The following is a 549,432-nucleotide window of genomic DNA, read 5'->3' on the forward strand; positions in this document are numbered from 1 at the left end:
TAGCAGGAATTTTGCATTCCTGGACTCCCCATTTTCAGCTTGCAATGGTTTCTGTCTCAGAAATATGAGCTGAGAATGCCAGGCATGTCAGGAAGGAAAAATCCATCTAAGCTTTTCATCTCCTTTTGTCAGCATTTCATCTAAGCAGGATTTTCATGCTGCTGATTCATCTCCAAGAGCTTCCCACCCACCTCCATGTTCATTCCAGTGCTTCCCACATCCTTTGCAAGGGGAGGGAACCACTGGTGCTGCAGTGGGATCAGAGACCTAAATCCTCTGAATCCCTCCTTTTTCTCCAAAGAACATTTATGTCCTCAGGCTTCATCTCTGAATTCCACCCTGCAGAGTCACCACTGCCTCTCAATCCCTTTCTGAGCCTCTTTCAGGGCAAAATGCAGCTCCTGAGCAGGTTCCCTGCAGTGTTTCCTGGATATCCGATGGAGCAGTACCTTGCTGGCCACTTCACTGTGCACTCTGTTTGTTGGCTCCAGGGGAAGGAAACAACAATGAGATCACTTGGAAAGATGTGTTTTTTTTCCTTCAGATTTTGGCTTGCCCAGTGGAAATCCAGGAGTGTGGTCAACAAACAACGAGCAGAGATTCCCTTCACCCTCTGCGGAAACTGAAATTAAACTCATTTGCACTCATCCATGAAAACAAAGGTGATGGTAATTACAACCAGCAGCACTCCATCCTCTTCTTCCATCCTGCCTCGCTCCAGAGGGAGGAAGGCTGAGCTCACAGCTTGGTGGAGGGGCTGTGGGAGCCAGCAGGGACAAAACTGGGACAAAGCCAGCAGCCAGAGCACGGTGCCGGGCTCAGCTCCCAGGTTTTGTTCAGTGATGGATGGGGACGAACGCATTGTGTCCCCTGGAGCCATTTAATCATGGATTTGATGCTCAGCATGGATCCTGGAGCTCTACCAGAGGCAGACTGGGATGTTCTCAGCAAGGCCTCTCTGTGTGGCAGCATTCCACGCTCGTGAGCCGCCGCGTCCCTCCGCTACCAAGACAAATTAGAGGAACACGGCTCATTTTATGGCTTGCTCTGAGCAGGTCAGCCTGGAGGCCACCACAAAAGGACCCTCTGCAGATGAAATATGCAGTTACAGAGATTTGGGAGGGAATGCAGACGGGAAAGCATTGGATTCTACAGCATTCCGCACTCACGAGCCGCCACATCCCTCTGCTACCAAGACAAATTAGAGGAACATGGATCATTTTATGGCTTGCTCCAAGCAGGTCAGCCTGGAGGCCATCACAAAAGGAACCTCTGCAGATCAGATATGGAGTTACAGAGATTTGGGAGGGAATGCACACGGAAAAATGTTGGATTTGGCAGCATTCTGCGCTCGCGAGCTGCTGCGTCCCTCTGCTACCAAGACAAATTAGAGGAACATGGATCATTTTATGGCTTGCTCCAAGCAGGTCAGCCTGGAGACCACCACAAAAAGACCCTCTGCAAATCAAATATGCAGTTAGAGAGATTTGGGAGGGAATGAAGATGGGAAAACATTGGATTCAGCAGCGCTCCGTGGTCACGAGATGCTGCGTTCCTCCGCTACCAAGACAAATCAGAGGAACATGGATCATTTTATGGCTTGCTCCAAGCAGGTCAGCCTGGAGGCCATCACAAAAGGACCCTCTGCAGATCAGATATGGATTATAGAGATTTGGGAGGGAATGAACGCAGAAAAACATTGGATTTGGTAAATTCTCCACCTCTTGGCACGCGGCGCTTTCGCAGCTACCGGCAAGAAAAACAGAGCAGCTCATTTAATGAAACCTTGGGAAGGAAAGATCCCCAAATGGAGAACTTCCCCCTTCCCAATTATTCTTGTGAAACACACAGCTTGGGAAAGCACACAGGCACAACGAGCTGTAAATCTGGGGTTAGTAATAAAATCACCTCTCCCCGACTAGGACAGCTGGAAAGGGAAATGTTCCAACCTGTTGCTTAACGTGCTGAGGAAATCACTACTGAAAAAGAGAGGATCCAAGAGAACTTCATTCCAGCATTGGTCAGCAGCCTTTGCATTGGCCAGCAGCCTTTGCTGTGTTTCATGAGCTAATAAAATCTTCAGAGAACTTAAGGGAGATGTAGAAGTAAGACTGTGTAGGGAGATGTAGAACTTAACTTAATCCTCAGAGAACTTAGTGGGGATGTAGAAGTAAGACCTTCCTGGGAAGCCACAGCAGGGACATGGACAACTGCAGAGGCTCCTGTGAGCTCTGTTTTGGCTCCATATCTTAGGAAATGAGAGCCCAAAATCTGCTTTTTGTCTGCTCTCTGCTGTGGGAGTGAGTGTTGGAGGGGTCAGGCTTTGCTGGAGCTAATTCTCCATGACTCAAAAAACTTCAAATCTTGCCTCATCCCAGCCCCTTTTGGTGGCTCCCATCAGTTTTTTCCCCAAATTACTGTAGGGAGAGTCACTGGTCTGTGCTGTGGGACAAGCAGGAAGCACTTGGGCAGGGATGAATCAAATCATAGAATCACTGAGGTTGGAAAAGACCTCTAAAATCACCAAGTTCAAGAATTAACTCAGCACCATGTTCACCACTAAACCATGTCCTCAAATGACACATCCCTTTGTTTTTTGAATCCCCCCAAGAACGTGATTCCACCCCTGGTCAGCCTGTGCCAGGGCTGGACAATCCTTTCCATGAAGAAATTTTCTCTAATATCCAATCTAACCCACCCTGGAGCAACCTGAGGCTGTTTCCTCTTATCCTCTCCCTTGTTATACAGAATATTTCAGATTATTTCATCTTTGCTAACCTCACCATGTTGTGGCACACGCTATGGGCCAAATTCAAAGATCTTGGGCTCTTCACAAGAAAAAAAAACTGATTTGATAAAGACAGCATCCCTGATTTCTCACCCCTCGAGCATGGGCAGGAATTGTGGCACTCTAACCCGCAGCACAAAAGCCTTTGTGGGCTCTTTATCCTCGCACTAAACCAACACCAGCCTCTGCAAGAAGGTGATTTACAGCTCTCTATCTCCCCCAGGGCTGTCCCAGGCGGCTCCAGAGCGATTCCAGCAGGAATGGCTCTCCCAGCAGGTGTTTGCAAAGTGCTGAGGCTCAGCAGACCAATGTCTCAGCGGGGAATCCCATTGGCCTTAATTTATCGATTACCATTAGCAGTGATAATACTAATAACAGCAGCTGAGATTAAAATATTCTCTGCACAGGCACAGAGAGATTCCCAGAGCTCTGCCAGCTGGGAAAAGGCTGAGGGGACTTGCTGGGAGGTGGTTGGAAGCCTGGATGCTGAGAATTTCAGACTTTCTATGCTGACAAACTCCTTATCCCCAGGAGAACACTGATTTTGACCTGATGCCTTGGAGAAGGCTTCCAAAATTAAATAATAGAACTGGGATTGTGGGTGTGAAGTTTGAATAGAAATGTGTAATATCACATGGTGAAAAACTCAGTTTAAGATTTTAGAATATAGTGATATATACATAAAACAAGATGGAGGTTTTAGGGTGGAAGCTGCTCCTTCTTCTTCACCTTCTTCTCCATGGGTTTTGGTGGTTTTGTGTCGCTGGATAAAAAGTCCACATTGTGGACCATGTGTGGTTGATTATTGGGTTAAAAGTAAAAATAATTCAGGTGTCCCTTCTTTAATTGAACAGTTTATCCCTAAAAGGCCTTGTAGAGAGAGAGATGGGGCTCCATTTTTAGTTTGTTGAAGTGCTGTAGAACTCTGGGTTTGTGCGACTGTGACATAGATAAGAACTAAAAAACATCTGTGTCCCAACAAGAAATACCATCTCACACATTTAATCCCAACCCTGGCAAAAAGAAGTTAAGACTCGACAGGAAGTAATGACTTTTTGTATTTCACCCCAAAGACATCATCCACCTCCTGAAATCCCACAGAGCCTCAGGCTTGTGGCTGTCACCTGATGCCACTCCCTGTGGCTGTGATGGGCAGTGTGGGATGGAGGCAGCCAATTTTACTGTTCCCTGATGTGAAAAATGCATATTTTATTATTGGCTTTTCACAAATATGAAAATGAATATTACATGTGTTATCTTAGAAAGTTATGCCAAGTTAATTTTCTTAAGTAGTGTGTTGAATATAGTTTTAGGGTATAACAAAATGTTAAAATAGAAACTATGTTGTGTAAGATACTTTTTTAAAGAAAGGACTCACAGTGAGATAGCAGGCATAGGACAGCTGAATCTTTCAGAGAAAGAGAATTTATTACCCCATTATCAGAAGAAATGAACTGCTTCCTGCCTCACTCAGCCCTGAAGAGCCGTCAGGATTCAGAGGAAGAAGCTGACACTGCCCAGAGAGAATCCTGTGTTTGAATGGAATTGATGCATCATGTATGAGGTGTATGAATATGCAACAGGTTATTGTTTTTAAGGGTTAATCCTCTGTTAATGTGGGTCCTTTTTTGGGCTTATTTTGCCCAGAAAGAGCTACCCAGACTGTCCATAACGCTTGGGTTTTATTGTCTCATATTGTCCTAATCCTATTTGTCCAAATTTGTATTACTCTAATTATATTACTATTTTATAACCATTTTATTACCATTAAACTTCATAAAATTTTAAAAACAAGCGGTTGGCGTTTTTCACACCAGAGTAACTCAGCGCTGAGCCAGCTGGGCAATCCCTTCCCGAGGGCTTTTCCCACCGCTGAGGTTCTCACTCTCCAGCTTTCCCCGGGGAGGGGGCAGCGCCAGCCCTGTCCTGCAGCCCCGTGTGACACCCGGTGGCAGCAGCTGGGTTATTTGCAGGAGCACAATGCACAAAGAGCTGCTGGGAGCTGCTCACAGAGGGGTGCAGGGCTCACAAGCCAAACTGCAATCGAGGCTCTCATTCCGGTCAAAGCTCTGCGTGCCTCAGAGTACCAGGAGGAGAGGGGGGACAAAACCCTCTTTAAATAAATCACAGGCTTTTCTTCCCAGCGACTTCTGAACCTCCTTCACTGGAGGCTATTATAATTTTTAATTATATTATAATTTTTATTTCTATGTAATATATATATATTCTTAATATGTCTTATAATATTAATGATAATTTTATTTTAATTATAATTATGGATCTTTTATCTATTATATATATAAAATTCTTCTCACAAAGAATTTCTCCCTACTATCAATCTAACCCTGCCCTCTGGCAGTGGGAAGCCATTCCCTGGCTCCTGTCCCTCCATCCCTTGTCCTCAGTCCCTCTCCAGCTCTCCTGGAGCCCCTTTAGGGACTCTGAGCTTTCCCTGGAATTTTCCCTTCTCCAGGTGAGCACCCCCAGCTCTCCCAGCCTGGATCCAGAGCAGAGGGGCTCCAACTCTGGAGCAGCTCTGTGGCCTCCTTTGGACTGGCTCCAGAAATTATAATTTTAAATTATATGACATTTTTATATATATATATATATATATATATATATATATATATATATATATGTGTGTGTGTGTGTGTGTGTGTATATATATATATATATGTATATATATATGTGTATATATATATATATATGTATATATGTATATGTGTATATATGTGTATATATATGTATATATATGTATATATGTATATATATATACATATATACATATATATGTGTGTATATATGTGTATATATGTATATATATAATTAATATATCTAACAATTTTAATTATAATTTTATTTTCATTATAATATATATTTAAGATATTTTCTATATTATATATAATGTCTATTATATATATTATATAAAATAGATATAATTATGTTATAGATAATATTTATTTTAGCTATATATTGTATATTTATATATTTTATAATTATATTTTTTATTTTATATATTTATATTATGTATTTTATATATTTCTATTACATTATAGTTTTTATTTTTAATATATAATTTTATTATATGTTACTGAGGCTATCATGATTTTTTTTAAATGTCCTTCCTGTAGATATTTAAAATGAAAACACAAAATTAATGTGCCAGTCTCTTTTTGCCCACCATCCAATGCTCCAGCCCTGGAGCAGCTCCATGACATCCTCTGGACTGGTTCCAGCATTTCCAGGTCCTCCTGATGCTGTACCTGGGGCAGCTCTGCAGGTGGGGTCTCACCTGAGCAGGGCAGAGGAGCAGAATCCGCCCCTTCCCCTGCTGCCCACACTGAGGAATCAGCTCAGCACAGGGAGATTCTGGGGCTCAGCATGGCTGGGGCATGTCCAGCCAAAAAGTCTCATATTTGGCATTCCCCAGAACCAAATAACCTACCTAGAATGGATAATTATCCCAAAAGATGGATAAATATCTGTGTAAATCACTGTAGGTGTGAGGAGCTGCTCCCTGCACCCCCAGCTACGACCACCACAAGGCTCAGCCACACTGGGAAGTTTTAAAGGCAGGAATTGGAGAACAGGGAGGTGATTTGGGACAAAACTTCGCCAAATCCTTGAAAAAAAGGAATGAAATTGCACAAACTGGTGGGCAGCTTCTTGTGAAACCCAGGAGAGCCATGAGGAGTGGAAAGGCAACCTCCAGTGTCCTTAACTGGGAAATAAATCCCTGATGGGTGATACACGTGGAAAGGGAACCTCCAGAATCCTTAATTGGGAAATAAATCCTGGGTGGGAGACATGGATGGAAAGGGAAACTCCAGAATCCTTAACTGGGAAATAAATCCCCAGTGCGTGACATGGATGGAAAGGGAACCTCCATTTCTTAAACTGGGAAATAAATCCTGGGTGGGTGATACAGATGGAAAGGGAGCCTCCAGAATCCTTAACTGGGAAACAGATCCTGGGTGGGTGACTTAACTGGGAAATAAATCCCTAATGGGAGACATGGATGCAAAAGGAACTTCCAGTGTCCTTAACTGGGAAATAAATCCCCGGTGGGTGTCTCGCCTCTGCTGCCTGGTTTTATATCTGGAACTAATTTTGTCGTCATTCTGCTGAGTGAGGAGATAATTGCTGCAGCTGGGCTATTCAGCCTGCTCCAAAGAACCCCCTTTTTTCCATTAATTCAGGCAGTGATTGCAGACTCCTGGCCAAATTTATTTCTGCTGCGTGTAACCCCATTAAAGGCAGCGCCTTCCCCCTGGGGATGGGCTCAGCCCAGCGCTGTTTAAATCGTGTGTTCACGTTTCTTTGTTCTGGGGGAGACAAAGGAAAAGCTATTTTCCAAGATTAAAAAAAAAATAATAATAATAAATAGGGAAATCTGCCATCTCCCTGCACAAAAATAGACACAATTCACAATCCTAGATATTTAGAAATGATCCAGTCTTGCACCAGAGCAAAGAAAATGCCAAATTGCTGCCTGCAAAAAATATCTGTGAATATTCTTTGTTGTCTGAAGAGCGCTGGGCTCGCCTGGCACGGCAGCGACACGGACAGAGCTGGGGACAATGATGACAATGATGACAAACTCTCCTTTCCCCACCAGCTGGGAGAGGTTTGGAGCCGAGGAGGGCTTTGTGCTGAGAGGAGGGCACTGAGAAAAAGCGAGACAAGAGCTAAAAAAGGAGGAGGGGTGAAGCTGCCCCGGAGAGCATCTGCAGAACTCCACAAAGCCCCTCGTGTTGATGCTCTCTTCATTTTTTTTCTGCTCCTCTGTGTTGTGCTGGCAACACAATAAAACAAGGGAAGGGCTGGGGATGCAAAATGTGAAAAACGCCATTCCCTTGTTTTTAATATTTAAAAGTTTAATGATAATAGAATGGTTATAAAAATAGTAATGTAATTAGAGTAATAAAAATTTGGATTAGGACAATATGAGACAATAGAAACAAAGAGTTAGGGACGGTCCAGACACCTTTTTCTGGGCAAAATAAGCCCAAGAAAGGACCCACATTAACAGAGGATTAACCCTTAAAAACAATAACCTGTTGCATATTCATACACCTCATACATAATGCATAAATTCCATTCGAACACAGGATTCTCTCTGGTCAGTGTCAGCTTCTTCCTCTGAATCCTGACGGCTCTTCAGGGATGAGCAAGGCAGGAAGAAGTTGATTTCTTCTGATAATGGAGCAATAAATTCTCTTTCTCTGAAAGATTCAGGTGTCCTGTGGCTGCTATCTCGCTGCGAGTCCTTTCTTTAAAAAATATCTTACATAGCACAGTTTCTATTTTAACATTATGTTCTAACCTAAAACTATATTTTAATCCAGCATCACTTTCTAACATAACGCATATACTATTCATTTTCATGTTTGCGAAAAGCCAATCGTAAAATACTAATTTTTCATACAAAATGAGATTTGATTGCTGCTGCTTTTGCTAAATGCAAAATAACAACGTGAGCAAGAAGGGCTGAACATCGGATTGAAATTATCTGCAAGCGGGGGTTGTGTGACCGTGATTCCTATTCTTGCCAGCGCGATAACACTCCCTGTTTACCAGCTAAAAGGAAGCTAAAATTAGGACATAAAAGTGTCTTCCAACAGAAATAAATTGCTCTATTGTCAGGGGAAGGGCGTGGGGGATCTGCCGTCCCTGCCCTTGGCTTTGACCCCGTCTCCCTTTCTCCCTGGTGTCACCCCAGCTTTTCATCCCCTCCTTTACCTCGCTCCATCTTTACACGGCCAACAATGGGAGCGGAGCTGTCGAGTTAAATGGCAATTTACAGCTGAAACAAAGGGGCCCGGGGTTTTCCAGCTCCGGCACGGCCTCGGGCAGCCCATTAAATGAAAACAAACCACTGATCTCATTAGCGAGCGCTCCCCGGGCTCGCCCGTCCTGCCTCTCAAGGAGGAGGATGCGAACCCTTGGAGAGGAAATACGGGAAATGTGAAAAATGCCGATCATTTGGGTTTTTAAAAAAATTTTTAAAGTTTAATGATAATAAAATGGTTATAAAAATAGTAATGTAATCAGAGTAATAATAATTTGGACAATTTGGATTAAGACAATATGAGACAATAGAAACAAAGAGTTACGGACTTCCAGGTACCTCTTTCTGGGCAACATAAGCCTGAAAAAGGACCCACATTAACAGAGGATTAACCCTTAAAAACAATAACCTCTTGCATATTCATACATCTCATACATGATGCATAAATTCCATTCAAACACAGGATTCTGTCTGGGCAGTGTCAACTTCTTCCTCTGAATCCTGACCGGCTGGATAAATTCTCTTTCTCTGAAAGATTCAGGTGTCCTGTGGCTGCTATCTCACTGCAGCTCCTTTCTTTTAAAAGTATCTTACATAGCATAGTTTCTCTTTTAACATTATGTTATAACCTAAAAGTATATTTAACACACTACTTAAGAAAATTAATACAGCGTAACTTTCTAACATAATACATTTGGTATTATTGTACATGTGGCATTTTGTAATTGGACAGAAAAGTCCATATTGAGGGCTTTGAGGAACCAATTATTGGGTTAAAAAGGAAAATAATTTAGGTGCCAGTTGTTAATTGGAGAATTTAGTCTTAAAAGACCTTGTAACAAGAGGTAGTTTATTGTATTTGCAGGGAGCCTGGACAAAGGAAGGAATGATGAATCTGACTCCATGTTCTTAGAAGGCTAATTTATTATTTTATGGTACTATATTATATTAAAGAATACTAAACTATACTCAAAAATACAGAAAGGATACTTACAGAAGGCTAAAAAGATAATAATGAAAACTCCTGACTCTCTCCACAGTCCTGACACAGCTTGGCCCTGATTGGCCAAAGAGTGAAAACAACTCCCAGCAGAATCCAATGGAACAATCACCTGTGGGTAAACAATCTCCAAACACATTCCACATGAGCACAACACAGGAGAAGCAAATGAGATAAGAATTGTTTTCATTTTTCTCTGAGGTTTCTCAGCTTCCCAGGAGAAGAAATCCTGGCAAAGGGATTTTTTAGAAAATATGATGGTGAGAGTTATATTGTATTCATTTTCTTAAGTAATGTGTTTAATATAGTTTTAGGCTATAACAAAATGTTAAAATAGAAACCATGCTATGTAAGATACTTTTTTTAAATAGAGGAATGAGGAACTTGCAGTGAGATAGCAGCCACAGGACACCTGAATCTTTCAGAGAAAGAGAATTTATTACCCCATTATCAGAAGAAATGAACTGCTTCCTGCCTCACTCAGCCCTGAAGAGCCGTCAGGATTCAGAGGAAGAAGCTGACACTGACCAGAGAGAATCCTGTGTTTGAATGGAATTGATGCATCCTGTGTGAGGTGTATGAATATGCAACAGGTTATTGTTTTTAAGGGTTAATCCTCTGTTAATGTGGGTCCTTTTTTGGGCTTATTTTGCCCAGAAAGAGGTACCTGGACAGTCCAGAACTCTTTGTTTCTATTGTCTCATATTGTCCTAATCCAAATTGTCCAGATTTTTATTACTCTAATTATAGTGCTTTTTTTATAACCATTTCATTACTATTAAACTTCTAACATTCTAAAAACAAGTTATTGGCATTTTTCACACCTTCTGTGGCTGTTGCTGAGCTGGGGAAGTAACAAATATCACCACATGGTCCTGCTTTTAATTGCAGCAGGTTCTTCCTCTGGATCTGCTGAGTTTTGCTGCTCCTGCTGTCCCTTTCCTCTACATCCAGCCAAAACCTGGAATTTGCTTTCAGCTGCAGCAGGAGATGCAGGCAGAGGCAGAAAGGAGCCCTGAGGCCAGAGCAAAAGAGGTTTTTGTCCTTTTTGGAGGTTCTCTGTCCTGGAAGGGCCACACAAGGATGTTCCATGCCTGCAACAGGAATTCCCAGATTATCCCAGGCATTATCCCAGGATCTCTGGGTGACCATGACATTTGTGACAAGGGTCATCCCCCGCTGCTTGAAAACTGCAGGAGAAATGGCATTTCTGGCCAAAATGGGGAGCCACAAACCTGGAGGAGAAGCTTTAAGTGCAGTGTGTGGTGACAAGGAGACATTGCCAGCTGCCAGGACCAACAGGAAGGGATAAAAACAAACACTGATGATCAAAAAAAAAATCAACCCGAGGGGTTATTTCAGCTGCTGGAGGCCCTTGCTCAGGTCCCTTCTCTGAAATGAGCACAGAAATTAAAGGGATGCTCCTGGAAGCACTCAAGGCTGGGTTGGATGTGGCTTGGAGTGATTTAGGAAGGGAGGTTTGGACTCACAGAGAAAGAATTGACAGAGCTGCTTCCTCCTCCAGGCTCAATCAGCTTTTCTGCTTGGTTTTTGTCATCTGTCCATGTATTTCCCTCCTCCTCTGCTGCCAGGATCTGCGCAGCAATTACACCCAGACTGCTGCAGGCCGTGCTCACCCCTGCCAACACCAGTGCAGGAAAACACAAGTCATTAAAATTAATAACAACCTGCCAGGCACTCAAGACACAGTGAATCAGCAGTGAAACTCAGACCTAAAGGCTGCCCTCGTGGGGCTTGGAAGCTGAAGAAAGGAGTTTCACATAATTATGTGTTCATGCTTGGATTTTAATTACATCCACGTGGAGACAGCATTTGTTATTTCATGAGCGTTGCTCTTAAAGGCATGAATTTGGGATAACCACAATTTTTTGTGAGAGAGGCAGTGAGTGAATCCATCCATCCATCCATCCATCCATCCATCCATCCATCCATCCATCCATCACGTCTGACTGTGATTTCAAGACCCTGTGCCAATTTATTAGAGGCCAGCTCGCCCCAGGCTGGTAAATTCAGTGTGAAGGCAGCCCTGAGCAGCAGGGTTTGTAGGGAGATCCCAGACAGATGCTCAGTAAATCAGGGGACTCACATGATCCCATAAATCAGGATCCTGATTAGGGTCAGAGGCTGCACGTGCTGCACAAAGCAGTGCCCAGGACCGTGGGAGGAGAGCCAGAATTTCTCTCCATGGCAAATTATAAATTACTGGAATGTGCAAAGCCCTTGTCTCAGAGGATGAATAAAATTCCTCCTGGTCTTTTAGGGATTCTGCTCTCACCTGGAATTCTGTCTCTATGAGAGGCAGAAAAGAAGTCACTGCTTCTCCAAACACATCTATGAATGTTGTCACAGACATATTTTATGAAAAATCCTTTTGCCAGGACCTTTTCTCCTGAGAGGCTGAGAAGCTTCAGCTTCTCCATGTTTTGCTGCTTTGGAATGTGATTTGGAGAATTGTTTACCCAGCATGTGAAATTGTTTTTACTTGATGACCAATGACAGCCACCTGTGTCGAGGCTGTGAGCAGTCACAAGATTTTAGTATCATTCCATTCTTTTCTATTCCTTGCTAGCCTTCTGATAAAATCCTTTCTTCTGTTATTTTAGTATATTTTTAATATATAATTTTCTTTTAATATAATATATAAAATAAAATAATAAATCAGCCTTCTGAAACATGGAGTCAAGATTCTCATGTCTTCCTGTGAACACCACCACAGGATGTCACCCACTGGAAGGCAGAGCTTGGGCACCAGCTCACCCCAGGACAGCCCTGGATGTTGATATCCCAGTGGAAAAGGGAATATGTGATTTATGTGATAAGGGAATATGTGATTTGCACAAACCATTGAGGAAATTCTGATTATATTGATGTACAGGGTGACCCTTAAGCCAGGCTCCATGGGCTACCTCAGAATCAGGAATGTGCTGCCTGTCTATAAATATTTGTATAAAATATATAAATAAAAATAAATGTAATATATGTATAAATAAATTTTAACAGAAAATAAATAAATATCTTTAATATCTTAATATCTTTATTTTCCTGTTTGTTTTCTTGTTCACTTCCTGCTTCCTCCAACAGGAAGAGCTGCAGTTCCCAGTGTTTAATTCTGGGCAGGTTAAATCCCTTTGGTGGAATTTCATTATCTTCCCCAGGTACGTGGAGCATGAAGTTAATGGGATCAGAGCTTAGCCAGGCACAAAAATGAGGGAAAAATCAACTAAAAAGGTGAATTGGCTGTGGCTGAGCACAAAAGTGGCACAAACAGCTTCTTAATTAGGCACAGGGATAATTAAATCACTTGGGCAGGGAAGCATGGACGTAGCAGAGAATCTGGGAATGTTTGGGATGGAAAAGACCTCAAATCCCACCCAGTCCCACCCCATCCATGGGCAGGGACACCTTCACTGGCCCAGGGTGCTTCAGAACATGAAGTTCATGGGATCAGAGCTGTTCTGGCTTAGCCAGGCACAAAAATGAGGGGAAAATAAATTCATTAAGGTGAATTGACTGTGGCTGAGCACAAAAGTGGCACAAACGGCCTCTTAATTAGCTACAGGGATAATGAAATCACTTGGGCAGGGAAGCATGGACATATCAACACAGCAGAGAATCTGGGAATGGTTAGGGATGGAAGAAACCTCAAATCCCACCCAGTTCCACCCCATCCATGGCAGGGACACCTTCACTGGCCCAGGTGGTTCCGAGTTTGGCCTTGGGCACTTCCATGGATCCAGGGCAGCCACAGCTGCTCTGGGCACCCTGTGCCAGGGTCTGCCCACCCTCACTGGGAGGAATTTCTCCTCCTTTAAACCCTGTCACCCTGATTTTTTAAATTTTTCTAACCTTCTGATGTTTACATTCTTGTGAGGAGCTTTCTCACACACTTGATGTAAATAACTCATTGGTTTGCATTCTTTTATGGAGGAGGAGAAATTTGGTTTGTGCAGTGTCATTGGAGAGGTGGCACTGTCACCCTGCAATCCACTGTCACTTTTGGAAATCTGTAAATATTGGAGTCAGAATTAAACTTCCCTCCTTTTTGCCTTAGAAAATCCAGTGTCTACATCCTTCTGTTTCGTGTCCTAAAGTGACAAAACCCAGCTTTAAACTGAAAGTTTCAGACTCAGCCCTCCCCCTCAGGCAGAAGCAGTGCAGCCCCATTTCAAAATTTCATTTCAGTGCATAAAATTTCATTTCACTTCATTTCACTTCAGTCAGTTTCAAAAAATTTCATTCCATTCCATTGCATACAATTTCATTTCACTTCATTTCACTCACTTAATTCCAGAAAATTTCATTTAATTCCAAGAAATTATGTTTCACTTCATTCCATGCAGTTTCATTCCATTTCATGAAATAGAATGGCACTTAAAATTTTATTTTCTTTCACTCCCCAAAATTTCATTTCATTTCATGAAATTGTTTTTCATTTCATTTAATTCCGTGAAACGAAATGAAATTTCCTGTCAGGAAATGAAATTTTGAAATTCCATTTCATTTAATTTCATTCCACAAAATTTCATTGCATTTCATTTCATTCCAAGAAGTGAAATGAAACTTCCTTTCATGAAATGAAATTTCGTTTTATTTCATTGGATTGCACAAAAATTTGTTTCATATCACTCCATGAAATTTCATTTTAATTTGTTTCATTCCATTCCATGAAATTTCCTGTGATCTCCAATACTGTTCCTTGAACAAGACCCACACAAATTTCAAGGAAAAGGAAAGGTGGAGGAATTCTCCAAAAGTTCTCATCACCAAATCCAGGAGTGACCAAGCCCTCCAGCACTTTCCAGCAGAAATTCAAAGATTTCTCTTAAAAATAAAGGTGATTTTTTTGGTTTTTTTTTTTTTTTTCAATATTTAGTTTTAAAACCAAATTGTTCATGAACAATTTGTGCTTCCTTGTCCTGGATTGTCAAACCCTGTCCCCAGCTCTTCATGGGGTCAGGTTTCAAGGATGCCTCATCTAGAGCATGAAATTTCAAATCTTTATTTTAAAATCATCTTCAAAACATCTGCAAGTGCCCAGGAATCATAAATAATTCTGAATAAGACTGGGAAATACCTGGAAAATGAGGAATTTTGGGCAAAACCCATTGCTGACAGCATTTCAAACCTTGAGCGGAGTCAGCTCTATGGAATGGTGAATTTCAGGTGGGTTTTTAGTAATTTTTTTTACACTGCATTTTGGAGAATCAGCTGCTAATGGCAATCATTTCCATTTCCATAATACACAAAGTGGCTAATTGAAAAAGCAAAAATATTGTGAATAATTTCAGCCCATGTGCTCACAGGGATCTTGCGATGCAGAGTGAATTTAATTAATTCTTTATTTTTGTAAAACAAACACTTTCCTCAATGCCAGCCCTGTGTGGGTCTTGTCGGACCTGAAAATCAGATTTGGCTCTGCTCAATTTCAGCTGTTCTGACTGGATGGGTGGGATTAGGAGCAGAAATTTGTTTTTCCAGAGGTAACAGAGCTCAGAGTTCAGCTGGGGATCCAAGACAGGGAACATCTTCCAAACCATTTTTTCATAGAATGCTTTTGGACAATTACAAATTAACAATATTTCAATTTAATTTAGCAAGTTTGCTGTGGGAACTTGTTACAGATGGAGACCAAATTTGCTTTTTCTGAAGTATAAAAAGAATTTTGCCCTCTGTTGAGTGCTTCATGAAGTCACATGTGGGATCTGACGTGACAAGGACACGGCACAGGAGCGGAGCAGGGAACTCAGGATATCACAGAGGCACCTCAGAGCATCAGGGAAAGGAAACAAAGCGGGGAAATTACCCCCAAAATATTTTAGATTATAAAAGGTTATAGGATTATGAAATTGGCTATAAAAACTAATTTTTTAAAAATATTATATATGTATATATATATATATATATATATGTATGTTAGTATATGATATTAATGTATAATATTTTATATATATTATATTATATATTATATATAATATATAAAAGCATATAATATATTACAGATTATATATTATTTACATATATAATATATATTATATATGTAATATATTGCATATATATTGAATGTATATATAAATTCTAATATTTTATTGTACTTATAATTGTAATATATATTATATTATATTGCATATATTGTATATTTTATTGCATATATTGCAATAAATATTGCATATCTATAGTAATATATAATAAAATAGATAGTTTACATTAAATATTAAATATTAAAATATAATAATTATATAATCGATGTAATGTAATAGGTATTATATTATAGTACATTATATAATATAATATCATATTAGAATATCTATATAAAATATATAAATAAATGTATTATATATATAAATAAATAAATTTTTAAAGAAAATAAATGAATTTAAAATGAAAATGAAAAAAAAATTAAAATAAATAAATAAGTAAATAAATATTGTCGTTATTTGTAATACATATTACATATATAATTATATATATAATTATATACAATATTTACGTATATAACGTTTTATACACATACATATGTATATATGTATATATGTGTATATATATATATACACATATATACATATATACATATGTATATATGTATATATGTGTGTATATATATATATATATATATATCAGCAACACCTCCTGGATGCTCTCATGGCTGGGAGGGCTCTGCCTGACCCAGCAGTGACGCCGGCTGGAAAAACTGAAAATTGCAGAAATTTCTTTGCTCGCGGCCAGAGACAGAACTGCAGGAGTCGAGGGCTCCAATTCCCTGTGATTATTTCTGGTTTTTTCTATACATTATAGTAAATATTTGGAATATCCAAGGACTATTTCCATTTTCAAGGCTAAAGCATCACAGGGCTGTTCCATCCTGCCTCATTTCTGCCATCATTGAACCTTTCCTGTTGAATTTCTCCCCCAAAACCCCAAAAGCAGCTCAGGATTTTTTGTCAGGCAGCAGAAACCACGAGCTCAAATATGTTCTGGAACCACACTCCAGGCAGAATTCCCTCTGCAAATTCCAGCCATAAAATAATAAATACTGACCGTGGAATTATGGAAGAGAGGGAGGAGAATGATGGTTCTACCTCAATCAGGAGAGCTGAAAGATATAAAAAATTATTCTGTGTACACCTGAGCAATTTCCTAATTACAGAATGAGGAACTGAAGCCACAATTTATCCTGACTTCCAGATTTTGCAGCCTTTTGTGGAGTGTTTCCAGATGCTAGGTTTATATATATACATTAAAAAATTAATTTCAGCATATTTCTAGATTTCAGTCTCTGTCCAAAGTATCACCCCTGCCTCCCTGACCAATTCACTGATGCCTGTCCCTATACATTACCTCACATTTTAAAAACAAAATGTTTTCGTTTTGAACATTTTTAAACAAACACTTTTTAAAACATTTTAGAATTCTGTCCCCTGTAGTTTACCTCACATCCCCTTTCTAAAAACTCTTCATTCCATCCCTTACAGATTTTATCCCTCAAATTTTCCCTACTTATCCCCTAATGACCTCAATTTTAAGCCCCAAAATATCACCTATCAATCTCCTCAATTTCACATCAAAGTTTTCATTTTCTCCAGCTCAGATGACTCGGATTTTATCCCTAAAAATGTTCATTTTATCCCCAAAATGTTCATTTTATCCCATAAAATCGGCAATAAACGGGACCCCCCGCCCACTTGCAGTACCGAGGTTTCGCCACCGGTCGGCAGCACTGATCAAAGAAAGCCACTGCGCATGCGCCGCTTCCCTCAGTTCCATCCCACATTTAATTACGAGTGGAACGGGGATTCGGCTTTTTGGGGGGATTTTGGTGGATTTACGGGGGTTTTTGTTCGTTTTTTGTTCGGTTCGAAGGGGTTTTGTGGGGTTTTATGGGGTTTTTTTGGTTGTAGTGTCACTGAGTCAAGGGGGGCTGCAGTTCCTCATATTCACCACGTGGTGGCAGCAGCGACTGAAGTAAAGCCCCCGTCCCGGACTTATTTTTCTTACTTTTTATTATTTTAATTTATAAATACTGAAGTTATATTTGCCCTTTCAAACCCTACGGTTTAATAGAGAGAGCTTTCTTATGTGCTAAAATCCTGTATATCAGACAGCAGACACGGTTTTTGTTTTAAAAACACTTTTTACCTATATTAATTTTGTCAACGTGTAAATATATATATGTATGTGTGTCTGTGTTTATGTACATATGTATTTATTAACTTTTATTTATATATATAAAATTATTTTTATATATTTATATGTATTTGTCAATATATAATATATAAAATATAATATATTGTATATAATTTTATCTGTAATATCTACAAATATATTTATTATACTATATAATTATTTCTATTATATGTATAATTACATATATTATATTCTATTATGTATATAATTATACCTATAATATATGCAACATATATCGATATAATTATATTTTATATATCATATATATGAGATATACATCATATATGATATATAATATACATAGTATATATAATTATATTATCTATTTCTCAATACATAAAATATCTTTTTAATATAATATATTTATTTTATAAACATATCTATTTTTGTAAATATATAAAATATATATGAATGCATAAAGATGAGGAACTTTAAAACTTTTAAGTATTTACACACACACACACTTCCTGTGAGTTTTCAGGCATTTTTGAGGCTGTAAACTTCTTTTTTTGAGCGTCCACCTGCCCCCCTTGATTCTCTACCCATCCTTTCCCTCATGCCACAATGGAGCTGGAAGTCAAGACGAAAATGCAAAGAGTAAACAGGAAAAACAACGCAAATATCAATAATTCTATTTACAGTAAAAATTTGTTTACATAAATCCAGCAAAAACATTCCCCCTAGAGAAATCCTGGATTTCCTTTTGCAGTCACTGAGCTGGCACAGCTGCAAACTGATGCCATTAAATTTTTATCTCGAAAATACAGTTACCCTTCAAGGAAGGATTTTAAAGACATTTTAAAATGTCATTTAAATTATTTTTATTTTTAACTTAATAACTAACTACTTGTGGCTCTCAATGTGGACTTTTTTATCTAATTACATAATACTACTAAAATCTATAAAGAATAGGGTGAAGAAGGACCAGCTTCTGCCTTTATTTTGGCTATATTTATTCTGCCTATATTCCTTATTCTGCCTATATATATATATATGTAACACAATTTTTATTTTGTTATATTACTATATTCTAAAACTTTAAACTTTAGGTTTTCTACTATGTGATATTGCACACTTTTATTTGAACTATACACTCATAATCTTAGTTCTATCATGTAATTTGGAAGCCTTCTCTATGGCTTTAAGTTAAATGCAGTGTTCTCTTGGGGGTCAGCGCCTGTCAGCACAGAAAGTCTAAAATTCTCAGTAAATAGGGTTCCAATATTTAATAATTTTTTCTCAAAAGGGAATTTTCCAACTTTCCATCCCTTAATCGCTTCTGCATCTCCTAGTATCTCCAGACCCCTTGAAGAGCCATAAATTTCCAATCCCAAATGTCCAAAATTCCATCTCCCTTTGGCTTTAATTGAGGCTCGCGGGGTTAATTTTGTCAAAATTAACATTTGGCTGATCGGATGGTGAAAGTAAAAACAATTAAACCAGTGCTGGATGCGCTGGGAGAGTCTCAAAATGAGATTTTTGGGAAATAGAGCGATCCCGGTTCTCCCGAGCATTCCAAATTGGGGATTGCGGGAAGCGCTCCCTGCGCATGCGCGGAGGCGCCGCCCGGCCGGAATCCACCCGGGATTCACCCGGGATTCACCCGGGATTTGGGCCAGGAGCGGGAAAACGGCCCCGCCCAGGTGGGTCCGAGCCCGCATGGCGGCAATCCCACGGGAACAGCCCCGGGAGGAGCCGGGATCGGGAAGCGCCGGCGGCGGCGGCAGCGGGCAGGGCCCGGCCCGGCCGCAGACACGGCAGCGGGGAAGGAGCCTCGGCCCCGAATCCCTCAGGGAAAATCAATCCCGAATCCATCAGGAAAATTCCGTCCCAGATTCCTCAGGGAAATTCCGTCCTGAATTCCTTCAGGGAAATTGCATCCCAAATTCCTCAGGGAAATTCTGTCCCAAATCCTTCAGGCAAATTCGGTCCCCAAATCCCTCAGGGAAAATCCTTCCCAAATTCCTCAGGGAAATTCCATCACAAATTCCTCAAGGAAATTCGGTCCTGAATTCCTTCAGGGAAATTCGGTCCCTCAGGGAAATCCCATCCCAAATCCCTCAGGGAAAATCCAGCCCCAATCTCCCAGGAAAGTTTGGTCCCAAATCCCTTAGGGAAATTTGGTCCCCGAATCCCTCAGGGAAATTCTGCCTCAAATTCCCCAGGGAAATTCTGCCCCAAATTCTTTAGGGAAATTCCATCCCAAATCCCTCAGGGAAATTCTGCCCCAAATCCCTCAGGAAAATTTGGTCCCAAATCCCTCAGGGAAATTCGGTCCTGAATCCCTTGGGAAATTCCACCCCAAATCCATCAGGGAAATTCTGTCCCAAATTCCTCAAGGAAAATCCATCCCAAATCCCTCGGGGAAATTCCACCTCAAATCCTTCAGGGAAATTGGGTCCCAAATTACTCAGGGTAATTCTGTCCCAAATCCCTCAGGGAAATTCTGCCCCAAATCCCTCGGGGAAACCCTTGTGAGGGTATTTGGGAGCTGGGAAGTGAAAAACATCACCCTCCTGTGGGAGTTGCTCCGTGGGAAGTTAATAATTAGTGCTCATTTCCTCTGTAAATGCAATTAAGGCATCCAAGGGCAGCAGCCTCAGGCGCTATTAGTGTGGAGCAAATTTGAGTGAAAATGTGGGGGAAAACCCAGTTCAGGGATGAAAGGTGCACCTTACAAAGCAGACACCAGGCAGAGAAGTTTATTCCTGGTTCTGCTTTAATTGCAGCACCAAAATGCCCCATCAAGGCCCCAGGCTGGAGGCAAAAGCTGGACCTGGTGCTTCCCTCCCCGTCCATCCTTCCCACAGTGTCCAGTGCAGGGAAAATGGATGGCAGCAAGGAGAAATGTGTCTGGGAAACACAGGATGGGGTGTGAAGGAACCTAGCAGAGCTGCTGGCTTGCCCTGACACCCCCTGGGGGCTTGGCCACCCTTCAGGCACACACGGCTGTCCCAGTCCCAGTACAGCCCAGTACAGGTGTCCTAATCCCAGTACAGCTGTCCTAATCCCAGTACAGCCCAGCACAGGAATCCTAATCCCAGTACAGCCCAGTACAGCTGTCCTAATCCCAGTACAACTGTCCTAATCCCAGTACAGCCCAGTACAGCTGTCCTAATCCCAGTACAACTGTCCTAATCCCAGTACAGCTGTCCTAATCCCAGTACAGGAATCCCAATCTCTGTCTAGCTTTCCCAATTTCTGTACAGTCTGGTACAGGTGTTCCAATCCCAGTACAACCCAGTACAGTTGTCCTAATCCCAGTATAGCCCAGTATAGGTGTCCTAATCCCAGTACAGGTGTCCCAATCCCAGTACAGCCTGGTACAGGTGTCCCAATCCCAGTATAGCCCAGTACAGGTGTCCCAATCCCTGTCCAGCTGTCCCAGTCCCTGTCAAACTTTCCCAATCCCAGTACAGCCCAGTACAACAGTCCCTGTTCCTGTCCAGTTGTCCCAATCCCAGTTCACCCCAGTACAGGTGTCCCAACCCCAATACAGCCCAGTACTGGTGTCCCTATCCCTGTCCAGTTGTCCCAATCCCAGTACAACCCAGTAGAACTTTCCCAGTCCCTGTCCAGCTTTCCCAATCCCAGTACAGCCCAATACAGCTGTCCCTGTCCACCTGTCCCAGTCCCGCTACAGCCCAGTACAGTTTTCCCAATCCCAGTACAGCCCAGTACATCTCTCCCAGTCCCAGTCCATCCCAGCAGAGCTCTCCCAGTCCCTGCAGTGACCTCAAAAGCCAGAGCCACCTCAGCACACCCTGCTGTTCCAGGTGGGACATGCCACAGGATTTCCTGTGGGACAAATTCTGCCTTCCCTTGCTCCCAGGATCCAGCCAGCACTGAGGGACTGTTGCTGCCTAAAGCTTTAACAAAACAACCCCAAAACAGTACAGGAAATATGAAAATATCACAATAAGATTGAAACTTTACACTCGGAGGTCACATCGGGGTAGAAGAGTTGAGGTTGTAGGAGCCATGGAGGACAATTCCAGCCCTGGGTGTATCCCAGGATTTTCCCTGCAGCCTCAGTGGTGATTCCCTGCCTGCAGCCCAGCCTGCCCATGGGTTATTCAGATTTTTATCCTGCCCATGGGTTATTCAGATTTTTATCCTGCCCATGGATGATGCAGGTTTTTATCCTGCCCATGAATGATGGATGCAGGTTTTTATCCTGCCCAGGAATGATGCAGGTTTTTATCCTGCCCATGAGCGATGCAGGTTTTTATCCAGCCCATGGATGATGCAGGTTTTTATCCTGGCATGAATTATGCAGGTTTTTATCCTGCCCATGGATGATGCAGGTTTTTATGCAGGTTTTTATCCTGCCCATGGATGATGCAGGTTTTTATCCTGGCATGAAGGATGCAGGTTTTTATCCTGCCCATGGATGATGCAGGTTTTTATCCTGCCCATGAATGATGCAGATTTTTATCCTGCCCATGGATACTGCAGGTTTTTATCCTGGCATGAATGATGCAGGTTTTTATCCTGGCCATGAAGGATGCAGGTTTTTATCCTGCCCCTGAATGATGCAGGTTTTTATCCTGGCCATGAAGGATGCAGGTTTTTATCCTGGCCATGAAGGATGCAGGTTTTTATCCTGCCCATGGATGATGCAGGTTTTTATGCAGGTTTTTATCCTGCCCATGGATAATGCAGGTTTTTATCCTGGCATGAATGATGCAGGTTTTTATCCTGGCCATGGATGATGCAGGTTTTTATCCTGCCCATGGATAATGCAGGTTTTTATGCAGGTTTTTATCCTGCCCATGGATGATGCAGGTTTTTATCCTGGCATGAAGGATGCAGGTTTTTATCCTGGCATGAATTATGCAGGTTTTTATCCTGGCATGAAGGATGCAGGTTTTTATCCTGGCCATGAAGGATGCAGGTTTTTATCCTGCCCATGGATGATGCAGGTTTTTATGCAGGTTTTTATCCTGCCCATGGATGATGCAGGTTTTTATCCTGGCATGAAGGATGCAGGTTTTTATCCTGCCCATGGATGATGCAGGGTTTTATCCTGGCATGAAGGATGCAGGTTTTTATCCTGCCCCTGAATGATGCAGGTTTTTATCCTGGCCATGAAGGATGCAGATTTTTATCCTGCCCATGGATGATGCAGGTTTTTATCGTGCCCATGGATGATGCAGGTTTTTATCGTGCCCATGGATGATGCAGGTTTTTATCGTGCCCATGGATGATGCAGGTTTTTCTGGGTTACAGGGTGTGTGTTGACAAGGTGTCAGCCTGGATTCCTAATCAAGATGCCAGGGAAGATGGAGCAGCTGCCCCATGAGGATTTGTTATCCTGTCCATAATCTGATCACTGAGTTCTTACAATTCCTAGAAATTGAATTCTGGCAATTCCAGCCTGTCACTCAAGCACCCTCATAGCCCAGCTCTCCTGGTGAGGTTTGAGTTGGCTCCTTTTCCACAAAAATCCACCTGGGAATTCTGCAGCAGTTTGTCCTTGCTCTGCTGCTCTCTTAAGATTTCATTCTCATTTTTAGTGATTCAGGAGTTAAAAATGACTTTTTTCTAAACTCCTACAGTGTTATAGTTCCTCTTCTTTTGAGAAAAAAAACAAGAACCTCCAGAGGTTGTAATGAGTGATTTTAACACTAATATGAAGTGACAATTCTTGCAAAGGCTTGATGATTTTATGTCAATAAAAGCACAAGCCTAAAGCCATTTATTTTTGATTGATTATAGCACTGATGAATAGAGTAACACATAATATCTTCTGGAATAATTTTGTTTTCAATAGATTGATTTTCTGACAACTCTTTATTCTTCTGTTCATCCTGACCTTTTTAAATAAATACCTTCTTTTCTAGGCTAGGTGGAAAAAACTGTTCACACCAGAGGCCATCCACACTGCACAGCCAGTTTATTCTTTAGTAAACCCTCATTTATGCAGCCTGATTTCTTTTCCACATGAGAATATTCCTGTTTCTCAGGGATTTGAAGCTAACTCTGAAAATGGCACCTTTTAAAACCAATCATCCTCAATCCTCTTTAACCAGTGGCTTTGGTGCTACCTGGATATTATTTAATATTTTTTTTTATAACAAACTAAGCACATAGGATGATGTGCAACTGCAGAATGTCCTCAGCAGTCACAAATCACTCACTGTAAAGAAATTTCCTTTCTGCCTCTTTCTAGTTCTGCACAATTTGTGTCTCCTTGCATTGAGCAAAATGCCCATCACCAGCCCTGACACCTGGAGAGTTCTGCTTTATTGAGCAATAACTTAATGTCAAACCAGCTGCCAGAACTCAGAGTTTACCCAATTCTCATGGAATTGTGGAGGATCCCTTGGGATGGGCTCTGTCAGTCCACCCAATGCCTAAATGAAAATGTCATTTTACCACAGAATTTTTTTTACCACAGAATTCCTCCATTCTCCAGCCTCACTAGGGCTATAAAAGAGGTCAAATATTGTCAAATATTGTAGAGAGATGCATTTAAATATTGCTAAGCAGAGATTAATTAAGACACCACAATTGTGAAGAAATTAAATTTAATGGTAAGGACTTGATGAGGGATTTGTTTTAACAAAACCACTTTAAAATAAGCATAGTCCTTAATAATCCACCATTAAGCATCTTCCTCGGTGCCACATCCACACAGATTTTAAATGCAGGGCTCTAAGTCAGTAAGAACAAATATTGTTCTCATTTAGGGCTCTGCACAGGAATAAATGTAGATGGAGAATGAGCAGCAGCTCTGCAGTAATAGTTTGGAACTACAAATAAGTAGAGAGCCAAGAATGAGAGAATTCATCCAAAATTAGGAAAACTCTCTGCTTCAGCATCAAAGATAATTTTCCTCTCTGAAACCAATGCTAAGGCCCAGCTCTTGTGGATTTCTGACAGGATGGGTTTTGTTTCCTTGTTTGAGGAAGCTCTGGGGGCTTGCAGGGTTCAGTAGCACTGAAACCTCATCAGAAAAAATTCAGACAGACAAGTCCATTCCCAGATTCAGTGCAGTAATTGAGTAAACTCTGCTGGAAATTGAAAAGCTTCAGGAGAGACACTGATTGAAGTGATATCTGGCAGTTTTGCATTTGACAATCAAGTTATACCAGAGGACTAAACAAAGCAAGATACCTCCATGATCTACATCTGTATTTATAACATTTTCATCAGCTCTGAAATGTTAATCCCAGTTTTGAAATTCAGGCTGTGATCACTCTTGTTTTGCCTGCACTGACAGACATCCTAAGGAATCCTAGAAATTCAGATATTTTCTTTTTTTCTGATGATTCTTCAGCCAGATAAAAACTCATTTCTTGCTCTTCCCAAGCCTTACAGAAGTTCTTACTCCAAAGTGCTGGAGGCTGTAGGAAATGCAGTATCTTGTCTCCTTGGAGACCATAAAAGAGCTGTTTGTGAGAGCTGAACACACCCCACAAATGACAGGCCAGACCCCAACTGTGTAAATCCTTCCAAAAACTTTTACTAATTCTGCTGGGAATAAAACTGTAGGGAGAAAAAATTATCCCTGTTCATAACAAGATGCGTGCAGTTATACCAACACTTTTAATTTTTGAAGAATTTCCTGTATTTTTACAAACAGACTGAAGGATTGGCATGGAATTCGTGAAGTGGGGATTTTTAGAAAGGCTTTTGTGCTCACGAAGTAAAAAAGAAAATTTTAACAGGAAAATTCTCTTGTGCTTAAGGTTGAAGGGAGATGGAGTGGGGAACAAAAATCAAATTCAAGATCTGTGGAGGAGCTCATCCCAGGTGTTTGACACTCAGAAGGACAAAAGTTGGTTCTTCACACCCACAAAGTAAAAATAAATTAAAAGGAAAAAAAAAAAAAAAAAGATTAATTTTACCTAAAAAAGTCACAAAGTAAAATTCATGGATGTGCAGGATTTTCCTGCTGGCCTCTTTGGCTTTTCCAGCTCCTTGTCTCGTGCTGCTGAGGGTGAAGGAACAGGGACTGATCTCCCCAGGGTTTGGGTGCAAACTCCTGTCCAGAATTTGGATTTAGGTGTTTGTTAGTTTTCATTTCTATTTCAGTTTTGCAAACTGAGTTTTATAGTACTTTATGTTAACAAATTAAAAATGGAGCTGTATTTGTATTCTATAAGGTTTTTTAAGGAGAAACTGCTTAATTAAGAAATGACACCTAAATTATTTTTACTTTTGACTTAATAGCTACTTGTGGTTTTTTAAAATCTAATTACACAGTATTGTTTAAATTCATGAAGAAGAAGAGGAAGAAGAAGGTGAAGAGGAAGGACCAGTTTTTCTTCTAAAACTTTTATTTTGTTTTATATATATATATATTATATTTTAAGATTTTAAACTTCAGGTTTTTTACTATGTGAAGGGAATTGAGAGGTTCACTGGAGGAACATCTACAAGTTTTGTGATCTGTGCTTTGCACTTGTGATCCTTGAGTCTGTGTGTAAGAAGGGACTTGCACATTAATTATAGTTCAAATAGAATAAACTTGGCCTTCTCCCTTGAAAGATGAATGGAAATTTTATATTTTTTTTTTTTAATTTATACAGTCTATCCTAAAGATTTCCAACAAGAGCAGCAGTAGGTGGGATTCCCATCACCCAGTTTTGGTCTGATACTGAGAAAAGGAAACAAAAATTCAACTTTGTAATAAAATTGCTTGTGATGGGAGGGGTGGAGAAATTGCAATAACTTAAGTATCTGAAGTGATATTTTATGCTTTTATTTGAATTACATGCTAAAAATTTTAATTTTTAACTTAATATCTAACTACTTGTGACTTGCAATGTGAAGTTTTTAATCTAATTACACAATACTACTTAAATGAAGAAGAAGGACTGACTTCTGCCTTAAAATTTTTATTTTGATATATATATATTCTAATGTTATATTCTAATATTGTATTATATTGTATTATATTGTATTATATTATATTCTAATATTGTATTATATTGTATTATATTGTATTATATTGTATTATATTGTATTATATTGTATTATATTGTATTTATATTATATTATATTGTATTATATTATATTATATTATATTATATTATATTATATTATATTATATTATATTATATTATATTATATTATATTATATTATGTTACATTATAATATTACATTCTAATATTATATTCTATGATATTCTATTCTATTCTATTCTATTCTATTCTATTCTATTCTATTCTATATTCTAAACCTTTAAACTTCAGGTTTTCAACTATGTTATATTACACACTTGTATTTAAACTATACACTCATAATCTTAGTTCTATCATTTAATTTTGGAAGTTTTCTCTGTGGCTTCAGGTCAAATGCAGTGTTCTCTTGGGGGTCAGTGTTGTTAGCACAGCAAGTCTGAAATTCTCAGCAATTTTATCAGATTTCTAAGGGAGACCCTCACTCATCGCTGTTCTTTATTGATTTCTCCCATTCAGCTGCATCACCGTGCACACAACAGCCACGTGCAGAAGCCATGAATTCCAGAAAATTCCCCTCAGAAGCACGGAGAGCTTTCCCTGCTGCCAAGTCCCCCAGCCAGCAGCCATCCCACATCCTGGTGGTGGATGCCACCTGCCCTGGCTGGGCCAGCACCTGCTCCGTGCTCGCCGAGGCTCTGGAGAACGTCCTGTGCCTGGCCTGCGGCCTGGCAGGGCCCTGCAGGGTGCCCCTGCTCAGCCTCTACGTGGTGCAGCCCCAGCAGGAGTGTCTGCTGCCCTTCACGGTATGCTGCTGCTCAGGGGAAAAAAAGAATTCATTCTTTATGTCTAAATTCATATCTAAAAATCTGTATAGAAATTCACATCTTAAAAATCAGCGGTTCTCAGAACGATCGTTTCGCCGTGAGGTGGATTTCATGAAATTTTATAAATTTCATAAAGTTGTAAAGGAGGAGTGACATTTTTGATCTGTCAACCTGATCAATTGGGTTTTGTGCTCTTCCTTCCAAAAACATCTGGTTTGGAGCATCTGTTGCACCTTTTGTGTGCTGCTTTGTGCTGTGCTGCTTCTCTGTCAGAATTATCACACACAGCTGGAGCTGGACAAATATTACCAATGTGTGAGAGGTTGTAGACATTGAAGGGGAAATGTGCAGAATTAAAAAAAAAAATTAAAAAATTATATATATATCTGTGGTGAATAAATATATTACCAGTAAGTGAGAGGTTCTAGATATTGAAGGGGAAAGGTACAGAATTTTAAAAAAAATATATATATCTATATATCTATGCTACATATATTACCAGTATATGAGAGGTTCTAGATATTGAAGGGAAAAGGTACAGAATTAAAAAAAAAAATTAAAAAAAAAAAAAAAAATATATATATATATATATGCTGAATATATTACCAGTATGTGAGAGGTTCTAGATATTGAAGGGGAAATGTGCAGAATTTAAAAAAAAATTTAAAAATATATAATATTACCAATATGTGAGGTTCTAGATATTGAAGGGGAAAGGGGCATAATTAATATATATTTTTTAATATATCTGTGCTGAATATCTATCTATCTATCTATCTATCTATCTATCTATCTATCTACCTACCTAAATATATATATATATTATATCTATCTATCTAAATAAATAAATAAATATAAGAAAATATATATATATATAATATATATCTGTGTTGAATTGAGAAACATCCAGATGATTCTGTGATTTCAGGAAAAGTCCTCTAAGACTAAATCCAGTTCTAAACCCAACCCTGCCAAATCCAAAGCATGCTCCTAAGTGCCACATCCACACAGATTTTAAATACAGAGATCTAAGTCAGAACAAATATTGCTCTCATTTAGGGCTCTGCACAGGAATAAATGTAGATGGAGAGTAAGCAGCAGCTCTGCAGTAATAGTTTGGGAATACAAATATGCATCTAAAAGTTCACAAGAATTTTTGAAGTCATCCTGTTAGAAATAATCACACTGAGCACTGCCATTTACACAGCATCAGTGTAAACACACAGGATTAACCCTTCCATTTTATGGTGGAAACATTCTGAAGAGTTTTGTCAAGTCTTCACATCTTGAGAAAAATAAAAAGCCAGAGATCAAGAGTAAATTAGCAAATGTGATCTGCAAGAAGACTCTGGGTAATGGGGGTGTTTGTTTGGTAGGAAAGGTTATAGATAATGTGACAAGGATAATCCTATGACTGCTGCTCCTATCAGCTGTTTTTTTTTATTTAAACAACAATTCCTCATTTCCATAGTCACAGTTTTTAAAGGCAGAGGAGCCCTTAGATCACTGTTATGTATGTTCACATCACAGATTATTGTATTTCCCTAAAGTACCCCTGTTTCATTAAAACTTCCTTCCAGAAAGCCATCTAGTTTTGATCTGAAGAGAAGATGGGTAATCAAGTACTTCTCTTGAGAATTTCATCCAGTGGTTAATAACTGTCATTGTGAAACCCATACCTGGTTCCTAATTTGCATTTATTTGCTTTATCCTCCAGGGATTTCTTAATATTGAAGAACATGCTTGTCTTTTATCCTTTCTTCCTGTAAATAGGAGTAGGTCCCTTCTCTGTTCTGGCTGGTAAATCAAGAACAAATGATAAGTTAAACTGTAAAACATTTCTACAATGTTTTAATGATTTCCAAGCCATTCTTTGTATTCACTCTGCTGGGTTTTTGGGTGCTACATTCCAATAGCAGACATCAGCTGCTGTACTGAAGCTGTTTCTCAGAGCTGTGTTAGACAAATCATGAAGTCAGGAAAGCCCCAGAACTGAAAATAGAGATGGGGAGAGTACATGGGGAAGTGTCACACACACTTACCCTGGGTTTAACCTTTCCTCTGTGCTTGTTTCTGGTCTCTGTTCCCACTGTAGCAGAGTCCATAAATCCTCCCTGGAAAGGGCAGGGAGGGCAAAGAAAGAGAAGCCAGAATGAAAGTGGATAACTGGGGAAGAATAAATGGTGGCAAGATAAGAAATCAGCATTGAAGCATCAAAAAATTGAATGTGGCACTGAGTAAGGACTGAGCAGAGCCTTTGCAGCTTCCCACTCAGTCCCACTGACAGCCCACCCTGCAAACAGGGCTCAGGGCTGCTTCAGTGACCCAGAGCTCCTCACACCTGAAGCAAAATGAGTCAAATGTTCACCTGCTGCCTCTTCAGTGGGGAAGGTGACCTCTGGCAGCAGTGTCTTGTACTGCTTAAAATAAATTTTGTAGAGTTCACTCAGTATCTTTCCTGTGGCCACAATGTACCAGTTTATTTGCTGGGTTCTTGGTGAGGCTCAGGTGAGCTGACTTCTCTGTGACCACCAGCCTTCCTCTACATTATGCAGAGGTATTTCATGTTGTTTTATTATTTATAGAGGTATTTTATGTTGTTTTATTTCATGTTTATTTTTATGTTGTTGCAACATTTTATGTTGTTGACACCAGGTGTCTTGGTTTGAAAAGCCAGGTGTTTGCTAAGGAAGGCAGGGGCCTCCCTTGAAATGGAAAAATGTAAACCCCTTCCCTCTGAATTATTATAATTTTGAAATTAAGGGCCTCTCAGGCAAAGATATGGGAGTAGGAATAATGGCTCTTTACTAGGAAAATTTAAAATGCAAATGCAATAGTACAAACAAACTAAAACAAACCACTGCCAGAGTGAGAATGCAACCTGCCCCCTGTGTGTCAGGGAGGTGTCCCAGCCCCATCCCAGGGGGGCTCAGCCCTCCTGCAGTGCCAGCTGTGGCTCTGCTGCAGCAGGGATCCTGCACAAGGGGGGAGTTTTCCTCTGCAGCTCCAGGGCTGCTGCAGATGGGCCTGGGCTCCCTCTGGCCATGCAGGGCAGCAGAAAGCTGCTCCTCTGGCAATGCAGGGGGCAAAGGCTGCTGGGGTGTCCCAAAGCTCAGATTGGATCCAGGTAGGAATGCTTGGCTCCTCCCCTGGGCGGAGCATCTCCCCATGGGATGGTGGAATTGGATCAGCCATGCAGGGACACTCACTGTCCATGGACAGAAGATAATTAATAATTAATGGCCTATTAACAGAAAATATCTCCTGAAGGGAGGATTGGCTGTGGAACAGATACAGAAAACTGCCCAATGAACAGAAGATAACAGATGGTGACCCCATCCTTTCCTGCCCCCTGAACCCTGTTTTGCAGCAAGTGAAAGAAAACTTTGCCCGAGTTCAAGCCTGCATTTCAGAGCTCCGCTCGCTGCCAGCTGAAGGCTGCTTCCCCCAGGGGGTGAATGGAGTGCTGCAGGCTGTGCAGGATGGATTGCAGCAGTTCAAGCAGTACAGCAGGCACACAGCAGCAGGAGGCTCCACAAATAGTTCTGTTGAGGTAAGAAAATGGTGGAAGGTGAGTGGGAACCATCCCACATCATTGTGATTTATAAATGTGTATTTAATGTGCAGTGAACATGCAGAAAAAATTAGGTATTCAGCACTCTGGGTGTTACAGAGATCCACTGTCCATAAGTCCTGAAATCAAGTCCTCAAATCCCTTGGACAGATTCCTGTGGAAAAGGGGACACATCTAGGGAAAGCTGTCCTGGTCCAGGATCTGATAGGCTTTGGTGGACACACTCTTGGTGGATTTGGGTGGACACACTTTTGGTGGATTTTGGTGGCTGTGTTTTCAGCTCTGAATGTGTGATTTTGCATAAAGGGGAGGGAAGCTGCCAATAACACATGAGAACAGATGTGTGAATGCAGAAAGCAGAGCAAGGTTCACAGGTGGAAGTATTTTTTAAAATAGTAACTGACATGATAGGACAGGGAGTTATGGAGGGGAAAGGACTCACACAGGAATGGTGTTTTCCTCTGGACAGCAGAAAATATCAGCTCCAAACAATCCAGCATTTCAGACTGCCCAGGTTTAGGGTCCACCTGCCAGTCATAAAAAACAAATTGAGATTGCCACAAGTGAAATTTGCCAAGTCTTTCTGCTTTGTTTAAGTCCTTAAACCCTTCCAGAGTCTCACAGAGTCACTCTGTGATCAGGCTGCAATTGAGACTCACTCCCAGTGTCTGTCCAGGAAACTTTTCTGCCTTTCTTGGGCCTTTCAGGTATTTTTCCTGATCATTTGAAAGGTGATTTGTGCTTTAAAGCTGGGGGTTGGAACAAACAGAGCATGCTTTGGGCACAAGACATTTTTTGACACACAACAAAATCCAGGACATTTTCTAGTATATTTGAAGGAACAAGCTACATTAAAATTCAGTTAATCCATGGATACAGGGAGTTTTTACTCCCCTAAGATGTCCTTCTAGATTATGCAATTATTCTTCTAGTTCTTCTAGATTATGCAATTTTATTGTACTCCTCTTTGCAAGGGGATGTAAGAAATGCTGCAGGGTCAGGCTCTGCTCACTTACAGGCAGGAAGGAGTTTTACCCTTACAAAAGGCCAAAAAAGTTTCAAAAAAGGCCTCTTTCTGCTCCAGATACTTAAGTGATTGCAATTTCTCTCCTCTCCCCATCACAAGCATTTTTTTATGCAGAGTAAGTTGAATTTTTGTTTCCTTTTTTCAATATCAGGCAAAAATTTGGGAATCCCACCTACTGCTGCTCTCTTTGGAAATATCTTTAGGATAGACTGGATACATTAAAAAAAAAATTGACATTCCCATTCAGCTTTCAAGAGAGAAGGCCAAGTTTAATCTATTTGAACTATAATGTACAATTCCCTTCTTACACACAGAAACTCAGTGATCACAAGTGCAAAGCACAGAGCACAAAACCAGTGAACCTCTCAATCCATTTCATATTGGCTTAAATGTGAGCCAAAACTCAAAAAAAAAAAAAAAGCTTATAAATCTTCTTTTGATATTTCAGCAAGATTTCTCCTCTCTCATAAATGAGACCAGTGCTACCCAACATCTTCACCTCCCAAGAGAGAATTGGGGTAAAGGCAGCTTCTTCATGCTCTGATTTGTGTTTCAGATCACAATTCTGACCAGCCAGCCCAGCAGAGACATGGTAAAGCAGCTGGAAAAGAAGTTACAAGACATAGACCTGGTGAGCCTGAGAAGAATACAGGTCATTGAGGTGGTGAAGAGAGATTTCCTGCAGCCTGAGGATGTGGAGCAGTGTGTGCCAGCAGAGGAGCCCAGCAGTGGTGAGTGGAGGGCATTTTTAGGGAATTTATGGCTTTGGACAGTCCAATATCTGCCACTTCCCTTTGGGCCATTTAATGTCCCTTGGGTCAGTGGGGACTGCTGTGCCTGGAGGAAATTTGTACCACAGAACTTCTCTGGGGCTTGTAGAACTTACAGATCTCCTGCATTGTTGGAGTCCTGGATGCTGAGAATTTTAGATTTTCTGTGCTGACAGGCTCTGACCCCCAGGAGAACACTGAATTTAACCTGAGGTTGTGGAGAAGGATTCCAAAATTAAATTATAGAACCGGGATTGTGGGTGTGGAGTTTGAACAGAAATGTGTATTATCAAAACTTAAGAGTTTAAGGGTTTAGAATATATCAATATATATAAAGCAAGATGGAGGTTTTAGGGCAGAGGCTGCTCCTCCTTCTTCACCTTCTTCTCCACCTTCTTCTCCATGGGTTTGGGTGGTTTTGTGTCATTGGATAGAAAAGTCCACGCCGTGGACTTTGAATGATTAGTTATTGGGTTAAAAGTGAAAATAATTTAGGTATCATTTCTTAATTGGGTAGTTTCTCCTTAAAAGACCTTGTAGAGAGATATATGGGGTCATTTTGTGCCTTGTTAGTGAAATGCTGAAGAACTCACTGCTGTGAGACTGAAACACAGATAAGAAATAATAAACATCTGAGTCTGAACATGAAATAGTCTCTCAAGTGCTTCAATCCCAACCTTGACAGAAAAAAGAAGCCAAGAACTGGCAGTGTGTTACTTCAGCTCTTGGTGTAATTTAAAATTCATGTGTGACACAGCTTCACTGTGGGGGTTAAAGGGAAAAAGGCATCGAGTTTTGGGGGTAACACATCTGAGCATGGAGGAAAGCAGCAGCAGGAGGCAGGAACTGTATCAAAGACAAAAACACAGTTAATTAAGAGGCTTGGTCAGTGACAGTAACTCTTGCCAGCAATGTGCAGCCTGGGAGAGAGGACTATGTGGGGATTTTTGAAGTTCTGAATGACTTAGAGACAGGACTTCTGAGCTATTTAGATGATGTGGTTTGTTTTTTCTTATCTTCTACATAGGCAGGAAGGATGAGTTCAGCTCACATCCTTACAGCAATGTTCAGAAAGCTATAAGACCTTTAATTACAAGATTTTTTAAGGAGTTATTGACTAATAAAACACTGCACTAATAAAGGATATTTATGGGTTTGACCCAATCCTTAAATATTTTGTCTTATGGACTCATGCTACAGTGTAAGTTTTCTCAGGTAATTTATGACACACTAACTCACAGTACTGCATTCTAATTTCTGTGTTTTCCTTTGTGGCTACTTTAATTTTTCTCTATCTTAAACTCTAAAACTCTAAACTTTCTTTTGCTTAGCTTAACATGTCTTTGCTTTAAACTATAAATCCAAACTCTTGCTTCTAGCACTTAAGTTTGGAAACCTTTTCTAAAGTCTCAGATCAAATCTTGTGTTTAATTCTAAGCTTTGGCTTACAGGCCCTAAATTCTGAAATTCTTTGTATTTCAGATTCCAGCAGGATTAAAAGGGTTATTTCTGTTTTTTACTGAGGGACAGACAGAGTTATTTGTTTTTTGCTGTTTATTTTCTTTCATGGTTGCAGCAAATTTCTGTTCAGTTGTCCCAGTAGGGGCTGGGAATCCTGCAGGGAAGCCTTGGAAGGCTCAGCTCACACAGGAGGAGATGCTCTGTGCCTCTCTGTCTCAGGGCTGCTTCAGGGAATGCAAAACCCCACCCAAATTATTTCTAAATGTGGATTTTTGTGTAGCCCTTTCATCCAGTAAATGGAATAAATTATAAATGTGGACATAAAGGCCATTGAAATGTCAAGGGATGAAATTCTCATTTTCTGAGTGGATGAACTATTTGCTCTCTAAGGAAAACAACGGGGGATGAATAAGTCAGATAATTGGGAAGATGAGCCCAACTGGTTTATGACACCCACTGGAGCTCCCTCCTTCTGTTTCAGACAAATAAAAATCCATTCTCCTATTAAAAAATTGCAGTAAACAGCATTGAATTTGCAAGATCCAGTGTACAGGAAGTGCAAGATTGGTGCTGTGTTGAACTAGAAAATAAATATTGTGATGCAGCACTTCATCAAGAGCTTCATTTCACTGAGGGTATTTCTTCCATTAGTTTATTTAGGGGTTATTTGAACCTACTCACATTTTTAATATCCAGAGCAGATCAGGATATCCCCTCCATAGGCTCATTCCCAGGTCAGTGCAGCTGGAAAAGACTTCAGGAGTTTGAAAACCTCACATGGGCAAATCTTAGAGCAGCTTTGAACATGCTGAGGTCTCAGAGTCAGAGCAAAGTGATTTAACTGAGCCCCATGGAGAGAAGGACATTTGAGGTGGGAAAAGTCTGGGGAAATAATCAAGAGGATGTTTGGCCTTTGCATGGACTGGTCTCTAATTGATAATGATAATAATAACCACTATTATCATTATTATTAATAATTTATTATCTATATTACAATTCTATTGGATTATAATAATATTTTAATTGTATTATATATTACAAATATAGTTATACTATTATTATAATAATTATATAATATTAATTTTATACAATAAATATGTTGTTATTATTATCATCATTATCATAATCACCACTATTATTATTATCATTAATAATTTATTATATATATTACAATTATATTGCATTATAATGTTATTATATAATAAATATAATTGTGCTATTATTATAATGATATAATATTAATTTTATACAATCAATATATTATAGGTATTATAATCATAATAATAATAACCACTATTATAATTATGATTAATAATTTCTTTTATATATATTACAATTATATTATAATTATATTATAGATTATAAATATAATTAGACCATGATTATAATGATATAATATTAATTGTATACAATCAGTATATTATCATAATAATGATTATTATTAATAATTTATTATATATTTTACAATTATATTATATTATAATTATATTGTAATTATATAATATACTATCAAGATAATTATACTATTTTCATAATTATATAATATTAATGTTATACAATTGATATATTATTACTATTATTATTACTATTACTATTATTGTAATTATTATTATTAGTAAATAATTAGATATAATGTATTGTAATAATATTATAATTATACTGTATTATAAAATATCTATATAATTTTATTATTATTACTATTATTATTATTAATATTGGTGTTATTTCTCTTCCCCTGCCCATTCCACTCCCTGAGAGCAGCTGAGCCTTGCCAGACCCTTTGCTAACAAAGGTGAATATTTGCATGTGCTGGAGATAACAGCTTCCAGCTCTTTCTCTTTGATAAAAACAAACAACCAGTCCTGCAGATAAAGCAGTAATACCTTTTTTATGACCCCAGCCCATGTTCTGCAATCCCAGGGCTCCTTTCTCCACCCAGCTCTGCTCTCCAGGAACTTTGGAACCCCTGCACAGGAGATTTTGGCACCCCAACCTGCTTTTCCTAGTGAATTTATTTTAAAATTGTCATGTCTTGTGCAACTGCAGATGTGTAAGTGATTAAATATCTATTACAGAGGAAAAAATTAAGAAAATAAAACCATTAAAATATTTACTGAGGGAGGAAATAAAGCATGTACCAGCCCCAAAACACAAATATTTCCCTTTGTCAGCTGTGTTTTGCTGTTTGTAAAAGTTAATTACATGGATTTCCTGGTGCTTTGTCTTCTGAGCTGTTAATGCCCTCTTCAGTGCTCATCCCTGAGAGAATCTCATGTCTAAAATCTGTAGGGAATGCACCCAAAACAGGATCATCCTACAGCAGTGAATTCTGCAGGGAAATGGGAACAACACTCAGGGCAAGGGGCTGGAGGTGGGACCAGCTCAGTTCATGAAGAGCAGCTTCCAACTAAAAAAAATAAAGAAAGAACAAAAAAAAAGAAGTAAAGAATTTAAAAAAAAAAATTAAATATCCTGGCAGCCAGGGACAGTCAGAGAGGACAAGGAAAGGTTTTTAGTAGCAAGGGCAGTGTGGAAGATCTCCTGTTGTGAGTGGGAGCTGAGTCTGCTTTGCTGCAGACAAACAACCACCATAATCTCTGCCTCAAGGCTGGGAGGTGGGGACAGTCAGAAAGTGTGGGACAGTCAGAAAGTGTGTCCTGCAGAGCATCTGAAGAATTACAGTCATTACAGGAGTCCTGGATTATTTACCAGCTAGAAATTATTTCATTTCTTGAGATTTTTCTTTGGTTTGGGGCTTTAATTAATGCATTTGTTATTTTTGCCAAATGGCATTAGAAATGAAAAGATTTCTCAGTGTAGAAGTATGCAGCGCTGTTTTTTAATCCCCTTGCTGGCCTGGTAAAAACAAGGGTGGAAAAATGCTATTTCTGCTATTTATCCCTTTTCTGAGAAAGCCTTTCCACATCCTGGCTGTATGGTGAAGCTATTAGTACTACCACACTGCACCTTCTGGGTTTACCAGTGGTTATATTGCACATCTTATGCAATTTGCAATTTTTTTTTTTCCTTCCCTTTATTTTATTTATCCCATTTTATTTATATCTGATGGACTTCAAGCAGCTTCTCATCTGCATGCATCTTTGAGATATTATTTGTGGGTGGTTTGGGGGTTTTTTTTGAGTTTATCTTGTTTATATCCTGCCTAACTCTGCTGTCCAGCCTACATTTCTCCACGCTTAAAAGTTGTTGCTACATCAAACCACATTTGTCTGCACCTCCAACAAAGAAGTTTAACAACTGGAATTGAAATATTGGTGCTTTTTCACCTATTTTTTCTTTTTTTCCTGCAGATATGGCAATCCTGGGAATGGACATCGAGGTGCAAACTGTAGAGGACAATGTCATCAGCCTGGAGATGCTGTTCAAAACCTGGCTCCATGACCATGGCACAGAGAGGGAACAGCTCCATCTCCTCCTTCCCTCAGGAAGTTTTGGCCACGCTGCTGCACCCAAAAACACCTTAAGTATTTCATTTTCTCTTCCCTCTGCTCCCCTTTCAAGGAGTTCCTGAATCCCTCAGCCTTAAAAGTTACCCAGGATTGTCCTATGGGCACCTTCCCTCCCATTTAGAGACCCAGATGAGGTCTGTGGATAATTTGGAAAATCATCAGGTTTACAAAGCTGCTTTCTGCTGCTTCAGCTGCTGAGGCTGCAGTTGTTTCCATTCTGCAGCAAAAATGTGCCTGGAGGGGCAAGTGAATTCACAGCCACGTGGCCAAGGTAAAAAGGAGCCTTGGGAGCTGAATAGCCCTAAAAATTGTGTTTAAAACAGAGTCTGTGCCAGAGCTGCACTTAAATAAAGGCTCTTACACAGAGCTCCACTTAAATAAAGGCTGTTTTACAGAGAGGTGCACTTAAATAAAGGCTGTGTTGCCCCTATAAAGGGACTTGGGGACAGGTTGATGCCTTGTGCCAGGCTTTGGTATTTTCCTTCCCCCAATAGTTGCTAGAAAACATTAACTTTTAAATGCTTTGAGCATGTCACGTGCTAAACGTTGCCCATCCCAGCGACCTAACCCATTCTCCTTTCCCAGTGTGCCTGAAGTGTGATTTGCAGGAGAGGCTGCTGGACCCAGCCCTGCTTTTGGGGACATCTGATGGCCTTGGGAGAGCAGCAGATGCCAGCTCTCCCTGGCATGTGACAGCCTGGCCCTCCCCAGCTCTGCACAAACTCCGGGTGCTCAAGTGAGTGGTGCTCCTTGTCTTCCACTGGGGGAGGGTGTGAGAAAAGCTTCACTTTCCTGGGGCCTGCTGACATCACCAGGAGGCTTTGGGGTGCTGGTGAGCCAAATTCTGCTGTGAAAAACCCTCATTTCCATCACTCTTCCCCTCATGGAACAGCACAGCCCACGTGCAGACCACAGTCACACCTGGGGTCACCACAGCACTCAGTGAGGGTGACACCACAGATGCCATTGCTGCTAAAGTTCTTTCACCCCAGTGAAATGTTTAATTGCAATAATTCTGCTCTCTCAGTACTAATGAGGCCTCAGTAATTAACTGGATGTCAGAAACTAAGGAAAGCCTCACAGTGCTGTGATTTCACCCAAGAATTCACTTTCCTGGCAGCAATTCAGGACAGAGCACAGAGATGCTCTCCAGTGTCTTTATAAGAAAAAACAGGATAATTTTTCATGGAACAGCACAGCCCACGTGCAGACCACAATCACACCTGGGGTCACCACAGCACTCAGTGAGGGTGACACCACAGATGCCATTGCTGCTAAAGTTCTTTCACCCCAGTGAAATGTTTAATTGCAATAATTCTGCTCTCTCATTACCTAATGAGGCCACACCAATTAATTTGGTATCAGAGCCTAAGCAAAGCCTCACAGTGCTGTGATTTCACCAAGAATTCACTTTCCTGGCAGCAGTTCAGGGCACAGAGATGCTCTCCAGCGTCTTTATAGGAAAACCAGGATAATTTCTAAGCTGTTCTTACAATGCTGAGCACTAATATGAGCTGTGTCCTGGCAGGGCTCTGAAGTCTGAAGGGGTCTGTGAGTCTGTGCTCTATGGGCTGCCCTTCATCATCAAGCCCACAAGCTGTTGGCAGCTGGACTGGGATGAACTGGAGACAAACCAGCACAGCTTCCATGCTTTGTGTCACAGCCTCCTGGTGAGTGTGTGAAAATGGCTCTGTGATGGGGAGGGATGGCCAGGGAAAGGGAACAGTGAGTGCACACCTTGTAACATCTGTCTGGAAACATTTTAAAAGCTCCAACATCACCTCATGGGCCAGACTTGGGCTTGTATATCTGCTGGGAAGATGCTACAGCTCATCAGAGCTTAGGGAAGACCCTCAAACCTACCAGAAATGAGTGTTTGGAGGTGTGAAGTGCAAATGCCAGGGTTGGAGTTAGATTTGAGACTTTAACAGCAAAAATAATTTACCAAGGCTTTGACTGTGGAGAACTGGCTGTTACTGACAAGCTGCAAACCAAAATTGAGTGTTTTTAAGACTTGCTAAAGAAACCTAAATGCCATATTGTCCTCAGCCCTGCTGCAGAATAGTTTCCCTTCTTATGTGTGAGTGTGCCTGCCCTGAGCCCTCGGTGGCAGTGCTGAAGGAAGTGGCTGTTGCTGTTGCTGTTGTTCACACCTGGATTTTACCCTCTAGAAAAGGAAGTGGATGCTCTTGGCCAGGCAGGAGCCCCAGAACACGGGACCAAACTGGAACGTGGTGGTGCACCCCTATTATGTCATTGTCCCCTCTGACTCTGCCACTCTCCTGGTGAAAGCAGTGGCCATCAGAGAGCTCCTGCTGCCATCAGCCTTCCCAGCCCTCCTGGCTGAGCACCCCGAGCGAGTCAGGGGCCCCATCGAGGTGAGTCACTCATTATCAGCTCTCCTTATCACCTCTGCAGATAACGAGAGAAGGAAATGGCTGTGACAATGTCTAGTGACACTGTGTGATGCTGCACTCCAGAACTCCTTCCCAGTACACAACTTTCTCCATGAACAGCAAATGCCTGTCCTTGGGAGCAATGTTGGTGTCTGCTGGGGGAAAAGAGGCCTTGTGAAGCAGAATTGGGGATGACAGTGCCCAGAAATGGAGTTCCAGCTTGTTGGATTCTGGGCATGGGAAAGGGTAGGACTGCATCCTGCAAGGGGATGTTTAAATCCATTAAGATCTGTCTGGAGATGCCTCTTGTTCTATAACACAAAAATTTTTAGCACAGCCAAAAATCCCTTCACCTTTCACTGCAGGGTGGGTGGTTTGGAGTGTCTACAACCCTGTCCCCGAAAAAGAAACCAAAAAAACCACAAACATGCAAACCCCACAGCTTCCACCTGTCACATCCTGTAGCAAACTCAAGTTCTCTCTTCCAAGCAGAGTGCCCTGAACAACTTGGAAGTGGAAGTTGCTTACAACCCCTTGCACCTGAAGAGCAACCTGTACAAATACCTGAGGAGCTCCTTGTACAAACCTCCCCACCGGCAGCAGCCCCAGCCCCGGGAGCAGCGCCCGGAGCGCCACCAGCCCAGGCAGGTGAGTCCTGTGTGTGAGCAGCCTGGAGGGGCTCTGATGTCCCCTCCTGGCCACATTCCAGCAGATTGTGCCCTCCTGGCCACATTCCTGCAGGAATCCCAGCAAGGTGAGGCACAGCCAGCACCTCCCCACACAAGGATTTGTGTTTTGTCCCTGTCTTGCAGCCTCAGAGCAGAGCCAAAGCTGCAGTGGCTCCCCTGCTGATGGCTCCCTCTCCACTTCAGACATTCAGACCAGCAGCAGCAGCAGCCAGGAGAGGCTCCTGTGAGGGCTCCCTGCTGCCCAAGGAGTATGAGGAGTTCCTGCAGTGAGCACAGGAGCTGCCCCTGGGCAGCCACAGCTCCTGGCTCAGCAGCTGGCCGGATGTGGTCAAGCAAGACACCGAGCTTGGCCTTGGGCAGGCAGGCACTTCCCATTGTTTGTTCCTCCTTGTTGTTGTTTCACGTTGTGTTCGTCACCCAGCCAGTTCTGCAGGAAGTTTGCTGCTCAGGGACCCTCTGTCCAGAGCTCCAGCTGTCCCCTGCAGCAGCAGCAGCACCACGTATTTCCTGCTCTTGCCAGCACACGTCACCAGCCTGCCTCCAATTTGGGTTTGTGAGACTGGGCCAGCACAGGCCACAAATCACAGAGTGCTGTCAGTGGGAGCAGAGGAGCTGCAGGCAGGGCAGGGAGGAAATCAGACAAGGCAGGCAGTCTTGCTGAGCTGCCCTCATCCCACAGCAGCAGGTTCAGTGGGGAGGTTAAACAGGAATGAAACAGAGCTTGAATTTAATCTTAAAGCCTGGAGTTCTGCTCTCCAGATGATTTGGTTGCTTTCAAGACTGGCCTTGCTGTCCAACCCCCCAGCTTATAAAGGGGGTTGGAGCAAATACCAAGCCAGAGCAATTGCAGAGAATTCCTGCCCAGATGCCAGCCTGTTTTTCAGTGCAGGGTAGGTGTGAGCCAGGGGCAGCTTGACCAAGCCAAGCACCAGCAGAGTTTGTGTTCTACTTACCTGGTTCTGAAAAGCTGTTCCAAAATAAAGTTCTCCTCCATGGACCCCACTCTCTGCCTGTGGTTTCTGACATGTCCAGCACTGCTCTCCCACCACTGACCTGTGCTTCCTGGGAAACAGCTGCAGGAGAGCAAGGGCATGGGGCAAGCACCACAATCCCATCTCTTCTCCCTGGGATCCCAGCTCTGACAGGCCCAGGGCTGGCTCTTCCCATGCCCTGGCATCTCATCAGGCAGCTGCTGGAGCAAGACATCGAGGGCAGGTACCATGGGAGACAGGGCAGACACCCCTGCAGGCACAGGGATGGCTAGGAGCAGGAATGAACACATAAAATGGCCCAGCCTGGGGCCTGCAAACCAGTCAACAACATAAAAATTAGAAAATCAGGTTTAGGGAGGAGGCAGCAGGGAGGCAACAAAGTTTTTGGAACCACCTCAGCCTCCCTCAGATTTCCCAAAGCCCATTAGGCTTTTCACCTTCTCCTGCAGCAAAACCCCAGTGGAGAAGAGGACCCAGCAGAGGGAACAGCCACAAATTGGTCCTGGCCACAGCTGAGCTGTGGTTTTACAGGACTGAGGCATCCCCCTGCAACCTGGGCTCCAGATAAATGCCCAGAGTTCATCAGTTCATCACCTCATCACCAGCCTGGGGACCTGAACCTGCAGATTTCCCCAGTTTGGCTGAGCTGGGGCTGCAGAAGCTGAGCTTAGCCCTCACACAGCTGCAGCACAGTGCTGCCTGTCACCTGCCTGTTCTTTAGATACCAACAGGCTGCCAGACCTGCAGAAGTCACCAGCAGCCCCATCCAGACATGGGGACAGCCAATGCCAGCGTGCCTGGTGTGGTCCCACACAGAAAGCACAACCTGTATTGACCCTGGGTTTGCTCCTGGCCAAGGCTGGCCACACAGAAATGCCACAAACCACACAGCAGGCATCACAGATTTGGCCATTAAACCAAATGGGATCCAGGCTGGGCCCTTCCAGGCCTCCCAAAGCAGATGGGAGTGGGGGGGATCAGCAGTGGGATCAGCTGGAGAAGGAGAGATCCTGTGACTCACCAAGAGCCACAGAGCTGCAGCAGAGCTGGCACTGTCCCTGCCCAGCCCTGTGCCTGAGGCCATCACATATCTGAGCCTGACTCTCATTTCCCTTCATCCCCTGCCATCAGGGCATCCAGCCACAGCTCAGCCTCGCAGGCACTTTTCTTTGAGCTCAGTGGCTCTGGCACAGACACAAACGTGCACCTGCACCTCCCCATCCATGCACAGGCAAACGTGTCCTTCTGAGACATAAAGACTTTAATATTAAAATAACTTTGTATAAAAATACTTTTGGAGACTGATGGCAAGCAGCCTTCCACACACCACAAAAGGCACCAGAGCCCTGCAGCCTGGTCAGACAGGAAGCCAGAGCAGAGCCAGAGCAGCAGGTACAGGAAAACACCAACCCTCCTGCAGATCAGAAGGCACAGTGGAGCCAGCTCTAGAGCTGGAGAAACACACTGGGGCTTGCTCCAGCCACAGCTCTCTTGCTGTTTACCTCCAGGAAAACACAGTCCCTCAGCACTGGTGAGAAAAGAGCCCAAACAGTCCCAGGTCATCCTGGGGAGGAGAAGCCCAGCTGGCACTGGGATGCCCAGTCCCTGCTGGGACACACAGAGCAGCAGCACTTATATCTCCCCTAAATCCTCATAGAGAGGTGACAAACTGTACTCATCAACACACTGCTCCTTCTTCTGCAGCTGCTGGGGCTTCACCACCTGGCTGTAGAGCACCTCCACGTTGTTGTTGTTGCTGCTGTTGAGGCTGGGTTTGGTCAGCACCTTCTCGGGGGCAGCACTGCCCCATCGCCTGCCAGGCTCCTCCAGCCTTTCTGCCCCTTTGGGGATAAAGGCTGCCTGGGGCTTGGGGGCTGGCACTGGCTTGGGGTTCTTGGCCTTGGCAGGGAAGTTGGGGACCGAGTAATCGTCAGTGCTGGGGTTGTAGGGGTACTCATAGCCCCCCCTGCCATCGTGGCCCTGCGTGCGCCAGGCCTCGCTCGTGGGCCGCGCCTCGTCGTAGATGTAGGTGAAGGGATGCAGCGAGCGGGGGGCACGGCCCTCGGGCTCATCATAGATGTGCTCCTTGTGCCCAGGGACAGCCTGGCCACGGCCCTCAGCCCTGCCCTGGCCCTCAGCCCTGCCCTGGCCCTGCCCCTCGGCCCGGACCTGCTCGTACGGGCCCGAGTACGGCAGCACCGGCAGCCGCGGCTTCGGCTCCTCCACGGCCCCGCCGGGCGCCTTGGCCACGCTCAGGGCCTTGCTGTCCACAGGGTCCGAGTACAGCGGGTCAGGCCACGGCTGCAGGCCCTTCACCGAGTCCAGGGGCTCTGAGTACACGCTGGAAGGGTCCTCAGAGGGTGGCACAGCACGGAGCACCTTGGGCTGAGGGGAGCGTGGAGGGGTGCTGGACACCGTGGGCTTGGCCGGTGGCACGGGCAGCTCTGGCAGAGTCCGGCTCTTCAGCAGAGCTGTGGAATCTCTCTCCTCTGCTGCTGCACCAGCCCTGGGTGCCAGCCCTGCTTTGGGGTCATCCCCCTCAGCAGGCAGCTCCAGGTTGAGGCTGTCAGCCAGGGCCTGGCGGATCTGCACCATGCCAGGGCTCTCGGCTTCCAGCGAGTCACAGCTCTGCCGGTTCTCCTCCACCTGAGCCTTCTGCTCCTGGATGGAGGCTTCCACCAGCCGGAAGATCTCGTTGCCCTGCTTGGTCTCAAAGGTGAAGTTGCCAGGTCCTGAGTCACAGCGCCTGCCAGCCTCGAAGGAGAACATCACCTGAAGGGGAAGCAGAAGGGGCACGTCCTGCTCAGCACCCAAGGCTGTGCTTGCCACCAAAGGGGGTGTGGCTGCAGCACTGATCCTGTACGCCCTGAAATCCTGCCCTGAAATCCTGCTCCTTCCACTCCCACAGCAAGGGCCATCCTGTGCCCAGCAGCTGGGCAGGGACAGGCCACACTACAAGCTGTAGAGCTGGAGCACACCTGAGGGACATCACTGTGAGTGCCCCAGAGAGCTGCAGCTCCAGCTGGAGCCCTGCTGCCTTACCCGAGCAATTCCAGCAGTTTCTACCACTGGCACCAGATGGTCTAGGAATCAACACTGAGGAAGCAGTAGGGTGAGAAGGTGACAGTTCAGCAGGGGAAACTAGTATGGAATCTTAGGAAAGAAGGGAGTGCTCTGGAAGCAAGAGAAATAAGAGGAAGAACACAGCTTTCCACAGGAGAAAGCTCAGCAGCAGCTCAGTTACCAAGAGTAAGCAAAGCATTGACCTACCAGCATTAATCTGTTCATGGTAAAAGGTCCTTTAAAGAGAAGTCTTGCACCAGGGCTCTGCTTCCTCTGGCCTGAACACTCTCTGGTGAGCAGGTTCCCACCAGCTGACGCCCACACCCTTCCTGAGCCTCAGGATTTTCTGCCTCTCTCACAGGCAGCAGCAGCTCCTGTGGTTGCCACAAAGCTCTCTGGGGACAAACTCCTTTTTATGGGTCAGTGCTGCTGAACAGAAGCACAATCAGACCCTCTCTGCTCAGGTCACTGTGGGTGCAGCTCCACACACCCTGTAACTCTCCTTCTGTCCCCAGCACAGCTCTGCAGATGAGCTGGACACTCCCACAAGAGCAGCTCGGTTTCCACCTGTGCTTTGGGAATGTGCTGCAGAAAGCACCATAAGTATGTGGCCAACATAGCCCCTGCTATGAACAGCCCCAGAACACCACTGAACAACTCCTGGACACCACTGAAGAACCCCTGGACACCACTGAACAGCCCAGGGCCACCACTTCTCCCTGTCCAGCATGGCCCTTGCACCCAGGGCAGCAGCAAGGCAGATTGGGGACTCACTGCAGGAGAGGGTCAGACTTTCAAAGGTCAGGGAGAAGTCCTCAAAAGACAGTGAGCAGTTCCTCCCACAGAGTGAACAAATCCAGAGCAACTGGTGTCTCAAAGCTCCTCGGCTCTGGCCACCATGCTTAGGAGGGAGGGACTGAACCCAGGGCAGAGACAGGACTGCCAGGAGCAGTTCCTGGAGCCTGGGGACAGCGTGTGTGCAGCACTGAGGGATGTCCCTGCTCCTGCCACAAGCTGGGAATTGCTGGGATGGAGAAGGAGAGCAGTGGGACAGTCACAGAGGGGACGAGTGTCCCACCATCCCACGCTCCAGCACAGTGACACAGGCAGGACCTGGGGACAGCCAGGGCCACCAGGGGCTGCAGCAATGCTGGCTGCAGGACATCAGCTCAGCCTTGCACAACGGAGCAGCTGCAGCACAGCACAATGTGGTCCCATTGCCCACCTTGTCCCGGCCGTATCTGCGCAGCAGCCGGTAGGGCCACACGAAGAGGATCCTGTCTGTCCGTGGGTCCTTCAGCACCAGGCTGTCCCTCTCAGCCTTCAGCACGTAGGTGCCACGCAGCTCACAGCGCTCTGCAGCCTCTGTCCTCTGCACTGTCACCCAGAAGGCGTTCACTGTGGGGACAGGGCTGCTCAGGGGACAGCCAACCCCACTGTGGGGCTGTGGGGACAGGGCTGCTCAGGGCAGGGCAGGGGACAGCCAGCCCCACTGTGGGGACAGGGCTGCTCAGGGACACACATGGCTCCATTGTGGGGACAGAGCTGCTCAGGGACACACACTGCAGGGACAGGGCTGCTCAGGGGACAGCCAGCCCCACTGTGGGGACAGGGCTGCTCAGGGACACCCAACGCCACTATTGGGGACAGGGCTGCTCAGGGCACACACATGGCTCCATTGTGGGGACAGGGCTGCTCAGGGCAGGGCAGGGGGACATAGGCAATGCCCAGCATGGCCCCAGTGATGGGGACAAGGCTCCATGGGAGGTGTCCCCAGGTCAGGGCAGAGCAGGTCCCACCTTCATCTCTGGTGTAGTAGATGGAGTTCACGGCCATCTCCAGGGCTGGTGACTCCCCGCTGCCCTCTCGGCCATGCTGTGACACCAGGCCATCGCTGGGGCCATTGCCCTGGCAAGGGACAAAGGAGAGCAGATCAGACCCAGAGCTCTCTTCCCACAGCAGCCCCCAGCCCCCTTTCCATGGCCCTGCTGCCCTCCATGGCCCCACACAGCCTGGCTGTCCTGCACCCTGCCCACCCCAGAGCTGGCACAGGATCCCCTGAGCCCACATGAACACGGATCAACAGGGCCAGGCAGCACTGGGGGGACCTCCCTGAGCTCCTGGCAGCATCTTGTCCCCAGCTCTGGGCTCTGCACCCACAGAGCTGTCCCCAAAGCATGGCACAACCCAAACACACCCTCCTGGCTATACCACCCCAAGGAGAGGGGGCTGGTGGCCTGGTGACACAGGGTGTCCTGTGTCCTGCCCTGCTCAGGAGGAGGGGCAGCCTGCAGAGGGGAAGTGAGCATTTCTATTTTAGCACATGCAGAACTGAAAATGCAACACACAGGCTGTCACCACTGTGTCCCAGCAGCAGGGCCCCCAGAAGGCCTGGGGGGGGACACAAACCCGTGGTGCTTTCACAGATCCTCCTGCAGAAAACCCCTCACAGTTACAGACTCTCTACAGATGACACAAGGGAGGTTCAGTGTGTGGAGCTGTTCCTGGGGTTGCAGCAGAGGGTGCATCTTGCAGTTTCAGTTTTAAACTCACACAGATGAGCTTCTTAACAAGAAGCCCAAAAAGGGTCACCCAGCCCTTGTGTTTGGGTCCTTAAATCTCATATCCTGAGAGCTGACAGCAGCAACTCCTCCTCAGCTGAAGCATCCAGCACAGCAGAGCTCCAACCTGGAAAGCCAAGGGCCACCAAATCTGCCAGAGCCTCTAAGGCTCCATTTGACTGCACTTCTCCTCATCTTCAAAAGGAAATTAAAAAAAAAAAAAAAATCTGTTCTGAACTCAAAATGATCTATGGCCCCAGCTCCAAGCTGCTGGACCCTGCATCCCCTCTGGGCAGGAACATGACACAAAATCATATTCTCCACGCAGATGATCAGCAATCCCAGCTGAGGATCTCCGGCCTTGTGCAGCTCTTGTGCCTCCTGCTCCAGGTCAGGCCTTTTAAAAACACATGCCAGCCTTGCAACCTTTTGCTCACATCCTCCTAAACCTTCAGCTTGCTTCTGGACCTCAGGCACACAAATGATGGCTCCCATGTGGGGATGGAAGCTCCAAGCAGGTGCTCCCTGGCCTGGCCACCACCCTGTCCCACTCCCAGGGTGTGTTGTGTGCCCAGCTCAGCCCCACAAGCCACTCTGAGGGCAAAGGCTGCAACCCTGGCTGCACCAGCAGCCACAGAGACATTCCCACCAGTGCCTCCCAGCACAGACACACCTGGCCTGCCAGGAGACTGCAGGGAGGACAAAGGTAAATCACACTCAGGGGACATCCTGGCACCACCAGCTGTGCACCCAGCCCTGCCCAGCACTCCAAGGCTGGAATCAGCTGGAGCCCAACCCAGAGCTCTGCAAACCCTCCCAGGAGGGAGAGGCAGCGCTGAGGAGCTGAGCAGGCATGGGCTGTGTCCCAGAGGGCACAGAAACCTCACTGCCAGGGCACCCACTGCCCAGAGAGCCTTGGCTGGGCACACTGGCTGACCAGCAGCTCCAGGGGCTGCAGAGGATGGGGCTGGGCAGTGTTGGGTGCCCACAACACAGCCAGGAGCGAGCCCCAGGGTTGGGAAAGCTCCTGAAACCAGACAGGTCCTACAAGGCTCCCCAGGAGCAGCAGCTCCAGGGGCTGCAGAGGATGGGGCTGGACAGTGCTCCAAAGCTGGGAGCCCACAGCAGCAGCAGCCAGGAGTGAGCCCCAAGCCTGGGAAAGGAGGTTCCAGCTTCTCGAACCAGACAGGTCCCACAAGGCTCTGAGGCTGTGCTTCCTCTGTCGCTGCTGTGGCAGGAAAGGCAGCAATGGTTGGGCCAAGAGGAAACGCTCCTGGCCATCATCTTGGCCTCCTGCCAGCCCTCTGCAGGGGCTCCACACCGGGCAAGAAGAGCCCGACTCGAAATTTGAAGCCACAACCTCGAATTATTGCCAGCACGTTGAGGAGTCCCGCAAACCACACAGCAGGAGCCATCGAGAGGGCACCGGAGCGCCAGGGCCGGGTGGTTCAAACCTCGGGGTGTCCTCCCCGAGCTGCCAGGTGCGAACGGGCCACCCCCACACGCTGATGTCCGTGTCCCGCCCCCAGCCCGGGGCTCACCGGGAAGGCGATCTGGCACAACTTCGCCACCCACTCCTCGCTCTGCTGCTTCTCGGCGGCGAAGAGGAAGCTGCGCTCGCGGGTCTCCAGGCGGAAGGCGGCGGTGCCGGCGCGGGGGCCGCCCTCGCCCACCGGGGCCACGCTGGTGCAGTCGCTGAGGCGCACCACGGTGCGGGCGAGCCGCCGGGTGCCCGCCCGCCCGGCCGCCGACGGCTCCTTGCAGTCGAACACCTCGAGCCGGGCCACGCCGTGCTGGCTGGCGGGGTAGAGCGCGGACCAGCCGCGCTTCCAGCGCTGCGGGCAGCGGGGTCACACCGAGCACCGGCACCGGGAGCGGCACCGGGAGCCGGCCCGAGGCAGGGAGGGAGGGAAGGAGGGGAGGGAGAGGGAAAGGGAGGAAGGGATGCCCGGACTCACCTTGGTGCCGAATTTGGGGTTCTGCTGCACCAGCAGCGGCCCCTCCATGGCCGGCGGCTCCATCCCCGCGCCCTTCCGCCCGCGCCGCTGGGGCGGGAACGGGACGGGACCGGGCGGGGATGGCGACGGGGATGGGCGGGGATAGGGCGGGGACCAGGACGGGACCGGGCGGGAACGGGAGGGGACCACGACGGGGAATGAGGCGGGAACGGGGCGGGGACGGGGACGGAGACCGGGCGGGGATGGGGCGGAGAGAGGGACGGGGTTGGGGCGGGGACCGGGACGGGGATGGGGCGGGAACGGGGCGGGGACCTCGAGGGGACCAGGACGGGGAATGAGGCGGGGACCGGGAACCGGGGTCCGGGACGGGACAGGGCGGGGACCGAGAAGGGGATGGGGCGGGAACGGGGCGGGGACAGGGCGGAGACCGAGACAGGGACAGGGCGGGGACCGGGCGGGGACCGAGACGGGAATGGGGCAGGAACGGGGACGAGGATGGGGCGGGGACCGGGACCGGGACGCGCGTGTCAGGCGCGGGGCGTGCTCGCGTGTGCGCGCGTGCACGTGAACAGATGTGTGCGCACCTGGGCTCGTGCCCGCGCGTGTGACACAGGCCTGTGCTCTCCGTGGGGACGGGAAAACGCGCTCGGGCGGGCTGAGGGTGGGCGAGGTGTGAAAAACGCCAATCGTTTGGTTTTAAAATTTTATAAGTTTAATAGTAGTAAAATTGTTATGAAAATAGGAATATAATTAGAGTAATAATAATTTGGAGAGTTAGGATTAGGACAATACGAGACAATAAAAAACAAAGAGTTACAGACAGTCCAGGTACCTCTTTCTGGGCAAAATAAGCGCCAAAAAGGACCCACGTTAACAGAGTATTAACCCTTAAAAGCAATAGGCTGTTGCATATTCATACACCTTATTAGTGATGCATAAATTCCATTCGAACACAGGATTCTCTCTGGTCAGTGTCAACTTCTTCCTCTGAATCCTGACGGCTCTTCAAGGCTGAGTGAGGCAGGAAGAAGTTCTTTTCTTCTGATAATAGAGCAATAAATTCTCTTTCTCTGAAAGCTTTAGGTGTCCTGTGGCTGCTATCTCGGTGCAAGTTCCTCATTCCTCTCTAAAAAAGTATCTTACAGAGCATAGTCTCTCTTTTAACACTATGTTATAACCTAAAACTATATTTAACACACTACTTAAGCAAACTAACACAGCATAACTTTCGAACATAACACATACAATATTCATTTTAATATTTGCATAAAGCCAATCATAAAATACGCATTTTTTCACAGAGGGCAAAAGGGGGAGTGGACAAGGTGAGGTTTCACAGGATGGGAAAAAGGAGTGATGTCTTTGACAGGAGAGAAAATGAAGTGGAGGACCAGAGGCTGCTTACCTCAAACTCATAGTCCAAGAAAATCATGGAATAGCCAGGTGCTCACAGAGAGAGCAGAGAAGGCAAAGAATCACAGCAAACACCTGTGTATGCACAGCCCTGCAGGATGTCATTCTCTGACAGTCTTTGTGGACAGATCAATGCCATCCATATCTCATGCCATGTCCCTCCAGGGCCACTGGGCTGCTCCCAGTACTGTCCCTGTCCCTGCTGCCCACTCCAGGCTGCCCCAGGAGCCTCCTGCAGGGCCAGGCCTGAGTCCAGCATTGCCGGCTGCAGCTGGGCCAGGTGAGGCTGTGAGGCAAAGGACAGGGACAAACCTTGTGCCCAGCACATCCCAGCGTGGATGAGCCAGCCTGGTGGCACTCTGATGGCACTGGGACCCTGCCAGCTCACTGCTGGTCAGGCACTCTTGGGCTTCTTGCTGCTTTGATGGCTCAGCCATCAAATCAACCGTGATTTGATTTCCTAACACAACATAAACCTGCAAAGGCAAGAGGGAAAAGCCACAGATCCCGGTTTCCCAGGCTCTGATGCCCATTTCTGCACCTGTGGTTTTGATGAGACGGCTGCAGGTGAGGAGATTTGCAGTGCCTGGATGGATGCAGTGCTCTGCTCTGTCCTGGCTTCACCCCTCACGTTTGCACGTTGACAGAATTGTGCTGGTGCCCTGGTTTAGGAATGACATTCCCCAATTAAGTGCTCACATTGAAACATCCCAGAGCAATTGCTCACAGCCCCACCCTCCCCGAGGCAGGATGAAGAGGAGAATGGGAGGCACGAAAAGTAAAGGCCACCCAGGCTGAGATGAGAGCAATGTGTCAGAAACAGCCGTGGGGTGTAACCACAGCAATACCAATAACAGAGTGTGCAAGGCAGATGAAAGACCAGACCACAAACCCGGGCAGAATAATGACATCAGGGCTCTGAAACTGATGTCAGTGGTCAGGAGCAGAGCAGACCCAGTGCTCTGAGAAGGAACAGAATGACGTGGTGGTGTCAGACAGCCCGGCCCGTGTGCAGGCAGGGCTCTACAGGGAGCACATCTGCCCGTGGGACAGACACAACCGCGGGCCAGACGAGCTCAGGGGCCACAAGGCAAACAGCCTGGCACAGCTGAGCCACCTGCCTGGCACCTGGACCTGGCACCGCAGCCCCGGCCTGGCATCGGGGTGTGCCAGGGCAGGTGCCAGCTCGGTGGTGAGCACAGGGAGATGATGACATCCACCCCTCGGGATCAGCTCTGCGGCTGTGGGCTCCCGGGAAGCTTCAGAGGCGGGAGAAGGAATTGTTGCACCGGGAGGACCCCGCGGTTGGGGACATTGGGGACCGGGGCTGCCGTGGGCACCGGGCGGGGCCCCGGTAACCGGCAGCGGCGGCGGCTCAAACATCGCCTCCCAGGGGCTCCGCAGGGATTTTGGGGATCCCCCCGCGCTCCGCCCCCCGGCCCCACCCGCGGAGCCGCCCCCTGCGCTGCGGCGAGCGCGGCCCGGGGGGAGCGGGCGGGCGGTGGAGCCGCCCCTGCGCGGAGCTCTGCGCGCATCCTTCCGTCCCTTCCCGTCAGCGCTGCATCCCCCGGCAAACATTCCAACCCTTCCGCATCCCCCAGCGAACATTCCATCCCCCAGCGAACATTCCACCCCTCCGCGCATCCTTCCATCCCCCTGCGCACCTGCCATCCCCCCGCGCATCGCTCCGCGCACCCCTTCAGCCCCCGCTCCCCCTCCATCCATCCCCCAAGCACTCCTCCGTTCCTCCGCGCATCTCTCCGAGCATCCCCCGGCGCACTCCCCTCCACTCTCCGCGGATTCCTCCGTGCACTCCTCCGTCCCCCCGCTCACTCCTCCATCCTCTCGCGCACTCCTGCATCCCTCCTCCGTCTCTCTGCTCACTCCTGCATCCCTCCTCCGTCCCTCCTCCATCCCTCTGCTCACTCCTCCATCCCTCCTCCATCCCTCCCCGCACTCCTCCATCCCTCCTCCATCCCTCCCCGCACCCTGCGCCCATCCCCGGCCGCCGGTGCCGCTCCTGCGGGGGATGGCGGAGCGGCCGCGTTTCCTCTGCGGCGTGGTGGAAGGTAGGTCTGTCCCTGCGGGGCCGCTGCCCGGCCCGCCCGGGCGTTCCCCCGAAGGGAAGCGGGGTCGGGAAGGGCCCCAGGCTGGGGGGAGGTGGGAGTGGGGTCCTTGCACAGAGCCCCATCTCTGCCAGGGGGCTGGACCAGCACCGCCCCAGCCCACCCTGCAGCCGCCCCAGCACAGCCAGAGGGGCTCAGGGAGCCTCTGCTCAGCCCCAGAGCTCCACACGGGGCTCTTGGCTGCCCTGGAGCCAGGGGCGCTTCCCTGTGTGCCCACCCTGCCCATGGGGCAGCCGTGCAGGACTCATGCCCAAAGTTGGCCAGGGAGAGCTCTGTGTTCTCCCTGCCCACATGCCCAGCTCCCCGTGGAGCTGGCAGATCCCTCTGCCCTCCTGCTGGCAGCACAGCACCCCTGGGACGGGCACTGCCCTCTGCCCCACCTGAGGGAGCAGCAGCACCGAGCAAATGGATGGAAAACAAACAGGAAATGCAGGGGTGGGGAGGCTGGCATGATTCAGACGTGAATCACTGGTGTAGTAGAGCTGACCTGGGAAGGAGGACAGGGATGATGCTGGCAAATCCATTCCAGGAGAACTCTGCTGAGTGGCCTCCTTGGCAGCCCATGTGCTGTGGAAGTGTCACTTGCAGGGGCCATACAGGGACTCTGGGGACCTCGCTGGGATCTCAAAATAGCAAATTATTTCCCACAGAAATAACTTTTTTTGGGTGAAATGTTTGCAGGGATTCTTGAGTTGCCACAAATTTGACCCTGTGCATGGTGGGGGGTGGACAGCAAAGTGATTTTATATTATTTCAAAACATATGGAATAACCATGTAGGTGTTGAGGCAGGTAGAAAATGTGTCTGCAGAGAGGAGACAGATGGAGAGTGGGTGTTGCTGTGTGCAAACCCCCTCAGCATTGCCCAGGGCTGCTGCAGGGTGGGCTCCTGCCCAAGGCAGCCAAGGGAATGAGGGCAGGTGAGCTCTGGGACACTGATTTGGAAAATGCAGGTTACACTGGCCTCATGGAGAGCTGGTCCTTCCTCCCAGCTTGATGGGGTCAGTGCAGCCTGCCCCTGTGCACCACCCACTTTTGGGAATGCTGTCACTTCCCCGTATCTGCTGCCCTTGGCCCTGACTGCTGGAAGCTGCAGTGATTGATTCAGAAGTTGCCCACAATGCAGAGAGAAAGCAGGGAGATACCTTGATGGTCAATTCTCATCACTGTCCAAGACATAATGGATTTTCTGTGGGACTTCACCTTGCATCTGCCAGATCTTGAAGAGAATTTAGGTGGCTGAAGGCTCTTCTCTTGCTAAATCTCAGCTCTGTGCTGGGACTGACAGGTTCCCTTTAACCTCCACTTTGAGGAGCTGTCAAATCTACATTTCTCCAAACCCATTTATCAGCCTGTCCCAGGGGAAGGGGTTTGTGTTCCTCTGGATATCCTCTCTCCCTGGCTTTGCAGACAGCTCTGCACCTCCCTACATGCAGGAATAGGAAGGGCCCTTCCCTGGAAGTGATCCCAAAGGCAGAATGGGTGCTGCAAGTCTGGAATTCAGGGATAGACCAGAGAAACTCCTGAGGCACTTTCCAAAAACTGCATTGTTGGGAAGGATGAAAGTTTGACAAGAAAGTCTCACAGATGCTTAGCAGAAAGATTTTTTTAAATGTAGAGTCTGATGAAGGAATAGAGGTAGAAGCAAGTTTTGATATAGAAGAAAAGAATTGCTGAGCCAGTCTCACTGGATAACCAAGGAGGCAAAGGGTGTGTTAGTGAGAAGGGTTTTTTATGGCTTAGAGCAAAGGATAAACCCACCCCAAACAAGAAGATGTTTGTACCAAGCAGAAAGAGAGCACAGGCAAACAAGTCAGCAAATGTAGCAAGTAGAAAAAAGATTTCAGAATTTTCCACTGCAAGAAAACTGAAAAACAACTTCTAACTTAAACTGTAATGCACTGACTTTTAGTGATTGGAGAACAGTAACATGGATATGGTAATTACAGTAGTTATGATAGCCTAGAGATAAAAGTTAAGGTATAGATTGGTTCTAATGTATGAAGATGCTCAGCAAAGCAAAGTATAGAATGCATTGTAACAAAAAAAAAAAATATAATGTGACCCAAAAAAAGTATAGAATGCATTGTGACCAAAAGAAAAGTCTATAATGCATTGTAACCTAAACTCAGGGTCTCCAGGCCTGCCTGCAGCTGGAGCTGACAGCTGTGGGCACAGCTCTGTCACCCATGACCCTGGATGGAATAAACTGAATTTTAGAGAGCTGCCTGAAGTCCCACATCCCTCATTCAGGCTCTTACTGCATTTTGCCTTTTTTCCCCTCCCTTTTCCAGGTTTCTATGGCAGACCCTGGTCAATGGATCAGAGGAAACTTCTCTTTCAATGGCAAGTACCCTGAATGTTCCTCTCTGAAGGTGGGGGTGGCAGCCAAGGGGCCTCATTATTCAGTGTCCCCCTGTCCTGGCGCTCTCGGACGGACAGACGGACAAGGGGCCGGCAGGTGGTGCTGGGGCTCCGCACATCCCTGCATGGGACATGATGCAGATGAGAAGACCAGAAACACAGACAAAACACAGGCTAGAGTCGCATTTCTCCAGAGTTAAAAGGCAGTTTCTTCGTGGAAATTATTCATTATTCTGCCATCCAATGATTAGGATTAGCAGTTAGGATTCAGAGCTGGTCTGTACTAATGAAAGGAATGAGAGAGAGGTGGCTTTACAAACAAACTGTGGGGCTGCAGGTAGATAAACCCAGATACTGATATTTGGAAAAAAAAAAAAAAAAGCAGTAAAAAGCAATAGAAGTAACCAAAATTCCATAGGGATTCCACTAATTGACACAGACTCACCCAAGGTCGTGGTAAATTCCTGGACTTGGAGAAAAAGAACAGAGACACAAAGAAAAAGAAGGAAGGGGAGGAATGCCTGGTAGATAAACCCAGATTTTGATATTTTAAAAAAGCAATAGGAGTAACCATCAATTCCATAGAAATTTCATTAATTGACACAGACTCACCCAAGGCTGTGCTAAATTCTGGACTTGGAGAAAAAGAACAGAGAGACAAAGAAAAAGAAGGGAGGGAGGAATGCCTGCAGGTAGATAAACCTAGATACTGATATTTGGGGAAAAGCATCAGTAAAAAGCAATAGGAGTAACCAAAATTCCATAGGAATTCCACTGATTGACACAAACTGTTGCTCACCCAAGGCTGTGCTAAATTCCTGGATTTGGTGAAAAAGAGCAGAGACACAGAAAAAGAGGAGAGGGGGAATGCACATTGCAAGCAGGGTCTGTATTAGGTGGTTCAGGAACTCTGTACCTCTCAAGCACCTCAACCAATTGGGAAAGGGAGAGGGAAATATGACTGGGAAATTAATAAAAAGGAGGTGACAGTGTGGGCAGTGACAATGTAATTAAGGAGCAGAGGACAGAATTCTGCAGGGACAAAATTCACAGAATTGACAGAGTGACCAGGCTGGAAGAGACCTCCAAGATCATCAAATACAACCCAGCCCCAACACCCCAACCAAACCCTGGCACCCAGTGCCACATCCAGGCTTTGTTAAACACACCCAGGGATGGGGACTGCACCACCTCCCCGGGCAGAACATTCCAGAACTTTATCACCCTTTCTGTGAAAAACTTTTCCCTGCTATCCAGCCTGTATTTCCCTTGGTGCAGCTCGAGGCTTTGTGCTCTGGCTGTGTCAGTGCTGCTGCAGACAGAGCCCAGCCCCACCTGAGCACAGGCACCTTCCAGGAGCTGTGCAGAGTGATGGGGGCACCCCTGAGCCTCCTTTTCTGCAGGCTGAGCACCCCCAGCTCCCTGAGATACAGAAAATGGAAGGAAAACAAGCTGGGATGTTCTAAATACTTCAGGAATTAAAAGTTTTTGCCTGGTGCTGCACTGGCATGTGGCACATGAGGGTAACATGCCCATTGGTATCTTATCTAGAAAGAAACAAAATAAGGAACTTTTATCATGAGATACCTGCAGTGCTTTCTACTCTGTTCACTGTGGGAAAATGTAAAATATTTTCTGCTGAGGAGGATGAATAAAACCAATGAATATATCAGATGGCTTCCATGCAGAAGTGCCAAAAGAGGGAGGGGTCTGCCATCCCAGGGGCACATCCTGCTGGTGTCTGACACCAACCTTACAGTCTCGGGACTTTTGCTGCTCAGAGTGACCCCAAGATGAGTTAGAAAGTCTCTTTTCCCAGCCTGGTGGTCGAAGAAGGAGTCAGAACTCTCCATTTCTTGGTCTCAAGGTTGTTTATTGTAACTTATCCATAAAAATCTTTCTCTTGACCTGCCAAGGTCCACTCAGCAGGTCAGAGGCACTCTGCCTGCCTCAGAGGCAATGTTGTCTTTTTATACTAAAAACTACATGTACAATATTTACAATTACTTCCCAATACCTATCACCTATTAGACAGTGAGCTTCTACTCTAGACCAATCCAAAAGTGCCACCATCACAGCAGAAGATGGAGGCCAAGAAGAAGAAGGAGAAAGGCTGGACACGCCCAGATCTCTCCATCTTGCCTCTTGAACCCCATTCTAAAAACCCCAAAAATCTATTTTTCACCCCATGATAAATTCACTATCATTCTACTTAAACTTTCATGGCTTGTAATTCTTCATATAATATTAGTAATTGTTTTTTCCAGGGGCTAAATCAAAGGCACAGGGGTCCTGGGCTCTGTGCCAAGGTCTCTGAGCCCCCTGGGCAGGGGCTGGAGCCCTCCAGGGCAGCCAGAGGAATTTCCTGGGTTCCCACATCAGAGCTCAGCACTGGAGCACTGGCTGAGCTCTCTGCCTCCCTGTGGCTGTGCAAAGAGCCCGTGGGGAGCCTGGCTGACTCCTTTCTCTCCCTGCCCAGGCTGCAGCAGCGGGGGCTGAACTGCTACATGTACGCACCCAAGGATGAGCTGAAGCACCGGCTGCTCTGGAGAGAGCCCTACACAGAGCATGAGGCAGGTACCGGCTCTGCTGGGCCCCTCAGGGGAAAGCATGGGCTGTATCACAGCTGTTTCCATCCTGCCAGGACCTTCCCCATTGCAGGGAGGGCCCCAGACCTTGCCAAGGGCAAGAAGACTCCCAGAGTGTGCCCATCATGGGGAATTGCCTAAGGGAGCAGCCAGCCTCCCATGTGGGTCTCAGGCAATGTGCTTGAGTACAGCCAGGGCCACAGACCCTTGCCAAAAGTCCTCTGTGTCATAAGAGAGTGGGAATGGTCCTCCTGGAGCCTCTCCCCTCCCAGTGACCTCAGGTCCTTCCTTTCACAATCCTGGGGTTCACTCTCCCTGCCCCTTCCATCCCTTGTCCTGCTCAGTCCTTTTTCTCTTTCCATCCCTTATTCCCTTCCATCCCTTTTCCCCCTCCATTCCTTATTCCCCTGCATTTCTTGTCCTATTCCATCCCTTATTCCCCTTCATCCTTTGTCCCTCTCCACCCCTTCTTCTCCTCCATTCCTTGTTCAATTTCATCCCTTGGTCCTGCTCCATCCTTTGGCTCGCTCCATCCCCTGTCCCCCTTCATCCCTTTCCTGCTTGATCCTTTTTCTCCCTCCATCCCTTGTCCCCCTCCATCCCTTATTCCCCTCCATCCCTTGGTCCTGCTTCATCCTTTTTCCCTTCCATCCCTTTTCCCCCTCCATCCCTTATTCCCCTTCATTCCTTGTCCTATTCCATCCCTTATTCTCCTTCATCCTTTGTCCTCATCCATCCTTTATTCCCTTTATTCCCCTTCATCCCTTATGCCCCTCTATCCCCTGTTCCATTCCATCCCTTGGTCCTGCTCCATCCTTTTTACCCCTCCATACCTTTTCCCCCTCCATCCCTTGTACCACCTATTCCTTGTCCTATTCCATCCCTTGTCCTGCTCCATCCTTTGTCTCCTTCAATCCCTTGTCCCCCTCCACCCCTTATTCCCCTCCATTCCTTGTTACATTCCATCCCTTGGTCCTGCTCCATCCTTTTTCCCCTTCCATCCCTTATTCCCTTCCATCCCTTTTCCCTCTCCAACCCTTGTCCTATTCCACCCCTTATTCCCCTTCATTCCTTGTCCCATTCCATCCTTCATTCCCCTCCATCCCTTGGTCCTTCTCCATCCTTTGTCCTCCTCCACCCCTTATTCCCCTCCATCTCTTGTTCCATTACATTCCTCGGTCCTGCTCCGTCATTCTTTCCCCTCCACCCCTTATCCCCCTCCATCCTTTGTCCATCCCTTTTCTCTCTCCATTCCTTGTCCCCCTCCACCCCTTGTCCTGCTCTATCCTTCATCCCTTTCCATCCCTTATTCCCCTCCATCTCTTACTCTCCTCCATCCCTCATCCCCCCACCCCGTCCCTGTCCCCTGTCCCTCCCAGCTCTCACAGTTCCCCTGTGCTCTGTCCCCAGCCCGCATGCGGTCTCTCATCGGGGCTGCCCACGAACGGGGGGTGGAGTTTATTTTCGCCATTTCTGCCGGCCAGGACATGGTGTTTTCCAGCGCTGGGGATCGCCTCCTGCTGCAGCAAAAACTCAGGCAGGTACCGTGGGCCATTCCTTCATCCCACTGCTCCCAGGCCAGGGGCACACGTGCTATGTGTGCCCATGTGTGCCCATGTGTGCCCCCTGTGTGACGGTGTTCACAGGGGTCTTAGGATGAGGGAAGAGACGAGGATCTGACTCCACGTTTCAGAAGGCTGATTTATTATTTTATGATATATATTACATTAAAACTATACTAAAAGAATAGAAGAAAGGATTTCATCAGAAGGCTAGCTAAGAATAGAACAGGAAAGAATGATAAAGGCTTCTGTCTCAGACTCTTTGTCCAAGACAGCTGACTGTGATTGACCATTAATTACAAACAACCACATGAGACCAATCACAGATGCACCTGTTGCATTCCACAGCAGCAGATAATCAATGTTTACATTTTGTTCCTGAGGCCTTTCAGCTTCTCAGGAGGAAAAATCCAAAGGAAAGGATTTTTCCTAAAAGATGTCAGTGACACCCCCTGTGCCCACTCAGACGTGTTTATGGGTCCCCATGTGTGCCCCCTGTGCCCACCCCGTGGGCTGCTATTGGGGTGTGAACCCTTCCTGCTGCTCTGGGCTGCCCAGTGACCAATGTGCTGTCCCTGTCACTGTGACAGAGAGCTGAGGGCTCCATGGGTGCAGGAGAAGGAGCAGCCAAGGCCCAGAAGCTGCTGGGCAGCGCTGAGGGTGGCACAGAGCCCTGGCTCCCCAGGGAGGGCACAGAGCTGTTGGCTTGGTGGGGTGGCTCCATGGGCAGCTGCCACTCCCTTGGCAGGAGCTGCCCCGTGCTGTGCCATGCTCAGATGCCCCTGTGGAGCTCCCTGGGGGTCTCTGCTGCCCGGGGGTCCCAGCAGCCCCTGTCTGTGCCCACAGGTGGCCGCCCTGGGGTGCCGCTCCTTCGCGCTGCTCTTCGACGACATCGACCCCTGCATGTGCCAGGCTGACAGAGACGTCTTCCCCTCCCTGGCACAGGCTCAGGCCTCTGTGGCCAACCAGGTGTACCGGGAGCTGGGCCAGCCCTCAGTCTTCCTCTTCTGCCCTACAGGTACTGCCTGCAGCCCCAGTGCCCAAAGCGGGGAGCCCCCTCAGACTGGGGTGCCCGTGGGCTGCACCCCTGACCCTGCTGAGAGCTTAGTGCCCAGGAAGCCCCCACAGCTCTCCCTGGGCTCCTCACCCTCCCAGGGGAGCTCTGGACACCTCAGGGCTAGACTGGGACTACCAATGATCCCAGCAGCCCATCCCAGCCTCCTCATCCTCCTAGTGGAGCTCTGCCCATCTCAGAACTAGGCTAGGACTAGCCCATGATCCTGGCAGCTCCCACAGCTCTCCCTGGGCTCCTCACCCTTCCAGGGCAGCTTTGGCCATCCCAGGGCTAGACTAGGACGAGTCCATGATCCCAGCAGCCCTTCCCAGCCTCCTCACCCTCCTAGTGGAGCTCTGACCACCTCAGGGCTAGACTAGGACTAGCCCATGATCCTGGTAGCCCATCCCAGCTTCCTCATCCTCCCAGGAGAGCTCTGGCCACCTCAGGACTAGACTAGGACTAGCCCATGATCCTGGCAGCTCCCACAGCTCTCCCTGGGCTCCTCACTCTCCCAGGGGAGCTCTGACCACCTCAGGGCTAGCCCATGATCCTGGCAGCCCCTCCCAGCCTCCTCACCCTCCCAGGGGAGCTCTAAGGTGTCAGGACTAGTCCAGGATGCTGGCAGTCCCTCCCCTCCTGTTCCCCAGCCCTCAGGGGATGCTCTGTGCTCTCTCCCCAGAGTATTGCAGCTCACTGTGCTCTCCCAGCCCCAGCCAGTCCTGCTACCTGCAGACCATTGGGCAGGAGCTGCTCCCAGGGATCGCTGTCATCTGGACAGGTGAGCACGGACCAGCTCTGGGAGTGTGGCCAGCAAAACAGGCTGAGCCCATGGCAGGGAGAAATGATGATAGGGAGGAGGAGTCCACCTTATCAGAAGGCTAATTAATTACTTTATTATACTATATATATATATACATATATATATTCTATAATACTATATATTATTGGTAATATATATTATTAGTAGTAATATATAATAAGTAATATTTAATATAATAATTATAATAATAATTAATAATTATAAAAAGAAATAATACTTATAGAACTATAATATATATAAGAATATAAATTTCCTATATTGTATATATTTATATAAATAATTTTATATATACATATATTAATATTAAATATATATTAAATATTAATATATTTATGTATTTAAATATATTTTCTATACTTATAAACATAAAATTATAAATTATATATTATATATTACATTATATTATTATAAATATAACATCATATATAAATGAATAATGACTAATATAATGATAATTATAATATCATAATTATATTATTAGTAGTAATATATAATACTATATATTACTTTATTATATTATTAGACTATGTTACATTACATCTAAACTGAATCTGCCTAACACTCAACTGCACTCCACTGCACAGAATCTCAGCCTTCCATCCTGACACACACACACCTGGCCCTGGCAGGCCAAGGAAACAAAACACCACTTTGGGTAAACAATCTCCATATTGCATTCTACTTTGGCACAAACACAGGCACAGCAAATAAGAATTGTTTTTCCTTTCTCTGAGGTTCAGAGAACGTGAATCCCAGAAATATTCTTGGGAAGAACTGTGCCTTGCTTTTCTCTGTGAGGAGAAATGTGGCTCCACGTGGCCAGTGTCTCAAAGCCCGTGGCCACAGGCTGTGCTGGGAGAGCCATCAGCAGTGGCCCTACTGTGGTGCCTCTCACTGGGGTGTGCAGGGCTTTGGGCTGGGGCTCTGCTCTCCTCACTGTGGTGACCACAACCTCATCTCCATGCCCTTGTCCCTGCTGTGTGTCTGTGCTGGAGCCCAGGCCCCAAGGTGGTGTCCCAGGAGCTGTCAGCAGAGCTGCTGGAGGAGGTGGAGGCCGTCCTGAGGCGCCCTCCTGTCATCTGGGACAACCTCTACGCCAACGACTATGACTGCAGACGAGTCTTCCTGGGCCCCTACATGGGCCGAGCTCCTGGCCTCATGGCCAGGCTCCAAGGGCTGCTCCTCAACCCCAACTGTGAGCTCCAGGCCAACTTCATCCCCATCCACACGCTGGGCACCTGGTTTGGGAGCGAGCTGGGGAGCTGTGCCCACCCTGAGCACACAGGTACCTGGCACCGTGCCTAAGGCAGCTCTGTGCATGCCCAGCCCTGCAGGGCTGCCCAGGCTGATGAGCTGCAGTTCCTCAGGAATGGAGGGAGCCCTGGGGGACAGCCAGGGAGCTCAGGATGGGAGCTACAGCGCACAGGAAGCCTTGGAGCTGGCTCTGCGTGACTGGGTGGCTGAGATAAACCAGCAAGCCTTGGAGTCAGGTAAATGGATTTGCATGAGCAGCAGCATCCCTCCATCCCTGGAGTGTTGGAGTGGGGGTTAGGAACTCCACCCTGCCCATCTGGAGGGTCTGGGGCTGGTGTGGCAGCAGGGCCATGCAGGCCATGGTGGGCAGCTGTGCTGTGCTGCCCCGTGGGTGCTCCTGCCATGGCCACAGCCTGCAGAGGGTTTCCTTGGCTGGCACAAGCAGAGCCTGGGCCAGCTCTGGAGGAGAAGGTCAGCCAGGGGTGAGCTTGGTGTTTTGCAGTGTTTGCCTCTGCAAAGCCACAGCCTCAGCCCAGCCCAGGGTCCTGGCAGCTCAGGGGTGGAGGTCCCTGGCACTGTCCTGCCCCATTTCCATGCAGGTGCCAAAGGAGCTTCCCTCCTCTTGTTCCTTTCTGGCAGGAGGAAGGACCCCAGCACAGCCCAGTGTCAGCCTCAAGGGAGGACCAAAGCTGCAACCTGGCACAGCAGAAGGACAGAAGGGCACCCCTGACCCTCAGCCCCACAGCTCTGCTCCTGGTGGGGCAGACCAGCACAGCCCTGAGCCCTGCAGAGAGGCACCAGAGGAAGGGTGCAGGGAGGTGACCTCAGCCAGGACACCCCCTGGCCACCAGCAGAGCCCTACTGGGGACCAGCTCACTGCCACAGGGAGCTGTGAACCCCCCTCTGCTCTGCCCAGCGTGGATGGGAGTGCCCAGTCTGCAGGAACCACAGAGACCACCCAGAACCTCCCCAGCCCTACCATGAGCTCCAGCAGTGGGGCCAACACCAGTCAGAACATCTCCCTGCCCACCAGTGATGCCAGGACAGGGGATGGCAGCCCTGTCCACTCTCCCAGCAGCACCCAGCCTGAGGCCATCAGGACTGATGTGCCCCAGACACCCCCAGGACCTGGGGATGGTGCCAGCCCTGGTGCCTCAGCCCCACTGGCTGATGAGGTTGGTTCTGGGCCTGGTCCCATGGCACCAGTGACCCCAAAGGAGGCTGAGTCTGGCCCCATGGCCCTCAAGGAGGCTGGGTCTGGCCCCATGACTCCCAAGGAGGTCAGGACCAGTCCCACATCCCAGGTGGCCCCAGAGGAGGCTGAATCTGGCCCCATAACCCTTAAGGAGGCCAGGACAAGCTCCACACCGCAGGTAACCCCAAAGAAGGCTGAGTCTGGCCCCATGGTCCTCAAGGAGGCCAGGACCAGCCCCACATCCCAGGTCACCCCAGAGAAGGCCAGGACAAGCCCCACATCCCAGGTGACCCCAGAGGAAGCCAGGACCAGCCCCACCTCACAGGTGACCCCAGAAGAGGCTGGATCTGGCCCCAGGACCCTCAAGGAGGCCAGAATCCCCACATCCCAGGTGACCCCAGAGGAGCCCAGGACCACCCTCACAGCACCAATGACCCCAAAGGAGGCCAGACCCCACCCCACAGCACCCCTGACCCCAGAGGAGGCCATGCCCAGCCCCACATCACCCCTGACCCTGGAGGAGGTGCGGATGCTGGTGGAGCTCTTCTACCTGCCCTACCAGCATGGCTCTCTGGCACAGCAGCTCCTGGAGCACTTTCGGTGGCTGCGAGCCAACAGCCTCAGCGTGGGGGTCCCAGACACAGCTCCTGATGCCTGTGGGGTAAGGCTGCTCTGGAAGGTAGCTGCCATGGCTGGGGTGTTGTGTTGGTTTGGAAAGACAGGAGTCTGCTAAGGAAGGCAGGAGCTTCTCCTGAAATGGAGAATGTAAACCCTCCCCACCCCTCTGAATTGCTATAAATTTTAAATTAAGGGACTCTCAGGCAAAAATATGGGAGCAGGAAATAACAATTCTTTAATAAGGAAGAAGAAAACAAATAAAAGGGTCAGGGTGTTGGTGGCAGTGCCATTGGAAATGTGGCTTCAGCCCTCCTGCAGTGTCAGGGGTGGTTCTGTTGGAGCAAGGGGATCCTGTAGAGAAGGATGTATTCTTCCTCTGAAGATCCAGTGAAAGAGACAGCTGCTGTTTCTCTGGGGAATCCCATGGAGAAAGCCATGCTGGTGTCTCAAAACCTCTGGATTATATCCAGTTAGGAATGCTTGGCTCCTCCCAATGGGCGGAGCATCTCCCAATGGGATGCTATAGTTCTTATCAGCCATGCAGTGACATTCAATGGCTGTTATCAGCAGATGTCCCCTCCTGAGGGAGGAGGGATTGTAGTCACTCAAAGAGAGAGATAAGGCAAGCTGCCCACTTGACCAAAGATAATCTGCCATACAGATGGTAATAGAAAACATCTCACATTGCAATGTGGCTCAGGTGTCCCCCAGGTGTCTGACAGGCTCTGTGTGTCCCCAGGTCACACAGTGGCGGGGCCGGGCTCGCTCCTTCCAGCAGCTCTGCGCCCGGACGTGCCGCCTGCACAGCCGCCTGGTCAGCACGGCCGGCAGGGCGCTGCTCTACGACCTGCACCCCTACCTGTGGGACATCCGGAACCTGCTGCTGGCTGCCAGCGCCTTCGTCCTCTGGCTGGGTACGTGCCTGATGCCAGCCCTTCCATTCCTGCCATCCTTGCCATTCCTGCCATGTATGTCATTCCCATCACACCTATCCAAACCCAGCTGTGTCAGAGTATATTTGTAGGCAACCCCCAACAAATGATGAGGAGGACTCCACCTTATCAGAAGGCTAATTAATTACTTTATTATACTATATTATTTTATAGTATATTACATTACATCTAAACTGAATCTGCCCAGCATCTCATGACTGTCACCCAAAAAAGTTTCATACCTTCTTGGTGTTTCTCATGGCTACCTCCTCAGAGCACTGACTGTTCCTTCTTCACAAAATCACCAACTGACTCCAGTGCCCCTGTCAACCAGCCACTCCACTCTTTTATAGCACTTTTCTTGTCATTGGTTACAGCTGTGGCCTTTTAAAGTCCTAATCTTTGATAATTGGCCCAGCTGCAACTCCTTAAGGGTAAGATTACTTTCTACACTATCTTTATTTTCTTGTATTTTATCCCCCTACACGTGGCTGATGCCATTCCTGCCAGCCCCATCACACCTATCCAAACCCAGCTGTGTTGGAGTAGAGTATTTGTAAGCAATCCCCAACAAATGATGAGGAGGACTCCACCTTATCAGAAGGCTAATTAATTACTTTATTATACTATACTATTTTATAGTATATTACATCTAAACTGAATCTGCCCAGCACTCAACGCTGTACAGAATCTCATGAGTGTCACCCAACAAAAGTTTCACACCTTCTTAGTGTTTCTCATGGGTAGCTCCTCAGAGCACTGACTCTTCTTCACAAAATCACCAACTGACTCCAATTCCCTTCTCAACCAGCCACTCCACTCTTTTATAGCACTCTTCTTCTCACTGGTTACAGCTGTGGCCTGTTAAAGTCAGGCCTGTTCCAAATCTTTGATAACTGGCCCAGCTGCAACTCCTTAGGGGTAAGATTACTTTCTACACTATCTTTGTTTTCTTATATTCTATCCCCCTATACGTGGCTGATGCCAGCCCTGCCATTCCTGCCAGCCCCATCACACCTATCCAAACCTGGCCATGTCAGAGTAGAGTATTTGCAGGCAACCCCCAGTGAGGGGAGAGGAATGATGCATCTGACTCCATCTTATCAGAAGGCTAAATAATTACTTTATTATACTATATTATTCTATATTATATTATATTGCATCTAAACTGAATCTGCCCAGCCCTCAACCTTGCACAGAATCTCATGACTGTCACCCAACAGTCCCAACACACACACACACCTGGCCCTGACAGGTCAAAGAAACAAAACACCATCACTCTGGCTAAACAATCTTCATATTGCATTCTACTTTGGCACAAACACAGGCACAGCAAATGAGATAAGAATATTCTTGGGAAGAACTGTGCCTTGCTTTTCTCTGTGAGGAGAAATGTGGGGCTCCATCAGGGTGCCAGGACCCTGAAGCACTGGGGCACACCTGGTGCTTGCTCTCTTCCCCAAGAAGGAGGTGAAGGTGTCTGGGACCCAGCACAGAGATTTGGGGTTCTGGTAGTGCCAGGGTCCCCACTGGAGCTCACCTCCCCTTGTATTGATATTTGATATTTTCTGCTGCTGACCCTTGTCCTGTGCTCACCTCCTTTGCAGATGGTCACCTCCTGTGCGACCCTGACCCCAAGGGCACCTGGGGGAGCTGCTTTGGCTGTAAGTATGGGCACTGCCCTGGCTCACCCACCTGCCAGGGGTCTGGCTGCTGCCCCCCATCACCCCCAGCCGCACTCGCCATCTGTGGCATTCACATTCTCTGAACAGAGAGAGAGATGAAGAGAAAACAATTCTTAGCTCTACTTGCTGCTCCTGCTGGTTTTGCACATGTGGAATGTGTTAGGGAGATTATTAACCTGAAGGGACTTGGTAATTGGATTCTGCTAATAATTATTTTCTCTTCTTTCTGTGCTTCTCCAGGAAAAAACCTGTAAAAGAGAATTATCTCTCTCTATGTTCAGAGAATGTGAATGCCACAGCCATCAGGCTGCCCTTCCCCACACTCTGCCTGCAGGAATGGCCCTGGGAATGCTGTCAGGGAGGGAGCAGATCTTCACCATATCCCACAGCTATTTCTAGGATATGGTTCCTCAGCCCTTTTATCCCAAAGACCCTTTAGCTTGTGTGGAAAAAGAGTTCTGGAAGCAGCAATGCCCTGGGTGAGAGGTGGGGCTGTTTTTTGAATGCCTGTGCATCACTTTGCAGTTTTCCTCTGGTTTGGGGCTCCCTGGTTGCTCTGGGGGCCTTGTGACCTCTTACAAAGCAAGAACTGTCACCAGGTGATGACCTGAGCAGGTCCCCAAGTTCATTGTGAGAGGGATCCATGTGCCTTGAGCCCCTTCCTTAGGGAAGCAGCACGCAGGGCACATTCTCACCACCCTGGGCTGCACAGCTGGGGAGCAGCTCCTTGGAGATCAGCAGAGGCTGATCTCCCCCTGCCCAGCAGCTTTTTGCTCACCTCAGGTGTGTCTGTGTCCTGCTGCTTCCAGGGTGCCAGAGCATCAGCGCCCCAATGCTGCTGGGGAGGGACGCCGAGCCCTGGGCGCGCCGTGGGGGCCTCTTTGGAGAGCTGCAGGTGAGAGTGGGACCCTCTTTGGAGAGCTGCAGGTGAGAGTGGGGCCCTCCCTCCCACTCTCTGGGGCTGAGGAGCCTTTGGGAAGTCACCATCCCAACCCTGCTGCTGAGCTGCTGCAAACTCAGAAAGGCAGAGCTGCCTCTGCACCTCAGTTGTTGTTCCTGGGGGTTTCAGGAGTCTCAGAGCCATTCTCCTGCTGCCTCCAGGATGAGGTTTGGAGCCAGGATGAACTGATGGGCTGTATCTTTTCCAGGCATTGCTGCCCGTGGGGAACAGCTGTGACCTTTTCTACCATCCACCCCCGCTGTTCCCGTCCAGCCAGCTGTACCTGCTGCGCCCGCTGCTGCCCCTGGACAAGGTGGGAGCCGTGGCATGGAGGGGGATCCTGCCAGAGCCTTTGTGTGGCTTGTTCTGCCCATAAAATGATGAGTTACAGGCTCATCTGCTGCTGAGCTCCCAGTGTGGGGTGGATCCCTCTGTCCAGCTCTGCTCAGAGCCAGCTGGTCCAGGGCAGATTTTGGGGCTGTTGTCAGCAGCATGTCAGACACTGGCTTGGAGAACGTGCTGTGGCCTCAGCAAATCCACCTCTCTGACAGGGATCTGGGCAGAGCAGGAGAGGAAACCCCCTCAGCCATGGATAAACCAGCCCAGGGCAGGGTTGCCAGGTTGTGGATGATCTCCAGAGCAGCCCCAGTGCTGATCTCCAGCACTGGCTGTGAGCAGATGCCAGGAAAAATCCAGAACAGGACAAGTGTGGATGGCAACTTCCTGCAGCCTTCCCCTGTCTGCAGCTCTGGGCACTGCCAGAGCGTGTGGGGATCCATCTCCAAATCCCTTTTTCAAACACCCATCCAGGTTATGGGGTGATTCCCTGCTGGAGAGCAGCAGTTTCTGTCAGCTGTGACCTGCTTGGTGCCAGCTCTTGATGGGACAGGGAGGCAAAGGGAGAATCTGGATATGGAGGGATGTTCAAAGTTTTCCCATGTACCTGCAGTGAGCACCCCTGTCCCTCACCCTGCTCCTCTCCAGCTCAAGGAAAGGCTAACACCACAAATCCAGCCAGCACAGACACGAGTGCAGCTCGTTTCCTCAGGCTGAACCTTGACAACAACAATGTTGAGAGGAAGAGCCAGCTGAGCCCATCATCCCGTGGCAGGAACAGGCACAGCAGGACATGGCCCTGCCTCTGTTTTTGGGTGATCAGGGCAGCCTCCCCTTTCAGGAGCAAGGCTTTTATCAGAATGTTTGCAGCAGCAAACTCAACTGTGACCAGGACAGGACATTTGGGGATGTCCTGCTGTGCTCAGGCTCTCTGGAGCCCTGAGTTTCAGGTTGTTTTTGGTGCTCCAGCAGCTGCTCTCAGGATTGCCTGACCGGAATGGCAATTTCTGGTTTGAAGGCTGTTTGTGCTGTGGCCATGAGCCCAAGGCCAGCAGAAGGTGGTGGTGGCACTGTGGCATGGCAGGTACAGCCAGGGCTGACATGGATCTGGCTCTTCCAGGGAGAGCTTTACCGCATGTGCCGCGAGAGCCTGGACTGTGATCCCAAAGTGGCAGAGATCCTCGTGGCCCACCCGGATCTCCTCGGTGACAGGTGAGATGTGGCCCCTCTGAGGTTCCCTCCTGGACATGCTGCAGGGCTGGGGAGTGAGGAGATGGCCTCTCTTGGTGTCCCTGTGGGGACCAGCACTGCCCCATGGCTGGCAGTGGCCTCACTGGAAGGGACAGGGAGGGACATCCCTGTCATGGCAGCCACCACTGTGGATGTCCTGGATGCTGGAGGCTGCAATGGTTCCCCTTGGTGAGGGGTCTCAGTCAGTGAGTGCTGGGTGTGCTGTCCAGCTGGGGAATGAAGAGAGAGGCTGCTCTGAGGTGTTGGAGGCTGCAATGGTTCCCCTTGGCTGAGGGGTCTCAGAGGGGTGGTCAGTGGGTGCTGGGTGTGGTGTCCAGCTGGGAAATGAAGAGGAAGGCTGCTCTGAAGCTTCCCAGGAACTTCAGGCTCAGCTCAGCCATGCTCCCCCTCTCCCTGGCAGGCTCCTGGGCAGTTTCCTCAGCCTGAGCCCCGAGTACACCTTTGTGCTGGAGGATGAGGATGGCCCCTGTGGCTATGCAGCCGGAGCGCTCCACGCCGAAGGCTTCCTGCAGCAGCGAGACAGCAGCTGGCTGCCAGCCATAAGGCACAAGTACCCCCCAGAGCTGGGCACAGGGGGGGCAGCTCTGGGACAGGTGAGGGGACACCTGGAGCAGGGATAGGAGAGGTGGAGGGGGTTCCCTCATTGTGCTTGTCTCCCACAGGATGCCCTGGAGGAAGCAGTGCTCTTCTTCCACACAGAGCCCCTGGCAGTGCCCCAGCCCGTGCTGAGGCGTTTCCCCTCCCTGGTACAGCTGGGCACAGCCCCCCGTGTGCTGGATGTGGGGGCCAGTCGCAGCCTGGCCCTCTGCCTGCTGAGTGCACTCAGGGCCAATGGTGAGCATGACCTCTGAGTGCTGCCCTTCATCCGAGTACTGGGAGCTGTCCCCTGCCAGTGCTCCCGGGCACTGTCCCCTCCCCTTGCACTGGGGACATGCGGGGCTGTGTCTCAGGGCATCACTCTGTGACAAAGGGGCAGGGGAGAGACTGATTCCCTGTCACTGTGTCCCCAGCCCCAGTGCCCTGACCTGTCACCTCCCTTCCAGGCTCACGGGGAGTGTTCTGCCAGGTCAGTGACTCCGACAGGCAGCAGCTGAGCTTCTACAGCAAGCTGGGCTTTGTGGCCCTGCCCGTGGCCTGGGGCAGCTCTCCCGGCTCTCAGCTCCTGGGACGACTCCTCTGATGACAGGGCACAGGGAGGCAGTGCCCCAGGCCAGGCTGAGCCCCCCATCCCACACAGCATCGGCCTGGGCAAGCGGGAGCAGAGGGGCACCTGGAGCAGACCAGGTACACATGGGAGGGGACATGGGGGTGAGCAGGATGTCACTGGGGTGTGTGCAGGGCTGTGAGGTACCTGGGTAGCAGAGAGCTATTTCTGCTGCTCAAGGGATTTGGTCACCTCTGTGCCACCCCAACTGTTACTGTTTGCTGGGTACCCTGCACCTTTGCTGGGCACCCTCAGGCCTGCAGGAGCTCGTGAGCCGTGTTTGGGTTTGTGGTCCTGGGGCACAGCACGGTGCCTTAGTGCCACAGGAGTGTCCCTGTCATGCAGGCTGGGCTGCCCAGCTCTCTCCATGCCCTGTGTGGCCTGAGACTGGGCAGCCAGTGCTGGGGCTGGCTCTCAGCACTGATGAGGACCTGCTGGTCTGTATGGACTGATCTGGTATGGGATGTGGTGGGGCAGCCTCTATTTTTGTGCCTGGGGCCTGAGGGAAGCGCTGTCCTTGGCAATAAAGCGTTTGCTGGGCTCTCACCGTGGCTCGTTTCTTGGGGGAAGGTGTTGGGATGCCAGCACATCCCTGTCACACCCTCAAACACTCTCACACATCTCACACTGGCTGTTGCTGTGTCCCCTCAAACAAAGCAGCTCCCCACACATCCCAGCAGCTCCCAGCCTCCAGCTGCTGGCAGTGTGAGCTCAGAGCCCCAGCCCTACAGGGCTTTCCTGCAGGATGGGATCCCTGGGCTTGGGGGGATCTGGGGGCCACAGCCTGCCCAGGACAGGCAGGACGACCAAGGAAAGGGATCTGTTCCATCCACCCCACTGCAGCCTCTGGAAAAGGACACTCAGGGCTGAACCATTCCTGGCTGCTTCCCTCTCTAACGCAGTGTGAGGAGAGGGCCGGGTGGGGTCGGGACGGCCAAAACCCCGGGAGCGGGAGCTCGGCTGGCGGCTCCCCGCGGGCCGGGCAGCTCCGTGCCGGGGGGCCGGGGCCGGGCCTGGAGCCGAGCCCGGCCGGGGCGGGGGCTGGAGCCGGCCCCATGACGGGGCGGCGGGCCGGGCCCGTCCGGGCCGTGCCGGCGGCGGGGCCGGGGCCGCTCGGAGCGGGCCGGGGCGGCCCCGGACACGGCCACGGGCACAGCGCGGGGCGGGCCGGGGCGGAGCGCGGCGGCACCGACCGAAATTGCTCGGCACGGCAGGACACGATACAGCACTGCACGGCTCAGTTCGGTACGGCACTGCAGGACTTGGTACGACTCGGTTCGGCACGGTTCGGCTCGGCTCGGCACCCCGGAGGTACCGCGCGGGGCCCGGCTGTCCCGGGAGCGGCGGGGGCTGCGCCTTGAGGGGCCGGGGCGCCTTGAGGGTGTCCCGGGTGCGGGGCTGAGGGCGGCGATGCCGGTCCGTGCCGGGCGGGTTTTGGGGCTGTACCGCACCCCAAAGCGTGCGGGCTGCGGGCAGAACAGCGGGTTACACATGGAAATCCTGAGCGTCAGGGTTTCCATGAGGAGCGGACATGGAAGGAGAGGATGGATGGGAGGGATGTGGGGCGGGAGGCTGGAAGGGATGATTGGTCTCGGCTGGCTTTTCGCCCTCCCTGCCGCTCTCAGGAGCCCGCAGCTGAGCCGGTCCCGTCCCCAGCAGGTCCAGGGTGGCTGGTTCCCTGCTCCAGGGTATCTGGGACACCAACCCCACAGCCCCCGGGCCCCTGGCCGCCCCTCTGCCCCTGGGGATGGGCGATGTTTGCGCATTCCTCCGAGGGCTTTCCCTCCTGCCGGCAGCCGGTTCCTCCCCGGGCTGCCTCTCCCGAGCCGGGCAGCTCAGAGCAGGGCGGGCAGAGCTCTGCTGAGGACCCTGCTGTGTCCTGGGGGGCTGGGAGGGGGTACGAGCTGTGCTGGGACCGGTCCTGAAATAGGGGGTGACAGCAGGACATGGGGACATCAGGTAGCCCAAAGTGGCTGGACCTGGGATTGTCAGAGAAATGCAGCCCCAACCCCGCGCGCTGTTTTGTCTCTTTCTGCAGCAGGGTCCCTGTCCTTGCCTGGGATGGGGATACACAGTGGGTGGCAGGGGTGGGCAGAGAGGGGCAGTGAGCTCCCAGGCACAGGAGGTTGTAGTTTTGGGAGTGACACCAATCCTGCCAGGAAATCCAGATTCCTGGCAGATTATGGTGACCCTGGGCTGCTTCTGTGACCAGTTTGTGGCACCATGTGCCCTGTCAGACCCCGGAGCTCTGACCCATGCCAGGTCCCCTCCTGAGCAGGGTGGGGGTGTCAGGGCTCCCCTGCTTTGTGCACGTTTGCTCCGGGCTCTCCAGGGCTGTCGGGAAGCGGGAAAAGGGGAAAAGCGGGATTGCGAAAGGGCCGTGTGTGTGTGAGGGGCCCTGGGGACAACGGGAGGGATGGAGCCCTGAAGGCATGGGACTCACCAGACCTTCTCCTGACCCCATGCTCCCAGGGATGTCCCGGCATGGGACATCAACAGAGAGTGGCTGTGTGACCTCTTAACCTTCTCAAGGATGGATAAACAGAGCGAGCTTCCTCTCCCTTGTGCTGGCGGCTTTCCCAGTGCTGCTCTTCTCTGAGTCCTCCCAGTTGTCAGTGCCTGGGATGCTCCATGGCCCCCGTGGGTGTGTCCAAGGCTGCTGCTGCCGAGCACATCCCTCCATGGCCTGGCCTTTCCCTGCTGCTGTGGCTTGGGATGTCATCCCTGGGTGCAGGGATGCCCTGTGCTGATCAAACCCATGGACCTGCCTCACCAGGAGCTGCCCCTTCCTCAGTTCTGTTGGCTGTTCACTGGGGTTTTGGTGGGGCAGACTGATTGTCCTGCTGTGTGCCCAGTGAGTGCTGAAGGACACTCGTGATTTGGACAGTCCTGGAAGGGGCAGCCTCTGTGCAAGATGCAGGGCACTGATGGGGACAGTGCCTGGCTGTAAGTCGCTGTCAGGGTCACTCTGTCCTCTGATCCATCACCCACTGGCACAAGCAGCACCAGTGGGCTGGCATGGGAGCAGTTTGAGCAGTGTCACAGCTCCTGCTGCCATGTGGGGCTGTCCCCTGCCCTGAGAGGACCCTGGCTGGGTCCTCTCACCCATGCCAGCGTCAGCAGAGCAGGGCTGAGGCTGAGGACTGGAGGGAACCCCAGGATTTTTGACTCTGCAGCACTCTCAGACACCCCACCAGCTGTGCTGCAGGCTGGGATGTGGCTCAGGGCCTCGTGCACACCCGGCTGGGACATTCCTGAGGTTTCCTGGGCAGTGGCAAGGACCTGGGCTGCTTCCCAGCTCCCACGCCCAGCCAGCCCATCCTCCAGGGCCCTTTACCCTCACTGTGGAGTTCTGCTGAGCATCTGTGCCTGGGGCAGCACGTCCAGAGTGTCACAACCACATCCAGAGTGCCACAACCACATCCAGAGTGCCACAATCCCTGGTCCAAGAGGACACTGTCCCAGGCTGGAGCTGACAGCAGGATGGTTGGGATGCTGGGGTTGCCTGCCCATTCAGAGCAAAGCTAACGAGCAAAACGAGCAGCAGGGCAGCAGGAGAGGAGCAAATTCACAGCTTGTGCCTCAGAGGTGGAAAAAGTGCTGTGGACAATGAGAGCCCTGTTAGCCTGGCTGCCCAGGACATGGACACGGGCACGGAGCGTGTTCAGAGAGGGAGGGAGGTGCTGCAGGAACGCGCAGGGAGCCGTGCTGGGCTGCAGGGAGCTCACAGGGCAGGGCTGGGCTGGCCATGGAAAAGGATTTGGAGCCACAGAGCACAGCTGGAATGTCACTGGGAAACTCTGAGGTGAGTGGCTGAGCTGAGGAGCCAGGGTTGAGGAAGCACAGTGGGATGAGAGATGCTGGAGCAGGGATTACAGACCCTGAGGTCACACTGCTGAGGCTCAGAGGGGAATCAATGATTTGCTGCACAAAGCCCAAGCACTTTTCAGGTGCCACATTCTGGTCCTTTGTGTTTTGTTTCTCAATGCACAGATTTAAATTTTCCTTGTAGCCAAGGATATAGGCTGCACCATGCTGATTTACCAGGCTGTCCCTATTCCAGCTCTGATTCCCCCATTTCCGTGTCTGCAGTCTGCACCAGGAAGGTGCTTTTTTCCTCCTCCTGGCACAGTTTTGCTTTGAAAAGCATGTGATCCTCACCAGAAAGCCCCAGAGTGGTGACTTCCCCATGTAACCACATTTTAGTTCCAGCAGGTGACCAGTTTTAATCCACTTAGCAGAAGGTGCACTGGTTTTGTTGAGTACTAACTATTCATTAAAAGGTGGTGCAAGATGAATCGAATGCCTTCCAGTCTCAGGCTGTTATATCAACACAGTTACTCCAATTAACAGGACCTGTGATCTCATAAAAGGCCATTCCCACTTCCTGACACGGGCTGTTTCTGCCAGACCGTGGAGATTGGCATTAATTGTGTCCTTCAGGGTTGTACTGACCCCGTTGTGAAAGTGCCCAGTTCCACAGCAGAGCATCCTGCTCACTCAGGAGCGCTGGGGAAGCTCCAGTTCCTAAGGAAACACACCCCAAGGTGTGCTGTGGTTAGCACTGAAGGGCTCACATTGTGTGTCAGGACAGCTCTGAGGGTTTCCAGCCCTTCCTCTGGGCAGGGCAGTGTCCCCTCACTGACCCAGGGCTGGAATAAGAAGTTTTGTTCCTGCTGTGAGATGGCAAACTCATCCCTTCTCTGCTTCCCAGGCAGTGTGGAGATGAGGATGGACAATTCCCATTCCAAGCCCAGAAATTCCCTTTCCTGAGCCACTGGCAGGGCTGGGGTGGCCCTTTGCACCCTCCCTCCTTTCCTGCTGGCTGGGTAAAAGGTTCAGCAGAGCATTTCCCTGCTGTCTGCCCACAAACACACGTCCTGCTGAGCTCTGGCAGTGCCAGAGCAGGCAGTGAGGCACCAGGAGCCCAGAGCTGGCTCCCAGCTGCATGGACCATGTCCCCACCAGCTCTGTGGTGTCCCCTGTCCCCCAGATGTGACAGAGGAGAGAGCCAGACCCAACGCTGATGTGGTTACTCTAAGGGAGGTGATGTGTTTTATCACATTTATCACAGAATTACAGGGTTGGGAAAGACCTCCAGGGTCACCAAGTCCAACGTGTGACCAATGCCCCCCTTGTCAGCCAGAGCAGAGTGCCACATCCAGTCATTCCCACCACTGTGTCTGGAACTGGACCAGCAGTGCTGGTCCTTGTTACTCCTCACTCTTCCTGAGCATCTCTGCAGGCTCATCCCAAGGTTCTCACTGCTCCTGGTGGCACCTCCAATGTCACACGTGCCCAAAGGGGCAGCAGGCAGCAGGGCTGGGCCCTCTGGAGGCTTGTGTTGGTGTTTTGGGTGTGGCAGAGGGGCTGGCACTGGGCACCATCCTGGTCCGTCCCTGCCTTGGCCCAGGAGCCTGGAGTGTGGAGCAGGTCCTCATCTTCTGGAAAAGTGAACCAAGCAGGAATGGGGCTGATTCCTCTGTGAAAACCCTGCCCTGGAGGCTGGTGGGGAGGGGGAGCAGCTGTTCCAGCCCCCAGCTCTGTGTGGGTTTGAATTTGTTTCCCTTTCTCTGTGACACTGCAGCTAAATATGGGAATTTTAAATCACCCCAGGAAAGCCCAAACTTGTTTTTTTTAATGTTTTCGAATGGCAAGCACGGTCTGTGTGAGTGCAGCAGGCAGGATCTGTGCTCAGGGAGACTTGGAGACAGAAATATCCTTCTGGGGGGCTTCCCTGGGTGTGTTTTAGGGGAATGCTTTCCCATCATGGCAGGGACTGGCAGGGACGGTGGCACGGTCAGAGCTTGTCAACACCCCCTGTGCAGAAATGCTGCTTCTGAGCTACAGGATCAATGGGAATAGCACACTGGGAAGGGAGGGCAGCTCACAGAGAAGGGTTTTCACTATTGTTTGCCGTGGGACTGGTGCAGGAATACCACATCTCCCTCAGGTATTCGGGGAGCCACAAATATTGTCAGAGGAATGTGAATGCTCCGGCTGCCTCGCTCGTCATGGAAGGGAGGGCAGGAGCGTGGGCTGGAATCCCCTCAGCCAGCAGCCATTCCCTGCTCCTGCTGGATTGAGCTCCTGGCCTGTCCAGCCAGGCTTTCCCTGTGCCCTGAGCCTGTTCCAGCTCCCTCAGCTCTGGCAGCTCATCCCCTCCTTCCATTCACCTCTCCTGGGCACACCCCTGTGCCCATCTGCCCTCACTGCCCCTCGGATGTGACCAGACAGCACAGTGGGGGCTGTTGGCAGAGGGGGACAGGGCACAGGGCAGGTCCCTGACAACCCCAGGGGTGCAGGGGCTGTGTGTCAGGGGCACTCTGGCCAGGCACGTGTGTTGGGGAAGATGAAACAGGAAAGCCTTATAAACATGATTGCCTGGCAAAAGGTTTTGAGAACATAGAAACTATAAGGAGATTGAAATGAAAGCAAGCTTTGAGATCCCTCAGTTACTGAACAACTGGAAAACAATGGTGTGGCAGACTGAAGATAATCCCCTATTGATGGAACAACACCCTCTGCTTGCAGACAGGCCCAAGGGGCAGAGCAGACCCTACAGCTTGGCAGAAGGGGTCCAAAGAGGAGTTTCTAGGGTTTAAAATGTAACACAGTATGATAATGTAATGATTCTTATAAGCTGTATGTAAATGCTATAGGATTTGTATATTGTACTAAATTACTTAGAATATTCAACACAGAAGGAGATTTATTGTATTGTAATGGGAACCTCACTCTCTTACGCTTTCACTCTCTTACCCTTTTATGCTCTTACCCTTTTACTCTCTTACCTTTTTTACTCCCTTACTCTCTTACCCTCTCATCCTCTCTGCCCCTCTCTTCTCTCAGGCCTGCTCCAGCTGTGGCTGGCAGCTCCCAGCAGGGCCCTGCACCCAGGCCCTTTGCAATAAACCCCAAGTTCCTGACCTGGCTGCAGAGATCTCTCATCTCCATCTGTCCCAACCGTGCTACCCCCAACACTCCTACACACGTGGCTGTGCTGGTGGTGGGGCCAGCACAGAACTGGGCAGGGGGCTGGATGAGGAGGATGGATGGGGGGAATGGATGGAGGGGCTGGTGTTCCAGCTGTGAAAAACGCCAATCACTTGTTTATAAAATTTTAAAAGTTTAATAGTAATAAAATTGTTATAAAAATAGTAATACAATTAGAGTAATAATCATTTGGACAATTTGAATAAGGACAATATTAGACAACAAATACAAGAGTTACGGACGTCCAGGTACCTTTTTCTGGGCAGCACAAGCCCGAAAAAGGACCCATGTTAACAGAGGATTAACCCTTAAAATCAACAGCCTGTTGCATATTCATACACCTCATACATGATGCATAAATTCCACTCAAATACAGTATTCTGTCTGGTCAGTGTCAGCTTCTTCCTCTGAATCTTAACAGCGCCTTCGAGGTGGGAAGTTCATTTCTTCTGATAAGAGGGCAATAAATTCTTTTTCTCTGAAAGATTTAGGTGTCCTGTGGCTGCTATCTCGCTGCGAGTCCTCTCTTTAAAAAAAGTATCCTACATAGCATCGTTTCTATTTTAACAATTTTTATAACCTAAAACTATATTTAACACAGTACTTAAGAGAATTAACACAGCATAACTTTCTAACACAGCACATATAATATTCATTTCAATATTTGCAAAAAGCCAATCATAAAATACACGCATTTTTCACACAGCACATCCCTGACCCTGTCTGTCCCTGCAGGGCCACACAGCCATGGGAGGCTGCGGCACATGGGCATGGCCGGAGCTGCTGGTGCTGCTGGTGCTGCTGGGCAGTGCCTGGCTGTGGGTGGGCAGTGCCCAGCCCACCCCCCCGAGCCCCACACACCCCCCCGGGCCCCAGCTGAGGTTCCGCCTGGCCGGGTACCCCCGCAAGCACAACGAGGGCCGTGTGGAGGTCTTCTACAACGACGAGTGGGGCACCATCTGCGACGACGACTTCACGCTGGGCAACGCGCACGTGCTGTGCCGCCACCTCGGCTTCGTGGCTGCCACCGGCTGGGCACACAGCGCCAAGTACGGCAAAGGAGTCGGTAAGAGAGGGGTGGTGGGCGCAGAAACCCCTGGCACAGCTCTGGCATCTCTGCAAGGGGTAGGGTCTGCGTTTGCAGAGTGCCTGGCAGTGATTTTGTGCTCAGGTGTGCACGTGTGCTCAGGTGTGCACAGTAAGAGAGGGGTGGTGGGCACAGCATCGCCCTGGCATCTCTGCAAGGGGTAGGGTCTGTGTTTGCAGGGTGCCCAGCAGTGATTGTGTGCTCAGGTGTGCGCATGTGCTCAGGTGTGCACGTGTGGGAGCTTTCTGTGTGGCAGTGAAGCCCCTTGGGGAGGTGGAGGCTCCACATCTGCAGACCCCCACCCAGAAATATTGTAAGTTCAGGCAGCCCTGATGAGGGGAGAGATGATGCATCTGACTCCATGTTATCAGAAGGCTAATTTATTACTTTATTATACTGTATTAAATTAAAGAATACTATACTTAACTAAGGAACACAGAAAGGATATTTACTGAATGCTAAAAAGATAATAATGAAAACTCGTGACTCTTTCCAGAGTCCTGACACAGCTTGGCCCCAATTGGCCAATGAGTCAAAAGAATTCACAGCAGAATCCAATGAAACAATCACCTGTGGGTAAACAATCTCCAAACACATTCCACATGAGCACAACACAGGAGAAGCAAATAAGATAAGAATTGTTTTCCTTATCTCTGAGGCCTCTCTTGCTGTCTTTCAGCTTCCCAGGAGAAAAACCCTGGGTGAAGGAATCACATTCAGGGAATGTGAATGTCACACAGAATTTCACTCCTGGCATTTCACTGGCCTCAGCTTTGTGCTACAGCTGTTGCTGTAACCCGTGTGATCCCTGGCCATGCTCTAGGGCTCATTCCCTGCTCCCAGGGGATGCTTGGCCCCTCCTCACCCCCAGGCTGTGTCTGGCAGGGCGGATCTGGCTGGACAATGTGAACTGTGTAGGAAACGAGAAGAGCATCGGGGACTGCAAACACCGGGGCTGGGGGAACAGCGACTGCAGCCACGAGGAGGATGCAGGTGTGGTCTGCAAGGATGAACGCATCCCAGGCTTCAAGGACTCCAATGTCATCGAGGTGAGGGGGCTGCTGAGCTGGCCAGAGCAGCTGGTGACATCCAGGATGCCACAGAGCACCCTGGGCATGTGTGGGGCAGTGTGGGAACTCTCCCTGGGATGCCACAGAGCACCCTGGGTGTCTGTGGGGCCGTCTGGGATCTCTCCCTGGGATGGCACAGGGCACCCTGGGTGTGTGTGGGGCAGTGTGGGAACTCTCCCTGGGATGCCACAGAGTACCCTGGGTGTCTGTGGGGCAGTGTGGGATCTCTCCCTGGGATGCCACAGAGCACCCAGGGTGTGGGGCAGTCTGGGATCTGTCCCTGGGATGGCACAGGGCACCCTGGGTGTGTGTGGGGCAGTCTGGGAGCTGCAGGAAAGCAGCACTGGCTTTCCTGGCTGTGCTCCCCGGAGATGCACCTGGGGACCCAAAGGGACAATGAGCTCTCTGTATGAAGTTCCATCCTTGGCTGCCCAGGGCCATCAGATGTGGCCAGCAGGAGTGCAGGACTGGCTGTCCCTGTGCCCCATCTATGCTTGGGGACCCCTTTCCCTCATCCTTGGAGATTCCCTGGGAGTGGGCTGGCCGGAGGAGGGGCGATGGGATGGGAGGTGACCCGGGGCTGACCGCATCCCTGCAGACCGAGCAGAGCCACCTGGAGGAGGTGCGGCTGCGGCCGGTGGTGTCCGGGGGGCGGCGGCAGCTGCCGGTGACGGAGGGCATCGTGGAGGTGCGCTACAAGGACAGCTGGGCACAGATCTGCGACCAGGGCTGGGACAGCCACAACAGCCGCGTGGTCTGTGGCATGATGGGCTTCCCGGCAGAGAAAAAAGTCAACAGGAACTTCTACAGGTGAGTGAGTGAGGCCGGCAGGGAGCACACAGGGCTGGGGTGTCCAAGCAGGGATGGTGCCAGGGGCATGGGGTAATGCTGGGGGCACAGCACAGGCTGTGCTCTTGGGTGTTGTGGCTCCTAAAATCCCTCCCACCCTGCTGCTCACCAGTCCAAGCCCCAGCTGGACATCTGGGTACTTGCTAACCAAGCTGGGGGGCCGTGGGGTGGCCACCACACACCCTACAGCAAAGGGGAGTGCTTTTGCTCCCTGGCAGTGCTGTCCCCAGCCCAAGGGGAGGTTTGCAGCCATCAGGGGATGCTCCAGCCATACCGTGGGTTGACAAGGGGCAGGGACATGCCGTGCCTGGCACTGTGTGTGCCCTGAGCTGGTGATGCTCCACAGGAGGCTGAGGAGAGCAGCCAGGACCAAGGGCCCGAGGCTGGGCAGCAGGTAAGGGGCTAGGGCCCCATCTGCTGAGCCATGGCGGAGCTGGGCTGTCCAGCCCCACCAGTCTCTGCTGTCAGAATGGATCTGGGCACAAACAGATCCGGACGGAGCAGACTGAAGGCTTGGGTTGTTTGTGGGACAATCCCCACCCCAGAGCACCTGCCTGGGCGTGCTGGGGTCCCCCATTCCCCACAAGAGACAATCTTTCTCCAGGCTGGTCGTGCTCCAGGCACAGCAGCCCTGTCCTGCACACCAGGCTGGAGTCCTGGCACCCTGGGAGGGCAGCAGGAGGCCTCGGAGCAGAGCTGTCTCTCCTGGTGGATGGGGAGGAAGGGCTGTGGAAATGGGCTGCTTTCTGCAGAAAGCAGCACTGGGGATGCTGGAAAGGCTGTGCACCCTCCATTCCCTGCAGGATGGGCTGGTGTGGGCACCAGAGCCCGTGCTCAGCAGTGCTCATGGGCACAGTGTGGCAGCTCCTGCCCTGAGTGCCACATCTGCTTGGGGTCTGCCCACTCATCCTCTGCCTCCTCATCCTTGCTGCCTTTCTGCCAGGCCCAGGGGATGGTCTGGCTGCCTTTTCCCTCCATCCCTGAATCCTGCTGCTGGATCTGTTGGTGGATACAGTGAGCCAGAGCCCATCCTCTCTGGGCTGGGGCATGGCACCTCTTTCCTGAGCCCCAGTCCCACCACCTTCCCTGGTGCTGAATGTGCCCCACACTCACTGTGAGCTCTTTGCTGTGACACTCCCAGTTCTGTGTCCCCAGCAGTCATCCTTGCCAGCTCCTGCAGCTGGTGATGGGAATTCAGGGTCATCCCATGGGTTTCCTCAACTCCCACCTGAAGGTTTTGGTTGCTCCAATGTGCTGTTTCCTGGCTGGTTTGGTGCTGACTGCCCCTTCCCGGGCAGCTCTGGGGAAATGTTTTGTGTCTCCATGAGGCTGCAGTCCTGTCCCTCTGCCCTGGGCAGGAACTGGCCCCTGAGAGCCACACTCTTGTAGGGGCTGATCAGTTTGGGGCTGCACGGCCACAGTCATATGAAAGCACAAGGATAATCCAGGCTGGAAGGGACCTCTGGGAGTCCTGGTCCAACTCCCTGTGTAGAGCAGAGCCAGCTGTGGGTTAAGCCCAGGATTTCATCCAGCTGGCTTTTGAAACCTTCCAAGAATGGAAATTCTGCAGCCCTGCGGTCTCTGCTCCAGTATGGAACAGCCCTCATGGGCAAAAGGTTTTCCTTACCCTGAGCCTGAACCTTTTGTTGTCAGTCATGCCTCTTTCCTCTTCCTGCTGGAGGAGCCAGGATCCTCACAGCTCCCAGCTCAGGGACTGGAACAGTCCCACACCCCCATCTCCTCCCAGGGCTCTGTCTGGCTGCTTTCCCTGGGGCTCACACCACACACATGGCATCTTCTTGTCCTGGGAGCCCAGGTCCAGGTGCAGGATCCAGATGTGGTTTCCTGAGTGTGAGTGGGCACTGATGCCCTCTGGCTGTCTGAATCCCAGCCCTGTGCTGTGTCCTGTGCAGCTGACACCAGCCTGTGCTGGCCTGCAGGGACAGTGGCCAGGCTTGGCTCTGCCTGGTCCCTGGGGCTGGCAGTCCCCTGCCCTCCTTTGGGTCACTCTGCTCTTCACTCCTTGTGGGCTCTGGGGTTTTGGCTCTGCTCAGCACCTTCCTCCCTGAGGGAAACAAGCATTTGAGGATGTTGGGATTGCACCTTGTGTGTGCTGAGCAGCTTCCCCTCATGGCTCAGCCTGTGCCAGGGCTGCTTCCCTCACTGGCAGCAGTCCTTGCCAGCCTGCAGCAAGTCCCACCATGCCCCATGGCCCCAGGGCAAGCACCCTGGGGCTGCCTGTGCTGCTTGCTGGGTGTCCTGCACCTTGGGGACATGGCACAGTGGCGGCATGGTGTCTGGATGAGGACACAGACACAACCACTGATCAAATGTGGCTGCTGGTGTTTGATCTTTTGGTCTGTGACAAGGCAGAGCAGGATGTGGCTGCATCCAGCAGTTTCCTGGTGGTGTGCATGCAGGAAACTGCATCATTGCTGTGGAGTGTGGCTGTGTCACACTGCTGGCAGCAGATGATGCTGTTGCACCCCTGTGTGACACAAAGGGGATGCACACGAGTTTTCCTGGGTACCAAGGTGCCCAGTTCAGCCTCCAGTGAAGCCAGGACAGGCTGTGCTCCCTGTGTCACTGCTGAGGGCAGAGGTGACAGCCTGAGATCCCAGGCTTTGTGATGGTTGTTTTCTATTTTCCAGGCTGGCCTCCAAATCTCAGCCTAAACAAAAGCGCAGGGAGGACGTAGGGCCCAAGAAGAGGTAAATGGTTCCATGGAGAGCCAGAGGCAGGAGTGTCCCCACGTGTGTCCCTGTGCTGCTGGGGGTGTGGCACAGGCACCTGGCCAGGGATGGCTGCCTGGCAGGCACCGTGTGTCACCCTGGGGACACGGCAAGGGGCACAGCCAGCGCCTTCAGCTGCAGGCAGGGTGGCTGGTGACACCTCCACTGCCACTGGTCACTCTGGCCGTGCCTCAGGGCTCCTCTCCCCTCTCAGGCTCTTCACAGAGCGGCAGCAGCTCAACTACCGCCTGCACTCGGTGTCCTGCACGGGGACAGAGGTGCACCTGTCCATGTGCTCCTTCGAGTTCTACCGGGGCAACTCCTCAGCAGCCTGCGGATCCGGCATGCCCGCCGTGGTCAGCTGTGTGCCAGGGCCCCTCTTCAACACTGGCAGTGCCCACAAGAAGAAACAGCGCCAGCAGCAGCAGCAGCAGGGCCAGGTGAGCCCTGCAGGGATGGGGATGAGTTCTGTGGTGGCCCACAGCAGGACAGTGCCCCACTCTGGGCCAGGCTGTGTCCCCTGGGCTCTGCAGGTGTGCAGATTGCTGGGTGACTGTCAGGATCTCTAGCTTGTCAGAGTGACCCCGAGAAAAGTTAGAAAGTCTCTTTTCCCAGCCTGGCTCTTGAAGAAGGAGTCAGGGCTCTTCATTTCTCGGTCTCAAGGTTGTTTATTGTTTCTTATCTCTAAAATTCTTTCTCCTGTCCTGCCGAAGTCCACTCAGCAAGACAGTCCAAGGCATTCTGCCCCTGGGGCAGTATTATGTCTTTATACTAAAAACTACATATAATGTTTACAATTACTTCCCAATACCTATCACCTATGTTAGACAGTGAGCTTCTACTCTAAACCAATCTGTAAGTGCCAACATCACAGCAGAAGATGGAGGCCAAGAAGGAGAAAAGCTGGACATGCCCAGATCCCTCCATCTAAACCCCCAAAATCTACTTTTTCACCTTGTGATAAATTCACTATCATTCTACTTAATTTGTCATGGTTTGCAGATCTTCATCTAAGGTTGGTAACTTGCTCCATGGGTCATAATCAAACCCACAGGGGCATTTTGGGCTCTGTGCCAGGGTCTCTGAGCCCCCTGGCAGGGGTCTTGGCTGCTCAGGACAGACAGAGGGATGTGCTGGGTGCTGACAGGTGACCAGCTCCAGAGCAGGAGGTGGAGACGGTGTCCTGTCCCTGCACATCCCAGCGCTGTGTGTGCCACCCCACACTGTCCCAGCCCTGTCCCTGCTCCCACAGCCCCGGATCCGGCTGAAGGGCGGTGCCAGGGTGGGCGAGGGCCGCGTGGAGGTGCTCAGGAGCAGCGAGTGGGGCACCATCTGCGACGACCGCTGGAACCTGCAGTCGGCCAGCGTGGTGTGCCGCGAGCTGGGCTTCGGAAGCGCCAGGGAGGCCCTCACCGGGGCACGCATGGGACAAGGTGAGCCTGATGGGCAGAGTACAGGGGTTGATTTATTACAGCAGGGGGTTCTTGGGGGCTCTCCAGCCCCAGCTGCTGTAGGTGTCTGGATAGCAAAGTCTTGCTTGTCGGGATCTCTAGCTGGACAGAGTGACCACGAGAAAAGTTAGAAAGTCTCTTTGCCCAGCCCGGCACTTGAAGAAGGAGTCAGGGCTCTTCATTTCTCAGTCTCAAAGTTGTTTATTGTTTCTTATTTATAAAAAATTTTCTCCTGCCCTGCCGAGGTCAGCTCAGCAAGGCAGTTCCAGGCACTCTGCCTGCCTCCAGGGCAGTGTTATGTGTTTATACTAAAAACTACATATACAATGTTTAGAATTACTTCCCAATACCTATCACCTATGTTAGACAGTGAGCTTCTACTCTAAACCAATCTGTAAGTGCCAACATCTCAGCAGAAGATGGAGACCAAGAAGAAGAAGGAGAAAGGCTGGACACACCCAGTTCCCTCCATCTTGCCTCCTGAACCTCCATACCAAAAACCCTAAAATCTACTTTTCCACCCCATGATAACTTCACTAATATTCTACCTAAACTGTTGTGGCTTGCTTGGATCTTCATACAAGGTTGGTAATTTGCTCCACGGGTCATAATCAAAACCACAGGTGTTTTGGGCTCTGTGCCAGGGTCCCTGAGACCCCTGGCAGGGGTCTTGGCTGCTCAGGACAGCCAGAGGGATGTCCTGGGTCCTGACACTTGCTAAGCTCCACTATTGGAATAATTACCAATATAGCCGAAACAGGACGTGCCTGAGCTTGTCTGGCCCTTGCTGCTTGACCAAAAGGCAGCAAGTGTGGTGATTTCACCTCAGAGACACCTTTGGCTATCTGGATGTTGTAGTGGGTGCTTGGAGGCAAGTCCAGACATGCAGGAGCTCAGGTTTCCCTCTGTAGAGAAGCTTTAGGTGATGGTGAAGGAAAGGAGTCGGTTCTGATGGAGGGTTTGGATCCAGAGCGTTATTCCTGGCCCACAGGCCTCTGAATCCAGCAACAGCTCCAGCAGAGCTCCCTGAACCACGTAGTTGCTGTTCCTTTTAACCCCGGGGAGAAGGGGAGGGAAGGGGTAGGGAGCCACCAACCAGGTAAGGGGGGTATTCTTAAGGGACAAAGGACACCTGGATGGCCCAATGTCCTCCAGGGATGGAGGGCATCTTTTGAATTCTGCCAATTACTCAATGCCCTTCTGGAATGCCAGGATTGACAGACAGTGCTTGTGTTATTTCGTGACATGCATACACTTGTTTTTAAGGTAAAAAAGGGAAGTTTATTTTCTGACTCTAATATTTACAGATTTCTAAAAGTGACAGTGGATTGGAGAGTGAAAGTGCCACCTCTCCAATGACAGTGGACAAACTAACAGTTTATTAAATTTCTTTTCTTCTATAAAAGAATGCAAAACAATAAGTTATTTACAGAAAGTGTGTGAGAAGGTTTGTTACCATCAGAAGGCTTAGAAAATTTTAAAAAATCAAGGTAACACGGAGGAACAATGAATCTGACTCCGTGTTCTCAGAAGGCTAATTTATTATTTTAAAATACCACATTAAAGAATACTAAACTAAACTATACTAAAGAATACAGAAAGGATACTTACATAAAGCTAAAAAGATAATAATGAAAACTTGTGACTCTCTCCAGAGTCCCCACAGAGCTTGGCCCTGATTGGCCAATAAGTCAAAACACACACCAGAAATCCAATGAAACAATCACCTGTGGTAAACACATTCCACATGTGAACACAACACAGGAGAAGCAAATCAGATAATTATTGTTTTCCTTTTTTCTCTGAGGCTTCTCAGCTTCCCAGGAGAAAAATCCTGGGTGAATGGATTTTTCAGAAAATGTGAATGTGACACAGTTCCACAGAGGTGTCTTTATTATGCATAGGGTGACAGTGACAGCTCTTCTGCTGAACAGTGCAGAAATGGGGGTTTCTATAGGGTGTAGGGTTTTGGGAAACAGTCCAATAGTAAGAGTTGAGGTGAAAGTGACCTGTTGTCTTACAGAGAGATAACAAGGATCTGAAGGTCAAAGAGGGGCTTCTTTTGGTCCAGTCATCATGACTAGGCATTTCTTATCTTAGGCAACTGACTGCCAGGGAGGCCTTGCAGGCCCTGTGGCTGCTACAGCACCAGGCATCTCCTCCTGGAGCTGAGGATGAGGCATTTATCCAGGCTTTGCTTGGCTGGGGTGTCCTGTGAGCACTGGGATGCAGATGGAGCATCCCAATGGGACCACAGCCACTCAACCACACTGCCTCAAGCTGGAGTGTCCAACCCCCTCAGACATGCCAAAAAGAGAGGGCAGTGTTGGCTACATGGGTGGCCCTGTATTGGAAATCAAAGGGGAGAGAGAATGAGGCATCTGACTCCATGGATATCAGAAGGCTAATGAATTACTTTATTATACTATATTATATACATTTCATCTAAACTGAATCTGCCAAGCACTTACTCTGCACACACCTGCTCACACTGCACAGAATCTCGTGACTGTCACCCAACAGTCCCAACACACACACACACACGCACACACACACACAGCTGGCCCTGATAGGCCAAGGAAACAAAACATCATCACTTTGGGTAAACAATCTCCATATTGCCTTCTACTTTGTCACAACACAAGCACAGCAAGTGCTAAGAATTGTGTTTTCCCTTTCTCTGAGGTTCAGAGAATGTGAATCTCAGAAATCCTTGGGAAGAATTGTGCCTTGCTTTTCTCTGGGAAGAGAAATGTGCCAACAGCCCTGAGCATCTCTGTGTGACGGGGTCCTGATTTCTGCTGTCGTCCTGCAGGGACAGGCCCCATCCACCTGAACGAGGTGCAGTGCCGGGGCACCGAGAAGTCCCTGTGGAACTGTCCCTTCAGGAACATCACCCAGGAGGACTGCAAGCACACAGAGGACGCTGCTGTTCGCTGCAACATCCCCTACATGGGCTACGAGAACCTGGTGCGCACCACGGGGGGCTGCTGGCTCCGGGGGGCTCCCAGCAGTGGGGTCTCAGAGTGGGGGGCTGGGAAAGGCCCACAGACCCATGGGAACCCCATCTCTCCTCCTCTGCACCCCACACTTTTCACCCTGTCCTGGGAGATCAGGGGTTTTGTGGGTGGGAATCTCTGTGGGGAAGAGGGTGGAGGGGAGGCTCTGGGTGCTCTGTGGGTGCTGCTCCCTGCTGCTTTTCCTGCTGCCAGCCTGTGCCCACTCCCCAGCAGAAACACCAGAAAAAAAATCACTATGGGATAACCGAGAGAGATTTTTTTTTTTTACCTGTGATGAAACAAGCAAATGAAGCCACTTGTTCCTGTTTGCCCTGGCCCATTGTTTCATCCACTTTGAGCTTTTTTTAATGATCTTTAATTCTCTCACACATGTCATTTCTGAAATGGTGCCATTTCAAAATGAACTGTTTTCCCTGAGCTGGTGAGACAATTCCCAAACTCACAAGCTATTTGTTGTCCCCAAATCCACCAAGCTGGCAACTAAAGCTGTGCTTGGCTCTGCTCAGTCCCCTGAGTGCAGGCACTGCAGCACAGCCTGGGACAGGGGCTGGGGACAGCCCTGCATGCAGGGGGAGCATCGCCTGTGACGGTGATGATGCTGCCACCGCCTTTCTCCGCAGATTCGGCTGAGCGGGGGCCGGAGCCGCTTCGAGGGGCGGGTCGAGGTGGCGGTGGGGGCTGGCGACGGGGACCAGCCCCGCTGGGGTCTGGTGTGCGGAGAAGGCTGGGGCACTCTCGAGGCGATGGTGGCCTGTCGCCAGCTGGGGCTGGGATTCGCTAACCACGGCTTACAAGTAGGTGCCAGCACCAGCTTGGCCAGGGCAGCAGCAGCCACCACCACTGCTCACGGGGCTGGGGACAGGGATGGACAGGGATGGAGGGGACACAGGAGGTGGCACAGCGTGGGATGCCCGCTCATGGCCCCAGGGTTTCCCCGCAGATCCGCCTGGCCGGCGGGAGGACAGAGTTTGAGGGCCGCGTGGAGGTGAAGCGAGGCAGTAAGTGGGGCACGGTCTGCAGCGATGGCTGGACCACCAAGGAGGCCATGGTGGCCTGTCGTCAGCTCGGCCTGGGCTACTCCCTGCATGCTGTGACGGTAGGTGCCAGAGAGGAGGGCCCTGGTGACGCCCTGGTGAGGCCAGCACTTCCCAAATGACCATGGGGCTGCATGGGGACAGATGGGGACAGAGGGACACGGACCCCTGTGGGCAGCTGTGGTGGGGGGCTTGGCTGCAGCCTGGGTATAAGTGATCCTGGGCAATCCAGCCACCAGCCCTGGCACCCACCCTTCCTCACCCCCTCGCCAGGAGACGTGGTACTGGGACGCCAGCAACGTGACAGAGATGGTCATGAGCGGGGTGAAGTGCGCCGGCCACGAGATGTCCCTGAGCCACTGCCAGCACCACGGCGCCAGCCTGAGCTGCAGGAACACGGGCACGCGCTTCGCTGCGGGCGTCATCTGCTCCGAGAGTGAGCTGAGGGAATGGGGGCTGCAGGGGGCCTGTCTGTGTGTGGACATTCTGCAGAGAGGGGCTGTGGGCAGTGGGGTCTGCAGGTATGGATTCTGACCTGTGGGGTCTGCAGGCAGTGGGGTCTGTGGGTGGTGGGGTTTGTGAGCAGTGGGATCTACAGGTATGGATTCTGAACACTGGGGTCTGTGGGCAGTGGGGTCTGTGGGTAATGGGCTTTGTGGACAGTGGGGTCTGCAGATATGGATTCTGAACACTGGGGTCTGCAGGCAGTGGGATCTGCAGGTATGGACTCTGAACACTGGGGTCTGCAGTCAGTGGGGTCTGACCACTGGGGTCTGTGGGTGGTGGGGTCTGCGGGCATGGACTCTGAGCAGTGGGGTCTGCGGGCAGTGGGGTCTGCAGGCAGTAGGGTCTGCAGGCATGGACTCCGAGCACTGGACTCTGTGGGCAGTGGGCTCTGTAGACACCAGTGTTGCGGGGCCAGGAGCTGTGCTCAGTGGGGTTTGCAGCTGGAGGTCAGGGGTCAGCCAATGCCCAGCCAATGCAGAGGGCACATTTGCCCCCTGGCTGGCTCAGCCCTGGGCACTGCCCCATCCCTGCCGGGAGCAGGGCCCGTCCCTGAGCAGCCGCCTGTCCCCAGCCGCCTCGGACCTGCTGCTGCACGCGCCGCTGGTGCAGGAGACGGCGTACATCGAGGACAGGCCGCTGCACATGCTGTACTGTGCTGCTGAGGAGAACTGCCTGGCCAGCTCGGCCCGCCTGGCCAACTGGCCCTATGGCCACCGCCGCCTGCTCCGCTTCTCCTCGCAGATCCACAACCGCGGCCGCGCCGACTTCCGCCCCAAGGCCGGCCGCCACTCCTGGGTCTGGCACGAGTGCCACCGGTGTGTGTGAGGCATGGCAGGGAGGGGACAGACAGGGCTAGGGGTCAGGGAGGGGAGAGGGTGCTGCTGCTGCAATGGGCTGCGTGAGGAGGGTGCTGGGCAGGGGTGACGCTGAAGGAAAGGGACACTGTGCAAGTATGACACTGAGAGGGGGTGATGATGGATGAGGTTGACACCGGGTTGTTGTAATTTTATTTCAAACGTCCCATACCTTCTTGGTGATTTCTCATGGGCAGCTCCTCACAGCACTGACTCCTTCTTCCTCACAGCACAACCAACAAACTCCATCTCTCTCCTCACCCAGTTAACCCACTCTTTTGTAGCACTCATCTTCTTATTGGACACAGCTGTGGCCTATTAAGGGCAGGCCTATTCCTAATCTTTGGTGATTAGTACAGCTGCAACTCCCCAGGTGTGAGATTACCTTCTGCACTATTCTCTTACATTCTATCCCTCCACACTGGGTGAAGGTGACACTGCATAGCCCAAATGTGGTGCTCAGCATCCAGTTTTGTCTGGTTTGGCTTAGGGGCTGTTCATGGATGAGCAGTGTTGGGGCTGGGGTCTCCAGAGGGCAGGGACAGGAATGCAGGCTGTGCCCTGCAGCTGAGCCCTCTGCTTGTGTGGGCCAGCTGGCTGGGGACAGCTGTGTCCCCTTCCAGGGCAGGACAGAGCTTTGCCCATCCTCACAGTGCTGCCACCTCAGAGCAGGGGCTGTGGGGACATTGCTGGCAGCAGGGGGCTGATGCAGGGCAGGGCAGTCTGCAGCAGGTGCTGGCTCACTCCCACAGGCACTACCACAGCATGGACATCTTCACCCACTACGACATCCTGACCCCCAACGGCACCAAGGTGGCCGAGGGACACAAGGCCAGCTTCTGCCTGGAGGACACCGAGTGCGAGGAAGGTGGGTGACATGGGGCCCTGCAGCACCGTCCCTGCCTGTGTCCCCATGGTGGGGCCAGGCTTGGGGGTCTCAGCAGGGACCAGCTGTGTCTCCTCCTGCCTGCAGATGTGGCCAAGAGGTACGAGTGTGCCAACTTTGGGGAGCAGGGCATCACTGTGGGCTGCTGGGACCTGTACCGGCACGACATCGACTGCCAGTGGATCGACATCACTGACGTCAAGCCAGGCAACTACATCCTGCAGGTGCTGCACCTGACCCTCCCCAGCCCCTCCTGCCCCCCTCCCTGCATCTCAGCCTTTCACATGCTCCAGCCACCCATCCCTTTCTCCCACTGGAGCTCAGTGTGTGTGCTGGCACTGCCTGTCCTTGTGCCCTCAGACTCAGACATGCTGCCACATGGGTTTTCTGACTCTGAGCATCACTGCTTATGGGCACATGGTGCACAGGGACAGGGCCACCCCACCACATCAGCAGCCACTGGCTCTTTTGAGCTCTCCAGCACACCCACCACAGCTGGGGAGACACATCCTGTGGGGCTGGGGCAGGGCTCTCACTGTCGGTGCCCCACAGGTCGTGATCAACCCCAACTTCGAGGTGGCAGAAAGTGACTTCACCAACAATGCCATGAAATGCAACTGCAAGTACGATGGGCACCGCATCTGGGTGCACAGCTGCCACATTGGTAATGGCCTGGGGCATGGCACGGGGGTGAGGGTGGAGGGCAGTGACAGGGCTGCAGGAAGCCATGAGGATGAGGATGGTGCTGCTGGGAGCACCTACAGTGGAAGGTGCTGGCTGGGGGATGCACTGCACCACAGCTGACAGCCCTTGCCCTCTGCCCGCAGGAGATGCGCTCAGTGAGGAGGCCAACAAGCGGTTTGAGCAGTACCCAGGTCAGCTCAACAACCAGATTTCATAGAGCCCCGGCCCTGGGGAGACAGGCATCTCCCTCCCTCACCCCATACTGCTGGGAGGAAGCTGCTGGAAGACCGGCAGGGAGGCCTGATGCCCAGTGCTGCTGCCACTGTGTCCTGCCGGGGACTGCCCAGGACTCGCCACCGGCTGCCCTTGCCCACCTTGGTGGGGCTGGTGCTGGAGGCATCAACACCTGCACCTCCCAGCCTGGGGCTGCCACCCCAACCACTGGCCAGAAGAGCATGCCCACATCCCCTGGGCTACGGCACATGGGTACAATCCGGGAGGTCCTGCATCCCTCCCAAACCAGCTGTACCCCACCTCCCTTCAGCCCTGGTTCCTCCAGCTCACCCCCTCAGCTGGCCTCAGAGCCCACCACCCACACAGAGCCCCAGGAGCCCCTGGTCCCCCCGGGGATGGTGTAGGTGTCTCTGCCCACAGTGCTGCCCAGGGGTGGCTCCTACCCCATCTCTCAGTTGTAATTTTATTTCCTCTATAAAGTTGTAAGTTCTATTTCCCAATGGTTGCTGGCACGTCTCTGGGCTGGGATGAGGAGCAGGTGGCACAGTTCATTCTGCAGGGCTGGTCACCCTGGCGCAGTGTGGGAGCGTCCCCTGGTCCCTGTATCCACACAGGGTATGCCTCATCCACACAGCCCTGGCCCCACAGCAGCCCCCAGCCCCCTCCTCAGCCAGGGCTGGTCCTCTGGGGGAAGCCCAGGTGGGTGAAAGGAGCAGCAGCCCCACAGCACCGTGTGGGAAGGAACTGAGGAGCAGGGATGTGGGGAAGAGCTGGTTCCACCTCACCAGACCCATGGTGAATGTTACCGAGCAGAAATCCCATCCTGGGGCTGTGACCCTTGGGGATTGGGGTCCACAGGGAATCCCTGGGGCTGTGACCCCTGAGGACTGGGGTCCACAGGAAATCCCTGGGGCTGTGACCCCTGAGGATTGGGGTCCACAGGGAATCCCTGGGGCTGTTACCCTTGGGGATTGAGGTCCACAGGACCGTGAGCCACAAGAACGAGGTCCCACAGCAGAGCGGGGCTGCCTCAGCTCGTGTGGGAGCACAGCCCGCCGGGCCTTTGGAGACACTGGGATGTGACACGTGGGCCCAGGGAGGTCCAGCCCAGCTCTCCCTCCTCAGCTGGCTGCTCTGACCCCACCGGCCCTGCCCCACTGCCCTCAGCGGGGAGGAGGAGGGGGCAGGCCTTGGCCCGGCCCCGGAACGCTGCGGTCAGCCCAGCCGAGCAGCTATGCCAGACACGCCGCCATTTCCCCCGGGCCGGCGGCGCTGGCCGGGGCAGCGAATTCCTCCGGCGGGGCCGGGGCTGCTGAAAGGAGCGCTGTTCTCAGGGCAGGGCCGCCCCTTGCCGCAGCACCCTGAGGAACTGTGCTTCTTTCATGGCCCCAAAGCACCGACCCGGGGCTCGGGAGCGCCGTCACGGGCAGGGCCTGGCCCCACAGCCGCATTCCTCCGCTGCTCCGGGCTGCCCTCGCCGCTGCTCTTCCAGGAAGGCGAGGAACAGCCGGGGCTGCTCCTTCCCCGATGGCCGCCAGCTGTCCCCAGGGGCCGGGTGTGTGTGGGAGCAGAGCTCCAGCACTGACAGCGAGCTGGGGGCGGGACAGACAGAGTCCCGGCCCCGGCTGTGGCTCCCAAACTCAGCCCCTCTGGACATGAGGGCCGTCCTTAGACCTCCTGCACATCAGGGCCGTCCTGAGCACTCCTGGATGGACATCAGGGCCGTCCTCAGCCCTCCTAGGTATCAGGGCCAGGAGATGCCACCTCAGCCATCACGCATTGACACAAATTTACCGTGGCCTGGAAGGCTGCTGCACAGATGTGAGGGGATGTGGATACAGGGCTTGGAGCAGATGCAGAGCTCCTAGCAGAAGGCCATGACCAGATGGCCGTGGCATACCAGCACTGCTGCACTCCAGGGAGGTAATGCTGTCCCAGACCTGCTCCAGGGCTGCTCTCACCCACACAGGGGCCACACAATCCAGCTGCCTGCCAGATACACAGAGGAGTCAGATCTCAGCCCAGGTGGGTTCCAAGGAGGTGGCAGAACACCGTGAACACTGATAAGGACCCTAGAGGCACAGCAAGCTCCTCCCCAGCTGCCTCGACGGGACTGACAGGAGGATGAAGGTCCCACATAGCCCAGCTTCCACCAGGGAAGGAGATGACACGGCCCTGGGGGCCGCTAGAAAAGTGCTTTATTTGGATACAGAGAGGAATGACTGCACCACAAGTCACCCAAGCACAGGCCCCTCTCCTGGCCCCTTCCAGCCTTGCACAAGCTCTGTCTCTGCCTGGCCAGCACAGCCACATCTCAGTCCTGCCCTCAGCTCCAGCTGGGTGGTCTCTGCTACTCGGTGACCTCAGGGACGACGCTCAGCAACAGGGTGTCATAGCCACGCCGCACCAGCAGGGCCAGGCTCTGCTGCGTCCTCACCGCCTCGTACACGTCCTCAGCACGCCGTGACACTGTCCCATTGATCTCCAGCACCACGTCCCCAGCCTTCAGCCCTGCCCTGAGGGGACAAGCACACACAGGGTGAAGCAGACACATCATCCTCCAAGTGCAGCAGGAGCTGTGGCACCAGAGGTTCTACATCAAGACAGCCAGCCTGGGGAGAGGTCCCCCTCTCAGCTGTAGAGCCCAAGCCCTGCTGCTCTGGAACAAAACCCATCCCACAGCTGCTCCCTCAGGCAGCCCTCAGGCACAGGGCAGCACTTACTGGTGTGCTGGGGAGCCAATGATCACCTTGTGGATCAGCACGCCGTAGGAGATGTCAGGGAAGGTGGGGTCACGCAGCTTCAGCTCTGCCAGGATGCTGCAGAGAGAACAGCAGCATCAGGGATGGAGCTGGAGGCAGAGCTGGAGGGAGAGGAGGGCTCCCACCCCACTCCCTGCAACTGCACAGGGTTAGGGACAGGCACAGAACCTCCCCTCCTGTGTCCCTGCAGCTGCACAGGGTTAGGGACAGGCACAGAACCTCCCCTCCTGTGTCCCTGCATCCTGCTGAGCCACAGCTGCCAGCCCCAAACATCACCATCCTCCTGTCAAAACGAGAGGATGAGGATCCAAATGGCACCAGGGGGAGCTGGAAACCCCTGGAGCAGCTGCCAGCTGGACCAGAGCTGTGGTGATGCACATCCTCATGTCACATCACCCTCTCTGAGGTCAGACCTGCCCCTCCTCTGCTGCAGTTTCACTTCTCTGCCCTAGCTGGGCAGGATACACAGCACAAGCTGTGCCCCTCTTCCTGCCAGACATGTCAACAGAGCCCTCCTCCTGAGCCTAGAGACTAAACAATCACAGTTTCTCACACTTTCCCACAGATTTTTGGATTTCTAAACCAAATTTAAACACTTAATCTCTCACAGCTCCTCTTTGGACTCTCCCCAACTGCTCCTCACCCATCTTGAATGAAATCCAGAAGTGGATGCAACACTCCAGCTGGATGTCTCCAGTGACAGCACTCTTCCCTCAAACACTGCATCAGCTCCAATCCCTGCAGACCCACACACTCAGTCTCTGCCCAGCTCTGCTCCTCTCAGGTCTCTGCTCAGCCACTCAGGGCTCCCCACGTGCCTGTGGTCTGTGCTGAACTCAGCTGTGCTGTCCCACAGCCCAGGGCAAGCTGCCACCCCTTCCCAATTCACACAGCAAAGGTGGGAAGAGGCCTCTCAAGCTCATCTCACCCGACCCCAGCAGGCTCAGTCAGGGCAGGCTGCTCTGCACTGTGTCCAGCTGGGATTTGAGGATCTCCAAGGACCCTCCAGGCAATGTGTGCCAGGCTCTGAGCACCCTCCTCACAGTAAAAAACCAGATTTCTTGGGGACTCTCACACATCTCTGTGCCCACTGCCTCTGACCTGGCCTGGGCACCACAAACAGAACAGGGTCTGAGCCTAACACAGAGCTTCTCCTTCCTGAGCCAGGGAAAGGTTTCCAGATGGAAAGGCTCAGGGCAGTCACATGATTCCAAGGCCAGCAGTGCCTTGTTGGGAGCCCTTCCTGCTGGGCACAAACAAGGCTGGCAGTCAGCTGCTCTCCCTGGATCGGCTCTGGGGCTCTGTGGAAGCTGGAGCTGCGTGCCCGGAGCCGTGTCCGAGGAATTTCACGCTGCTTCCTCACAGAGCTGGCCCTGCAAGCGTGGCCAGGGAAGCAGGAGGAGGCTGGGCTGGCCTCCCACAGCCCTCGGGTTCTGCCGGCTACCAGCACCATCTGCTGGGCAATGGGGAACTCACCGGAGCTTTAGGAGGGCAGAGCACGGCCCCAAAAGGTTTTGTTTGCCCAGCATGGCACAGCTCCAGCCCCACGAGGCAGCTGAAGGTCTCTTAAATGTGGCTGTAAGAGCCAAAGAACCAGAGCAGGTGTTGACCTTTCCCCAGAGGTGAGAGCACAGGTCCTGCTCGCCAGCATGGGCACTTCACAGAATTGTTTGGGTTGGAAAAGACTTTTAAGATCAAGTCCAACCACTCTCCCAGCTCTGCCATGGCCACCACTGGCCATGTCCCCAAGTGGCACATCCACACAGCTGTTAAATCTCCCCGGGGATGGAGATACACTATTGTCCCAGGCAGATATGCCAAGGCTGGACAGCCCTCTTTCAAGGAGGGATTTTCCCAAAATCCAACCTCCACCTCCCCTGGCACAACCGGAGGCAGCTTCCTCTAGTCCTGTCCCTTGTTCCCTTGGAGTACAGCCTGACCCCCACCTGGTTCCAGCCTCCTGTGGAGAGGGAGGGCATTTTTCATCTGCTCACAGAGTCTGCTACCAGTGTACAAACTTGCAAGTTTCCAATTTACCCATGAGCCAGCCAACATTCTAACCACAACACAAGCACAAAGAGATTTGAGAGTGAAAGCTTAAGCTGGGGAGACAATCCTGCTAAAACCAGGCATCCTCAATGAGTTGGGAAGATCCCATCCCATCCCTGCCCCAACAGGACTGACCCCTGAGCTCAGGACAGGTACCTGGGAGTGAGGGTCAGCATCATCACCCCGATGTACCGGCGCTTGGACTCTGCATTGCCAAACCAAGAGCCTGTGGAGGGAAAGGACATGGAATGGCATGGCTGGAAACAGAGATGTGCTCACAACAGTGCTGGGCTGAGCCCGGAGGGCAGGCAGCATCCAGAGCCATTCCAAATCCTTGCAACAGCTCAGTCCAGTTCCCAGCACCAGTGGGAGCATTCCAGGTGTTGCATTTTGCACTGTGGTTTGTCAGATTTTTGACAGAGAATGTCCCTCCCCAGTGCCACAGGAGAACCAGGCAAGGCAACAGCAGCACAGCTTTCCTGTGGCACCAGATGAGGCCCCAAAAACTTCTACTCTTCTCAGGAAGAAGAGTGCAGAGCCCAAAGTTTCCCTCTCTCACCCTCCTCCCCCAGAGCCCGGGCAGGGAGGGCCCCACTCACTCTTGCGCTGCTCCTCCTTCTGCAGGAACTTCCGCAGCCGGTCCGAGGGGATGGCAAAGGAGATTCCCGACGTCACCTTCATGGTGTTCACACCAATCACCTCGCCATCCTGCGGGGAAAGGGCTTTGGGATCCCAGGGATGCCAGCAGTGACCCAGCCTGGATCACTGTGGGGAGCAGGGGAACTACTGCACCAGCCTGGGGTCCTGCCTCTGTGCCCACCCCTGCCCAGGCTGAGCACAACCCAGAGGCTGAGGCTACAGGATCTACAGGATCTCCACCACAGCCCCACCAGCTCCAGCTGCCTCAGACACTGCACAGGGCTCTCATGCTCTCCCTCCTCCCTCCAGGAAGCCTCCCAGCACCCACAGAGGAGCACAGAGCAAGGGGCACTCAGCACATCCCTGCCCCAGCCAGCAAGGTGACAAGCAGCAACACTCACCAGGTTGACGAGGGGGCCCCCAGAGTTCCCAAACTGCAGCAGAGGAGACAGACAGAGTGTGAGCAGATCGTGAAAGCCCCATCCTGAGGCCGATCCCAGGGTGACCAGCCAGACCCCCCATGTCCCCACGATGTCCCCATGTCCCTTACGTCGATGGCAGCGTCGGTCTGGATGTACTCCATGTCGGAGGCGGCCAGGCCCAGCTCGCGGCTGCCGCGCTGCGCCGAGCTGACGATGCCCGAGGTGATGGTGTTCTGCAGGGCAAAGGGGCTGCCCATGGCCACCACGAACTCGCCCTGCCTCACCTCGGCCGAGCGGCCCAGGGGCAGCGTGGGCAGCGGGTGCTGTGGGCAGGGAGATGGTCAGTGGCACAGAGTGGTGTTGTGTGATTTCATGGTTTACCCCAGAACCCCGGTGTCTCCTTCAAAGATTCCCTGCCAGCTGTGTCAATCATCCCTCCTTTCCCCACCCTGAACCCTGTCGAGCACTGTCTGTCAATCCTGGCATGCCAGAAGGGCATGGAGTGATTGGGCAGATTCAAAGGATGCCCTGTACCCCTGGGGGGGCATTGGGCCATGCAAGTGTCCTTTGTCCCTTGAGAGCTCCTTCTGTGTACCTGGTTGGTGGCTCCCTATCCCTTCTCTCCTCCCCTCCCTCGGGTAAAAGGGCAACCACGCACTCCAGGAGTTCTGTTGGAGGAGTTGTTGGATTCAGAGGCCTGTGGGCCACAATAAAGCTCTGGTGTTTGGGGTCCAAACCCTCCATCAGAACAGACTCCTTTCCTTCACGATCACCTAAAAGCTTCTCTGGCAGAGGGAAACCTGAGGAGCAGATCCTCTATGAGAGGAAGCTCCATCCCACCACCACCAGAGCCCTGGCATGTCTGGACTTGTATCCATGTGCTCAGCTGCAACATCCAGCCAGCCAAAAGTGACTCTGGGGTGAAACACCACACATCCAGCTGGCCACAAGTCGCTCTGGAGTAAAACACCACACATGCAGCTGGCCAAAAGTATCTCTGGGGTGAAACACCACACATCCAGCCGGCCACAAGTGGCTCTGGGGTGAAACACCACAGTGCCGCTATTTGGTTCAGCATCAGTGGCCAGACAAGCCAAGGCACATCCCTGTTGGAACCCAGAAAATTCCTCTGAATCCCTGGAGGGCTCCAGGCTCTGCCCAGGGGGCTCAGAGACCTTGGCACAGAGCCCAAGACCCCTGTGCCTTTGATTTTTACCCAAGGAGTAAATTACCAACCTTAATATGAAGAATTACAAATCAAGAAAGTCTAAGTAGAATAACAGTTTGTCACAGGGTGAAAAACAGATTTTTGGAGTTTTTAGCATAGGGTTCAGGAGGCAAGATGGAGGAATCTGGGCATGTCCAGCCTTTCTCCTTCTTCTACTTGGCCTCAATCTTCTGCTGTGATGTTGGCACTTTTGGATTGGCTTAGAGTAGAAGCTCACTGTCTAACATAGGTGATAGGTATTGGGAAGTTATGGTAAATACTGTACAGGTAGTTTTTAGTATAAAAAGATAACACCAGTGTGCCTCAACCCAACCTGCCAGACAGACCTCAGCAGGTCAGAGAAAGAATGTTATAGATCAGAAATAATAAACAACCTTGAGAATGAAAACAGAAGAATTCTGACTCTGTCTTCAACTACGAGGCTGGGAAAAGAAGCTTGTACATACCTCAGAGTCACTCTGACCAACACAAATTCTGAGACACAATATTGGCACTACCAATAAAGCAGGACAGACAGAACAGACAGACAGAACATCCCCTCTTGCTGGCGTCCCCACGGCCACCAGGACACCACACACACCTTGGGCTTGATCTTGATGGTGGCAATGTCGGCCACCTGGTCCACGTCCTGCACCACGGCGTCGTACATGTCACCGCTGGCCAGCTTCACCCGCACGCGCCGCCGGTTGGCCACCACGTGGGCATTGGTGACAATCAGCCCGTCCGGGGACACCACGAAGCCTGAACCGTTGGAGATGGGCACCTCCCGGCCCAGGAAGGGGTGTCTGTAAGGAGGGCACGGTCAGGAGTGGCAGGGACAGGGCTGGGAGGCAGCAGGGAGCAGCAAAATGGGGAATTCTTCCCTGTCCCAACAATCTGCAGAAATAGGGGAATGTGCATGAATGCAGCAGGAATGCAGTGCTCATGCACAGCCACAAAGGTTCAATCCCACCAGGAACAGAAGAACGTGGGAGCAGGAGGGGCTGTGACCTGTGCAGGGACACACAGAGCCCAACTTGGAGCAGGTAACAAACACCTGAGAGGCAACACAAACCTTCCCTGATAGCAGGAATGGACTCACAACTCAGGGCCCTGGTTAATCACCCCAACCTCTGCTGGCAGTCAGGTGAAGTTGAAATAGAGATTTTTGCAGTTCACTTGAGTTAGCAATATGAATTAAGCATTTAAAGTTTAGCCTGTAGAATTATGTGTGGAATTTTAAAGCTTTTTACTTAAGAAACCTCTGCCACGGTACAAAGGGCATAGGAAAATGCAAATTTCTGAAATGAACGGAAAATGGGATGGAGCAGCAAGGCCAAAGCCCAGCGGGTCAGGAACCCAGAGAAGGAGCAGCACCAGCTGATGCCTCCTCACACTGAGAGACAGAGAGGGTGACACTGCACACAGGTGACACCAAGCTGGAAGCAGCAGCCACCCAGCTGGAGGGCAGAGCTGCTGCAGAGCTGCTCCGAGAGACCGCAGGCATTGGATGGTGAGAAAATTAGAGACCACAAAGGCAAATAAACACCAAGTGCTGCTCGCAGGCAGAACAACGAGGCAGCCTGGAACGCAGCTCCGCCACACGGCCCCGCAGGACATGGAAGCGGCAGCGGCGTGTGGCAGCCGCGTGTCGCACTGGCGGGATCCCTCGGGACGGTTCAGGAGCGGCCGGGGCTGCATTGCACCGGGAGGAGGGAAATCCCTCCCGGGAATCCCCCGGTGCCGGTACCTGCCCACGATCTCCACGTAGACCAGCGCGGGCGCCGTTTTCTCCACCACGTCAGCGATGAAGTTGAAGGCGGCGCGGGGTGAGGTAGGCGGCGGGGCGGGCGGCGGGGCGGGCACGGCGGCGCTCAGCGGAGACCGGCGGCGCTCCCGGGCCCACAGCAGCACCAGCGCCGCCGCCCCGGCGCCCACCGCCGCCGCCAGAGACCGGCCCCAGGCGGATGGCGGCGGGGGGTGGGAAGGAGGAGGGGGTGGAGGGGGTGCTGGTGGCTCAGCGGTCCCGGTCAGCGCTCGGCACCAGCGCTGTACACCCGGTGGCACCGGGATACACCGGATCCGCACCCTCCGCACCGCTGCCGCCATGCTGCCGAACGGAAACCGCGCCCCGCCGGGGCGGGCCCGAGCCGCGGGGCACTGCGGGAGTTGTAGTCCTGAGGCGGGGTCCACACGAAGCTTTCCTCCGCCGCGGAGCACGCCGGGAGCTGTAGTTCCGAGACGGGGCCTGCCGGAAGCGCGTTCTGCCGCGGGGCACGCCGGGAGTTGTAGTCCCGCTGGGAGCTACGGCTTTGCCATCAGCGAGATGCACCGACAACCGGCGCAACAGCGGAGCAGGGCAGCCCCATTGGCAGAGCCGCTCACCGAGTCCACCGGAGCCGCCGAGGGCCGCGATCGGGGCGAGAGTGCTGCCGCGGCGAGGTGCGGACCAGGAAGGCGGTGCGTTCCCAGCGTGCCCTGCGCGGGCCAGGTGCGCGGCCGCGGGCAAGATGGCGGCGGGTGCGGGGCGGCTGTGAGGCGCCGGCACGGCGGGGATGGAACCGCCCGCGGCGCCGGGCCCCGAGCGGCTCTTTGACTCGCACCGGTGAGCGCCCGCCCGCGGCCCGCGCCGTGGGGACTCCCGCGGGAGCCGCGCGGGAACCGCGGGAACCCTGGGCGGGGGTGGCGGGGCCAGCGGAGGGCGGGGGTGTCTCAGCAAAGCCCCGTGAGGAAGGTCGGGCTGACCCGTGGGGGGACCGGGGAGGCTCCGGGGTGGTTTGGGAGATTTGCCGGGGGGACCACGCGGAGCGGCGGCCGCAGGGCGGGTCCTGGGGATCGTCCCGGCCGCGCTGAGGCCGCCCCGGCCGCTCTGTGCCCCTGCAGACTCCCGACCGATGGGTTCCTGCTCCTGGCCCTGCTGCTCTACGCCCCCGTGGGGCTCTGCCTGCTCGTCCTGCGCGTCTTCATCGGCGTCCACGTGTTCCTGGTCAGCTGCGCCCTGCCCGACAGCGTCGTGCGCCGGTGGGTGACCTCGGGGGGCTCCGGGTGCTGCTGCTGCCCGGGTGGGTGTGGGGTGGTGGCAGGGCTGCCCCGGGGACTTGGCTCAGGGTAGGATCTGTGTCTTCGGGAGCCTTGGAGGTGCTGCCTCTGCCAAGCCTGGAGCTGGCAGCCACCTCTGGAGGGCTCAGGGACTGCTGTGGATCAGCTTGCTGTGCTGCTCAGGAGCTCTGTGGGCACTTGCTGCCTTCATCCCAGTCCCAGCCCCACACCAGTTCCTGCACCAGACGTGTCATTTCCTTCTGGTGCCAGTGTCGTTTGTCCAGCCACCAGAATTCCCGGGTCTTTGCCTGTTGGACATGTCACCTAGCAGTGTTTTGGAGGGCAGGACTCGAGGAGGATCCGTGTTCCCCCGGCAGGTTCATTGTCCGTGTGATGTGCTCCGTGCTGGGGCTGCTGGTGCGTCAGAGCGACCCCCGGCTGCGCGGGGCCGGCGCCAGGGTCTTCATTGCCAACCATGTCACCCCCTTCGACCACAACGTCGTCAGCCTGCTCACCTCCTGCAACACGGTGAGGGCACGGCCGGGCTCCTCCCCGAGGGCGGGGCACGGGCAGCTCTGCCTCTTTTGGTGCTGCAGTGGGATCGGTGGAAAACAGCTTAAAGCCCACTCAGTGCCACCCTGTGGGTCACCTTTTACCTGCCCAAGTGGCTCCAAGCTCTGTCCTGCCTGGCCTTGGACACTTCCGGGGGTTTCAGGGGCAGCCACAGCTTCTCTGGGCAACCTCACCACTCTGACACCCATAAATTTCCTCCTAATATCCAGCCTGAATTGCTCCTCTTTCAGTTGTACTCATTAATCCTTGTCCTGTCACTCCAGTTTCTGGCACAGATTCCCTCTAGGCTCTCTGAGATCCTGCAGAGTTTCATCTCCAGATCTGATTTATTAACTCAGAGTGTAGATCTGATTTATTAACTCAGGGTGTTAATCCTGAGGTGTTTCTGTGGCTCAGTGTCACTCTTGGGTTCTGCATGAAAATGTGGATCAGGGTGAGGAGCAGCAGGATCTGTTCCAGTGGGGATTTTGGGCAGACCCCAGCAGCTGCTTCCTTCTCTGGCCTTTGGGATAAGGGGCAGGGCTGCTTGTGGGGTTTCCCCCAGCACTGGGTGGGCAGTTTTGGGGGTGCATGGAGGGTGCTGTGTGTCAGTGGTGCTTGGGTAGTTCTGGGCTGTCCCTGCTCCCCTGTAAAACCCTTTGTGTGTGGAGCTCCTGAGTCAGCAGGCTCTGGGTGGCTCCTGTGTCCTGCACAGCCATTGATTTACCCCTGGCCTGGACAGGGGGGACTCTGGGAGCAGAGTGTGTCCTGCCAAGTGTGTCAGGGACTGCTGCAGAGAGCCCTGGGGACACAGCAGCTGGGAGTGCAGGGCACAGTCTGAACTGATGATTTGGAATCCATTTCCCGTGGAGGCGGGGCCGAGGCCTGGCTGTAACATCTTCTCAGCCACTGTCAACACAGGTCACTCGGTCCCAGAGGGGATTTTGCTAAGGAGCAGCAACTTTGTCACCTCTGTCCCCCGGGAGGGGTGGGCAGGGCGGGGTTTCCTCCTCTTTCCTCATTGCTGTTCTCCCTGCAGCCTGCCCTGAGTGGTGCCCCAGGGTTCATCTGCTGGTCCCGGGGCTTCATGGAGCTGGGAGTGACGGGCAGCAGGGCCGAGCTGGTGGATTCCCTGAAGGAATACTCGGCCCAGCAAGGGAATCCTCCCCTGCTGCTGTTCCCAGAGGAGGCTGCCACCAACGGCAGGGCCGGGCTGCTGCGCTTCAGGTGACTTCCCCCAGCAGGGAATGGCAATTCCTGCAGCAGGGTGGGAAATGTGGCTACAAATATATGGCTACATATGTGTAGCTACATTGCTCTTCACAGAGAAAAGCAAGGCACAATTCTTCCCAAGAATATTCTTATCATTTGCTGTGCCTGTGTTTCCCAAAAGTAGAATGCAATGTGGAGATTGTTCACTCAAAGTGATGGTGGTTTATTTCATTGGCTTATCTGGGCCAAGTGTGTGTGTTGTGACTGTCATCTGACAGTCACAAAATTCAGTGTAGCTGTTGAGTGCTTAGCAAATTCAGTTTAGATATAGTGTAAGATAGTATAGAATAATATAGTATCATAAAGTAATTAATTACCCCTCTGATATGATGGAGTCAGATCATTCTCTCTGCCCCTGCAAATTCAATAGGATAACGGGGAATGGCTCTGCTGTATGGTGACAAAATGGCTTCAGGTGGCTCCTGGGTCACTCACTGCAGAATTCCTCCCTTCCAGCTCCTGGCCCTTCTCCATCCTGGATGAGGTCCAGCCCGTTGCCCTGCAGGTCCGGAGGCCGTTGGTGGCTGTGGTGAGTGCTGGGCACAGGGACAGGCTGCGGGGTGGGAACAGCTTTTCTTTCTGCTTTGGAGAACTTGGTGTGACCTGGCCTTGTGTCCTGGCAGCCTGGAACCAGCTGCTCTGTTCCAGTGCCTTTCCCAGGAGCCCTGGTTGCACTGGCCAGTGTGACAGATGTTTGGTGGCCCAGCTGGCTGTCACTGTGCCTCTGGCTTCCATGGCCGCTCTGCTCTTGCTGAGTTCCCAGCTGTGAAAGACCCAGCTGCAGGCAGCCCTCATGCCAAAGGTCATCAGGGCTCTGGAGGCTCCTGAGCTGGAGCCCCTGGCACAGACACAGGACATGGAGCAGGAGCAGCCCCACACGAGGGATAAAGTCCACGGGGGCAATGGCAGCACTGCCAAAGGCATTGCAGGGAAACTGCTCTCATTGAATTTCTTATTTTTGATATTTATTATTTATGGTCTGGTGACTACAGAGAGCTACCTGTCATGGGTGTGGTGTTTCTGTGTCAAAGGAACCCCTGGCAAGGGTGAGGAATCACCTGGATGTGTGCAGGGATGGGAACTGCAGGAATATTTGGCAGAGCTGAGACAGAGTTGAGGCAGGTCACAAGGTGGGTGAAGATGCAGTTTTCTGGCAATAAGTTACATTTTGAATGAGTCCTCCAAAGAAGTGGGAGAATTTTTTTGTTCTGGACAGTTTATAAGGAATATCTTATGCTTTTATGGGGTTGGTTCCTTTGAGAAATTCTGAGATGTGACAAGATGTGTGTCTGTCTGTGCATCCCTTCTCTCCTGCATGTCAGGGAGAACAGCAGGTGCTGGTTACAGTCACTTCTTGGCTCAAACTTTACCTTCAGAGTCTGAGCAGGACTTGGTGCTTCATTGGCTGAGTAAATCCTGGTGATTTTAAACCATCAGAAACTGGAAGGGTTGGAAATGTGATATTTTGAATGGATTGATTGGTGTTTTATAGAAAGTTTTCTTATAGAATTGTGTAATGTATATTAGGCACTGGGTTGGGCCAAACACCAAATTTGGAATTAAGAGAGAATTTTCTGCAGCTCCAATTGCATGGAATGTTGTAGGAGGGTGTTGTTCTGTGGTACAGGCAGTGTCACTGAAATCTGGCTGTGGGCATCACTCCAGGCATTTGGGTTTGGAGTTCTGAGGTTCTGTTTATCCAGGTGAGGCTTCTCTGTTCCTTGTGTGCCTGGGCTTTCAGGGCTTTTCTCATTTCCAGCTCCTCTTCCCAGGAACAAGCCTGTCTGAGAATCACAGAATTGTTTGGAAAATCCTTCTGGAAAATCAAATCCCACCATTCCACAGCAATGCCAAGGCCAGCACTGGCCATGTCCCCAAGTGCCATGTCCACAGGGCTGTTAAATCCCCCCAGAGATGGGGGCTTCCCCCTGCCCTGGGCAGCTGTGCCAGGGTTGGACAACCTTTTCAAGGGGGAATTTTCCCAATATCCAAGCTCTTGTGCTGTTTGCTCTTGTGCTGTTCCCTGGAGAGCTTACAGCAGTTGGGACATCACAGAGAGGCTGTTGCCACCAGAATGAGGGAAGATTGCTCATAGTTCTGAGGATTGTTCATAGTTTTTCTGACATTTTTTGTAACTTTCTGAAGGGACATTACCACTAGGAAATGGGGTGCTACTGAGGGAAAGCCTTGCTGCTGTCTTAGTGGGAGGAAAGTGAAAATTGGTGATGACAATGAGGGTGAAGCTGCCCTGGGGCTTGCACTGGCTTTGCTGTTGCCCCTTTCCCAGTCCTCCAGCCAGGTGTGCTGTGCCCACCTCCCTGCCCACTGCTGCTGTCCCACGGGTGGGATCTCACTGTGCTCTCTTCTTCCCCAGAGCGTGGCTGACTCCTCCTGGATCACGGAGCTGCTCTGGACCTTCTTCGTTCCCTTCACAGTTTATCAAGTAAGGTACTACGTCTCTCTCTTCTGTTTGGGGCAGGGTTGGGGGTGGGCAGGGCTGTGGTGTCACCCTGGCACTGAGAGCTCCATCCCCTGGCATCATCTGGGCATGGCCATGTCCAGTTTCTGATGTTGAGAGGGCTCCTGGTTCTTCTTGGGGAAGGAGAACAGTCTCAGTCTCTCCAGGTGTTCAGTTCAAGTTTCCAGGTGTATTTTGAAGCTGCTCAGCCCCCAGTGTCTGTCTGTCCCTACAATCCCTTGGGAGTGAGGTGGTCCAGAGCCCTGCCCAGGCCTTGAGTAGCTTTGCTGTAATGAGGGCAGTGGAAAGGACTGGGAATCAAATGTAGGGCTTGGTGTATTTCAGCAAAGGAAAGCCTTTCCCTGCTTCTAACTGCCTGAATTCTGGGTGACCTGTTTCCTCCTTCCATGTAAATGACCCCAGATCCTCATTAAGGCCTTTCTCTCATTAAGGCTTTTCTCTCATTAAGGCCTTTCTCTCATTAAGGCCAGTGAGCCACTTCTGTCTCCTGCCACATCCTGCATTAGGGAGTGGCTGCTGGCCTTTGCTGCTCCCCTGGGGAAGGCTGTGGGCTGAGAGGGAGCCTGGGGGTGGGGATGGCATGGCAGGGTGTCCCCAGGGGCTCTCCCAGCAGGGTGGCTCCACGTTCTGTCTGTCTGTCCCCTCTCAGGTGGATGCCGTCTGTCCCCAGACGAGCGGACGAGCGGAGTGAGGACTTTGCGCTCCGAGTTCAGGAGGTAGGAACGTGGGATGGGACAGGGATCTGTGGCATTGCTGCACTTTGGGGTGGGCACAGGCTGCAGGCAGAGGTGCAGGGGGCATTTCTGGATGTGTGTGCGGGATGGGAGCTCTGGTACCTTGCTGATTTTTGAGGTTTTTTTGGTTAAGGTTGGGATTGAAGGTGTTACCTCTAGGCTCTCTGAGATCCTGCAAAGTTTCATCTCCAGATCTGATTTATTAACTCAGAGTGTAGATCTGATTTATTAACTCAGGCTGTTAATCCTGAGGTGTTTCTGTGGCTCAGTGTCACTCTTGGGCTCTGCATGAAAATGTGGATCAGGGTGAGGAGCAGCAGGATCTGTTCCAGTGGGGATTTTGGGCAGACCCCAGCAGCTGCTTCCTTCTCTGGCCTTTGGGATAAGGGGCAGGGCTGCTTGTGGGGTTTCCCCCAGCACTGGGTGGGCAGTTTTGGGGGTGCATGGAGGGTGCTGAGGGAGCTGTAGATGGTATTTTGTGTTTAAACTTAGATGTTTAATTTTGTTATTTATTTATACCTTTATAAGTATGAGATTTGTAGTATTTTATTAATAAGTCATAATATGGTTATGTGTTTATTTTTATAAGTTTTTTAACTGAAAACTATTTCATTAAGAAACTATACTTAAATTATTATTTTTAACTTAATAATTAACTACTTGTGTTTTGTAATGTGGATTTTTTGTTTAGTTATAAAATACTACTTAAACTTATGAAGAAGGACTAGTTTTTGTTTTAAAACTTTTATTTTCTTATATATAGTATTATATTATATTATATTATATTATATTATATTATATTATATTATATTATATTATATTATATTATATTATATTATATTATATTATTTCATATTATTTCATATTATTTCATATTATTTCATATTATTTCATATTATATTATTTCATATTATTTCATATTATTTCATATTATTTCATATCATATCACATGATATTCTAAACTCTACGTTTTTTACTACATGATATTACACACTTCTAACCAAACTACACACTCATAATCTTAGTTCTATTATTTAATTTTAGATGATTTCTCTATGGCCTCAGGTCAAATGCAGTGTTCTCTTGGGGGCTAGAGTCTGTCAGCACAGAAAATCTAAAATTCTCAGCATCCAGGACTCCCAACAGAACATGATTATTGCCCCTTGCAAGAGCTCAGTTATTTCATGGCCTGTTTGCCCCCCAGCACTGAGCCTTTCTGCAGTTGTCAGGGCTTTTCCCATCAAGTTCAAACCTTTCACCCCCTTTTTATAACACCACAAATCACACAAATCAGTTGTTTCTTCACCCTGCCCATATATGCTGGGTATTTGACAGTTCCAGACATCTCATACCTCCTTGTCAGCCTGTTTTGGCAGGATGATATTGCAATTCTTGATCCTTTTTGTGCCCTCTGCCACACTGCAATGCATCCCTGAGGCCCTGGAGAAATCATTTCCCAACCCTCTTGCCCTCAGCATGGCTCCATGTGGCCCTGGCATGCTCCCCAGCCTGGAGGGGCTGTTTGTGCTGTGTGTGCTGTGTGATTTTTGTGTGCTGTGTGATTTTTGTGTGCTGTGTGATTTTTGGTGTGGCTGCTCTGTGTTCCCAGCTCTTGGCCATGGAGCTGGGTGTGGTATCCACACGGATCACCGCTGCCGACAGGACGGAGCACATGAAGAGGCTGAGGCACACGGCACAAAGGCTTTCCTTTGCCCCAGGTGGGCATCCTGGCTGTGGAACCTCAGCCTGGGCTCTGATTTTGGGGGTTCTCTCTGTGTTCAGTGACAAACTCACCCTGTGCCCGCTGTGCTTTGTCCTGCAGCCTCGAGCCAGCGCCCGGCAGCCCGGCCCAGGGTGCCCCCCAGCCTGCCCAGGGGTGCTCCTGAGGACCTGAGGGTGGTGGCCATGGCACAGCAGGTCAAGGAGGTGCTGCCTCACGTGCCCTTGGAGGTCATCAGGACAGACCTGGGTGAGCAGGGCTGCCAAGCAGGGATGTGGGTCCAAAAGAAGAAACCTCATCCCCGCTGCAGTGGTACACACTGGCAGCCATGATGGAGTGTCCTGATCTCTAATGGTTCCCTTTGTCCCCACAGTCCAAACCAACTGTGTGGACACCACCATTGCCAATTTGCTGGAGGGGAGAGTTCCCTTCTTGCCTGAGAGTAAAGAGTCTGAAGACCTGCCTGCCCCATCTACCTCCCAGGCTGCAGCTGCTTCTGGCATCCAGGGCTCTGTGCCTGCGCCTTCTTCCAAGGTACTTCGGGGTTGTGTCTCCCTGCTCTGCTGGCCAAGGGCATGGAGCACCAGCCAGGTCCTTGCAGAGCCACCAAGGAGGCTTCACCTGTGTCCTGATGGCTCCTGTGCTTTCCCTTCCAGCCGGCTACAAAGCAGTTTGCAAAGTCCCCCGTGGAGCGTCACCTGTCCCTGCAGGAGAGGAAACGAGCCTTGTACGACTATGCCAGGAGGTGAGAGCCCCCCACAGCTCCCCATGACACAAAATGTCCCCCTGCCAAGTCCCCAGCAGTACCCGAGATGCCACCCTGGCACCCTCAGTGTGGGCAGGATGTTCTTGTTTGGCACCAGGGACAGCTCCATTAATGCTCCTTGGTGTGAGGGCTCTGGGAGTGATCGAATCTTTCTCTGTGCAGGGTTTTTATGAGGCAAATCCTGGCACAAGAGGCCAGTTCTGGTGTGTGGGTCATGGTTTAGGAAGACACAGAAAATTGAGGATGTGTTTGAGGGGAATTTGAGTGTGCCTGGGCTTGTTGGGCACTGGATGGCTGGGGTGGTGCTGAGGAAAGGGTCCTGTTGGGAATCCCTGACTGGGACACCTGGCTGGGATCCTGTGGGTGGCCTTGGGGTACCGAGAGCTCTGTGGGCAGCCCTGGCAGCCCGTCCCTGCCCTCACAATCCACCGGGATTGAACGGTCCAAGCAGAGCCAGCCCGGCCCTGCGCTGCTGCAGTGCCCCCGGTCCCCCGGGGCTGCTTCCTGGCCAGGATCCCCGGGTGGGTTCGGGGGAGGCCCCTCCGGTGTCTGAGGGAGGGCGCTCTCTCCCGCAGGCGATTCGCTGAGAAGCACGGCGCGGCAAGGGCCGGCGGCAGCCCCTGAGCGGGCCGGACCGGGCCGGTGGCAACCCCTGACCGGAGCTCCGGGCGCGGCCGGTGGCAACCCCTGACCGGAGCTCCGGGCCGGGCCGGGCCAACCCCTGACCGGAGCTCCGGGCCGGGCCGGTGGCAGCCCCTGACCGGAGCTCCGGGCCGGGTCGGGCCGGTGGCACCGGGAGCGGGCGGGCCCCGCGCGGGCGGGACGGGCGGAGCGAGGGCGCCCCCTGGCGGCGGAAATAAACGGCGGCAGCGTCCGGCGCGGCTCGGGCTGTGCGAGCACCGGGGCGGGGGGCGGGGCCTGCGGGAAAGAGGGCGTGGTCAACGGGACGGGGGGCGGGCCCGGGCCGGCTCCGTGCGGGTCTGCACGCGCCGCAGCCGACGCCTGCTCGCGCGCCGCACGTAGGCGCCGCTTAAAGAGGCAACGCGGCGGGTCCGCCGCTGCCGGGCGAGCTGCGGCTCGCGGGCCCCAGCGGGAGGAGCCAGAGCCCCTTTAAGAGACCGGCTGCCGGTGCCGGTGGTTTTATTTACATGGGGGCTCGCGGGCGTCACGTGACTGTCAGCGGCGGGGGCTGCGCGCGGAGCAGCCGCGGGGCCATGGCGGGAGCCGGCGACGACGGTCCGGGGGGAGCCGGGGCGGGATCGGGGCCACGGGGGAGCCGGGAGGGACGGGGAACCGGCGGTGAAGGGGCACCGAGGGGTTCGGGACAATGGGACACCCGGGGAACCGGCGGTGAAGGGGCACCGAGGGGTTCGGGACAATGAGACACCCGAGGAAACGGCGGTGAAGGGGCACCGAGGGGTTCGGGGCAATGGGACACCCAGGGAACCGGGGATTCGGGACAGTGGGGAGCCCCGGGGATTGAGGGGTTGATGTGCACACGTGGGGGTCTGGGTCACCGGGAGCCCCGGGTGGTTGATGTGCACTGTGGATGGGGGCGGCTCTGTGGGAAGCCCAGGCGGGTTTCTGGGGGGCTGAGGTGCGCCGGGGGTCCCGGGGGGGCTGGGTCGGTCGGGGCACCACGGGGCTGATGAGCACTGCAGGTGCCGGTCCCGGAGAGCATCCCTGGGGTGCACGGGGCATCCCGGGGCAGGGGTGTGCTGGGGAGGGCTGGGGTGCAGGGGTGGTCCCGGCGCAGCGCAGGGGCTGACAGCCCCCCCAGGCTCCTGGGTGGAGCTGCGCTGTGGCCCAGGCTGCCCCGAGCCCGAGGCGGCGCCCTCGCCCTTCTGCCACGCCGACGTGGAGCGGATGCTGCTGGAAGCCCAGCTGGAGACAGAGAGCAGTGAGGGGTGAGTCCTGAGGGGAAGCTGGGCTCCAGGGCCTTGCTGGGCTGTGCCACAGGCTGGGCTCAGTGACTGAGGGTTTCTCTTTGCAGGGCCCTGCTCGTGCTGGGCTCCCCAGCCTGGGATGAGGACAGAGCAAGCCATGGCAGTGATCAGCCAGCAGAGAGTGAGGCACTGCCTGCCCACAGCCAGCCCCAGCCCGGCTGCCCCCATCCCTGTCAGGTGAGGGAGGTGCTCCCTGTCCCTGGCACACCCTGCTGTGCCCCAGGCCCTGCTCTGACCTGCCCTGTGTCTCCTTCCAGCGGGATGTGCCACAGGAAGCCAAGTGGAGGCAGCAACACCTGAGAGCGTCCCTGGGCTGGGCCTGTGCCCGCTGCCCTCGGTACCTGTCTGCAGAGTGAGTCCTGTGTCCCCCCCGGCACATCCTGCTGCTGCCCCCCATCCTGCTGGCCCTGTTAACCATGAGCTTTCCCCAGGGAATTTGCCTTTGTGTGCTCCCCCCAGCCGGTGCTGTGGAGCCTGCAGGGAGGTGCAGTGGGGAGAAAGAAGAGACTTTTCAGTTCAGAGCTGCTGCTGCTCTTCATCCCCTCGCTCCTGCTCAGCCACCTGCTGACCCTGGGGCTGGGGTGAGTGTCTGGGGCTCTCACCACGGGGCTGGGGGAGGAGGGAACACTCCTGGATTTGGGCTGCTCATCCTTGGCTGCTGCAGTGCTCTGCTGCCATCTCCCCTTGCTCCTGGCCTGCTGGAGCACCCCATTCCAGTGCCTCACAGTCACTCTCTCCAATCCAGGATCTACATTGGGAAGCGCCTGGCAGCCTCCTCAGCCAACCCTCTGTGAGGAGCTGGGCAGGCAGCACCTTCTGCTCCGCTGGGAATGCAGGGAGAGCCTGGCACCAGCACAGCCTGGCCGCTCCCAGGCCCCTCTGTCTCTCTGTCTGTCTGTCCCTCAGCCCTGCCTGGGAGCTGATCCCACTGTCCCCGTAGAATGGAACCCAGCTGCAGGCAGCCCCTGCCCTCCCCAGCCCCTGAAACAGACTGTAAATACTGAGCCCACCTCAATAAAGAGCCCTGTGCCAGCTCAGGGGTTGAGCAGCGAGTCCCCTCCCTGTGTGTGGCTTGGGAAGTGACCACGGGGCCCTTCCCTGCTGCAGGAGGGTCACTCCCTGTGCTTTGGGGTGCTGCCAGCTGGGGGTGAGCCCCTGGGCGGGTGTTCAGCCCCACACAGGTGCCTGGCTGGTGTCTTTGCCCTTTATTATCCGTGGCTGCAGTGCAGAGGTGGGAGCTGAGCGTGGCATGGCAGGCAGGGCAGTGACCCTGCCTGGTGCAGGTGACAGGGGTGGGCAGGAGAGGTGGCACTGCAGAGTGAGGCTGTGTGCACACCTGTGCAGTGTGGGCCAGGAATGTGTCCTGCAGGATGAGGTGGGAGCTGTCCCACGGGTGGGGAGCAGGAATCACACAGAAATGGCACTGGGGAAGTCACTGCTGCTGCCACTGGCACAGTCTGTGGGGTGGAGGGAGGGACATCCTCATGGCTGGGAGGGGCTGCAGTGTGGGAGCTCAGCGTGGCTCCAGAGGCACAGCAAGCACCCAGGGCCAGCTGTCCCAGCCCCAGGGGACACCTGGGGGTGTCCAGAGCTGGTGGGACATAGGGTGGCAGTGCCTGGTGCCACAAGGACTCTGCTCTGGGTGTCAGAGCTGCGCCAGCAGGTGAGAATCAAGCAGGGCTGTGGCTCCAGCAGCTGGCTGGGCACAGGGGCACTCTGGGCAGGGATGGGGACAGACAGGTGGTGGCATCAGGTCAGAGCTGTGACAGACGCTTGGACTTGGGTGGTGGCAGCGGCGGAGACTTGAGGCTTCTGGTCCCATCCACTGTTGGGGACACCTGAGAGCAGAGAGGGACGTGAGGGGTGGTGGGACAAGGGCCAGCCCTGAGTGCCTCCCCTGCAGTTCCTGTCCCCGGTACCTTCCCTGGTGCTGCAGCATCGCTCTGCTCCAGGAATGTCTCGTACACCGCGGGGCTGAACTTGCGGGGCAGCGGTGGCAGCTTGCTGGCACTCTTCACACGTCCACCAAAGCCAGTGGGTGACAGAGACGAGCCTGTGCAGGCAGGAGAGGAGACATGGAGGCTCAGCCAGCCTGTGGGGACACAGGGCCCATCAGTGTCCCCAGGGCTGTCAGGGCCAGCACTTCTGCCCCAACACTATGGGAGTGTGGCACTGCTGGGCAGAGGGGACAGAGGTGCCATGGGATGTGAGCCCAGCCAGGAGCAGAGAGCTGGCTCCCACCAGGAGCAGCTCTTGGCACCGAGACCCAGTGGCACAAGGTCCAGGATCAATGGCTGCAGCCCCACAGGGAGTGTTCAGCAGGGGACGTGCCTGTGCTCCAACGCTGTGCCACCACAAGGGGGTGAGGGGACCTGTGCCGAGCGGGGTGTGGGAGGGCACAGCCCTGCTCGTGGGGCTGCAGGGACACTCAGGAAGGTGCTGTGGGGCTGTAGGGACTTTCAGGAAGGTGTTGGGGTGCTGTGGGGACGCTCAGGAAGGCGGCCTGGCAGGCTGTACCTGCAGTGCTGGGCTGAGCCCCAGCAGCAGCTTGGCTTGGCGGGGGCTGTTTCCTATCAGCGCTCAGGCTGCTCTCGCTCAGGCTGCAGGAGAGTCTCCTTTTCTCGTCCTGGGGCACAGAAGGAAGGCTCAGCACCTCGGAGGGCCAGGCTGGATGGCAGCCCCCGACTCTCTTTTCCTGCCCTCCCTGCAGCAGGGGCTGCCACCAGCCCCTCCAGGGCTGCCATCCAGGCTGGGGGCTGGGCCAGGAGCTCTGGGTGCAGCAGGACACCCAGGGGGGTGCAAGCAGAGCCCCAGGGTGGCCCCAGGGCTGTGCTGAGCATCACCTTGTGCTCTGGCAGCTCCGAGATGGACTGGCGAGCATCCTGCCGCCGGGACCCGAAGATGGCGCTGGCGCGGCTCTCCCGGCGCTCATTCCTGTGCTCCTCGCTCTCAGAGGGGCGGTGGGCAGCCTTTGGGGTCGGGGGTGCCTCCGGGCTGTGGGGTGACCGGGACAGGTGAGGGGCAGCAGGGGAAGGAGGAGCAGGGCTGGAGCATCGCTGGGAGCAGCTGCACTCGGGCATCAGCACCAGCCACAGCAGAGCTCAGCAGGGCAGGTTTGGGGGACAGGAATGGTTGGCTCAGGTGACAATTGTCCAGGTGAGCACACGGGGTGTCTCTCCTCCATGCCGCCCATAGGGATGGGCCACCGTGGTGCCCTGGCAGGACAGACCCCTGAGATGCACTTGGCATAAAGGGAAGGTGGAAGAAAAGCACCAGGGCCAGAGTGAGGAAGGCTCAGCTGAGGGGGATGAGGGGGGATGACCAGCACACTCCTCAGAGCAGCACTTGCCTGGCTCCAGCGTGGCTCAGGCGGTCCCAGTCAGGCACCCAGGCTATGGAGCGGGGTCGGCCGCTCCGCCGCTCCTCAAAGAACATCTGAGGGACACAGCCAGGAGGGGTGAGAGGGCAGAGCCTCCCCAGCCTTCCCTGGGCTCAGCCAGGGCCATCAGTGCCCTCTCTGGCCAGCCCTGCTTCTGGGCAGGCAGGGACCCTGAGATCCCCCATGCCCGGTGGGAGATGTTGTGGTGTGTTTTTATACTTTGTAATAGTTTTGGGTTTGTATCACTGTATTTTTCCCAAATGGTTTACCCCAGATTGTACCCCCTCCCTTTACCTGTGTAATCCCTTTCCTTTGCTGAGATCATCCCCAAATCCCCACCCTGGCTTTCCTCCCTGAATTCCACCCCCTCTCCTCTCTGGGATCCATCTCCTCTCCCCCTTGAATGCCAACTCCTTTCCCCTCTGGGATCCATCTCCTCTCTCTGGGATCCCAGTCCCTCTCCTCCCATGTAATCCCAATTAATACCAAGCCAGGTGTTTCTCTGATGGGATCACACCAGTGCTGAGCACTGTGGCACCTCCAAACCCTTCCTGCTGTGTCCTCCCCTCCCATCCCCATCCCAATCCTCAGCATCCCATCCCCTCCTTCTAGAAGTTTCAGTCCAGGACATTGAGTAATTAGCCAGAGGCCAGGAGTCAGTCCCCCAAGTGTATCTCCACACCCTGTCCTAAATGTCAATCCCCCAATATCCACCCCTTAGGGTCACTTATTGATTAATGAAGTATTATTTACTTTAGTTTTCCACCTCCCTTTTAATGTAATCTTGGCTCTCAATAGGAAGCACCTTGAGGTGTAGGGCCCAGTGCTCCTCAGCCTGTTCCTGCCCCATCTGTGCCCTCAGCCAGCTGTTCCCTGCTGCCCCACATCTGCACTGGCTTGCCCAGGGCAGTGCCCATGCCCACGGTGGCACTCACCATCTCTCGCACCCCGTACTGAGCCTCCACCTTGGCGCGCAGCTGCTCGAAGCACTGCTCCATGCGCTCGTGGAACGGCCGCAGGTCCTCCGGCACCTTCTGCCCGTGCATCCGGATGCCCTCAGCCAGCAGGGGGATCTGTGGGACAGCAGGGACTCGTGGAGCTCCCTGGCACCGCTGCCAGCTGGCCCTGCCAGGGGAATGCTGCACCTGGTACCTGCCAGGCGATCAGGTCCTTCAGCTTCTCGATTTTGCTTGCGTCCTCAGGGTGCTCCTGCATGTACAGCTCCTGGAAAAAAGCCTGAAAAACCCTCCCAAGTCTCACTGCCAGGCTGGCCCAGCTCACACAGGCTGGGGATGGCACCCCCTTTGCTCTGAGATCCATCTCCTCTCCTCCCTGGATCCCAGCCCTTCTCCTGTCTGGGGTCCCAGCCCCTTTCCTCTCTGGGATTCATCTCCTTTCCTCCCTGGATGCCACCCCCTCTCCTCTCTGGGATGCATCTCCTCTTCCTCTCTGAGATCCATCTCCTCTCCTTCCTGAATGCCACCTCCTTTGCTCTCTGGGATCCATCTCCTCTCCTCTCTAGATCCCATCCCCTCTCCTCCCTGGATCCCAATTAATACCAAACCAATTGTTTCTCTGATGGGATCACTCCAGTGCTGGGCACTGTGGCACCCCCAAACCATTCCTGCTGTGTCCTCCCCTCCCATCCCCATCCCAATCCTCACGCAAGGCTCCCCACAGTGCCAGTCCAGCCTCTGCACCCCTCACCTTTTCATAGTTGGTGAAGCCCCCCATGACTGCAGGGTCCACGATGCCATTGAGCAGCATGGACAGAGGGTTGATGGGCAGGCTGGGGTCGTTCTGGTGCCTGTTGATCTCACTCATGATTTTCTCGTTGGTTTTCATCATGGTCTCAATGGCGTTTTCCAGGGGGGAGATGATGATCTGTGCACAGGGAGGGGTCAAGGCTGGCAGAGTGGGCTCTCCCCAGCCCAGAGGGACCTCTGGGGCTGCACATCTCCCCCCATGAATCCCCTCACACCCCTGGGGCTGCACATCTCACCCCATGAAGCCCCTCAGCCCCCTGGGACTGCACATCTCACCCCATGAATCCCCTCAGACCCCAGGGACTGTACATCCCACCCCATGAAGCCCCTCACACCCCTGGGGCTGCACATCTCCCCTCATGAAGCCCCTCAGCCCCCTGGGACTGCACATCTCACCCCATGAATCCCCTCAGACCCCAGGGACTGTACATCCCACCCCATGAAGCCCCTCACACCCCTGGGGCTGCACATCTCCCCTCATGAAGCCCCTCAGCCCCCTGGGACTGCACATCTCACCCCAGAAATCCCCTCAGACCTCTGGGGCTGCACATCTCCCCCCATGAAGCCTCTCAGACCCCTGGGGCTGCACATCTCCCTCCATGAATCCACTCAGACCCTTGGGACTGCACACCTCACCCCATGAAGCCCCTCACACCCCTGGGGCTGCACATCTCACCCCAGGAATCCCCTCAGACCCCAGGGGCTGCACATCCCACCCCATGAAGCCTCTCAGACCCCTGGGGCTGCACATCTCCCCCCACAAAGTTCCTCACACCCCTGGCACAGCCTGGGGCACAGTGAGAGCTCCTGGGGCTGTGCTGGCCATGCTGGTCCCAGCACAGAATCACCCCCATGGGCACGGGGCAGCAGTGAGGCTGCAGGAGACCTGGGTAACCTCTGGTGTCACTTTGGGGATGCAGCTGGGGATGCACCAGGACACTCTGTGACAGCCACCATGACACCCTGTGACAGCCACCAGGACACCCTGTGACAGCCCAGCCAGGGCACATCACATCTCCACTGCTCCTGAGACCCCCTGGATGCTGGCCAAACACCCACCCCTGACAGAGAAGCAAAGCCCACACACTGTCCCTGCTGCCCACAGAGCACGGCACAGGCAGGACACGCTCCCCATCCCCAGCCTGAGCTCCTGGCAGGGCTGGAGCATCCCCCAGGCTCCTGGGAGAGCCCCCCAGCCCCCTCCTCACCGTTTCAGTGGAGGTGACAACGAACCAGCGCAGGATGCCCGGCAGGGGATAGGCTGTCCTGAAGGTGGTCCTCTCAATCCACATGTTCTGTGGCAAGAGCAGCAGTCACTGCCCACCCTCCTCCCATCACCCCTGGCTGCCCCATGGCCTGGGGGGCTCCCATCTCCATGGGCACAGCACCAGGGCCCCCCCCAGCTGAGGGTCCTGGCTGCTCCCCCTGCACTCACAGCAAATTCATTGTCGGGATCGCTCGGGCCCCTCTTGAAAGGCCGGGAGTAGCTGAACCTCTGGATGTGGTTGGCTTTGTAGAAGCTGTGGGGAGGGAAGGGATGGAAATGAGAGAGGACCCCCAGTGTGTCCCACCACCCACAGGGCTCTGTGTGGGCACTCACTTGGTGATCTGCTCCGGGATGCTGCGGCCCCTGAGCCGCACCTTGGCCTCCTCTGCCGGCTGCACGGTGAAGCACTGGATGTCTGAGGGAGTGAAGGAGCGCAGGGACACCCTGCAGGGCAGGGCTGCTGGGCACAGGGCGCCAGAGCCTCAGGGGTGAGCCCCAGGGGGACACAGAGGCATTTATGGGATTCCCACATGGACAGGGATGCACAGAGACCAAGCCACGCTCCCAGCTGTCACTGATGTATTTTCTGAAAAATACCTTTGCTGGGATTTTTCTCCTGAGCAGCTGAGAAGCCTCAGGAAAGAAATGTAAACAATAACTATCCGATGGCTGTGGGATGTGGTCTGGAGATGCTTTACCAACAGGTGCATCTTTGGTCTCATGTGAATTGTTTTTATTTAATGACCAATCATGGTCCAGCTGTGTCAAGACTCTGGTCAACCACAAGATTTTATTATTCATTCCTTTCTAGCTTTCTGATTTCTCCTTTCTCTTTTTTTAGTATAGATAATATAATATAATATAATATAATATAATATAATATAATATAATATAATATAATATAATATAATATAATATAATATAATATAATGCTATATTATAAATATAACACAATATAAATGTTATATATTATATTATATTATATTATATTATATTATATTATATTATATTATATTATATTATATTATATTATATTATATTATATTATATTATATTATATTATATTATATTATATTATATTATATTATATTATATTATATTAGCCTTCTGAAACATGGAGTCAAATTCTCATCTCTTCCCTTGCCCTGGGGACCCTCAAACACCCCCACACCCATCCCTGTCCCCGTGCACACAGAGGATACACTGCCCTGGGGAGTCAGTGATGTCCTGGCCAGGGGGTGATGTGCTCTTCAGCTTCTCAGCGTTGGGGAAGGGGCTCAACAGCTGCATCTCAAAGTCCTCACGCCGCTCGTACTCCTTGCCCCGGTAGATGAAGACCTTGTTCTGCAGGGCAGGAAGGTGACAGCTCATCCCTGTGCCACAGAGCAGGGCCAGCAAGCCCTAGAGCACTGGGATGCTGTGCTGGTAAGGCTCTCCTGCCAAGCAGGAGACACCCCCCTATCTAGGAAAAAATATCTCCCCAAATCCAGGAACTAGAAGAAAAACGAAAGAAGGCACATGGAGAATCAGGATTGTGCCAGCCAAGCAATGTCACTGAGGACAAATCCTCTGTGACAAATTTGGTGGCTTCTATGAGGGTGTGGCAGCATGGCTGGATGGGGGGAGAGTGACTGGAATTGTGCAAACCATCTGAGCCTGGGATGTCCCCTGGATGGGACAGATGCTGGGTGAGGAACAGGCTGGATGGTGACACTCAGAGAGTTGTGGTGCACAGGTGGACACCAGTGAGGAGTGGGGGCCCCTGGCTATGGAGGTGGCATCTCTGGAGGGTCCCTGGTGGGGGTCCTTGGCTATGGAGGTGGCAGCTCTGGAGGGTCCCTGGCTGTGGAGGTGGCAGCTGGGGAGCTGCTCCTGCCTCTGCTTACCCTGAGGAAGGTGGGGAAGCCCTGCCCGTAGTACCCCACAGCAAAGTAATCCGGGCTGGGCCGCAGCACCTTCAGGATCTTCTCATAGAACTTTGCCTCTCGCTGCTGCAGAGGAGAGGGGCAGGATGAGGGCAGGAGGGGGCCCTGCAGACCCCCCATGCCCCCTGCCCAGCCAGGCACCCACCAGGATGTCACTCAGCATCTCGTAGTCGAACACGTGGCTCTCGTACTGCTCCGCCAGCTCCTTGCAGATGTGGATGGCTTCCTCCCACATCTGGAGAGAGAGAGAGGGGCCAGGACAGGGCCCCCCAGGGCAGGGTGAACTGGGGAAGGGGCACCAGGGGCTTCTAGCAGGGACCACCTGCACCCCTGGCCCCTGTGAGGAGGGGGAGAGGGCTCTCCTGTGGGGACTGGTGGGCAGCAGAAGATCTTGGCTTCCCACCAAGCCCCCAGCTGACCCCATCAAGCCTTTGTCCAGAGATATCCAAGCTTCTGACCTGGACTGAGATGGGACAGCATGGGACAGGGATGGGATGAGGGACAGTGGCTGTGGGGTGACCCATCCAGCCCAGATTCACTGGGGCAGCTCCAGCCCCTCTGCAGCACTGGGGAGTGAGGGGCTGTGCTGAGAATGGGATGTGGGAGCATGATACAAGGGGGAATTGGTGGCAAGGGGGCCAGGCTTGTCCTGAGCCAGCCCAGCTCCCTCCAGTTCTGGGGTTTCAGAGGCTGCAGGGTCTGTGGGGTCCACGCTCACCTTGCCCTGGTCGAAGTACTCGATGATCTGGTTGTACAGAGCCTCCTTCAGCTGGCGCTGAGTGTGCAGCTGGAGCCCGTGTGGGCCTGGCACAGGGGCTGCATTCGACTCCTCTGACCACTGCACAAGGGATTGGGGACTGTCACACCCTGGGCCACAGAGCTGTCCCCTCCTCACAGCCCCCCAGCCCCCCGTGCCCACCGTGAGCAGCCGGGCGTGCAGCAGCAGCGTGTAGGCTCCCTCCGTGTAGTTCTCGTAGCTGATGTGCAGGTCCTTCAGCTTGTACAGGTACCTGAGGGTGACACAGCCACGTGTGGGGGGTGACAGCACCATCACCTGCCCCTCAGGCCGCCCTGCCAAGCCCATCCCTCTGGGAATGGCCAGGAGCCCCCAGCCCAGGCGCTGCTGGGGATCCCAGGGCTGGGCTCACCTGATGTACATGGCCTGGCGGTCAATCTCCTTGTAAAAGTTCTGTGGGAAGGCAGATAAGGTTGTTTGAGTGGCCCTAGGGGTGGCACGTGCCACAGCCCCTCACAGTGCCACCCTCTGGGTCACAGTGTTGCCAGGACTGTCCTCACACAGGGATGGCCGTGGCCCACACAGCTGCACATCCCAAGAGATGCCAGTTCTGGCACCCCCTCTCTGCTGTGCCAAGGGCAGCCTGGGGACTTGGGGACAAGCCCTGCCAGCCCTGGGGACCTGGGGGAGCACAGGAACAAGCTCAGGTTGCCCCAGGGAGCTGGGACACGGGATGAGCCCTGGCAGCCTGGGGAGCTGGAGCAGGACACAGGTGCTCACCAGCAGGTTGACGGTGCAGCTCATGCTGTAGGTCTTGTTCTCGTCATTCATGACAGCCCTGTAGTCCAGGAGCCGCTCCAGGAGCTCGCTCACCAGCCTCACAAAGTCCTCTCCAGGCTTGGCCAGCTCAGGGTGGCTCTGGCAGCAGCTCAGCAGGCTGGGGGAGAGAGGGAGGCACACGGGTCCCACTGCACAGCCGGCTCTGCAGTGCTCCCACCACTGCCCTGCCCAGCAGCAAAGGGCAGGGACAAAGCCTGGGCAGAGCAGGGGCATCACCTGGGGCAGGGGGGACTCCTGGGGCAGAGATAACACCTGGGGCAAGGGCATTACCTCAGGCAGGGGTAATTCCTGGGGCAGAGATAACATCTGGGGCAGGAGTAACTCCTGGTCTGAGATAACACCTGGGGCTTAGATAACACCTGGGGCAGAGGCATCACATCAGGCAGGGCTAATTCCTGGGGCAAAGATAACACCTGGGGCAGAGATAACACCTGGAGCTGGGGTAATTTCTGGTCTGAGATAACATCTGGGGCAGAGATAACACCTCAGGCAGGGGTAATTCCTGGGGCAGGGGGGACTCCTGGGGCAGAGATAACACCTGGGGCAGGAGTAACTCCTGGTCTGAGATAACACCTGGGGCTTGGATAACACCTGGGGCAGCGGCATCACATCAGGCAGGGGCAATTCCTGGGGTAAAGATAACACCTGGGGCAGAGATAACACCTGGGGAAGTGGCATTACCTCAGGCAGAGGTGACTCTCAGGGCAGAGATAAGACCTGAAGCAGGAGTAACTCCTGGGGCAGAGATACCCTGGAGATGGGGTAATTCCTGGTCTGAGATAACAGCTGGAGCAGAGGCATCACCTCAAGCAGGGGTGACTCCTGGTCTGAGATAACATCTGGGGCAGAGATAAAACCTCAGGCAGGGGTAATTCCTGGGGCAGGGGGCATCACTTAAGGCATAGGGTAATTCCTGGGGCAGGAACAGGAGCATCACCTGCAGCAGGGGTAACACCTGGGGCAAAGATAACACCTGGGGCAGGGTGGCTGGGCCAGCAGAGATGTGCAGGGGGCACACGGTGGTGCTCAGGCACCCTCTGCCTCCCTCCTCACGGGTGCCTTTCCCCCTGGCACACTCCGGGCCAGGGCACAGCGTGAGGAGCAGTGGGATGGCAGCAGGAACGGTGACAGCAAAGCAGAGAAGGTGGCAGGGATGTCACTGCACACTCACATGCTCTTGAAAAGCTGCATGTACTGCTCGTCCCCGCGGCCGCCCTCCACCTCGCTGTCCAGCCTGCGCAGGATCTCATCCTCAAACTGGAAAGCGGACAAAGATGGGCTGAGCTTGGAGCAGCCCCTCCCCAGAGACCATCCCAGAGAGAAGGTTCCAGACCACGCCACTCCCTTGCCGTGGGTGGTTCCCAGCCCATCCCAGCCCTCACCCGGGTGAAGCTGCCGCTGAGGCGGTGCTCACACAGCATCATGTCGAAGAAGATGGGGATGGTGGATTTGCGCAGCTCCAGCTCCGGCACCAGCGTCATCTCCAGGATGGGACCCACCATGCCCGGGATGAACTCGATCTTGCGCTGCCCTGGGAGGACAGGGAGGGCTGGGATCCATGCCCAAAGCAGCAAAACCCCCTCGCCACACCCACTGTGGGCACGGAGAGCCAAAATCCATCCCTGCACAGTGCGGCTCACCGAGGCTGTACCACATGTCCCGGATGGACGCTCCAATGGTGGCTCTCATGTCCCCGTACCTGCGGGGACAGAGGGACAGCATCGCTCTGCAGCTCTGGGTGTGCCCAGCCCAGCTGGCTCATCCCAAATTCCCTGTCCCCGGGGCAGGGACTCACTTGGCCAGGATACTGTTGCGTTTGCCCGGGGAGAAATTCTCCAGCTGCAGCGAGTCCTGCGTGAGGAAAGCCACGGCCAGGTGGAAATAATTGTTCCAAAGCTGCGGTGGAAGGAAGCAGAGGGATGAGTGCCAGGCTGGGGGGCACAGCGGGGTCTGCTCCTGACCCCAAGCAGGGCTGAGGCAGTGCCACCCACCCACCTGCAGCTCGAAGTTGCTGTCGCTCAGGAACATCTCGGTCAAGGTGGTGGCAAAGTGGTTGATGGCACGCAGGAACTCCCTGGGGACGGTGGGCACGGAGTGAGGGCAGCACCAGCGTGCCCAGCCTGGTGTGCCCACCTCCATCACACAGAGGGTGAGGTCCTTTCTGCCCCCCAAACACTGTCCAGAGTCCACCTACCCTGCTATCACCGTGATATTGTCTGAAAAATCCTTTTTTCTCCAGGATTTTCTCCTGGGAGGCTGAGAAGCCTCAGAGAGTGTTGTGGTGTGCTGTAATGTCACATTTTGGACTTCCAGGTCACTTCCCCAGGTGTGCCTATAACCTCTCTCCCTTCCCCCTCGCCCCCTTGCTGAGTGAGTCCTGTCAATCAGGCTTAACATTCCAGCAAGGCGTCGTGTGGTTGGTCAAGTTCAAAGGATGCCCCTCAGGCCTGGGGGTCATTGGCCTGTCTGGGTGTCATCTTCCCCTGAGACCCCACCCCTCTCACCTGGTTGGTGGCTCACCTGTACCTCCCCTCCCCCTGTCCCTGAGCTTAAAAGGTGAATCAGACCATGTGGCCGGATTCTGTTGGAGCAGTTGCTCATGTTCAGACCTCTGTAACCATGGAATAAACCTCTGGATATTAAACCCTCCAGCAGAATCCATCCTTTTTCTCTTCACCATCGCCTGAAGCTATTCCTCCTGAGGTAAACGGGGTTCCTAACAAGCCTGGACTTGTTCAGCTGCCCAGCTGCAATCTCCAGCAAGCCAAGGTATCTCTGGGGTGATACACCGCAGTTGCTGCCTTTGGCCCAGCAGCGAGGGTCAGACTGGCCCAGGCACAATCTAACTGGTAATATTGGGAGCCATATTCCAATAAGAGAGGAATGAAAACAATAATTATCTGATTGCTGCTCCCGTGTTTGCCACTTTGGAATGTGGCTTGGACAATGTTTACACCAACAGGTGAATGTTTGATTGGTTCCGTGTGAATTGTTTTTACTTAATGGCCAATCACAGCCAGCCGTGTCAGGTTGACAGAGAATAAGTCACAGGTTTTTATTCTTCATTCTTGTTAAGCCTTCTGATGTATCCTTTCTCTTTCTTTAGCATAGTTTTAGTATAGATATAATATAATATAATATAATATAATATAATATAATATAATATAATATAATATAATATAATATAATATAATATAATATAATATAATATAATATAATATAATATAATATAATATAATATAATATAATATAATATAATATATAACTGTTATAAATAGTTATATAGTATTATATTATATTATATTATATTATATTATATTATATTATATTATATTATATTATATTACATTTTTAGAACATGGACCCAAATTCTCATCTCTCACCTCATTCTGGGGCCCTTACAAACACCACACCCCACAGCACCCCAGGTGCTCACAGCCACCCCAGCCTCCCCCTGTGCTCCCCACCAGCCTCTCACCGGTTCTGCACCATGTTCATCACCACCCAGTCACCAGGATACACCGTCTTCCCGATCAGGTCCTTGAAGAGGATAAAAGTCTCCATGAGGAAGTCCTGCAAGGGAGGGAGAGATGTCAGAGTCGTGCTGGGCTGCAGTGCCCTCCGGAGGAGGCTGTGAGGGAGGCGCTGGTGCCGGAGGGCTCCGTGTTGCACTCACCATCAGCTCGGGCCGGGAGGGGAACGCCTGGATGTAGGTGCTGTAGTGGTCCTTGTCCATCTGGCTCAGGATGGTGGCCATGCAGGCCACGTAGTGGCTCTGGGGCACAGGAGCTGCTCAGGCCCTGCTGGGTCCTGCAGCTCCAGTCGGTTCATAACCCAGAGCCCCAATTCACCCCCTCCCTCCCTGGTCCCCTCTCCCCCAGCTCCCTTCTCCTGGCCCCTTCATGTGCATCCCACTGCAAGGATGGGATGGCTCCTGCACCCACCACGATGCCAGGGGGATGCAGGAGTCATTACAGAGTGGTGCTGAAGCACCTCTGTCATTTCTGAGATCATTTAAGGCCATCTGTGGGTGTCAGGGCATTTCGAAAATGGCAAGCAGGTTCCTTCTGGAGTGCCTCCAGTGCAGGGTCCCCAAACCGAGTCCCTGGCTCCACTCCAGGGGGCTCCCAGGTTTGTAGCAGGACAAGTGGAATGTGCATCAGCGGGATGCTGCCCAAAAGCTGTCCCAGAGACACTTCCAAGGCTGGAAACTGCGGGAAAGGGCAGCAGTTCCTGGGCTAAGAGCATGGTCTGGCATGCTCAAGGGGAGTGATGCCCTGCCCTGCCCCGGTGCCACTGATGGAGCTTTGTGGGTGGCTTCGGGTGCCAGCCCATGCCCAGAGACTGCCGTGCCTGAGCCCTGCGAGGCAACACCGGGCTCTGGGCACCGCTGCTGCCCTTCCATCCCTCCTTCCATCCCTGCAGGTTGGGCACTGCCGGAGCTCCCGCCCGGATCCCAGCGGAGCATTCCCGCCCTGCCATTCCCCCATTGCGGCCCCAGGCCAAGCACACGCGGACCCAAGCGGGCTGTTCGGGATGGGATGTGACCGCTGCGGGTGACCGAGGGCTCCAGCCCGACACCGCCAGCCCGGGGGCAGCCCCGGGAGCATCCCGGGATGGGGCACAGCCCACCGAGAGCTGCAGCGGGTGAGCAGCGAGCGCCCACGGCCAGCCCTGGCTGCGAGGGGTTTTCTGTCTCTAGGAGGGAATTCCAGGGAATTCACTCGTGCAAAGCAAACGGATCAAACCCCAAAATCTCCCGCTGCTCCGGGAATCCCTGTGGTGCCCCAGCACCGGCATACCGGGGGCCCGCGGGACCGGGACGCACCGGCACCGCCCCGCCCGGGCAGCGCCCTCCCGGTACCGGGACCGCGGCTCCTCCCGGGCTCCGGGGCTCGGCTCCCGGGCGCGCACCCCGTGCCGGGGCTCCGCCCCCCGCCCCGCTCCGCCCCCGCCGGCTCCGCCCCGGTACCGGCGAGCGCGCGCCGCCCCGCCCCGCCCCGCCGAGCCCCGCGCCCGCCGCTGCCGGACCCGCGCTGCCGCCGCCGCCGCCTCGGAGCACCAGGTACGGGGCGGGATGGGGAGGACGCTCGGCTCGGGAGCGGGGCGGCGGCCGCACCGGGGGCTGCGGGCATCGGCCCTGCGGCGCCCGCCGGTACCGGGACCCCGGGCGGCCCCGCGGCCGGGGCATGCGAACCCCGGGGCCAGCAGCGGCGACGCGGTGCGGGGAGCCCCGGAACCGGGACTGCGCGGCGGCGCGGTGATCCCGGGAGCGCGGGTGCGGCGCGGGGACCCTCGGCCCGCGGGATGCGCGGGGGCCGAGCTGGGCTGGCCAGGGGGATCCTCGGTGTCCCCGGGGGTCGCGGCACCTCCCTGTCCTCCCCTCTTTGCTCCCGGCGAGCAGGAGCTGCCCGGGGAACTGCGGGAGGCACCGCGCACCGAGCATCCTCCGGCGGGCGCCGTGCACCGAGCACCCCGCACCGAGCCCCCTACGCTGGGCACCCCGCACCGAGGTGACCACCGGCGGCCGTGGCGGGGGTCTCTGGGGGGCACAGCCGTGCCGGAACGGTGGCACGGTGCGCAGCCTATGGAGGAGCATCAGTGGTGGGAGCGGCTGTGCTAGAGGGGCCGAAGACCCCCACGTTGCTCCGCGGTGCCGCAGCCTCGCCCTGTCCGCCCCGGGCCGTGGTGCCCCCGCTGCTGCTGGAGCCGCTCTGGGCTCATCCCCGCTCCCCCTCGTTAGGAAGGCGTCCGTCAGCCGGGGCTGTGCCGGGTGACACACACGCACACGCACATCCAGGGATGTCACTTTCGGTACCGCGCGCCGCCGTGACGCCGGCCGGGGCTGGAGGGATTCAGCCCACGTTGCTCCCGAGGCCTGGTGTCCGCCGGAGCGAGTCCCGGGAAATGGGGGTGCTCCGGTCCCTCCCGGGATGTTCCGGTCCCGATCCCGCCCGCCGGAGCTGCGGCTGCCGAGGGCGGTGCGGGAGCGGGGCCGAGGTCCCCGCGGAGCCGCTTCGGTGCCGGGAACACGAGGTGGACACGAATGAGTAACCAGCGGGCCCGGCTGTGCCAGCACGGGGACATACGGGGACATCGGTGGCAGCTGCTCGCTCCGAGGGGCACGGCGTGCCCAGGGCCAGCAGCGATCTCCGGGCTCGGGAATGAACCCTTTGGCACAGCCGCGGCGACAGGGGGACCCTCGGGTGGGGATGGCACCTCCGGCCATTCCCCGTGTCCCCTGCCCGCTGGGAGCGTCCGTCCTTCCGGAGCGGGGTGGGTTTGGTCGCAGAAGCTCCTTTGGGCTGAGGTTGTCTTCTTTACAAATGATAATTACTGTAATTGCTTAATAGCATGGTGGCATCCAGAGGCCACAGATAATGAGCGGGTCTATTCCTGTCCCTGCTAACGACACTGCTCCGGTCCTACCCAGCCTCGCCTCTTTGCTGAGGTGCTCCGTGTGCTCCGGGCTGTTTGATGGTGGGGAAACTGAGGCACGAGGAAGAGGAAAACACTCGCTAATTCCCAAATTCCCGCGGTAGCCAGCGTTGTCTAAAGCGGACGGAGATAAAGGGGGGCAGGCTGCTCTCGATGGCATTGAGAATGCACTTAAAGGCAGGAATTTGTATTCTGGAAGGACATTCCCGGTGCCGGGAGCTGCAGCTGCAGAGGCCGTGCTGCTGGCTGCTGCCACCGTGGGTAGGGGCTGTCCCAGGGGGTCCCTGCTGCACCCAGGACCGAGCCCCCCGAGCCTGGACCGGGCTGTGCAGGGGCAGCTGGGGCAGTGCAGGAACTGATGGGCGGTGAAGCCTTTCCAGCTATTTCCAGAAGTGAGTTTTGGGGACAGTTGGTGGCTTTCTGATGCCATTTCTGGCCTGTGAGGGAGCCCACGGAGCCTTTGTCACCCAGGGTCCCCTAGCCAGGGATTGCTTTGCACGAGATGGGTGCCCAACCCCTTCCCCAGAGCTGAGACATCCTCCCTGCAGAGCACAGGGTCTGCAGATGAGCTGGGTCTCCTGTGGCCAAGGCTCTCTGGGCCGTGTCCCACTTCCCTCGTGCTGTCCCTGCTGCAGGATCAGCCCGTGCTGGAGATGCCAGCGGAGCCCTGGGGTTTGGTGCTGGCCACCAGCCGAGCTCTCTGGGCTGGATCTCCATCACAAGGACCTGTGTAGCCACACAGGGCATTCCCAGGGTGAGGAGGAGGATGGTGCTGCCCAAACCCCATTCAGTGGGAAGGAAGCAGCCGAGCAGGGTGTTCTTCCTGCCGGGGTGGTCTCTCCTGCAGCCCCGGGGGTGGCACTGAACCACAGCAGCTCCAGGGATGCTCCTCCTTGCCTGGATGAGCCCAGGGAAGCCTCGGGACACAGAACAAACTCCTCCTGAGCTGCTCCCCCAGGCAGGTCACTCTCCCTCTTCATGTCTCATCAAAGCAGCGCTACCAAAGCTGCTCCGCCTGGCAGAGAGGTGGGGACGCCAGCAGGTAGCACAGCGAACAGAGCCGCCACCGCCGTGACAGCCCTATTAGCATCCACGGGAGACACAGGGATAATTTGGCTTCTGCAGCTTCTGAAGGCTCGTGCAGAGCCTTTGTACTCCCGAATCCCTGACCGTGCGCGGCTCCATCTGCAGCAGCAGCACGTCCACATCAGAGGGCAGCGGTGGCAGCGGGGCTGGTGACCTCAGCGTGCCGGGAGGGTGTCACTGCTCCTTCCCCAGCCCACGGGATCCCTTCCATGCCACCAGGGGCATGAGCCATGGCACGTGTGGCCAGGCCAGCCGGGAGCCCCAAGAGGAGCCTGTAGGGTGGCTGTGGGTGCTGGTGCCATGGGGAGGTGGGTGCTGGGGGCTCCCTGGTCAGGCTGGGTGTCACCAGAGCCTCCTCCTGGACCCCGTGGCTGGGAGAGTGACTGATGTTCCCTCGGAGCACTCCAGCCAGTGACCTACATAGGGATGAGTGCGGATCCCTCGTTCCTCTGAGCTGTGTGCCCATACTGCTCCCAGCACCCCTGGGTGATGCTCAGTGTGGGGATGAGGGGCACAGCCACCCCTGGCACGGCCCTGGTGGCAGGGACAGCTCCTGTGCCCTCGGCCAGGCCAGCCCAGGGCTCCTGAGGGAGGCACAGCAGCGCTCAAGCAGAGCCTGGAGCACTGCTGAGAGCAACGTGGTCAGCACTGCAAGGTCCTTCAGGGACATGGGGAGCTGGCCTTGGGGACAGGAGCCGAGCTGGACTCAGGGAGTGCTGGGAATGTGGCTGGAGAGGGGGTTTCTCCTTGCTGGGGGCTGCGAGGGCTGAGCACAGGAGGGAGAGGAGCGGCTTGGGCGGAAGCGCTCGGTTGGCACGAGCACAGTGGGATGGAAGCGGGTGTGATTGAGAGCCTGCAGGAAATGAGGAGGGCTGCGAGGCTCCCAGCAGCCGGGTTCTGGAAGAGCCTCCAAGAAGAGAAGCGTGAGGGCAGGGCATGAGCTGGCTTCGTGGTGGAGCTTCCTCAGCGAGGAAGCAGAGTTGGGGTGTGCAAGCTGCCCCAGGAGCTGCTCCAAGTCCTCCATTCTCGAGTCCCACACATGCTCTGATCCGAGAACAAACGCCTCGAGTCCTCCCAGAGCCAAGGCAGGATTAGGCTCGGCTGTGATGTGTCATGGTTCCTGCCCCTCCAGAGCTCATCCTCCAGTGCTGCCCCAGCCCACAGCCAGCAGCGCTTCTCTCTCCTCTGCAGATCAGGAAAATCAGATGTGTTGCCCCACAAAGGCACTACCCTGCGAGCAGAGCTGGGTCATTCACTGCTCTCCTCTGTGGTTCCAGGAGAACCTGACTTCCTCCCTCATAAATCTCATCTCCTGGCGTCCCGTGTCCTGAGGAGAAGATTTATGTGTCTGCCTCGTTTTTCCCTCTTCCACGGCTTTACCAGCAAGGGTGAAGGACAGGATAGGTGCAGAAAGGGCTGAAGCTGGCAGGTAACAGGCAGGGCAGTGAGAAGCAGGGCTCTGACCTCTGAGGGCAGCCCTGCACCATCACAGATGTGTCCCATGATGTGTCCTCTGCAAACCCAGCAGGTTTAGTGCCTCTGATTCACAAAATCCACCACCCGTAGTGGCCAGAGAAACCCAGTGCTGGGGCTCTCTGAGGGGTGTCCATGAGATTCCTGGTGTGTCCTCAGCTCCTGGTGTCACTCAGCAGAGGAGAGATCATTCCCAGCTGTGTGAGCATCCAGCAGAAGTCATGGCATGTCACAGTGCCATCACCTGCTTTCACCTGTACATCCCCCATGCGACCTGCTGTCTCACTTTATCCATGTGCCTGGAATTCCCATAAGAACCAGAGAAGAAAACCACTCAGACCTTAAAAAATTACTGAGATGGAGGGTCCACCGTTGTGCAGAACCTTTCCAAGCTGTTCCTGTGCCAGCTGGCCTCACTTTTTAAGGAAGTTGCTTCTCTGACATGCCAACACGCATTTCCAGCTGCCATGAACGGAGCTTGGAGCTGCCACTCAGAGCCCCATCCTGCACATTCTGTGCTCCACGCCCCCCGCCTGCCTCTGAACTGGTCTTTTTCCTTCCTTGCTCTTCATTTTCTCCCTTTCCTCAGTTTCCCTCCGTGCTCAGGGCTGTGGGATGGTTACAAGCAGAGACGTTGCTGCTTTGGCTGCTTTTAACCCACTTCAAGCGTGCCACTTTGCTTTTGGGATCATCCTGCTTTCTTCATCGAAATGTCAAATGCCTCACAGAAATCCGAGTGTGCTCTGCCGAGGCTTTTACCTCCCCTGACCAAACTTGGAACCTCATCAAGCCCGGCAGCAGCGAATGGGTTTGATGAGCCGTGCTCTGCCCAGCCCCGTGCTGACTGGCGTGGTGCCTCATGCTGCCCTCCTTCAGAAGGGATTAATCAGGCACCAAATCCATCCCCTGGGTGGTTCCAGCCCACCTGCACCCCCAGATCACCGTGCAGGGCTCTGGGGCTCCCTGTTCCACCCACGGGGCTCTCCTGGCAGTGATCACTCCAAGGAGAACCCTGGCAGAGTGGAGCACCAGGGCTCCAGCTTTGGCTTCAGGTTTCTCCTGGAGGGAGGAGTGACCACAGCCCTGGGCTCCTGTTGGAGTAGACCCTGAAGGGGCTGTGGTGGGCTCAGCACCTTGGAGCAGCCCCAGGATTGAGGTGCTGAGCACCATTGCCCAGTAAATGAGCTTGAAGAGTGGCTGGGAAGTGCTGGGTGCCAGGTGCATCTGAGATGTCCTTTGGAGTGAGTTCCTCGGGTTCAGGGTCAGCCCAGGAGAGCCCATCAGACCCTAGATTGGACCGTCCCGATACCCCCACTCATTATCCACGCTCGGAGATGCCGGTGTGCTGCAAGCAGCGCCCGAGCACTAAACCCAAGCACAGCACGGAGCAGAGAGAAAACGCAGGGATGCGTGGGAGGGTCCTGGCGCGGCTCTTTGACATCCTCGCAAGTGTTCCCAAACGGAGTTGCTCCATGTATAATTTATAGGCTTCCCTTTGTCCTTGTGGCTCGTCTCTGATCTCGGGAAGGCCGAGGGTGCTCCGGCGAGGCCCCGCTGAGTGACAGCGCCGCGTTTGCTGCGTCGGCAGGGGAGCGGCTCCGTCCCACGCTGCGGCAGCCGCGCCTCGCCCCGGGCCCGGCGCAGCATCACGGGGCCGGTTCTGCTTTCAAACCGTGCCAGCCGCGCTGCTGCCCCGTGCCCGGCGCTCGGAGCCGTTCCAGCACCCATCGAGGATGCTCCGGAGCGGGCTGGCACACTCGGGCTCCTCTGGCTCCAGATGTGCCCAGCAAGGCCCTGTGCCCTCCCTCGTTGCCCTCTTGCTGCCGAGCACTCCAAGCACGTGGGTGACCCCACGTCCGTGACGAGGCTTTAAGAGTGGCTCATATATCGCGGATATCGCGACAGGCGGTGGCCAGGCCAGCGTGGGTCAGCAGGGATGAAGCGAGGACGGGCGGCTCTGGCTCCAGCCCCAGCCAGCTCAGCTCGCTGCTCCGCCTGTTGCTGCCCATACTAACGAGCAGCCCCGTCCCGTCTGTCTCGTCCTGCCTCGCAGACATCTCCGGGTGTCTGGGCACGGCTCCAAGCTCGGGAGCGGCGCGTGGAGCAGCATCCCGACGAACCGGGAGCGGGGCGTGCGGGGCCGGGCTGGGCGGGGGAGGGCTCTGAGAGCCCCCCGGCTCCGCTGGGGCAGCGCTGCGAGTTTGGCTGTGCCGGCGCTGGGGACTCCGGGCTGCTCTGCTGAGTCAGCGCTTCGTGCCAGCCGCAGCGAGGCAAGGCAGGGAGGGGAGCGGGGGTGTCTGAGCCGTGTGTCCGTCCGCACTGACGGTCCCGCCTCGGCGTGCGGGGACGCTGCGGAGGCACCGGGCTGTGCTCTGGGGATGGGGGACACGGGACACGGTGGGGTGCGACAAAGCTGAACCGCTGCTCGCTGCGGATGGAATCTCTGGGTTTGGCCGTGGCCCAGAAGGAGCTGACGGCCTCCCCTGCACCCGGTGTGCCCCGTGCTGCCGGTGCCCGGGCACGGTGATGGGCTGGCAGGGGTGGGTGCTGCGGGTACGCCTGGGACAGGGCAGCGGAGGGGTTCCCCTTGCAGCTGCGGGGAGTGGGAGTCCTGCAGGGCCGTGCGGGGACAACGGCAGGGACGGGGACAATGGCAGGGATGCAATCCCTGGGTACAATCCCCCCTGTGACCCCGAGTCCTGCCCCTGTGCCGCCTGTGAAGTTCTGCCGGCGTCAGTGACACCCCCGGCCTCACTGAAGGTTCTCCCTCCTGCTGGTTCCCATGTGTCTCAAGTGTCCCCAAGCCACTGTGTCACCACTGCTCACAGAGCTGGCCCCCCATGCCCGCAGCACCTCTGGTGCCCAATCCGGCCACAGCCACACGTGGCATGTCCCCTGTGTCACCCTGGCCGTGCCCCTGGCAGGATGGACCTCATGCCCAGTCCGGCCACAACCACACGCGACACATCCGCTGTGTCACCCTGGCCGTGCCTCATGCCCGTCCCGCCATGTGCCATGCTGGATGGGTTCCCCACGCCTTGCCCATCCCCGCAGAGCTGGAGCCCGTGCCCGGCGGATGCCCCGTGTCCGTCCGTCTGTCCGTCTGTCCGTCCCTCACGGACAGCCGCCCCTTGCCCTGGCCCCGGCCCTGCCCTCCCGCTGCCCGCGCCCCGCACACACGAGGCACCAGCCCCGGCGAGGCAGAGCTATTTTTAACAGCCGCTTCTGCTTGATTTGAGCTGTGAACTCGGAACGTGTTTATGCTAAAGGGCTTTCTTTTCCCTTCTCCCTTTGTGCTGAGGAGGCAGCGCCGCAGATCAAAGCCTGTCTCTTCGCGTTTGCTGATGCTGGGCTGGGAGCGAGCCGAGCCGGGAGAGGCCGGCACTTCCACGGGGACACTCGTGTCCTGGGGGGCCGCGGTGGCGTGGCCGGCTCTGACGCACCTCTCTTTGTCCCCGCAGGTCCGGGAGCCATGGGCGGGCACGGCGGGCACCGGGCGGCCCCGAGCGGGCGGCGCTGAGCCCGGGCGGCCCCGAGCCCGAGCGGCGGGACCATGAGCGGCTGCGGGCGCCGGCGGGGAGCGGCGGAACCGGGCTCGGCCGTCGGGGCGGCGCTCCGGGGGCTGTAGGGCCGGGCGGCGGGCAGCAATGCCCTGCGGCCCCGAGCCCACCTCCCGCCCGGCATCCGCGGGATGAGGCTGCCCGCCGGCCCAGCAGCTCCGGGGAACGGCGGCAGCCCAGGGCTCCGGCCCCGCGGCGCTGAGCCATGGTCAGCCGTGAGCCCGTGCCCGGCCCGGCCCCCGCCGGCGAGGGCAGCCAGGAGAAAGCCATGACGGTGCGCTCGGTGCTGCTCAACCGCGACTCGCCCGACATCGAGAGCCGCCTCAAGCGCCGGCGCAACCGCACGCAGCAGGTCCGCTTCAAGGACCTGGTGGAGGCCGGCGCGGGGCGGGCGGACAGCCCCGGGCCCCCGGCCGGCCCCGGCCACAACACCCCACGTGCCTCGCCGCCCCCCAGGGACCCCCCTGAGCCGGCGGCTCTCCGTGCCTCGCGGCGCAGCTGGCCCCAGGCGCAGCCCGGCTCGCTGACGCTGCCCATGCCCAGGAAGGCGTGCATGAGCACCGCCATCCAGACCTCCCCCAGCCTCCAGAAGCCCTTCCCGGCCCCCCAGCCCCGCAGTAAAAGCGTCTGCGATGTGGCGGAGGACGCGCTGCCGCCCGCCGCGGCGAGCGCCCGGTGCCCGGGAGCGGCCGTGCCCACCGTGCCCGGCTGGGCCGCGCCCCCGCGGGCCCCCGGCGGCCTCCCCGGCCACGATCGCAGCGCTGCCCTCGCCCAGCACGCCAAGGCGCGCCGCACCCCGCCGCCGCCGCCACCCAGGGACCCCCCACCCCCTTACCAGGGCGCTGCCCGCTGCGCCCCGCCGGTGCCAAGCTGCGCCCCCGAGCCCTGCCCGCCGCCCCCAGCCTGTGCCCAGCTCCGCGGGAGCCCCCGGGGCAACCAAGGAGTCACCCCCCGGCCGGCCTCCGTGCCCTGCGGCCAGCCCCGGCCGCCCGCCGAGCACCGGGGGCTCGGCCGCAGCGACTCGGAGCGGAGCCTGCCCTGCGGGCGCGCCCCGTGCCCGCCCTCGCCGCAGCGGCGGCAGCCCGTCCCCGCCACGGACACCCACGGCCCCCTCCGGCAGCCACCTCAGGGCACCCCCCCGCGGGACCCCCCGGCCCCCCAGCACCAGCTCTGCGCCGCCATCTGGGGGGGACCCTGCTGCGCCTCGCCAGCCCCCGTCCCACCGGTACCGGCACCGGTACCACCGGGCTGGCACGGCTCGGACACGACACCAGCCACCCCCGGCAGCTGCAGCCGGCTCCGCGCCGCCCAAGCCGGGCACGGCTGGGCAGGACCCGAGGGGACCGGGGAGCCGCCCACGGCCACGCAGGGCCCCGGCGTGGGGACACGAGCGGAGCCCCCCCGGCACGGGCAGCCCCGCCCTGCCGCCGAGCAGCCCGACACGCTGCACCACGTCCAGGACCTTCTGCAGCTGGTGGTGGTGGCCAAGGGGCCGGTGGGACCACCAGCGAGGGCTGAGGACGCCCGGACATCTCAGGGAGAGGGCCCCCGGGGGCCCGGGGAGCAGGGGGACCTGCATTCCCAGCTGCAGTCCCTGGAAGGGGTGCTGGAGACCAGCCAGCAAACCATCCGGGTGCTGCTGGACGTCATCCAGGACCTGGAGAAGAAGGAGGCGCAGAGGGATGGGTGAGTAGGAGGGGACAGAGTGTGGGGGGCTGTGGAGACAATGCCCTGGGGGCTGGGGATGGAGGATGGGGGACCCTGACAGAGATTTGGATGCTGCTGCCTCCCGAAGGACTGAGAAACTCAGAGCTGCTGTCCATGTGGCTCCAGGTTTTGGTGAGAGGTCTCACGTGCCCAGGGATGGGGGATGAGGGGGTGCTGGGTTCCTGCCTGGCTCTGCTGCAGCTGATTTGTCCCTTGGTCACTGGGAGCAGGGATCTAGAATGTCACATCCCAGGCCCTCCATCCCTGCCCCATCCTTGGAGTTTCCTTTGGCACAAATCCATGGCTGCTGCCCCTGTGATGGGTTTGGCTGCATCCAGGACCCCCATCCTGCCCAGGGCCGGCTCCCAGGGGCAGGGAGTTCTCCAGGCCAGCATTCCTTGGGCTCCCAGACTGATTTGCCAGATGGAGGAAGGTGTTCTAGGTCAGCCCACCATGGCCTTGAGCTGAAATGCTCCAAACTCATCTCACATGAGCGTAACCAACAAACCCCCAAGAGATGCCAGTCCTGGCATCCTCCTGTAAAATCTTTGGGGCTTCTTCCTGATGCCCAGAATTGCCATGATTAACCATTAAGTCAGATGGTTTTGGCTGTGAGTGGAGCACAGGGAACATTGTCCCCATTGCCCCTGTGCCACCTCTGGAGCGCTGGCAGTGGGGAGAGACCCCCTCAAGGTTGTCCCAAACCCCTTAATTAAGACCTCAGCTCCATTTACTGTTAGAGTCAAACAAGCAAACAAGACACCCAGGGATAGGAAATCACACCAAACATTATCCTGGCGTCCTTGCGCTGCAGAACAGCAGAGCCTCGTTTGCCACAGGTCAGATCCCAGGTGCCCACTGCCCACCAGAGCAGGGCCACCATCCCTGAGACACCCTGGCACCGACCACCAGCAGCATCCCACAAAAAATTATCCATATAAAACATGGAAGAGTATCCCAGGATGAGCTCTCCCAGCAGAGGGGGGCTGTTGTACAAGGCCAGAGCTGCAGGCGCACACACATTTACGTACCACACACATATATATATGTGTGTATAAAGGGCCTCATGATCTAATTCAGGTGCTGGCAGAATAAATCCCCATTGCAATGTGTAATTTGGTGCATTAGCAGACCCAGTTTCTGAGGGCTGAGAACAACTGTGGTCAAGGTCGAGTAACAGGAGGAAGGTTTCAATGAGGAAATGTGACGTGGATGTGGGACACGTTCTGTCAGCCGTGCCCCCAAATCCACAGCCCTGAAGGGGCCCCAAAGGGACCAACAGCATTCACAGGGCTCCTTCTGGGCAGAGCAGAATGAGCAGGGACCAGCAGTGCTGGGGTACAGGAGAGCCCCAGTACAGCCCTTGGGATTGGGGTGTCTCAGGTTTGGGGTCTGGCACCAGCAGCAGAGAGATGTGGGGTGATGATTCCTTCTGTGGACAGCATGAACTGAGCCTGGGCAGGAATCAGCTTAATCCAAGCCCTGTGAACCTTCCTGGAGGAGGAGAGGATGCTCTGGGTACAAAAACATCAAAAAGATAAATTCCGAGCCTGGCGTGGGCTGGAGATGAGTCTGGAGCATCTCCCTGTGCCCATCTGCCAGGGCACGGCTGTGCCAGGGCAGCACCACGTGCCTTGCACTCCCTCCATGGCACCACGTGTGGGGAGAGGTGTGGGGAGCCCTGGGATGAGGATTGGGGTGGGGATGGGAGGGGAGGACGCAGCAGGAAGGGTTTGGGGGTGCCACAGTGCTCAGCACTGGTGTGCTCCCATCAGAGAAACACCTGGCTTGGTATTAATTGGGATCACATGGGAGGAGAGGAGATGGATCCCAGAGAGGAAATGGGGTGGGATCCAGGGACAAGAGGGGCTGGGATCCCAGAGAGGAGAGGAGATGGATCCTAGAGAGGAAAGGGGGTGGCATCCAGGGAGAAAAGGAGATGGATACCAGAGAGGAAGAGGAGCTGGGATTCAGGAGGAAATACAGGGAAAAGAGGGTCTGAATGCCAGGGAGAAAAGGAGCTGGGATCCAGGGAGGAGAGGAGATGGATCCCAGAGAGGAAGAGGAGCTGGGATTCAGGAGAGGGGATCCCAGAGACAAAAAGGAGCTGGGTTTCAGGAGGAAAGGAGACGGATCCTAGAGAGGAAAGGGGGCGGCATCCAGGGAGATGGATCCCAGAGAGGAAGAGGAGCTGGGATTCAGAAGGAAATACAGGGAGAAGAGGATCTGAATGCCAGGGAGAAAAGGAGCTGGGATCCAGGGAGGAGAGGAGATGGATCCTGGAGAGGAAGAGGAGCTGGGATCCAGGGAGGAGAGGAGATGGATCCCAGAGAGGAAGAGGAGCTGGGATCCAGGGAGGAGAGGAGATGGATCCTAGAGAGGAAGAGGAGCTGGGATTCAGGAGATACAGGGAGAAGAGGGTCTGAATGCCAGGGAGAAAAGGAGCTGGGCTGCAGGGAGCAGAGTCCTGGCTGCTGGGGTGGGACAGGGGCAGCAGAGGACACGGGCAGACCCAGAGCAGGTCCCCAGGCTCACGGCACATCTCTGTCACAGGCGCCACTCGTACCGGACTGGGCAGGACATCGCCAACTGCGGGACCTGCCGGGACTGTGCCTGCATCATCTACAGGTGAGGGCCAGCCCTGGCTCCAGCACCCCTGGGCTCTGCTCCCCTGCAGTCCCAGAGCTCTCCCCTGGCTGGGAGGCAGCAGGGAGGGTGACAGGGAGGCAGCAGGGAGGGTGACAGCCAAGTGCACACCTCCTGTCCCCATGTTGGGGACACCACACACAGAACACTTTTGGGTGTCTGGGCTGTCCCTGCAGATCAGATCAGCCAGGGTGCTCTCCATGGAGGAGCAGCACCTGGAAGGGGCTGCTCTGGCACCGTGGCAGAGCATTTCCCTCCTGGAGCAGCAATCTATGGGGGAAGCCTCGCTGGCGGCTGCTGCGTGGGCTCGCTCCAAATGCAGCCTGCATCCTGTTGTCCCCGTGCCAGCTCTGCACAGATGCTGCAGATGGGCTCCTGCCCCTCACTGTGGTTTGGGAACACAGGGCCTGGGCTCTGCTCCCCAGTGCTGGCTCTGGGCCAGGGTTTGGAATCCCCTCCCTCTGCCGCACGCTCTCCTCAGATCCCATTTGGGCTGTGGGAAAAGGCATCTCATGCCCTCCCAGCATTGTCTTTGGGGGAATTGGGAGGGTTGCAGTTTTGCTAAAGCTTTCTGCCCTTCCAGGCACCCCTGAGTGTCCTTCTGTCCCTCTGGCCAGTGCAGGTGGCTGGCCAGGTGTGTTCCCATTTGCTGTTAATTAGGGGATGCTGATGCTGTTAGCACTGGGATGTGTAGGACACGGTGAGCTGGTCCCAAGCCATGCTCTGTGGTGCACCTGTGCCACTGCCCTGCCATGCTCTGTGAGCACTGTGCCCCCTCCTTGGGGCACCTCAGGCTGGGGGTGCCTGGCTGGGGTCCCCTCGTGTCCCTGTGCTCGGTGGCAGTGCTGCCTCAGCGCTCCTGCTCCCCATACTTGCTCCAAGGGGAGTTTGGAGCTGTAGCTTTGGGGAACTTCAGGCTAATGAGGCCTGATGAGCCTGTCCCCAGGCAGCATGGCAGCGGCACAGATGTCACATCTGTGGGAGGTGGCTCCCCGGAATGGCCACTGGGGACTCGCTGTGGCTTTCACTGCCCCCGTGGCATGAGGAGAGGTTCTGGGGGAACACGGGGTGAGGGAGCAGGGGCAGCACCCCAGGGATGGCCCATGGAGGGGATCAGACCTGCCTGTGTCCCACCCTGGGGTCCCACGGCAGTGCCATCCCCTCCCTGTGTCACTGCAGGGAGCTGAGGCTGCTCCCTGCTCTGCACCCCTCACCCCGATCTCTGGAAATGCCGAGGACACTCCTTGTCCTCGCCAGGGGAAGTGACAGGAGGTGACACGAGGTGACAGGAGGTGCCAGCCCGCCGGGGGGGGGGGGGGGAGCTCGTGGGGCGCTGCCCGTGTGCAGGGTGGCAGCGCCACGTGCCCGTTCCCGGGCACACTCGGTGTCACCTCGCTGATGCGATGGGACGGGGCCGGGCCGAGGAGATTGAAGCGCGTTCCGCCAGAGGGGACAGCGCAGCACGAGGCTGCCAGCAGCCAGCCCGCACCGCAGGGTGCGTGGGGACACCGGGGACTGCGGGGGCTGCGGGGACACCGGGGGCTGTGGGGACACCGGGGAGTGCGGGGACACAGGGGGCTGTGGGACACCAGAGGCTGCAGGGACACAGGGGGCTGCGGGACACCAGAGGCTGCAGGGACACAGGGGGCTGCGGGGACACCGGGGACACCGGGAAGTGCAGGGACACCGGGGGCTGTGGGGGCTGCGGAGACACCGGGGCTGAGGGGACACCGGGATTTGAGGGGACACCGGGGCCTGCAGGGACACCGGGGGCTGTGGGGACACCAGAGGCTGCAGGGACACAGGGGGGCACCGGGAGTTGAGGGGACACAGGGGCCGCGGGGACACCGGGGACACTGGGGGCTGTGGGACACCGGGGGCTGTGGGGACACTGTGAGCTACAGGGACACCGGAGGCTGCAAGGACACAGGGGGCTGCAGAGACACTGTGGGCTATGGGGACACCGGGGGCTGCGGGGACACCAGAGGCTGGGGGACACTGAGCTCTCTGATGGCTGTGTTGGGGACACTGAGCTGCCCAAAAGCTGTGCTGGGGACAATGAGCTGCCCAAGGGCTGTGCTGGGGACACTGAGCTGTCTGGGGGCTGTGCTGGGGACACTGAGCTGCCCGGGGGTGGTGTTTGGGGGCGCGGGGGCTGTGACAAACAGGGGGCTGTGACAAACAGGGGGCTGTGACAAACGGGGGGCTGTGGCAGATGGGGGGCTGTGACAAACGGGGGCTGTGGCAAACAGGGGGCTGTGGCAGGTGAGGGGGCTGCGACAAGGGGATGCCACGCTGCCCCCTGACACGGTCCCCGCGTGTCGCAGCGTGGAGCACGATTTCCGCCAGCAGGAAGGTCGCTTCCAGCGGGTGCTGAGCCACATCGAGGGCGACGCGGGGCCGAGCTCCCCCCCGACGGCGCTGGGGGCGGCGGGGGTGGCGCTGGGGGCGGCGGGGACCCCCTCCCCGCCCAGGCAGGAGCCGTCGCCCGTGTCGAGGCTGCCGGCAAAGCTGGACGTGAAGAAATCGCGGCGCAAATGCTTCTGGTTCCTGTGAGCCCGGAGCGCGGGGCGCCGGCCCAGCACTGAGCCCCTGCCCACCTCTCCTCCCTCCCTCCCTCGGTAGGGTTTGGGTAGCACCAGCTTTTCTATTTTTAACCATTCCGTTGAACGCGGGGAGCTCGGGGGTGTGGGAACGGCGAGGGGAGCAGCGGCTGTACTTAAGGAGAATTCAATAAATTCCAAGGAGACGCTATTTTTGTTACATCCTCTCCCGCCTGTGCGCTTCTGTTCTGGAGGAGGATGAGGATGAGGAGGGGGCAGCGGCTGTTTTCCCTGGATTTCCCTCTGTTTGGGGTTCCCTGAGGTGCTCCAGACTCAAAGCAGTGCCCAGCAGGGGCTGCTCAGCCATCCCTCCCATTGCTTCCTGCAGGTTAACTGGGAGCACCGAGGGTTTGCACTGGGCAGGGACAGTGGGGAATGGTCTCTGTGAGGTTCTGGCCTGGAGAGAGGAGATCTGTCCCCAAAAACCCCGGGTGGAAGGGTGGGGTGGGCAGGGACCTCATGGGTGGGGAAGATTCACTGGCTGGTGACAGAAATGAGGAACTCAAATATCCCTGCAGCCACTGGATGGATGATGGATGGATGGATGGATGGATGGATGGATGGATGGATGGATGGATGGATGGATGGGGATGGATGGATGGATGGATGGATGGATGGATGGATGGATGGATGGATGGATGGATGGATGGATGGATGGATGGATGGATGGAATCCATGGATGATGGAAGGATGGATGGATGGATGGATGGATGGATGGATGGATGGATGGATGGATGGATGGGCACTGCCCTGCTGCAGGCACAGGGATTTTTGGTCCCCTCAGCCCTTCCCAGCAGCTGGAGCTGGAGGGTCTGGGAATCCCCACAGAGGCAGGGGCTATGGCAGCATCAGGGGTTGTGCAGGGAGAGCTGCCAGAGGGCGCCTGTGGAGCCACGAGCGAGCAGCAGGAGCGCGGCACAGCCGAGGATCGCTCTGTGCTGCCCTGGGCTGTGCTGCACCCTCATCCCTCATCCCCCCTTGTTTCCATCACTGCATTTCACCCTCATCCCCCCTCGCCTCCATCGCTGCCCGGCGCTTTCAGCTTTGACTCACAGAGCCTGGGAACGAGGGGTAGAAGCAGGGATGGAGCCCAGCGCGACCCCGCATGCATCTCCTGCCTGAGTCACGGCTGAATCACAGCCCGGCGCTGGCATCGCCGCACGGCCCCGGCGGCGGAGCCTCCGCTCCGGCTGCCCGCAGCTCCCTGGGCACGGCACAGCAAGGCACGGCACAGTACGGCACGGTACGGCACGGCACGGCACGGCAATTCCCCGCTCCGAGCTTCCAGATCGCACACCAGCACAGCGCATCGCCCACCCAAAGACGCAGTGCAATTCCTGGGTTTGTCCCCAGAAAGATGCCGAGCCCCGCTGGTCCGGCTCTGTCCCCTCCCATCGCTGCTCCTCTGACCCGCCTCCCTTCCCGCGTGTCCAGCGTGCTCCTCACGCGTTTTTGGCAGTAAAACTGCGACGGTTCTCCGGGTTCAGCTGATATTTCCAGATAATGCAGCCCAAACCCATCGCTGCTCCCAAAACAGCTTTTCCTGCCCCGCGGGCAGGTAAAGGTGGGATCAACTCTCATGGGGTTGAAGCAAGAGCAGAATCTTCCCCCAGAGCATCCCACCATGCTCTCCATAAAGGCTATTTCAGGTTTCAAAGTTAATGAGATATTTCGCCACAGTTTCTGAGCTTTCCACCCCATTCCTGGGCTTCCTGATGTTGTGGGGATTAAGGAACCACATCGCCCTCCCAGGACACAGCAGCTGTCCAGATGCTCCAGCTCCTGCTTCCCCCTGCATCCCACTGGGCACATCCCTGGCATCCATCCCCATCCTGCTGGGTGCTGGCAGCAAGGCCAGCAAGGAGCAGAGCCAGTCACACCCAGCCAGGCCCCCCAAAGCAGTGTCACCTCTCCCGTGGGGCACAGTGGGACTCACCCTCAGCGGGTTCTCCCGGTCCAGGACGATCACCCTGCGATTGACCGTGTGGAGCAGCCGCTCCAGGATCACCTGGATGTGCTTCTTCACCTGTGCCTGCAAGGTGAGAGGTGGCAGGGCCATGGCAGGGCACGTCCCAGCTGTGGGAGGTGTCCCAGCACGGCTCCTTCAAGGGCAGGTGACATCGGGGTGGTGACACGGGAATGGAGCCTGATCCGGAGCTGGAGTCAGAGCGAGGCAATGTGCTCCAGCAAAAATATGGGATTTGGGATCTCTGTACAGCTCAGCCCTGCACACAGAGGTGCACAGCTCTGTCCACCTCCCTGGCACTGTGGCCACCTGGCTGGGGACAATGGCGACAGCCAAGGATGGCTGAGGATGATGAGGATGGTGCTGGGCAGGTAAAGGTGGGATCAACTCTCATGGGGTTGAAGCAAAACAAGAGTCTTCCCTTGGAGTGTCCCACCACACTCTCCATAAAGGCTATTTCAGGTTTAAAAGTTAAGCCCAAAATGAGATTTTTCACCACAATTTTTGAGCTTTCCATCCCATTCCTGGGCTTTCTGGTGCTGTGGGGATTAATGAACCACCTCACCCTCCCAGCACACAGTGTCCAGCTCAGCTCCCACTGTCACTACACTGCAGGCGGGACACCTGAACCCCCCAAGGGCCCCCAAAAGGGACCCCAGAACAGCAGGAAGGGCAGGAACAGAGCCCTGTGCATTCCCAAGCCATTCCCTGTGTTGCAGGGACACTCACCAGCTCCGCATCCCCACGGTCCTTGTGCCGTGCTCGCAGGTTGTCTGCGCTCTGCAATCACCAAAACAGAGCTGAGACCCCCAGGAATGGCCCCAGCCCACCCCAGACAGGGCACATTTGGGTGGCTGGGTGCCCACCATGTCCCTGCCTCATGTTTGGGGCCATCACTCCTCATTTTGGAGTGTGATATTGCCCAGGGGCTGACCAGCAGAATTTCATAGGAGGTTTAAGGCCATTGAAATTTTAGTTACATTTGGCCTGTCCCAAAATAGAATTGGGAAAAGACAAAAAGTAAAAGTGCCTTGAATCAGAAAGGAAACCAAAGAAAAATAGGAAACAAAATCAGAAATCATACTCATGTCTTATTACTTTGTTGTTTGCCTTAAGTAATGTGATCCTGCCTGTGAGTCAACCAAAACCCAATGTTTGGGTGACCTTGGCCAATGCATCAGGTTTGGATACAATTTGTTTGATTTATTCAAATCCAGAAAAGCCATTCTCCACCTGCTTGGTCTGGTTGGCCAATACCACAAAATGTCTCTCCAGATCTTTCATGATTTATTATCAATGTGATCTCACCTTCCTCCCTTCCCTCATTTTCTTCCTCCCAGCTCTGCAGAGCTGCTGATGTCCCCACCACCCTCAGGTTAATGTCATCCCTGAGCTTGGAAGCCCCTTCCCCACTCATGTGGATGTTGGGCAACCCAGCAGAAACTCACTGAGGTGGAAAACACAAAGTTTGTGTCCCACCCTGGGCATGTCCTGCTGGAATGGTGACACCCACAGTGAGTGAACTCCAACAATACCCTGGCCAGGAATTGGTGATTAACCTCACTCCGAGGGGTTTGGCCAGGTCACTGCCCAGCTGATTCCTGCTTTACCTTCTGGGCCTGGTAGAGAACTTCCAGGATGCTGCTGAGCAGCTCGATGCAGGCGTCCTCCTCCTCCCCTGCCTGGATCAGCTCCTGCAGGATGGGCAGGGCTGCCTGCAGCACCAGCTCCCTGCACTCTGGGGGGACAAGGGGACACGGGCATGAGGGAATTGTCCCCAGTTATGGAGCCACCTCAGCCATGAGGGAATTGTCCCCAGTTATGGAGCCACCTGGGATGAGGCAGCGGAGGAATCCCTGCTCAGAGACTCCCCCCCAGCCTGTGCATGGCCTCTGGGTGGGCTCAGCAAGGGCAGTGCCCCCAGGACCCCTCTCACCGTGGCACTGGAAGGCTTTGCTGCTGGCAATGTCAGTCAGGCACTGCAGCTTCTGCTTCAGCAGGCGCTGGGGCTGCAGGTTCCCCACAAAGTCCCTCAGCACGGCCCTGCCAGCAGGAGAGGGGTTAAAGCAGGAGCTCCAGGTTCTGCTCAGAATGGGGCTGATGGGTGGGGGGACCCCCTAAACTGGGGCAGGATGGTCCCACAGGGCAGCTGTGCCCACCACAGGCACCCAGCAGGCAAACCCTGCCTGAATTCCCAAAATGAACCCAGCTGGGGCTGAGTTCCCAGGCTAAAATTGAGCAAAGCTCCCCAATTTTGCACTGGGAAGGGGGTCAGGAGGTGATCCCAGACCCCCCTGCTCTGGGCTGGATGCAGGGACAGAGGTGGCTTTGGCAGGTGCTGAGCAGGACAGGGGGTTGGTGGGGACACAGGGACCCTACCCCAGCGTGGAGGAGTCAAAGATCCCAAACACGTCCTCGAGGATGGAGGGCAGGTACTTCAGAGCTGCTCCCTGCAGAGACACCACAGAGCTGCCTTCAGACAGGATCCCAGAGACACAGTGTCACCCCAAAAACAGACACAGCAACACAGTGTCACCCCAACAACTAACACAGACACACTGACACAGTGTCACCCCAAAAACACAGACACAGCAACACAGTGTCACCCCGACAACAAACACTGAGTGACACAGTGTCACCCCAAAAACAGAGACACAGTGACTCAGTGTCACCCCAAAAACAAACACAGACACAGTGACACCCCAAAACAAACACTGAGTGACACAGTGTCACCCCAAAAACAAACACAGACAGAGACACAGTGTCACCCCAAAAACACAGACACACAGACACAGTGTCACCCCAAAAACAAACACTGAGTGACACAGTGACACCCTAAAAACAAACACAGACACAGCAACACAGTGTCACCCCAAAAACAAACACAGACACAGTGACACCGCAAAAACAAACACAGACACAGTGACACCCCAAAAACAAACACTGAGTGACACAGTGTTACCCCAAAAACAAACAGATACACTGACACAGTGTCACCCCAAAAACAAACACAGACACAGTGATACCTCAAAAACAAACACAGACACAGTAACAGTGACACCCCAAAAATGAACACAGACACAGTGACACAGTGACGCCCTAAAAACAGACACAGTGACACAGTGTCACCCCAGCAAGAGGACAGCTATTGCCTGGCCTGGGCACACTCCCTGGCACCCCAGAGCCCAGCTGAGCCCTCCAGGGCCCCCCGTGCCCCCATACCTGGGAGAGCAGGGTGGGACCCTCCAGCGGGGACTGCATCAGCTGGTTGAGGGCAAGGAAGAAGCGCTGCAGGGAGCGCTGGAACTCGGCCACCTCCTTCCCCTCGTAGAGCCTGCAAGGGCCAGAGTCACCATGCTGTCACCACACTGCCACCATGCCCCACTGCTCTACTTGCTGGGAATGCCCCACGAAGGCAGGAATGATCAATCTGACTCCATGTTCTCAGAAGGCTCATTTATTATTTATATATAATTTATATATTTATATAATTTTAATTTTTTCTATATAATTTGTATATAAATTACTTATATTATATTATATTATATTACATTACATTACATTATATTATATTATATTATATTATACAATACTCTACTAAAGAATACAGAAAGGATACTTACAAAATGCTAGAAAGATGATAATGAAAACTTGTGACTCTCTCCAGAGTCCAAACACATCTTGGCCCCGACTGGCCAAAGAGTGAAAACAACTCCCAGCAGAATCCAATGGAACAATCACCTGTGGGTAAACAATCTCCAAACACATTCCACATGAGCACAACACAGGAGAAGCAAATGAGATAAGAATTGTTTTCCTTTTCTCTGAGGTTTCTCAGCTTCCCAGGAGAGAAATCCAGGGTGAAGGGATTTTCTCAGAGGATGTGAATGCTACACCACACACCTTCCCTGGCATCTATCCTAGATTGCAAGGCAACGTGTGTGTTCTATCATTATCTGTCAGGTGGGGCAGTTATCTTCTGTTCACTGGGCAGTTTTCTTTATCTCTTCCACAGTCTCCCTCCGGGGGATCTCTGCTGTTAATGGGCCATTAATCATTAATTATCTTCTGTTAATGGGCTAGTGAGTGTCCCTGCATAGCTGATAAAATTCCATCATCCCACGGGGAGATGCTCCGCCCAGGGGAGGAGCCAAGCATTCCTACCTGGATCCAATCTGAGCTTTGGGACACCCCAGCAGCCTTTGCCCCCTGCATTGCCAGAGGAGCAGCTTTCTGCTGCCCTGCATGGCCAGAGGGAGCCCAGGCCCATCTGCAGCAGCCCTGGAGCTGCAGAGGAAAACTCCCCCCTTGTGCAGGATCCCTGCTGCAGCAGAGCCACAGCTGGCACTGCAGGAGGGCTGAGCCCCCCTGGGATGGGGCTGGGACACCTCCCTGACACACAGGGGGCAGGGACTGCTCTCACTCTGGCAGTGTTGTTCTTGTGTACTGCATTGTTTATTTTATCCTTTCCTTTTTTTCCTTTCCCTATTAAAGAACTGTTATTCCTGCTCCCATATTTTTGCCTGAGAGCCCCTTAATTTAAAATTTATAGCAATTCAGAGGGGTGGGGAGGGTTTGCATTCTCCATTTCAGGGGAGGCTCCTGCCTTCCTTAGCAGACTCCTGTCTTTCCAAACCAAGACACATGGGTTGCTCCAAAATTTTACCTCAAAATCTGGGGACAATGAGCACTGGCAGGGAAAGTTTTGCCACTCTCAGTGGTGGCTGAAAAGGAGAAGCAGGCAGAGGAAGCAGCAAGGAGGAAGCAGAGAGGGACAGACGTCACCACGGTGCTATTGGGGCACTGAGGGGACACAGGGAGGTGTCCTAAGGTGGGGGACAGGGCTCAATCACCCTTGCAGCTACCTGGGCTCCTCAGAGGAGCTGCAGGCTCTGCTTGTCCAGCTCCAGCAGCAGCACAGGCAATCCCAGAGGCAGCAATCTGCAGCAACTGGCTCTAATTACAACCCAATTCCTGTCGATTACAACACGTTCAGAGCACTTAGAGGATCTGAGGAGCCTGTGTTATTGCATGTTGAGATAAAGGGAAGCTCTATAAAATCACTAAATGTCCTCAGGGATGCCTCTGCTCCAGGCAAACTCATTCAGGGGCCTGTTTGCAAACAAGCTGGGTAATTAATTTCTGCTGCCAGGAGCACTCTGAGCCGGGAATGTGCTCACACAGGAGGGAGACGCAGGTGCTGGGTGTGAGGTTCTGGAGCACCTGGGAGGAGATGGAAGTGGTGAGGACAAACAGGGCTCAAACCCTGTGGTTAATTAACTGTGGTTAATCCAGAGTGGGGCAAATTGAGTGTGGCAGTCCCTGGGGACACTGGGACACCAGCACAGCTCCCCAGTGCCACTGGGAGGGGACACAGGTGTGGCATTCACATTCTCTGAAAATCCCTTCACCCAGGATTGTTCTCCTGGGAAGCTGGGAAGCCTCAGAGAAAAAGGAAAACAATTTTTATCTCAATTGCTTCTCCTGTGTTGTGCTCATGTGGAATGTGTTTGGAGATTGTTTACCCACAGGTGATTGTTCCATTGGATTCTGCTGGGAGTTGTTTTCACTCTTTGGCCAGTCGGGGCTAAGCTGTGTCAGGACTCTGGAAAGAGTCAGGAGTTTTCATTATTGTCTTTTTTAGCATTCTGTAAGTATCCTTTCTGTATTCTTTAGTAGAGTATTGTATAATATAATATGATATAGTACTATAATAGGATATACTATAATATATAATATACTATACTATAATATACTATAATATACTATACTATAATATGATATAATATAATATAATATGTAATATAACTAATTTATATATAGATGCTATATAAAATATAAATATATATAAATTAGAAAAATATATAAATATATAAATTATATATAAATAATAAATGAGCCTTCTGAGAACATGGAGTCAGATTCATCATTCCTGCCTTCATCAGGGCATTCCCAACAAATACAACACACAGGGATCCCAGCACATCCTGGGCTTGGGGTGCAGGAGGCAAAGCCCTCATTTCCCCCCAAAACAGCTTCCTGCTGAACCCAGAGTGCCTGGGAATGGGGTGACCCCCCAGCTTTCAGTGCCAGCAGTGCCCACCCCATGTCCTGTGTGTGTGGGGGGGGGGGATCCTTCATTGCCCCCTCAGGACACTTCAGCTTTTGGTGCTGCCTACGTAGAATGAAAGAGGAACATCTGGAGATGCCAGATTTCCTGATTTCCCCCTCTCCCACGCTGGGAGGGTGTTTGTGCATCACCCAGGCTGGATGTGAGCCCCGTGGAGAACAAGTGACACCAGCCCTGGGGGGACTCTGGAGGGGCCTGGGGACACCTCGACCTTTGAGCTGTGGAGGCACCCACCCTGTTCCTCTGCTCATCACAGCAGGGTTGGGCTTGGAGGGCACATCAGAGACCCCCCAGCTCCACCCCCACTCCCACCAGGCTCCAGGAAACCTTCCCAGCACATGCAGGGGCACAGATGCCCGGGGCACTTTGCCATTTCCATCGTGGGAGGGTTTGAAGAGCTCATTGGAAACTCCCTGTCAGGGGTGGCAGAGGTCACTGTGGGGCAGGGTCACTGTAGGGCACTGGGAGCACTGGGAGCCACTGGGAGCACTGGGAGGGACTCGGAGGAACTGGGAGCACTGAGAGACATTGGGAGGACTGGAAGCACTGGGAGGCACTGGGGGCACAGCCAGCACTGGGAAACACTGGGAGCACTGGGAGGCATGGCCAGCACTGGGAGCACTGGGAGGTACTGGGAGCTACTGGGAGCACTGGCAGGCACTGGGAGGCTCTGGGAGCATTGGGAGACACTGGGAGGCACTGGGAGCACCGGGAGGCCCGGCCCAGCAGCACTCACTGCGCGAAGAGGCGGCGGGAGCGCACGATGAATTTGAAGATGTACTCCAGGGCTTTGAAGGTGCGCGGGAGGGACTCGCAGGGCTCGCCCCGGCCCGCCTGCTCCACGTACTGAGTGAGCACCGCCAGCAGCTTCCTGCGGGAGGGGTGTCCTGGCTGTCCCTGCCCTGTCCGTCCCCTGTGCCCTCTGTCATGGCTCCATCCTGGCTGTCCCAGCCCCATGCCAGCTGTCCAAGCCCCATTGCAGCTGTCCCAGTCCTGTCCCCCACCCTTCCAGCTGTCCCAGCTCCACTCCAGCTGTCCCAGCCCCCATCCTGGATGTCCCATCCCATTCCAGCTGTCCCAGCCCTGTCCCTCCCTGTCCCAGCCCCATTCCAGCTATCCCAGCCCTTTCCCACCATTTCATCGGTCCCAGCCCTGTCCCCCCTGTCCCCACCATCTCAGCTCCATCCCAGGTGTCCCATCCCTATCCTGGCTGTCCCAGCTCTGTCCCAGCCCCATTCCAGCTGTCCCAGCCCTGTCCCTCCCTGTACCTACTGTCACAACCCTGCCCCCCACCCTTCCAGCTGTCCCAGCCCCATCCTGGCTGTCCCAGCCCTTTCCCTCCCTGTCACCACTGTCCCAGCCCCACTCCAGCTATCCCAGTCCCATCCTGGATGTCCCAGCCCATTCCAGCTGTCCCAGCCCTGTCCCAGCCTTGTCCCCCCTGTCCCCATTCTCCCAGCCCCATCCTGGCTGTCCCAGCCCTCTCCCACCCCATTCCAGCTGCCCCATCCTGTCCCCCACCCTTTCAGCTCTCCCAGCCCTGTCCCAGCCCTGTCCCCCAGCCCATTCCATCTGTCCCAGCCCCATCCTGGATGTTCCAGCCCCACTCCAGCTGTCCTCCCCCATTCCAGCTGTCCTATCCCAGTCCCAGCCCATTCCAGCTGTCCCAGCCCCATCCTGGATGTCCCAGCCCTGTCCCTCTGTGTCCCCACTGTCCCAGCCCCACTCCAGCTGTCCCCCACCCCATTCCAGCTCTCCCAGCCCCATCCTGGATGTCTCAGCCCCATTCCAGCTGTCCCAACCCTATCCCTCCCTGTCCCCTCTGTCCCAGCCCCACTCCAGATGTCCCAGCCCTGTCCCAGCCCCCATCCTGGCTGTCCCAGACCTGTCCCATCCCTGTCCCCCACCCCACTCCAGCTGTCCCATCCCTGTCCCCCCCATGCCCCAGCCCCTCACTTGTAGGCCAGCGTGGCGCTGAAGTGCTGCCTGATGTAGGCCTCCAAGACGGTGTTGAAATGCTGGAACTTTCTGTCAGCCACCAGCCTGACAATGAAAACCTGAGGGCAGCAGGCAGGGGCACGGCTTGGCGTGGGCAGGGGGACCCCTCTGCCACCCTGAGCCCACCCTGAGCCATCACTGGGGTCACTCTTGTGGTAAAACACCTTTAAATGCTGCTGGGATTGTCCCCCAAAGGGACAATGTCCCCCAGAACAGCCCTGCCCTGTGCTGGGTCACTCAAACCCCATTGTCCCAGTCCCACCAGTGCCCACCCTGCACTGGGGAGGGCTCAGACCCACACAGGTTGTGCTCACCAGGGCGTCAAACACGAGGGTGTCATAGACATCGGTGTCTGAGTGCTCCATCATGATGGAGAACAGGGCATCCAGCGTGTCCTGCAGGAACTGAGGGGACAGCAGAGCTCGAGGGATGATCCCAGCACTGCCCAAAACCCAGTTCTGGGCATGGGGAGTGGGGGGCAGGAGCCAGGGAGGGAGGAAATGCTGGCGGTACCTTGATGACCTCTCCTCCATCCACGTTCATCAGCTTCTGGAGGTTCCCACAGAGCAGGCTGGGCTTGGAGCGCCACTTGAGCAGCCCCAGCAGGTTCACTGGGCAGGGGGAATGGGGCACTGAGGACTCTCTGTCACACCCCAGTGTCACCAACCCCCTGCTCCCCCACCAGGAGCAGCCAGGACCCCTCCCACAACCACTGAGACCCCCTGAAGCCAAGCCCATAAAGCACAAACCTTAAATAGGTTGTGGTGGACAAAATTGTGCTACAGGAAGGGAATGAATGGAGCAGCCTCATCCCTGAGCCCTCCACACTGAACCACAGCGCCCTGCACCTTGCTGTCACTGTGTGTCACATCCCCAGGCCACCAGGTCACGTCCCCTGAGTCCCCTGCACTCAGCCAGAGCAGGATGAGCCATTCCCACCCTCCAGCCTTGCAGCAGATGGGAGAGCCCAGCCCATCACATGGGCCCTTCCCCTGGCTGAGGGGGCACCAGAGCAGCCCAGGGATGCTGGAAACTCCCCTGAGCTGACCCAGGCATGAGGGAAAAACCACAGAGCTCCAATTCCCACCTCCATTTGGAGAGAAGGTCATGGAACCTCCAGCAGCCACATCCAAGTGGGAATCCCACTCGTTGTTGCTCCTCTCCAGTGGATGGCAGCCCCCCAAAATCCCCAGATGGAGCTGATCTCCCCAAAAACATCCTGAGCATGGCCAAACTGAGCCCTCCCACATCCTGAGCATAGAAAAACTGAGCCCTCACTGTCCCCAGCTCTCTGTCCCATCATGATGGACACTGGAGAGCCAAATATCAGAATTATGGTCCAGCAGGAGCTAATCCAGGGATGGGGGTGAAACCACAGAGCTTCAATTCCCACCTCAGTTTGGAGAGAAGGTCATGGAGCCTCCAACAGCCACATTCAAGTGGGAATCCCACTCATTGTTGCTCCTCTCCAGTGGATGGCAGCCCCAAAAATCCCCAGATGGAGCTGATCTCCCCAAAAACATCCTGAGCATGGCCAAACTGAGCCCTCCCACATCCTGAGCATGGCCAAACTGAGCACTCACTGTCCCCAAATCTCAGCCCAGTGTGATGGACCCTGGAGACCCAAATATCAGGACTATGGTCCAGCAGGCGGGAGCACCACCGGCGAGGGGACACAGCCCCAGCTGCCCCCGCTCTGTGGGGACCCAGCACTCACCGTTCTGGGTCAGCTTGGTGGAGCAGACCAGCGTGGAGATTTGGAAGCTGTCCCGGCCGGACGGGGCCAGGGCGGCCGCGGCCCCGCTCACTCGGAAGGAGGAGCCCGAGAGGAGCCGCGGCTCGGGCGCGTTCCGCTCCCAGGGCAGCGACAGGTACGCGCTGGCATCCTCCAGCTTCTTGCTGTCACCCTGCAGGGCACAGCACAGCGACAGCTGAGCCATCCCCGGCGTGTGGGGGCACCAGCTGTGGGGTTTTATGGGTCTGGATTGAAGGCACTTGTGTAAGAGCCGAAATGAGGGATGTGGGACTCCAGGCAGCTCTCTGAAATGCAGTTTATTCCATCCAAGGTCATGGGTGACAGAGCTGTGCCCACAGCTGTCAGCTCCAGCTGCAGGCAGGCCTGGAGACCCTGAGTTTAGGTTATAAATGCATTATATACTTTTCTTTTGGTCACAATGCATTCTATACTTTCCTTTTGGTCACAACATATTATATTCTTTTGGTTACAATGCATTGTATACTTTTCCTTTGATTACAATGCATTCTATACTTTTCTTTTGGTTACAAATTCATTATATACTTTTCTTTTGGTCACAATGCATTATATACTTTTCTTTTGGTTATAATGCATTATATACTTTTCTTTGCTGAGCATCTTCATACAGTAGAACCAATCTATACCTTAACTTTTATCTCTAGCCTATCATAACTACTGTAATAACCATATTCATGTTACTGTTCTCCAATCACTAAAAGTCAGTGCATTACAGTTTAAGCTAGAAGTTGTTTTTCAGTTTTCTTGCAGTGGAAAAATCTGAGCCTTTTTTCTACTTGCAGCATTTGCTGACTTGTTTGCCTGTGCTCTCTTTCTGCTTGGTAAAAACATCTTCTTGTTTGGGGTGGGTTTATCCTTTGCTCTAAGCCATAAAACCCCTTCTAACTAACACAGCCTTTGCCTCCTTGGTTATCCAGTGAGACTGGCTCAGCAATTCTTTTCTTCTGTATCAAAACTTGCTTCCATCTCTATTCCTTCATCAGATTTTACACTCAAAAATCTTTCTGCTAAGCATCTGTGAGACTTTCTTGTCAAACTTTAACCTTCCCAACACACTTGAGAGAGTAATTTGTGTTGGGACTCAGGTGTTTGTTATTTCTTATCAGTAAAACAGTCTCACTGCTGTGAGTTCTGCAGCTTTTCATTAGAAGGCACCAAATGGCCAACAATCTCTTGTTCCAAGGTCTTTTAAAGCTAAACTATCCAATCAAGAGCTGACACCTGGATTATTTTCCCTTTTAACCCAATAACTGATCCCACAGAGCTGAAATGGGGACTTTTCTGCCCAATTACAAAATGCCACCCAAACCAATGGAGAAGGAGGAAGAAGCAGCATGAAGAAGAAACCCAGGATGACACCCTGTGCCCTCCATCTTGCTTCCATCCACAGCACACTAAAAATCCCAAAACCTCAATTTCTCACCCAGTGATACACCTACACTACTCTCTATAATCTATTTCACACTTTTGTGGATTCCAGTCTATCTTGAAGTGTGGGAAACTTTCTCCATGAATGAGGGTCAAATTCAATGTTCCACCCAGGAGGACTCACTGGGGTCACTCTGAGTGACCTTCCCTGCTCTTGGCCAGCCTGGGACGTGGGGGATGACCACAGCCAGCCATGCTGCAGCTCACAGACACACATCCCTCCCTGCCTGCTGCCTGGCAGGGTGAAACCCCTACAGATGAAGGTGGCAGGGAGGTGACAGAGCTGTTTGCTGGTGGCTTTTCCCCTCCAGGACACATCTGGAGCTTGTGCAGGGAAAACTGTCTGGAGCCCATGCAGGGAAAACTATCTGCAGCTCAGAGCAGCTGGAGATCAAGAGCTCTGAGCAGCTAAAAGCCCTTCACTCACATTCCTCTGGTAAGCAGAGACAAAAAGATGAAATATTTTCTGACTTCCCAGCCTGCCAGGAAGAGCCAGAGCCAGGCAGGGAGAGGATGGAGCAGCGCAGGATGTGGGGCTCAGCAGGGCAGGGACAGCTCTCTGAGGGGAACAGGGGCTGTGCAGGGCTTGTTCTCCTGGCAGGGAGGTGTGGGAGGTTTGATCTCCCTGCCACATCCCAAAGGTGCCCAATGCTGCTGCTGTGGAGGGGACAGTCCCCAAAGAGCCAGGGAGCAGAGCCAGCGCCGAGGGCCACGGCAGCAGTTCAAGAATTTGGGTCTTTCACCCAAAAATAAAGCAGGGAGGGAGGGAGGGAGGGAGGGACATAATGATTTCAAATGTGCAGGAGCCTCAGGGAGGAACAGCGTGGTCTGTCCCTGTCCTGGGCTGCCACAGCAGGCAGGAGCCATCCCAAAAAAAGGCAGAACTCAGGGAGGGACGTGGATCTGCCTGGAGAAGCTGTGGTCACGTTGCCAAAATCAGAGACAACCCCCATGCAGCAGCTCAGGGACACTGGAACTCCATGAGCCCAGACGAGGCCCAAGAGGGGACCCCAAAAGGGACCCCAGAAGGGACCCAGAAGGTGTCAACACACTGGGAAGAGCCCTGAGCTCACTCTGGCAGTGGGGACCAGCTTGCACCACCCACTCCTCTTGTCACAGCAGTCCCAGTGAGGTGAGGGGACACCAGGTAAGGGAGCAGCACCTTCACATTAAAGCTGACAGCGTTTTTTCCCAAATGAGCAGCGATTTTTGCCTCCCCCCCACTGTCTCAGAGCAAACCCCAGCAGTGCAGGGCTGGTGAAATCAGGTGAAGCGCAGCCACAGCACGGGGACGTTCCCTGCCCGTCACAAAGGCTTAAATCACCTTCTCCCAGAGCAAACTTGGCGTTCCAGAGGAGCAGCACAGGGATTGGAGATGTGTGTGCAGAGAGACCCTGTCACCAAGGACAGCAGGGACAGCAGGGAGGCACCACAAACCCTCGGGGACACCACAAACCCTCGGGGACTTTGGGTACGTGCCACCAGCGCCGTGGCTCAGGCAGGGACTGGGATCCTGGCCCCAGAAGTGCTGCTGCCCCACAGCTCTCCCCACTTTAGGGGGTTCTGGGGTCCCCCCATACCTTATAGAGCACCAGGTCGTGCTCCCCATCCCGCAGCGTGGTGCCATCGGGGCGCATCAGCCTCACAAAGGCCATGGAGAAAATCCGCTCGCTCCGGTCCTTGGCTGGGGGGACACAGCGTGAGGGGGAGCTGCAGGGGACCAGGGACACGGCCCCAGGCAGGGACAGGCAGTGCTGGCACCAGGGGACACTCACAGTCACTGGAGGAGCGGTGGCGGAAGGTGAACCTCAGGTGGGTCCTGTGCACGTCCTCGATGGGGACAGCGATCTGGGGGAGAGAGGGGCCAAGGTGAGGGCAGGGGCTGTGCCACCGGCTGGGCAATGTCCCTGTGTGCCACAACCTGACCAATGTCCCTGTGTGCCCTCACCTGGGCAATGTCCCTGTGGCCAATGTCCCTGTGTGCCCCACCTGGCCAATGTCCCTCAGTCCCCCACCTGGCCAATGATGTCCCTCTGTGCCCCCACCTGGCCAATGTCCCTCTGTGCCCACACCTGGCCAATGTCCCTGTGTGCCCACACCTGGCCAATGTCCCTCTGGCCAATGTCCCTCTGTGCCCCCAACGATGTCCCTGTGTGCCCAGGCAGGGGCTGTGCCAGACCATCCACTGCTGCAAACCAACCCCACGTCCTCCCCAGTGAACCAGTGAGGCCGAACTGGGAGCACTGGGATGGGGACAGGGCTGCAGGGCCCATCCCTGTCACAGACATGTTTTATGAAGAATCTTTTCTTTAGGATTTTTCCTCCTGAGAAGCTGAAAGGCCTCAGGAACAAAATGTAAACATTGATTATCTGCTGCTGTGGGATGCAACAGGTCCATCTGTGATTGGTCTCATGTGGTTGTTTCTAATTAATGGCCAATCACAGTCAGCTGGCTCAGACTCTCTGTCCCAGACACAAACCTTTGTTATTCATTCCTTCTATTCTATTCTTAGCCAGCCTTCTGATGAAATCCTTTCTTCTATTCTTTTAGTATAGTTTTAATATAATATATATCATAAAATAATAAATCAGCCTTCTGAAACATGGAGTCAGATCCTCGTCTCTTCCCTCATCCTCAGACCCCTGTGAACACCGTCACACACCCCCAGGACTGGGTGACCATCCAGGGGTCACACTGTGACCCTGGCAGCACGTCCATTGTCCCCGAGATGGGACCAAGGACTGCCCCCCCAAAATGCTTGCTCTGAAAGGGACCCCCTAGAGCAGCAGGAGGAGCGAGTGGCACATCCAGGAGGGGCTGCAGGGCTGTCCCACCCCAGCCCCGGTGTCCCCACACCTTGAGGGTCTCCATCCAGCGCTGGTGCCGCTGCTGGTAGTAGACAACAGAGCGGTAGTGGCTGCTGGGGCTGTCCCCTGCTCCCGCGTGGATCACGTTCTGCAGGAGGAGACACCTCGGGATCAGCCCCATGACCTCGCAGGGAGGGGACAGTCCCTGTCCCAAACCCCCTGCCCACACCCCCCTAAACTGCCTGGTGCCACCTCGAAGGGGACACATGGCCCTCCCAGGGATGGGGATGGAGAATTGCAGCCCATCCCTCAGGAGCCAGGTGAGAACTGGGGACAGAACACCTGGAGAGTGACAAGAGCCACCCTGGGGAGGTGACACCTGGGTCTGACCACCCTGTCCGCAGCTCCTTCCTGTCCTGGGGACACTGGATATGGCCAGGGGGTCTGGCTGTCCCCAGGGCAGGACAATTTTATCTCTGTCCCAATTCCTTATTGTCACTTTCCCATTTCTTTATTCCATTCCCAGACCTCTATTTTCAGCAATTCCAGAGGCCCAAGAGGCTCCTCCAGCCTGGAGGAGCTGCTGGCTCTACCCAAAGTGAGGTGACACAGGGGACACCTGCCATACTCAATGTGACACAGGGGACACCTGCCATACCCAAGGTGACACAAGGGACACCTGCCATACCCAAGGTGACACAGAGGACACCTGCCATACTCAATGTGACACAGGGGACACCTGCCATACCCAAGGTGACATAGGGGACAGCTGCCATACCTGCACCACGTTTCCTGCCTCGTCACACACACACACTGTCACCTCCACGTTCTTCTGCGTCTTCTTGCTGCCCTTGTCGAACTCGCCCTGCACCAGGGTCAGGTAGATGTCGTTCCTGACATCACCTGTGGGGAGAGCCCCGTCAGCCAGGCCCTGCCACCACGCTGCCACCCCCAGGGATGCCCAGGATTGTCCCCAGCATGCTTGCCTGGCATTATGACCTCCGGGTAGCCCAGCTTGCGAGCCACCGCCGTGCTGCGGTCCACCAGGTGCGGGTGGTCCTTCCTCACCTGGCTCAGGTCTCCCCAGAGCACCTTCAGGGACACCCAGAGCCCTGCAGGGACCACAGGGATTTTTCAGGGGGTGACAGGGTGACACACAAGTCCTCGATCCCTCATGTGACAAGCAGGTGGCCCAGGGGACACAGGGTCTCTACCTTGTCCCTTGTGGTTGATGTCCTTGCCCTCCACCGCCTTCCGGATCATGGTGTGAAGGAAATCGCCATCAGCAGCCACCCTGGGAAAGCCACATTTGGGGGAAAAATCTTTCCTCTTGGGTCCTTGCACCTCTTGTCCCCTGGCAGCCAGGTGCTGTCGCCATGCCAGCCAGGGGATGTCCCCATGCCAGCCAGGTGCTGTCCCCATGCCAGCCAGGGGATGTCCCCATCCCACCAGGTGCTGTCCCCATGCCAGCCAGGCCCTGGGGTGCTCCTCCCTGCCCTCCCAGCCTCCCCTCGGGGCTCACGGGTGGACAGGGATGAAGTGCTGCTTGTCCTCGTCGCTGTCACACGTCCCCCTGGCGATGTCGGTGATGTCCATCACTGCAGTGACACACAGGTGGCGCCGTGCCAGGGGTGACAATCCCAGCCCAGAATGGGGTCATAGGGGGAGCTGAAGGCAGGGGAGCTCCCCAGGGCTGCTCAGGGGGGGTCCCCTGTGCCAGGACAGGGCGGGTGAAGTGTCCTTTGAGCAGGGACAGCCCCGGAGGGGGGACAGTGTGGGGACAACCATGGGGTTGGGGTCTGCAGGCAGGGAAAAGGGACAGCGGGAGCAGCCCAGGGACATCACAGATCCCGGTGTCGTGGCTCTGGGGGAGTGCCAGGGTGGTGGCACGGGGGTCCCCGGGGTCCCCAGCCCCACCTGAGATGCCGAAGGGCCGGCGCAGCCCCGTGCTGAGCTTGCGGCTGTGGCTGTCGCGCAGGTCCATGCGCCCCACGCGGATGATCTGGCACACCAGGAACAGCCGCTCCCGCTTCAGGTCCGCGCTGCCCAGGTCCTGCGGGACACACAGGGCAGTGTCACCCTGGCAGCGCCGCAGGGGATGCGACAGTGACAGCGCCGCGTGACCTCGGGGTGGCGGTGGGCACAGAGCGTCCCTGCTGTCCTGCACTGTGGGGACAGTGGGGACACGGCCCCGCTGCCCTGGGGGCTCCTGCGCACCCCAGGAGTCCCCAATCCCCGCGGTGGGGACAATGCCAGCCCCAAATCCCCGCGGTGGGGACAATGCCAGCCCCAAATCCCCGCGGTGGGGACACCGACGGACCCAACGGGTCACCCCAGAGCAGGCAGTTTGGCAGCGGGGGGAACCTGGCATGGTGTGAGGATGTGGGGGGCCCTGTACCCCGGCTGGGGAGGGGACCGGATCCTTTGGGGGCCGCCCCTGCGCCAAAACCTCCCAGCGGCGCTAAGGACAAGGGATGGGGACACGCCACAACGCTTGGGGACACATCAGCAGCGAGCAGAGCAGAGCAGAGCGCAGAGATGGGCGAGAACCGGGGGCGGCAGCGCAGCCCAAGTGCTGATGCTGCTCATTAATTAACATTGATTTTCCCGCCTCATTTGCATATCGATGGCTCCGCGGCGTCCCGGGGGTCAGCGCTGCGCTGCAGCCAAAGCGCTGAGTCAGCAACGGGGGCGTGGGACGAGCGGGGACGGGACACACCGGGACCCCCAGCACCGGGAGGGGACCCCAAGGGACAGCCCCACGGCAGGTGCCACATCAGGGATCAGCGAAGGGGCTGGGGGTCCCTGGGCAGGGGGACTGACCCGGGGGCACACGGGGCACCGAAAAGCTGCGGGTGGGGGCAAATCTGCAGGAGGGGCAGCAGCGCGGCTCCCCAGGCTCTGCGCTCACCGTGAACACCACCCTGAGGTTGTTGAGCAGCTCGATGTCCTGCGGGACGCCGGTGCTGGCCCAGCGGATCACGTAGTTCTCGCTGCGGGGTGGGTGATGGTTGCGGTGGGCACGGGGGTGGCAGAGACCCCAACAGCTCCCATCCCACGGACCCTCCATCCCACCAGGGTCCCCAGTCGCGGCACAGGCACTGGGCCAGCCTGGCTGTCCCCTGGTCGCCTCAGCAGTGCCTGGGGCAGGACAGGATGGGCTGTCCCGTGGGATATGGCGCCATGACAATAAAGGGATGTGTCCCTTCCCCCTGTGACACCGCTGGGTCCTCAGGGCTGGGCAGGACGGGCAGCATGAGGGGAACGCCTCAGGGGGCAGCAGGACAAACACCCAGCACAGCAGGGACAGGGGCAGGGGTCTGTCCTGAGCCCCCACCTGATGATGCGCTGCTCGCCGGGGTCATACAGCGCCATGAAGAGCTGCGCCTCCTCCCCGATGTGGCACACGAAGTTCCGCACGCACAGGTAGAGGTTGTGGGAGGGCGAAGCAGCCCCGTGGGTGCCGCGACCTGGTGCCCTCTGCTGCGAGCTCTGGGGGACACGAGGTGGCTCAGCCTTGTCACCTCCCCTGGCACAGGGGACATCAGGCTCTGGGACAGACATCAGGCTGGCAGCAGCCTCACCGTCTCCTCCTGGAGGCGCTGGCTGAGGGTCTGTGCCGCCCTCCTGTGAGCCTGGAAGAGGCTGATGACGCTGGTCCTGTCGGGGTCCAGGATGTTCTCGTCCTCATCCCGCACCACCAGGTCCAGGGCGAGGATCCTGCAGGGGCCAGGGTGGGGTGAGACAGGACCGGGGGCACCTGGGACTGTGTGTCCCACCAGGGGACACTTGTCCTGCACAGGGTTGGGGGCACAGCACAGATCCTACTGGGAAAGGGGACAGCAGCTGGCAGCACCAGGAACATTCCTGTCCCAGTCATAACCCTTGGCCAGGTGGCTTGAGCAGCTGGTGGCACAATTACTGTCCCCAGCCAGCACGGGACAGCCAGCTGGGACGATGAGGACACTGGGACAGCCAGCCAGGACACCAGGAGGACACCTGGGCTCCAGACAGCCTGTGCCAGAGGCAGATCTGGGGTCCCTGTCCCCAGCCTCACTTGTTGCCATAGTCCATCCTGCCGGTGACCTCCTTCCTGAGCCTCAGGAGCTGGTCCTTGGGCAGCGTCCCCGAGAGCAGCTGCGAGCGCTGCTCCATCAGCTCCTGCATCATCCTCTTCACCTGCCCGTAGCGCTCCGTCTGCCCGGCCTGCAGCACCACCACGGGGTCACCGGGGCTCCCCCAGCCTGTCCCCAGATGTCCCCAACACCCAGAGCCTCGTCCCTCACCACGTAGAGCTGCTTCCAGATGGTGGCCCACTCGCGCAGCGTGGTGGTGATCTCCTGCACCATGGGCATGTCGGAGGGCACCGCGCTCTCCTCCAGCCTGGGGGAGGCACAGGGAGCCCTGGAGCACCCCAGGACCGCAGGGAGCAGAAAGTGGAGCTCCCCAACCCCTGCCTGTGCCCCCCAGACCTACCCCCTCTGCTCCACCGTGGCGCCCTTCAGCCGGATCAGCGAGGCAGGGAAGATGCCCTGAGGGAGCCAGAGCCATGGAGATTTCCCTCAGGAGGGCACAGCTGGGGGCTGCCAATGCCACAGGGTGCCCAGCCTGCCCCCCTCCAGACACCCAGCAGGGACAGAGAGCCACCAGCAGTGTCCCTGCTGCCACCAAACCCCAGCAGCCTGTCACCTACCCGGGCAGCCCTGTTCCGGAGCGAGTACCCGCAGTACCAGCCTGCCAGGGGAGGGGACATTGTCAGCCGGGCTGGGGGACCTGGCCCCGGCTCAGGGACAAAGGAGGGGGCAGGAACCCTCACTGGGGGTCCCCCTTACCCTCGGAGGCCTGCAGGATGTGCACCATCTCCCCGATCTGCAGCGGCAGGTGATGCTCCTTGGTGCGCGGGAAGTTCCACACGGCTGTGGGAAGAGGGGATGGGGGTTTGGAGCCCTGCCTGGAGCCCCTCAGCAGCCCCCAGGCACCTGCACCCCACAGCCAGCCCCCCATGGCGCCCCCCAAAACAGGCCCTGTCCAGCCCTGAGAGATGGGGCAGAGCCCTGGCCCCACAAACAGCTCAGGGATGAGACCCCAGAGCATCCCGACCCCACACAGCCCACACAGAATCCCCCAGCCCCACACACCCCACACAGAATCCCCCAGACCCTTTTTGGCATTCAGGGGTCCCTTATGGGTCCCCTCTGCCTCCACCCACACCCTGGGTGCCAGTGGTCCTGTTCCTGGCACAAGAAGTGTGGGGAGGGAAGTGCCAGCTGAGCCCCTGCCCGGGGATGGTGGCACCGGGACACAGGGACAGTCTGGTGGTGCAGGGACAGGGCTGGTGGCACAGGGACAGGCCTGTTTGGGGACAGCACAGCCGGCGGCAGGGGAGGGGGCGGTGCTCTCGGTGACCAGCAGCTTCCTGCCCGGCTGTGCTGTGGTTGTCCCTGTCGCTATTTCTGGCCCCAGGGAGAGCTCTGAGGCAGGCAGAGGTGGTTTGGCCCCCAGATTTGGGGACAGCCCCTGCACCGGGGGGTCTCTGTCAGCACCTGTGCCCTCCCTGAGCTCCAGGCAGGGCCAGCTCACACTGCAGCACCCCCAGACCCACCTTGCACCAGGAACCCCGAGGTCTCACAGGACCTTTCCCATCACCCTGAGCTCCCCATGCTGGGAGCAGCAGCAGCTCAGCCTTCACTCAGGCACTGCCCAGAACCCTGCAGGAGTTCAGGTGCTGCCCAGAACCCTGCAGGAGCTCAGGTGCTCCCCAGGACCCTGCAGGAGCTCAGGCACTGCCCAGAACCCTGCAGCAGCTCAGGCACCCCCAGAACCTGCAGCAGCTCAGGCACCCCCAGAACCCTGCAGCAGCTCAGGCACCCCCAGAACCCTGCAGCAGCTCCGGCGCTGCAGAGAGTGCAAGGGAAGGGCGCAGGAAACGGCCCCACAAGAAAAGGGAAGAAGCACAGGGCTGCAGGAGCCAGCAGAAGCTGGGGGTGCTGCAGGGAGTGGGGGTGCTCCGAGCTGGTGCAAGCGCAGGGAGCCCAAACTGGGGGTGCCCAAAGCTTTGCAAGGCAGCTGCAATTTCCCCCTGAGGAAAATTCCTGGGGTGTCTCAAGGCTCGCCCAGAGGCTGGAGGGAAGCCAAGCCCCCAGCCCGGTGCTCTCCACCCCCAGCAGCAGCACCAGCCCTGCACCTCCTGGAGCGTGGGTGCTGCTGGCTCCTGTCCTGCTTGGCCACCGTCCCTGAGCCTGCTGTCGCCAGCCCTGCAGCCCCAGCTTGTGCCACCACGGGGGTGTCACCACGGATGTCACCTCACCCTGAGCCCCCCATCCCTGCAGCCCAGTGGGGACCCCCGCAGAGCCCCAGAGCCCCCACTCACCCACGCCAAGCTTGTCCTTGGTGGGCAGCCAGGGCGCCATGGCCACCGGGGCAGCACCGGGGCCGTGCCGGGGGACCGGGGCCGTGCCGGGGGACCGGGGCGCTGCCGAGCCACGGGTGGTTCCTCCTGCCACCCTCCCGTGTCACGTGTACCCCCCCAGCTTGTGAAACCTCTGCTTCCTCAGCAGGGCCCACCCCACCGTGCTGTCCCTGCCGGGGTGGGGATGGAGCCCCCACAGCACCGGCCAAGGGTCTGGGCTCAGTCTGGTCACTGGGTGGGTTCTGGTGGCATGGTGACACTTCTGAATGACCAAGAGCAGGACACGGGGATGGAGCTGGGAGCACAGAGTGCTCCAGCCACACCACAGCACCAAGAGCCACAAACCTTGTGCCAGCTGTGAGGCTCCTTGCTGGCACAAGATTTCTGCCGTCGTGCCCTGTGGCATTCACATCCTCTGAAAAAATCCCCTCACCCAGGATTGTTCTCCTGGGAAGCTGGGAAGCCTCAGAGAAAAAAGGAAAACAATTCTTATCTCATTTGCTTCTCCTGTGTCGTGCTCATGTGGAATGTGTTTGGAGATTGTTCACCCACAGGTGATTGTTCCATTGGATTCTGCTGGGAGTTGTTTTCAATCTTTGGCCAATCAGGCCCAAGCTGTGTTGGGATTCTGGCGAGAGTCACAAGTTTTCATTATCATCTTTTTAGCATTGTGTAAGTGTCCTTTCTGTATTCTTTAGTAAAGTTTAGTATAGAATTCTTTAATATAATATTTTATTTATTATTTAACATTTAATAGTATTTAATTAATAATCAATTTATTATTCTTAAGTACTGTTATTATAAATTATTACCATTATTATCATTAATGTTGTTATTATTAATAATTATTACAATTATTATAGCAATTATTATTAATTATTACCATTAATAATATTATTATTTATTATTACAATTATTACCATTATTGTTAATTATTACCATTTAGCATTGTGTAAGTACCCTTTCTGTATTCTTTAGTAGAGTTTACTATAGAATTCTTTAATACAGTATTTTATTCATTATTTAATATTTAATATTATTTAATAATCAATTATTCTTAACTAATATTATTAATAATTATTATTAAACCCCCCCGTGTATGTCCCCAAACGCCCTGTGCATGTCCCCAGGCCCTCCCGGTTCCCGATCTCCGCAGTCCCGGGGCCAGCAGGCACCGCTGGATCCCCGGCCCGTGCCCGGTCCCGGCGGGAGCTCAGGCCGGGCCGTTCGCCGGTCACGGAGCTCCACCTGCCGGTCCCACCGGGAGCCGCTTCGGGTGCGAGGCGCCGGTACGGGATGTCCTGCAGCGGGATGCCCGGCCCCGATACACCCCGTGCTGGTACGGGATGCAGCGGGATGCCGGCACCGGTATGAGCAGCACCGTTAATGGATGCTCCAGTACGGAAGGACCGACACCGGTACGGGATGCCCGGTTCCAGTACATCCCACAGCACTATAAGATGTTCTGTATGGAAATGCTCAACACTGCTACAAGATACGCCGGTACACGATGCCCGGCTGTGGTACGCCCGGTCCCGCACCGGGATGCCCAGATCCAGTACGGGATGTCCCACATCAGCACCTAGATGTCCGGTACCGGGAAGCCCGGTCCGAATAGGGGCTGCTCGGGGGCTGAGGCCGCAGCCGTGGCCGGCTCGGGGGCGCAGGGCGGAGCTGGCAGCGGAGGCGGGAGCGGTGCCGAGGGGGGGTCCCGGGGCGCTCCGTCCGCTCCGGTCCCGCCGCCACATCCGGGCCCCGCCCGGCGCGGACGCTGATTGGCTGCCGCGGGTCACGTGGCCGTGTCCCCCGGCAGGGCCCGCGGTGGCGCGCGCAGGTGAGCGGCGGGACCGGAACCGGAACCGGGGCCGGAACCGGGGCCGCGGCCCTGAGGGAGTGCGGGGAACCCGCCCCTGACCCGCCCCCGACCTGCCCCCGACCTGCCCGCCCGCCCGCTCCGCCCGGTGCCGGTGCTCAGGTGCCCGGTCCGGACCGTCCCGTACAGGTGCTCCGCCGACCCGGTCCGGCCCGTGCCGTTCGGGACCGACCCTCCCAAGGTGTCCGCCCTGTCCCGCAACCCCCGTACCCCGCCTCCGGTCCGGTCCCCACGCACGGCGGGGAACAGCACACCTGTCCGGTGTCCGCACTCCGCTCGGTCCTGCGGGGCTCTCCCGGTTCCCCATCCCCTTTCCCGTTTCCCCGCCCGTTCTCCCCACACTCCGGTTCTGTCCCTGATCTCCTCGGCCGTGTCACCCCCGTGCCCGCATCCCCCGGCCGTCCCCGGTGCCCGCAGCTCCCCCCTCCCCGCCGGCCGGGACGTGGCACTGGGCAGCACCGGGCGCCTTCCCGGTACGTAGGCGGGGGTGGGTCAGCGCCGGTGCCGCTCCACCCCCGCCCGCCCTCGCAGCTCCGGTGTCCCCGCCATGGCCGGCTCCGGGGCCCCGGCTCCCCTGCCCGGGCCGAGCGGCCCCGGCTCCGCGCTGGAGGAAGAGGAGGAGGAGGAGGAGGATGAAGAGCCGTCCCTGGGCTGCGACGGCGACCTGGAGGTGAACCCCTACGACGGGCTGCCCTTCTCCTCCCGGTACTACGAGCTGCTGCGGCAGCGGCGGGAGCTGCCGGTGTGGACAGCCAAGTACAGCTTCATGGAGCACCTGGAGGGCAGCAGCGGCATCGTGCTGGTGTCCGGGCCCCCCGGTACCGGCAAGAGCACCCAGGTGAGCCCGAGGGCAGCTGGGCTGTGGTGTCTGATCCCCCCAGAGCGGGTGGAGAGGGACACACGGACAGGGTGCCCGGGAACGCTGCCCGGAGCCCGGCGGGGTGGGCGGGCACCGTGATGTGCTGGGGATGGGCAAAGCTGGGCACGAACCGGGGAGCGCTGGCACCGGAGGGAGGAACGGCCCCTCCCGGAGCTGGGCCTGCAGATCCCCGCGGGATGGCCCCGGGGAGCCGGTCCCAGCTGCTGGTGACGCTCGGGGCCAGCACCGGGCAGACTTTGACCGGGGAGGCGATTGTGGTGGCGGAGCTGCAGGGCTGGAATGGGCTGGGTCGCCTGAGGCTGTCGGGGTGTTGGAATGGGCTGGGTCCCCCAGGATATCGGGCTGGGTCCCCCAGGATATCGGGGTGTTGGAACGGGCTGGGTCCCTCCAGGTTATGGGGGTGTTGGGATGGCCTGGGTCAGCCAGGATATTGGGGTGCTGGAATGCACTGGGTCCCTCAGGATACTGGGGTGTTGGAAGGGCTGGGTCCCCCCAGGCTGTCAGGCTGGGTCCCCCAGGATATCAGGGTGTTGGAAGGGCTGGGTCCCCCAGGATATCAGGGTGTTGGAATGGGCTGGATCCCCCCAGGTTATTGGGCTGGGTCCCCCGGGCTGTTGTGGTGTTGGAAGGGCTGGGTCCCCCCAGGCTGTCGGGCTGGGTCCCCCAGGCTATCAGGGTGTTGTCCCTGGGCTCCAGGTGCTCAAGCAAATCAGCTCCCTGGGTGTGACCTGCTGAGTTCCTGAGCTGGGCTGGCACTGCCAGATTTGGGGATCAAAGCTCCTGTGCGGGCCCCAGGGTCGGTGTTTTTGGGGTGCAGCTCCCTGCTGTTAGTCCCTGCAGGGCCCTGGGGACACTGAGGCACAGGCAGCGCTCGTGGGGGGCTCAGAGGTGACAGGAGGGAGCAGGACTCAGGTCCCTGGTGCCAAAGGGACATCTGCGTGGCCTTGGCACTGTCCCATGCTGTCAGGCCAGGCACTTGGCTAGCAGCTGCTCCCTGGTGATCCCTTCCCTGTCCCTCTGTGGGTTTCCCAGGCCATTGTCCCATGTCCCTCATGTGAGAGCAGGGTTGTGGTGTCCCACACCAGGGCAGGAACCTGCAGGTGTGGGGCCAAGGGTCTCCTGGCACAGGCTGTGGGGCTCAGAGGTGACAGGAGCGCAGAGGGAACATCTTGCCTGTGAAAAACGCCAATCATTTGTTTTTAAAAATCTTAAAAGCTTAATAGTAATAAAATGGTAATAAATACAGCAATATAATTAGAGTAATAAAAATTTTGGACAATTTGGATTAGGACAATATGAGACAATAAAAACAAAGAGTTACAGACAGTCCAGGTAGCTCTTTCTAGGCAAAATAAGCCTGACAAAGGACACAGGTTAACAGCAGGATTAACCCTTAAAAGCAACAGCTTGTTACATATTCATACACCTCATACATGATGCATCAATTCCATTCAAACACAGGATTCTGTCTGGTCAGTGTCAGCTTCTTCCTATTGATCCTAACCAGAGTCTTCATGGCTGAGTGAGGTGGGAAGAAGTTTGTTTCTTCTGATAATGGAGCAATAAATTCTCTTTCTCTGAAAGATTCAGGTGTCCTGTGGCTGCTATCTCACTGCGAGTCCTTTCTTTTTAAAAGTATCTTACATAGCATAGTTTCTATTTTAACATTTTGTTATAACCTAAAGCTATATTTAACAGACTGTGTAAGAAAATTAATAGAGCATCACTTTCTAACATAACACAGAATATTCATTTTAATGTTTGCAAAAAGCCAATTATAAAATAGGCATTTTTCACACAAAATGAAAATTGAGTGCCTCTGGACAGCCCCTGACCCCGGAGATCCTGCAGCCAATTCCATGGGGAGGGTCTTTATGCACTTTGGAGTGGCACAGCGGGGAGGGGACAGTCCTGAAGCCACACTGCCCATGTCCTGTCCCCACAGATCCCCCAGTGGTGCGCCGAGTACGCTCTGTCCATGTCGTTTGCCCACGGGCTGGTGGCCTGCACCCAGCCCCACAGCCTGGCCGCCCTCAGCCTCTCCCTGCGCGTGGCCGACGAGATGGACCTGAACCTGGGCCACGAGGTGGGCTACTGTGTGCCCCACGAGGACTGCTGCACTGCTGACACCATCCTCAGGTAGGGCAGGGACAGCAGGGCCCGTGCTGGGAACGGGAGCACGGTGCCCTAATCCCGCTAAACCCCGCCTAATCCCTTAATCCAGGCTGGCCTGGCTGGGGAGAGGCACGGGCTGCTCTGATCTGGAGAGGGGCTGATCTGGGGAGAGGCTGATCTGGGGTGTCTCGGTTTGGAAAGACAAAGGGGTGTGCTAAGGAAGCACCTAAAATGGGGAATGTAAACCCCCTCCCTCTGAATTGCCTTAAATTTGAAATTAAGGGGCTCTCAGGCGAAGATGTGTGAGTAGGAATAAGAGGTTTTTATTAGGGAAGAAAATGAAAATAAGATTAACAATGCAGTAAGTCAAAATAACGCTGATAGAGTCAGAACACAACCTGCCCCTCTGTGTGTCAGGGTGGTGGCACAGCCCCATCCCATGGTGGCTCAGCCCTCCTGCAGTGCCAGCTGTGGTACTGCTGGAGCAGGGATCCTGTAGAAAGGTGCAGTCTTCCTCTGGGCATCCAGTGGAAGAGGCAGCTGGGAATGCAGTGGAAAGGTTGTTCTGTTGTCCCAGAATCTCAGATTGGATCCAGGTAGGAATGCTTGGCTCCTCCCTCTGGGTGGAGCATCTCACAATGGGATGATGGAATTTTATCAGCCATGCAGTGACACTCACTGGCCCGCTAACAGAAGATAATTAATGATTAATGGCCCATTAGCAGAAGATATGTCCTGGAGGGAGGATTGGCTGTGGAAGAGATAAAGCAAACTGCCCAAGGAACAGAAGATAACTGCCCCACCTCTGACACATGGCAAGTAGAACACACACATTGCCTTGCAATGTAGGATAGATGCCAGGGAAGGTGTGTGGCATAGTGACAGTGTGCTGTGTCCCAGATTGCAAGGCAAGATGTATTCTATACAATTTGTATGGCAGCTATCTTTTGTCACAGTGGGCAGTTTTCCTTATCTCTTCCACACTCACTCCTCCCTCGGGAGGGGACACCTGCTGATAACAGCTATTGAATGTCACTGCATGGCTGATAAGAACTACAGCATCCCATTGGGAGATGTGAGCCCAGGGGGAGGAGCCAAGCATTGCTACCTGGGTATAATCTGGAGATCCTGGGACACCAGCACAGCTTCTCCACTGGATTTCCCAGAGGAACAGCAGCTGCCTCTTCCACTGGATCCCTTCTACAGGATCCCTGCTCCAACAGAGCCACCCCTGACACTGCAGGAGGGCTGCAGCCACAATTCCTATGGGACTGCTACCAACACCCTGACCCACAGGGTGTCAGGTTGTCTTCTGACTCTGTCAGTGTTGTTCTAGTATACTGCATTGTTTATTTTATCCTTTTATTTTCTTCCCTATTAAAGAACTGTTATTTCCTGCTACCATATCCTTTTTGCCTGAGAGCCCCTTAATTTAAAATTCTTAGCAATTCAGAGGAGTGGGGAAGGTTTACATTCTCCATTTCAGGGGAGGCTCCTGCCTTCCTTAACACACACCTGGCTCTCCAAACTGAGACTTGGTGACCACAGCAGGAGGAGCAAATAGGATCCACACATTGCTTGGCAGTCTAGGAGAAATGCCAGGGAAGGTGTGTGGCATGGTGACACTGTGGTGACAGTACACCAGAGCAGGAGGAGCAAATAGTCTCGAGTTGTTGGTTGTTAATTGCTGCCCCGAGATGTGCGAAAGGTCTCTGTTTCAGCCCGCGTGTCTGAAGAAAGAGTCAGAGCTCTTCAGTTTTCAGTCTTGAAGTTGTTTATTAATTCTTATCTGTAAAATAAGAGATCTGCTCAACAGGGCAGCCAAAGGCACTCTGACTGCCCCCAGGGCAGTGTTGTCTTTTTATACTACAAACAATGTATATCATATTTACACTTAATTGCCTATACCTATCACCTATGTTAGACAGTGCACTTCTACTCTAAACCAATCCCAAAGTGCCAACATCACAGTAGAAAATGGAGAACAAGAAGAAGAAGAAGAAGAAGAAAGGCTAGACTCACCCAGATTCCTCCATCTTGTCCTCATAACCCCCATACCAAAAATCCTAAAGTCTACATTTTCACCCTGTCATCATTTTGTTATTACACTATTCAAATCTGTGTGACTTTCACGTCCTCATACAAATCTGGCAACTTGCTCCAAGGGTCAAAATGAAATCCCGAGGTGTTTTTGGGCAGCATGCCAGGGTCTCCGAGCCCCCCAGCGGGGTCCTGGGCAACTCTGGACACCTGGACGGATGGACTGAGTTTAGACAAAATAGGATACACATTGCTTGGCAATCTGGGATGTGGGGAAGGGGCTGCTGTGGGGAGGGATGAGGTGTCCCCCCAGCCAGGGGTCCATGCTGATGGGTGGGGGCCATGCCAGGTTCTGCTCGGACGAGATGCTGCTGCGGGAGATGACGTCGGAGCCGCTGCTGCGGCAGTACGGGGTGGTGGTGCTGGACGAGGCACAGGAGCGCACGGTGCCCACGGACGCGCTGCTGGGGCTGCTCAAGGACGTGCTGCGCCAGCGCCCGGCCCTGCGCCTCGTCATCGTCACCTCGCCCGCCCTGGAGCCGCGCCTGCGCGCCTTCTGCGGGGACCCGCCCGTGGTCAGGGTGCCCGGGCACGGCTCCCCGCCACAGCTGCTCCACCGGGAGCCGCCGGCCCACGGAAGCGTGGCTGCTGCGTGCCAGGCCGTGCTGGACATCCACCGGCGCCAGGAGCCCGGCAACGTCCTCGTCTTCCTGGCCAGCGAGCAGGTGGGGGAACAGGGCAAGGGAGGTTTGGAGGGGCAGCTGCAGCTCCTTTGTAGTGGAGGTGGGCACAGGGCATGGCACAACATGGGAATGGGGACACTGCGGTGTCAGCAAGTGTCACCTGTCCCCCTTGTCCTTGCTCAGGAGATCTCGGAGTGCTGTGCTGCCATCCAGACGGAGGCCGTGGCGCTGAGCCCGGCGCTGGGCCCGCTGCTGGTGCTGCCGCTGCACCCCGGGCTGGGCAGAGCTGCACAGAGACTCTATGAGACACCCGAGGAGGGCCGGGAGCGCCGTGTCATTGTCACCCACTGGCTCGGGGACTCGTCCTTCTCGCTGGGCACCGTGCGCTTCGTCATCGACTCGGGGCTGGAGCTGCGCAGCGTGAGTGGGACAGGGGACACGTGGGGGTCTGGGTCTGCCCTGGGTGCAGTGGGCTGTGGTGTCCCAGGCTGGGAGGAGGGGTGTGCCCCAGGGAGGTGACAGTCGTGGCCCTGCAGTGGCAGGTGAGAGGTTTGGGGGATGGCAGAGGTCCCACTCAGAGCCTCGCCTGCAGGTGTACAACCCCCGCATCCGCGCCGAGTCCCAGGTGCTGCGGCCCATCAGCCGGAGCCAGGCCGAGTCACGCATGCAGAGAGCTGCTGGCAGCCCCCCAGGTAAGCCCCTGCTCCAGTGTCCCCCCCTCAGCACTGCCAGCAGCCCTGGGCCAGCACCTATCCCCACCCTGTCCCTGTCCTCTCTCCTGCAGGCACCTGCCTGCGCCTGTACTCAGAGGCCTTTGAGCAGCGCATGCCCCCCAGCCCTGCACCACAGGTCAGTGAGACCAGCCTGAGCCGCCTGGTGCTGCTGCTGAAGCGCCTGGACATCGCTGACATGGGCCAGTGTGACTTCCTTGACCGCCCAGGTAGAGCCCAGGGGGGCCAGGCATGGCGTGGGGAGCAGAGGGACACGATGGGGCAGCCATGGCTGTGGCCATCACTGCGGCCTGGGTTGTCTCTGGGGAGGGACTGGACAGAGTGGGCAAAGCTGCCTGATGTCCCACCCCAGCCCCTGAGTCGCTGATGCAAGCTCTGGAGGACCTGGACTACCTGGCAGCCCTGGATGATGACGGAAATCTGTCGGAGGTTGGGATCATCATGTCAGAATTCCCCCTGGACCCGCAGCTGGCCAAGGCCCTCATCGCCTCCTGCGAGTTCGACTGCGTGGAGGAGATGGTCAGCCTGGCTGCCATGCTCACAGGTACCCTGTGGGGGCTTGGGGGGCAGCCAGCAGTGCCAGGGGATGCTGGGGACACACAGTGACCCCCTGCCCACCCCCAGCATCGCCCTGCTTCGTGCCCCTGTCCACGCACCTGGAGGAGGCCGTGGCGCTGCGCCGGCGGGCGCTGCTGCACCCCAGCGGGGACCACTTCACCCTCATCAACATCTTCAATGCCTTCCAGCAGCGTGAGTGGGGCAGGGGCTGGGGGGCTTCATCACTGTGGGCATCCCACAGACCCCTTGTGTCCCCTGTTGTGTCCCCTCATGCATTCCTCCCCTGGAGCTACATTGCTGACCCCATCCTAAAGGCCAGCCTGGCTGGGGAGGATCTGGGGGTCCCAGCTCTAGCCTGGGGGCTCAGTCATTGTCACCACTGTGTGAAGGGGTCACAGACAGGGAAACAGCGGTGTTTTTGTGTTCCCCAAGCCCCCACCCCAGCGGGCTCTCTGCTCACCTGTCCCCACCCCATGGCACCACTGTCCTGTCCCACATCACAGCCCCCACTGTGCCACCCCTATCCCCATATTGCCAACCCCACCATCACACCCCTGTCCCCACAACACAGCCCCCACTGTGCCACCACTGTCCCCACATTTCCAACCCCACTTTCCCACCCCTGTCCCCACATTGCTGACCCCATTTTCCCACCCCTGTCCCCACATTGCTGACCCCATCCTTGTCCCCCCATCTCTGACCCTGCTGTCCCACTCCTATACCCACATCACAGCCCCCACTGTCCCACCCCTGTCCCCACATCCCAGCCCCCACTATCCCACTTCATCCCCCCATTTGTGACCTCGCTGTGCCCCCGCAGACGCGGAGGACGAGGGCTGGTGCCGGAAGCAGGGGCTGAGTGCCGAGGCGCTGCGCCTGGCGGGCACGGTGCGCGCCGAGCTGCTGGAGGCCATGCGCCGCATCGAGCTCCCGGTGTCCCCGCCCGCCTTCGGCTCCGACGCCAACGCCCTCAACATCCAGCGCGCCCTCATCTCCGGCTACTTCCTCAAGGTGAGCCCAGGGCCCGTGGGGAGTTATGGGGGAGATGTTGGGGTGTGCAGCCCCCCACTCCCTGCTTCTCGGGTTGCTGTTGATAATTGCTGCCCCCAGATGTGCAGGATGTCTCTGCTTCAGCCCACGCAGCTGAAGAACGAGTCTGGACACTTTTCAGTCTTGAAGTTGTTTATTAATTCTTATCTATAAAATTTTCTTTCTGCCCAGCTGAGGTCTGCTCAGCAAGGCAGCCACAGGCACTCTGTGTTGTCCTTTTATACTACAAACTATGTATATCATATTTACACTTAATTGCCAATACCTATCACCTGTGTTAGACAGTTCACTTCTACTCTAAACCAATCCCAAAGTGCCAACATCACTGCAGAAAATGGAGAACAAGAAGAAGAAAGAAAGGCTAGACACGCCCAGATTCCTCCATCTTGTCCTCATAACCCCCATACCAAAAATCCTAAAATCTACATTTTCACCCTGTCATCATTTTGTTATTACACTGTTCAAACCTGTGTGACTTTCACGTCCTCATACAAATCTGGCAACTTGCTTCAAGGGTCAAAATGAAATCCCGAGGTGTTTTTGGGCAGCATGCCAGGGTCTCTGAGCCCCACAACGGTGTCCTCAGCAACTCTAGACACCCAGAGGGATGTGCTGAGTTCTGACACCCGCTGGTCCCTCGCAGGTCGCCCGGGACATCGACGGCTCCGGTAACTACGTGATGCTGACGCACAAGCACGTGGCACACCTGGCCCCCGCCTCTGGGTACCTGCTGCGGGCACCCCCGCGCCGCCTGCCCCCCTGGGTGCTCTACCACGAGTTCACCATCTCTCAGGACAACTGCCTGCAAGTGGTCTCGGAGATCCAGCCCCAAATGTGAGGGGACGGGGAGGGGCAGCTCCTTCCTTACAGGGTGTCCCTGTAGCTGGCTGAGCCCACGCTGTCCTCCTCGCAGGCTGGTGGAGTTGGCCCCGCAGTACTACCTGAGCAACCTGCCGCCCAGCGAGGGCCGGGACCTGCTGATGGAGCTGCGGGAGAAGGTGGTGGCGGCCGAGGAGGCGGCGCCGGCAGAGGCGGAGCTGGCGGAGGGTGCCAGACGCGAGGAGGACGAGCCCGCGGACGTGTGCGTCCTGCAGTGAGCCGGAGCAGCGGAGCCCCGCGGTGGGGCTGCCTGGGCTTGGCCGTGACCCTGGGGACAGGGGAGCCCCGGGGAGGCCCCAGGGGGGCTGCGTGCCCGCAGGGGCTGTCCCGGCTCGCAGGGAGGCGCGGGCACGGCCTGGCACTGCCTCGGCTCTGCGCCGCGGTCAGTCGTGGGCCGGCGGCCGTGGGACCACCCCGGCACCTCGGAGCGTGGATTGGGGAGCGCTGGCCCCGGCCGGGGGAGTGTTGTGGGCCCTCCCCACTGGGCTCCTTCACCCCGTGTTTCCTGGGGGTGCTGCGGGGCTGGAGGCATCGCCTGTCCCACTCCCCCCACGCCCGGGGCCGAGGGGCCACACACGGGTCCCTCCTCCTGTATAAAGTTTTGTGACCTTTGCTCCTGGCTTCGTGTCCGTGACTGCAGTGAGGGTGGGGTCCTTCCTGCCAAGGGACGTCACCAGAGAGTGATCCAGCCAGGGTGGGGTCCATCCTGCCCAGGGACATCACCACAGAGTGATCCAGCCAGGGTGGGTCCATCTCACCAAGGGACATCACTACAGAGTGATCAAGCCAGGGTGGGTCCATCTCACCAAGGGACATCACCAGAGAGTGATCCAGCCAGGGTGGGTCCATCTCACCAAGGGACATCACTACAGAGTGATCAAGCCAGGGTGGGTCCATCTCACCAAGGGACATCACCAGAGAGTGATCCAGCCAGGGTGGGTCCATCTCACCAAGGGACGTCACCAGAGAGTGATCCAGCCAGGGTGGGTTCTGTCCCTGCTCCTCCCGTCTCCCAGGAATGGTTTCTGTCCGTGAGGCCTCTCTCTCTCCCACCCGTGTTTCGGGTGCCAGGCTGGGATTCCAGCCACGTTGAGGCTCTGAGGGCACCCCTGGCCTTTGCCACAGGACTTCCCCTCTGTGGTTGTGGTTGTTCTGCAGAAGCCAAGGGGAAGCTGTGGTTTGTGAGATGGGGGTGAGCGGGGCCCCCAACCTGCTGCCAGTGCCTGCTTCCCCCAGACAGGGCAGGGCACGGGGGCACCCCAGGACAGGGCACCCCTTCCCTCTCCCCTTGGGGTTCCCTACAGTGCTACAGCCAAGGGCTGAGCTGCTCCATGGGGCCTGGGATGGGGGTCCTGGCTCCCCGTCCCCACCCCTCAGCCCACGCACTGGGGTTTGGCTCAGCTCAGGGAGGGGCCTTGGAGGTCCCACTGGCCTGTCCTGGCCTCAAAAGGTGAGAGCTGGGCTCCCCCAGCCTCCCACAGCCCCAGTTCCCTCTTTGCTTTCTAGGAACTGCAGAAAGTACGTGAAAGGGTACAGCACTGCCTTCCCCAGGGTGGGCTCTGCTGCGTGCCCTCAGCACGGGCTGGCACCAGTGGGGTGGCAAAGGGGCAGCTGGTGACCCTGGTGATCTCTGTCCCTACGTCCTCATCTCTGCACAGCACCCCATGGGATACATTGGCATGAGGAGGGGATGGAAGGGGCGTGCCAACCTGTGCCAGGCTGGGGACATCACCCTGAGCCCCTGTGGCAACCCTCCCCTCTCCTCAACCCACCCAGAGGGGCCCAGCCCTGAGCTGCCCCTCTCCAGACCCCCATCACAGGGGCTGAGAGACCCCACAGGATCCCCCACCCCACAGCAGGGCACTGGGGGGCTCTGTGCAGCACTGGGGGGCTCTGTGCAGCACACAGTGATGACGTGCGGACCCTCAGGTGCTGCAGGACCCCTCTGAGAGAGCTGGGACCGCCCAAAACCCCAACACCACCCCAGATACCCAGTGCTGCCCCTTTCCTGGGTGTTCCCAGGGTTACCCATCCCCTGGCATTGCAGGGCAGGGCAGGGGGTGTCTGTGCCCCCTGCCCCCCCGGCAAGCACCAGCAGTGCTGTGGGTGGGAGGCAGGGAGGGGGCTGAGCGTGGGTCCCATCCTGCAGTTCCCAGAAGTGTGATGCTGCTGTGACTGCACCTTGGGGCTGCCCCACACAGCCCAGCCCGGTATAAGAGCGCAGCCCCCGGCTCTGCTGAGCCCACTGGAGACAACGCAGAGGTAAGCACAGAATGGGGGTTCTTGGGGGGGATCCTGCTGCTCTCAGGGCTGGGGGCTCTGCCCTGGCTGTGCCCCTCTCCTGGGTTATGTCCAGCTGGGCCTGCCCTTCCCTGCCCTTTCCCTTCCCAGATGCTGGCGCTGCTGGGGCTGCTGCTGTTCCTGGTGCCTGCACAAGCCCTGACTGCCTTCCCCCCAAAGTGTGAGTGCTGCTGTGGGGCACAGGGAGGCCTTGGAGGGGGAACCTGGCTGGGACAGCAGAGGGAGTGGGGGGCATCCCAAACCCTCTGATAGGGGCTGGGACAGCTCTCTTGGGAGATTGGAGGGTGGGCATTGGGGTGATGTGAGGTGAAGGAGCTGGGGGAGGACGTGGAGTGCAGGAGCAGGGTGAGGATTGCGAGGCCACCACCCATGGTGGTTTGGGGGACAATCTGCCCCCACCACAGCCCACCAGTGGACAATCTGCCTCTCGCCTCCAGTCCAGGTGGGGAAGCTGAGCCAGGACGTGGTGGTGCGATGTGACACCTCAGAGCAGCACATCTCCTGGACACTGAACGGGGACGAGGAGCCCATGGCAGAGCTGGTGCCTGAGGGCCAGAAGCTCACCATCCTGGGCTTGGACCTGCCAGCCACGGGCAACTACAGCTGCTGGGCTGGCCCTGTGCTGCTGGACAGCACCTACGTGGTGCTCAGCAACACCCGTAAGCAGGGCATGGCTGGGGTGATGGGGGTGGAGGGATGAGGAGCAGGGGATCCTGGTGCCCAGCCCGTGGGCATGAGGGCTGTGGGGAACCCCTTGCAGCGAGGGGGCACCACCCCTGACCAGCCACCCCTGAACCCCTCAGGTGAGGAGGAGATCAACGTGTCCTGCCAGGCTGAGTCCTACAACGGCTCCTTCCACTGCTCCTGGCCCGGGCCCGCCTCTGCCATCTTCCGTGCCCGCCTCATCCGCAGGTGGGTGGCCCTTGGGACCCCACAAACCCACGGCAGCACCACGGGCACCCCGCCCTGAGCGCTGCCCACCCCTCCCTCCCCACAGCGACGGCTCAGTGGGGCCCTGGGTGCCCGTGGCCGGTGAGCAGGGCCGCTTCAACGCCAGCCTGGCAGATCCCCTGTTCTGCCCCTTCGGCGAGGAGCTGCGCCCGCTCCAGCTCCACCTGGAGGGGCTCTCGGACACCTCCTACCTCAACCTCTCCCGGCACTTCTTCCTCCGCGATATCGGTGAGCTCAGGGCGGGAGCAGCGGGGTGGGGGCGTCCAAGAAGCACGGGAGGCTCCGTGGGGAGGGTGTCAGCCCCTGCTCTGAGCCCCCTCTGTCCGCAGTGCGTCCTGAGCCGCCCCAGGAGCTGATGCTGCAGCAGCGGGGGGAGCAGCTCCAGCTGGCCTGGGCCCCCCCGGCCTCCTGGCCGCTCCCCAAGTCCTACTTTGCGCTGCTCTACCACCTGCAGTACGAGCTCCACAACGGCACCCAGGTAACGGGGATGGCGGGGGGTCTCTGCCCCGGGGGGACCAACACAGGCTGCCCCATGTGCCCACCCTGCGCTGTGCCCACCCTGCCCTGCCCCATCCCTGCCTGAGAAGACGCTCAGCCACGGCCCCTCCTTACTCTGCCTCTTCCCCTCCTGGCGTGATGAATTGTCACCCAGGCTGTCACCGCTGCTCTCCCCAGCGCTGCCGGGCTCAGGGGGTGCTGTGCCCCCACCCCGAGGGTCTCCCCAGACCATGTCCTGTCCCTTTGCAGGTTGAGCAGTTCGTGGAGGGCGCGGAGGAGGCGCCGGTGCCGGCGGGAGCGGGGCGGGTGCGGATCAGCTGCCGGGACCCCTACACGCCCCCGGCCTGGAGCCCCTGGAGCGCCTGGATGGGCCTCGGTGCACCCCAATAACTGCGGCTTGGAGGGTGCCGACCCCACAGCCGGGCACCTCCTGTCCCCAGAACCCCCTTCCCTTTACAGCTCGGAAAAGGAATTTTCCCCCTAATAAAACTCAGGGATTGGCTTTGCCACCACAAACTCTGCTCGGTGTGTGTGGGAAGGGAGGTGCTGCACAGAACTCTGCATGGCTGGGACAGGCTCCACCCGTGCTCCAGCCCAGCTTGGGCACAGGTGGGTTAGAGGGTCCCCACACCCTGTGCAGCTACACATGGCTTTCCTGAACTTCCCCAACCCTCAAAAACCCTCCCAGCTGTGCCTCCTTTCTGAGGACTGCGGTGGGACAACGTCCCCAGGCACAGGAGCGGCTCCCCGCCCCAAATCCCGGGGAGCAGGATCCCATCCTGACCCCGTCCCAAGTCCCGGGGAGCAGGATCCCATCCTGATCCCGTCCCAAATCCCGGGGAGCAGGATCCCATCCCGATCCCATCAGGATCTCATCCTGACCCCATCCCCACATCCCGGGGAGCAGGATTCCATCCCGATCCCATCCTCACATCCCGGGGAGCAGGATCCCATCCCGACCCCGTTCCCACATCACAGAGAGCAGGATCCATCCTGACCCCATCCCCACATCCCGGAGAGCAGGATCCCATCCTGACTCCACATCCCGGGGAGCAGGATCCCCCATCCTGACCCCGTCCCCACATCCCGGGGAGCAGAATCCCATCCCAACCCCGTCCCCATATCCCAAGGAACCGGATCCCATCCTGACCCCAAAGCAACGCTGACAGTGTGGGGGGGGGGGGGGGATCAGGGACTCCCCATCACCACTGGGGGGGCTCAGTTCCTGCCGAAGCTCTGGCCCCACAATGCGCCCCCTCAGTGTCCCCGTGCCGTGCCCAGCTCCCCTCCCTGAGCCCCCCGGAGCACAGCCGGGGGTGCTGCCTACCCCCCTCCAGCCGCGCCGGCTCCGGGTGATGCCACGGGGCTTTATTGAGGTGCTTCCACAGGGGTCTGGGCCGGGACCCCCGCCCCGGAGAGGCTGGTGAGTGTGAGACCCCACGGGCGCCGCCCTCCCGGGGCTCCCGGGCCAGGCGGGCACAAGTCCGGGGCACCCGTGGAACGGGGGGACAGAGGGACCGGGGCTCCGTCAGTCCAGAGAGGCGCCGAGGGTGCCAGGGAACCGGGGTGCAGGAATCGGGGGTCTGGGGTCCGGCGGAGGAACCGGGGGCCGGTGGTGGGGCTGAGGGTCCGGTCCCGGCACCGTGGCTCCGGTGGTAACGGCAGGGCCGGGCTCCGGCGGTGGCACCGGGGCTCACGGCGGGGCCGAGCCGCCCAGGCGGAGCTCCTCGCTCTCCAGCATCTCCCTGGAAAAGAAGGGCCGGGCTAAGCCCCTCGCCCCCCGTGCCCCCCGCGCCCCCCTCGCGTACCGGTACGCGGCGATCTCCGCCTCCAGCGCCATCCGCAGCCGCAGCAGCGCCGGGTACTCCCGCAGGCACCGGGCCATCTCCGCCTCCGCCGCCCCGATCTCCCGCTCCAGCTCCGCCACCCGCTCCTGAGCCGGGCCGTCAGCAGCGCCGGGGCCGCGGGGCGACCCCCGGGATCCCCGGCACACAGGGACCCCCGACACCCCTCCAGACCCCCGGCCCGACCCCCGATCCGCAGGGACCCCCAGTCCCGGCCCAATCCCACCTACACGGACTCCCGGCACCCCTACACGGCCCTCGCCCCACACGAACCCACGCAGGGACCCCCGCTCACAGTGACCCCCACAGGATCCCCGGCCCGACCCCCGATCCGCGCGGACTCCCGGCCCCTGGAACTCCGCACCGCCCCCCGCCCCACACGGACCCACGGGACCCCCAAGCCCGCCCCGACACCCGGCGGCCCGACCCACACAAACCCCCTCTCCCGGTCCCACCTGAACTCCCCCATCCCTCCCGGGGCCCCCCACTTCCATCCGGACCCCTGACCCCCGCCCCTCCCCATCCCCACCCTCCTTCTCCCCATCCCTCCGGGCATCCAGCTCCAAACATCCACCCTCCCAAAAACATCCACCTTCCTCCTCCTCCTCCTCCTCCTCCCATCCCCCGCTCCCTCCCAGCCCCCCGGGCGCCCCCCCAGCCCTGCACCTGGTACTTGGCCAGCTCCCCGCTCCGCCGGTCCCGCAGCCCCTCCAGCTGCCGGTGTAACGCGCCCACCGCGCCCCGCAACGCCTCCACCTCGGCGGCTCGGGCTCGCAGCAGCCTCCGGTAACCGGCGGCCTCGGCACGGGCACGGAGCACCGCCTCGCCGCCGCCCCAGCGGCACCGGGGCCGGCCCTCGGCCGCGCTCATGCCGGTGGTAATGCGGTCCCACCCCTCCGCGTCACGGAACCGCAGCCAATCCCGCCGGTACCGGGGGAACGGCTCCTCCCGGTAGCGGCGGAGAGGGGGAGCCCGCAGAAGGCTGTCCCCCGAAAGTGGGGTGAGGGGAGAAGGCTGTCCCCCAAAAGTGGGGTGAGGGGCTGCAGCACCGCGGGTGGGGGGCAAGGTCGAGTTCAGGGTCAAGGTCACCGCTGTCATCCCCCCTCCCCAGGCCCTTCATCCCCTCCATCATCATCATCAGAGACTGGAGTGGGGCTGGATGATCCTGGAGGGGGTCACTAGGGAGGGGGTGCAGAGATTTGCCAGGAGAAGGGGGGGTTCAGCCCCTCTGCACCCCACGAGTGTCCTGTGGATCACACCCGGGCTCAGTCTGTGGGAGGTGACACCCGGGGGCAGTCAGGGACTGGGATGGGGAGCACCCCGAGCCCATGGCGGGGGCTGCACGGGCATGTCCAGCCCCTGGGAGCTGAGAGACCATGGGGGGAAGGCTGAGGGCTCAGTCAGTCAGTCTGTCCCACCACGGGGTGGGGCCCCGAGTCCTTGGTGCACAGATGGAAGGCGGAGGCGGCAAACTCCGACCGGGATAAGGCAAATGGTGCGGGTGGGGCAGACCCCGCTGCCAGGGTGGGACAGACCCCGCTGCCAGGGTGGGGGGCTCCCAGCATCAGGAATGGGAGCTCCAGGTGGGCTGGAGGCTGTGGAACCCATGGAGCTGCTGGTGGGGGAGCTGCAGAACCCTGCCAGGTGTGGGGGCCCATCCCTGGGCTCCCAGGGCTCCGGGCAGGGAGCTGCAGGTGTGCAGGGGGTGCAGAGGCTCAGCCCTTGGCTCCCACAGGGCTGAGCAGAGGGCTGCAGACATTTTTGGGGTGCAGGGGTTCATCCCTGGGCTCCTGAGGAGCAGACAGGGGCTGCAGAAGTCCATGGGGCATGGGGGGCCCATCCCTGGGCTCCTGGGGGTCCAGGCAGGGGCTGCAGAGGTCCAGAGAGCATGGGGGTTCAGCCCTGAGCTCCTGGGGAGCAGGCAGGGGCTGCAGAGGTCCATAGGGCATTGGGGGTCCATCCCTGGGCTCCTGGGGGTCCACAGGACATGGGGGTTCAGCCCTGGGCTCCTGGGGGTCCAGGAAGGGGGCTGCCCACAGCAGTGCTCCAGGTGGGGTTTGCTGAAGCTTTGAGTCCAACCACAGGGGCACGGCCTCACTCCTGGGGGGCTCCCCATGGCAGGGAGGGGGCTGCCAGTGCGGGGCTCTCTCTCAGGAAGCTGCAGCCCCTTCCCTGCCACGCTCCAGGCTCAGAGCCCACCGGGCTCCCGGTGCCACCTCCCGGCACATCGGCAGCGCCCTCACACCACAGAGGCCACCCCGGAGACCGACGTCACCTTGTTGTCCTCGGCCCAGGGCTGGAGGTTCTGCAGGGCGTAGAGGGAGGAGTTGTGCATGCACAGCGGGTCCTGGGGCAGCGGCTGGGCCAGGCTCTTCTGGAAGGCCTCCTGCTGCAGGTGCAGCATCAGCCGGTTGGCCTGCTGCCGCTCGGCCTCGCGCTCCTCCGCCGTCTGCCGCCTGCACACACGCACACAGCGCTGGCACCGGCCGCAGATGGCACTGTCCCTTGTCCCCGTCCTACTGCCATGGGACACGTGCCACAGCGCCACCAGAGAGGGCACAGCAAGGCACAGGGGAGGCCGTGGTGGTGCCGTCCATCCCCAGTTCATCCCAGTCCCAGCCTCTCCCGGAATGTGGGGATCGCTGCTGGAGGGATGTGGGGTTTGGGGCTGCCAGAGGGATATCGGGGTCATAGGGATATTGGGGTGGCTGCCAGAGGGATTCTGGGGTCATAGGGATATTGGGGTTGCTGCCAGAGGGACACATAGGGGTGGCTGTCAGAGGGATATTGGTGTGGCTGTCATGGGGATATTGGTATGGCTGTCATGGGGATATTGAGGTGGCTGCCAGAGGGATTCTGGGGTCATAGGGATATTGGGGTTGCTGCCAGAGGGATATTGGAGTGGCTGTCATAGGGTTTATGGGGTGTGTGACAGAGGAATATATTGGGGTGGCTGTCAGAGGGATATATTGGGGTGTTTGCCAGAGGGATATTGGGGTGGCTGTCATGGACATATTGGTGTGGCTGCCAGAGGGATATATTGGGGTGTCTGCTGGAAGGATATTGGGGTGTCTGCCACAGGGAGATTGCGGTCATAGGAATATTGGGGTTGCTGCCAGAGGGATATTGATGTGTTTGCCAGAGGGATATGGGGTGTCTGTCACGGGGATATTGGTGTGGCTGCCAGAGCAATATTGGGGTCATAGGGATATTGGGGTGTCTGCCAAAGGGATATATTGGGGCGGCTGCCAGAGGGACATATAGTGGTGTCTGCCAGAGGGATATTGGGGTGGCTGCCAGAGGGACACATAGGGGTGTGTGCCAGAGGGATATATTGGGGTGGCTGTCAGAGGGATCCACTGGGGTGACTGTCAAGAGGGCTTATGGGGTGTCTGCCAGAGGGACACACAGGAGTGGCTATCACAGGGATATTGGGGTGGCTGCCAGAGGGATATTGGGGTGTCTGACAGAGAGATCTGTTGGGATGGTTGTCATAAGGATATTTTGGGGTGGCTGCCAGAGGGATATATTGGTGTGTTTGCCAGAAGGATATAGGGTGGCTGTCACAGGTATATTGGTGTTGCTGCCAGAGGGACACACAGGTGCGGTTGTCAGAGGGATATTGGGGTGGCTGTCATAGGGATATTGGGGTGGCTTTCAGAGGGGTACTGGGGTCTCTGCCAGAGGGATATATTGGGATGTCTGTCAGAGATTCACATAGGGGTGTCTGCCAGGGGGATATTGGAGTGGCTGCCATAGGACTATATTGGGGTGGCTGTCATGGGGATAGGGTGGCTGTCAGAGGGATATTGGGGTGGCTGTCAGAGGGTGTCTATTGGGGTGGCTGCAACAGGAATATTGGGGTCATAGAGATATTGGGGTGGCTTTCAGAGGGATATTGGTGTGTTTGCCAGAGGGATATGGGGTGGCTGTCATAGAGATTTGAGGTGGCTGTCAGAGGAACACAGAGGGGTGGCTGTCATAGGGATACTGGGGTGCCTGCCAGAGGGATATTGGGGTCATAGGGATATTGGGGTGGCTGCCAGAGGGATGTTGAGGTGGCTGTCAGAGAAATATATTGGGGTGTCTGTCATAGGGATATTTGGGTGGCTGCCGAGGGATATATTGGGGTGGCTGTCAGAGGGATACTGGTGTGTTTGCCAGAGGGATATGGGGTGGCTGTCATGGGAATATTGGGGTGGCTGCCAGAGGGATATACTGACATGGCTGTCAGAGGGTGTCTATTGAGGTGTCTGCAACAGGGATATTGGGGTCATAGGGATATTGGGGTGACTTTCAGAGGGATATTGGGGTGTTGGCCAGGGGGATATGGCGTGGCTGCCTGAGGGATTTATTTGGGTGGCTGTCAGGGATATTGGGGTGGCTGTCGGAAGGATATTGAGGTGTCTGTCAGAGGAATATATTGGGGTGTCTGCCAGAGGGACACACAGGGGCGGCTGTTAGAGGGATATTGGGGTGTCTGGCAGAGGGGTGTGAGCATCACAGTTGCGGCAGCTGTCCCTGTTACCTCCACTTGGTGCGGCGGTTCTGGAACCAGGTCTTGACCTGGGCGTCCGTCATCTTGAGGGCCTTGGCCAGGGTGGCGCGCTCGGCCGAGGCCAGGTACTTCTGGCGGTGGAAGCGCTTCTCCAGCTCGCAGATCTGCACCCGGGAGAAGGACGTGCGCGGCTTCTTGCGCTTGGGCGGCGTCCGGTTCTGGTACGGGTGCCCGATGCGCCGCGTCACCGCGAAGGGCGACAGCGCGGCTGCGGGGACAGCGGCGTCAGGGGGCGCTGGGGTCATCCCAGCAAAGCACAGCAGGGCAGGACCCTGGGGGATGGCGGGGGGCTCGGGGGCACACGGCGATGGGGAGTGCCAGGGGAGCCACCAGTGCTGCCTGGGAGAGTAGGGAAGGGGGTCACCCAGAGTTTTCCCCACTTTGGGGACGTGGGGGCAGCTCAAGACATGGCATGAGGGAGGATCTGTCCCCTTTCCTACCCCACGGCACAGTCACTCCCCCAGCCCTGCGATGGGCACTGGAACGTCGGGGTGGATGGGCTGGCCCGGTCACAGCCCTGATGCAGGATCATCGAGCCCGGCTGCACAAACCCACCCTCCCCTCACACCGAGCCCGAGGAGCCTCCCGGGCACTGCAGGGACTGCCCAACCCTGCCCGTGAGGGGATGAGACCACAGAAACTGTTGGGAGGCAGACAGTGTCTCTTTCCATGGGCTGGGGAAGGGGATGTCCCTGCCCAGCTGAGGTGTGAGCCAGCCCTGGTGAGGCCAACGTGCCACATCCCAGCCCTGGTGAGGCCAACGTGCCCAAACCCAGAAGCTGCCAGAGCTGCAGGGAGCATCAGAGCAGCATGGAGGACAGCGAAGGTTTGGCAGGCTCAGCCCCCAACACCCGCACCCCTCCTGCTCTGACAACAACCTTGGCCAAGCCATGACCCTACAGCACCACATCCCTGTGGCACCATGGCACCACAGCCGACACCAGGGCCAAACTGCATGGGCAGGGCTGCACATGGCCGGGACCATGGGGTGGCCATGGGGCTACATCCTCCCATGGCACAGGGACGTGGGGCACAGCCCACAGCACCCCAGGGACCCCCTGGCACGCACAGACCCTCCCTCCCACCCATGCCCAGGAGGCTGCCTGGGCTGGAGGAGCCGTGGAGCCGGGGGGACGGGCACGGTTGGGGCAGGTGGAGCCGTGCAGCCGGGGGACAGGCATGGTTGGGGCAGGTGGAGCCGGGGGGACAGAGGCCCCCGAGCCCCCTCCCCGCATGGGCGGCCTCTCAGCAGGACCAGCTGCCTCCTGCCCGCAGCCCACCCCAAGGCCAAGGTGCTGAGTGATGGCTGCGGCTGAGAGACCCCGTGCTGGGGAGGGGCTGCCCCATCCACCCAAGGCTGGCGCCAGGCAGGAGACGAGGACGTCACCCGCCACCCCTGCGCGGGGACCGTGCTTCGTCACCGCTGCCATGGTGGGGTGGGCCGGGAGGTGAACACAGCTCTGCAGGCGCCCAGGTGGGACCCCCACAGTCCTCAGTGTGCTGCCCCAGACCCCCCCATGGCCCACACGGCCGGAACTCGGCCCCCAGCCCCGCATGGCCTCCAGCCTTGTCCCCGCATGCGGCCGCACGCTGTGGACGTGGCAGTGCCGCCATCTTGGGCGGGAGCGGAGCCGAGCCAGGCCGGGGGTCCCCAGCAGCCACACACGGCCCCAGTGCCCGGGACCCCAACCTCAGCCCCCCTCCTGCTCCTGGGGTGCAGCAAGCAGCACCCCCACCCCAGCACTGCTGCTCAGCCCCAGCACGGCGCTCAGCCCCGGCCACACCAGCAGCACCTCAACCCCTCGCTGCCTCCAAAACCCCGCATGGCCGCCCTGGGCTCTCCCATAGCGCTGGCACTGTGAGCTCCACACCGATCCCGGCACGTTCAGATCCGGGATCCCATCCCCAGACACCCCCAGGTACCCCTGCACCCCCATTCTCGGGGTTCACAAGGCACGGGACATTGCTCTGTGCGTGGATGGGCTTTGTCCTCAGTCCCACGGAGGGTCCCCCACCCTGCACCGTGTCCCCTCAGAGCCCCCACATCACATCTGACACCCGCAGAGCCCCCACTCCACACCCCGGCTCCCGCAGCCTCCCCGTTACGGTGGCACAGCGTCACCACCGGCACCTCCAAACCGGGAAGGGACCAAACACGGAGTAAAGCTCGAGACCGGAGCCCGCTGGGACCCCCAAGCTCCACCCGGAGCCGCCGGTCCCTGCTCGGTGCCGCGGTGGAGCCGCCGGTAGCCGCGTCTACCCCGAGCCGCTCCCGCGGGGCCCGACGGCGGCGGGCGAGCACCGGGCACTGCGGGAACCTGTGGAGCGCACGGTCCCCGCCATCCCCGTCCGATCCCCGCGTCCGCCCCGACCCGCGCCGTGCCCGCCGGACCGCGCTGCCCCGACGGCACCGCGGGAGCGGCCGGTGCCGCGGGAGTGCCCGGAGCCGTCAATAGCCGCCGGTAGCCGTCCCGCCCGCTCACCTGAGAGCCGGTCCTTGGCGATGCGCCGCGTGGTCTCCATCCACGGAAAGGTGAGCCCCGGCAGCGCGGGCCCCGGTGGCGGCGCGGCGGGCGCGGCGGGCGGCGCGGCGGGCGCGGGCCGGTGCGCCGGGACGCGGATGACTCCGGCGGGCGGCGCGGCGGGCGCGGGGGTCACGTTCACGCTCACGTTCATGCTCATGTTGAGGTTGTAGGAGCCGAGCGGACCGGTGGGGCCGTAGCCGCTGCCGTAGAGCCCGTAGTCGGGCTCTGCCGCCGCCCGGTGCGGCCCCGTGGGCTCGGGGCCGCCCAGGATCTGATCGATGCCGAAGCTGATGGGCTCGTGGGGCGCGGGGGGCCCCGGGCCGCCGCCCTCCCGCTCCATCCCGGCCTCGCTCAGAGCCGGCGGGGCGCGGGCATGGCCGGGGGGCGGCGGGGGGCGGCGGCGGCGGCGGGCACGGAGCGGCCGGTGCGGGGCAGGACGCGGTGCGAGGCGCGGGCCCGGAGCGAGGTGCGGGGCAGGTGGCGGGTGCGGGCCCGGGGCAGGGTGCGGGGCATGGCTCGCAGCCGCTGGCGGCCCCGGGGCGGGAGCGCGGGTGGGCTGCGGGCCCTGGCGGGACGCGCTTTTCTGCCCCGCTCCATCCGGACCGGCCGAACTCCCACCGCCCGCGCCCTGATTGGCGGCCGCGCCCCGTGATTGACAGCTCGGGGCCCCGCCCCCGCCCCGGGACCCCCCCCCCCGCCGCCGCTCCGGGCCCCCGCCCCGGCTCCGGGACAAGCGGACGGGCCCGTCGGGTGCCGAATGCCGCCCGTGCACCGACGGGCTCCGTACCCGTTCGCCCCGCCGGGGCGTCCGCCGGACCGCCTACCCGGTGCACCGGAGCCGCTGTCGCACCGGGACGCAGCGCGGCGCCTTTTCGCGTCCCCGCTCCGTCCGCAGCCCCGTCGGTGCTTCCAGCCGCCTCTCCCGGTGCGCACGAAGCCCTCCTGCCCCAGAGCCGTTACCGCGGGGCGCACGGACCGGTGCCCGCGGTGCGCAGGCTTCGCACCGAGCCCGTTCATACGGGAGCGAATGGATCTGGCGGCCCCGGTGCGGGGACCCAGGGGTTGTTCCGACCCGCCGTGCCCAGAACACGGACACGTCCCGGGACACGGATCCCAATCTCCTCGAGCTGCCGTTGCCGGTAGCTGGGGTCTCAGTTCCCAGGGAATCGCCTTTCCCGGGGCACCGATCCCATGCCGACCGTCAGTTCCCGGGCCATGAATCCCCCTTCCCGGTACCTGCCGTTCCCGGTATCACGGACTCCGTTTTCCACGGGGATGGAGTCCGACACCCCTGGCCCCGCCATTCCCGGAGATAGACCCCGGTTCCCGAGCCGCCGTTCCCTGGGATGAACCCCTGTTCCCCGCCCGCCTTTCCCGGTCAGAGAGCCCAGCCCGGGCCCGTCGGTAACGGCAGCGGAGAGCGGCACTGGCTCGGTCGGGTCTTCCGACGACTATCGCGACAGCGGCGTCCCCAGGGGTGGGTTCCCGGCGGCTCCCGGGACGGTCACGGCCCCGGGACAGGGGCTGGCGGGGCGGAGGCGGCGGCGGCGTCCCGGGCACCCTGGCGCCACTGGTCTGGGGCAAATGACATTACCGGGGCCTGCGCCTGTAAATCACGGCGGCACCGGGGGCTGCAGCTGCCGCACCGGGGGCACTGCACAGCCCGGGGCACCTGGCATCCCAAGGGCACCGGCGGGCACCGGGGGGCACCGGGTGGTCCCTGACTCGCTGCAGTGTGGGGTGCCCGTCCCTGCGGCCTCAGCTCTGCCGGGGTGTGGGGCTGCAGGGGCACACGGCTGTGCCACCTCGGCCATGCCCACAGCCCACCCCGGCACCGGGAGCGGCCGAGCTGCTGATCTCCACACCAGGGGCACCGACGGAGCCTCGTATGCCCAGGAGGGAAGGGGGACACAGCACCGGGACCCTGCCCTGCCGGCGCCGCGGATTTCTGGCGTTCCCTGCTCGCAGCCCGGCAGGTGCCGGGACAAATCCCGGTATTCCCGCTGTGGCTTTTCCACCTGGAAAGAGCCACCGGCTCCGGGTCTGCTGCGGCAAAGGGACCCGCTGTGACCCCGTGGGGTGCAGCCATGGCGGCGGCAGTGGCAGTGACAGCGGTGACAGCGGTGACAGTGGCAGTGGGAGGAAATGGCCGGTGCCGGAGGAAGAGGCGGCAGCAGGTTAATTGAACCCGGAGCAGGAGGCAGATGTTGCCGTGCCCAGGGGCTGGAATCTGCCGGGCTGGGAGATGGATCGGGGGGCTGGGACGGGGCCCGGGGCAGTGCGGGCTCTCCCGGCGCCAGGGCCCGCCCCACGCCCACGGGGGTCTGCAGGCGGCACCCCCGGCCGGAGCAGCCCCCCCTGCCCGACACCCTCCAGCAGCACAGCCGGGGCTGCCCTGGGAGGGAGGGGAAGAACTGAGGGTGCTCAAGGAGTTCTGAGCCCCTTCCCACCCTGGCTGTGGGTGTAGGGTGTTTCCCTCCCAGGGACCCCCCTAGCCGAGGTGTCACCACCTTGTGCCGCTCGCTGGCTCTGTCTTCCCAGTGACCCTTGGGCCACCTGGAAGGAGGCCGTGTCCCTGCTCCAGGGTCCCCTGAGCCACCGTGGGGACCAGGCAGGGTCTCTGCACCCGGAACCCCCCAGTGGGCCAGTGCAGACCCTTCCTCATTTCTCGGCCACAGCAGGCACCCGCGTGTCCTCTGTGTCCCCTCTCCCACCACAAAGGGCTGGGCATGGCGGTTCTACGACCCAGGGTGGGTGGCAGTGACAGCTGGAGGGAATGCGACAGAAAAAAGAGCATTTGCCCATTTCCAGCAGGGAATCAGCTTTCAGCAGCACCGGGCCCTGCCACCGCCAGAGCTGCACCAGCACCTCCCCGCCCCGCGCCCTCCGCGCCCCTGTGCCCCGGGAGCAGGGGGTCACACATGGGGTGTGTGCGGTCCGGCCCTGCCCGCCCCACCACGGAGGCGCTGCCCGAATCTGCCAGGGCTCCTCGCCCCGTCCCCCGCCGTGGCCCCGGGGCTGCCGGTGCAGCTGCGCGGCTCCGTGGTGCCACATCCCCGGTGCCGCCCGTGCCGGTGCTTCCGTCCCTCACGGGGACGCCGCGGGCTCCGAAGCTGCTGCCGGGGCGGGGGTCGCTGGGACCGGGTCCGTGCCTGTCCCCGGTGCCGCGGCCATCACGGCGGTGGCGCGGCGGGGACCTGGCGGGGCCCCACGCTGCCACCGGCCAGAGGCTGCCGCGCGCCCGCTCCCGCCCGCTCCCCCCCGTAATCTCATTACCGCTGGACGTCCCCTTCTTCCTCCCGCTTCCCCCCAAACCCGCTGGCAAACTGGAGGGACAGTCAGCTCCTCTCTGGCTGCTGGGTTAATTCTGGGCTAATTAGATGAACCAGCCCAGATTGGATTACTTTAGCCTGCATTTGGTCCTCCAGTCCTTGGCTTGCGGCTCCCGGGGGAGCTGCTGGCGCCTCCTGCCTCAATCAGACACTTCTTAACCGCATGAAACACTCCCGGTGCCCCCCGCCGCCCGCCCGCCGCGGGCGCCGGCACCCGGACGGGGTGCGCGGGGTGAGGCGGCAGCAGCCGGTGGGCGCGGTGCCCACCCCGACCCGGCTGGCACGCCGGGAGCGCTGGCATGAGGATGGATGGGGATGGGATGGAGCCGGGATGGGACCGCTGTGGGGTTGGGATGGGGTCATCGTGGCCGCGGATGGACCCGACGGCCGAGTCGCCGCTCGGACGTCACGGTGGTGGCCCTCGGCGTCTGCGCGGTGTCCTCGGGGAGGAGCCGGGTGCCACATGGGTGCGTGGGCGGCTGCACGGTGACGCCAACAGCGGCTGGTGGGGGGCTGCTCCCCCCGGACACCGCCAGGCTGCGGCCCCTGGGGCGGGGGACAGGGGGGACTGCGGGTCCGGACTCGGGGTGTGGCACGGGCCACCCCCTCAAACCTTCTGGGGACCCCAGCGCCGTGGGGCAGAAGGGCTGGGGGGCACAGTGTGGCCCGGGGGTGCAGAGGGGATGGGTGCCAGCGGAGCGGGAGCTGAGAGCCCCCGGGCTTTCGGTGGGGGGTGAGGGATGGAGCAGGGGGGGGTGCTGTGGGAGTGGGGGGCACACACAGCACCCCCCGATCGGGCTGCAGGACAGGCAGCTCCAGCCCCTCTGGTCAGTGGGAGCAGTGCCCGGGAGAACCCGGGACACATGGCTGGACACCCCGGGTGCCCTCGGGGTAGCCCACCCTCACCTCCCTACGGTCCAACACCAGCCGGGGGTTTTTTGGGGGATCTGCCCGGCTTGGGAACCGTCCTGGTGGGCTGGTGCCCGTCGGGGGCCACAGCGCGCCGGTGGCTGGTGGCCGCTGACAGCCACGTCGCTCAGCGCCTCGTTATCGAAGGTTAATTGGATTTTGCAGATGCACTCGGTGCATTAGGCAGGAGCTCAGTCCATGAGCACCAAGCCCTCGCTGCCCTATAGGGACCCCTGCCCAACTCAGAGGGATTAATAGGGAACCCCTATCCGCCCTGGGAGACCCCTACCCACCTCAGAGGATTAATAGGGGACCCCTATCCCTTCTGCCCGATCTAATAGGGACCTCTGTCCACCCTGGGAGTCCCCTGGCATCCCTGGAGGGTCCCTATACAGCTGATGGGATGGAGGGGGAGCTAACGCTGCTGCCCTGCACCACTGCGGCCATGAATGTGTCCAGCCCCAGCCCCAGCGAGGGCTCCGGCCGGGAAAGCTCCCGGCAGCGCTTCCCAGAAGGAGCCGCCCCGGCCGTGCCGCGGAAATGGAGCTGAATATCTGAGCAGGGCTGAGCTAAAAGCCTCGGCCCCGCAGCCCCGCGCAGCCCCGGCGGCTCCCGCCATCAATTATTAACGGCGAGATGGATCCGCGGCCTCGCCTGGCGGGGGCGGCTCCGGGAGTACCGACTGCCCGGGACCCCCGTCCCGGGACGGACTCTCCGCCCTCGGTCCCGCGGGGCCCACGCCAGAGCCACCCGCAGAGCCGGGACTCGCGGTGCCGGTGCCGGGTCCGGTGCCGGTTCTCAGAAAGCGATGCTGCCCCGCCGTGGGGCCGCGCTGGCCCCGCTGTGACCCCCGCCCCTCCCCGGATGGCTCCTGGCAGGTACGGGTGGGACCGGACCCTCCCCAGCCGGGGGTCACCGGCCCCGCCGCGCTCTCGCCTCCCCGGAGGCGCGGGCAGGGAATGGGCGGGCGGCGGGGCGGGGGCCGGCCCGGAGCCTCTGCCCTCCGGCGCCCCGGCACCGGGAGCGGCTCGTGTTGGTCCCGGGGCTCGGCCGCACACCGGGACGAGGGGCTGGCACCGAGGTCACCGGGGCTCGGTGCTGAGACGCTCCGGTGGGGCAGCGGGGACAGCGCGGCTGGGCTGGGCACACCGAGGGAGCTGAGGGGTGCAGTAAGCGCTGTGACCCCTATCCGGACCGGGATAATGATCAGGACCACGGCAATACCGGGACCCATCCAGGAGCCCCAAACTCGCCCGGTCTCTGGCCGTGGCAGCCCGTGCGGAGCCGGTGCCGGAGCAGGGCTGGCAGCGCGGTTGTGTGCCAGGAGCTCCATGCTGCGATGGTGGGTGCCGGCCTCTGCTCGGGCGTCCCGCCGTGCTCCTCTGCCCTCTCCCACTCCCTGGCACGGACCTGCCTTCCCCGCCGTCCTGTCTGGGCTCCGGGGGGGTGGCACAGTCCGTGAGGAGCCGTGGGGGGCTCTGAGGGGCCGTGGGGAACTCGGCTCGGCTCCGCATTAGCGCGGCCGCTGCTTCCCCTGAGCCAAACCTTCATTAGCGTGGCTCCGGCTGCGCCGGGTGGGGCCGCGGGCTGCTCCGCTGGCACCCCAAACTGCAGCACCCCAAACTGAAGGACCCCGGCACCCGACACCCCGAACTGCCAGCACTTCAACCCTGCCAGAACCACAGATTCGGACACCTCAAATATCAGCACCAACAGCAGCGCGACACCCCAAACTGTACCACGCTGGTACCCCAGCGACACCCCAGCACCCCAACCCTTCCTGAACCCCGGCACCCCGAATTGTCCTGGTACCCCGAACTGCCGGGGCAAACACTCCGACCCTGCCGGTGCCGCTGCATCCCTGAGCCCAGCCCTGCCGTTCACGCTGTGCCCCCGTCAGGACACCCCGGTGTCCCTCCCGAATCCTCCCAGATCCCCCGAGCCCCCCCAGATCTCCCGCACTTCACGGATCCCCCTAAACCACCCACCCCGAGTCCCCCGCGTGTACTCCGCGCCCCACCCGGACTCCTCGTTCCCTTCGTGCCCCCTCGCAGCCTCCAGACACCACAGATCCCCTCAGATCCTCTCAGATCCCCTCAACCCCCCTCAGACCTCCTCGGACCGCCTCAGATCCCCTCAAATCCCCTCAGGCCCTCTCAGATCCCCTCAGGCCCCCTTAGATCCCCTCAAATCCCCTCAGGCCCTCTCAGATCCCCTCAGGCCCCCTTAGATCCCCTCAAACGCCCTCAGATCCCCTCAGACCCCCTCAGATCCCTTCAGATCCCCTCAGGCTCCCTCAGACCCCCTCAGAACCCTTCAAACCCTCTCAGACCCCCTCAAACCCGCTCAGGCCACCTCAAACCCCTTCAGATCCCCTCAGGCCCCCTCAAGCCCCGGTTCCCTCCCGTGCCCCCGCACTCTCGCTGCCCCCCCCGCCCCTCCCGTTCCCCCGCGTTGCTCTGCTGCTCTCTGGCGGCGTTCCACAGCACCACGCGCACGCCGAGCCCTCTCTGATTGGCGGCCGCTGCTGTCCGTCAAGAGCGCGCCCTCTCGCTATTGGCCAGTGCCGGGAACGCCCTCCCCTAAACACGGCGGGTCCGGTGGCGGCGGCTCGCGGCGGGTCCCCCTCACGGACGAGGTCGGGGAGTCTCGGGATCCCGGCGCTCTCCCCGTGGGTCTCGGGGAAAGATCAGCACAGGGCTGAGCTTGCGCTGCCCGCCTCGACTCGAGACTCGCGGGGCACGCTAGGAGTTGTAGTCCCGCCGCTCGCCGCGGCCCCGCCCCGAACACGGAAGTGCGCGAGGCCACAGGCGGAGGCGGCTCTAAGATGGCGTCGCCTCCTCAGGGGGGCCCGATGGCCATCGCCATGCGGCTGCGGAACCAGCTCCAGGCCGTCTACAAGATGGACCCGCTGCGGAACGAGGCGAGCGGCCGTGCCGGGAGGGCGGGAGGCACCGGGAGGAGGCGGTGGCGGCGACACCGGGGGCCAGCTCGGGAGGGGACGGGAGGTGCCGCGGCGGCGCCGCTGGGGGGCGCTGTGAGACCGAAGGGCGGTGCGGGGAGGCGGGGCCTGGAGAAGGGGCGTGGCCTGGAGAAGGGGGCGTGGCCTGGGATCGGGGCAGGCACTGGTCTAGGGGTGTCCCCGGACCCCCAAAATCCCATTTTCTGATATGGTAAGGCAAAACAAGGTATCCAACATCATTCAAATCCCGTTTTATAGCGTAATAGTGGAATACAGCGCGGTCAGTCATGTTTTGTGGCATGTTAAGGCAATACAGGGGGTGCAGCGCCCCAAAATCCCGTGTTTTGCCATAATAATGGAAGACAGGAGAGACAGCCCCCCCAGATGCTGTTTTCTGGCATAATAAGAGAAAACAGGAGGCGTTATCCCCCAAAATCCCATTTTCTGGCATATTAAAGTAAGATAATGAGGCTAGCCTCTCAAAGTCCATTTTCTGGTGTAATAATGGAAGACAGGGAGCAATCCCTACAAAATCCCGTTTTCTGACATATTTTAGCAAGACGAGGGTGTCCCACCCTTCAGAATGTGTTTTGTGGCATATTAAATCAAAACAAGAGGTGAAATTCCCCCAAATCCGATCTTTTAGCATATTAAGAGAGTGGCAGCAGAAGCTCCTTGGACAAAGGGGTTCCAGGTGAAGGATGAGAGGGGTCTTGGGGGTCTCCAGGTGACAGGTGAGGGTGGTGTTGGCATGCTCCAGGTGCCAGTGCTGTGTCTCCCCCCAGGAGGAGGTGAAGGTGAAGATGAAGGAGCTGAACGAGCACATCGTGTGTTTCCTGTGCGCCGGCTACTTCATCGACGCCACCACCATCACCGAGTGCCTGCACACCTGTGAGTGTCCCCACCTGCCTGGGGGGGCTCTGGGGGGGCAGTGCCGCCCTTCCCACACCTGTCCTTGTCCCCAGTCTGCAAGAGCTGCATCGTGAAGTACCTGCAGACCAGCAAGTACTGCCCCATGTGCAACACCAAGATCCACGAGACGCAGCCACTGCTCAACCTCAAGCTGGACAGGGTCATGCAGGACATCGTCTACAAGCTGGTGCCAGGCCTGCAGCACAGTAAGGGGACACAGGGGACACGGGGGGGCTCAGGGGACATGGCCTGGGGGACACAGGGGGGTTCAGGGGACATGGCCTGCAGCACAGTATGGGGTAAAGGGGTCGTGGCATGCAGCACAGTATGGGGGACATGGGGACAGGGACAGGAATGGGGTATGGACAGGGAGAGAAAAAGGGATGGGGACATGGTGGGAGGGAGGGAGGACAGGCAGGGACTGCCCTCAGGGCCAGCTGGGCCCAGGTGTGTCCCTGAGCCACTTGTCCCCTGCAGGTGAGGAGAAGCGGATCCGGGAGTTCTACCAGTCCCGAGGCCTCGACCGGGTGACGCAGCCCAGCGGTGACGGTGGGACAGGGGGGCACGGGGGGGCACAGGGGCAGCCAGCTGCAGTGCTGGGGGTGTCAGGGACACAGGGGGCTGACGGTGCCACCTGTGTCCCCAGACACGGTGGGGGGTGACCCCATGGGGCTCCCCTACAGCACCTTTGACCACTCGCGCGCTCACTATTTCCGCTACGACGAGCACGTCTCGCTCTGCCTGGAGAAACTGAGGTGAGTCTGGGGGACTGCAGCCCCTCAGTGGGGTGGGGAGGGGACACAGGGGACACTGGGCATGGCCCCCAACCCGTGACACTCTGGACACGTGTCCCTTTCTCTTCCTGCCACAGCTCCAGCAAGGACAAGAGCAAGGCCATGCTGCAGGTGAGTGGGGATCCCTGCAGACCCCAGCCCTGACCCCCAGCTGTCACCCTGTCACTGCCAGGGGTGTGTGGGGTCCCTGGAGACCCCCACAGCCCCCAACCCTCTCTGCCCCCCACAGCAGAAATACGTGAGGTGCTCGGTGAGGGCACAGATCCGACACCTGCGGAGGGTCCTGTGCCACCGCCTGGGGCTGTCCCTGCAGCACGTGAGTGGGGGTCCCGGGGGTGGGGTCCCAGCCCCCAGGGGTGTCCTGGCCCCCCTGATGCAGCCCCCATGTGCAGGTGCAGATCCTGTTTGACAACGAGCCCCTCCCCGACCACATGACAATGAAGCAGCTCTGGCTCTCACGCTGGTTTGGCAAGGTGTGCACCCTCATAAGGGATGGCAGCCTCTGATTATGGGGTTCACCCCATAGGGGGTGGTGGGGTGACCCTCTGGGGGTGCTTTGGGGCTGTGTGGGGTTGGAGGATTGAAGATCTTTAATGTCAGTGGCTGCAGTGGTGATCTGGGGGGTCCCCAAAGGGGTTGGCCAAGTTTGGGGTGCAGCCCCAGGGGAGTCCCTGGGCTGGGATTGGGGTCCCTGTACCTGGACACTTCTGGGCTGGGGTTTGGGGTCTCTGCCTCAAGGGGATCTTGGGCTGGGGTTTGGGATCACAGACTGGGATTGGAGTGTCCCTGGGTTGGGGTTTGGGATCCCTGGCCTTGGAGGGAGTCCTGGGCTGGGGTTTGAGGTCCTGGACTGGGTGGTCCCTATCTGGGGGGGTTCCCTGGGCTGGGGTTTGGGGTCATGGGCTGGGATGGGGGGTCCCTGTCTGGGGGGGTTCCCTGGGCTGGGATCTGGGGTCTCTGCCCCAAGGGGGGTCCTTGGCTGGAATCCCCCAGCCCTGACCCCCCCTCTCCCCACAGCCCGCGCCCCTCCTGCTGCACTACAGCATCAAGGACAAGAGGAGGTAGGGGCAGGGGGTGGGCACTGCCCCCCAGTGCAGCCCTGCTCCTGCCCCCCACCCCCATAACTTATACCCCTCTTTGAATTTATTTTTGGAATAAAATTGTGGAAAAGCCCCCTTGAGTCCCTGCTTTGTATGGGGGGGACTGGGGGGTCTCAGGACGGTCCCCTCTGCTCCAGCAGCTCCAGGGGCTGCACTGGGGACTCAGTGACCCCCGGATGGGCTGCACCCATGGGGGGCTCAGTCCTGGGGTGCTGGGGGTGCACTGAGGGCAGTGGGGCTGTGCAGCCCCCCCATCCCCATTCCCCGCCGTGCCGGGGGGGTCTCGCAGCCCCTCAGCCCCGTGCGGGGATCCCGACAGCGATCCCGTCACAACCCGGTCCCGTCACGGCTGCCGGCCGCGTGTCCGGCCCCACATAATGAGTTTAATAAAGCCATCGGCCCTTTGATTGCTGGGGGAGCCCGCGCCGCCCTAATTAGCCAGGGCCGATATTCCGCCATCTGGATCCTCCCGCGGCACCGGGGGCGCAGCTGCGGGCGGGGGGGTCCCTGGGGAGCGGCCGGGACCCAGGGCCGCGGGCGGAACAGGTGCCGGATCCCGGTGATCCCGGGAACGCGGCTCCGGAGGGCTCAGAGCCCGCCGGTGCTGCCCCCGCTCCGTGCCCCCGGTACGGCGGTGCCGGTGCCAGGCTGTGCCGGGCCGTTCTCGGGGATCTCCCGTCCATCCTCTCCCTCTGAACCGGGTGTCCCATCCCGTGCTGGGCACGGTCCCGGGCCCACCGGGATGGATGTGGCACCGGGTGTGCCGTGGCCCGTCCTTCATCCCCGCCCCGCGCCGGAACCCCCGCACCGCCGCCGCCGCCGCCGGGGGATCCGGTTACGGCCCGGCCCGGCCCAGCTGTCGGCCATCGCTCACCGGGCGGGGGGCGGCCGGGCTCGCCTGCCCAAAGCCCCCCAAGGACGAGGGGAAATGCGGGGGCTGCGAGTTCATCCGGGCACGGGGATCCCAAATGGGGCTGGGCGGAACGGGAGCTCCAAATGAGGCGGTGGGTGCAGCATTGGGGTTCCAGCCGGAGAGGGAGGGTTGGAATTATGGAATGGGTGTCCCAAATAGGACTGGAGGAGCAGGATGGGGGGCTCAGTAGGGCTTGGGGTACAAGGTGGGAGTCCAGAGCAGGGATAAAGGGTTTGGGGTACAGGATGAGTGTCCCCAAAAAGGCTGGAGGTATGGGGCAGAAGGATGGGTGTTCTGAACGGGGCCACAGGGATTGGGGTGCATGACTGGGGTCCCAGCCGAGGCTGGAAGGGTGGGGATGCAGGATGGGGGTCCCTAATGGGGTCAGAAGGATGGGTGGGGGATCCTAAATCGGGATGCAGGGCTGGAGGTGTGGGACAGAGATCCCAACTGGCACCAGAGGGCTGTGGGTGCTGTATGGAGGAGTAGAGGAGCAGGTTGGGGATCCCAAACAGGGCTGGAGGGCTGGGGCTGCAGGGTGAGGGTCCCAAATAAGATCAGAAGGATGGGTGGGGGATCCTAAATCAGGATGCAGGGCTGGAGGTGTGGGACAGAGATCCCAAATGGCACCAAAGGACTGGGGGTTCAGAATGGGAGTGCCACACAGGGCTGGAGGAGTGGAGGAGCAGGATGGGGATCCCAAACAGGGCCGGGGGTGCAGGACGGGGATCCAAACGGGGGCTGCCTGTGGGGGAGTGGGCGTGTAGGTGGATGGATGGACGGAGGGACAGATGGATGGATGGACGGATGGCGGGGGCTGTCCCTGTGTCTGTCAGCAGCGAGTTACAGACGGCAGAGCAGGGAGCCCCCCCCCAGCCCTGCACCCCCTCCCTTATCAGCGGCGGCCCCGGAGGAGCCTAATTCAAACCAACTGCGGGGCTGACGTTGGTAAATGAGCCCCTCGCCCACGGCCTGGCCCCAGCGCCCACGGGGACTGCCCCGGGGAGGGAGGGGGGCACACGGGGGCTGGGGGAGCCGGCGGGGCAGGGGTAGGTACCGGGGGATGTTCCCGTACCCCCGGGGCGCGGTGGAGCTGACGGCACTTTGATGTCCCCCCGGCCCGTCATGCTCCGAGGGGGTTAATGGCCCCCGGCTCCAGCCCGGCAGAGAGGGAAACCTGAGCCCCCAGCCCCCTCTCCTGAACCTGGGGGGCTGGCGGGGGTCCCCAGCTCTGCCCGACAGGATCTGGGCATGGATGACCCGTGTGACATGGGGACGGGACCCTTCAGAGCTCCTTGGAGTCCCTCTGGGGATGGTGGCACCCCAGCCTGGAGGGTCCCAGGACACGGATGGGGGTGAGGGGTGAAGGGACCCATCCATGATGTCGCAGGGATGTGCCAGGGGGCTGCAGGAGCAGTTCTGGGGGTCGGAGGTGTCTGGGGGCCCTCCTGTGCCTTGTGGGGGGCACTGGGGCCACAGCACAGCGCGGGGAGGGGGGCACAGCATCACCCCTCGCTCCCGTGCCATTGTCCCCAAGCATTGCCCCCTCCAACTCCGCACCCCCCACCCCTCACCGGGCCCCCTCCAGAGCCCCCAAAACCCACCAGCCCCATGGGCTCTCACTCTGGGGATCCCTCTGACCCCCCTGCCCTGGGGATGGGCACAGACAGGGGACCCCGAGCTGCTGTGCCCCCCCCCCCCCCGGCTGCACCGTGCCCGCCGTGCCCCGCCAGTCCCGGCTCCGCGCAGCCGTGACAGCGACAGACGAGCCCTGGCACCCTCACACCCCATGGCCGGGTGAGGTGAGGGGCCATGCCCGGCCCCTGGAACCGGGTGGGCACTGCCATGGCCTGGGTGGGCACCGTGGGGACACGTGTGACACGGTGTTGTCCCGCATCCTGACCTCCCACCGCAGGGCAGCACACAGCCACCCATCCCTGTGGTGCCCATCCCATGCCATCCCCTCCATGCCCACGCGGCTGTCACGACAGGAATGAGCTGTCACGACAGGAATGAGCCGTCGCCCCAGCGCGGGGACGTTCCCCGTAACGAAGCGCCCGGGATGAGGCTGATGAGAAAAATCCAAACTCAATTTAATTCCTGTCACCGCCTGAGCGGCTCCAAATGACGCCGGGGGGCTCTGACGGGCCCACGCTGAGCCCCCCAAGCCCAGCCCACCCCCGCTGCCCCCCCCCGTTTCCTGAGGTGCCGTTTCCTGAGGATGTGGGCACCGGCACTGGCACCGGGATGCCCGCCGGCCTGGGAAGGGGGGGCACCTTCCTGCGGACAGAGGGGTCACGGCGGGGCCTGGGAAAGCGCCGCCCCCGGGACCCCAACACCCCCCAGCCTCCCGGGGGACCCCCGGGACTGCTCGGGGCAGCCGCCATGGAGATGGAGCACTGGTGGCACCGAGCCGTGGCACCGGCATCCCCGGGAGCCTGGAGGCGCAGTACCGGGGATGGCAGGGCGAGTGTCACCGGTGAAAGGGGCATCGGCAGCCCCGGTTGGCACCGGGTGGGCCATGGGAGCGGGCTCAAGGCACCTCTCCGCGTCTCCCGGGTTATTTTAGCACCGGGTTATTTTCAAGGCACCTCTCTCCGCGTCTCCCGGGTTGTTTTGGCCGCCGCAGTTTCCTCCGAGCCTTTGTGCGGCGGCCGCAGCCCCCCCCGTGCCCCCCGGGCTGCCCGCACGGGCGGGAGCGACCCCCGGTACGGCACGGACCGGATCGGACCGGCGGCGGGGGAGAGCGGGAGGGAGCGCCGGTACCGGGGGGTCTGCCACGGGCTGGGTGGGACAGGGATGGGATATGGGATGTGGAATACGGGATATGGGATATGGGATATGGGATATGGGATATGGGATGTGGGATGTGGGATATGGGATGTGGAATATGGGATGTGGGATATGGGATGTGGGATGTGGGATATGGGATGTGGAATATGGGATATGGGATGTGGGATGTGGGATATGGGATATGGGATGTGGAATATGGGATATGGGATATGGGATGTGGGATATGGGATATGGGATGTGGAATGTGGAATATGGGATATGGGATGTGGAATATGGGATATGGGATGTGGAATACGGGATATGGGATATGAGATGTGGGATATGGGATGTGGGATGTGGGATATGGGATATGGGATGTGGAATATGGGATATGGGATATGGGATATGGGATGTGGAATACGGGATATGGGATATGGGATGTGGGATGTGGGATATGGGATGTGGAATATGGGATATGGGATGTGGGTTGGGATGTGGGATGGGGGATATGGGATATGGGATATCGGATGTGGGATATGGGATGTGGGACTGGGATGGGACATTGGATGGGATATGGGATGGGATACGGGATGTGGGATATGGGATATGGGATGGGATAAAGAATGGGACAGTGGATGGGATATGGGATGTGGCATAGGATGGGATATGGGATGGGATATGGATGAAATATGGGATATGGGACATGGGATGGGACCAGGGACATGGGATGGAACAAGGGATGGGATATGGGATGGGATAAGGGATATAGGATAGGGTGTAGGATGGGAGATGGGATGGGAGATGGGATGGGAAATGGGACATGGGATATGGGATGAGGTATGGAGTGCGCAGGGGACGCACACATGGGGTACAGGTGGGCACAGAGGGCAGGTGTGGGTGCCCTCGGGGGGTGCCAGCCTGCTCCCAAGGGTGTGTGCTTTGGGTGCTGCTGCTCTGACGTGGGTGCTGGTGCTGTGGTGTGAGTGCCATGGCAAGGGTGCCACGGTGCCAGTGCCACCCCCTGGTGTGGATCCCAGTGCTGTGGTGTGAGTCCTGAAGCCACAACATCTGTCCCAATGCCATGCGGGTGCCAGTGCCGTGCCGTGGATCCCAATGCCATGATGTGGGTCCTGGTGCCACAAAGTAGGTGCCAGTACCACAGTGTGGGTGTCACTGCCATGGTGTGAGTTCCAATGCCATGGCGTGGGTGCCAGTGCCACGGTATGGGTGTCAGTGCCACAGTGTGGGTTCCAGTGCCACAGTGCGGGTTCCAATGCCATGGTGTTGGTGCCAATGCTACGGTGTTGGTGTCAGAGCCATGGTTGGGGTGTCAGTGCCACAGCGTGGGTTCCAATGCCATGGTGTGGGTGCCAATGCCACGGTGTGGGTGTCAGAGCCACAGTGTGCATTCCAGTGCCACCGCGGGGTCCCCAGTGCCCCGTGTGTCCCAGTGAGGTGGCACTCACCATCCCTGCATTGTTCCACCCATTTGAAGTCGGTGTTTCCTGGCGGGTTTGTCCCGGCCCGTCTGTGCCGGTGCTTCCCAGCACGGGGCTTTGGTGCACGTGTGCCCACGGCCACAGCCTGGCAAGGGGCTCCACCTTCACTTGGGAACCCGCCAGGGCAGGGCAAGGGCTCACTGGGGCCTCATGGTACCATCAGCACGGACATCTCTGTCCCCATCTCCCCTGGCTCCCCATGGTATAACGGGATGTGAGCAACCCCGGGGTTGGGATTTGGGTCAAATCACAGCAAGATCGGAAGTGCCCAGGACAGCCCAGCCCATGTGCCAGGGTCTGGGACGGTCCCTTCGCTCCTGCCTGGCTGCCCCCAGCGCCCCGAGGTTTCCGTCCGGGCCCAGCGCTGCCGGCACGGCCGTTCCCTCCGCTATTCCCAGCATTTCCTGGGGTTTATTGTCTTCCCCTCCCTGTCCCACCTTCCTCGCAGGAAACCCTTGGTCCCACGGGGTTGGCGGCTCCGTTACCAGCAGGACGGCGCTCCCGGCCCCCTCCCCACGGGCCGGGATACAACCGGAGCCCCAAACCCTGCTCACATCCCGGTACCATGGGTCCCACGCAGGTCTGAGCCTCCATCACGGCCATGCCGGAGTCAATATTGGGGTCTCACAGCGGAGAAGGGGCTGGGGACTGTCCCCAGAGCCTGGCGGGGCGTGTTCTGCCACGGCTGTCGCCCAGCAGTCCCCTGATCCCTAAAACAATTTGGGCGCCTTATTGCAAGGCCGCGTCTCCGTCTGCCGGATAATTGCATGCGATCCGGGCAGGGAGGGGCCGTGCCGCCATCATCCCGCGGCTCCGGCGGCGGCACCGGGATGGAGAGGAGCGGGGGAGCCCGGCAGGACAAGGGGGTGCCCCTGGAGGGGTGAACCGGGCTGTGCTCCCTCCCCATCCCCATCCCCGTGTCCGTTCCATCCCCATCCCCACCTCATCCCATCCCCATCCCCGTCCCCGTCCCCATCCCCGATTCATCCCATCCCCATCCCCGTGTCCGTTCCATCCCCATCCCCACCTCATCCCATCCTCATCCTCATCCATCCTCCCGCTCTTCCCGCACCCCCCGGACTCCCCCCGGGGCCTCGGGCGGCAAATTCCAAAGGGCACCCGGGAAGATTAATGGCGGGGCCGGGGCCGGGGCCGGGGCCGGGCCGGCCGGTAACCGGATCGCCCCGCGGGAGCCGGAATGCGCCGCCGCTGACCCCGCCGTGCCCGCCCCGCCGCGAGGGTCACCGCGGGAGCCGCGCAGGGGACATCGCGCTGTCCCCAAACCCGCTGGGGCTCTGTCCCCGCATCCCCAAACACAGAGGCACGGCTTTGGGACACAGGGACAGGCGCCGAGGTCTCCGGGATGGGGTGACACGGCCATCACGGCATGGGCGCCATGTGCCACATCCAGAGGATGCCATGTGCCACCTCCCTGCCCACAGCAAGACGGGCACCAGGGGCTCCATGTCCCTCTTCTCGGCCCATCCTCGGTGGAGCAGGGACCCCTCCTCGAGCCCCCCGGGAATGGGGACACCCGGTGCTGTCGCGGGACATGCGGGGGCTGCAGGCGGCGGGCGCGGAGCAGCTGTCGGGTCTAAAGTTACGGTGGCGGCTGGGGAGCGAGGCCCGGACAGGGACAGGTCCCCGCGGGGGTGTCCTCGCTCGGGGTCCCCCTGTTGTCCCAGCCCGAGTGTCCCGCGGGGCGCAGGGCCGGACCCCGCCAGGCGGGGAGGATGCAGGACAGACCGACAGACCGGGGCTAAGAATAGCGCTGGGGTGGGAGGAGGAGGAAGGATGGGGCTTCCTCTGCGACGCCTCTTCTTCCTCCTACCCGGCACGTGTGACACGGGGACACTCCGAGTGCCACCTGCCCCCCCCGTGCGCTGTACCAGTGTGACAGCCCCTGTGCTGGCGGTGTCCCCTGCAGCACCCACCGTGCCCGCGGCCTCTGCGAGTGCCACTCCCGCCGTCCCCCGCCGCTGTCAGGCCCCATCACCGCTGTCACCCCCCCGCCGCCGCCGCCGCCGCGTTTCGTTGCACTTCGCTTTTTAATTAACCTCGGGGCGCTGCCTCGCCGGGGTTAATGGCAGCGGTGACCCGCGCGGCCATCGATCCCCCGAGCCCCGCTCGCAGCCACGTTCGGGCCCCCTCGGGGTCCTGCGGGATGACAGGGGCGTGTGTCCCCCCCTCCCCTTCAATGCCACGCATGGCAGAGTCCCGCAGGGTGCCCCCACTCTGCTGCCACGCATTGCTCCAGGCGTCCCCAGCCAGCTTTAGGGGTGCTCCCCGGTGCCACGTCCTCACTGGGACCCCGCCCCCCCGGTTATTTTTGGCCCCGTGGCCGTGCCAAAAGCGGGGTTCCCCCCCTCCTGCAGCCCCCTCCCAGCTCAGGTGCCCCTGTCACCCCTCCGCGCTTTAATCCGGGGCTCGTTCATCTTGGGCGGGGGCCGGGCTGTCAACGCCCAGACGGGCCATTTCCGAGCCGAGTCCCCCGCGCTCGGCCCTAATTGAATCCTCATGGCCCCGCCGCCGCCCCGGCCCCGCCGCGGCACCCGCCACCGTCCCGCTGCCCGCCGCAGGGCTCTGAGGGTCCCGGTGCCACGGAGGCACCGACCGGAGGAGCCCCCCACTCTCCCCGGTACAGAGATCGGTGAGCAGCTCTGGGATCCCACGCCCCCCCAGAGCCGCAGGTCAATCCTGGGCGGACCCCACCCCACGGGGGTCGCAGCGGGTCCCTGTGCCGGGGCAGGGATGGGAGCGCCCCCCACGCGGGCCGTGCCGTGCCGCGCGGGGATCAGGGGCCGTGGGGGCGGCAGCGCGGCGGGGGGACAGCGGCGTTTGCTGCAGCCGCAGCTTTGAAATGCAAACCGCCCCCCCGCCCACGGCCCATTTGGCCGGAGTTTGGCCCAGGCACAAATGGAGGCCCCGGAGCGAGCAGGGGATGCCGGGGGGGTGCGGCAGCTGGGGCCGGTCCCTGGCGCTGGCACTGACGGCCCCACGTGTGTGTGCCCCGCACACGCGTGTGGCGGCTCTGGGGCGTCCGTGAGCGCTCCACGCACACCTGGCCACAGCTGCACACGGCCCTGCACACCTGCACACAGCTGTGCCCGCACACACGGCTGCGAGGAGCCCGCTGGCCACACAAACACACGGGTGGAGGCGTGTGCAGGGCCCCGTGTGTCCCTAATCCCGCGCTGTCCCCATGTCCATATCCCCATCCTATCGTATCCTATTGTGTCGTATCGTATCCTATCCTATCCTATCCTATCCCATCCCCATCCCCATCCTATCGTATCCTGTCCCATCCCATCCCATGGATCCCATCCCATGGATCCCATCCCCCCCCCCATCCCATGGATCCCACCCTCATCCCATCCCATCCCCACCCCATGGATCCCATCCCATGGATCCCATCCCATCCCATGGATCCCATCCCATCCGCACCCCATGGATCCCATCCCATGGATCCCATCCCATCCCCACCCCATGGATCCCATCCCATGGATCCCATCCCATCCCATGGATCCCATCCCATCCGCACCCCATGGATCCCATCCCATGGATCCCATCCCATCCCCACCCCATGGATCCCATCCCATGGATCCCATCCCATCCCCACCCCATGGATCCCATCCCATCCCATCCCATCCCATGGATCCCACCCCACCCCATTCCCTCTCTCCCCCCATTCCCTGCTTGTGCTCAGACCCGCGGGGCTCGGGGGCGACGCCGCTCCCTCCCGTTAATGAATCGATGATTTGCCAACAGCCCCAGGGAGGGATCCCCGTCTCCCCTGGCACTCCCGGCACATCCACCCCCATTCACCGGAGCCAGGTGTAATCCCATTATTCCCGGCTCCGCCGAGCTCCCAGCCCGGCGCAGGGTCAGGATTTATTGCCGGTAATTGCCGGGGTCCCGTCCCCCGGCGCGGGGGGGCTCCGGGCACCCCCCCGCCGCTGCCGCCGCTGCTCACGCTTTAATTCCGCACCGAGCTGTTCCCTTATTAAAGGAAAATTCATTTGCCAGCGATTTCCATGTGCCGGGGCCGCGCGGGGCCGGGGCCCTAATCGCGTTACGGAGCGCTGCGGCGCAATATTGGGATGGAGCCGATAAATAATGGATCAGGGCGGCGCGGAGCGGGGGAGGCGCGTTCCGGGGGCGCCGCACCCCGAATTGTGTCGCCCCCGGCGCTGCGCTGGCACCCGCAGCACCCTGCTCCTGACACCCCGCTTCCAGAACCCTGGCATCCCAGCACTCTGCTCCTGACACCCCAGAGCCCTGGCACCCCCAGAACACTGCTCCTGACATCTTGCTCCTGGCACTCCCAGCACCCCAGCACCCCGCTACCGGAGCCCTGGCACCCCCAGTACCCTGCTCCTGACACCTCGGAACACTGGTACCCCTAGCACCCCGCTCCCGGAGCCCTGACACCCCTTTCCTGGAGCACTGGCACCGTACACCCAGCACCCTGCTCCTGACATCCCGAAGCTCTGGCACCCCAGCACGCTGATCCTGACACCCTGCTCCTGGCACACCCAGCACCCCACTCCTGACACCCCAGAGCCCTGGCACCCCGCTCCCGGAGCCCTGGCACCCCCAGCACCCCACTCCCGGAGCCCTGGCACCCCCAGCACCCCCTCCCCGCCCCGGGTGGGGAAATACCGGGAGCTCCCGGTGCTTGGAGCCCCCGAGATTGGGGGTGCTGGGTGGGGAGACACGGCAGCAGCTCCAGCTCCAGCACAAACACCCCCACGGTGCCCCCTCAAACGTGGATCACACAACCCCACCCACGTGTGCCCACTCGTGAACACACACACACAAACACACGCGTGTGCCCCGGTGCTGCTCATGGCGGGGATGGGACGTGGTCCCAGACCTCCAGGACCCCCCCAGAGACCCCCAGGGACACCCCCGGGGTGGAGGAGCGGGACAGAGGCGGGGGCTGTCAGTGCCACACCGGGTGCCGTACCCGGGGGTGCCCCCAGCCCCTCGCCGTGGACGTGCCCGTGCCCGTCCCCTCGGGCCGCGGGCCAGCCCCGGGCACTGTCCCGGCTCCGCAGGAAGCTCCCGTGTTCCTGCGAAACCCCCGAGGGCTCGTTTGGCTCCCACCCCTGGTTTGGGGTGAAAAGCGTTTCCCATCCTGTGTTCCCGACAGCCGGAGCCAGCGCTTCCCACAACGCGGGGAAGCCGGAGGGGTCGGGCAGGGCTGGGGGGCTCAGCACACCCCAAAAACGCCTCAGCGGCCGCTTTGGGACACGAGTGGGGCTCGGGGAGGAAAGGAGGTGCCAGCACCATGAGCTGGGAGCAGCCCTGAGCGCAGGGATTCACCCCCAAAGCTGCAGAGCGGGGTGGGGATAATGGGGGGCTAATGAAAGGGGGTGAGGGTGACACCCCATCCCTCAGGGTGAGCAGCACTGCGGCGTTCCCGCAGATCCCGAGGTGCCAGACCTCCAGAACGCCCCAGAGACCCCCAGGGGTGGAGGAGCGGGACATCGGCTCCCACATTCCCAGCCCGGGATTCCCGAGGTCCCGGAGGAACCGGAGCGTTCCAGAGGGGTTTGCTCAGCGGGCGGGCGGCCGCGATCAGCCCCAGAACATGGAATCACCCCGAGCTGCGATTTCCCTCTGTGTGTGTGTCCCGGCACTGAGACCGCGGGCTCCCCATAGGGCTGGGACCCCCGGGAAGGGTTGGGGACCCCCGGGAAGGGTTGGGGACCCCCATTCCCCGCTCACCGGGCGCCCAGGCCACAATGGTGGCCTCATTCCAGCCGTGCTGCTGGAAGGGACCGGGCTCACTCGGGTCCATCCGAGTGCGGGACCGCTGTGGGGGTGGGAATGGGGGGTCCCAGCTCGGCACGGGCTCCGTGTCCCGGTGAGCACCGGCGGCACGCGCGGCCGCGGCAGCTCCGCCATCTCCCCGCGCCCTGCGGAGAGGACAAAAGCCGCGTGCGAGGAATCCGTGCAAACGCCGCCGTGCGAGGGGCCCCGTGTCCCTCTCCCAAAACGAGCCCCCCCTTCCCCACCCCACTCCCCCCCGCACCCGCCGGCCTTTAATTGCTCCGGCTGCTGGGAAATTTCAAGGTTGAATTTGTCAAACTCCGATTTCCAGCCGGGAGATCGCGTTCTGCCTTTGTCAGCAAGATTGGAAAAATCCATCCCCCCCCACCCCCCCCCCACCCTCTTCATTCCCTCCCGCCCCCTCCCCACTTCCATAATCCCGGATCGGCGCTGCCCGATCCCCCTGCACCTGCTCCCCCAAGGCGGCTCCGTGAGCTCGCACCGGCCCCGGCACCGGCCGCAGGTTCATTACCGCCGTGACCCCCGTGACCCCGCCGTGTCCCCGCTCCCGGCGACACATCCATGGGGACACCCGGCGGGATTGGGCCTGGGGGGTACCGAGTCACCGCTCCGGAGGGGAAATTCGGATTCCCCCAGCCCCAAAGCCGCCGGATAATCCGGACGCGGCGTCGCCAGCCGGGCCTCACCTGCGTGTGCGGCATCCCGGGATTTTTACGAGCGGCCGAAATCCCGGAGCTATTTGTACCGGGAAAGGGCAGCGGGAATGTGGCGGGGTGGGCTGGGGGGCGGAGGTGGGGGGGGGGGGGGGGGATTTATGGCTCTGAAACCCAAAACCCACCCAAAAGGGCTTAATCACTCCCAGCCGCGGCCCCGATACTTTTATGGGGCATTTTAGAGCAAAAGAGCCAATAAATTTTTGGGTGAGGGTAAGAGCCGCGGTGAGGATGAGGAGGGAGCAGAGGAGGAGGGGGGACGCGCTGGGGTGGGTTAAAATGGGGGAGACAACAGGGGGGAGGCGCGGGGCAGCGCCCCGGTAGTGGCGGAGAGGGGTCGGTCCCCCCCCGCCTCGACAGGGGGGGCCTCGGTGGCTCCTCCTCCTCCTCCTCCCGGTATCCCGGGGCTTTAAGGCGGTGGAACGGGAATCGCGGGGCTGGGGGGGGGGGGGGGGCGGCGGCGGCGGGTCCCGCTCTCGGCGCGGGTCCCGGTCCCGGCATGACCTCGGCGGGGGAGGCGGCCGGTTCCCCCCCGCTGCCCGCCGCGGTCGGCGGCCACCGGCGGAGCCCCCTGGATCGGCTCCCGCCCCCCGCCAACACCACAAAACCGCTGACCCCCTTCGGCATCGAGGACATCCTCGGACGTCCCCGCGGCGGGAGCCCCCCGGGCACCGGCACCGGTCCCGCCGCCCCCCCCGCCCCGACAGGGCCCCGCGGCGGCGGCGGCGGCTGCGCCCCGGCCTCGCCGCTCTGGGCGCTGGAGGAACTCGCCAGTAAAACCTTCCAGGGGCTGGAGCTGGGAATGCTGCAGGCGGCCGGAGGTACCGGGGCCGGGGGGCTCGGCCGGGAGCGGGGCGGGCACCGGGAAACGGGAACCGGGCACCGGGCAGGTGGCGGGGCTGGAGGGCGGCGGGGCGGCCGTGGCGAGGCCAGGGACGGCCCTCGTCCCCCGTCCCGGGAAGTTTCCTCCTTGTCCCAGAGGGGCGAGCGGGGCTGCGAGGCCCCAGAAGCCGCCGGTGCTCGGCCGGGACACCGGGGACACGCGGCAGCCTCGGCCCGAAGGGACGGAGAATCCCGGGGCCGGACACGGGGAACCGGAGCGAGCCCCGGCCTCGGTGAGCCGCCACAGGCACCGAGGAGCTCCGGGAGAACCGGCAGCTTTACCGGGAGCCGCGGGACCGGGCGGCGGATCGGCGCCGCCGAGTCGTGACCGTGACCGTGACCGAGCGCGGGGCCGCCGGTAACGGAAACCGGTACCGGCCCCGAGCCGCCGTCCGGGGCTCGGCCTGCCCGAGCCGCCCGGTACCGGCGGGGTCCGACGGCCGCTCACGAACCGGCCCCACATCTCACGGGCTCGGCAGAACCGGGAGGACGGGCGGACACCGACAGACAGACAGCACGGCGCCTCCGGGAACGAAACAATCCGTTCCTGGGTTGGAGAAACAGACACGGACGGACAGATCGTGTCTCCGGGATTAACGGAAAATCCCTCACACCGAGGGACACACGGACAGGCAAAGCACGGGGATGAATAAAACCGTTACCGGGTCGGACAGACCGAAAAAGGCTCCGGTAATTAACGCTGAAAAATAATTACCGTCCCTTACCGAGACGGTCTCCGTGATTAACGTGAAAAAAAAATATTACCGGGACGGACAGACCGACAGTCATGGCAGAGCAGCGTGCCGGTAATTAACGGATACGGTTGGGCACAACCGGACTCACGCCGGTAACGAAAAACCCTCCGGACAGACGGACACGGACCGCTGGATCAGCCCTCCCGTGAGTAACCGAACCTCCGTTACCGGCCGGACAGATGGACGAGGATGGAGCCAGACTCCGGTAATTAACGGGGAAAAAACATTCCCTAATTACGGAGAGGGGCTCCGGTAATTAAGGAACCCATCATAGCGGACAGACAGACAGAGCAGCGATCCTGTGATTACGAATAAACCAACCGGTTAACGGGCGGACAGACAAACAGAACGGGGACGCCTCGGGCTCCCGGTTTGAAGGTAAAAACCCTCGTTATCTGACAGACGGACACGGCAAGGAACGGAATAAGCGCCCGAAAATATTACCGGGTGGACAGACGGACAAGAACGGGGGCGAAAAATTCCTTTTTCCGGGACGGACAGACGGCCAAAAACGGGGCTGATCGGGGCTCCCGGAATTAAGGTAAAAGGTTCGTTACCGGACGGACAGATCGACAGAAAAAGAATCGAAAAATAAAAGAAAAACGAAATAAATCGTTACCGGGTGATCAGACGGATAAAAACCGGAACGATAGCGGCTCCCGGGGCGGAGGTAAATCCCCGTTACCGGCCGGACGGAAGGACAGACACGGGACTAATAAAAATGAACGAAAAAATCTCGTTGGGACCGGACAAACACGGGAGCGATCGGGGCTCCGGAGCGGCCGTGAAGCTCCGGTACCGGCCGGACAGACGGACACGCCGAGCGGGGATCTCGGAATGAACAAAACCCGGTGGCGAACCGGCCGCGGGTAACGGCGGAACGAGCCGGGAGTGGCGGGCAGATGGAGGTGCCGGTAATTCAGGTAAAACCCGGTACCGGGACGGACACACCGACACAGCCGGGACAGCCCCGGCTTCCGTGATGAACGAAAACGACGGAAGGACGGACTGACAACGGAGCGATCAGGGCTCCCTGAGCGGCGGTAAATCCCCGTTACCGGGATGGACGGACAGACAGAAACGGGGCCGACCGGGGCTCCGAGAGCGGAGGGGAAGCTCCGTTACTGGAATGACGGACGAACACGGCACGGATCGGGGTTCCGTGACCACGGTAAAGCCGTGCTACCGGGATGGACCCACGGACTCGGCCGGGACCGCCCGGGGCTCCTCTACCGAGCGAGGAGTCCGCGCTGCGAGAGACCCCGGGAGCCTCCGCCGGTACTGGGGCACGCACGGCCCGAGCGAGCCGCGTTACCGGTGCCACCGGCAGCGGCGGGGCTGGCACGGACCGGGGGCCGCAGCGGGGAAAGCGATCGGGATCCGCCGGCGGCGAGCAGCCCTGCCCGGGGCGGCGGTCGCGTCTCGCCGGGGTTCTCGAGGTCACTGGGGCAGCAGCGACAGCACCGGGGCCGGGAGAGGCGACCGGATCGAACCGGGGACCAGCACGGCCTCGGTTCTCCTGGAATGGCAGAGAAGGAAGATCCCGGTTTTCTGCTGTGGCTCCCAGCTTCGTTCCGGGCTCCCGGAGCAGCCGCCGGAGGTACACGGGCGTCTCAGCCCCGGTCGCAACGGCGGCGACTCCGACACGGCCGCGGCCGCTGTGGAACGATGAGTCCCGGCTGCCGGCACCGGCCGCGGTTCGGTTTGCTCGGTTCGGCTGGGCACCACTCGGTTTGGCTCGTCTGCCTTCGATTCCACGTGGGCCGGTTCGTCTCCGTTCCACCGGGAGGCGGCAGGGCCGGGACGCGGCCGCAGGGCTCGGCGGGGCCGGTGCGGCGGCAGTTCCCGGTGCCCCGGCACTGCCCTGCCCTCAGGCCGGGCCTCGCCGTGCCCGGTGCGTGTACCGGTGTCTCTGACCCGACGCCGCTGCCCCCGCAGCTCGAGGCCCGCGGTGCCGGTGCTGTTCAGGTCCCCGTGCCGGTACCCTGCCCCATAAGCCCTTCCCCGCCGGGCATCCCGGTGCCGTTCCCGGTGCGATGCCCTGCCCCCGCAGGCGCTTCCCAGCCGGGCCCCCGGGTTCGTTTCCCGGTGCTGCTCCCCGTTCTCCGTGCCCTAACCCCGCTGTCTCCGCAGGTCCGTCCCCGCCGGGCGCCTCGGGCCCGCGCCCTCCCTGCAGGAAGCGTCGCAAGTCCCGGACCGCGTTCACGGCGCAGCAGCTGCGGGAGCTGGAGCAGCGATTCCGGCGGCAGCGCTACCTCTCCCCGGTGGACCGGGACGCGCTGGCGGCGCGCCTGGCGCTCTCCGCCGCCCAGGTCATCACCTGGTTCCAGAACCGCCGCGCCAAGCTCAAGCGGGACCTGGAGGAGCTGCGGGCGGACGTGGCCTCGCTGCAAGCGCTGCCCCCCGCCGCCCTGCAGCAGCTGGCGGGGCTGCCCGAGCCCCCGGGGGCTCCCGGCACCGGGACCACAGAGCCCGCCGAGCTCTCGGAGGAGGAGATCGACGTGGCGGACTGAGCCGAGCGCGCTCGGCTCCGTTCGGATCCGGTGGCACCGAGACTGCTCCGTTCGGACTCACTCGGGCCGGCTCGGCTGAGTTCGGATTCACTCGGGTCGGGTCAGGCCGAGATTGCTTCGTTCGGCTCAGTTCGGGTGCACTCGGCTCCTTTCGGCTCAGTTCGGGTGCACTCGGCGCCGCCACACCCGCTCCGTTCGGTTCCGAAAGAATCCGAGCCCAGCCCCGCCCCCTCCGTGCACCCTTTTGCGGCTTTTTGGGTTTTTTTTTGTCTTTCCATTGTTTTTTTTTTTTTTTCTTTTTTTAAATTTTATTTTCTATCGGCCCCGATGTAAATATTTGCAATAAAGGCAACACCTTAATATGGACCCCAGAGCCCTCCATCCACCCACCCACCCCCACTTTTTTCCAGGCGAGCACCTCCCACCGCGGGCATTAATTTGTTTTAACCGGTGATTAATTACCGGCTGCGGCCGCCCCTGCCCCCCTCAATTTGCATATTAATCAAATTGTATTTGATCTCACGCCTGTCACCAAACAGTGACATAAAGGGGAGTGGAGACCCCCCTCCTTGCTGTCCTCCGGGGCTGGAGTGACATGGGGAGTGACAAGGGACAGAGGGGGACACAGGGTGGACACAGAGATGGCAGAGAGGCTGAGTGACACCAGCCCAAAGAAAGGCCAGAGAGAAAAACAAATCTCAGCTTTATTAGAAAACCCAAATTGCTACAAATCCCTGAGGGGCCCTGGGGAACAGCCCAGGCCCACCCCCCCCAGCACAAGGGGCTGCAGGGTGGGCCCCGACCCCCCCAGCACCCCCCAAGGCAGGACGGGGAGACATCCCCACCCCTGGCAGTGGGGGACAAGGCACAGGCAGGGGCAGGTCCAGGCAGGTGAGGGGGGGCTGCCAGGGTGCCCCCAGCAGAGCAGGGTCAGCTGAGCAGCCCCCCGGGGGTGGCCTTGCCCCTGGCACGGGGCACGGGGGCCGGCGTGGCGTGGGCTGGGTGCTTGAGCTGCAGCAGCAGCTTGCTGCCCTCCATGGTGGCACCCTGGGGACACAAGGAGCTGGCAGCTGGCACAGGTGTGTCCCTGAGGGGTGCAGGGGGGTCCCACAAGTGCCCCCAGCTCACCTGCATGGCCCTGAAGGCCTCCTCAGCCTCTGCTTTGCCACGGAAGTTGATGAAGGCACAGCGGCGCCCCGGGAGCAGCCGCACGGAGCGAATCTCCCCAAACCTGGGGGACACACACAGACCCCCAAATTGGGGGGGCAATAGTTAGAGATTCCTAAATGGGAAGCTGGAGGGTTAGAGATGCCCCAAAACTGCAGGGTGGGAGGGTCAGAGACTCTTAAGTGTGTAAAGCAACTTTAGCAACCCCCAAAAGCTGGGGAAGGGTGAATGACACCCAAGGATGGAGAGAGTGAGACACCCCCAAATCTCCAGGATGGGGGAACAGAGACTCCCAAAGCTGAGGAGGAACAGAAACTCCCAAAGCTGAGAGGGAACAGAGACTCCCAAAGCTGAGGGGAAACAGTTAAAGACACCCCAAGCTGTGGGACAGACCCCCCCAAACCTGGGGGCAGTGCATCAGTCAGACACTACTCCCCAAGGATCCCCTGCAGGTCAGAACCAGCAGAGCACGAGGACAGGGACAGAGCTTGGGGGTCACCAGGGGGTACCAGGGGTTTGGGGTCCTGCAGGAGGAGCAGCCCTGGGGTCACTCACCGGCCAAAGGCACGACGCAGCACCTTCTCAGTGATGTGGGAGGTGACATTGCCCACCCAGAGCGGGAAGCAGTCCCTGCCAAGAGCCATCCTGGTGTCACCAGAGCCAGCACTGCCCCACTCTGAGCCCCCTCCCAGACCACCAGACCCCCATACCTGGCAGGGTGGCTCGGTGGCAGTGTTGGGCAGCCACTGGCCACAGCAGGTGCCTGTTCTGAGTCTTTTGTTGGGGTCTTGCCACTGCTTCCTGTCACACTTTTGTCACCTGCGTCCTGGCAGCTCCTGGTTGTCCATCCTGCTGCCGAGGGGACACAGGGCTTCAGCATCACTGGGGACACAGGGACAGCCCCGGGGGTCGGGTCCCCCCAAGCCCACCCACCCCTGTCCCTTACCAGGGAGATACAGCGGCTCCTTGGCCTTGATCAGGAAGGGGGACTCGGGGACACCGCTGGGGCGGCTGCACTGCTGTGAGGGGACAGGGGTGAGGCGTGGGGGGCACAGCAGGGCAGGGGGCAGGGGCAGGGGGTGTGGAAAGGGGGGTCTCACCTGCAGCAGGGCCCTGCAGGCCTCCAGCTGCGTGGCTGCCTCTGCGTAGGCCTCGTCCTGCAGCAGCAGCTCCTCGAAGGTGCGAGCGGCCTCGGCGTAGCGCTGGGGGCCAGGGGGCACCTGCAGCCCCTGCCTGCCCCCACAGGCACCCCACGCCCCCCACCCAGCCCAAATGGCACCTCAAAGGCTCACTGATATCCCCCAGCACAGCCCACAACACCCTGTGCCCTGCCCAGTCCCCTGAGCCCCAACTCACACCAAATGCAGCCAGCCCACCCTTCATCCACAGCACCCTACAGTTGCCCACAGCCCCCTCCCAACCCAAATGCACCTCAAAGCATCACTGACACCCCCAGTGCAGCCCTACCCCACCCCACCAACACCCTGCAGCAGCCCCAGTGCCCTGCCCAGTGCTGCCAGCCCCAACTCACACCTAATGCACCCCTCATCCACAGAACCCTGCAGCTCCTCCAGTTCCCTACAGGCCCCACCCAGCCTAAATGGCACCTCAAAGCCTCACTGACCCCCCTCAGTGCAGCCCTACCCCACCCCACCAACAGCCAGTGCTCTTCCCAGTCCTCCCAGCCCCAACTCACACCTAATGCACCCCTCATCCACAGCACCCTGCAGCCCCTCCACTTCCCCACACCCACTGGCACCCCAAATCCCCCAGTTTGTCTCCAACAACTCACTCCCAGAACCCCACAGCCCCTCACCCAGCCATGCCCCCCCAAGACCCCAGCCCCCTCCCCAGCCCCTGGAGCCCCCCCAGGTACCTGGAGCCCCCTGAGGGCTTTGCCCTTGCGGAAGGAGCCCTTGGGCCAGCCCGGCTGCAGCTCCAGCGCCGCCTCCGCGTCCGCCAGCGCCTCCTCGTAGCGCCCCAGCTTCTCCAGGCAGTAGGAGCGGTTCCCCAGGAGCCTGAGGGGGTGTGGGGGTGTCACTGAGGCCGGGCCCTGCCAGCCCAGCACCCCCAGGTCACCCCCAGCCCCTCTGCTCACCGGTACTCCCGGGGGTTCAGCTCCAGGGCCATGGTGAAAGCCCACACGGCCTCAGAGTGTTGGCCCATCTGGGCTGCCTCGATGCCGTGGCCTGGGGAGGGGACACAAGGACACACGGAGGGACAGTGCCCCTAGCACAGCCCCTCTGAGCTGGGGAGAAGCAGGGAGAGCCCTCAATGCCCTCCCCTGGCCCCTCTGGGGGTCCCTGCACTGACCTGCAAGCGCCAGGCTCTGTGACAGCGTGCTGGGGCTGGGTGGGCTGGCCTGAGGGGGCTGAGGGGACACAGGTGTCCCCACAGGGTCCCCACTTCCCTTCTCTGGCACCTTCCTGCTTGGTTCCACCGCGTTCTGTGGCCCAGGGGAGTGGTCAGTGTCCGGGGGGGGCAGCCTGACCCCTGCCTTCTCCCGGGCTTTACAGACAAAAGTGCAGCTCAGGTCCAGCTCCTCCTGGTGAAGCAGGGATGGATGGGCAGGCAGAGCCCTGGGACCCCCAGCCCCACATGGCCCCCATGGGGACACTGTCCCTTACCTCTGCCACTACTGTGTCCTCTGGGCCAGACTCCTCTGAGGGCACAGTGGAGTCCCCAGGGCACGGGGAGGGCTCTGGGCAGCACCCCTCGTCCTCAGCACCCTCTGAGGGAGGCCCAGTGCCTGCAGGGCCACTTGGGGGGCTCTGCAAGGACAGGGAGGGGGTGAGGTGACAGGCTTAGGGGTGCTGGCTGGCCCCATCACCTCTGGGCACCCCTAGAACAGCACGAGCAGGCTGGCCTGGTCACTCACTGGGTCAGTGTTCTCTTTGTTCTTCTGCTCTTGACCCAGTTTCTCCCGTTTCTTTCGGTCCTTTTGTTTCTGAAAAGGAAGAACGTGAACCCACGAGCAGAGAAATGCAGCCTCAGCCCTCAGCTCAGGGACTGGCTGGCAGCACCACAACAAGAGGCAGTGACCGCCCCCCAGGGCTCACTCACCTTCTTCTTCAGCTTCTTCTTCTCTGCCTTCCTCTTGGCCCGCTCCTCCTCTTCCATCAGCTCCTGAGCGTTCTTGTCAGCCTCCTGCAGGAGTTACCTGAGTCAGGACAGCTCCGGGGACCCTCTGGTGACCCTGGGGCACATCGGGGGGATTTTGCCCACCTCAGCCGTGGGCCACGCCCGCTGGGGCGTGGGCAGCCGGTCCAGCCGCGCGTCCAGGGCGGTGGGAGGGGTCCGGGGCGGCTCCGAGCACAGGAAGGACTTGCGGAAGCCGCAGTAGCTGTAAGGCACGGCTCCCTCCGCCACCGGAACGTCCAGGAACTGCAAACCTGCGGCGAACTCGTCCTCATCGTAATCGTAATTACCATCTTCATCATCATCATCAATATCCAGGGGGTAGTAATCCACCGTGGGGCCTGGCAGGAGAGCGGGGTGCGTGAGGAGCAGTTCCAGGCACCGGATCCCGGCTGTCCCCACGCCGTTCCCGCTCCCCGAGCAATTCCCGAGCGCGGCGATCCCCGGTAGCCCCCGCCGCACTCACCGTCATCCCAGAGCAGACACACCTCCCTCTCCTTATACCTAATCACCGGCTGGGACGGCACCGGCAGGTCGGCGAGGCTGGACATGCGGTGCCGGGGGCAGAAGGGCGCTGTGAGGAGCACAAACAACCATGAGCCGGCGGAGGCGGAACCGAAACCGGGCCGCGCTCTGGGCTTCCCCCGCCCGGTCCGTACCGCCGCTCCAGCCAGCGGGGCCCAGCGTGCAGCCCCAGGGGCAGGCAGCGGCAGCCGGCCCGAAACCGCCCAGACCGGGCCCGTCCCGCTCCCGCGGCCCGCCCGAGCCCCGCATCGCCACGAGCCGCCGCCGCCGCGGCACGGGATTGCATCACGGTCCTACCGGAACAACGTCACGGCTCCGGTTGAGGCCGCCCCGCCGCCATGTTGGGTGCGGGCAGGACGGCGGCCCGCAGGGCCCTCACGGAATGGGACCGGCGCTCCTCATCCTCTCCCGCCGTCCCCGCCTGTCGCAAGGCCGTGGGCTCGGCCGCCCCCGCTGCTCGTCCCGCCCCTCACGTCGGGCCCCTCCTGGCGGCCAGCTTGGCCCAGCCCCCCGGATTAGCGAGGGCGCGGCCTAAGCCTCTTTGCTGCCGCCGCCCCCGGCATGGCCCGGCATGGACGCCGGCAGCGCTGAGCGGCGCGGCGGAGAGCTTTGCCTGCAGGTGAGGCCGCTCGGCACAGGGGGGGCTCGGACACCCCTCCCGGGACAGCGGCGGGGCCGGGCCGGTACCGGGGCGGGCGGGGGGGGCACCGGGCCTAGGCTGTGCTGCGTCTCCATGGCAACGGTGCAGGGCGCGGGCGAGGGAGTGGCCAACTGTGGCGAGCACCGAGGGGGCGTGGCCACAGCGGGAGCCGGTTGGGGGCGTGGCGCGGGCGTGGTACGCGCGGTAGTGGGCGTGGTCACGCGTGACCCCGCCCTTCGCACCGGCCCGGGGGTCCTGAGCCTCCCGTACCCCTCCAGGTGGGCGACGCCGGCCTGGGCGGCCTCATCCTGCTGCTGCTGACGGCCCGGCCGGGACCGGGCGATGGGGCTGCCCGCGGGGACCCCCCCGAGCCCGGTGAGACCCCAGGGGACTGCGGGGAGCACAAGGGGGTGTGGAGTTCTGGGGGGGCTGCGGGGATCCCGATGGGATGCGTGGTCCTGGGGGGAGTGTGGAGGATCCTAATGGGGTCCAGGGTCCTTGTGGGGGCATTGATGGCGTGTGTTGGCTGTGGGGACCCCAGTGGGCAGTGGGGTCCTGGGGATCTCAGGGTTAGGGTGGCAGTGGGACAGTGATGACAGAGTGCTGCCCCACAACAAGGTTTTCAAACTGGGGGTGCCCACCCTACACCGTGGTCCCCGCCCCATCCTGAGGGTGCCGTGCCCCCAGGCGGGTCGCGGGGGCCCCTGGCGCGCTCCTTGCAGCGGGCAGAGGCCATGCTGCGCAGCGTCACCCCGGGACTGCGCCGCCTGCTGTCCCCGCGGTGGAGCCGGCGCGGTGACACCGACGAGGACGACGACGAGGACGAGGACGAAGCCGCGTCCATCGTGGTCCCGCTGGAGCAAACCTTCCCAGCTCTGCGCCGCTGCCTGTGCGTCTGGGAGGACCCTCGCACCGAGACCTTCCTGGGCTACGTGCGGCCCCATCCCGGTGGCAGCGGCGCCGGTGACTTTTCCGAGGACGCCGTGCGGCGGCGCGTGGCGGAGCGGGGAGCGACCCTGCACGCGCTGCTGCAGCACCGCCACCAGCTCCGCCTGGCCCGCGACTTCACGCGACGCCTCAAGGCCTCCTCCGACTTCCTGCAGCGGCTGCAGGCGTTACCGGAGCCCGGTGAGGCGGCGCTGCCGGCGCTGCGGGAGCTGTGCGCGGAGCTGCGGGGGCACGCGGGGCACTGGGCCGCGCTGCTGCGGCGGCTGCGGGCGGACGCGTGGCTGCGGGCGCTGCCGCAGCGCCGGGGCCAGGCCGTGCTGCACGTGCGCTGGGCGCTGCTGCTGCCCGCCGTGACGGCCGCGCGCCTCACCGGGCACCACATCGAGGCACGGCTGCGGCAGCTGGGCCGCCCCGGTAATCCCGCCCTGGCTGCTGACGGCCTGGCTGAGCTCTTCCAGGGGCTGGAGATCTACAACCGCACGGTGACGGCGCTGGCCGAGGAGCTGGGCCCCGAGGTGAGGGCGCCCGGTGCCTTCACGGTGGGCACGGTGCTGCGGCTGCTGGCGGCCGAGCGCGGCCGGGCCGTGGCCCAGAGGCTCCGGCCCCTCCTGTGGCCCCAGAGTGGGGATGTCAGGGATGGACACGTCCGCTGGGAGGATGTGGGGGTGCCATGGCCACCCACGGCTGAGATGGACACAGAACCTTCTGGAGCGGTGCTGGCGGCTGAGCTGCAGGCACTGTGCCAGGAGGACGAGGAGCTGATGGGACACGTTTTTGGGGTGCTGGTGGCCTCAGCTGACAGCCTGTGGCAGCCGGTGCTGTCAGAGAGCCCCGAGCCTGCGGGGCTGCGGCCGGGCAGTGCCGGGGGCTGGAAGGCCGTGCGGTGGCTGGATGCTGCCCGCGGCCCCGTGGCCGCCACCCTGAGCGCCCGGTACCGCCTGCTGCTCTGGGAGAATGTGGGAGCTGTGCTGGGGGACAGCCCGGGCACCCCTCCTGCCACCCCCAGTGCCACCGTCACCGCGGCGTGGGAGCTGAGCCGTGCGCTGGCTGTTGGTACGTGTGGGGGTACGGGGGGTGCGGGGTCCCTTGGGGTGTCCCTGTGCCACGCTGAGCCCCGCTGTGTCCCCGCTGTGTCCCCACAGCCCGTGTGCCCGCTGAGTGCCGGGAGGAGCTGGGACGGCTCTGCCTGAAGCTGCTGTGCCGGGGTGTTCTCTGCAGCTGGGACACGGGTATGAGGACTGGGGGGGCCACAGGGAGGGGGGCAGGGTGTGGGGTAGGGTGTGGGGTCTGGGGTACAAGGTGTGGGACAGTGTGAGGTACTTGGTGGATATGGGGTGAGGGAATGGGGTATGCCATGAAGGGTCAGATATGCAATATGGGGTGGGGAGTGGGGTGGAGTGTGGGGTCTGGGGTACAAGATGTGGGGCACTTGGATATGGGGTGAGGGAATGGGGTATGCCATAAAGGGTTAGATATGCGATATGGGGTGGCGTGTGGGGTGCAAGTGGGAGATGTTGGGGCATTCTGACTGTTTCTCCTCCAGATTTTACCCGTGCTCTGGGCTCAGGGCTCTCAGACAAGTGCTTGGAGTCCCCAGGAGGGTCCCCAGGGCCGGGGTGCAGTCGCACAGCCCAGCAGCTCCGGTGCCTCTTCCCAGCCCTGGCGCTGGCCCTGCGCTGCCTGCGCCTGCTGCCCGCCCGCCCGCACGGTGAGAGGGGTCTGGGGAGGGGGGCAGGCGGCTCTGGGGGTCCTCCCTGTGCTGACCCCCCCCGCAGCCCCCCCCGGGGGTCTCTGCCTGCGGCTGCAGGTGCTGGGCCGGTGCCTGGCGGCGGTGGCGGCCGCCCACGCGTGGCTGACGGGCCGGGCCGGGCGGTACCTGGCGGCCTGGGCCCTGCCTCAGTTCCTGCTGCTCACCCAGGGAGACCTGCAGGTATGGGGGGCACCGGGGGTACAGGGGGCTGGGGGGACACAGCAGGGCTGGGCTCACTCCCTCTGCTCCCCTCCAGGTGCTGAAGGCAGAGGCAGAGCAGCTGATGCTGCAGGTGAGCAGGACCTTCCCAGAGCCAGGGGACATTCCTGGGGACAGCCCCCCTGAGCCACCCCCCAGCCTGGGATCCCCGTGGGAGCTCCAGCTGTGCCGGCAGATCCGTGACGTGGCCAACAGCATCCAGGTTTGGTGGGACTGTGGGAGGGTGGTCTGAGTACTGGGATGCCTGTGTCACCTGTGTCACCCTGTGTCCTCTGTATCCCAGCTCTTCTCCGGGGACGTGCTCTGGATGTTTTCCACCAGCTGCAAGCGGCTCTCAGCCGAGATCTTTGACCAGACGATGCCTCTGGGCCGGCACTGGCGGCTCGGGCCCCGCGCTGGTGGGTGCTGGGGCTGGGGGGCTGGGAGGGGATTTGGGGGCTCACTGACCTGTGTCCCTGTGTCCCCCAGAGCTGCCCAGCTCCCCCAGCGCCTACGCAGCGGCTGCGGTGCAGGCGGTGCTGGGGCAGGTGCTGCAGGGTGCCCAGGCCCTGCCCCACGATGCCCAGGTGCCCACCCTGGCACGGGTCACCACAGCCTTCCTGGAGGCCTGGATGGATCACATCCTCACCCGACGGATCAAGTTCAGGTACTGGGAATGGGGGGACATGGCCTCTGGGCAGTGCCAGGGGTCCCAGTGTAGTCCTGGGGGTCCCAGTGGCAGTTGCAGAGCTCCCAGTGGCAGTTTCAGAGGTCCCAGTGGCATCCTGGGGGGTCCCAGTGGGGTTCTGGGGGTCCCGGTGGCAGTTCCAGGGGTCCCAGTGGCAGTTTCCAAGGTCCCAGGGGAGTCCTGGGGGTCCCAGTTGCAGTTCCAGGGGTCCCAGTTGCAGTTCCAGGGGTCCCAGTGGGGTTCAGGGGGGTCCTAGTGGCAGTCCCAGGTGTCCCAGTGGCAGTGCTGGGGGTCCAATGTCCAATGCCCGACCAGGGCAGGGGGCTCAGTGGCAGGTTGGGGTCCCACTGATGGTGTCGCCGTGGGGGTCCTGGGGGTTGTCGTGACAGTGCCAGAGGCTCTGTGGGGTCCCAGTGGTGGTCGTGGGGGTCTGATCGCAGTGCCAGAGGCTCTGTGGGGTCCCAGTGGTGGTCGTGGGGGTCTGATCGCAGTGCCAGAGGCTCTGTGGGGGTCCCACGGGTGTGTTGGGGGCTCTGGTGACAGTGCCAGAAGCTCTGTGGGTCATGATGGGGTGCGATGGCAGTACCAGGATCTCGGTGCTGGTCACAGCGTGTGGTGGCGGTGCCGGGGGGTTCTGTGGGGTCCTGCTGGGGGTTCCGGGCTCGCACCCCCCCGTTGACCCCCGTGCCAGCCTGCAGGGTGCCCTGCAGCTGCGGCGGGACTTCGAGGCCGTGCGGGAGCTGGTGTGCTCGGAGCGCTCCGGGCTGGCCCCCGAGGCGCGGCAGGCGCTGCGGGCCCTCTGCGTGTTCCGGCACACGGACACGGCCGTGCGCTGCCTCCTGCAGCAGCCCGGGGGGCTCGGGGGGCACCCCCGCACCTGGGGCAGCCTCCGGCGCTGCTGTGAGAGCGGGATGGGCCGGGAATGGGCTGGGGAGTGGGGCGGGGAATGGGGAATGGGGTGGGGAATGGGCTGGGAGGGTGGGGAATGGGCTGGGCATGGGGAATAGGGTGGGGAATGGGGAATGGGGTGGGGCATGGGGTGGGAGGGGATGAGACAGGCGGGGATGGGGTAGGATGGGGATGGGATGGGGTGCATATGGGGTGGGATAGGGATCGGGAGATTGGGACGAGGGTGGATGGGGACAGAGAGAGGGACCAGGATCTGGATGGGATTGGGATGAAATGGGGAGGAGATGGGATGGCCCAGGGTGGAGGATTGGGACTAGGATGGATAGGGATAGGGATAGGGAGAATGGGACAAGGACTGATGGGGACAAGGATGGGGATGGGGAGATTGGGACAAGGATGGATGGGGACAGGGAGAGGGACCAGGATTGGGATGGGATTGGAATGGGCTGGGGATGGAATGGGACAGGACAGGTGGGATAGGGATCAGGAGATTGGGACAAGAATGGATGGGGACAGGGAGAGGGACAAGGATCTGGATGGGATGGGGATGGGAATGAGGTGGGGATGGAAATGAGATGGTGTGGGATGGAGTGGGATTGGGATGAAGATGAGATGGGGTGGTGATAAAATGGGAATCGGATGGGATGAGGTGGAGTGGGATTCAGATGAAATGGAGTGGAGATGGGATGGGACTGGGTGGAGAATTGGGACAAGGATGGATGGGGACAGGGAGATGAACGAGGATGGGGATTGGATTGGAATGGGGATGGGTGTGGGATGGGACAAGGTGGAAGAAGGAGAATGGGACAAGGACTGATGGGGACAGGGAGAGGGACAAGGATCTGGATGGGATTGGAATGGGGATGGGGTGGGGATGGGGACGTGATGGGAGGGGATGGAATGGGATGGGGTGGGATTGGGATGAAGATGAGTTAGGGTGGTGATAAAATGGGAATCGGATGGGATGAGGTGGAGTGGGATTGGGATGAAATGGGGTGGAGATGGGACTGGGTGGAGAATTGGGAGAAGGATGGATGGGGATAGGGAGATTGGGACAAGGATGGGGATGGGATTGGAATGGGAATGGGGATGGAATGGGACAGGATGGGATAGGGATCAGGAGATGGGGACAGGGAGAGGGACAAGGATGGGAATGGGATTGGAATGGGGACAGGAACTCCCATCAGAAGCAGGACCCAGCCTATCCATCTATCCAACCTATCCCAAACCTACCCATCCCTTGCCAGGCTCAGACGAAGGTGCCCACCCCCTGGAACCATCCTTGGACCCTCTCCCTGGCCTGGACCCTCTGGAGGGGCTGGGCCCAGTGCCAGGGACCCCCCCTGTGTCTCCAGAGGCCGATGTCCCGTCCCGGCCTGAGTCCCCGTTCCCGGGCAGCCAGCAGCAGTGGCTGTCCCTGCGGCTGCACCGTGCCCGCCGCTGGCGCGTGCCAGGGCTGCCGTGCGTGGGGAACAGCCCCGAGGGCTGAGCTGCAATAAACCTGCAAACACCACCGTGGCACCGTGGCTGTGTCTGCGGGTGGGACAGTGGGGTGTGGGGTCTGGCATCCCTGGGCTGTGATCCTGGGATTCCAGCTGGGACCAGTTGCTGGTGGGTGAGCCGGATCTAATTGGGACTTTAGTGGGGAGACTGGTGGGGACTGGGGGTGCAGAGTGGGATTCCCTTGGGGTCCTCGGGGGCACCGCGGGTGCCTAGCTGGGGTTCCAGGGTGATCCTAGGGAAGGCTGGGGGTCCTTTGGGTATCCCCGGAGAGATCAACGGGCATAACAAACCAGACGTGAGGAGGTGGACTGGGTGGCAGGGCAGCTCGGGAACACCGTGCGGTGTCGTTGTCGCCTCGGGGTCACTTTGTGCCAGCGGTGTCCCCGGGAGGGCTGAGCCTGCTCCTGGTCCTCCCGCCCGTCAGGGGGCGCTCGCAGAACGGGCCTGGCCGCAGCTGGCGCAGCGCTGCCGTCACCAGCGCGACTGCCCTGATGGCGGGCGAGCGGCGGCGGCGCGGCGGGGATGGACCCCGGGAACGGCCCCGGGAGCGGCTGCGGGACCGGGACCCGAAACTGCGGCAACAGCAAAAGCCGCAGCGAGGCTCCGGGCGGGGCCGGACGGCGCTGGCGCTCACAGCGGCGGCGGCAGCGCTGGCGCTGTGTCTGGCGGCGGCGGCTGCCGGGTGGAAGCGGTGGAGCGAAGCCTCCCGCCTGGTCACCCCGCACCCCGCGCCCCCCGCCGTCCCCCCCGGATCTACCGGGCCTCTCGCGTCGCCCACCTATTTCTGGGGCACGTACCGGCCTCACGTTTACTTCGGGATGAAGACGCGGAGCCCGCGCGCTGTGGTGACCGGTGAGGGGCGCGGGGGGCTCTGCCCCGGCCCGGGGCTCGCCCGGCCCCGCTCGCACCGCGAGGCCGCCCCTGACACCTCCCCGCCCCTCCAGGACTGATGTGGCTCCAACACGGCGGCAACCTGCGGCACACGAGCGAGCAGAACGACGGCGTGTCGCGATACGGGTGGCTGATGCACGACGGGGAGAATTTCGGAGTGCAGGAGATCCGCGATGAGGGGCTGCTGCTGAGAACCGAGTTCGTGAAGCAGCCGGGGGGAGACCACGGCGGCGATTGGAGCTGGCGGGTCACGGCAAAGATGGAGGTGAGGGGGTAAAAGTGGGAGAGGGGTTGGGATGCCGGGGAGCTTTTGTCATCCTCCTCTTCCTCCTCCCCAGGGCAAGGGCCCGGCCCCTCTCCTGTCCCTCTTCTTCTACGTGGCCACAGACGGGCAGGGGACGCTGCGGCCGGTGCTGGAGAACGGGACACGGCTGGCGGCTGTGGCAGGGATGGCGGAGGAGCTCGGGGACTTCACCCTCACCTTCCTGCTGCCCACTGGGGAGGGCGGGGAGGGGCCCAAGTACGCCAGGTGAGTGTCTGGGCTGTGTCCCTTCCATCTACCCCCATGTCTCCACCGTGTCCCCCATCCCTGACTCTCCTGTCCCCCCAGCTACAACTTCCTGGCCGCGGGGGTGCCGGGGCTGCACCGCCTCACCGACCTGGTCCGGCACAGCCTCCGCGAGAGCTCCGTGTTCTCCCCGCCGGGCCGACCTCGCCGCCGCTTTTTCGGGGTGTCCAGCACCGGGGGGCTGCCCGGGGAGCCCCCGCGGGGGCAGCTGCTGCTGCACCAGGTGACGCTGGAGCCGCCGGCGGTGCTGGAGGTGACGCTGGAATCGGGCAGCGCGGCGGGGGCGCGGCAGGGCCGGCTGGCGGGGCCGGCGCTGAGCGCGGCGCTGGCCCGGCACGCGGCCGCCTTCGAGCGACGCTTTGAGGACACTTTTGGGCTGGGGACACGCGGGGTGTCCCTCCCGCAGCGCCGCTTCGCCCAGGCCGCGCTCAGCGAGATGCTGGGCGGCATCGGCTTCTTCCACGGCCGCTCGCTGCTGCGCTCGGAGCACCGCGAGGAGCCGCTGCCCGGCATGGAGTCCGTGCTGTTCACGGCCGTGCCCTCGCGCTCCTGCTTCCCGCGGGGCTTCCTGTGGGACGAGGGCTTCCACCTGCTGCTGCTGGCCCGCTGGGACCCCGCGCTGGCCCGCGACATCCTGGCCCACTGGCTCGACCTGCTCAACGCCGACGGCTGGATCCCGCGGGAGCAGATCCTGGGGGAGGAGGCGCGCTCCCGCGTGCCCCCCGAGTTCGTGCTGCAGCACAGCGAGACGGCGAACCCCCCGACGCTGCTGCTGGCGCTGGAGCGGCTGCTGCCCGACGCGCCCCTGCCCTACCTGCGCCGCCTCTTCCCGCGCCTCCGCTCCTGGTTCGAGTGGCTCAACCGCACGCAGGCCGGCCCCGAGCCCTTCACCTTCCGCTGGCGCGGCCGCGACCCCGACCCCGAGCGCTTCCTGAACCCCAAGACTCTGTCGTCGGGGCTGGACGATTACCCCCGCGCCTCGCACCCGTCCGCCCAGGAGCGGCACCTGGACCTGCGCTGCTGGATGGCGCTGGGCGCCCGCGTGCTGGCGGCGCTGGCCGAGCGCCTGGGCGAGCCCCACGCGCCCTATCGCGACATGGCCGCCGCCCTCAGCGACAACGCCCTGCTGGAGCGGCTGCACTGGGCACCCGAGCTGGGCGCCTTCGCCGACTTCGGCAACCACAGCTCGGCCGTGGCTCTGCGCTGGCACCGCCCGGCCCCGGTGCCCGGCCGGCCCCCGGCGGCCCCGCAGCTGCGGCGGGAGGTGCGGGAGGCGCCGCGGCTGCAATTCGTGGCAGCTTTGGGCTACGTCAGCCTGTTCCCGCTGCTGCTGCAGCTGCTGCGGGCGGACTCGCCGCGGCTGCCGGCGCTGCTGGGCTCCATGAGCAGCGAGCAGCAGCTGTGGACGCCGTTCGGGCTGCGCTCGCTGGCCCGCGACAGCCCCTTGTACCTGCGGCGCAACACCGAGCACGACCCCCCCTACTGGCGCGGCTCGGTCTGGGTCAACATCAACTTCCTGGCGCTGCGGGCGCTGCACGGGTACGCGCGGGCCGAGGGGCCGCACCGGGAGCGAGCGGCAAAGCTCTACCGGGAGCTGCGGCAAAACCTCGTGGCCAATGTGTTCCGGCAGTACGAGGCCACCGGGTTCCTGTGGGAGCACTACCGGGACAGCGATGGCACCGGGCAGGGGTGTCACCCCTTCGCCGGCTGGTCGGCGCTCGTGGTGCTGGCCATGGCTGAGGACTATTGATGTGGGGGGTTCCTGTGCCCCCTGCCTGCCTGCCTGCGGTGCTCAGGGCCAGGGGAGGTGTTGGGGGGCAGTGCCAGAGCCCCCCTGCCTCCCCTGCAATAAACCTCCATGACTGTGGCCTCTCGCCACCTGTGTCAGGGTGTCACGGTGTCACCTTTGCTGGCCCCCGTGCCATGGGGGGATGTTCTGCCCCTTCCTGTGGAGTCAGGGGTCACCACTCAGCCCAGTGCACCCACCACAAATGTCAGTGGTACTTCACATCTCTTTAATGGTGAGAGAACGCGCCGGGACCTCCCACCCACCCCCATGGGGCGATGGGGCCCCCCCCGGGCAGCAGCACCGGGATCACAGGGGAGGCCCCAGGAGCAGTTTGGAGGGGAGGGGGCTCCAGCAGGACCCCACCACACTGCAAGGTGGGCGTCACTCGGGGCGAGGGCCCCCAGGGATGAGTCCAGACCCTACTCGGGGGTCCTGTGGGGAGGCTCAGACGGGCAGCACAGGTGAGCCGGGCCCCCCACCACCCCCTGCTCCCCCACAGCCCTCAGGCTCACCCTCCTCCTCCTCCACACCCCGGCCCACCTCGATGCCCGAATCCCCCGTGAGCCGCCGGTGCCGCCCGGGGCATCCCCCCGGCACAGCTCTGCCCGCCTCACCCTCTCCCCCCTCGGTGTTGGAGCAGCGGTGTCCCTCGGCCTCACACAAATCCGGGGGCGCTTGTTTGGGGGGGCCCCCGCGGGCCGGCAGCTCCTCGGGCAGGGGCAGGTCCCAGCTGGCACCGGTGCCGGTGCTGCTGGAGCCGTAATCACGGCCGGTACTGCCACCCCCCGTGCCCGGGCCCGGCTCCGGGTCAGTCTCGTCGGTGCCCGGCGCCGAGAGCGAGGAGCTGCTGGGGGAGGAGGCGCAGGAGCAGCCGCAGGAGCAGGAGCTGCAGCCCCCGGAGGAGCCCGGCGACAGCGAGGGGCTCCCGGGGCTGTAGGGCGGCGGCGGCGTCCCGGGGCGCTGCGCCACCTCCTCGTACGCCGGCAGCTTGAAGGAGGCCAGCAGCCCTGGGGACGGGAGAGGCGGGGTCAGGGGACACCCGGGACACCGGGGGAACACCGGCAAACGGCCCCGAGGGGATGGAGATGGAGGGCACAGGGCTGGGGGTGTACATGGGGACCCAGGATAATGGGGGGTGGCACAGGGGGTCCTGACTCACTGAGATCCCCCGTGAAGATGTGGGGTATGAGGGGCTGGGGGTCCCGATCTACTGAGGTCTCCACCCCCCGTGGGTTTGGGGGGTTCGGGGTAAATTGAGCAGCCGGTCACTCACGGAGGTCCCCCGAGGAGGGCGGGTAGTGGCAGGCACCGTGGTAGGCGATGAGGTTGATCTCACGCTGCCGCTGCTGCTGCTGCAGGCGCAGCTTGGCCCGCCGGTGCCGGAAGGCGCAGCAGCAGCTCAGCAGGATCAGGATGGTCCAGAGCAGCCAGAACCCTGCGGGAACGGGGCGGCGGAGCCGGTTCACTCCGAACCCCCGTGCCCACCGAACCCCCGGACCCCCCGTTCCACACGGGGGATCCCCCAGAACCTCCCAGAGCCCTCAGTCCCTCCCAGCTCCTCCGGAGCCCCCAGCCCCGACACAGCCCCTGAGCTCCCTGGAGTCCCGGCTCCGCCCCGAGCCCTCAGCCCGCCCGGAGGCCCCGTTGTTCCCCTCGGTTCTCCCGGGATCCCGCCGCACTCACACCACAGCTCGTAGTAGTAGGTGCAGCAGCCGCTCTCCCCGCAGCAGTGCCCGGTCTCGCACACGTAGGGCCGGTTGTTCACCCCCGGGCAGAACTCCCGGGCCTGCGGGCACGGCCGCACCGTCACCGCAGCCCCGCGCGCAGCCCCCCCAGCCCCGGCCCGCCCGGTACCTGCGGGTGCTGCCGGCCCAGCAGCGCGGCCCAGGCCCCCTCGGCGCTCCCGGGCCGCTCCATGGCGCCGCCGCCTAAAGCCCGCCGCGGCCCCGCGCCCGCCCGGCCGCGGCCCCCGCCGCCCGCAGCAGCCGCCGCCGCCCCGTGGCCGCTGCCGCCGCCATCGCGGCCCCCGCGGCCGCCGCCGCCCGGGCCGGGGCCGTCGCCGCCGCCATCACGCCCGGCCCGAAATCCCGCCCCCGCGGCCACCGTCGGCCAATCAGCGGACGCTCCGCAGCCGGCAGCCAATCGGCGCCTCCGCCACCGCCCGGCTGCAGCCAATCGCTCGCCGTCTGCCTGAGTCTCACGCCCAACAACAGAGACAAAGAAGCCGAGCCCCGCCCCCTCCATGATTGGCGGCTATGGGGACCAACCGGAGACAGAGCACCGCCCCCAGGTTCTGACTGACAGCGGTGCTCGCCAATGGTGGCCCAGTCCTAAGTTCGGCGGAGGGCGCGGCCTCCCGGCCCGCCTCGGGGCGGGCATTCGGCACAGCGCAACCAATTGGCGAGCAAACCGCCCTTCGTCAGTCTGATTGGCAAAGTGTCCGACCAATCAGCGTCGCCGCTCTCCGCCGCGCAGGGCCACGACCAAGGGGCACTGACGGAGAGCGCCTCGCCTACTCGGGACGGACCATAACGCACCGCGGGGGGAAGGAGTGGGGCTATTCCATAGCTGGGGGAGGACGGGTCTGTACCACAGCGCTCCCGGGGGGTGTAGGACTGTACCACAGCGCTCCCGGGGGTGTAAGACTGAACCACAGCGCTCCCGGGGGTGTCGGACTTTACCACAGCGTTCCCGGGGGATCGGGCTGCTTCCCCATCCCAGCAGACTCACACACGGCTCCTTCAACAACAGCTTTTAATCAGCTCCGCCACCTCAGGACCACCCTCTGTCCTTGCCGGGGTCCCCAACCCTCCGTGTCCACGGTGGAGAGCCCGGAGCCCTCTGGAGCTCCACATCCCAGGTTCCACCTCCGTTTGGAGGAGCTCCAGGTGTCCATGAGGAACTGCAGCTCTCCGGGTGGCCTGGCCAGAGCCTCTGTATCCATGATGGACATTCTGAATCTCCTTGTTCTGGCCCCACGTGGAAGGTCTGGAGCTCCCCACAGTGCAGACCCACAGGTTCCTCTTCCAGCACTCTGTGTCCGTGTGGACAATGCAGGAACTCCATATGGCCGTGTGGTCTGGCCCTTGTATCCACGGCAAAGCTTCCACAGCCCCGGAGATCCACAGCCCCCCAGAGAGGATCCATAGACCCCCAAAGAGGTTCTGTACTCCCCGCAGAGGGTCTGTAGAGCCCACAGATGCTTCATAGCCCTCCAGGGAGCGTCCATAGTCCCCTGATGAGGGTCTGCAGATCACACAGAGGGTCTATAGCCCCCCCAGAGTGGATGCATAGCCCCTGGTGAGGGTGGGTAACCCCACAGAGGATCTAAAGCCCCCTCAGAGAGGATCCATAGCCCTCACAGAGTGTCTGTAGCCCCTTGGTGAGGTCCTGTAGCCCCCTCAGAGGTCCCGTAGCCCACCACAGATGGCCGGTAGCCCCTGCAGAGGGCCCAGAGCTCTCCTCAGAGTGTCCGTAGCCCCCCACAGAGGTCCCATAGCCCGCCACAGAGGATCTTTAGCCCCCCCCCCCCCAGAGGATCTGTAGCTCCCTGGTGAGGGTCTGGACCCCCCACAGAGGATCCATAGCCCTTCAGAGAGGATCCACAGCCCCCTCAGAGGATCCATAGACCCTGGATGAGGTCCTGTAGCCCCTAGTGAGGGTCTGTAGGCCCCAGCGAGGGCCCATAGCTCCCCTCAGAGGATCTGTAGCCCACCAGAGAAGGCCTGTGGCTCGTCTCAGAGGTTCCACACCCCCCAAGAGGATCTGTAGCGCCCTGGAGAGTGTCCGTAGCCCCCTAGTAAGAGTCTGTAGCTCGCCTCAGAGGGCACATAGCCCCCCAGAGAAGACCCATAGCTCCCCTCAGACTGTCTGTAGGCCCCCTCAGAGGATTCATAGTTCCCTGCAGAGGATCTGTAGCTCCCTGGTAAGGGTCTGGAGACCGCCTCAGAGGATCCATAGCCCCCTGGAGAGTGTCTGTAGCTCCTGGTGAGGACCCATAGCTCCCCAGCGAGGATCCATAGCCCCCCGCAGAGGATCTGTAGCCCCCACAGAGGGCTCATAGCCCCTTGGTGAGGTCCTGTACCCCCGCCAGAGAGGTCCCGTAGCCCCTGGAGAGTTCCTGTACCCCCTCACCGCTCTCAGCCCGCGCTCTGCAGCAGCTGCAGGTTGCGCCGGTAGCAGCCCAGGCTGCAGAGGGGCCGCCCGGTTTGGGCGCAGCTGTAGCGCTTGGCGTTGCCGCAGCCGGGCACGGCGCAGGGCTGGGCGGGCGGCGCGGGCGGCGCGGCGGCGGCCGCGGGCACCGGGAAGCCGGCGGGGAAGGAGACGGTGACGCCGTCGGCGGCGCTGCGGTAATGAACCACGGGGCACGGGGCGCGGCGGGCGCGGCGCTCGCGCAGGGCCCGCACCTTGGCCTTGTGCGTGCGCGTCAGGCGCTCGATGGTCTGGTTCTTGCTCTCCTCGGCCTTGCGGGCCGCCTGCAGCCGCCGGCGCCGCGCCCGCTCCTCGCGCTTCTCCCGCATCTCCTCCGTCACCTCCTTGGCCTTGGCGCCCATGGGCAGCTGCAGCAGGGGCTGGCTCTGCTGCTTGTGCAGCAACGCGCGCTGTGGGGTGAGGAGGGGGGTCGGAGGGGGGTCTGGGAGGTACCCCCAGCTCCAGCTCTGCTCCACAGCGGTTCTGGGCTTCCTGCAGCCCTTCCAGATCCCCTCAGTCATGGCCCATTGGGTTATGAGGCTCCCCAGACCCCCCTCAGCTCAGTTCCCCTCTGGGTCTGAAGCTCCCTGAGCCCCCCCAGTCCCACCATCCCTGCCCTGCAGCCCTTCCACACCCCTCAGTCATACACCAGAGGCTATGAGGCCCCCCAGTCCCCTTCTTCCTGGGTCTGGAGCTCCCTGAGCACCCCCAGCCCCTCTCCAGGCCTCCCCAGTCATGCCTCAGGGGTTATAAGGCTCCTCAGTCCCCCCTCAGCCCAGCTCCCCTCTGAGTCTGGAGCTCCCTGAGCACTCCCAGCCCCGCCCTCCATCTCTTCCACATCCCCTCAGTCGCTCCCCAAGGGTTCCAGCTCAGTCCCAGTGCAGTTCTGGGCTTCCTGCAGCACCCCCAGCCACCCCCAGCCCTCTCCTGCAGTCCTTCCAGGCCCCCTCAGTCATGCCTCAGGAGTTATGAGGTTCCCCTGCACCCTATCAGCCCAGCTTTGTCCTGGGTCTGGAGCTACCTGAGCACCACCAGTCCACCCAGCCCTGCCCTGCAGCCCTTCCACATCCCCTCAGTCGCTGCCCAAGGGTTCCAGCTCAGCCCCAGAGCAGTTCTGGGCTTCCTGCAGCACTCCAGCCACCCTAGCCCTGCCCTGCAGCCCTTCCAGATCCTTCCAGTCATGCCCCAGGGGTTATGAGGCTCCCCAATCCCTCCTCAGCCCAGCTTTGTCCTGGGTCTGGAGCTCCCTGAGCACCCTCGGTCCCCCAGTCCTGCCCTCCAGGCCCCCCCAATCATGCCCCAGGGGTTTTTGAGGCTCCTCAGTCCCCCCCATCAGCCCAGTTCCCCTCAGGGTCTGGAGCTCCCTGAGCACCCCCAGCCCCTCCCCACCCCCCCCAGCATCCCTTCCACATCCCCAGTCATGCCACAGAGGTTATGAGGGTCCCCAGTCCCCCTCAGCCCAGCTCCCCTTGGGGTCTGGAGCTCCCTGAGCACCCCCAGGCCCTACCAAGATCCCCCCAGTCATGCCCCAGGGGTTATGAGGGTCCCCAGTCCCCCCTCAGCCCAGCTCCCCTCAGATCTGGAGCTCCCTGAGCCCCCCCAGACCTGCCGGGCTGTCAGGAGGGACTCGTCCACCTCCCTCTTGATGTCCCCGTTGTCATCCAGCTCCCCCCTCTCCAGGGCCGCCAGCCAGCGCCGCTCCTCCTCCTCCTCTTCCTCCTCCTCTTCCTCCTCCTCCTCCTCGCCCTCCTCACGGGCAGGGAAGCAGCTCTCGGGGTCCAGCTCGGGCAGCGGGGAGGGGGCCAGGTTGCTGTCCTCATCTGAGGGGAACAGCCACAAAGTGGGGGTCACAGTGCCCTGGGGGGGTCCAGAGCATCCCCTGCCCACCCAGCCCTCACTGTGAGCCCTCACAGCCCACCCAGCCCTCACTGTGAGCCCCCCCAGAACCCACTGCGAGCACCCACAGCCCACCCAGCCCTCACTGTGAGCCCCCCATTTTCCCCCCTCCCTACCCAGCCCTCACTCTGAGCCCCCAGAGCCCACCCAGCCTCACTGTGAGCCCCCCCCAGAACACCCCCTGCCCACCCAGTCCTCACTCAGAGCCTCCCATTTTCACCCAGAGCTCCCCCATTTCCCCTCACCCCTCACTCTGAGCCCCCCATTTAACCCCACGCCCACCCAGCCTTCACTCTGAGCCCCCCCCATCTCCCCCGAGGGCTCCCCTTGCTCACCCAGCCCTCACCCTGAGCCCCCCCAGACCATCCCCAGCCCACCCAGCCCTCACTCTGAGCCCCCCAGAGCTCCCCCTGCCCACCCAGACCTCACTCTGAGCCCCCAGAGCCCATCCAGCCTCACCCTGAGCCCCCCCAGAACACCCCCTGCCCACCCAGCCCTCACTCTGAGCCCCCAGAGCCCATCCAGCTGTCACCCTGAGCCCCCCATTTCCCTCCCTGCCCACCCAGACCTCACTCTGAGCCCCCCATTTCCCTCCCTGCCCACCCAGCCCTCACTCTGACCCCCCCATTTCCCCCCAGCCCTCACTGTGACCCCCCCATGTCCCCCCGGTGCTCACCCAGCCATGCCCGGTACTGCTCGATGGGCACGCTGGGCTCCTCCTCATCCCCCGCCAGCAGCGGGGACGGCGAGTGCGTCCCTTCGGGGACCACCGTGAACGTGGGGACACTGCGGGGGAGCAGAGAGGAGTTTGGGGGGACACACGGGACAGGCCCGGCCCTTCCTCCCCTCATCCTCCTCCTCTTCCTCGCCCATTTTGGTGCCCAGGCTGTGCCCCCTGCTCCCCCCTCACCTCTTGGTGCCCAGGATTTGCCCTCCCAGCTTAATCCGGAGCCGCAGCCGTGGCTGCCGAGGCGGTTCGGGCCCCGGGGCCGGCCCGGCCTCGTGGTGGTGCCGTTTCTTGTGCTTTTTCTTGTGCTTCTTGTGCTTCTTCTTGTGGCCGCCATGGCCGCCCGCCTCGGCCTCCTGCCCTGTGAGGGGGAACGCGGGCTCAGCGAGGGCTCCCCGCGGGCTCTGCCGCACCGGGGAGCGATCCCGCAACACCCCCGGGCCCTGCCCGGCCTCGCGGCCTCTCACCGTGCCCGCCGGCCTCCATCGCTCCCCGCCGCCAGGCCCTGCGCATCCGCCCGCGGGGGACCCAATTCGGGACGGACCCACTTCCGGTCAAAACTCACTTCCGCCCGGCTTGGCTGCCGCCCATTATGAGGGCCTGGTGACGCTGCTGCCGCCATCTTTGAAATGGGCACGTTGTGTGCTGTCCGGGGGGAAACCGGTGCCAGGGGTGCTTTTGGGCCGGCCGCGGCAGGTGTGTGAGCTCAGGTGAGATCAGGACAGGGTGAGGAGATTTGGCTTCATCAATCCATAGAAATACCCCAAAAAACCACCCAAAAACTCTCAAATACCCGCACAAATATCCCAAATACCCACGTAAACCCCTCAGATACTCACCCAAATATCCCAAATATCCACACAAAACTCTGAAATACCCACCCAAATATCCACATAAGCCCCTCAGATACTCACCCAAATATCTCATATAATCACGTAAAACCCTCAAAGTCTCACCCAAATATCCCAAATATCCATATAAACCCCTCAAATACTCGCACAAATATTCACAAAAATCTCTCATCTGAGTGTGGATGCCAGGATGGTGCCTAGGGCAGCAGGAGGAGTTTTGATTTCATCAATCCACACAAATATCCCAAATATCCACACAAAACTCTCAAATACCCACACAAATATCCACATAAACCCCTCAAATGCTCACCCAACACCACAAATATCCAGAAAAAAAACCCTTAAATACCCCCAAATATCTAAGATATCCACACAAACCCCTCAAATACCCACCCAAATATCTCAAATATCCACAAAAAAAAAACTCAAATACTCGCCCAAATATCCACACAAACCCCTCAGATACCTATCCAAATATCTCAAATATCCACACAAATCCTTAAATTCTCACCCAAATATCCACATAAACCCCTCAAATACCCACCCAAATAGCCCAAATACCCACCAAAAACTCTTAAATACCCCCAAATATCTCAAATATTTACACAAACTCCTCAAATTCTCACCCAAATATCCACTCAAACCCCTCAGATACCCACCCAAAAATCTCAAATATCCACACAAACCCCTCAAATACCCCCCCAAAATCTCATATAATCACATAAACCCCTCAAATACCCACCCAAATGTCTCAAATATCCACAAAAAAACCTCTTAAATACCCCCAAATATCTCAAATATTCGCACAAACTCCTCAAATTCTCACCCAAATATCCCAAATATCCCCACAAAACTCTCAAATACCCGCCCAAATACCCCAAATATCCACAAAAAAAAAAAAAAAAACCTCCTAAACACCCCCAAATATCTCAAATATTCACACAAACGCCTCAGATATTCACCCCAAAATCCCAAATATCCGCAAAAATCTCTGAAATACCCTCAAAAACCCCAAATATTGACATAAACCCCTCAGATACCCACCCAAATAACCCAAATACCCACAATATTTTCTGTGGTATTTTGGGATTCCCTGTGGGATTTTGGAATTCCCTGCAGGATTTTGGGATTTTTGGCGGGATTATGGGATTCTCTGAGGGTTTTGGGGATTCCCTGCTGGATTTTGGGGTTCCCTGCAGGATTTTGGGATTCCCTGTGGGATTTTGGAATTCCCTGCAGGATTTTGGGATTTTTGGCGGGATTATGGGATTCTCTGAGGGTTTTGGGGATTCCCTGCTGGATTTTGGGGTTCTCTGCGGGATTTTGGGGTTTTCTGCTGGATTTTGGGGTTCCCTGCAGGATTTTGGGAGTTTTGGCGGGATTTTGGGATTCTCTGAGAGATTTTGGGATTCCCTGCAGGATTTTGGGATTTTTGGCGGGATTATGGGATTCTCTGAGGGATTTGGGGATTCCCTGCTGGATTTTGGGGTTCCCTGCAGGATTTTGGGATTCTCTGTGGGATTTGGGGATTTTCTCTGGGATTTTGGGATTCGCTGTGGGTATTTGGGATTTCCTGAGGGATTTTGGGGTTCCCTGTGGAATTTTGGGGTTCCCTGCAGGATTTTGGGGATTTCCTGCTGGATTTTGGGGATTCCCTGCAGGATTTTGGGATTCTCTGAGGGATTTTGGGATTCCCTGTGGAATTTTGGGGTTCCCTGCAGGATTTTGGGGATTCCCTGCTGGATTTGGGGGTTCCCTGCTGGATTTTGGGGATTCCCTGCAGGATTTTGGGATTCTCTGTGGGATTTGGGGATTTTCTCTGGGATTTTGGGATTCGCTGTGGGTATTTGGGATTTCCTGAGGGATTTTGGGGTTCCCTGCAGAATTTTGGGGTTCCCTGCAGGATTTTGGGGATTCCCTGCAGGATTTTGGGGATTCCCTGCAGGATTTTGGGATTCTCTGAGGGATTTTGGGATTCCCTGTGGAATTTTGGGGTTCCCTGCAGGATTTTGGGGATTCCCTGCTGGATTTTGGGGATTCCCTGCAGGATTTTGGGATTCTCTGAGGGATTTTGGGATTCCCTGCAGGATTTTGGGGATTCCCTGCTGGATTTGGGGGTTCCCTGCTGGATTTTGGGGATTCCCTGCAGGATTTTGGGATTCTCTGTGGGATTTGGGGATTTTCTCTGGGATTTTGGGATTCGCTGTGGGTATTTGGGATTTCCTGAGGGATTTTGGGGTTCCCTGCTGGATTTGGGGGTTCCCTGCAGGATTTTGGGATTCCCTGCAGGATTTTGGGATTCTCTGTGGGATTTGGGGATTTTCTCTGGGATTTTGGGATTCGCTGTGGGTATTTGGGATTTCCTGAGGGATTTTAGGGTTCCCTGCGGAATTTTGGGGTTCCCTGCAGGATTTTGGGATTCCCTGGGGGATTTTGGGGATTCCCTGCAGGCACACGCGTGGCGCAGCGATGTCACCCGGGCACAGATGTCACCCATTGTCCCCCCCGTGTGTCCCCGGGCCATTGTCCCGCCCGTGCCAGGAGCCGCCGGCACCGATCGCCGCCCGCTGCCCCCCCCCGCGCCATCCCGGGGCTGAACGGGACCGGGAGGAGCCACCCCGGCATCTGCACCGGCTCCCTCCCGGTGTCACCCACCGGGCACCGGAAAGCTCCGGGACCCCCAGAACCCCGGGATTGCCGCGGTATCGGGAACCCCCGGAAAGCTCCGGCCGCCGGGAAGGCTCCACAGTACCGCGAGCACCGGGAGCACCGAGCATGTACCGGAGGGACGAATGGAGCCGCGCCGCGGTGGCGGAGGGGTCAGCGCTGGACATGGAGCAGCGCCGGGGCTGCTGCTGCCCACCGGCACCGGCCCCGCAGGTACGGGAGCACCGGGGGCACCGGGAGGAGCCCCGGGGGCACCGGGAGCACCGGGAGCCCCGGGAGCAGCGGGAGCACTGAAAGCCCCGGGAGCACCGGGAGCACAGGGAGCACCGGGAGCATTGAGAGCCCCGGGAGCACCGGGAGCACTGAGAGCCCCGGGAGCAGCGGGAGCACTGAAAGCCCCGGGAGCACCGGGAGCATTGAGAGCCCCGGGAGCACCGGGAGCACCGGGAGCACCGGGAGCAGCGGGAGCACTGGGAGCACCGGGAGCAGCGGGAGCACCGGGAGCAGCGGGAGCACTGAGAGCACCGGGAGCAGCGGGAGCACTGAAAGCCCCGGGAGCACCGGGAGCACTGAGACCCCCGGGAGCAGCGGGAGCAGCCCGGGCACGAGGCCGCGGGGGCGGCCCCGGCCCCTCCCTGCCCCCCGGCCCCCCCGGCCGGTCCGGTCCCGCTGCCCCGGCCCAGCCGGGAATTCCGGTGGGATCCGGTACAACGGGAATCGCCCGCGCCCCCGGCACCCGGCGGGGAGGGGGGAACTGGGAGGGACTGGGAGGAACTGGGAGGAACGGGAGGAACGGGATGTCCCGCACGTGGCGGTGCCGGTGCCGCGCCCGGGGCTCACCGGGACATTTGGGGGGTCCCGGTGGGTCTGGGGGGTCCCGGTTCATCCGGTACAGCCACACTCGGGGGTCCCGGTGGATTTTGAGGAGGGGTCGGCGCATCCTGGGGTGGATCCGGTGCACTTTGAGGGCTCCTGGTGCACTTCGGGGGGTCCCGGTGCGTACCGTGGGGGGGGGGTCCCCGCCTTTCATCGCCCTTCAGCGCCGGTCCGGGTTCACTTTGGGGCTCCCGGTTCGTTCGGGGGTGTCTGGGCACACTCTGAGGGGTCTCGGTGCACTTGGGGACCGTCCCGGTGCATTCGGGGCATCCCGGGGCTCTTTGGGGAGCTCCTGGTGCATCCCGAGGAGTCTCGGTTCACTCGGTACCCGTGGAGGGGGTTCCAATCCCCCGGTACCGGCTCTGCACAGGGGCTCCGGTTCTCTCGGTTCGGTCCCAGCCCCCGGTACCGGCTCCTCACAGGGCTCCGGTTCGCTTCGTTCGGTCTCGGTGCTCTCGGTACCGGCTCCGTATGGGGGCTCCCGTTCTCTCGGGTCAGTCTCAGTCCCCCGGTACCGGCTCCTCACAGGGCTCCGGTTCTCTCGGGTCGGTCTCGGTGCCCCGGTACCGGCTCCTCACAGGGCTCCGTTTCTCTCCGTTCGGTCCCGGTGCCCCGGGGCTGTCTCTGTCCCTCCGCCCCGCGGATTTCCCCCAGCAGGGGGCGCCCCCGCCCGTTCCCGGTGTCCCGGCGCCCCGCGGGGGGGGCGGGGGGGACACGGAGGCGGCTCCTGGGAGAAGGGAGGGAGCGGGAGGGGGGACCCGGGCACGGGGGACACGGGGCGGGCCGTGGGGCGGGGGCGGCCGCCGCTTCCTGTGCGCGATCGCGGCGGAGCGGGAGCGGCCGGAGGTACCGGGAACGGGGGGTGGGGGCACAGGGGGTCCCGGTGTCCGTCCCTACCGGGGCTCCGTTCCGCGCTTCCCCCGCACGGGGCCCCGTCCGCTCCTCCCACGCCTCCCCCACCCCCTCCTCCTCCGGTGCCGTTCCCCGTTCGGCACCCCCGGGCACGGGGTCCCCCCTCCCCGCACCCCTTTTTCCGTTCCCGGCAAATTCTGCACCCTCGTTCCGCCCTCGCACCGCGAACCTTGCACCCCGTCTTGTGCCTGCACCCCAAACCCCGCACCCCAAACCCCGCACCCCAAACCCTGCACCCCGTCTTGTGCCTGCACCCCAAACCCTGCACCCCAAACCCTGCACCCCAAACCCGGCACCCCAAACCCCGCACCCCAAACCCCGCACCCCAAACCCTGCACCTCGTTCTGTGCCCGCACCCCAAACCCCGCACCCCAAACCCTGCACCTCGTTCTGTGCCCGCACCCCAAACCCTGCATTCCCTCCCTGCCCCTAATTCCCTCCCTGCACCCCAAACCCCGCACCTCAAACCCCGCACCCCAAACCCTGCACCCCGTCCTGTGCCTGCACCCCAAACCCTGCACCCCAAACCCCGCACCCCAAACCCTGCACCCCGTCTTGTCCCCAGAACCCCAAACCCCGCACCCCGTTCTGTGCCCACACCCTTTGTCCTGTTCCCACTCCCCTGCACCCCAAACCCTGCACCCCATCTTGTCCCCAGCACCCCAAACCCTGGAACCGCTTCCCCCGCACCCCCTCCCCGCCCTCCAGCTGGTTTCCCCTCCCCCGCCCCCCTCATCCCCTCGCTGCACCCCAAATCCTGCACCCCATCCCTACACCCCATCTATTCCCCTGCACCCTCTCCTGCGCCCCAAAATCCCTGCCCTGCCCCCAAAACCCTGCCCCCCTTTTCCCATCCCCACACTCCATCTTGTCTCCTTCACCCCATTTTCTCCATGTCTTTTCTTGTGCTCTGCACCTCAAACCCTGCACCCCAAATCCTGCACCCCAATCCCTGCATTCCCTCCCTGCCCCTGATCCCCAATCCCTGCACCCCAAACCCTGCACCCCAATCCCTTAATCCCCACCCTGCACCCTAAACCCTGCCGCATCACATTCTCAAAACCCTGCACCCCATTCCTGCACTCCAATCCCTGCACCCCAAACCCTGCACTCCAATCCCTGCACCCCAAACTCTACACCCCAAATCCTGCATTTCCTCCCTGCACCCCAAACCCTGCCCCATCACGTCCCCAAAACCCTACACCCCATTCCTGCACCCCAATCCCTGCATCCTCTCCCTGCCCCTGATCCCCTCCCTGCACCCCAAACCCTACACCCCACTTCTGCACCCCAAACCCTGCACCCCAAACCCTACAACCCATTCCTGCACCCCACTCCTGCACCCCACTCCTGCACCCCAAACCCTGCACTCCATTCCTGCACCCCATTCCTGCACTCCAAACCCTGCACCTCATTCTTGCACCCCACTCCTGCACCCCAAACCCTGCACCCCATCCCTGCACCCCTCACCCCATCCCTCGCCCCCCTTTTTCCCCCTTTCCCCCTTTCCCGACCCTTTATCCCCCTCCCTGCCCCCCAAACCCTGTCCCCATCTCTCCCCTCCCCCGCCCCCCATTTCCCTCTCCCCTCACCCCAAATCTCGCCTCTCCCGCCCCCCAAATTCCTCCCCCCGTCCCCGCCCCCTCCGCGCCGCCCCCGCTGCCCTTTCCCGCACAGATCCCCCCTTGTTCCCTGCCGGGGGGCGGCCAAACAACGCGGGCGCCCCCCCCAAATTCCATAGAGGGCCCCAAGCACCCCCAAATTCCATAGAGGGCCCCAAGCACCCCCAAATTCCCGTTGGGGTGGAGGGGGTTCGCCATCCAAACCCCATTTTCTCCCCGCAGCCACCTCGGTAGAGAGGGGGGGGTGTCCCCCACTGCACCCCCAGCGCTGGATGCGGCGGGACCCCCTTGGGGGGCTTTGGGGGAACCCCCCAAAATAGCTGGGGGGGTCCCGGGGGTCCCGATGGAGGTGGGGGGGGGCCGCCGGCTGCGGATCCTGGAGGATCTCAACATGCTCTACATCCGCCAGATCGCCGCCAGCATCCAGGTGCGAATTTTGGGGATCCCCCCCCTCACCCCAAATCCAAATCCGGGGAGATTTGCACCCCCCGGAGCCCCCAGACCCCGATTTTCCAGGGGGGGCTTTTGTGGGGGGGAGTCGCGGGAAGGTGGAACGGGCTCCTCATCCCAGAGGGATCCATGCACCACCCCAAACTCATCCTGCACCCCCAAATCACCAGAGGGGCGATTTTGGGGGGCTCCCGCTCCCCCCCTGTTGGCAGCGGGGGGTTATTTATAGGTGATGACGTCACTGGAGGGGGGGGACAGGGGCGGGATCGGGATCGGGATCGGGATCGGGATCGGGATCGGGATGGAGGAACCGGAGGTACCGGGAAGGACTTGGGGGGGCTGAGGGTGGTCGGTGGGGGGGGGGGGGTGCTGGGAAATTTGGGGTTTTGGGCGGTTTTTGGGGTGTTTGGTGAATCTGGGGGGGTTTGTGGGGTGCAGGATGAGTTTGGGGTGGTGCATGGCTCGGCTGTGGGGTGCAGGATGGATCTGTGGGGTGCAGGATGGATCTGTGTAGTGCGGGATGTGGTTTTGGGGTGCAGGGTAAATCTGTGGGGTGCAGGATGTGATTTTGAGGTGCAGGGTAAATCTATGGGGTGCAGGATGTGTTTCTGGGGTGCAGGATGGATCTATGGGGTGCAGGATGTGTTTTTGGGGTGCATGGTAAATCTGTGGGGTGCATGGTTCCACTAGAGGATGCTGGATGAGTTTGTGGGGTGCTTGCCCTGCCTTTGGGGTGCACAGCCCCTCCTTGGGGTGCACGGTGGATCTGTGGGGTGCTGAATGTGTTTTTGGGGTGCAGGATGGATCTGTATGTTGCAGGATGTGTTTTTGGGGTGCAGGATGGACCTATGGGGTGCATGGTTCTCCTAGGGGATGCTGGATGAGTTTTTGGGGTGCTTGCCCCGCTTTAGGGGTGCACAGCCCCCCCTTGGGGTGCACGATGGATCTCTGGGGTGCAGGATGTGTTTTTGGGGTGCAGAATGGGTCTGTGGGGTACATGGTTCCCCTAGAGGGTGCTGGATGAATTTTTGGGGTGCTCGCCCTGCCTTTGGGGTGCACAGCCCCCCCTTGGGGTGCACGGTGGATCTGTGGGACACGTGGTGCCCTCGTGGGGTGCACAGTGTGTTTTTGGGGTGCATGGCTCCCCCATGGGGTGCAGCAATAATTTGTGGGGTGCCTGGTAAACCTACGGGGTGCACAGTGGATCTGTGGGGTCTGTGATGTGTTTGTGGGGTGCGCGGTCTGGTCTTGGGGTTCACAGATTCCCTGTGGGGTGCTGGATGCGTCCGTAGGGTTTCTGATAAATCTGTGGGGTGCACGGAGCGTTTGTGGGGTGCCTGGTGAATCTGTGGGGTGCACGATGTGGGGGTGCAGCTGGGACCCCTTAGGGCAGGGCTGGGAGCCCCCATGTGCGTGGCTGGGACCCCCAAACAATGTGGGGATCCCCTCCCCCTGCCTGGGCATGACTGGGACCCCCAGGGAGGTTTTGGGGTCCCCTGTGCCCAGCAGGTGCCCCAGCCCCACATTCCCACAGACCCTCCCAAACCCCAAATGTGAGAGGAGCTGGAGGGGCTGTGGGTACAGGAGAGGTTTTGGGGTCCCCTCTGACCCTCAAATGTGCCATTGCCAGCATCTGGAGCTGCAGTGGGTTCAGAAGGGATTTGGGGACCCCCTGACCCCCCAAATATTCCCATTCCGAGGTGCCGGAGCTGCAGCGGGCCCTGCAGCGGGCGCTGTGGGTCCGGGAAGAGTTTTGAGGTTTGGGATGTGTTTTGGGGTCCCCCTGACCCCCCCAGTGTTCCCATCCCCAGGAGCCAGGCCTGCAGCAGGCTCTGGAGCAGTCACTGTGTGTTTGGGAGAGGTTTTGGGGTTCCCCTGGCCCCTCAAATGTTCTATCCCCAGGAGCCGGAGCTGCAGCAGGCCCTGGAGCAGGCCCTGGTGTTGTGGGAAGGGTTTTTTTGTGTAGGAAGAGTTTTGGGGTCCCCCTGACCCCCTAAATGTGCCCGTTCCCAGCAGCTGGAGCTGCAGTGTGTGCTGTGTGTTTGGGAGGGATTTTGGGGTCCCCATGACCCCTCAAATATTGCCATTCCCAGCAGCTGGAGCTGCAGCGAGCCCTGGAGCGGGCCCTGGTGTTGTGAGAAGCGGTTTGGGTTTTGGGAAGGATTTTGGGGTGCCCCTGACCCCCAATGTTCCATTCCCAGGAGCCGGAGCTGCAGTGGGCCCTGGAGCAGGCCCTGTTGTTGTGGGAAGGGTTTTGCAGTGTCAGAAGGGTTTTGGGGCTCCCCTGACCCCCAAATGTTCCATCCCCAGGAGCCGGAGCTGCAGCGGGCCTGGGTGTTATGGGAAGGGTTTTGGGGTCCCCGTAACCCCCCAGTGTTCCCATCCCCAGGAGCCAGAGCTGCAGTGGGCTGTAGAGCGGGCCCTGGTGTTACGGGAAGGGTTTTGGGGTGCCCCTGACCCCCAAATTTTCCCATCCCCAGGAGCTGGACCTGCAGTGGGCTCTGTGTGTTTGGGAGGGATTTTGAGGTGCCCCTGACCCCTCAAATGTTTCCTTCACCAGGAGCCAGAGCTGCAGCGGGCCCTGGAGCGTTCACTGAGGGTGCCGTGGGTTTGGGATGTGTTTGGGGGATGTGTTTTGGGGTCCCCCTAACCCCAAATATTGCCATCCCCAGGAGCCGGAGCTGCAGCGGGCCCTGGAGCGGGCCCTGTGGGTCAGGGAGGGATTTTGGGGTTTGGGGTGCCCCTGACCCCCAATGTTCTGTTCCCATCCCCAGGAGCCGGAGCTGCAGTGGGCCCTGGAGCGTTCAGTGAGGGTCAGGGAGAGATTTTGGGGTTTGGGATGTGTTTTGGAGTCCCCCTGACCCCCAGTGTTCCATTTCCAGGAACAAGAGCTGCAGCGGGCTCTGGAACGAGCCCTGGTGTTGTGGGATGTGTTTTGGGGGTCCCCCTGACCCCCCCAGTGTTCCGTCCCCAGGAGCCGGAGCTGCAGCGGGCCCTGGAGCGGGCCCTGCGGGTCCGGGAGGGATTTTGGGGTTTGGGATGTGTTTTGGGGTCCCCCTGACCCCCGTTGCTCTATCCCCAGGAGCCGGAGCTGCAGCAGGCCCTGGAGCGAGCCCTGCGGGTCCGGGAGGGATTTTGGGTTGTGGGATGTGTTTTGGGGTTCCCCTAACCCCAAATTTTCCCATCCCCAGGAGCCGGAGCTGCAGCGGGCCCTGGAGCGAGCCCTGCGGGTCCGTGAGGGCGCCCGGCGCCTCCTCCCCGCCTGCAGCCGGCCCGAGCAGGCGCTGGAGACCACCAAGACCCTGGTGCTGTGCGAGGCCAGGGTGGTCGCGGCCGGGGGCGAGCTCCAGCGGCGCCAGGAGGCCCGGCTGAGGGGGGCCCGCCGGTGAGACACCCCAAAAATGAGCCCTGAGGGAATGGGGGACCCCAAGGGATGCCCCAAGGTGGGGAGGGCACCCTGTGGGACCCCCAAAGGCGAGGGGGAATGGGGAACACTACAGGGGGTCCTAAAATTTTGGGGGGGGTCCCTAAAAATGAGGGAGGGGTTTGGGGATCCCATAGGGGGTGTGGTGGTGGGGGGCACTCCAAAATCTGGGGGGACATCGGGGACAGGGCAGTGAGGGACACCCCAAAACCAGGGGGTGGGATGAGAGACTCTTGGGGGGGTTGTGGCAGTGAGGGACACCCCGAAATTTGGGGGGACATGGGGAACACGGCAGTGAGGTAGACCCCAAATCCTGGGGGGACAGGGCAGTGAGGGACACCCCAAAACATGGGGGACAGGGCAGTGGGAGACACCCCAAAATCTGGGTTATTGGATGGGAGACCCTTGGCAGTGAGGGACACCTCGACATTTTGGGGAACATGGGGGACACAGCAGTGAAGGACACCTCAAAACCTGGGGGACCATGAGGGACACCCCAAAACCTGTGGGGACATGGGGGACACAGCAGTGAGGAAAAACTCCAAAACTTGGGGGGACATGGCAGTGAGAGGCGCCCCAAAACCCGGGGAGACATGGGGGACACTGCAGTGAGGGACATCCCAAAACCTGGGGGGACACAGCAGTGAGGGAAAACCCCAAATCCTGGGGAGACACAGCAGTGAGGTACTCCCCAAAACCTGGTGGGACATGGGGGACACGGCAGTGAGGGACACCTCAAAACCTGAGGGGACGTGGCAGTGAGGGACACCCCAAAACCTGGGGGGACATCGGGGACAGGGCAGTGAGGGACACCCCAAAACCAGGGGTTGGATAGGAGACTCTTGGGGGGATTGTGACAGTGAGGGACACCCCAAAATTTGGGGGGACATGGGGGACACAGCAGTGAGGTACACCCCAAATCCTGAGGGGACAGGGCAATGACGGACGCCCCAAATCTTGGAGGGACATGGGGGACAGGGCAGTGAGGGACATCCCAAAATCTGGGTTATTGGATGGGAGACCCTTGGCAGTGAGGGACACCTCGAAATTTTGGGGAACATGGGGGACACGGCAGTGAAGGACACCTCAAAACCTGGGGGACCATGAGGGACACCCCAAAACCTGTGGGGACATGGGGGACACAGCAGTGAGGATAAACTCCAAAACTTGGGGGGACACGGCAATGAGCGGTGCCCCAAAACCCGGGGAGACATGGGGGACACTGCAGTGAGGGACCCCCCCAAAACCTGTTGGGACAGGGGTGTCACGGCACTGAGGGAAGCCCCAAAATCTGGGGGAACATGGCAGTGAGGGACACCCCAAAACCTGGGGGGACATGGGGGACACTGCAGTGAGGGAAAACCCCAAATCCTGGGGAGACACAGCAGTGAGGAACACCCCAAAACTTGGGGTGGGATGGGAGACAGGACAGAGTGGGACACCCCAGAACCCGGGGGGACATGGGGGACACGGCAGTGAGGGACACCCCAAAACCTGGGGGGATATGGGGGACACCCCAAAACCTGGGAGGACATGGGGCACAGGGCAGTGAGGGGCACCGAAAAACTTGGGGGACACATCAGTGAGGGAAAACCCCAAAGCCTGGGAGGACAGGGCAGTGAGGGACACCCCAAAACCCGGGGGGACATGGGGGGGCACCCCAAAACCCTTGGAGACCCTTGTGGGGGTTGTGGCAGTGAGGGACCCCCCGAAATTTGTGTGGAAGGGGGCAAAGCAGAGGGGCACACAGTGGGGGTGATGTGGTGACAGGGGACACCCCAAACCCGGGGAGGGGAGCCCCCAAAATGTGTGGGGAGCTTTGCTGACCCTGCCGTCCCCCACAGCCCCTCGGAGGGCGGGCCCGGGGCGGAGCCGGTGCCGTGCCGGGGCACCGTCTGCATCTCAGGTACGGGGGGTCCCGGGGGGGTTCTGGGCAGGGGGAACCCCCTCCTCTCTGCCTGCCCCCCCTGCGGCACCGCCTGCATTTGGGGTGCGGGGTTTGGGGTGTCTCGGGGGGTCTCACCCCTCTCCTGGTCCCCCCCTCCCCAGATTTGCGCATCCCGCTGATGTGGAAGGACACGGAGTACTTCAGGAACAAGGGGGGTGAGTGTTGGGGTGCCGGGGGTCCCCGCTGGCCCCGCGGTGCCCCCCGTGACCCCCTGACCCGCCGTGCCCCCCAGAGCTGCACCGCTGTGCCGTGTTCCTGCTGCTGCAGGTGGGGGCTGAGATCCACGACACCCCCACCGTGCTGGTGGACAGGACCCTGACCGACATCTGCTTCGAGGGAGCCGTGCTCTTGTGAGGGGGAAAGGGATGGGGGGAGGATCCCCGGGACCCCCACTCCCCTCCCCAGGACCCTGGCACCCCCCTATAGGATTCCTGATCACCCCCATACATCCCCAGGGACACTGAGACCCCCCCCCCCTCCATGGGACCCTTGATCCCCCTCAGAGACCCCTGATCATCCCCACGTCCCCTCCCCGGGACCCTGGCACAGCCTGACCACCCCCTATGGCACCCCCATACCCCTCCCCGGGACCCTGGCACCCCTCTGTGGGGATCCCTGATCACCCCCATACATCCCCAGGGGCAGTGAGACCTCCCCTCCATGGGACCCTTGATCGCCCTCAGAGACCCCTGATCATCCCCACACCCCTCCCTGGGACCCTGCCCCCCCCAGGGGACCCCAGATCATCCCCCTATATGACCCTTGACACCCCCATATCCCCCCATGGGACCCCTGAGCCTCTCTATGGGACTCCTGATCACCCCCACATCACCCCCCAGGACCACTGCCACCCCCCCATGGGACCCCGATCACTCCCCTAAGGGACCCTGGCACCGTCTATGGGACCCTGACACTTCCCTATGGGACCCCTGATCAACCCCCTATGGGACACTGATACCCCCCTATGGGCCCTTTGACACCCCCATATTCCCCCATGGGACCCCTAAACCTCTTTATGGGAGCCCCGACCACCCCCACACACCCCCAGGGACCCCAAATCCCTCCCATGGGACCCCCAACATCCCCACACTCCTCCCTGGGACCCTGACACCCCCCTAGGGGACCTCTGGTCACCCCCATGGGACCCCTGAACTTCTCTATGGGACTCCTTCCACCCCCACAGCCCTCCCTGGGACCCCTCTATGGGACACTGCCACCCCCCTGGGACCCCTGAGCCTCCCCATGGTGCCCCTGACACCCCCACACCCCCCTATGGGACCCTGCCACCCCCCCTGGGACCCCTGAGCCTCCCCATGGTGCCCCTGACACCCCCACACCCCCCTATGGGACCCTGTCACCCCCCATGGGACCCCTGCCGCCACCAACCCCCACTTGGGGACCTCTGACCCCTTCTGGGGGTGACCCCTGCCTTCCTCTGCCCACGCTGGGAGGGACCCCTGCCCCAAACTCTCCCTTCCCAGTCCCTGCAGTGTCCCCACAGTCCGTGGGGTGGCCCTGGGAGTGTCCCCTGCTGGCACTGACCCTGCTGGCACTGACTCCTCTGTACCCTCCATGCTGGCACTGACCCCTTTGTGCCCCTTGGGTCAGCACTGACCTGTGCCCTCCCTGACATTGACCTCCCAGTGCCCGTCCTGGTCTTGACCCCTCTGTGTCCCTTGGGCTGGCACTGACCCCTCTGTGCCCCCCTGGCTGTGATCCCACTGTCACCGACCCTCTGTGCCCTCCAAGCTGTCACTGACCCCTCTGTGCCCCCCTGGCACTGACCCCCTTGTGCCCTCCCAGCTGGCACTGACCCCTCTGTCTCCCCATGCTGGCGCTGACACTTCTGTGCCCCCTGGGCTGTCACTGACCTCACTGTGCCCCCCCTGTGCCCCCTGGGTTGTCACTGACCCCAGTGGCACTGACCCCTGTGCCCCCCTGTCACTGACCTCTGTGCCGCCTCATGCTGGCACTGCCCCCTGGGCTGTCACTGTCCCCTGTGCCCCAGGGTTGGCACTGACTCCTGTTCCCCCCCAGTGGCACTGACCCCCCTGTGCTCCCCATGCTGGCACTGACCCCTCTGTGCCCCCTGGGCTGGCACTGCCCCCCATGCTGTCACTGTCCCCCTATGCCCTCCGGGCTGTCACTGAGCCCTAGACTGTCACTGTCCCCTGTGCCTCCCAGGCTGTCACTGCCCCCCCATGCTGTCATTGCCCCCGGGCTGTCCCTGACCCCTGTCCCTGTCCCTGTCCCCTGTGTCCCCATGCTGTCACTGCCCCCATGCTGTCCCTGACCCCTGTCCCTGTCCCTGTCCCCTGTGTCCCCAGCCCCGAGGCGGGCCCGGATTTCGAGCTGCGTTTGGAGCTGTACAGCGCGGGGCTGCCCGGGCCGGGGGCGCAGGGCAGTGCCCCCCGCAAGCTGGCATCGCGCCTCAGCACCTCCCTGGGCCGCTCCTCGGGCCGCCGGGCACGGGCTGCCATGGACGGGGGCCCTGCCAGCCCCCCGGGCACCGCGGGCACCGCCACCGGGGCGCTGCTGCTGCCACCGCCCGGAGTGCCGTGAGTACCCTGTGTGTGTCACCTGTGTGTCACCTGTGTGTCACCTGTGTGTCACTGTGTCACTGTGTATCACTGTGTGTCACTGTGTGCCACCTGTGTGCCACCTGTCACCTGTGTCACTGTGTATCACTGTGTGTCACGTGTCCCTCTGTGTGTCACATGTCCTCCCATGTACTCCCCTGTGTCCTCCTGTGCCCCCTGTACCCTCTGTGTGCCTCCTGTCCCCCCTATGTGTCACATGTCCTCCTCTGCCCCCCGTGTGTTCCACATGTCCCTGTGTGTGCCCCCTTCTGTGCCCTCTGTGTGCCACCTGTGTGTAACAAATGCCCCCTGTGCATCACATGCCCCCCTGTGTGCCCCCCTGTGCCCCTTTCTGTGCCCTCTGTGTGCCACATGTCCCCCTGTGTGCCCCTGTGTCCTGCCCATGCCCCCCTGTGTGCCACTCCATGTGCCACATGTCCCCCGGTGCCCCCCTGTGCCCTGTCCCCCCATGTCCCCTCATGTCCCCCCATGTCCCCACCTGTGCCCCCCCTGTGCCCTCAGACTCCCTGATCCTCCCCAACCCCTCAACTTCCCCACGGTGTCCCCAGCTGTCCCTGATGTCCCTTGACCCCTAATGTCCCCCTAACCTCACAATGTCCCCTGCCCCCTGGTGTCCTCAGTTGTCCCCGATGTCCCTTGACCCCCTGGTGTCCCTCTGCCCCTCCCAGTGTCCCCTGACACCCCAATGTCCCCTGTCCCTCGGTGTCCCCCTGACCCCCCATTATCCCCAGATGTCCCCAATGTCCCCTGACCCCCCAGTGTCCCCAGGTGTCCTTGGTGTCCCCTGCCCCCCCGCTGTCTCCCCCAATATCCTCCTAGCCCCACAATGTCCCTTGTGCCCCCATGTCCCCAATGTCCCCAGGTATCCCCAATGTCCCCAGTGTCCCCAATGTCCCCAATGTCCCCAGGTGTCCCCGGTTCCAGCTGCTGGCTCACACCACGCTGTCCCTGGCTCAGGTGCACGACGGCTTCCGCACGCACGACCTCGTCATCGCTGCCGATGGTCAGTGGGGTCACCGCACCCCAAAACTGCCCGGGGCACCCCTAAATACCCCATAAACACCCCATCAACACCCCAAAATTGCCCGGGGCACCCCTAAATACCCCATAAACACCCCATCAACACCCCAAAACTGCCCGGGGCACCCCTAAATACCCCATAAACACCCCATAAACACCCCAAAACTGCCCGGGGCACCCCAAAACAGACGATATCACCCCCAAACATGCCAAAACAGCCCGGGGCGCTCCTAAACACCTCATAAACACCCAATAGCATCCTATAACACCCCAAAACAGCCCAGGACACCCCAGAACAGCCCATGGCACCCCATAAACACCCCTAAACACCTCAAACAGCTCAGGGCACCCTATAACACCCCATAAACACCCCAAAACACCTCATAAACACCTCAAAACAGCCCAGAGCACCCCTAAATACCCTGTAACACCCCATAAACACACCTAAACACCCCATAACACCCCATAACACCCCTAGACACCCTGAGGCACCCCAAAACACCACATGGCACCCCAAAACACCCCGGGGCACCGCTAAACAGCCCATAAACACCCCATGAACACCCCATGGCACCCTGAAACACCCCATAATACCCCATGGCACCCCAAAACACCCCATTAAAAACCCCATGGCACCTCCTGACGCCCCATAACACCCCATGGCCCCCTATAGCACCCCATAATACCCTGGGACACCCCAAAATTCCCCACACGTACGATGGCACAAAACTTCCCACACACACTGTAACACCCCAAAACTCCCCACACACCCCAAACCAGGGCAATGGGCTGGAGCAGATGGGGAGGAGTTGGGGGGTCTGGGATTTTGGGGTCCTGCAGGGGTGAGGGTGGATTTGGGGTCTCAGTACATGGGAGACGGGGGGGTCCTGGCACGAGAAGGGGGGGTCTGGGATCCTTTTGGGGTTTGGGGATCCCTGTCAGCCCCCAAGAGATTCAGGAGTCCCAGAGCAGAGCAGAGCAGAGCCCTGCTGGGGGATTTGGGATCAGTGTCCCCCCTGTGTCCCCCCAAGGAAGAGCAGAGCCCTGCTGGGGGTTTGGGGACAGTGTGGGGTCCCTTCATGTCCCCCCTGTGTCCCTCCAAAGCAGAGCTCTGCTGGAGGGTTTGGGGACAGTGTGGGGTCCCTCCATGTCCCCGTGTCCCCTCAGAGCTGATCCCTGCTGGGGGGTTTGGGGTCAGTGTCCCCATGTCCCCCCAAAGCAGAGCCCCGCCGGGGGAATTTGGGGGTCCCTCCATGTCCCCCCTGTCCCCTCTGTCCCCGGTGTCCCCCCAGAGCTGAGCCCCTGCTGGGTGGGTTTGGGGGTCTCTCCATGTCCCTCCATATCCCCCCTGTCCCTGTATCCACCTCCATGTCCCCCCATGTCCCTGCTGTCCCCTGGTGTCCCCGCAGAGCAGAGCCCCTGCTGGGTGGGTTTGGGTGTCCCTCCATGTCCCCCCTGTCCCCCCATGTCCCCGCTGTCCCCGTGTCCCCGCAGAGCAGAGCCCCTGCTGGGTGCCCCTCTATGGCCGCGTGTGTTGCCGCCTGGCGGCCCGGCCCAGCTGCATGGACACCCCCGCGGCGACAGGGACACTGCGGCTGCAGGTCAGCGACAGTGACAGCGGCCACACCGGGAATGGCATCGGGAATGCACCGGGAGGGGCACCGGAAGGGGCATCGGGAGGGACACCGGGAGGGCACCGGGAATGGCACCGGCAGGGCACCGGGAATGGGATAGAGGGATGGGATCAGGAATGGGATAGAGGGGTGGGGTTTATTAACACTGCCACGATAAAGGGGACACTGCAACTGCAGGGGAGGGAATGGGATAGAGAAATGGGATTGAGGGAAATGGGATATGGGGATGGGATAGAAAAATGGGATGTAGAAATGGGATAGAAGGAAATGGGATATAGGAGAAATGGGATAGAAGGAAATGGGACAGACAAATGGGGTATAGAGAAATGGGATATAGGGAAACGGAGTATAGGGATGGGATTGAGAAATGAGATAGAGGACTGGGATATAGGGAAATGGGATAGAGAAATGGGATAGAGGACTGGGATATAGGGAAATGGGATATAAGGATGGGATAGAAAGATGGGATATAGGGAAATGGGATATAGGGATAGGACATAGGGATAGGGACATAGGGATGGGATCGAGAAATGGCATGTAGGGATCGGATAGAGGGATGAGATAGAGAAATAAGATTGGATATAGAGATGGGATATAGGGATGGGATGTAGGGAAATGGGGTAGAGATGGAATATAGGGAAATGGGATATAGGGAAATGGAAAACAGGGAAATGGGACATAGGGATGGGATCAAGAAATGGGATAGAGGAATGGGACATAGGGAAATGGGATAGAAAAATGGGATATAGGGATGGGACATGGGAATGGGATAGAGGAAAGGGATAGAGGAATGGGATATAAGAAAATGAGATATAGCGAAATGGGATAGACAAATACCATATAGAGAAATGAGATACAGGGATGGGATAGAGACATGGGCTATAGAGAAATGGGATATAAGGAAATGGCATATAGGAATGGGATAGAGGGATAGGATAGAGAAGTGGGACATAGGGAAATGGGATAAAAGAATGGGATTGAGAAATGAGGTAGAAAAATGGGATACAGGGAATGTGCCACCTGTGGGTGCTGAATGAGGGGGACACTGGTGCTGTGGTGTCACTCGGGGAACACTGGAGCTGTGGTGCCCCCCGTGGGTGCTGTATGGGGTCACACTGGTGCTGTGGTGCCCCCCGTGTGCACTCACGTCCCCGGGGGTCTCGGGCAGGCTCCAGGGGCCGAGGGCCCTGGCGGGACCCCCCTGTTCTGTGTCCTGCGGGGCCCGGGGCTGCTCTGCTACGGCAGCGCCAGCGAGGCTGAGGCGGGGCAGGAGCCCACGCTGACCATCGCTGTCACCAAGGTACACAGGGACACTCTGGGGACACAGGGGACACTGTGGGGGCTGGTGGGGTCTGGGGGGCACAGGGAGTGTGGGGTTGGGGGGGATGGAGGGGTCATGGAGGGGTGGGGGTTACGGGGAGAAAGGGGCAGTGTGAGGGGGTCAGGGTGATTTGAGGTTTGTGGGGAGCTCTGGGGTCTGCGGGGGCTGTGGGGTGTTGTGGTGTCTATGGGGGCTGTGGGGTGTTCTGGGGTCTGTGGGGTCTGTAGGGTCTATGGGGTGTTCTGGGGAGCTCTGGGATCTATGGGAGCTGTGGGATCTATGGGAGCTGTGGGGTCTATGGGGGTCTGTGGGGTCTATGAGGGCTGTGGGGTCTATGGGATGTTCTGGGGTCTATGGGAGCTTTGGGGTTTATGGGGAGCTCGGGGCTCTCTGGGATGTTCTGGGGTCTCTGCGGGCTGGGGTGTCTCTGGGGGTCTCTGGGTGTCTCTGGGGCTCTCTGGGCTCTCTGGGGGTCTCTGGGTGTCTCTGGGGGTCTCTGGGTGTCTCTGGGGCTCTCTGGGGCTCTCTGGGTGTCTCTGGGCTCTGTGGGGGTGTCTCTGGGGCTCTCTGGGATGTTCTGGGGGTCTCTGGGGGTGTCTCTGGATGTCTCTGGAGCTCTCTGGGCTCTCTGGGGGTCTCTGGGCTCTCTGGGGGTCTCTGGGGTCTTTCTGGGGGTCTCTCTGGGTGTCTCTGGGCTCTCTGGGGCTCTCTAGGCTCTCTTGGGGTCTCTGGGGTCTCTCTGGGTGTCTCTGGGCTCTCTGGGGGTCTCTGGGGGTCTCTGGGTGGGGTCTCTGGGTGTCCCCGGTCTCCGTGCCCCCCAGCCCTGTGTGTGCCCCAGGACACGCGGGTGCGGGCGCTGCAGGCGGGGGGTCGGGGGCAGCCCCCCGGGGTGGCCGTCACCAACCGCCTGGGCGGGGAGGAGGTGACACACGGGCTGCTGGCCGAGAGCACGGCCGAGGCTCAGCGCTGGCTGCAGGCCTGGGGACAGCACCTCTGCGACCTGGGTGAGCCCCCGGGACACCCCTGACATGTGGGATCCCCCCCTGACCTGTGGGACCCTAAACATCCCTGAAGGACCCCACACATCCCAGTGGGACCCTACACAGCCTTGTGGGACCCTCCAAATCTCTGTGGGGCCCTCCCAGCCCTCTGGGACCCTAAATATCCCTGTGGGACCCTCCCAGCCCTGTGGGACCCTAAATATCCCTGTGGGACCCTACAAAACCCCTGTGGGACCCTCCACATCACTGTGGGATGCTACAGATCCCTGAGGGTCCTCCACATCCCTGTGGGACCCTACACATTCCCTCTGGGACCCTCCCATCCGTGTGGGACCCCACACATCACTGTGGGACCCTACAAACCCTTGTGGGACCCTCTGTGCTGGTGGGACCCTGTCCCAGTGTTGTTAAAGGACCCCAAACCTAGTGGGACCCCCTGATCCCTGTGGGCTCCCCACCCTGGCAGGACCCCTGACCATCCCTGTGGGGGCTCCATCACCCCAGGACTCCTAAACCCCGTGGGACCCAGAGAAATGGGGATGAGGAAAAGGCTGGGAACAGGACAGGGACAGGGACAGGGACAGAGATGGGCACGGGATGGGGACAGTGACATGGGTGGCAACAACAATGGGGTGGGACACAGATGGGAAGGCACAAGAGCAGGACCCCCTTGGGGACCCCCACTCCAAACCATCCTTGTGGGAGCTCCATCACCCCAGGACCCCCAACCCAGTGGGACACCAGTCCTGAGAGCACCCCCATTCCTGTGAGACCCCATCCCAGACTGACTCCATACAGTGGGACCCCCATCCAACAGGACCCCAACATCTAATGGGACCCCCATTTCCCTGCAGACCCCATCCCAGACTGACCCCATCCAATAGGACCCCCATCCAATGGGACCCCCAGCCCCCTGCAATCCCCATTCCCATAAGACCCCCATCCCAGGCTGTCCCCGTTGCTCTGTAGACCCCATCCTAGGCAGACTCCATCCAATGGAACCCCTATCCAGTGGGACCTCTACCATCCAGTGGGACCTCTACCATCCAGTGGGACCCCCATCGCCCTGCAGACCCCACCCCTATCCCCTGCAGACCCCACTCCCCTGCAATCTCCCTCCCCTGCAGCCCCCATCCCAGGCAGACCCTATCCCCCTGCAGACCCCAGCCCCTTGCAGACCCCAGCCCCCTGCAGCCCCCATCTAATGGGACCCCCATTCCCCTGCAGCCCCCATCAAATGGGACCCCCATCCCTCTGCAGACCCCACCCCTTCAATCCCCATCCCAGGCTGACCCCATCCAATGGGACCCCCATCCAATGGGACCCCCATCCCAGGCAGTCCCCATTCCCATAAGACCCCCACCCCAGGCTGTCCCCATTCCAGTGGGACCCCATCCCCCTGCAGACCCCATCCCAGTGGGACCCTGTCCCATGCAGACCCCATCCAATGGGACCCCAATCCAATGGGACCCCCATCCAATGGGATGCCCATCCAATGGGACCCCCATCCCCCTGCAGACCCCATCCCCTGCAGACCCCATCCAACAAGACCCCCATGCCCTGCAGACCCCACACCAGGCTGGCCCCATCCCCCTGCAGACCCCATCAAACAGGACCCCCATGCCCTGCAGACCCCATCCCAGGCTGACCCCATCCAATGGGACCCGCAGACCCCATCCCCATCCCCTTCAATTGCCCCCCCCCCCGCAGCCCCCAGCTCGAACCTCCTGGCTCCCGGGGCTCTCTGTCCCCGCCCATTGTCCCGTTGTCCCCGCTGTCCCCAGCCCAGTGGAAGCAGTGCTGTGAGGAGCTGATGCGGATCGAGGAGCCCCCCCCGCGCCGCCCCCCGGCCCCGCTGCCCCCCCAGGGCTCCCTGTACCACCAGACGGGTGAGTGGGGCCCATCGGGGCGGGGGCTCTGCTCTGTCTCCCCTCTCTGCTCTCTGCTCGCTCCCTAACGCTGCTCTTCTCGCTGTCCCCCCTTTTCTGTCCCCCTCTCGTTTCTGTCCCCACTTTCTGCCGCTGTCCCCCCTCCCTGGGGCGCCCCCAGCCCCGCCGGGTCCCCCCGGGCCCCCCCCGGCCGAGGGGCTGCTGCTGCAGGAGAATGTGTCAGCCGAGATCCGGGCTCTGCTCAGCTCCTACTACAGCGACAGGTGACGGGGGGGACACGGGGGGACCCCCGACAGCCCCCCGCAATGCCACAGAGAGGGGACAGAGGGAGATGGGATAGAGGAAAATGGGACAGAGGGATGGGATAGAGGGAAATGGGATAGAGGGAAATGGGACAGAGGGAAATGGGATAGAGGGAAATGGGATAGAGAAATGGGATAGAGGGAAATGGGATATAGGGATGGGGTAGAGAAATGGGATATAGGGATGGGATATAGGGAAATGGGATAGAGGGAAATGGGATAGAGGGATGGGACAGAGGGAAATGGGATATAGAGTAATGTGATATAGGGATGGGATAAAGGGAAATGGGATAGAGGGAAATGGGATATAGGGAAAGGGGATAGAGGGAAACGGGATATAGAGATGGGATAGAGGGAAACGGGATATAGGGAAATGGGATGTAGGGAAATGGGATATAGAGATAGGATATAGGGAAATTGGGATATAGGGAAATGGGATATAAGGATGGGATATAGGAAAATGGGATATAGGGAAATGCAATATAGGGATGGGATATAGGGATGGGGTAGAGAAATGGGATATAGAGAAATGGGATAGAGGAATGGGATATAGGGATGGGGTAGAGAAATGGGATATAGAGAAATGGGATATAGGGAAATAGGATATAGGGATGGGGTAGAGAAATGGGATATAGGGATGGGATCGAGAAATGGGATATAGGGAAATGGGATAGAGGAATGGGATATAGGGAAATGGGATATAAGGAAATGGGACATAGGGAAATGGGTTATAGGGATGGGATAGAGAAATTGGATGTAAGGATGGAATAGAGAAATGGGACATAGGGAAATGGGACATAGGGACGGGATGTAGAATGGGATAGAGGGTGGAGTTTATTAACACTGCCATGATAAAGGGGACACTGCAATGAGGGGACCCCCAACAGCCCCCCCGCGCTGCCACAGCCCCCCCAGCACTGCCCTGGGGACAGGGGGGGCAGAAAGGGACACCCAAACCCCCCCACAGCCGCACGGGGGAGTATGGGGATATTTGGGGGGGGGTCATTCAGTGTGCGGGGGGGTCCGGGGCTGCCCGTGACCCCCCCTTTTCCCCACCCCCCCAGCTATTGACCCCTCGGATGACATCGCGGCCGTCACCGAGATCCTGGCGGGGCACGGGGGGGCTCCCCGCGCTCCGGGCCCCTCCCCGTGGCTCTCGCTGTTCGAGGGGCCCCCCCTGCGCAGCCCCAGCCCCCCCCGCCGGGGCCGCCCCCGAACCCTGTCCCTGGACGCCCGGCTCAGCACCCTCAAGGGCCGGGGGGGCCCCCCAAAACCGCCCCACTCCAGCTCCTCCAGCAGCGGCAGCAGCAGCCCGGGGCCCCCCCAGCGCGACCCCCCCAGAGCCCTCCAGTCCCGGGTGTGACCCCCCCAAGCACTTTTGGGGGGGTAACAGAGGGATGGACCCCCCCCAAAGGGGGTTTGGGGGTGCTGGGGGCTCCCTGCTTCTGTTTTTGGGGAGAAACTGGAATTTCTGCCCTCCCCATGCTGGGGGGGCTCAGAGCTAAACTCCAAAAAGGGGGGGGGTGGTTTCCTTCCCCCCCCCCCCCCACAAAGGTGGGTGCTGGGGACCCCCCCCCCCACCGCAGGGTGGGTGCTCAGGGTCTAACCCGGGGTGGGGGACACACAGAGCCCCCCCCAGCTCTGCTTTCCTCACCTCTAACCCGGGGTGTGGGGGGGACACAGAGCCCCCCCAGCAGGGCCCCCCACAATTAATAATATTCACTAATAATTTGCATTAAAATTTATTTAACAGCTGCTGTGTGTGATTTTGGGTGGGGAGGGGGAGTGGGGGTCCCTGTGCCCATGTGGGGGGGGGGGGTTGGGGTGCTGCCCCCTCCCCAAGCTGCTCTTTTGGGGTACAGTGGGGGGTGGGGGCTGTGCTGGGGGGTGAGGGGAAGGGGATGTGCTGTGGTGCCATAGGGGGGACCCCCCCACCCCAGAAGGAGGTGCTGAGCCCCCCTCAATTACACAGCGTGGGGGGAGAGGTCCTCGTCCTCGTTGGGGGGATTGGAGCCCCCCAAAAGCGGTGGGTGGGGGGCGTCCCGGGCCAGCAGCAGCGCGAAGCCTGCGGGGAGAGTGGCGGTGAGATGGATTTGGGGGGTTTTGGGTAAATTTGGGGGGTGTCCGGGGGGTTTCGGGGTACCTGGCGTGGCTTTGTGCAGGACGAGGCTCTCGCCGGGCTCCTCCCCCTGCTCAGAGTGGGAGGGGCTGAGGGGGCTCTGCACCCCCCCATGGGCCCGCCCCCCACACCAGGGGACCCCACCCTGCACCCCATCCTGTACCCCCCACCCTGGACCCCATCCTGCCCCCCATCCTGCCCCCCACACCAGGGACCCCACGCCACCCCCGCATCCTGCCCCCCCACCCCATTCCCGCTCCTGTCCCATCCCAGCCCCCAGAACATCCCCCAGGATCCGGGGTTCCCCCCCCGACCCACAGCCAGGGGTCCCCCAACCCCAAAACCTGCAGCCTCCGAGCCCCCCATCGCCCCCAGCCCCACAGAAACCCAGACTCCATCTCGGCTCCCACACATTTCCCCAGCCCCCCAACACCCCCAGCCCCACAGAACCCCAAACCCCCATCACCCCCATCCCCACAATACCCTAGTCCCCCATGTCAGCCCCCCACATTTGCCCCAGACTCCCTTCACCCCCAGTCCCACAGAACCTCAGCCCCCCATCTCAGCCCCCCATTTCCCCCAGACCCCCATCACCCTCAGACCCACAGAACTCAGCCTCCATTTCAGCCACCCCATCACCCCCAGCCTCCCAGAAACCCAAATCCCCATCACCCCCAGCCCCACAGAACCCCAGCCCCCAGCCCCTCATCACCCCCAGCCCCCCATCTCTGCCCCCACATTTCCCCCAGACTCCCTTCACCCCCAGTCCCACAGAACCTCAGCCCCCCCATCTCAGCCCCCCACATTTCCCCAGCCCCACAGGACCCCCAGCCCCCCACATTTCCCCAGCCCCACAGGACCCCCAGCCCCCATCTCAGCCCCGCACTTTTCCCTCAGACCCCCATCTGAGCCCCCCCATTTCCTCCAGCCCCACATCCCCACCCAGACCCCCATCTCGGCCCCCCATCACCCCCAGTCCCACAGAACCAAGACCCCCATCTCGGTCCCCCACTTTTCCCCAGCCCCCCATCTCCCCCAGCCTCTCCCCGTACCTGTCCCGGGGGGGGTCCCGGCTCCCAGGGGGCTTCCCAGCGCCCCCCCCACTCCTGCCCCCCGATTCCATTGCGCCCCAAATCCTGCGGGTCCTGCAGCGGGCGGGGGGGCCCGGCCGGGGGTTCTGGGGGTTTTGGGGACCCCTCTCGCGGGCTGGGGACCCCCTCGAGCAGCGGCCCCAGGGATTCCCATGCTGGGGGGCTGGGCAGGGGGGGGCTGTCCGGGGGGGGGCCCTGCACATCCCGGGGGGGGCTGGGGGGACACCCCAAACCCGGAGCGCTGCAAGGAGGGAGGGGCTGCACCCCACAAGCGCTTTCAGGAGACCCCGGCCCAGGGGGGACCCCCGAGCGGGGGGGGCTGGGAGGGGACCCAGACATGGCCTGGGGGGACCCTGAGCTGGTGGTGACAAAATCGGGGGTCCCCAGGGTGTCGGAGGGAGGGGTCCCCGTCCCCATGGGGCTGGAGGGGGTCCCGGTGGTGGCACTTTGGGGGGTGGCCGTCACCACAGGGCTGGGGGGGCTCCCTGGGGGGGCAGAGGGAGGGGTCCCTGTGCCCAGGGGGGTGTGGAGAGTCCCGGTGGTGGCACTTTGGGGGGTCCCTGTCCCCAAGGGGCTGGCGGCATGGGGGGACCCTGCTCGGGCTGGGCTGGGGGGCGTCCCCAGGGCGCCACATTGGGGGGTCCCTGTCCCCATAGGACTGGTGGCATGGGGGGTCCCTGTCCCCACAGGGCTGACGGGGGTCCCCAGGGTGACACATTGAGGGGTCCCTGTCCCCACAGGGCTGGGGGGCGTCCCTAGAGTGTCCCTCCCCATGGGGCTGGCGGGGGTCCCGCTGGTGGCACCCTGGGCTGTCGCTGTCCCCATGGGGCTGGCGGGGGTCCCGCTGGTGGCACCCTGGGCTGTCGCTGTCCCCATGGGGCTAACGGGGGTCCCTCTGGTGGCGCCCTGGGCTGTCGCTGTCCCCGCGGGGCTGGCGGGGGGCAGAGGCGGCGGCGGCCGGCGGGGGCTGGCGGGCGGGGTCCCCCGGCCAGGGGGGCTCTGGGGGGGCTCCGGCCGGCGGAAGATGAAGGCGGATTCCGTCAGGCTGCGCTGGTACCGCAGGAACGGCCGGCGGGCACCTGGCGGGGGCGAGGGCTCAGCGGGGACCCCCGGAACCCCCCGTGCCCCCCGTGCCCCCCACGGCACCTACCGGGGGCGCTGCCGGCCAGCGGGGACGGCGATGTGCACGTGGACCCCGAGCGCTCCCGCTGGCGGAAGAATTCCCGGGGGTTCTGGGTGCGCTGGGACACCAGGATGGCGGCTTCCTGCGGGACAGGGGCTCAGCGGGGCCGCCACGGGCACCGTGGGGCACCACGGCGCTGCCCGAGCCCCCGTGAGCCCCGGGGATGGGAGGGACCCGGTCCCGGCACTCACGGCCGCCGTCCCGCTGAGCCCGGTGCGACCCCCGCGCTCCCGCTCGGCCGCCTCCTGCTCCCGCTGCTGCTGCTCCTGCGGGAGCGATGGGGACGCTGAGGGATGCCCCGGGATGGAGCCCGGATCCCTCGGGATGGAGCCCGGATCCCTCGGGATGGAGCCCGGATCCCCCGGGATGGAGCCCGGATCCCCCGGGATGGAGCCCGGATCCCTCGGGATGGAGCCCTGGGTGCCCTGGGTAGAGCCCTCACACCTCCCCAACATCCCCCTGCAACAAATCTTCTGAATCCCTTGGGATGGACGCGCTCGATCCCGCAGGATGGAGCCCCCTGATCCCCTGGGATGAACCCCAGATTCCCTGGGGTGAGGGATCCCCCAGGATGAGCCCCCCAGCGTGAACCTCTTCAGATCCCCCGGGATGGATCCCCCGGATCCCCCGGGATGAACCCCTTCAGATTCCTCGGGATGAACCCCCTGGATCCCCTGGGTTGAACCCCTTCAGATCCCTCGGGATGGACCCCCCAGATCTTCCAGGATGGACCCCCAGGATCCCCTGGGATCAACCCCTTCAGATCCCACAGGATGGGCACTCCGGATCCCCCAGGATGAATCCCCTGGTTTCCCCAGGATGGAGCCCTCAGACCCCTTGGATGAACCCCTTCAGATCCCTCAGGATGAACCCCCTGGATCCCCCAGGATGGAGCCCCCAGACCCCTTGGATGAACCCCTTCAGATCCCTCAGGATGAACCCCCTGGATCCCCCAGGATGGAGCCCCCAGACCCCTTGGATGAACCCCTTCAGATCCCCCGGGATGGACCCCCGTGATCCCCCGGGATGGACCCCCGTGATCCCCTGGGATGGATCCCCCGGATCCCCCAGGACAGACGCCCAGAACTCCCTGAACCCCCCGGGATTGCCCTCCCGGGATGCACCCCCTGAAACCCCCCGGGATGAAGCCCAGACTGCCCGGGATGAACGCCCTGGATCCTGGTGGGATGGAGCCCCCGGACAGATCCCCCCAATCCCCCCGATCCCCCGAGCCCCCCATTCCCGCTCCCTTCCCGCTCACCCATCGCTCCTGCTCCTTCCTGCGCTCCTCCGCGTCCAGCCGCGCCTGCTCCTGCCTGCGGGGCCGCACCGGGGCGTCACCGAGGGGACACGGAGGGGACACGGGGGTGGGACATGTGACAGGATGGGACACAGATGGGAAACACCAGCGGGATATGGGGATGGGGGCACAGGGGTGGGACATGGGACACAGATGGGGAACACCAGTGGGATGTGAGGATGGGGACACGAGGATGGGACATGGGACAGGCTGGGAAACACCAGCAGGATATGGGGACAGGGACATGGGAATGGGACATGGGACAGGATGGGACACAGAAATACCAGTGGGATATGGGGATGGGGACACAGGGATGGGACAGGGGTGGGGGCACGGAGGTGGGACATGGGACACAGATGGGAAACACCAGCGGGATGTGGGAATGGGGACATGGGGGTGGGACAGGGATGGAAAGACGGGGGTGGGACAGGATGGGGCACAGATGGGACACACCAGTGGGCTATGGGGACATGGGGGTGGGACAGGATGGGACACAGATGGAAAACACCAGTGGGATACGGGGACAGGGACACGGGGGTGGGACAGGTATGGGGACACGGGGGTGGGGCATGGGACAGGATGGGAAACACCAGCGGGATGTGGGAATGGGACAGGGGACAGGATGGGACATAGATGGGAAACACCAGTGGGATATGTGGTTGGGGACACGGGGATGGGACAGGGATGGGGACACGGGGGTGGGACATGGGATACAGATGGGAAACACCAGCGGGATTTGGGAATGGGACATGTGACAGGATGGGACAGGGATGGGAAACACCAGTGGGATGTGGGGACAGGGACACAGGAATGGGACAGGAATGGGGACACGGGGCTGGGACAGGGACGGGGACACGGGGCTGGGACAGGGACGGGGACACGGGGCTGGGACAGGGATGGGGGCATGGGGCTGGGACAGGGACGAGGACACGGGGCTGGGACATGGGACAGGGACGAGGACACGGGGCTGGGACAGGAATGGGGACACGGGGCTGGGACAGGGACGGGGACACGGGGCTGGGACAGGGATGGGAGCACGGAGGTGGGACATGGGACAGGGACGAGGACACGGGGCTGGGACAGGGACGGGGACACGGGGCTGGGACATGGGACAGGGACGGGGACACGGGGCTGGGACAGGGATGGGAGCACGGGGCTGGGACATGGGACAGGGACGAGGACACGGGGCTGGGACAGGGATGGGGGCATGGGGCTGGGACAGGGACGGGGACACGGGCTGGGACAGGGATGGCGGCCAGCGCTGCCCCTCACCGCCGCTCCTCGATGAGCCGCTCCCGCTCCTGCAGCCGCCGCTCCCGCTCCGCCGCCTGCAGCCGCTCCTCCTCCATGCGCTCCCGCTCCCAGCGCCGCCGCTGCTCCCGCTCCCGCTGCTTCTCCTGCTCCTTCCGCTGCTGCTCCTCGCGCTGCGCACGCACCGGGATCAGCGCCGGGATCCGCACCGGGAACCGGCACCGGCGGCTGCACCGGGAACTCACCCGCCCCGGTACCAGGAGCGGCGCTGCGATCCCGCTGCCTTCAGCACCGGGACCGGGACCAGGACCGGGACCTCGCCACACTTCATACCGGGGCTCTGCCAGCCTCGGCACCGGCGCCGGGACCGGGACCGGGACCCCACCGACCGCCGCACCAGAAGCCCCGGGGGCTCGGCACTGGGACTGAGACCCCCACCCCATGGGCAGTGGGACCCTGCAGCGTCAGCACCGGGACCCCACTGCACCCCTGGACTGGAACCGGGACGCCGCTGCACCCCACACCGGCCCCGGGACCCCCACAGACACCGGGACCCCACTGCACCCCTGGACCGGAACCGGGACCCCGCTGCACCCCACACCGGCACCGGGACCCCCACCAATCTCGGCACCGGGACCCGCGGGCTCTGCCCCGAGGCCGCAGCCGTGACCCCATCCCCGGGACACCGGGGGACCCCCCAGCCCTCCCCCAGCCCCCAGCGCTCACCTCAGCCTGCTCCCAGAAGGAATCGCGCTGGGTGCGCTGCAGCTCCAGCGCCGGGTTGGTCTTGCGGTAGTTGGTGCCCTGGGGAGCACAGGGGGGGCAGGGTGGGACCCCCAGAACCCCCCAACACCCCCAGGGAACCCCGGGAAGCCCCGCAGGGACATCGCCCCCCACTCACCACCAGCTCGGGGGGGTCCTGGGGGGTCCTCCTGGGGGGGCGAGGGGCGGGGGGCGCCAGCTGTGCCAGCACTCGGCGCAGCCCCTCCAGCGTCACCTCCTCGGGCCGCCGGGCGCTGATCACGGCCGTGGCCTCCTGCCGCCGGCACGGGACACGATGGGACAGTGCCACCCCTCCCACGGCCCTCCCTCCCCCGGGGAATCTCGGCACGATTCCCACGGACGTGTTAAATGCGGGACTGGATCCAGATGTGGGGCCGCATCCAGATGTGGGGCCGGATCCAGATCCCGGACCCGGGCAGAGCAGCGGAAGCGGTTCCGGGGGATGGGGGGGGGGCGGGACGGGACCCCCCCGTGAGGACGGGACCGGGAGGGGGGGCAGGGATCCCAACCACAGCCCCGGCACGGCGGCCAAGACTGGGAGCACTGGGAAAGCGCGGCTGAGTCAGCAGCGCCAGGAATGCGCCCGGGCACAGGCAAAGGTCGGGCAGGCGGGATGGGGGGGCAGGATGGGGAACTTGGGGTGGCCCCGGGGACCCCCCGAGGGCTCCGTGCCCCCCACTCACCCTGAAGAAGCTGCGGATGGCCGGCAGGTGCCCGGCGCACGCTGCCCGCTGCGATTCCGGCGCCTTTTCGCCCACCTGGCACCACAGGGAGGGCTCAGCCCGGGGGGGTCCCGGCCGGGGGTCCCCCCGAGCTGCCCCCCAGCACTCACCCAGCTGATCAGGACAATTCTGGGGGTGCCCGAGCCGGGATCGGGGACCCGGCACAGCCCGTACATGATGCTGCCCACGGAGAATTTTCCAGCGAGCTCATCCGGCCCCCCGGCTGTAACGAGGGGGGGTCAGAGGGGGTGCGGGGAAACTCGGGGGGGACCCCCTCCCAATATTTCCCGGCAGCGTCGCTCGCGGTACCTCCGGAATCCAGGAGCTTGAGGTCGTGGTGCTTCTCATAGCCAAAAACGGCCCTGGGGGGACAGAGGGCTCAGGGTGGGGGTCAGGGTGGGGGGGTCACAGCGGGTGTCACATAAAGTGGGGGGACCTGCCAGCCTTGGGCACCCCCCGCGCTGCCCCGTGCCACCAGCTTGGGATGAATTCATGGAAGTGCCGCCGGCAGCATCCGCCCCCGGGACAATGGGAACGTGGGAAGCGCCGGAGCGGCACAGCCCCCCCAACAGCGACCCACCCCCCACCCGGTGCGGCGGTGCCGGGACCCCCGCCCGGCCCGGGCAGCGCTCGGGGGGCCCCATCCCGGCGGGACCGTCCCTCCCGTCCCGGGCATTCCCGGCGGCTCTGCCGCTCTTTGTTCCCGCGTGGCTCCGGCGCGGGGCTGGGCACGGCTCCGGCAGCGCGCGTGGAGCATGCAGGGCACGTCACGCGGGTCACGGCATGTCGCGACAGGCTGCGGCGCCACATGGCGGGACCGAGCCCGGCACGCGGCCGGGAGGAGCCGGCGCTGGAGCGGCTCCAGCGGCGCTCCGGGGGCAGAGGGCAATGCCCGCCCGGCCGCGGCCGCGGGCACGGGCGCTCCCGTGACGCCGCGGGGCTGCGAGCCCGGTGAGCCCCGGTGCCGCCGCTCCCCACCCCGGGATGGGGGTTTTGGGGGACACCGGCCCCGCGGCACCGGCACCGGGACCCCCAGCCCCGTACCGTCCCGGGACCCGCGCCCCCCGGTACAGCCGGGCAGAACCCCCCTTTCCGCAGCCCGGGGCGCTCCCCGCTCCCGCAGCCCCCCCGGGCCCGTCCTGCCCCAGCCCCGGGCGGCGGCGCCGCTCCCAGCCCGGCGGCACCGGGAGGGAGCGGGCGGGACGGGGCGAGACCGGCTGGGGCTCCCGGTTCCCAGCGCGCAGGGCTCAGTCCCGGGACCCCCCCGCGGACCGGCACCCCCTGGCCCAGAGCCCGGTGCCCCTCGGAGCCCCTTCCCGGTGCCGGTACCGGTACCGGTGCCTCTCAGCCCGCCCCCGACGGCCCGGCCCGTGCCGGTGCCCGTTCCTGCTCCCGTTCCCGGTCCTGTCTCCGGTGCCCGTCCCAGTGCCCGTTCCCAGCCTCGGTCCCCTCTTCCGTTCCCGTTTCCATTCCCGGTTCCCTGTGCCGGCTCCTCATCCCCGGTTCGCTGTTCCCGGTCCTCCCTTCCGTCCCCTTTCCTGGTCTCCGTTCCCGGCTCCCGTTCCCTCTCCCCGTGTCCCGTTCTCACCAGTCGGTGCCAGCCCGGGGGTTCCCCACGTCCTCCCGCGCCGCCAGCAGCGCCAGCCGGTACCGCTCCAGCCCCGGCCCCGCCATCCCGATCCCGGGGCCGATCCCGATCCCGGGGCCGCCGCCGCCGCCGCCGCCCTGCGCCCGCTCCTCCCTCCCTCCCCCGCCACCCCCCCGGCACTTTCCGCCGCCCACGGGCGGCACCGGGAGGGGCGGGGGCGGGAGCGGCCGGGAGGCACCGGCGCGGCACGGGACGGGCGGCGCTGGGAGCGCTGGGAACGGGCCCGGGTCCCGCACTGGGACGGGGTTCGGTACCGGGATGAGGGTCCCGTAGCGGGATGGGGATCTTGTACAGGGACAGGGGGCCGGTACCGGGATGAGGGTCCCGTAGCGGGATGGGGATCTTGTACAGGGACAGGGGGCCGGTACCGGGATGAGGGTCCCGTAGCGGGATGGGGGTCTCGGTACCAGGGTGAGGGTCCTGTGCCAGGATGGGGGCCCTGTACTGGGATGAGGATCCCAAACCGGGATGGGGGTCCCATACCAGGATGGGGGTCCCTGTAGGAGGATACTGTACTGGGATGGGGGTCCCATATCAGTATGGGGGTCCTGTTCTGGGATGAGGGTCCCACACTGGGATGAGAGTCCTGTACCGGGATGAGGGTCCCATATAAGTATGGGGGTCCCTGTACCGGGCCTGGGTCCTGTACTGGGATGAGGGTCCCATACCGGGATGGGGGTCCCTGTATGAGGGTCCCTGTACTGGGATGGGGGTTCCGTATCAGTGTGGGGGTCCCTATACCAGGATGAGGGTCCCATATCAGAATGGGGGTCCCTGTATGAGGGTCCTGTACCGGGATGAGGGTCCCTGTACTGGGATGAGGGTCCCATGCTGGGATGGGGGTCCCTGTACTGGGATGAGGGTCCTGTACTGGGATGGGGGTCCTGTACCAGGCCTGGGTCCTGTCCTTGGATGAGGGTCCCATGCTGGGATGGGGGTCCCTGTACTGGGATGGGGTTCCCTGTATGGGGGTCCTGTACCAGAATGGGGGTCCTTTACTGTGATGGGGGGCCCTGTATGAGGGTCCCCATATACTGGGATGAGGATCCTGTACTGGGATGGGGGTCCCATACTGAGATGAGCGTCCTTGTATGAGGGTCCCTGTACCGGGATGAGGGCGATGTACTGGGATGGGGGTCCTGTACTGGGATGGGGGTCCTGTACTGGGATGGGGGTCCCTGTATGAGAGTCCCTGCACTGGGATTAGGATCCTGTACAGGGATGGGGGTTCCATACTGGGATGAGGACCCTGTACCAGGGTGAGGGTCCTGTACTGGGATTAGGATCCTGTACAGGGATGAAGGTCCCACACTGGGATGAGGGTCCCGTATCAGTATGGGGGTCCCTATACCAGGATGAGGGTCCCTGTACTGGGGTAGAGGGTCCTGTACTGGGATGAGGGTCCCTGTATGAGGGCCCCTGTACCGGGATGAGGTTCCCATACCAGGATGGGGGTCCCATACTGGGGTGAAGGTGCCGTACTGGGATGAGGGTGCTGTGCCAGATTCCCATTTCAGGACATGGACGCAGGCTCCAGGATCCCACTCTGGAATGCCAGTGGAGGTCCCAGGATCCCACAGCAGGACACGGATGTCACAGCAGGACGTGGGGCAGGTCCCAGGGGCCCAGGCTGGGCCGCGTGCCCGGCTCCAGCGCTGGAATGTGGCTGCAGTGCCAGGATCCCATCCCACCACCAGGGTCCCCAAACTGTCCCCCCTGTCCCCTCCCCCGGCCCTGGATCCTCTCCCCCATTCCCTTTTTATGCCAGGAAATGGGATTTTGGGGCTGGGGGAGTCCCCGGGTCCCCCTCGACTATGAAGGGGGTGGCGGGGGCGTCTTGGGGACATTCCCAGCCCAGAGTCTGGCCCGGCCGGGCCCCACAGGGCTCCTGTCCCAAAGCCTCTCCCCGTTCCCTTATTTGGGCACCGCAGCTGGAAAATCCCAAATCCCCGGGGAGGAGAAAAATGCTGGAAAATGGGATCGTGGGCCCGGGGACACGCCCAGCCCAGTGCGGCGAGCCGTGTCACCCCCTGTCACCGGGGGTCACTGCTGGCACTGGCATTACTGGCGTCACGGGTGTCACTGGTGTGACTGGCATTACTGGTGTCACTGGTGCTGCTGGTGTCACCGGTGTTACTTTCTACTGGTGTCACTCTTACTGGTGTCACTGGTTTTGCTGGTTTTGTTGGCACCACTGGTGTCACTGCTGTCATTGCTGTCACTGCTGTCAGTGACGTCACTGCTTCGGCTGGTGTAACCGGTAGTGCTGGTTGTACTGGTGTCACTGGTTTAACTGGTGTCACTGGGGCTGCCGCTGTCACCGGTTTCACTGGTGTGTCCCGCTACTGTCACCGGTGTCATTGCTGTCACTTCTGTCACTGCTGTCACTGCTGTCATTGCTGTCACTGCTGTCATTGTTATCAGTGACGTCACCGCTCAGGCTGGTGTAACCGGTATTGCTGGTTTAACTGGCGTCACTGGTTTGACTGCTGCCACTGGGATTACCGCTGTCACCGGCTTCCCTTGTGTGTCCCGCTATTGTCACCGGTGTCACTGCTGTCACTGCTGTCAGTGACGTCACTGCTTCGGCCGGTGTAACCGGTAGTGCTGGTTGTACTGGTGTCACTGGTTTAACTGGCGTCACTGGGGTTACTGCTGTCACTGGTTTCACTGGTGTGTCCCGCTGCTGTCACTGGTGTCACTGCTGTCACTGATGCCGCTGCTGTCACAGGTGTCACTGCTATCGCTGCTATCGCGGCTGTCGCCGCTGTCGCGACCCCGCCCCCCGCCTATGTGGGCGTGGTCTCTCATGGGGGCGTATCCTATGAACCCGCCTAGTGGGCGTGGCCTCGGTCGCGGGTGTGGGCGTGGCCCCGGGGGCTGACCCGTCACGTGGCGTTGCGGCGCCCCCTGGCGGCGCTCCTTTGTCCGCGCGCGGGGCGGGGCCGCGGGGGGCGTGGCCGGGCGGGCGGTGTCGCGCGGGATTGGCGGGGCGGGGCGAGGCGGGGCGGGGCGTGCCGCGGCGGCGCGCGCTGATTGGCTGCTAGGCGGGGTGGGGCGGGGCGGGCGGGGCGGGGGTCGGTAACGGGCCGGGGCCGGGCGGGGGGCGCTGAGCGGGGCCGCTCCGCTGCCCGGGGCCCCCCGCGCCCCCATGGACCCCGACGTGGATTACGAGCGGCCCAACGTCGAGACCATCAAGTGCGTCGTGGTTGGCGACAACGCCGTGGGCAAGACGCGGCTGATCTGCGCCCGCGCCTGCAACGCCACGCTGAGCCAGTACCGGCTGCTGGCCACACACGTGCCCACCGTGTGGGCCATCGACCAGTACCGCGTCTGCCAGGAGGTGAGGGCACCGCCGGGCACCGCCGGGCATCGAGCGAGCGGGGGAACGGCGGGAGGGGCGTTACCGGAGACACCGGGCATCGCCGGGCACGGCGGGGCAGGGGGGCGGGGGGGAAGCAACAGGGGGTACCGAGCACCGGGGAGCAGCCGGTACCGCGAGGGACACCGAGCGGGGAACCGGGAGGGGGCGGGGGGGGCACAGCGGGGTGGTCCCTCATGGTTCCGGGCAGGGCGGTGGGTGATGGTGCCGTTCCCGGTGCCGTTCCCGGTGCCGATAGGTGCTGGAGCGCTCCCGGGATGTGGTGGACGAGGTCAGCGTCTCCCTGCGCCTCTGGGACACCTTTGGGGACCACCATAAGGACCGGCGCTTCGCCTATGGCAGGTGGGACCGCGACCCGCCGCCGGAACCCCACCCCCTCCCGCCACCGACACCCCGGCTCCGGTCACCGGCACCCCGGCTCCGGTCACCGGCAGCCCAGCCCCCACCCCAGCCCCCGAGCGCAAGCCCTGCCCATCCCGGGATGCACGGAGCCAAAGGAGCCCCTTGGGCTCCTGCCAGCGCCCGGGGAGCAGCTCTGGCACCCCAGACCCCATCCCCCCGCTTTGGGGACACCTTTGGGGCCACCGCGACCCCAACACTGCCCCCCCGAACCCCCCGCCCCGAGCAGGGACCCTCCGGAGCTGTGCGTGGGGGGCGGCTCCAGGGGGGCTCTTGTGCTGCGGGAATCCTTTGTGGGGGCGCTGGGCTGGCAGCAGGAGGGGCCCCCCAGATCTCCGGTGTCCCCCGGTTGTAATCAGCCGGTGCCCGTGGCCGCTGGCACGTCCGGGCTCTCTTATCGCGGCCGCCCCGCGCCAGCCCCGCGGCTCCGCTAATCTCCCCGCGGCACGGCGGGGCTGGGGGGGCCCTGTCCCCGCCGCTCGCGGTGGCCCCGGGGCTGGCGGAGGGCCCCGGGGGGGCCGGTGGCGGCTATCTTGGTCTGGGACACGGGCCCGGCTCCAGCGGCGCCTCCCGGTCACGTCCCGTCCCGGCTCGGACTAAAAACAACCCGGGCTCGGGGCCACGCGGCTGCTGCGGGGACTTGGGGGTACTGGCACCCACTGTGTGTCCTGGCACAGCCCCCCATGTCCCCTGGCACCCCTTCATGTCCCCTGGCACCCCCCCAGGTCCCCTGGCACCTCTCACTCCCTGGGATGGCAGTGGCCGCCCCACAGTGGGCGCGGGGCGGGATTGGGGACAGCGGGCGTGGAATGTCCCCGGTGCTGGGGGCTGGCACCCACCCAAACACCCCCCGTGGGACCCTCCCCCGGCTCAGGACCACCACGGTGCCCACCCGAGCTGGGGCAGCCCGTGGCAGTGGTGACTCAAAGCCAGGTCCCGTGGGGTCCCTCCTGTCCCCTGTCACTGTCAGGGGGCTCCCAGAGGCCGTGGAGTTGGTGTGGCCGCGGGGATTTGTGGGGTTCCCCTGGCTGGGGGGCTCTCAGGGCGTCCTGGGGGGGTCCCAGGCTGGGGACAATGACCCGAGGCGGGGCTGCGACCCGAGTGCCGCCTGATCTGGGTGTGTTCGGGGACGTGTTTGGGGACGCCGGGTGGCACCGGGACAGCGCTGCCCTCCCCCCCCGCGCAGGTCGGACGTGGTGGTGCTCTGCTTCTCGCTGGCGAACCCCAACTCGCTGCGGCACGTGAAGAGCATGTGGTACCCCGAGATCAAGCACTTCTGCCCGCGCACCCCCATCGTGCTGGTGGGCTGCCAGCTGGACCTGCGCTACGCCGACCTGGACGCCGTCAACCGCGCGCGCCGGCCGCTGGCCAAGTGAGCCCCCAGAGCGTCCCACGGGGACGGGGACACCTCAGAGTGTCACCATTGAGTGGGGACCCCTCCCTGTGCCGCTATGGGGACCCCCAGTTTTGTCACCACCGTGTTAGGGTGTGTCACCTCCCCGCAGGATGGGGTCCCCCTGTGGGTCAGCACTTGTGGGGTGGAATCCGTGCCCTGCTCAGCACTCCTGGCTTGGGAGGCCCCCTGGCACCCCCACAATGAGGGGCCACCCTCCCAGCACCCCCCGGGCATGGCCATGAGACCTCCCAGCACCCTCGGAACGAGCAGGGGCTGCCCTGGACACCCCCTCAGCCCCCGCCCTGTCCGTGCCCCCCCAGGCCCATCAAGCCTTCGGACATCCTGCCACCGGAGCGGGGCCACGAGGTGGCCCAGGAGCTGGGGGTGCCCTACTACGAGACCAGCGTGGTGGCCCAGTTCGGCGTCAAGGACGTGTTCGACAACGCCATCCGCGCCGCGCTCGTGTCCCGCCGCCACCTGCAGTTCTGGAAGTCCCACCTGCGCAAGATGCAGCGCCCGCTGCTGCAGGCGCCCTTCCTGCCCCCCAAGCCCCCCCCGCCCCTCATCCAGGTGCCCGACGCCCCCCCGGGGCTGGGGGGGGGCCCGGCCGCGCTGTTCCAGGCCCCGCTCTGCGCCGACGTCGTCTTCCAGCTGCAGGGCGGCCACCGCGTCTTCGCCCACCGCGTCTACCTGGCCACCGCCTGCTCCCGCTTCTACGACCTCTTCACGCTGGAGGAGCCTCCCGGCCAGGGGGACGGGGACGGCCGTGACCTGTCCTCGTGGGGCCGCGGCTTCCTGAGCCTGCGCTGGGAGGCGGTGGCCGACCCGGTGGCGGGGCGGGAGCGGCGCATGGCGGTGGTGGCCATGGACCGGGGCGTGCGGCCGGAGCCGCTGCGCGCCGTGCTGGAGTATCTGTACACGGGCAAGCTGGAGAGGCCCCACGGGGACCTGAGGCAGGTGGGGGCCGTGGCTGAGCTGCTGGAGGTGTTTGACCTGCGCATGATGGTGGCCAACGAGCTCAACCAGGAGAGCTTCATGAACCAGGAGATCACCAAGGCCTTCCACGTGCGCCGCGCCAACCGCGTCAAGGAGTGCCTGGCCAAGGGGGTCTTTGCAGGTATAGGGGTGGGGTGGGGCATGTGGGGACAGGAGGGTCACCACTGTCACCTCCGAGATGGTGTCACCTTCTCGTGGTGACAGTGGGGTCACGGGGATATGGTCAGCCTGAGACTCTTCCACCTCTGAGGTCTTTGGAGTCTGGGGTCCTGCCCTGGTCAGTCATGGAGGTGCTGCTGGGGTGGAGTGACAGTTCTGGGTGGTGGCCAAGGGGTGCTTGTCCCCAGGGCAGTGGTGTCCCCATGGAAAGGTGCCCAAGGGATTCTTGTCCCCAAGGCAGTGGTGTCCCCATGGAAGGAGTGTCCCCATGGAAGGGATGTCCAAGGGATTCTTGTCCCCAAGGCAGTGGTGGTCAAGGGGTGACTATGTCCCCATGGAAGGGATGTCCAAGAGATTTTTGTCCCCAAAGCAGTGGTGTCCTCATGGAAGGGGTGTCAAGGAGTTTCTTGTCCCCGAGGCAGTGGTGTCTGAGGGGTGGCTGTCCCCAAGGAAGGGGTGTCCAAGGGATGGTTGTCCCCAAGGCAGTGGTGTCCCCATGGAAGGGGTGTCCAAGGGGTTCTTGACCCCTTGACAGTGGCGGTCAATGAGTGGCTGTCCCTGATCTGCCGTGTCCCAGGGGTGGCCGTCCCTGATCTGTAATGTCCCAGGGGTGGCTGTCCCTGGTCTGCCATGTCCCAGGGGTGGCTGTCCCTGGGCTGGGGGGCACAAGGGATACCTGGGGGGTGGCTGTGTCCCCCCTGAGCTGTCCCTGTCCCCAGACGTGGTGTTCCTGGTGGATGATGGCGCGGTGCCGGCACACAAGCCGCTGCTCATCGCCGGCTGTGACTGGATGAGGGCCATGTTCCGGGGGGGCTTCCGCGAGAGCTACGCCAGCGAGGTGGGCACGGGGGGCACCTGTGGCTCCGGGGGTCGGGGGGGGCATTTGGGTTGGGGTCAGGGGGCTGCTCAGAGCCCCTGGCTCAGGGACACGTGTATCCTACTTCTTCCTACTGTGCTGGGATGTGTGGGCTATTCCAGGGCTGGGGGTGCTGTGCCAGCTCAGGCACTGCCAGGAGGGTCCCCCTTTCCCCCAGCCCCCTTTGGGGGTGTCTCTGAGCTCCCCCCAATCCCACAGGTGTCCCTGCCTGGCACCAACTGCGCCTGCCTCCGCGCCGTCCTCGACTTCCTCTACACCGGGGTCTTCACCCCCACGCCCGACCTGGACGCCATGGAGCTGCTGATCCTCACGGACCGGCTGTGCCTGCCGCGGCTGCAGGCGCTCACCGGTGAGCCCCCCTCGGTATCCCCCGGTCCCTGACGTCACCAATGCCCCGCTGCCGCCGCGGGGACGGATCGATCATCGATCGTCCCCGTGTGTCGCTCGCTGTCCTTATGTAAGCGCTGGGGGGGCCCGTTCCCGCTGTGTGACCCCCCCTGAACCCCCATTTCCCCCCTTTCCCCAGAGCAATACGCCGTGGACGAGCTGCTGCGAGCCTTCATGCAGCGCGTGGAGATCGACGAGCAGGTCATCATCTACCTGGAGATGACGCAGGTATGGGGGGGGCTGGGGGGCACGGAGACCCCCGAGGGGGGACACAGAGATTCCCAAGTGATGGGGTGACCCCCCCAAATCCCTCCCCAGTTCCACAACGCCCGGCAGCTGGCGGCGTGGTGCCTGCACTACATCTGCACCAACTACAACCGCGTGTGCCGCCGCTTCCCCCGCGAGATGAAGTTCATGTCCCCAGGTATGGATGGATGGATGGATGGATGGATGGATGGATGGATGGATGGATGGATGGATGGATGGGGGGCACCACGGGGAGGGCAGGGGGTCCCCAGCCGTGCCCTGAGCCCCGCGGTGTCCCTGCAGAGAACCAGGCTCACTTTGAGCGGCACCGCTGGCCGCCGGTGTGGTACCTGAAGGAGGAGGATCTGTACCTGCGCTCCAAGAAGGAGCGGGAGCGCGAGGAGCAGCTGCAGCGCAAGCAGCACCCCCGCAGCAAGTGGTGCTTCTGGAGACCCTCACCGCCCGTGTCCTGAGCGGGGGGGCTCGGGGAGGGCACCCCCGTGTGGGGCTGGGGGGCTCGGGAGGGCTGGCAGCCCCTGGGCTGAGCAGGGGGTTCGGCCCCGGGCTCCCCGTGCAGGGTGAGGGGGCTCAGCTGGGCTGGGGGGCTCAGGGCTGGGGGGCTTGGATGGGCTGGGGGGTCAGGTCCTGAGACCCCCACACTTGACTTGGGGGGCTCAGCTGGGCTGGGGGTCCCTGTGTGGAGTGAGGGGCTTGGGCCTGGGGCTTTTATAAAGGGCTGGGGGGCTCCCATGCAGGGCCAGGGGTCCCTGTGCTGGGCTGGGGGTCCCTGTGCTGAGGGCCCTGGGCTCCCATGAAGGGCTGGGGGTCCCTGTGCTGGGCTGAGGGGCTCAGGACCCCCACCCTCAGCCCCAGGGACCCCACACTGAACAGAGGGGTTGGCCCAGGACCCCCCCACCCCGGGCTGTGGCTCTCAGCCCTGGGACCCTCCCAGCACTGACCAGGGGGCTTGGCCGGGGTGGGGGTCCCCAAGGGCTTGTTTACCCCCCCATCCCCGGCTGTTTACAGGCTCTGCCGGCTCGCAGCCCCCCGGTGCCACCGTGCCTTTCCCCGGTGAGGGGGGGGGGGCGTGCTGAGCCCCCTCCCCCGGCAGGGCCCCCTCCCCATGGCTGGTGCTACCTCTGACCGAGCAGTGTTTGGGGCTGGGGGTGCGCGGGCAGCGGGGGCTCTGCCGCTCCCCCTTTCATTTCTGGGGGGTCCCCACCCCCGTAGGGCTCTCTGGTGCTGTATTTTCCCCCCGTCTTCATGGGGGGGTCCAAGCTGTGAGCAGGGCGGGTGGGTGGGTGGGTGGGTGGGCGCGGGGAGGGGTCCCTGGGTGCTTGTGTGGCTGCAGAGCCCCCGGCTCATCTCTGTGCCTTGGACGGGGGGGGGGATCATTGTCCCTGCCGCGGGGGTGTGGCATTGTCGCTGTCCCCTCCCCCCGGCTGAACTGCACAACCGTTTTACCGTTTTTACACTTTTTTACCCCAGGAGCACAGCGGGGCCCCCCCCGGCCTCGGGGTCCACCCGGCCCGGAGCGGGGCCCCCCCACCTCAGCAGCGGCTGTTTTAACCTTTAATAAAGCTTTTTGTAACGGAGCCGGACTCTGTTGAGCACCCCCAAACCCTGCTGGGCCCCCCAAACCCTGCTGGGTTCCCCCACACCCTGCTGGGTTCCCCCACACCCTGCTGAGCCCCCCCAAACCCTGCTGGGTTCCCCAAACCCTGCTGAGCCCCCCCAAACCCTGCTGGGCCCCCCAAACCCTGCTGGGCCCCCCAAACCCTGCTGGGTTCCCCCAAAACCTGCTACCCCGCCTCAAACCCTGCTGAGCCCCCCAAACCCTGCTGGGCCCCCCAAACCCTGCTGGGCCCCCCAGGAAGGAGTGACACGGGGGGGGTTCACTGGGGTGATTTATTGTGGGGGGAAACAAAATGGGGGGACCTGACCCACACATTGGGGGGACACGAGTGGGACATAAAGGGTGGGGGAGTCATTTATGGGTGGGGGAGACCCCCCGACAGGAGGGGTGGGGAGGGCTTGGGGGGTTCCCCCAGCTCAGGGCCTGAGCCCCCCATTTCCCCCTCCCTGTGAGCAGAGCCCGGGGTCACCTCAGCTCCCGTGGGGGGCTCAGGGACATCGGGGGGGGCTGCAGGGGACCTGGGGCTGTCCCTGGGGTCCTGCTGCAGCTGCTGCTGCTCTTTCCAGCACCGCAGCACAGCTGGAAACATCGCAAACATCTGGCCAGCTGCCATGGGACTGCAGCATCCCACGGGGGTTTGGGATCCTGGGGGGGTTGGGATGCAGGATGCCCCATGTCCCCCATGTCCCCATGGGTTGTCTCCCCCATTTTGTCCCCTCCCCAGGAGCTGTGCCCGGCAGATGCCGCACCTGGGACGCCGGGCTGGGCTCTGGGGGCAGGAGCAGCAGGTAGCACAGGTTTGCCGGGATCCTCCCGTCTGAGCCGGCTCCGTTCCCAGCCACGCCGCCCTCCGGGAAGGGCGGGAGCCACGGGAGGGTCCCGGGGCCGGTGGGAGCCACGGGAGGATCCCGGGGCCGGTGGGAGCCACGGGAGGGTCCCGGGGCCGGTGGGAGCCATGCGAGGGTCCCGGGGCCGGTGGGAGCCATGCGAGGGTCCCGGGGCCGGTGGGAGCCACGGGAGGGTCCCGGGGCCGGTGGGAGCCATGCGAGGGTCCCGGGGCCGGTGGGAGCCATGCGAGGATCCCGGGGCCGGTGGGAGCCACGGGAGGATCCCGGGGCCGGTGGGAGCCATGCGAGGATCCCCTCGGGGCTGCTGGAGCCGCTCCCGGCCCTCGGGAGAGTTTCGGGGGGCACGGGGGGGATCCCGGCCGGGGCTGCAGGGGGGGGTCTGTGCTCAGCCCTCACCCACGGTGGATTGTCCCGGCATTCCCGGTGGATTGTCCCGGCGTTCCCGGCGATCCCGGCGTTCCCGTTGTCCCGGCTCAGGCGGGGCCGTAGCACAGGATCTCGCTCAGGTCGTAGCCGGTGACAGCGAAGGTGTCCCCAGCAGGGTCACAGAAGCGGGCGCCGCACACCTGAGTGTCTGTCACACACTCGGCGTGGCAGTGCTGCACCTGCGGGGGGAGCAGATCCAGAGGATTCCCACAGCTCCAAGGGCCACATCCCTGTCCCCTGTCCCTGTCCCAAGCCCGGACTGACCTCGATGTCATCGGTGTCCGGGTCCCTGCTGAGCTTCCAGACGTGGACAAAGGAATCCTCTGCACCCGAGAGCAGCTGCCAGGGGAGCAGGGGGACAGTGGGGACACCACGGAGGTGGCAGCGCCACTGGCAAGGTGGGACACTGGGGTGGGATTTGAGGTTGGGATGCCAGGTGGGATGTGGAGTGAGATGCCAGGTTGGGATGTCAGGTTGGAATTCTTGTCACTCTGGGACAGGAATCCACCTGGGATGCCAGGCTGGAATTTCAGGTTGGAATGGCAGGTGGGAGGTCAGGTTGGGATTTCAGGATGGAATTCCAAACTGGGATTTCTGGTTGGAATGCCATTTGGCATGTTGGGATGGGATTTCAGGTTGGAATGCCAGGTTGGGATTTCAGGCTGGAATTCAAAGTGGGATGCCAGGCTGGGATTTCAGGTTGGAATGCCAAATGGGACATGGGATGGGATGGGATGCCAGGTTGGAATTCAAAGTGGGATGCCAGGTTGGGATTTCACGTTGGAATGCCAGGTTGGGATTTCAGGGTGGAATTCAAGGTGGGATATCAGGTTAGGATTTCAGGACGGAATGCCAGGTTGGGATGCCAGGTTGGAATTTCAGGTTGGAAGGCCAGGTTGGAATGCCAGGCTGAGATGTCAGGTTGGAATGCCAGGTGGATGTTGGGGTGGGATGCAGGTTGGGATTTCAGACTGGAATTCAAGGTGGGATGTTCAAGGTGGGATGAAAGGTTGGGATTTCAGGTTGGAATGCCAGGTGGGATGTCAGGGTGGGATGCCAGGCTGGAATTTCAGGTTGGAATGCCAGGTTAGGATTTCAGGTAGGAATTTCAGGTTGGGATTTCAGGATGGAATTCAAAGTGGGATGCCTGATTGGAATTTCAGGTTGGAATTTCAGGTTGAGATTTCAGCTTGGAATGCCAAGTTAAGATTTCAGGTTGGAATGCCAGGTTGGGATTTCAGGATGGAATTCAAGGTGGGATGTCAGGTTGGGATTTCAGGTTGGAATACCAGGTGGATGTCGGTGTGGGATGCAGGCTGGGATATTGGGCAGGATGCCAGCATGGGATGCTTTGGGTGACCCCAGCTGTGCCCCCAGCTGTGCCCGTTCCCCCCGTACCTTGCCGGTGAGCGGTGCCAGGTCGATGGCGTAGATCCAGCGGGCGTGTGCGCTGAGCTGGGCGCGGATCCGCCCCGAGCCCGCCTCCCACAGCCGGATCTGCCCGTTCCCGTAGCCCGCGGCCACGATCCCGTTCCACAGCGCCACCGAGGAGCACGTGCAGCTGCACACAGGGCCGGTGTCACCACCGCAGGGCTGTCCCCGCCCCGTGTCCGACACCCCGCGGCACCCCCGGGGCTCACCCGGACCCCGGGATCTTCCCCAGCAGCGTGAACTCCTCCCCGCTGCTCCACAGGCACAGCGTCCCCGAGTCATCGGCTGTCACCAGGTCCCCGGCGCCGTCCTGTGGGGACAGGTGGCTCAGGGACACCGGGCAGTGTCCCCACTTGGGGATGGCACTGTCCCACGGGCACCAGGACAAGCTGGGACAGCTCCTGAAGAGCTGATGGGCTGGAACTCGTCCGGCCCTGCCCAGGCTGCCAGGCCAGGGTGGATTCTGAGGAAGGATCAGGGCACCCCTCCCTCCCTCTGTGAGGATTCCCGGCCCTGGGAATGCCCCAGTGCAGCCCTGGGAAGCCTGGGAGCAAAGCCCGGGGTGGCAGTGGGAGGTGACACAAGAGCTCCGTGTCCCCATGGTGACACTGCAGCTCGGGAATGGCATCTGGGGGATGAATTCCTTGGGGATCCCAGAGCAAGGAAAGTTCAGTGACTCATCAGGGAAAGTGCTGAGTGGGAGGAAACTGCCTGGGGAGTCTGCAGGGACCTGCCCTGGGAGCTTCCAGGAGGCTGCAGGAGAGATGGGAGGAATTTGGGACAAAGGATGGGGTGACAGGACACAGGGAATGGCTTCCCACGGGAGAAGGGGAGATTTGGGTGGGATTTAGGGAAGAAATCCTTCCCTGTGAGGGTGTGACTGCCCCTGGATTCCTGGAAGTGTCCAAGACCAGCTTGGAGCCACCTGGGACAGTGGAAGATGTCCCTGATGAGATTTAGGGTCCCCCTCTCCCCCCATACCGGGGCCTGGCCCTGCTCGGCCGCCATGTCGGTGATGGGATCCCGGTGCTGCTCCAGGACCTCGCTCAGCGTCACGTTGGTCCCTTTAGGGGGGACGTCAAACACCAGCACGGCCCCAAAGGATGTCCCTGTGGGGTCAGGGGGGTCAGCAGGGGCTGGGCCAGCCCAGGGCCACCCCCCTGCCCACACCTGGGCTCACCCACGCAGACGAAGCGGCCGCCGGCAGCGGCGATGCCTCGGGCAAACACGGAATGTGCTGGAAGGGAAAGGAAAGGTTTGTGTCACTGTGGGACAGGGATTGGGGCAGGGAACAGGTTTGTGTCACCCTGGGACAGGAATTGGGGATGGGAACAGGTTTGTGTCACCCTGGGACAGGAATTGGGGATGGGAACAGGTTTGTGTCACCCTGGGACAGGGATTGGGGCAGGGAACAGGTTTGGGACAGGGATTGGGGAAGGGAACAGGTTTGTGTCACCCTGGGACAGGAATTGGGGAAGGGAACAGGTTTGTGTCACCCTGGGACAGGTTTGGGACAGGAATTGGGGATGGGAACAGGTTTGTGTCACTGTGGGACAGGAATTGGGGGTCACACCCCAGTCCTGGCACATTTTTGGGTCTGTCACATGAAGATTTTGAGGTGTTGATGTGCAGGAGGTGGGGAAGGGGCTCAGCCTGGAGCAAAGGGGGATCAGGGCCTGTGGGAAATGGATTTGGAGAAAAGTTTTAGGGTTTGACAGAAGGGTTGGACAAATGGGGGCCTTGTGGCTCTGCACAGCTCCTGCCAGGAGGGGACACAGGGAACAGGGACAGGGTGAGAGGGAACAGGGACAGGGTGAGAGGGAACAGGGACAGGGTGAGAGGGAACAGCCCCAAGCTGTGCCAGGGGAGGTTTAGGTTGGACATTGGCAAAATTCCCTCCTGGAAAGGGCTGGAATTCCCACCCTGGCAGGGCTGCAGTGCCATCCCTGGGGGATTCCCAGCCCTGGCCAGGTGGCACTTGGGGACAGGGTCAGAGGTGGCCTGGCCAGGGCTGGGGGCTCGGGGGGGATTCACCTGCTGGGAGCTCTGGGACATCCAGGGCATGCCAGAACACCATGGTGGAGCCATCAGCATCGTACATCTGCCATGGAGGGACAGCTGGGACACTCTGGGGGGACAGGGGGACACCCAGGACCCCCCAGTGCCCCCCAGTGCCCCCCAGCAGCCCCAGGCCTCACCTGCACCCCACGCTGGGACGTGAGCACCAGCAGCACCCGCGATGGCAGCTCGCACCATGCGGCCTGTGGGGACACAGAGGGGACACTGAGGGACCTCCTGTCCCTTCTGGGGACACTGAGGGACCCCCTGTCCTCCCCTGGGGACACTGAGGGACCCCCTGTCCCCTCTGGGGACACCGAGGGATGGTGCTGTCCCCTCATGGGGACATTGACAGACCCCCCTGTCCCCTTCTGGAACACTGAGGGACCCCCTGTCCTCCCCTGGGGACACTGAGGGACACCCCTGTTCCCTCATGGGGACATTGAGGGACCCTGCTGTCACCTCCTGGGGACACTGAGGGACCCCCTGTCCCCTCTAGAGACACTGAGGGACCCCCTGTCCCCTCTGGGGACACTGAGGGATCTCCTGTCCCCTCCTGAGGACACTAAGGGACCCTGCTGTCCCTTCCTGGGGACACTGAGGGACCCCGCTGTCCTCCAACCCCACCTCCTGGGGGTCTTCCCCCGGAGAACCCCCAAAATCCCGGCCTGAAACCTCTCAAATGCTCCTCCAGGAGAACCCCAAATTCCTGCCCCAAGAACAGGAACCCCCAAATCTCCTCCTGGAGGCCCCCAGACCCTTCCTCCTGGAACAAGAGCCCCCAGATTTTCTCCTGGAGCCCCTCAAACTCCTACTCCTGGAAAAGGAGCCCCCAAGCCCCTCCTGGAGGCCCCCAAACTTCTCCTCCTGGATGAGGAACCCCCAAATCTCCTCATGGAACAGGAGACCCCAAATCTCCTCCTGGAGCTCCCAAATTTTCTCCTGGTACAGGAGCCCCCAAATTTTATCCTGTAGCTCCCCAGTCTCCTCCTGGAGCCCCCCAAACCCCTCCTGAAGCCCCCCAAAGCTCTTCTCCTGGAAAGGAGCTCCCAAATCTCCTCCTGGAGCCCCCAAATCTCATCCTAGAAACCCCCAAACTCCTACCCTTGGAAAAAGAGCCCCCCAGTCTCCTCCTGGAGCCCCCCAAACCCTTCGTCCTGGAATAAGAGCCCCAAAATCTCTTCCTGGAGCTCCTCAAACTCCTCCTGGAGCTCCTCAAACCCTCCTGGAGCCCCCCAAACCCCTCCTGGTACAGGAGCCCCCAGATTTTCTTCTGGAGCCCCCCAAATTTCTCTTCCTGGATCAGGAACCCCCAAATCTCCTCCAGGAGACCCTCAAACCCCTTCTCCTGAAACAAGAGGCCCCAAATTTTCTCCTGGAGCCCCCAAATCTCCTCCTGGAATGGGAGTCCCCAGATTTTATCCCTGAGCCCCCAGATCTCCTCCTGGAGCCCCCCAAACTCCTACCCTTGGAAAAAGAGCCCCCCAGTCTCCTCCTGGAGCCCCCAAACCCTTCCTCCTGGAACAAGAGCCCCAAAATCTCTTCCTGGAGCCCCTCAAACTCCTCCTGGAGCTCCTCAAACTCCTCCTGGAGCTCCTCAAACCCTCCTGGAGCTCCCCAAACCCTTCCTCCTGGAACAAGAGCCCCCAGACTTTCTTCTGGAGCCCCCCAAATTTCTCCTCCTGGATCACGAACCCCCAAATATCCTCCTGGAGCCCCCAAATCTCCTCCTGGAGTCCTCAAACCCCTTCTCCTAGAACAGGAGCCCCCAGATTTTCTTCTGGAGCCCCGAAATCTCCTCCTGGAGCCCCCCAAATCTCCTCCTGGAACAAGAGTCTCCAAATCTCCTCCTGGAGGCCCCCCAAATCTCCTCCTGGAGCCCCCCAAATCCTCCTCCTGGAACAGGAGCCCCCAGATCTCCTCATGGCAAAAGAGCCCCCAGATTTTCTCCTGGAACCCCCAAACTCCTATCCCTGGAAAAGGATCCCCCAAGCCCCTCCTGGAGCCCCCCAAACCCTCCTTCAGGAACAAGAGCCCCCAAATTTTCTCCTGAAGCCCCCAAATCTCCTCCTGGAGCCCCCAAACCCCCTCTCCTGGATCAGGAACCCCCAAATCTCCTCCTGGAGCCCCCCCAGACTCCTCCTCCTGCAGCAGGCCCCAGAATTTCCACTGGAGCCCCTAAATCTCCTCTTGGAACAGGAGCCCCCAAACCCCTCCTGCTGGAACCCCCAAATTTCCTCCTGGAACCCCCAAATCTCTTCCTGGAGCCCCCAAACCCCTTCTCCTGGAACAGGAGCCCCCAGATTTCCTCCTGGAGCCCCCCAATCTCCTCCTGGAGCCCCCAGCCCTTCTCCCGGGGTGCCATCCCCTCCCCCAGGTGTGTTTGGTGCCCCCCAGGTCAATCCCTGTGCCCTCAAGGACCCCCCCAAATGCCCCCAGACCCCTCAGGGGGCTCCTTCCCCTCCCCTGCCCACACGCTGAGCCCCCCAGGATCCTGAACCCCCCACACCCCAACCCAGTGCCAGGGAGGTGCCAGGGAGGTGCCAGGGCTGTGACACGACCCCTCCTCAGTGCCAGGGGGTGCCAGGGCTGTGACACGACCCCTCCTCAGTGCCAGGGGGTGCCAGGGCTGTGACACGACCCCTCCTCAGTGCCAGGGTTGTGCCACAACCCCTCCCCAATGCCAGGAGGTGCCAGGGAGGTGCCAGGGCTGTGACATGACCCCCACCCAATGCCAGGAGAGGTGCCAGGGCTGTAGCATGACCCCAACCCAGTGCCAGGGCTGTGACATGACCCCCACCCAATGCCAGGAGGTGCCAGGGCTGTGACACGACCCCAACCCAGTGCCAGGGCTGTGACACAACCCCCACCCAATGCCAGGAGAGGTGCCAGGGCTGTAGCATGACCCCAACCCAGTGCCAGGGAGGTGCCAGAGAGGTGCCAGGGCTGTGACACGACCCCCACCCAATGCCAGGAGGTGCCAGGGCTGTGACACAACCCCAGCCCAGTGCCAGGAAGGTGCCAGGGAGGTGCCAGGGCTGTGACACGACCCCCACCCAATGCCAGGAGATGCCAGGGCTGTAGCATGACCCCAACCCAGTGCCAGGGAGGTGCCAGGGAGGTGCCAGGGCTCTGACACGACCCCCCCCCCCCTCTCAGTGCCAGGGCTGTGACACGACCCCCACTCAGTGCCAGGAGGTGCCAGGGCTGTCACACGACCCCCGCCACCCCCATTTCAGTGCCAGGGCTGTGACACGACCCCCACTCAGTGCCAGGGAGGTGCCAGGGCCATGACACGACCGCCCCCTGGCTGTGACACGACCCCTCCTCAATGCCAGGGGGTGCCAAGGCCGTGACACGACCCCAACCCAATGCCAGGGAGGTGCCAGGGCCATGACACGACCCCTCCCCGGTGCCAGGAGGCGCCAGGGCCGGGTGCCACCCCCCGCCCGCTGCCACCAGGACCCGGCCCGGGCTGTCCCCGTGCCTCACCTGTGTCAGCAGGGGGGTGCTGAGGGCAGAGCCCCCTCCCCGTGCCTGCAGCTGCCGCGGGTGCCCCTCGGTGCCCAGCAGGCTGAGGCTGGAGCCGTGCACGGCGCCGAAGGCGGGGCCGCGCCCGGGCGGGCACAGCACGGCCAGGTTGTTGTACAGCGCGGAGCTGCTGCTGCGCAGCGCCAGGCTGCGCTCCCGCCGGTACGGCCTGCGGGCACACACGGGTCACGGGCACCGGGGGGCACCGGGGGGCACCGCCAGGGGGGTGCGGGGCGGATTCTGGGGGGGCCGGAGCGGATCTGAGGGGTGGGGAGGGAATGGGGAGGGAATGGGGAGGATTCAGGAGGGGCCGGTGTGGGGCTGGGGATGGGTCCAGATGGGGAGGGGCAGATCTGGGGGGGCTGGGGGCAGATCCAAGGGGGTGCGGGGAGCTCCAGGGGGGGGGCTGGGGGTAGGTTCAGGTCAGGGGGGGGCAGATCAAGGGGAGAGAGGGGCAAATCCAGGGGGGCCGGGGGTATATCTAGGGGGGCTGGGGGTAGGTCCAGAGGAGCAGGGGGCAGATCCAGGGGGCTGGGGGTACATCCAGGAGAGTGGGGGACAGCTCCCAGGGGTCTGTGGAGCTCCAGGGTCTGGGGGTACATCCAGGGGAGGGGGGCAGATCCAGGGGTTTGAGGGCAGATCCAGGGGGCAGGGGGCAGATCAAGGGGAGGAGAGGGGCAGATCCAGGACTCTGGGGGCAGATCCACTCCTCTCCTCTCCCAGAGCCCCCCACAACCCCGGCCCGATCTCCTGTGCCAGGGACCCCAGCCCAGCCCCACCTCACGGACCCCCCGAGCCCTCCCCGAGCCCCCCGCCCTGCTCGTCCCGCCCCCGGTTCCCCTCAGTGCCCCCCGGTTCTCCCTGTTCCCCTCAGTGCCTCCCGATTCCCCCTCAGTGCCCCCCGGTTCCCTTCCGTGGCCCCGAGCCCCCTCAGTGCCCCTGGTTCTCCCCCGGTTTCCCCTCAGTGCCCCCTCAGCGCCTCCCGGTTCCCCTCAGTGCCCCCCGGTTCTCCGCGTTCCCCTTCAGTGCCCCCGGTTTTTCCCCCGTTCCCCTCAGTGCCCCCCGTTCCCCTCAGTGCCCCCCGGTTCCCCCCGTTCCCCTCAGTGCCCCCCGTTCCCCCTCAATGTCCCCGGTTCCCCTTCAGTGCCCCCCGGTTCCCCCCGTTCCCCTCAGTGCCCCCCGTTCCCCCTCAATGTCCCCGGTTCCCCTCAGCCCCCCCCCGTCTCCCCTCAGTGCCCCTGGTTCTCCCCCGGTTCCCCTCAGCGTCCCCGGTTCCTCTCAGCGCCCCCCGATCCCCTCAGTGCCCCTGCCCCCCCTCATTGCCCCCCGGTTCTCCCTGCTCCCCTCAATGTCAGCGCCCCCCCGGTCCCCTCCCGTTCCCCCTCAGTCCCCCCCGGTTCCCCCCGGTTTCCCCTCAGTCCCCCCCGGTTCCCCTCTAGCGCCCCCCGTTCCCCTCAATGTCCCCGGTTCCCCTCAGCCGCCCCCGTTCCCTCTCAGTCCCCCCCGGTTCCCCGCCGTTCCCCTCCCCCCCGCTCACCCGGTGCTTGCCGCCGCCATGGAGACGCGTCGCGGCGTGATGACGTACAGGCAACCGGCGCACGGTGATTACGTCACGTTGCCGTGGAGCCCAGGACGCCAAAGGGGCGGAGATGGCGGAGGTGGGACTGGGAGGGACTGGGAGGGACTGGGGGTACTGGGGGGACTGGGAGGGACTGGGGGAACTGGGAGGGACTGGGGGTACTGGGAGGGACTGGGAGGGACTGGGGGTACTGGGAGGGACTGGGAGGGACTGGGGGTACTGGGAGGGACTGGGGGGACTGGGAGGGACTGGGGGAACTGGGAGGGACTGGGGGAACTGGGAGGACTGGGGGAGACTGGGAGGGACTGGGGGGACTGGGAGGGACTGGGAGGGACTGGGGGAACTGGGAGGGACTGGGAGGGACTGGGAGGGACTGGGAGGCGGCGGAACGGGGCAGAGGGGGCGGGGGATGGCTGGGAGCAGATGAGGGATGCGGGGAGTTGGGGTGTGCTGGGACACACTGGGATATACTGGGGTGTACTGGGATGAGCTGGGAAGCCATGCTGGGGTGCGCTGGGAGGTAATGGGCTATACTGGGATGGACTGGGATGTACTGGGATGCACTAGGATGAACTGGGGGGCCATGCTGAGGTGGGATGGACTGGGCTGTACTGGGATGTACTGGGATGCACTGGGAGGTACTGGGATGAGCTGGAGAACCGTGGTGGGAGGTACTGGGCTATACTGGGATGTACTGGGCGATACTGGGGAGCCATGCTGAGGTGGACTGGGATACACTGGGCTATACTGGGATGAGCTGAGGGGCCATGTTGGGGTGGGCTAGACTGTACTGGGATGTGCTGGGATGAGCTGAGGGGCCACACTGGGGTGCACTGGGAAGTACTGGACTATACTGGGGAGCCATGCTGAGGTGAACTGGGAGGTACTGGGCTATACTGGAGTGTACTGGGATGTACTGGGAAGCCATGCTGAGGTGGGCTGGGGATGTATTGAGCTATATTGGGATGTACTGGGATGAGCTGAGGGGCCATGCTGGGCTGTGTGGCAGTGCACTGGTCCATACTGGGGCACACCGGTCCATACTGGGGCACACTGGTCCGTACTGGGGTGCAATGGGCTGCATGACAGTGGTCTGGTCCGTACTGGGACACACTGGGCCGCACTGGGACACACTGGGCTGCACTGGGACACACCGGTCCATACTGGGACACTCTGGTCCATACTGGGACACTCTGGTCCATACTGGGACACACCGGGCCGCACTGGGACACACCGGGCCGCTCCCGGGGCACACAGGATCTCTCGGTGCCTCTGTCCCCGCACAGAAGGGGAAATCCCGCGGCGCCGGGGCCCGATCGAAGCAGGACAAGCCCCGGGCGCGGCCGTCCCGGCGGGGCTCCCCGCGGGGCTCGGGCCGCCCCTCGCCGCAGCCCGGCCCGTCCCCGGAGCCGCCGGAGCCGCTGGACGTGGAGCCGCTCCTGGACGAGCTCCTGCAGCGCGTCCTGGCCGAGGTGGCGCTGGCGGCCGTGGCTCGGCAGGTGAGGGACCCCTCCCCACCGTGATTCGGGGGGTTTTGGGGGCCCGGGGCCGCGGGCGGGCTCTCAGCGCCGTGTCCCCGTCCCCAGCGGGTGCCGTTCGCGGTGGCGCGGGCGCGGGATGCCATCCTGTTCGTGGCCGAGTGGCGCTTCCTGGTGCGCGATGACAAAGTCCCCGAGCCCGAGGGGGACCCGGAGCCCGAGCGGGACGGGGCCTGGAAGGAGGACGAGGAGCCCCCGGCCGGTGTTTGGGACTCGTGGACACCGGGCGTTGTCGCCGTCGCCGAGGCGTCTCCGCCCTCGGAAGAGGTGAGAGGGTCCCCGAGCCCCGGAGCCCGCCCGGGCCGCGGGATGGCGGTGTCACCGCACCCGTCCCCTCCGTCCCCTCTGTCCCCTCTGTCCAGCTCTCGTCCGAGGAGCTCTCCGAGGCAGAGGAGGCTCAAAGTCCGCCCGTGGGTCCTGGTGAGGCTCCCGGTGCTGCTCCCGCCGTGGATTCCCCTCGGCCCCGCGGTCCGGTCCCGTCCGGGGCTCTCCCGGTGACAGCCAAAGGTCCCGTCGGTCGCGACACCGCCGTGGGTGTCCCTCTGTCCCCGGGCCAGGTGAGGCGTGCCCCGATTCCCCCTCTCCGAGACCCCTCGGGCTGAGCCCCAGCGGTGTCACCCACACCGGGATGACCCCGACCCCGCACCCACACCGGGTCCCTCTGCCCGCCGTTCCAGTCCCGCTCCGCCGCCGCTCCCGTTCAGCCTCCCGGTCCGCGACCGCCGCCCCGCCCGAAGCCGCCCAGGGCTCCGCAGCCCCGCGAGCGCGGCCGCCGCCGCTCCCGGTCCCCCGGGAGGCGCCGCCAACCCTGCCGGCCCCCGCAGCCCCGGGCGGCCCCGCCGGTCGCGCCGCCACCCCCGGTTCCCCCTCCGGTCGCGCCCCCTCCCCCGGTTCCGCCGCCGGCCGCGCCCCCTGAACCCGCAGCACCGGCAGCACCGGAGCCCCGCGAGCAAGAGGCAGCACCGCCACCATCATCATCCTCCCGCTCCAGCGCGGCGTCCGTCCCCCCGCGGCGCCCCTCCCGCAGCCCCGGCGTGCCCCGGCTCGGTGCCCGGCGCGGCGCCTCCCGCTGGGTGCTGCCCGAGGTGAAGGTGCTGGACGTGAGCACCGAGGCCGAGCGGCCGCGCTTGGGAGCGTCCCGGAGCCGGTTACCGGTGCCGGGATCCCTCGTGCAGGTGATCCCGGGCACGGCCCGCGCCGCCAGGGCCGAGCCGCAGCTCTGCGACCCCTGGCTGGCCTCGGTGCGCCTGGCCCCCGGTGTCACCGTGCGCTGGGGACACTGCGAGCGCCGCGGGCCGGCTCTGGCGGGGCACGCCGGGGACGAGCAGGGGGACGAGGCGCTGAGGAGGGCGGAGAAGGACCTGAAGCCCATCCTGCCCTACCCGGAGTGCCGGCTCTCGGAGTACAGAGAGGCGGAGGAGTGGCAGGACAGCCCGCTGGAAACGGAGCGGCTCCCGGGGCCGCTCCTCCCGGCGCCCGGTCCCGCTCTGGGGGGGTCCGTGTCACCCCGGGTGTCGCCGGTGCAGTGGCTGGAACAGGCTGCGGCCTCGGGGGACCCTCCCGGAGATCGGGGGTCTTTTTCTCAGAAGTAAATAAAAAAAACACTAAAATGAGTTTTGCGGAGCTCACGGTGCCACCCGCACTTGGCGAGTCCCCGCAGCCCCTTTGTCCCCAAATGGGCGATGTGACGGCGTGGCTTTGGCCGGGGACATCCCGTCCTGGGGAACGGGGACGGGACGGGGCGGGCAGAGGCTGCTCGGAGCCTCCTCCGCCTTCCCGGGAGCTCCGGGCACAGTTCGGGGTCCCTCGCTGGGACTGTCCCCACCCCACAGGGACCTGCTCCAGCCCTGGAGTGTCCCCGCACTGCCCGAAGGGGACATCGGGGGACATCGCCCCTCCTGCAGCCGCCCCGGGGGGGCAGAGAGTCCGAGGCGGCGCGGGCGAGCAGCCCTGGGGACGCTGAGGTGGCACCGGGGACAGTGGTGTGACACGGGGAGCTTTACCTGTCCCCCGAGTGGCATTCATAGATACCCTCATTAGCATATCCGTGGGCGTGGTTTCAGCTCATTAGCATGAGGTGCCACGCCCCCGGGGTTTGCTATTCCTGTTCGGCACCAGGCGAGGCCTCAGGCGCGGATTTCGGCTCCTCATTAGCAGAGATAATTATGTGGGCGTGGCTTTCAGTTCCTAATTAGCGCCAGAGCGCGTTCACCGCTTAAGTGAGCGCTCATTGAGGGTTCAATCTGGCGGCCCTACATAACAGGGAACCCCCAAATCACCCATCCTATTCGTGACCCCATTTTTGCGCTGGTACAATTCCTCCCGCGTTACTCAACACGACAGAGGAACATTCCTCCCGTGTTACTCAGCACCGTAGGAACGTGTCGGGTCCAGCCTGGCAGAAACTGTTGGTGGAGGAAAACAAAGCCCAGGTGTCTTTACAGCACCACAGGTTGTTAAAAGGAATAAATGAGGTGTAATTTCCTGACAGGGTGGCCCAGGGGACAGTGGGGTGGCACGGGGGACACGTGTCTCACCCTCCTGCCTGCTCCAGCCACTCTGCTGTCCCCTCTCGGCTCCCTCCCGGAGCAGAGAGACCCGTGCCGTGCCGTGCCGTGCCGTGCCGTGCCACCGGCCGGGCAAAGGTCCCGCTGTGACCTCTGTCCCCAGCGCCACCCCGCTCCCGGCCATGGAGCTGCTGGGGGCTCTGAGCCCCCCGTGGTGGCTCCTGCCGCTCCTGCTGCTGGCCCTGCTGCTCCGGGCCACCCGCAGGAGCCCCTGGGACCCCCGCAAGTGTCCCGCCGACCTGACGGGCAAAACAGTGATTGTCACCGGAGCCAACAGCGGTGAGCAGGGAGGGACGGCGGGGACACGCGTGTGGGAGGCGGCGTGATGGCTGCGGGGTGACCTGCAGGGGACATGGGTGTCCCTTGGCCAGCCCAGGACCCCAGTCCCTGCTTTGGCTGCAGAAGAAGCTGGTGGCCACCCCTGGGCACTCACAGTGTGCTCCTGGTGCCCCCTGCTCACCTTCCTTAACTCGGGACCGTCAATGACTGACGGACAAGGCCACCACGGCCACCATGTCACACCAGGGGTGGGGTCACTGCTCCCACCTCTGTTCCGCTGCTGGAGATGCTGGGACCCCCAGGCTGGGGTTGGGATGTCCACACACATTTAGGGACAGAGTGACCCCACACGAGCTGGGCTCCATCCCCTCCCCAGCGCCCTCCATTCCCTGCTGGGAGGTTTTGGCTGTGCCAGGGGCTGCCCAAACCCGGGGACACCGACCCCAAAGGACCAGCGGGACCTGGCTGGCATCCCCCACACCCTCCCCATGTCCCGCAGGCATCGGCAAGTGCGTGGCCATGGAGCTGGCCCGCCGCAATGCCCGCACCATCCTGGCGTGCCGGAGCCCGGAGCGGGGCCAGGAGGCCGTGCGGGAGATCCGGGCGGCCACCGGGAACCCGGCGGTGCTGCTGAGGCTGCTGGACACCGGCTGCATGGCCTCGGTGCGAGCCTTCGCCGCCGCCGTGCTGCGGGAGGAGCCGCGCCTGGACGTGCTGGTCAACAACGCCGGAGTCACCGGTAGGTGCAAACCGGGCAAAACCCTCCAGGGGTGCAGAGCCCGTCCCGATGCCCACAGCGCTTCCCCACTATGGGGGCACCAGCTGTCCGTTTGTCTGTCTGCATTGAAGGCGTTTCAGACGGTAATTCTAAGCTGGGAGCTGGTGTTGACCTGTTGGAAGGAAGGAGGGCTCTGCAGAGACTCGGATGGTTTGGATGGATGGGCAGAGTGCAGCAGCATGGAGTTTAATGAGTCTGAGCAAGACTTCTACATTTTGGGCACAAAAATCCCCTACAGTGTTACAAACTGGGGACGGTGTTCAGGCAGAAAGGGACCTGGGGGTGCTGGTCCACAGCTGGTTGAACATGAGCCAGAAATGTGCCCTGGGGGCCAAGAAGGCAAATGGCTCCTGGGCTGGGTCAGGAATGGTGGGGCCACCAGGACCAGGGAGCTCATTCTGCCCATGAGGAATTGTGTGGCCAGCAGGACCAGGGAGCTCATTCTGCCCATGAGGAATTGTGTGGCCAGCAGGACCAGGGAGCTCATTCTGCCCATGAGGAATTGTGTGCCCAGCAGGAGCAGGGAGGTCATTCTACCCTTGTCCTGGGCACTGGTGAGGGCACACCTTGAGTGCTGTGTCCAGTTTTGTCCCCTCAGTTTGAGATGCTCAAACACAAGGCTGGTGAGGGGATTGGAACACAAACCCTGTGAGGAACATTTGAAGGAACTGGGGCTGTTCAGCCTGGAAAAGAGGAGGCTCAGAGGTGCCCTTATTGCTCTCTACACCTTCCTGAAGGGAGGTTTGGACAGCTGGGGTCGGTCTCTGACAGAACCAGAGGACACAGCCTCCAGCTACATCAGGGAAGGGATAGGTTGGATATTAGGAAGAAATTTTTCACCAAAAGAATAATAAAGCACTGGAATGCTTTTCCCAGGAAGGTGGTGGAATCACCATCTCTGGATGTGTTTAAAAAAAGCCTGGCCATGGCACTTGGTGCTGTAGTCTGGGTGAGGTGTGAGGGCATGGGTTGGACTGGATGATCTGAGAGGTCTCTCCCAGCCTCATCAATCTGTGTTTCTGTGTTCAGACTCAGGTGTTTATTATTTCTTATCAGTAAAACAATCTCACTACTGTGAATTGGGCAGTTTTTCATTAGAAGGCACAACATGGCCAACAATCTCCTGTTATAAGGTCCTTTAAGACTAAATTATCCAATTAAGAGCTGACACCTGGATTATTTTCCCTTTTAACCCAATAACTGATCCCAACATGGACTTTTCTGCCCAATTACAAAATGTCACCCAAACCCAAGAAGAAGAAGGAGGAAGAAGCAGCATGAAGAAGAAACCCAGGATGACACCCTGTGCCCTCCATCTTGCTGCCATCCACAACACACTAAAAATCCCAAACCCCAAATTTCTCACCCAGTGATACACCTACACTGCTCTCTATAATCTATTTCACACTTTTGTGGATTCCAGTCTATTCTGGAGTCTAGGAAACTTTCTCCATGAATGAGGATCAGAGTCAGTGCTGCCCTGGGGATCAGGTCACCCCAGAGCAGACACAGAAATATTCCCAATGCCCTGGGTTTCCTCACCCACCCTCCTTTCAGGGCTGCCCTTCACCATCACGTCGGAAGGACTGGAGCAAACCTTCGCCACCAACTACCTGGGCCACTTCCTGCTCACCAACCTGCTCGTGGGTGAGTGCAGGGCTTGGGGCAGTCAGGGGGGCTCTGGGGACTCCACATTGGTATAATTACCAATTAATAATTGGTCATTATTGGTATAATTACCAATATAGCTGGAGGGATGTGCCTTGGATCGTCTGGCACGAACCAAATAGCGGCACTGTGGTGTTTCACCCCAGAGCCACTTTTGGCCGGCTGGATGTGTGGTGTTTCACCCCAGAGATACTTTTGGCCGGCTGGATGTTGGAGCTGGGCATGTGGAGAGAAGTCCAGGCATGCCAGGGCTCTGGTGGTGGTGGGATGGAGCTTCCTCTCATAGAGGATCTGCTCCTCAGGTTTCCCTCTGCCAGAGAAGCTTTAAGGCGATGGTGAAGGAAAGGAGTCTGTTCTGATGGAGGGTTTGGATCCAGAGCTTTATTGTGGCCCTCAGGCCTCTGAATCCAACAACTCCTCCAACAGAACTCCCCAAAACACGTGGCTGCTCTTTTACCCGAGGGAGAGGAGGAGGGAAAGGGTAGGAGCCACCAACCAGGTACACAGGAGGAGGTCTCAAAGGACAAAGGACACCTGGATGGCCCAATGCCCCCCAGGGGTGGAGGCATCTTTTGAATTCTGCCAATTCTCTTCTGGAATGCCAGGATTGACAGACAGTGCTGGGAGGGGTCAGGAGAGGAGACTGGCACACCTGGCAGGGGATTATCAGGGGTATTGATGCAAACCACGGCATGGCACCGCAACACCAACCCCTGCTTGGCACAGAGCTGCTGAAGGCCTCGGCGCCCGCCCGGGTGGTGAACGTGTCGTCGTTCCGGCACAGCGCGGGCACGGCCGACAGCGGGTACCTGACGGGGCAGCGGCGCCCGGGCGGGCACGACGCCGCCTACAACAGCACCAAGCTGATGAACGTGCTCTTCACCGCCGAGCTGGCACGGCGCCTGCAGGGCACAGGTGGGTGCTGGGCCGTGCCACCCTGTGCCAACTCCCTGTGCCAGATCTCAGGGGCTGCCGGCAGAGCTGGGGAGTCTGAGAGACTCGCTGGGATGCCCCAAGGATGGGAGTTCAGGCTGGGGGCTGCTCCCGTTGCTTCCTGAGGGATTTGGGGTCTCTGGGGTGCCACCCTGCTGATGGTGTGGCCTGGCAGGGGTGACAGCCAATGCGCTGAGCTCAGGTGTGGTGGGATTGGGGTCCCTGCAGTGCCACCCTGCTGACGGTGTGACCTGGCAGGGGTGACAGCCAATGTGCTGAGCCCGGGCATAGTGGGTTTGGGGCACTGGGGTGCCCACCCTGCTGACGGTGTGGCCTGGCAGGGGTGACAGCCAACGCACTGAGCTCAGGTGTGGTGGGTTTGGGGCACTGGGGTGCCATCCTGCTGACAGTGTGACCTGGCAGGGGTGACAGCCAACGCGCTGAGCCTGGGTATGGTGGGATTTGGGGTCCCTGAGGTGCCACCCTGCTGATGGTGTGACCTGGCAGGGGTGACGGCCAATGCGCTGAGCCCGGGCGTGGTGAGCACCAGCATCATGCGCCACTTCAGCCGGCCCGTGCGGGTGCTCTTCGCCCTCCTCCGGCCCTTCATGAAGGTGAGTGGGGCCGGTCCTGCCCATCCCGGGGGCAGCAGGGTGGGTGGCAGGGTGGTGCCAGCCCCCTCCTCACCCCCATTTCCCCACAGTCACCCCAGCAGGGCGCTGCCAGCACCATTTTCTGCTCCATCTCGGAGGAAGCCGAGGGCATCAGCGGGAAATATTTCGACAGCAGCTGCCGGCTGGCGCTGCCCTCGGAGCTGGCCCGCGATGCTGCGCTGGCTCGGAAGCTCTGGGAGGCATCAGAGCGGCTGACAGGGCTCACAGAGCAGGGCTGAGCCACCGGGATGTCACCTCTCAGCGCGGGAATGGGGACATGGAAGCTCGGGGAGGCATCGGAGCGGCTGACAGGGCTCACAGAGCAGGACTGAACCACCGGGATGTCACCCCTCAATGGGAGCACAGGGACACTGCTGCTCTGCTCCCCCTGTGCTGCCGAGGGGACAACGCGGTGCTGTCCAGCTGTGACAGTGACACTTTTATTAAAAACCCCGTCGCTACTCCCAGGTGATGTCCAGCTCCAGGCGCTGCTTCCTCACCTCGTGCAGGAAGCTGTCGTAGTCGCGCCGGTGGATGTCGGGGCAGCGCGACAGCTCCAGGCGCCGCAGGGGCCCCTCGGTGCCCAGCAGGTGCCACACGGTGCCCGGGCACACGCGGCTCCCGGCCAGCGACAGCTCCCGCAGCTCCCGCAGCCCCGGCAGCGCCGGCTCCAGCACCGAGTCCAGCGGGAAGGGCAGCGCCAGCAGGCGCAGGGTTTGCAGCTGGGGGGCCCCGCAGAGCAGCGAGGCCAGCGTGGAGCTCAGCACGGGCCCGTGCGAGGCTGGAACGGGCCCGGCCAGGCTCAGCGTGAAGCTCTGGAGCCGGGGCAGCCCCCGGGGCAGCAGGTCGGTGGCCCAGCGCGGTGGTGGGGCAGGGGGTTCCTCCTCCTCGGGGGGCTCCTGGTGGGTGTGGGGGTCTGGTGGTGCCTCCAGCTCGGCGGTGAAGCTCTGCAGGCTGGGGCAGCTGGCGAGGAGGGCGGGCAGCGACAGAGGGTCCCAGCAGGTGAAGCCGTGCAGGGTCAGGGCACGCAGGCGGGTGCCCAGGCTCTGTGCCAGGGGCAGCAGCGCTGCCAGCGCCCGGCCGTGCCGCCCGGAGCAGCCCAGAGTCACTCGGGACAGGCAACGCCAGCCCTGCAACTCCCGGAGCCCTGAGGAGCCGGGATTGTCCCCAAGCCACGCGCTGAGCTCCTCGGCTTGGGGACACACGGCGTGCACGGTGCTCAGGGCGTCCTCCTGCACCTCCTCCAGCTGCCGCAGGGGCAGCGTGAGCGGGGCTCCCTCCCCTGCAGCCCCCCGGCTCCGCGCCAGCTCCTCCAGCGAGGGGAATCCCTCGGAGTCCTCGGTGCCACCCAGCTGCCCCGAGTGCAGCAGGCACAGGGCATCCTGCAGGGCACCGTGCGCCAGCACCTCCAGGCACGGCAGCGCCAGCAGCAGGAAGGCCACGGCAGCCACCGCGTCGCCGTCCCCGGCGTGCTCCAGGTCGCGGGCCAGCAGCACACGGAGCGCGGGGCAGCCCGGGCTCCGCTCGGCGGGGTCGTAGCCCAGGTGGCGCAGGGCGCGCGGTGTCACCTTCCTGCAGCCGCTGACATCGAGCTCCCGCAGGTGGCGGCAGCAGGAGCCCACGGCCGACAGCACCTGGAGGTTGGCCTGGGTGTGGGCCAGCCCCAGGCGGCGCAGGCGGGGCAGCCCCTCGGCCACGTCCACCAGCACGGCCGGGGACAGGCGCCCGCAGCCGCCCACATCCAGCACCCTCAGACCCTGCGGGCACACGGGGACAGCCTCAGGGGCGGGCAGGGGGCACTGTGCCACCCTCACCCCCTGCGAGACTCAGAGAGGGTGGGCAGGCACTGTGTGCTCCCACTGTCCCAGCCCCTTGGCACATGGATGATGGCACCCCCAGCCCCATGGATGGTGGGCACCCCAAGCTCTAATCTCCTTATCCCATGGAAGGTGGGCACCCCCAGCCCCACAAAGAATGGGCACTCCTTTCCCACTCTCTCATCCCCTTAGAGAGTGGTCACACCCAACCTCACTCCCCCTGCCCCACACACCATGGCACTCCCAGAGTGTTGTCACCCCCTGCCCCATGGATGGTGAGCACCCACCCCAAGCTCTATCTCCCCTGCCCTATGGAAAATGGGCACCACCAGCCCTACAGAGGATGGGCACTCCTGTCCCACTCTCTCATCCTCTAGAGGGGTCACACCCGGCCTCCCTCCCTGCCCCACACACCTTGGCACTCCCAGTGTTGTCACGTCCTGCCCCAGGGATGGTGAGCACCCACCCCAAGCTCCATCCCCCTGCCCTATGGAAGGTGGGCACCCCCGGCCCTACAAAGGATGGGAACCCCTGTGCCACCTTCCCATCCCCTTAGAGAGTGGTCACACCCAGCCTCACTCCCTGCCCCACACACCATGGCACTCCCAGAGTGTTGTCACCTTCTGCCCCACGGATGGTGAGCACCCACCCCAAGCTCTATCCCCCTTACCCCATGGAAGGTGGGCACCCCCAGCCCTACAAAGGATGGGCACCCCTGTGCCACTGTATCCCCTAGAGGGGGTCACACCCAGTCTGACTCCCCCTTCCCCACAGCCCTGCTGCCCAGAGTGTTGTCACCCCATTACCCCATGGATGGTGGGCACCCCCATCCCCCTGCCCTCTCTCCCAGCCCCGCCCCGTGCCCACCTGGCAGCGCAGCACGACGAGGTGCCCCAGGGCATTGTTGGCCAGGCCAGGGCAGGCCGTGAGGCTGAGCTGGCGCAGGTGTGGCAGCAGCAGCAGGTGCAGCGCCGCCCTCGACAGCCGCCGGCTCGTGCCCAGCAGCCGCAGCAGCTCCTGCACCAGCCCGCAGGCTGGGGGGCACAGCGGGGTCAGCCGGGCCTGGGGACACCCCCTGCCACCCACGGGGGTCCCAGGGGTCCGGGGCACCCCACAGAGCTCACCCAGGTCGTTGAAGGGCCCCACGAGGAAGCGGAACTGGTACTCGTCCAGGTAATTGTCACTGTAGTCCTTGGCCCAGAGGCTCTGCATGTGCTGGGCCAGGCTCTGCAGGCACAGCGAGGTCAGCGTGGGCACTGCCCGCCGCTGGGGCATCCCTGCAGGGCACAGGGACAGGCACAGTCACCATGGGCACTGCCCGCCGCTGGGGCATCCCTGTGTGGGCACAGGCACAGTCACCATGGGCACTGCCCGCCACTGGGGCATCCCTGCAGGGCACAGGGAGTCACTGTGGGCACTGCCCGCTGCTGGGGCATCCCTGTGTGGGCACAGGGAGTCACTGTGGGCACTGCCCGCCACTGGGGCATCCCTGCAGGGCACAGGGAGTCACTGTGGGCACTGCCCGCCGCTGGGGCATCCCTGCAAGGCACAGAGACAGGCACAGTCACCATGGGCACTGCCCGCCGCTGGGGCATCCCTGTGTGGGCACAGGGACAGTCACCATGGGCACTGCCCGCCGCTAGGGCATCCCTGTGTGGGCACAGGGACAGTCACTGTGGGCACTGTGCCACCAGGACATCCCCGGGACAGGGGGGAAAAAAAATGGGGAAATGGGGAAAAGAGCCCTGGGAAATGGGGAAAAACCCTGGGAAGTGGGAAAAGAGATGGGAATTTGGGAAAAATCCCTGGGAAATGGGGAAAAAAACCTGGGAAATAACCCAGGAAATGGGAAAAAAACCTGGGAAATAGGGGAAAAATCCCTGGGAAATGGGGAAAAAACCTGGGAAATAACCCAGGAAATGGGAAAAAAACCTGGGAAATAGGGGAAAAATCCCTGGGAAATGGGGAAAAAAAAACCTCTGGAAAATAAGGGAAATAACCCAGGAAATGGGAAAAGAATCCCAGGAAATGGAAATGGGGGAAAACCCGGGAAATGGGAGAAAACTCCAGGAAATGGGAAAAGAATCCTGGGAAATGGGGAAAGAGCCCTGGGAAATGGGGAAAGAGCCCTGGGAAATGGGGAAAAGTCCTGGGAAATGGGGAAAAAACTTGGGAAATGGGGAAAAGTCCTGGGAAATGGGGAAAAACCCTGGGAAATGGGGAAAAGAGCCCTGGGAAATGGGGAAAGAGCTCTGGGAAATGGGGAAAGGGCCCTGGGAAATGGGGAAAAGTCCTGGGAAATGGGGAAAAGAGCTCTGGGAAATTGGAAAAACAATGGGAAATGGGGAAAAAAGTTCAGGTACTGGAAAAGGAGCCGGTGGGACAGGAGGAGACCCCCGGGAATCGGGAAAGCCCCTCCAGGAAGCGGCCGAGGAACAGGGAGAGAGCTCTGGGACACGGTGAGTAATCAGGGCAGGGCTGTGTCACTGTCACTGTCACCAGGGCAGGGCCGTGTCACTGTCACTGTCACCGGGGCAGGGCCGTGTCACTGTCACCGGGGCAAGGTCCAATGGGAACTGCCATGGGCAGCAGTGGGACACTGGGGATGGGACACAGGAGATGGGACACTGGGGATGGGACACTGGGAATGGGACAGAGGGGATGGGACACAGGGGATGGGACACAGGGGATGGGACATTGGGGATGGGACAAAGGAGATGGGACATTGGGGATGGGACACTGGGAATGGGACATTGGGGATGGGACACAGGGGATGGGACACTGGGAATGGGACAAAGGAGATGGGACACTGGGAATGGGACACTGGGGATGGGACACGGGATGGGACATTGGGGATGGGACATTGGGGATGGGACATTGGGGATGGGACACTGGGGATGGGACACCAGGGATGGGACACTGGGAATGGGACATTGGGGATGGGACACTGGGGATGGGACACTGGGAATGGGACACTGGGGATGGGACACGGGATGGGACACAGGGGATGGGACACTGGGAATGGGACACGGGATGGGACATTGGGAATGGGACATTGGGGATGGGACACTGGGGATGGGACACTGGGGATGGGACACTGGGAATGGGACACAGGGGATGGGACACAGGGGATGGGACATTGGGAATGGGACACAGGGGATGGGACACTGGGAATGGGACACTGGGGATGGGACACTGGGAATGGGACATTGGGAATGGGACACTGGGAATGGGACACAGGGGATGGGACGCCATGAGGGGACATTAGGATGGGACAGTGGGGATGGGACACAGGAGATGGGACATTGGGAATGGGACACCAGGAATGGGACACTGGGATTGGGACATTGGGAATGGGACACTGGGAATGGGACACAGGGAATGGGACATTGGGGATGGGACACTGGGGATGGGACACCAGGGATGGGACACTGGGAATGGGACATTGGGGATGGGACACTGGGGATGGGACATTGGGGATGGGACAAAGGAGATGGGACATTGGGGATGGGACACAGGGGATGGGACACTGGGAATGGGACACTGGGGATGGGACACGGGATGGGACATTGGGGATGGGACATTGGGGATGGGACACTGGGGATGGGACATTGGGGATGGGACATTGGGGATGGGACATTGGGGATGGGACACTGGGAATGGGACACTGGGAATGGGACACAGGGGATGGGACACTGGGAATGGGACACTGGGGATGGGACACGGGATGGGACATTGGGGATGGGACATTGGGGATGGGACATTGGGGATGGGACACTGGGAATGGGACACTGGGGATGGGACACATGGGATGGGACACTGGGGATGGGACACTGGGAATGGGACACTGGGGATGGGACATTGGGGATGGGACACGGGATGGGACATTGGGGATGGGACACTGGGAATGGGACATTGGGAATGGGACACTGGGAATGGGACACCGGGAATGGGACAGTGGGGATGGGACACAGGAGATGGGACATTGGGAATGGGACACCAGGAGGGGACATTGGGAATGGGACATGGGGATAGGGCACCGGGAAGGGACATTGGGATGGGACACCAGGGATGGGACAGCGGGGATGGGACACAGGAGATGGGACATTGGGAATGGGACATTAGAATGGGACACCAGGAGGGGACATTGGGATGGGATATTAGGATGGGACATTGGAGATGGGACACAGGGGATGGGACACGGGATGGGACATTAGGATGGGACACCAGGAGGGGACAGCAGAAATGAGACACCAGGGAGGGGACATTGGGATGGGACAGTGGGGATGAGACACGGGATGGGACACAGGGAATGGGACACGGGATGGGAAACCGGGGATAGGACACTGGGGATGGGACATTGGGGAAGGGACACCAGGAATGGGACACGGGGATGGGACACGGGATGGGAGCGATCACGGGGACGGGCCCAAACCCTTCCCGGAGGTTCCGGATCGGGTCCATCAGGGAAATCCCAAGGGAGGCAATTCCCCCCTTCCTTCCATCGGCCCCTTCCATTGGGGACCCTCGCTGACCTTGAGACCCCCCCCGCACTTTGGGGTCCCCTCTGCCCGCTCCCCTCCCCTCCCCAAACCCCAAAATCCCAATCAGAACCGCGACCAGAACCCAACCCCAACCAAACCCCAAGAACACCCACGCCGTTCCCATGGCAACACATCCCGCCACCCCCCATTGCTGCGGGCGAGCCGCGCCAGCCCGGGAGCACTCACCGAGAGCCGCTCGATCCCGTCCCGCCGCGTTGCTTCCTCCTCCTTCTCCTTTTCCTCCTCATCCTCCTCCCCGGGCCTGGCCCCGCCATCACTTTCGCTGCCTTCACTTTGCTCACTGCGCATGCGCAAAGCGTGAAGACCCTTCCGCCTTTACTGCCCTCACGGGCTGCCCAATGCCCTGCCTGACTCCCAGCGCGGCCATACAGGCAGGGCGCGGGGGGCCTGATGTGTCAGGCATAGCGCAGGCAGCCCGCGGGGGCTTTGTTACCTTCCGCCCTTACTGCCCTCACGGGCTGCCCAATGCCCTGCCTGACTCCCAGCGCGGCCATACAGGCAGGGCGGGGGTGCCCGATGAGTCAGGCATAGCGCGGGGCAGCCCGCGGGGGCTTTGTCACCGGGCGGGGTCGACGGTACCGGGAGCGGCCGGGCCGGAGGTACCGGGGGAGGCCTGAGGGGTTCGGGGGCTCCCGGGTAACGGCGGGGATGCGGATTTGGGGCGGGAGATGTGGATTTGAGGCGGGAGAGAGGCAGGGAGGAGCGGCGGTGGCGGTGCGAGGCCGAGGGTCCTTCGTTGTGAGGGCTCTGAGGGGGTCCGTGAGGGGACTGGGGGCTCTGAGGGGGTTCAAAGGATCTGCCTGTGCGTAAAGGGGATTTTAGGGGATTTTAGGGGATTTAGGGGCGTTCGAGGAGGTTTAGGGGTGTACGGAGGGATGCATAAGAGATTTGTGCGGGGTTTATGGGGGTTTCTTGAGGGATGCACGAGAGATTTGGGGTTTATGGGGTCTAAAAGGGTTTTGGGGGATCCTGACGTGGTTATGGGGGTGATTTAGGGGTGTGTGGTTGGATCTGGGGGTATTTAGGGGCTGGGAGCGGTTTATGGGGTGTGAGGGTGTCTTGGGGGGGGTCTTTGGGGGCATTTTGGGGCGTGTTGAGTCATTTAAGGCTGTTTTGGGGGGATTTAGATGTTTTTAGGGGCATTTAGGGTTTCTGGGTGGGTCTATATGGATAAATGTGGGGATTTTGGGCGGTTTGGGGGCATTTAGGGCTATTTGAAAGGGATTTAGGGTTTTGGGGGCAATTAGGGCTGTTTGTAGCATATTTAGGGGTGTGTTGAGCCGTTTACGGAGGATTTAGGGTTGTTTGGGGCTTTTTGGGGTTGTGGGAAAGTCTGTAGGGGTTTTAGGGGGATTTGGGGCTGTTTGGAGGTGATTTAGGGATGTTTTGGGGGATTTAGGGGCATTTGAAAGGGATTTAGGGGTTTCTAGGGGTAGTTTGAGGTTGTGGAAGGGTCTGCAGGGATATTTAGGGGTCTTGGGGTGGATTTGGGGGTGTTTTGAGGGCATTTAGGGCTGTTTGGGGAGGATTTAGGGGATTTTAGGGGCATTTTGGGGTTGTGGGGGTCTGCAGGGGCATTTAGGGCTGTTTAGGGGTTATTTAGGGGCATTTTGGGGGCATTTAGGGCTGTTTTGGGGGCAATTAGGGGTGTTTAGGGGCATTTAGGGCTGTTTTGGGGGGATTTAAGGATTTTGTGGGGGGTTTAGGGCTCTTTTGGGGCATTTAGGGCTGTTTGGGTTCTGTGTGAGGGGTCAGTGATGGGATTTAGGTTTGGGATTGACAAGGTGGCAATGACCCAGCCTGGAGCTAATTAACACCCGGGCTAATTAGGGGGAGCTCATTAAGGGTGCTAATGTGGGAGATTCCCACTCAAAATCCAGGAGATTTTGGGATTTTGTGTGACCCGCCCTCATTAATCCCATATAAACAATGAATTCCCATTAATTAATTCCCAATAAGCAATTCCCATTAATTAATACCCAATAATTAATTCTCAATAATGAAATCCCAAATCCCACTGGGAAATCCCAAATCCCACTGGGAAATCCCAAATCCCATTGAGAAATCCCAAATCCCTTCAGGAAATCCCAAATTCCCACAGGAAATCCCAAATCCCAATGGGAAATCCCAAATCCCGCTGGGAAATCCCAAATCCCGCTGGGAAATCCCAAATCCCGCTGGGAAATCCCAAATCCCAATGGGAAATCCCAAATTCCCATTGAGAAATCCCCTATCCCACTGGGAAATCCCCAATCCCACTGGGAAATCCAAAATTCCCAATGAGAAATCCCAAATCCCAATGAGAAATCCCAAATCCCGCTGAGAAATCCCAAATCCCTTCAGGAAATCCCAAATCCCGCTGAGAAATCCCAAATCCCGCTGAGAAATCCCAAATCCCACTGACAAATCCCAAATTCCCATTGAGAAATCCCAAATCCCACTGGGAAATCCCAAATCCCACTGGGAAATCCCAAATCCCATTGAGAAATCCCAAATCCCACTGACAAATCCCAAATTCCCATTGAGAAATCCCAAATCCCATTGAGAAATCCCAAATCCCACTTAGAAATCCCAAATCCCTCTGAGAAATCCCAAATCCCGCTGAGAAATCCCAAATCCCCACTGAGAAATCCCAAATCCCACTGACAAATCCCAAATTCCCATTGAGAAATCCCAAATCCCATTGAGAAATCCCAAATCCCACTTAGAAATCCCAAATCCCTCTGAGAAATCCCAAATCCCGCTGAGAAATCCCAAATCCCCACTGAGAAATCCCAAATCCCACAGAGAAATCCCAAATCCCTTCAGGAAATCTCAAATTCTTTCAGGAAATCCCAAATCCCAATGAGAAATCTCAAATCCCACCAGGAAATCCCAAATCCCGCTGAGAAATCCCAAATCCCTTCAGGAAATCCCAAATCCCACTGACAAATCCCAAATCCCACTGACAAATCCCAAATCCCAAATCCCAGTGGGAAATCCCAAATCCCGCTGGGAAATCCAAAATTCCCAATGAGAAATCCCAAATCCCACATGGGAAATCCCAAATCCTGCTGAGAAATCCCAAATCCCACTGGGAAATCCCAAATCCCGCTGAGAAATCCCAAATCCTGCTGAGAAATCCCAAATCCCACTGAGAAATCCCAAATCCCTCTGAGAAATCCCAAATTCCCATTGAGAAATCCCAAATTCCCATTGGGAAATCCCAAATTCCCACTGACAAATCCCAAATCCCCACAGGAAATCCCAAATTCCCATGGAGAAATCCCAAATCCCGCTGAGAAATCCCAAATCCCACTGAGAAATCCCAAATCCTGCTGAGAAATCCCAATTCCCGCTGAGAAATCCCAAATCCCAATGGGAAATCCCAAATCCCCACAGGAAATCCCAAATTCCCATTGAGAAATCCCAATGAGAAATCCCAAATCCCACTGGGAATTCCCAAATTCCCATTGAGAAATCCCAAATTCCCATTGAGAAATCCCAAATCCCACTGAGAAATCCCAAATTCCCACCCCATTTCCCGGAGATTTTTGGGGTTTTCTTGTAGGGTTTTCAAAAATCCCAAAGAATTCCTGGAATTTTTTGGGGTTTTTTTTTGGGATTTTGGGGTTTCTTTTTGCTCCCTCCGTTCCCAAACTTGGAGCTTTTGGGATCAAGCACAAAAATTTACGATTTTAGGGGATTTCAAGGGGAAATGAGGGATTTTCTGGGATTTATGGGATTTATAGGATTTCAGGGAGGTTCTGCAGGGCCTGGGGGGTGCAGAGCTCTGCCCTGTTTTTCTGGGATTTGGGGTTTTTTGAGGGATTTGGGGTTTTTTGAAGAATTTGGGGTTTTTTTTTGAAATAATGGGTTTTTTTAGAAGTAATGGGGTTTTAAAGGATTGGGGTTTTTTGAAGAAATGGGGTTTTGATAGAATGGGATTTTTGGGAGGGATTGGGGTTTTTTAGGAAATGGGGTTTTGGTGGATTGGGGTTTTTTGATGGATTGGGGTTTTTTGGAGGGATTAGGGGTTTTTTTTAGGAAATGGGGTTTTAAAGGATTGGGGGTTTTTGAGGGAATGGGGTTTTGATGTATTGGGGTTTTTTTGGAGGGATTGGGGTTTTGATTGATTGGGGTTTTTTTGGAGGAAATGGGGTTTTGAAATAATGGGGTTTTTAGGAGGGAATGGGGTTTGGATAGTTTGGGGCTTCGAGGGATTGGGGTTTTTTGGCTGGATTGGGGTTTTTTGAGGAATTGGGGTTTTGAAGGAATGGGGTTTTTTGGAGGAAATGGGGTTTTGATGAATTGGGGTTTTTTGGCTGGATTGAGGTTTTGATGGATTGGGGGTTTTTGAGGGATTGGGATTTTTTTCCTGGGATTGGGGTTTTGATAGAATGGGATTTTTAGGAGGGATTGGGGTTTTGATGAATTTGGGGTTTTTTGATGGATTGGGGTTTTTTTGGAGGGATTGAGGTTTTTTAGGAAGGAATGGGGTTTTGGTAGAACGGGATTTTTTTGAGGGATTGGGGTTTTTTTTGCAGGGAATGGGATTTTAAGAATGGGGTTTTTTGGAAGGATTAGGGTTTTTGAGGAAATGGGGTTTTGATAGAATGGGGTTTTAAGGAGGGATTGGGGTTTTATGAATGGGGTTTTTATGGATTGGGGTTTTGAGGGATTGAAGTTTTTGGAAGAAATGTTTTTTTTTTTTTTGCAGAGATTGGGGTTTTGATAGAATGGGGGTTTTTTGAGGAAATGGGGTTTTGATAGAATGGGGTTTTTTTGAGGAAATGGGGTTTTGGTAGAATGGGGTTTTTTGGAGGAAATGGGGTTTTTATGGATTGGGGTTTGGATGGATTTGGGTTTTGATGGAATGGGGTTTTTTTGAGGGATTGGGGGTTTTATGAATGGGGTTTTTTTGCAGGGATTGGGGTTTTTTGAGGAAACGGGGTTTTGATAGAATGGGGTTTTTTGAGGGATTGGGGTTTTGATGGATTAGGTATTTTTTGAGGAAATGGGGTTTTTGAGGAAATAGGGTTTTTAGGAGGGATTGGGGTTTTATGAATGGGGTTTTTATGGATTGGGGTTTTGATGGATTGAAGTTTTTGGAAGAAATGTTTTTTTTTGCAGGGATTGGGGTTTTGATAGAATGGGGTTTTTGAGGAAATGGGGTTTGGATAGAATGGGGTTTTTAGGAGGAATTGGGGTTTTTATGGATTGGGGTTTGGATGGATTTGGGTTTTGATGGAATTGTTTTTTTTTTTTGAGGGATTGGGGGTTTTATGAATGGGGTTTTTTTTTGAGGGATTGGGGTTTTTTTGCAGGGATTGGGGTTTTTTTGAGGAAACAGGGTTTTGATAGAATGGGGTTTTTTGAGGGATTGGGGTTTTATGAATGGGGTTTTTATGGATTGGGGTTTTGATGGAATTGTTTTGTTTTTTTTTTGAGGGATTGGAGGTTTTATGAATTGGAGGTTTTTTGAGGGATTGGGGTTTTTTTTGCAGGGAATGGGATTTTAAGAATGGGGTTTTTTGGAAGGATTAGGGTTTTTGAGGAAATGGGGTTTTGGTAGAATGGGGTTTTAAGGAGGGATTGGGGTTTTATGAATGGGGTTTTTATGGATTGGGGTTTTGAGGGATTGAAGTTTTTGGAAGAAATGTTTTTTTTTTTTTGCAGAGATTGGGGTTTTGATAGAATGGGGGTTTTTTGATGGATTGGGGTTTTTTGGAGGAAATGGGGTTTTGATAGAATGGGGGTTTTAGAGGAATTGGGGTTTTTATGGATTGAGGTTTTTTGAGGAAATGGGGTTTGGATAGAATGGGGTTTTTTGGAGGAATTGGGGTTTTTATGGATTGGGGTTTCGATGGATTTGAGTTTTGATGGAATTGTTTTTTTTTTTTTTGAGGGATTGGGGGTTTTATGAATGGGGTTTTTTTTGAGGGATTGGGTTTTTTTTGCAGGGATTGGAGGTTTTTTGAGGAAATGGGGTTTTGATAGAATGGGGTTTTTTGGAGGAAATGGGGTTTTTGTGGATTGGGGTTTGGATGGATTTGGGTTTTGATGGAATTGGTTTTTTTTTGAGGGATTGGGGTTTTTTTGCAGGGATTGGGGGTTTTTTGAGGAAATGGGGTTTTGATAGAATGGGGTTTTTTGAGGGATTTGGGGTTTTTTTTTTGAGGAAATGGGGTTTTTTGAGGGATTGGGGTTTTGATAGAATGGGGTTTTTGAGGAAATGGGGTTTTTTGAAGGATTGGGTTTTTGAGGAAATGGGGTTTTTTAGAGGGATTTGATGGATTTGGGTTTTCATGGAATGGGTTTTTTTTGATGGATTGGGATTTTTTGCAGGGATTGGGGTTTTGATAGTTTGGGTTTTTTTTGAGGGAATGGGGTTTTGATGGATTGGGATTTTTTGCAGGGATTGGGGTTTTGGTAGAATGAGGTTTTTTGAGGAAATAGGGTTTTGGTAGAATGGGGTTTTTGGATGAAATGTTTTTTTTGGAGGGATTGGGGTTTCACAAACGGGCTTTTTTGAGGGAATGGGGTTTTTCAGGAATTGGGATTTTTTGCAGGGATTGGGGTTTTTGAGGAAATAGATTTCTTTGAGGAAATGGGGTTTTGATAGAATGGGATTTTGGGCAGGGATTTGGGGTTTTATGAATGGGGTTTTTTGCAGGGAATGGGGTTTTGAAATAATGGGGGTTTTAGGAGGGATTGGGATTTTGATGTATTGGGGTTTTTTGGAGGGATTGGGGTTTTTTTTAGGAAATGGGGTTTTGATAGATTGGGGTTTTTGAGGAAATGGGGTTTTGATAGAATGGGGTTTTTTTGAGGGATTGGGTTTTTTTTGCAGGGATTGGGTTTTTTTTGGGGAAATGGGTTTTTTTTTAGGAAATGGGGTTTTGATAGATTGGGGTTTTTGAGGAAATGGGGTTTTGAAATAATGGGGTTTTTAGGAGGGAATGGGGTTTTGATGTATTGGGTTTTTTAGGAGGGATTGGGGTTTTTTGGAGGATTGGGGTTTTTTGGCTGGAAGTGGGGTTTTTTTTGAGGGATCAGAGTTTTTTGGGGTTTTTTGGAGGGATTGAGGTTTTTTTTAAGGGATTGGGGTTTTTGAGGATTGTTTTTTTAGGAAATGTTTTTTTTTTGGAGGGATTGGGGTTTTCATGAATGGGATTTTTTTTGAGGAAATGGGATTTTGATGGATTGGGTTTTTTTGGGAGGGAATGGGGTTTTGATGGATTGATGGTTTTTGAGGAAATGGGGTTTTGATAGAATGGGGGTTTTTTGAGGGATTGGGGTTTTGATAGAATGGGATTTTTAGGAGGAATTGGGGTTTTTTGAGAGATTGAGGTTTTTTGGAGGGATTGGGATTTTTTTGAGGGATCGGGATTTTGATGGATTGGGGTTTTGATGCATTGGGACTTTTTGGTGGATTGGGGTTTGGGGTTTTGATGGATTGGAATTTTGATGGATTTGGGTTTTTTTGATGGATTGGGATTTTGATGGATTGGAATTTTGATGGATTTGGGTTTTTTCATGGATTGGGGTTTTGATGGATTGGGGTTTTTTCATGGACTGGGATTTTGATGCATTGGGGTTTTTTAAGGGAATGGGGCTTTTTAATGAATTGAGGTTTTGATGTCTTGGGTTTTTTTTTTTTTTTTTTTTTGAGGGAATTGGGTTTTGATGAATTGAAGTTTTGATGGATTGGGGTTTTTTGCAGGGTTTTTTTTTCTTTTTTTTGAGGGAACACGGTTTTGATGCATTGGGATTTTGATGGATTGAAGTTTTGATGGATTGGGGGTTTTTTGATGGATTGGGGTTTTGATGGATTTGGGTTTTTTCGTGGATTGGGGTTTTGATGGATTGGAATTTTGATGGATTTGGGTTTTTTCGTGGATTGGGGTTTTGATGGATTGAAGTTTTGATGGAATGGGGTTTTTTTGATGGATTGGAATTTTGCTGGATTTGGGTTTTTTCATGGATTGGGGTTTTGATGGATTGGAATTTTGACGGATTTGGGTTTTTTGATGGATTGGGATTTTGATGGATTGGGGGTTTTTTGATGGATTGGAATTTTGACGGATTTGGGTTTTTTGATGGATTGGGATTTTGATGGATTGGGGGTTTTTTGATGGATTGGAATTTTGATGGATTTGGGTTTTTTTGATGGATTGGAATTTTGATGGATTTGGGTTTTTTTGATGGATTGGGATTTTGATGAATTGAAGTTTTGATGGATTGGGGTTTTGATGGATTGAAGTTTTGATGGATTGGGGTTTTTTTGATGGATTGGAATTTTGATGGATTTGGGTTTTTTCATGGATTGGGGTTTTTTTGATGGATTGGGGTTTTGATGGATTGAAGTTTTGATGGATTTGGGTCCATGGGTTATGGAATGCCTCCCACCCTGCTTTCCCCCCCTCCCTGCCCTCATTCCCCTCCCTGGAGTGCAGAGCCAGCTCAGAAATCCCTTAAAGAACCAGGGAATGGAGTTGAAATCTCGGATTTGCTCTGAGCAACACCCGAGGCTTTGAGATGCTGCAAAGCCCGAAATTTCTGCTCCCACCACCCCAAAAAGTCCCGAGAATCCCCGAGCTGCTAAAGCCGCTCATCCCGGTGAGAGATTCCCACTGACCTCCGGCGGCTCCGGGCCTGCCTGCGCGGCCGAGCAGCGATCCCGGGAGGAGGAGGAAGAGGAGGATAAGCAGGAGGAGGAAGGAGGAGGAAGAGGAGGAGGAGGAGAAGGAGCAGGAGGAAGGTGGAGGAGGAGCAGGAGGAGGACGAGAAGGAGGAGGAAGAGGAGGACAAGCAGGAGGAGGAGGAGGAGGAGGAGGAGGAAGGAGCAGGAGGAGGAGGAGGAGCAGGAGAGGGAGGAGGAAGGAGCAGGAGGAAGGAGGAGGAGGAGGAGGAGGGAGGAGGAGAAGGAAAAGGAGCAGGAGGAAGGTGGAGGAGCAGGAGGAGGAGGAAGAGGAGGAGGAGGACGAGCAGGAGGAAGGTGGAGGAGGAGGAGGAAGGAGCAGGAGGGAGGAGGAGGAGGAGGAGCAGGAGGAAGGTGGAGGAGGAGGAGGAGCAGGAGGAAGGAGCAGGAGGAGGGGGGCGAGCAGGAGGAGGAGGAAGGTGGAGGAGGAGAAGGAGCAGGAGGAAGGTGGAGGAGAAGGAGGAGGAGGAGGAGGACGAGCAGGAGGAGGAGGAAGGAGCAGGAGGAGGAGGAAGAGGAGGAGGAGAAGGAGAAGGAGCAGGAGGAGGAGGAGAAGGAGCAGGAGGAGGAGGAGGAGGAAGGAGCAGGAGGAGGAAGGAGCAGGAGGAGGAGGAGGAGCAGGAGGAGGAGAAGGAGCAGGAGGAGGAAGGAGGGAGCAGGAGGAGGAGGAGGAGGAGCAGCAGGAGGAGGAGGAGGAAGGAGCAGGAGGAGGAGGAGGAAGGAGCAGGAGGAGGAAGGAGGGAGCAGCAGGAGGAGGAGGAGGAGGAGCAGGAGGAGGAGGAGGAAGGAGCAGGAGGAGGAGGAGGAAGGAGCAGGAGGAGGAAGGAGGGAGCAGCAGGAGGAGGAGGAGGAGGAGCAGGAGGAGGAGGAGGAAGGAGCAGGAGGAGGAAGAGGAGGAGCAGCAGGAGGAGGAGGAGGAGCAGGAGGGTGCGGGGGCTGCGGTGGTGCCGCGATGCAGCCGCAGCGCCGGGTGGGTCCGAGCGCCCCGTGCAGCTCCACAGGGGGAAATCGGGAAAAAATCAGGGGAAAAAATCGGGGAAAAGTTGGGGAAAATCGGGGAAAAAGTAGTGAAAAATTTGGGGGGAAAATCGGGGAAAAAATCGGGGAAGAAAATTGGGAAAAAATCAGGGGAAAATCGGGGAAAAATTCGGGGGAAAAAATCGGAAAAAAACTCGGGGAAGAAAATTGGGAAAGAAAATCGGAGCAAAAAATCGGGGAAAGAAAATCCAGAAAAAATCGGGGAAGAAAATCGGGGAAAGAAAATGGGGGGAAAAAATCGTGAAAAAATCAGGGAAAATCGGGAAAATTGGGGGGAAAAATCGTGAAAAGATCGTGAAATAATCGGGGGAAAAATCGGGGAAAAAATTGGAAAAAATCGGGGAAAAATCGTGAAAAAAATCAGAGAAAATTGGGGAAAAAATCAAGGAAAAATCGGGGGGAAAAATTGGAAAAAAATCGGGGGGAAAAATTGGGAAAAAATCGGGGGAAGATCAGGGAAAAAAATCGGAGAAAAAAATCGGGGAAAGAAGATCGGGAGAAAATCAGGGAAAAAAATTGGGAAAAAATAGTGAAAAAATTGGAAAAAATTAGGGGAAAAATGGGGAAAATCAGGGAAAAATCGTGGAAAAAATAGTGAAAAAAATGGGGAAAATCAGGGAAAAATCGTGGAAAAATCAGGGAAAAAATAGTGAAAAAATAGGGAAAAAGCATTAAAAGATCGTGAAAAAAATCAGGAAAAATTGGGGTAAAATCAGGAAAAATCTGGAAAAAATCATGAAAGAAATTGGGGAAAAATCATGAAAAAATCGGGAAAAAACTGGAAAAAATCGGAAAAAATTTGGTGAAAATCAGGAAAAAATAGTGAAAAAATCAGGGGAAAAATCGTGAAAAAATTGGGGAAAATCAGGAGAAAATCAGGAAAAGCAGGAGGGTGGGGTCGGGGTGGAGCCCGGATAGGATGAGAGGGGACAGAATTAAGTTGGTTTTTATTTTGGCTGGGTAATAATTAGTGTTGGCTTGATGGTTCTAGAAGATTGATTAATTATTTTATTCTGTTATTTGATATTAAGAAGCTTTGTGCTTTATACTGTTCTATTCTTTATGCTTTATTCTGGTTTTTTATGCCATCTTAAGAAGCTTTCTGCTCTTACAGACAGATCTGATTGGCCAAGTTTTTATTAATAGATTTCAATGAATTAATTGAATTTCATTAATTTCATTAATTCAATAAATTTCAATGAGTTTTAATGAATTCCAGTGAATTTCAGTGAATTTCAATGAATTTCAACACCAATTTCTTATTAATGAATTTCAATGAATTTAATGAATTTCAGTGAATGTAATGAATTTCAATGAGTTTCAGTGAGTTTCAGTGAATTTCAATTAATTTCCGTGAATTTCAATGAATTTAAACACCAATTTCTTATTAATGAATTTCGTGGATTTAATGAATTTCATTAATTCAATAAATTTCAATGAATTTTAACAAATTCCAGTAAATTCCAGTGAATTTCAGTGATTTTCAATGAATTTCAACACCAATTTCTTATGAATTTCAGTGAATTTCAATGAATTTCACTAATTTCATGAATTTCTGTGAGTTTCAGTGAATTTCAATGAATTTAATGAATTTCAGTGAATTTCAATTAATTTCAGTGAATTTCAATGGATTTAAACACCAATTTCTTATTAATTAATTTCAATGAATTTAATGAATTTCAGTGACTTTCATGAATTCCATGAATTCCATTAATTTCATTAATTCAATAAATTTCAATGAATTTTAACGAATTCCAGTGAATTTCAGTGAATTTCAGTGAATTTCAATGAATTTCACTAATTTCATGAATTTCTGTGAGTTTCAGTGAATTTCAATGAATTTAATGAATTTCAGTGAATTTAATGAATTTCAATGAGTTTCAGTGAATTTCAGTGAATTTCAATGAATTTAAACACCAATTTCTTATTAATGAATTTCAATGAATTTAATGAATTTCAGTGACTAATGAATTTCATTATTTCATTAATTCAATAAATTTTAATGAATTTTAATGAATTCCAGTGAATTTCAATGAATTTCAATGAATTTCATTAATTTTATGAATTTCTGTGAGTTTCAGTGAATTTAATGAATTTCAATGAGTTTCAGTGAATTTCAGTGAATTTCATTATTTATTAATTCAATAAATTTCAATGAATTTTAATGAATTCCAGTGAATTTCAGTGAATTTCAATGAATTTCAGCACCAATTTCTTATGAATTTCAGTGAATTTCAATGAATTTCATTAATTTCATGAATTTCTGTGAGTTTCAGTGAATTTCAATGAATTTAAACACCAATTTCTTATTAATGAATTTCAATGAATTTAATGAATTTTAGTGACTTTAATGAATTCCATTAATTTCATTAATTCAATAAATTTCAATGAATTTTAATGAATTCCAGTGAATTTCAATGAATTTCATTAATTTCATGAATTTCATTAATTTCATGAGTTTCTGTGAGTTTCAGTGAATTTCAATGAATTTAATGAATTTCAGTGACTTTAATGAATTTCATTATTTCATTAATTCAATAAATTTCAATGAATTTTAATGCATTCCAGTGAATTTCAGTGAATTTCAATGAATTTCAGCACCAATTTCTTATGAATTTCAGTGAATTTCAATTAATTTCATTAATTTCAATGAATTTCTGTGAGTTTCAGTGAATTTCAATGAATTTAATGAATTTCAATGAATTTAATGAATTTCAATGAGTTTCGGTGAATTTCAGTGAATTTCAGTGAATTTCAATGAATTTCAACACCAATTTCTTATTAATGAATTTCAATGAATTTAATGAATTTCAGTGACTAATGAATTTCATTATTTCATTAATTCAATAAATTTTAATGAATTTTAATGAATTCCAGTGAATTTCAATGAATTTCAATGAATTTCATTAATTTTATGAATTTCTGTGAGTTTCAGTGAATTTAATGAATTTCAATGAGTTTCAGTGAATTTCAGTGAATTTCATTATTTATTAATTCAATAAATTTCAATGAATTTTAATGAATTCCAGTGAATTTCAGTGAATTTCAATGAATTTCAGCACCAATTTCTTATGAATTTCAGTGAATTTCAATGAATTTCATTAATTTCATGAATTTCTGTGAGTTTCAGTGAATTTCAATGAATTTAATGAATTTCAGTGAATTTAACGAATTTCAGTGAGTTTCAGTGAATTTCAATGAATTTCAACACCAATTTCTTATTAATGAATTTCAATGAATTTAATGAATTTTAGTGACTTTAATGAATTCCATTAATTTCATTAATTCAATAAATTTCAATGAATTTCAATGAATTTTAATGAATTCCAGTGAATTTCAATGAATTTCAATGAATTTCATTAATTTCATGACTTTCTGTGAGTTTCAGTGAATTTCAATGAATTTAATGAATTTCAGTGACTTTAATGAATTTCATTATTTCATTAATTCAATAAATTTCAATGAATTTTAATGCATTCCAGTGAATTTCAGTGAATTTCAATGAATTTCAGCACCAATTTCTTATGAATTTCAGTGAATTTCAATGAATTTCATTAATTTCAATGAATTTCTGTGAGTTTCAGTGAATTTCAATGAATTTAATGAATTTCAATGAATTTAATGAATTTCAATGAGTTTCGGTGAATTTCAGTGAATTTCAGTGAATTTCAATGAATTTCAACACCAATTTCTTATTAATGAATTTCAATGAATTTAATGAATTTCAGTGAATTTCATGAATTCCATTAATTTCATTAATTCAATAAATTTCAATGAATTTTATGAATTCCAGTGAATTTCAGTGATTTTCAATGAATTTCAGCACCAATTTCTTATGAATTTCAGTGAATTTCAATGAATTTAAACACCAATTTCATATTAATGAATTTCAATGAATTTAATGAATTTCAGTGAATTTCAATTAATTTCAGTGAATTTAATGAATTTCAATGAATTTAAACACCAATTTCTGGGAGTCCCTGAGAGTGGCACTGGGGATCCTTGGGAGTGGCATGGGTGGCACTGGGGGTGGCATAGATGGCACTGGGAGTCCATGGGAGTGGCATGGGTGGCACTGGGAATCGCTGGGAGTGGCATGGGTGGCACTGGGAATCCCTGGGATTGGCATGGGTGGCACTGGGGGTGGCATAGATGGCACTGGGAGTCCATGGGAGTGGCATGGGTGGCACTGGGAATCCCTGGGTGTGCCAGGAGTGGCACTGGGAGTCCCTGGGAGAGATGTGGGTGGCACTGAGAGTGGCACGGGTGGCACTGGGAATCCCTGGGAGTGGCACTGGGCATGCCTGGAAGTGGCATGGGTGGCACTGGGAGTCCCTGGGTGTGCCAGGAGTGGCACTGGGACTCCCTGGGATTGGCATGGGATGGCACTGGGAATCCCTGGGTGTGTCAGGAGTGGCACTGGGAATCCCTGGGATTGGCATGGGTGGCACTGGGGGTGGCATAGATGGCACTGGGAGTCCATGAGAGTGGCATGGGTGGCACTGGGAATCCCTGGGTGTGCCAGGAGTGGCACTGGGAATCCCTGGGATTGGCATGGGATGGCACTGGGAATCCCTGGGTGTGCCAGGAGTGGCACTGGGAATCCCTGGGATTGGCATGGGTGGCACTGGGGGTGGCATAGATGGCACTGGGAGTCCATGAGAGTGGCATGGGTGGCACTGGGAATCCCTGGGTGTGCCAGGAGTGGCACTGGGAATCCCTGGGATTGGCATGGGTGGCACTGGGAGGCGCTGGGAGTGGCACTGGGAATCTCTTAGAGTGGAGTGGGTGGCACTGGGAGTCCCTGGAGGTGGCCTGGGTGGCACAGGGAATCCCTGGTAATGGCATGAGTGGCACTGGGAGTGGCAGGCGTGGCATTGGGAATGCCTGGAGGTGGCACTGAGAATCCCTGGCAGTGACATGGGTGGCACTGGGAGTCCCTGAGAGTGGAGTGGGTGGCGCTGGGAATGGCAGGGGTGGCACTGGGAATCCCTGGGATTGGCATGGGTGGCACTGGGGGTGGCATAGATGGCACTGGGAGTCCATGAGAGTGGCATGGGTGGCACTGGGAATCCCTGGGTGTGCCAGGAGTGGCACTGGGAATCCCTGGGATTGGCATGGGTGGCACTGGGAATCCCTGGGAGTGGCACTGGGACTCCATGAGAGTGGCATGGGTGGCACTGGGAATCCCTGGGTGTGCCAGGAGTGGCACTGGGACTCCCTGGGATTGGCATGGGTGGCACTGGGAGGTGCTGGGAGTGGCACTGGGAATCTCTTAGAGTGGAGTGGGTGGCACTGGGAGTCCCTGGGAGTGGCAGGAGTGGCACTGGGAATCCATGGCAGTGGCATGAGTGGCACTGGGAGTGGCAGGAGTGGCATTGGGAATGTCTGGAGGTGGCACTGAGAATCCCTGGCAGTGACATGGGTGGCACTGGGAGTCCCTGAGAGTGGAGTGGGTGGCGCTGGGAATGGCAGGGGTGGCACTGGGAATCCGTGGGATTGGCATGGGTGGCACTGGGGGTGCCAGGAGTGGCACTGGGAATCCCTGAGAGTGGCATGGTGGCACTGGGAATCCCTGGGAGTGCCAGGAGTGGCACTGGGACTCCCTGGGATTGGCATGGGTGGCACTGGGATTGGCATGGGTGGCACTGGGAGTCCCTGAGAATGGCACTGGGAGTCCCTGAGAGTGGAGTGGGTGGCACTGGGACTCCCTGGGATTGGCATGGGTGGCACTGGGAGTGGCATGGGTGGCACTGGGAGTCCCTGAGAATGGCGCTGGGAATCCCTGGGTGTGGAGTGGGTAGCTCTGAGACTCCCTGGGATTGGCATGGGTGGCTCTAGGAGTGGCATAGGTGGCACTGGGAATCCCTGGAGGTGGCATGGATGGCTCTGGGAGTGGCATAGGTGGCACTGGGAATCCCTGGGAGTGCAGTGGGTGGCAGCAGGAAATTGAATTCAGATTTAATCTGGGTGTGTTTCCCTGGAATCGTTTTTTGCAGACTCAGGAAGATTTCTTTATCCTGGGACTTTCTCATCCTGACATGGCAGTGCCTGAGTTTAGGGGAAAATTGGGATTTTTCCCTCTCTTTTAACCCCAAACCCAAAGGTTGTGGCAAGGGTGGGGCAGCCTTGGGGTTGTTGGGGTGTTCCTGAGAGCTTTAATTCCCAAAATTTCCCATTTCCCCTTAACTCAGGCCCTCACAAATCTCCTGTCCCACCTCAGCTCCTTCTTTAGGCTCAGGATCCTTTGGGGTTTCTCCCAGCTCAGGATTTTTCCCCTCAGGATTTCATTTCCACCCCAAATCCAAGCAGGGGGTGGGGAGTGGTGCCTGGGACTTTGAGAAATGGGATTAATGGGATTTCTGGGACTCCAAAAGGCTTTTCCAGCTTCAAGAATTCCATGATTTCGTTCTGTAATTCCATGATTTCCAACACAGGTCAGGCCCTTAACAAATCTCAGGCCCTCACAAATCTCCTGTCCCACCTCAGCTCCTTCTTTAGGCTCAGGATCCTTTGGGGTTTCTCCCAGCTCAGGATTTTTCCCCTCAGGATTTCATTTCCACCCCAAATCCAAGCAGGGGGTGGGGAGTGGTGCCCTCAGGCCCTCACGAATCTCCTGTCCCACCTCAGCTCCTTTTTTAGGCTCAGGATCCTTTGGGATTTTTCCCAGCTCAGGATTTTTCCCCTCAGGATTTCATTTCCATCCCAAATCCAAGCAGGGGGTGGGGAGTGGTGCCTGGGACGTTGAGAAATGGGATTAATGGGATTTCTGGGACTCCAAAAGGCTTTTCCAGCTTAAAGAATTCCATGATTTCGTTCTGTAATTCCATGATTTCCAACACAGGTCAGGCCCTTAACAAATCTCAGGCCCTCACAAATCTCCTGTCCCACCTCAGCTCCTTTTTTAAGCCCAGGATCCTTTGGGGTTTCTCCCAGCTCAGGATTTTTCCCCTCAGGATTTCATTTCCACCCCAAATCCAAGCAGGAGGTGGGGAGTGGTGCCTGGGACTTTGAGAAATGGGATTAATGGGATTTCTGGGACTCCAAAAGGCTTTTCCAGCTTAAAGAATTCCATTATTTTGTTCTGTAATTCCATGATTTCCAACACAGGGTGCCCAGAGGAACCCCTGGGAATGTTCCAAGCCAGGTTTTATGGGATTTGGAGCAGTGGGACAGTGGGAGGTGTCCCTGCCCATGGTGGGGTGACACTGGTGGCCTTTGATGTCCCTGTGACCATCCTGTGATCCTATAAAATTGTGTTTGTGTGGGGAAAAAATCCTTGTGCTTCAGTTTAACGTGGAAAACTCCAACTGAGGAGGAGCAGGAGCTGTGTGATGTTCACAATTTTATTTTAAATTAACAACAACTTTTCTGCTTCACCTGGGAGCAAAATCTGGGATTTTCCTGGTTTTGGGGTTTTCCTGCTGTCCCCAGAGCTCTGTGGGAAGGGCAGTGAGGAATTCCCATTTTCTGAGGGGGTGGCATTGGGAATTCCTGCTGAAATTCCATGGCTGCAATTTCCTGCTTTTCCTTGCCCTTAGAGGAAACTTTGTGGGATTTCAATTCCCTCTCCAAGCTTTCTGGAATTTGAGTTTTCTCTTCAGGCTTTTTGGAATTTGAGTTCCCCTCATCAAGCTCTCTGGAATTTGAGTTTTGTCTTCAAGCTTTTTGAAATTTGAGTTTCCCTCTACAAGTTTTCTGGGATTTGAGTTTTCTCTTCAAGTTTTCTGGAATTTGAGTTCCCTCTTCAAACTGTTTGGAATTTGAGTTTTGTCTTCAATCTTTCTGGAATTTGAGTTCCCTCTTCAGCTTTCTGGAATTAGAGTTTCCTCTTCAAGCTTTCTGAATTTGAGTTTTCTCTTCAAGCTTTCTGAGTTTTCTCTTCAATCTTTTTGGAATTTGAGTTTCCCTCTTCAGGTTCTCTGGAATCTGAGTTTCCCTCTTCAAGCTTTTGAAATTTGAGTTTTCTCTTCAAGTTTTCTGGAATTTGAATTCCCTCTAAACTTTCTGGAATTTGAATTCCCTCTAAACTTTCTGGAATTTGAGTTTCGTCTTCAAATTCTCTGGAATTTGAGTTTTCTCTTCAAGCTTTGTGGAATTTAAATTCCCTCTTCAAGCATTCTGGAATTTGAGTTTCCCTCTTCAAGCTTTTTGAATTTGAGTTTTCTCTTCAAGCTTTTGAAATTTGAGTTTCCTCTTCAAGTCTTCTGTAATTTAAATTCCCTCTTCAATCTTTCTGGACTTTTAAATTCCCTCTTCAAGCTTTCAGAATCTGAGTTTCCTCTTCAAGCTTTTTGGCATTTGAATTTTCTCTTCAAGCATTCTGGAATTTGAGTTCCCTCTTCAAGATTTTTGGAATTTAAATTCCCTCTTCAACCTTTTGGAATTTGAGTTTCCTCTTCAGCTTTCTGGAATTTGAATTCCCTCTAAACTTTCTGGAATTTGAGTTTTCTCTTCAAGCTTTGTGGAATTTAAATTCCCTCTTCATGTTTTCTGGGATTTGAGTTTCCCTCTTCAAGCTTTTGAAATTTGAGTTTCCTCTTCAAGTTTTCTGGATTTTTTTTTTCTCTTCAGTCTTTCTGGAATTTAAATTCCCTCTTCAATCTTTCTGGGATTTGAGTTTTCTTTTCAAGCTTTTTGGCATTTGAATTTTCTCTTCAGGCTTTCTGGAATTTGATTTCCTTCTTTAAGCTTTCTGGAATTAAAATTCCCTCTCCAAGCATTCTGGAATTTGAGTTCCCTCTTCAAGATTTTTGGAATTTAAATTCCCTCTTCAAACTCTCTGGAATTTCAGTTTCCTCTTCAAGCTTTGTGGAATTTAAATTCCCTCTTCAGGTTTTCTGGGATTTGAGTTTCCCTCTTCAAGCTTTTTGAATTTGAGTTTCCTCTTCAAATTTTCTAGAATTTTTTTCTCTTCAAGCTTTCTGGAATTTTAAATTCCCTCTTCAAGCTTTCAGAATCTGAGTTTTCTCTTCAAGCTTCTTGGAATTTGATTTCCCTCTTCAGGCTTTCTGGAATTTGAATTACCTCTTTAAGATTTCTGGAATTTGAGTTCCCTCTTTAAGCTCTTTGGATTTTGAGTTCCCTCTTCAACCTTTCTGGACTTTAAGTCCCCTCCTCAAACTTTCTGGAGTTTGAGTTCCCTCCTCAAACGTTTTGAGATTTTATTTCCCTCTTCAAGCTTTCTGGAATTTGAGTTTCCTCTTCAAGTCTTTTTGGAATTTGAGTTCCCTCTTGGCATTCCAGCCTCTCCTTGGAGCACCCTGCAAGTGTTTGTGTGGCTCTCGTTCTGCTGCTGCCTTTGGGATCTGCCAGGATCCCACAGGAGGATCCTGCAGGGGACAGGAAGAGCAGAAATCCTTCAAAATTCAGGAATTAGGAGGAAATCCTTCCCTGTGAGGGTGCTGAGCCCTGGCACAGGTGCCCAGGGGAGCTGGGGCTGCCCCTGGATCCCTGGCAGTGTCCCAGGGGAATGGAATTTTTGGGATTTGAGGTCCCTTCCCACCCAAACCGTTCCATGGCTCTGTAAATAGGTGACGCAGGTGACATTTGCTCCCAGGTTCTGGCAGAGAAGCAAGGAGGTGGTTTCTCCTTCTGTGGATAAAATAATTCAGGGTTTGCAAATATTTTAAACTTTTTTAGAATCTGAGGCTGAGGAGCTCATCCTCTGTGGAGCTTTTTGGAGAATTTGGTGTGGATTTTGTGCATTTAGAGCAGCAGGAGAGGGGAGGCAGGTGGAGCTGCAGTGGCCTGAGGTGACTCTGAGGTGACTCTGAGGTGACTCTGCTGGAGTTCCTGCTGCTGCCAGGGAGAAATTCCCAATTTCCAGCTGCCTTTTGTGTGGTTTATCCCAGTTCTTTATCCTGGTGACTCCCAAATCCCCTTTGCAGTGTCCATTTCTGGTGGCTCCCAAATCCCCTGGGCAGCAGCCAGTCCTGGTGGCTCCTAAGTCCCCTGGTCAGTGTTCCAGGGGATGGAATTTCGGCTCCAAAATCCCCTCTGCAGTGGCCAGTCCTGGTGGCTCCCAAATCCCCTCTGCAGTGCCCAGTGCTTGTGGCTCCCAAATCCCTTTTGCAGTGGCCAGTCCTGGTGGCTCCCAAATCCCCTGGGCAGTGCCCAGTCCTGGTGGCTCCTAAATCCCCTTTTTGGTGCCCAGCCCTGATGGCTCCCAAATCCCCTCGGCAGTGCCCAGTCCTGGTGGCTCCCAAATCCCCTGGGCAGTGTCCCGGGGATGGAATTTTGGCTCCCAAATCCCCTTTTTGGTGACCAGTCCTGGTGGCTCCCAAACCCCCTCAGCAGCAGCCAGTCCTGCTGGCTCCTAAATCCTCGTGTTAGTGGCCAGTCCTGGTGGCTCCCAAATCCCCTCGGCAATGCCCAGTGCTTGTGGCTCTCAAATCCCTTCATTAGTGCCCAGTCCTGGTGGCTCCTAAATCCCCTGGTCAGTGTTCCAGGGGATGGAATTTTGGCTCCAAAATCCCCTCTGCAGTGACCAGTCCTGATGGCTCTGAAATCCCCTTGTTAGCGGCCAGTCTTGGTGCCTCCAAATCCCCTCGGCAGTGCCCAGTCCTGGAGGCTCCCAAATCCCCTGGTCAATCTTCCAGGGGATGGAATTTTGGCTCCCAAGTCCCTTTTGCAGTGGCCAGTCCTGGTGGCTCCTAAATCCCCTCTGCAGTGGCCAGTCCTGGTGGCCCCTAAATCCCCTTGGCAGCAGCCAACGCTGGTGGCTCCCAAATCCTCTCAGCAGTGGCCACTCCTGGTGGCTCCTAAATCCCCTCTGCAACGGCCAGTCCTGGTGGCTCCCAAAACCCCTCATTAGTGGCCAGTCCTTGTGGCTCCCAAATCTCCTTTGCAGTGGCCAGTCCTGGTGGCTCCCAAATCCCCTTGTTAGTGGCCAGTCCTGGTGGCTCCTAAGTCCCCTGGTCAGTGTTCCAGGGGGTGGAATTTTGGCTCCCAAATCCCCTCATTAGTGCCCAGTCCTGTTGGCTCCTAAATCCCCTGGGCAGTGGCCATTCCTGATGGCTCCCAAATCCCCTTTTTGGTGCCCAGCCCTGATGGCTCCCAAATCCCCTCGGCAGTGCCCAGTCCTGGTGGTTCCTAAATCCCCTCGGCAGTGCCCAGCCCTGATGGCTCCCAAATCCCCATGGCAGTGCCCAGTCCTGGTGGCTCCCAGATCCCCTGGGCAGTGTCCCCGGGGATGGAATTTTGGCTCCCAAATCCCCTTTTTGGTGACCAGTCCTGGTGGCTCCCAAATCCCCTGGGCAGCCCGATTCGCCCCGGGAGCATTGCCCAGAGGAGGCCGAGGCGCTGAATTTGGGCTCTGTCGCTGAGCCCGAACAATGGGACACACGCGCTGTCACCTGTCACCGCCCGGAGCGGGACAATCCGCGACAATTCCAACCCGCCATTAACCCTTTGCGCTCCATCCCCCCGCGGGGGATTCGGGACAAACCCCGCTCCTCCCGCCCGTTGTTTTTACCTAAAATCCTTCATTAATGGAAAAACAAATGGGACAAACCTTGGCGGGGGTGACAGCGGGAGGAATCCGGGGTGTCCCCGCCCGGTGCCACCGGAGGCGAGGCCTGGAGCGGCCCCGGTTGCGGCGGGGCGCGTTAGGACCCAGCGAGGCGGCGGCGCCGTGACAAGTCTGGAGCGGCACTGGCGCAGAGTGGCTCCATCGGCAGCGCTGGAATTCTCTGTATCCTCCTCCCTCCCGGAGCATCCTCGCCCTAAAAAAGGATTTTCCCTGCCTTCCCTCCCTCCCGGAGCCCCGCGGGAGGTGCGGGGGGATGCTCGGGTCGCTCGGGACACCGGGAAAAGGCGCTGGATGCTGCTGGATGCGGCCGTGAGCGGCGGGAGCTGATCGGGATCTCCGGAGCGCTCAGCATGGCCCAGGGCAGGCGGCACGCGTCCGGCCGGGTAAGGGGGAGGGCTGGCTCCTGTCGCGACAGATCGCAGCCAAAACAGCCGCGTTTATAAGGGATTCTCGATTGTGGATCCCCGGAATGTGGCACAATAACGCCGGGAAGGAGAGGGATGCTCCGGCGTGCGCCAGGGCCGGAGTTCTCTGCTCGTGTGGGTGATTACCCCAATTCATTACAGCCATTAATTAATTAATTAATTAATTCCCCTTCTCTCCGGCTCAGCACAAAGATCCCGGCGTGTTTTGCTGCCCTCCCTCCCTCCGGGCCATGCCGAGCTGCCTCCCGCGGGCCTGGCAAGCGCTTCCAGCTTTTTCCGTATTGCAGCTCCCCCTGGGCTGTGCGGTGCCAGCGGCCCCCCCGGGCCCGGCCAGGCCTTTCCCGGGAGCTCCTGTCCCTGTCGCTGTGTCCCCGCGTGGCCACCACGGTGACATTGTGTCCCAGAGCCCCGCCGGAGCGTTCGGGCCTGGCTGTGCCAACTTGGCAAGGATGGAGCTGGGCAGGGCAGACCCTCCGTGGGCACCGGGTCCTGCCTGCTCTGGGATCCACCAGGCCTGGAGCCGGTGGGGTTTGGGCTGTGGCTGAAGGGATTTGGCTGTGCAGGGAAAACTTCCCAGCCTGGAGCCTTTTTTGCCCACCCCAGCAGGATCTGAATGTGTCTGTATGGGATTTCGGGGGCTGGAGCCCCTCAAAGCTCCCTGTTTTCCATAGGGGAGCAGGAGGAGGGGGTGAAATTCCAGCCTGGATCCTGTGACAGCTCTGTCACAACAGCCTGGGCTGATGGAGGGAGATGTGGCAGGACTGGGGGTCCCAGGGATGCTGGGGGATCCCAGGGCAGCACTGTGAGTGGATTATCCCTGGATAATCTATGGATTTTGGAATGGGCACTGCAGAGGCCACGGCTGTGCTGGCCCTTCCTGGGGCTGGAGCCACTGGCCACCCTGGCCATGTCTCTGCTGGGTTTTGGGGACACTGCTCCTGGTGTCCTGAGACACCCACACCTCCCAGTTTGGCAGCCTGGAACCCAGTGCCACCATGACTTCATCCCAGTGCCACATCCTGGTGTCACCCAGGGCAGCCACCCTCAGTCCCAGGGCAGCAGCTCCAGGATTAAACCAGGAATTCTTCCCAAGTCTTTCCAAATTCCAGCTTTGTGGGCAGCACCTGGAATTCGGATCTTCAGGATTAAACCCAGAATTCTTCCCAAGTTTTTCCCTCTTTCAGCTTTGTGGGCAGCACCTGGAATTTGGATCTTCAGGATTAAACCAGGAGTTCTTCCCAAGTCTTTCCCTCTTCCAGCACCTGGAATTTGGATCTTGGCAGAGTTGGCTGCTGGGGATTCTCCTGAAACTTTTGATCTGAGCTTTGAGTGGCAGTTTGAGGCTCCAGCAGTGGGGGAGGAGCTCCTGGAGGAACGCTGAATGTTCCTGAGGTGGAGCAGAACCCTGGAGCCCTCAGGTTTGGGTGGAGCTCCAAAATTCCCAAATCACTGGGAATTCATCCCATTTTCATTGCCTTGGCACCAGGACCTTCCCATAGCAGAGTAGACAGTCTGTGGGTGTCTGTCATGCCTCAAAAAGGGGGGAGTGCTGGATTTGGGAGTGGTTCCTGGTGGGAAGTTGTGGGGAGCAGTCTCTGGTGGTGGTGGCAGCACAGCCACGTGCTTGTCCCTCACCTGGTGTCCCTGGGATGTGGCACAGGCTCCTCCTGGGCTGCTCCAGAGCTTCAGCGTTCCTGGTTGTCCCATTCCCACCACCTGCATCTCCTCAGCTGGCCTTCACTGGGAATCCCTGGATTTGTCATTTCCTGGGATTTAGGAGCTTTTTCCCCTTCCACACTGAGGGTGACAGGGCTGTCACTGTCAGTGGCCTCAGCCCTTGTGGCTTCCCACAGTTCTGCTCCTCCACCCTCTTCCTTTGGTGTCCCAGGACTGGGGTATCCCAAGGGAGTTCCTCTGGGAATGTTGGTGTGGCACAGGGGATCCATGAGGAGCTGCCCTGGGAATTCTGGGCTGTGCCATGGTGTCCCCAACAATGACTGTCCCCATGCGTGTCCCTCAGGGATTGTCACCACAGCCACAGGTGTGCCCGTCATCCCACCTGCTCCCAGCTGGGAGAGTTCATCCTCTTGTAAATCCTGGACTGATCTTGGTTTGAATCTTCTTGGGAATTCCAGGCAGGGATTTTATCCATCCAGGTGTCTCACTGACCAATTCCTGATTAATTGGAGACAGAAGAGACTCAGGGGCTGATCCTGAGGGGTGGAATGGGGTGGGACAGATTCATTCTGGGCTCTCCTTCTTTTCCCAAGTGTGAAAAAGTTGGGAAAAGTTCAATGAAATTGGTGCTGGTTGGCAAATGTCTGTCAGGGACAGCCTGGGAGAGCTGGGAATGCCCACCTGGAGAAGAGGAGGCTCCAGGGAGAACTTCCAGGGCCTGAAGGGGCTCCAGGAGAGCTGGAGAGGGACTGGGGACAAGGCCTGCAGGGACAGGAGCCAGGGAATGGCTCCCACTGGGAAAGGGGAGATTGGGCTGGGATCTTGGCAAGGAATTGCTGGCTGGGAGGGTGGGCAGGGTCTGGGCTGGAATTGCCAGATTTGCTGTGGCTGCCCCTGGATCCCTGGCAGTGCCCAAGGCCAGGCTGGATCCACCTGGGACAGTGGGAGGTGTCCCTGCCCATGGATGGGGTGGGAATGGATGGGATTTAAGGTCTTTTCCAACCCAAATCTTTTCCAACCCAAATCTTTTCCAGGATTCTGGAGCTCTTTTGTTTTGGGAGAGCTGGGAATGTTCCCCTGGAGAAGGGAAAATTCCAGGGAATCCTCAGAGTCCCTGAAGGGGCTCCAGGAGAGCTGCAGAGGGACTGGGGACAAGGCCTGCAGGGACAGGAGCCAGGGAATGGCTCCCACTGGGAAAGGGGAGATTGGGCTGGGATCTTGGCAAGGAATTGGTGGCTGGGAGGGTGGGCAGGGGCTGGGCTGGAATTCCCAGATTTGCTGTGGCTGCCCCTGGATCCCTGGCAGTGCCCAAGGCCAGGCTGGACACTGGGGCTTGGAGCCACCTGGGACAGTGGGAGGTGTCCCTAGAACACCTGGTAGGGTGGGATGGGATTTAAGGTCACTTCCAAACCAAATAATTCCAGGATTCTGGAGCTCTTTTGCTCTGGAGCCAAGCTGGGAGAGCTGGGAATGATCCCCTGGAGAAGAAGAAGCTCCAGGGAGAACTTCCAGGGCCTGAAGGGCCTCCAGGAGAGCTGGAGAGGGACTGGGGACAAGGTTGGAGAGACAGGACACAGGGAATGGCCAGAGGTACCCCAGGCTTGGAATGTGTCACATCCAAGGGACGTTACCTGGCTGCAGGTGCCAAATGGATAAAATCTCCTGCTCCAGGAGCATTCCCATGTCCTGGGGATTTGGGATTTTCCTTTGGGCTCTGCTCTCATTTTCTGTAACATCTGGGACATGATTTTCCAGGTGCTCTCAGGATGTTGCTGCCTGAACTTTGGGAGATATTTGGAGCATCAGTTTTTCTTTTGAGGTGTTGGGTTTCTTTGCTGTTTGATGGATTTTTGGTCTTAATATAAGATTATTTCATGATAGTTGATTTCTGCCAGTTGTGTTTGGACAAAACCTGGAAGTCAGGCTCGTGGGAACACCCACACCCCTGATTTTAGTCCCCAAACCCCAAACTGGGTGGGTTCAATCTGCATTCCAGCCTTGGGAAGTGATGTGCAGGGGAAGGGGGTGCTTTGGTTGGATTCCAGAAACTTCCAAAGCCCCCAGGGTTCTTCCACAGGCTGAGAATTCCCTGATTCTCCCAAACCCCTGTGGCTGAGATTTGTCTGCAGGGTGAGAGAGGCTCTGTTTTCCTGGGATAAAGAGCAGATTCTTTGGCTGAAACCAGGCCCAGAGCGACCAAAATTCCACATTTCTGCCCCATGAGCAGAACCAGGGACACATGGAGGGGGGAAATGCAAAACTGGTCCCGTTTTGGGGATTGCTGGGAGGTTGGGATGAGTGGGAGGATGGAGCTGAGCAGGACAGGGAACATCTGAGTCCCCTCTGGGACAGAGGCAGGGGGATGGAAAGGTTTCCATCAGGGATTTGAGGGTCTCCAGAAGATCTGGAGTGACAGGACACAGGGAATGGCTTCCCAATGGAAAAGGGGAGATTTGGGTGGGATTTTGGGAAGGAATCCTTCCCTCTGAGGGTGCCCAGAGAAGCTGGGGCTGCCCCTGGATCCCTGGCAGTGCCCAAGGCCAGGTTGGACAGGGCTTGGAGCACCCTGGGACGGTGGAATCTGTCCCTGCAATGGCAGGGGGTGGAATATTGAGATTTAAGGTCCCTTCCCACCCAAACCATTCCAGAATTCTGTGATTAATCTGTTTTGCTCAGGCTGATTGCAGAGCAGGAGGTGTTGAGGGTGGATCCCAACAAATTTCCCTGGGATTTCAATAATCCTGAGGGTCTCCAGTAGCCGTAGAGTTCCTCACATCCATCAGCTCACTGCTGCTCCAAGAGCATTGATCACCTGGATAACCCCACCTGAACCCAGGGGCACCCCAGGATGTCCCACTTGGAGTGTCCTGGTGCCTGCTGAAATACAAATATGGATGGAATGTTGATGGAATCGTGGAATTGCTGAGGTTTTAAATCCCTCCAGGGGTGGAGATTCCACCAAGGATTCCAAGGCTCATGAAAATGTTATAAAAGGGGCTAAATCAGGTTTGTGAGCCACTGCCATGATTTGTGGCTCCTGCTGGGGAGCAGAGGGAATCACCCAAAATAAAAAGGGCTGGAGGAGGTCCCAGTAGTGTGAAGGGATGGGACAGTGACCTCTGTGTGCTCCTGGGCACAGAATTCCCAGCCTGGAAACCCAAGGGAATGCTGATAAAATGGGAGAAGATGGACCATGAGCTGGTTAGGGCTGACTGATTGCTGCTCTTGTGGGTTTTTTCCTCTCAAGGCTGATAAAAATGTTATAAAAGGGGTTAAATCAGGTTTGTGAGCCACTGCCATGGTTTGTGGCTGCTGTTGGGGAGCAGAAGGAATCACCCAAGATAAAAAGAGCTGGAGGGACTTGAACCATCCCAATATGGACCCAGGGGAACCACCAGGTCCCAGCAGTGTGAAGGGATGGGACAGTGACCTCTGTGTGCTCCTGGGACGGGACAACAACTTGTCTGCTCCTGGACACAGAATTCCCATGGGAATGCTGATAAAATGGGAGAAGATGGACCATGAGCTGGTTAGGGCTGACTGATTGCTGCTCTTGTGGATTTTTTCCTCTCAAGGCCGATAAAAATATTATAAAGTGATAAATCAGGTTTGTGAGCCGTTGCTGGTGGCTGTGCCATGGATTGTGGCTGCTGTTGGGGAGCAGAAGGAATCACCCAAGATAAAAAGGGCTGGAGGGACATGAACCATCCCAATATGGACCATGGGGGCCACCAGGTCCCAGTAGTGTGAAGGGATGGGACAGTGACCTCTGTGTGCTCCTGGGCACAGAATTTTCAGGATAGAAACCCAAGGGAATGCTGATAAAATGGGAGAAGATGGAGCATGAGCTGGTTAATGCTTGGTTAAGAGAGAGAAGGAATCACCCAAAATAAAAAGGGCTGGAGGAGGTGGCTGGGGCTGGAGGGAGATGAACCATCCCAATATGGACACAAAGGAGCCACCAGATGGGACAATGACCTCTGTGTGTTCCTGGGATGGGACAGTGACCTCTGTGTGCTCCTGGGCACAGCATTCCCAGGCTGGAAACACAAGGGAATGCTGATAAAATGGGAAAAGGTGCAACATGGTTAAGGCATGGTTAAGGGAGCAGAAGGAATCACCCAAAATAAAAACCTGGAGGAGGCAAGCAGGGCCAGACGGAGGTGACCCATCCCGACACTCACCCTTGTGTCCACGCCACCTTTCTGAGGGTCTCTTTTCTCATTGCCAGGCCTCCAGCACGGCCAGGATGAGCTCTGACAGCAGCAGCAAGCCCCTCAAGGTGGGCTCCCGCGTGGAGGTCATCGGCAAGGGCCACCGGGGCACCGTGGCCTACGTGGGCGCCACGCTGTTCGCCACCGGCAAATGGGTCGGCGTCATCTTGGACGAGGCCAAGGGCAAGAATGATGGCACAGTGCAGGGCAGGAAGTACTTCACCTGCGAGGAGAACCACGGCATCTTCGTCAGGCAGTCCCAGGTGGGTGGGATTCCACGATTCTGGGGTCCTGGGGTGGTGGGGTGGGGGGTAGATACTGGGAATTTGGGGATTTTCCATCGCTCATAGGGGAGGGAACAGCTCGCTCCAAATCTAGGTGGGATCTCACCCTGTGCACAGATCTTGAGGTCCTGCAGGTGGAATCTCATTCTCTGCACAGATCTTGAGGTCCTGCAGGTGGAATCTCATTCTCTGCACAGATCTTGAGGTCCTGCAGGTGGAATCTCATTCTCTGCACAGATCTTGAGGTTCTGCAGATGGAATCTCATTCTCTGCATAGACCTTGAGGTTCTGCAGGTGGGATCTCATTCTCTGCACAGATCTTGAGGTTCTGCAATGAAAACTGTGCTGTATTCCCAGTTGTTCCATTCTGCTGCTCTGTATTTGTTACCTGCAGCAGGTGGGAGTTTGGGATGGATCTCAGATGTTTGCCTGGAAGCAGATCCAAGGAATTTCAATTAATTAATTAATTTGTGTTTAAAACCAGTTGGAATCTCACCCTCTGCACAGATCTTGAGGTTCTGCAGTGACAACTGTGGTGTATTCCCAGTTGTTCCATTCTGCTGCTCTTCATTTAGCACCTGCAGCAGGTGGATCTGCTTCCAGGTAAACACTGGAGATCAATTCCAAACTCCAAATAATTTTCATCAAATTGTGTTTAAAACCAGGTAGAATCTCACCCTGTGCACAGATCTTGAGGTTCTACAGGTGGAATCTCATTCTCTGCACAGGTTCTGCAATGAAAGCAGTGTGGTGAATCCTCAGTTGTTCCATTCTGCTGTCCAGCTCTGTATTTGCCACCTGCAGCACGTGGAGTTTGGGATGGATCTCAGATGTTTACCTGGAAGCAGATCCAAGGAATCTTCATTAACTTGTGTTTAAAACCAGGTGGAATCTCACCATGTGCACAGATCTTGAGGTTCTACAGGTGGAATCTCACCATGTGCACAGATCTTGAGGTTCACAGTGACAGCTGTGGTGAATTCCCAGTTGTTCTATTCTGCTGTTCTGTTTTTCCCACCTGCAGCAGGTGGAGTTTGGGGTCGATCTCAGATGTTTGCCTGGAAGCAGATCCAAGGAATTTTGATTAAATTGTGTTCAAAACCAGGTGGAATCTCACCCTCTGCAAAGATCTTGGTGTATTCACAATTATATTCCCTAATATAGATTCTGCTGCCCTGTATTTAGCACCTGCAGGAGGTGGAGTTTGGGATGGATCTCAGATGTTTACCTGGAAGCTGATCCAAGGAATTCTCATTAAATTGTGTTTACCTGGGAGGAGATAACACAGTGTGGGTGTAGCTGCTGAGATTTGCTGCTCAGGTGCTGCAGCAGGGGCCAGGAGCTCCCTGCAGAGCCAACATCCTCCAGGTGGATTCCTGGCTCACCTCCCAAGGAGCCCCCGTGTCCCAGCCAGCTCCTGTCCCCTCCCTGGCACAAAGGGGCTGGTTTGTGTCCCACCCTCTCATTGCCAAAACGTTGGGATTTGGTGACAGAGGGAAGCTGAGCACAAAATGTGGACATTTGGGTCCTGAGGTCCATCCCAGCATCTGCTGTCCCATCCATTTGGATGGTCAGAGGTTGCAGCACTGGCTCATCCAGGTGAGATTCAGGATTCACTGAGGTTGGAAATCACCTTCAGGAGGAGTCCAGCCACTCACTGCTTCAGCTTGAGGGAAAATTACCCCATCCTTTCAAAAATGGGATAAACACACAAAGAACTGAACCCACCAGAGCTGGGCAAACTCACCAGGAAGCTTTTCATGTTCTTAGCCAACCTAAATGCTGTTGGTGTGTAGGAATTGCTGGATGGAGCTCTGCTGCTCTCCTGGAGAGATTTCCCAGTGTAATTCCAGCACACTCCAGTTCCCCACATTAAAACTGGGCACATGGACCTGGCTCCTTTGTCCATCTCGGCCTCTCCTGGCAGCTGGGAGTGGCTGGGAGGGGTTTACAGGGAAAAATTTGGGTCTGCAGGACCAGGAGGGACCCCAAAGCCCCCCCAGTGCCACCCCCTGACAGTCAGGGACACTTACACTGTCCCAGGGCGCTCCAGTCCAACCTGGCCTTGGGCAATTCCAGGGATCCAGGGCAGCCACAGCAAATCTGGGAATGCCATCCCAGCCAGGAATTCCTTCCCAAAATCCCACCCAAATCTCCCCTTTCCCTGTGGGAAGCCATTCCCATTTTTTGTCACCTCATCCTCTGGGCTGGGTGTGCAGTGAGTGACGCTCAACCCCAGCCCCAAATTCCAGAGCTGGGAAGGGATGGGAACACCTGGAGCAGAGATGGGAAGCAGGATGGGGTCTGGAAATTGGGCATTCCTGGGATCATAAAATCCTGGATTTTGGGTTGGGAGGGAGTTTAAATCCACCCAGTGCCACTCTCAGGGACACCTCCCACTGTCCCAGGCTGCTCCAAGCCCTGTCCCTGTCCCTTGGACACTGCCAGGGATGGGGATGCACCCAGCCCCATCCAGAGCCTTGTGCCCAGCATCCTCTGCCCCTGCTCTGTCCATCTGTCCATCCATGGATCCATCCATCCATCCATCCATCCATCCATCCATCCATCCATCCATCCCTCCATGGATCCATCCATCCACCCATCCATCAATCCATGGATCCATCCATCCATCCATCATCCATCCATCCATCCATCCATTCATCCATCCATCCATCCATCCATCCATCCATCCATCCATCATCCATCCATCCATCCATCCATCCATCCATCCATCCATCATCCATCCATCATCCATCCATCCATCCATCCATCCATCCATCCATCCATCCATCATCCATCCAGAGGTGCCAGGGCTGGGGTCCCCTCTCTGTGCCCTGGGGGACACCGGGAACCCTCCCTGTGCCGCAGGACGGCTCAGGATCAGCTCTGGACCTGCTGGGGCAGCCCTGCACCCACAGCTTTGCTCAGGGACCGAGCATTTGGGGAATTTGGGGGCTGTTTATGGATGGATGGATGGATGATGGATGATGGATGGATGGATGGATGGATGGATGGATGGATGGATGGATGGATGGATGGATGGATGGATGGATGGAGGGATGATGGATAGATGGATGGATGGATGGATGGATGGATGGATTCATGGATTCATGGATTCATGGATGGACAGATGGGCAGAGCAGGGGCAGAGGATGCTGGGCACAAGGCTCTGGATGGGGCTGGGTGCCTCCCCCATCCCTGGCAGTGTCCAAGGGACAGGGACAGGGCTGGAGCAGCCTGGGACAGTGGGAGGTGTCCCTGAGAGTGGCACTGAGTGGGATTTAAGGTCCTTTCCTACCAAAGCCATTCCAGGATTCCCTGATTCTACCCAGGCTGGCAATTCCAGGCATGGCTGTTCCTTTCCTGGTGTGTGGAAATCCCTGATTTTAAATCCCCAATTTTGGCACCACCTGGAGCTGCTTTGGCAGAGGAGCTCAATGGCCACCGTGTGCCCAGTCTGTGGTGGCAGTTCCCAGTGTCACCCCAGATCCAGCCCCTCTCTGTCCCTGTCCCCAGCCTCTCCAGCAGCTCTGGAATTCCCTCCTGGGCTGTTCCTGCTGGGAAACCCCCAGACCACTCAGAATTCCCACCCTGCATGGCTGCAGGTGTCATGATTTCCTTGGCATCATCTTCTCCTTGGTCTCTTTGTGGCTTTTAATTCAAATTTCATCATTCCTGGTGTCGGGAACCTTCCCAAAATGGAGTTCCTGTCTGACAGCTTCCCAGGTTATTTTGATTTTTAAGCTGAGCTCACAGGTGGGAGGTGTGATGGAAAAGGCAAATTCCTGCAGCAACAATTTGGGGGTGCTGATCTGAGGCACAGGGATGATTCTCTCTCAGGGATCTAATCCGTCCCAACCTCATTTTCCATGTTTATCCAGCAAAAATGCAGCTAAAAATAGTTCAAAAGAAAAATCCCTGAATCTGCTGTGGATGTTTCAGGCTGTCAAACCCAGAGCTTTGACTTTCCTCATTGCCTGGGTGAATATTCCATGTTCCCTCTGAAAATAAGGAGTGTGTGGCTGTTTCAGAAGGGCTGATGGCAAAGCCAGAAAGATAAAATTAAAAATCTGTGTGAAAACCATGGGATCTGCTCTGCTGAACCCACTCCCAGAGGGATCTGTTCCCTGGTCTCCCAGTTTGGGAATTTTGGGCAAGGATTGTCATTGTGTTTTTAACAGATCCAGGTGTTTGAGGATGGAGCGGACACAACATCCCCAGAAACCCCAGAATCTGCTGCCATGAAGGTCCCTAAGAGAGGTATGATCAGCTGGGAAATCCCTCCCAGAGAGGTGGGGAAATCCTTCCTAAAGAGGTGGGAAATCCTTCCCAGACAGGTGGGGAATCCTTGATGGAGGGGATGGGAAATTATTCCTGAAGGGGATGGGGAATCCCTCCTGGAGGAGTGTGAAATCCCTCCTAGAAGTGTGGAAATCCTTCCTGAAAAAATGGGAAATTTCTCTTGGAGGAGTGGGAATCCTTCCTGGAGAGAAGGGAAATCTCCCATTGGAGATTTGGAAATTGGAGGAGTGGGAATCTTTCCTGTAGAGAAGGGAAATTTCTTTTGGAGGAGTGGGAATCCTTCCTGGAGAGGTTGGAAATCCCTCCTGCAGAGGTGGGAAATCCTTCCCAGGTGAGATGGGAAAGTCTGCCTGGGGAGAAAGAAAATCTCTCTTGGAGGGGTTGGGAATCCTTCCTGGAAAGATTGGAAATCTCCCTTGGAGGAGTGGGAAATCTTCCTGAATAAATGGGTAAATCTCCCTTGGAGGAGTGGGAATCCTTCCTGGAAAGACAAGAAATCTCTCCTGGAGAGGTTGGGAATCCTTTCTGGAGAGATGGGAAATCCCTCCTGCAGAAGTGGGAAGTCCTTCCCAGGTGAGATGGGAAATCTCTCCTGGAGGGTTTGGGAATCTTTCCTGGGGAGATTAAAAATCTCTTTTAGAGGAGTGGGAATCCTTCCTGAATAAATGGGAAATTTCCCTTGGAAGGGTGGGAATTCTTCCTGTAGAGAAGGGAAATTTCTTTTGGAGGAGTGGGAATCCTTCCTGAATAAATGGGAAATCTCTCTTAGAGGAGTGGGAATCCTTCCTGGAAAGATTGGAAATCCCTCCTGCAGAGGTGGGAAATCCTTCCCAGGTGGGATGGGAAATCCTGCCTAGAAAGAAGGGAAATCTCTCTTGGAGGGGTTGGGAATCCTTCCTGAAAGGCAGGAAATTTCTCCTGGAGGGGTAGGGAATCCTTCCTGTAGAGAAGGGAAATCTCCCTTGGAGGAGTGGGAATCCTTCCTGGAGAGATTGGAAGTTTCACTTGGAAGGCTGGGAATCCTTCCTGAATAAATGAGAAATCTCTCTTGGGGGATTGGGAATCCTTCCTGGAGAAATGGGATATTTCTCTTGGAGGAGTGGGAATCCTTCCTGAATAAATGGGAAATCTCCTTTGGTGGGGTGGGAATCCCTCCTGGAGAGATTGGGAATCCCTCCTGCAGAGGTGGGAAATCCTTCCCAGGTGGGATGGGAAATCCTGCCTAGAAAGAAGGGAAATCTCTCTTGGAGGGGTTGGGAATCCTTTCTGGAAAGATTGGGAATCCCTCCTGCAGAGGTGGGAAGTCCTTCTCAGGTGAGATGGGAAATCCTTCCTGTAGAGAGGGGAAATCTCCCTTGGAAGGGTGGGAATCCTTCCTGGAAAGGTGGGAAATCCTGAAGGAAGGGGCAAACCATGGAATATTTCCCCGTGGTCACTGCAGCACTCCGAGCCTGTGGAATTGCCCATCCCAGTGGAACTGGAGCCTCCCCGTGTCCATCCCTTTGCCGTGCCCGTTCCCCCGGGGCAGGGACTGAGCGTTCCTCCCCCATTTCCCGGGGCAGGGATTGAGCGTTCCTTCCCCATTTCCCGGGGCAGGGATTGAGCGTTCCTTCCCCATTTCCCGGGGCAGGGATTGAGCTTTCCTCCCGCATTTCCCGGGGCAGGGACTGAGCGTTCCTTCCCCATTTCCCGGGGCAGGGATTGAGCGTTCCTTCCCCATTTCCCAGGGCAGGGATTGAGCGTTCCTTCCCCATTTCCCAAGGCAGGGACTGAGCGTTCCTCCCGCATTTCCCAGGGCAGGGATTGAGCGTTCCTCCCGGGGCAGGGATTGAGCGTTCCTTCCCCATTTCCCGGGGCAGGGACTGAGCGTTCCTTCCCCATTTCCCGGGGCAGGGATTGAGCTTTCCTCCCGCATTTCCCGGGGCAGGGACTGAGCGTTCCTCTCCCATTGCCCAGGGCAGGGATTGAGCGTTCCTTCCCCATTTCCCGGGGCAGGGACTGAGCGTTCCTCTCCCATTGCCCAGGGCAGGGACTGAGCTTTCCTCCCCCATTTCCCGGGGCAGGGATTGAGCGTTCCTCCCGCTTTTCCCACACCCGCCGTCCCTGGCTCTGATCCCAGCCAGGCTTCCCTCCCTCCCCGTGGGCTCGGCTTTGTCGGGAATGTTTTCCCCGGGCGCTGCGGGATCCCGGAGCTGCCGGAGGGGGCTCTGCCAGCTTCCTGCCTTGGCTGCTGGCTCGGCTCCGTGTGCCAAGCCGGGAGCTCCCTGTGGGAAGCGTTTGTGCCATCGGGACTGGCGGCTCGGGGTGGGCTGGGGGCGGTGGGTGTCGCTTGTGGGAGGGATTTCTCCTCTACAAGGAAGTAGGAGGTAGAATTAGTCGGGAAAAACGGAATGGACTCTTCCTTGCTCTCTGCTTTGGAGTGGATCCTTCCTTGCTCTCTGCTTTGGATGCTGCAGTGGAATCGTGGAATAATTCAGGCTGGAAAAGCCCTCGGACACCCCTGAATTCCCAGCACTGACCGTGTCCCCAAGTGCCACATGCACAGGGCTAAATCCCCCAGGGATGGGCACTCCACCCCTGCCAGGGCTGGACAGCCCTTTCCAAGAAGGAATTTTCCCAAAATTATCCAACCTGGCCCAACCTGAGGCCGTTCCCTCTCCTCCTGTCCCTGTTCCCTGGGAGCAGATCCCAACTCCCACCTGGCTGCAGGAATTCAGGGAGTTTTGGATGGCCAAAAGTTCCCCCTGATCCCCGTTTTCTCCAGGCTGAGCCCCTTTCCCAGCTCCCCCAGCTGCTCCTGGAGCTCCAAACCCTTCCCTGGACTCTGGGTTGGGACAGACAGACAGCAGGAGGAGCCCGGGCTGCAGGTGGGGTGTGGGATGATGCTATCAGGGATGCAGGGCTGGGATGTGGCTGCCTGCCAGGGGTTTCCATGGAAACAGCAGCTGCTGCAGCAGCACTGCAGTGGGAGGTGGCTCTGCCACAGAGCCAGAACAGCAGGGGACACCTGGTGACACTTGGGAATGCAGGCACACCTGCCAGGGAGGGACAGAACACAGGGAATGGCTTCCCAATAGGAAAGGAGAGATTTGGGTGGGATTTTGGGAAGGAATTCCTCCCTCTGAGGGTGGGCAGGCCCTGGCACAGCGTGCCCAGAGAAGCTGTGGCTGCCCCTGGGCACTTGGGAGTGTCCCTGGAACCACCTGGGACCACCTGGGACAGTCCCTGTCCATGGCACGAGGTGGGGCTGATGGGATTTAAAATCCTTCTCACCCAAGCCATTCCATGATTCTGTGTCCCCAAATGCCACCCACACATGGATTTCACCCATCCCAGTCCCTGAGCAGCTTGTGCCAGTTGCTGAGGAATCCCTGAAATCCAGGGGTTCAGCCTGTGCCAGTTGCTGAGGAATCCCTGAAATCCAGGGGTTCAGCCTGTGCCAGTCAGGAATCCCTGAAATCCAGGGGTTCAGCTTGTGCCAGTCAGTCAGGAATCCCTGAAATCCAGGGGTTCAGCCTGTGCCAGTCAGTCAGGAATCCCTGAAATCCAGGGGTTAGCCTGTGCCAGTCAGGAATCCCTGAAATCCAGGGGTTCAGCCTGTGCCAGTCAGGAATCCCTGAAATCCAGGGGTTCAGCTTGTGCCAGTCAGTCAGGAATCCCTGAAATCCAGGGGTTCAGCTTGTGCCAGTCACTCAGGCATCCCTGAAATCCAGGGGTTCAGCCTGTGCCAGTCAGGAATCCCTGAAATCCAGGGGTTCAGCCTGTGCCAGTTGCTGAGGAATCCCTGAAATCCAGGGGTTCAGCCTGTGCCAGTCAGTCAGGCATCCCTGAAATCCAGGGGTTCAGCCTGTGCCAGTCAGGAATCCCTGAAATCCAGGGGTTCAGCCTGTGCCAGTTGCTGAGGAATCCCTGAAATCCAGGGGTTCAGCTTGTGCCAGTCAGTCAGGGATCCCTGAAATCCAGGGGTTCAGCCTGTGCCAGTCAGGAATCCCTGAAATCCAGGGGTTCAGCCTGTGCCAGTCAGGCATCCCTGAAATCCAGGGGTTCAGCCTGTGCCAGTCAGGAATCCCTGAAATCCAGGGGTTCAGCCTGTGCCAGTCAGGAATCCCTGAAATCCAGGGGTTCAGCCTGTGCCAGTCAGTCAGGAATCCCTGAAATCCAGGGGTTCAGCTTGTGCCAGTCAGTCAGGGATCCCTGAAATCCAGGGGTTCAGCCTGTGCCAGTCAGGCATCCCTGAAATCCAGGGGTTCAGCCCAAGGAGAGCAGTGGAGCTGCCCCCCAGTTCTGAGCTGTATCCAAGTGTTTGCCCTCCTCAGCCAGCAGCTCCCATCAGGAATTCCCTGTGCCCCCAAACCCACACCCCACTGTGCCACCATTTCCTGACTCTGCTTCACTCCCACTTCCCAAAATTCTTCTGTCCCACCCTGCTGGGTGTCCTGTGGCTGCAGGGACACTGGGATGGGGACAGGAGTGTCCCTTGGGCTCATGGCTCTGCTTCTGCTCTCTCCACAGATTCCCTCGATGCCACCAAGGCCAGCAAACTGGTGAGTGACCCCAGCACTTTGTCACCTCTCAGAGGTTTCCATCCCTTCAGGAAGAGCACATGGACACTTGCATGGGATAAAATGCCCATGGAAAAGGGAATTTCTCCTAAAACCCGTGGGAAACAAGGTGTACAAAATGTCATTTTCAGCCAGGAATCAGTGGGTTCCTGAGGGATTATCCAGCACAAATCCCGTGTCACACATTTTAATCTGAGTTCAGCAGCATTCCCTGGCTGCTTCTTCCAAACCCTGACCCTCCTGGAATCCTGGAAAGACCTCAAAGCCCCCCAGATCCTGCAGGGAACACCTTCCACTATCCCAGGGTGCTCCAAGCCCCTTCCAACCTGCCCTTGGACATTTCCAGGGATGCTGGGGCAGCTCCCCTGTGAGTGCCTCCATCCAGGAGCTCCAGAGGCTCCTGGGACATGGATAGGGACGTGTTGTACCCAAATGTGAGGGATATTTCCTAAGGAATGAGGATCTGGAGCAGGTTCCTGTCCTTGGGAATGGCCATACAGGTGTGGGGCAGGGAGGAATTATGGAATGCTGAGGTCCCTGAGACCATCAAGTCCAGCAGTTCCCCCAGCACTGCCCAGGCCACCAGTGCTGGGAGCAGGGATGGAACTGGGTGATCCTGTGGGTGGGTTTGGGTGGTTTGGGGTAAAAATTGGATTTTCCATGGGGATAAACTGGCCCAGCTGGGATGTGGGCAGTGTTGGAAAGGAAATGGTGGGGACAAGGAGCTTCTGTGGCACCTGTGGGGCTGGAGTTGCCATTCCAGATAATTCCCAGGAGTGGGAATTCTGCTCCTCACCCCGCTGTGGATGCTGGATATGAGGATGGAGCAGCACCTGGGGGTTCACTGTGCTCAAACCCTGGTGAATGTGAGCTCCAGCCAGAGGGGAGGATGGAAATGGATTCCCTGCCCTGTGTCAGAGGGATTTGGGAAGGTTTTTGGGCTTTTCCTGCTGTGTGGGGTGTGATCCATCAAGCCCTGGCACTGCTGGAGCCTGTGCTCCATGTGCTCCCTGCCTGATCCTCCTGCTTTAATTCCACCCTGGAATTCATTAGAAGACAAAGAGAATATTTAGAAAACCTCAATGTTCTTGAAATCAGGGAATGGGGATTGCTCTTGGAATTCTTTTGTGCTGCTGATGTGGGGAAGGGGTCAGGACAGGAGATGCTGCTCCATGGGCAGCTGCATTCCAGAGCATTCCTGCTGGTTTGTCATGGAATCCTGGAATGGTTTGGGGTGGGAGGGACCTTAAAGCCCATCCAGGGACATTTCCCATTATCCCAGGTGGCTCCAAGCCCCATCCAGCCTGGCCTTGGACACTTCCAGGGATCCAGGGACAGCCACAGCAAATCTGGGAATTCCATCCCAGCCCCTCCTCACCCTCACAGGGAGGAATTCCTCCCCCGTATCCCACCCATCCCTGCCCTCTGGCAGTGGGAACCATTCCCCCTTGTCCTCACATCTCTTCCCCTGGCCCCCAATCCTTTTCCCTGTCTGTGCACCATGAAATGATTTATTCCCCTTTGCAACGTCCTGACTCCCCCAATCCTCCGTGCTGGGGGTGGGGGACAGGAGGTGACACCAGAGCACGGGGGTGACTCCAGGGCTGTTTCCTCCTTCATTTCCTCCAATTTCCCTGATTCTGTTTCCCCTCCTGCCTTTCCTGCAGCCTGCAGGGGGTTCCTAGGAGAGCCCCCAGGGCTGTCTAACCTTCCTTCTGTTCCCTCCTCACGCAGCGCGGAGCCAAGCCCAAAAAGGTGCTGTCCGTCTGTCTGTCCGTCCCTCCCCCGCGCGCGGCCGCATGCCGGGGCCATCGTCACCCTCACCGTCCCCATCCCGGCGCTGCATGGCTGTCCCTGCATGTGCTCCCAGCCCGGGAGGGGACACGGCTCAGGGTGGGGTCACATCACCGTGCCATCGTGGAATGTTGGGGTGGGAAATGCCTCAGAGAGCAGCGAGTTGTCAGTGGTGTCCCCAGGTGTCACATCTGCAGGGATGGGGACTGTCCCCTGCTCTGGGCAGCCTCTTCCATTGTTTTCCAGCTCTTTCCACGAAGGAATTTTCCCACTGTCCAGCCTGAATCTCCCCTGGCACAACTCTCTCGGATATTTTTATAACCCCTAAACCCTTGGTGACCTGGGGACAAGTGGCACCTTTTCAGGGCTGTCCTGTCTCTGGGCTCTGGCGTCTTTTGGGGACACTCAAACCCAGCTGGTTTGTGACAATTACTGAAGGCAGAAATCTTTCATGCAAGGATGAGCTGAAACTCCAAAGGTCCTGGGAAGGAATCCCAGAATGGTTTGGGTTGGGATGGACATTAAAGCCCATCTCATTCCACACCACGGGCAGGGAATCATCATTCCCTGCAGGAAATTTGGGGATTTTTTTTCCCCTCTTGGGAATTGTGCCAAGAGAAAAGCCAAGGTGGGCATTGAAACCATGGGAGAGGGGAGGGAGGTGTTACCTGTGCTCCCTTTGGTCCAGATTTGCTTTCCAGCTGCCTCTGTGTTGATTTTTGGGTGGAAAATGATCCAAAAAGTTCTGTTTGTCCATGGGAAGTCCAGAGGAGAGGAGCAATGTGGAATCTGCTGAGAGCCTGTGGAGAGAGGCCAGGAGCACCTGTCCCCAAGTGTCCCCTCCTTGTGTCCCCCAGATCCAGGTGTTTCCATGTCCCCGAGGCTTCAGGGGCCGTGTGGATCCCTCATCAGGGGCTCTGCTGGGATGGGATTCCTGTTGGGAATGTTGGGTTCTGCCTTCCCTGTCCCTGTTCTGGTGGGTTGGCAGCTGCTCCGTGTCCCCGCTGTGTCCCCGCTGTCTGCTCGGAGCTGCGGCTGGGATTAGGATCAGGGGCTGTGGCTGTCACTGTGCTGGGGATCTGTGACTGTCACTGTCATGGGGATCTGTGACTGTCACTGCCCTGAGGATCTGTGACTGTCACTGTCCTGGGGATCTGTGACTGTCACTGTCCTAGCAATCATGGATCTGTGACTGTCACTGTCCTGGGGATCTGTGACTGTCACTGTCCTAGCAATCATGGATCTGTCACTGTCCTGGGGATCTGTGACTGTCACTGTCACTGCCCTGAGGATCTGTGACTGTCACTGTCCTGGGGATCTGTGGCTGTCACTGTCACTGTCCTGGGGGTCTGTGACTGTCACTGTGCTGGGGATCTGTGACTGTCACTGTCCTGGCAATCATGGGGGTGTGACTGTCACTGTCCTGGGGATCTGTGACTGTCACTGTCCTGGCAGTCATGGGGGTGTGACTGTCACTGCCCTGAGGATCTGTGGCTGTCACTGTCCTGGGGATCTGTGACTGTTGCTGTCACTATCATGGGGATCTGTGACTGTCACTGTCCTGGGGATTTGGGGCTGTCACTGTGTTGGGGCTGTGACAGTCATTGTCTTGAAGATCATGGATCTGTCACTGCCCTGGGGTCTGGGGCTGTGACTGTCCCTGTGCTGGGGGTCATGGATTTGTCGCTGTTGTGGGGATCCTGTTTGAGTGACAGTCACTGTCTGAGGATCTGTGACTGTCACTGTCCTGAGGACCCTGGATCTGACTGTCACTGTCGTGAGGATCATGCATCTGTGACAGTCACTGTCCTGAGCATCTGGGACTGTCACTGTCCTGGCGATTGTAGTGACAGTCATTCTTCTGAGGACTGTGGCTCTGTGACTGTCACTGTCCTGGGGATCATGGATTTGTGACTGTCACTGTCCTGGGAATCTGGATCTGTCACTGTCCTGCCCCTCATCCTGGCAGCACAGACACACCTCACACAGGGACATCCCCATTGAGGCGCAGCCCCCTGCCAGGCCCTGCTGTCCCCTCACAATTCACCCTTTCAGCCACTCATGGCCCTGAGAGCCCGCCCTGCCCTCGGGCAGCTCCTGCCCCCACACAGGGCTGTGCCATCTGCGGTGTGGGGGGGACCTGGATAATGAGAGTAATTAGCGGGTAAGTCCTCGTTCTGGAGATTAGGGCGGCTCCTGTGTGTCAAATATAGACTTTAATCTACAGACTTTATTGTGCAGAGCTGCTGCCAGATGGGCCTTGACCCCTGCTGTGCCCCTTCCCTGTTTTCCATGGATTTGGGATGCTGTGGCCTTTGGGCCGTGCTGTTGCCAGGGCTCGGAGCAGAGGCTGCAGGACACGGGGGGCCCTGTCCCTTGCCTGTGACACTGTGTTGGGTGTCCCTGTTCTTGGAGCAGGAGGTCCACGCTGTCCTCGGGGGGTGCTGGCCTCTGTCCTGGGCCAGGCTGCCTGGGAAGGACCCCAAAATCTGGTTAAAGAGCAGGAAAAGGGTCTTTCTTTCCCAGGTCATTTTTGGGATGAAGCAGGTTGTGCTGTGTTCATCCCCATGACAATGTGTCTGTGCTGGTGACAGGCCAGTCCCTTCTCCTGCTGCAGTGCTGGGTGACACTGCGTCATGGATGTCACCTCCCAGGGACACGGAGGTGGCAGGGTTGTGATGGGAACAGGGAACTCCCAGGGATGCAGGGAAAGGCTCCAGCAAAAGCTCTGCCTCACTTGGGAGCTGCCAGGGTCTGATCCATTCAGGGATCCTGGAATTGTGGAATATTTAGGTTGGAAAAGCCCTCTGAGACCCCTGAGTCCAACTGTCCCCTGACACTGCCAAGTGTCCCCAAGTGCCACATGCACAGGTGGCATGTGCTGGTGCTGTGACCCTGCTGTTAAATCCTGTCCTGCCACCTCAGGTCACCTGTCCCCCGCTGCTGCAGCCAGTTTGATCCTTGGATTGTCCCTGGATGATCAGGTTTGTCCCTCTGCAGTGACATCGCTGTTCTTCCATCCTCCCAGTGGCATTCCATGTGCCAGGGCTGCATTCCTGCTGTGCCCTGGGGCTGGGCCAGTTCTGCTGGGCACCTGCTGCCATCCCATCCCAGGGTGACCCGTCAGTGGCTGGGTCAGTGTCCGGGTGTTATCCCGGTGTTATCCCGGTGTTATACAGGAGCAGCCAGGTCAGTGTCCGGGTGTTATCCCGGTGTTATCCCGGTGTTATACAGGAGCAGCCAGGTCAGTGTCCGGGTGTTATCCCGGTCTCTGTGCAGGAGCAGCTGGGTCAGTGTCCGGGTGTTATCCCAGTGTTATCCTGGTCTCCATGCAGGAATGGCCAGATTGGTGTCCAGGTGTTATCCCGGTGTTATCCCGGTGTTATCCCGGTCTCCGTACAGAAGCAGCCAGGTCAGTGTCTGATTGTTATCCCAGTGTTATCCTGGTGTCATCCTGGTCTCCATGCAGGTGTGGTGGGGTCAGTGTCCAGTTGTTATCCCAGTGTTATCCCGGTCTCCATGCAGGAGCAGCCAGGTCAGTACCTGGTTGTTGTCCTGGTGTTGTCCTGGTCTCCATGCAGGAATGGCCAGGTTGTTATCCCGGTGTTATCCCGGTGCTATCCCGGTGCTATCCTGGTCTCCATGCAGGAGTGGCTGGGTCAGTGTTTGGTTGTTATCCCGGTGTTATCCGGTGTTATCCCAATCTCCATGCAGGAGCAGCCAGGTCAGTGTCCAGGTGTTATCCCAGTGTTATCCTGGTCTCATCCTGGCCTCCATGCAGGATTGGTGGGGTCGGTGTCTGGTTGTTATCCCGGTCTCTGCAGGAGCAGCCAGGTCAGTGTCCGGGTGTTATCCGGTGTTATCCCGGTGTTATCCCAGTCTCCATACAGGAGTGGCCAGGTCAGTGTCCGGGTGTTATCCCGGTGTTATCCCGGTGTCTGCAGGAGCAGCCAGGTCAGTACCCAGTTGTTGTCCCAGTGCTATCCCGGTGCTATCCCAGTCTCCATACAGGAGTGGCCAGGTTGTTATCCTGGTGTTATCCTGGTGCTATCCCAGTCTCCATACAGGAGTGGCCAGGTTGTTATCCCGGTGTTATCCTGGTGCTATCCCAGTCTCCATGCAGGAATGGCCAGGTTGTTATCCTGGTGTTATCCCGGTGCTATCCCAGTCTCCATGCAGGAGCAGCTGGCTCATTCCAGCCCGGAGCAGGTCCCAGCTGTTCTGTTGAACCCAGAGGGGCCACCCCAAGCCCCGTTAATCCTTTAGAGGAACAGATAATCCATCAGCTCCCAAACCCCAGCTCACCCCCGCTGCCCAAACCGTGTCCATGGCAGGGCCTGGATGATCCCAGGGCAGATTTCCCAGGCACTGCTGTTCCTCAGGCCTGGTGACACCCCTGTGACAGCTCTGTGTGTCCCCAAGGGAGCCTGTGGGGATTATTTTGATGTCACCCTCTGGGGACAGGAGCTGAGCAGCAGCTGGTGCTGCAAACAGATGACTCCATGGAAAAGAGCTGGAGTTAACCTGGCATCTCCTCTCCAATCCTCTAAAAAACCAGGAATTCTCCCATCTGTGCTGGTGCCACCACCTCCTTCTCATGGATTTAGGATAAAAAACCTCCCTTACCCGTCCCTGAGGAGTTTCAGGGACAGCCCAAAGCACCTGACACCATTTCCCTGGGGTTAATTGCATTTTCTCCCTGCTGCTGCATTTATTGGATCTTTGTGTGGGAAGAGTTGATATATTCTGGATTTAGGGAGCAGAGCTGTGCGAGAGGAGAGGAGCTGGTTCATTAGAGCAGCTCTAATACCCATAATTATCTTAAACTTAAATCCGTGTGAGCCTGCACGTGGCTCCTCCAGAAATGGACACAGCCCTGGGATCATTCAGGGGCTTAAAGCCAAGGATCCAGGATGATTTCATCTGGAAATGCTTCAGAAGGGATTTCTGTTTTGGGCCAGGGCAGTGGGAATGGGAGGGAGATTCTGTTGGAGCGTTGGAATGGATTTGAATGATCCCTGTGTCAGCTCTGGGTTTGTGGTGCTCAGGCTGGTGGAGCTCGGGGTTTCTTTGTTTGGAGATGCAATTCCAGTGCCCAAAATTGTCCCTTGGGAATGCTGCCCTGCCCCCAGCGCCTGCACGCAGCCAGAGGGAGCTGCAGGAGAGGAATCATGGAATGGGCTGGGTTAGAGGGGACCTTAAACCCATCCAGGGACACCTCCCACTGTCCCAGGTGGCTCCAACCCCAGTGTCCAGCCTGGCCTTGGGCACTGCCAGGGATCCAGGGGCAGCCACAGCAAATCTGGCAATTCCAGCCCAGCCCCTGCCCACCCTCCCAGCCAGCAATTCCTTGCCAAGATCCCAGCCCAATCTCCCCTTTCCCAGTGGGAGCCATTCCCTGGCTCCTGTCCCTGCAGGCCTTGTCCCCAGTCCCTCTCCAGCTCTCCTGGAGCCCCTTCAGGGACTCTGAGGATTCCCTGGATTTTTCCCTTTTCCATTCCCAGCAATCCTGACTCCAGAGCAGAGGGGCTCCAGAATTATGGGATGGTTTGGATTGGAAGGGACTTTAAAGCCCATCCAGTTCTATCCCATGCCACGGGCAAGGGGACACCTCCCACTATTCCAGGCTGTTCCAAACTCCATCCAGCCTGGCCTTGGACACTTCCCCCACCCCTGATTCCCTGATCCAGGGGTTTTTCAGGAATCAGATCCCAGCACAGATCAGTTGGACACAGGATGTCCCCAGCCTGACATCCTCGAGGGGCTGCTTCCAGGAAATGCCAAAGAGGCCTTTAAATGCTTTTTCCAGGAGATTGGCAGGATTGTGGTGAGGGACTGGAAACACTGGAGGTAAAATTCCCTCTGTGTGTGGAGGGTTGGGTGTGAGCCTGGGGCACCCTGAGTTCCTCTCCCCTCACAGTGTGGGAATTTTGGAAAATAACACAGTTGGAATGGGAGCTGGATGAGTCTGTGTTCATGTTACATAATACAACAATCATATAATGGATGGGATTTAAGATGTGTGCATGTAAAGGGAGCTGCTCTCCAGCACTCCGTGGGGCACTCCATGGATTCATGGAGAGTTTGGAGATGGTGCTTGGTGACATCCTGTGCGTTCCCAGCAGAGTTCTTGTCCAGGGACACCGAGAATGCCGGGCAGGAATTGCAGGAACGGTCCTGGCAGGGCAGCGAGGCTCAGGGCGTGCTGGACGCCGCCCTGAGGGGCATTTTTAGGGCAGGGATTTTGGGGCAGGGGCTCTCCGAGGCTCGGGGGGGTCTCTCCACACCCTGAGCTCCCTCGATCCGCCCGTGTCGGTGCGGAGCTGGCGCTGGATGGCGGCGCGGCAAGATGATCCCTCTGTCCATCTGTCCATCCCTCGGGGCTCGGCGCCGTCCATCTGTCCATCCGGGCTCCGCTCCGTCCGTCTGTCCGCTCCCGGGGGGTTTGCCGGCGCGGGGCGGGTTTGGCTGCGGGCACGGCGGCGATACCGAGCGCAGCCACGGAGCCGCCAGCACCGCGGAGCTGACACCGGGGGGGCTCCGAGCCGCTGAGACCCTCCCCGAGCGCAGCATCACATCCCCATCCCCATCCTCATCCTCATCATCCCCATCCCCATCCGCCCGGCTCGGTGCAGCGCCCGGCGGTGCGGCCCCTCCGCGGTGATGTCATGAGCCGCCGGGGCGGTGGTTGGAGCCACCGGCGGAGCGGGGACGAGCGGCCGCGGCCGGGGGGGGCTGCCCCGGACCCCCTGAGCCCCCGCCGAGCCCCCGGGCAGGCCGCGGCCATTTGCCGTGTCCGGCCGCGCTGACTGACCCGCTGCTCCGTCTCCTCCCGCTCCGGCCGTCCCCGCGCGACGATGAGGCAGGCCCCGGCCACACGCAAGGTACGGTCCGCGCCCGCATCCCCCGCTCCGGCATCGCGTCCCCGCTTCCCGGCCGCCTCCTCGCTGGTTTTGCCCGTTTTCCCCGCGTTGATGCTGCCGGGCTGTAATTGGGAGCGTGACGGGCTCGGGGAGGAGGGGGGCGGTGGGTGAGCATCGGTTCATGGCTGGCTTTGCCTTCCGAGCTCCCGGAGTCCCCTCTCCGTGTCACCCGGCCAATGCAGCGCCTCTGCGGCTCTGCCGGGGCCCTGTCCCCGCTGCCGGTGCCATCCCTGTCCCCGCTGCCGGTGCCATTCCCGTCCCCTCTGTCAGTGCCATCCCCTCTGCCTGGGGGTGTCAGTGCTGTCCCTGCTGCCTGTGTTGTCCCCGCTGCTGGTGCCATCCCCACTCCAGGGGTGTCAGTGCCATCCCTGCTGCTGTCCCTGTGCCCATGGCTGGTGCCATTCCCGCTCCAGGGGTGCCAATGCCATCCCTGCTGCTGTCCCTGTCCCCACAGCCTGAGAGTGTCAGTGCTGTTCCTGCTGCCGGTGCCATCCCTGCTTCCAGTGCCACCGGTGCCCACCCTGGGGAAGCTGTGTGCCCACAATCCCGGTTTTCCTGCCAGCCACGCTGCTGGGTTCAGCCTTTGGCATTCCCAGGGGCTGGCAGTGCCCGAGTCCCTGCCAGGCTGCCATTCCCGCAGGTGACAGCGCGGGCACTGGCCTATATGTTTATTTTTAGTGTAACCGCGATGTCACTGCTCAGCTTAAAGAGAAATCCTGGGAATTTCTGGCTGATGGCAGGGAATAGACCTGAGCTAGTCTGTACCTGGCAGGAAATGCTCCTGATTTACCCCTGCACCTCCCTGAGCTCAGACACCGACGCTCCTCGTCACGCGTCCCTGTTAATCCTATTCCCCGTGGAAAGTTTCACGGATGCTGCTTTCCCTGTGCCCCGTTGGAGGGGGCAGTGGGGGCTGCTGGAGCTCAGCCCCACGCCTGGATTCCTTCCTGCTTTTCCTGCTGCTCCTCTCCTCACCCATGGAATCACACCCGTGAGACCTGGGTGGTGCTGGTTGTTTAAAATGCAGAATTCCCAGCAGTATCCCAGGGAACCACACCCTCAGGGGCTCATCCTGGGGCTGAGACTCAGCTCCAGCAGAGGGGAGGTGCCTCCAAAGGGGCCAAATTCCTGGGAATGGAGTGGGATGGCATCAGCATGGAGAAGCACTGGATCAGTGCCTGGGCATCACCCTCAGCACTGCCTACCCCACTCAGGAGCTGCTGCCTATTGGAATCCTCCTGGAAACTCTGGGAATCCTCCACAGCAGCAGCCACAGGCTGTGAAGTTCAGACCTGAAGCCTTGAAACTCAATCCAGGAGAAGGCTCCAGTGACACCTCCCCTGTCCTGCCTGCTGGAAGGTGACATTCACACATTCCTGCTCATCCATCCAGCACTCGCTGCTCCTGCCTGGATCAGGATTCCCACACCTGGAGCAGAACCAAATCAGGAGGGATTGTGGGACCCCACATTCAGCAGGCAGTGCTGACCCCACCACAGTCAGTCCTTGGTGTCAGGAGGATTTTTCCAGAGTTCCTGCTGCCAGGAGCTGAGTCTATCTCGGAGTGCGCCGGTTCAGAGCCCCCAAGGCTCCCCTGGGAGCTGAGGTTTTGTAATTCCATCAAATATTTATGCAGCAGCATTACACAGCAGAGCAGAACCTCCATGGAACATCCATCCCCATCCATCCATCCATCCGTCCATCCATCCCCAGCAGGAAGGTTGGAGCATCCTGGATCCAGGTGGGGCTGGAGCCTCTGCTCCCAGTGCTGGCACGATGACAAACACCAGAAAATCCACGTCCCATCCTGGTCACTGACTTTTCCAGAGCCCGGGGATGGCTGGCTGGGGGACAGATGGTGCCACCATGGAGGGGAGCCCGGCCATCCTCCATTCCTGATGGAGAGAGCAGCTGGAGCATCCCAGGACATCCCTTTGCCACGGATCCCAGGGGTCTTGGAGCTTCAACTTTCAGTGGTCATCACATGGAGGGGACCAGAACTCCCAAGGATGCACAAAGCAGGATTATTCCCTGTCATTCCACGTGGCTTTAGGGATGGTTACCAGGAGGCTTCTCCCTGTTTTTAGGGTTTGGTGTGGTTTGAGGCAGGGTTTGAATTGGTGTCCCTCACCCCACGGCCAGGACAAGGCTCACTGTTGCCCAGTTTGGGGCTCACTGTTCCCCAGGACAAGGCTCATTGTCCCCCAGTATGGGGCTCTGTGTCCCCCAGGACAAGGCTCATTGTCCCCCAGTTTGGGGCTCGGTGTCCCCCAGGACAAGGCTCATTGTCCCCCAGTTTGGGGCTCGGTGTCCCCCAGGACAAGGCTCATTGTCCCCCAGTTTGGGGCTCGGTGTCCCCCAGGACAAGGCTCAGTGTCTCCTGGGACAGGGATCAGTGTCCCCCATCCAGGACCAGGTGACATTTCCCCATGTCCAAGGACTCAGGGGTCGATGTGGAACCCCCCCAGCCCTGCCCCACTCCTGAGTCCCCCCACATGTGGAGTTCCTGAAGAAGACATTTTCCAAGTGTTTCCCAGATTTTTGTTGCTGCTCCATGTTGCTTACTTGGACTTTGGGAAGATGCTGGAGAGCTCCTGAACGGCATCCTGAGGGTTTCACTTGAAGGTCTGGAACTTGTGCTGCTGCAATTCCATTTTCCTGGCCAATTTGGTCACTCAGATGTTGTGGAAGATGGGAATGTCTTTCCTCAGGATTGACAAGTTTGGAAGTGCAAACACATCCAGGTTTATACTGAAAACAGGGAAATAAAGCTCCAAGGTTCCTGAGGCCTCGGGAGGGAACACGGCCGTGTTGGAGATCAGCTGGAGCTGCTGGTGCCTGGTGGGCTCCGTGTGCCTCCTGTCCCCATCCTGGACATGAGATCATGTGGCAGTGCCATTATCCATCTGTTCTGCTCCTGTTTATTCCCAGCTGGGGTTAGGTCATGGAATCAGAAATGAGGGAGAGTGTGGAAGGGCTCCAAGGCTGCAGCTGGACAGATGTTCCCAATGCCCACCTGCTACCCCTCAGGACCAGCCTGGTCACTCCTCCTTTTCCATCCATTAGGGATTGTTTTTAAGGGGAAAAATATTAAATAATTTCATATTTGTCTCTGTTCCAGGCTGAGCCCTGTGGCCTCCCCTCCCTGAGCTGCTGGGAGCTGCTGCATGTGCATGGAGGGGTGTGGGGGGGTCCTGCCCCAAAATCGTGGATGATTTAATTCCAGCCATGAAAGGAAAAACTGGGAGTGTGGGATCAGCTCTGTGGTGTCCCTGGAATTTCTGGTTAAACAAAGCAGAGCCTGGGGGCTCTGAGGCAGCTGCTCAGGGTGCTCTGGGCCTTTTGGAAAACCAGAGGGATGAGGAGAGGAGAAAACTCACATTTAAGATTAAATCCTTTCCATCTCCTACTCTGGGGTCTCTGGGAAAGGCGTGGGAGGTCAAACCCCCCGTGCCCATGGAATGCCCAGCCAACCTGAACCAGGCTTTGCCTCTGAAGACCGAAATTCCTTGGAATTACAGAGTGGATCTGCCCTGGGGTATCAGTAGGGTCGGGCTGGGGGTTCAGGATGTGCCCTCTGTGCCCAGCTCTGTCCCCACACTTGGCTGGAGGGGCAGGGATGGGGCAAGGGCTGGCTTTGGGCTCTGTTCCTGTGGTCCCATGGGAGCTGTGCCAGGGGATCCCATGGGATCTCTGCCCGTGGAGCAGGTTAATGAGTGCCCAGGCTAACGATGCCACACCTGGTGCCACGGGGCACGCTGACGATGCCGGGCACACTAACGATGCCGGGCACACTAACGATGCCGTGCTGTCTTTTGTCTCCTTTCCCTGCTCTGCCGCTCCGGCCGCCGCCGGCTGTTCTCTGCTCCTCTGTCCCTGTGTGACTGTCTGTCCTCTCTGCTTCCGCTCCCGCTGCCCTCCAGAGCACCGCCCGCCGGCCCAAGGTGAGCAGCCACGGTGGGGGCACCGAGCGCGGGGGGCACCGGCAGCCCCGGGGGTGCCAGCGCCACTCAGAGCATCGGGTGCCAGCCCCATCACGAGCATGGATCACTGGGTGCCAACAGCAGGATCCACTGGGTGCCAACCTCACTCAGACATGGGCCATTGGGTGCCAACCCCACTCATTGGGTGCCAACCTCACTCAAACATGGGCCGTTGGGTGCCCACCCCCCTCAAACACAGGCCATTCATTGCCAACACCACTCAAACACAGGCCATTGGATGCCAACACCATCTCAAACATGGTACATTAGGTACCAACCTCACTCAAACACAAGCTGTTGGGTGCCAGCCCCACCCAAACACAATCCATTGTTTGCCAACACCACCCAAACATGATCCATTCATTGCCAACCCAGCTCAAACACGATCCATTGGTTCCCAGTCCCACCCAAACATGATCCATTCATTGCCAACCCTACCCAAACACGAGCTGCTGGGTGCCAACCCCACCCAAACACAATCCATTGTTTGCCAACACCATTCAAACATGATCCATTCATTGCCAACCCCACTCAAATCTGGGCTGTTGGTTGCCAACCCTGCTCAAACACAACTCGTTGGTTGACAACCCCACTCAAACACAACCCATTGGTACCCAATCCCACCCAAATATGATCTGTTGGGTGCCAACACCACCCAAACCTGATCCATTCATTGCCAACGCAGCTCAAACACGATCCATTGGTTCCCAGTCCGGCCCAAACATGATCTGTTGGGTGCCAACCTCACCCAAACATGATCCATTCATTGCCAACCCCACTCAAATGTGTCCATTCTTGTGGATGCCAACTCAAACATGATCCACTGGGTGCCAACCCCACTCAAACACAACTTATTGAGTGCAACCCCACTCACAAACAATCCATTCTTTGCCAGTCCCACTCAAATATGATCCATTGGGTGCCAATCCCACCACAAAAAGATGCATTTGATACCAACCCCATTCAAACAGAATCCATTGGGTGCCAACCCCACCCAAACATGACCCACTCATTGCCAGCCCCACTCAAACGTGGCCATTCTTGTGGATGCCAATGCAAACATGATCCACTGGTGGCCAATCCCACCCAAACATGATCCACTGGTGGCCAACCCCACCCAAACACGACCCCTTGGTTCCCATCCCCACCGTTGTCCTTCCACCTCATTGTGCGGAGCCCAGAGGAGCTCACAGCAGTGATGGGCTCCTCTGGAGCAGATCCAGATCCTTGGGGACCCTCTCCCAGGATGGAACAGCATGAAATCCATGTGGCAGTGCCCAGGCTGTGCCAGGGGGTCCCTGTGGGCATTGCTGCTCCCTCACTGTCCCAGTTTGTGCTGGGATTTGGGATCTGAGTTCAGATGGGATCTGAGAGATCAGACCAGTGGGATCTGAGTGGGATCTAAAAGAACTTGAGGTGGGATCTGAGTGGGATCTGAGAGATCAGATCAGTGGGATCTGACTGGGATCTGAGAGACCTGAGGTGGAATCTGAGTGGGATCTGAAAGACCTCGGGTGGGATCTGAGTGGGATCTGGGAGAGCCTGTCAGGCAGGGCTGTGTGGTCCCAGCTGGCTCTCGGGGGCTGCTCCAGCCACCAGCATTCACCTTGGGAAGGGACTTGTGGCTTGAAGGGAGGAGATGTGGGAGAGAAATCCTTGAAGATGGAGTTTGGAGGTGGAGAACTCTCCTGCAGGGAGGGCTCCATGCTCAGCAGACGCTTCCAGCCCCAGGCAGGGGTGGATTCCACCAGCCCCAGGGTTTTGGGATGCCCCCATTCCCTGGCTTTGGATGGTTCTTGTTGATGTCTCTGCAGGGATGTCCCATGGGACCTCCTGCTCCTTTGCCCTCACACCTTTGGCAGGGAGGTGGAGTTGGGATCCTGGAATCATGGAATGGGTTGGGTTGGAAGGGACCTAAAGCCCATCCAGCTCCACCCAGGAACAGCTCCCACTATCCCTGGTGGCTCCAAGCCCCATCCAACCCGGCCTTGGACACCTCCAGGGGTGTGGCAGCCACAGCTCTGGGCAACCTGTGCCAGGGCCTCAGCACCCTGGAATTCCTTCCCAATATCCCATCTAACTCTGCTCTCTGTGGGGGATCTGTGACCCCAAAAGCAGCAGGAATAGCAAACGTCTTTGCTTTGAGCTGTATCTGAAAGAAAGCACTTGGGGCTTGGTGCTACCCAGAAATTCCCCATTTTCTGTGCCTGAGAGAGCTGGGATCATCTCAGGAGGGCAGGCTGGGCCTATCTGAGGGGCGCTGGACTTTCTGCCATCGAGTTAACTCAGATTTGCCTCCATTTTAGAGAAAATAAGGGCAGAGGGTGGATGTTTCTCTTTCTCAGTTGTACCCATGGGTGAAACCACATACTAGGTGAACCCTCATGGCACCAAAAATCCCATTTCTAGAAATAAAATCAAGTCAGGAAATTTAATTTACAGTAAGAGGTGAGTGGTCCAGAAATAAAGTCCATGAGGAGACCAGTGGGAGCCTGGGGGGTCCTGGTGCTTCCCTCACCCCTTTTCCCACTGCCTGGGCTCAGACAGTGATTAATTAACAGCCTCATAAGTGCTAATGAAGCAGCACCAGGCCCCGCTGGACTCTGGGAACTCACTCCTTGTTGATTTTCTTGTTCCTCCCCTAAATCTGGGTTCTCATCTTGGTGGGCTCTGAGGTTTTCCTGGGAGAATGGAATCTGGAGCTCTGGAGCTGGGAAATGGAATCCTGGAATGGTTTGGGTTGGGAGGGACCTTGGACATCATCCAGTGCCACAGCAGGGACACCTCCCACTATCCCAGGGTGCTCCCAGCTGGCCTTGGCCACTTCCAGGGATGTGAGGCACCCCCAGCTTCTCTGGGAAACGTGTGGAGTCCTTCCCCAATGGATTATCCGTGAATTCTCTCCGAGCCCAGCTCCTCCAGAGCAGAATTCCTGAGGGACAGTGACACAAATCAGTGACACTACTGGAAACGGGAATCAAGGAGTCACCAGAGGTGTCAGGGTGGGACCTGTGGGAGCACATCAGGGATGTCCCCTCTGACTCCCCCTCACCCGTGCCGGTGTTTTGCAGCCCACCCGGACCCCCACATCCTCGGCGTCCGGCGGCACCGCGGGGCCCTCGGGCTCGGCCTCGGCGTCCGGCGGGGAGATGAGCAGCAGCGAGCCCGGCACGCCCGCCCAGACCCCGCTGGTGGCCCCCGTCATCCCCACGCCCTCCCTCGGCTCGCCGGGGGCACCGCCGGTCCCCTCGCCCACCAAGGTGAGCCCTGCCCAGGTGAGCTCTGCCCCCAGCCCTGCCCAGGTGAGCTCTGCCCCCAGCCCTGCCCAGGTGAGCGCTGCCCAGGTGAGCGCTGCCCGGAGCCCTGCCCAGGTGAGCGCTGCCCCCAGCCCTGCCCAGGTGAGCGCTGCCCCCAGCCCTGCCCAGGTGAGCGCTGGGTTCTGCCGGTGCTCCCCAGCCGGCAGGAGAGAAAACTGCACCCAGCACTAGGAGGAAGAGGAGGAGGAGGAGCTGCCCTGAAGGGTCCTGGGGGTGGTCACTGGGCTGTGGGAGGAGCATTGAGACAGGTCCGAGCTGGCCAGGACAGAGCCAGCAAAGCTGCGAGGCCACTTCCAAAGAGAATTCCCAAATAACCCTCCCTTCATTTCCAACGAAAATTCCTTGTGCACCTCCATCCCTTCCCAAATAAATCCCTGTGGGACACGAGTGGCATCAGAGCAGTTTGGCAGAGTCCCTGTGGGACACGAGTGGCATCAGAGCAGTTTGGCAGGGTCCCTGTGGGACACGGGTGACATCAGAGCAGTTTGGCAGGGTTGAGGCTCTGAGGCAGAGCTTGATCCTGTTAAATCCAGAGGGTCCAGTTGGCAGCACCCACTGGTACTGGGAGAACTGGGGTGGAGAGACCAGGGATGCACTGGGGCATCCTGCCTTGGGATGGAAAGACCCCTTGGAGAGGTTCAGGATTTCACAGACTTGGGGAATTGGGGTGAAGGGACCAGCAGGGATGCACTGAGGACCCTCCAGCCTTGGGATGCAAAGCCCACCCAGAAAGATGCAATATTCCCCAAATTCAGGGATTTTTAATCATTACAGAGTTATTCCCGTTTTGATCTTTAAAATACTTTTTCATCACTTCCATCCTGCTTTGATTAATGAGTTAATTAGAGCTTGGGAGAGATTTGGGGCACGAGGCCAGGGAGGGAATGGCAGGAGAGGACAAGGCTCTGGGATTGTGTGTGGAAGGGAGAGCTGGGGAAGGCGCCCCAGGGTGGGGACAGGGGATGTCCCCACCTGTGTCCCCATGCCCAGAGCTCTCTGGTTTCTGTAGCTGGGTGCAGAAGTGGCTTTTTTGGGGACATCAGAATGTCCAAGCTGGGAAAGCAGCAGAGGTGGAATCCATGGGAGGTTCTGGATTTTTCCAAGACCTGTTCCTTGCTGTCACCCAGCTTTGGGATTTGAAGCTTTGGCCCCTGTGGCTGCTGCCAGGGAGGGAGGTGCCATGCCTTTGTCCCTGCAGCCCTTGCTTTGGGGAATGCTGGCATCAGCCTTTCCCTGCCCTGGGAGCTGAGCTGCTGGAAAAGGAGCTGGATCAGTTTTCCCTGGGGGGAGATCACCTGGGGATGATGTGGATGCTGCAGTGGGATCAGGCAACCACAGCTTCCCTGGGCAGCCTGTGCCAGGAATTCCTTCCCGAAATCCCATCTAATCCTGCTACTCCAGGCCCTTGTCCCAAGTCCCTGGTGGTCCCAGGCCAGGTTCCCTGGGCCTCCAGAAACTTCCCCAGAGCTCTGTCCAAGGATGTCCCTGCTCCTTCCCTAATTCTTGGCTCGGTGTTGTAGGAGGAGGAGAATCTACGTGCTCAGGTCAGGGACCTTGAGGAGAAGCTGGAGACACTGAAAATCAAGAGGAATGAGGACAAGGCAAAGCTCAAGGAACTGGAGAAGTACAAGATCCAGCTGGAGCAGGTGCAGGAATGGAAGAGCAAAATGCAGGAGCAGCAGGCTGAGCTCCAGAAGCGCCTGAAGGAGGCCAAGAAGGTGAGTGAGTGTCCTGGGAATGGGGCAGTGCCTGGATAGGTGACTGCAGGAGGAATTCCAGCCCTGACAAACCTTTCTGGGAGGAAATTTTCCCAATGTCCAGCTAAAGCTCCCCTGGTGCAATTCAAAGTCTTTGCTCTGAATTGATGTCGGGTGTGTTTGGGAATCAGGCTGAGCCAAGGTGGGATTTGAATTCCTTATTCCCTCTCTTTCCAGATGTTTCCCTCTTCTCTCTGTGTGTCTCCAGGTGCTTCCTCCTTCCCTCTCTCTCTCTCTCCAGGAGTTCCAGGTGCTTCCCTTTCCCCTCAGCTGTGCCTGCAGCTCCCAGGATTCCATCCAGGCAGCCAGGGAGTGTTTCCTTCTCCCTGCCCTACTTTCCACAGTGGATTCCTGGTTTCTTTCCCCAGGGATTTATCTGTCTGCTCCAGCATTCCCTGTCTCCTTACCTTTGTCCTCACCTGCTTCTCCTGCCTGGCTCTGGGTGTGAAGCAGAGAAGAGAGGAGTGGGACACCCTGGAGCGCTGGGCCGTCCCCTCCCATCCCAGATAACCTGGTGTCCATTGGATCTGGGGGAGCCTTGAGGGACAATAATTTCCTGAGAGCTGCTGTGGGGTCTCTCCAGAGTTGTGGGGTCCTCTCAGCTGCTGTGCTTGCCCACAGGAAGCCAAGGATGCCCTGGAAGCCAAGGAAAGGTACATGGAGGAGATGGCAGACACGGCCGACGCCATCGAGATGGCCACGCTGGACAAGGAGATGGCCGAGGAGAGGGCAGAGTCCCTGCAGCAGGAGGTGGATTCCCTCAAGGAGAAGGTGGAATACCTCACCATGGACCTGGAGATCCTCAAGCATGAGATTGAGGAGAAAGGTGGGAAGGGAAAGGGACTTTGGGCTTGGAGAATGGGGAATGGGAGTGGGGTTAGGTGGGATGCTGGGAAGGAATTCTCTGTGAGGGTCCCGAGGCTCTGGAATGAATTATTCCATAAAAGCTCTGGCTGCTCCATCCCTGGAAGTGTCCAAAGCCAGGTTGGATGGGGCTTGGAGCACCCTGGATAGTGGGAGGTGTCCCTGCCCATGTCAGGAGGTGGGAATGGGTGGGATTTAAGATCCCTTCCCACCCAAATCAGTCTGGGATTCTGCGATTATGGGATTCTGATTCCTCCTTTCCTCAACAGGCTCTGATGGAGCAGCATCCAGCTACCAGGTGAAACAGCTGGAGGAGCAGAATGCCAGGCTCAAAGAGGCTCTTGTCAGGTGGGAGCTCACCCAAATTCCTTCCCAGGCCTCTTATGCTCCCTCAGTCTGAGAACACCAATCCCAATCCTCCTCTGGAGCAGCCCATGTCATTCCTGCTGATGGTTTTGGGATCTTTGCCGAGCTCTTAAAGCATCCGCAGGGAAGGGAGAGTCCCTTGTCACAGGGGATTGGTGGGGATGGGGACAATGACCCACTCCAGCCTCATTCCCTATGGATGGATGTGGTGCTTGGTATCCCAGCACTGTTCTCCAGACCCTGCCCAGCCCTGGGATCTCCCTCTCCCTGGATGATCCCACCTTCCAGGGCTTGGGTGCTCATGGGCTTTTTATTTGGGACTGCACAGCCAAGAAGTTCAGGTGGGACCCATCCCTTGGTGTGAGTGAGCGGGATTTTGGGAAAATTGCTCATGTCCCCACCTAGGAGGGATGAGCTCTGTTATCCTGGCTGGGGCAGACTGGGGCTCTTGGGAGGGCCCTGACAGGACCTGTGGCTGTCCCAGGATGAGGGACCTGTCGGCCTCGGAGAAGCAGGAGCATGTGAAGCTCCAGAAGCAGATGGAGAAGAAGAACACGGAGCTGGAGTCGCTGCGGCAGCAGCGGGAGAAGCTGCAGGAGGAGGTGAAGCAGGCGGAGAAAACGGTGGATGAGCTCAAGGAGCAGGTGAGGGACAGGTGGGATGGGATATTTGGGATGTTTGTGGACATTCAGGGCAGTTTGGGGACATTTGGGGACATCTGGGGCATTGAGACTCCTGGAGATCCCACTGCAGGGACCAACACTCCTGGTCCCATATTCCCTAATTCCAAACCCTGTTCCAGCAGTGGAGCTGTGCTTGGCTCTGCCTGGAGGGGGGAATGTGTGTCCTGGGGGATGGATGGATTGGGATTTGGGATTTGTGTCCTGGGGGATGGATGGACTGGGATGTGTGTCCTGATGGGATGGATTGGGATGTGTGTCCTGGAGAAGGGATGGATTGGGATGTGTGTCCTGGGGATGGATGGACTGGGATGTGTGTCCTGATGGGATGGATTGGGATGTGTGTCCTGGCACACAGATGGATTGGGATGTGTGTCCTGGAGCAGGGATGGATTGGGATGTGTGTCCTGGCACACAGATGGATTGGGATGTGTGTCCTGGCAGGTGGATGCAGCGCTGGGTGCTGAGGAGATGGTGGAGACTCTGACAGAGAGAAACCTGGATCTGGAGGAGAAGGTCCGGGAGCTGCGTGAGACCGTCGGGGACCTGGTAAGGCAGAATTCCCTGGGATAACAAATGCTGAATTCCCTGGGATGACACTGCTGAATTCCCTGGGATGACACTGCTGAATTCCCTGGGATAACACTGCTGATTCCCTGGGATAACAGCTGCTGAATTCCTTGGGATAACAAATGCTGGATTCCTGGGATAGCAGCTGCTGAATTCCTGGGATAACACTGCAGAATCCCCTGGAATAAGGGCTGCTGAATTCCTTGGGATAACACTGCTGAATTCCGAGGGGTAACACTGCTGAATTCCCTGGGATAAGAGCTGCTGAATTCCTGGGATAACACTGCTGAATTCCTTGGGATAAAAAATGTTGAATTCCCTGGGATAACAACTGCTGAATTCCTGGGATAACAACTGCTGAATTCCCTGGGATAACAACTGCTGAATTCCTGGGATAACACTGCTGAATTCCCTGGGATAAGAGCTGCTGAATTTCCTGGGATAAGGGCTGCTGATTCCCTGGGATAACAACTGCTCAATTCCCTGGGATAACACTGCTGAATTCCTGGGAAGGGGCTGCTCCAGCAGCAGCTCTTACCCCAGGAATTCCCACTCCTGGTACGGGGAGCTGCAGTGATGGCACCAGCAGGATTCATGAAAGCTCTCCAGAGCACCGGGACACATCTGAGCCACGTTGTGTGACTGTCCCCCTGGTGCCACCTCCCTGCAGGAAGCCATGAACGAGATGAACGACGAGCTGCAGGAGAACGCGCGGGAGACAGAGCTGGAGCTGCGGGAGCAGCTGGACATGGCCACGGCGCGCGTGCGCCAGGCCGAGAAGCGCGTGGAGGCCGCCCAGGAGACCGTGGCCGACTACCAGCAGACCATCAAAAAGTACCGGGAGCTCACGGCTCACCTGCAGGTGGGTCCCCACCTCCAGCCCCTCCTGCAGCTCGCCTGGTGGCCAGGAGAGCCAGAGGGAACATCCCCTGGGAGTGTCGTGGTGGCCAGGAGAACCAGAGGGAACATCCCTTGGGAGTGTCCTGGTGGGCAGGAGAGCCAGAGGGAACATCCCTTGGGAGTGTCCTGGTGGGCAGGAGAGCCAGAGGGAACATCCCTTGGGAGTGTCCTGGTGGGCAGGAGAGCCAGAGGGAACATCCCTTGGGAGTGTCCTGGTGGGCAGGAGAGCCAGAGGGAGCATCCCCTGGGAGTGTCCTGGTGGGCAGGAGAGCCAGAGGGAGCATCCCCTGGGAGTGTCGTGGTGGCCAGGAGAGCCAGAGGGAACATCCCCTGGGAGTGTCGTGGTGGCCAGGAGAGCCAGAGGGAACATCCCCTGGGAGTGTCGTGGTGGGCAGGAGAGCCAGAGGGAACATCCCCTGGCTATGGCAGGATACAGCTTGGAGCTGAGTGGGTTCCTTGTGGAGCTTCCATAGGGACCCCCCCATTGCCTTCTCCCACAGGGATAGGCTGGGAGAGCTGGGAATGTCCTTGAGGGCTTCAAAGAGACCTCAAAACCCTTTTTAGTGCCCTAAAGGGACTCCAGGAGAGCTGAAGGGGGACATGGGACAAAGGATGGAGGGACAGGACACAGGGAATGGCTTCCCACTGGGAAAGTGGAGATTTAGATGGGATCTTGGGAAGGAATTCTTCTCTGTGAGGATGATGAGGCCCTGGAAGGGATTTCCCAGAGAAACTCTGGCTACCTGGAGCTCATCTGGTGACCAGGAGAGCCAGAGGGAGCATCCCCTGGGAATGTCCTGGCTATGGCAGGATACAGCTTGGAGCTGAGTGGGTTCCTTGTGGAGCTTCCATAGGGACCCCCCCAGTGCCTTCTCCTACAGGGATAGGCTGGGAGAGCTGGGAATGTCCATGAAGGCTTCAAAGAGACCTCAGAGCCCCTTTTAGTGCCTTAAAGGGGCTCCAGGAGAGCTGGAGGGGGACTTGGGACAAGGGTTGGAGGGACAGGACGCAGGGAATGGCTTCCACTGGAAAAGTGGAGATTTAGATGGGGTATTGGGAAAAATTTCCTCCCTGTGGGGTTATCCCAGCCCTGGGCTCAGGTCTGCTGGCAGGGAAGGCAGCTGGGGAAGGAGCCTGTGGATATTCCTGGACTGGAACACTCTTGGTGCCTCTCCCTCCCCTCCACCTTCACTGGGTGCTGCACAAGGAGCCCCCCGAGGAGGAGGTGCTGGGAGGGGCTTGCTGGGGGTGTGGGGTCCCTGATCTCCATGTCCCCATGATGTCCCCATGATGTCCCCATGGCCAGGATGTGAACCGGGAGCTGATGAGCCAGCAGGAAGCATCTGCAGAGAAGCAGCAGCAGCCGCCCCCCGAGATGTTCGACTTCAAGATCAAATTTGCAGAGACAAAAGCTCACGCCAAGGTAGGGCCAGCAGGAGACCTGGGTGGGCTTATCCATGCGCTGGGACAGGCTCCAGGGTATTCCCAGAGTTGTGGCTGTCCCTGGATCCCTGGAAGTGTCCAAAGCTAAGCTGGACAGGGCTTGGAGCAACCTGGGCTAGTGGGAGGTGTCCCTGCCCATGGATGGGGCTGGAATGAGATGGGCTTTAAGGTCCTTCTAGCCCAAACCTTCAGGATTTTGGAGCCCTTCTGCTCTGGAGTGATGCTGGGAGAGCTGGGAATGTTCCCCTGGAGAAGGGAAGGCTCTAGGGAGAGCTCAGAGCTCCTTGCAGGGGCTAAAGGGGCTCCAGGAGAGCTGGAGAGGGACTGGGGACAAGGCATGGAGGGACAGGACACAGGGAATGGCTTCTACTGGGGAAGGGGAGATTTAGATGGGATATTGGGGAAAAGTTTAGATGGTGAGGCCCTGGAAGGGATTTCCCAGAGAAACCCTGGCTACCCCACCCCTGGAAGTGCCCAAGGCCAGGCTGGAGCACCCTGAGATGGAGGAAGGTGTCCCTGCCCATGGCATGCGGTGACACTGGGTGGGCTGGGAGATCCCAGCCATGCCTTGAGGCATTCTCCAAGGAGCAGCATTTCATGATTGATCCCCCTGGGCTGGGCTGTGCCAGGGAGGCCCTGGAGCAGGCGGGTGACTCTCAGTGTCCCTCAGGCCATCGAGATGGAGCTGCGGCAGATGGAGGTGCAGCAGGCCAACCGCCACGTGTCCCTCCTGACCTCCTTCATGCCCGACAGCTTCCTGCGGCACGGCGGCGACCACGACTGCGTCCTGGTGCTCCTGCTCATCCCACGCCTCATCTGCAAGGTGGGACAGCCTGGGGACAGCCCCTGCATGGGAAACAACACCTTTGTCCCCAGGGGATTTGGGGTGTTTAGTGTTGGAGAACTTCCCAGAGTTCTGGAGTGAGTGGAGGTGCCATCCCTGCAGGGCTTCTGGTGGGATAATCGGAAAATTCCTTCTGGAAAGAGGTGTGCAGGCCTGGCTCAGGACAGTGTGGAGTCCCCATTCCTGGGGGATTTAGCAGCCCTGTGGATGTGGCACTTGGGGACAGCGTGGATTCCTCATCCCTGGAGGATTTAACAGCCCTGTGGATGTGGCACTTGGGGACAATGTGGAGTCCCCAGGACAGTGTGGAGTCCCCATCCCTGGGGGATTTAGCAGCCCTGTGGATGTGGCACTTGGGGACAATGTGGAGTCCCCAGGACAGTGTGGAGTCCCCATCCCTGGGGGATTTATCAGCTCTGTGGATGTGGCTCAGGACAGTTGAGTCCCCATCCCTGGGGGATTTATCAGCTCTGTGGATGTGGCACTTGGGGATAGTGTGGAGTCCCCAGGACCGTGTGGAGTCCCCATTCCTGGGGGGATTTAACAACCCTGTGGATGTGGCACTTGGGGACATTGTCAGTGGTGGTGCTGGGGGAACAGTTGGACTCTGAGGTCTTAAGGGACTTTTCCAACCAAAGTAATTCCATGATTCCACGCTTATAAAATGGTCTGGGAGAAGGGAAGGGGAGGAAGCAGCCAGGGGTGGTGAGAGCACTCAGGGTCACTTTGCCAGGACAGGTCACATTTTGGGGCTGCAGGGCTGTTACCCACGGCTCAGCAGGACACAGCAGGGAGGGAAGCACGGGATGCCCTGAAGGATTTCCCTGTCCCCCCCAGGCCGAGCTGATCAGCAAACAGGCGCAGGAGAGGTTCGAGCTGAGCGAGAGCTGCGCGGAGCGGGCGGGGCTGCGCGGAGCCCCCGGGGAGCAGCTCAGCTTCGCCGCCGGCCTCGTCTACTCGCTGAGCCTGCTGCAGGCCACGCTGCACAAATACGAGCAGTGAGTACCGGCCCCGCCCGTCCCGCCCTCCCGGGCGGAGTTCCGGGGATTTGGGGAGCCGGGCTGGGAAAGGTCGGTGGGGTCGCTGTTATTGCCTTGCCATGGGGTCATTGCTCTGTGTGTCCTTCCCAAGGGATGGCATGGGAAGGGATTTGGGGAGAAGAAGCAGTGGGATCCATTTCTCCATGAGCTCTCTGTGTCCCTCAAGAGATCACATGGGATCTTGGGAACTGGGCTGGAAAAAAGTTCTGAGATCCCTTTCTCTGTGACCTCTCAGTGTCCCTCTCAAAGGGTGACATGGGAAGGGATTTTGGGAGCCAGGCTAGAAAAAAGCAGGGACATCCTTTTATAACCTTATGAGAATCCCCTTCTCTGTGACCTCTCTGTGTCCTTCCCAAGAGATGACACATGAAGGAATTTTGGGATCTAAACTAGAAAAGAAGGATGGGTTCCCATTCTCCTTCTCAAGAGCGACACATGAAGGAATCTTGGGAACCAGTCTAGAAAAATCCAGCAGGATCCCCTTCTCTGTGACCTCTGTGTGTCCTTCCCAAGAGGTGACACATGGAGGAATTTTGGGATCCAGGCTAGAGAAGAAGGATGGGTTCCCATTCTCCTTCTCAAGAGGTGACACATGAAGGAATTTTGGGAGCCAGGCTACAAAGAAGCCTCAGGATCCCCTTATTCCCTTGTGGGGGTTCCCATCTCCATGACCCTCCTGGCGTCCCCCTGGGAAGGAGCTCCAGCCCCAGCCAGGTCACAGCCATGTCCCTGTCCCCAGGCCAGCCCCAGGGCTCTGATTTCCCACGCCCTGCCCAGAGGTGCCCCCAGCCCCTTGTCCCTGTCCCCTCAGGGCCCTGAACCGCTGCAGTGTGGAGGTGTACAAGAAGGTGGGGACCCTGTACCCCGAGATGAGCGTCCACGAGCGCTCCCTGGACTTCCTGATCGAGCTGCTCCACAAGGACCAGCTGGACGAGACCGTCAACGTGGAGCCGCTCACCAAGGCCATCAAGTACTACCAGGTGGGCCTGGTGGCACTGGGGGCAGGTGCCACCTCACCTGTTGGACGTGGATCAGCTCCTTTTGGCAGCCCTTTCCTTTGGGTGTTGTCACCCAGGTGACCATGGCTGTGTCCCCTGCTCTGTGTCCATCCCACATTCCTCCCTTCCACACTGCTCACCTGTGGGGTTAAGCACCACCAGCTCTTTTGGGGCACTGTTGTTATTTCCATTTTAAAAATGGCCCAAACCCTCAAAATTTGGGGTTTTTTTTGAGTGTTCCCACATTGGATTTTTTCCATGTGGATGCTGATCCTGCCATTCCCACAGCACCTGTACAGCATCCACCTGGCTGACCAGGCTGAGGACTGCACCCTGCAGCTGGCTGACCACATCAAGGTGAGTGGGGACAACCCCACCTCTGTGTCCCCAGGATCCCTGTGGGAGGGGAGGTGCCCCTGCTGCCACTCCCCAGTACAGCCACTCTCCCCCAGTGATGGCACTGGGGTCAGGGAATGGGGACATGGGGACGGGAAGAGCAGGAGTGGGAATGTGGGGACGCTCCTGTCTCAGGGTGGGGGTTGTATCCTGGATTTCCCAAGGGAAGAACCAGAGTCCTGCACCCTTGGATAAAACCAAACCAGACCAGAAATAGCCTGACTGCCTCAGCTCATGTCCCTGCTCCTGGAAATCATGGGGTGGTGGCAGGGTACATCCTGGAATTCCTGGGACTGAAACCCTGGTGTGCCCTGGGACCCCTGTCCCTGTCCCTGTGCTGAGGGTCCCTGTGCCTGTGCCCACAGTTCACTCAGAGTGCCTTGGACTGCATGGGGGTGGAGGTGTGCCGGCTGCGGGCCTTCCTCCAGGTAGGATCTTCCTCCAGGTAGGATCTTCCTCCAGGTAGCACCTGCCAGGATGGCTGGGCACATGCCAGCTTCCTGCTGTCCCCGTGTCCCTCTGTCTGAGATCCCTTTTTGTCCCTCTGTCTGAGGTCCTTCCCTGTCTCTCATGTCCCTCTCAGGTCGCTCTCTGTCCGTGTGTCTGTCAGAGTTCCCCCTCCCTAAGGTCCCTCTCTGTCCTCTTATCCCTCTGAGGTCCCTCCATGTCCCTCTCTCTCCCTATGACCTTCTGAAGTCACTCTGTCTATAGTCCCTCTGTGTCCCCATGTCCCTCTGAGGTCCCTCTCTCTAAGGTCCCTCTGTGTCCCCATGTCCCTCTGTTCCCTGTGTCCCTCTAAGGTCCCTCTCTGTCCCCATGTCCCTCTGAGGTTCCCTCTCTCTAAGGTCCCTCTGTGTCCCCATGTCCCTCTGTTCCCTGTGTCCCTCTAAGGTCCCTCTCTGTCCCCATGTCCCTCTGAGGTTCCCTCTCTCTAAGGTCCCTCTGTGTCCCCATGTCCCTCTGTTCCCTGTGTCCCTCTAAGGTCCCTCTCTGTCCCCATGTCCCTCTGAGGTTCCCTCTTTCTAAGGTCCCTCTGTGTCCCCACGTCCCTCTGTTCCTGTGTCCTTCTAAGGTCCCTCACTCTCTGTGTCCCTTTGAGGTTCCTTCTCTCTGAGGTCCCTTTGTGTCCCCAAATTCCCCCATTCCTGTGTCCTTCTAAGGTCCTGCTCTCTCTCTGTGTCCCTTTAAGGTCCCTCTCTCCAAGGTCCCTCTGTGTCCCCATGTCCCATGTCCCAGTGTCTCTCTGAGAGCCATCTGAGTCCCTCTATCCCTGTGCCCCTCTGTGTCCCCATGCCCCTCTGATGTCCCCACATCCCCGTGTCCCTCTGAGGTGCCTCTGTGTCCCCAGGCCGGGCAGGAGGCAGCAGACCTGGCCATCCTGCTCAAGGACCTGGAGACGTCCTGCAGTGACATCCGCCAGTTCTGCAAGAAGATCCGGCGCCGCATGCCGGGCACGGATGCACCGGGAATCCCGGCAGCCCTGGGCTTCGGGCCACAGGTCAGGGGACAGGGACACCCTCAGGCCACCCCTCAGGCACAAACTGGGAGCTGTGGGATGGACTGGGCCGGCAGCAAACACCCCAGGGAAGCTGGGCAGCAGCTCAGGGCAGAGGGAGGTGGTGTGAGCTGAGCTGGGATCGTGGAATCAGGGATTGGTTTAGGTTGGAAAATCCCTGGGAGATCTCTGAGTCCAACCATGCCCCAGCACTGCCAAGGCCATCACTGACCATGTCCCCAGGTGGATGTTAAATCCCCCCAGGGTTGGGGACAACCCTTCCCAGGAGGAATTTTCCCAATATCCAACCTGGCCCAGCCTGAGGCCGTTCCTCTCACCCTGTCCCTGTTCCCTGGGATAAGATCCCAAATCTGTCCCCCCCTGGCTGTCCCCTCCTGTCAGGGAGTTGTGCAGAGCCACAAGGTCCCCCCTAAGCCTCCTTTGCTCCAGGCTGAGCCCCTTCCCAGCTCCCTCAGCTGCTCCTGGAGCTCCTTCCCTGGGCACGATGGATTTTGTGTTCCCATCTCAGATAAAGACCTGGATTCACACCCAGACCCATCCCCTCCATCTTCCCGTTATTTCCCCCAATCCTGGTGACAATCCCAGGGCAGGTGTGGACTCCAGGAGCCCCCATGTCCGTGCCATCCCCAGTGACCCTCTGTGCCCTGGCAGGTGTCGGAGACGCTGCTGGAGTGCCGCAAGCACCTGACGTGGGTGGTGGCCGTGCTGCAGGAGGTGGCGGCGGCCGGGGCGCAGCTGATCGCGCCGCTGGCCGAGAACGAGGGGCTGCCCGCGCCGCGCCTCGAGGAGCTGGCCTTCAAAGTCAGCGAGCAGGTGGGCATCCTCCAGCAGTACAGGTGGGCATCCTCCAGCAGTACAGGTGGGCATCCTCCAGCATGCCAGGTGGGACACTCTTCCCTCCATTTCCATCTGGGCATCCTCCAGCATTCCCAGGTGGGACATCCTTTCCACCAGTCGTAGGTTGAACATCCTTCACAATTCCCAGGTGGGTTATCCTTCCCACCATTCCCAAGTGGGACGTCCTTCCCACCATTCCCAAGTGGGATGTCCTTCCCACCATTCCCAAGTGGGACATCCTTCACCATTCCCAGGTAGAACATCCTTCACCATTCCCAGGTGGGACATTCTTCCCACCATTCCCAGCTGGGCATCCTCCACCATTCTGAGGTGGGGCATTCTTCACCATTCCCAGCTGGGATGCCCTTCCCACCATTCCCAGGTGGGCATCCTTCACCATTCCTGGGCAGGACATCCTTCCCACCATTCCCAGGTGGGACATTCTTCCCACCATTCCCAGCTGGGACGTCCTTCACCATTCCCAAGAAGAACATCCTTCCCACCAGTCCCAGGTGGGACATCCCTCCCACCATTCCTAGGTGAGACATCCTTCACCATTCCCAGGTGGAACGTCCTCCACCATTCCTGGTAGAACACCCTTCCCACCATTGCCAGGTGGGATGTCCTTCCCACCATTCCCAGCTAGAGCACCCTTCCCCATTCCCAGATGGGACATCTTTCACCATTTCCAGGTAGAACATCCTTCCCACTAGTCCCAGGTGGGACATCCCTCCCACCATTCCTAGGTGGGACATCCTTCACCATTCCCAGGTGGGATGTCGTTCCCACCATTCCCACGTAGAACATCCTCCACCATTCCCAGGTTAAACACCCTTCCCACCATTCCCAGCTGGGACATCCTCCACCATTGCCAGGTGGAACACCCTTCCCACCATTCCCAAGTGGGACATCCTTCATCATTCCCAGCTAGAACATCCTCCACCATTCCCAGGTGGAACACCCTTCCCACCATTCCCAAGTGGAACATCCTTGGTGAAGGGACAAGGAGTGGGTTCTGTGTAAATCATCCCCTTCTGTTTCGTGTTGCTTGGATTTTTGTGTGTGCAGCTTTTTCTGCATTTTGTTGGTTGGATTTGTTGATGGAAGTGAAGATTTGTGTTGGATGTGGATTTTAAGGATGATTCTTAAACATCAGAGGGACATTCTTAAAAATCAGAGGAACATCTTAACCATCAGAGGAACATCTTAACCATCACAGGGACACCTTAAACATCAGGGAGAGATCCTTAAACACCAGAGGGACATCCTTAAAAATCAGAGGAACATCCTTAACCATCAGAGGGACCCCCTTAAACATCAGGGAGAGATCCTTAAACAACAGAGGGACATCCTTAAAAAGCAGAGAAACATCTTAAACGTCAGTGGGACATTTTAAAAATCAGAGGAACCCCTTTAAACATCAGGGAGAGGTACTTAAACACCAGAGGGATATCCTTAAAAATTAGAGGAACATCCTTAACCATCAGAGGAGCATCTTAAACACCAGAGGGACATCCTTAAAAATCAGAGGAACATCTTTAACCATCAGAGGAACACCTTAAACATCAGAGGGACACCCTTAGACTTCAGGGAGAGATGCTTAAACACCAGAGGGATATCCTTAAACATCAGAGGAACATTTTAAACATCAGAGGGACACTTTTAAACCTCAGGGAGACATCCTTAAATATCAGACGGACATTTTAAATGCCAGGTTGACATCCTTAAAAATGAGAGAAACATCCTTAACCATCAGAGGAACATCTTAAACATCAGAGGAACATCTGAAACACCAGAGGGACACCCTTAAACATCAGAGGGAGATCCTTAAATATCAGAGTGATATCTTAAACATCCGAGGGACACTTTTAACCATCAGAGGAAAACACCAGTTGTGGGATGTGGAGACTGTGAGCCCAGCCCAGGGCCAGCAGCCAGCTCCTTCCTGTCCTTCCCAGATTTATGGCTCCCAGGGCATCAATCCCTACGAGTGCCTGCGCCAGTCCTGCAGCATCCTCATGGCCACCATGAACAAGATGGCCACGGCCATGCAGGAGGGCGAGTACGACGCCGACCGCCCACAGAACAAGGTGGGCTGGGCTCTGTTCTGGTCACCAGCAGGCTCTGGGTGACCAGCACGGGGAGTTGGGCAGCTGGGGTGTCTGGGATTCTCCCTAAAATCCCGATTGTCCCCCTGGTCCAGCCCACACCGCCAGCGGAGCTCCGGGCGGCCGCGCTCCGGGCGGAGATCACGGATGCTGAGGGGCTGGGGCTGAAGCTGGAGGACAGGGAGACGGTCATCAAGGAGCTGAAGAAGTCCCTCAAGATCAAGGTGAGGTGTTCCTCACTGACCCCTGCCTTCCTGGCTCCTCCTCAGCGTTCCCTGCCTGTCCCTCACCCATCCCTGCTGTCCCTCACCCATCCCTGCTGTCCCTCACCCATCCCTGCCTGTCCCTCACCCATCCCTGCTGTCCCTCACCCATCCCCACCTTCCTGGCTGCTGTGGGATTCATCTCCACACTCCTGCTGACTTCCTACCTGTGGAGATGCTGATCCCAAGCCCCATCCAGATCTCCTGGGGATGTTTTACCCATGGGCAGGGAGGTGCTGCCATCCAGATCTTGGAGTGCTCAGGGTGGAAGCTGTTCTGGGTTCCAGCCGTGGTGATTTGGGGGCTCTGGGGAGCTGTTCTGGGCTCCAGCTGTGGGTGTTAGTAATTTGAGGAGCTGTTCTGGGTTCCAGCTGTGGTGATTTGGGGCTCTCAGGAGCTGTTCTGGGCTCCAGCTGTGGGTGCTGGTGATTTGGGGGCTCTCAGGAGCTGTTCTGGGCTCCAGCTGTGGGTGCTGGTCATTTGGGGGCTCCCCCAGCTCCCTGATTCCCTCCCTGCTGCCCCTGCAGGGCGAGGAGCTCAGCGAGGCCAACGTGCGGCTGAGCCTGCTGGAGAAGAAGCTGGACAGCGCCTCCAAGGACGCCGACGACCGCGTGGAAAAGATCCAGACTAAGCTGGACGAGACCCAGACCCTGCTCAAAAAGAAGGAGAAGTGAGTTTGGAACAGGGCCGGGGGTGTGGAGCTCATCCAGAGGAAGCCACGGAGCTGCTCCAAGAGCTGGATTCCCTCTGCTTGGAGCCAGCTGGGAGAGCTGGGAATACTCACTTGGAGAAGAGAAGGATCCATGGAGAGCTCAGAGGCTCCTCCAGGGCCTGAAGGGGCTCCAGGAGAGCTGGAGAGGGGACAAGGGATGGAGGGGCAGGATAAAGGGTCCTGGCCAAGCAGCATCCCTGGCCTCACACATCCCTCCCTCCCTCTCTCCGTGTGCTTTCCCCAGGGAGTTCGAGGAGACCATGGACGCTCTCCAGGCTGACATCGACCAGCTGGAGTCGGAGAAGGTGGAGCTGAAGCAGCGCCTCAACAACCAGTCCAAGAGAACGATCGAGGGGCTGCGGGGAGCTCCGCCCTCGGGCGTGGCCTCCATCGTGTCCGGCATCGCCGGGGGTGAGGGACAGCAGCGGGGCCGGGGTGTCCTCCTGCCGGGCCGATGGGTGACCGGGAATGTGGGAATGGAGCTCCCACAGAGCCACAGCCTCTGCCACGCTCCCAGCGCTGCCTCCCGGCAATGTTGCTGGCACGTTCTCATTCCCAAGGGGGCAGGAGCGGCTCCGTGCTGAGCCCTGGCTCTGGGGGAGCATTGCAGGGCCCTGCTGGGGGCACTCCCAGCTGCTGGGAACGGGGTCAGCCCCAGATGTGGCCCTGGGAGCCCAGAGCTGCTCCAGGCACAGCTCCTCTCCCACCCAATCCTGGGATTTAATCCTGATTTCTCTTGTCTCTCCCGGCCCCGTCTCTCCCTGTGCTGCAGAGGAACAGCAGCGAGGTACGGACACACCTGCATGCAGCATGGGGGGATGGAACCCCAGCCCCCCAAACCCTGGGACACGGCTCCGTGGGGGGCCAGGGACGGATCCAGGTCCTGCTCGGAGCCTGCTGGGCCTGGGGGCTCCAGGGGGCTGGGAAGGGAGGGATGAGCATGGAATTGTGATGGGTGTGGAGATGGAGAGCTTGGGAAGGGGCATTGGGAGTGGTGGGACTGCTCCAGGGAGGTGCCACGTGTTGGTGACAGTGCCCTGTGCCACCGTCAGGGGTGGCAGTGCTGATGGCAGTGCCCCGTGCCAGTGACAGGGGTGGCAGTGCTGATGGCAGTGCTGATGGCAGTGCCCTGTGCCACCATCACAGGTGGCAGTGCTGATGGCAGGGCCCCGTGTTGGTGACAGGGCCCTGTGTTGGTGGCAGTGCTGGTGACAGTGCCCTGTGTTGGTGACAATGCTGATAGCAGTGCCCTGTGCCACCGTCAGGGGTGGCAGTGCCCCTCTGCCACTGTGACATGTGGCAGTGCTGATGGCAGTGCCAATGGCATTGCCTTCTGCCACTGTCAGGGGTGGCAGCACCGATGGCAGTGCCCTGTGTTGGTGACAGGGGTGGCAGTGTTGGTGACAGTGCTGATGTCAGTGCCCTGTGTTGGTGGTGCCACTGTCACAGGTGGCAGTGCTGATGGCAGTGCTGATGGCAGTGCCCTGTATTGGTGACAGTGTCCTGTGTTGGTGGCAGTGCTGATGGCAGTGCCCTGTGCCACCATCAAGGTGGCAGTGCTGATGGCCATGTCCCTGTGTTGGCAACAGTGTCCCTGTGTTGGTGGCAGTGCTGATGGCTGTGTCCCTGTGCCACCATCACGGGTGACAATGCTGATGGCCGTATCCCTGTGTTGGTGGCAGTGCTGATGGCTGTGTCCCTGTGCAGGTGGCAGTGCTGATGGCCATGTCCCTGTGTTGGTGGCCGTGTCCCTGTGTGTGGCAGTGCTGATGGCCATGTCCCTGTGTTGGTGGCAGTGCCCTGTGTGTGGCAGTGCTGATGGCTGTGTGGCCGTGTCCCTGTGCCACCATCACGGGTGACAATGCTGATGGCCGTGTCCTGTGTGTGGCAGTGCTGATGGCAGTGCCCTGTGCAGGTGGCAGTGCTGATGGCCATGTCCCTGTGTTGGTGGCAGTGCCCTGTGTGTGGCAGTGATGGCCCTGTGTGTGATGGCCGTGTGGCCGTGTCCCTGTGCAGGTGTCGGTGCCGGGCAGGTGCCCGGCGGTGGCTCTGGCCCCGTGCAGGTGAAGGACTCTCCCCTGCTGCTGCAGCAGATCGACGCCCTGCAGCTCTCCCTGAAACACCTCAAGAACGAGAACAACCTGCTCAAGGTGGGGGAACGGGGTGGGATCCTGTGGGATGGGGTCCTGAGGGATTGTGGGATGGGATAAATGTGGGATGGGATAAATGTGGGATGGGGTCCTGTGGGATGGGATCCTGTGGGATGGGATCCTGTGGGATGGGATCTCCACGGGATGGGATCCAGGTGGGATGGGATCTATATGGGATGAGATCCATGTGGGACGTGATCCATGTGGGATGGGATTCCTGTGGGATGGGATCCATGTGGGATGTGTTCTGGATGAGATGTGATCCCCGTGGGATGGGATCTGGGTGGGATGTGCCATGTGGGATGGGGTCCATGTGGGATGGGGTATGTGATGAGATCCAGGTGGGATGTGATCCTTGTGGGATGGGGTCCATGTGGGATGGGATCCTTGTGGGATGGGATCCCCATGGGACATCACCCATGTGGGATGTGTTCCCCGTGGGATGAGATCCCTGTGGGATATGGGATGAGCTGGAGAACAGGCTCTCATCAGGAGTGCTCCAGGGGAAGGGGCTGAGGGCAGGGTCAGCACTGGGAGCTGGGCGTGCTGGTGGAACTGGGGGTGCTGCTGGTGTCCCTGCCAGCCCTGTCCCCTCAGTGCAGAAGCCACTGGCACAATCTGATTGATTCATTGATTGATTGATTGATTGATTAATGAACACCCCACCCATGGGGCACAGCAGCAGACAACCCAATTAACCAACTATTCTAATGGATATTAATTGTAATGGATGGGATGGAGCAGCTCATTAAATCCATCCAGCCCCACAGCAAGGAATCCCCATGGGGCCCATCCCTGCTGTCCTTAGCAGCATTTCCCCCCCTGCTTTCCTGCTTTCCCCCTTTCCCTGGTGTTTCCCCCATTTCCCACACCACTCACTGGCATTCCATTGTGCCAGGGTGCCCAGATGAAGCTGGAGCTGGCCAGCCTGGCACCGCTGCAGGTGCCACGCGTGGCCACGGCACAGCGTTTCACCCCCGTTTCCCCCTTTCCCCGGTGTTTCCCCATTTCCTGTGTCCCTCACTGTGGTTTCTGTGGTGCCAGGGTGCCCAGATGAAGCTGGAGCTGGCCAGCCTGGCACCGCTGCAGGTGCCGCGCGTGGCCGTGGCGCGGGAGCGGCCGCCCGAGGCGCTGCCCACGCAGAGCCTGTACCGCAAGACCACGCAGCTGCTGGAGACCCTGTACCAGCTCAGCGCCAACGCCAAGGTGCTGGACATGAGGCAGAGCAAGTCCAGTAGGTCCTACAAAAACTTTCCTTGGGGTTTGGGGGGTCTGGGGCACCCCTGTGTGGTCCCTCTGCCCACAGGACTGGTGGTGATGTCTGCCTGTAGTGGGGCTCGCTGCGGGGTGGGACCTGCTCTGCTGCCAGCAGCTTTGGGGTGTTTGGCTTGAGGGACAGTCCCTGTCTTGGGGACATGGCTCAGTGTCCAGGGGATGAGCTGCTCCAGGGTGGCTCAGCCTCTCCTTGCTGGGGAGCCCCCCAAGCCCTGAAATCGCCCTGGTGCTAATCCAAGGGGGTCAAAACTCCTCCAGAACCTACCCAGTGCCAACCCAAGGAGATCCAACCCCCCAAAACCCACTGGGTGCCAGCCTGAGGAAATCAAACCTCCCTGAAATCCCCTGGTACCAGCCTGACGCAGTCAAACCCCCCCAAAACCTGCCCAGTACCAACCTGAGGGGGTCAAACCTCCCCAAAACCCACCCAGTACCAACCTGAGGAAGTGAAACCCCCCAAAACCCACCTGGTACCAACTTGAGGAGCTCAAACCCCCAAAACCCACCCAGTGCTAACCTGAGAAGGTCAAAACCCACCTGGTGCCAGCCAGAGGAGTTCAATCCCCCCAGAACCCTGGGAGTGCCAGCCTGAGGAGATCAAACCCCATGAAATCCCCTGGTACCAACCCGAGGGGGTCAAACTCCCCAAAACCCACCCGGTACCAACCTGAGGAGGTAAAAATCCCCAAAACCCTGCCCAGTACCAATCTGAGGAGTTCAATCCCCCAGAACCCTGGGGGTGCCAGCCTGAGGGGGTGACAGTGCTGAGCTGTGTCCGTGTCCCCCCGGCCCATCCCTCCCTTCCCGTTGTCCGCAGCGAGGAGCTCCTCGGCGCGGCTGCTGGAGCAGACAGCCCGGCTCTGCGCCCTCAAGAACTCCATCGATGCCCTGAAGGTGAGCAAGGGCCTTCTCCAGCATTGGGGGGACCTGGGGGCACCCCCAGCCCAGCCCTGCAGTCCCCAGGCTGGGGCTGGTGGCACCTGGTGGCAGTGAGGGGACGAGGTGCTGCCCATTCCCATTCCTGTTCCCATTCCCGTTCCCGTTCCCATTCCCATTCTCCTCCCACAACAGTGGGGTTTGACCCCTCTGGTTCCTGCCCAGGGTGGGTTTTGGGGCTCAGGGGGTGAGTGAGGAGGGTCCCCCGGGGTGGTTTTGGGGTGACCTTGCTGTGCCCCAGGACGACACGCTGCGGGAGATGGTTCAGCAGCAGCCGGGCGCCGGCGTCTCCACCACCTTTGGCACCTTCCCATCCTCCTCCTTCCTGAAGGTGAGAGCCCAGCCTGAGGGACCCCAGTCCTGAGGGACCCCAATCCTGAGGGACCCCAATCCTGAGGGACCCCCCAGCTCTGAGGGCCCCAGCTCTGAGGCACCCCAATCCAAAAGAAGTCCCCTAATCTCGAGGTACCCCCATTCCTGAGGGAGCCCCAATTCCAAGAGATGCCAGTCACAAAAACCCCCTTTCCTGAGGGACCCCAGCTCTGAGGGGCCCCAGTCCTGAGGGACCCCAGTCCCAAGGAATCGCCCCAATCCTGAGGGACCCCAATATCAAGGGATCCCCTATACCTGAGGAACCCAAATCCCAAGGAATCGCCAATCCCAAGAGACCACCAATCTCGAGGAACCCCCATTCCTGAGGGCCCCCCAATTCCAAGGGACTCCAGTCCTGAGGAAGCCCCAGTCCTGAGGGACCCCAGTCTTAAAGAATCTCCAATCCTGAGGGAACCCCAGTCCCAAGAGATGCCAGTCACAAAAACCCCCGTTCCTGAGAGTCCCCCAGTTCTGAACAACCCTAGTCCTGAGGGACCCCAAATCTCAAGGGATCCCCTGTATGTGAGGGACCCCAATCCCAAGAGACCCCCAATCTCAAGAGACCCCCATTCCTGAGGGAACTCCGATTCCAAGAGATGGCAGTCACAAAATCCCCCCATTCCTGAGAGCCCCCCAATTCCAGGGGACTCCAATCCTGGAGGAACCCCCAATCCTGAGGGACCCCAATCTTAAGGGATCCCCAATTCCAAGAGACGCCAGTGACAAAAACTCCCATTCCTGAGAGTCCCCCAATTCTGAGGGACCCCAGTCCCAAGGAACCCTGAATCTCTAAGGGATCCCCAGTCCTGAGGGAACTCCAATTCTAAGAGACACCAGTCACAAAAATCCCTATTCCCGAGGGACCCCAATCTCAAGGAACCCCCAGTCCTGAAGGACCCCAATCACGAGGAACACCCAATCCTGAGGGAACCCCAATTCCAAGAGATGCCAGTCACAAAAACTCTCGTTCCTGAGAGTCCCCCAGTTCTGAGTGACCCCAATCCTGAGGGACCCCAGTTCCAAGGGATCCCCTGTACCTGAGGAACCCCAATCCCAAGAAACTCCAACTCTTGAGGGGCCCCAATCCATGCCAAGGTACCCCTGTTCCCAATCCCCAATTTTGAGGCACCCCCTGTTCTGCCAAACTCCAATCCTGAGGGATCCCCCATTCCGGGGGATGGGGTGGGTGAGGACCCCCTGCTCCACCCCAGCACCGCCCCCCAGGTCCCACCCCCTTGGGGACACTGTGAGCATGTGGCTGTCCCCTTGGGGGACACCCTGAGCGTGTGGCTGTCCCCTTGGGGACACTGTGAGGGTGTCACTGTCCCCTTGGGGACACTGAGCGCGTGGCTGTCCCCTTGGGGACACTGTGAACGTGTCACTGTCCCCTTGGGGGACACCCTGAGCATGTGGCTGTCCCCTTGGGGACACTGTGAGGGTGTCACTGTCCCCTTGGGGACACTGTGAACGTGTCACTGTCCCCTTGGGGACACTGAGCGCGTTGCTGTCCCCGCAGGCCAAGCAGGAGCAGGCGCAGGGCCCGGCGCTGTGCGGGCGGGTGACGATCCCGTGCGCTCCGGGGCACGGCCAGGCGCACCGGGTGCTGCTCACCCCGGACCTGCTGCAGCACCTCCGCCAGCACTTCGTGGCCTGACCGGCCCGAGGGACCCCGGCCCGCCGTCCCCTCCCTCGGGACCCCGGCCCGCCGTCCCCTCCCTCGGGACCCTCCGTTCGCTCCCCCCTGCCCGGCCCCGCTCGCGGCGGGAGCCGGAGCCGCTTCCCCCGGGGGGATCCGGGCCCCCCGCGCTGCTCTCGGACACTACGGAACCCCCCGGGACCCCCCGGATCCCCCCGCGCTCCCGGCATCCAATAAAACTCCCCTGGACGCGCTGCCTGCGCCTGGAACCGGGCACCGGGCGGGGACACTGGGAGGGGACACGGGAAGGGACACAAGGAGGACACTGGGGGGGGGACACGGGGGAGCATAAAAGGGACTGGGGGGTCACGGAAGGGGACCGGGGGTCACAGGAGGGATTCGAGAGGGGTACTGGGAGTCCCGGAGGGGACTGAGGACCCCGGGGGTGTCACAGAGAGCTCCAGGATGGAACCAAGGGGACATTTGGGGATCCTGGGGTGGCACCGGGAGTTCTGGGTGACATTTGGGGGTCTCGGGTGGGACCAGGGGACACTTGGAGGGCACTGAGGGTCCCCAGAGGGCACCGGGAGGGGGCGCAGGGCCATTGGGGGTTCAGGGTTGTCACCGCGGGGCCATTGGGGGTCCGGGGGTGGCACCGCGGGGACATTGGGACATTGTGGGGGGGCGGCTCCCGCCACGTGCGGCCGCGCGCGCACAGAGCAGCGCGGGAAGGGGCGGGGCAGGGGCTCGCGCGCGAGGCTCCCATTGGTTGGCGCGCAGGAAAAGGCGGGAAGGAACGCCTCCTCCCGGCTCTGATTGGCAGGCGCCGCTGAGGGGGCGGGGTTAGTCCCTCCTCTGCCTGATTGGCTCCGGGGCGGGCCCATTGAGGGCGGCTTGCGGTGATTGGCGGAGGGCGCGGCGCAGTGGGCGCTGATTGGTGGAGGAGGGAGGAGACGGGGTTCCGGCGGGGAGAGCGCGTCAGTTCCGGACGGCGGCGGCGGCGGGAGGACGATGGTGAGTGAGGGGACGGGCCCGGGCCGCATCGGCCGCCATCGGGCGTGGGGAGGGACCCAGGAGCTCCCTCCGACCGTATCGGGACGCGCCGGGACCGGCGGGAGGCCGGGGGAGCCGCATCGGGCCGGGCCGGGCGCGGGGATGGGCGGGAGCGCGGCCCCGGTGCCTCCCCCGGTGAGCGGAGCCCTCGGTGCCGCAGGTGCTGCTGCACGTGCTGTTCGAACATGCGGCCGGGTACGCGCTGTTCGCCGTGCGGGAGGTGGAGGAGATCGGCCTGCTGCTGCCGCAGGTACCGCAACGGCGGGAGCGGGGAGGAACGGGAGGGGAACGGGGGGGAGAGGCGGGAACGGGTATCGGGGACGGGGGGGACAGGAAAGGACACACCGGGAGCGGGGATGGAGAGAGGCGGAAGGACCGGGGAGGCGGGGGGGAACCGGCGGGGGGGTGGCGGTGCCGGGGCCGTTCCCCGTGCCCGGTGTGACCGGAGCCCCCGTCCCGGTTGCCCCCGGCTGCAGGTGGAGGAGAGCGTCCTCACGCTGGGCAAGTTCCACAACGTGGTGAAGCTCGTGGCGTTCTCGCCGTTCCGCTCGGCGCAGAGCGCGCTGGAGAACATGAACGCCGTGTCCGAGGGTGAGCGCGGCGGGGCCGGGGACACCGGGAACCCCCCCCCCGGACCGCGGGGACCGCGCTGAGCCCCCCCTGTCCCGCAGGAGTCCTGCACGAGGACCTGCGGCTGCTGCTGGACACGGCGCTGCCCCCCAAGAGGAAGAAGGTGGTGCTGGGGGTGGGCGATGCCAAGATGGGCGCGGCCGTGCAGGAGGAGCTGGGGGTGCAGTGCCAGACCGGGGGCGTCGTGGCCGAGCTCATGCGAGGTGAGAGGGGACAGAGGGGACAGGGGACGTTTCTGGGGTGCTGGGAGGGGTAAGGAGTGGGGGGACGCGGTGCTGTGGCTGTGAGGTGTCCCTGGGGTGCACGTGGTGGCACTGTTGTCCCCTGTGGTGGCACCATTGTCCCCCGTGTCCCCGCAGGGATCCGGCTGCACTTCCCGGCCCTGGTCCGGGGCCTCACGGCGCAGTCGGCGGCCAAGGCCCAGCTGGGGCTCGGCCACAGCTACTCCCGGGCCAAGGTGAAGTTCAACGTGCACCGGGTGGACAACATGATCATCCAGTCCATCAGCCTGCTGGACCAGCTGGACAAGGACATCAACACATTCTCCATGCGCGTCCGGTCGGTGGGGATGGGATTTGGGGGGTTTGAAGGGTTCGGGGGTCCCCTTTCCCCTCCCCATGCTTACCACAGGCAGCTGCTGCTGCTCCGGCCGCCTGTACAGACCGGGGAGGGACAGCAGCTCCCCAGGGGACACTGGCCGGGCCTCAGGGCCATGGCGTGGACCAGGGGGGACATTGGGGACGTGGTGGGGACACGCAGAGCCGGCTGGGCCTGGGTGGCAGCAGTGACCGTGCGCTGTCCCCGCAGGGAGTGGTACGGGTATCACTTCCCCGAGCTGATCAAGATCGTCCCCGAGAACTCCATGTACTGCCGGGTGGCCAAATTCATCGGGAACCGCCGCGAGCTGAGCGAGGAGAGCCTCGAGGGGCTGGAGGAGATCGTCATGGACAGCGCCAAGGCCCAGGCCATCCTGGAGGCCTCCCGCTCCTCCATGGGTGAGAAAGGCTCTCAGGGGCACCAGGGGGGCCTGGCCAGGTGCCCAGCCCTGCCACTGACCCCGTGCCACCGCCAGGCATGGACATCTCTCCCCTGGACCTCATCAACATCGAGAGCTTCTCGCGCCGCGTCATCTCGCTGTCCGACTACCGCAAGGGGCTGCAGGAGTACCTGCGCTCCAAGATGAGCCAGGTGGCCCCCAGCCTGTCCGCCCTCATCGGGGAGGTGGTGAGTGTCCCCAGAGTGTCCCCCCTGTCACCTCCCCGGCTTGGAGATGATGTCAGAGTGAATCTGTCAATCCACTGAGTTGTGCTGCTGACACTTCCACTGCTGATCCCGGCTGGGGGGACTCCCTGTGCCCTCGGGGGGTTCAGAGCCCCCTGTAACCCCCCCTGTGCTGTGCCCCAGGTGGGTGCCCGCCTCATCTCGCACGCTGGCAGCCTGACCAACCTGGCCAAGTACCCGGCATCGACGGTGCAGATCCTGGGGGCGGAGAAGGCCCTGTTCAGGTACCCAGGGCGGTCGCGGTGATGGCGGCCGTGGGGCAGCGGCTGTGACCCGCTGGGGGTGAGCAGCCAGCCCCAGTCTGAGCGACCCCCGGAGCACGGCGGGCTGGGGAGGGCCTGTCCGGGGTGGGGGTGGCGCTCGGGGGTCCTGACCCCTCCCTGGGCACTCGCAGGGCGCTGAAGACGCGGGGGAACACCCCCAAGTACGGCCTCATCTTCCACTCCACCTTCATCGGGCGCGCCGCCGCCAAGAACAAGGGGCGGATCTCGCGCTACCTGGCCAACAAGTGCACCATCGCCTCACGCATCGACTGCTTCTCAGGTGGGCTGGGGGCTTTGGGGGGCACAAACAGGGTGGGCACTGTCATGGTGGGCACTGTCACTCGGTGCCAGGTGGGCACAGGAGGGCACTCAGGGCATTCGGGGCCGCTCTGCCGTGATGGGAACATTTTTCGTCAACAGCATCTCACCCCGGTGAATGGTGACTCCTGTGGGCTGAGCAGAGCACGGGGGGCTCTCGGGGGGGTTTGGGGGTGCAGGGTCAGTGCTGAGCCCCCCCTGTGCCCTCCCCACAGAGGTCCCCACCAGTGTCTTTGGGGACAAGCTGCGGGAGCAGGTGGAGGAGCGCCTGGCCTTCTACGAGACCGGGGAGCCGCCCCGCAAGAACCTGGAGGTGATGAAGGAGGCCGTGGTGGAGGTGAGGAGGAGGAGGTGGGGATGGTGAGGGATGAAGAAGAGGGGTGAGGGTGACAAATGGAGGCTGTGGGAGAGATGGAGGAGGAGGCGAGTTCTTGGGGGAGATGAAGATGGTGAAGTGCCAGGGGAATGAAGATGGAGGTGAGGTGCAGGAAGAGTGAAGGAAGTGACGGAGGTGAGGTGCTGAGATGAAAATGACGAAGGTTTTGGGGTGATGAAGATGATGGAGGTGAGGCCTTAGGGGAGATAAAGATGGCAGTAACGAGGTACCAGAGGATGGAGATTGGGAATGGGAGGTGTAAAGGGGGTGGAGGTGCTGGGATGGTGGAAGGTGGTGGTGGAGGTGATGAAGATGATGGTGAGGTGCTGGGTTGATAATGGCGAGATCCTGTGGTGATGAAGGTGATGGTGAGATGCTGGAGGGATGAAGTGAAGGTGAGATGCTGGGGTGATGAAGGCGATGGTGAGATGCTCTGGTGATAAGGGTGTTGCTGAGGTGCTGGGGGGATGAAGCAGAGAGCCTGTGGTGATGAAGGTGATGCTGGAGGGGATGAAGGTAATGGTGAGATGCTCTGGTGAGGCAGATGATGCTGAGGTGCTGGGGGATGAAGATGAAGGTGAGGGCCCTGTCGGAGGTGATGTCACTGTGCCATCCTGACCCACTGTGGAGGCCAAAGACTGATTTAATGAGTCTGATCCGACCAGGGCCGGGTGTGGGGACGAACCCCGGGACCCTGCCCTGGCTCACGTCCCCTGCGTGTCCCCAGGCCAGCGAGGTGGTGGCTGAGGTGAAGAGGAGGCAGGAGAAGAAGGAGAAGAAAAGGAAGAAGAGGGAGAAGCGGCGGCTGGAGGCGCTGGCAGCAGCTGCTGAGGAGGCAGCAGAGAACTCGGTGATGGAGACAGAGGTGAGGGGAGGGGGTGAGACCCTTTTGGGGGGTCCTGGAGGGGTCTCTGTGCCCCAGGAGGGGAGGATGGGGTCAGAGCTGATGTGGGGCTCCCCTCCCCGCAGGAGAACGATGTGGGTGCCAAGAAGAAGAAGAAAAAGAAGAAGCAGCAGCAGCCAGAGGAGTCAGAAGCAGAGGCAGAGCCCGAGGAGAACGGGGTGGAGGAGGAGGAAGAGGAGGAGCCATTGCCCAAGAAGAAAAGGAAAGTCGTGGTAGAGCCTGAGGAGGAGGAGGAGGAAAAGAAGAAGAAAAAGAAGAAGAAGAAGAAGGCAGTGGCACAGGACTCAGAGGAGGATTAGGGAGCAGAGATCAGTCAGCACACGGACTGACAGACTGATGGACAGGCAGGAGCCAGGAGTGGCCACTCCCCTGCTCCCCTGGTGGCCCCAGCTGTGTCCTGTGCCACCGTGGCCACCTGGAACGTGTCACAGCCCCTGGTGGCCTGGGTGAGTCCCTGTGGCCAGCAGCAGCCCCGGGACTGTGCCTTACAGAGTGGAACTTCCAACCCCTGTCCCTTCCCTGGGGCCTGGGCTGTGGGGCTGTCCCCAGGCCGTGTCTGTGTCCCCTCCTTGGGGACACTGGGCCGTGTGGGGCTGTCCCCAGGCCGTGTCCCCCCTGCCTGTGCAGTGCAGGGCTGCCCAAACCCCAATAAAGGGCTGAGGTTGTTGCTGATCCCTCCTGTCGTGCTCCGTGGCTGGCAGGGGGTGCCCAGGCTGTCCCCACGGGGGTCACCCTGTCACCAGCAGCCTGCCCGGCCCGGGGGACACTGACAGCAGCACGGTCACACCTGAGGCCACTTTATTGGAGACACCAGGGGCAGGGCTGAGGTCACTGCACCTCCAGGGCATCTATCACGGCCTGGGTGAAATCCATGGAGGTGGAGTAGCCCCCCATGTCCGCCGTGCGCACCTGCAAGGAGACCGGAGGTTAGGGGGGCACCAACGGGGGACCTGCAAAACCGGGGTCCCCCCGGCCCCAGGCTGGGCTGTGGCACTGGGGCTTGGGCTCCCTGGAGCCCTCTGCACCCCCAAAACTGTCCTGTGCCTTGGGGACACAGGGAGGGGCTGCTGAGCCCTCTGCCCCAAGGTCCGGTGTGGGCTCTGGTTCCAGCATGGCCTCCCAGCTCAGCAGCCCCAGGTGCCCCCAGGGCAGGGCAGGGCTGCACTGCCCCCCCAGCTCAGCACCCCAAAAGCTGCCCCGGGTCCCCCCAGGGCAGGGCAGGGCTGCAGGGAAGCGTTGGACCCTTTATTAGCAAAGCAGAGTACAGAGCATGACACGATGGCACAGCCCGGAGTGGCACCAGGCCTGGCCCCACGGGCACAGCCTTACGGGATCGGCTCCCAGCTCCCCAATTCCCATGGATTGGGGGGCACAGGTTCACCCCCCCACCCAGTGCCAGGTCTGGAGTGTTCCAGGGTCACCCCATGGCATGGGGACCCTGTGCCAGCAGCTGCCAAGGGGGTGCAGGGTGGGGGACGTCACCCTGGTTATTGCTGAAAGCTGCATGGGATGGGCCCCACGGGAATGGGGTCACTGGGGTCCCACAAAAATCCCACACTGGTCCAACAGTTACAAGGGTCCTGTGGGGATGGGGTTCCCACAGTCTGAGGTCCTGTTCTCACAGGGATCCCACAAATCCCACTGGTCCAACAGTCAAAATGACCCCATAGAAAAGGGGGGGGTCCCACAGTCAGGGATCCCATGGGAATGGGGTCCCCCAGTCCAAGGTCCTGGTCTCACAGGGATCTGGGCATCCCACTGGTCCCACAGCAATGATAATCCAGTAATGGGGATCCCATGGGAATTGGGGGTCCCAGAGCCATGGTGGGTGGTCCCAATGTCCCAAGGAGCTGCCAATGATTTTGGGTCGCTGCCACATCCCCCCAGAACCACCCAGCAAACCCAAACTCCGCACTGGTCGCCTCCTGTGGGGATGGGGAAGGGTGAAGGTTCCTGGGGCTCCTCCCGGTGGGGTGGGAGGGGTTTGGGGAGGGGGCCGAGGCGCTGGGGGGGGGCTAAGCCCCATAGTTGGGGTGCAGGGGGAGCTGCTGGGGGGCCTGAGCCCCATAGTTGGGGTGCAGGGGGGCCTAAGCCCCATAGTTGGGGTGCAGGTTGTCAATGACGGACTTGACGAAGTCGGAGGTGGTGGAGTAACCGCCCAGGTCCCGGGTCCGGACCTGCAAATCCAACACAGGGAGGGGAGAAACGGGGAAAGGCTCTGGTGAACAACGGGGGAACGGCTGGGACAGGGACAGGAGAGCAGGGAGAGGCAGCAGGGACCCTCCACAGCCCTGCCAGGGCCTGTGGGGGCAATGGGGACATGGAGAGATCCCCAAGAGCCCTGATAGGATTTGGGGTGGAGATGGGGCTGTGGAACATCCCTGAGAGTCCTCCCAGGACCTGTGGTGGGAATGGGGCTGTGGAATGTCCCTGAGAGCTCTGGGGTGGGAATCTGGATATGGAGAGGTTCCTGAGAATCCTGCCAGGACCTGCGGTGGGAATGGGGACATGGACAGGTCCCTCAGAGCCCTGGGGTGGGAATGGGGCTGTGGAATGTCCCTGAGAACTCTGGGGTGGGAATCTGGATATGGAGAGGTTCCTGAGAATCCTGCCAGGACCTGCGGTGGGAATGGGGACATGCAGAGATCTCTGAGAGCCCTGTTAGGATTTGGGGTGGAGATGGGGCTGTGGAACATCCCTGAGAGCACTGCCAGGACCTGGTGTGGGAACAGAGCTGTGGAACATCCCTTGTGAACCATACCAGGACCTGGGGTGGACATGGGGACATGGAGAGGTCCCTGAGAGCCCTGCCAGGACCTGGCGTGGGAATGGGGCCGTGGAAGGTCCCTGCCAAGAACCCAAATGGAGACAAGGCCATGGCGGATCCCCCAGCCCTGCCAGAAATCCCTCCTGGGCCAGGACACGACCACAGGGGCTGGACACAGCTGTGGGCCTGGCATTGTAGCTGGAGAGAGAAGAGGAACCAGAATTGCAGCTGGAGAGAGGAGAGGAACCCAAATTGCAGCTGGGAAGAGGAGAGGAACCAGAATTGCAGCTGGGAAGAGGAGAGGAACCAGAATTGCAGCTGGGAAGAAGAAAGCAGCCAGAGAAGGTGACCCAGGCACCACCAGCCCTACCCTGTGTCCCACACTCACTTTTCCACCTTTGATCACCTTCTTCACCGCGTCCGAGATCATGTTGGAGTGGTATTCCAGGCTGGAAAAGGGGGGCAAGCAGGGGGTCAGCCCCTCAGGAGCCCCCCCAGACCCCCCCCAAACCCCCCTTGGGAGCCCGGCACGTACTTGAGGTGCCGCAGCATGTTGGAGGCCGAGAGCAGCATGGCCGTGGGGTTGGCGATGTTCCTGCCCACGGCCTGGGCGAAGGGGTGCCGGGCTCCCTGTGGGACACAGGGCACGGTGACAGGGCGGTGCCACCCTGCCAGCCTCGGGGATGCCGCCCTGGGGTGGCCCAGGGGTGCCCATCCCTGCTCACCATCTCGAACACGGCGTACTCGGCGCTGTAGCTCTCGCCGGGCACGACGCCTGCGCCGCCCACCAGCCCCGCCGCCAGGTTGTCCACGATGTTCCCGTACAGGTTGGGCATCACCAGGACGTCAAACTGGTATGGGTTCTGCACCAGCTGGCATGGGAATGGCATGGGAATGGGGCTCTGAGGCCTGGAACAGCTGGGGGGAGGCTCAGCCCCACCCTGGCACAGGGGGCAGAGCCCGGGTGTGCTGGGGCTGGGTGAGATCTGAGGTGTCTCCAACCCTGATCATTCCATGCTTGGCACAACTGCCTGGGGCAGCAGAGAGGGACTGGGGAGGTTTTAGGGACTGAAGGGGAATTTTTAGGGATATAAAGGGGAATTTTTAGAGATTTAAAGGGGAATTTTTAGGGATTTAAAGGGGGATCTTTAGGGATACAAAGGGGAATTATTAGGGATATAAAGGGGAGATTTTAGGGATTTAAAGGGGAATTTTTAGGGATAGAAACACACCCAGCCCCAGTGAGGCTGCAGGAACCTGGGGCAGCAGAGAGGGGATTGAGGAGTTTTTAGGTATGTGAAGGGGAATTTTTAGGGATTTAAAGGGGAATTTTTAGGGAAAGAAACATGCCCAGCCCCAGTGAGGCTGCAGGAATCCAGGTCCCCCCAAATTCCCCCCAGGAGCAGCACTGAGATGGCCCCAGAGGCCAGGTGAGACAGAGCTGGGAATGCTGGGGGGTTCCTGCCTGGCACAGGGGACAATTCTGGGGCCAGGTGGGCTCGGTGTGCCAAGGCCTGGAGGTTCCAGCTGCTCAGAGAGGGTTGGGAAGGGAGCAGGGACAGGGACAAGGGATGGGGACACACTCAGGGCTGTGGCTCACCTGCATGCAGCAGTTGTCGATGATCATGGTGTCGAATTTGATCTTGGGGTACAGCTCGGCCACCTCCTTACAGCACTGCAGGAACAGCCCATCCCCCAGCTTCCTGCACAGGGAACACCAGCAAGGGTTGGGGACAGCAGGGAAATCCCAAAGGCTGCAGGGTCCAGCAGGAACTGCAGGGATCCAGCAGGAATTGGGATCTGGGATGCCCTTTGGGGCTCCTCATGCTGCTTCCCCCCCACTCTCCCTGATGGGAAGGGGATTTGTCCCAGGTGGAGCTGTCCAGGGGCTCCTATCAATGATTCCAGAGCCTGGGATTCTGCAGGAATGACCCCAAGCCAATGATCCCACAATCCTTGGGGACAGGGTTGTTATGGAGATGCTGCCCTGGGAATATCTGGGCACTGATTTATCAATAAATCTGATCAGCAGCAGCAGGGCAGTGTCTGCTCACTCCTGGCTGGGAGCAGAGTGAGGGAAAAACTCCAATCCCAAGGAAATCCTCATCTCCCTCACTCCAATCCCCAGTGTCCAACCTGGCCTTGGGCACTGCCAGGGATCCACAGATTCTCTGGGAATTCCAGACAGCAATTCCTTGCCAAGATCCCAGCCCAATCTCCCCTTTCCCAGTGGGAGCCATTCCCTGGCTCCTGTCCCTGCAGGCCTTGTCCCCAGTCCCTCTCCAGCTCTCCTGGAGCCCCTGCAGGGACTCTGAGCATTCCCTGGATTTTTCCTTCTCCAGGGGAACATTCCCAGCTCTCCCAGACCAGAGGGGCTCCACAGTCCTGGAGTGCTTTGGGTGGAGAGGGACCTTGAAATTTATTGACACTTTCCACCATGCCAGGCTGCTCCAGCCTGGCCTTGGGCACTGCCAGGGATCCAGGGGCAGCCACAGCAAATCTGGGAATTCCATCCCAGCCAGGAATTCCTTCCCAAGCCCTCACCCCAATCTTTTATTTCCACCTTGCAGCCCTTCCCCCTCTCCTCCACTGCAGGTCCCTCCCAGGTGTCCTGGAGCGCTGGCAGGTCACACGGGCAGGTCACACTGCGGTCACACCGCACAGCTGAGGGTGACAGTGGCACTCACATGATGTTGGCCTTGTGCACAGCTGTGACCTTGGCCCGGCCCTTCTTGGTGGCGTAGTCGAAGGCGAACTTGGCGATGCGCTGGGACTTGGCCCTGGTGATGATCTTGAGGCACTCGATCACCCCCTTGGCACTCTGGGGACATCGGGGATGTCACAGGAGGGCACGGCCACCCAGCCTGGGCACGGCCACCCCTGCCTGGCCCTCACACCCAGCCTGGGCACAGCCACCCCAGCCTGGGCACGGCCACCTCAGCCTGGGCACAGCCACCCCAGCCTGGGCACAGCCACCCCAGCCTGGGCACAGCCACCTCAGCCTGGGCACAGCCACCCCAGCCTGGCCCTCACACCTGGCCTGCTATGGCCTCTCTTCCCTGCCTTACTACTACTACTACTACTACTACTACTACTACTACTACTACTATTATTATTATTATTATTATTATTATTATTATTATTATTATTATATTACCTTCCCTCTCCTATTATTATTGTTATTATTAATAATAATTATATTCCCTTCCCTATCATTATAATTATAATTATCATAATTATAATTATCAATAATAATAACAACAACAACCCCTTCCCTCTCCTTATCCTAATATTCATTATTACTATTATTATTACCATTATAATTATTATTAATTATTATTGACCATATTTATGTGTTACATGTATTGGTATATCTATTATTCTTACATGTATTTATATTTATTATTAATTCCTATCATCGGGATTTTTACAATTAAATATTTCTTATCATTAAAATTTTATTCCAATTACTATATTTCTTATTATCACCATTATGTTTCAAATATTGAATTGTTCTCATCATCATCTTTTTGTTTCAATTATTGAATTATCATCATAATCTTTTTTCAATTATTTAATTGTTCTTATCGTTATCATAATTTTGTTTCAGTTACTGAATTTTTCTAATCATCACCCCTTTGTTTCGATTATTGAATTATCATCATCATCTTGTTTCAATTATTGAGTTGTTCTCATCATCATCACCACTCTGATTTAATTACTGAATTACTCTCCTCATCACCATTTTGTTTCAGTTATTGAATTTTTCTAATCATCATAATTGTTTCAATTATTAAATTATTCTCATCATCACCATTTTGTTTCAGTTATTGAATTGTTCTCATCATAATTTTGTTTTAATTATAAATTTGTTCTCAGCCCAGATTTGCCCTTTTCTGCCCAGTTCTCCTCCCACTGGTGTCTCCATCCTGGCCAGGGTTCATCCAAAGGGACAATCCATGTGTCACTGTCCCTTTGCCAGGCATTGTCCCCCTGCAGCCACCCCAGTGCTCGGGGGGCGGGGTGTGTTCCTATCCCAAAATATTCCCTGATTCCACTGCTCCAGGCAGGACCTGAGTGTGCTGAGCAGGAAATCATGGAGAGACCTTGGAGCTCATCCCATCCCACCCAGGGACACCTCCCACCATCCCAGGTGGATCCAGATCCATCCAGCCTGGCCTTGGGCACTGCCAGGGCTTGGCAGTTCCTGGGAGTTCTCTGGGAATTCCAGCCCAGCCAGCAATTCCTTGCCAAGATCCCAGCCCAATCTGCCCTTTCCCAGTGGGAGCCATTCCCTGGCTCCTGTCCCTGCAGGCCTTGTCCCCAGTCCCTCTCCAGCTCTCCTGGAGCCCCTGCAGGGACTCTGAGCATTCCCTGGAATTTTCCCTTCTCCAGGGGAACATTCCCAGCTCTCCCAGAGCAAAAGAGCTCCAGAATCCTGGAATGGTTTGGGTTGGAAAAGAGCTTAAATCCCATCCATTCCCACCCCATCCATAGGCAGGGACACCTCCCACTGTCCCAGGTGGATCCAGCCTGGCCTTGGGCACTTCCAAGGATCCAGGAGCAGCCACAGCAAATCTGGGAACTCCAGCCCAGCCAGCAATTCCTTGCCAGGATCCCAGCCCAATCTCCCCTTTCCCAGTGGGAGCCATTCCCTGCCTCCTGTCCCTCCATCCCTTATCCCCTGTTTTATAATCCCTGACCCCTATCTCTAAAACCCAACCATTCCTTTTGCCATTTTTTCCCCTTTTTCCCCCTTCCTCGCCAGCTCTCCTGGAGCCCCTTTAGGACTCTGAGGACTCCCTGGAGCCCCTTTAGGACTCTGAGGACTCCCTGGTGCCCCTCTGGGGACTCTGAGGACTCCCTGGTGCCCCTCTGGGGACTCTGAGGACTCCCTGGTGCCCCTCTGGGGACTCTGAGGACTCCCTGGAGCCCCTTTAGGACTCTGAGGACTCCCTGGTGCCCCTCTGGGGACTCTGAGGACTCCCTGGAGCTGTCCCCTGTGCAGGTGCCACTGCAGCTGTCCCAGGCTGTCCCCATGTCCCACCTCGTGCTCCAGGGAGCTGTACTCGCCCTCGGTCTGCTCCCGGATGATCACCAGGTCCAGGTTGTTGTGCCGGGTCTGGTAGCCCGAGAGGCTCTTCACGTGCACCACGTTGGCAAACAGGTCCAGCTTCCTCCTGGGGACATGGGGACAGGGTCACCGGGGCTGCTCCGGGGTCACCGCGTCCCCTCTGGGCACTGGGGACACAGCGGGGCCACCCCCCCTCTGCAGGACCCCAGGGTGAGCAGGGACAGCTCCTGGACACGGATGGTCCCTCAGGACCCATAACTCATTAATTATTAATTAACAGGGTTTCCCCAGTGACAAATTCTGGGATCCACCCCAGCATCTCCAGAACTTCCAGAGAAGCAGGATGAGTCAACAGGGGCAGCTCCAGGCTATGGAGTTTTGTCTCCCAACAACTCATTAATTAATAATTAATGTTTTTTTCCCAGTGAATGTCCCCTCCAAGTGCCAGGGGACACAACTGGGGTCACCCCCTCTGCAGGACCCCAGGGTGAGCTCCCTCAGGAGTTTGGCTTCCCAATAACTCATTAATTATTCATTAATGGGGTTTGTCCAGTGAGGAGTTCTGGGATCCACCCCAGCATCTCCAGAATTTCCAGGGAAGAAGGATCAGTCAGCAGGGACAGCTCTTGGCCTCAGGAGTTTGGCTTCCCAATAACTCATTAATTATTAATTAACAGGGTTTTCCCAGTGACAAATTCTGAAAGCCACTTCACCACCTCCAGAATTTCCAGGGAAAAAGGATGAGTCAGCAGGGGCAGCTCTTGGCTATGGAGTTTTTCCTCCCAATAACTCATAAATTAATAATGACATTAATAATAGCATTAATTAATGTTTTATCCACAGTGACTGTCCCCTGCAAGTCCCTGGGGTCACCCCTCTCTGCAGGACCCCAGGGTGAGCAGGGACAGCTCCTGGCCAGGGATGCTCCCTCAGCAGTTTTGCCTCCCAATAACTCATTAATTAATAATGACATTAATAATAACAATAATTAATGCTTTTTCCCCAGTGACCGTCCCCTCCAAGTGCCAGGGGACACAACTGGGGCCACCCCCCCTGCAGAATCCCTCAGGGTCCCACTGAAATTTCGTTTCCCAGCCCACACAGAATTCCTCAGCCTTTTCCTCTCCCCTCTAACTAATTAACGATTAATTAATGAACGAATGAATTAATTTCCCCCACCTGAGCCTCATGTCATAGGACGCCAGGTCTCCCTTGTACTCCATGGGTGTGTGGATCTTCCCTGCAGGACACGGAGCGGGGTCAGGACAGGGGGATTGTCCCAATATCCCACAGAACCCTCCCCTGGCACAGCCTGAGGGGACAAGGGGTGACAAGGACAGGGACAAGGCCACACTGCCCAGGTGCTCACCAATGAGGGCCACCTTGCTCTCCTTCATGGAGTCCACCACCCGGTCCAGCTTCTCCTCGGACGCCGTGTTCTGCACCTCGCTCAGGTGGTGCTCGTCAAAGATCACGGGGACGTTGCCAGCCTGGGACAGGGACAGGGACAGGGACAGGGCCACCACGGTCACCTTCGGGACACCACAGGGGACACCACAGGAGCCCTGAGCCAGCCAGGCCCAGGCTCAGGGACAGGAGGGGTCACCTCAGTGGCACTGATGGAACTGTGGGACATTTCCCTTGGGAAACCCCTCTGAGGTGACCCCAGCACTGCCAAGGCCACCCTTGGGATGTCCCCAAGTGTCACATCCACAGGGCTGGAAATCCCTCCAGGGACGGGGATTCCCCCACTGCCCCAGAGCCATTTCTAGGAGGAATTACCCCAATATCCCAAACCCCTGCAGGAATGGGGACCCACCCTCTGCCTGTGGGACACGCGGGGACACTCAGGGACACTCAGGGACATTTAGGGACACTCAGAGACGGGCAGGAATACACAGGGACATGCAGGGACATGCAGGGACACTAAGTGACACACAGGGACAGGCAGGGACACTAAGTGACACACAGGGACAGACAGGGATGAGCAGGGACACTCAGGGACAGGCAGGGACACCAGGGACATTTAGGGACACTCAGGGGGACACAGAGACGCTAAGTGACACACAGGGACAGGCAGGGACACGCAGGGACATTTAGGAACATACAGGGACACTCAAGGACATTTAGGGACACTAAGTGACACGCAGGGACAGGCAGGGATGAGCAGGGACACTCAGGGACACACAGGGACACTCAGGGACATGCAGGGACACCAGGGACACTTAGGGATGCTCAGGGGGACACGGGGACAAGCAGGGACACTCAGGAACACGCAGGGACATTTAGGGACACTCAGGGACATTTAGGGATGCTCAAGGACACTAAGTGACACAGAGGGACATTTGGGGACACTCAGGAACACACAGGGACATGCAGGGACACTAAGTGACACACAGGGATATGCAGGGACACTAAGTGACACACAGGGACAGGCAGGATGAGCAGGGACACTCAGGGACAGGCAGGATACTCGGGGACAAGCAGGACAAGCAGGGACACCAGGGACATTTAGGGACGCTCAGGGGGACAGAGGGACACTAAGTGACATACAGGAACACGCAGGGACACTCAGGAACACGCAGGGACACAAAGGGACATTTAGGGACACACAGGGACATTTAGGGATGCTCAGGGACACTAAGTGACACACAGGGACAGGCAGGGACATTTAGGGACACTAAGTGGCACACAGTGACAGTTAGGGACACTTAGGGACACACATGGATGCTCAGGGACACTCAGGGACAGGCAGGAACACACAGGGACATTTAAGGACACTAAGTGACACACAGGGACAGGCAGGGACATTAAGGGACACTCAGAGACAGGCAGGGACTTGCAGGGACACACAGGGACACTCAGGAATACAGAGGGACATTTAGGGACACTTAGGGACACTAAGTGACACATAGGAACATTTAGGGACACTAAGTGACACATAGGGACAGGCAGGGACATTTAGGGACACTCAGGGATACTCAGGAACATGCAGGGACAAGCAGGGAGATTTAGGGACACCCAGGACACACAGGGACATTGAGGGACACTCAGGGACACTGAGGGACTCACAGGGACATTTAGGGACACTCAAGGACACTCGGGGCCAGCTGCTGCTGGTGTCCCCAGGCCAGGCCATACCTTGAAGACCTCCTTGACAGCGTGCATGAGCTCCGGGCCCACGCCGTCCCCCGGCAGCATTGTCACCTGGAATGTCCCCTCAGCCCTGTGCGACTGCAGGGACACAGCGGGGTCACCCCAAAGCCCTCTGGGACTGGGGAGGTGACAGCAGGGTCACCCCAAAATGGGACAAAGTGACCCCCAGGGACCTGAGCCACGTCACACCCACGGGGACGCGGAGCGATGGGGACTTGGGGACGTGGAATGTTTGGGTTGGGAAAGCCCTGCAGGGCCAAGGCCACCGCTGAGCATTGTCCCCAAGTGTCACAGGGTTGGGAAATGCCCCCAGGGATGGAGACTCCACAGCTGTGCAGGGCTGGACAGGAGGAAAATCCCCACAATGTCCCCACAAGGGACCCTTGGGGACACCCAAACCTCTCCTGGCCCAGCCTGGGGCCGTGTCCCTTTGTCCTGTCCCTGTCCCCAGCTGTCCCCTCCTGGCAGAGCCACAGGGTCCCCCCTGATCCCCCCTTTTCTCCAGGCTGAGCCCCCTCCCCAAATCCATCCTGGACATGCTGCAGACCCTGGAGCCTGGTCCTGAGGGGCCCAGAGCCAGCACAGGACAGAGCTGTCCCTGTCCCTGTCCCTGTCCCTGTCCCTGTCCCTGTCCTGAGGGGCCCAGAGCCAGCACAGGACAGAGCTGTCCCTGTCCCTGTTCCTGTCCCTGTCCCTGTCCCTGTCCCTGTCCTGAGGGGCCCAGAGCCAGCACAGGACAGAGCTGTCCCTGTCCCTGTCCCTGTCCCTGTCCTGAGGGGCCCAGAGCCAGTACAGGACAGAGCTGTCCCTATCCCTGTCCCTGTCCCTGTCCTGAGGGGCCCAGAGCCAGCACAGGACAGAGCTGTCCCTGTCCCTGTCCCTGTCCCTGTCCCTGTCCCCCCAGGGGTGACACCACCCTGAGCACTCCTGACCCCACGGAGGGACCCTGTCCTGGCCAGCACTTGCAGAAATGCCCTGGAGGGATTGCTGAGAGCTCCCAGCACAGCCCGTGCTCCTAAATCCCCTCAGCCATCCCTGCCCTCAGCATCCCACGGAACTCTGGACAGGCATTTCGGGAGGAATTTCCCCAACATCGCCCCCAAATCTCTCCAAGGTTGGGGACTCCCCATTTCTCTTCCCAGGAGGAATTTTCCCAATATCCAGTCACAGCCCGTGTTCCTAAATCCCTTCATTCCTGCCCTCAGGATGTCCTGGAATTTTGGCAATTTCCCCAATATCCCACCCCAAAATCTTTCCAGGGATGGGGATTCTTCCCTTCTCTTTGCAGGAGGAATTCCCCCAATATCCAGGGACACCCCAGTGCTCCTAAATCCCCTCATTCCTTCTCCCTGTCCTCAGGAACTCCTGGAATTTTGGACAGCCATTATAGGAGGAATTTCCCCAATATCCCACCCAAATCTCTCAAGGGATGAGGTCTCCCCATTTCTCTTTCCAGGAGGAATTTTCCCAATATCCCAGCACAGCCTGGTGTTCCTAAATCCCCCAATTCCTTCCCCCTGCACTCAGGATCCTATGGAATTTTTGGACAGCCATTTTTAGCAGGAATTTCCCTAATAATCCACCCAAATCCAGGGATGAGGATTCCCCATTTCTCTTTCCAGAAGGAATTTCCCCAATACCCAATTTTCCCCCATATCCAGTCACAGCCTGGTGTTCCTAAATCCCTTCATTCCTGCCCTCAGGATGTCCTGGAATTCTGGACACTCATTTTTAGGAGAAATATCCCCAATATCCCACCCAGATCTCTCCAAGGATGGGGACTCCCCACTTCTTCCAAGAGGAATTTCCCCAATATCCAGGGACACCCCAGGGCTCCTAAATCCCCTCATTCCTTCTCCATGCCCTCAGGATCCCATGGAATTTCTGGACAGCCATTTTTAGCAGGAATTTCCCTAATAATCCACCCAAATCCAGGGATGAGGATTCCCCATTTCTCTTTCCAGGAGGAATTTCCCCAATACCCAATTTTCCCCAATATCCCAGCACAGCCTGGTGTTCCTAAATCCCCTCACCCATCCCTGCCCTCAGGATCTCCTGGAATTTTGGACAGGCATTTTAAGAGGAATTTCCCCAATATCCCACCCAGATCTCTCCAAGGTTGGGAACTCCCCACTTCTCTTTTCAGGAGGAATTTCTCCAATATCCAAGTTTCCCCAATATCCCAGCACAGCCCTGTGTTCCTAAATCCCCTCACTGCTTCTCCCTGCCCTCAGGAGCACCTGGAATTTTGCCAAGCCCCATTTTCATGGCCCAGACCACAACAGAACCTCGCTGATCACTCCTGGGATGTCCCACCCACCCCTCCCCTCCTTCCCCAGCCTGGAATTCCCTGTGGGACCCCCCAATCCCAGCCCAGGGAATTCCCTGCCAGCAATGCCAGGGAAACTCCAACCCCCAGAGGGAATGGGGAAGGAGGGACGGGAGGGAGGGAAGGAAGGAAAGCTGAGAGTCACAAATGAGGAGCTTTAAATAAGCTGGAATCAAATGTCCAGAGCACAAATGTGAAATGCCAGGAGGCAGAGCTGAGGGAAGGGCAGCGCCTCAAGGTCACACTGAGCCCTTCCCTCAGCCATATTCCCACGGAATCGGGGAATTTTCTGGCTGGGAAAAACCTCAGAGACCCCCCCAGCACCGCCAGGGCCACCACTGGCCATGTCCCCAGGGGATGTCACACCCCATCGCCCTTCCCAGGAATATCCCAATTGCCAATATCCCACCCAAACCTCCCCTGAGGCCTTTTCCCAAACCTCCCCCATCCTCTCAGGGGGTTCGGGGGGGTCAGAAGTTCCCCCCTGGGCCTCTTTTGTCCCCCCAAACCCCCAGATCCCCTGCTCACCTTGGCCTGTGCCTGCTGCAGGAGGGTGGCAGAGGTGCCCAGCGCCCGCCATGCCCCGAGGCTCTGGGCACGCAGGAGCCCCTGGGGGTGCCACAGGTCAGAGAGGGGGATCCCCAATCCCCACAGGTCAGAGAGCCCCATCAGGGGGTGCCCCCCAATCCCCCACAGGTCACAGAGTCCCAACAGGGGGTGCCCCCCACCCCCAAAATTCCCCCCAAGACAAAAGTGTCACCCCCAAAATGACACCCCCACAACCCAGCATGAAACTCCTCCACCCCAAAGTGAAGCCCCCCGGCTCTCACCTCACACTCTGCCCCACACCGACCCCCCAGACCCGACTGAACCCCACGACCCATCTGAACCCCAGACCCGTCTGAACCACCCAGACTGACCCTCCCGAACACATCTGACCCCTCACTGTCCCCTCACGGACCCCCCCAGACCTATTTGACCCGTCTGACCCCTCACTGACCCTGTCCGGCCCCCACTGACCCCTTCAAGTCCTCACTGACCGCCCCCACCCTCACTGACCCCTCACGGACCCTCCCAGCCCTCAGCGACCCCCTCCGACCCCCCCCAACCCTCCCTGACGCCCCTCAGACCCCTCACGGACCCCCCAGCCCTCACTGACCCCCCCAGCCCTCAGTGACCCCTCACGGACCCCCCAGCCCTCAGTGACCCCTCACGGACCCCCCCACACCGTCCCAGCCCTCAATGACCCCTCCTAGCCCAGAGAACGAAGAGGTCAGACCCCGTTTGACCCCCCTGACCCTGCCCGACACCCCCATACCCGGTGTCCCCCCCCAGAGCGATGTCCCCGCTCGTTCCGTGCCCTCAGTCCCCGCGGCTGAGCCCGCTGTCCCCTCGCTGCCCGTGTCCCGTCCCCCCGCTCACCGCCCGGCCCGCGCTGAGCGCCGCCATCTCTGCGAGCCCAGAGTGCACCGCGGGCAGGGGGCGGGGCGCGGAGTGACGTCATGGGGCGGGGCCTCGCTGGGCATGTGGCGCCCCCTGGCGGACGAGCGAGATAGCGCGGGAACGGGAACCCCCCCAATGTCCCACAGTGTCCCCCGGGGACCCCCCAGTGTGCCACAATGTCCCACTGGGACCCCTACAATGTCCCCTCAATGTCCCCCAGGGACCCCCCAGTGTCCCCCTGGGACCCACCCAATGTCCCCCCAGGGAGTCCCCAATGTACCTACAAGGACCTCCCCCAATGTCCCCTCAGGGACTCCCCAGTGTCCCCTCTGGGACATCCTCAATGTCTCCCCAGTGTCCCCCTGGGACCCCCACAATGTCTGTCCAGTGTCCCCCTTGGAACCTCTCCAATGTCCCCCCAGTGTCCCCCTGGGAGCCTCCCAACGTCTGCCCAATGTGCCCCCTGGGACCTCCTCAATATCCCCCCAGTGTCCCCATGGACCCCTCCAATGTCCCCCCAGGGATCCCGAATGTCCCCCCAATGACCCCGACAATGTCCCCCCAAGTGACCCTTGGGGACACCCAATGACCTTCCAGGCCCCTGGAGCCGCTCCTGAACCCTGCTGTGTCCCCTCCCGTCCCTCCCACCCATCCCGGTGTCCCCAGTGCCCCCAGCCCTCCTTGGTGACACAGGACACAGAGCTCTTCTCTTTATTGAACAGGCAGGGAGGGGACCCCGCTGTCCCCAGCGGCGCCACCTCTGCCACCCATCCAGCAGGGACACGGCCGGGAGCAGCTGCCAGGGGACAGGGACACACCAGGGGGGCTGGGGGTGTCCATGGAGTGTCCCCACGGTGTCCCCAAGGTGTCCATAGGGGCGTCCTTGGGGGTGTCCCTGGTGTGTCCATGGGGGTATCCATGGGGTAGCCCTGGGGTGTCATTGGGGTGTCCTTGGGGTGTCCTGGTGGCATCCCTGGTGGTGTCCCTGGTGGTGTCCCCAAGGTGTCCATGGGGTGTCCCTGGGGTGTCCCTGGGGTGTCCCCAAGGTGTCCATGGGGTATCCCCGGGATTGTCCATGGAGTGTCCCCAGGATGTCCCCAGGGTGTCCGTGGGCTGTCCATGGGGGTGTCCCCGGGATATCCATGGGGTGTCCCTGGGGTGTCCTTGGGGCATCCCTGCAGTGTCCCTGGGGTGTCCATGGGCTGTCCTTGGGGTGTCCCTGGGCTGTCCCTGGTGGTGTCCCTAGGATGTCCATGGGGTGTCCATGCGGTGTCCCTGGGGTGTCCTTGGGGCATCCCTGCAGTGTCCATGGGGTGTCCCTGGGCTGTCCCTGGTGGTGTCCCTAGGATGTCCATGGGGGTGTCCATGGGGTGTCCATACGGTGTCCCTGGGGTGTCCACGGACTGTCTAAGAGGTGTCCCTGTGGTATCCATGGAGTGTCCCCCCAGTGTCCATCCTGGTGGTGTCCATGGGCTGCCCCTGGGGCTGTGCCCAGGATGTCCCCGGCGTGTCCCCAGTGTCACTTTTTGAGGAGCTGTGCCCGGGCGCGGTTCAGCCTCTCAGCCAGGGCGCCGTCGGTGCCGGGGGAGCACCGGGACAGCACCAGGCTCATCTCGGCCTCGTTCTTGCGCTCCATGGCCGCCTCGGCCGCCTGCTCCAGGTCCCTGCGACACCACAGAGCCGTGAGGGGACAGCGCAGAGGGGACAGCGCGGGGACACAGGGCAGCCCCACCTTCCCATCGCTGTCCCACTGCCCCGGCAGCTCCCGGTGTCCCCAAAGCCTCCCACAGTGTCACCCCCAAATCCCCATTGCTGCCCCACAGGGAGTTCTGCTGCGTGTTGCCACATCCCCTGTCCCCACAAGGGTCCCCTGCATGTCCCCCTGAATATCCCTGGGATGTTCCCCTGAGGGTCCCTGGGATGATCCCCTGGATGTCCCCACAAAGGTCCCTTGGACATCCCCACAAGGATCCCCTGGATGTCCCTGCAAAGGTCCCCAGGATGTCCCCTCCCGAGGGTTCCTGGATGTCCCCATCAGGGTCCCCAGGATGTCCCCCTGATGGTCCCCAGAGGGTCCCTGGGATGTCGCCACCAGGGTCCCCGGGATGTTCCCCTGAGTGTCCCCTGGATGTCCCCCGCCAGGTATCCCTGGGATGTCCACCTGAGAGTCCCCGGGATGTCCCCCTGAAGGTCCCCAGGATGTCCCCCCCAAGGGTCCCTGGATGCCACACTAAGAGTCCCCTGCATGTCCCCCTGCGGGTCCCTGGGATGTCCCCCAAGGATCCCCTGGATGTCTCCCTGAAGGGCCTGTGCATGTCCCCCTGAGAGTCCCCAAGATGTCCCCCCAAGGGTCCCCAGGATGTCCCCCTGAGGGTCCCCTGGATGTCCCACTGAGTGTCCTCAGGATGTCCCCCCCAAGGTTCCCTGGTTGCCACCCCAAGAGTCCCCTGCATGTCCCCCTGAGTATGTCAGGGATGTCCCCTGAGGATTCCCTGGATGTCCCCCCCTAAGTATCCCTGGCATGTCCCCTGAGGGTCCCAGGATGTCCCCTGAGTGTCCCTAGGATGTCCTCCAAGGATCCCCTGGATGTCCCCTCACTGAGGGTCCCCTGGATGTCCCCTGAGGGTCCCTGGGATACCCCCTAAGGGTCCCCTGGATGTACTCCCTGAGCATCCCCTGGATGTCCCCCCACTGAGGATCCCCTGGATGTCCCCCAGGATGTCCCCTCATGTCCCTGGATGTCCCCCAGGATGTCCCCTCAGGTCCCTGGATGTCCCCACGCACCCCACGAGGACGAAGGCCTTGACGCGCTGCTCGGGCGGCACACGCGGCGCGTATTTCTTGGCCTCGTAGCGGTTGTGGTGCTTCACCGCCACCTCCACGAAGGGCTGGGAGGAAGAGCAGGGAGAGGTGAGGAAGAGCAGGGAGAGGTGAGGAAGGGCAGGGAGAGGTGAGGAAGAGCAGAGAGAGGTGAGGAAGAGCAGGGAGAGGGGAGGAAGAGCAGGGAGAGGGGAGGAAGGGCAGCGAGAGGTGGAGGATGGAGGATGGAGGGGCTGGAGAGGGGAGGAAGAGGATGGGGAGAGGGAGAAGGAAGGAAAATGGTGGAAAAGCAGGAATGGGAAGGGAATGGGAGAGATGGAGAAGGGAGGAAGAGGAGGGAGGTGGGAGGGTTGGAGAAGGGAGGAAGAGGATGGGAATGCAAGGATGGGAGGGCTGGAGAAGGAGGAAGAGGATGGGGAGATGGAGAAGGAAAGAAAATGGTGGAAGAGCGGCAATGGGATGGGAATGGGAGAGATGGAGAAGGGAGGAAGAGGATGGGAGGGTTGGGAAAGGGAGGAAGGGGATGGGAGGGTGGGAGAGAGGAGGAAAAGGATGATGGAGGTGAAAAGGGGAGGAAGAGGATGAGAGGGAGAGGGTGGGTGGGTTGGAGAAGGAGGAAGAGGATGGTGGAGATGGAGAAGGGAGGAAAACAGTGGAAGGGCTGGAGAGAGGATGATGAGGATGGGAGAGCAGGAATGGGAAGGCTGAAGAAGGAAGAATGGGAAAGATGGAGAAGGGAGGAAGAGGATGGGAGGGTTGGGGAAGGGAGGAAGGGGATGGGAGGGTTGGAGAGAGGAGGAAAAGGATGGTGGAGGTGAAAAGGGGAGGAAGAGGATGAGAGGGAGAGGATGGGTGGGTTGGAGAAGGAAGATGGGGGTGCAGAAAGGAGGAAGAGGATGGGGAGATGGAGAAGGAAGGAAAATGGTCAAAGAGCAGGAATGGGAATGAGAGAGATGGAGAAGGGAGGAAAAGGATGGCAGTGGTGGAAAGGGGAGGAAGAGGATGGGAAGGCAAGGATGGGAGGGCTGGAGAAGGAGGAGGAGGAAGAGGATGAGAGGGAGAGGATGGGAGGGTTGGAGAGGGAAGAAGATGGGGGCAAAAGAAGGGAGGAAGAGGATGGGGAGATGGAGCAGGAGAGAAGGAGATGGTACAGCTGGGGAAGGGAGGAAGAGAATGGGAGAGATGGAGAAGGGAGGAAGAGGATGGAAAGAGATAAAGAGGGGAGGAAGAGGATGGGAGAGCTCAAGAGGGGTGGAAGGGGATGAGAGAACTGAAACAGGGAGGAAGATGATGGGAAGAATGGGACCTCTAGAGAAGGAGGAAGATTATGGGAGAGTTGGAGAGGAGAAGAAAAGGGTGGGAAGGGCAGGGAGGGGAGGAAGAGGATGGTGGAGCTGGAGAGGGGAGGAAGAGGAGGGTAGAGTGGGAATGGGGAGGAAGAGGATGGGAGGGCAGGGAGGGGGTGACTGAGGCAGCCCAAGCTCTCACCAGGTACCCAATGGGCGACTTCTTGCTCTTGGAGAACTTCTCCATCTCCTCCCAGTCCCCGCGGGTGGCCAGGGCGTTGATCTTCAGCCACCAGTACCTGGCACAGGGGCACAGGGGGTCAGGGCTGTCCCTGAGCCCCGCAGGGCTGTCCCTGAGCCCCCCAGGGCTGTTCCTGAGACCCCAGGGCTGTCCCTGAGACCCCCAGCTCCCCCAGGGCTGTCCCTGAGCACCCCCAGGGCTGTCCCTGAGTGCCCCAGGGCAGTCCCTGACCCCCCCAGGGCTGTCCCTGACCCTCCCAGGGCTGTCCCTGAGCCCCCCAGCTCCCCCAGGGCTGTCCCTGAGTGCCCCAGGGCAGTCCCTGACCCCCCCAGGGCTGTCCCTGACCCCCCCAGGGCTGTCCCTGAACCCCCCAGCTCCCCCAGGGCTGTCCCTGAGTGCCCCAGGGCTGTCCCTGACCCCTCCAGGGCTGTCCCTGACCCCTCCAGGGCTGTCCCCACCTCTTGTCCGGGATCCGGAAGTCCCGGTAGAGCTGCTCGGCGCGCTTGTGGTGCCCGTCCAGGATGAGGGTGGCCACGGTGTCGTGCAGGGACAGGTCCAGGTAGGGCTTGTCCAGCTCCTCCTGCAGGTGCCGCTGCAGCCGCAGCAGCTTGATCTGCTCCTCGGTGGCCTGGGGACATGGGGACATCCTCGATGCCCTCAGCCATGCCCTGGGCCAGTCTCAGCGTCCCCAACCCTGCCCTGGCCCAGACTTGATGTCCCCAGAGTCCCTGATCCAGCCTCAATGTCCCTGTCCCAGCCCCAGAGTCCCCATCCCATCCCTGAGGTCCCTGTCCCAGCCTCGATGTCCCTGTGTCAGCCCCAGAGTTCCTGGCCCAGCCTCAATGTCCCCTCCCCCGGAGGTCCCTTCCCCGGTCCTGTTCCACCCTTGGGGTCCCTTTTCCAGCTCTGTCACAGCCTTGGAGTGGCTGTACCAGCCCAGTCCCCATCCCAACCCTGAGGTCCCCAATCCAGCTTTGGTGTCCCTGTCCCAACCTCAATGTCCCCAGCCCAGCCCCAGGGTCCCTATCACAGTCCCAGGATCTCCATCCCAGCTTTGGGGTCCCTGTACAAGTCCTGAGGTCCCCAACCCAGCCTTGGTGTCCCTGTCCCAACCTTGATGTCCCTGTCCCAGCCTCAATGTCCCCATCCCAGCCCCAGAGTCCCCATCCCAACCTGAGGTCCCTTTCCCAGCCCTGTCCCACCCTTGGGGTCCCTGTCCCAGCCTTGGGGTCCCTGTCCCAAATCCAGGGTCTCCATCCCAGCCCTGTCCCAGCCCTGTCCCATCCTTGATGTCCCTGTCCCAGCCTCAATGTCCCCACTCCAGCCATGCCCCTGGACAGGCAGCCACTCCCCCAGCCTTGTCCCCAGGGCAGGCACAGGTGACCTTGTCCCTGGTGTCCCCGGTGTCCCCAGTGTCCCTGGTGTCCCTGGTGTCCCCTGGGCACTCTCACCTTGGCAGCAAAGTCGTTCTTGGCCTTGTAGAACTCATCCAGGGCGTTCTGCAGGGCGGCCACGCGGCCTTCGATCCGCTGGGATGGCACAGGGATGGCACAGGGACATGGGGACATGGGGACATGGCACAGGACATGGTACAGACATGGCACAGGGACATGGGGAATGGGGACATGGCACAGGACATGGTACAGACATGGCACAGGGATGGCACGGGGACATGGGGACATGGCACAGGACATGGTACAGACATGGCACAGGGATGGCACAGGGACATGGGGACATGGCACAGGACATGGTACAGACATGGCACAGGGATGGCACGGGGACATGGGGACATGGCACAGGACATGGTACAGACATGGCACAGGGATGGCACAGGGACATGGGGACATGGCACAGGACATGGTACAGACATGGCACAGGGATGGCACGGGGACATGGGGACATGGCACAGGACATGATACAGACATGGCACAGGGATGGCACGGGGACATGGGGACATGGGGACATGGCACGGGGATGGCACAGGACACGGTACAGACATGGCACAGGGACATGGCACAGACATGTCATTCCTCGGGTGGGATCCCTGGATAGATCCTGACTCCCTGGGCAGGATCCCAAACCTGGCACAGGTGGCATGGGATGGGCACGGTCCCCCACAGCCCTGGGGTGCAAACTGGCAAGTCCCCATTCCCACACCCCGAGCCCCATTCCCACATCTCAATCCTGCCATTCCCACCATCCCAAATCCCACAATTCCCAGATCCATCCCAATCCCCACATTCCCACATCCCAAATCCCACAATTCCCATTTCCATCCCAAATCCCACAATTCCCATTTCCATCCCAAATCCCACAACTCCCTCTATCTCAAATCCCTGTCATTCCCCAACCTCAAATTCCTCAATTCCCTCCATCCCAAATCCCACAATTCCCAGATCCATCCCAATCCCCACATTCCTGCATCCCAATCCCACAATTCACCCATCCCAAACCCCAAACCCCAGACCCCAAATCCCAAACCCCAGACCCCACAGACCTTCTGGCCGTAACCCCCAGCACGTGCAGGTTGCCCAGCTCCTGATAACCCCCTGAAAGTCCCCAAAACCCTCAAAACTCCCCCAAAACCCCACATTACCACACCCAGACCCACAATTCCCCTATCCCAAACCCCAAACCCCAAATCCCTGACCCCAAACCCCACAAATCCCAAATCCCAGACCCCACAGACCTTCTGGCCGTAACCCCCCCAACATGTGCAGGTTGCCCAGCTCCTGGTGACCCCGAGCAACCCCAAAACCCCACATTCTCCATCCCAAATCCCACAATTCACCCATCCCAAACCCCAAACCCCAAACCCCAGACCCCAAACCCCACAAATCCCAAACCCCAGACCCCACAGACCTTCTGGCCGTACCCCCCCAGCACGTGCAGGTTGCCCAGCTCCTGATAACCCCCTGAAAGTCCCCAAAACCCTCAAAACTCCCCCAAACCCCGACATTCCCACACCCAGACCCCACAATTCCCCCATCCCAAACCCCGCAAATCCCAAACCCCAGACCCCACAGACCTTCTGGCCGTAACCCCCAGCACGTGCAGGTTGCCCAGCTCCTGATAACCCCCTGAAAGTCCCCAAAACCCCCAAAATTCCACCAAAACCCCCACATTCCCACACCCAGACACACAATTCCCCCATCCCAAACCCCAAACCCCAAATCCCTGACCCCAAACCCCACAAACCCCAAATCCCAGACCCCACAGACCTTCTGGCTGTACCCCCCCAACATGTGCAGGTTGCCCAGCTCCTGGTGACCCTGAGCAACCCCAAAACCCCACATTCTCCATCCCAAATCCCACAATTCCCCCATCCCAAACCCCAAACCCCAAATCCCTGACCCCAAACCCCACAAATCCCAAATCCCAGACCCCACAGACCTTCTGGCCATACCCCCCCAACATGTGCAGGTTGCCCAGCTCCTGGTGACCCTGAGCAACCGCAAAACCCCCCCAAAACCCCACATTCTCCATCCCAAATCCCACAATTCACCCATCCCAAACCCCAAACCCCAAACCCCAGACCCCACAGACCTTCTGGCTGTACCCCCCCAACATGTGCAGGTTGCCCAGCTCCTGGTGACCCCGAGCACCCTCAAAACTCCCCCAAACCCCCACATTCCCACACCCAGACCCACAATTCCCCCATCCCAAACCCCCAAACCCCAAATCCCAGACCCCAAACCCCAGAAATCCCAGACCCCACAGACCTTCTGGCAATAGCCTCCCAGCACATGCAGGTTGCCCAGCTCCTGATAACCCCCTGAAAGTCCCCAAAACCCCCAAAACTCCCCAAAACCCCCACATTCCCACACCCAGACCCACAATTCCCCCATCCCAAACCCCAAACCCCAAATCCCTGACCCCAAACCCCACAAATCCCAAACCCCAGACCCCACAGACCTTCTGGCCGTACCCCCCCAACATGTGCAGGTTGCCCAGCTCCTGGTGACCCCGAGCACCCCCAAAACCCCCCCAAAACCCCACATTCCCCACCCCAATCCCACAATTCCCCCACCCCAAACCCCAGACCCCAAATCCCAAACCCCAGACCCCAAATCCCAAACCCCACAGACCTTCTGGCTGTACCCCCCCAGCACGTGCAGGTTGCCCAGCTCCTGGTGACCCCGAGCACCCCCAAAACCCCCCCAAAACCCCACATTCTCCACCCCAATCCCACAATTCCCCCATCCCAAACCCCAAATCCAAAACCCCAGACCCCAAATCCCAAATCCCAAATCCCACAGACCTTCTGGCCATACCCCCCCAACATGTGCAGGCTGCCCAGCTCCTGGTGACCCTGAGCAACCCCAAAACCCCACATTCTCCATCCCAAATCCCACAATTCCCCCATCCCAAACCCCAAACCCCAAATCCCTGACCCCAAACCCCACAAATCCGAAACCCCAGACCCCACAGACCTTCTGGCTGTACCCCCCCAACATGTGCAGGTTGCCCAGCTCCTGGTGACCCCGAGCACCCCCAAAACCCCCCCAAAACCCCACATTCCCCACCCCAATCCCACAATTCCCCCACCCCAAACCCCAGACCCCAAATCCCAAACCCCACAGACCTTCTGGCCGTAACCCCCCCAGCACGTGCAGGTTGCCCAGCTCCTGGTGACCCCGAGCACCCCCAAAACCCCCCCAAAACCCCACATTCTCCACCCCAATCCCACAATTCCCCCATCCCAAACCCCAAATCCAAAACCCCAGACCCCAAATCCCAAATCCCAAATCCCAAATCCCACAGACCTTCTGGCCATACCCCCCCAACATGTGCAGGTTGCCCAGCTCCTGGTGACCCTGAGCAACCCCAAAACCCCACATTCTCCATCCCAAATCCCACAATTCCCCCATCCCAAACCCCAAACCCCAAATCCCTGACCCCAAACCCCACAAATCCCAAATCCCAGACCCCACAGACCTTCTGGCCGTACCCCCCCAGCACGTGCAGGTTGCCCAGCTCCTGGTGGTTGTCGTCCTGGTTGTACAAATCCTTCAGCGTCTCCCGCTCCTGGTGCCGGCAGAACTGGGGGGCAACGGGACATTTGGGGTCACCTTTGGGCTCAGGGGGACACCCAGGGGGTCAAGGGACACTTTTGGGGTCAAGGGACATCCTAGGGATCAAGGGACACTTTTGGGGTCAAGGGACACTTTTGGGGTTTTGGAAGAATGGCTTTCCCAAAACTCCTCAGGGTGGCTCAGGAGTTTTTGGGGTCACTCAGGGAGTTTTTGGGGCTACTCAGGAGGTTTTGGGGGCGTTCAGGGGGTTTTCTGGGGGGCTCAGGGGGTTTTTGGGGTCACTCAGGGTGTTTTTGGGGTGTTTCAGGGTTTTTGGGGCGCTCACCTGGCGGTATAGGCTGTGCTCTCAGGGAGTTTTTGGGGTTACTCAGGGGGTTTTTGGGACGCTATGGGGTTTTTTGGGGTCACTCAGGGTTTTTTGGTGTTTTGGGGTTTTTGGGGGGCTCACCTGGCAGTACAGACTGTGGCATCAGGGTGTTTTGGGGGTGCTCAGGGGTTTTGGGGGTCACTCAGGGGTTTTTGGGGCACTCACCTGGTGGTACAGGCTGTGGTGTCCAGTGTTTTTGGGGTGCTATGGGGTTCCTGGCGTTTTTGGGGTGTTTTGGGGTTTTTGGGGCGCTCACCTGACATTACAGGCTGTGCTCTCAGGGGGTTTTTGGGGTGTTTTTGGGGTGCTGGCCTGGTGGTACAGGTTGTGCTGTCAGAGTGTTTTTGGGGTGCTCAGGGGTTTTTGGGGTGCTGATCTGGTGGTACAGGCTGTGTTCTCAGGAGGTTTTTGGGGTGCTCAGGGTATTTTTGGGGTCACTCCGGGGGTTTTTGGGATGCTCAGCGTGTTTCTAGGGTTGTTCAAGGGGCTTTTGGGGTGCTCAGGGTGTTTTGGGGTCACTCAGGGTGTTTTTGGGGTGTTTTGGGGGTTTTTGGGGCGCTCGCCTGGCGGTACAGGCTGTGCTCTCAGGGAGTTTTTGGGGTGTTCTGGGGATGTTTTTGGGGTGTTTTGGGGATGTTTTTGGGGTGCTCAGGGGTTTTTGGGGCGCTCACCTGGCGGTGCAGGCTGTGCTCTCAGGGGGTTTTTGGGGTGCTCAGGGTGTTTTGGGGTCCCTCAGGGTGTTTTTGGGGTGTTTTGGGGTTTTTGGGGTGCTCGCCTGGCGGTACAGGCTGTGCTCTCAGGGAGTTTTTGGGGTGTCTCAGGGATTTTGGGGTTATTCAGGGTTTTTTGGGGTGCTCAGGAGTTTTGGGGTGCTCACCTGGCAGTACAGGTTGTGCTCTCAGGGTGTTTTTGGGGTCTCTCAGGGATTTTGGGGTGCTCAGGGGTTTTTGGGGCGCTGACCTGGTGGTGCAGGCTGTGCTCTCAGGGGGTTTTTGGGGTGTTTTGGGGATGTTTTTGGGGTGCTCAGGGGTTTTTGGGGCGCTGACCTGGCAGTATAGGCTGTGCTCTCAGGGGGTTTTTGGGGTGCTCAGGGGTTTTTGGGGCGCTCACCTGGCGGTACAGGCTGTGCTCTCAGGGGGTTTTTGGGGTCCCTTAGGATGTTTTTGGGGTGCTCAGGGGTTTTGGGGCGCTCACCTGGCAGTACAGGCTGTGCACTCAGGGGGTTTTTGGGGTGCTCAGAGGTTTTTGGGGTGCTCACCTGGCGGTACAGGCTGTGCTCTCAGGGGGTTTTTGGGGTGCTCAGGGGTTTTGGGGTGCTCACCTGGCGGTACAGGCTGTGCTCTCAGGGGGTTTTTGGGGTGCTCAGGGGTTTTTGGGGTGCTCACCTGGCGGTACAGGCTCAGGGCCACGGGCTGGTTCTGCAGGGTCATGAAGAAGGAGCCGCGGTTGAGCTCGTTCTTGAGGTGCAGCACAACGGTGTACACTGTGGGGACAGGGACAGGGACACGGGGACAGGGACAGGGACAGAGGACAGAAGGGTTTTGTTGGAGCTTTTTCCTGCACCTCCCAATCCTCTCTGTGCCCCCTGATGCTCCACGTGCTCCCCCAGACCCCAAAACACCCCCAAAAGGCTCTCCCAGACCCCAAAATGATCCCAAGGGGCTCCCCAAAGACCCCAAAATGGTCCCAAGGGATTCAGCCACACACCAAAACATTCCCAAGGGGCTCTCCCAGACCTCAAAATGCCCCCAAAAAGGCTCTTCCAGACCCCAAAATGGTCTCAAGAGGCTCCCCAAAGACCCCAAAATGGTCCCAAGAGGCTCCCCAAGATCCCAAAATGCCCCCAGAAGACTCCTCCAAACCCCAAAACACTCCCAAGAGGCTCTCCCAGACCCCAAAATGGTCCCAAGGGACTCCTCAAAGGCCCCAAAATGGTCCCAAAGAATTCATCCAGACCCCAAAATGTTCCCAGGAGGCTCTTCCTGATCCCAAAATGTTCCCAAGGGACTCCCCAAAGACCCCAAAATGTTCCCAAGATGCTCTCCCAGATCCCACAATGCTCCTAAAAGGCTCTCCCAGACCCCAAAACGTTCCCAAGGGACTCTCCAAAGACACCAAAATGCTCCCAAGAGGCTCCCCCTGATCCCAAAACACTCCCAAGGGGCTCCCCCAGACCCTATTACTTTCCCAAGGGGTTCCCCAAGACCCCAAAACAGTCCCAAGAGGCTCTCCTAGACTCCACAACATTCCCAAGAGGCTCCCAAAGACCCCAGAATGCCTCCAAAAGGCTCCTCCAGACCCCAAAATAGTCCCAAGGGACTCCTCAAAGCCCCCAAAATGGTCCCAAGGGATTCATCCAGACCCCAAAATGTTCCCAGGAGGCTCCCCCTAATCCCAAAACACTCCCAAGGGGCTCTCCCAGATCCTATTACTTTGCCAAGGGGCTCCCCAGGACCCCAAAACGCCCCCAAAAGGCTCCTCCAGACCCCAAAACATTCCCAAGGGGCTCTCCCAGACCCCACAATGTTCCTAAAAAGCTCTCCCAGACCCCAAAATGGTCCCAAGAGATTCAACCAGACCCCAAAACGCCCCAAGAGGCTGTCCCAGACCCCAGTATGGTCCCTAAGGATTCATCCACACACCAAAACATTCCCAAGGGGCTCTCCCAGACCCCAAAATGGTCCCAAGGGGCTCTCCCAGACCCCAATACACCCCCAAGAGGCTCTCCCAGACCCCAATACACCCCAAAAGGCTCCCCCAAACCCCAACCCCCCCCAGGCCCGCCCTGTCCCCTCACCCAGGTCGGTGTCCCCGCTCTCGATGGCTTTGCCCAGGGCCAGTTTGCTCCGTTTCATCTTCAGCAGCAGCGGCACCTGCTCCCCGCTCCGGGGCTCGTACTCCAGCAGCTGCCCAGGGCACAGCGCTGTCACCTCGTCACCCGGGGGGTGGCAGTGCCACCCCGCGTCCCCTCCCCGTGCCACCAGCCCACCTTGATGGCCAGCTCGGCGCGGCCGCAGTCGTAGGCGCGCGTGGCGATGTCCGAGTAGGAGATGCCCGCGGTGTCCCCAAGCTTCTGGTTGATGGCCTGGGCCACCTCCTCGTCCGACTTGTCCTTCTGCTGCACCTGTGGGGACAGCGAGGAGCGTCCCCAGGTGTCCCCGAGGCGGGGTGGGGTGTCCTGGGGTGTCCCCTCACCTTGTAGCAGGCCCAGTGTGCCAGGATGCGGCTGACGCCCTGCATCTCGGGCAGGCGCAGGAACTCGCAGATGCGGATGGCCAGCGGGTACAGGCGGCGCAGGACCAGCCTGGGGACAGCGGGACGGGGACATCAGGGGGACAGGGACATCAGGGGGACAGGGACATCAGGGGGACATGGAGGGAAAGGGGGATATGGGTATGCGGGGACAGGCGGAAATGGAGCGGTCATATGGGGCTTAGGAGACACCACGGGGGACAGGGGACACCAGAGGGGACCAGGAGACACCAGGGGGGTGAGGGGACATGGACAGGTCAGGGGGATATGGGGGGAAAGGGAACACAAGGGGACAGGGGACATGGAGAGGCCAGGGAGAATGGACAGACAGGGGACACCAGGGGGACAGGGGACATGGAGAGGTCAGGGGAATATGGGGGAAAAGGGGGATATGGAGGGGTCAGGGGACACCAGGAGGGACAGGGGACATCAGGGGGGACAGGAGACACAGGGGGATCAGGGGACATCAGGGGGACATGGAGGGTACAGGGGGACATGGAGGAGTCAGGGGGATATGGGGGAGAAAGGGGATATGGGGGACAGGGGACATGAAGGGGTCAGGGGATTCCAGGGGACACACAGGATACCAGGGGGGAGAGGGGACACAGGGGGACATGGGACATGGAGGGGACAGGGGACACCAGGGGGGTGAGGGGACTTGGAGGGGTCAGGGGGATATGGGGGGAAAGGGAACACAAGGGGACAGGGGACACTGGAGGGACAGGGGACATGGAGAGGCCAGGGGGAATGGACAGACAGGGAACACCAGGGGGACAGGGGACATGGAGAGGCCAGGGGACACCAGGAGGGACAAGGGACACCAGGGGGGACAGGAGACACAGGGGGCAAGGAACATGGAGAGGTCAGGGGGATACGGGGGAAAAGGAGGATATGGAGGGGTCAGGGGACACCAGGGGAGACAGGAGATACCAGCGGGGACAGGAGACACAGGGGGACAGGGGACACCAGAGAGACATGGAGGGCTCAGGGGGACATGGAGGGGTCAGGGGACACCAGGGGGGACAGGGGACATGGTGAGGTCAGGGGACATGGAGGGGTCAGGGAGATATGGAAGGGTCAGGGGGATATGGGGGACAGAGGGACATGGAGAGGCCAGGGGACATGGGGGACAGGGGGACATAGGACACCAGGAGGGACAGGGGACACACAAGGTTGGGGGACATGGAGGGGACAGGAGGACACAGGGGGACAGGGGACACGGGGGGACATGGGGACATGGAAGGCTCAGAGGGCACGGAGGGACAGGGGACATGGAGTGGTCAGGGGGACACACAAGGGGTCAGGGGCAGGGAAGGGTCAGGGGACATGGGGGGACAAGGGGACACCGGGGGGGATAGAGGACATGGGGGCACAAGGGGGGGACATGGAGGGGTCAGGGGGATACGGGGGTCAGGGGACACCAGTGGGGGACAGGGGGACACACAGGACAGGTACAGGGAATTGAGGAGTTGGGTTGGGTTTGGGAGATCCCCAAGTGCTGGGAACTGCTCAGCCCCTGGATATGGGAATTGGATGGGGAATTTGGGATTGGGGATTTGGGATCGGGGCATTGGGATGGGGGATTTGGGATGAGGAATGTGGGATGGGGGGCATTGGGATGGGGAATGTGGGATGGGAAAAGTGGGATGGGGGATTTGGGATGAGCAATGCTGGATGGGGGATTTGGGACAGGGAATTTGGGATGGGGAATTTGGGATGAGGACTGTAGGATGGGGGGCATTGGAATGGGGAATGTGGGATAGGGAATGTGGGACGGAGGGGATTTAGAGGGGTCCACAAGCGTTTGGAGCTGCTCAGCCCCTGGACATGGGAATGGGATGGGAACTGTGGGATGGGGAATTTGGGATGGGAAATGTGGGATAGGGGCATTGGGATGTGAATTTGGGATAGGAACTGTGGGATGGGGAATTTGGGATGGGAAATGTAGGATAGGGGCATTGGGATGGGGAATTTGGGATAGGAAATGTGGGATGGGGAATTTGGGATGGGAAATGTGGGATGGAGGTATTGGGATGGGAAATGTGGGATAGGGAATTTGGGGTGCTGGAAGCTGCTCAGCCCCTGGATATGGGAATGGGATGGGAACTGTGGAATGGGGAACTTGGGATCGGGAATTTGGGATAGGGATTGAAAGATGGGACCCTCGGAACGGGGAAGGTGGGATGGGGATTTTGGGCTATGCAATACAGGATGAGGACGTTAGGACAGGGACTGTGACACACAGAATTTGGGATGGGAACCACGGGAAGGCTCGGGATGCTCCAGGGCCGCGGGGCTCTCACCTGTCCAGCAGCACCTCGATGGTGAGCTGCTTGTATCTGCAGGGACAGTCAAGGCACATTTGGGATCACGGCTGCCCGGGAAGGCCCTGACCCCATGGCAGGCAGTAGGATACTGGGTGAAGGTGAGCGGGATCCCGATCTGGTAATCCCTGATGGCGTTGAGCACCCGCAGGTCCTGGCACATGCGCACGAACCCCTCCGGAGGGAACTTATCCAGGAAACACTTCCCAAAGGAAGCTGCCTGTGGGATCAGGGGGGGAAATCAGGGAAAATCCTTCATCTTTCAGCTCCCTCCTCCTCCTCCTCTTGCTGCTGGCTCACCCTCAGCAGGGATTTCTGGGTCTCAGGCTCGTGCTCGTAGCCCGCAGCCTCGATGCACTGGCCCACGGCCTCGGGGAGCAGCTGCTGCTCGCGGATCTCCCGCAGGTACTCGTCGGCCTTCTGGCTCTCCTTCTGCAGGACGAGGAGAAGGAGAAGCCCTGGGACACAGATCCCTGGGGATGCCAGCCCAGGGGGGCTCTCTGGGAGGGGGATGTACCTCGTACTCCTTCTGAGCCTCCAGCAGCAGAGCGCCCGGGGCCATGGAGGCGATGCGGAAAATCTCCTGGCTGGCCTCTGTGGGACGGGGACACAGCGGGGATCAGGGGCTGCTCCAGCCTGGGGGTGGCACCTGGTGCCACTGCCAGCACCTGGCAGCGCCCTGCAGCTTCCATGAGCTCCTTCCATGATCCCCTCCAGCACCGGGATCGTGGAATGGGTTGGGTGGGAAGGGATCTTAAAGCCCAATAATTCCACCCCATCCATGGGCAGGGACAGTTCCCACTGTCCCAGGTGGATCCAAGTCCATCTAAGCTGGCCTTGGGCACTGCCAGGGATCCAGGGGCAGCCACAGCAAATCTGGCAATTCCAGCCCAGCCAGCAATTCCTTGCCAAGATCCCAGCCCCATCTTCCTTTTCCCAGTGGGAGCCATTCCCTGGCTCCTGTCCCTGCAGGCCTTGTCCCCAGTCCCTCTCCAGCTCTCCTGGAGCCACTTTAGGCTCTGCAAGGGGCTCTGAGGACTCCCTGGATTTTCCCTTCTCCAGGGGAACATTCCCAGCTCTCCCAGAGCAAAAGAGCTCCAGAATCCTGGAATGGTTTGGGTTGGAAAAGAGCTTAAATCCCATCCATTCCCACCCCATCTATGGGCAGGGACACCTCCCACTGTCCCAGGTGGATCCAGCCTGGCCTTGGGCACTGCCAAGGATCCAGGGGCAGCCACAGCAAATCTGGCAATTCCAGCCCTGTCCCTGCCCACCCTCCCAGCCAGCAATTCCTTGCCAAGATCCCAGCCCAATCTCCCCTTTCCCAGTGGGAGCCATTCCCTGGCTCCTGTCCCTGCAGGCCTTGTCCCCAGTCCCTCTCCAGCTCTCCTGGAGCCCCTTCAGGGACTCTGAGGATTCCCTGGAATTTTCCTTTCTCCATGAGAACATTCCCAGCTCTCCCAGCCTGGCTCCAGAATCCCAGACAGGTTTGGGTGGGAAGGGACCTTAAATCCCACCCATCCCCACCAGGGACACCTCCCACCATCCCAGGGTGCTCCAAGCCCCATGTCCCACCTGCCCTGGGACATTCCCATGGATGGAGCATCCACAGCTCCTCAGGGAATTCCTGTGCCAGGATCCCACACCCCAGGGGCCCAGGAGGGCAGGGAACTCACCGGGGATCTCGTGCAGGAACTCGTGGGTGCTGCGGGACAGGATCCTGACCCCGTCCAGCTCGGGCACCAGGTAGGAATCCTCATCCAGGACAAAGCTGGGATCCTGCTAAGGATGCCCATGGACACGGCTCCGGGACAGCGCGGAGAGACTGGAACCCCACGGGAGGGGGGAAGGACTTGGGAACATCCCATGGGACGGGGAAGCACTTGGGAACATCCCATGGGACAAGGGAAGGACTTGGGAACATCCCATGGGATGGGGAAGGACTTGGGAGCATCCCATGGGATGGGGAAGGACTTGGGAACATCCTATGAGACAGAGGAATGACCTGGGAGCATCTCATGGGATGGGAGAAGGACCTGGGAGCATCTCATGGGATGGGGGAGCACCTGGGACAATCCCAAGGGATGGGGAAGGATCTGGGAACATCCCATGGGATGGGGAATGGACCTGGGAGCATCCCCTGGGACAAGGGAAGGACCTGGGAACATCTCATGGGGTGGGAAAAGACCTGGGAGCATCCCATGGGATGGGGAAAGGGCCTGGGAGCATCCCACGAGATGGGGAAAGGACTTGGGAAGATCCCATGGGATGGGGAAGGACCTGGGAGCCTTTGTGAGGCTTGGGAGCATCTCCTGGGACAAGGGAAGGACCCGGGAGCATCCCATGGGATGGAAAAAGGACCTGGGAGCATCCCCTGGCGTGAGGAAGGACCTGGAAACATCGCATGGGACAGGGGAACAACCTGGGAGCCACTGTGGGGCTTGGGAAAATCCCATGGGACAGAAAAGGATCTGGGAGCACCTCCTGGGACAGGAGAAGGATCTGGGAGCATCCCATGGGATGGGGAAAGGATTTGGGAACATCCCAGGGAACAGAAAAGGATCTGGAAGTCAGAGTGGGGTTGGGAACATCCCATGGGACAGGGAAAGGACTTGGGAACATCCCATGGGACAGAAAAGGACCTGGGAGCATCCCATGGGACAAGGGAAGGACCTGGGAGCCTTTGTGGGGCTTGGGAGAATCCAATGGGACAGAAAAGGATCTGGAAACCAGAGTGGAGCTGGTAACATCATATGGGACAGAAAAAGGACCTGGGAGCATCCCATGGGACAGGGAAAGGACTCAGGAGCATCTCATGGGATGGAAAAAGGGCCTGGAAGCATCCTATGGGATGGGGAAAGGATTTGGGAACATCCCAGGGAACAGAAAAGGATCTGGGAGCATCTCATGGGATGGGGAAGACACTTGGGATCATCCCACGGGACAGAAAAGTACCTGGAGATTCCAGCCCACCTGAGAGCACCCCGTGGGACAAGGGAAGGACCTGGGGACATCCCTGGTGACAGAGCAGCAAGGGGGGCAGCAGTGTGGGTGCCAGAGGAGGTGGCAGCACCCCTGGCGTGTCCCTGTCCCCAAAGGATACCGGATGCACTCCGAGGAGTTGCCCACCACCATGAGCTGCCGCTCCCAGGCCAGCACCACGGCGCGCTGCCGGCTGCGGGGCCGCGTGCACCTGCGGGACCCCAACATCAGCCCCAGCCCTGGGACCCCAACATCAGCCACAGCCCCGGGACCCAAACCATCAGCCACAGCCCTGGGACCCCAACATCAGCCACAGCCCTGGGACCCCAACATCAGCCCCAGCCATGGGACCCCAACATCAGCCACAGCCCTGGGACCCCAACATCAGCCCCAGCCATGGGACCCCAACATCAGCCACAGCCCTGGGACCCCAACATCAGCCACAGCCCTGGGACCCCAACATCAACCCCAGCCCTGGGACCCCAACATCAGCCACAGCCATGAGACCCCAACCCATCAACCACAGCCATGCGACCCCAACATCAACCACAGCCCTGGGACCCCAACATCAACCACAGCCCTGGGACCCCAAACGGGGACAGGGACACCCGGGGGTCCCACGGGGCTGGGGGTGGCACAGGGACAGGGACGGGGACAGGGACCGGGACGAGGACGGGGACAGGGGACACAGGGACAGGGACAGGCAGCTCACCAAACCATCTGCTTGGGCGGGGTTCGGATGCCGGTGTTGAACTCGCAGAACTTCTCCTGTGGGAGAGGAGAGAGGTCAGGGACACTCCTGGGGGAACTGGGAATGGGGGGAACTGGGAATGGGGGGAACTGGGAATGGGGGGTGGGTGCTGGGCCACCAGAAGGTCCCACAGGAACTTCCAGATCCAGCTCTGGGAGCAACCAGGGCTCCAAGCAAGATGGGGAAAACATTTTTTTTACTATTATCAATGTCAGGCAAAGATTTTTTTATTATTTATTATCATCATCAATGTCAGGCAAAGATTTTTAAATTATTATTATTATTATTATTATTATTATTATTATTATTATTATTATTATTATTATTATTATTACTATTATCAATGGCAGTCAAAGATTTTTATTTTTTTTTATCATCAACAGCAGGCAAAGATTTATTATTATTATTATTATTATTATTATTATTATTATTATTATTATTATTATTATCATCGGTGGCAGATAAAGACTTTTTTATTATTATTATCAATGGCAATCAAAGGTTTTTTTTAATCATTAGTATTATCAACAGCAGGCAAAGATTTTTTTATTATTATTACTATTATCAATGGCAGGAAATATTTATTATTATTATTACCAATGGCAGGCAAAGATTTTTTTATTATTATTATTATTATCGATGGCAGCAAAGATGTTTAATTTTGTTTTAATTAATGATTCTCAGTGGCAGGCAGGGGTTTGCAGGTGCAGGGACATTTCTGGCCAGGGCTCACCTTGAGCGAGGCCGTTCCCATCCAGACGCAGCCGGAGTCGCAGAACAGCGCCAGCAGCCGGTGGGTGAAGGACACGGCCACGTGCAGGAACGGCCCCGCCGAGGGGCTCAGCCCGGGGGGCGTCTGTGGGGACAGGGACACCGGTGGGGACACCATGGGGACACCAACGGGGGACCAGAGTGACACCAGAGGCACGGTCAGGACAGGGGGGTCATCAATGGGGACACCAACAGGGCTCAGAGTGACACCAGGGGCACGGTCAGGACAGAGGGGCACCAATGGGAACACCAATGGGGGATCAGAGTGACACCAGGGGCGGGGTCAGGACAGGGGGGACACCAATGGGGACCTTGGAGTGACCCCTGAGTGGTGTGGTCAGAATGGGGGTCACCAAAGGGGGCTCAGAATGTCCCCAATGGGCATGGTCAGGACAGGGCAGGGCACCATTGGAGTGACCCCTGAGTGGTGTAGTCAGGACAGGAGGAGCACCAGAGGTCACAAATGGGGGCTCGAAGTGACCCCAAGGGACGTGGTCAGGACAGGGGGGTCACCAACGGGGGATCAGAGTGTCACCAGAGACAGGGTCAGGAGAGGGGACACCACTGGGGACACCAATGGGGTTCAGAGTGACACCAAGGGGTGTGGTCAGGACAGGAGAGTCACCAATGGGGGCCTTGGAGTGACCCCCAAGTGGCACAGTCAGGACAGGGGGGACACCAGGGGACACCAATGGGGGCTTGGAGTGACACCAGGTGGTGCAGTCAGGACAGGGGCGTCACCAATGGGGACCTCGGAGTGAACCCTGAGTGGTGTGGTCAGGACAGGAGGAGCACCAGGGGACACCAATGGGGGCTTGGAGTGACCCCAAGGGATGTGGTCAGGACAGGGACACCATGGGGACACCAACAGGGAGATCAGAGTGACACCAGGGAGCATGGTCAGGACAGGGGGATCACCAGTGGGGACACCACTGGGGGCCTGGAGTGACCCCTGAGTGGTGTGGTCACAACGGGGGACACCAATGGGGGCTCAGAGTGACACCAAGGAGGGTGGTCAGGACAGGGCAGGGCACCATTGGAGTGACCAGGACAGGGGGGTCACCAATGGGGACCTCAGAGTGACCCTAAGTGGTGTGGTCAGGACAGGGGACACCAGTGGGGGCTCAGACTGACACCAAGGGGTGGGGTCACAACAGGGAGGACAGCAGGAGACACCAATGGGGACCTCAGAGTGACCCCCAGGTGGTGTGGTCAGGACAGGGACACACCAGGGGACACCAATGGGGCTCAGAGTGACACCAGGGGCATGGTCAGGACTGGAGAGTCACCAATGGGGACCTTGGAGCGACTCCCAAGTGACATGGTCAGGACAGGGGGATCACCACTGGGGACACCAATGGGGACCTTGGAGTGACCCCAAGTGGTGCAGTCAGGACAGGAGGGACACCAGGGGACACCAGTGGGGGCTCAGAGTGACATCAAGGGATGTGGACAGGATAGGGGGGTCACCACTGGGGACCTTGGAGTGACCCCCAAGTGACATGGTTCAGGACAGGGGGGTCACCAATGGGCATCTCCGAGTGACCCTCAAGTGGTGTGGTCAGGACAGGGGGGGTCACCAGGGGACACAATGACCCCATTTGGTGTGGTCAGGACAGGGGGGTCACCAATGGAGGCCTTGGAGTGACCCCCAAGTGACATGGTCAGGACAGGGGGGTCACCAGGGAACACCACCAGGGGCTCAGAGTGACACCAAGGGTGTGGTCAGGACTGGGGGGTCACCAATGGGGACCTCAGAGGCATCCAGGATGGAAAGGATTTGGGAGCATCCCCTGGAATGGGACAGGAGAAGGACCTGGGAGCATCCCAGGGGACAGGGGAAGGAGCTGGGCACACCCCAAGGGACAGTGGGGACAGTGGGGACAGTGCAGCCCAATCCCCAATTCCCAAAGGGCCTCACCAGCACGGAGCAGGAGGTGTTGTCCAGCAGGAAGAGCTCCTGTCCCATGGCCAGCAGCACCATGGTCACCCTGTCCTGGGCCAGCACGGTCCAGCACGGCGGGGCCTTCTGCAGCCCTGCGGGGACAGTGACACCCCTGGGACACGGGGACAGAAGGGACAGGGGGGACAAGGGACAGGGAAGGACAGAGAGAAGGGGATTGGGGACAGAGGGCACAGAGAAACAGAAGGGGAACAGGGAGGACAGAGAGGACAGAGAAGGACAGAGGGGACAGACAGGGACAGTGGGGATTGGGGACAGAGGGACAGAGAAACAAGGACAAGGGAATGGGGGGACAGAGGGCACAGAGAAACAGAAGGGGAACAGGGAGGACAGAGAGGACAGAGAAGGACAGAGGGGACAGACAGGGACAGTGGGGATTGGGGACAGAGGGACAGAGAAACAAGGACAAGGGAATGGGGGGACAGAGGGACAGAGAAACAGAAGGGGAACAGGGAGTACAGAGGGGACAGAGAGGGACAGAGGGGTCAGAAGTGGACAGGGGGACAAGGAGACAGAGAAGGACAGGGACGGACAGAGAGACAGAGGGGGACTGAGGACAGAGGGCACTGAGGGATGGTGGGACAAGGAAAGGACACATGGAACAAAGTGGGGACGGGGTAGACAGAGGTGGACAGGAGGGACAGTGGGGACAGAACAGAGGGACAGATAAACAAGGACAAGGGGATGGGGGGACAGAGGGACAGAGAAACAGAAGGGGAACAGGGAGGACAGAGGGCACAGAGAAGGACAGAGGGGGACACGAGGGACAAAACAGAGGAGCACGTGGGACAGTGGGACAGCAGGGATTGGGGACAGACGGACAGAGAAACAAGGACAAGGGGATAGGGAGGACAGAGGGACAGAGAAACAGAAGGAGAACAGGGAGGACAGAGGGGGACAAAGGGGGACACAGAGGGACAGAGAGGGACATGGTGTCACCCACCAGGGACCTCGGGCAGGCGGCGCAGCTTGAGGTCGTCGATGTTGGTGGCGAGGGAGAAGCGCAGCGCTCCCGTCAGGATGGCCACGCCCGTGCCGAACTCCGTGTGGAACACCTGCGCCTCCAGCACGTGGTTCTGCAGCACCTCCTGCAGGACACGCCGGGGAGGGGACACTGGCGACACGCTGGGGACACCGGGGCTCGGCTGGGGCAGGCAGTGAATGTGCTGCTCTCCGGGACGGATCCCAGCTCCTTCCCGAGGGATGGGACAGCCCCGGTTCTGCATCCCCCAAACCCCACCCAGGGCATCTCAGGAGGCGGAAATGGAGAAGATGAGATGGGGTGGGATTATGGGAAGGAATTCCTGGTTTGAGGGTGAAGAGGGGCTGGGATGGAATTCCCAGAGAATTCCATCTGGATGAAATTCCACTCCTGGATCCCTGGGAGTGTCCAAGGCGAGGCTGGACAGGCTTGGAGCAGCCTGGGATGGTGGAAGGTGTCCCAGGGCAGGGGTGGAATGGGATGGGCTGTGAGGTCCCTTCCCACCTGCCCCATCCCAAATCCCACCCCAAATCCATCCCACACCCCGTTGCCTCACGTTTCCCATGCTGAAGTGCCGCTTGAACTCGCAGAACAGGTTGTAGACCAGGACAGTGCCATCCTCCTGGATGCACAGCAGGTCCTCCCCCGCCGTCCAGCCCAGGTGCACCAGGGGGCCGCTCTTCCACTGGGAACGGCACGGAAGGGTCAGCCCCGAGCCAGGGACGGCCCTCCAGGGACACACCTGGGGTGCCGGAGCTCTGACAGCTTCTCCACAGCTTGGACACCTCACCCAGAGGCCCAACACTTCACTCTGAGATCCAACACCTCACCTGGAGGTCCAACCTCTCATCCAGATGTCCAACACCTTGTCCACAGTCCAACACCTCACCCAGAGGACTGACATCTCACTCAGAGGTCCCACCTCTCATACAGAGGTTCAACACCTTGTCCACAAGTCCAACACCTCAACCAGAGGACTGATCCTCATCCAAAAGTCCAACATCTGATCCACAGGGCTGACACCACACCTTATCCAGAAGTCCAACATTGACACTTCACCTGGAGGCTCAACACCTCATCCAAAAGTCGAACACCTCATCCAGAGGTCCAGCACCTCATGCAAAAGTCCAGCATCTCATCCAAAGGGCTGACACCTCACCTGGAGGTCCAACACCTCACACAGAGGTCCAACAGCTCATCCAAAAGTCCAAAACCTCATCCAGAGAACTGACACCTCATCCAGAGGTCCAACACCCTACCTGGAGGTCCAACACCTCATCCAGAGATCCAGCACCTCATCCAGGGAACTGACACCCCACCTGGAGGTCCAATATCGCATCCAGAGCTCCAGCACCTCATCCAGAGCTCCAGCACCCCACCTGACCCGGCTCTGCAGGTCCCTGCAGTCCTGGCACTGTCCCTCAACTGCCCCATGTCCCCCTCAGCCCCAGGCAGAGGGGAAGGAGGATGTTCCCGTGGCTCCAGTCCTCATCCCATTCTCCTGTCCCATTCCTGGGGAGCAGGGAAAGGATTCTCCTGCTCCAAACCCATTCCATCTTCTTCTTCCATCCCTCATCAGCAGGAAAGGATTGGCTTGCTCCAAACCCATCCCATTCTCCTGTCCCATTCTTGGGCAGCAGGAAAAGGATTCTCCAGCTCCAAACCCACCCTATCTTCTTCTTCCATCCCTCATCAGCAGGGAAAGGATCTTCCTGCTCCAAACCCTTTTCCATCCTCTTCTTCCATCCCTCATCAGCAGGGAGAGGATTCTCCTGCTCCAAACCCATTCCACCCTTTTCTCCCATCCCAGGGCAGCTCCCATCCGTTCCCCGTGCTCCCACAGCCCTGTCCCCCCACCCAGGCTGTCCATCCCCCCCAGCTCACCGGGACACTGGCCAGGAGCAGCCCTGAGGCCGAGTAGATCTCCAGGAGCGGGCGGGCGCTGGGGGTCTTGTCCCGCCGGGAATTCCTCAGCAGAGCTGGGACAGGGACAAGGACAAGGAGGGGACAGTCCCTGAGCCATGGGTGGCACAGCCCCGGCTCGGGGAGGCGGGCTCGGGGGGCTGCACGCACCTATGGGACCCCCATACGGGGCAGCTGCCACCACACAGTCACGGAGATCCTCCCGCAGCCCCCATTCCATGGAGTAGAGCTCCAGCTTCCTGATGGGACACGGATGCATGGATGGACGGATGGATGGATGGATGGATGGATGGATGGATGGATGGATGGATGGATGATGGATGGATGCATGGATGGACGGATGGATGGACGGATGGATGGATGACGGATGGATGATGGATGGATGGAAGGATGGAAGGATGGATGGATGGATGGATGGATGGATGATGGATGAATGGATGGATGGATGGATGATGGATGGATGGAAGGACGGATGGATGGATGGATGAATGGATGGATGATGGATGGATATGCAACAGATACAGGGACAGAAGATCCATGGACAATGCCCATCCCCAAACCAGCCCTGAGATCCCCAAGAAACCTCAGGAGCCCCAAGATCCACAGACACCCCGGGAACCCCCAAAGATTCCCAGGAATCCCCCAGACCAGCGCAAGGAGCCAGGGCCATCTCGGGACCCCTCCAGCAACCCACAGGACCCTCCACCAGCCAACCCCAAGCCCACCCTGGGACCCCTCAGCCATCCCGGGACCCTTCAGCCATCCCGGGACCCCTCAACCACCCCTGGGACCCCTCAGCCATCCCGGGACCCCCATCCCCAGCCAGCCCCAAGACTCGTGTCCACCCAGGGACCCCCTTAATCCCCCGGGACCCCCATCGCCAGCCAGCCCCGTGGTACCCCAGAACATCCAAAGTAACCCCATAACCACACCCCGGGATCATAGCCATCTCCGGGATCCCCGTTCTAGCCCTGTCATCTCCCCGAGCCCCTCGAGCAGTCCCGGGACCCCCGAGCAGCCCCGGGACCTCCAAGCAGCCCCGGCACCCCCGAGCTCTCCAAGCAGCCCGGGGATCCCCGAGCAGCCCCGGGACCCCCGAGCACCCTCAGGCCGGTGCCGCCCCCGCCGCCCCTCACCGGTAGAAGGTCTCCTCGCCCAGCGGGTTCCAGTTGGCCGTGTAACAATCCATGGCGCGGCCGGGATGGGGGAACCGAGATGGGCCGAGGGGAACCGGGACCGAGACCGGGATCCGGACCCGGCGGTCCCGGCGCTTCCCTCAGCGCGCCACGCCCCGAGCGTCGCGCCGTGACGCAGGGCCGGGCGCCGCCATCTTGGGTGAGGGCACGGGCAAGTAAATGGGAAACCGCCGCCATTTTGAGTGAGGGCAGCGAGAAAGGGGAACTGCCGCCATCTTGGGTGAGGGCAGCGACAAAGGGGAACCGCCGCCATCTTGGGTGAGGGCTGTGGGAAAGGGGAACCGCCGACATCTTGGGTGAGGGCACAGGCCTTGTCCTCAAGTGTCGCCTGTCCCCAAAGGTTTCCCCTCTCCCCCACAATCTCCGTTGTCCCCGAGTGTGTCCCTAGTTCCTTAAGAGGCCTCTTATCCCCAGAGGTGTCGCCCAAGATGTCCCCTGTTCCACCAAGGTGTCCCTCAAGGTACCTGTCCTCCCTCAGCGTGTTAACTGTCCCCCAGGCTGTTCCTTACCCCCAGGGGATGTCCCCATGCCCCAAGATGTCCCTTGTCACACACACTGTTCCCACAGGTCTCTCTTTATTTCCTGCTGCTGGAAACCCAGGAAGGGCCACGGAGGTGCCCCCTGTGCTGGGGTGGGGATCAGGGGTGCCATGGCGGTGCTTCACGTGCCAGGGGTGGAGTGCTGTGGTGGAGTCCCAGAGCTGGAGTGCCAGGGTGGTGCCACACGTCCTGGTGTAACGGTGCCAAGGTGGCGCCACATGTCCCGGTGTCACGGTGCCAAGGCAGTGCCACGTTGGGGGGCCACGGTGGTGCTGTGTGTCCTGGGATGGAGGTGCTGTGCTGGTGCTGCTGTGCCAGGATTGGGGTCGGAGTGCTGGGGTGGTGTCCTGGGGCTGGGTTTGGGGTGCCATAGCAGTGCCAGGGTTCACAGACAGCGGCAGTGCCAGGGTTCGGGTGCCACAGCAGTGCCATGGCAACGCCTCATGTCCCGGGCTCACGGTGCCGTGCCAGGGCCGGAGCAGTGCCAGGTTTGGGGTGCCATGCCACCGTGGCAGCGCCACCCAGGCCCTACTTATTGGCATCGCCCAAGTCACAGCGGTAGTGAAAGATCTGGAAGTTCAGCAAGGTGCCCAGCAGCGAGGGGTACGAGGCGCCCACCTTGCGGAATCCCTGCCCCTCGTAGAGCCGCTGTGCCGCCACCTGCACCATGGAGGTGCTGAGCACCACGGCGCCGTACCCGCGGGCACGGGCGAACGCCAGCACCTCCCGGCACAGCGCCCGCGCCAGCCCGCGGCCCCGGTGCTCCCGGCTCACCGACATCCTCTTGAGCTCCAGCTCGCCACGGCCCGTGGGCACCGCCGCCACCATGGCCGCCACGGTGCCGGCCTCTTCAACCACCCAGAAGCGGCAGTCGGGCGGGCGCAGGTACGTGCCTGGCACGTCGCACAGGTCGGTGCCCAGCGCCTCGCGCACGTAGTCGGCGCTGAGCGAGCGCACCAGCACCCAGAGCAGCACCAGCGCCAGCGCCACCGCGCCCAGCCCCAGCACCCAGGAGCCCGCGGCCGCCCGCGCCGCCACGAACACGGCCAGCAGTGCCAGGCGCACCCGCGCCGCCCGCAGAATGTGCCGGAAGCCGGCCGGGGCGTGTTCCAGGATGCCGCGGGCAAACAGCGCCCGCACGGCCTCAAAGTCCTGATCCTGGTACTGCCGGATGCGGAACGACGCCATGGGGGCACCTGCGGGGGCACGGAGAGGGGTTAGGGGGTGATATAGGGGGGGTGGGCAGGGGGAGATGGAACTTGGGGCGGTACAGAGGGGTCAGGGACAGACAGAGTGACCAGAGACTTGTCCCTGGTGTGGCACAGGAGGGTCAGGGCAGTGCCATGGATGGAGGACCCCCAGACCCACCACTGGCCATGGCACAAGGGGTCACAGAAGCGCCCACTTTCACAGGGACCCTCGGTGTGCCCCCACACCCATCCTTGGGATGGCACAAGGGGTCAGGGCAGTGCGCACCGTCACAGGGACCCTTGGTGTGCCCCCAGACCCATCCCTAGCATGGCACAAGGGGTCAGGGCAGTGCCATGGATGGAGACCCTCCAGGATACCCCCAGATCTCATCTTTTGCATGGCACAGGGGGTCAGAGCTGCGCCCACCCTCACAGGGACAGCCAGAGTGTCTTGAGACCCATCCCTGGTCATGGCACAAGGGGTCACGACAGTGCCATGGATGGGGACCACCCAGGATACCCCCAGATCCCATTTTTGGGATGGCACATGGTGGTCAGGGCAGTGCCCGCCCTCGCAGAGACTCCCAGTGTGCCCCAGACCCATCCCTGGCATGGCACAGGGGGATCAGGGCAGTGCCAGTGCCGCTCCCACCAAGGGTGCCCCAAAAACAAGGGGTAAAACTGTGGGGGGCACAGGAGAAGAGCCGCAGGATCTGGGGGTGCCGCCTCCCTCCCCGGAACCCCGGTACTCGCCGGGAGCCGCGGCACGACCCGCTCCGGGCAAAGGTGGGCAGAGCGTGGGCACCGAGCTGTGCCCGGGACAGGACAAAGGGGCAAAGGGCCCGGGGGGGCACGGGGACACGGGGACAGGAGGGGACAGGAAGGGACAGAAGAGGGACACGGGCACAGCCCCCCGGAGGGTTTGGGGGGTCAGACCCATGCAGGGCACATCAAGGAGGTCCCCAATGTGCCCCAAACCTTTCTCTCGGGGGGTGCCCGGCCCCAACCCCCACCCCCCAAAATCGCTCCCGGCCGCCCCCCCCACCTGCTGCTCCCGGCGCTGTCGCTCCTCACACCGGCACCGGCGGCTCCTCGGGGACAACCGGGGGGTCCCTCACGGCACGGGGGTGACTCGGTGACCCCCTGAGCACCCCCAGGGGATGTTTGTTTTGGGTGGGGGGGTCTTTGTTTGGCGCACCCCCAGCCCGGCCTGTGCCTGCGAGATGCCGGGTGCGTTCAGCCCATCGTTCTGCGCCGCTCAGGGTGGGGGCCCGGCAGGATTTGGGGGGCTCCGGTGGCAGCAAGGGGTAGGGGGGGGACACCCCCGGTTTGGGCCGTGCCGAGGCCGGCGGAGGCTCCGGTGAGCGGCGAGCGCAGGCGCCGAGCGGGAAGCGCTGCTGCCCCTGCCGATGATGGCGTAAAGAGATCCCGGAAGGTTGTGGGGTCACGGGGAGGGGGATTTGGGGGAGCGCAGGGGACGGGGGGCCCGGGGAGTGGCGGGGGGACACTGCACGGGACCCCTGTCACCCCCAAATCCCGGCGGTGGGGCAGCGATGGGGGAGTGGGGTGGGGGTGCAGCCCCTCGCAGTGTTGGTGTCACAATTGTGGGGACACCCCAGTCCTGCCCAGCGTCACCCCAGGGGGCTTTGGGGGGTCCCCATGATGATGCTCGCCCCCCCAGCCCCGATCTGGAGCCTCCCCGGGGGTGGCATGGGGGTCCCGGGTGTGTTGGGGACCCCCATGAACGGCTCAGCCCAGCGCTGGGGACAGCCCCGCATTTGGGAAGGGGGACACGGTGGCATCAGGGCCCAGCAAGGCACAGCCCCCCACCCTGCAGGACCGCAGGGGGGTTAAGGGGTTAAGGTCACCCCAACCCCTTTATTGTACCCTACAACCCCCAGTGCCCCCTCGGCTTTCCATGGGACTCGGGGTGCCCCACGCTGGTGCCCCACCTCTCCTGGGGGCTCAGGGGGTGCTGGCTCTGATGGCGGTGCCCCATCGCCCCACCATGACCCCATGGTCACCCAGACCCCATCCCCGACCCTCTCTCGGTGTCCCCAAAGTCCCAACACCCCCCAGTGCCCCCCAGGACCCTCCCAGTGCACCCATGGCCCGGCACTTCCCGAACCCCACAGCCCGGACACCCACGGACCCCCACCCTGGAGACCCCCCCAGTGTCACAGCCCTGCCGGACACTGTCCCCAGGGTCCCCAGAGCTCCGCAGACCCGCCCAGGTCTCTGCAGCCCCCAGAGCAGCCCCAGCACTGTGGGGACACCCCCCGCTGCAGGTCCCCATTGTCCCCGCTGCCCAGGGACCCCCTCCGTGTCCCCCCAGCCCCGCCCCCTCCGCGCCGCCCATGAATCCCGCATCCTATTGGCCCCCGCCGCCGGCAGCAGCCAATAGGCGCCCAGAGATGAGGGGAGGGGCAGGACAAGCGCTCACGTGCGCATCAGGGGCGGGGCCAGGCTATCCAATGGGATGAAGGGGGCGGGACCGTGCGGAGCACTCGACAACAGAAAGGGGCGTGGCTCAGTGAGCGTAGCTCATGGTGAATATTTATACCACGGAAATGGGCGTGTCCTAATGAGGGGCGCGGCTCGGAGCGGAATTTCTACTGGTCAGCACCGAATGGGCGGGGCTTTACTGCGGCGGCGCGACTAAAGGGCCGGGAATGGGCGTGGCCTGGTGAGGGGCGTGGCCTCGCCGAGTTCCCACGGCAGGCTCCGGGGCAGAATCGAGCCCCGGTCCCTTTCCTGGTCCCGGTCCTGTTCCTCTTCCCGGTCCTTTTCTAGGTCTCGGTCCCATTCCCGTTCCTGTTCCCGTCCCCATTACCATTCCAGGTCCCATTCCCGTTCCCATTCCCGTTCCCGTTCCCATTCCCATTCCCATTCCCGTTCCTATTCCCGGTCCCCTTCTCACTCCCATTCCCGTTCCCGTTCCCGGTCCCTCCGCCGCTCCAGCCCCGCACACTCGCAGCCGCAGCGCACCCAAACTTTACTGGATCCGTCCCGCCCGTTCTCCCTCGCCCCCTGACCGATCCCGCGGCCCCGGGGCCGCCCCGCTCACTGCCCGCGGCCGTGGGCGCGCAGGCGGCGGAGCCGCAGCCGCTGCAGCCGCAGCGCCGGGTCCGGGCCCGGCCGGGGCCTCCCGGGCCGGTGGCGGCCCCGCGCCCGCGCCAGGCGGAAGCTGCACGGGGTGGGAACGTTCTCGAAGTAGACCCGGCACGGCTGCGTGGCCGCCTCGTAGCCCTCGGCCCGCGCCGTCACCTCGTACTCGCCCGGGTTCAGCAGCCGCCAGTAGTCCCCGTCCGAGGCTGAGGGGGTGGGTGTCACACTGCTGTCCCCACCCTGTCCTTGTCCCCAGCCCCAGTCCTGTTCCTGTCCTTGTCCCCAGACCCAGTCCTGTTCTTGTCCTTGTCCCCAGCCCCAGCCCCGTTCCTGTCCCATCTCCATCCCTAATTCCCATCCCCAATCCCATTCCTGTCCTCGTCCCCTGCCTCAGTCCCGTTCTTGTCCCATCCCGAATTCCCATCCCCAATCCCATTCCTGTCCCAATCCCATCCCCATTCCCAACCTAATCCTGCTTCCTTTGCCATCTGCAATCCCCAATCCCACTCCCCTTCCATCCCTGTCCCCAGCCCCATCCCATTCCTGTCCCCATCCCCTTTCCCAGCCCTATTTCCATCCCCACCTGCAATTCACAATCCCACCCCCAAATCCCATCCCACTCCTTTCCCTGTCCCAGCCCCGTCCCATTCACATCCCCAATGCCATCCCCATGCCTGTCCCATCCCCATTTCCAACCTCATCCCCTTACTCTCCCCATCCCAATCCCATCCCTGTCCCCATCCCATCCCCTTTCCCAGTGCCATCCTATTTCCATCCCCATCTGCAATTCCCAATCCCAAATCCCATCTCATTCCTTTCCCTGTCCCCGTCCCCATTCCCATCCTCATCCCCATCCCGTCCCTGTCCTTATCCCACCCTCATTCCCAGCCTGACCCCGATCCCGATCCCGCCCCAAACCCCGCCCCTCCGTGTCTCGGTGTCCCGGTACCGGTGCGGACGTCGTGGTTGATGCCATCCACGGAGATGATGGCGTTGGGGATGCCCAGCTCGGTGTCACTGTCCCGGACCACGCCCTTGATCCCCCGGTGCACCTGCAGGGCGTGGCACAGGTGGCACAGGTGTGTCCCCCGCTCCCGGTGCCACCTCAGCGTTTGGGGACAGCCACGTCCCGCTGCCATCCCGCTGGGCCCCCACCCTGCCGTGCCCATGGCCACCCCGCAATGTCCCCAGCGTGTCACCTCCATCCCCAAAGCCTTACAGACACCCCTAGGGGTTCCCTGGCCCTGCCCTGCTCATGACACAGTGTCCCCATTGTCCCAGCACCCTCCAGACCCCACCCAGTGTCCCCATTGTCCCAGAAACCCCCAAATCCCACCCAGTGTCCCCATTGTCCCAGCAACACCAGACCCCCCACTTGAGACCTCTCCCCAGTGTCCCCATGATCCCAGAACAACCTGGATCCCCCCAGAGTCCCCATGTCCCAAACCCCCCAAATCCCCCATCCTGTACCCCACTTCCCCGTATTCCCATGGGCTCAGCACCCCCAGACCCCCTCAAGTGTCTCCATGTCCCAAACCCCCCAAATCCCCCATCCTGGATCTCCCAGTGTCCCCACGATCACAAAACCACCTGGACCCCCTCCAGTCCCCCCATGTCCCAATCCCCCATGCTGAACTCCCCTTTCCCAGTATCCCCATAATCCCAAAACCCCCCAAATCCTCCATCCTGGATCCTCATTCTCCACTGCCCCCCTCATCCCAGCACCCCCAAGACCCCCCCAGTGTCCCCATGTCCCAAACCCCCCCAGATCCCCCATCCTGAATCCCCCTTCCCCATATCCCCATGGTCTCAGCACCCCCAGACCCCTCCAGTGTCCCCCATGGCCCAAATCCCTCAAATCCCCCATCTTGGACTCCCCTTCCTCAGTGTCCCACTGGTCCCAGGACACCAGACCCTCTCAGTGTCCCCATGTCCCAAACCCCCCAAATCCCCCATCCTGTACCCCACTTCCCCGTATTCCCATGGTCTCAGCACCCCCAGACCCCCTCAAGTGTCTCCATGTCCCAAATCCCTCAAATCCCCCATCCTGGATCTCCCAGTATCCCCACGATCACAGAACCACCTGGACCCCCTCCAGTCCCCCCATGTCCCAATCCCCCATGCTGAACTCCCCTTTCCCAGTATCCCCATGATCCCAGAACCACCTGGATCCCCTCGGTGTCCCCATGTCCCAAAACCCCCCAAATCCTCCATCCTGGATCCTCATTCTCCACTGCCCCCCTCATCCCAGCACCCCCAAGACCCCCCCAGTGTCCCCATGTCCCAAACCCCCCCAGATCCCCCATCCTGAATCCCCCTTCCCCATATTCCCATGGTCTCAGCACCCCCAGACCCCTCCAGTGTCCCCCATGGCCCAAATCCCCCATCTTGGACTCCCCTTCCTCAGTGTCCCACTGGTCCCAGGACACCAGACCCTCTCAGTGTCCCCATGTCCCAAAACCCCCCGAATCCCCCATCCTGGATCTCCCAGTGTCCCCCTGGTCCCAGAACCACCTGGATCCCCTCCAGTCTCCCCATGTCCCAAAGCTCCCATTTCCCCATCCTGAACTTCCCTTCTCCACTATCCCCATGATCTCAGAACCACCTGGACCCCCTCAGTGTCCCCATGTCCCAAATTCCCCCAAATCCCCCATCCTGCCCCCCCTTTCCCCATCCCAGCGCCCCATTCCTCCCCATTCCCATCCCACCCCATCCCCTCCTCACAGACAGACCCGGGGTGGCTCCTGCCACCCTCGAGCCGTGTCCCCAGGCCCCGGGTGGTGCCACCCCCGGTGCCACCCGGTGCCAGCCCGTGCCCCACCTGCTCCATGAAGAGCAGCAGCGACTCGCGGTTGTTCTCCCACTCGGCGGGCAGCTCCGAGGCGTGCGGGAATTTGTCGCAGGAGAGCTCCACGGTGATCTCGAAGCAGTTGGTGTGCAGGTAGCTGAAGTCGTTCATGCCTGGGGGCACAGCGAGGGTGGCAGCAGGGGACAAAGGGACAGAAAAATCCCGGAGTGACAGGAAAATTCCAGAAATTTCCTGGATACTGAGAATTTCAGACTTTCTGTGCTGGCAGCACTGACCCCCACGAGAACACTGCATTTAACCTGAGGGCATAGAGAAAGCTTCCAAAATTAAATAATAAAACTCAAATTATGAATGTGCAGTTGGATTAGAAATGTGTAATATCACAGGGTGGAAAACTTGCAATTTAAAGGTTTAAAATATAATAATATCTATAAAGCAAAATAGAAGTTTTAGGGCAGAGGTTGGTCCTGTCCTTCATCACCTTCTTCTCCATGGGTTTGGGTGGTTTGGTGTAAATGGTTAAAAAATTCCACATTGCAAGTCACAGGTAATTAATTTAATTAATAACTAAATTAATTATTTAAAAATAAAAATAATTTAGGTGTCATTTCTTAATTGGATACTTTAGCCTTAAAAAGCCTTCTAAAGGGAGAGATAGGGCTCCACTTTCAGCTTGTTAGAGTAATTTACTATTAAATTCACTGTTTGTGATACTGTATTGTAGGTAAGAACTGATAAATATCTGAGTCCAAATGAGAAAACCATCTTTCTAAAAGAAACAAAAACCCAAAAAATAACAAAAAAAAAGAAACAAAAAATAAGCAAAAAATAACCAACCCCCCCCAAAAAAATTAGCAAAAAAGAAAAAAAAAAAAAAGAAAGAGAAGAGAAACAAAAGAGAAACAAAAAATCAAAAATCCACGTGTCCCCACTCACTGCCACCCACTGTGTGCCACCTGAGCTCAGTGTCCCTACTCACAGCCACCATCTCAGAGTGTCCCTGCTCACTGCCACTGTGTGCCACCTGAGCTCATGGACTGTCCCCACTCACTGCCATGTGCCACCTGAGCTCAGTGTCCCTTCTCACTGCCACCATCTGAGAGTGTCCCTGCTCACTGCCACCCACCGTGTGCCACCTGAGCTTACAGAGTGTTCCTGCTCACTGCCACTTGTGCCACCTGAGCTCAGTGTCCCTGCTCACTGCCACCATCTAAAAGTGTCCCCACTCACTGCCAGCCACCGTGTGGCAGCTGAGCTCAGTGTCTCTACTCACTGCCACCATCTAAAAGTGTCCCCACTCACTGTCAGCCACCGTGTGCCCCCGATCTCACACGGTGTCCCCACTCACTGCCACCCATCGTGTGCTACCTGAGCTCAGTGTCCCTGCTCACTGCCACCCCCCGTGTGCCCCCTGATCTCAGGGACTGTCCCCACTCACTGCCATGTGCCCCCTTGAGCTCAATGTCCCTACTCACTGCCATGTGCCACCTGAGCCCAGTGTCCCTACTCACTGCCATGTGCCACCTGGGCTCAGTGTCCCCGCTCACTGCCACCATCTCAGAGTGTCCCCGCTCACTGCCACCATCTCAGAGTGTCCCCACTCACTGCCATGTGCTACCTGAGCTCAGTGTCCCCGCTCACTGCCACCATCTCAGAGTGTCCCCGCTCACTGCCATGTGCCCCCTGGTGTCACGGCGTGCCCCACTCACTGCCAGCCACGGTGTGCCAGTGGGCGCCGTTGATGATGTTGCCGTAGCGCGTGAAGTCGTCGTAGTGGCAGGGGCGGCGCTCGGCGCTGGCCATGGCGGGGTTGGCGGTGGCGTAGACGGTGGCCAGCCAGCGGAAGACGCCGTCGTCGGGGGTGGGGGTGAGCTCCTGCGCCTTCCAGTAGGTGCGGCTCATGTCGAAGGGGTAGGTGACCACCAGCTCCCCCCCGTGCAGGTTGGCGCTCAGCACGAACGGGTAGCGCTGCATCCACGCGATCACCGCACGCGTCTCCGGGGCCACCTGCGCGGTGACACCGCCGTCACCCCTGCCACCGGGGCCATGTGCGTGGTGACATTGCTGTCACCCCCACTACTGGGGCCATGTGTGTGGTGACACTGCTGTCACCCACACCACCGGGGCCACCTGCGCGGTGACACCACCGTCACCCGTGCCACTGGGGCCGTGTGCGTGGTGACACCGCTGTCACCCACACCACCGGGGCCATGTGCGTGGTGACACCGCTGTCACCCACACCACCGGGGCCATGTATGCGGTGACATTGCTGTCACCCGTGCCACTGGGGCCGTGTGCGTGGTGACACCGCTGTCACCCACACCACCGGGGCCATGTGCGTGGTGACACCGCTGTCACCCACATCACCCCAGGGCCATGTGCGTGGTGACACTGCTGTCACCCACACCATTGGGGCCATGTGCGTGGTGACACCGCTGTCACCCACACCACCGGGGCCATGTATGCGGTGACATTGCTGTCACCCACACCATTGGGGCCATGTGCGTGGTGACACTGCTGTCACCCACATCACCCCGGGGCCATGTGCATGGTGACACTGCTGTCACCCACGCCACCGGGGCCATGTGTGTGGTGACACTGCTGTCACCCACACCACCGGGGCCATGTATGCGTTGACACCGCTGTCACCCACACCATTGGGGCCATGTGCGTGGTGACACTGCTGTCACCCATGCCACCGGGGCTACCTGTGCAGTGACACCACTGTCACCCATGTCTCTGGGGCCATGTGTGCAGTGACACAGCTGTCACCTGCATCTTCAGGGCTGCCCAAGCAGTGACACTGTAGTCACCCACACCATTGGGGCCACCTGTGTGGTGACACCACCATCACCTGCATCTCTGGGGCCATGTGTGTGGTGACACTGCCATCATCCGCTTCTCTGGGGCTGCCTGCATGGTGACACTATTGTCACCCGTGTGTCTGGGGCTGCCTGCACGGTGACATTGCCATCACCCATGTCTCTGGGGCCATGTGTGCGGTGACACTGCTGTCACCCTTGCCTCCAGGGCGACTGGTGCCATAACACTGCTGTCACCTGCGTCTCTAGGGCCACGTACGTGGTGACACCGCTGTCATCCGTGCCTCCAGGGCCACCCATGCGATGACACTGCTGTCACCTGCATCTCTGGGGCCACGTGTGCAGTGACACCGCTGTCACTGCTTCTCTGGGGCTGCCCACGTGGTGACACTGCTGTCACCCACATCTCCGGAGCTGCCTGTGCGGTGACAGCGGTGTCACCCACACCACTGGGGCCACCCACGTAGTGACACCACTGTCACCTGCACCACTGGGGCCAGGTGACACCGCTGTCACCAGCAACTTGTGGTGGTGGTGGCCATGTCCTTGTGCCTTCTGGTGACCCCCTGGGTTGGGTGGGTTCAGCCCCCTGTGGGTGGGCAGCACCCACCCCGCTGGACTGGGAGGGGTTTGGGGGTTTCTCAGGGGTTTCAAGGGGGTTTCAGGGGCATTTTGGGCTGTTTTGGGGTCCCACCCCAATGTGACAGGATGGGGGTTTTGGGGTCTCACCCCACTGTGATAGGATGGGGGGTTTTGGGGTCTCACACTGATGTGAAGGGATGGGGGTTTTGGGGTCTCACACTGATAGAATGGGGGTTTTGGAGTCTCACCCCACTGTGATAGGATGGGGACGTTTTGGGGTCTCACCAGGGCACCACCCCAGCAGGATAGGGGTTTTGGGATCTCACACTGATAGGATGGGGATGTTTTGGGGTCTCAAACTTATAGGGTGAGGGTTTTGGGGGTCTCACCCCGATGTGACAGGATGGGGGTTTTGGGGTCTCACCATGGCACCACCCCAGCAGGATGGGGATGTTTTGGGGTCTCACACTGATAGGGTGTGGGTTTTGGGGTCTCACCATGGCACCCCCCCCAGCAGGGTGGGATGTTTTGGGGTCTCACCGTGGCGTTGGCGAAGGTGTAGTACTCGGGGATGGGGATGTAGTGGTTGGGGAACTCGTGGGGCACCAGGTCGTTGTCCTCGGCGTCCCACAGCGCCGTGTTCAGGTCGGCAAAGTTGTGGTTGAGGTCGATGCCCTCGTACGTCCAGCGGCCCATGGCCCATCCCGCCAGCTCCGAGCCCTGCCGGGCACCGCGGGCACCGGGGTCACCAGGAGGGGCATCGGGATGGGCACTGGGATGGGCATTGGTATCACCGGGATGGGCACTGAGATCACCGGGATGGGCACCGGGATGGGTGCTAGGATCACTGGGATGGGCACCGGGATCACCAGGATGGGCACTGGCATTACCGGGATGGGCACTGGGGTCACCGGGATGGGCACTGGGATGGGCACCGGGATCACCAGGATGGGCACAGCGGGCACCAGGGTCAGCGGGATGGGCACTGGGATCACTGGGATGAGCACCGGGATCACCGGCATGGGCACTGGGATCACTGGGATGGACACTGGGATGGACACTGGGGTCACTGAGATGGACACCCTGGGCACCAGGATCACCGAGATGGGCACTGGGATCACTGGGATGGGCACCGGGATCACCGAGATGGGCACTTGGGGTCACTGTGATGGGTACTGGGATGGGCACTGGGATGGACACCAGGATCACAAGGATGGGCACCATGGTCACTGGAGTGGGCACTGGGATCACGGGGGTGGGCACAGGGGTCAGTGGGATCCCTGTGATGGGCACAGCAGTCACCAGGATGTCCACCAGGATGGGCACTGGGATAGGCATCATGGTCACTGGGATGGGCACCAGGATCTCCAGGATGGGCACGAGAATGGGCACCAGGATGGGCACCAGGATCACTGGGATGGGCAGAGCAGTCACTGGGATGGGCACTGGGATGGGCACCGGGATCACCAGGATGGTCACTGGGATGGTCACCTGGGTGAAACCTGTGGTCATCTGGATGAGCACTGGGATCCCCGGGATGGGCACTGGTATGGGCACCGTGGTCACTGGGATAGATACTGGCAGATAGATGGGCACCAGGATCACTGGGATCCTCTGGATGGGCACCAGGACACCAGGATGGGCACTGGGATCCCCAGGATGGGCACGAGAATGGGCACCAGGATGGGCACCAGGGTCACTGGGAGGGGCACTGCGGTCACTGGGATGGGCACTGGGATAGGCACCGGAATGGACACTGGGATCATGGGGATGGGCACCGGGATGGGCACCGGGATGGGCACCGGGATGGGCACCGGGATCACTGGGGCTCCTGGGATGGGCACAGTTACGGGCAGGGGCCGGTGGGTGCCAGCCGTACCAGCCTGTAGGCGGTCTCGTAGCCGTCGGGGTTCATGGAGGGCAGCAGGTGGATGCGCGTGCCCGTCACCAGCTGCACCACGCGGGCATCGCCGCGGCGGAACTCCCGGCACAGGAACTCCATCAGGTTCAGCAGCAGCTCCCGGCCCAGCACCTCGTTCCCGTGCATGCCGGCCACGTAGCGGAACTCGGGCTCTCCTGGGGGCCACCAGGGTGCTGCGCTGTCCCCGTGTCCCTGCGCCACCCTGGCCACTGTCCCCGTGTCCCTGTGCCACCCTGGCCACTGTCCCTGTGCCACCCTGGTCACTGTCCCCGTGTCCCTGCGCCACCCTGGCCACTGTCCCTGTGCCACCCTGGCCACTGTCCCCATGTCCCTGCACCACCCTGGTCACTGTCCCTGTGCCACCCTGGTCACTGTGCCCGTGTCTCTGTGCCACCCTGGTCACTGTCCCCGTGTCCCTGTGCCACCCTGGCCACTGTCCCTGTGCCACCCTGGTCACTGTCCCCGTGTCCCTGTGCCACCCTGGCCACTGTCCCTGTGCCACCCTGGTCACTGTCCCCGTGTCCCTGCGCCACCCTGGCCACTGTCCCTGTGCCACCCTGGCCACTGTCCCCCTGTCCCTGCACCACCCTGGTCACTGTCCCTGTGCCACCCTGGTCACTGTCCCCGTGTCCCTGCACTGCCCTGGTCACTGTCCCTGTGCCACCCTGGTCACTGTCCCCGTGTCCCTGCACCACCCTGGTCACTGTCCCCCTGTCCCTGCACCAGTCTGGGTGTCCCTGTCCCCATGTCCCTGCACCATCCTGGGTATCCTCATCCCATGTCCCTGCATCAGTCTCGGCGTCCTTGTCCCTGTGCTGGACCAGTCTGGGTGTCCCTGGTCACTGTCCTCATGTCCCTGCACCCCCCTGGGTGTCCTTGTCCCCATCCCGGACTACCCTGGGTGTCCCCGTGTCCCTGCAGCACCCTGGCTGGCCCTGGTCACTGTCCCCATGTCTCTCCGCCAGTCTGGGTGTCCCTGTCCCCATCCTGAGCATCCCTGGGTGTCCCCTGTACCCATCCCCATCCTGGGTGTGCCTGTTCCCATGTCCCTCCACCAGTCTGGGTGTCCTTGTCCCCACACTGGACCAGTCTGGATGTCCCTGTGTCCCTGTCTCCATCCTTGGTGTTCCTGGTCACCCTGTCCCCATGTCCCTGCACCAAGCTGGGTGTCCCTGTCCCCATCCTGAGCATCCCCTGGGTGTCCCTGTGTTCCCATCCCCATCCTGGGTGTCCCTGTCCCCATGTCTCTCCACCAGTCTGGGTGTCCCTGTGTCCCCATCTCCATCCTGAGCATCCCTGGTCACCCTGTCCCCATCCACGTGCTCTACTTTGGACATCCCTGGTGAGTGTCCCCATCACCCTGCACCAGTCTGGGTGTCCCTGTGTCCCCATCGCCATCCTGGGTGTCCCCAGCCACCCTGTCCTCTCGTCCTTCACAGATGTGGGTGTCCCTGGTGACCCCAACTCCATGCTGAGCATCCCATGCCAAGTTGGTTGGCCCAGTCACCCCATCCTGAGCCAGGCAGGGCGACTGTCCCATCCTGAGCCAGCCCTGGTGACTGTCCCCACCCCCTGTACCAGCCCTGGTGACTGTCCCCATCCTGAGCCAGCCCTGGTGACTGTTCCCACCCCCTGTACCAGCCCTGGTGACTGTCCCCACCCTCCAGCACCAGCCCGGCCATCCCCGACGCCCCGTCCTCATCCTGGGCACCCCCAGTCGCCCCATCCCCGCCTGGGCATCCCTGGCCGCTGTCCCCAGGCCCATGGTGTCCCACCCCGGCTGTCCCCAGCTGTCCCCAGCTGTCCCCTTGGCACGCACCCACTTCGTGCTGCCCGGGGTTGTCCGAGATCTCCATCACGTAGAGGCGCAGCCCGCGGGAGCTCTGCCCGATGCTGTACACGCGGGTGATGTCGGGGCACTCCTCGCTCACCCTCTTCATCAGCTGCGGGTGGTGGCACCGTCAGGGACACCCCGAGGTGGCACAGCCCCCCCGGCCCCGCTTGGGGAGACGGAGCCACCCCGGGGGTCGCGGGGAGGGTGGCACCTTTCTCATCTCCTTGTAGTTGTGGTGGCGGAAATCCAGCTGCGGCTCGGGCGGGGCCGGGGGGTGCCAGGCGTGGGCATCGCTGGGATCTGCGGGGACACCGAGGGGACACCGGGGGGACACCGGGGAGACACGGTCAGGGACAGCGAGCAGCCCAGACCGCCACTCTGGTGACACCGCTGGGCGCTACCGGGGCGGCGGGTGGGGACCTGGGGGACACCAGCGGGTCACTGCGGGACAGGGGACAGCCAGGGGGACACCGGCGGGATAGGGGACAGCCAGCGGGTGCCTACGGGACAGGGGACACCAGCGGGTCACTGTGGGGCGGGGGCCAGCCAGCGGGTCCCCGAGGGACAGGGGACAGCCTGAGGGTGGGCAGGGGACAGCCAGAGGGTCACTGCGGGACAGGGGACATCCCCACAGGGCAGGGGACAGGCGGGGACACGCACCGGGCAGGGGACAGCCGGGGGGACACCAGGGGGTCACTGCGGGGCAGGGGACAGCCCCACAGGGCAGGGGACAGCCAGGGACACGCACCGGGCAGGGGACAGCCCAGCACCTCGGCCCGCAGGCAGACGGTGCCGTTGCGGAACCAGCTCTGCGGGTTGATGCGCAGGAAGCGCCCCACGAGCGGCGAGGGCAGCACGTTCAGCACCGGCGTCTCGGGGTCTTTGTTGGCGGGGAACACCTGCGGGGACAGCGGGGACAGGAGGGGACAGCGGGGTCAGGGAGAGCCGCCCGCGGGGCTCCAGGGGTGTGCCCGGTGCCCTCCAGCACGGGCAGGGCAGAGCCTGGGTGGGGCCGCGGGCGCTGCTCGGAGCCCAGGGGCAGCAGGGATGGGCACGGGGAGCCCCAAATCTGTTCCTGGCAGGGGCCAGGCAGGGGGACCCCAAAATCCACCCCCAAATCTGATCCTGGTACAGCTCTGACACAGAGACCCCCAAATCCACCCCAGGCACAGGGAACACAAACCCACCCTGGCACAGGGACCCCAAATCCATCCTTGGTACAGGAACCCCCAAATCCACCCTCAGCACAGGGACCCCAAACTCACTGAGCACAGGGACCCCCCGAACCCAGCCCTGGCACAGCCCTGGCACAGGGACCCCAAACCCATTCTTGGCATGGGGACCCCAAACCACCCTCAGCACAGGGACCCCAAATCCATACCTGGAACAGGCACCCCAACTTACCCTGTCCCAGGGATCCCCAAATCCACCCTCAGCACAGGAACCTCCAAACCCACAGAGCGCAGGCACCCCCAAACCTAGTCCTGGCACAGTCCTGGCACAAGGATCCCAACCCCATCCTCAGCATGGGGACCCCCTGTGAGAGTCTGTCCGAATTTTCCCTCATCTGCCTCACGATCGTCCTTGGGAGACCACTGAAGAGAAGACCCTCCCCATCTATATCTGGCTCTGAAGGAGAAAAGTCACACGCCACGGGCCCTGAGACCTGAAAGCTCAGTGTTGAGCTATTGTTTTCACAGGAGTGTTTGCTGTATGCTAAGAAGGGGGCACCATGCCCCCATTTGCAACAATAGCAGCTCTGGAAGCTCTCCCACCTCTCGGCCTGGCTGGGCTTCTCCTGAGTTTCAGGTGGTCTCCCACCGAAGACCCTCATCTGTTTTACAACCACCATGACAGACAGATGGAGATGTGAGAAGCTTTTCCATCAAGGACTGAGACATGAAACTCCTAAAAGGCCCCTCTGCTCCTTCCAAGGACTGGGACTGAAACCCCCAGCCCGGGGAGGTGTGTGGGGAGGCAAGCTGACCGAAGCGAGATGTTTGCCTGCAGGTTGTGACCACTGGAGCAAGAAAACGATGGCTCTCATTTACTGCTGAGAACATGGACTACCTGTTACATCTGTTCCATATTGGATCTGTTTCCCCCCCCCTCACAATTTTCAGTAATAAAAGCCTCTGAGTTAGCCAGAGCCTTTGAGATCTCCCCAGCGTAGCAGGTGGACCCTCGGCTGGACTGCACCAAAGGACTTCGTCTCTGTGTTGGTAGCTATATCCCCTCTCTCTCTCTCCCTTTTTCTCTCTTTTTCTCTCCCTTAATCCCTCTATTGCATTTTTGCTGTAGTTATTTCAATTAAACTGCATTTGTTTTGATTATCACTGCAAACCCCCTTGTACCGTGCTGGTGTTTTGCACTCTGAGATCATTCCTACGAACCATCAGGCCATCTGTCCATTAGGACGGACCCTGACACCCCCAAACCCACCCTCAGCACGGGGACACCAAATCCATCCTTGATACAGGGATCCCAAACCCGCTCTGGCACAGGAACCCCCAAATCCACCTCAGCACAGGGACCCCAAACACGGCTCTGGCACAGGAACCTCAAACCCGTCCCTGGCACAGAGACCTCCAAACCCAGCCCTGGCACAGAGACCCCAACCCCTCCCCAGCTCTAGGCTGCCGTGCTCTCCCCGGTGCCACGCCACACCCACGCGTGTCCCTGTGTCCCCACGGCCGTGCCAGGGGGGCTGGCAGGTGCCCAGGTGGGGACAAGCAGCCTTTGTGCTGGGGGGAAATGCTGCAGGGCGCCCGGCGGGGCCAGGCCAAGGGCAACAGAGCCCAGGCACGGAGCCAGCTGGCACGGCCACCCCGGGATGGGCACCCCGGGATGGGCACCCCGGCATGGGCACTCCTCCCTGGGGTGGTTAACCCTCCTTGGTGTGGTTAACCCAGTGTGGTTTAACGCCCTGCCAGTGTGGTTATCCCACCTGCCATCGTTAACCCTGGCATGGTTAACCTCCAGTATAATTAACCCTGGCCTAATTAACCCCCCTGGCAGAGTTATCTCACCTGGTTAACCCCCAGTATAATTAACCCTGGCCTAATTAACCCTCCTGGCATCGTTACCCCCTGGCATGGTTAACTCTTGGAATGGTTAATCCACCTGGCAAATTAACCCCAGCCTAACTAAACCCCGTGGCATCATTGCCCACCTGGCACGATTAACCTCACCACAATTAACTCCAGTATAATTAACTCTGGCCTAATTAACCCCCCCTGGAATGGTTATCCCACCTGGCATGGTTAACCCCACCACAATTAACCCCAGTATAATTAACCCTGGCCCAATTAACCCCACCCTGGCATCATTACCCACCCTGGCACAATTAACCCCAGAGCATCATCAACCTCCCCACCACGCTTAACCCCCCCACCATCATAACCTCCCAGGTGATTCCTGCCCCCCAGCCCTGTCACCTCCCCATGTCCCCACCCCGTCTGGGGATGCCACCCCCGATGCCACCTCAGCGCCACTCACCGCCTCCTCGGTGCCGTTGCGGCTCGGCAGCCACACGTGCGAGTCGTTGCTGACCTGCACCTTGTAGGACGTCACCCAGTCGTACCTGCGGGGCACAGGGGGTCAGGGGGTCCCCCACGCTGTCCCCCCCTTGTCCCCGTTGTCCCCTTACGTCCAGATGGAGTTGAGGCCCTGGGTGATGACCCCGGTGAAGCGCGTGAGGCGCCGCGCGTCCACCTCCAGCCACTGCTGCGTGTCCTCGCGCCCCGCGCACCAGCCACCGTCAAAGAAGTCACCGTCGTAGAGCCCTGACTGTGGGGACAGGAGGGGACACGCTCAGGGACACGCTCAAGGACAGGACCCCACTGCCCGCCGTGTCCCCGAGCCTGGGGTGGCACCAGGGTGGTGGCACCGAGATCAATGGGAGCCACACGGGAGGGAGGGGGCAGAGCTGGAGAGCGCCTGGGACACTCGCGGGCTGTGAAGATGCCACAAACTCGCCACAAAATGTCACAGACATGCCATGAAGATGCCACAAACTCGCCACAAAATGTCAAAAAAAAAAAAAAGCCATGAAGATGCCAAAAACTCGCCACAAAATGTCAAAAATGTACCATGAAGATGCCACAAACTCGCCACAAAATGTCACAAACACGTCATGAAGATGCCACAAACTTGCCACGAACGGGCAACACCTACTCTGTGTTTGTCATGCACTTGCCATACCTGCATGCCTCGTGTGACATCCAAACATCCCTCCAGCCTGGCACAGCCTGGCACATTCCTGGCACACTCCCAGCACACCCTGGCATACTCCTGGCACACCCTGACCCACCCTGGCACACTCCTGGCACACCCTTGCCCTCCCTGGCATATTCCTAGCATGCTCCTGACCCACTCCTGGCACACCCTGACCCACTCCTGGCACACTCCTGGCACCCCTTGGCCCACTCCTGGCACACTCCTGGCACCCCCGGCATGTTCCCGGCCCACCCGCAGTACCTGGATGTTGAGGCGGCCGCGGTGCGCGCCCAGCCCGTGCCGCTTGTGGCTCGATGCCCGGAGCTGCTCGTCCAGCACCCGCAGGGACTCCAGCCCCAGGGGGGGACACGCTGGGGACACAGCGGGGACAGCGCTCACACCGCGATCCCTGAGCAGCAGGGGCCATCCCCACCCTGTGTCCCCACCGAGCTGTGCCATGGGGACCGTGCCAGCCTGGGCTCGACACCCCAACCCCCAGGTGCCCCCAGGACACGGCCAGCCCCGTGTGCAGGTGACAATGCCCGTGCCACCCGCACCCAGCGCACGTACGGGGCTCCTGCGGCGCGGCCGGAGCCTCCGGCTTCTTCCTCAGCACCTTCTTCTTCACCACCTTCTTCCTCACCACCTTCCTCCTCCTCACCGCCACCTTGCTCACCGAGGGCGCGGGGGCTGCGAGGGGACACGGGAACAGCCTGGCACCCCGTTTTCCCCCACGAACCCCCTTTGCACTGCCGTCCTTCACACCCCGTCCCCTCGCAGCGGCCCCGTCCCCTCCGGTCCTACCGGTGCCCGCGGGGTCCCCGGGGCTGGCGGGGGTCGCGCTGCCCTTCGGGGGTCCCGTCGTGGTGCTGCTCCTCGAGGGGGCGGCCGTGGTGCCCTTCGGAGGGGGTGCCCCGCTGGCTTTGGGGGGTCCCGCCGTGGTGCCCTGCCAGGGGGGCGTCTCGCTGCCTTTAGGGGGTCCCCTGGCGGTGCCCTTCGTTGGGGTGACCCCGCTGCCTTTAGGGGGTCCCCTGGTGGTTCCCTTCGTTGGGGTGACCCCGCTGGCTTTGGGGGGTCCCCTGGTGGTTCCCTTCGTTGGGGTGACCCCGCTGGCTTTGGGGGGTCCTGTCGTGGGGCCCTTTCTGGGGGACACCCCGCTGGCGGTGCCCTTGGTTGGGGTCGCCCCGGTGGCTCTGGGGGTCCCGCTGGGCGTGCCCGCCCCGGTGCCGCGGGGCCGGCCGGGCTGGGGGGGCGCGGCGCGGGCGGGGGGCGCCGGGGGGCCCAGCAGGAGCAGCAGCAGCAGCAGCAGCGGCGGGGCGAGGGGCGATCCCCGCATGGCCGCGGCCCTGCCGGTCCCTGCCCGCTCCTGCCGGTCCCTGCCCGCTCCTGGGCCCGGTCCCGGCCCCTCCCCGACCCCCGCCCTCCTCCTGCCCGCCCCTGCCCGGGACCCCCGGCCGTGCCCTGCCCGCCCCGCCCCGTTAACCGGCCCCGTTCCGCTCTCCCTGTTACCGGACCCCTCGAACGGGGGACAGCGGGTCCCGCCCGCTCACCGGCGGGTCTTGTCCTGTGACCCTGCCGTGTCCCCACCGTGTCCCCGCTGTCCCATCACCGTGTCCCGCTGTCCCCTCACTGCATCCCCGCTGTCCCCAGCCCCCCGCAGGGTCCCCAGTGTCCCATCGCCGGTCGGGGAGTGGCCCGGGGGTCCGCGGGGGCTCCTCCCGCCTCAGCAGCGGCGTTGCCGGCCGAGCCCGGGGACCCGGCAGGTCCCGGAGCCGCCGGTGCGGGCGGAGCGGGGCCGAACCCGGCGGCCAGAGGCGGTCCCAGGCCCTGGCCCCGACCCCTCGGGGGTGCCCCGGGTGGGACTCGGGGCGCGGGTCCGGGTGCCGGGTCCGGGGTGTGAGTCCTGCTTGTCCCCCCCACCCTGCGCGGGGTCTCACACGCGCTTTTTCCGCCCCCAAAGAACTTTCCTGTCTCGACTTTCCCTTCTTTTATTGGGATTTCCCGCGGGCAGGGCTGGTGCCATCCCTGTCCCTTGTCCTCATCCCTGTGCTGTCCCTGGGGGTGTCCCAGAGCCCTGCGGGGCTGAGGAGGGAGGGGGACAGACAGACCCCTCTGGCTCTGTGCTCTGCTCCGGGATCCTTTGGATCCGCATCACCCGGGGACGCTCCTTCGCCATCCCGGGGAGCGGGGGACAGCGGGGACAGCGGGGACGGAGCATTCCGTGCCCGGTTCCCAGGGCCGGATGCCGGCACGGGTTTTGTCCCGGGCTGAGGTAGCTCTGCCTTCTGTCGAGGCTCTGGCCGTGCCTCAGCCCCGTGACGGCTCTTTCGAGGTTTGCAGCATTCCCGGCCCCGCTCCTGGCGCCGTTCCCGGCCCCGATTCGCGCTGGCTCAGCACTTCCCGGGATGTCAGGAATTTCCTGGTGCAGCGCCCGCGGCTGCCAGAGCCCGCTCGGAGGTGCCTTAAAGGCGCCGTAGCTTTTCCCGGCAGGAATCCCACCGGGAAGCTGCTGTGGTTCCCCGCACCGGAGCGGGATCGAAGCCACCGAGCAGTGCCGGGACAGTCCTGCCCAGGGCCGTGTCACTGTCCCCGTGTCCCTGAGTCATTCCTGCAGGGATGGTCCCAAGGAGTCTCTCCCAGCCTGTGCTCCAGTCTGGGATCTCATCCAGTCTGGATGAATCTCTTCATGTTCTGACAGTGCCACTTCTCCAGGTGTCTCTGGGTGCCACCGGTGTCCTTCCAGTGTCACCCAGGGGGGACAACCCCCTTGGCACACCCTGGTGTTGTGTAGCCAGAGCTGCAGCTCCAGAAGGTTCCAGAAGGTTCCAGAGGGCTCCATGGTTGCCAGGATGTCCCGTTGTGACACCGGAGCTATGCCATGCTCCAGTCCCAGTGTGATCCCAAAGGGTTCAGGTCCATTCCCAGGAGCAGCAGCTCCCGGATCCCTCTGGAGAAGCCAAATCCCAACTCCCGGCTGGCCCAGGGGCTGAGGAGGCTGCGGTCCCAGGAGGGACAGGGGATGTTGGCCATGGAGCAGGAGCAGTGGGAATTCTGCTGTCCCCCAGAGCTGTGCCAGGGGGGACACAGCAGAGATCCACAGGGATCCCGAGGGTGTCCCCAAGGGATGAGCCAGGGCACAGCCCATGGGCACAGAGATCTGTCCTGGTGGTTGGACTTCATCACCCAGGAGATGTCCCACATGGAAGAATTCATCGACCAGGAGCTGCGCCAGGAGAAAGCCTGGGGAGACCAGGAACTGTGCCAGGGGCAAGGCAACGGATGCCAGGATCTGTCCCAATGGCAGGAATTCACCAACCAAGAGTGGTGCCAAGGGGAAGCCATCGGATCCCAAGAGCGGTGCCAAGGGGAAGCCATCGGATCCCAGGAGTGCTGCCAAGGGGAATCCAACGGATCCCAAGAGTGGCGCCAAGGGGAAGCCATCGGATACAAAAGTGTGTCCCAATGGGAAGATCTGATCAACCAGGAGATGTTCCAGATGGAAGAACTCTTCAACCAAGAGACGTCCCACATGGAAAACTTCACTGACCAAGAACGGTGCCAAGGGAACGCTAAGGGATACAAAACTCTGTCCCAATGGGAAGACTTAATCCAGCAGGAGATGTCCCAGATGAAAGTATCCGTCAACCATGACACGTCCCAAATGGAAGGATCCATCAACCAGGAGATGTCCCAAATGGAAGAATCCATCAACTACAACATGTCCTACATGGAAGACTTCACCATCCATGAGATGTCCCAAATGGAAGGATTCATTAACCACAAGACGCCCCACACGGAAGAATTCACCAACCAGGAGATGTCCCAAATGAAAGAATCCGTCAACCACGAGATGTCCCACATGGAAGAATCCATCAACCGGGAGACGTCCCACATGGAAGAATCCATCAACTGCAAGATGTCCCACATGGAAGACTTCACCAACCAAGAGATGTCCCACATGGAAGGATCCATCAATCAGGAGATGTCCCACATGGAAGGATCCATCAACCACAAGATGTCCCAGATAAAAGAATGCATCAACCATGACATGTCCCAAATGGAAGGATCCATCAACAACAAGATGCCCCACATGGAAGAATCCATCAACCAAGACCCGTGCCAAGGAAAAGCCAAGAGACACCAAGAACAGCACCAAGGGAAAATCAATGGATACAAAACTCTGTCCCAATGGGAAGACTTAATCCACCAGGAGATGTGCCAGATGGAAGAATTCATCAACCATGAGATGTCCCAAATGGAAGAACTCACTGACCAAGACCTGTGCCAAGGGGACACCGAGACACACCCAGAGCAGTGTCACGGGAATGTCAGGGGACACAAAACTCTGTCCCAATGGGAAGACTTCACCAACCAAGAGACGTCCCAGTGGGAAAGACTTTCTTGACCAGGAGCTGTGCCCAACAGAGCAGGGGCACATCCTCACCCACACCATGGGTGCCGGGGTCAGCTCCCTCCAGCCCTGCCCATCCCGACCTCCAGGGCCTTTCCCACGTGGAGCCTGGCACTGACCCCACCTCAGAGAAGTTCAGCATTCCCAGGGAGTTAATCCGAGTTTCCCCTTCTGACTCACCTGAAGTTCACAGGAAATGGTTCCCATGTGCTCCCCAAAAAGGCAGGGGTGCCCAGCCACAGGCAAAGGAATTAATTAAAGGAATTAAAGGAATTCCTGAATTCCTGTGGCTCTGTCGGCTGCTAATGAGCCCCAGGAGGGGTTGAGTGCTCCAGGGGTGTCCCCAAGTTTGGAATGTCACCATGGAACTCAGGGGGCTGGGGGCAGGGACTCATGGAATTGTTTGGGTTGGGAAAATCCCTCTGAGACCACTGAGTCCAGCTCTGCCCAGGCCACCACTGCCATGTCCCCAAGTGCCACATGCACAGGGCTAAATCGCCCCAGGGATGGGCACTCCACCCCTGCCAGGGCTGGACAGCCCTTTCCAAGAAGGAATTTTCCCAAAATTATCCAACCTGGCCCAGCCTGAGGCCGTTCCCTCTCCTCCTGTCCCTGTTCCCTGGGAACAGATCCCAGCTCCCACCTGGCTCCAAGAATCCAGGGAGTTGTGCAGACCAGAAGTTCCCCCTGATCCCCCTTTTCTCCAGGCTGAGCCCCTTTCCCAGCTCCCCCAGCTGCTCCTGGAGCTCCAGCCCCTTCCCTTGACTCTCTCCATCCATCACCTGGATCTCCAATGTCCATCCAGAGTCACCAAACCCCAAGGAATGACCCCAAACTCAATGAGCCCTGGGGTAACTATACAGTAAGAACATTTATTTCCTGGAGACACCTGGAACAGTCTCTCCCACATCGGATGATCGGAGACACAATTCCAACCCTCTCTTGCTTTGGGTTTGGTCTGTTCCCGGCTCGATTTTTTACACCGTGGATGCTCCTTCCTGGCCCCGAATGACAAAGGAAATCCGAACACACAGAACTGACTGGCCCCGAAGTGTGGTTCCTGGGAAGCTCCATCACCTGGAGCTCGGCTCCTCCCCACCGCTTCCTGCTGCTTGGCCATGAATTCTGTGAGAAAAGAGAAGACAGAGATGGTACTGCAGGGATATTCCAGGATTATCCCCTAAAACCTGGGCCAGAATATCTGGGCCACGTTCAGTCAGCTCCTCCCACGGCCAAGGTGGGATTTATCCCATAAAACCCCCCAAATTCCACATGGGAAGCTCCTGAGGGGAATGTGGCCAAATCTCAGGGGTCAGGATTCCCCACAATCTGGGCATGGAATAAAAATATTCCACATTCCACTGTATTCCCAAACCCCATCACACGTGAACTCCCAGGAATCCTGGCACCCCTGAATCCAAGGATTTGGGGAGATATTTCCGTTTTTCTGGTGGTACCTCCATGTTCTGCCGGTGCAGGGGGGTCCTGCAGTGGTTGATCATGGAGGGCTCGTCGGCGTAGAAGAGGGAGCAGATCTGGCAGAAGAATCCGGCCTTGGGGACCAGGATGTCCAGAGCTGAGGATACACCACAGTCACCACACACAGCTCCCAGAAATATTCCAACCTCACCTTCCCTCTAGCCAAATCTGGGGAATCTGTGATTCCTCAAGGGAAATTACAGTTCTTAAACATTCCAAAAAATCAGGTTTTTCACCCAAGCTGGTCCCTGACCCGTTTCAATCTCCAGGTCATCTCCATTTCCAATAAACACTCCATTTTCTGGGAATAAAAACAATGAATCCCATTGAAGTTGGAGCAGGTCTTGAAGGACTGACCCCATGGAAAAATGATCCCTGCTGGAGCAGTTCCTGAAGGACTGACCCCATGGAAGTTGGAGCAGTTCCTGAAGAACTGATCCGATGGAAAAGTGATCTATGCTGGAGCAGTCTGTTCCTGAAGGGTTGACCCCACGGAAGCTGGAGCAGTTCTGAAGAACTGATCCCATGGAAAAGTGACCCATGTTGGAGTCTGTTCCTGAAGGACTGACCCCATGGAAGTTGGAAACAATTCCTGAAGGACTGACCCCGTGGAAGTTGGAACAATTCCTGAAGGACTGACTCCATTGAAAAGTGACTCATGTTGGAGCAGCTCCTGAGGGACTGACCCATGGAAGTTGGACCAGTTCTGAAGAACTGAGCCCACAGAAATAGGAACAATTCCTGAAGGACTGACCCCATGGAAAAGCGACCCATGTTGGAGCAGTCTGTTTCTGAAGGATTGGTTGATCCCATGGAAGAATGACCCACATTGGAGCAGTTCCTGAATGGAAAGACTCCATGGAAGTGGGAGCAGCTCCTGAAGGACTGACCCCATGGAAATTCAGGAAGTTCCTGAAGGACTGACCCCACAGAAGTTGGAGCAGGGACCTGATTAATTCCTGAAGGATTGATCCCACAGAAAAAGTGACCCACAACAAAGCAGCTCCTGAAGGAAAGACTCCATGGAAGTGACTCATGTTGGAGCAGCTCCTGAAGGACTGACCCCAAGGAAGCTGGAACAATTCCTGACCCCATGGAATTCAGTATATCCCTACATCCTCATTTCACAGGCCTGGCAGCAATCTCCTCCTTTCCAGACACTGAATGTTGGGAATAAAACTCACCACAGGATGGGAACCCTCAGGAGACACTACACTGCACCCCACTAATAATCAATAATTCCACCTGGGTTTGGAAATTTCCGAAAAAAACTTTCCATGAGAGGCTTCTGAGTTTAACCAACTAGTTAAACACGGATTTGGAGGAGCCAAGAAAAACCATGGATTCTGGGCCCTGACTTTGAGGTTCTCTGTGGTGGTGAGGCACAGGAGGAGTTTTCAAATGGGCAAGAAAGAATCTTCCAGCCAAGAAAACCTGGAGCATTTCAGGGGATTCCTTTGGATTTACCTTTGGGAGTGCTCTGCGTCTTGGGACACCTGGAAAAGTCGTTTTCTTCTGCTGAGGCTTTGGTTCTGCATCTTCTGATCCCAGCTGAGCTGCTGGAGACAGAAATGCATGTTGGGATGGAATCATGGAATCATGGAGTGATGGAATGGAAGCATGGAACAGAATCACGGAATGATGGAATGGAACCATGGCATGGTTTGGGTTGGGAGGCACCTAAGAGACATGGACACCTTCCACCAGCCAGGTGGCTCCAAGCCTCGTCAAGCTGGCCTTGATGTTCCTCACCTTTTGGCTTGGAGATTTCAGCCATTTCATCCTCTGGATTTGTATCTCCTAGAATTCCCATTTCTTCCGGTCCTGCAACAGCAACAATATCTTCGTCATCTTCATCCTCGGGCGGGTTCTTCCCTGGGAAAGTGCTTTCTTCTTCTTCATCGCCGACTTCGTCGACTGTAACAAAGTTCAGTTCCTCTTTGAGGTGATTGAAGTCGGCCAGGAAATCATCCTCATCCTCGTTGACCTCATCCAGAGTCACCAGAGGATTGTCCTCATTGTCCTCCTGGATTTCATCCACAGTCACCAAGGCGTTGGGATCGTCGGGCACCTGGGAGGCAGCGCCATCCCCGGGATTGGTCTTCCCCTCCTCGGCGGCGCTCAGCTCCGCGGGCTCGTTGAGGGGCAGCTCCTCCACCTCCCCAATCTCATCCACGGTCACCAAGGGCTCGGCCTTCAGATCCCGCTCCTCAAATTCCCCCCGGGGCCCGTTCCCGTGGGAGCCCGGCTCCTCCTGCTCCGAGATCTCATCCAGCGTCAGCAGCGCCTGCGGATCCTTCACCGCTTCCGACAGCTCCTCCTCTTCCACCACCTCATCCACCACCACCAGGCCCTGGGGGTCGACGCCCGGCAGCGGCACCGGGGCCTCCTCCTCCTCCCCGATCTCATCCAAGGTGACAAAGGACAGCTCACCTTCGGCTCCGCAACTCTTCCCTTTCCTCTTCTTGGGCGCCGGCTCCGGAGGGTTGGCTTTGGGGGCTTCTTTTCTCTTCCCCCTCGGGGGGTTCCGCCGCGGCATCACCGGAGACTCGGCTTCCTCCAGCACCTCGTCCACCGTGACAAACTCGTCCAGGTTAAATGGGAAGAGCTCTTCCTCCTGGGAATGGATAGTTAACTGTCATCTCCAGGAGGAACATCCACACATGTTGGATCCAAAAAAATAACCCCAGATTTAATTTGAGTGAAAAAAAAAAACAAAAAAAAAAGTGGTTAGAGCTTAAATTGAAGCTTAAACCTCAGTTAATTTAAATTAATGACTCAGAAATTCAATATTTTGGATTAATTTATTTTAAATTAACTCAGGGTTAACCCCATTCACCATGACGAACTCATCCAGGTTAAAAGGAAGAGCTCTTCATCCTGGGAAATGGAATATTTAACTGTCATTGCCAGCAGGATATAAAAAATAACCCCAAATTTAATTGAGAGTGAAAAAACAAAAAAAAAATGGTCAGGGCTTAAATTGCAGCTTAAACCTGAGTTAATTTAAATTAATTACTCAGAAATGTTGAACTTCTGAGTCATTAATTTAAATTAACTCAGGTTTAACCTCGTCCACCGTGATGAACTCATCCAGGTTAAATGGGAAGAGCTCTTCATCCTGGGAATGGAATATTTAACTGTTATCACCGGCAGGATATAAAAAATAATCCCAAATTTAATTTGAGAGTGAAAAAACAAAAAAAAAGTGGTCCAGGGCTTAAATTGCAGCTTAAACCTCAATTAATTTAATTACTCAGAAATGTTGAACTTCTGAGTCATTAATTTAAATTAACTCAGGTTTAACCTCGTCCACCATGATGAACTCGTCCAGGTTAAATGGGAAAGAGCTCTTCATCCTGGGAATGGAATAGTTAACTGTCATCACCGGCAGGATATAAAAAATAATCCCAAATTTAATTTGAGAGTGAAAAAAACAAAAAAAAAAGTGGTCAGGGCTTAAATTGCAGCTTAAACCTGAGTTAATTTAAATTAATTACTCAGAAATTCAACATTTCTGAGTAATTAATTTAAATTAACTCAGGTTTAGTTCAGGAAGCCAAAGTTCTCTGGAAAAATCGCAACAGGTCAATAGGGGATAAAATTCCATGGGTAAAATTCAATGGATGAAATTCAGCAGATAAAAATCAATGGATAAAATCCAGTGGGATAAAGGTCAATCGACAAAATTCAGTGGATAAAATTCAACTGATAAAATTCAGTGGATAAAATTAAAGGGACAAAATTAGTTGGATAAAATCCAGCAGATAAAGTTAAAGGGACGAAATTCAACAGGTAAAATTCAGTGGATGAATTTCAAGGGACAAAATTCAACGGATAAAATTCAGTGGAAAAAAAATCAATGGATGAAATTCAGTGAGAAAGGCCAAAGGATAAAACTGAAGGGATAAAATTCAGTGGATAAAATTTAACAGATAAAATTCAATGGATAAAATTCAGTGGATGAAATTCAGTGGAGAAAGGCCAGTGGATAAAACTGAAGGGACAAAACTTAGTGGATAAAATTCATTCGGTAAAGTTCAACAGATAAAAGTCAACAGATAAAATTCCTGCCAATTCAAAGTTCTGGTCCAAAGGAATGGGTGCCCCATCCCAAATGATGCCTCTGATTTCTTCCGTTGAGAATTCTGAATTTTTGTTACTTTTTTTGCCAAATTATTCCATCCTACCCTCACATTTTCATGGATATTTAACACAAACTGTGAAACTGGGATTTGGGGATGGATTTATGGGATCTGATCTCAGCTGGGGTTTCCTGTGGTCTGGCTCTGTGAGCCTGGAAATAGGGACTGGAGAGATCCAAAGGGAATGGATGCAAAGGGATTCAGAGCCCACGGGATCCATGGACACCAGAAGGAAAAAGGGCAGGAATTTGGTGATCCCATTTTGGGAAGAGGGGAAAGATCCCTGAGAGCAGGAACATCATGGAATCCTGAATGGTTTGGGTTGGAGAAGATCCTAAATCCCATCCAATCCACACCCTGGAATATCAAAAATCCCCATTTCCATACACTCCATCCTTTTAATCCCATGGTTTTCCATCCTTACCTCCTTCTGTTTTTCCAGTGCTGCCGGCGCTGCTTTTCAAAGCTGCAGCACAGCCCCCACCAGAAGCCTGCAAAATGGGACAAAAAATTCCATGAAATCCCAGGAAATCCCAATCCTCACCGAGCACAGCTTTGTTTGGATCAAGGAGCTGCGCTGGGATGTCCCCACAGCTCCGGGGATTTGCCACCAACGGGTGACACCTGGCTCAGGAGCCTCTTTTCCATCTGTGCAGGGCTTGGAAAAGCAAATTTCAGCTCCCCAGAGGACACAGGGTTTATTCCCACTTGGAGCTGCTCCAAGGAATTCAGTTTGGATTCGCTTCCAAAACAACTTCCATAGGATTTTCCAACCAGTTCCACCCTCCTGGTGCAGCTAAAAGGAACAGGTTACCCAGCAGCTCCTCTGGTGGCCCCAGGATTTATGGAAAAGAGGTGATCCCAGAAACACAGAGTGGGAGAAGCTCAGGGAACACCTGGGCACTCCTGCCCGCCTCACCTGATTCCCACCAGGATTTTCCTTCGTGCCAGATGTTCCGCTCTCTCCCTGCTGGCTCTGCTTTGAACTCGTCGGAGATTCCAGCTGGGAATCCTTTTCCTGCTGGGATGAGCTCTTCCCGCCGTCTCCCTGTGCTTCCACTCCGGAATTTCCGTTCCCCTTCCACTGGCTGCTCCCAGCTCCTGGCTGAGCCGCGGTTTTGGGTGGGATTTTCTTCTCCAGTCCTGCTTTGGGAGGCATTTTCTGCTCCCCAGCTCTTCCCAGGGAAGGCTCGGTGATCCTGACGGGAATTTTTTGTTTCAGGATGTCTGGGACAGACACCACAGCCTTCAGCAGGGTTTTCCCAATGCAAGATTCCTTCAGGGACGCAGCGGGATTTACCGGAGCGGCCGCGTGGTTTTCTTCTGATTTTGCAGCTCCCATCCCTTTATTTTGTGGGATTTTAACCGAACTTCCCCCGTGCGTCTCACCAACAGCATTCCCAGAGTTCTCCCCACCCTTGGAGGATGTTTTTCCCGGTGTTTTCTCCAGTTCTGTCCCAGCCTTGCCCCCAGTTTTCCCTGGATTTTCCCCAAGTTTGGGCACGGATTCCTCCGCTGTCGCCTCTCTCTCTGCTCCAGCCACATCCAGTTTATTCCCTGGAGCATGCAGAGTTTTTGGGACAGCTTTCCTCTCCGTGGACGTTTCCTGGCTGCTTTTCCCAGCCTCGGGAACGGGAGTTTTCTCCGGAGCAGCCGGCTCCGTGCTGGGCTGGGTGACACCGGGTGACACCGCGGGAGCCTCCTCCGAGCTCGGGGACACTCCAGGGATGGCTCCTGGTGTTCCTCCGGCTGCTGGGGTGGCCTTGCTGGATGATTCCAGAGGTTCCACAGCGGGAGCAGAGGGTTCCTCATCCTCCTTTTGGAGGATTTCCAGCTCTGGCCCATCCCGAGATTTGTCCGTCCCCACTCCGGAAAGCGGCGCCGGTTTCTCCTCCGACCCCGCTCCGGGCGATTTGCTGCCAGCAGGATCCACAGGAATTCCAGGATCCAACCCCTCCACGTCCATCCCTGTGGGTGATTCCCTCGCTGCTCCTCCGGCCTGCGACTCGGGAATCTCCAGTTGTCCCACTGGAATCTCCTCCGGGACATTTGGGGTGGGAATTTGGCCTTTCTTGGCCTCTCCCGATGGATTCCCAGCTGGTTTTTGCACCGTTCCTGATCCCTCTGGGATTTTTTTCAAGCCAGAGCTAAAAGCATTTAAAAGAAACAAAAATCAAACCATGGGGAGAGAATTCCAGAAGTCTCAGAAAGCTCCGGATGCCACCGGTGGGAGTTTTTTCTGGAGCATGAGGAAATGGGATTGGGAATTCTGTGGGAAAAGGCGACACTTGAGGTGAATAATTCACATTTTGGAGACCTCATGTCTCGGAAAATTTCCGTCCCACAGAAGGAAAATTGGGAGTATCCCACCAAAAGGATGCTCCTAGATAAGGGAATTAGAGGAGCTTTGCTCTGTCTGCAGCTCCCAAGCCCGAGAGAGCAGGTTTGGATTTGGGATCAGGTTTTAGTTTGGGTTTAAAATCCCCGATTTCCATGGAGAACCCTCTGGGATAACACAGCCCAAGGTGCCACAGGATGGAGCTTTGCAGGGAATTTCAGATTTCCCTGAGGGAAAGAATCCCACAGGATCAGCTTGGGAAGTGTTTCAATGGCTGTGCCTGGAGCACACATCCCAGCAGAATTCCAGCAGGGAATTTCTGCTCCAAAACCTGGAAAAATCAGGAATGTCCAGGAGAGCGGGATTTGGGATCCTCCAAAGGGATTTTCCCATCAATTCAACACTTCTGGCTGTGCTCAGTTTGTTTTCCACTGGGATGCACAGAAAACTCCTGGGAATAAATGGAAAACCGCCCCCCACCCCAGATTCATGGAAAATGTGACCTGTGAAAAGCAGAGCCCAGGAGTGAAGTTTAATTAATTAAAGTTTCAGAAAAATCATTAATAATTAAAATAATAATTCAGCTGTTTTCTGCTCCCTAAGAAATAGAATAAATTAATTGTGTGCATGTGGAGCAGGGAGAAATGTCAACTTTCCAACTTTTCAGAAGCTGGGACTCATGGAAAAGTCACATTTTAATTTTAATTTTTAATTCCACTCGTCTGGAATCAAGAAGTGGCTGTGAGGAAGAGATTCCCATTAATTTGGGAATTAATGCTCCCAAAATTCAGCAGTTTCATAGAATGACAAGGAAAGAAATGGGATCTGGGAATACAGAGCTTTTCCATAACAGAATTCCTTAAATTTGAGGATGATCCTTATACAATTTGCGGGTTTTAACAACAAAACTCATCCAGAAATCCGAGCTGGAATCACAGAAAAAAAGGGATTGAAGCCATATTTAACAAAAATTCCTAAAAATTTCTGGGAATTCAGCAGTTGGGAAAAGGCATTCCAGAGGCAGGGATAGAGGGAAGAGCTGCAGGATGGAATAAAAGCAACAAGAGGAGCCAGGACATGAGCAGGGGAAAAAACAAGGAAAAACTCCACAGAAATCGGGGTTTCACGCCATTTTTCCATGATTTTTTTAATGAATCCCAAATATTTTGGCTCTGGAGGACATGGAGTGGGAAGGAGGAGCAGCAGGACACAGCTGGAGGGAGGCTCAGCAATCCCTAATCGTGGATGAACATTCCAAGAGGGAAAAGAAATGGATAAAATTCCCAAAAATCCTCGCAGGCTGTACCTTCCTTTGCTCCCATCCTCTCTCTTCACTTCCTTTTTCCCGGTTTCAGCCTGGAAAACAAAAATCCCAATCCCTGAGGGTGAAATCCCAGACCTGAGGGAAATATCCCAACCCTGAGGGAAAAATCACGATCCTGAGGGAAATCCTACCCTTTAGGAAAAAAACCCAAACTCTGAGGGAAAAATCCCAACCCTGAAGGAAAAATTCCATCCTTGAAGAAAATCCCAACCTTGAGAGGAAAATCCCAAATCCTGAGGGGAAAATCCCAATTCTGAGGGAAGAACTCCAACTCTGAGAGAAAAATCCCAAACCTGAGGGGGAAAATCCCAACGCTGAAGGGAAAAAATCTCAAACTCTGAGGGAAAAATCCCAACCCTGCGGGAAAAATCCCAACCCTGAGGGGAAAGTCCTGACCCTGGGGGGGAAAAAGTACCAACCCTTAGGGAAAATCCTAATCATGAGGGAAAAACCCAATCCTGAGAGGGAAATCCCAACTCTGAGGGGGAAATCCCAGTCCTGAGGAAAAAATACCATCCTTGAAGGGGAAAATCCCAACCCTGAGGAGGAAATCCCATCCTTGTGGGAAAAAAATTCCAAACTGTGAGGGAAAAATCCCAACCCTGAGGCAAAAATCAGGCTCTGAGGGAGAAAATCCCAACCTGAGAGAAAATCCTGGTCCTGAGGGAAATCCCATCCTTGAGGGAAAAAATCCCAAATCCTGAGGGAAAAGTCCCAAACCCTAAGGGAAAATTCTAACCCTGAGGGGGAAATCACAATCCTGAGGGAAAAATCCAATCCTGAGGGGGAAATCCCAATCATGAGGGAAAAATTCCAACCCAGAGGGAAAAAAAGTCCCAAATCCTGAGGAAAAATTCCAACCCTTACAGGAAAATCATGATCCTGACAGGAAAATCATGATCCTAAGGGAAAAATACATCCTTGAAGGAAAAATCCCTAAACCCTGAGGGAAAAATCCCAATCCTGAGAGAAATCCCATCCTTGAGAGAAAATATCCCAACCCTGAGGGAAAAACCATGATCCTGAGGAAAATCCTATCCTTGAGGGAAAATATCCCAACCTCTGAGTAAAAATCCCAACCCCGAGGGAAAAAATCCCAATCCTGAGAGAAAAATACCATCCTTGAAGGGAAAAATCCCAATCCCTGAAGGAAATCTCAAACTCTGAGGGGAATATCCCAAACCTTGACGGGAAAATATCCCAAAGCTGAGGGAAAATCTTGACCCTGGGGGGAAAAATTCCAACCCTGACAGAAAAATTCCCAATCATGAGGGAAAAACCCAATCGTGAGGGGGAAATCCCGACTCTGAGGGTGAAATCCCAATCCTGAGGGAAAAATTCCAACCCTGAGGGAAAAATTCCAACCCAGAGAGAAAAAAATTCTGACTGTGAGGGAAATCTCATTCTTGAGGGAAAAATCCCAAACCCTGAGGGAAAAATCCCAACCCTGAGGGAAAAATCCCAACCCTGAGGGAAAAATCCAAATCCTGAGAGGGAAATCCCAATCCTGAGGGGGAAAAATCCCAATCCTGAGGGGGAAAATCCTAGCCCTGGGGCGGGGAAGGAAATCCCAACCTCAAGGGAAAAAAAATCCAAACCCTGAGGAAAAATTCCAACCATGAGGGAAGATCTTGGCCCTGAGGGTAAAATCCCAACCCTGAAGGAAATCCCATCCCACAGCTCTTTGCAGGAAGGTTCTCCCATCCCAAAAAAACCCCAAATGGTGGAAAATATGGAATTTTTACCTCAGGAATGTCTCCGTGGGAGGACAAGGAGCAGGTGAGTGTGTGTTCTCCTATGGAATATGGATATTGCTGCAGGAAACTGTGCATGGAGCGCGCGGATTTGGGGCTGTCCAGGTGCAGGATTGCCTGAGGGAAAAAAATCTTGGTAATTCCTTAATTTATAGATAAAATGAGAATTCTTAAACCTGCTGGAATGTCTTGCTTTTTCCCTGCCATTTTCCAGGCGTAAAAAGGGTTAGAAGTCACTTTTAAATGGCTCAATTTGGGTCCTAAAGGTGGAACTAACTTGGATTTCTTGGGATTTAAAATATTTTTCCTGGATTTGGCAATTTTCAAAGTATATTCTGGGTTTTTTTAATTTTTGGGGGATTTTTCTTGGGTTTTCTGGAATTTGAAAACTACTTCCTTGGATTTAAAAAACATTTTCAATGGATTTTGGGATTTTAAGGGCATTTTCCTTGTTTATTGGGGATTTAAAGGACATTTGCCTTGGATTTTAAAGAATATTTCTATGGGTCTTTTCTTTTTGTTTTTGGGACTTGAAAAACATTTTCTTGGTTTTTCTGTGATTCAAAGGATATTTTCCTTGTTTTTCTTGGGATTTGAAAACATTTTCTTAATTTTTTTTCCTTATTTAAAGACCATTTCCTTCTTTTTTTTGGGATCTAAAACCTAAAAATCCCCCCCAAACCTCAGCAATTCTGCCATTCCCACTCTTTCCAATTCCCAAAAACTCCCAAAACCCTCATCCCCAAGTCCCCAAAATTCCCCCAAAAAATCCCCCAAAAATCCACTAAAACCTTCCCAAAAACTTTAAAAAAAATCCCCCAGATCCACCAAAAACTCCCCCAAAATTAAAAAAATCCCCCAAAAATCGCAAGAAATCCCAAAAAATCCACAAAAATAATAAAAAAAAAATCACATTTCCACAAAAATCCCCCAAAATTAAAAATAATCCCCCAATAAAAAAAAATAGAAATAATCCCCTAAAATTTCCAACTAAATCCACCAAAAATCTCCCAAAAATTCCCAAAAGATCCCCAAAAATCCCAAAGGAAAAGACCAAAGGGAGGAAAGGGCAGAAAGGGGGGGAAAAGGGAAAAAGGGACAGGAAGAGGAAAAGAAGGAAATGGGGAAAAGGGGGAATAAAGTGGGACAGAGGAAAGAGGGGCAAAAAGGGGAAAAACTGAAAGGATGGGGAAAGGAAGAGAGAAAAGGAAAAAATGGGAATAAGGAGAGAAAAAAAATACTCCACAATCCCCCAAAATTTTTCCAAAAAAACCCAATAAATTTTAATAAAGCCCTCAAAAATCTCCCAAAAATTCCCAAAAAATCTGGAAAATTCCCCCAAAAATTCCCCCAAAATCCTCAAAACCTCATTTTTTCCCTTCAAGCTCCAGTTTTCCCCCAGGCCCAGGGCCGTACCCGGTGCCGGTTGCTGAGCACGGCACAGTGCTCCACCTTGCCAAGCACAACCCAACACAAACCAGCTCCACTTCCTGGAACCCCTCTGCCAAAAATCCCCCAAAATTCCCCCAAAATCCCCATTTTCTCCCATTTTTTCCCCCTTCAAACCCTGATTCGCCCCAGGGCCATACCCAGTGTCGATTGCTGAGCACAGCACAGTGCTCCACCTTGCTAAAGTGCAGCCCTGCACACACCAGCTCCAGCTCCCAAATCCCTCTGCCAAAACCCCCCCAAAATTCCCCAGAAAACCCCATTTTCCCCAATTTTTCCTCTGCTGTACCCGGTGCCGGTTGCTGAGCACAGCACAGTGCTCCACCTTGCCAAGCACAACCCAGCACACACCAGCTCCAATCCCCGAATCCCTCTGCCAAAAATCCCCCAAATTCCCCCATTTTTCCCCCATTTTTTCCCCTTCAAACCCTGATTCCCCCCAGGCCCAGGGCTGTACCCGGTGCCGGTTGCTGAGCACGGCACAGTGCTCCACCTTGCCAAGCACAACCCAACACACACCAGCTCCAATTACTGGAACCTCTCTGCCAAAAATCCTACAAAAACCCCATTTTCCCCCCCATTTTTCCCCTGCTGTACCCGGTGCCGGTTGCTGAGCACGGTGCAGTGCTCCACCTTGCCAAGCACAACCCAGCACACACCAGCTCCATTTCCTAGAGCCCCTCTGCCAAAAACCCCCCAAAAAACCCCATTTTCCCCCATTTTTTCCCCCATTTTCCCCTGCTGTACCCAGTGCCAGTTGCTGAGCACGGCGCAGTGCTCCACCTTGCACAACCCAGCACAGACCAGCTCCACTTCCCAGAACCCCTCATCCAAAAATCCCCCAAAATCCCCAAAAAACCCCATTTTCCCCCATTTTCCCCCTGTTTTACCCGGTGCCGGTTGCTGAGCACAGCACAGTGCTCCACCTTGCCAAGCACAACCGGACGCAAACCAGCTCCGCTTCCCAGAATCCCTCTGCCAAAAATCCCCCCAAAAACCCCATTTTCGCCCCTTTTTTTCCCCCATTTTCCCCTGCTATACTCGCTGCCGGTTGCTGAACACGGTGCAGTGCTTCAGCTTGCCAAGTACAACGGGGCACAGAGCAGCTCCACTTCCCAGAACCCCTCATCCAAAAATCCCCCAAAAATCCCCAAAAAAACCCATTTCCCCCCATTTTCCCCGTTTTACCTGGTGCCGGCTGCTGAGCACAGCACAGTGCTCACCTTGCACAACCCAGCACAGACCAGCTGCACTTCCCAGAACCCCTCTGCCAAAAATCCCCCAAAATCCCCCAAAAAACCCCATTTTCTCCAATTTTCCCCCCATTTTCCCCAGTTTTACCCGGTGCCGGTTGCTGAGCACGGTGCAGTGCTCCACCTTGCCACAACCCAGCACACAGCAGCTCCAATTCCTGGAACCCCTCTGCCAAAAATCCCCCAAAAATCCCCAAAAAACCCATTTCCCCCCATTTTCCCCCTGTTTTACCCGGTGCCGGTTGCTGAGCACAGCACAGTGCTCCACCTTGCCGAAGCGCAGCCCCGCGCACACCAGCTCCGCTTCCCAGAATCCCTCATCCAAAAATCCCCCAAAATCCCCCAAAAAACCCAAATTTTCCCCCGTTTTCCCCAGTTTTACCCGGTGCCAGTTGCTGAGCACAGCACAGTGCTCCACCTTGCCGAAGCGCAGCCCCGCACACACCAGTGCCAATCTCCAAATCCCTCTGCCAAAAATCCCCCAAAAAACCCCATTTTTCCCCATTTTTTCCCCCATTTTCCCCAGTTTTACTCGGTGCCGGTTGCTGAGCACAGCACAGTGCTCCACCTTGCCGAAGCGCAGCCCCGCACACACCAGCTCCATTTCCTAGAACCCCTCTGCCAAAAATCCCCCATAATTTCCCAATAAAACCCCATTTTCCCCAGTTTTACCCGGTGCTGGTTGCTGAGCACGGCGTAGTGCTCCACCTTGCCGAAGCGCAGCCCCGCGCACACCAGCTCCAATTCCTGGAACCCCTCTGCCAAAAATCCCCCAAAATCCCCCCAAAACCCCATTTACCCCATTTTCCCCCTGCTGTACTCGGTGCCGGTTGCTGAACACGGTGCAGTGCTTCAGCTTGCCAAGTACAACGGGGCACAGAGCAGCTCCACTTCCCAGAACCCCTCATCCAAAAATCCCCCAAAATTTCCCAATAAAACCCCATTTTCCCCCGCATTTTTCCCCAGTTTTACCCGGTGCCGGTTGCTGAGCACGGCGTAGTGCTCCACCTTGCCGAAGCGCAGCCCCGCGCACACCAGCTCCAATTCCTGGAACCCCTCTGCCAAAAATCCCCCAAAATCCCCCCAAAACCCCATTTACCCCATTTTCCCCCTGCTGTACTCGGTGCCGGTTGCTGAACACGGTGCAGTGCTTCAGCTTGCCAAGTACAACGGGGCACAGAGCAGCTCCACTTCCCAGAACCCCTCATCCAAAAATCCCCCAAAATTTCCCAATAAAACCCCATTTTCCCCCGCATTTTTCCCCAGTTTTACCCGGTGCCGGTTGCTGAGCACAGCACAGTGCTCCACCTTGCCGAAGCGCAGCCCCGCACACACCAGCTCCAATTCCTGGAACCCCTCTGCCAAAAATCCCCCAAAATTTCCCAATAAAACCCCATTTTTCCCCCGTTTTCCCCAGTTTTACCCGGTGCCGGTTGCTGAGCACGGCGTAGTGCTCCACCTTGCCGAAGCGCAGCCCCGCGCACACCAGCTCCAGCTCCCGGTAACCCTCGGCCGGGAGGTTCCCCAGGTGCACCAGGTGAGAGCGCAGACAGGAGGTGTCCACCTGCAGGGAGAGCAGCCGTGGGTGATGGGGAAAGAAAGGGGAAAAATGAGGGGAAAAATGAGGGGAAAAGGGAGAAAAAGGGAGAAAAAGCAAAAAAAAAAAAGGGGGGAAATGGGAAAGAAAGGGAAAAAATGAGGGGGGGAAAAAGGGGATAAAAGGGAAAAGAGAAAAAGGAGGGGAAGGAGGAAAAGGGGGGGGAAGAGGAAAAATGGGGGGAAGGGAAAAAAAAGGAATAGAAAAAGAGGGAAAAAGGGGGGAAATGGGAAAGAAAGGGAAAAAATGAGGGGGGGAAAAAGGGGATAAAAGGGAAAAGAGAAAAAGGAGGGGAAGGAGGAAAAGGGGGGGAAGGGGAAAAATGGAGGGGAAGGGAAAAAGGGAAAAAAAGGGAAAAGAAAAAGGGGGGGGAAAGGAAAAGAAAGGGAAAAAGGAGGAAAAGGGGGGAAAGGGGGAGGAAGGGAAGGGGAAAAGGGGGGAAAAGCAAAAAAAAGGGAGGGGGAGGGAAAAAAGCAAAAAAAAATGGGGGAAAAGGGAAGAAAAAAGGAGAAAAAAGGGTGAAGGGGAAAGGAGAAAAGGGGAAAAAGAGGGAATACAGTGAAGTGAGGAAAAGAGGAAAAGGGAAGAGGAGAAAGGGAAAGTAGGGGAAAAGGAAGGAGAAAAGGGGGAAATAGAACAAAGAGGGGAAGGAGGGGAAAGAGGGGAAAAAAGGAAGGAGAAAAAAAGGGGGAGAAAAGAGAAAAAAGTGGGGAAAGGGGGGGAAAGGGGGAAAAACAGGAAAAGAAAGGGGAAAAATAGGGAAGAAAAAAGGGAAGAAAGCAGAAAAAAGGGGGCAAGATGGGGGAAGGGAGAAAAGGAGAAAATGGAAAAAAGGGGGATAAAGAGGGAAAAAGAGGGGATAAAATGAAGGGGGAAAAGAGGAAAAAGGAAGGGGGAAAAGGGGAAAGAATGGAAAAAGGAAGAAGAAGGGGAGAAAGGAGGAAAGGGGAAAGAAGGGAGAAAAGAGGAAAAGGGAAGGGGAAAAAAGGGAAAGAAGGAAAAAGGAAGGAGAAAAGGTGAAAAATGAACAAAGAGGAGAAAGAGGGGGAAAAGGGGGGAAAGGAAGGAGAAAAAAAGGGGAAGAGAGGGGAAAGGGAGAAAAGGAGAAAATTCAACAAATGGGGGCAAAGAGGGAAAAAAAGGGACAAAATGAAGGGGAGAAAAGAGGAAAGGGAAGAGAAAAAGGGGAAAGAAGGGAACAAAGAAGGAGAAAAGGGGGGAAGGAGGAAAGGGAAAATAGGGGGAACAAAGAGGGGAAGAGGGGAAAAAGGAAGGGGAAATAAGGGAAAAAGAGGAAAAGGGAAAATAGGGAAAAGGGAAGCGAGGAAAATGGAGGAAAAGAGGGGGAAAGGGGGAAAAAGAGGGAAAAAAGGGGGAAAAAAAGGGGAAAGGAGAAAATGGAATAAAGGGGGTAAAGAGGGAAAAAGGGGGAATAAAATGACAGGGAAAAGAGGAAAAGGGAAGGGGAAAAAGGGGAAAAGGGGGAAAAGGAAGGAGAAAAAGGGGGAAGAGGGGGAAGGGAACAAAGAGAGGAAAAAGGGATAAAAAGGGGAGAAAATAAAGGGGGGAAAAGAGGAAAGGGAAGGGAAAAAAGGGAAAGAAGGGAACAAAGAAGGGAAAAAATGGGAGAAAGGAGGAAAGGGAAAAGAGAGGGAAATGGAACAAAGAGGGGAAAAAGGAAAAAAAAGAAGGAGAAGTAATGGAGAAAAGGGAAGGGGGAAAAGGGGGAAAATGGAAGAAAAAGGGGAAAAAAGAGAAAAAATGAAGGAGAAAAAAGGGGGGAGGAGGGGGGAAGGGAGAAAAGGAGAAAATGGAACAAAGGGGGATAAAGAGGGGAAAAGAGGGAATAAAATGAAGGGGGAAGAGGAAAAGGGAAGGGGAAAAAGGGGAAAGAAGGGGGGAAAGGAGGAAAGGGAAAAGAGGGGGAAATGAAACAAAGAGAGAGGAAAGAGGGAAAAAGAGAAGGGAAAATAAGGGAGAAAAGAGGAAAAGGGAAGGGGGGAAAAAGGGGAAAAGGGGGGAAAAAGGGAGAAGAAGGGGGAAGGGAGAAAAGGAGAAAATTGAACAAAGGAGGGCAAAGAGGGAAAAAGGAAAGAAAATTAAGTGGGGAAAGGGAAGGGGAAAAAGGGCAAAGAAGGAAAAAAGGAAGGAGGAAAAAGGGGAAAAAGAGGGAAATGGAAGAAAGCAGGGAAAGAGGGAAATGGGAAGGGGAAAATGGAAAAAGGGAAAAAAGGAAGGGGGAAAAAAGGGGAAAGAAGGGGAAATGGAATAAAGGGAGAAAGAGGGAAAAAAGGAAGAGGAAATAAGGGGGGGAAGGGGGAAAGGAAAGGGGGAAAGGAGCAAGAGGGGAAAAGGGAAGCAGAAAAAAAGGGGGAAAAGAGGAAAAGGACAGGGGAAAAGGAAGGAGAAAAAAACAGGGAAAAGGATTGGGAAGGGAAAAGGGAAAAGGGAAAAGGGAAAGAGAAGAGAAGAGAAGAGAAGAGAAGAGAAGAGAAGAGAAGAGAAGAGAAGAGAAGAGAAGAGAAGAGAAGAGAAGAGAAGAGAAGAGAAGAGAAGAGAAGAGAAGAGAAGAGAAGAGAAGAGAAGAGAAAAGAAGAGGGAGGAAGGGGGAAAATGGGAAAAAGGGGGAAAAAAGGGGAGGGGAAGGGAAAAAAGGGAGAAAAAGGAAAAAAATGGGAATAAAGGGGCAAAAAGGGAAGAAGGAAAGAATAGGGAAAGGGGGAAAAGTGAAAAAATGGGAAAAAGGAAGGGGAAAAGTGTGGGGGGGAGATGACAGAAAATGGGGGAAAGGGAATAAAGGGAGGAAAAGGGAGAAATTAAAAGGAAGGGAAAAAAGAGGGGAAAAAAGGGAGGGGAAGGGGAAATTAGGGGGAAAAATGAAGAGAAAAAAGAAAGAGAAAATAGGGGGGGGGAAGGGAAAAAAAACATCTCTCCATCTATAAAAGAATGGAATTTTGAGCTGGAATTGAGATAAACTCCCCATTCCCATTTTGAACTTTCCAACACTTTTTTTTCAGGGAGAAAACCCCCGAGGCACCTGAGGAGAATCCTGGAATTAATCCTGGAATTCTGAAAGGATCAAAGGGCCTGGAAGATTCCAGAAATCCCAAATAGTCCCATTCCAGGGATAAAATGGGATTTATCCCAATCTGAAATGCTCAGGAATGAGCACTCCCAGCTCCCAATTAATGAAACTCCCAAGAAAATTGGGATAATGAGGAGAAAAATTTGGGATAATGAGGAGAAAAATTTGGATAATGAGGAGAAAAATTTGGGATAATGAGGAGAAAAATTGGGGATAATGAGGGAAAACCCACCTTGGGATCAGACTCCTTGATGAGAGAGATGAAAATGGCTTCCTTTAGGGAGAAAAAAAAGGGTTTGGAGTTTAGTTAATAATAATTGATAATTGATCAATAATTAATCATCATTAAAGTGTTCATCATGTCAAAAACCAAAATTTTCCTAGGGAAAAATCTCTTGTTTTAAACTCCAGGAAGTGCTAAAAACTCTATTTAAATTCCATTTAAATACTAAAATCTTGCTTGAAGCAGAAAATTGGGAATTTTTTTCCCAGAGTTTCTCCCACAATTCCTCCAATTCCCACAAACCCCCAATTCTTACAATTGCCATAATTGCTAAATTCCCCAAATTCCCCAACTTCCCCCAATCTCACAAAACCCGAATTCCCCAAAGTCCTAAAATTCCCACAATTTCCAAATCCTCTTAATTCCCAATTTTCCCCAAACCCACAATTCCCAGATTCCCCAAATCCCCAAATTGCTCAACTTCCCTCAATCCCACAATCCCTAAAATCCCCACAATCCCCAAATTACCGAAATTCCCAACTTCCCACAATGTCCCCAACTACCAAAATTCCCCACATCCCCACAATTCCCAAATTCACCAACTTCCCACAATTCCCCAATTTCCCTCAATCCCCCAAAATCCCCAATTTCCCCCAATTCCCCAACTTCCCTCAATCCTGCAATTCTCACAGTTCCCACAATTCCCCCAATCCCCAAAATGCTCAACTTCCCTCAATCCCATAATCCCTAAAATTCCTAAATTCCCACAATTCCCCAAATTCCTAAAATCCCCACAGTCGCCCAAATTTCCAACTCCCCCAATTCCCACAATCCCAAAATTTCCCAACTTCCCCCAATCTCTCAATTCCCAAATTCCCCCAACTCCTAAATCCCCACAAGTCCCTCAATTCCCAAAGTGCTCAACTTCCCCCAATTCCCCTCAATTCCCCAATTTCCCTCAATCCTCACAATTCCCAAATCCTCACAATCCCCCAAATTCCCAACTCCCCCAATCCCCCAAATTCTTGCAATTCCCCACAATCACCAAATTCCCAAAATTCCCAACTTCCCCCAACTCCTAAAATTCCCCCAATCTCCCAAATTCCCCAACTTCCCCCAATCTCCCAATTCCCAAATTCCCACATCCCCACAACTCCCTCAATTCCCAAAGTGCTCAACTTCCCTCAATTCCCCTCAATCCCCAAATTCCCCAATTCCCCTCAATCCCACAATTCTCAAATCACCAAAATTCCCCAACTTCTCCCAACCTCACAATTCCCAAATTCCCACATCCCCACAACTCCCTCAATTCCCAAAGTGCTCAACTTCCCTCAATTCCCCTCAATCCCCAAATTCCCCAATTCCCCTCAATCCCACAATTCTCAAATCCCCAAAATTCCCCAACTTCTCCCAACCTCACAATTCCCAAATTCCCCCCAATCCCCAAACTTCTCTCAATCCCACACTTCACTCAATCCACTCAATCCCCAAATTCCTCACAATCACCAAACTCCCAAAATTCCCAACACAATCCTGCAAGTTCCCAACTCCTCCAATTCCCCAAATTCCCCAATTCCCCTCAATCCCACAATTCTCAAATCCCCACAATTCCCCAACTTCTCCCAACCTCACAATTCCCAAATTCCTCCAATCCCCCAACTTCTCTCAATCTCACACTTCACTCAATCCACTCAATCCCCAAATTCCTCACAATCACCAAACTCCCAAAATTCCCAACACAATCCTGCAAGTTCCCAACTCCTCCAATTCCCCAAATTCCCAAATCCCCTCAATCTCCAAATCCCCCATGTTTTGGGATTGCCGTTTCCCCACCTCATCCTGCAGGGACGGGTGCCGGGGCTCGTGCCGGATGCGGAGCTGGCTCCCGCCCAGGCACATGGGGAAGCAGCCGTAGAACTTCACCATGGACTCCGCGGCTCGGCGGGGGATCTCCAGGTACGCCTGGCAAACACATCCACAGCTCCCAAAAATGCCCCAAATTCCCCCAAACGTTCCCCAAATTCCCAAGGGCTCTCGTTTCCCGGCGTTCCCAGGCAGGCCATACCTTTTTGTGGGAGGAGAGGATGAGCAGGTCCCGCAGGCCCCCGAAGGGCTTGGCCAGGTTGGAGATTTCCTCTGGGGAGTAACCCTTGGGTGGCAGGTTGGACACCAGGAGCACGCAGCACTGCTCGGGGTCAGCGTCCTCCTGTGGGGTCACGGAATTCCTGATCCCAATCCTGATCCTGATCCCAGTCCTGATCCCGATCCCCATCCCAATCCCCATCCCAATCCCGGCAGGTTGGACACCAGCAGCACGCAGCACTGCTCGGGGTCATCGTCGTGTGGGGTCATGGAATTCCTGATCCCAATCCTGATCCTGATCCCAATCCTGATCCTGATCCCCATCCCAATCCCGGCAGGTTGGACACCAGCAGCACACAGCACTGCTCGGGGTCATCATCGTGTGGGGTCATGGAATTCCTGATCCCAATCCCAATCCTGATCCCGATCCCAAACCCCATCCCCATCCCAATCCCAATCCCAATCCCAATCCCAATCCCAATCCCGGCAGGTTGGACACCAGCAGCACACAGCACTGCTGGGGGTCATCATCATCCTATGGGGTCAGGGAATTACAGCCCCATCCTGATCCCAATCCCCATCCCCATCCCCATCCTGATCCCGATCCCAATCCTGATCCCAATCCCCATCCCCATCCCCATCCTGATCCCGATCCCAATCCTGATCCCAATCCCCATCCCCATCCCCATCCTGATCCCAATCCCAATCCCCATCGTGGCAAGTTGGACACCAGCAGCACACAGCACTGCTCAGGGTCATCATCCTGTGGGGTCAGAGAAATACAGCCCCATCTGATCCCAGTCCTGATCCCACAGCTGCTGTTCCCATCCCAATCCCAATCCTGATCCCATAGCTCCCATCCCAAAGGGAATCCCCATCCCCATCCCAATCCCGGCGGGTTGGACACCAGCAGCACACAGCACTGCTCGGGATCCTCATCCTCCTGTGGGGTCAGGGAATTACAGCCCCATCCCCATCCCAATCCCACAGTTCCTGTTCCCATCCCAAAGGGAATCCCCATCCCAATACTCCTGTTCCCATCCCAAAGGGAATTCCCAATCCCAAACCCAAAGCTCCCATTCCCATCCCAAAGGGAATCCCAATCCTGATCCCAAAACTCGCCGTTCCCATCCCAAAGGGAATTTAAATTTCAATCCCAATCCTCACTGTTCCCATCCTAAAGGGAATTTCAATGCCGATCCCAGAGTTCTCATTCCCATCCCAAAGGGAATCTGAATCCTGATCCCAATCCCACAGCCCAGAGCTCGCTGTTCCCATCCCAAAGGGAATTTCAGTCCCAATCCCAATTGTGATCCCAGAGCTCACTGTTCCCACTGTTCCCATCCCAAAGGAAATTCCCAATCCCAATCAGAGATCTCATTCCCATCCCAAAGGCAATTTCAATCCCAATTCCAATCCCAGAGCTCACTGTTCCCGTCTCAAAGGGAATCCCAATCCCAATCCCAATCCCAATCCCACACTTTGCTGTTCCCATCCCAAAGGAAATTTCACTCCTGATCCCACAGCTCCTGTTCCCACCCCAAAGGGAATTTCAAACCCAATCCCAGAGCTCGCTGTTCCCATCCCAAAGGGAATTCCAATCCCAATGCTCCTGTTCACATCCCAAAGGGAATTTTAACCCTGATCCCAATCCTAATCCCACAGTTGGCCGTTCCTATCCCAAAGGGAATTTCAATCCTGATCCCAAACTCGATCCCAAAGCTCCCATTCCCATCCCAAAGGGAATTTCAGTCCCAATCCTGATCCCAGAGCTCACTGTTCCCATCTCAATGGGAATTCCAATTCCAATCCCAATCCCAATCCCAGTCCAGAATGTCACTGTTCCCATCCCAAAGAGAATTCCAATCCTAATCCCAGAGCTCCCATTCCATCCCAAAGGGAATTCTGATCTCAGAGCTCCCATTCCCATCCCAAAGGGAATTCCAATCCCAATCCTGTCCCAAAGGGAATTCCAATCCCAATCCCAAAGCTCACTGCTCCCATCCAAAAGGGAATTTTAACCCTGTTCCTATCCCAAAAAGAATTCCAATCCCAATCCCGATCCCAGAGCTCCCATTCCCATCCAAAGGGGAATTTTGATCTCGTTCCTATCCCAAAGGGAATCCCAATCCCAATCCCAGAGCTCACTGTTCCCACCCCAAAGGAAATTCCCATCCCAATCCCAGAACTCCTGTTCCCATCCCAATGGGAATTTCAGTCCCAATCCCAGAGCTCTCTGTTCCCATCCCAAAGGGAATTTCAATCCTGTTCCCATCCCGAAGGGAATCCCAATCCCAACCCCAATCCCAGAGCTCTCCGTTCCCATCCCAAAGGGAGGTTCTGGGGTTTGGGATTGGGATGGAACCGAGGCCAAAGGGGTTGGAGGTTGGGATTGCTGGGAATCCTTGGGAAAGCAGGGAAATTCCCAGTGTTCCCAGAATTCCCAAGTCCCCACAATTCCCTCAATCTCCACAATTCCCAAATTCCCACAATTCCTACAATTCTCCAATTCCCTAAAACTTCTAGAATTCTGAAATTCCCACAGTTCTCCCAATTCCCAAATCCTCAGAATTCCTCAATTCCCATATTCACACATTCCTACAATTCTAAAAATTCCCACAGTTCCCAAAGCCCTAAAATTCCTAGAATTCCCACAATTCCCTCAATCTCCACCTTTCCCCATTCTCCCAAATCCCCACAATCCCACAACTCCCAAACCCCTAAAATCCCCCAAATCCCCCAATTCCCAAACCCCTAAAATTCCCACAATCCCACAACTCCCAAACCCCTAAAACTCCCACAATCCCACAACTCCCACATTTCCCAAACCCCTAAAATCTCCCAAATCCCCCAATTCCCTAAAATCCCCACAATCCCACAATTCCCACATTTCCCAACCCCCTAAAATCCCCCAAATCCCCCAATTCCCTAAAATTCCCACAACCCCACAATCCCACATTTCCCAAACCCCTAAAATCCCCCAAATGCCCCAATTCCCAAACGCCTAAAATTCCCACAATCCCACAATTCCCAAACCCCTAAAATCCCCTAAATCCCCCAATTCCCAAACCCCTAAAATTCCCACAATCCCACAACTCCCAAACCCCTAAAATTCCCACAATCCCCAATTCCCTAAAATTCCCACAATCCCACAATTCCCAAACCCCTAAAATCCCCTAAATCCCCCAATTCCCAAACCCCTAAAATTCCCCAAATCCCCCAATTCCCAAACCCCTAAAATTCCCACAATCCCACAACTCCCAAACCCCTAAAATTCCCACAATCCCCAATTCCCTAAAATTCCCACAATCCCACAATTCCCACATTTCCCAAACCCCTAAAATCCCCCAAATCCCCCAATTCCCTAAAATTCCCACAATCCCACAATTCCCACATTTCCCAAACCCCTAAAACTCCCCAAATGCCCCAATTCCCAAACCCCTAAAATCCCCCAAATCCCTAAAATTCCCCAAATCCCACAACTCCCAAACCCCTAAAATTCCCACAATCCCACAACTCCCACATTTTCCAAACCCCTAAAATCCCCCAAATGCCCCAATTCCCAAACCCCGCTGACCTTCCCGCCGGGATCCGTGGGTTCCTCGCTCACCGCAGGCTCTGGAAATGGGGAAAAGGAGCAGCTCAATCCCACAGAATTCCCAAATTCCCTTTTAATCCCAATTCCCCAAGGACTTTTCCCATTATTTTTCCCCCAGCCCCACAAAAATCCCGGAACAACCCCAAATGGAGAATTCCAAGAATTCCCTCAATTACCAAACTGAGAATTCCACGAATTCCCTGGAATTACCAAAGGGAGAATTCCATGAATTCCCTGGAATTACCAAACTGAGAATTCCATGAATTCCATGAATTCCCTGGAATTACCAAACTGAGAATTCCATGAATTCCCTGGAATTACCAAAGGGAGAATTCCACGAATTCCCTGGAATTACCAAAGGGAGAATTCCACGAATTCCCTGGAATTCCCAAACTGAGAATTCCATGAATTCTCTGGAATTACCAAACTGAGAATTCCATGAATTCCCTGGAATTACCAAACTGAGAATTCCACAAATTCCATGAATTCCCTGGAATTACCAAACTGAGAATTCCATGAATTCTCTGGAATTACCAAACTGAGAATTCCATGAATTCCCTGGAATTACCAAACTGAGAATTCCACAAATTCCATGAATTCCCTGGAATTACCAAACTGAGAATTCCATGAATTCCATGAATTCCCTGGAATTGCCAAAGGGAGAATTCCATGAATTCCCTGGAATTACCAAAGGGAGAATTCCATGAATTCCATGAATTTCCTGGAATTACCAAAGGGAGAATTCCATTAATTCCCTGGAATTGCCAAAGGGAGAATTCCATTAATTCCCTGGAATTACCAAACTGAGAATTCCATGAATTCTCTGGAATTACCAAAGGGAGAATTCCACGAATTCCCTGGAATTACCAAACTGAGAATTCCATGAATTCCATGAATTCCCTGGAATTACCAAACTGAGAATTCCACAAATTCCATGAATTCCCTGGAATTACCAAACTGAGAATTCCATGAATTCCATGAATTCCCTGGAATTACCAAACTGAGAATTCAACAAATTCCATGAATTCCCTGGAATTACCAAAGGGAGAATTCCATGAATTCCCTGGAATTACCAAACTTTCCCTGGAATTACCAAAGGGAGAATTCCACGAATTCCCTGGAATTACCAAACTGAGAATTCCATGAATTCCATGGAATTACCAAAGGGAGAATTCCACGAATTCCCTGGAATTACCAAAGGGAGAATTCCACGAATTCCCTGGAATTACCAAACTGAGAATTCCATTAATTCCCTGGAATTGCCAAAGGGACAATTCCATGAATTCTCTGGAATTACCAAACTGAGAATTCCATGAATTCCATGAATTCTCTGGAATTACCAAACTGAGAATTCCATGAATTCCATGAATTCCCTGGAATTACCAAAGGGAGAATTCCATGAATTCCCTGGAATTACCAAACTGAGAATTCCACAAATTCCATGAATTCCCTGGAATTACCAAAGGGAGAATTCCACGAATTCCCTGGAATTACCAAAGGGAGAATTCCATGAATTCCCTGGAATTACCAAACTGAGAATTCCACAAATTCCATGAATTCCCTGGAATTACCAAACTGAGAATTCCATGAATTCCCTGGAATTACCAAAGGGAGAATTCCACGAATTCCCTGGAATTACCAAACTGAGAATTCCATGAATTCCATGAATTCCCTGGAATTACCAAACTGAGAATTCCACGAATTCCCTGGAATTACCAAAGGGAGAATTCCATTAATTCCCTGGAATTACCAAAGGGAGAATTCCATGAATTCTCTGGAATTACCAAAGGGAGAATTCCATGAATTCCCTGGAATTACCAAACTGAGAATTCCATGAATTCTCTGGAATTACCAAAGGGAGAATTCCATGAATTCCCTGGAATTACCAAACTGAGAATTCCATGAATTCCCTGGAATTACCAAACTGAGAATTCCATAAATTCCATTAATTCCCTGGAATTACCAAAGGGAGAATTCCACAAATTCCATGAATTCCCTGGAATTACCGAACTGAGAATTCCATGAATTCCCTGGAATTGCCAAAGGGAGAATTCCATGAATTCCCTGGAATTACCAAACTGAGAATTCCATGAATTCCCTGGAATTACCAAATTGAGAATTCCATGAATTCCCTGGAATTACCGAACTGAGAATTCCATGAATTCCATGAATTCCCTGGAATTACCAAACTGAGAATTCCATGAATTCCCTGGAATTACCAAAGGGAGAATTCCATAAATTCCATTAATTCCCTGGAATTACCAAACTGAGAATTCCACGAATTCCATGAATTCCCTGGAATTACCGAACTGAGAATTCCATGAATTCCATGAATTCCCTGGAATTACCAAAGGGAGAATTCCATGAATTCCCTGGAATTACCAAACTGAGAATTCCATAAATTCCATTAATTCCCTGGAATTACCAAACTGAGAATTCCACAAATTCCATGAATTCCCTGGAATTACCGAACTGAGAATTCCATGAATTCCCTGGAATTACCAAAGGGAGAATTCCATGAATTCCATGAATTCCCTGGAATTACCAAAGGGAGAATTCCATGAATTCCATGAATTCCCTGGAATTACCAAACTGAGAATTCCACAAATTCCATGAATTCCCTGGAATTACCAAACTGAGAATTCCATGAATTCCCTGGAATTACCAAAGGGAGAATTCCACGAATTCCCTGGAATTACCAAACTGAGAATTCCATGAATTCCATGAATTCCCTGGAATTACCAAACTGAGAATTCCACGAATTCCCTGGAATTACCAAAGGGAGAATTCCATTAATTCCCTGGAATTACCAAAGGGAGAATTCCATGAATTCTCTGGAATTACCAAAGGGAGAATTCCATGAATTCCCTGGAATTACCAAAGGGAGAATTCCATGAATTCCCTGGAATTACCAAAGGGAGAATTCCATGAATTCTCTGGAATTACCAAAGGGAGAATTTCATGAATTCCATGAATTCCCTGGAATTACCAAACTGAGAATTCCACGAATTCCCTGGAATTACCAAACTGAGAATTCCATGAATTCCCTGGAATTACCAAAGGGAGAATTCCATGAATTCCATGAATTCCCTGGAATTACCAAAGGGAGAATTCCATGAATTCCCTGGAATTACCAAAGGGAGAATTCCATTAATTCCCTGGAATTACCAAACTTTCCCTGGAATTACCAAAGGGAGAATTCCACGAATTCCCTGGAATTACCAAAGGGAGAATTCCATTAATTCCCTGGAATTGCCAAAGGGAGAATTCCATGAATTCCCTGGAATTACCAAACTGAGAATTCCATGAATTCCCTGGAATTACCAAAGGGAGAATTCCATGAATTCCCTGGAATTACCAAACTGAGAATTCCATGAATTCCCTGGAATTACCAAAGGGAGAATTCCATGAATTCCCTGGAATTGCCAAAGGGAGAATTCCATGAATTCCCTGGAATTACCAAAGGGAGAATTCCATGAATTCCCTGGAATTACCTGGCCCTGCCTCTGCGGCTGTCCCGGGGTCTCCTGGTCTGTCTGGCTCCGGGGAGGTTTTGGGATTGGGATTGTTGGGATTGTTGGGATTGGGATTGTTGGGATTGTTGGGATTGTTGGGATTGGGATTGTTGGGATTGTTGGGATTGTTGGGATTGTTGGCATTGTTGGGATTGTTGGCATTGTTGGGATCCGAGGGCTCCGATTCCGGAATTTCCTCGGCCGCAGCCCCGGAATCTTCCCCGGCCTCTTTCCCTGTGGGGAGGAAACAGCAGCACCTCGAGATCTGCACAGGATTCATTTCCCTTTTCCCCCTTTTTTTTTTGCAATCCTATTAATTTTTTTACCATTTTCCCAAGGGGTATTTTCCATTTTTCCCTATTTTCCAAAATTTCACTTTCTCGTTTTCCAGTTTTTTCCCCATTTCCTCCCATTTTCCCCCATCTCCTCAAGGTTTTTTCCATTTTCTTTTCCCATTTTCCCAAATTTCACTTTCTCCTTTTCCCAATTTTTTCTCCAAGATTTTTATCCTGTTTCCCCATTCTTTTTCCCATTTCCCCCATTTATTTCCCCATTTTCCAGAGCTTTTTGTTCCATTTTCCCTGAGATCGTTTCTTCTATTTTCTCTTCCCATTTCCCACATTTTTTTCCAATTTTCCACAATTTTTTCCAATTTTCCAAATTTTTTCCCATTTCCTTCCCATTTTCCCAAGGTTCTTTCCCTCATTTTCCATTTCTCCCCATTTTCTAAGGGATTTTTTTCCCTTTTTCCCCAAGATTTTTTTCAATTTTCACAAATTTCATTTTCTAGTTTTCCCAAATTTTTCCCCATTTCTTTCCCCATTTTCCAGAGCTTTTTTTCCCCAATTTCCTGAGTTTTTTCTGCTATTTTCTCTTCCCATTTTCCCAAGATATTTTCCAAATTTTTTTCTCTATTTCCCCAATATTTTTCCCATTTTCCCAAGGTTCTTTCCCCCATTTATCTCACATTTCTTCCCATTTTCCCAAGGGATTTTTTCCATTTTTTTCCCAATTTTGCCCCAAGATTTTTTCCCATTTTCCCAAATTCCGCTTCCTCATTTTCCCAATTTTTCCCCACATTTTTCCCCCAAGATTTTTTTTCCTGTTTCCCCATTTCTTCCCCATTTTCCAGAGCTTTTTTTCCATTTTCCCTGAGCTTTTTTCTTCTATTTTCTCTTCCCATTTTCCTGAGATTTTTTCCCCCATTTTCCCACATTTCTTCCCATTTTCCACGGGATTTTTTCCATTTTTTCCTCATTTTTCCCCAAGATTTTTCCCCATTTTTTCTCAATTTTTCCCATTTTTCCCCCATTTCCCCCTCACCTTCCACATTCGAGGCTTTCTTCACTTTCTTCTCTCCCATTGTTTTCTTCACTTTTTCCTTTTTCCCTGCAAAAAAATCCCCAAAATTCCCAATTCCCATCAGTGATTCCTTCCCAAGGGAACAAATTCCCAAAAATTCCAAGAAAATTCCAAGGAATTCCAGGGATAGGAGCAAAAAACCCAAATTATTTGGGGGAAAAAATTTTATTTTTTTAGGGGAAAAACCCCAAAATTTAAATGAAATACAGGGCAATTTATGGGGAAAAAAATTGGATTTTTGGGGTAAAAGAAACCCAAAATTTTAATTAATTCTGTGGGATTTTGGAGGCAAAACATCCCAAAATTTAAATTAAATCCAGGCAAATTTTGGGGAAAAAAAAAAGATTTTAGGTGAAAAAAGTGGATTTTAGGTGAAAAAAAAATGGATTTTAGAAGGATTTGGATTTGGGGAGAAAAAGGAGGGATTTTTTTGAAAGAAAATTGGGGATTCTGGAGGAGAAATTCAGATTTTTTTTTAGGGTAAATAATCCCAAAATTGGAATTAATCCAAAAATTGGAATTAATCTCAAAACTGAGCTCAGGAATGGATGAAAATCAATTAATTTATAACCCAAGAATCTCCTATTATAACCCAATAAAATTAAAGTTAATTCAGCCAATTAATTAATTAATCCAATAATTAATTAATTAATTAAGTTGACTAATAATTCATTAATAATTAAACAAGCTCAGGAATGAAAAATAAAATCAATTATTTGGCACCAGCTAATTTCCTATTAAAAGACAATGAAATAAAAATTAATTAAGGCAATTAATTAAGCTAGTTAATTAATAACTAATTACTAATTAATTCTTAATGAAGAGCAACCTCACCTGTCAGGACTTTGGGGCTCTTGGTGTTGCTGCTCGGGACTTTCCTGGGAGGATAAAAAAAACACCAAAAAATCAATTTAATTAATAATTATTAATCATTAACTCCCAATTAAAGGTGAAAGTTTGAGCCCTTGGATTCCCAATTATTGTAATTAACAGTAATTAATTAATGAGGGTCTTACTTGGTGCTTGTTGGAGGTTTTTTGGGGTTCAGAACTCGTTTTTTCACCGTTTTTTTCGCCTGGAATGGGAAAAAATGAAGATTTATTAACAATTGGTATTAATTATGAATGGGATTCTTAACTTTAATTAGTTACTGATAATTAAGTAATGATAAAATATTACTTATGACTGCTGTTAATTAAAACAATTCAGATTTTATTAATAAATATGCAGATTTATATATAAATATATTAAATTAATTAACACCAAAAATTCAGAGTATTGATTAATTTTGACTAAGATAATTTAATTTTTATTTTATTAAAAATATGGCTATGGAACAATAAATGCCTTAATAACAAGGTTAATAATAATTAATCATTACCTGTAACAATTAATTAATATTAGTTTCATTATTAATAACTGACATTACATTTAAATAAGATGCTTAATTTAAATTAATTAATGCTAATTAAGCAGTTACAAAATATGAATGACATCCAATATTAATTAAAATTTCAGTAAGATTTTATTAATAAATGTGCATATTTTTATATATAAATATATATATAAAATGAGCAAATAATTATTAATAACTAACCACATTAATTAATTTTAACAGTACTTATTTCACTTTTATTTCATTTTTATTACTTATTTTTAATCATAAATTAAACCATTTATTCGTGATCATTAATTATTAACTATTAATTTCATTTTTATTTCTTTTTTTAATTTCATTCTCCTAAAAACTGCGTGTACGGACACAGAGATCTATACAAACAAGGTTAATCATCATTAGTAATTAAGGGCAGTAATTAATTAATAGCTCTGGTTGGAATTCCCAGCTGGGGTTGCCACTCCTGGATGGAACCGGTCAGAATTCCCAGTTGGAATTTCTGGTTGGAATTCCCTCTCCCGGTTGGAATTAATGGCTGGAATTCCTGGCTGGAATTCTCTCTCCTGGCTGGAATTCCCAACTGGAATTCCCTCTCCTGGCTGGAATTCCTGGTTGGAATTCCCTTTCCTGGTTGGAATTCCCAGCTGGAATTTCCTCTCCTGGTCGGAATTCCCAATTGGAATTCCCTCTCCCAGTTGGAATTAATGGCTGGAATTCCCAGCTGGAATTTCCTCTCCTGGTTGGAATTCCCGGCTGGAATTCCCAACTGGAATTCTCTCTCCTGGTTGGAATTCCTGGTTGGAATTCCCGGCTGGAATTCCCTCTCCTGGTTGGAATTCCCAGCTGGAATTCCCAGCTGGAATTCCCGGCTGAAATTCTCTCTCCTGGTTGGAATTCCCGGCTGGAATTTCCTCTCCTGGTTGGAATTCCCAACTGGAATTCTCTCTCCTGGTTGGAATTCCCTCTCCTGGTTGGAATTCCCAACTGGAATTCCCGCTCCCAGTTGGAATTAATGGCTGGAATTCCCGGCTGGAATTCTCTCTCCTGGTTGGAATTCCCGGCTGGAATTCCCAACTGGAATTCCCTCTCCTGGTCGGAATTCCTGGCTGGAATTCTCTCTCCTGGTTGGAATTCCCAACTGGAATTTCCTCTCCTGGTTGGAATTCCCATCTGGAATTCCCAACTGGAATTTCCTCTCCTGGTTGGAATTAATGGCTGGAATTCCCGGCTGGAATTCCCTCTCCTGGTTGGAATTCCCAACTGGAATTCCCAGCTGGAATTTCCTCTCCTGGTTGGAATTCCCGGCTGGAATTCCCAACTGGAATTCCCTCTCCTGGTTGGAATTCCCGGCTGGAATTCCCAACTGGAATTCCCTCTCCTGGTCGGAATTTCTGGCTGGAATTCCCAGCTGGAATTCCCTCTCCCAGTTGGAATTCCTGGCTGGAATTCCCAACTGGAATTCTCTCTCCTGGTCGGAATTCCCTCTCCTGGTTGGAATTCCCAACTGGAATTCCCTCTCCTGGTCGGAATTCCCCGCTGGAATTCCCAGCTGGAATTCTTGCTCCCAACTGCAATTCCTGGCTGGAATTCCCAGTTGGAATTCCCAGCTGAATCCCCACTCCCGGTTGGAATTCATGGCTGGAATTCCCACTGCCAGCTGGAATTCCCTGTCAGAATTCCCGGCTGGAATTCCCAGTTGGAATTCTCTCTCCTCTCCCAGTCAGAAGGCAGCAATTCCCTCTCCAGGCTGGAATTCCTGGTTGGAATTCCTGCTGCTGGTCAGAATTCCCAGTCCCAGTCAGAATTCCCATTGGAATTGCCACTCCCAGCTGGAATTCCCAGTAGGAATTCCTGGTTGGAATTCCCTCTCCCAGTCAGAATTCCCATCTGGAATTTCCAGTCCCAGTCAGAATTCCAGTAGGAATTCCTGGCTGGAATTCCCAGTTGGAATTCCCATTCCCAGTCCCAGCCAGAATTCCTGGCAGCAATTCCCTCTCCTGGATGGAATTTCTGGTTGAATCCCTGCTCCTGGTCACAATTCCCATTGGAATTCCTGTTGGAATTGCCACTCCCAGCTGGAATTCTCAGTCAGATTTCCCACTGGAATTCCCAGTCCCAGTAGGAATTCCCAGCTGGAATTCCCTGTCCCAGTGAGAATTCCTATTAGAATTCCCATTAGAATTGTCACTCCCAGCTGCAATTCCCAGTAGAATTCCTGGCTGAAATTCCCAGTCCCAGTCAGAATTCCCAGTCAGAATTCCCAGTCAGAATTCCCTCTCCCAGTAGGGATTCCAGGCTGGAATTCCCACTCCCATTCAGAATTCCCACTGGAATTCCTGGTTGGAATTCCTGGTTGGAATTCCCAGTCCCAGTCAGGATTCCTGTCTGGAATTCCCTCTCCCAGTAGGAATTCCCAGTTGGAATTCCCAGTCAGAATTCCCATTGGAATTCCCAGTCCCATTGGAGTTCTCAGTCGGAATTCCCAGTCCCAGTCAGAATTCCTGTTGGAATTCCCATTCCCAGTCCAATTCCCAGTCATAATTCCCATTCCCAGTCCACTTCCTGTTGGAAGTCCCAGTAGGGATTCCCATCTGGAATTCCCAGTCCCATTGGAATTCCCAGTCCCAGTTAGAATTCCCATTGGAATTCCCAGTAGGGATTCCCATCTGGAATTCCCAGTCAGAATTCCCATTCCCAGTCAGAATTCCCACTGGAATTCCCAGTAGGGATTTCCATCTGGAATTCCCAGTCCCATTGGAATTCCCAGTCAGAATTCCCATTCCCAGTCCCACTGGAATTCCCAGTAGGAATTCCCATTCCCAGTCCCGTTCCCGCTGGAATTCCCGTTCCCAGTCCAATTTCCAGTCAGAATTCCCAGTCCCACTGGAATTCCCAGTCAGAATTCCCGTTCCCAGTCCCACTCCCAGTCAGAATTCCTGTTCCCAATCCCATTCCCAGTCAGAATTCCCATTCCCAATCAGAATTCCCATCTGGAATTCCCAGTCCCCCTGGAATTCTCAGTCAGAATTCCCGTTCCCAGTCCAATTCCCAGTCAGAATTCCCAGTTCCAGTCAGAATTCCCGTTCCCATTCCAATTCCCAGTCAGAATTTCCAGTCCCATTGGAATTCCCAGTCAGAATTCCCATTCCCAGTCCCATTCCTGTTGGAATTCCCATTCCCAGTCCCATTCCTGTTCCCAGTCCCATTCCCAGTCAGAATTCCCGTTCCCAGTCCCGTTCCCGTTCCCATTCCTGTTCCCAGTCCCGTTCCCGCTGGAATTCCTGTTCCCAGTCCCATTCCCAGTCAGAATTCCCATTCCCATTCCCGTTCCCGCTGGAATTCCTGTTCCCAGTCCCATTCCAGTTCCCAGTCCCATTCCCGTTCCCATTCCCGTTCCCATTCCCAGTCCCGTTCCCAGTCCCATTCCTGTTCCCATTCCCATTCCCGTTCCCAGTCCTGTTCCCCGCTGGAATTCCTGTTCCCAGTCCAATTCCCAGTCAGAATTCCCGTTCCCAGTCCCGTTCCCAGTCCCGTTCCCAGTCCCATTCCCGTTCCCAGTCCCGTTCCCGTTCCCGTTCCCAGTCCCGTTCCCGTTCCCATTCCTGTTCCCGTTCCCATTCCCGTTCCCATTCCCATTCCCAGTCCCGTTCCCATTCCCGTTCCCAGTCCCGTTCCCGTTCCCAGTCCCATTCCCATTCCAGTTCCCAGTCCCATTCCCGTTCCCGTTCCCGTTCCCATTCCCGTTCCCATTCCCGTTCCCGTTCCCAGTCCCGTTCCCGCTGTTCCCACCTGCGCTCTCTCGGCCACGCTGATCCGCACCCGTTTCCCGTTGAGCAGCACCGGCGCCGTCTCCCCAAACTTGACGGCGGCGATCACGGCCTCCTTGTAGTTCATCTCCAGGTAGGCCTGGAGGAAACACAGAGATATCCCAGAATTCCCAAAATTCCCAGAATTCCCAAAATTCCTGGAATTCCAGGGGGTTGGGGGGGGTTCTGGGGGAATTGGGGTCAGGGGGAGGTGAGGGAGGGAAATCCGGCCGGGATCGGGAATTGCAGGGGGGATCCAAGAGTGGAGGGGAAAGGGAAGGGAGAGAAGGGAAAGGGAATAAGGAGGAAAGGGAAGGGGAAAAAGGGGAAAAAAGGGGAGGGAAAGGAGAGGAAAAAAGAAAACAAAAAGGAAAACAAAAAGAAAAAAAGGGGGAAGGGAAAGGAAAAAAGGGTGAAAAGGGGAAAAAAGGGGGGGATAAAAGAGGGGGAAAAGGGGGAATAAAAGCGGGGGGAAAAGGGGAAAAAGGGGGGGGGGAGGGAAGGAAGGGGAGAAAGGTAAAAGGAAGGGAAAATGGGAAAAAAAGGAAAATAAAGGGAGAACAAAGGGAAAAAAGGAAAGGAAAGGAAAGGAAAGGAAAGGAAAGGAAAGGAAAGGAAAGGAAAGGAAAGGAAAGGAAAGGAAAGGAAAGGAAAGGAAAGGAAAGGAAAGGAAAGGAAAGGAAAGGAAAGGAAAGGAAAGGAAAGGAAAGGAAAGGAAAGGAAGGAATACAGAGGAAAAGGGAAAAAGGAGATTAAAAGAAGGGAGAAAGGGAAAAAGGGGAGGGAAAGGGAGGAAAAAGAAGAAGGAAAAGGAAAATAAAGGGAGAACAAAGGGAAACAAGAGGGAAGGGGGAAAGAGAAAAAAGGGAAGGGGGAAAATGGGAGAAAAATTGGGGGAAAAGGGAAAAGGGGAGGGAAGGGGAGGGAAGGGGAGGGAAGGGAAGGGAAGGGAAGGGAAGGGAAGGGAAGGGAAGGGAAGGGAAGGGAAGGGAAGGGAAGGGAAGGGAAGGGAAGGGAAGGGAAGGGAAGGGAAGGGAAGGGAAGGGAAGGGAAGGAAAAGAGGGAAGGGGAATACAGAGGAAAAGGGAAAGGGAAAAGCAAAAAAGGAGATTAAAAAAAGGGAGGAAAGGGAAAAGGGAAAGGGAAAAGAAAAGAAGAGAAGGAAGGAAAATAAAGGGGGGGAAGGGAGGAAAAAAGAGGGAAGAATGGAGAAAAGATGAAGGGAAAAGAGAGAAAAAAGGGAATGGGAAGGGGGAAAAAGGGAAGGAAAAAAAAACCCCATCGATAAAATCCCAGAACTCTGAGTGGGAACAGCCCTGAACTCCCCAGTCCCAGCCCATCCCAGACAGGGAATTTTGACCCCAATTCCCAACCCCAACTCCCAATCCCATTTTTGGGGCTGACCTCGTTGCGGGAGCGCAGCACGATGAGGTCGCTGACCTTCCCGAAGGGCTGCACCAACTTCTTGATGTCCTGGTCGGAAAATCCCGAATCGGGCAGGTCCGAGATCTGCAGCACCGTGCCACAGCTCAGCAGCTCCTCCCTGAGCAGCTGCAAAACAACAGCACCCACAGCATTCCCAACAATCCCATGGAACGCCCAGAGCATTCCCAACAATCCCCAATCCCATGGAACACCCAGAGAATTCCCAACAATCCCATGGAACACCCAGAGAATTCCCAACAATCTCATGGAACACCCAGAGCATTCCCAACCATCCCATGGAACACCCAGAGAATTCCCAACAATCCCCATGGAAGACCCAGAGAATTCCCAACAATCCCAAATCCCATGGAACACCCAGAGCATTCCCAACAATCCACGGAACACCCAGAGAATTCCCGACAATCCCATGGAACACCCAGAGCATTCCCGACAATCCCATGGAACACCCAGAGCATTCCCAACAATCCCATGGAACACCCAGAGAATTCCCAACAATCCCATGGAACACCCAGAGAATTCCCAACCATCCCATGGAACACCCAGAGAATTCCCAACAATCCCATGGAACACCCAGAGAATTCCCAACCATCCCATGGAACACCCAGAGAATTCCCAACCATCCCATGGAACACCCAGAGAATTCCCGACAATCCCATGGAACACCCAGAGCATTCCCAATAATCCCAACAATCCCCATGGAACACCCAGAGAATTCCCAACAATCCCATGGAAGGCCCAGAGAATTCCCAACAATCCCATGGAACACCCAGAGAATTCCCAACAATCCCCCAAACCCCAGGAATTCCCAAACTCCAGAAATTCCCAAATATCCCCCCAAACCCCAGAAATCCCACAAACCCCAGGAATTCCCACAACCCCCAAACCCCAGGAATTGCCCCAAACCCCAGGAATTCTCAAATAACCCCCAAAACCCCAGGAATTCCCAAACCCCAAGAGTCGCCCAAACCCTCAAACCCCAGGAACTGCCCCAAACCCCAGGAATTCCCAAATACCCCCAAACCCCAGCAATGCCCCAAACTCCAGAAATTCCCAAATATCCCCCCCAAACCCCAGAAATCCCACAAACCCCAGGAATTCCCACAAACCCCAGGAATTCCCAAACGCTGTGACTCCCCCACCCACCCTGTTGTAGGGCAGACTCTTCCCCGACTCCTCCTCCTCCTCCTCGTGCTGCTGCTCCCTGTCCTTTTTGAGGGTCCCCCCTGTGGCTTCGGGGGCGTCGCTGGGCCCGGCCCCGCCCTCCTTGCGGGGCGTTTTTGGGGTGGCCCGGGAGGGTTTTCGGGGAACCCCGAGGGTTTTCCCGGAGCCCAGGGAATCCTGCAGGGATTTGTGCCTCTGGAACTCGGCCAGGAAGCCCGGGCCCAGCGTGCGCATCACGGCCTCCAGCGCCGCCCGGCGGGCTGTGAGGGAAACGGGATAAAATGGGTTTTTTGGGGAAAAAAATGGGATTTTGGGGATGTTTTTGGGAAAAAAAGGGGATTTGGGGGATTTTTGGGGTGGCCCGGGAGGGTTTGCGGGGAACCCCCAGGGATTTGTGCCTCTGGAACTCGGCCTGGAAGCCCGGGCCCAGCGTGCGCATCACGGCCTCCAGCGCCGCCCGGCGGGCTGTGAGGGAAACGGGAAAAAATGGGGTTTTTGGGAAAAAAATGGAATTTTGGGGATTTTTGGGGGAAAAAAAGGGGATTTGGGGGATTTTTGGGGTGGCCCGGGAGGGTTTGCGGGGAACCCCCAGGGATTTGTGCCTCTGGAACTCGGCCTGGAAGCCCGGGCCCAGCGTGCGCATCACGGCCTCCAGCGCCGCCCGGCAGGCTGTGAGGGAAACGGGAAAAAATGGTTTTTTTGGGGAAAAAAATGGGATTTTGGGGATTGTTTTGGGAAAAAAAGGGAATTTTGGGGAAAATATCAGGTATTTTGGGGATTTTTTTTTAAAAAAAAGGGAATTTTGGGGAAAAAATCGGGAATTTGGGGGATTTTTTGGGGAAAAAATCGGGAATTTTATAGGGATTTTTTTGGAAAAAATCGGGAATTTTGGGGAAAAAATGGACATTTTTGAGGGAAAAATGGGAATTTTGGGGGGATGTTTTAGGGAATTTCGGGAAAAAATAGGATTTTTTTTTGAAAAAATGGGAATTTTAGGGGATTTTTTAGGAATTTTGGAGGGAAAAAAATGGGGGTTTTGGGCAAAAAAATGGGCATTTTTGGGGGGATATTTCAGCGAATTTTGGGAAAAACCTGGGTGTCTTTTTGGAAAAAAATGGGGATTTTTTTGGGGAAAAAAGGGGATTTTGGGGATTTTTTTGGGAAAAAAAGGGAATTTTGGGGAAAAAATCGGGAATTTTATAGGGATTTTTTGGGGAAAAAATCGGGAATTTTGGGAAAAAAATGGACATTTTTGAGGGAAAAATGGGAATTTTGGGGGGATGTTTTAGGGAATTTCGGGAAAAATGGGATTTTTTTTTTTAAAAATGGGAATTTTTGGGGATTTTTTTTGTGGATTTTGGGGAAAAAATAGGAATTTCTTGGGAATTCTTTTGGACATACTTGGGAAAAAATGAGAATTTTCTTGTAATCTTTTTTTTTAATTTTCAGGAAAAAAATGGGAATTTTTTTTTTAATTTTTTGGGAAATAACCCAGGAGTTTTTTTGGGATTTTTTGAGATTTTTTTGGCTACTTTTGGAAAAAAACAGGAATTTTTGGGGATTTTCTTTTGGATTTTGGGGGAAAATCAGGAATTTTTGGGGATTCTGTTGGGAATTTTTTTTTTAATTTTTGGGGAAAAAACCCAGGGAATTTTTTGGGAAAAGCCCTCCAGAGCGGCTTTCCTGGCCAGGAGGGAGAAACAGGAATTGCTGGGGGTTGGGGGAAAATGGGAATTTTTTGGGGAATATTTTGCAGAACTCTGGGAAAAAAATGAGAATTTGGGGGCGATATTTTTGGAAAAACACTGAAATTCTGGGGGATGTTTTTGGAAAAAAGAGAGAATTTTGGGGGGATTTTTGGGAATTTTCAGGAAAAAAGGGGAATTTTGGGGAAAAAAATGGGAATTTTGAGGGGATTGCTTTGGGAATTTTGGGAAAAATTAAGAATTTTAGGGGGTTATGTTAGCAAAAATAGGAATTTTTGAAAAATAATTATGGATTTTTTTTTTTTTTTATATTTTGGGGGAAAAATGGGAATTTTGGGAAATTTATTTTGGAATTTTGGGGAGATTTTTTTTAAATTATGGGAATAAAATGGGAATTTTTAGGGATTTTTTTTTTTTTTTCCAAAAAAATCCCCTGTAATTTATGGGGGAGATTTTTGGGATTTTTTAACAAATTCTTTGTCAATGTTTTGGGAATTTTTTGGGATTTTCCTGGGAATTCTTTGGGAATTTCCTGCTCCTGTCTGAGCCCGCAGTACTTACAAGCTCGGAGCCTTCCTCTAACTCTGCCTTCCTGCGCTGCTGGGGCTGCTTTAATTAGTCCTTAATTAGTCCTTAATTAATGCCCGGCTGCTGCGAGGCTGCGGAGAACCCACAGGTCGGTTATTGGCTGGAGCATTCCCAAGGTTTTGAATTTATCCCTAAAAAAATCCTGGGAATCCCAAAATTCCCTTTGGGGGTGGAAAAAAAAACTGGGAATCCCATTGAGCAATCCCAAAATTCCCATTGGGAATCCCACTGAGCGATCCCAAAATTCCAATTAGGGGTGAAAATTTGGGAATCCCACTGAGCGATCCCAAAATTCCAATTAGGGGTGAAAATTTGGGAATCCCACTGAGCAATCCCAAAATTCCCACTGGGTTTAAAAAGATTTAGGGAATCTCACTGATCATTCCCAAAATTCCAATTAGGGGTAAAGAATCATTGTGAATCCCAAAATTCCCAAAATTCCCATTGGGAATCCCATTGGGCATTCGCAAAATTCCCTTTGGGGTTATACAAAAACATCATGAATCCCACAGAATTCCCAAATTCCCATTGGGGGTGAAGAAAACTTCATCAATGCCACAGAACTCCCAAAACTCCCATTGGGAATCCTACTGAGCATTCCCAAAATTCCCATCGGGAATTTCACTGAGCATTCCCAAAATTCCCATTGGAGGTGAAGAAAACTTCATGAATGCCACAGAACTCCCAAAATTCCCATTGGGAATCCCACTGAGCATTCCCAAAATTCCAATTGAGGATTAAAAAATCATCATGAATCCCACTGAGCATTCCCAAAATTCCCATTGGGAATCCCACTGAGCATTCCCAAAATTCCCATCGGGAATTTCACTGAGCATTCCCAAAATTCCCATTGGGGGTGAAGAAAACTGGGAACGCCACAGAATTCCCAAAATTCCCTTTGTGGGGGTGAAGAAAACTTCATCAATGCCACAGAACTCCCAAAATTCCCACTGGGAATCCCACTGAGCATTCCCAAAATTCCCATTGGGAATCCCACTGAGCAATCCCAAAATTCCCACTGGGAATCCCACTGAGCATTCCCAAAATTCCCACTGGGGGTGAAGAAAACTTTGGGAATTCCATTGAGAATTCCCAAAGTTCCAATTGAGGATTAAAAAATCATCGGGAATTCCACTGAACTTTCCCAAAATTCATCAGGAACCTCACTGAGATTTCCCAAAATTCCCTTTGGGAATCCCAGTGAAGAAAACCTTGGGAACGCCACAGAATTTCCAAAATTCCCACCAGGAATCCCATTGAGCATTCCCAAAATTCCCATCAGGTGTGAAGAAAACTTCGTAAATTGCCGTTAATTCCCAAAATTCCCTTTGTGGGAGGTGAAGAAAACTTTAGGAACACCAGGGAATTCCCTAAATTCCCATGGTGGGGGGGGGTGGAGAAAACTTCGCGAACAGCAGAGAATTCCCAAAATTCCCTTTGTGGGAGGAGGAGGATAAACTTTGGGAATCCCACCCTCCCTGGTGTGTGTGTGTGCTGTGTGTGTGTGTGTGTGTGTGCTGTGTGTGTGTGCTGTGTGTGTGTGTGTGTGTGCTGTGTGTGTGTGTGTGTGCTCTGTGTGTGTGTGTGTGTGTGCTGTGTGTGTGTGTGCTCTGTGTGTGTGTGTGTGTGTGCTGTGTGTGTGCTGTGTGTGTGTGTGCTCTGTGTGTGTGTGTGTGTGTGTGCTGTGTGTGTGTGTGTGTGTGTGCACTGTGTGTGCTGTGTGTGTGCTGTGTGTGTGCTGTGTGTGTGTGTGCTGTGTGTGATGTGTGTGTGTGTGTGTGCTGTGTGTGTGTGTGCTGTGTGTGTGTGTGTGTGCTGTGTGTGTGTGTGTGTGTGCGTGCTGTGTGTGTGTGTGCTGTGTGTGCTGTGTGTGTGTGTGTGTGTGTGTGCTGTGTGTGTGTGTGTGTGCTGTGTGTGTGTGTGTGCTGTGTGTGTGTGTGTGCTGTGTGTGTGTGTGTGTGTGCTGTGTGTGTGTGTGTGCTGTGTGTGTGTGTGCTGTGTGTGTGTGTGTGTGTGTGCTGTGTGTGTGCTGTGTGTGTGTGTGTGCTGTGTGTGCTGTGTGTGCTGTGTGTGTGTGTGTGTGTGTGCTGTGTGTGTGTGTGCTGTGTGTGTGTGTGTATGTGTGTGCTGTGTGTGTGTGTGTGTGTGTGCTCTGTCTGTGTGCTCTGTGTGTGTGTGTGTGCTCTGTGCTGTGTGTGTGCTGTGTGTGTGTGTGCTGTGTGTGTGCACTGTGTGTGCTGTGTGTGTGTGTGCGCTGTGTGTGCTGTGTGTGTGCTGTGTGTGTGTGTGCTGTGTGTGTGTGTGTGTGTGTGCTGTGTGCTGTGTGTGTGTGTGTGTGTGTGCTGTGTGCTGTGTGTGTGTGCTCTGTGTGTGTGTGTGCTGTATGTGTGCGTGTGTGCTGTGTGTGTGTGTGTGCTGTGTGTGTGCTGTGTGTGTGCTGTGTGTGTGTGTGTGTGTGTGTGTGTGCTGTGTGTGTGCTGTGTGTGTGTGTGTGTGTGCTGTGTGTGTGTGTGTGCTGTGTGTGTGTGCTGTGTGTGTGTGTGTGCGCTGTGTGTGTGTGTGTGTGCGCTGTGTGCTCTGTGTGCTGTGTGTGTGCCCGGTGCGTGCAGACCTTCAGAGGAGCGGCTGGGCCGGCTGCAGGCGTGCTCTGAACCCCGTTAATCCCTATCCTCCCCCGGTGCGTGCTGTGTGTGTGCTCTGTGTGTGTGTGCCCAGTGTGTGCTCTGTGTGTGTGTGCTCTGTGTGTGTGTGCCCGGTGTGTGTGTGCCCAGTGTGTGTCTGCCCGGTGTGCGTGTGCCCGGTGTGCGTGTGCCCGGTGTGCGTGCAGACCTTCCGAGGAGCGGCTGGGCCGGCTGCCGCGGGGGCGCTCGGCGCTGTCGGAGCGGCTCCGGTGGGGCCGGGGGCTGCCCCTGGCCAGGCTGCGCGGGCGGGAGCGGGAGCGGGAGCGGGATCGGGGCCGCGGGAGGTGCCGCCCGCCGGGGCTGCGCGAGCGCGGCCGCCGGAGCCGCCCGGGGCTGCGCGAGCGGGAGCGGCGGCGGAGCGAGGAGGAGCTGGGCGGGAGCGGCGGCGGCCGGGAGCGGCGGCGGGACGGGCTGGGCGGGGACAGCGAGCGGCGGCGCGGGGTGCGGTTCTCCTTGCGCTCGGCGCCATGCCTGCGATGGGACAGAGAGAGAGAGACGGGGGTGAGACTGGCGAAAGGGTGATGGGATTGGGGATATGGGATTGGAGAGATGGGGGGCGAGGGATTGTGAGGAAAGGGGTGGGCATGGGGATAAGGGAAACGGGATTGGGGAAATGGGGGATTGAGGAAATGAGATTTGCGGAAATGGGGATTGGGGAAATGGGATTGGGGAAATGGGATTGGGGAAATGGGATTGGGGAAATGGGGATTTGGGGGAAGAAGGAAATGAGAAACAAAATGGGAAACGCTGGACAAATCTGGACTGAACTAGAAAAACTGGGGAAAAACTGATTAAACTGAATATGGGAAAAGGGGGATTTGGGGAAATGGGGGATTGGGGAAAGGGGGGATTGGGGAAAGGGGGATTTGGGGAAATGGGGATTGGGGAAAGGGGGGATTGGGAAAAGGGGGATTTGGGGAAATGGGGGATTGGGAAAATGGGGATTGGGGAAAGGGGGATTGGGAAAATGGGGGATTGGGGAAATGGGGGATTGGGGAAAGGGGGGATTGGGGAAATGGGAGATTGGGGAAATGAGATTTGGGGAAAGGGGGATTTGGGGAAAGGGGGATTTGGGGAAAGGGGGATTGGAGAAATGAGATTTGGGGAAAGGGGGAATGGGAGTATGGGGATTGGGGAAAATGAGGGATTGGGGAAATGAGATTAAGGGAAAGGGGGATTTGGGGAAAGGGGGATTGGGGAAATGGGGATTTGGGGAAATGAGATTTGGGGAAATGGGGGATTGGGGAAATGGGGGATTTGGAGAAATGGGGATTTGGGGAAATGGGAGATTGGGGAAATGGGGGATTGGGGAAAGGGGGATTTGGGGAAATGGGGGAAGTGAGAAACAAAATCGGAAACGCTGGACAGATCTGGAAAAAACAGAAAAACTGGGAAAAAACTGATTAAAAACTGGGAAAAAACTCCCCAAAGAGATTTGGGGAAAGGGGGGATTTTGGAAAAGGGGGATTGGGGAAAAGGAGGATTTGGGGAAAAGTGGGGTTTGGGAAAAGGGGGATTGGGGGAAAAGGGGGGAATAGGGATTGCGGAAATGGGGAAAGGGAGGAAAAGGAGGATTGGGGAAAGGGGGAATTGGGGAAAGAGGGAAATGAGAAACAAAATGGGAAATGCTGGATAAATCTGCAAGAAAATGATTAGAAATTGGGGGAAAACTGGGAGAAAAAAAAACTGGGGGAAAACTCCCCAGACAGATTTGGGGAAAGGGGGAAATGAGATTTCTGGGAAAGGGAAGAAATGAGAAAAATACCAGGAAAATACTGGACAAATCTGGACTAAACTAGAAAAACTGGATAAGACTGGAAAAAATGGTAAAAATTGATTAAGCTGAATATGGGAAACGGGGGATTTGGGAAAAGGGGAAAATGAGATTTGTTTTTTATAAAATTTTATAATAAAAATGTGACCTCGTGGAGAGGGGTTGGAAAGTGCAAACCAGGGAAAAGAAATTGTTAAAATTAATTAATTAATTAATGAGTAATTAGGGGAAGGAATGGAAAGCACAAGGTACCTGCTGGAGGAGTGAGCCTCAGGATTCCACTCGGGATATCTGTCAATGACAAAGGGAAAAATGTCAATGGAAAAGCCAAAATTCCCCAAAAAAGGGGATTTTTCCAGATAAATATTCCTATTTGGGACCCCAAAAGCACCAAATGTTGATTTCTGCTGGGAATATCCCTGGATGGGGTGGGAGGAACCTCAAATCAAACCATTCTAGGAATTTGGAGCCCCTTGGCTCTGGGAGAGCTGGGAATGCTCCCCTGGAGAAAGGAAAATTCCAGGGAATGCTCAGAGTCCCTGCAGGGGCTCCAGGAGAGCTGCAGAGGGACTGGGGACAAGGCCTGCAGGGACAGGAGCCAGGGAATGGCTCCCACTGGGAAAGGGGAGATTGGGCTGAGATCTTGGCAAGGAATTGCTGGCTGGGCTGGAATTGCCAGGGAATTTCCAGGAATTCCCAAGCCCTGGATCCCTGGCAGTGCCCAAGGCCAGGCTGGACATTGGGGCTTGGATCCATCTGGGATAAGGGGAGCTGTCCCTGCCCATGGATGGGCTGGAATTATTGGGATTTAAGGTCCCTCTCCAGCATTCCATGATCCTCAATGGATCCCCAGTGGATCCCAAATGGATCCTCAGCGGATCCCAAACAGATTCCCAGTGACCTCCCAACTGATTACCCAGTGGATGTCCAATGGATTCCAGAGTGGATTCCCAATGGATCCCAAAAGGATTCCACAATGGGTTCCTAGAGAACACCCAGCTGATTCCCAGTGGATCTCAAAAAGATCCCCAGTGGGTCCCCAGTTGATTCACAGTGCATTCACAATGGATTCTCAGTGAATTCTCAGTGAATCCCCAAAATATCCCCAGTGGATTCCCAATGGATCCCAAATGGCTTCCCAGTGGACCCCCAATTGATTCCCAGTGGATCCCCAATGTATCCCAAATGGATCCCACAGTGGATCCATTTGGGACACATTGGGAATCATGGAATGCTGGATTCCTAATGTATCCCACAGTGGATTTCCAATGGATTTCACAGTGGGTTCCCTATGGATTCCCAGTGAATTCCCAACTGATCCCAAATGGATCCCACAGTGCATTCCCAAAAGATCCCAAATGGATTCCCCAGTGGATCTCAAAAATATCCCCAACGGATCCCCAGTGGAATCCCAATGGATCACAAATTGATTCCCCAGTGGATCCCCCAGTGGATCCCAAATGGATTCCACAGTGATTCCCAACATACTCCCAATGGATCCCAAATGGATCCCACAGTGGACTCCAAATTTATTCCAAATGGATTCCACATGGATTCAACAGTGCATTCCAAATGGATCCCGAGTGGATCCCAAGTGAATTCCAAATGAACTACCAACAGACTCCTGGCAGATCCCCAATGGATTCCAAATGGATCCCCCCAGTGCAATCCCAGTGGATCTCCAACTGATTCCCAACTGATTCCCACTGGATCCTCAGTGGATTGCTAATGGATCCCAAATGAATTCCCCCATGGATTCCCAATGGATCCCTAGCAAATCCCCAACTGATTCCCAGTGCATTCCCGATGGATCCTCAGTGGATTCCAAATGGATCCCGAATTGATTCCACAGTCGGTTCCAAATTGATTCCCAGTTGATCCCAAAGCGGATTCCCAATGGAACCCAAATGGATTCAGCAGTGCATTCCCAATGGATGCCCAGTGGGTTCCCTGTAAATCCCCAGTGGATCCCGAGTGAATTCCCAGGGGATTCCCAATGGACTCCCAAGATTCCTGGGAGATCCCCAGTGGATCCCAAATGGATCCCCCAGTGACATCCCAGTGGATCTCCAACAGATTCCCAATTGATTCCCAGTGGATCCCCAGTGTGTCCCAAATGGATCCCACAGCAGATTCCCAATGGACTCCCAACGAATTCCCAGCGGATCTCAAAAAGATCGCCAGTGGATCCCAAAGTAGATTCCAAATTGATTGACATGGGTTCAACAGTGCATTCCCAATGGATCCCTGGCGGATCCCCAATTGCTTCCCACTTGATTCCCGAGTGGATCTCCAATTGATTCCCACTGGGTTTCCAAATTCCCAATGGATCCCCAATTGATTTCCAACGGATCCCTGGCAGATCCCCAACTGATTCCCAGTGGATCCTTAGCAGATCCCCATCAGACCCCCAGTGGATCCCTTACTGTTGGCGCAGCCTGCGGCAGCTCTCGAGGTGGTCGGGGTTGTTCTGGTGCAGGATCCAATCCTGGGGAAAAGAGAACATTGGGAAAAGTGGGATCAGGGTGTGGAAAGCCCGGGATCACCCCAATCCCTCGGGGCTGGGTTTGCACTCTCCAGCCCATCTTTACCTCGGAAAAGTCAAATTCCCATGGAATTCAGGCAGAGGGTTAAAAGCTGATTATCACTGCTCCAGCACAAGAGCCTCAATTAAATTGATTAATTCAATCAATTAATTAAACGAAACTATTACATTAATTAATTAAATCAGTTCATTAAATCAATTAATTCATCAATTAATGAGCGGGATGGCAGCAGCACATGGATCACCAGAGGCTGCTCCAAAATAAATCAGAATTAAAGGGAATGAATCCATGATTTGCTGTCACATCCATGAGCAATTCCAGCTCCCTCCAAACGTGGCATCTCCATATCCAACCTCATTCCCAGCCTGGAATTTCTGCGCCTGGAGCTCTGGAAATGTTCAGTTCCCATCATGTCACAGCTCAAAGGTCACTGCAGAGCCTCAGGATGTTTTCAACGCTCGTTTATCATTAAAATATCAGATAAAAATAGGATTTAATTCCATATAAAAAAAGTCTGGTTTAAATGGGAAAATTGACAGGGAGCTGGGAAAAAAAAAGGAGGCAGTTTTCTATGGAGAAAGGAATATTCCTTGGAAAACTCTGGGATTCTTCAAGGTGGAACATCACCAATGATAATTATTAAATATTCTTGGGAAAAAAAAATCAACTTCCAGTGGCTCTTACAGTGTAAATTCAAATCAAATATGGAATAATTAATATAAAATAATGGATCTGAAGAGTCGGGATGATGGAATAATTCCTACGAGGATAAAGCAGCATTTTCAGCATTCCAAGCTGGTTTTCCCTAATTCCAGACCATCCCTAAGCAATCCCATTCCCAAGGATCCGGATTTTTCCAGGATTGAATTTAACCAGGATAAAAAAAAAAATGCTGCTCCTCAAGGAAAACTTCGCAGGAATGAGAAGGGAATTTGACTCCCAGGATTCCAATTCCATGGTTCCAAGGAGGAGTTTTGGCTCCCAAATCCCTCCAGCTGCTGATCCAAGACTTTTGGGAATCTTCTTCTCCTTGCCAGGTCCTCACCAGCCAAAGCCCTCTGGATTTATGGATTTTCCTCCTTTCTGCCTCATTCCTAACTCTTCCCATTCTTTGGGAATATTCTAGTGTCCACAGAACCCAAAACCTGGATTTATGGATTTTCCTCCTTTTTGCCTCATTCCTAACTCTTCCCACTCTTTGGGAATATTCCACTGTTCATAGAATTCAAAACCCTCTGATTTATGGATTTTCCTCCTTTTTGCCTCATTCCTAACTCTTCCCACTCTTTGTGAATATTCCACTGTCCACAGAATCCAAAACCATCTGGATTTATGGATTTTGCTCCTTTTTGCCTCATTCCTGGCCCTTCCCACTCTTCAGGAATATTCCACTGCCCATGGAACCATCATGGAATGGTTGGGTTGGAAGGGAACCCAAAGATGATCCCAGGTTGCTCCAAGCCCCATCCAACCTGGATTGGGACATTCCGGGGATGGAGCAGCCACGATTTTTCCTGGGATCCAAAGAAATCCTTCCCCTGAAATTACAGGATCCCTTCCCATAAATCCTGGTGAGAAGAAAAATTCCATCTGAACTCCTCCATTCCCACCTTCCCTAATTCCATCCCAACCTCCTCTCGCTCAGGTATCACCACCAAGAAGTCCTGGAAGCAGAAGGAGGTGGAACAAAGTGTCCAAGAAAGGAATTCCAAGTGCAAATCTTCATGGAAAACAGAAAATCCCAAGGATTTCACAAATTCCAGGTCCAAGGAGGCATCAGCCCCAACTTTGAGTGGATTTGGGAAACAAAAGTGGATAAAAATAAGGATAAATCCCATCCCTCGTGCTGGGAATGTTTCAAATCCACTTCATTCCAGATGTGAAGGGACTGAGGATGAAGGAACTGTTATTCCAAGAAATCTGCTCCATCCAAGACGTGAAGTGTTTGGAGAAGGAGGAATCCCACAAATCTCACTTTGTTATTCCTGCAGGACGCAATTCTGAGCTGAAAAGGAAGCTGTTCCATGGAATATCCATAAAATCCTTCAAGATTTTGAGGATTTGGGAAATTAGAATTGAAAGGGAACAGCAGAGGGTCAGACTCCGCCTATCCCAGAGCAGAATTGGGAATTTTGCCCTAAAAACCATCCAGGACACAAAGATTTTTGGGAATACCTGGCCCAAGCATCGATTTTGGTCTCAAATTCTGATTTTAATGCCCCAAAATCCACCTTGGTGTGGCTGCTCCTCACAGCCAGCCCTGAGGATCCCACAGAAATGTTCCTCAGGATCAGAACCCAACCTCTCACCCCGGCCCTTCCTCCCTGAGACCAAAATGAGGCCAAATCTGTCAAATTCTGGTGCTGCCCCAACCCCACCTTCCATGGGCACCTCCACAAATTCCACCATTTTTTCCACAAATTCCCAATATTTTTTGGACCTGCCTGCTTCAAATGATCCATTTTCCATAAAAACCTCTGGATGCAGGTGGGAAACACCAAAACGTGTGGCTTCTAAACCACAAACAAACAAAACCCCCTTGAAATGTATCAGAAATCTGTAAAAATGACATCCAGGGAGATTTTTTTTTCAGGGAAAATTCAGCTCCCAGAGTTTTGGCACAGCCAAGTTGGAGGGATGATGTTGGGATGAATATCCCACATCCAGGTGGGAACTTCTGGGTTTCATATTCCAGTGGTTGGAATTCTCTTCCCATGGGCAACACAGCATGATCAGATCCAAAATGAGTCAATTCAAGAGTAGATTTTAAAAATCCATGGAAAAAGCATGAAAAATCCACAAAGAAAACATAGGGAAAAGGGAGCTCAGGACCAACAGCCTGAACTCAGAATCCATCACTGGAATTTTGGTTTTAGGGTCTTCAAATGTGGGATAGAGAAGGTTTTCCTCATTGGGCACCTTCATCTTCATCCAATGTCAGTTCTGTTATCCCAGAATCCTGGAATGGTTTGGGTTGGAAGGGACCTTAAATCCCTATCCCATTCCTGCTCCTGCCATGGGCAGGGACACCTTCCCCAATCCCAGGTGGATCCAAATCCATCCAGCCTGGCCTTGGGCACTGCCAGGGATCCAGGGGCAGCCACAGCAAATCTGGCAGTTCCAGCCCAGCCCCTGCCCACCCTCCCAGCCAGCAATTCCTTGCCAAGATCCCAGCCCAATCTCCCCTTTCCCAGTGGGAGCCATTCCCTGGCTCCTGTCCCTGCAGGCCTTGTCCTCAGTCCCTCTGCAGCTCTCCTGGAGCCCCTGCAGGGACTCTGAGCATTCCCTGGATTTTTCCCTTCTCCAGGGGAACATTCCCAGCTCTCCCAGCCTGGCTCCAGAGCATCTCCATGGCCTCCTCTGGATTTGCTCCAGCAGCTCCAGGTCCTCCTGGCATTGCTCCAAAGCTGGAGGCAGCTCTGCAGGTGGGGTCTCACCTGGGCAGAATTCCCACCTTTCCTGCTGCCCACGCTGTGGGATCAGCCCAGGACATTTGGAGCTTCCCATCCAGGACACCCCAAGTCCTTCTCCCAGAGCTGCTCCAATCGTTCTCTTCCTATCTTGGATCTGTGCTGGGATTGTCCTGCTCCAGGAGCTCCTGCCCTTGCTGGGCCTCACGAGGTTGGGATGGTCCCACCTCTCCAGGCTGTCCAGGAAAATCCCTCCAGATGTGATCCCAGGGCAGTTCTTGGTGTCACCTTCACTGTGCCAAGGGTGACTGATCCCGGTGTCCTTGTCACCGATGGAGACGTTGAATGGTGCTGACCCCAATCTCAGGGTGGCTGGTCCTACCTGGGTATGGAGCTGGTGACAACTCCAAGCGCCACCATCCATGAAATCCATTTCTCCAGGCCAAGGGCAGCCATGCCACCTGGGACAGCATCAAATGTCTCAAGTCCTTGGGAATCACTGGATCTGGTGGCTCCTCCAACCTGAGGTCCCATCCAGCTCTCACAGGACAGGGAATGGTTGGGAAGATAAATCTTGAATGTCCAGGTCATCTCCAACCACCCAAAACCAACCAGATCTGCTGAACTGCACAGCTGGAATTGAGAGGAATTCTTCAATCTCTGCAATTCAAGATACACCAGTTGCACATTTCCTCATCAAAATTTTATTTTTGGGATTAAACTCCCAAACTCTCATGGTTCTTCTGCACCAGAGCTGGTCCTAGGAGGTCTCCTGTGTCCCTGGGAGACAAAACACCAAACACTTCCCAAAGGAAGGGAATCCAGGCCAGAGCTGAAGGACAGGGAGCAGGTTTGGGGGGCTGCAGTAGGATCAGGATTCCTGGGAACACATCCCAGCCCAGTGCCACCAGGACAAGATCTCACAACCTTTAATCCACCCCAAAACCCTCAGCCAGAGCTGATTTGCCAACAGATTTTTAGTGACAACATTTCCCTGCTTAAACGAGCTAAGAATTCCCATCTCAGTTAATTCCCTTTTCCAAAATTGTTTTTCCCTTTGTTAACACTCCCCACCTTCGTCTTCCTGTTCAATTTTACCCATTTTTATTTAAATTCATCCTTCCCGTCCCACTTCCAGCTGCCCATCTCCCTGGCCCTCAGCACTTCCTGGGGAAAAGGATTTGGGAATCTCTGGGTTTTTCCCTAACAAAGCCGTCCCCATTTTCAGCCAGATTTTTAACTCACAGCAAACAGAGCCTAAAATCTCCAGGATTTTGCCAAATTACAAAAATCCCTCCCCCGCAGCCTCTCCACACTTTGCAATTCAAACACATTAAATAATTATTAATTAATTACTCTGGGTTTTTATATCACGTTCTCCAATATTTTTGATGGATCAAACCTTGGGCTTTTCCAGGAAAACCCACAGCTTCCAAAACATTTTTCATCTCCAAATATCCACCATTTTCTCCCTTTATTTTTTCCTTCAAAGCTCAAACTGTGATTTCCTTCAAGGCTGAGAGCCCGGCGGGATGAATGGACGCATTTTCCGTGTCGCCCCGAGCCAGCCTCTGGGATATTCAGCGTTGTCACACAGAGCAGATTTGGAAGATGAAATTTCAGGTTCTAAATGGGCTCTTTTGTTTTCAGGCAGAGTTTGGAGGAGGAGGAGGGGGGAATGAATACACAGACATCTCACCCACCCCCAGACATGATTTGAGTCCCCCACACACGACATTAAAATTTCACTCCGCTGCTCAAGGTTTGTTTTGTTGTTTGAAACCCGCTGCAAAGTCAAAAAAACATTTCAATACTAAAATAAAAATTAAAATCAACACGTAAAGCAACTCTGAAATGCAACTGGGAGCAGAACACGCCGTTACAATAATTTCTAGCATCATTCCCAACACTCAACCTTGGCGACCAGCATCCCAATCCACAGAATTCCCAGGGCAAACAACCAGCGGCAGGAAAAGGTGCCGAGTACACACGCTTAGGGAATAATCTGGGAAAGCCACTCACCTTCATATGAGTGCATTCAAGGTTACACAGAGAACACAAATGTGGGAATATTCGTGGCGACGTGGCATAGTAGTCATTCATCATGGACGGGGTGGGCAGGCGTTTGCTCTTCTCGGGGAACACGGGCAGCCAGGACGCCTTCACCACCCCGAACGGGGATTTGATGGGCTCCTGTGCTGGAGAGTGGTAGGGTTTGTGGTAGGGTTTGTGTCCCGCCGAGGCCCCGCCGGCGGCGCTGGGCCCAGGATGGGTGCTGGGCCTGGGATGGGTGCTGGGGCCGGGATGGGCGCTGGGCCCGGGATGGGCGCTGGGGCCGGGATGGGCGCTGGGGCCGGGATGGGCGCTGCCGGCGTCGCGCTGCTTCTGCTCGTGCTGGCTGATGGCGGCCAGGAGCCCGGCCGAGAAGGGCGGCGGCGTCAAGGGCGGCAACACGTGCTGGGTCACGGGCGGCTGGACCAGCGGCGGCATCACCGGGGGCAGCATGGGCTGCGGCAGCGGCGTGGGCAGCAGCGCCGGCAGGATGGGTGGCAGCACCGGCGGCATGGGCGGCTGGGACACCGGCTTCACCACCGGCAGTACAGTGGGCGCGGCGCTGCACAGCACCGGCACCTTGGCCGGCGGCTCGGCCGGGAAAAACGACGGAGCGGGCGAGGAGTCGGCGGGAAAGGCCGGCAGCTTGATGAGGTCTTCGGCCGGGAACACGGGGTTGCACGGCACGTTGGGCACATTGGGCGGTGGGACGGCCACCGGCACGCTCTGCTCCCGCTGGAATTCTTCTCTGCTCTCCGCGCTCGAGCTTTCGGGATTGAAGACGCGCGCTTCCAGCGGTTCCTCGGGCAGCGCCTCGGGGTTGTAGGTGCGGATCTCCAACGGGTCCTCGGTGTAGCCGTACTTGCTGGCGTGGCCGTAGTCGATCACTTTGCTCTTGACGGCGGTGCCGCTGCTCTCGCCCACCGGCTCCTCCCCCCGGCTCGGAGCGTGCAGGCCGGGCACGGCGTGGCCCATCTTGCGGATGCGGATCTCCCGCAGGATCCGCGGCATGTTCTCGGGCGTCAGCTGGTCGTCGGGGTAGCGGCTCAGCTCCTCCAGGTCCTCGTTGGACAGCCCAAAGCTCGCTAAAATGCTGGAGGCGCTTTCGGGCGTGTAGCGGTTCTGGGGGTTGGAGTTCTGCTCCAAGACCGGCGCCGGGCCGGGCGGCTTCGGCCCGGCGGTGCCGGTGGGGCAGGGGCCGCCATCCCAGCGAGTGGCACGGGGATCTCCCTTCTGCTCCTGGTGCAGGCCGGTCTTCTCCTTGACTTTCCTGGGATCGGCCCTGTGCAGCGTGACGCGGACGTTGATCCTCTGCGAACCCGTCCACTCCTGCCCCGAGAATCTCTGGGGCGCTCCTTGGGGCGTCGCGGGCGTGGCTTTCCTGGGAGGCCCCGCCGCGCCTCCGGCCCCGAACGCTGCCGGGGGTTTGGTGCCCGCCGGGTTGGGTCCTCTGGGCCTCGGGGGCAAGGTTCCTCTGGGGCTAAACATTGCGTCTTTCAGCAATGCCTGGCGGACGCCAGCGTGGGGAGGCGCCCGCCCGCCGCTGGCAGCCAAGTGCTGGAGAGCCAAGTGGGTCTTAATTTGGGCAAGCTGAAAAGGAGGAGGGCCCAACACAAGGGGGCTGGCAAGGCCAAGGTTCAGGGAATTCACAAGTGGTGCGAAACTTTCCAAGATCAACACAAAGCTGCAAGTTAAAAGACAAGGATTAGATGGGTCATCTTTGGCATCTGCTCACAGCGGCTTCTAGGACGGGGAGAAAAGCAACCCGAGGCACGGAAGCGGGATTTGCACCACAGTTTAAGGCACTCAAAAGTCACAAAAATATAATTTTCTTTCACTGTTTAAAATTTTAAATATAGAGAACAGGTGATTAATCAATTAAACAGCTGATTAACAAGCTTAACCCAACAAATTGGATCTCACAGGGAACACAACCGGTGGTGACACTTGCAACAGCATCGCTTAAAACCTGGCATTTCACTTCTTTGTGACAACAGAATTTGGGTTGAATTACAATTAATAATTTTAGGAGCAGTAAGGCAAAGCGTGAAACCCCCCTGTCGGGAGGGTGACGAGGGATGAGCTGGAAGTGGAACCACTGAGGTGGAGAACTCCAACCAGTTCCAGCTGGGTGGAGCTGAGCCGAGGCCGGAGCGGTTTCCAGGAGGACACTCCCATGAGCGCTCTCATGGGCGAAGAGCAAACCCTGCAAGAATTCACAGGGTGGGACGAGGCTGCAATTCTGTGCGTAGAAAATATCCAATCTCTCCAAGAGCTTAAATAGAAAGGGTTTGAAACAGAGAGAAGTAAAACCGTACAGGAACAACAACAAAAAAATCTCCACACAAAAAGCACCGTGATCAATGGAAGTGGGGCTTGGTTTGGGTGAAATCACTGAGAATTTGGTGCTGCGGGGTGGTAAAAGAAGGTACAAATACAGGGAGAGGAAAATGAAACACCACAGAGCTCTGGAGAGAGAATCACACAAGGCTTTGGGCTGGAAGGGACCTTAAAGCCCATCCCATTCCACCTCCTGCCATTCCCATTCCCACACCTCCCGTTATCCCAGAGTGCCCCAAGCCCTGTCCAAGCAGGTCAGGGATGGAGACTGAGATCAGTGAAACATCAAAGAGCAGCAAAGTCCCTGTGCAGCTCCTCGGGGACCGAGCGAGGACAGCAGGAATTCTGGATTTAGGGCGAAGACAAAGCAGCAGCCACAACATCAGCACGTCCCCAGCTCCATCCCCGTTCCCAACCCCGAACACGGCACTGCCGGAGCAACGCTGCAAAAACTCCCAACCCTGGCCCAGCCCAAACCAGGAAAACTCCAAACCCGGGAATTCCTCATTTCCCCCTTGTCCATCTCTTGTCTCCTGGAAACGAACTCTTCTTGCAGCTTTTCCAGGAGTTTTCCCGGCCGTTCCCGGAGCTCTGCGCTGAGTTCCTGCAGCACCAAGGTTCTCGTCTCTCCGATGCCGTCACGGGGTTTTGTTTTCCAAGCTCGTGGAAGTCGACTCCAGCTGGAAGTTTTTCCACGAGCAGAGGTTCACACTGAGATCACAGCTCAAGGAACAAACCTTACAGGGAATGACCAAACAGAGGTGCAGGACAGCAGGATTTTCCAGCACAATTCCCGGAGTTTGTTCCCATCTGGGTGTGAGGTTTTTTGAGGAATTATTTAATTTGAACCAAGTACAAACTGTTCAGGCTCAGGAGAAATGTGAATCCTATTAATCCTCGCCAAGCAAACAATAACCAGATTCCCACCAGACAGCATTCCCAAAATTCTGGCCTCTCACCCAATATTCCTCCTCCCTCCATAAATTAAATTGGATTTCAACAGGAGCTGCATGTGAAGCCAAGTTTGTTCCAGAGGGCTTCCAAACAAATGTGAACCAACATTCCCCGAGCCACCTCCTGCCTTTCTGATTGTGTTTTCTCCAGAATTCCCAGCACTGGAGGACAAAAATTCCCTCTGAGCCCATCCCTGTGGGAAGCACTTGGAGAAGGAATGCTGTCAAAGCCACCCACCACCAGGACAACCACGAATGGGTCAGCAGAGCAAATCTGAAACACCACCAACCTTAATTCCATGGATCAGGAATCTCCCAAAGGAGGAAAAAACACAGAATTCCCACAGGATGGGTTTTTACCTCTCCAGGTATTTCCAGGTGCTGCATCTCACACGGACAGCTGGGAGCAGGGAAGCTCCCACAGCAGGATCAGGGATAACAACTCACCTCTGACACCTCAGGGATAGAATCCAGGTTGGGAAAGACTTGGAGCAACCTGGTTTATGGAAAATACCCCCATCCATGGCAGGGGGTGGCATTGGATGGGGTTTGAGGTCCCTTCCCACCCAAACTAGTCCGGGATTCTAGGAAGGGCTGCGGACAAGGAGCTCCTGAGCGACCTTTCCAAAGGAAATGCTGGAAATGCTCCTAAGGAAATGCCAAGATGGAGGAAACAATGGTCTGGAGATATCAGGGAGAGCCTCACCTTCCTCCTCCAGGCAGCTTTGTTTGGGAAGTGTCGGAGCCTCGGAGTCGCCGCTGCTGGGACAGGGACACCACAGCAGGGACCGAGCTCTGAGCTGGGGCTGTGGCGACACTGAGTGGAAATCATGGAATGGTTTGGGTGGGAAAAGAGCTTAAATCCCATCCAATCCCATCCCCAGAGCAGGGACACTTCCACTATCCCAGGCTGCTCCAAGCCCCAATGGCCAACCTGGCCTTGGACACTGCCAGGGATCCAGGGACAGCCACAGCAAATCTGGCAATTCCAGCCCAGCCCCTGCCCACCCTCCCAGCCAGCAATTCCTTGCCAAGATCCCAGCCCAATCTCCCCTTTCCCAGTGGGAGCCATTCCCTGGCTCCTGTCCCTGCAGGCCTTGTCCCCAGTCCCTCTGCAGCTCTCCTGGAGCCCCTGCAGGGACTCTGAGCATTCCCTGGATTTTTCCCTTCTCCAGGTGAACATTCCCAGCTCTCCCAGCCTGGCTCCATCTCCGTGGCCTCCTCTGGACTCCCATCCTTGTCTCTGTGTCCTGTCTCTCCGCCTCTCATGTCCCAAGTCCCTCTCCAGCTCCCCTTTAGGCTCTGAGCTCTCCCTGGAGCTTTCCCTTCCCCAGGAGAACATTCCCAGCTGATCCCTGGGAAGGGCAATCTCAGAACTTCAGAGCACAACACAAAAGCTGAACGACACCTTCCTTGCTTTCCCCTCAACTTCCCGCCTCCATTTTTCCAGGCTTCCCAATGCAGATGGAGAAACAGAAAGTTCTGGATTTTAAACTCTCCCTGGTGTTTGCAGAGCCTGGATTAGAGCACAGAGCAAAAATTCCTGCATGGAGGAAAAGGACAAGGAACCTGCACCAGCACAGAATCCTGGGATTATCCCGGCTGGAAAACACCTCTGGGATCAGCCGGTCCAAGCTGTGCCCACTGCCCACCATGGCACTGAGTGCCACAACCAGGACCACCAGGGATGGGCACTCCAAAGCTCCCTGGGCACCTCCAAGGCCTGAGCACCCTTTCCATGAGGAAATTCCACCCTGAGCCTCCCCTGACACAGCCTGAGGCCGTTCCCTTTTATCCCATTATTCCCTGGGATCAGATCCCAACTCCTCCTCCCTGTCAGGGATTTGTGGAGAGCCACAAGGTCCCTCTGGAGCCTCCTTTTCTCCAGGAGCCCCAGGAGAAGGCAGAAGAGGATTTCTCCTGTTACACAGAAGGTTCATCCAAAAGGAAATTCCAAAAGGAGAATTTCCTGATTTGTCCCTATAAATAGCATGGAATTTTCTGGCTCTGTGCTAACTCCAGAGCACAAAAACAAAGCTGGAACCAAAGCCATGCCTGGGAAGCTGCTGTGCCCTTCCAAGAGCTTTTCCAGAACTGACCCCACAGATCTCACCAAGTCCACTCCCAAGACCTGGATCTCCTTTGCAAATCCCCTGCTCTTCCTTTGTTTGATGGCAAAATCTTGGAATGTTCTGGAAGAACCTGGATTTTCCTCTTCTTTCCTGTGCTGCCCATCCAGAGGGTGCCGTGGTCCTTCCCTCTGGAGAATTCCTCACCCACAGCAGCCCAGATGTTCTCTCATCAAGGTCAGGACTTGGGCAAGGCATTCCCAGCCCTTTTCCTGCAGCTGGGAATTCCTTCTCGAGATTCTGGATGGCTCTGGATATTTCACAACCCTCTGGATCTCTGGGATTGTCATCTCCAGACCTCCCCTTGCCAGCACAACCCCACCTCGAGGGGACATCCCAGTTCCAGCAGGAGCTCCTGGAGTTTCTGGGTTATCCATGGTGTCCATCCTTATTATCCCTCTATCCTGGGATCTTCCAGCTCCTCCCAAATCCAGCAGAGCACGACAGATCCAGGAGGGCTGGCATTCCAGGTTCTGCCATTCATGGTGGGCTGGCATTCCAGGTGAGTTGGCATTCCAGGTTGTGCCACTCCAGGTGGGCTGGCATTGCAGGTTGTCCCATTCCAGGTTCTGCCATTCGTGGTGGGCTGGCATTCCAAGTTCTCCCATCCATGGTGGGCTCGCATTCCAGGTTCTCCCATCCATGGTGGGCTCCCATTCCAGGTTCTCCCATCCATGGTGGGCTCCCATTCCAGGTTCTCCCATCCATGGTGGGCTCCCATTCCAGGTTCTCCCATCCATGGTGGGCTGGCATTCCAGGTTCTCCCATTCATGGTGGGCTGGCATTCCAGGTGGGTTGGCATTCCAGGTTCTCCCATTCATGGTGGTCTCCCATTCATGGTGGGCTGGTACTCCAGGTTCTCCCATTCCAGCAGGACCACCTGCCTGCTCAAGCAAGAATTCCCAGGATTTTCGAGGTGAAAGCAGCTCCAGGCAAAATCCTCCCTGAGGACATTCTGGTTACCAGCTCCAGATCCAGCAGGATCTCAGCTGGGATCAGTGGATTTGGAATTCCAAGAGCCAGGATCACTGGGAATGTTCCAGCCACACCAGGACACACAAGGGGTTGGGATGTGTCGTGGAGGATGAGGAAGAAGAGGAAGGCAGAATGGGAATGGTCCCGGAGCACCTGGATAATGGGAAGAGGACAAATCCCAGCCTGGAAATTTGGATTTGCCAGGAAAAAGGGAACAGCAAAGGCTGAGCTGGAATTGTAAAGCCTGAAGGAAGCAGATCCTTAAAAAGGACCAGGATGGGAAAGGAAGCATTGAATAAAAAAATTCCTGGGATGAGATAAAACCATGGGGGAAAAGGGACCCATACCCCAAGCAAAGTTATTCCTCCCACTCTGTGCCATCCTGGAAGCCAAAATCCCATCTCCCCACTCCCCTATCCCAGTTTTCCTATGGAAAAGGACATTTTGCAGGTATGGAATATCCCTTCTGCCACTCCAGGCTCATTCCCAGCTCAGAGAAAGCCAAACTCAGCTCCCAAATCCCAAACAAAACTCCGAGCAAAAGTCAATCCCATCCCAAGCAGAACATCAACACCAGCCCTGAAATCCACTGGAATATTCCCAAAATTCTGCCCCATCCCAGCCTTTGGGGCAGGTTTCTATCCAAGAAAATAAAAATCAGGACAAGCCTTTCAACCAAGAATTCCTGAAACAGGACCAAAATCAGGCATTTTCACACCAGGAATTTTCCTCAAGTTCCACTTTCAGAGCAGCACAAAGTTTGATAAATCAATTTAAACACCAGCAACAGGTCCCCGACTCCATCACTCCCATTCCTGCCTAAAATTCCTCCAAAAAAAGGCCAAATTCCACACAGAATATTTAACTGATGGCAAGGAAGTAGGAAAATAGGTTTTATTTACCTTCAAGAGTGAAAGATAAAAGGGAAATACCCAGATGAGGTCCTTGTGCGGCAGCAAAATCAACTCAAATCCCAAATTAGGGAAAGAAAAGAGGGAAGAGAAGGAATCCAGGTTTTGGAAGCCTTTGGAAAATCTCACCCTTGGATAAATATCCTCAATTTCAGCAGAAATTGGGGAAGAAGAGGGTGGGCTGGTCCCTTCCATCCCCACAGCCCAGGGCAGATTTAAATGGGGAAAAAGAAATTAAAAATTAAATTCAGGATACTCATTTTCCTTGGGGAATGTCTTATCCCAAAAAAAATCATGAGCTCATGTCAGATCCACCCTCTCTGATGCTCCCAGGAGCTGACTGAAAGTTTTGGATGTCCAGGGAAGGATTCCACGTCAGAGAAAGGAGCAAAAAACCCCCAAATAAACAATATTTAAACATCAATTCTGGGTTGGAATGAGATTTTTTGGGGCTTGGTTTGGGTTCTGAGTCAAAAAAAACTATTAAGTTTTATGTAAATACTCTTCAAAAATTACCCTATAAAAAGAGATTAAAAAAAAAAAAAATTAAGTAACAACCCACATTACATTTTTGGTTTAAAATAACAGTAAAAACATCCAAGGAGCCTGCACTAAAATCACATTTTAAAAAAGGTTAAATCCCCCAAAAGAGGAAGTTCCTGCAAACCACGTGATGCTACTGAGCTACAGCATTTGGCCTTCCGTAAAAATCATTTTTCTTTGGGTATTTTACCCAATTCTGCTCAATTATTCCTGTTTTAAAGCAGAAAAAAGGGAAAATCCGCGTTTTTAACTCGAACCACGTGGAGGTGCCTGAGGTCACGTCCAGATCCTGAGGTGCAAACCCAACCTAAGGCTGGTGTTGCTCTTTTTAGGGTCAATTTTAACCCAAAACCACAACTCCCAGCATCCATATCCCATTGTTTTAACGTAAACATGCTGAATTTATGGATTTATAATCCTGTGTAAGGATAAAATCAAGGCTTTGAGTGTTGTTTGACGTGTAGGGGAATGGAAGGAGGACCAGGGCAGTTTGACCTCACTTCAAACCGCGTAAACCCGAGACTGAAATGTCTAAAAAACCAAATTTAAATCCGTGCCGGGTACAAAATGTGGCGAATCCCTTGCGGGGTTGCGGCTGCAGTGCAGGTCGGTGGCTACAGGGCGGCTTTATCCGCGTGCCGGAAGAAAAAGGATAAAAGATTAACGACAAAGTGACTACAAATAAAGGAATAAAGGAGAAGAGATAAAAAAAAAAACAATAAACACCCACAGCCCGAAGCTCCTCATGAGGACCCCTCAGCCGCCCCCCCCCCCAGCCGCCATTACGCGCGTCCCCCTCAGCCCTCACCGCTGAGGGGGGGGGGGCGGCCGCCGCTCGCCTCCTACCTCCGCCGGCGCGCAGCCGCCGCTCTCCCCGCGTCCCCCGCCGCCGGGACGAGCCGGGAAGAAGCCCCTAAAAGCGGGGAGAAGTCCCTAAAAGCGGGAGGAAGCCCCGAAAAGCGGCGGGGAGAGCCCCGGGAGCGGCGGGCGGAGAGACATGGCGCGCCGGGCGCTCTGCGCGTGCGCGGAGGCAGCGCGGGATTCGCTGGGGGGAGGTGGCGGAGAAGGGGGGGCCGCGCATGCGCGCCGTGTGCAAAAGGGCAGCCGGCCCCTGCCGCGGGGCATGCTGGGAGCTGCCCTCATATAAAGGGACGGCCGCGGCGCGCGCCGCCTCAGAGTGGCGCTGGCGTCCGAAGTGTTCGGTTGCCGGCTTTTGTTGTATTATTGCTACTTTTGGCACTTCGGCGGCTGTTTTTGTAATTCCCGCAGCGTATTCTGCCCTCCTTGTGGTCCCCTCGTTGTTTTGCTGTGTGTAGCACAGCCCTTCCCGCCCTACTGCCGAGCCCCGCCAGTCTGTGAGGGACCGGGAGCTGTATTGTTCCTCTGCTCGTCAATTAACACTTAGAGCCTTAATTTCATCCTTACTCTGACATTTAAATCCATAAATTCAGCATTTTTACCTTAAAAGGGCGGATCTGGCTGTTGGGAATTGTTGGTTAGGGTAAAAATTTGCCTTAAATACAGAAATACCGGCCTCAGGTTGGGTTTGCACCTCATCCTCCCTCAGCAGCAGCTTCAGGAATGCTCCTCCAGCCACGTGGGTTTATTCCAAATTTTTCTTCTGGGCTCTTTGGAGAAACAATTTCCCCAGTAATTCCAGGGAAAACCATGAGACATTTGACATCCATGAGGGTTTTTGGGATGAATTATCCATCCTTGGAATGACCAAGGTCGGGTTGGGAAGGAATTGGAGCAGCTTGGGATAGTGGGAGGTGTCCCTACACATGGATGGGGTGGAATTTTTGGGATTTAAGGTCCTTTCCCACCGTAAATCAGCGGGATTTCCTTTGGAGCAGCAGCAGAAATCCCTGGAATTTCCAATGGGTTCAGGTCCCTTGGGACACAGTGAGTCACTGTCCCCAAATCCAGGTTCATGTCCCACAAAAACACCTCAGAACCCACAAAAAACCCTTAAAAGCTGCCATTATTCCCTTAAAATTCCCCAAATCCCAAAGCAGGGGTGGCACCAGCCCTGCCCCATCCCACCCCGCATTTCCAGGGAATTCTGAGGGGATTTTGGGGCTGCTGGAAGCCTGGCAGACACCTCCAGCTGAATTTGGGGTTCCCACAGCTAAAATTACTCCTTGGGGCTGAATTTCCCCCCAAAAAATAAAAGAAGAATCCCTAAATTCCTACATGAAATTCCCAGCTGAATTCCATGAAATTTGCCAATTCCAGCCTGAGGATCCTTCCTGATGAAAAGAATTGGGAGGGAAAATCCGTGGTGAACCCAAAACAGCTTTTGGGGTGAGCCCCAAAATCAGGGGATTTGGTCATTTTAAATTAAATAAATTAAGGAAATTAAGGAATTTAAATTAAAGAATTGAAGGAATGATGAAAAATATTGAAATTAAAGGATGAGCACAAGGCATTCTGCTCTTTTAGGGGTTTTGAGAAATCCCAAATCGCTTTTACTCGTCCTGGGGGTCAAAATAAATCCCAAAAAAATCAAAATCTGGAAATGTGAGGAAATCCCAAAATTGATGAGCCCTAAATCCTCCATCCCACAAAGATTTGGGGGCTGAGGAGCAAAATTTTGGGATTCAGCCAGAAATGAGGAGATTTGGGGGATTTGGAGCAGCAGGAAAAGCTGAGGGAGCTGGGGCAGGACAAAAAGGGGATTTGTGGGGTGGGAATTGGGATTTGGGGACAGGGACTGCAGGGACATTGGGAATTCTCCTGGAAAAGCTTTTCCAGCCCTGGGATTTTGGGAATTCTCCTCCTGGAAAAGCTTTTCCAGCTTAAAGGAGGATGGGCACAAGGGATTCTGCTCTTTTAGGGGTTTTGAGAAATCCCAAATTGCTTTTACTCATTAAATAAATACCAAAAATCAAAATCTGGAAATGCGAGGAAATCCCAAAATTGATGAGCCCTAAATCCTCCATCCCACAAAGATTTGGGGGCTGAGGAGCAAAATTTTGGGATTCAGCCAGAAATGAGGGGATTTGGGGGATTTGGAGCAGCAGGAAAAGCTGAGGGAGCTGGGGCAGGACAAAAAGGGGATTTGTGGGGTGGGAATTGGGATTTGGGGACAGGAATTGGGATCTGGGGACAGGAACTGGGATTTGGGGACAGGAATTGGGATCTGGGGACAGGAATTGGGATTTGGGGACAGGAATTGGGATTTGGGGACAGGAACTGGGATTTGGGGACAGGAATTGGGATCTGGGGACAGGAATTGGGATTTGGGGACAGGAATTGGGATCTGGGGACAGGAACTGGGATTTGGAGACAGGAATTGGGATCTGGGGACAGGAATTGGGATCTGGGGACAGGGGGAATTCTCCTCCTGGCAGAGCTTTCCCAGCCCTGCCGCAGCTGCCGGCGCCAGTCCCCGTCCCTGGGGGTGCTGGTGGCACTTGGGGACATGTGGTGGCCTCGGGGTAATGGTGGCGCTGGAGGCTGGGGGCGGCTGCTGGCCCCAATTAACTCATTAAGTCATTAACTCATTAAGTCATTAACTCATTAAGCCATTAGCTCGTCAGGTGGCTCCGGGGGTCGCGGAGCTCTCAGCGCTGTCCCCAAGGGGTGACAGCAGATGGGGCCACCAGCCCCGGGGGGACCGCGCTGAGCGACAGCGGCGCCGGGGCGGGGACAGGACAGGGACACAGGGGACACAGGGGACACAGGGGACAGCCAGCTCGGGTAAATGATGGGGACAGCACAGGGACAGCCAGCCCTGTGTCACTGTTGGGGACAGGGGACAGGACAGGGGACAGCCAGCCCCGAGTCTATGTTGGGGACAGGACAGGGACAGCCAGCCCCGTGTCACTGTTTGGTGACAGCCAGCCTTGTGTCACTGCTGGGGACAGGACAGGGGACAGCCAGCCCCGTGTCGCTGTTGGTGACAGCCAGCCTTGTGTCACTGCTGGGGACAGGACAGGGGACAGCCAGCCCCGTGTCACTGTTTGGGGACAGGAACAGCCAGCCCCGTGTCGCTGTTGGTGACAGCCAGCCCTGTGTCACTGTTGGGGACAGGACAGGGGACAGCCAGCCCCGCGTCGCTGTTGGTGACAGCCAGCCCCAGCCGCTGTGTGACATTGCTGTCATCGCCGGCCGCGTGCCCGTGTGGTGACATTCCCGTCCCCACTCGGTGGCCCTCGGTGACCTTGCGGGGCTCTCCTGTCCCCCCCTGTCCCCTCTGTCCCCTCTGTCCCCTCCCGCCCCACAAACCCCGCCTGCATTTGCGACACTGCCACCCCAAACCCCACAGGACATCTGTCCCCAAGGTGCCACCCCCAGTGCCACCGCAGTGTCCCCACCCCCGAGGTGCCACCCCCGAGGTGCCACCCCCTTGTCCCCTCCCCCGCGCTATTTCTGTCCCATCCGGCGACACCGCTGTCCCCAACCATACAAGGAGCCACCCCGGGGGAGGACACTTGTCCCCGAGTGTCGCCTTGTGGGTGGCCCGAGCTGCTGACGGCGACACGAGCTCGGGGATTGTCACCTCCCGCTCCTTGGGGACACTTCGCGGTGTTTGTCCCCTGTTTGTGGGACCGAGCCGGGATTAGCGCCCGCCGAGGTGACACAAATAGCTCTGGCGACACTGGTGGCCCTCGCGGTGGCCTTGGGGACGCATTTGGGGACACTGCCCTGCATCCAGCCCCGCTGTGTCCCCGAGCTCCGGGGGGAATTGTCCCCGTCCCGCTGGGGACACTGGGGACACTGGGGACAGCCCACCCCAAACTGGGGACACGGGGGACATTGGGGACACGGGGGACATTGGGGACATTGGGGGGGACACTGGGGACACTGGGGACAGCCCACCCCAAACTGGGGACATTGGGGACACTGGGGACATTGGGGACATTGGGGACAGCCCACCCCAAACTGGGGACACTGGGGACATTGGGGGGGACACTGGGGACACTGGGGACATTGGGGACAGCCCACCCCAAACTGGGGACATTGGGGGGGACACTGGGGACACTGGGGACAGCCCACCCCAAACTGGGGACATTGGGGACACTGGGGACATTGGGGACACTGGGGACAGCCCACGCCAAACTGGGGACACTGGGGACATTGGGGATATTGGGGGGGACACTGGGGACACTGAGGACATCCCACCCCAAACTGGGGACAGCCCACCCCAAATTGGGGACATTGGGGGGGACACTGGGGACATTGGGGACATTGGGGGGGACACTGGGAACACTGGGGACATTGGGGACAGCCCACCCCAAACTGGGGACATTGGGGGGGACACTGGGGACACTGGGGACAGCCCACCCCAAACTGCGGACACTGGGGACATTGGGGACACTGGGGGGGACACTGGGGACACTGGGGACAGCCCACTCCAAACTGGGGACACTGGGGACATTGGGGGGGACACTGAGGACATTGGGGACACTGGGGACATTGGGGACACGGGGGACAGCCCACCCCAAATTTGGGACACTGGGGACATTGGGGGGGACACTGGGGGGGACACTGGGGACATTGGGGACAGCCCACCCCAAACTGGGGACACTGGGGACATTGGGGACATTGGGGGGGATACTGGGGACATTGGGGACACTGAGGACATTGGGGACACTGGGGACACTGAGGACATTGGGGGGAACATTGGGGGGGACACTGGGGACATTGGGGACATTTGGGACACTGGGGACATTGGGGGGGACACTGGGGACACTGGGGACACTGGGGACACTGGGGACATTGGGGGGGGACACTGGGGACATTGGGGACACTGGGGACATTGGGGGGAACATTGGGGGGGACACTGGGGACATTGGGGACACTGGGGACATTGGGGGGAACATTGGGGGGGACACTGGGGACATTGGGGACATTGGGGACACTGGGGACATTGGGGGGGACACTGGGGACATTGGGGACATTGGGGACATTGGGGACACCGGCCAGGCCAGGGCAGGACCCCGCGCCTGGGGAGGGACAAACCCCAAAGGATCGGGGGGGGCCCGGGCCAGGAGCACCCCTGGGGGACCCCAAAACCGCCCAGGGACCCCAAAACTGCCCAGGGACCCCAAAAGTGCACCTGGAGACCCCAAAACCGCCCATGCACCCCAAAACTGCTCAGGGACCCCAAAACTGCACCTGGAGACCCCAAAACTGCCCATGCACCCCAAAACTGCTCCCTGCGCCCCAAAAATCCCGTCCCGGAGCAGGGAACGGTTTTGGGGTCACACCGAGGGGTGCGGGGACATTTTGGGTCCCCCTTTTCTGGGGTTCCCCCAAAAGTGCCCATGGAGCTTCCAGGGAATCCTCCAGGACACGGAGACCCCAAAACCGCTCCCTGCACCCCAAAAGTGCCCACGGACCCCAAAACTGCCCATGGAGTGTCCAGGGGATCCCCCAGGGCACAGAGACCCCAAAACTGCTCCCTGCACCCCAAAAACCCCATCCCGGAGCGGGGAATGGGTTTGGGGTCACACCGAGGGGCGAATCCCCCAAGAGACCCCAAAACTGCTCCGTGCACCCCAAAACTGCTCCGTGCACCCCAAAACTGCGCCCTCCACCCCAAAATTCCCATCCCGGAGCAGGGAACGGTTTTGGGGTCACACCGAGGGGTGAGGGGACATTTTGGGTCCCCCTTTTCTGGAGTCCCCCCAAACTGAGCATGAATCCTCCAGGGAATCCCCAGGTGACCCCAAAACTGCTCCCTGCACCCCAAAAATCCCAGCCCGGAGCGGGGAATGGGTTTGGGGTCACACCGAGGGGTGAATCCCCCAAGAGACCCCAAAACTGCTCCGTGCACCCCAAAACTGCGCACGGACCCTCCAGGAAACTCCCCAGTGCACGGAGACCCCAACATTTCTCCCCCCACCCCAAAACTGCCCACCGAGAGTCCTCAGGACACGGAGACCCCAAAACCGCTCCCTGCACCCCAAAACTGCCCATGGAGCCTCCAGGGAATCCCCCGGGACACGGAGACCCCAAAACCGCTCCCTGCACCCCAAAAACCCATCCCGGAGCAGGGAACGGTTTTGGGGTCACACCGAGGGGTGCGGGGACATTTTGGGTCCCCCTTTTCTGGGGTCCCCCCAAATTGAGCACGAAGGGAGGAGGCTTTTTCTCTCCAGGAGACCCCAAAACTGCTCCTTGCACCCCAAAATTGCGCACGGAGCCTCCAGGGAATCTCCCAGGTCATGGAAACCCCAAAACCTCTCACCGCACCCCAAAACTGCCCACGGAGCTCCAGGAGACCCCAAAACTGCTCCCTGCACCCCAAAAACCCCATTCCGGAGCAGGGAACGGTTTTGGGGTCACACCGAGGGGTGAGGGGACATTTTGGGTCCCCCTTTTCTGGGGTCCCCCCAATTTGAGCACGAAGGGAGGAGGCTTTTTCTCTCCAGGAGACCCCAAAACTGCTCCTTGCACCCCAAAATTGCGCACGGAGCCTCCAGGGAATCTCCCAGGTCATGGAAACCCCAAAACCTCTCACCGCACCCCAAAACTGCCCACGGAGCTCCAGGAGACCCCAAAACTGCTCCTTGCACCCCAAAAACCCCATTCCGGAGCAGGGAACGGTTTTGGGGTCACACCGAGGGGTGCGGGGACATTTTGGGTCCCCCTTTTCTGGGGTCCCCCCAATTTGAGCACGAAGGGAGGAGGCTTTTTCTCTCCAGGAGACCCCAAAACTGCTCCTTGCACCCCAAAAACCCCATTCCGGAGCAGGGAACGGTTTTGGGGTCACACCGAGGGGTGCGGGGACATTTTGGGTCCCCCTTTTCTGGGGTCCCCCCAAACTGAGCATGAATCCTCCAGGGAATCCTTCAGGTGACCCCAAAACTCCTCACCCCCCCCCCCCAAAACTGCCCACGCACCCCAAAATTCCCATCCCGGAGCAGGGAACGGTTTTGGGGTCACACCGAGGGGTGGGGGGGGGGGGGACATTTCGGGTCCCCCTTTTCTGCCCTGGGGGAGCTCCCGGGGGTGTCCCCCCAACCCCGACCCCAAATCCGGGGCTGTCCCCCCAAATCCGGGGGTGCGCGGCTGCGTCTCCCCAAAAGGAGAGAGGAAAGGGGAGACCCCAAACCCGCCCCAAACCTCGCGGGGGGATTTTGGGGACCCCCATGGAAAGGGGGGGGCACTCACCGTCCGAGGGGGTCCGGGGGGTTCGGGGGGTGCCGGGGGGGACCCCGATGGTTTTGGGGGGGGCGCGGAGGAGGCGCCGCCGCCCGCCGGCATCGCGGGCTTGGGATCGGGATCGACTTCGGGATCGACTTTGGGATCGACTTTGGGATCGTCACGGCGGGGAGGGGCCCTGGGACCGCCGGGGGGGCTGCGGGAACGGGGGTGCGGGGATGGGAACCCCCCAAAATGGGTCTGAGCGTTATTGGGGTGCGGGCATGCGGGAATTCCCCAAAAGTGACCCCAAAAGTGCGGGGGCACAACCGGGATATTTGGGATTTCCTTTGGGATCGTCACGGCGGGGGGGCGGCGCTGGAACCGCCGGGGGGGGGGGGGGGATCCCGAGCACAGGACCCCCCAAAATGGGTCTGAGCGTTATTGGGGTGCGGCCATGCGGGAATTCCCCAAAAGTGACCCCAAAAGTGCGGGGGCACAATCAGGATCGGGATATTTGGGGTTTCCTTTGGGATTTCCTTTGGGATCGTCACGGCGGGGAGGCGACGCTGGAACTGCCGGGGGGGCTTCGGGCACGGGACCCCCCCAAAATGGGTCTGAGCGTTATTGGGGTGCGGGGATGCGGGAATTCCCCAAAAGTGACCCCAAAAATGACCCCAAAAGTGCGGGTGCACAACCGGGATATTTGGGATTTCCTTTGGGATTTCCTTTGGGATCGTCACGGCGGGGAGGCGGCGCTGGAGGAACAGGGGGGGCTTCGGGAAGGGGATCCCCCCCAAAAATGGGTCTGAGCGTTATTGGGGTGCGGGGATGCGGGAATCCCCCCGTGACCCCAAAAGTGCGGGGGCACAACCGGGACCCCCCCCCCCGCCCCGTTTTGGGGCGCTCCGCATTGCGGGGTTCAGGGCCGGAGGGGGGGATCCCAAAATTTGGGGTCCCTCCCACTGCTGCGCTGCTCGATATTGGGGTGTGGGGATGGGGGAACCCCCATGGCGGTGACCCCAAAACTGGGGGTGCGGGGCTGGGTAAAATCCCCGTTCCTGACCCCAAAACTGCCAAGCTGGATCCCCCCCGTTCGTGGCTCAAATTTGGGGGTGCGGGGCTGGATCCGCCCCATTTCTGACCCCAATTTGGGGGTGCAGACCTGGGCAAACCCCCCCTGATCCTGACCCCAAAACTGGGGGTGCAGGGCTGGGTAAAGCCCCCCGTTCCCGACCCCAGTTTGGGGGTGCAGGGTTGGATCCCCCCCCCCCGGTGTTCCCGATTTGGGGAGCGGAACCGGGGCCGGTTCCCCTCCTGTGCTCCCCCATTTTGGGGTTCAGGGCCGGGTCCCCATGCGTGTCCCCATTTTGGGGTTCATGGCCGGTCACCCCCCTTGTGCTGCCCCATTTCGGGGTTCAGGCCCGGTCCCCATTCCCGGTGTCCCCAGCACTGTCGGGGTCACAGCCGCTGTCCCCTCCTGTCCCCTCCCCCCCGTCCCCAAAATTGGGCCCCCCCCCAAGCCACGCGCAAGCCACGTGACCGCCCCGCCCCCTCCCTGTGTTTACATGTTCCAGCCAATCAGCGTGCTTCTACAAAGGCGCCCTGGCGGCGATGCGGCTTTGTGACGTCTCTCCCCATTGGGCGAAGCGCCTGTCAATCATCCTCCAACCGCGGGGGCGGGGCGTTCGGTGTTATTTACATCGCACGTGGCCCCGCCCCCCGCGCGCTGCCTGTCTGCCCCACGTGGGCGACGCGTGCGCTCAGCCAATCAGAGCCGCCGGCATCAGCCAATCCGGAGACCCGCTCGGTGGGTGGGGTTAACCGCATGATTGACAACTCCGCGGCCCAATAGCAACGCGCTTTATATCCGTGCCGTCCAACCAGAACGCTGGAAGGCGGGGCCACGCGGCGGGGCCGGCCAATGGGAGGGGTGGGCGTGGCGGCGGCGGGAGGGGCGGGGCGTGGCGGCGGCGGAGGGCGCGGAGCGGCACCGGCCGGGCCCGAGGTACCGGGGGGGACCCGGGGGCGGCTCCGGGACACGGCCCGGGCCCGGCGGGGGGAGCGGCGCGGGGCGCCCCGGGGGGCACGCGGGGAGCGCGGCACCGGCGGGGCCATGGGGGCTCCGGGCCCGGGCCCGAGCAGGCCCCGCTGTCCCGCGGGCTCCGGGGGCTCCTGGCGCGGCACCCCCGGGAGCGGCACCGCGGCATTCCCGAGAGCCCCGGAGTGCGCTCGTTGTGGGCCGGGATCGGCTCCCGCACCCCGTTCCCATTCCCAATCCTGTTCCCATTCCCATTCCCGTCCCATTCCCAACCCCATCCCCGTTCCCATTCCCATTCCCATTCCTGTCCTGTTCCCATTCCCATCCCCGTTCCCATTCCCATTCCTAATCCTGTTCCCATTCCCATCCCAGTCTCGTTCCAATTCCCAGTCCTATTGCCGTCCCATTCCTATTCCCATCCCAATCCCATTCCCATCCCAATCCCATTCCCATTCCCTTTTCCATTCCAATCCCAATCCCATCCCCATTCCCATCCCAATCCCGTCCCATTCCCATCTCATACCCAATGCCCCTCCCATTTCTATTGCCAATCCCATTCCTTTCCCGTTCCCAATCCAGTTCCCTTTCCCGTTCCCTTCTCCATTCCCATCCCAATCCCATCTCGGTTCCCATCCCCATCCTCATCCCATTCCCAATCCTGTTCCCATTCCCTTTTTCATTCCCATCCCAATCCCAATCACATCCCATTCCCATTCCTAATCCCATTCCCGTTCCCATCCCAATCCCAATCCCATTCCTATCCTGTTCCCAATCCTATTCCCTTTCCCGTTCCCTTCTCCATTCCCATCCCAATCCCATCTCGGTTCCCATTCCCATTCCAAATCCGGTTCCCATCCCATTCCCATTCCCATTCCCATTCCCATTCCCATTCCCATTCTATTTCCATCCCATACCCATTCTCATTCTCATTCTCAATCCCATCTTGGTTCCCATTCCCATCCCAATCCCAATCCCATCCCTGTCCCCATTCCTACTCCTAATCCCATCCCAATCCCATTCCCCATTCCCATCCCATTCCTGTTCCCTTTTCCATTCCCATTCCCATCCCAGTCCCATCCCTGTTCCCATTCCTATTCCTAATCCCATCCCAATCCCATCCCCATTCCCATCCCATTCCTGTTCCCTTTTCCATTCCCAATCCCATCCCAATCCCAATCCCATCCCTGTCCCCATTCCTATTCCTAATCCCATCCCAATGCCAATCCCATTCCCCATTCCTGTTCCCTTTTCCATTCCCAATCCCATCCCAATCCCACCCCAATCCCATCCCAATCCCATCCCAATCCCATTCCCAATCCCATCCCAATCCCATCCCAATCCCATTCCCAATCCCATCCCAATCCCACCCCAATCCCATCCCAATCCCATCCCAATCCCATCCCAATCCCACCCCAATCCCATCCCAATCCCATCCCAATCCCATTCCCAATCCCATCCCAATCCCATCCCAATCCCATTCCCAATCCCATCCCAATCCCATTCCCAATCCCATCCCAATCCCATCCCAATCCCATCCCAATCCCATTCCCAATCCCATCCCAATCCCATCCCAATCCCATCCCAATCCCATTCCCAATCCCATCCCAATCCCACCCCAATCCCATCCCAATCCCATTCCTTAGGCTCAGGCACCCCCGATTCCCAATGGATCCCCCAGCCTGTACCACTCTCACATTTAGGGGTGGTCTCTGCCCCCAAATTCCCCCTCCCACCGGGATTTGGGACGTTCCTGGGATTTTTGGGATCTTTTCCAAGCCATGCCAGCCTGCAGGGCCTCGTGGGGACACCAGGCTGGGTGTCCAGCATCCCAAATCCAGGATTTGGGAAAGGCTTTCCCACACTCCATGGGATTTTTGGGATAAAAACTTTGGGATTTGGGGCGTCATCCTGCAAACATCCACGTCTGGGGAATTTGGGGTTTTCATGGAATCCTGGAATGGTTTGGGGTTGGAAAAACCTTAAATCCCATCCAGGGATGTTTTCCACTATCCCAGGTGGATCCAGCCCGGCCTTGGCATCCAGGAATTCCCTGGGAATTCCATTCCAGCCAGGAATCCCAGCCCAATCTCCCCTTTCCCAGTGGGAGCCATTCCCTGGCTCCTGTCCCTCCATCCCGTGTCCCCTTTTTAAAATAATCCCTGATCCCTGAAACCCAAACATTCCTTTTCCCATTTTTTTTCCCATTTTTTTCTCTGTTTTCCCCCCCATTTTTTTCTCCCATTTCCCTCCATTTTTCTCATTTTTTCCCCTTTCCCCCCCATTTTTTTTCTCCCCTTTTCCCTCATTTTTTTCCTGTTTTTCCCCCCCCTTTTTCCCTCTCCAGCTCTCCTGGAGCCCCTTCAGGCCCTCAGAGAATTCCCTGGATTTTCCCTTCTCCAGGGGAACATTCCCAGCTCTCCCAGCCTGGCTCCTCTCCCAGTTCCATACAGATTTAACCCTTTGGGAATTCTCCCAGATTCCCATCCCAATCCAGGGCTCCTCTCACTCCACAGGAAAGGAGGGAAATGGGATTTTCCCTTCCCAGGAAATTTTGGGAATGATGAAAACCCCCAGGGCTCAGCCATTCCCAATGGGGTGGGACAATCCTGGAGCTGTCACTGCTCCTGGGGGAATCCCAGCTGTGGAATCCCAGGAGAATTCCAGCTCTGAAACCCCAGATTTCCAGCTTTGGAATCCTGGGAGAATTCCAGTTATGGAGTCCTGGAAGAATTCCAGCTCTGAAATCCTGGGAGAATTCCAGGTTTGGAGAATTCCAGCTCTGGAATCCCAGGAAAATTCCAATTTTGGAATCCAGGGAGAATTCCAGCTGTGGAGTGCTGGGAGAACTCCAGATCCCAATCCCAGGAGAATTCCAGCTCCAGAATCGCAAGGGAATTCCAGTTTGGGAATCCCGGGAGAATTCCAGCTCCAAAATCCTGGGACAATTCCAGCTTTGGAGTCCTGTGAGAATTGCAGCTCTGAAATCCCATGAGAATTCCCATTTTGGAATGCTGGGAAAGTTCCAGTTTTGGAATCCTGGAAGAATTCCAGTTATGGAATCCCGAGAGAATTCCAGCTCTGAAATCCTGGGAGAATTCCAGTTTTGGAGAATTCCAGCTCCGGAGTCTTGGGAAAATTCCAGCTTTGGAGTCCCAGGATATTTCCAGCTTTGGAATCCTGGGAGAATTCCAACTCTGCAATCCCAGGAGAATTCCAGTTTGGGAATCCCAGGACAATTCCAGCTTTGGAATCCCAGGACAATCCCAGCTCCCCATCCCAGGATCTGCCGTGGTCCTGGTCCCGCCTGTTCCGGTGGGATTTTGGGATTTTTGGGAAGTGGAATCCCGGAATTGTGGGATGGTTCTGGTGGGAAAAGGGATGAGAAATCCCAAATCCCAGCTGGGCTTCCCTTCCCGCTTTTCCAGAGGGAATGGGGCTGGGGAGCAGAGCCAGGGATGAATTCCCTGTGGAATTCCTGGCTGGAATTGCTGCTCCTGTTGGATTTTCCCCAGGGAAGGAATTCTGCTGGTTAACCCTTCCTGTGCCATGGGGATGCACCCAGCCAGGCTGGCAGAGCTGGGAATGTTCCCCTGGAGAAGGGAAAAATCCAGGGAATGCTCAGAGTCCCTGAAGGGGCTCCAGGAGAGCTGGAGAAAGGAAAAAGGGGGGGGGGGGAGGGGGAAAAAAAAGAGAGAAAAAAAGGAGAAAATGGGAGAAAAAAGAGGGGGAAAATGGAAAAAGGAATGTTTGGGTTTCAGGGATCAGGGATTATAAAACAGGGGATAAGGGATGGAGGGACAGGAGCCAGGGAATGGCTCCCACTGGGAAAGGGGAGATTGGGCTGGGATCTTGGCAAGGAATTGCTGGCTGGGAGGGTGGGCAGGGGCTGGGCTGGAATTCCCAGATTTGCTGTGGCTGCCCCTGGATCCCTGGCAGTGCCCAAGGCCAGGCTGGATCCACCTGGGATGGTTGGAAGTGTCCCTGCCCATGGATGGGGTGGGACTGGATGGGATTTAAGGTCTTTTCCAGCCCAAACCATTCCAGAATTCTGGGACTCTTTTGCTCTGTGAGAGCTGGGAATGTTCCCCTGGAGAAGGGAAAATCCAGGGAATCCTCAGAGTCCCTGCAGGGGCTCCAGGAGAGCTGGAGAGGGACTGGGGACAAGGCCTGCAGGGACAGGAGCCAGGGAATGGCTCCCACTGGGAAAGGGGAGATTGGGCTGGGATCTTGGCAAGGAATTGCTGGCTGGGAGGGTGGGCAGGGGCTGGGCTGGAATTCCCAGATTTGCTGTGGCTGCCCCTGGATCCCTGGAATTAATTAATCCAAGGCCAGGCTGGATCCACCTGGGACAGTGGGAGGTGTCCCTGCCCATGGATGGGATGGGAATTTTTGGGATTTAAGGTCTTTTCCAACCCAAACCATTCCAGGATTGTGGAGCCCCTCTGCTCTGGGAGAGCTGGGAATGTTCCCCTGGAGAAGGGAAAAATTCCAGGGAATATTTAAAATCCCAAAAGAGGCTCCAAGAGAGCTGGAGAGGGCCAGGAATGGAATCCCGTGGGATCAGGGCTGGCTGTGGGACCTGCAGCTGCTCCCTCATTCCCGAATCCCAAATTCCCAGAGTCCCCAAGGATGAATGGCTCCGAGCTCGCCGGCAGCACGGCCTCCAGCCCCAAATCCAAGGAGGATCCCGTGGGGAATGGGCACGAGGAGAAGGAGAACAATCCCTTCGCCGAGTACATGTGGATGGAGAACGAGGAGGACTTCAACCGGCAGGTGAGATTCCAAAGCTGGGAATTCCTGGGGTCTGGGAACAGCCTGGGGGTGATTCCCAGAGAATTCCACATCCAGGAATTCCTGGGGTCTGGGAACAGCCTGGGGGTGATTCCCAAAGCTGGGAATTCCTGGGGTCTGGGAACAGCCTGGGGGTGATTCCCAGAGAATTCCACATCCAGGAATTCCTGGGGTCTGGGAACAGCCTGGGGGTGATTCCCAGAGAATTCCACATCCAGGAATTCCTGGGGTTTGGGAGCAGCCTGGGGGTGATTCCCAGAGAATTCCACATCCAGGAATTCCTGGGGTTTGGGAGCAGCCTGGGGGTGATTCCCAGAGAATTCCACATCCAGGAATTCCTGGGGTTTGGGAACAGCCTGGGGGTGATTCCCAGAGAATTCCACATCCAAGAGTTCGTGAAATTCAGAGCAGATTTCATCCCGGGATTGATTCCCAGAGATTCCCACATCCAGGAATTCTCATGATTCAGGGTGGGTTTCAGTCTGGGGGTGGGCGACTCTCAGAAATTCCCAGTTTGGGAATTCTTGGGATTTGGGAACAGCCTGAATCCCAGAGATTCCCACATCCAGGAATTCTCAGGATTCATGGTGGATTTCAGCCTGGAGTAATTCCCAGAAATTCCTACAGCTGAGATTTCTACAAGGTGGATTTTAACTTGGGGGTGATTCCCAGGGATTCTCACATCCAGGGATTCTTGGGATTTGGGATCAGGGCAGATTTCAGCCTGGGGGTGATTCCCAGAGATTCCTACATTTGGGAATTGTTGGGATTTGGGAACGGGCTGGATTTTAGCCTGGGGTTGATTCCCAGAGAATTCCCACATCCACGAATTCTTGGGATTTGGATTTCAGCCTGGGGTGATTCCCAGAGATTCCCACATTTGGGAATTCTTGGGATTTTGCTTCAGCCTGAATCCCAGAGGATTCCCACATTTGGGAATTCTTGGGATTCAGGGCAGATTTCAGCCTGGGGGTGATTCCCAGACATTCCTGCATTTGGGAATTGTTGGGATTTGGGAATGGAGCAGATTTCACCCTAGGGTTGATTCCCAGAGAATTCCACATCCAGGAATTCCGGGATTTGGACTTCAGCCTAAGGGGATTTCCCAGAGATTCCCACATTTGGGAAATCTTGGGATTTAGATTTCAGCCTGGGATTGATTCCCAGAGATTCCCACATCCAGGAATTCTTGGGATTTGGGAGCAGCCTGGGGTGATTCCCAGAGATTCCCACATCCAGGGATTCTTGGGATTTGGGATTCAGGGCGGGTTTCAGTTTGGGGTGAATCCCAGAAATTCCTGCATTTGGGAATTCTTGGGATTTGGGAACAGGGCAGATTTTAGCCTGGGAGTGATTCCCAGAGGTTCCCACATTTGGGAAATCTTGGGATTTGGATTTCAGCCTGGGGGTGATTCCCAGAGAATTCCACAGCCAGGAGTTCTTGGGGTTTGTGTTCAGCCTGGGGGTGATTCCCAGAGATTCCCATGTCCAGGAATTCTCTGGATTCAGGGTGGATTTCAGCCTGGGATTGATTCACAGAGGTTCCCACATTTGGGAATTTTGGGGTTTGTGTTCAGCCTGGGGTGATTCCCAGAGGTTCCCACATCCAGGAATTCTCTGGATTCAGGGTGGATTTCAGTCTGTCAATGACTCCCAGACATTCCCACATTCTGGAACTCTCAGGATTTGGGAACGGGGCAGATTTCAGCCTGGGGGTGATTCCCAGAGGTTCCCACATCCAGGAATTCCTGGGATTTGGATTTCAGCCTGGGGGTGATTCCCAGAGAAATTCCTCCAGCTGGGAATTCTCCAAGATGGATTTTAGCTTGAGGGTGATTCCCAGAGATTCCAACATTGGGGAATGCTCAGGATTCAGGTTGGATTTCAGCCTGGGATTGATTCCCAGACAATTCTATATCCAGGAATTCTTGGGATTTGGGTTCAGCCTGGGGATGATTCCCAGACATTCCCACATCCAGGAATTCTCCGCATTCAGGGTGGATTTCAGCCTGGAGTGATTCCCTGAGGTTCCCACAGCTGAGGATTCTCCAAGGTGGATTTTAGCTTGGGAGTGATTCCCAGAGATTCCCACATCCAGGAGTTCTTGGGATTCAGGGCGGATTTCAGCCTGGGATTGATTCCCAGAGATTCCTACATTTGGGAATTGTTGGGATTTGGGAACAGGGTGGATTTCAGCCTGGGGATGGTTCCCAGAGAATTCCACATCCAGGAATTCCCAGAGCATTCCACATCCAGGAATTCTCGGGATTTGGGTTCAGCCTGGGGATGATTCCCAGACATTCCCACATTGTGGAACTCTCAGGATTTGGGAACGGGGCAGATTTCCGCCTGGGGGGGGAGGTGATTCCCAGAGAATTCCACATCCAGGAATTCCCAGAGATTCCCACATTCCCAATTGGGAATATTCCTGGAATTATTCCTGGAAAAGAGCTGGAATCCCCATTCCTGGTGGGATTTAACGGATGTGGCGCTTGGGGACAGGAAGGATCTCTGAGGGCTTTTCCTCAAGAATTCCATGAGCCCCAAGGGATTTTCCAGGCCCTTCCCATGGAAAATCCCTTGGAATTCCTTCCCTTGGAATGTCCCTGGGCAGGTGGAGGAGGAGCTGCAGGAGCAGGAATTCCTGGATCGCTGCTTCCAGGAGATGCTGGAGGAGGAGGACCAGGACTGGTTCATCCCGGCGCGGGATCTCCCGCAGGGAATGGCGCAGCTCCAGCAGCAGCTGCACGGGCTGGCCGTGGGCGACGGGCACGGGACGGACGACATCCTGGTGAGCAGGAGCGGCACATTCCTGGGATTGGCACATTCCTGGGATTGGCACAGCCCTGGGATTGGCACGGCCCTGGGATTGGCACGGCCCTGGGATTGGCACATTCCTGGGATTGGCACGGCCCTGGGATTGGCACGGCCCTGGGATTGGCACATTCCTGGGATTGGCACAGCCCTGGGATTGGCACATTCCCTGCGATTGGCACAGCCCTGGGATTGGCACATTCCTGGGATTGGCACAGCCCTGAGATTGGTGCATTCCTGGGGTTGGCACATTCCTGGGATTGGCACATTCCTGGGATTGGCACAGCCCTGGGATTGGCACGGCCCTGGGATTGGCACATTCCTGGGATTGGCACATTCCTGGGATTGGCACAGCCCTGGGATTGGCACAGCCCTGGGATTGGCACGGCCCTGGGATTGGCACGGCCCTGGGATTGGCACATTCCTGGGATTGGCACAGCCCTGAGATTGGCACATTCCTGGGATTGGCACATTCCTGGGATTGGCGCACCCTGAGATTGGCACAGCCCTGAGATTGGTGCATTCCTGGGATTGGCACAGCCCTGGGATTGGCACATTCCTGGGATTGGCACATTCCCTGGGATTGGCACGGCCCTGGGATTGGCACAGCCCTGGGATTGGCACATTCCTGGGATTGGCATATTCCCTGGGATTGGCACAGCCCTGAGATTGGCACATTCCTGGGATTGGCACATTCCTGGGATTGGCACACCCTGAGATTGGCACAGCCCTGAGATTGGTGCATTCCTGGGATTGGCACATTCCTGGGATTGGCACAGCCCTGGGATGGGCACATTCCTGGGATTGGCGCATTCCCTGAGATTGCCACATTCCTGGGATTGGCACATTCCTGGGATTGGCACATTCCTGGGATTGGCACATTCCCGGGATTGGCACGGCCCTGAGATTGGCACAATCCTGGGATTGGCACAGCCCTGGGATTGGCACATTCCCTGGGATTGGCACATTCCTTGGAATTCTCCCATCCCTGGAATTCTACCCCTGGAATTGTCCCGTCCTTGAAATTGTCCCATCCATGGAATTGTCCAATGCCTGGAATTCTCCTATCCCTGGAATTGACCAATCCTTGGAATTGGCCCATCCCTGAAATTCTACCCCTGGGATCCCCCCTTGGAATTGTCCCATTCTTAAAATTGTCCCATCTATGGAATTGTCCCATCCTTGGAATTCTCCTATCCCTGGAATTCTGTCCCTGGAGTTGTCCCATCCCTGGAATTTTTTCACAGGAATTGGCCCATCCCTGGAATGGGCCCATCCTTGGAATTCTCCTGTCTCTGGAATTCTCCCATCCTTAAAATTGTCCAATCCCTGGTATTGTCCTGTCCTTGGAATTGTCTCATCCTTGGAATTCTATCCCTGGAATTCTCCCATGCTTGAAATTGTCCCATCCATGGAATTGTCCATTCCTTGGAATTCTGTCCCTGGAATTGTCCCATCCTTAAAATTGTCCTCTCCCTGGAATTGCCCCTGGATCCCTGGAAGTGTCCAAGGCCAGATTGGATCCACCTGGAATATTTGGATTGGATGGAATTTAAGGAGGGGATTGGAATGGGGTTGGGATGGGATTTGATGGGATTTAGGGATGGGATTTAAAGATAGAATTTAAGGATAGGATTCAAGGATCCCTTCCCGCCCAAACCATTCCACAATTCCATAAATCCGCTCTCCACACCATCCCTCAGAACCCCCAGATTTCCCAAATCCAACCCAAGACCCCAAACCTCGGGAACCATCCCAAAATCCCTGGAATTCCCAACAATGACCAATCCCATTCCCATTTTTTTTTTTTTTTTCCCAGAGCAAAAGCAACTTGAATCCAGACGCCAAGGAATTCGTTCCCGGAGTGAAGTACTGACCTCGGAAATTCGGGAATGGCCTGGCCAGAGACTGAATCCCTGCTCCAGGGAAAAGTTGGGACATGGGAAGAGCCCGGAGCGGCTCCGGCACCGGGATCTGCTCCGGCTCCAAGTACTTCTGGTTTTCCCTAATTTTTTTTTTTCTTTTTTTTCCTGGCTTTTCCTCACTTTTTCTTGGCAGTTTTTGGCTTCCTGGGATTTGCGGTGACCCCGCCAGCAGGAAAATCTTGGGGGAAAATCATGGAAAAATCACGGGAATATCATGGAAAAATTTTGGGAAAATGACAGGAAAATCCTGGAAAAATAATGCAAAAATTGATGGGAAAATCACAGGAAAATCTTGGGAAAAATAATGGAAAATCATGGGAAAATAATGGGAAAATAATGGGAAAAATAATGGAAAATCACAGGAAAGTCATGGAAAATCACAAGAAAATAATGGGAAAATCTTGAGAAAAATAATGGAAAGATCATGGAAAAATCTTGGGAAAAATAATGGGAAAAATCTTGAGAAAATAATGGGAAAATCTTGGTAAAAATCATGGGAAAATGACAGGAAAATTATGGAGAAATCATGGAAAAATCACAGGAAAATCATGGAAGATCTTGGGGGGAAATAATGGGAAAAATAATGGAAAAATAATGGAAAATCACAGCAAAATAATGGAAAAATCTTGGGAAAAAATAATTGAAAAATCATGAAAAAATCACAAGAAAAGCATGGAAAAATCACGGGAAAATCTTGGGAAAAATAATGGAAAAATAATGGAAAATCACAGCAAAATAATGGAAAAATCTTGGGAAATATCATGGAAAAAATCACAAGAAAAGCATGGAAAAATCATGGAAAAATCATGGGAAATCAATAATGGGAAAATCATGGAAAAATAATGGAAAATCAATAATGGGAAAATCATGGAAAAATAATGGGAAATCAATAACGGGAAAATCATGGAAAAATAATGGGAAATCAATAATGGGAAAATCAGGTTTTCCTGCTTCCAGAGGATTTAGGATTGGGAGCTGCACTGGATTTTCCCTGGTCTTTTGGAATATGATTTTCCCTGATTATTCTGGAATGCGATTTTCCCCGATTTTTTCCAGAATGGGATTTTCCCTGATTTTTCTGGACTGGAATTTTCCCTGATTTTTCCGGAATGGGATTTTCCCTGCTGGAAGTGAAGGGTTCCGAGGTGCAATCCCGAAATTCCTCCATATGGAAGCTGAGCAGGGGGATCCTGCCAATCCCAGAGGTTTTTAGGGAAACCTGGATTTCCCCAAACTCCTCTTCCCCTTATGGAATTCCTCAGCTCATCCAACACTACAGCCCCTAATTCCTCACAGGTGAAAAATCCAAGGAAAACTGAATTCCTGAGAAAAGAGAGGGTTGGGATGAGGGGTATTTTGGGATGTGGTGGGAATATCCTGGTGCTGATCCCTTTTCCAAGGATCCTGGGGTGGGATCCGTGTCTCCATCAGAATTTGATCCTGGGAATTTCCTTCTCCATCCATGGGAGCTGCAGCTCCCTAAATCCCGGCCAATTCCCAAAGTTCTGAAATGCTCAGAAATCCAAGGAAAGCAGGAGATCCTTGGGATTGGGAATCCCTGTCCAAGGAAATGAGGAAGTTTTTGGGATTGGAAATCCCTATCCAGGAAAAGTGGGAGCTTCCCAAGGTCAGAAATTCCTATCTAAGGAAATCAGAAGCTCATTTGGATTGGGAATCCCTGTTCAGGGAAATCAGGAATTCCTTGGGATTGGGAATCCCTGTCTGGAGAAATCAGGAACTTTTTGGGATTGGGAATCCCTATCCAATGAAATCAGGAGCTCCTCAGGGTCAGAAATCCCTGTCCAGGGAAATCAGGAACTCTTTGGGATTGGGAATCTCTATCCAAGGAAATCAGGAAATTTTTGGGATTGGAAATCCCTGTCCAAGAAGAGCAGGAGCTTGCCAGGGTCAGAAATCCCTATCCAAGGAAGTCAGGATATTTTTGGGATTGGAAATCCCTGTCCAAGGAAATCAGGAACTTCCCAAGGTCAGAAACCCCATCCAGGGAAACCAGGAACTTCCTGGAATTGGGAATCCCTGTCAGGGAAATCGGGAACTCTCTGGGATTGCAAATCCCTGTCCAGAGAAATCGGGGATGTTTTGGGATTGCAAATCCCTACAGAGGAAAAGCAGGAGCTCCTTGGGGTTGGGAATCCTCATCCAAGGAAATCAGGAACTTTTTGGGATTGGGAATCCCTATCCAAGGAGAGCAGGAGCTTCCCAAGGTCAGAAATCCCTATCCAGGGAAAGCAGGAACTTTTTGGGATTGGGAATCCCTGTCCAACGAAATCAGGAGCTCCTTGGGATTAGGAATCGCTATCCAAGGACATCAGGAAATTTTTGGGATTGGAAATGCCCGTCCAGGAAAGTGGGAGCTTCCCAAGGTCAGAAATCTGTATCCAAGGAAGTCAAGAGATTTTTGGGATTGGAAATCCAATTAAATCAGGAGCTCCTCGGGGCCAGCAATCCCTGTTCAAGGAAATCAGGAATGTTTTGGAGTTGGAAATCCCTCCCCAGGAAAAATGGGAGCTTCCCAAGGTCAGAAATCCCTATCCAAGGAAATCAGGAACTTCCAAAGGTCAGAAACCCTGTCCAGGGAAATCGGGAATTTCCTGGAATTGGGAATCCCTATCTGGAGAAAGTGGGAGCTCTTTGGGGTTGGGAATCCCTATCCAGGAAAAATGGGAGCTTCCCAAGGTCAGAAATCCCTATCCAAGGAAATCAGAATATTTTTGGGATTGGAAATCCCTATCCAGGGAAAGCAGGAACTCCTTGGGATTTGGAATCTCTATCCAGGGAATGCAGGAGCTGATTTGGATTAGGAATCTCTATCCAAGGAAATCCAGAAACTTTTGGGATTGGGAAATCTGTTCAAGGAAATCAGGAACTTTTTGGGATTGGAAATGCCCCTCGAAGAAAAGTGGGAGCTTCCCGAGGTCAGAAATCCCTATCCAAGGAAATCAGAAGTTCCTTGGGATTGGGAATCCCTATCCATGGAAATCAGGAGTTTCCCAAGGTCAGAAGTCCCTATCCAGAGAAAGTGGGAGCTCTTTGGAATTGCGAATCCCTATCCAGAGAAATTGGGAATCTTTTGGGATTGCAAATCCCTACAGAGAAAAAGCAGGAGCTCCTTAGGGTCAGGAATCCCTATCCAAGGAAATCAGGAGCTTTTTGGGATTGGGAATCCCTATCCAAGGAAAGCGGGATCTTCCAAAGGTCAGAAATCCCTGTCCAAGGAAATCAGGAGCTCCGTAGGATTGGGAATCCCTGTCCAGGGAAATCAGGAACTTCCCAAGGTTGGAAACCCTATCCAGGGAAACCAGGAACTTCCTGGAATTGGGAATTCCTGTCTGGAGAAATCAGGAGTGTTTTGGGATTGAAAATCCCTACAGAGGAAAAATAGGAGCTCCTTGTGGCCAGAAACCCCTGTCCAGGGAAATCAGGAACTTTTTGGGATTGGGAATGTCTGTCTGGAGAACGTAGGAGCTCTTTGGGATTGGGAAAGCAGGAAGTTTTTGGGATTGGGAATCCCTGTCCAGGGAAAGCAGGAGCCTCCCAGGGTTACAAACCCCTATCCCTGGAAAACGGGACCTTTTTGGGGTTGGGAATCCCAAACCAGGCGCATTCCAAAGGCTCCAAACCCTTTTCCAGGGAAATTGGGATCTGCTGGGCTGGGGAACCCCGGGAAAGCAGCAGCCCCAGCGCCATTCCCGCTGCTCATCCGTGAAAATCCCCATGGATCAGCGGGATCGGGGCCGCTGGAGCGTGAACAGGGCTGAGCTCATGGAATTCCCGGCATTCCCGCTGTTCCCAGCCCCCCTGGAAACCCCACAAACCCCATTTGGGCTGGGCAGGCTGGGATCCATCCCGTGGAGCGATGCCACGTTTTCCCCTCCTCTTTTTCCCGGTTTTCCTTGGATTTCTCCCCCAAATCCCTCCTTTTCCCCCACCACCCCCCAATGCTGTAAATTTTGGACGAGGTGAATCCCAAATAAACTTTTTTTGGAAGGGAGTGGGGCCAGAGTTTTCCTTGGAAAACTGCGGGGTCTCCATGAGCGGGTTTGGCCGCCCCAGTGATCCCAGTCATTCCCAGTTTGGAGCCCGTGCTGGCTCTGCTTGGGAATTCCCCTCCTGGAAAAGCTCCCAGAGGATTTTCCAGCACTTTAGCCTTTCTGGGCACTTCTGATTCCCAAAAGGGATTTTTTTTTCCCCTTTTTTTGTTTCCCCTTTCCAGCGGGAATTCTCCCAAAAGCTGCTCCGGCAGCTCCACGTCCATTCCCAGGTCGTGGATGTCATCCCTGATCCCAATCTTTGGGATTGCTTCCTTCCTGCTTTTCCTTGGATGCAGAGCCATCCCTGCCTGTGCTGGCAGGCTCAGCACCCCAATCCCATTCCCATCCCCAATCCCATTCCCATTCCCTTTCCCAGTCCTGTTCGCATTCCCATCCCCATTCCCAATCCCATCCCCGTCCCCATTCCCATTCATAGTCTCATCCCTATTCCCAACCCCTTAGCCCATGCCATCTCTTATCCTGCCCCATTCCCACATTCCCATCCCCATCCTGCCCCATTCCCATCCTGCTCCATCCCCTCACTCCTGGTCCCATCCCACCCCATTCCCACTCTCCCATTCCCACTCCCAACCTCCCATCCCCATTCCCGCCCCATTCCCATCCCCAATCCTACTCTCATTATCACCCCATTCCCATTCCCACCTCCCCATCCTAGTCCCATCCCCAATCCCCCATCCCCATTCCCACCCCATTCCCTCTCTCCCATTTCCATTTCCATTTCCATTCCCATCCCCACCTCCCCATCCCATTCCCATCCCCATTCCCCCATCCCCATTCCTTCTCCCCCATTCCCATTTCCATCCCCATTCCGACTCCACCATCCCATTCCCACCCCATTCCCTCTCCCACATTCCCATCCCCATTCCCTCTCCCCCAATTCCCATTCCCACCTCCCCATCCCATCCCACTCCCCCACTCCTCCATCCCATCCCCATTCCCACTCCCCCATTCCCATTTCCATTTCCATCCCCATCCCATTCCCACCTCCCCATCCCATCCCATCCCATCCCATCCCATCCCATCCCCACTCCCCCATCTTATTCCCACCCTGTCCCCCATCCCCATTCCCACCCCATTCCATCTCTCACATTCCCATCCCCATCCCCATTCCCACTCCCCTACCCCATTCCCACCCCATCCCCGTCCACATTGTCATTCCCACCCCATTCCCGCCTCCCAACCCCCATTCCCACCTCCCAGTCCCCATTCCCACCCCATTCCCTCTCCCCCATTCCCACTCCCCCACCCCATTCCCGCCCTATTCCCAACCCCAATCCTGCTCTCTCATTACCGCCCCATTCCCATTCCCACTCCCCCATCCCCATTCCCATTCCCGCCCCATTCCCACTCCCCTGGGCCAGTGCAACCGTTTTATTGCCAAACCACAAACCAACCCCACACACCCCAAAACCCCACACACCCCAAAACCCCACACACCCCGCAAACCCCACAAACCCCCCAGCCTCCTCCCTCTGGGAGGTGGCTCCGAGGGCAGTTTTGGGGCGCTGTCCCCATTTCTGGGGGCAATTTTGGAGCGCTGTCCCGTGTTGGGGGTAGTTTTGGGGCACTGTCCCGTGTTGGGGGTAGTTTTGGGGCGTTGTCCCATTTTTGAAGCGCTGTCCCGTGTTTGGGGCAGTTTTGGGGCTCTGTCTCCATTTTTGGGGGCAGTTTTGGGGCGCTGTCCCCGTGTTGGGGTCAGTTTTGGGGCGCTGTCCCGTGTTTTGGGGGCAGTTTTGGGGCGCAGTGCCGTTTTTGGGGCCGTGTTTGGGGCGCGGCGCTCAGAACACGTGCGTGTAGAACACATCCACGTTGCCGGCGCGGTCCAGCGGCAGCGCCGCCCCCACGTTGCGCGCCCCCAGCCGCGCTCCCCCCAGCGCCGAGGAGCGCCGCAGCTTCAGCAGGCTGAACCTGGAGAAATCCCCGCGGGCCTCGCCCCGCGCCCGCTCCAGCACCTGGATGAACCCTACAAACACCGGCACGCCGTCAGGGGGACCCCGAAACCCCGACCCCAAAATGCCCAAAATCCCCCGCAGCGCTCACCCGCCTGCAGGCGCTCCCAGCTGTTCCACACCGAGCCCACGCACACGATGGGCAGCCCCAGCTCGCCCGCGAACAGGCTCTGTGACAGCGGTGGGGACACTCAGAGGGACACGGTGGCACCGCCGCGGGGGTGGGGACACCCGGCAGGGCGCGGTGGCACCGGCAGCACCGGCTTCTGTGGCCTCACCTGGTGGATTTTGGGCAGCACGGCCACCACGTGGCGCGCCAGCACCTCGCCCGCCTTGGTGAAGATGTGGCAGCACAGCGGGTCACCGAGCTGGGCACCTGCGGGTGGCACCCGTGGGGACGTGGGACACTGCTCTGTGCCCCCTCCCCCGTGGGTGGCACCTGGGGGTGGCACCCACGGGGACATGGGACACCCCTCTGTGCCCCCTACCCCAGGGGTGGCACCTTGGGGACATGGGACACTCCTCTGTGCCCCCCTTGGGAGTGGCACCTGAGGGTGGCACCCATGGGGACGTGGGACATTCCTCTGTGCCCCCTCCCCTGGGGGTGGCACCTAGGTGTCCCCACCCTGTGCTCGGGGTCAAGGTGCGCCCGGGGCAGAGAGCAGGGAGTGGCAGCGGGAGGGACAAGGGGACAGAGATAAGGGGACAAGGATAAGGAGGCAGGGACAAACAGGGATAGAGACAAGGGGGGACAGGGACAAGGGGGATGGGGACAAGGGGGACCGGGATGGGAAGGGGGACAGGGACAAACAGGGATGGCGACAAACAGGTGACAGGGACAAAAGAGACAGGGACAAGGGGGACCGGGATGGGAAGGGGGTCAGGGACAAGGGGGACAGGGACAAAAGAGACAGGGACAAGGGGGACAGGGATAAGGGATACTGGGATGGGAAGGAGGTCAGGGACAATGGGGACAGGGACAAACAGGTGACAAGGACAATGGGGTCATTCCGGGGAAAGGGGTTTCCCTACCCTCCGCCAGTTTCTGGCAAAACCCCGCAAATTTGGACTTCTCGAAGGTGCGGTAGAGGTGGGTCAGGAGCCCCATCCTGTCCGAGATCTGTGGGGTCGGGGGGCAGGGCGGCCATGGGTGAGGCTTGGGGACCCGTCCTGGACACCCCAATGTCCCCGGGTACAGCTGGGAGTGACCCCAGATCCTGGCACACGGCCCTGAGCCCCCCAGGACCCCAAACACGGCTCAGGGCCACCCTGGACCCCAACACCATCCCAAAACCCTTCTAGCACCTGATATCCATCCCAGCCCTGCTTCCAGGACTGTGAGACCCATCCCAGAGCCCTTCCAGGACCCCGATACCCATCCCAAACCCCCAAAACTCATCCCAAAGCCCCTCCAGGACCCCAAAACCCATCCCAAACCCCTCAAGACCTCCAATACCCATCCCACAACACCCCCAGGACCCTGACACCCATCCCAAAGCCCTTCCAGGACCTTGACACCTATCCCAAACCCCCTCAAGTTCCCAACATCATCCCACCCCCCGAGAACCCCAAAACCCATCCCAAAGCCCTCAAGAACACCAAAACTCATTCAAAACCCTCCCAGAAGCCCAAAACCAATCCCAAAGCCCCCCAGAACCCTAAAACCCATCCCAAAGCCCTCAAGAACTCCAAAACCCATCCCAAAACCCTCCCAGAACCCGAATACCCATCCCAAAGCCCCTCAAGACCCTGATACCCATCCCAGATCCCTCAAAACCCATCTCAAACCCATTTCAAGACTCCAGCCCATCCCAAACCTCCCCAAAAAACCAAAACCCATCCTAAAGCGCCCAAGAACCCCAAAATCCATCCCAAACCACCCCAAGACCCCTGATACCCATCTCAAAGCCCCTCAAGACCCTGATACCAATCCGAAAACTCTGATACTCATCCCAGATCCCTCAAAACCCATCCCAAACCCCCCCAAGAACCCCAAAGCCGATTCCAAGCACCCCAAAAACCCTGGCAGCACCTGGAAATAGTCGAACATGGCCTGCCTGACGTAGGCGACGTCGTGGGGCGGCACCTCCAGGTTGTCCATGCAGTCAAAGACCATCTTGACAGCCTGGTGAGCGATCCAGTACGCTGGGAATAACGGGATCGGGGATGGATGATGGATGGATGGATGGATGGATGGATGGATGGATGGATGGATGGATGGATGATGGATGGATGGATGGATGGATGGATGGATGGATGGATGATGGATGGATGGATCAATGGATGATGGATGGATGGATGGATGGATGGATGATGGATGGATGGATGGATGGATGGATGGATGGATGGAGGGATGGATGGATGGATGGATGGATGGATGGATGGATGATGGATGGATGGATGGATGGATGGATGGATGGATGGATGGATGGATGATGGATGGATGGATGGATGGATGGATGGATGGATGGATGGATGATGGATGGATGGATGGATGGATGGATGGATGGATGGATGGATGGATGATGGATGGATCAATGGATGATGGATGGATGGATCCATGGATGGATCAATGGATGGTCAGCAGTGGGGTCAGCATTGGGGTCCCCCCTCCCCGGTGCCCCCCCGGGCTCACCAGACCCCTCGTCCCCCATCATGTGTCCCCAGCCGCCACAGCCGGTCTCGGAGCCGTCGGGGTTGATGAGTTTGCAGTTGGAGCCCGTGCCCGAGATCAGCACGATGCCACCTGTGGGGTGACACCCGTGGGGGTGGCACGGTGCCCAATGTCACCAATGCCATCCCAGCCAGCAGAGGACAGGGGGACAGGGATGGGAAGCGGGACAGGGACAAGGGGAACAGGGACAAATGGGGACAAGGACAAATGGGGACAGGAATGGGAAGTGGGACAGCGGCAAATGGGTGACAGGGACAAGAAGTCAGGGACAATTGGGACAGGAATAAGGGTTACAGGGACAAATGAGTGACAGGGACTAGGGGGACAGGCACAAGGGAGGCAGGGACAAGGGGGATAGGGATGGGAAGGGGGACAGGGACAGGAGGGGCAGGGACAAATGGGTGACAGGGACAATGAAGACAGGGACAAGGTGGGCAGGGATGGGGACAGGGATGGGGACAGGGACAACAAGGACTGGGACAAGGGGACAGGGACAACGGGGACAGGGACAGGGACAAGGGGAGCAGGGACAAACGGAACAGGGACAAATGGGTGGCAGACGCAAATGGGTGACAGGGACAATGGGGACAGGAACAATGGGGACAGGGCCCAAGCGCACCGTGGTCGGTGGCCGTGGCCATGGCCCCCACGGCGTCGGTGGTGATGAAGTAGCTCTGGCTCAGGTGGGGGAAGCGGCGCTGCAGCTCCTCCGTCAGCTTCCCGATGGCGTCCTGCTGGTCCCCTCCGCTCAGGGACAGCCCCTGCCGCACCCAGGGCCATGTCACCCCCGTGGTGGCACCGGGGGGGTGGCACGGGGCGTAGGGACAGCGCGGGGGCTCACCAGGGAGCGCAGGGGCACCTGGGGGTCGGCGCCCGCCTTGCTCTTGGCCTCGGTGACCATGCGCTCGATCCTCTCCAGGCACTTCTCGGAGCCGATGAGCTGTGACACGGCCAGGGGACAGCCTGAGGCCACCAAGGTGCCACACCGGGGGTGCCATGTGAATTTTGGACACCCTGAAGCCACCCTGGGAGTCCCACACAGGTTTTGAACACCCTGAGGCCACCCCAGTGCCATCCCAGGGATCCCACATAGGTTTTTGGGCACAGGGACACCCTGAGGCCACCCCAGTGCCACCCAAGGGTCCCACATAGGTTTTTGGGCACAGGGACACCCTGAGGCCACCAAGGTGCCATCCCAGGTGTCCCACGAGGGTTTTTGGGAATGGGGACACTGTGGCACCATCTGCAGTGGCTGCGTTCCACCGAAGTGTCCGTGAGTTTGGGGACAACCAGAAACAGCAACACTCCGTGTCCCACACCCTGTTCCATGTCCCATATCTCCATGTCCCACAGCGCACTCCATGTCGCAAACCCATTTCCATGTCCCAAACCCAGCTCCGTGTCCCAAACCCTTCTCCATGTCCCAAAGCCATCTCCATATCCCGTATCTCCACATCCCACTGCATGTCCCAAACCCAGCACCATGTCCCAAAGCCATCTCCAAATCCCATATCTCATGTCCCACACCCAGCTCCATGACCCAAACCCATGTCTGTGTGCCAAAGCCATTTCCATGTCCCACATTCCACTCTTTGTCCCAAATCCATCTCCATGTCCCAAACCCAGCTCCGTGTCCCACATCCCACACTGTGTCCCAAAATTTCCTTCCCATGTCCCAAACCCATTTCCATGTCCCACATCCAGCTCTGTGTCCCAAACCCATCTCCATGTCCCATTCCTCCATTTCCCAAAGCCCCTGTCCCCGTGTCCCCAAACCCCCTCCCCGTGTCCCATCCCCCTGTCCCCGTGTCCCCAAACTCATCTCCATATCCCAAACCCAGCTCCGTGCCCCAAAGCCATCTCCATATCCCACATCTCCGTGTCCCAAACCCACCTCCATGTCCCAAATCCCATTCTGTGTCCCAAAACTCCCTCCCCGTGTCCCAAACCCACCTCCATGTCCCAAACCCAGCTCCACATTCCATATCTCTGTGTCCCAAACCCCCTGTCCCCGTGTCCCAAACCCCCTCCCTGTGTCCCAAAACCCCTCCCCGTGTCCCAAACCCCACTCTGTGTCCCACATCCTGCTCCATGTCTGGAACTCATCTCCATGTCCCAAACCCATCTCCATATCCCATATCTCTGTGTCCCATCCCCTGTCCCAATGTCCAAACCCCCTGTCCCCGTGTCCCGTTCCTGTCCCCGTGTCCCAGCCCAGCCTGGGGACAGGGCTGTCCCCCAGCTCACCCAGTGGTTGGTGCAGGGTCCCTCGGTCTCGGCCAGGATTTGGCCATCCCCGGACACCAGCACCACCCTGGAGTGGGTGCCCCCGCTGCGGAGAGAGGGGGGGACACTGCCAGCACCGCCCCTGTCCCTGTCCCTGTCCCCTGTCCCTGTCCCCATCCCACCGAGCAGGGGGACCCCGCTGAGCCCCCGCCCAAGGGGTCACTGGGGGGCCCTGAAATGGGGGGTGCTGACCCCCACCCGGGGGGGTCCATCCGAGCCCCCCTCCATCGGCTGCCTCCCCTCGGCCCCCCTGTTTTGGGGGTGCCCGAGCGCGGTTTGGGGGTGCGGACCCCCAGAGCCTCCTCCATCGGTCCCCGGTTTGGGGGTGCCCGGGCGCCGGGGCGATGGGTTTGGGGGTGCGGAGCCCCCTCCATCGGTCCCCGTCCCCCCGGTTTGGGGGTGTCCGGGCAGGGTTTGGGGGTGCGGAGGAGCCCCCGGAGCCCCCCCGGCCGCGCCGCGCCCCTCACCCCTCCACGCCGCCGAACAGCGACGCCATCGCGGCCGCCACTGGCCCCGCCCCCCTGTGCCGGGCACGCCCAGGGGCGGGGCCACACTCAGGGACACGCCCATGACTATTTATGGACAGTGGCCACGCCCATCCGCGGCCACGTCCCATGGACCCGCCCATCTCCATATATGGGCAAAGAGCAGCGCCATCCCTGTCAATGGCCACGCCTCCCCGTTGGCTCCGCCCCCGCGCCCGTTCCGGGTCCCGGTGTCCCCTCCCTGTCCAGGGGGACCCCGCGATGGCACCGGGACCCCGCCCGCGGCACGGGGCGCTGCTGGCCCCACGGACACGCTGAGGACACGGCCCGAAGCGTGTGGGGCCGCGGAATGGGGTAAATACCCCGAATCACCCCGAAACTCACACGTGAGAAATCACCCAATCCCCTCTGTACCCACCCACCCGTGAGAAATCCCCCAAATACCCCTGCACCCATCCGTGGCACAACCCCAAGCAACCACAAGTGACAAATCCCCCAAATCCACTGTACCCCACCCGTGAGAAATCATCCCCCAAATCCCCCAAATCCACTGTACCCATCCGTGGCGCAGCTCCACGCACCCACAAATGACAAATTCCCCCAAATTTTCTCTACCCACCCGTGACAAATCCCGGAAATCCCCTCTGTACCCATCCATGAGAAATCCCCCAAATCCCCCTGTACCCATCCGTGGCACAGCCCCACACACCCACAAGTGACAAATTCCCCTAAATCCCCCCAAAACCCACCCCAAAGTGGCAAATCCCCCAAATCGCCCCATACCCATATGTGAGAAATCCCCCAAATCTCTCTATACCCACCTGTGGGACATCCCCCAAATCCCCCCTGTATCCCACCCCTGAGAAATCCCCCAAATCCCCCTGTACCCCACCTGTGAGAAATCCCACACATGAGAAATCCCCCAAATACCTCTGTACCCATCCGTGGCACAGCCCCACGCACCCACAAGTGACAAATTCCCCTAAATCCCCCCAAAACCCACAAGTGACAAATTCCCCCAAATCCCCCTAAAACCCACAAGAGACAAATTCCCCCAGATCCCCCCAAAACCCACAAGTGACAAATCTCCCCAGATCCCCCCGTACCATCCGTGGTGAGAAATCCCCCAAATCCCCCGTTCCCTCCTGGCTCAGACCCCCCCTCGCACTCAGCCTCTCCTTCCCAGAATTCCCCTGAGCTAAGGGGGGTCCCCTTGTCCCCTCTGTCGCCACGGAGGGGTTGGGACCACGTGTCCCCTCTGTCCCCGGTGTCCCCGGGGTCCCCTCCCCTGGTGTCCCTCGGCAGCCGCTGCCCGTCCCCCCTCCCCGGGTCAGCGAGGTCACAGCTGAGACCCTGCCGGGCCCCGCGGGCTCAGCGGGGGACAGAGGTGACAGTGATGGCAGCGGTGACAGCGGTGGCAGAGGTGACAGTGATGATAGAGGTGACGGTGATGGCAGCAGTGACAGCAGAGCCGGCGATGTTCCCGCCCCGAGGAGAGGGAGGGAGGGAGAGGAGGGAGAGAGGGGAGGGGGGAGATGGAGAGATGGAAAATGTGAAGGGAAAGAGGGAGGAATGGATGGATGGACGGACGGACGGACAGACGGATGGATGGATGGATGGATGGATGGATGGATGGATGGATGGATGGATGGATGGATGGATGATGGATGGATGGATGGATGGATGGATGGATGGATGGATGATGGATGGATGGATGGATGGATGGATGATGGATGGATGGATGGATGGATGGATGGATGGATGATGGATGGATGGATGGATGGATGGATGGATGGATGGATGGATGGATGGATGGATGGATGATGGATGGATGGATGGATGGATGGATGGATGGATGATGGATGGATGGATGGATGGATGGATGGATGGATGGATGGATGATGGATGGATGGATGGATGGATGGATGGATGGATGGATGGGCACACCCAAATGGAAAGAGATAGTAGCAATGGGGAATGGGCAGGAGGAGCAGGGACAACTGCAACCAGCTTGGGACCATGGCCCAGAGACCAGTGGAGAGGACAGGTGGCCCAGCATGGTCAGGACCCCCTTTACACCTGGCAGCACCAGCCAGGCCATGCCAAATCCCAAATCCCAAATCCCAAATCCCAAATCCCAAATCCCAAATCCCAAATCCCAAATCCCACATCTGGCATGGCCACGTTGCCACTGTCAGGTGTTCTGTGGTCCTGGGACACTGGGACGGGGACAAAATGGAGCAGCAGGGACAGGGACATAGCCGGGATGGTGACACAGCCATCCCAGGACTGGGATCATGTCGTGTCCCCCAGCCCTTCACTAGGGTGTGGCGGAGTCTCCTTACCGTGTGTCACCTCCTCCTGGGAGCTGTGACCGCCCCAAGGATGCGGACCCTCGGGACTGTCCCCATTTTCCAGGCGGACCCTCGGGACTGTCCCCATTTTCCAGGCGGACCCTCGGGACTGTCCCCATTTTCCATGCTGGGGGTCCCGGGCCCCGCGGGAGGAGCGAGCCCGGCTCCCCCCAAGGCGGGGGCGGCGGCAGGGGAAGGGTTAACGCGGGGAGTGTTCGTGAGCAGCCCCGCGCCCACCGCCCCGTGCCCTCATTAGTCCCGGTGGCACCAGCCTGTCTGGGGACAGCGGGGACAGGCGACAGACGCCTTTTGTCTCAACTTGTGGCAAAGTTGGAGCGGAGCCGGGAGTGCCGGTGAGTCCCACGAGGCCGCGGCCTGGGGACAGCGCTGTCCCCGCTGCCACCCTCGGCGCCAGCCGGACGGCGGGGCAGTGCCCCGATCGCATCCCGCCATCAGCTCGGGGAGAGGAGGAGGGACCCCGCTGTCCCCTGAGCTGTCCCCAGCCTGGGGGAGGTGGCTTCTCCCGTCTGGGATCGGCTGGCACCGGCAGGACGGGACACGGAGGTTTGGGGAGCTCGGGGCAAACAAGCGGCGGGACCCACACCGGGAATGGGGTGCGGGAGCCGGGAACGCTCGAGGGACAGCCCGGTGCCAGCAGAGCCCGGGAATGGCGGTGAGGCTCCATCCCCGCAGCTCCCGTGGGTTCCCGATGGGAGCACGGAGGGACTGCGAGGGCAGCGGGACCGAGAGGGGACGAGGGGACCAGGGCCGAGCCCCCCCAAAGCCGGACCGAGCCCCCCAAAGCCGTACCGAGCCCCCCAAAGCCGGGCCGAGCCCCCCAAAGCCGGACCGAACCCCCCAAAGCCGGGCCGAGCCCCCTCCGCCATCCCGAGCTCCACCCGCGGAGCATCCCCGGCGGATCCGGCTGGGAAAGGAGCGAAGGAGGCCCAGGCTCGGCTCCGGGCGAAGCGCTGATTTCAGGGGGCTGGGCTGAATTCCGGGCTCTGGATCCATCCCCGGCTGCTGAGCCGAGGTTGGAACGGCACCGGGGACATCCCAGGGACGTCTCGGGGACATTTCGGTGACATCCCGGCCGGAGGAGGAGGATGGTGAGTGGAGAAACGGGAATGGGGCAGTGGTGGAATGGGGTGGGGTGGGCGACTGCTCCATGGGCAGGCGGCTGCTGCGGTTGGATTTGGGGAGCCCATCCCAGCAGGTGATCCCATCCCAAATGGATGATCCTGTGCCCGTCTCCATCCCAAATGGATGATCCCACACCCGTTTTCATCCCAAATGGATGATCCCACACCCGTCCCCATCCCAAATAGACCACACAGGATCCCATCCATGCCACCGGTACCGGGATAAGGGATCAACCGGGAGAGCTGGGACACAGGGAAGCGGGGTCTGTCCGTGTGTCCTTCCCTGTGTCCGGTCACCTTCTTGTGGCTCCAGAATCTCGCTGTGTTCCCGGAGATCCCAGCTGTGCCCTGGGTGCTGCTTTCTGTCCCATTCCCAGAGTCTGTCCATTTGTCTGATTGTCCGTCCATCCATCCATCCATCCATCCATCCATCCATCCATCCATCCAACCATCCATCATCCTTCTGTCTGTCCATCCATCCTTCCTTCTTTCCTTCCTTGTGTGTCTCCATCCATCCCAGCATTTGCTCCTTCATCCCTCCATCCCTTTGTCCCTTCATCCCTCCATTGCTCCATCCCTCCCTTCCTCCATTTTCACACTCCCCACCCCTCCATCCCTCCCTCCATCCCTCTGTCCATCTCTCCATCCCTCCTTCCGTCTCTCCATCCCTCCCTCCCTCGCTCCACCCCACTCCCCATCCCAGGGATCCGGGCAGGGACACTGTCGGTGACATTTGCGCTCCGGCTCTGCCACCTTTCAGCTGGACACCGTGGAGGGACAGGAGGTGAATTCCAGAGGAGGTGAATTCCCGAGGGGATCAGGAAGGGGCTGGGAGGTGACACTGTTGGGGCCGAGTCGCGCTGGGGTGGTGGCACTGGGGACACCGGTGGCACTGGGGACACCGGTGGCTCCGGCCTGTCCCGGGAGCTGTCACGGAGCAGCCTCGGCTCTGAGGGCTGGGGACGAGCGCCGGGATGTGGCTGTGACCTTTCCGACCGGGAATGTCACTGGTGTCCAGCCATGGAGCTGCCGTGCTGGACAGGGATGGAGACAGGGAATGGGGACGGGAATGGGGATGGGAATGGGAATGGGAATGGGAATGGGAATGGGGACTGGGGACAGGGAATGGGGACAGGGACAGGGAATGGGGACAGGGAGTAGGAACACGGAGTAGGGACAGGGAATGGGAATGGGGATGGGGATGGGAATGGGGACAGGGACAGGGAATGGGGACAAGGAGTGGGAATGAGGATGGAGACAGGGATGGGGATAGGGATGGGGACAGGGAGTAGGGACAGGGAATGGGGATGGGAATGGGGACAGGGAATGGGGATGGGGGACAGGGATGGAGATGGGAATGGGGCAGGGTTAGGGATGAGGGTGGGAACAGGGAGATTGATGGAGAGGGACAGGGATGGGGACAGGGATGGGGACAGGGACAGGGATAGAACCAGCAGTGGGGGTGGGAAAGGGGCTATGGACGTGTCCGGGGGGACAGGGACAGGGACAGGAGCAGGGCCAGGGCCAGCCCCGAGGGGTCCCTGTCACCACCGGTGGGGCCGGGGCGGGGGCGGCGGGGCCGCGGGGCCGCTCCCGTGGGGCTCCAATGGGGCAGAGGGCAGCAGCCGGGGGGCGCCGCTCGTTAAAGCTGATCGCTCCATCGCTAATTGATGTCGTTAATGAGCGGGGCAGGGGGCGGGAATCCCCCCGGGGCAGTTCCGCCCCTGCTCCGCCCGGTCCGTGCCTCAGTTTCCCCATTCCACCCGCAGAACGGGACACGCGGCGATGTCACCGCCCCGCCCGTGCCGCGGGAGGGGGGCACAGGGGAGGTGACACGGCCGGGATTGTCCCCTGGGGTCACCCGTGCGGTGGCCGCGGTGTCGCACGCCTGACCTACTTCGGGGCCGGGGCTGAAAATGAGATAATGGGCTCTGGGGAGGGACTTGGGGACGCGCGGGTGGCACCGCCCTGGCGCCACCCGGGCTGGTGGCACTGCCACGGTGTCACTCGGGCTGGTGGCACTGCCTCGATGTCATCCGGGTTGGTGGCACTGCCTCGGTGTCACCCGGACTGGTGGCACTGCCACCGTGTCACCTGGGTTGGTGGCACTGCCTCAATGTCACCCGGGCTGGTGGCACTGCCACCGTGTCACTCGGGTTGGTGGCACTGTCATGGTGTCACTCAGGTTGGTGGCACTGCCTCGGTGTCACTCGGGCTGGTGGCACTACCTCGATGTCACCCGGGCTGGTGGCACTGCGATGGTGTCACCTGAGCTAGTGGCACTACCTCCATGTCACCGGGGCTGGTGGCACTGCCACGGTGTCACCTGGGTTGGTGGCAGGGACAGGCGGGGGTGGCGGGGTTGCACTGGGATGGACTGGGATGGACTGGGACGGACTGGGACGGACTGGGATGGATTGGGATGGACTGGGAGGGACTGGAATGGACTGGGATGAACTGGGATGAACTGGGAGGGACTGGGACAGACTGGGACAGACTGGGACGGACTGGGTTGGACTGGGATGGACTGGGATGGACTGGGAGGGACTGGGATGAACTGGGATGAACTGGAATGGACTGGGAGTCTCCCAGTGCTCCCCAGGAGCTGGGAAGGAGCCCCAGCAGGAGCACCGAGGGCAGAGAGGACCCCAAAACCCGACTGAGGGTACGGGGGACCCCAAAACCCGTCTGACGGGGCCCCTGAAGCCATGACAAGGGGACAGGGGACCCCAAAACCATGGTCAGGAGGACACAGGACCCCCAAATCTCCTCTGAGGGAAGATGGGACCCCTGAATCCCCCCCAGGACTCCCAAATCCTGGCTGAGGGTGAATGGAACCCCAAACGTGGACTGAGGAGAGATGGGGTCCCCAGAATCCCACCCGAGGGGAAATGGGACCCCTGAATCCCCCCTGGGGACAGGCGGGGTGTCCTGGGCACCCCACGAGGGATGGGGACAGGGGAGGAGATGGAGCAGGGGATGGGGGCACCCCAAATCCAGGGGTAACCCCGGGCCCTTTTCCAGACCCCAAATCCACAGCACCATCCCACACTGGGGATCCGCTCCCACCACCCTTTGTCACCCCAAAACCATTCTGGGGACACCCGGGGGCTGCAGGGGCCGGAGCAGATCCGGGGGTGCCCCCAAACCCCTCCTGGAGGAGATGCGGCCACTCCGTGTCCCCTCTGCCGTTTGGGGTCTGTGGGGACACCGGGCCCCCATCCCGGGGGTCCCCGGGGGGTGCGGGCAGTGGGAGCCCCCCAATCCTTCCTGATCGATCCCAAATCATTCCTGATCCCTGATCGATTCCCCCAATCCTGATCGATTCCCCAATCCTTCCTGATCGATTCCCCAATCCTTCCTGATCAAACCCCAATCCTTCCTGATCGCCCCCCTTTTCCTGATTGATCCCCCCACCTTTCCTGATCGATCTCCCCATCCTGATCGATCCCTCCCCATCCTGATTGATCCCCCCACCTTTCCTGATCGATCTCCCCCATCCTGATTGATGCCCTGACCTTTCCCAATAGCTCCCCCTTTTCCCAATTGCTCCCCCCCCTTTCCTGATTGATTTTCCCACCTTTCCTGATTGATCCCCCCCCATTGTTCCCTTATTGATCCCCCCAATCCTCCTTGATTGCCCCCCCTTTTCCCAATTGATCCCCGTCATTCCCAATTGCTCCCCCACCTTTTCCTGATTGATTTTCCCACCTTTTCCTGATCGGTCCCCTGACCTTTCCTGACTGCTCCCCCTCTTTTCCCGATTGATTTTCCCACCTTTCCTGACTGGTCCCCTCACCCTTCCTGATTGATCCACTTTTCCCAATTGATCCCCATCATCCCCAATTGCTCCCCTGCCTTTTCCTGATTGATTTTCCTGATTGATCCCTCCCTTTTCCCAATCGATGCCCCCATCCTTCCAGACCTTTCCCCATCCTTCCCGATCGATCCCCCCCATCCTTCTTGATCATCTCCTCTTTTCCCGATTGATCCCCCCCCCTTTTCCCGATTGATCTCCCACCTTTCCTCATTGATCCCTCATCATTCCCGAGTTCTCCCCACCTTTTTCCCATTGATCTCCCCCTTTTCCCCATCGCTCCCCCTTTTCCCAATTGCTCCCCCGCCCGTCCCGGGGCAGCAGCGGGGCCGGTCCCGGGAGACAGAACCGGTCCGGGGGAGCAGCGGGGCTGGTTCAGGGGAGCATCTGGGCCGGTCCCGGGAGACAAAGCTGGTCCCGGGGAGTAGCGGGAGCGGGGCCGGTCCCGGGGAGCAGCGGGGCTGGTTCGGGGGAGGTAGAGCTGGTCCCGGGGAGCAGTAGGGCCGGTCCCGGGAGACAGAGCCGCTCCCGGGGCAGCAGCAGCAGCGGGGCCGGTCCCCCTGGTTCGCGGGAGGTAGAGCCGGTCATGGGGAGCATCTGGGCCGGTCCCGGGGAGGCAGAGCCGCTCCCAGGAGCAGCAGAATCGGTCCCGGGGGGCAGCGGGGCCGGTCCCCGGCAGCAGCAGCAGCGGACCGGTCCCGGAGAACAGAGGGGTTGGTTTGGGGAAGGTGGAGCCGGTCCCGGGCAGCAGCTGGGCCGGTCCCGGGAGGTAGAGCCGGTCCCGGGGAGGAGAGGGGCCGGTCCCGGGGGCAGCAGCAGCGCTGGTCGGGGAGCAGCAGGAGCGGGGCCGGTCCCGGGAAGCAGAGCCGGTCCCGGGGAGCAGCAGGAGCGGGGCCGGTCCCGGGAGGCAGAGCCGGTCCCGGGGAGGAGAGGGGCCGGTCCCGGGGAGCAGCAGGAGCGGGGCCGGTCCCGAGGAACAGAGTGGCTGGTTCGGGGGAGGTAGAGGGTAGAGCTGTTCGGGGAACAGCAGAACCGGTCCCAGGGAGGCAGAGCCGGTCCCGGGGAGCAGCAGCCGCAGCAGCAGGAGCGGGGCGGGTCCCAGGGCAGGGCCGGTCCAGGGGGGGCAGAGCCGGTCCCGGGGAGCAGCAGGAACGGGGCCCGTCCGGGGGCAGGGCCGGTCCCGGGGAGCAGCAGCAGAAACGGACCCGGTCCCGGTGCCGGGGAGCAGCAGCAGGAGCGGGAGGAGCGGCGGCGGGCTCGGTCCCCGGCCGCGGTGCATTCACGGTTCGGGGAGCGCGGGAGGCTGAGCGGAGCTGACGGCAGCCGGCGGGAGCGGCGCTCCGGGGGGAGCGGGGCCCGGATCAGGCAGGGCTGACCGGAGCGCGACCCGCGCCGCAACACGGAGCCGATGAGCGGCGGCGGCGGCGGCGCGGGGGGAGCCGGGGCGGGGGCGGCTCTGACAGCCCCGGGCAGCGCGGCCAGGCGTGCGGGGAACGGGAACGGGAACGGGATGGGGAATGGGAATGGGAACCGGGATAGGGGAATGGAGGATTTGGGGTGGGGGAATGGGAATGGGAACAGGGACGGGGATGGGAACCGGGATGGGAGTGGGAATGGGGGGATGGGGAATGGGGAATGGGGATGGGATTGGGAAAGGGGATGGCGTAATGGGAACGGGGAAATGGGATGGGAACCGGGATGAGGAAATGGGAATGGGAACCGGGAGGGGGGAATGGGAACAGGGATGGGAGCGGGAATGGGAACGGGGTAATGGGAATGGGGGAGCAGGGATGAGAATGGGAATGGGGACAAGGTTGGGGATGGGAACGGGAACAGGAACTGGGAGCGAGGATGGGGAATGGGAACGGGCATGAGAGTGGGAATGGGAATGGGGTAATGGGAACAGGAAAGGGATGAGGGAATGGCAAAGGGAGAATGGGGATGGGAATGGGATTGGGAATGGGGGAATGAGGATGACAATGGGAATGAGGATGGGAACGGGGATGAGAGCGGGAATGGGAATGGGGGAATGGGAGCAGGGGAATGAGGATGAAATTGGAATGGGGATGGGGAAATGGGAATGGGAACGAGAACGGGGATGGGAACTGGGATGGGGGAATGGGAACAGGGATGAGAGTGGGAATGGGAATGGGGGAATGGGGATGAGAATGGGGATGGGGATAAGGATGGGGGAATGGGAATGGGGATGGGATTGGGGATGAGGATGAGGATGGAAATGAGAATGGGAATGGGGGTGGAGCTGGGAACGGGGATGGGGATGGGAACGGGGATGGGGAAATGGGAAGAGGAATGGGGAAATGGGAATCAGAATGGGAATGGGGGAATGGGAATGAGAACCAGGATGAGGGAACGGGAATGGGGAACAGGAACAGGTATGGGAACGGGAATGGGAACTGGATGGGAATGGAGATGGGGACAGGAATGGGAATGGGGAAATGGTTGCAGGAGTGGGGATGGAAAGTGGGAATTGGAATGGGGATGGGGATGGGGATGGGGATGGGAATGGGGAAAGGAGTGGGGATGGGAATGAGGATGGGAATCAGACAGGGAGAAGTGGGGGGGACTGAGGGTCAAATCCCATCCATGGGGATTTGTGGGGCTTGGAAGCCAAACCCCATCCATGAGGATGTATGGGATTTAGGGGAAAAACCCTCCAGAATGATTTGAGGGGAACAAAACCCCACCCATGAGGATTTATGAGGTTTGGGGGCAACAAACCCCTCCTGAAGGATTTGGGGGAAACAGAACCCCACCCATGGGAATTTATGGGGCTTGGAAACAAAACCCCATCCATGAGGATTCGTGGGTTTTTGGGGGCCAAATCCCATCCATGAGGATTTGTGGGGCTTGGAAACAAAACCCCATCCATGAGGATTTATGGGATTTAGGGAAAAAACCCCTCCAGAAAGATTTGGGGGAAACAAAACCCCATCCATGAGGATTTATGGGATTTAGGGAAAAAAACCCCCCAGAAAGATTTGGGGGAAACAAAACCCCATCCATGGGGATTTAGGGAAAAAACCCCTCCAGAAAGATTTGGGGGAAACAAAACCCCATCCATGAGGATTTATGGGATTTAGGGAAATCCCCCTCCAGAAGGATTTTGGGTGGCCAAACCCCATCCATGGCTTCAAGCCAAGCTGTGGGGGTACCAAACACCCGAAATTTCATGGAGGACCCCAAACCACTCCCCGAGAACCTTCTGGAAGCTGCAATCCCGGATCCCTGGGGGAGCTGTGGGGTGGATTTGGGGCGGGGGTGTGAGGGGAAGGGGGGAGCGGCAGAGAGCTCGGTCAGGAGCGGGAAAAGGGGAGGGAAAGGGAGGGAACGGCGCTCCCGGGGCGCCTCTCGCGCGTTTTTCACGCCTGGATTCGCCGGCAGCTCCCGGCGGGGCCCGCCTGGAACTTCACGGGGTTTTGGTTGCGGAGTGGAAATGGGAAAGGAGAAAAAAAAATCCTGAAAAAAAAAAAAAAAAGGGAAAAAAGGGAAAAAATAGCTGTAAAAATGGCTCTAAAAATAGCCCTAAAAGTAACCTAAAAGTGCCCTGAAAATAATCCTAAAAACTGCCTTAAAAATATTCCTAAAAATGTCTTAAAAATGATCCTAAAAATAGTCCTAAACTTGACCCTAAAAATAACCCTAAAAATTGCCCTAAAAACGATCCAAAAAATTGCCCTAAAAATAATTCTAAAAATGACCCTAAAATTGACCCTAAAAATGATCCTAAAAATGATCCTGAAAATGATCCTAAAAATAACCCACACGCAGCTCTGAGGGCCCTAAATGCCCTAATGGGGGATTTTGGGGTGACGGGGAGGGGTGGGGATGAGGGGCGCCCTATTGGGGTGTTTGGGGTGCTCGGGGTTTTGGGGTATTTGGGGTGTTTTTTTGGGGTATTTGGGGTGTTTAGGATTTTGGGGTATTTGGGGTGCTTGGGGTGCTCGGGATTCTGGGGTGTTTGGGGTTGTTTGGGGTATTTGGGATGTTTGGGGTGCTCGGATTTTTGGGGTGTTTGGGGTGCCCAGGACACCTGAGGTTCACAGGGGTTTTGGGGTTCTCGGGGTATTTGGGGTTGTTTGGTGTATTTGGGGTGTTTGGGGGATTTGGGGGATTTGAGGTTGTTTGGAGTATTTGAGGTGTTTGGGATTTTGGGGTATTTAGAGTGCTTGGGGTGTTTGGGGTGCTCGGGGTTTTGGGGTGTTTGGGGTTTTGTTTGAGGTGTTTGGGATATTTGGGGTGTCTCGGGTTTTGAGGTGTTTGGGGTTATTTGGGGTGCCCAGAGCACGTGAGATTCACAGGGGTATCTGAGGTGCTTGGGTACCTGGAGTTTTGGGGTTTTTGGGGTACTTGGGGTGTTTGGGGTGCCCAGGGCACGTGTTGTTCTCAGAGGTTTTGGGGTGCTCAGGATTCTCGCTGTTTTGGGCTATTTGGGGGCTTCACAGGGGTTTTGGGGTACCCGGAGCCCTCAAAAGGGGCAGAAAAAGGAGATTTGTGGGGAAAACGGGGGAAATTCGGACACGGGGACAAAGCGGGGGAGCCCCAAAACGCGGGGCGCGCTCACCCCAAAGGATTCGGGGATTTATCGCGGACTGGCGGGCCCGGGGGGCGGCTGCGAGCGGGATCGGGAGGGGTCGGGAATGATCGGGAAAGATCGGGGGGGTTCGGGAATGATCGGGAATGATCGGGAGGGTTCGGGAATGATCGGGGGGGTTCGGGAATGATCGGGGAAGGATCGGGAGGGATCGGGAATGATCGGGGGGGTTCGGGAATGATCGGGGAAGGATCGGGAGGGTTCGGGAATGATCGGAAGGGTTCGGGAGGGATCGGGCGGGATCGGGAATGATCGGGAGGGATCGGGAGGGTTCGGGAGGGGTCGGGAATGATCGGGAAAGGATCGGGAGGGATCGGGAATGATCGGGGAAGGATCGGGAGGGTTCGGGAAGGATCGGGGAAGATCGGGGAGGGATCGGGAAAGATCGGGGAAGGATCGGGAGGGTTTGGGAGGGTTCGGGAGGGATCGGGAATGATCGGGGAGGGATCGGGAGGGTTTGGGAGGGTTCGGGAGGGATCGGGAATGATCGGGGGGTTCGGGAAGGATCGGGAGGGTTCGGGAGGGATCGGGAATGATCGGGGAAGGATCGGGAGGGTTCGGGAGGGATCGGGAAGGATCGGGAGGGATCGGGAATGATCGGGGGGGATCGGAGAGGTTCGAGGGTGTTCGGAAGGGATCGGAATTATTCGGGAAGATTCGGGAGGGTTCGGGAGTGTTCGGGGGCATGGGGAGGGATCGGGAGGGTTCGGGCGGATTCGGGATAGATCGGGGAAGGATCGGGACGGATCGAGGGTGTTCGGGGAGGTTCGGGGGGCATCGAGAGGGGTCGGGAGGGATCGGGAGGGGTTCGGGAAGGACTGGGGGGAATCGGGGGAGATCGGGAGGTTCTCGGTACCTCTCCGGGAGCGCAGAGATGGGAGCGAGGAGCCGGAGGCCCTCCCTGTCCCTGTCCTTGTCCCCATCCCTGTCCTTGTCCCCACCCCTGTCCCCCCCATTTCCCGCTGCCCGCGCCATTCCCAGGCTCTGAGGGGCTCGGCCGCACCCCCCGCATGGGGTCACCCATCGATCACCTCTGTGTCCCCACTGTGTCCCCTCTGTGTCCCCCCTGTGTCCCCCCGTGTGTCCCCTCTGTGTCCCCCCTGTGTCCCCACTGTGTCCCCTCTCTGTGTCCCCCCTGTATCCCCTCTGTGTCCTCTCTGTGTCCCCCCGTGTCCCCCCTGTGTCCCCTCCGTGTCCCCACCGTGTCCCCTCCGTGTCTCCCCCGTGTCCCCTCCCGGTCACTCCCCGGTCACGGCGCCCCCGGCTCAGCGCTGCCGCCCGTGCCAGGCCGCGTTAGCGCCGCCCGAGCGCCGCTTTGTCACCTTTGTCCCCTCCCCCGCTTTGTCCCCTGTGTCACACAAAGGGGGGGGGGGGGGGGGTTCAGGGGGTGCCTCGTTTGGGGGTTCCCCCGAAATCCCGGGATGTTGTGGGATGGGGGCGCTGGCACCGCTTTTTCTGGGATCCAGGACCCCAAAATGAGCCCACAGCACCCCTAAAACGAGACCCCAAAACGAACCCCACGGCACCCCTAAATGAGCGCCCCGAAACCCCAAACCCCAGAATGAGCACCCCTAAAATGAGTTCAGGAGCCCAGAATGAACCCACAGCACCCCAAATGGAGCCCTCTGGGATCCTAAAACGAGATCCCCAAAACGAACCCCCCCGGACCCCAAAATGAACCCACAGCACCCCTAAAACGAGACCCCAAAACGAGCCCCACGGCGCCCCTAAACGAGCACCCCGAAATCCCAAACCCCAGAACGAGCACCCCTAAAATGAACCCGCAGGACCCCAAAATGAAACCACACCACCCCAAGAGGAGCTCCCCGAGAACCCTAAAACGAGATCCTCAAAACGAACCCCCCCAGCACCCCAAAATGAACACACAGCACCCCTAAAACGAGACCCCAAAACGAGCCCCACAGCGCCCCTAAACGAGCACCCCGAAATCCCAAACCCCAGAACGAGCACCCCCAAAATGAACCCACACCACCTCAAAATGAACCCACGGCACCCCAAAATGAACATCAGAGCCCCAAAATGA

At 57.4% G+C, this 549,432-nt stretch overlaps 35 protein-coding genes and 2 non-coding genes across 53 annotated transcripts; 20 read left to right on the plus strand and 17 right to left on the minus strand.

Moving 5' to 3' along the window:
- The first annotated feature begins 19,251 nt into the window (after positions 1-19,251).
- On the plus strand, positions 19,252-41,232 carry M1AP (meiosis 1 associated protein). Its single transcript, XM_059470086.1, has 10 exons — positions 19,252-19,633; positions 27,214-27,500; positions 30,892-31,074; positions 32,679-32,853; positions 37,665-37,838; positions 38,409-38,559; positions 39,352-39,493; positions 39,995-40,201; positions 40,712-40,867; positions 41,032-41,232. Exons 1-10 carry the CDS (start codon positions 19,252-19,254, stop codon positions 41,176-41,178), a joined length of 2,004 nt encoding a protein of 667 aa, XP_059326069.1. The 3' UTR covers positions 41,179-41,232.
- A 1,911-nt stretch (positions 41,233-43,143) lies between these two features.
- On the minus strand, positions 43,144-49,556 carry DOK1 (docking protein 1). The gene is made up of 5 exons (XM_059470533.1): positions 49,483-49,556; positions 49,066-49,359; positions 46,763-46,871; positions 46,189-46,361; positions 43,144-44,672 (listed from the first exon to the last, which is right to left on the minus strand). Exons 1-5 carry the CDS (start codon positions 49,543-49,545, stop codon positions 43,533-43,535), a joined length of 1,779 nt encoding a protein of 592 aa, XP_059326516.1. The 5' UTR covers positions 49,546-49,556; the 3' UTR covers positions 43,144-43,532.
- A 3,368-nt stretch (positions 49,557-52,924) lies between these two features.
- LOC132072641 (protein O-GlcNAcase-like) lies at positions 52,925-70,802 on the plus strand. Its single transcript, XM_059471092.1, has 18 exons — positions 52,925-52,964; positions 55,315-55,366; positions 57,864-57,961; positions 59,383-59,513; positions 60,381-60,552; positions 61,271-61,369; positions 62,412-62,696; positions 62,779-62,901; positions 63,305-64,038; positions 64,081-64,521; positions 65,218-65,392; positions 67,018-67,074; positions 67,905-67,990; positions 68,244-68,348; positions 69,492-69,583; positions 70,023-70,215; positions 70,285-70,456; positions 70,666-70,802. Exons 1-18 carry the CDS (start codon positions 52,925-52,927, stop codon positions 70,800-70,802), a joined length of 3,192 nt encoding a protein of 1,063 aa, XP_059327075.1.
- Positions 70,803-72,025: 1,223 nt separating this feature from the next.
- Positions 72,026-92,730, plus strand: LOXL3 (lysyl oxidase like 3). 3 transcript variants are annotated; one of them, XM_059470449.1, is made up of 15 exons: positions 72,026-72,091; positions 78,558-78,888; positions 79,795-79,958; positions 80,578-80,789; positions 83,775-84,000; positions 84,813-84,993; positions 87,827-87,981; positions 88,652-88,825; positions 88,972-89,127; positions 89,339-89,501; positions 90,144-90,387; positions 91,179-91,294; positions 91,400-91,536; positions 91,865-91,976; positions 92,140-92,730. In XM_059470449.1, exons 2-15 carry the CDS (start codon positions 78,570-78,572, stop codon positions 92,211-92,213), a joined length of 2,433 nt encoding a protein of 810 aa, XP_059326432.1. In that variant the 5' UTR covers positions 72,026-72,091; positions 78,558-78,569; the 3' UTR covers positions 92,214-92,730. The 3 variants fall into 3 exon arrangements, with proteins under 3 accessions (XP_059326432.1, XP_059326430.1, XP_059326431.1); XM_059470447.1 differs by lacking the exon at positions 88,652-88,825; XM_059470448.1 differs by lacking the exons at positions 72,026-72,091; positions 78,558-78,888; positions 79,795-79,958; ... (2 more) ...; positions 84,813-84,993; positions 88,652-88,825 and having other exon boundaries at positions 87,474-87,981.
- A 1,660-nt stretch (positions 92,731-94,390) lies between these two features.
- On the minus strand, positions 94,391-101,418 carry HTRA2 (HtrA serine peptidase 2). Its single transcript, XM_059470508.1, has 8 exons — positions 101,060-101,418; positions 99,911-100,115; positions 98,231-98,425; positions 98,082-98,114; positions 97,641-97,749; positions 97,198-97,267; positions 94,954-95,049; positions 94,391-94,746 (listed from the first exon to the last, which is right to left on the minus strand). Exons 1-8 carry the CDS (start codon positions 101,416-101,418, stop codon positions 94,581-94,583), a joined length of 1,233 nt encoding a protein of 410 aa, XP_059326491.1. The 3' UTR covers positions 94,391-94,580.
- A 381-nt stretch (positions 101,419-101,799) lies between these two features.
- Positions 101,800-110,745, plus strand: AUP1 (AUP1 lipid droplet regulating VLDL assembly factor). The gene is made up of 12 exons (XM_059470662.1): positions 101,800-101,914; positions 102,193-102,330; positions 102,726-102,876; positions 103,940-104,127; positions 104,629-104,701; positions 106,547-106,620; positions 107,301-107,367; positions 108,995-109,103; positions 109,208-109,354; positions 109,479-109,639; positions 109,762-109,850; positions 110,447-110,745. The coding sequence occupies exons 1-12, from the start codon at positions 101,865-101,867 to the stop codon at positions 110,493-110,495; spliced, it is 1,296 nt and encodes a 431-aa protein (XP_059326645.1). The 5' UTR covers positions 101,800-101,864; the 3' UTR covers positions 110,496-110,745.
- Positions 110,746-110,885: 140 nt separating this feature from the next.
- Positions 110,886-112,862, plus strand: LOC132072606 (BCL2/adenovirus E1B 19 kDa protein-interacting protein 3-like). Its single transcript, XM_059471028.1, has 6 exons — positions 110,886-111,107; positions 111,652-111,778; positions 111,865-111,994; positions 112,075-112,169; positions 112,249-112,398; positions 112,563-112,862. The coding sequence occupies exons 1-6, from the start codon at positions 111,020-111,022 to the stop codon at positions 112,609-112,611; spliced, it is 639 nt and encodes a 212-aa protein (XP_059327011.1). The 5' UTR covers positions 110,886-111,019; the 3' UTR covers positions 112,612-112,862.
- Positions 112,863-113,010: 148 nt separating this feature from the next.
- On the minus strand, positions 113,011-165,936 carry LOC132072090 (dedicator of cytokinesis protein 2-like). Its single transcript, XM_059470087.1, is given in 57 exon segments — positions 113,011-113,655; positions 113,737-113,870; positions 114,335-114,443; positions 114,661-114,811; positions 115,167-115,252; positions 116,132-116,269; positions 116,349-116,432; positions 116,904-117,080; positions 118,171-118,257; positions 118,398-118,482; positions 118,563-118,644; positions 119,432-119,573; positions 120,116-120,220; positions 120,300-120,389; positions 120,873-120,992; positions 121,074-121,164; positions 121,303-121,343; positions 121,671-121,827; positions 122,902-122,987; positions 123,113-123,261; positions 123,371-123,429; positions 123,526-123,626; positions 123,726-123,804; positions 125,209-125,303; positions 125,407-125,505; positions 143,180-143,275; positions 143,939-143,989; positions 144,820-144,947; positions 145,146-145,252; positions 145,589-145,659; positions 146,432-146,543; positions 150,076-150,210; positions 151,296-151,396; positions 151,652-151,741; positions 151,851-151,948; positions 153,055-153,244; positions 156,120-156,223; positions 156,315-156,387; positions 157,397-157,495; positions 158,126-158,250; positions 158,334-158,459; positions 158,562-158,641; positions 158,870-158,945; positions 159,265-159,400; positions 160,259-160,340; positions 160,685-160,839; positions 160,932-161,067; positions 161,405-161,553; positions 161,634-161,751; positions 161,824-161,879; positions 162,041-162,081; positions 162,180-162,263; positions 163,729-163,851; positions 163,854-163,872; positions 163,875-163,926; positions 164,102-164,153; positions 164,868-165,936. Coding segments are annotated over 57 exon segments (6,765 nt in total). The 3' UTR covers positions 113,011-113,571.
- DQX1 (DEAQ-box RNA dependent ATPase 1) lies at positions 165,769-175,177 on the plus strand. Its single transcript, XM_059470724.1, has 11 exons — positions 165,769-166,467; positions 168,455-168,648; positions 171,014-171,389; positions 171,531-171,767; positions 171,940-172,039; positions 172,132-172,287; positions 172,431-172,622; positions 172,703-172,828; positions 173,457-173,647; positions 174,330-174,520; positions 174,600-175,177. Exons 1-11 carry the CDS (start codon positions 166,177-166,179, stop codon positions 174,781-174,783), a joined length of 2,238 nt encoding a protein of 745 aa, XP_059326707.1. The 5' UTR covers positions 165,769-166,176; the 3' UTR covers positions 174,784-175,177.
- Positions 175,178-176,956: 1,779 nt separating this feature from the next.
- Positions 176,957-178,831, plus strand: LOC132071933 (interleukin-12 subunit beta-like). Its single transcript, XM_059469744.1, has 6 exons — positions 176,957-177,026; positions 177,304-177,525; positions 177,670-177,778; positions 177,864-178,045; positions 178,147-178,295; positions 178,565-178,831. The coding sequence occupies exons 1-6, from the start codon at positions 176,957-176,959 to the stop codon at positions 178,703-178,705; spliced, it is 873 nt and encodes a 290-aa protein (XP_059325727.1). The 3' UTR covers positions 178,706-178,831.
- An 837-nt stretch (positions 178,832-179,668) lies between these two features.
- On the minus strand, positions 179,669-181,257 carry LOC132072091 (alpha-internexin-like). The gene is made up of 3 exons (XM_059470088.1): positions 180,826-181,257; positions 180,124-180,248; positions 179,669-180,060 (listed from the first exon to the last, which is right to left on the minus strand). The coding sequence occupies exons 1-3, from the start codon at positions 181,255-181,257 to the stop codon at positions 180,009-180,011; spliced, it is 609 nt and encodes a 202-aa protein (XP_059326071.1). The 3' UTR covers positions 179,669-180,008.
- A 1,141-nt stretch (positions 181,258-182,398) lies between these two features.
- Positions 182,399-187,582, minus strand: TLX2 (T cell leukemia homeobox 2). The gene is made up of 3 exons (XM_059470937.1): positions 187,201-187,582; positions 184,688-184,925; positions 182,399-182,615 (listed from the first exon to the last, which is right to left on the minus strand). Exons 1-3 carry the CDS (start codon positions 187,580-187,582, stop codon positions 182,399-182,401), a joined length of 837 nt encoding a protein of 278 aa, XP_059326920.1.
- A 6,511-nt stretch (positions 187,583-194,093) lies between these two features.
- Positions 194,094-197,324, plus strand: PCGF1 (polycomb group ring finger 1). Of its 2 annotated transcripts, none has more exons than XM_059470790.1 (9): positions 194,094-194,406; positions 195,231-195,336; positions 195,411-195,563; positions 195,835-195,906; positions 196,004-196,112; positions 196,229-196,262; positions 196,381-196,467; positions 196,544-196,624; positions 197,169-197,324. In XM_059470790.1, exons 1-9 carry the CDS (start codon positions 194,311-194,313, stop codon positions 197,214-197,216), a joined length of 786 nt encoding a protein of 261 aa, XP_059326773.1. In that variant the 5' UTR covers positions 194,094-194,310; the 3' UTR covers positions 197,217-197,324. The 2 variants fall into 2 exon arrangements, with proteins under 2 accessions (XP_059326773.1, XP_059326774.1); XM_059470791.1 differs by having other exon boundaries at positions 196,384-196,467.
- A 12,122-nt stretch (positions 197,325-209,446) lies between these two features.
- On the plus strand, positions 209,447-213,097 carry LBX2 (ladybird homeobox 2). Its single transcript, XM_059471269.1, has 2 exons — positions 209,447-209,768; positions 212,718-213,097. The coding sequence occupies exons 1-2, from the start codon at positions 209,447-209,449 to the stop codon at positions 213,095-213,097; spliced, it is 702 nt and encodes a 233-aa protein (XP_059327252.1).
- A 686-nt stretch (positions 213,098-213,783) lies between these two features.
- TTC31 (tetratricopeptide repeat domain 31) lies at positions 213,784-218,339 on the minus strand. Of its 6 annotated transcripts, XM_059470607.1 has the most exons (15): positions 218,062-218,198; positions 217,869-217,976; positions 217,490-217,743; positions 217,328-217,411; positions 217,143-217,211; positions 216,892-217,035; positions 216,578-216,809; positions 216,363-216,453; positions 216,141-216,282; positions 215,365-215,466; positions 215,211-215,283; positions 214,975-215,116; positions 214,820-214,894; positions 214,226-214,328; positions 213,784-214,144 (listed from the first exon to the last, which is right to left on the minus strand). In XM_059470607.1, the coding sequence occupies exons 1-15, from the start codon at positions 218,174-218,176 to the stop codon at positions 214,028-214,030; spliced, it is 1,851 nt and encodes a 616-aa protein (XP_059326590.1). In that variant the 5' UTR covers positions 218,177-218,198; the 3' UTR covers positions 213,784-214,027. The 6 variants fall into 6 exon arrangements, with proteins under 6 accessions (XP_059326590.1, XP_059326591.1, XP_059326589.1 ...); XM_059470608.1 differs by lacking the exon at positions 218,062-218,198 and adding an exon at positions 218,225-218,339 and having other exon boundaries at positions 213,784-214,328; XM_059470606.1 differs by having other exon boundaries at positions 213,784-214,328; positions 214,975-215,113; positions 215,211-215,280.
- Positions 218,340-218,365: 26 nt separating this feature from the next.
- CCDC142 (coiled-coil domain containing 142) lies at positions 218,366-224,563 on the plus strand. Its single transcript, XM_059471151.1, has 11 exons — positions 218,366-218,546; positions 218,846-218,942; positions 219,255-220,568; positions 220,658-220,744; positions 221,059-221,223; positions 221,291-221,445; positions 221,522-221,686; positions 221,768-221,882; positions 221,953-222,130; positions 222,843-223,051; positions 224,308-224,563. The coding sequence occupies exons 1-11, from the start codon at positions 218,499-218,501 to the stop codon at positions 224,547-224,549; spliced, it is 2,775 nt and encodes a 924-aa protein (XP_059327134.1). The 5' UTR covers positions 218,366-218,498; the 3' UTR covers positions 224,550-224,563.
- Positions 224,564-225,054: 491 nt separating this feature from the next.
- On the plus strand, positions 225,055-227,906 carry MOGS (mannosyl-oligosaccharide glucosidase). The gene is made up of 4 exons (XM_059470974.1): positions 225,055-225,415; positions 225,508-225,719; positions 225,793-225,983; positions 226,065-227,906. The coding sequence occupies exons 1-4, from the start codon at positions 225,055-225,057 to the stop codon at positions 227,770-227,772; spliced, it is 2,472 nt and encodes an 823-aa protein (XP_059326957.1). The 3' UTR covers positions 227,773-227,906.
- A 110-nt stretch (positions 227,907-228,016) lies between these two features.
- Positions 228,017-229,798, minus strand: WBP1 (WW domain binding protein 1). The gene is made up of 4 exons (XM_059471390.1): positions 229,666-229,798; positions 229,495-229,597; positions 229,085-229,246; positions 228,017-228,818 (listed from the first exon to the last, which is right to left on the minus strand). Exons 1-4 carry the CDS (start codon positions 229,726-229,728, stop codon positions 228,256-228,258), a joined length of 891 nt encoding a protein of 296 aa, XP_059327373.1. The 5' UTR covers positions 229,729-229,798; the 3' UTR covers positions 228,017-228,255.
- Positions 229,799-230,548: 750 nt separating this feature from the next.
- INO80B (INO80 complex subunit B) lies at positions 230,549-235,247 on the minus strand. The gene is given in 6 exon segments (XM_059471389.1): positions 230,549-232,412; positions 233,608-233,822; positions 234,575-234,684; positions 234,809-234,986; positions 235,093-235,177; positions 235,179-235,247. Coding segments are annotated over 6 exon segments (1,119 nt in total). The 3' UTR covers positions 230,549-231,950.
- Positions 235,248-238,161: 2,914 nt separating this feature from the next.
- Positions 238,162-258,860, plus strand: RTKN (rhotekin). 3 transcript variants are annotated; one of them, XM_059470522.1, is made up of 13 exons: positions 238,162-238,356; positions 245,195-245,388; positions 247,272-247,333; positions 247,477-247,530; positions 247,608-247,725; positions 249,703-249,933; positions 250,884-250,978; positions 252,490-252,596; positions 253,798-253,929; positions 254,789-254,954; positions 256,736-256,840; positions 257,001-257,103; positions 258,207-258,422. In XM_059470522.1, exons 1-13 carry the CDS (start codon positions 238,252-238,254, stop codon positions 258,211-258,213), a joined length of 1,479 nt encoding a protein of 492 aa, XP_059326505.1. In that variant the 5' UTR covers positions 238,162-238,251; the 3' UTR covers positions 258,214-258,422. The 3 variants fall into 3 exon arrangements, with proteins under 3 accessions (XP_059326505.1, XP_059326503.1, XP_059326504.1); XM_059470520.1 differs by lacking the exon at positions 257,001-257,103 and having other exon boundaries at positions 258,207-258,860; XM_059470521.1 differs by lacking the exons at positions 238,162-238,356; positions 257,001-257,103 and adding an exon at positions 242,305-242,319 and having other exon boundaries at positions 258,207-258,860.
- Positions 258,861-258,906: 46 nt separating this feature from the next.
- LOC132072586 (drebrin-like) lies at positions 258,907-267,337 on the minus strand. Its single transcript, XM_059471004.1, has 13 exons — positions 267,180-267,337; positions 265,901-265,953; positions 265,702-265,814; positions 265,553-265,627; positions 264,988-265,122; positions 264,813-264,890; positions 264,108-264,259; positions 262,797-262,851; positions 261,727-261,801; positions 261,503-261,617; positions 260,314-261,431; positions 259,286-259,331; positions 258,907-259,207 (listed from the first exon to the last, which is right to left on the minus strand). The coding sequence occupies exons 1-13, from the start codon at positions 267,263-267,265 to the stop codon at positions 259,107-259,109; spliced, it is 2,202 nt and encodes a 733-aa protein (XP_059326987.1). The 5' UTR covers positions 267,266-267,337; the 3' UTR covers positions 258,907-259,106.
- Positions 267,338-270,320: 2,983 nt separating this feature from the next.
- On the plus strand, positions 270,321-275,673 carry LOC132072588 (rho-related BTB domain-containing protein 2-like). Its single transcript, XM_059471005.1, has 9 exons — positions 270,321-270,582; positions 270,860-270,963; positions 272,207-272,392; positions 272,737-273,533; positions 274,291-274,409; positions 274,647-274,797; positions 274,975-275,063; positions 275,154-275,259; positions 275,385-275,673. Exons 1-9 carry the CDS (start codon positions 270,391-270,393, stop codon positions 275,552-275,554), a joined length of 1,914 nt encoding a protein of 637 aa, XP_059326988.1. The 5' UTR covers positions 270,321-270,390; the 3' UTR covers positions 275,555-275,673.
- A 2,351-nt stretch (positions 275,674-278,024) lies between these two features.
- On the minus strand, positions 278,025-286,568 carry WDR54 (WD repeat domain 54). The gene is made up of 10 exons (XM_059471006.1): positions 286,549-286,568; positions 284,973-285,180; positions 281,621-281,683; positions 281,457-281,523; positions 280,603-280,659; positions 280,404-280,531; positions 279,632-279,732; positions 279,390-279,552; positions 278,256-278,330; positions 278,025-278,170 (listed from the first exon to the last, which is right to left on the minus strand). The coding sequence occupies exons 1-10, from the start codon at positions 286,566-286,568 to the stop codon at positions 278,039-278,041; spliced, it is 1,014 nt and encodes a 337-aa protein (XP_059326989.1). The 3' UTR covers positions 278,025-278,038.
- Positions 286,567-289,720, plus strand: C4H2orf81 (chromosome 4 C2orf81 homolog). The gene is made up of 5 exons (XM_059470096.1): positions 286,567-286,669; positions 287,848-288,089; positions 288,177-288,395; positions 288,491-288,685; positions 288,806-289,720. Exons 1-5 carry the CDS (start codon positions 286,567-286,569, stop codon positions 289,718-289,720), a joined length of 1,674 nt encoding a protein of 557 aa, XP_059326079.1.
- A 1,088-nt stretch (positions 289,721-290,808) lies between these two features.
- On the plus strand, positions 290,809-295,473 carry LOC132072257 (retinol dehydrogenase 13-like). Its single transcript, XM_059470421.1, has 6 exons — positions 290,809-290,974; positions 291,474-291,713; positions 293,310-293,399; positions 294,147-294,335; positions 294,861-294,967; positions 295,057-295,473. The coding sequence occupies exons 1-6, from the start codon at positions 290,818-290,820 to the stop codon at positions 295,243-295,245; spliced, it is 972 nt and encodes a 323-aa protein (XP_059326404.1). The 5' UTR covers positions 290,809-290,817; the 3' UTR covers positions 295,246-295,473.
- Positions 295,256-310,088, minus strand: LOC132072256 (F-box/LRR-repeat protein 6-like). The gene is made up of 5 exons (XM_059470420.1): positions 310,009-310,088; positions 301,554-301,668; positions 297,948-298,100; positions 297,691-297,857; positions 295,256-296,763 (listed from the first exon to the last, which is right to left on the minus strand). The coding sequence occupies exons 3-5, from the start codon at positions 298,096-298,098 to the stop codon at positions 295,465-295,467; spliced, it is 1,617 nt and encodes a 538-aa protein (XP_059326403.1). The 5' UTR covers positions 298,099-298,100; positions 301,554-301,668; positions 310,009-310,088; the 3' UTR covers positions 295,256-295,464.
- A 12,758-nt stretch (positions 310,089-322,846) lies between these two features.
- DCTN1 (dynactin subunit 1) lies at positions 322,847-376,024 on the plus strand. 5 transcript variants are annotated; one of them, XM_059470414.1, is made up of 32 exons: positions 322,847-323,025; positions 328,976-329,221; positions 333,424-333,502; positions 338,057-338,088; positions 339,841-339,861; positions 346,767-346,784; positions 350,746-350,766; positions 353,877-354,065; positions 355,643-355,840; positions 356,501-356,705; positions 357,013-357,091; positions 357,594-357,753; positions 358,234-358,338; positions 359,030-359,221; positions 360,566-360,682; positions 361,373-361,525; positions 362,384-362,544; positions 363,398-363,566; positions 363,873-363,941; positions 364,346-364,408; positions 365,329-365,478; positions 366,148-366,309; positions 368,292-368,423; positions 368,537-368,665; positions 369,232-369,374; positions 369,661-369,827; positions 370,189-370,203; positions 371,433-371,566; positions 372,611-372,800; positions 373,659-373,735; positions 374,019-374,108; positions 375,666-376,024. In XM_059470414.1, the coding sequence occupies exons 1-32, from the start codon at positions 322,993-322,995 to the stop codon at positions 375,801-375,803; spliced, it is 3,837 nt and encodes a 1,278-aa protein (XP_059326397.1). In that variant the 5' UTR covers positions 322,847-322,992; the 3' UTR covers positions 375,804-376,024. The 5 variants fall into 5 exon arrangements, with proteins under 5 accessions (XP_059326397.1, XP_059326398.1, XP_059326399.1 ...); XM_059470415.1 differs by lacking the exon at positions 370,189-370,203; XM_059470416.1 differs by lacking the exon at positions 346,767-346,784.
- Positions 376,025-376,780: 756 nt separating this feature from the next.
- Positions 376,781-381,282, plus strand: NOP56 (NOP56 ribonucleoprotein). Its single transcript, XM_059470189.1, has 12 exons — positions 376,781-376,799; positions 376,999-377,088; positions 377,315-377,429; positions 377,510-377,671; positions 377,828-378,026; positions 378,276-378,463; positions 378,541-378,692; positions 378,873-378,973; positions 379,144-379,292; positions 379,546-379,667; positions 380,434-380,571; positions 380,676-381,282. Exons 1-12 carry the CDS (start codon positions 376,797-376,799, stop codon positions 380,907-380,909), a joined length of 1,653 nt encoding a protein of 550 aa, XP_059326172.1. The 5' UTR covers positions 376,781-376,796; the 3' UTR covers positions 380,910-381,282.
- Positions 379,402-379,473, plus strand: LOC132072920 (small nucleolar RNA SNORD56). The gene has a single exon (XR_009418440.1). It is a non-coding gene; the product is annotated as a small nucleolar RNA SNORD56 (small nucleolar RNA).
- On the plus strand, positions 380,297-380,365 carry LOC132072919 (small nucleolar RNA SNORD57). Its single transcript, XR_009418439.1, has one exon. It is a non-coding gene; the product is annotated as a small nucleolar RNA SNORD57 (small nucleolar RNA).
- Positions 381,283-381,391: 109 nt separating the features above from the next.
- On the minus strand, positions 381,392-395,435 carry IDH3B (isocitrate dehydrogenase (NAD(+)) 3 non-catalytic subunit beta). 2 transcript variants are annotated; one of them, XM_059470191.1, is made up of 12 exons: positions 395,359-395,434; positions 394,465-394,545; positions 391,593-391,685; positions 389,821-389,941; positions 389,631-389,691; positions 388,425-388,557; positions 386,065-386,198; positions 384,978-385,080; positions 384,103-384,249; positions 383,913-384,007; positions 383,766-383,826; positions 381,392-381,519 (listed from the first exon to the last, which is right to left on the minus strand). In XM_059470191.1, the coding sequence occupies exons 1-12, from the start codon at positions 395,383-395,385 to the stop codon at positions 381,439-381,441; spliced, it is 1,137 nt and encodes a 378-aa protein (XP_059326174.1). In that variant the 5' UTR covers positions 395,386-395,434; the 3' UTR covers positions 381,392-381,438. The 2 variants fall into 2 exon arrangements, with proteins under 2 accessions (XP_059326174.1, XP_059326173.1); XM_059470190.1 differs by lacking the exon at positions 381,392-381,519 and adding an exon at positions 381,843-382,787 and having other exon boundaries at positions 395,359-395,435.
- A 652-nt stretch (positions 395,436-396,087) lies between these two features.
- Positions 396,088-421,331, minus strand: VPS16 (VPS16 core subunit of CORVET and HOPS complexes). Its single transcript, XM_059470402.1, has 24 exons — positions 421,214-421,331; positions 420,228-420,316; positions 420,039-420,133; positions 418,711-418,839; positions 418,116-418,260; positions 417,131-417,246; positions 415,172-415,294; positions 414,400-414,455; positions 413,809-413,898; positions 412,382-412,476; positions 411,223-411,299; positions 411,006-411,137; positions 410,798-410,925; positions 410,685-410,720; positions 408,325-408,433; positions 408,119-408,253; positions 407,927-408,035; positions 406,515-406,612; positions 404,665-404,769; positions 401,178-401,255; positions 400,185-400,354; positions 399,688-399,784; positions 398,164-398,267; positions 396,088-397,043 (listed from the first exon to the last, which is right to left on the minus strand). The coding sequence occupies exons 1-24, from the start codon at positions 421,264-421,266 to the stop codon at positions 396,899-396,901; spliced, it is 2,514 nt and encodes an 837-aa protein (XP_059326385.1). The 5' UTR covers positions 421,267-421,331; the 3' UTR covers positions 396,088-396,898.
- A 500-nt stretch (positions 421,332-421,831) lies between these two features.
- NAT8 (N-acetyltransferase 8 (putative)) lies at positions 421,832-424,431 on the minus strand. The gene is made up of 2 exons (XM_059470376.1): positions 424,048-424,431; positions 421,832-423,008 (listed from the first exon to the last, which is right to left on the minus strand). Exon 2 carries the CDS (start codon positions 422,998-423,000, stop codon positions 422,341-422,343), a length of 660 nt encoding a protein of 219 aa, XP_059326359.1. The 5' UTR covers positions 423,001-423,008; positions 424,048-424,431; the 3' UTR covers positions 421,832-422,340.
- Positions 424,432-426,065: 1,634 nt separating this feature from the next.
- On the minus strand, positions 426,066-443,135 carry CPXM1 (carboxypeptidase X, M14 family member 1). The gene is made up of 15 exons (XM_059470098.1): positions 443,073-443,135; positions 441,101-441,539; positions 440,867-440,986; positions 440,558-440,667; positions 439,728-439,867; positions 439,577-439,661; positions 436,827-436,977; positions 436,290-436,378; positions 436,064-436,187; positions 434,203-434,399; positions 432,864-433,043; positions 430,629-430,926; positions 428,932-429,071; positions 427,060-427,162; positions 426,066-426,316 (listed from the first exon to the last, which is right to left on the minus strand). Exons 1-15 carry the CDS (start codon positions 443,133-443,135, stop codon positions 426,066-426,068), a joined length of 2,490 nt encoding a protein of 829 aa, XP_059326081.1.
- A 2,951-nt stretch (positions 443,136-446,086) lies between these two features.
- Positions 446,087-500,641, minus strand: ZNF638 (zinc finger protein 638). The gene is made up of 26 exons (XM_059470099.1): positions 496,448-500,641; positions 490,896-490,957; positions 488,722-488,760; positions 486,844-487,166; positions 481,703-481,980; positions 480,518-480,664; positions 479,097-479,213; positions 474,928-474,986; positions 474,746-474,789; positions 473,873-473,938; positions 472,529-472,783; positions 469,014-469,054; positions 465,420-465,560; positions 465,188-465,316; positions 463,364-463,405; positions 459,873-460,013; positions 455,739-455,864; positions 453,976-454,025; positions 451,251-452,478; positions 450,756-450,822; positions 449,494-449,564; positions 449,257-449,307; positions 447,939-448,803; positions 447,654-447,745; positions 446,873-446,900; positions 446,087-446,283 (listed from the first exon to the last, which is right to left on the minus strand). Exons 1-26 carry the CDS (start codon positions 497,963-497,965, stop codon positions 446,087-446,089), a joined length of 6,177 nt encoding a protein of 2,058 aa, XP_059326082.1. The 5' UTR covers positions 497,966-500,641.
- Positions 500,642-514,382: 13,741 nt separating this feature from the next.
- Positions 514,383-528,008, plus strand: PAIP2B (poly(A) binding protein interacting protein 2B). The gene is made up of 4 exons (XM_059469777.1): positions 514,383-514,433; positions 519,085-519,239; positions 521,872-522,048; positions 523,891-528,008. The coding sequence occupies exons 2-4, from the start codon at positions 519,096-519,098 to the stop codon at positions 523,945-523,947; spliced, it is 378 nt and encodes a 125-aa protein (XP_059325760.1). The 5' UTR covers positions 514,383-514,433; positions 519,085-519,095; the 3' UTR covers positions 523,948-528,008.
- Positions 528,009-529,695: 1,687 nt separating this feature from the next.
- Positions 529,696-535,490, minus strand: NAGK (N-acetylglucosamine kinase). Of its 2 annotated transcripts, XM_059470581.1 has the most exons (10): positions 535,446-535,490; positions 534,940-535,024; positions 533,534-533,632; positions 533,312-533,453; positions 532,654-532,764; positions 532,051-532,163; positions 531,051-531,138; positions 530,297-530,394; positions 530,110-530,188; positions 529,696-530,032 (listed from the first exon to the last, which is right to left on the minus strand). In XM_059470581.1, the coding sequence occupies exons 1-10, from the start codon at positions 535,472-535,474 to the stop codon at positions 529,848-529,850; spliced, it is 1,029 nt and encodes a 342-aa protein (XP_059326564.1). In that variant the 5' UTR covers positions 535,475-535,490; the 3' UTR covers positions 529,696-529,847. The 2 variants fall into 2 exon arrangements, with proteins under 2 accessions (XP_059326564.1, XP_059326566.1); XM_059470583.1 differs by lacking the exon at positions 534,940-535,024 and having other exon boundaries at positions 535,446-535,473.
- Positions 535,491-549,432: the final 13,942 nt, after the last annotated feature.

Source organism: Ammospiza nelsoni, chromosome 4 (genome assembly GCF_027579445.1).
Source record: "Ammospiza nelsoni isolate bAmmNel1 chromosome 4, bAmmNel1.pri, whole genome shotgun sequence".
Taxonomy (NCBI): Eukaryota; Metazoa; Chordata; class Aves; order Passeriformes; family Passerellidae; genus Ammospiza; species Ammospiza nelsoni.

Bases quoted from the DNA above. Each gene is read 5' to 3' on its own strand.
- PAIP2B (XM_059469777.1), top strand. From the start codon at position 519,096: ATGAATGGCTCCGAGCTCGCCGGCAGCACGGCCTCCAGCCCCAAATCC. The intron at 519,240-521,871 runs GTGAGATTCCAA...GTCCCTGGGCAG, and splicing joins AGGAGGACTTCAACCGGCAG to GTGGAGGAGGAGCTGCAGGA. The intron at 522,049-523,890 runs GTGAGCAGGAGC...TTTTTTTCCCAG, and splicing joins ACGGGACGGACGACATCCTG to AGCAAAAGCAACTTGAATCC.
- DOK1 (XM_059470533.1), bottom strand. From the start codon at position 49,545: ATGGAGCCGCCGGCCATGGAGGGGCCGCTGCTGGTGCAGCAGAACCCC. The intron at 49,360-49,482 runs GTGAGTCCGGGC...CGCTGCCCGCAG, and splicing joins ACCCCAAATTCGGCACCAAG to CGCTGGAAGCGCGGCTGGTC. The intron at 46,872-49,065 runs GTGAGCCCCGGG...GTCCCTTGCCAG, and splicing joins TGTGCCAGATCGCCTTCCCG to GGCAATGGCCCCAGCGATGG.
- RTKN (XM_059470520.1), top strand. From the start codon at position 238,252: ATGTACCGGAGGGACGAATGGAGCCGCGCCGCGGTGGCGGAGGGGTCA. The intron at 238,357-245,194 runs GTACGGGAGCAC...TCCCATCCCCAG, and splicing joins CACCGGCACCGGCCCCGCAG to GAGCCGGAGCTGCAGCGGGC. The intron at 249,934-250,883 runs GTGAGTACCCTG...CAATGTCCCCAG, and splicing joins CTGCCACCGCCCGGAGTGCC to GTGTCCCCGGTTCCAGCTGC.
- NAGK (XM_059470581.1), bottom strand. From the start codon at position 535,474: ATGGCGTCGCTGTTCGGCGGCGTGGAGGG. The intron at 533,633-534,939 runs GTGAGCTGGGGG...GCCGTGTCACAG, and splicing joins GACCCTGCACCAACCACTGG to CTCATCGGCTCCGAGAAGTG. The intron at 530,033-530,109 runs GTGAGCGCTGCG...CGGTGTTTGTAG, and splicing joins CTGGGAGCGCCTGCAGGCGG to GGTTCATCCAGGTGCTGGAG.
- LOC132072588 (XM_059471005.1), top strand. From the start codon at position 270,391: ATGGACCCCGACGTGGATTACGAGCGGCCCAACGTCGAGACCATCAAG. The intron at 270,583-270,859 runs GTGAGGGCACCG...CGGTGCCGATAG, and splicing joins AGTACCGCGTCTGCCAGGAG to GTGCTGGAGCGCTCCCGGGA. The intron at 275,260-275,384 runs GTATGGATGGAT...GTGTCCCTGCAG, and splicing joins GATGAAGTTCATGTCCCCAG to AGAACCAGGCTCACTTTGAG.
- NOP56 (XM_059470189.1), top strand. The intron at 377,672-377,827 runs GTGAGAGGGGAC...GTGTCCCCGCAG, and splicing joins CGTGGCCGAGCTCATGCGAG to GGATCCGGCTGCACTTCCCG. The intron at 378,974-379,143 runs GTACCCAGGGCG...GGGCACTCGCAG, and splicing joins GCGGAGAAGGCCCTGTTCAG to GGCGCTGAAGACGCGGGGGA.
- WDR54 (XM_059471006.1), bottom strand. From the start codon at position 286,568: ATGGCGGCGGCAAGCACCGG. The intron at 285,181-286,548 runs GTGAGCGGGGGG...GTGTGCCCGCAG, and splicing joins ATGGCGGCGGCAAGCACCGG to GCCGTACCGGCGGGAGCGCA. The intron at 279,733-280,403 runs GTATGGGGGGAG...CTGTCCCCACAG, and splicing joins CCGAGCAGGGCCAGGCCCCG to GACGGCGCCGGGGACCTGGT.
- LOC132072256 (XM_059470420.1), bottom strand. From the start codon at position 298,098: ATGCCCCAGCGGCGGGCAGTGCCCACGCTGACCTCGCTGTGCCTGCAG. The intron at 297,858-297,947 runs GTGAGCTCTGTG...TGTGCCCCCCAG, and splicing joins GGGGCCCTTCAACGACCTGG to CCTGCGGGCTGGTGCAGGAG. The intron at 296,764-297,690 runs GTGGGCACGGGG...GTGTGCCCGCAG, and splicing joins TCGTCGTGCTGCGCTGCCAG to GGTCTGAGGGTGCTGGATGT.
- ZNF638 (XM_059470099.1), bottom strand. From the start codon at position 497,965: ATGTTTAGCCCCAGAGGAACCTTGCCCCCGAGGCCCAGAGGACCCAAC. The intron at 474,987-479,096 runs GTGGGAACAGCG...TTCCCATTCCAG, and splicing joins GCGTGGCCGAGAGAGCGCAG to GCGAAAAAAACGGTGAAAAA. The intron at 449,308-449,493 runs GTTAAACCTGAG...TTCCATTCCCAG, and splicing joins AGTTCATCATGGTGGACGAG to GATGAAGAGCTCTTCCCATT.
- HTRA2 (XM_059470508.1), bottom strand. From the start codon at position 101,418: ATGGCGGCAGCGGTGCGGAGGGTGCGGATCCGGTGTATCCCGGTGCCA. The intron at 100,116-101,059 runs GTACCGGCACCG...CCCTCCTTACAG, and splicing joins TACGTGGAGATCGTGGGCAG to ACACCCCTTCCTGGGCCGGG. The intron at 94,747-94,953 runs GTAAGTGCTGCC...TTGTCCCCTCAG, and splicing joins ATTGGCTCCCCAGCACACCA to GGCAGGGCTGAAGGCTGGGG.
- DQX1 (XM_059470724.1), top strand. From the start codon at position 166,177: ATGGCCGGCTCCGGGGCCCCGGCTCCCCTGCCCGGGCCGAGCGGCCCC. The intron at 171,390-171,530 runs GTGGGGGAACAG...GTCCTTGCTCAG, and splicing joins TCTTCCTGGCCAGCGAGCAG to GAGATCTCGGAGTGCTGTGC. The intron at 172,829-173,456 runs GTGAGTGGGGCA...GTGCCCCCGCAG, and splicing joins CTTCAATGCCTTCCAGCAGC to ACGCGGAGGACGAGGGCTGG.
- MOGS (XM_059470974.1), top strand. From the start codon at position 225,055: ATGGCGGGCGAGCGGCGGCGGCGCGGCGGGGATGGACCCCGGGAACGG. The intron at 225,416-225,507 runs GTGAGGGGCGCG...CCGCCCCTCCAG, and splicing joins CCCGCGCGCTGTGGTGACCG to GACTGATGTGGCTCCAACAC. The intron at 225,720-225,792 runs GTGAGGGGGTAA...CCTCCTCCCCAG, and splicing joins GGGTCACGGCAAAGATGGAG to GGCAAGGGCCCGGCCCCTCT.
- LOC132072606 (XM_059471028.1), top strand. From the start codon at position 111,020: ATGGGGGCTCGCGGGCGTCACGTGACTGTCAGCGGCGGGGGCTGCGCG. The intron at 111,995-112,074 runs GTGAGGGAGGTG...GTCTCCTTCCAG, and splicing joins GCTGCCCCCATCCCTGTCAG to CGGGATGTGCCACAGGAAGC. The intron at 112,170-112,248 runs GTGAGTCCTGTG...AGCTTTCCCCAG, and splicing joins CCTCGGTACCTGTCTGCAGA to GGAATTTGCCTTTGTGTGCT.
- LOC132072091 (XM_059470088.1), bottom strand. From the start codon at position 181,257: ATGACAGCGGTGACCTTGACCCTGAACTCGACCTTGCCCCCCACCCGC. The intron at 180,249-180,825 runs GTGCAGGGCTGG...GGCCCGGCTCAG, and splicing joins GGGAGCTGGCCAAGTACCAG to GAGCGGGTGGCGGAGCTGGA. The intron at 180,061-180,123 runs GTACGCGAGGGG...CTTCTTTTCCAG, and splicing joins GCGGAGATCGCCGCGTACCG to GGAGATGCTGGAGAGCGAGG.
- PCGF1 (XM_059470790.1), top strand. From the start codon at position 194,311: ATGGCGTCGCCTCCTCAGGGGGGCCCGATGGCCATCGCCATGCGGCTG. The intron at 195,337-195,410 runs GTGAGTGTCCCC...CCTTGTCCCCAG, and splicing joins CACCGAGTGCCTGCACACCT to TCTGCAAGAGCTGCATCGTG. The intron at 196,625-197,168 runs GTGTGCACCCTC...CTCTCCCCACAG, and splicing joins TCTCACGCTGGTTTGGCAAG to CCCGCGCCCCTCCTGCTGCA.
- LOC132071933 (XM_059469744.1), top strand. From the start codon at position 176,957: ATGCTGGCGCTGCTGGGGCTGCTGCTGTTCCTGGTGCCTGCACAAGCC. The intron at 178,046-178,146 runs GTGAGCTCAGGG...CTCTGTCCGCAG, and splicing joins CTTCTTCCTCCGCGATATCG to TGCGTCCTGAGCCGCCCCAG. The intron at 178,296-178,564 runs GTAACGGGGATG...GTCCCTTTGCAG, and splicing joins AGCTCCACAACGGCACCCAG to GTTGAGCAGTTCGTGGAGGG.
- M1AP (XM_059470086.1), top strand. From the start codon at position 19,252: ATGAGATTTTTGGGAAATAGAGCGATCCCGGTTCTCCCGAGCATTCCA. The intron at 37,839-38,408 runs GTATTTCATTTT...CTCCTTTCCCAG, and splicing joins TGCACCCAAAAACACCTTAA to TGTGCCTGAAGTGTGATTTG. The intron at 39,494-39,994 runs GTGAGTGTGTGA...TTTACCCTCTAG, and splicing joins CTTTGTGTCACAGCCTCCTG to AAAAGGAAGTGGATGCTCTT.
- TLX2 (XM_059470937.1), bottom strand. From the start codon at position 187,582: ATGGAGCGGGAGGGCGGCGGCCCGGGGCCCCCCGCGCCCCACGAGCCC. The intron at 184,926-187,200 runs GTGAGCGGGCGG...CTGTCCCCGCAG, and splicing joins CGCCAAGGACCGGCTCTCAG to CCGCGCTGTCGCCCTTCGCG. The intron at 182,616-184,687 runs GTAACAGGGACA...GCGTGTGTGCAG, and splicing joins AACCGCCGCACCAAGTGGAG to GCGGCAGACGGCGGAGGAGC.
- NAT8 (XM_059470376.1), bottom strand. From the start codon at position 423,000: ATGGCGTCGTTCCGCATCCGGCAGTACCAGGATCAGGACTTTGAGGCC.
- LBX2 (XM_059471269.1), top strand. From the start codon at position 209,447: ATGACCTCGGCGGGGGAGGCGGCCGGTTCCCCCCCGCTGCCCGCCGCG. The intron at 209,769-212,717 runs GTACCGGGGCCG...CTGTCTCCGCAG, and splicing joins AATGCTGCAGGCGGCCGGAG to GTCCGTCCCCGCCGGGCGCC.
- DCTN1 (XM_059470414.1), top strand. From the start codon at position 322,993: ATGGCCCAGGGCAGGCGGCACGCGTCCGGCCGG. The intron at 359,222-360,565 runs GTGGGTCCCCAC...CCCCATGGCCAG, and splicing joins AGCTCACGGCTCACCTGCAG to GATGTGAACCGGGAGCTGAT. The intron at 364,409-365,328 runs GTAGGATCTTCC...CTGTGTCCCCAG, and splicing joins GGCTGCGGGCCTTCCTCCAG to GCCGGGCAGGAGGCAGCAGA.
- C4H2orf81 (XM_059470096.1), top strand. From the start codon at position 286,567: ATGGAGACGCGTCGCGGCGTGATGACGTACAGGCAACCGGCGCACGGT. The intron at 286,670-287,847 runs GTGGGACTGGGA...CGGGGCACACAG, and splicing joins AAGGGGCGGAGATGGCGGAG to GATCTCTCGGTGCCTCTGTC. The intron at 288,090-288,176 runs GTGAGGGACCCC...CCCCGTCCCCAG, and splicing joins TGGCGGCCGTGGCTCGGCAG to CGGGTGCCGTTCGCGGTGGC.
- CCDC142 (XM_059471151.1), top strand. From the start codon at position 218,499: ATGGACGCCGGCAGCGCTGAGCGGCGCGGCGGAGAGCTTTGCCTGCAG. The intron at 221,224-221,290 runs GTGAGAGGGGTC...CCCCCCCCGCAG, and splicing joins GCTGCCCGCCCGCCCGCACG to CCCCCCCCGGGGGTCTCTGC. The intron at 221,687-221,767 runs GTTTGGTGGGAC...TCTGTATCCCAG, and splicing joins ACGTGGCCAACAGCATCCAG to CTCTTCTCCGGGGACGTGCT.
- LOXL3 (XM_059470449.1), top strand. From the start codon at position 78,570: ATGGGAGGCTGCGGCACATGGGCATGGCCGGAGCTGCTGGTGCTGCTG. The intron at 88,826-88,971 runs GTAGGTGCCAGC...GTTTCCCCGCAG, and splicing joins TCGCTAACCACGGCTTACAA to ATCCGCCTGGCCGGCGGGAG. The intron at 91,295-91,399 runs GTGGGTGACATG...TCCTGCCTGCAG, and splicing joins GGACACCGAGTGCGAGGAAG to ATGTGGCCAAGAGGTACGAG.
- VPS16 (XM_059470402.1), bottom strand. From the start codon at position 421,266: ATGGATTGTTACACGGCCAACTGGAACCCGCTGGGCGAGGAGACCTTC. The intron at 418,261-418,710 runs GTGAGGCAACGG...CGTGTCCTGCAG, and splicing joins GGCACTTCAGCATGGGAAAC to GAGGTGCTGCAGAACCACGT. The intron at 408,254-408,324 runs GTGAGGGGACAC...CTGTCCCCACAG, and splicing joins CACACTGGGCCTGCTACAAG to GTGCAGCAGAAGGACAAGTC.
- TTC31 (XM_059470602.1), bottom strand. From the start codon at position 218,176: ATGCGGGGCTCGGGCGGGCCGCGGGAGCGGGACGGGCCCGGTCTGGGC. The intron at 216,283-216,362 runs GTGAGCAGAGGG...ACACCCCCTCAG, and splicing joins CTGAACCCCCGGGAGTACCG to GCTCCTGGGGAACCGCTCCT. The intron at 215,284-215,364 runs GTGAGACCCCCC...GTCCCCTCACAG, and splicing joins CCTGCAGGGCCCTGCTGCAG to CAGTGCAGCCGCCCCAGCGG.
- AUP1 (XM_059470662.1), top strand. From the start codon at position 101,865: ATGGAACCGCCCGCGGCGCCGGGCCCCGAGCGGCTCTTTGACTCGCAC. The intron at 104,128-104,628 runs GTGACTTCCCCC...CCTCCCTTCCAG, and splicing joins GCCGGGCTGCTGCGCTTCAG to CTCCTGGCCCTTCTCCATCC. The intron at 104,702-106,546 runs GTGAGTGCTGGG...CTTCTTCCCCAG, and splicing joins GGAGGCCGTTGGTGGCTGTG to AGCGTGGCTGACTCCTCCTG.
- WBP1 (XM_059471390.1), bottom strand. From the start codon at position 229,728: ATGGAGCGGCCCGGGAGCGCCGAGGGGGCCTGGGCCGCGCTGCTGGGC. The intron at 229,598-229,665 runs GTACCGGGCGGG...CCGTGCCCGCAG, and splicing joins TGGGCCGGCAGCACCCGCAG to GCCCGGGAGTTCTGCCCGGG. The intron at 228,819-229,084 runs GTGAGTGACCGG...TCCCGTCCCCAG, and splicing joins GCCCTCCTCGGGGGACCTCC to GGCTGCTGGCCTCCTTCAAG.
- LOC132072641 (XM_059471092.1), top strand. From the start codon at position 52,925: ATGGCGGAGCGGCCGCGTTTCCTCTGCGGCGTGGTGGAAG. The intron at 52,965-55,314 runs GTAGGTCTGTCC...TCCCTTTTCCAG, and splicing joins CCTCTGCGGCGTGGTGGAAG to GTTTCTATGGCAGACCCTGG. The intron at 67,991-68,243 runs GTGAGAGTGGGA...TATCTTTTCCAG, and splicing joins GCCTCTTTGGAGAGCTGCAG to GCATTGCTGCCCGTGGGGAA.
- LOC132072586 (XM_059471004.1), bottom strand. From the start codon at position 267,265: ATGGCGGGGCCGGGGCTGGAGCGGTACCGGCTGGCGCTGCTGGCGGCG. The intron at 265,954-267,179 runs GTGAGAACGGGA...CTGTCCCCCCAG, and splicing joins CCCCGGGCTGGCACCGACTG to GGCCGTTTTTGGCTATGAGA. The intron at 259,208-259,285 runs GTACCCCGAAAC...CTCTCCCCGCAG, and splicing joins CCTGCACAAAGCCACGCCAG to GCTTCGCGCTGCTGCTGGCC.
- IDH3B (XM_059470190.1), bottom strand. From the start codon at position 395,385: ATGGCGGCGCTCAGCGCGGGCCGGGCG. The intron at 394,546-395,358 runs GTGAGCGGGGGG...TGGCACCCCCAG, and splicing joins CGCTCAGCGCGGGCCGGGCG to GGGCTCCTGCGTGCCCAGAG. The intron at 389,692-389,820 runs GTGAGCACCTGG...CGTGTCCTGCAG, and splicing joins GAGCAAGGTGGCCCTCATTG to GGAAGATCCACACACCCATG.
- CPXM1 (XM_059470098.1), bottom strand. From the start codon at position 443,135: ATGGAGCCCTCTGGAACCTTCTGGAACCTTCTGGAGCTGCAGCTCTGG. The intron at 440,668-440,866 runs GTACGTGCGCTG...CTGTGTCCCCAG, and splicing joins GGCCGCGCCGCAGGAGCCCC to CGTGTCCCCCCCTGGGGCTG. The intron at 426,317-427,059 runs GTACCGGGACAC...CCACCCCCTCAG, and splicing joins CAACCACGACGTCCGCACCG to CCTCGGACGGGGACTACTGG.
- LOC132072257 (XM_059470421.1), top strand. From the start codon at position 290,818: ATGGAGCTGCTGGGGGCTCTGAGCCCCCCGTGGTGGCTCCTGCCGCTC. The intron at 293,400-294,146 runs GTGAGTGCAGGG...TGCTTGGCACAG, and splicing joins GCTCACCAACCTGCTCGTGG to AGCTGCTGAAGGCCTCGGCG. The intron at 294,968-295,056 runs GTGAGTGGGGCC...ATTTCCCCACAG, and splicing joins TCCTCCGGCCCTTCATGAAG to TCACCCCAGCAGGGCGCTGC.